Source organism: Schistocerca cancellata, chromosome 1, assembly GCF_023864275.1.
Source record: "Schistocerca cancellata isolate TAMUIC-IGC-003103 chromosome 1, iqSchCanc2.1, whole genome shotgun sequence".
Lineage (NCBI taxonomy): Eukaryota > Metazoa > Arthropoda > Insecta > Orthoptera > Acrididae > Schistocerca > Schistocerca cancellata.
Window position 1 is genome coordinate 1,037,765,541 of NC_064626.1, and position 576,716 is coordinate 1,038,342,256.

The window sequence follows — 576,716 nt, forward strand, 5'->3', positions numbered from 1 at the left end:
TGGCAGAGCGGTTGTAGGTGCTTCAGTCCGGAAGCGCGCTGCTGCTGCGGCCGCAGGTTCGAATCCTGCCTCGGGCATGGATGTGTGTGATGTCCTTCGGTTAGTTAGGTTTAAGTTGTTCTAAGTCTAGGGGACTGATGACCTCAGATGTTAAGTCCCGTCGTGCTTAGAGCCATTTTTGAGCAAAGCTGTCACGTGGGCAACAGCACTTGTGTTACAATACCAGATATATGATTTACTAACGAGAAGATAAGGACATGTTATACACTTGTACTGTCCAGAAACTGCAACAGAAGATAATGTTTACTCACTGTTGCATTTAGTCTTCGTCGGTGATGTTAAATGTAGTCAAGTTTCTTAGAGATAACTTTGAGAAATGAAAGGGACTGTATGATGTTACGTTACGACAGCGCTTAATTTAACTTAATCGTCACTTCCTGCTTGTTTTTACGCCAGGACCATAAGTCGGCAAAACAATGGAACCCTACTAAGCCCTTCATCTTGTGCGGCAGATTTATTTGCTTCAACTTGCTCTCGCTCTCAAGTGAAGACCCCTGTTTATTAAATGAAAACCACAAGGTGTATTTGTGAGGGATTATTAAACAGCGCGCATGAATAGGAAACAGATAAAGCCCTGTTGAACACTTTTAAAAATCGAAAGTTAGATTGAGGCTCTGCTTAAGAAGATAGCGACGTATGTATCCCTAGCAACATTCCGAAGTGCTCTCCACATTATTTAATTAAGTTTAATTCCACTCCGTTCACTTACTATATGTAGTGAAGTATACACACTACTCTCTCTGATCAAAAGCATCTGTTACTTTTTAGTGAACATTAATACAAGGTGAGTCCGCCCTTCACCTTTATGATGGCTTGAACTCTGTTGGGGACACTTTCAATGAGGTATCTGGGGGCTGCGGAGGAATGGCGGCTAGTTCTTCATCAAGAGACGAAACCCGTAAAGATACTGATATAGGACGTCGGGGTCTGGTTTGAAGACGAATTAACTCTTTGGTAAAGGATTCCATTGGATTCAGCACCGGACTCTGGGCAGATTAGTGCATGGCAGGAATCATATTATCCGCAAACCATTGCCTCGCAGACACAACTTTACGACAGGGTGCGTTGTCGTGCTAATACAACCCCCATCAGCGTTGTCCCTCTACTGTATACAATACACAGTGCTATAAATTGTACAATAGTTCATATCCTTCTGCATTTAAGGTTTTCTTAAGTGCAATAATGGGACCACTCCATGAAGATGAAAGAAAAAAAAAAACGCTTCCGGTAATACCACCTCCTCTGTACTCACTGTTGGCACCACAATTGATGGCAGATAACACTCTCCAGGCATTCACCAAAACCACATGGTATAGAGTGATTTATCATTCCGAATCACTCATTACCAGTCATCCACTGTCTTGTGAGGCGCTCTTTACATCACGTCAAGCCTCACTTAGCATTGACTACAGAGATTTGTGACTAATGAAGAGCTGTTCGTCCACTGTACCCCGTTTCTTTTAACTGCCTACATACAGTAACTGTGCTAGCTGGACTGCTGGTGACACTTTGCGACTCGTGAGTGATTCCTTCTGCTGATTTCAAGCCATTTTTACAAGTATCTACTGCAGTGCTCGACTGTCGCTGTCCGTCAGTATATGAGATCTGCCTGGTCTTGGTGAAGCAGGGGCATTCGACAAAGTCGGGTATGATGGCTTAATATACAAGTTATCCCAGTTAGGCATTCCAGGACATATCATCAGCATGATTGACTCGTTTCTGGCGGGGAGGCAGTACCGCGTCAGGTGCGGCAAACATGTGAGCGCGATCAGGGACACTGTGGCAGGAGTTCCGCAGGGCTCAGTTCTTGGCCCCATATTATACTCGCTATACACAAACGACGTGCCAAAGTCAGCAGGAGGTGAGATAGCGCTGTACGCCGATGATATGGCGATTTATAGGAGTAGCAGCAACCTCAGTTTCATAACAAAAAAGCTGCAGGAGCACTTGGACGAGATCGTAAAATGGTGCAATATTTGGAAAATAAAGATAAATCCTGAAAACGTCGTAGCAGTGATGTTTACAGGGAAACTGACCCCCCAAACAGAGGTATTTTAGTAGCTGAAAAGGAAATAGAATGGAGTGGCTGAGCAACACACCTAGGCCTTGAACTAGACAAACGCTTAACCTTCGCAAAGCAGATAAACAGATCCAGAGGCAGAGGCTACACTGCTTTCATTCAACCTTACCCACTCTTAAATGGTGGAGGACTAAAAAAAATGGCTCAAATGGCTCTGAGCACTATGGGACTCAACATCTGTGGTCATAAGTCCCCTAGAACTTAGAACTACTTAAACCTAACCAACCTAAGGACATCACACACATCCATGCCCGAGGCAGGATTCGAACCTGTGACCGTAGCGGTCGCGCGGTTCCGGACTGAGCGCCTAGAACCGCTAGACCACCGCGGCCGGCAGGTGGAGGACTCAGCATAGAAACGAAACTTAGATTATACAGGGCAGTTATCCTGCCAAGTATGTTATATGGATCGGAAGTTTGGTCCATGGCAGCAGACGGACATCTGCAAAAAATTCAGAGACTCCAAAACAGAATCCTCCGCGTCATCGCCGACGCAGACCGCTACACACCAAACACACACATTAAGGACCTCTTAGAAGAACCATCCATCTATACCTATATTAAAAGAAAATCAGAAAAACTCTATGAAAAGGCACCTACCTCGACCCACCAACTAATAAATAAAGTTAGGGTCCCATTATCCTGATGCTATAGACAAGCGTCCAATATCAACATTAACCAGAGAATACAGGGCATAACAGTTACAGACAAAACAGGCAGACATGCAAACATAATTTAGATAAACTACAAAAGCTATTCCTCTAAATATCATAAAGCCATATTAGAAGTCAGACGGGCAAAGCCCTGTGGTGCTTCGGTGGAACATTAATATACACTCCTGGAAATGGAAAAAAGAACACATTGACACCGGTGTGTCAGACCCACCATACTTGCTCCGGACACTGCGAGAGGGCTGTACAAGCAATGATCCCACGCACGGCACAGCGGACACACCAGGAACCGCGGTGTTGGCCGTCGAATGGCGCTAGCTGCGCAGCATTTGTGCACCGCCGCCGTCAGTGTCAGCCAGTTTGCCGTGGCATACGGAGCTCCATCGCAGTCTTTAACACTGGTAGCATGCCGCGACAGCGTGGACGTGAACCGTATGTGCAGTTGACGGACTTTGAGCGAGGGCGTATAGTGGGCATGCGGGAGGCCGGGTGGACGTACCGCCGAAATGCTCAACACGTGGGGCGTGAGGTTTCCACAGTACATCGATGTTGTCGCCAGTGGTCGGCGGAAGGTGCACGTGCCCGTCGACCTGGGACCGGACCGCAGCGACGCACGGATGCACGCCAAGACCGTAGGATCCTACGCAGTGCCGTAGGGGACCGCACCGCCACTTCCCAGCAAATTAGGGACACTGTTGCTCCTGGGGTATCGGCGAGGACCATTCGCAACCGTCTCCATGAAGCTGGGCTACGGTCCCGCACACCGTTAGGCCGTCTTCCGCTCACGCCCCAACATCGTGCAGCCCGCCTCCAGTGGTGTCGCGACAGGCGTGAATGGAGGGACGAATGGAGACGTGTCGTCTTCAGCGATGAGAGTCGCTTCTGCCTTGGTGCCAATGATGGTCGTATGCGTGTTTGGCGCCGTGCCGGTGAGCGCCACAATCAGGACTGCATACGACCGAGGCACACAGGGCCAACACCCGGCATCATGGTGTGGGGAGCGATCTCCTACACTGGCCGTACACCACTGGTGATCGTCGAGGGGACACTGAATAGTGCACGGTACATCCAAACCGTCATCGAACCCATCGTTCTACCATTCCTAGACCGGCAAGGGAACTTGCTGTTCCAACAGGACAATGCACGTCCGCATGTATCCCGTGCCACCCAACGTGCTCTAGAAGGTGTAAGTCAACTACCCTGGCCAGTAAGATCTCCGGATCTGTCCCCCATTGAGCATGTTTGGGACTGGATGAAGCGTCGTCTCACACGGTCTGCACGTCCAGCACGAACGCTGGTCCAACTGAGGCGCCAGGTGGAAATGGCATGGCAAGCCGTTCCACAGGACTACATCCAGCATCTCTACGATCGTCTCCATGGGAGAATAGCAGCCTGCATTGCTGCGAAAGGTGGATATACACTGTACTAGTGCCGACATTGTGCATGCTCTGTTGCCTGTGTCTATGTGCCTGTGGTTCTGTCAGTGTGATCATGTGATGTATCTGACCCCAGGAATGTGTGAATAAAGTGTCCCCTTCCTGGGACAATGAATTCACGGTGTTCTTATTTCAATTTCCAGGAGTGTAGATAAGCAACTCTACGTGAAGCAGGGGTTGTTCCCTCGCGTCTACAGTTCGCAGTTACACTACCAACAATCGACTTGGACGGCTTGAAAAGGGCTGAAGTGTCCCTGATGTATTGGATACCCACGTGACATCCACTGGCTAGCCCACGTTTGAAGTCGCTCAGCTCTCCGAGCCACTCTGCTGTTGATCAGATTGATAAATCTACTTCAGCTGTAAGTGACGAAATTCATTGCACCACTAGTTTCCGAGACGATAGCTCCATCATCGGGTTCCACACACTGCAGAAAGAAGGGGAGAGCGTCGTACAAGACAGCGTAAACTTTACAAGAAGAACGGGTAAAGCCTCGATTAATCGCAAAATCGCAAAAGATGTAACTCGCGCATATGCGACATTAGGAATTGCAACAGAAAACGCTACGGTAAAGGGAGGGACACGCCTCAGATCCAATGCAGAAATATGAAAATGCACACTTACGCACAGGAAGAGCGAGAGGAGCATCTGCCTCACCAGTACACGGTAAACTATAGCCTGTCCAAAATTTATTTAAGTTTGACAGTTCGCCAAGAGCACGTCCCGCACGGATCGCACACGTAATCTTATCTTTCATTCAATTCGCTCAAACTCGCAACTTTATAAATATGGAACTTGCATCACTGTCTTCTGGAAGAGCTGCACTGTGTTTTGACTTTAGTTTTATTTGTTGCAACAAATTAAAATGACGAATTAAGGACAGTTTACGAAAACGCATTTTCCGTCGGCCGTTCCGAATTTCGACATGCGAAAAGTTTTCCTTTTTATTTTTAATTGTAGTCAGGTGAACACATTTATTGAATGACACCTTGATAATACATCAAATTTTCATATACTCCAAACCAAATTTCTGTCAGAGTTCTCTAACACGAAATAATTTCAATAAAATATGATGCACAACGGACCGGTTGCTCGCCGAGTACTAATTGGTCGCCCGCATGGTTTCGTTATAGGAAATGTATTTCTAACACAGTAAAATATAAGACTTATGCATGTTTACCACCGTGAGAAAACGTATTTTAAATAAGTCAACCAGTATTAAGAGAAAGAACAAAAGCGATACAATATCATTACTTAAGTACTGCAGCAATTATATTGTAAATAGTAATATTTGTTTTGCGTGATGTAGCCTGAATTCCTGAGACTAACTTCATTTGGAGTTGTTTACTTATAAGGCTTTCTTATTAAATTGTAGAAACGTATGAAAATGTAATTTCGTAAAATGGGCACTGCAAGCATGTAGCAGCTGAATCCGCCTTAGCTTCATTTCTGTGTTGGTAATGGAAAAAAAACTCCACTAACATCAATTTCGTCGCTATAACAAGTGCTTGAAGTATCTCTCTAACTGCCACTGCTGCTATTTAATGAAATGGCAACCTGTCTGCAGCTGCCTTGAAAAAGACCCCATTCCTTAAGAGTGAAAACTAACTTGCTGAGTGTCGGATTTTCCTTTCTGCGATAATTCTCATAAACATGATGAGGAACCCACATTCTCAACAGATGCATCTACGTATATCACTAATCCGGTTATCCGTAGATGTTCTTTTTCCAAGAGTTCCAAGCATCGATATTACACCACCTTACTTTTTTTCTGGGGGTTTTCCTTGCCAATCTTCACAATAGAGTTTTGTTTATGTTCAGAGCGACAGCAGTTCGACTGCATCGTTAACGGAGGGCCGTGGGCCACTGTTAAGTTTTTCAGTCTCAAAGTAGACACGTAACGTGCAAACCATTTTTCTCGACCGGTCTCGTACGGCAATTCACTGGTCAAGAGAAAGACGCGGAACTTTTCCACCCATAGCTTACGAAAAAATTCTGACTCTGTTCAGTACCACACAACAAATAACAGGAACAAGAAATAAAATAATAGTTCCAGCAACAATAATAACGACAACAAATAAAATCTAAGAGTGCAGCCATCACACAGAACAGCCAAGCAGCCTGAATCTCAAACATGGAGCAAGCGGGAAGTGGTGTGGCGTGAGTGGTGCGGGGTGAGTGTTTGGCTACTTCTGGTGGCTTCTGCGGCTGCGCGTATTGTGGGATTGGTGGAAGCGGTCCGTGCCTCTGACGTGGACTCCCCTCCTCCTACTCCCGTCGTAGCTGTCAATCCTAAGGTCGTCTTGAGCAGAGGGGGCCTGTTGGCTTACCAGATGGGGCGCCGGCATGTGTAGTCGTGCGTTTGGAGATGCAAAGAAAACCGCGGGAATTGTAAAAGGGCAGGACTAACTGGATCTTACGCTTTCATTAATGTAAAATGCAGACAATAAAGGTGAGGCAGAACGTTGGTGCTGTGCAAAACATATAACGGAAATGCATGTGGAAAAAGCTTTAAAGTAAAATAAGAACATCATATTTATGCAGTAAAATAAGGAGAGAGTGGTGATATCACACAATGTATATCAAACCTGTCTGCAGTGCTCATATGGACAATAAAGTGTAATAAAAAGCTGCTAACAACCAACAGCGACAAGGAAACAGAAGCCAGATCTGTGTTGACAAGCATGTGAGGCATGCACCTAGGGTTGTAAAACCTGGTGTGAATCAAAATGTACATATTCAAAAATAAAACAGATACCAAAACATGCAAGATTGAAATATATAAACCTAAACGTAAACTGGCCTGGCTCAGCGTAAAACAGGCACAGATAAAACTAGTGCCAGCAAAGATGTGCACAGTCCTATATAAGCCAAAATAAAGAAATCCAAACATTAGTAAGATTTAACATAAAAGCTAAAATACACACTTTATAGCGAAAGTGTGGTCTGTCACAGACAAGTAAGATAGCTGTATAAAACTTGAACCATACGTAGGTGGAAGTATAAGCGGCCAAAGACACTACTAGCTAGGGCAAAACCGCCTATGGCAAGATAACAAATACCAACAAGCGACAAACGTCGGCAAGCCCCTGCATATCAGCAACGCTGACTGGATACACCAGCTGCTATTAAAGCCGACCAACAGATCACGGCAGGGAATCGACAACTCGCTCACTGACGCACAAACAAATCGCCAACATCACGCTACACTGCGCATCTGATATATGACCCTATCCGACACAAAACAATGATGAACCTAACTGTTACAGGTATGCTGACGCTGACCGAGAGATCAACACCGGCACCCAGTGGCAGCCGCCGAGTAACAGCACCTCACAACGTCAAAGGTATCGACATGCGTGATACTCACTACTAAAAAAAAAAAAAAAAAAAAGCCTACCCTTGCATGATCCGAGGCAGGCAGCAAGACATTCGCTACTGCTCTTACTATCCGACCTAACTATCGCTGAGGATTTTTTTCCCCCCTTGGGGGGAAAAGTGCTCGCCTCGGCACTTTTCTCCCCCCTCTGCCCTTCAAACCGCTACCCTTCGTTCGACTTTCGACCCAATCTATCTCCAGATGACCACGTATTAATGGTTAACCTTAACCAGACGTACACGAACATCGCAGTACACACATCCTGCGACACCTCACTTTAGTGAATACTAACCCTTATGCAGAGATGACAGTAGACCTTTTGAGTTGGCCATCATGCCGGTGTGGGCGTGGAGGGTCTCCACCTCTTGAAAAAAAAAAGAATGAATGAACTGCTACAGTATAATACAGAAGGAAACTGAAAGAGATACGCAATAAGACGAACAGAAATTACACTTTAGTGCAAAGACAAAAATTATACTGCAGACGCCATTACTACGTACGTTCACATGGCGGGTGGTGGGAACGAGTAATGTATCGAGGACATTGTCGATCATGACTGTCTTGGTGGATCGGATGTTACGTCGGGGGCGCGCAAAATGATGCATGGGCGTACCAACGAATTCAAGTCTTTGAACACAATACACTCACTGGTCAACGTTATTGTGACACTGTAGAACAGAGTTGGAAAAAATTCGGTATACGGATCAAACCGGGCACCTCCAAATCGCTGTGACAAGTGCTGACGTTAGTCTGATAACCTTCGAAACTACTAACAACCGCCATTTTGCGGAGTTTTAGAAATCGTCGTTAGCGGATTCCTGTTTCTTTGCCTTCTAGACTTTTTCGTGTTTTAGCTGAAATGTTCTTCGAAATTATTTAATTTATTGGCTTTTACGACGTGTCCACATAGCCATCTCAATAGTGGAATGTCAGTCATGGCGATACGAACGTAGGATAACATCCAGTCCCCGACTGCAGAAAATCTCGTACCCAGCCTGGAATCGAACTCCGCTTCGATTGGCAATCCGTCAGGCTGACAGCGCAGCTACCGAGGACAATTATTCAAAATTGACGCATCTTGGCGCAGCGGTTTGAAGAGAAACATTGCGTAATAAGAAATATGTAAATAATTAATTCGATTATACATTTCTATGTGATGAACTTTCCAACGATTTTTTTTTTTTTTTTTTTTTTTTGCACTTTAGGGCAAAATCCAAAAATCCAAATTGGTTGTGCCTCGCCTTTTAAACAAAAAAAGAGAACCGCAGGCAAAATTATCACAAGAGCAAGTATTGTAAGTAGGCTGGTTCGGTTTTTATGTTGGTAACGACATATAGCGCTCTATATGAAAATCACTGACTGTGCTGTGTGCAGTCTGTGGCTAGTTTGCATTCTTGTCTGCCATTGTAGTGTTGGGCAGCTGGATATGAACAGCGCGTAGCGTTGCGCAGTTGGAGGTGAGCCGCCAGCAGTGGTGGATGTGGGGAGTGAGATGGCAGAGTTGTGAGAGCAAACGATCTGGACAGAGACAGTAAATTTGTAAGACTGGATGTCATGAACTGATATATATAATATGACTTTTGAACAATATTGAGGTAAATACATTGTTTTTTTCTGTCAAAATCTTTCATTTGCTAACTATGCCTATCAGTAGTTAGTGCCTTCAGTAATTTGAATCTTTTATTTAGCTGGCAGTATTGGCGCTCGCTGTATTGCAGTAGTTCGAGTAACGAAGATTTTTGTGAGGTAAGAATTCATGAAAGGTATAGATTATTGTTAGTCAGGGCCATTCTTTTGTAGGGATTGTTAAAAGTCAGACTGCGTTGCGCTAAAAATATTGTGTGTCAGTTTAGTGATGATCAGAATCAGTAAAGAGAGAAATGTCTGAGTACGTTCATTTCTGTTCAGCTGTTTGAAAATCAAATAACGTAAGGGGTTTATCAGCACAGTAATTCATAAATTTTTCTAAGGGGACGTTTCATATGTCTTCTTTGCAACGTCCTGCCAAAATAATATGTCGTAAATGTTCAGGCAATTTCATTAAGCAAATGCGGATGAGTTCTGAGGGGCTATATGGGTTTGACAGGTACTGATCCTTGTGCAACATGTCCTCAAAATATTTCACAAGACTGGAAAATTCAGATTTTTCGAAATGTTTCATCATTATGATGCTATGTTTTACTCGGTCTTGTGTAGCTTGAGACCAATATGCTGACAGGAAGGCATGATAAAATTCTCCTTCACTGTGACAATCATGAGTGACCAATCGCATTCTTACAGCTGGTTCATTCTCTAAATAGCCACACATAAATTCTAATCTGTGCTCTAATGACCAGTTGGGAGGAAAACAATGAGAGAATTGATGAAGCCGCGCTTGTGGATGAATGTCGTTGCCGGAATTTTTGAATGTTTTGAATTTACGTGTAGTAATAAACAGCTTATAGTCAAAATCATCATGTCGGCGAGCCGCATGTCAGTCATTGTTACGTCGTTTCGACGGTTCCATCTCAAAATTCGGTGTACCTTACCAATTTCTTTCATAATTTCCGAAGTGTCCTGTGTTATTATTTTGTAGCTGTTCCATATTTCTATGTCCCACTTCCCGTATTGGAGCGCGAGTGTCCTCTGAAATATGTAATTCTTGTATTACCTGTGTCAACTGATCTTGTACTTCCCGGATTTCTCTTTGGTGTTGCGTATTAATTTGATTCTGATTTTGTTTGAATTTCCTAATTTGTTCGTACTCTTCTGTATCATTAAAGACTACCGGTCTTGTGTCACTCAGATTATCATCTACCTTCATAGATAAATTTTTTAGCTGATCCGAAAGTTCGACTACTTTCTCTGATAATGAACTAATTTCCTCCACGTTTCTTTCTGAACCAATTTTCAGAGTATCTACTGTGTCCTTTAAGTTTTCCTGAGTTTTTGCAAGTAGCGTAACCGAATCGGTAGATGCAGCTGAGTCAATTTTAGCCCACAAGGTCTCGTGATTTTCATGAACAATAGTTTTCAGTTCTTTGATGGCTGCTTCATGATTCTGTAATGCATTTTCATGCCGCGAAAAAATAGGTTGAAAATGCTCACAAATTTGTGTTTTTACTTCATTACAGACTTTTTGACATTTCGATTCGATGTTATGTAACTCAGTAGTTAAATCTTCACGTGTTTGTTCAAGTCTGGTGTTTAACTTTTGAAGCTGTTGCTGTGTTTGTCTCTCATTTTGTTCCATCGTTTCTAACTTTTGAAGATTTTGTTCCATTGTGTCTAACGTTTGAAGATTTTGTTCCATTGTGTCTAACTTTCGAAGCTTTTGTCCCATTTGTTGTATTAATTGTAACAACAATGCACTGGTGTCTGAAACATGTTCCTCAGTGCTTTTCGGCAGTGAATTTGGACCGGCAACATTCACATTTTCACAAGCAAAATATGTTTCTTGATTTATTTGAGAAAACGGTGAGGACCCAAAACCTGAATCTACAGTATTTGCGAGATTCTGTCCTGTCATTTCGGATTCCTGAGGCGAGCTGTTGGCGACCGATCGATCGATAATGCTTCGCTGTTCACTATTTGTTTCACTGTCTACGCCATTATTTGCCGCCCGTTCCATTTCCCTGTGTGCAGTTATCAGTGGTGCTGATAAGCTACGCTCGTCGTCACTATTATTTCTCAGTTTACTTTGTAGCCTAGGGTTACGTTTTTCACAAGCCATTATTGTTACAATATTTCACACGATAACACAGAAAAGCACAATTTGAAGGGCAAAAAAAGAAAACACATTAACACAGCACTGAAAATAACATCTAGTTAATTGCAAGCGCAGCTGCGAAATACTTGGTGCAAATCTACATGCATGCCACAACTGTTTTACTGTACAACAATGAAAAACTACAACTGCAAAGGAAATTCTCTCTATAATTACGCGCTAGCAATAAACAATAGCTACACTAATTACACAAACTACAATAAAGAATCAGAAGATTCCAGTGAGATATCCTCGGCTAAGGGTCGACATATGAAACGTCCCCTTAGAAAAATTTATGAATTACTGTGCTGATAAACCCCTTACGTTATTTGATTTTCAAACAGCTGAGCAGAACTGAACGTACTCAGACATTTCTCTCTTTACTAATTCTGATCATCACTAAACTTACACACAATATTTTTAGCGCAACGCAGTCTGACTTTTAACAATCCCTACAAAAGAATGGCCCTGACTAACAATAATCTATACCTTTCATGAATTCTTACCTCACAAAAATCTTCGTTACTCGAACTACTGCAATACAACGAGCGCCAATACTGCCAGCTAAATAAAAGATTCAAATTACTGAAGGCACTTACTACTGATAGGCATAGTTAGCAAATGAAAGATTTTGATAGAGAAAAAACAATGTATTTACCTTAATATTGTTCAAAAGTCATATTATACAGGGTGTTACAAAAAGGTACGGCCAAACTTTCAGGAAACATTCCTGACACACAAATAAAGAAAAGATGTTATGTGGACATGTGTCCCGAAACGCTTGATTTCCATGTTAGAGCTCATTTTAGTTTCGTCAATATGTACTGTACTTCCTCGATTCACCGCCATTTGGCCCAGCTGAAGGAAGGTAATGTTGACTTCGGTGCTTGTGTTTACACGCGACTCGTTGCTCTACAGTACTAGCATCAAGCACATCAGTACGTAGCATCAACAGGTTAGTGTTCATCACTAACGTGGTTTTGCAGTCAGTGCAATGTTTACAAATGCGGAGTTGGCAGATGCCCATTTGATATATGGATTAGCACGGGGCAATAGTCGTGGCGCGGTACGTTTGTATTGAGACAGATTTCCAGAACGAAGGTGTCCCGACAGGAAGAAGTTCGAAGCAATTGATCGGCGTCTTAGGAAGCACGGAACATTCCAACCTATGACTCGCGACTGGGGAAGACCTAGAACGACGAGGACACCTGCAATGGACGAGGCAATTCTTCGTGCAGCTGACGATAACCCTAATGTCAGCGTCAGAGAAGTTGCTGCTGTACACGGTAACGTTGACCACGTCACTGTATGGGGAGTGCTACGGAAGAACCACTTGTTTCCGTACCATGTACAGCGTGTGCAGGCACTATCAGCAGCTGATTGGCCTCCACGGGTACACTTCTGCGAATGGTTCATCCAACAATGTGTCAATCCTCATTTCAGTGCAAATGTTCTCTTTACGGATGAGGCTTCATTCCAACGTGATCAAATTGTAAATTTTCACAATCAGCATGTGTGTGCTGACAAGAATACGCACGCAATTGTGCAATCACGTCATCAAAACAGATTTTCTGTGAACGTTTGGGCAGGCATTGTTGGTGATGTCTTCATTGGGCCCCATGTTCTTCCACCTACGCTCAATGGAGCACGTTATCATGATTTCATACGGGATACTCTACCTGTGCTGCTAGAGCATGTGCCTTTACAAGTACAACACAACATGTGGTTCATGCACGATGGAGCTCCTGCAAATTTCAGTTGAAGTGTTCGTACGCTTCTCAACAACAGATTCGGTGACCGATGGATTGGTAGAGGCGGACCAATTCCATGACCTCCACGCTCTCCTGACCTCAACCCTCTTGACTTTCATTTATGGGGGAATTTGAAAGCTCTTGTCTACGTAACCCCGGTACCAAATGTAGAGACTCTTCGTGCTCGTATTGTGGACGGCTGTGATACAATACGCCATTCTCCAGGGCTGCATCAGCGCATCAGGGATTCCATGCGACGGAGGGTGGATGTATGTATCCTCGCTAACGGAGAACATTTTGAACATTTCCTGTAACAAAGTGTTTGAAGTCACCCTGGTACGCTCTGTTGCTGTGTGTTTCCATTCCATGATTAATGTGATTTGAAGAGAAGTAATAAAATGAGCTCTAACATGGAAAGTAAGTGTTTCTGGACACATGTCCACATAACATATTTTCTTTCTTTGTGTGTGAGGAATGTTTCCTGAAAGTTTGGCCGTACCTTTTTGTAACACCCTGTATATATCAGTTTATGACATCCAGTCTTACAAATTTACTGTCTCTGTCCAGATCATCCGCTCTCACAACTCCGCCATCTCACTCGCCACATCCAACACTGCTGGCGGCTCACCTCCAACTGCGCAACGCTACGCGCTGTTCACATCCAGCTGCCCAACACTACAATGGCAGACAACAATGCAAACTAGCCACAGACTGCACACAGCACAGTCAGTGATTTTCATATGTCGTTACCGACATAAAAACCGAACAGCCTACTTACAATACTTGCTCTTGTGATAATTTTGCCTGCGGTTCTCTTTTTTTGTTTAAAAAGCGAGGCACAACCAATTTGGATTTTGCCCTACAGTGCAAAAAAAAAAAAAAAAAAAAGATCGTTGGAAAGTTCGCATTCATATCATGTTCATCACATAGACATGTTTAATCGAATTAATTATTTACATATTTCTTATTACGTAATATTTCTCTTCAAACCGCTGCGCCAAGATGCGTCAATTTTGAATAATTGTCCTCGGTAGCTGCGCTGTCAGCCTGACGGATTGCTAATCGAAGCGGAGTTCGATTCCAGGCCAGGTACGAGATTTTCTGCAGTCGGGGACCGGATGTTATCCTACGTTCGTATCGCAAAAAATGGTTCAAATGGCTCTGACCACTATGGGACTCAACATCTTAGGTCATAAGTCCCCTAGAACTTAGAACTACTTAAACCTAACTAACCTAAGGACATCACACACACCCATGCCCGAGGCAGGATTCGAACCTGCGACCGTAGCAGTCCCGCGGTTGGTCGTATCGCCATGACTGACATTCCACTATTGAGATGGCTATGTGGACACGTCGTAAAAGCCAATAAATTAAATCATTTCGAAGAACATTCAGCTAAAACACGAAAAAGTCTAGAAGGCAAAGAAACATGTCGTTACCAATATAAAAACTTAAACAGCCTACTTACAGTATCAGTAACTGAGACGTTTCAAGATGATATTCCTCAAGTCACTGTGTTCCAAGACAAAGCTTCACAGTTTTCTACAACCGACAAGTTTCTAGAATCACAAGATGAATTGGTAGCTGTTCCACGGGCTCGGAAAGACATCGGACAGATTGGCTGCTGTTACTGAAAGTTCTGGTACATCATCATCATCTGTCACCAAATCTCTAACGAGCTAACGAGTTGTTAGTAAGTGCAAGGAAAATCACGGAGAGTGAAAAGGCCAAAGCAGTACCTGACCTTAACTCATACAAAAATTTTTGGAAGCCGAAGAAAAGGAGGGAAACTGAAAAAAGAAAAAACTGAAAACGAAAAATTTTATGGGGAAAAAGCAAAGGGACGACGCGGTATAGAAGACGAAGAAGCAGTGAATAACTGTTTGGAGTACTAGACTGGGTCAAAAGAATAACTGAAAAAACAAGATTTTTCGATTTTATCATACGAAGGAACCGCAGACGAAGCACACGTATTTTGTAAACTGCTATATTTAGGCTCATCGAAGGACAGCTGGCTCAAGTGTTTACTTGGTCTTAGCTGGGCTAATCATCCGTTATCCAAAGCTGAGGAAGAAGACAACTACTTCATCTGCCAATCTGTTGTTAATAATGTGCGTTTTTGTTTTTTATTGGTACCAGTTACTGGGAACTTTGCCTATACTGTAATACTCTGAAAATATGAAATTCTTTGTCAATATCCATTTTTGGACTTAATGTCCAGAAAATTTGCAGACGTCATCAACATACAGTACTGAAGGCAATTATAAAATTATTTTGCTGTGCGACACACAGTTTAGGAGATATGGCATGATAAATATAGAGTAACGCGAAAGAACAACTTTTCCTAAAAGCTTAAATATTTCTCTTTTTCAGTGACAATAAATTTTAATATAATGTAAAAAAAGGTGTCGGGAGGTAGTTCTCGGATCACTTTATCATGTTCAGGTGCCAAATTATAAAAAACACGACTTTCATTTTTTAATTTCTGACGCCCCTGCCTTGTACACCTCTCGACGGCACCGCTGTGGTCACGCGCCTTGCCGTGTTTACATTGCGTTTCTTGTTTCGGTGAATGGAGTATAGGTGTCTTGATCACATAGTGTATGTGAATTAAAAGTTAAGGTACCCGATTTCGCCCTGCTTTCTCCTACTCCTTCTCCATGTAAGCTTGTCAGGGGTGCATTTGTCCATGACATTAGTTTTATGGATGACTGTCGACGACCCTTTCGAACTGTGCAGTTGGAGGCGGTCTTGGAACTAGAGGATTTCCGACGAAATGATTGACCTGCTCGTTCTCTCGACTTAAATCCCATCGAGCATGTGTGGGATGCGTTGGACAATATTATTGCAGCACATACACATACACCGACGACCAGTCAGCAGTTGTGGTGTTGGAGGACTGAAACGTCCTACTATAGGAACTTCTTATAAACCTTGTAGCCAGAGTGGGAGCACGTTGCAGAGCATGCGTTGCCATCCATGGTGGTCACAGACGCTGTTAAGAACCGTGTGCCGTCTTTTGTAATGCCCAGGAGACAATCAAAAGTAGCGGTGACGTCAGTGTAATTATTATCTTTGACTACAAGTGTATTTTCTGTTCGTCTTATTGCGTATTTCTTTCAGTTACCGCCTATACTATATTGTAGCAGTTGTTTCTATGTATGGTCCAAGTTTTATCGAGCTATGTTACTCGGCAGTGACACATCGTACGAAAGATAGTTATTTGCTTAAGTTTTGGCCACCAATGTATACAGTACATGAGTATGTGATAGGATTGTCATGTTACACTGTGTATAATTCTACAGCAGGTTGTGGAAACTTAAGAGACATTGGCATAAGCTCAGAATTGTGCTGTGTTGGAAACTCGTAAATATTAAGAATGGAACTGTGATTGAGCACTCTATATTCATTCAAATTATAGTCTGGGCTACAGTTCAGACTGTAAAGGATTTCTATCTCTTCCAGAAGATGAATTACTCGTCCTTGGGCTGAAGGTGGAGGACGTCAAGCTTTTTGCTGTATCAGAGAGCGATGATCAGTAATTCTGATAATTTTATTTTATCCATGTTTGATCTTGTGAGTTACGCGGTCGTTCATGATAGTTGGTGAATGACGCAACCAGCCATAAATACTTTTTAAATGTTTGTTTTAGTGCCATAACCGGTTTATCGCTACCATGCCCATCTTCAGATGATTAATATAATTTTTGTTATTGATCAAAGCATATATGTAATGAGAAGTATTAGTCATCTGAAGAGGAGCATGGTAGCCTGAAACCGGTTATGGCAGTAAAATAAAACATTTGAAAAGTATTTGTGACTGGTTGCGTCATTCGCCAACTTTTCAGGCAAGTGATGTAAAGTTTAATTTGATTTTATTTGATTTTCTAGAGCTTAATGCTTAATAATTCTGTCCAAAGTAATTTTGGATTTGGTTTAATTCAAGGCAGACAACGCGGAATCGTATGGATCTAAACTGAAAGCTGACTCGCTACGTGGGAATACGTCCAATAAGAAGCAAGATACGTCGCGCGCATCAGAACTGGTAGTGACGTTTGGCGCGTGAGTGTCCAGAAGTTAGCGCCCAGCTCTCGTGATGGTCAGACGTGTTCGGACTGAGCTCTGTAGATATGTTTTGATTTTTCGTAATCGTGAACTTTAAAAGATCAGGGAGTATTCGAAAGTGTACAAGATCGAACGTAAATCACAAATTTTTCCTGTGCACACTATAACTTTATTACGCATAACTAATATTTCGCATGGTGTGCTGCGCAAATGTAATTAAGAACTTCCTTACTTCAATGTGAACATTGACAGAGTATTCTGCGGGAAAAACGATTAAAATTCGTGCGTATTTTTGGTATCGGGTCACAATGGAAACAAACTGAGTACTAAGAGTGGCTGTGTTATATGTATGAAAGATGCATTTCGAACTGTAAATAGCACATTCTGGTTTACGTAAAGTTCTACTAAAATTGATAACATATCACAGTTTTATTCAACAGTTTTCTTTTATTTGGTAGTTATCCAGAGATGAAGTACGAAAACAATTTTTGCACCTTGTTACACATGTAGTGCGACTAGTTTCTGTTACAGCCTTTCTAGCTGAGAAACGTTACTCGCTGTGACAGGGCAGGTGTCTGAACAGCAGAAGAAGTTACCACAGGTGAGTGAACAGTTATTGTGTGGGAACAAACTACACTGCCACACATGATGAATCCGCTCGGAATAATAAAAATCTACAGTAGTTTATAACTGTTCTTGAGAGTGACTTTAACGAGTGATGTATCATAGCATGTGAAAGACAATGTAATACTTACTAATTTCCAGGATTCTGGAAGGCATGACATCAGAAATTGTATAGTCTACTAAATTATGTAGTAAACTGCAAAAAACCGTCAATGTTGCAATATTAATTTTATTTATTGATGACTAGTTTCGAACCCTAAGCTCATTATCAAATCACCCTATAAAACAGAAAACAAGTAGTAAGTACTCTGAACATTACAAATCAGTGTTACAATACAAAGATAGTTGATGATAATTAGTGCATAGCGCTAAGCTATACAATACCATCTGTTCATTGTAGTTAAATGCATCATTGTAAATAGATGCAGGACTAAACTTCATTCACATAACTGGGACGTCGTAGTGTGGAAGGCATTAGGAAGACTGAGATAGACGTCTTTTGCTTCCGTTACGATTTGCAACTTAAATATATTGTTGTAAAGCGTTTTGTTTATGCTGAGAGCAAATGGAAGAAAGGCGAAAGCAATGAGAAGCAGCAGAAATGACAGCAGCGAGAAACTTAAAATCAAAATTGGTGACCACGAAGTGGATGAAGTTAAGGAATTCTGCTCCCTAGGCAGCAAAATAACCAATAATGATCGGAGCTAGTAAGACATAAATAGATGAGTGGCACCCTTGGTTTAGGGATAGTATATTTGATTAATAATCAAAACGTTCTCCGTCCAGCTTTCGAACACCGCCACTGCTTAAATTTTGAATGAAAATCAACAGCAACGGCGGCCGAAGACTTCCGGCGTAAGAAGTAAACCTTACTAGGCCAAGGGCCTTGTCAAAGAAGGCGGAGCAGCGGAAAGAGATTGAGGGCATTCTCTTGCCCTTGGGATGGCAAACTGCCCCTGTGGAAACCACTACATTAAAATCACTTGATGTGTATTCACAGGACATGTGGCCTATAACTGAAAAAGTATCGTGATGATATCTCAATTTAAAAAAAATTGCGGACTAGTTCCTCGTTCGGATCTCCGGGAGAGGACTGCTAATGGGGAGGTGACAATGAGAAAAAGGTTGAATAACCAACGAAAGGATAACGTTCTACGAGTCGGGGCGTGGAATGTCAGAAGTCTAAACGTGGTAGGAAAGCTAAAAATATGAAAAGTAAAATGCTAAGCCTCGACGTAGGTATAGCTGAGGTCAGTGAAGTGAAATGGAAGCAAGACAAGGATTTTTGTTCAGACGAGTACAGTGTAATATCAACAGCAGCAGAAAGTGGTAGAACAGAAATGGAATTATTTATGAATAGAAAGGTACGACAGAGAGTGAGTTACTATGAGCAGTTCAATGATAGAGTTGTTACTATCAGAATCAAGTGCAAACCGACCGACAACTGTGGTTCTGGTATACATGCCGACGTTGTGAGCCGAAGATCAGACAAAGTTTATGAAGACGTTCAACGATTAATTCAGTACTTAAGCGAAATGAAAATCTGACAGACATGGGGGACTGGAATGCTGTTGTAGTGTAAGGAGTAGAAGGAAGGGTTACGGGGAATATCGGCCTGGGGCAACGAATGAGAGACGAGAAAGGCTACCTGAGTTCTCTAATAATAGCTAGGAGTAGACTATAGGGAAAGGCGGGTAATATACAACATGCATATTCCCAAGTGAGAACAATAAGAGTGGAAGATGAAGAACGAAGTGCTCGGATTGAAAAGGGTATGAGACAGGGCTACAGTCTTTCGCCTCTGTTGTTCAATCTACACTTCGAAGAAGTAATTTCACATCTATCACTAGATCAACTTACATATATCCATCCACAGAAATCACCTTATCTGCAATTTGCTTATTAACTCATATGTAGAAGGTTTTCTTTGGTGGCACTGAGAATTACAGAGTACTTTGTTTTTCTTACAATTGTTTGTTGCACAGTTTTTCATGCAACTGCATTTCATGAAGCCTTGCCCTGATCCAACAGAATGTTTTGTGGCGGCAGTCCTTAACGATATTTCAATATCCTAGTTAGTATCTACCGCTTCTAAAAACTTCTGAATGCAGACGACGAAATCAGTTATCAAAAAATAAAAAGAAGTTGAAACAAATATTTTTTAATTTTTATTACAAAAAATTATGGAAAATTTTAATTAAATTATACCTGCAATAATGTTTTTGAAGTACGCTATGTTTGGTGCCAACTTTGCAGAGGCCCTCATCAGTCTTTAGAAGTATTACTCCAGTTATGTTTCGAAGGTCATCTCTGCCTTTATCTGCATCTGGAATAGGTACGGTAACGTTGTCTCCAATGTCAATTGGTGGATGGGATGTGTCAGAGGAAGTTTCATTCTTTTAGCTTGTTTTTTTTTCATTTTCTGTTGCAATTTTTCTAGCATTTTGAATGAAGTTTGTGTCAATTTTCACAATGTTATCATCATCACTGTCTTCGTACTGTTCGGTATTGCTGTCATCTTCGATTGCCTTCTTTAGGTCATCTTCACCCTGAATATCATTTATGATTTAATGAGGCAACGCGGAAGTTGATATTTCTACTCGAGGTTCGATTCTGAATAATGGTTTGTAAGGTGATTGTTTTCTGTCTCGTGGGCCCCTACCACCACGGCACAGCGCGTCCCCAGGTTGCGGATAGGGGATACGGCCTCCAGATATGAAGGGTAGCTGCGAATACAAAAAATAAGCAGTCGCGGACAGCCGGTGGGGAGCAGGCGATGGTGTGATGAGCCATCCCTGTTTCTCCTCTTACTATCGAATCTATTCATCAAGAATCAGCAACATTAATGGGCATGGGTCCCTTTGAAGCAAAATATTCCGGAGGTAAACTAGGTTCCCATTCGGATCTCCGGGTGGAACCTACTTCAAAGAAGCCGGCCGCGGTGGCCGTGCGGTTATAGGCGCTACAGTCCGGAACCGCGGGGCCGCTACGGTCGCAGGTTCGAATCCTGCCTCGGGCATGGATGTGTGTGATGTCCTTAGGTTAGTTAGGTTTAAGTAGTTCTAAGTTCTAGGGGACTAATGACCTAAGATGTTAAGTCCCATAGTGCTCAGAGCCATTTGAACCATTTTTTACTTCAAAGAGATTCAGGGCGAAAGGAACTTTCAGGTTGGGAACATGGAACGTTAAAAGTTTGAACAGGCCAGGAACGTTTCAGACATTATTAGACGAATTAGATAGATACGATGTAGACGTTACAGCTATTCAAGAAACTCGGTGGCAGGGGGAGGGTAGCATAAAGAGGGGTAACTATACATTTTTATATGGAGGTGCGGAAGCCCACAGTTTCGGAACAGGTTTCGCAGTACAGAGAAAAGTGCTTCATGCAATCAGAGATATAAGGTTCATCAGTGACCGACTATCAGTTATAGTGTTGTCCGGCAGGTGGAATAGACTAGTAGTAATTAATGTACACGCACCAACTGAGGACACTGAAGAGGTTGTTAAAGACGGCTTTTATGAAGAACTAGATCAACTGTGGGATGAGTTCTCCTCGTATGATACAAAATTAATCATAGGTGATTTTAATGCGAAGATAGGGAAGGAGGAAGCATTCCGGCCTACAATTGGGAAAGAAAGTTTGCATAACATTTCGAATGATAATGGCACAAGGGTGGTTAATTTTGCTGTTTCAAAAGACATGATTATTGAGAGCACAAATTTCAAAAGGAAGGACATTCATAAAGCAACTTGGGTCTCTCCGGATGGACACACCCGAAACCAAACTGATCATGTTCTTGTAGATCGGAGATGGCACACTAGTATAGAAAATGTTAGGACTTTTAGGGGAGCAGACTGCGATTCTGATCATTTTTCTTGTAGTTGCCAAAGTTCACCAACGGCTATCTACAGCAACATCAAGGTGTCACAATGCAGAACTTGTTAGGTTCGACACTGGCAAGCTAAATGATGAAAACTTTAGAAGAAGGTACGTGATAGAAATTTCAAATAGGTTTGATGCTCTCAGGACACACGAAGATCAAGACGAGGATGTAAATAAACAGTGGATCACTGTGAGGAATAATATCAAAGAGGCAGCGAAGGTCACAAGAGGTAGAATTAAGAAGAACAGGAGAAAACCATGGTTTCATGAGGAATGCAAGAAATTGGAAGAGGAAAGGAGAAAAGCGCGATTAGATTAGGATAGAATGGGAGACAGAGAACGAGAGGAGTTCTTGAACTTAAGAAGGGAAGTTGGTCGTAGGCTACGGGCAAAGAAGAGGGATTATTTGAACAATCAAATTACAATTGCCTCGATGTCTCAGAACATGTCCTACCAACCGATCCCTTCTTCTAGTCTAGTTGTGCCACAAGCTCCTCTTCTCCCCAGTTCTATTCAATACCTCCTCATTAGTTATGTGATCTACCCATCTAATCTTCAGCATTCTTCTGTAGCACCACATTTCAAAAGCTTCTATTCTCTTCTTTGTCCAAACTATTTATCGTCCACGTTTCACCTCCATACATGGCTACTCTCCATACAAATACTTTCAGAAACGACTTCCTGATACTTAAATCTATACTCGATGTTAACAAAATTTCTCTTCTTCAGAAACGCTTTCCTTGCCATTGCCAGTCTACATTTTATGTCCTCTCGACTTCGACGTCGACCATCATCAATTATTTTGCTCCCCAAATAGCAAAACTCTTTTACTACTTTAAGTGTCTCATTTCCTAATCTAATACCCTCAAAATCACCCGACTTAATTCGACTACACTCCATTATCCTTGTTTTGCTTTTGTTGATGTTCATCTTATATCCTCCTTTCAAGACACTATCCATTCCGTGCAACTGCTCTTCCAAGTCCTTTGCTGTCTCTGACAGAATTACAATGTCATCGGCGAACCTCAACGTTTTTATTTCTTCTCCATGGATTTTAATACCTGCTCCGAATTTTTCTTTTGTTTCCTTCACTGCTTGCTCAATATACAGATTGAATAACAGCGTGGAGAGGCTACAACCCTGTCTCACTCCCTTCCCAACCACTGCTTCCCTTTCGTGTCCCTAGACTCTTATAACTTTACAAATTGTAAATAGCCTTTCGCTCCCTGTATTTTACCCCTGCCACCTTCAGAATTTGAAAGAGAGTATTCCAGTCAACATTGTCAAAAGCTTTCTCTAAGTCTACAAATGCTAGAAACGTAGGTTTGCCTTTCCTTAATCTATCTTCTAAGATAAGTCGTAAGGTCAGTATTGCCTCACGTGTTCCAATATTTCTACGGAATCCAAACTGATCTTCCCCGAGGTCGGCTTCTACTAGTTTTTCCATTCGTCTGTAAAGAATTCGCGTTAGTATTTTGCAGCCGGACTTATTAAACTGATAGTTCGGTAATTTTCACATCTGTCAACACCTGCTTTCTTTGGGATTGGAATTATTATATTCTTCTTGAAGTCTGAGGGTATTTCGCCTGTCTCATACTTCTTGGTCACCAGATGGTTGAGTTTTGTCAGGACTGGCTCTCCCAAGGCTGTCAGCAGTTCTAATGGAATGTTATCTACTCCCGGGGCCTTGTTTCAACTCATATCTTTCAGTGCTCTGTCAAACTCTTCATCTTCATCTACATCCTCTTCCATTTCCATAATATTGTCCTCAAGTACATCGCCCTTGTATAGACCCTGTATATACTCCTTCCACCTTTCTGCTTTCCCTTCTTTGCTTGGAACTGGGTTTCCATCTGAGCTCTTGATATTCATACAAGTGGTTCTCCTTTCTCCAAAGGTCTCTTTAATTTTCCTGTAGGCAGTATCTATCTTACCCCAGGTGAGACAAGCCTCTACATCCTTACATTTGTCCTCTAGCCATCCCTGCTTAGCCATTTTGCACTTCCTGTCGATCTCATTTTCGAGAAGTTTGTATTCCTTTTTGCCTGCTTCATTTACTGCATTTTTATATTTTCTCCTTTCATCAATTCAGTTCAATATTTCTTCTGTTGCCCAAGGATTTCTAGCAGTCCTCGTCTTTTTACCTACTTGATCCTCTGCTGCCTTCACTACTTCATCTCTCAAAGCTACCCATTCTTCTTCTACTGTATTTCTTTCCCCCATTCCTGCCAATTGTTCCCTTATGCTCTCCTTGAAACTCTGTACAACCTCTGGTTCTTTCAGTTTATCCAGGTCCCATCTCCTTAAATTCCTACCTTTTTGCAGTTTCTTCAGTTTTAATCTACAGGTCATAACCAATAGATTGTGGTCAGAGTCCACATCTGCCCCTGGAAATGTCTTACAATTTAAAACCTTGTTCCTAAATCTCTGTCTTACCATTATATAATCTATCTGATACCTTTTAGTATCTCCAGGGTTCTTCCATGTATACAACCTTCTTTTATGATTGTTGAACCAAGTGTTAGGTATGATTAAGTTGTGCTCTGTGCAAAATTCTACCAGGTGGCTTCCTCTTTCATTTCTTCCCCTCAACCCATGTTAACCTACTACGTTTCCTTCTCTCCCTTTCCCTACTACCGAATTCCAGTCACCCATGGCTATTAAATTTTCGTCTCCCTTCACTATGTGAATAATTTCTTTTATTTCAGCATACATTTCTTCAATTTCTTCGTCATCTGCAGAGCTAGTTGGCATATAAACTTGTACTACTGTGGTAGGCGTGGGCTTCGTATCTATCTTGGCCACAATAATGCGTTCACTATGCTGTTTGTTGTAGCTTACCCGCACTCCTATTTTTTTATTCATTATTAAACCTACTGCTGCATTATCCCTATTTGATTTTGTATTTATAACCCTGTATTCGCCTGACCAAACGTCTTGTTCCTCCTGCCACCGAACTTCACTAATTCCCACTATATCTAAATTTAACCTATCCATTTCACTTTTTAAATTTTCTAACCTACCTGCCCGATTAAGGGATCTGACATTCCACGCTCCGATCCGTAGAACGCCACTTTTCTTTCTCCTGATAACGACGTCCTCCTGAATAGTCCCCGCCCGGAGATCCGAATGGGGGACTTTTTTGCCTCCGGAATATTTTACCCAAGAGGACGTCATCATCATTTAACCACACAGTAAAGCTGCATGCCCTCGGGATATGCAGATGAAATTGTGGGAGATTACCACGTCGGCTTTCAGAGGAACAGATCAACTATAGACCAAATATTCACCCTGCGTCAAATTTTGGAAGAGAAATGGGAATACAATAAAGCAGTTCATAATCTTTTCATAGATTTTACAAAAGCATATGATTCAGTATTGCAATCATAATTGTACAGAATTCTTTTGGAACTTGGAATACCAAAGAAGTGTGTTAGACTTATAGAAGCGAGTTTGAAAAACACAAAAGTAGAGTACGCGTGGGGAAATTGGAGTGAGAAGAATTTGTAATAAAGAACGGACTTAAGCGGGGAGATACCCTGTCTCCGCTACTTTTTAATTTAGTCCTAGAATATATTGTACGAATGGCAGCAGATAATTCGGAGGGTGTGGAGTTAAATGGAAATATTAAGATATTAGGGTATGCAAATGATCTAAACGTCATTAGCGATAGGAAAGAATCTGTAACAGCAAATGCGAATGCGTTAATGAAGGTTAGTAAAGATGTAGGTCAAAGGATAAGTAAAGACAAAACTAAATACCTGGTTACTACTAGAATGCCAACAGCAGTAGATCAGGAAATGTTAAGAGTTGGAGACATGCAGTTTGAAAAAGTGAACACATTTGAGTATCTAGGCGTGGACATCACTTCGAGAAATGAGATTGAATCCGAACTGAAGAAGAGATTACGGCCGGGAAATGCGTGCTACTTCTCACTGAATAGATTACTTTCATCACGGATATTGTCTAGGAATTTAAAGATTAGAATATACAAAACTGTTATTCTACCAGTTATGCTGTATGGCTGTGAGACTTGGTCTCTCACTGTGCAAAATTAAAAGCCGTTTCAAGTATTTGAAGACAAAATTTTGAAGAAAATTTTCGGAGCAAAAAGGGATGACATTAGCGGAGAGTGGCGAAAACTGCATAACGAAGAGGTTCACGAACTCTATTCAAGCCTTGAAATAATCAGTATTATTAAATCACATAGGCTGCGATGGGCGGGTCACGTAGCTCGAATGGATGAGGGCAGGGCAGCGCGCAGAGTACTGGTAGGGCACCTAGAAGGAAACGTCCTATGAAGAGACCGAGGCGTAGATGGGAGGACAATGTGAAGGCTGATTTGAGGAGCGTAGGTATTGAAGGTGAATGGAAGGAAATAGTCCAAGACAAGGACAGATGGCGAAAATACGTTGCTGCGGTAATGGACTCTCGAGTCCGGTATGACCAGTAAGTAAGTAAGTAAGTAAGTAAGTAAGGTGATCGTTTTATGCCAGAGTGGTAAGCTCGATTTTTCATGAACTGGACATACCTTAATCCTTCTGGCCACATCGTGGAATTGTTCTTTAACAAAGAACTTATCATATTTTCAATGTCTTGGTTGGCACGTTCAATAGAACCCTAACTTTGACTGTGCCTTGGTTTTCCATGCACAATTTTCATTTCTGCTCAGAGATTTGCGAGTTCACTTATAACATTATTGACAAATTATCTGCCATTATCAGACTGAAGAATGCACGGCGCCCCTACAGTTAGAAACATGTCATTCAAATGGTAAGCCACTTCTTCAGCCCTCTTTGATGTTAAGGCGCGAAGGAGAAAAAAATTTGTAAGGTGGTCTTAGTAAACTAGAATGAATTTTAAATTCCCGTCTTGTTTTGTTTGGAAATCAATCAAATCGACTTGGCATCTGCTATTCATTTCCGAATGGAGAATTGGCTTTGAAACTATCCCTCTTTACTTTTGTGTCTTCTTTTGTTGAGAAACATCACACATTGATAAGTAGAGGCATATCATTTCTTTATGATATTGACATTTTTTTTGTCTCGGCTAACATCCAATCGCGACCACCATGACCCACAGCTACAGGAGCTGCGTCAATCACATCATAAAGTCCATCACCTGGAACAAGTATTTTATATTCTCTTCAAACCGTGCAACGAGTTTTTTCACATCACCAATTTTCAAAACAGCAAATCGTTTCATTATTCTTTTTTGTAATGATGTTCTTTTTTCTAACTTTTTCGCGTCTTCTACTTGTTTAGCCAAATCCGCATATTCGTCTACTGATAACACACTATAATGAGAAGAGTTCTTGTTTTCACTCTGCAAAATTTCCTCCAGAAACATTTCTCTCCACGGCTTTTGGTTGGCTTGTCTATTACACGAAGGCTCATCCATGATGAAACGCCTCACAGTGATTATACTAAAATTATAATAAAGTCTTTTAAGCGCAACCAGCAACTTAACACGCGCATTCGTCGATGCAAAATACCGTTCAAAACAAAGAACAGTGCGAGCGAAGAGCGGTTGAAAGGCGCGAGGGGCGAGTCCGAGATGATTCGGGGATTCCCCGTTCGTACAGGCAGCGACATGCATTCCGACTGCGCAAAATTAGTTCAGACTAGGACGTACTAGTTTATCCTAAATCATGTAAATTCTAACTAGAATAAACCGATTCGACCTAGGCTAAACTGTTTTATCCTATCGGTAACAGGATGGATGAGTTTGACCTAGGCGAAACTAGTTCATCCTAAAATCTGGTTTGGCCGGTAACAACAATGAACGGAGATTATGTTGAAAAAATAGTGTTTTCTAGCCAAAAGAGTGGAGAATAATATTAGAATCCTGAGTAAAACCAAATCAGAAAAAAGTGTTGCGTTACGCCCCTCATACAGTCACTTCTTTCACTCAAGTTTCGCCACCCTGGATTTATAAGGTTTAGTGTCAAAAATTATAACCTTGCTCATTTCTGAGGCAGCGACAGCGATGAACTGACTGTGGAGTGCAAAGTGTTTATTTTTTATGTCGGATCCAAAGATGATACACACACACACACACACACATATATATATATATATATATATATATATATATATATATATATATATATATATATATATATTTTAATGGTTTAAAGCTGCATACACTGATGCTAAAAAGTACGCTGTCTGAGTTTTTTATCTTGAGACAGCAAAATACCTCAAAAACTACGCATCGGACTATAAAACAGTGCACCTTGTAAACCTAAGATCTGGTACAGATACATCGATGATACGTTGGTAGTGGGGAGCCACGCTGAGGATCACCTCGATGACATACTAAGACACTTGAACAGCCTCCATGCCAACATAAATTTACCATGGAAGTAGAAGAGGACAAACAGCTACTATTTCTAGATGTGCTGGTCATAAGGGATGGTGAAAACCTGGGACACAGCGTGTATCGAAAACAGACACACACGGGCCGATACATGTACAAACTGCCAAATCACCACCCGAGCCAGAAAAGAGGCATGATTAATATCCTCGTAATGCGAACAAGACGAGTATATGAGCCACAGCACCTCAGACGTGAGATGCAACACATGGAAAGCTTTCTGTGGAGCAATGGGTAATCCACTAGCTACCTAAGGAAAGTAACAGAGCCAAATAGTTGACGAAGTGGCACATCTGCCATACATTCCCTGACTGACGGGCAGAATCAGTCGTATATTACGCTAACACGGCGTAAACACTATTTATAAACCGACAAAGAAGATTAAAGAGTGTCTCAGACCGGCAAAGAAGAAAAGGGATCCACTTGCAATGTCGGGAATATACCGTATACCATGCACGTGTGGAAAAGTTTATGTTGGAACGACTGGACGATCAATCAACGCCAAGATCACAGAACCTAAGCGTCAATAGTTAGGGGCAGGTGAAGAAATCGGCAGTGACAGAACACCCGCTTTGTGAGGCCGACTACATGGCAAAATTCGCCGAAACGCAAGTTCTGGCTGTAGAGAAGAGCTATCAAACCCGCTTGTTCCGAGAAGCCATATAAATACACAAACATAAGAATTGCTTCAACAAGGAAGAGGAAAGCCTCAGGGTGAACGGCTCCTGGATTCCCGTGCTGCAGCGAACGACTGTTGCGGGTAAAGGAGAACCGCACCGAAAATGACCACGGAAAAACCGTTGGACGTTGGCGCGCCAGGTACATATAATCTGGGGCCTCGAGCTCCACTTCAGTCCAGCACTAGCAATGGAGGGTGAAGCTTTGACCACACTAGCCACTCGTGCTGGTGAAACTTCAGGAAAACCATCAAACAAACGTTGGCCGAAGAATCCGGGACAGAAGCCAACAGGCTGTTTGTCAACAAGTGGTCACGAAAGCCTTAACAATTTTGTAATGCCTTCTTTGCTTAAGAACGTGCTGTAAGAATGTGTGGTTCGCACCTACGATCATCTCGTTGACATCTGTTTAAGCAACAGGGCATTCTGACTACTTTGTCACTGTATATTTATTCCTTCATGAAGTTTATTATAAATAATGCACTACAGTTTAAAGAACACATTGACATACATAATTAAATTACTAGAGGGAGAATGAAATCATTAGCCCACATTAAGCACAAGAAGGAGCGCATAATTCAGCAACACAAATGTTTGGTAACTTACTAGAGATATAATAAGATATATGGCAGACAGAAAAGTAAAATTTGACAACAAACTGAAAATGTTTCTCCCTGACAACTCCTTCTATAGAATAATTTCTATTATTGTTATATGTAAGAGATGGTGGATAAGAATCACTAACTCTCATCTGTTTGTTAAAAAAACATTAAAAACAAACTTCTACATTTTTAGCATATAACCATACTCAAGAATTAATTTGCGATGGAGTGTAAAATGATTGGTCCCACATCATTACGATTTATCGTGAAAAATGATCCATGGAATATGTAACTAACTAACTAATTAATAAAAAAATGAATGGTTATTTCAAAACAGCTGCATGAAGAAAACCGTAGAACATTGACTCGTTTTACCCACACATCTATTTTTTTTTTGTTTGTGATTCAAGTCATTTTTCTCGCGATAATATCTTTTAGAAATTCAGCTGTGCTATTTGTCGATTATAGCGCCACCTATCGGACAGCGACGAAAATGTTACATAATAAATTACGTATTTTTCCCATATAATCCGAATCTCCAATAAAAATAGGATGTTTCTGTTTTAGATTTAAAAGTTACCTCCTGCCCCACCACCAGTGGTGTCAACATTTGTATCACTGGACAGCATTTTAATAAATATTGAACATGTAATTTTCGAGAAACTTCGTTGTCTCCAGATGACAAACTCACCCTGTGTGTTAATAGTTATCGATAAATTATTTACCCACTTGTTTGGGAACTCTCAAACTCTAAACAAGTCGAAGCATACAGAAATACTCTTTGCTGCACCACAGCTGCCATTTAAGTATTAGTGCTAATGATGATGAATAAGAATGTAGTCAGAAAAATATATACTTAGCTAATAATGATTTTCTTTCGTTTTTATTTGCAGATGCTGTGAACGCATCGCAGTGGCAGCCGACTGACATGCAAATAACGTTCATTAAGGTCAATTGTAGTTTAAACAGCAGTTCCACACAAAAACTCACTCTTCCTCAGCTATACTGGATGAGCATCCGATCACTGCAGAAAACTTCCTGTGAAAAATTACACATTCAACGAGTCAGAGTGCACTCCTCTGTAGGAGCATACTGTTAAAAATCTTGTATATGCCAGCTATGCAGAACAACATGGTCTAGACTGTTGACTCGGCTAACAACTATTTGTCTGTCGGTTCTGCGAGAGAATGTGGGACAGTCTGTTGTAGGTGGTGCGCGAAACTCTTCACCCAAAACAAGAAAGCATGGCTCACCTTTACTGTTTATGTTGTTGTCGATTCAAGTAGAAATATATGAACTAGCTGTGACAGATGTAGCATTGAACTACGTTCTTACTTCAGTACATTCATATAGCGAGCTATATGTAAGAGTTTATACATAAACAAACAAGTGTAAAAGTTGCATGTGTGTGTTTTTAATTTCATTATTTTATTATAAAGCTCCCCCCCCCACATGCTAATGAAAACACAAGTCGTCAAAATGGCTGAGTGAACAAAAAATCCGCATCACAATGGCCCTGGAGTAATTGACTGGTCCAGCAGTGGTACTGGAAACTGGGAGAAAAAGGGGAATGGATTGCCACTTCCTGATAATCCATGTGCTATAATTATTGGTTATCCAGTTAGGAGAAGAATAACTTTATTCTGTCACAGTGAACACATCCAGAGGGAATCCGCTTCGAACATGTAGATATATATTTTGAAAAACACTATTTAAACAAAAATATCATGTTCTGTAGGAGATTTGCCAGGACATGATAGACTTACCTAGGAACTAAAGCCAAACAGTGTATTCATATCTCATGATGCTGAATTGGAGAACCAGAATCAGGTACACAAATGTTTTTGTTTCGTCATCATATGAAAGCTTACAACTTCTATTTCAGCCACAAAAATTCCAGGATTCCAAAGCAGCTGGTAGGGGATAATATGAATCTGCCTATCGCTTTCAGACAGTACAATATGAATTTAAAACACATTTACCAAACACATGTAGGAATCAATATGAATTAATTTATAGCCATATGTGTGTGAATTGCTGTAATCCCATACATTAAGGGTTTATGCTTATTGAGAAAACAAGCAAATTAAATGATGGGCAATATAGCTGAAACTACCAGCACTTTCCTCTTAAAAGGTAGTGCACCAATGCATAACTGTGTCAGTATACTGTATACAATAGACAAGTCACATGCATGTTATTTAATCATTCCAAGGGATGATGCACAGATCAAACATTTGTTTATATATTTACACAAAAATTGAAGTTCACACAAAATCAATATACATAGGTAGTCTCATCAAGGAAGTAGCTAGAAAAGGTAAGATATCAAAGCAGTTGAATTAAAGAATTCAGCATGCGAATTACATCTCAATGAAAAAGTCAAAGAAGTCAACGCAAGACTACTGGATATGCTCGAATTTATCCCTATAGCTATGAAAGGTGATGCCCATCAGTAACAACGATGAGTATATATATATATATATATATATATATATATATATTTATTTATTTATTTTTTTATTATTTTTGAGCTTTTCCTCATTACAGAGGCTTATCTCCAACATAATAATTTACTTGGAAAATACAATACAAACAATAAACGTTCTTAAACTATACTCTCAAAATATTTCTCCAGGTGTTTCGATCTTGCGTGTCCTCTTCCTCTGTGCCCATTCTCCTCATTGTGTGCTGTACATTTTGGAGCCAGGTGGTCACAGGTCGTCCTCTTCTTCTTCTCCCCTCCAGTTCCCACTCCAGTATCAGTTTTGGTATTCTGGCTTCCTCCATTCGTCGTACATGCCCGTACCACTGTAATTTCTTCCTATCCATTACGTCATATATTCTTTCTTTTATTTCCATTCTCCTTATTACTTCAGTGTTCCGTATCTGTTCTTTCCTGGAGATTCTTGCCGATCTTCTCCAAAAGTCCATCTCTAGAGCTTGTAATTTTTTAATGTGCTTCATGTTAATTGTCCAGGTCTCCGTTCCATACAGAACCACACTCTCTAATATGGATTTGTATATTATTTTTTTAGTTCTGCTCATTACATTCCTGCTCCATAAGACTGAGTTAAGCATCCCAATGACCCTCCGTCCGCTACTAATTCTTTTATTGATTTCTGACTCTGATTTTCCCTCGATTTCTAAAATGGATCCCAAATAACAGAAAGTGTTTACCTTTCTGATTTTCTTTCCTTCAATGTATAGCTCATCTGAATCATTAGTCAAGTATTCTGTTTTTTGGTAATTAATCTTCAAACCCCAAGTTTTGTATGCTACTGCTAGTTGATTGCACATATAGTTAGCATCCTCCCCATCTTGTGCTATGAGTACTTGATCATCAGCAAATAATAAATGATGTAGGTAAACTCCATCTCTTATTTCTAATCCCAAACTATTACATTTACGAGACCATGTTCTAAGGCTAATATCTATATAGATTTTAAATAATGATGGTGACATGGGACAGCCCTGTAAAAGGCCTTTGCTTGTTCTAAATTTCTGTGAAAGTTTATTACCAACTTTCACTTGGCAAATGTTATCTTTATACATCTGTTGTATTATTTTAATCAAGGAAAGGTTTATGTTTGCCATATGTAGTGCTCTCCAAAGTAATTTTCTTGGAACAGTATCATACGCTTTTTCTAGATCTATGAAAATTAATCCTATACTTTTTGATTTTTCCCTCTGTTTCTCCAAAATCTGTCGTAATGTGAAAATATGGTCTACACATGATCTCCCAGCTGTGAATCCACATTGTTCTTCTTGGGTTCTAAAATTTTTTTCCAGTTTGTTTTTAATTACTTTCGCAAAAATTCTCATTAACGTGTTTGTAACACAAATTCCTCGATAGTTTGAACAAATTTTGCGATCCCCTTTCTTAAATATTGTATTAATGTAACCTAGCTTCATCTCGTTGGGTATTGAATCTCCATGTATCATTTTGTTGAAGAGCCGTGTTATCAGTTTCACAATTTTGTCACCACCATATTTCAGACACTCCAGATTGATATTGCCTGGTCCTGGTGATTTACCATTCTTTCCTGTTCTCAACGCCTGAAGTACTTCACTTTCTAAAATATGGATCTCATCATCTTCATGTCCTTTATCTTCCCCTGTTCCTTCTTCTAGATATTCTTCTCTGTCTTCATTTAATAATTTTTGGAAATACTCTTCCCATTCTTTTTGTGTTATCAGTTGGAGATTAGTTTTGCTTTTTGTATCCTGTCGAAGCCCTTTCAATACTGACCATGCTTCTTTTGCTCTCCCAAATCCTAAATTGCTATTCACCTTGGCACATGTTCTTTCCCATGCTTCATTTTTTGCCATCCTTATTTTTTTCATCACTTCATTCTTCTTTTCCTTGTATATTGACCTTGTTTCTTCTGATTTATCATTCAACCACTGAAGGAACGCATTTCGTTTTTCTCTAACGAGGACCTCTAGTTCCTCTGACCACCACTCTGCTGCACGGTTGTGGTTGCTATCTTTTTTACCCAACACCTCTGTTGCTATGATTTTCACATTAGCTTTTATATAGTCATATATTTCCTCTGTACTTCCTTCAAATGATTCAACCAGTTTCCTTTCCATCCTGGCCGCAAAGAGTGTTCTGATACTTTCGTCTTGTAGGCTGTCAATATTAAAAGGTAAATTTTCATCTTTCTCAGTCTGGTTCGTTTTATTTATGTTACTTGTATCACTCCTTGCATTCTTCCATGGCCAGAAAGACTTCATTTTAACTAGATAGTGGTCTGATCCACACTGGGCTATATACACACACACACACACACACACACACACACACACACACACACACACACACACACACATATATATATATATATATATATATATATATATATATATATATATATATATATATGTGTGTGTGTGTGTGTGTGTGTGTGTGTGTGTGTGTGTGTGTGTGTTTGTATACAACAGTATGTGGACAAAATGTAAGGTGTAGAAAGCTATTCGACATAGCTCATAGCTTATGATTGCTAAAATTAGGGCAGTTGAAATCTCTCTCTTACAGAAACTTTTAAACCAGTAACTGAATGACACAAAATGCTCTCACACACTGTGGTGGAGTTGGAAGAGGTGGATAAGAAGAAGGGTACACTGTTACCGATATCCATCACAGAGACAGTGAATTACACAGAACATAAGGGGTCAGCCAGAATTAGCCAAATGTGATAGGTAAATACCAGAAATGTTTAACCAAGCATTCAGTACACATTGCGAATAAGGAATTTGAAAGAACACCAGGTTTATTGGATCTGATATTCTTAAAAACTTCAGACCTATGCAAGTATCATCTGAAATAGATGTAAACATTTGCTGAAATATCATGCATGACTAACATTCATCGGTAAATAACATTCCAAATGGACGAATAAAAAGCCAGAAAAGTAAGAAAGATATGCTTCACCCAGCGAAAGTGATGTGAGGCAACTTATTAATATTCAGCATAAACTAATGAACAACATATCTCTGGAGTATATATACTATGATGACCCCAATGAAATATTAGAACAGCTATGACTGTTCATGGCATCAAGTGTCTTAGGGAATACAGCTGACCTGAACGAAATCATATTAGTCATTTCAGAGCTTCAATGAAGACATATCATCGAGTAATTATGAAGGCAGTTGTCCATGAGCTCCACAATCCCACATGCAAAATATTACCGTGAAAGCGTGTTATAATATGAGGACAGGAACATTTATGGCAAGACAAATCTCGTAGATAATCATGTGCAGATAAAGGCTTGAAATATCTTTTATTTATTGTAGATACATATAACAAATTCTCCTGGGGTCAGCCTGTGAAAGAAAACGCAGGGACTGAAGTTGCACAGATGCTTGAACGATTTCTGCAGACAGGAATGGGTCGGTATCCTGAGAACATCCAAACTGTACATCAAGGTGAATTTTACAACAGACATTTCAAGCAGGTAATGGATGAACCATGGACTTTGCCATTGGTGGGTGGCTTACATGCCTCAGAGACTCAGATAGCCATATCGTAGGTGAACCCCGTTAGAGGAGTGTCTGTTGAGAGCTCAAACACCACATATGGTTCCTGAAGAGAGTTAGAAACCTTTTGAGTAATTGTGGAAGCAACTGTCTTAATGAGTGACTGATCTGGCCTTGCTGTGCAGTGCTGTGAATGGCTGATATCAAGTGACACCGGCACCTGTAACTTTTGCTAAGGGCATGAATGTCAACTGTACAGTTAAATGATGATGGCATCCTTTTGGGTAAGAAATTCCAGAGGTAAAACAGTCCTACATTCAGATCTGTGAGTGGGGACTACCCAGGAGGATGCCATCAAAAGGAAAATTAAAACTGCCGTTCTACGTATCAGAGCGAGGAATGTTAAATCCCTTATTTGATCAGATAGATTAGAAAATTTATAAGGGGAAAGGGATAGGTTGAAATTAGATTTAGTGCAAATTAGTGAAATTGTGTGATGGCAGGAAAAGGACTTATGCTTAGGTGAATTCAGGGTCATAAATACAGAATCAGATTGAGGAAATGCAGGCGTAGGCTTAATAATGAATAAGAAGATAGGAATGCATATAAGCTACTATGAACAGCATAAGGTACACATTATTGTAGCCAAGACAGACATGAAGACCACTCCCACCACAGTAGTACAAGTTTATATGTCAACTAGTGTTGTAGATGATGAAGATATTGAAGAAAAGTGTGATGAGATAAAAGAAATTACTCAGATAGTTAAGGCAGAAGAAAATTTTTTATTGTGATGGGGGACTGGTATTCGATATTAGGGAAAGGAAGAGAAGGAAAAATTACAGTTGAATATGAAATATGGACTGGGGGAAAGGAAAGAAACTGGAAACCACTTAATAGAATTTTGCACAGAGCATAACTTAATCATCGTTAAACGTGGTTTAAGAATCATAAAAGAAATTCGTATATGTGGAAGAGACCTGGACACACCAGAAATTTTCAGACTGATTGTAGAACTGTAAGACAGAGAATGGGTAGCTTTAAACGATGAAATAGTGAAGGTAGCTGGGGATCAAATAGGTTAAAAATAAAACCTAGTAGAAACCATTGGATAACACAGGACATACTGAATTTAACTGATGAAAGGAGAACATATAAAAATACAGCAAATGAAGCAGGCGAAAGAAAGTACAAATGCCTGAAAAATGAGATTGACAGGAATAGCAAAATGGCCAAGCAGAATGGGTAGAAGACAGATTTAAGGATATAGAAGGATATATCACTATGGGAAAGATAGATACTGCCTCCACGAAAATTAAATAGGCCGTTGGAGGAAAGAGAAACAGCTCTACGAGTATCAAGAGCTCAGATGAGAAAGCAGTCCTAAGCAAAGAAGGAAAAGCTGAAAGGTGGAAAGGGATATATAGAGTCTGTACAAGGGAGATAAACTTGTAGGCAATATTATAGAAATGAAGAGGATATGGGAGATATGATACTGTGAGAAGAATTTGACAGAGCACTGAAAGACCTAAGTTGAAACAAGGCCCAGGGAGTGGACGACATTCTACCAGACTTACTGATTGGGAGTGCCAGCTGTGACAAACGTTTTCCAACTGGTGTGTAATATATATGAGATAGGCGAATTACTCTCAGACACTAAGAAGAATGTAGTAATTCTAATTCCAAAGAAAGCAGATGCTGTAAGATGTGAATATTACCGAACTATCAGTTTCAAAAGTCGTGGTTGCAAAATAATAACACGAATTCCATACAGGAAATGGGAAAACAGATAGAAGCCGACATCAGGGAAGATCAGTTTGGATTCTGGAGAGATCTGGACATATGCATGGCAATACTGACCCTACTATTTACCTGAGAAGACGGGTTAAGAAAGTGCAAACCAACGATTATAGCATTTGTAAACTTAGGGAAAGCTTTTGAAATTCTGTAGGTAGCAGGGCTAAAATACAGGGAGCGAAAGGCTATTAACAATTTATACATAAACCAGATGGCAGTTATAAGAGTCGAGGGGCATGTAACGGAGGCAGTGATTGAGAAGGGAATGAGAAATGGTTGTAGCTTATCGAAGATGTTATTGAATTTGTACATTGAGCAAGCAGTAAAGGAAACAAAAGGAAAATTTGGAGAAGGAATTAAAGTTAAGGGAGAAGGAACGAAAACTTTCAGGTTTAGCAATGACATTGTAATTATGTCAGTCACCGCAAAGAACTTGGTAGAGCAATTGAAAAGAATGGACAGTGTCTTGAAGGGCAGGTATAAGATGAACATTAAGAAATGCAAGACAAGGATAATGGAATGTAGTCGATTTAAATCAGCTGATGCTGAGGGCATTGTATTCCGAAAAGAGACTTTTGAAGTAGTATATGAGCTTTGATATTTTGACAGCATAATAACTGACGATGGCCGAAGTATAGAGGATATAAAGTGTAGGTTGACAATTGGAAGAAAAGCCTTTCTGAAGAAAAGATTCCTATTAACATCAAATATAGATTCAACTGTTAGAAAAATAGTTTATGAAAGTATTTGTATGGACTGTAGGCTTGTATGGATGTGAAATATGGAAAATAAACTGTTTGGACAAGAAGAGAACAGAAATGTTGTGCTACAGAAGAATGCTGAAGATTGAATGGCTAGATCATATAACCAGTGAGCAGGTACTGAACAGAATTTGAGAGAAAAGTAATTTGTGACACAGCCCGATGAGAAGAAGGGAACATATGATAAGACACATTCTGAGATATGAAGAAATCACCAACTTAATATTGGAGGGAAATTTCTGAGTTAAAAACTGTAGAGGGTGATCAAGAGATGAATACAGTAAGTAGATGCAGAAGGATGCAAGATGTGGTAGTTGTTTGCAGATGAAGAGGCTTGCACAGGATAGAGTAGCATGGGCAACTGCATCAAACCAATCTTTGGACTGAAGACCATAACAACAACAGCAATGGAGCAATACAGGAAAACAGTCATTACTCGACATTCTCCCACATGAAAGGGATGGTCGAATCAGCCCATCTCCAATTCTTGTGCTTGCTGAGCTACTAGCTAGTTACTCATTAGTAGGAGGGGCTGCTGCTATAGTTTGTACAACTTGATAAAAAAACCATATGTTGATGACATATGGCTAGATATTCTCCCACAAATTATTCGGGAGTATAATCGAACTAAACATCATGCAATTAAAATGAGACTAGTCGGTGTTCATGATAATGAGCTCGTAAATATAGTATACATTGTATTAAGATGGTGGGTCCATGCCAGTAGAAATTGAGTGCAGGCTGTTTGGTGGACATTTCGAAAGAAAAACTGCATTTGAGAAATCTTACCTGCTGGACAGGTCAACAGAGATATTTACGTTTTCCAAACTGCAGTGGACAAACCCGAGAACTTACGACTTAAAAGACAGTGAAGGTGAAGAAACTGGTGGAATTTTTTACACGGAGAAATTACAGAATAGCTCTGAATCAAACATTTATTTCGTAAAGCACGTCGTAATACGTAAAGGAAACAAGCTTTTAGTCATTTGGTTCAGCTTCTCATCAAGGCACAACAGTTGTGTGAACATTCACAATTTGCTATATAACATGTCACACAACACACAAACCTCAGACTATGGAGTAGCATGACATGAGTGTTAGGAAGTGTAGGGGTGGTGGCGGAATTCTCAGTAAGCTAGCAGTTCAATTGCATTGCCATAGATACAGCTTCTATGGATCTGGATTAGATTTAGATTAGATTAATTATTCATTCCATAGATCCATAAAAGAGGGAATCCTCCTGTGTGTGGAACATGTCAGATAATCACATTACAAAAATGTAATTAGAAAAACTTGAGTTTCATTAATTTTAATGATCCTCAGTCAATAAACAGTAAAATTATGTACATGAATTAAATTTAAACTTCTAATATTTACAGGTTTAATACTTACATCTGTTTTCCATACATCCATCATTCACACAGTAGGTAGTTACTTGGCTGTTACAACCAAGTATTGTCAAAAATTAAAGTATAATAAATTTTAATTGAAATGGTCTACTGCACTTGTTGATAAACTCATGGATGGAATAGAAGGAATTGGCCACCAAAAATTCTTTTAAATTATGTTTAACCTGTGCCTTGTCTGAAATGTAACTCTCAATGGTTGCTGATAACTTACTGAAAATATGCGTTGCTGAAAACTGGACTCCTTTCTGGGCAAGAGTAAGTGATATTAAATCTTTATATATATTGTTCTTATTCCTAGTATTGATACTGTGCACTAAGCAGTTAGTTGGAAAAAGAGATGTATTATTTACAACAAACTTCGTTAAGGAATAAATATACTAAGAAGCTGTGGTTAATATGCCCAATTCTTTGAATAGGTTTCGACACGATGTTCTTGGATTTACACTACTCATTACTCTAAACATTTTTTCTCTGTTTGTGGAGTTACTCCAAAATATGAATCCATGTGACGTAATGGAGTGAAAATAAGGTATATATGCCAGTTTTTTTATTTATATCTCCTATGTCTGAGATCATTCGCATTGCAAACTCAGACTTATTTAGGCGCTTTAGCAGTTTGTAACTATGTTGCTCCCAACTGAATTTCTTATCAGGTTGTAATCCCAAGAATTTTACACTCTCAACTTCTATTTCCATGTCATCATATTTTAAACACACACCAGAATGAAATCTCTTGGAAGTTCTGAACTGTATATAGTGGCTCTTTTCAAAGTTTAATTGCAGTGAATTGGCTATGAACCACTTATTAAGGTCAGTAAAAATTTGATTAGCTGCCATTTCTAAATTTATATTTGATTTACTATTTATTGCAATGTTTGTATCATCTGCAAATAAGACAAACTTGGCATCTTCTAATGTAACAGATGACAGGTCATTAATATACAAAAGAAACAGTAGTGGACCTAGTATGGAACCTTGGGGAACACCACATGTAATTTCTTCCCAGACAGATAATGTCTGATTGCCTACTGCTGAAGTGTTATGTAATGACACCCTTTGTTTTCTATTAGTAAGATATGAATGAAACAATTTTGCAGCACTACCAGTGATGGCATAATATTTTAATTTACTTAAAAGAATGCTGTGATTCACACAGTCAAACGCCTTTGACAGGTCACAGAATATGCCAGTTGTCCAGTGAATGAAGGACATTTTCACTGTAGTAAACAGATTTCTCAATGTCAGAACCCTTAAGAAACCCAAACTGTGACTTTGACAGTATGTTATTTTCTCTAAGGTGCTTAAGTAGATGCTTGAACATAACCTTTTCAAAGATTTTTGAAAAAGCTGGCAAAAGTGAAATCTATTGGAAATTTGATGGCATTTTTTGTCCCCTTTCTTGTGGAGAGGTATAGCTTCAGCATACTTAAACCAGTCCAGGAATGTTCCTGTGACAAGTGATTGAATATACCAATAACTTAAGATATGACTAGGCTCACATGAACTCTCTTTTATTAACTTTGTTGATATGTTATCATAACCACTAGAATGCCTTGATTTCTAGTTTATGATGGATTCTGTTTCTTTGGGTGAAGTAAGTGTCAATTCCATTTTACTGAGATTGCTTGTGTGCACTGGTCTCAGATATTCCATTGCATTATTTACTGACCCTGACAACCCCATGCTATCAGTAACAGAAGCAAAATACTTGTTTAAAAGGTTTGCAACACAACATGCATTTGTTACCAGGGTTTCATTTATTTTTAGAGCTATTTGTTCCTCCTCATTTCTGGTGCTACCTGTCTCTGACTTAACTGTATCCCACATTGTTTTTATTTTATTGCTGGATGTATTTATCTTCTCATAAAGCAGGTGCTTAGATTTCTGGATAACCTTCTTCAATATTTTGCCGTAATTTTTGTAAAGAGCTATAATGCTAGTATCAATGATGATGATGATGATGTTTGGTTTTGTGGGGCGCTCAACTGCGTGGTTATCAGCGCCCATACAATTTCCCAACCTTTGCTCAGTCCAATTTTGCCACTTTCCTGGATGATGATGAAATGATGAGGACAACACAAACACCCAGATATCTCGAGGCAGGTGAAAATCCCTGACCCCGCCGGGAATCGAACCCGGGACCCCGGGCTCGGGAAGCGAGAACGCTACCGCGAGACCACGAGCGGCGGACGCTAGTATCAAAGGTGTCCCTACATATCATATAGAGTTTCCTTTTTGTCTCATATGATATCTTTATCCCTTGTGTGATCCATGGTTTCATATTAGACTTCTGTTTAATTTGAGTTACCTTCTGGGAAAAATTTTCAAGTAAGGTGCTAACTTTATTAATGAATGTTTTGTATTTTCCATTTGTGTCTTGGATGGTGTAAACATCCATCCAATTAATTTCTTTGAGCAATCTCCTAAATTTCTCAGTTTTTGACTGTTTTATTGGCCTTCTGTACTGAGTTCTAATAGATGTTTTACCCTGACAATTTTCAAAATTTAATGTTAGGTGTTGCATGCCATGGTCAGATAGCCCATTTACTACTGGTCTTGTAATGTGGCTTAGTTGCCTAGAATTGTCTATAAATATATTATCAATGACAGTCTTAGAACATTTGTATACCCTAGTTGGGAAATTTACAGTAGAAATTAAATTGAATGACAATGTAACTGATGTCAGTAACTCTTCACTGACAGTGTTTTCAGGACATCTATATTAAAATCACCAGCAACCATTAGTTCTTTGTTTTTTTATTTTAGATGGAATGAAACAAAACAAGCATCTGGCTTGTGGTGATATCCTGCAAGGACTATTTTTTAGAGTATACTGCAAATCAAGATTTGGCAAAAGTCACATTGGGAGAACGAATTTTAGATGATGAAGCGAAGAAAATACATCGAAGAAAGGACATGAGCATAGAGCACCGTATTGTAGCGTTCACAGTTGATAAAACAGTGCAATCTGAACTTGGTCCCGTGATAAATTTCTAACGAATTATGAATGCATCTCTTCATACAGTAAAGAAGCAGAAGAAAAAATCTGTAGGATGTCATAAAATCGCATGCACTTAGTGGTGCAGCGGTTAAAACTGCCTTGAGGCAGAAAGGAATAAGAAGAAAAGACATATTAAAACGCCTGGGGTTTCGCTACTATCTAAGTCATCTGGAGGAATCATCCCGTTTCTAATTCCAGTGCTTGCGGTGCTCTCAGCTATTCACTCGTTTGTAGGAGGGGCCGCTCCTATAACCCGTAAGTAAAATTGTACAAAATGTCGAGCAGCAACTACAGGTGGCTAAAAGGCATGATAGCATGATGGTGGACGTCAGTATCAGTAAATGACTCTGTTTAAGACAGCACAGCAAAGGGCTTGGTCTGTTCACAAAAAAAAAGAGAAGTCAGGAAACCCACAGTGATACTACGACTTACAAATATAGATACGTTAAAATGTAGAAAATTTTTTCATGACATTGTGGTTTAGTGATACTGCAACTTTATTATAGCTAATATTAAAAATAATCACAGGTTTCACAATGTTCTTTATTAACTCTACTTATAACTTTCATTACTATTTTAAGATGTGCTGCTGTTATTGCACTGTACCCACCCAAATTACATTGCCACCTAGTGTCTCATTACCACTAGCTCAATACTTGTCTCGTGCTCTTATCATTCACATTTATGCTCTCTCTTTTTCTCCTTCTGTTCTTTAAATGCTTCTTCCTATTCTCTGTTTTGAGTTTATTCCATTTGGTATCATACCTATAACTGACACATACGGATTGGCAGTAGCTTTAACCATTTTTGGGAGTTATCGCCATTTCATTCGATTTGTTTTCTCGTTTTCACTTTGCTGTTGTATTGGTCCGGTATAGGACCACGTCAAGTTAAATGTAACGTCATCCTCTCTTTGCATTTCCAATTAATAAGCTTTGAACATTGAATGGCGCTTGTGGTCGCGCATTATCCTGTTGCAATGTCACCGTCACCAAGCTCTGAAGGTATGGGAGGACAACGGCTCCCAGCACTTCAGGGACTTAAAACACTGTCTGGTTAGTGTACCGGCAATGTGTACGCGGGGGAGGGGGGGGTGCAGGAGTAGTAGAATCCAGTACCACCCCAAACCATAATCCCAGGTGTAGGACCAGTACAAGAGATTGACCCCATTTACAAATATATAATCACACCAGCAGCTTGTCCCCTTGTCAGTTTGAAACTATATGTACATCAACTACTGGCACAAATTCTACATCCATCTGCATATTTTAAAGCATTAAGCAATGCATTACCCCAGCCTTTAGGCAGTTATTACATGTAACAGACATAATCTTAAGACTTTCTGCTTTGTTAAGTTTACTCTCATACAATCACTGTTTCCACCCTCTCTCTCCCTCTCACTTTCTCTTCCCCTTGCTCTGCCTCCAGACTTTCGTATCTATCTGTGAATCCCAACCAAAATTGGTATTGGTGTATAATTTTAACACTGTAGTCAATGTGATTATTGTACTTACGGATTGTAACATTTCACCTGATTGTATAAAATAGTATACACTTTAAGCTATTTATTCCGACGCATGTATTCGACACCTCAACTCAAACATCTCCAAATCCTTCAAAAATTTATTCTATAATAATGTTGTTACAGTGTGTATTCTTTGTACTTTGTGATAATGTTTTCTCCTCTGCTATACGATCCTTGCACCAAATAGTTTCTATACGCCAGATTTGTTTACAAAATGTGATAGTATACAGTGAAAGGAAACTGTGACCACTGGAGGTACTTTATTGTACTTATTTTATGTTTACCGTTAGATATACGATTAATTTTCTGTCAAAAGAGACCCAAAACCACGTTCTGAAATAGTGTTTTGTTTCTGCACTAGACAGTGCCACAAGTTCCTCCAAAAAATCGTAACACAACACACGCATAAATGTCATACTAACATTTGATCTGGATGTTTCCTTTAGGGCGTTGCTTTTCGTGTGGCCAGCAGTGTATATCTGCCAGAGTTATTACTTGAAAGTTGATCGTCGTGTCTGTTTTCAGTATCAACAAATGAGAAGAAAATGAAAAGTAAACTTGACAGTGTTGTATACAATTATTTAAAAATTGTTTAAAACTGCAAATAATCATCGACTGAATGCCTGTCACTCATTCCTAAACCCTGGTTTCTGCTCTGAAATATACCGTCAGACACTGAACATGGCCCATCAACAACGGAGTTCCACGTCTGATATGAAAATTCGGAAATGGAAAAACTTCTGCGAAATCCGACGAAAGAAACTGGGGTGGGGGTGGTTACCCATAAGTGACACAACTGGGATCTGAATTACAACATTGCCTGCAAACACATACTATACTGCCTCAAAGTCTAATAAGCTGAGCCTTGTTGTCTACACGCCTAATATCTTGAGAAAGTAGGAGTTTGTATGGGGCAAAAGATAAGTCTCGATGACGCATCTCTACCGCCAGGTGCATCGAGTTAGAGTAGTTACGACGCTTGCTCTCAAGTACTGCAAAATACTTACAGAGGACAGTTGCAAGTAGTGCTTAATATATTTTAGACCGTAAGCAGAGTGCAATATATGCAAAAGGAGCACGTTTTATAAAGTAACTCTATATTTATTCACCTCTGGAGATATGGGACTCGAGATGGAAGTAGCAAACAACGGATAAAGTGCGGCATGCTAAATTCGCGAGGAGCAGACGTTAATCATAAAGTCAGTGCAACTTACAGGAAGTAGTATGCATAAGATTGCTAATCATGTATAAATACAAGTATTGAATCAAATAGTTTAAGGTCCCCACAAGGATATTCAAAATAAAGTTAAAAACTTCTGAAACGTAGTATTAGGATTGAGAGAATCTGTTCGAAAGTCACTTGAATTCATGGATGAGGTCAAAAGCGAGAAGAAAGGCAATACGTTTTCCATGTCAAGTATGAATACAAACTGCAACGCGAAAAGGACACAATTCTACACAACCCAGAAACATTTGTCAGTTACAACCGCATTAATTTACGTCTACATCTACACGATTACTCTACAATTCGCAGTTAAGTGTCTGGCAGAGAGTTCATCGAATCGCCTTCAAGCTATTTCTCTACCGTTCCAGTTTCGAACGGCGCACCGGAAAAACGACCACTTAAATCTTTCTTTGCAGGCTGGTCGAATGTTCATGTGCTGCTTTCGTGAGCATCTGCGGAAGGAGGTACAAGGACTGCGAAACTGCCACTAGGCACTAAATGGTTGAACGTCCACGACTCTTAGCAGAACGTGGGGTACGGAGGTTTGTCTGCTCTGCAAAGTAGGGTAGACGTGTGGCATCTCTGCCAAAAGAGCACAGTGGTGGTGAACGCACAAGTGTTTCAGGGCACACCGTCAGCAGACCACAGCTACGTGTTGGCGTGTTGACACAACGACTTCGTCAGTTACGATTGCACTGGAACACTGAGATTCGTCCGTCGGTTAATGCAAACCTGTCGCCTCTTCGAGTGGATCACATTTTTGAAACTTCCTGGCAGATTGTATGGAGTGTAGCCATGTATGGAAGTGAAACATGGACGGTAAATAGTTTGGACAAGAAGAGAATAGAAGCTTTCGAAATGTGGTGCTACAGAAGAATGCTGAAGATTAGATGGGTAGATCACATAACTCATGAGGAAGTATTGAATAGGATTGGGGAGAAGAGAAGTTTGTGGCACAACTTGACCAGAAGAAGGGATCGGTTGGTAGGACATGTTCTGAGGCATCAAGGGATCACCAATTTAATATTGGAGGGCAGCGTGGAGGGTAAAAATCGTAGGGGGAGACCAAGAGATGAATACACTAAGCAGATTCAGAAGGATGTAGGTTGCAGTAGGTACTGGGAGATGAAGAAGCTTGCACAGGATAGAGTAGCATGGAGAGCTGCATCAAACCAATCTCAGAACTGAAGACCACAACAACAACAACTGGCAGATTAAAACTGTGTGCCCGACCGAGACTTGAACTCGGGACCTTTGCCTTTCGCGGGCAAGAGCTCTATCAACTGAGCTACCGTAGCACGACTCACGCCCGGTACTCACAGCTTTACTTCTGCCAGTATCTCGTCTCCTACCTTCCAAACTTTACAGAAGCTCTCCTGCGAACCTTGCAGAACTAGCACTCCTGAAAGAAAGGATAGAGCGGAGATATGGCTTAGCCACAGCCTGGGGGATTTTTCCAGAATGAGATTATCACTCTGCAGCGGAATGTGCGCTGATATGAAACTTCCTGGCAGTTTAAAACTGTGTGCCCGACCGAGACTCGAACTCGGGACCTTTGCCTTTCGCGGGCAAGAGCTCTATCAACTGAGCTACCGAAGCACGACTCACGCCCGGTACTCACAGCTTTACTTCTGCCTGTATCTCGTCTCCTACCTTCCAAACTTTACAGAAGTTCTCCTGCGAACCTTGCAGAACTAGCACTCCTGAAAGAAAGGATAGAGCGGAGACATGGCTTTGCCACAGCCTGGGGGATGGTTCCAGAATGAGCTCTTGGCCGCGAAAGGCAAAGGTCCCGAGTTCGAGTCTCGGTCGGGCACACAGTTTTAATCTGCCAGGAAGTTTCATATCAGCGCACACTCCGCTGCAGAGTGAAAATCTCATTCTGGAAACATTCCCCAGGCTGTGGCAAAGCCATGTCTCCGCTCTATCCTTTCTTTCAGGAGTGCTAGTTCTGCAAGGTTCGCAGGAGAGCTTCTGTAAAGTTTGGAAGGTAGGAGACGAGATACTGGCAGAAGTAAAGCTGTGAGTACCGGGCGTGAGTCGTGCTTCGGTAGCTCAGTTGATAGAGCTCTTGCCCGCGAAAGGCAAAGGAGTTCGAGTCTCGGTCGGGCACACAGTTTCAATCTGCCAGGTAGTTTCATATCAGCGCACACTCCTCTGCAGAGTGAAAATCTTATTCTGGAATCACATTTTTGTTAAACTAGATCACCAAAAACGCCGTCATCGAGGTGAACGGCGGCTCGCAAAGTGCAGCGCTCCAAGGACACAGGATGGTGGGAGCGGTATTATGCTGTGGGACACATTCTCCTGCGCTTGCATGGGACACATTGACAGCTGCGAAGCACCTGCATCCATTCATGCTTGATGTCTTCCCCGGCGGCGATGTCATCTTTCAGCATTATTATTGTATTGTTCGTGTCTTGGAGCCAGAACCGCGCTACAGTAGTTTAAGGAGCGTTATACTGAATTCTCGATGATGTCTCGGCGACGAAATCCTATAGAACCCATCTGGGTCGCTATTGGGCGCCATCACCGCCTACACAAACCAGCGGCCCGTTATTTAAGCGAAATACATGACCTGTGCGTAGACATCTAATGCCACATACCCTCCACAAACAACAAATTCTCGGATCCCTGATACGCAAAATCAGTGATGTATTTCGTTCCAAAGACGGACACACAAACCATTAAGCAGGTGGTCATAATGTTTTGGCCCATCAGGGCATGTTGTCGGAAACCACTTAGCATTCAAAACAGCTTCCATTCGTCTCGAAATGGATATATACAGATCCTGTATTCTACATCTACATCTACATGTACGTGGTTACTCTGCTACTCACAATAAAGTGCCTAGCAGAGGGTTCAATGAACCACCTTCAAGCTGTCTCTCTACCCTTCCACTCTCGAACGGCGCGGGGAAAACGAGTACTTATATTTTTCTGTGCGAGGCCTGATATCTCTTATTTTATCTTAATGATCATTTCTCCTTATGTAGGTGGGAGCTAACAGAATGTAGGAGAAAACAGGTGATTGAAATTTCATGCGAAGATCCCGGTCGCAACGAAAACGCCTTTGTTTTAATGATTGCCACTCCACATCACGTGTCTTGTCTGTGGCACTATCTCCCCTATTTCCCGATAATACGAAACGAGCTGCCCTTCCCTGAATTTTTTCGATCTCATCCGTCAGTTCAACTGATGCGGATCCCACATCGCACAGCAGTACTCCAGAATAGGGCGGACAAGCGTGGTGTAAGCCGTCCCTTTAGTAGACATGTTGCACATTTTAAGTCCGCAGCTCGTGGTCGTACGGTAGCGTTCTCGCTTCCCGCGCCCAGGGTCCCGGGTTCGGATTTTCTCTGCCTCGTGATGACTGGGTGTTGTGTGATGTCCTTACGTTAGTTAGGTTTAAGTAGTTCTAAGTTCTAGGGGAGTGATGACTATAGCTGTTAAGTCCCATAGTGCTCAGAGCCATTTGAACCATTTTTTTGCACATTTTAAGTATTCTGCCAATGAATCGCAGTCTTTAGTTCGCTCTTCCCACAACACTGTCTATGTGATCGTTCCAATGTAGGTTATTTGTAATTGTAATCCCTAAGTATTTAGTTGAATTTACAGCCTTCTGGTTTGTGTGAATTATGGCTTAATCGAAATTTAGCGGATTTCTTTTAGTGTTCAAGTGAATAACTTCATACTTTTCTTTATTAGGGGTCAATTGCCAATTTTCTCACCATACAGATATCGTATCTAAATCATTTTGCAACTCGTTATGGTCATCTGATGCCATTACAAGACGGCAAACAATTGGTCTCAAGGGAGTGTTGCTCCACTCTTCCTGCAAAATAGGGGCAGATCACGTAATGATGATACAGGTGGATAGCGATCACGCACCTTTCTCTCCAAAATATACCACAAAGACTGAATAATATTTAGATCTGTCGACTGTGGGCGGCCGTGGGAGATGCGACAACTCAAAGTAGTACTCAAACGAAACCGTTCCTAGACGACACGTGTTGCGCGGACAGTCTTGTCGCCTTGGAACACAGTTTCATCGTTGCAGAACAAACACTGTAACATTGTACCACAGGATGGATCTGACGAGCGAAAATGGCACATTATCCCTGGCAGTAAGGCGACCTTGCTGAGTAACCATGGTGCCCCTGCAATACCACGGTATGGTTGTCCAGATCGTCATCGAACCCCCGCCATGTTTCACTCTTGGGACATAAACTTAGCCAGAAGATGAAAAAATATTAAACGGGACTCATTCGACTAAATGATCATCAATTTAGTATTTACAGAAAACCTACCACTACAGATGTCAGTATTGACAACTCATCTTGCCATCCCCGCCAACAAAAAATGGCATATTTCAGAACGATGCTACAGCGAATTAAAAAAGTACCAATGACTGACGCAGACCAACAATATGAAATCATATAATTAAAAAGGTTGCTCTTAATAATGGATATAAACCCACAATAATAGAAAAACTCCACAACAAAATGCAGACAAAAACCACATACCCACTTCACAGCAGTCACTTCAAGCCAAATCAGTGTGCCACAAAAGCCAAACCTAAATATGCTACTCTCCCATACATAGGCCCACTTTCATACCAAATAGCAAACTTATGGGGTGTAAGGTATGTGATGCGTCTCAAACAGCCTCTCCATACAAATGCCAACCTCACCTTCACGAGTTGCAGCCAAGGATTGCTGCACGGTACACCCTGTTACCACTAACGAGGATATGGCGACCGAGTATCTCCCGGAATAAGGAGACACCCTCTACCAAGCGAAACGGCCTCCTAGGAGGGCGGATGAGCAGGTAGAGGCAGGGCACTCTCTTGTCCTTGGGATGGGAAACTGTCCCTAAAGGCGGAAGAGCCACATGATGGCCAACGGCATAGAATGAAGAAGGCAAGGAGAAACCACTTCATTAAAGATCTAATTAGATTTCTCAAGTATCAGCAGCCATAATATGAATATGAAACAAGCTCTAGTAAAAATGCAATCCGGAGTAATAGCCCCTCATTCGGATCTCCGGGAGGGGACTACCAGAGATCTCGTTTCAACAGTTCATAGGAAGAAAGGAAATAAAAAGAGCTATAGTAGAATTGGAACGTGGAACGTCCGCACCTTACTGCAGATGGGGAAGCTCGAAAACCTTAAGCAAGAAATGAAGAAAATGAAGTTGGATATACTAGGAGTGTCTGAAATGAGATGGCCTAACTGCGGAGATTTCTGGAGTGATGAGTACAGGATAATTCACACAGGAACGATAGAAGATAGACCTGGAGCAGGTGGGGTTGGAGTAGTTATGAGTCGAAAATTGGGGCAGAGAGTGAAGGGATATATACAATATGGAGGAAGGATAATACTTGTCAGTCTGGATACCAAACCTACAGAGACGGTTGTGATACAGGTCTATATGCCTACCACAAACCAGGAGGATGAGGAAGTTGAAGCTGTATATGAAGAGTTAAATGGAGCCATGAGAGGAATCAAAGGAGAAACAAACTTAATAATTATGGGAGACTGGAACGCAATAGTAGGAGATAAAGAGGTACAGCCAGCTGTTGGACGCTACGGCCTTGGTAAAAGGAATGATAGAGGAGACCGACTTATAGAATTTTGTAACAGGAATCAACTGACAATATCGAACACGTGGTTTCAACATCACCCCCGTAGAAGATACACCTGGAAGTCACCAGGGGATAGAGAACGATACCAAATTGATTACATTCTAGTCAAAAATAGATTTAGAAATCAACTAAAAGACTCTAGAGCATACGCAAGCCCAGATATTGTGAGTGATCACAACATGGTTGTTGCGGAATGCCGACTCAAGTTTAAATGCATAAGGAAGAAAATAGGAAATGGAAAACTGGATATAGGGAAGCTTGGAAACCGTGAGACGCAGAAGGAGTTCCAAGAAAGGGCTAAGGATCTAATTCAATAGCATCCTATAGAGAATGTAGAACAACATTGGGAAAATATGAGAGATGGCCTAATAAAAGCAGCTGAAGAGATAATTAGAAAACAAAAACCTGAAAAGAGGGAGGAGTGGATAACTGATGAAATAATACTTATGTTTGAGGAAAGAAGGAAGCTCAAAAATAATGAAACGGAAGAAGGGAAAACGGCATACCAAGTGCTTAGGAACAAAATCAACAGGAAGTTGAAGCAAGTAAAAGAAAGATTCCTTGAAGACAGATGCAAAGAAGTTGAAGACCTTCTGAAGAAAGGGAACCTTGAATTAGCATACAAAACAGTGAAACGCTTCTTCTCAGGAGGACAAAGGATTAGATGTAATGGCCTAATAAGAGAGGATAATAAGATGGTGTATAATCGTGAAGATATAGCACTTACGTGGAAGGAATACCTAGAGAAATTATATGGAGGCAACGTACAAGATGACATGATTGAAAGTGAGGACGAAGTAGATAAAGATGAACTAGGAGACAGCATACTAAGGTCTGAATTTGATCAGGCACTACAGGCACTTAAGCACGGAAAAGCACCAGGAATTGACTCACTGCCTGCAGAAATCATCAAAGCAGCTGGAACAGAAATAAAAGATAAATTGTATAAATTAATCTGCCAAATATATGATACTGGAGAGCTGCCTGAGGACTTCAAAAAGTGTATTATTGTTCCATTACCAAAGAAAATGCCAGCAAAATCATGTGCGCAATACAGAACCCTCAGCCTAACATCACATGCATCAAAAATTTTGACGACCATCCTCCTTAGAAGAATTGAAGGGAACGTGGAATGCATGCTCACAGAAGACCAGTTTGGCTTTAGAAGAGGGAGAGGTACGCGAGAAGCCATTATGGCCCTAAGGCTCATAATAGAAAAAAGAATGGAAAAAGGAAAGGACACCTACATAGCATTTATTGACCTCGAAAAAGCCTTTGATAAGGTTGAATGGAAAAAGCTATTCCAGATAATGAGGGAAACTGGAGCTAAGTATAAGGACAGAAGAACGATATGGAACATATACAAAGAAGAGGTGGCAATAGTGAGATGTGGGGAACATCAACAACAAGCAAAAATTAAACAGGGTGTGAGACAGGTATGTGCACTCTCCCCTGCCCTCTTTAATATGTACATACAGAAAGCAATGGACGAGGTCAGAGAAAAGTTAGGACAAGCTAATGGAATCAGGATCCAGGGAAAAATAGTTGATATACTGCGTTTTGCGGATGACATTGCTGTCCTAGCGGAAAATGAGGAAGAATTACAAGTAGTGTTGGAGGAAATGGAAAACACTCTTGCTACACGGTACAACATGAAAATTAATAAGTCAAAAACAAAAATCTTAGTTGCAAGCAAACAAAACAATCAAGCAATTACGAATATAAGGCTGAATGGAGAGAAGCTGAAAGAAATACAAGACTTTGTCTACTTGGGAAGCAGAATAACATCAGATGGTCGTAGTAGGAAAGATGTAATAAGTAGAATAAATCAGGCAAAGATTGCATTCTATAAAAGGAAAGGACTCCTCACATCAAATATGATAAGTCTGTCGTTAAGGAAGCAGTTAATAAAGACCTTTGTTGGGAGTGTGCTTCTCTACGGCAGCGAAACCTGGTCACTTGGAGAGGACGAAAGAAGAAGGATTGAAGGATTCGAAATGTGGTGTCTGCGAAGGATGTTAAAAATTCCATGGACGGCCAGGATGACAAATGAAGAAGTCCTGCAGAGAGCGGAGGAAGTTCCAGTTCTTTGGAAGACGGTCAAGAAGAGGAGAGATATATGGATGGGACACATTCTGAGACATGAAAGTCTTCTCCACACTATAACGGAAGGCCTTGTGGAGGGCAAAAGGGCAAGAGGCAGACCTAGAAGAAAGTACATAAGCCAGATAATGCAGGACCTAGGATGCGGAAGTTTCACGGAATTGAAGAGGCTCGCCGACAATCGCACTGAATGGAGAGCTGCTGCAAATCAATCTTAGGATTGGCAACTTAAGAAGAAGAAGCAAACTTATTTAAAAAGAAAAATATCACAATCAGCTTTTCCACAAATAATAAATTACAACAAAAAGTAATCCTCGATGTAAATACCTCCAAGAGTCCCTACCGCAAATCAGGAATATAAAAACTCAAATGCGATATATGCCCAAAATTCTACATTGGACAGACAGGCAGAATTTTGAAATTACATATAAAGAACACATTGATGCTTTAAGACTTGGTAACTTGAACAAATCCGCATTTGCAGCCCATATTGCTGAAGAAAACCATTCAGTGGGAACCATTAAGGACAACTTAAAAATTTTACATCTAGCAGAAAAAGGAGCCACTATGAATATATTAAAAGAAATAGAAATACACACACACAAAAACAGCACCCCAGACTATATCCTTAATGTATAAACGGAGTTTGCTAACACCTCTATCCTGAAAAATTTCCAAAAATTATTTTACAACCTCCAAAGCAAATAATATTAGTACGCCTATCTACAGATCACGTAGCAAATTTATATGTTACTATAATTCTCATGATGCTAAATGTAATTAAATAATGTACTGTTTTACCTATACAGTAATATATATATATATATATATATATATATATATATATATATATATATATATATATATATATATATATATATATAAAATTAATGTAACAATATCAACTCAAAAAATCAATGTCTCTGACTAGTGTAAAACTCATTACATTTGCGTAAATTAATATATGATCCTTTCCAAACATAGGACATCATCGTCAAATGTTACGATATATCATAGCATCTTTAATACTCATATGTTAGTAAGCTCTTTGTATGTATCAAAACATGTGGTGCGTGATAGAAATCTTCTCAGTGACAAATCTAAAGTGTTTAGCGAGAAAAATTTACGCGTGCAACAATAAGAATCCAGTGGGAACGTATTCACATCTGTTGGACAAATGTTATGAAAACAAACACTCCAAACCGACATTTCACGTAAGTCACATGCAAAAAAAAATCTGTAACAGAACCATCTGTGTGTGGCATGTTTATAATTATGTATTATTTATATTTTAGGACAATTAATCTGTAAAAAACAGACCACATGTCATAAAGAAAGCGTGTAAACCGTCTGAGGATGAATCACAACGATTCGAAACCGGTAACTGTACCCTTTGAATAAAGGAACTGAAAGTAAATTTGTGGCTGGTTGCCGTCCCAACACCATCAACGTTTGTCTTCAAACAACAGCTACGGTCTCCATTATGTCATAATATGACAAAATTGCATAAATGACTTTCTTCCATTTTTTCATAGCCCAGGTTACAAGCCTTCGGTACCATGTTTTCCTGTTACGGGCATTTGCATCACTGAGGAATAGTATTTGAATTCCAGCTCGTCTTGCAGTTCCCTCCTTACGGACGTCCCTTCATATTGTTTTGGTGCTGTCGCGTTCACTAGCGCAACATCCAGTTCCGTAGAAACTCTTGCAGCTTTCGTCCTCTTACCTTTCTTAACAATCCTCTTGACTGCTTCTCTATCACGACCACTGAACAGACACTTTCGTCCGCGTTGTGACTTAGCGTATAATGTTCTTCTACTTTTCTTGTATAAGGTATAAATCTTCGATACGTTGCCCCTTCAAACATCGTTATGGAAGCGCCCACCATACGAGCATCAACAGTTTTCCCATGTTAGAATTCATTTAGCTCTTACATAATGCACTCACAACTACACAGAACACTAGCCACGACTGACAGTTGCAACGTATTGAGAAAATTGTACAGGTACCATTCGTGGCCCAATACATCAGCGCAACCTGCAGGCTTGACTACCATCCGCATTTATCTTTAAGAAGCGATTTCTCACGTTGTATCCATATTTTTGCCCAACCCTATACTTACCTATGGAAATTAACTTCTTGTTTTAAGTATTTCGATTTGCATCCATAGCAGCAACAAATATTCACCACTGCTTTTGCTAATAAATAAATATGGGAAAATAGGTAAAATCCACTGCTGGCCATTAAAATTGCTACACCACGAAGATAACGTGCTGCAGACACGAAATTTAACCAACAGGAAGAAGATGCTGTGATATGCAAATGATTAGCTTTTCAGAGCATTCACACAAGGTTGGCGCCGGTGGCGACACCTACAACGTGCTGACTTGAGCAAAGTTTCCAACCGATTTCTCATACACAAACAGCAGTTGACCGCCGTTGCCTGGTGAAACGTTGTTGTGATGCCTCGTGTATGGAGGAGAAAAGCGTACCATCACGTTTCCGACTTTGATAAAGGCCGGATTGTAGCCCATCGCGATTGCGGTTTATCGTATCGCGACATTGCTGCTCGCGTTGGTCGAGATCCAATGACTGTTAGGAAGATATGGTATCGGTGGGTTAAGGAGGGTAATACGGAACGCCGTGCTGGATCCCAACGACCTCGTATCACTAGCAGCCGAGATGACAGGCATCTTATACGCATGGCTGTAACGGATCGTGCAGCCACGTCTCGATCCCTGAGTCAACAGATGGGGACGTTTGCAAGAAAAAAAACCATCTGCACGAACAGTTGGATGACGTTTGCAGCAGCATGGACTATCAGCTCGGAGACTATGGCTGCAGTTACCCTTGACGCTGCATCACAGACAGGAGCGCCTGCGACGGTGTACTCAACGACGAACCTGGGTGCACGAATGGCAAAACGTCATTTTTTCGGATGAATCCAGGTTCTGTTTACAGCATCATGATGGTCGCATCCGTGTTTGGCGACATCGCGGTGAACGCAATTTGGAAGCGTGTATTCGTCATCGCCAATACTGGCGTATCACCCGGCGTGGTGGTATGGGGTGCCATTGGTTACACGTCACGGTCACCTCTTGTTAGTATTGACGGCATTTTGAACAGTGGACGTTACATTTCAGATGTGTTACGACCCGTGGCTCTACCCTTCATTCGGTCCCTGCGAAACCCTACATTTCAGCAGGAAAATGCACGACCGCATGTTGCAGGTCCTGTACGGACCTTTCTGGATACAGAAAATGTTCGAATGCTGTGCATTCTCCAGATCTCTCACCAACTGAAAACGTCTGGTCAATGGTGGCCGAGCAACTGGCTCGTCACAATACTCCAGTCACTACTCTTTATGAACTGAGGTATCGTGTTGAAGCTGCATGGGCAGCTGTACCTGTACACGCCATCCAAGCTCAGTTTGATTCAATGCCCAGGCGTATCAAGGCCGTTATTAAGGCCATAGGTGTTTGTTCTGGGTACTGATTTCTCAGGATCTATGCATCCAAATTGCCTGAAAATGTAGTGACATGTCAGTTCTAGTATAATATATTTGTCCAATGAATACCCGTTTATCATCTGCATTTCTTCTTGGTGTAGCAATTTTAATAGCCAGTAGTGTATTTTGTGGTGACAAACTTCTCCTGCGTACACTTAGTCCTTAGCTGTGGGGTTCTTTTCTGGTGATCAAAGGCACAAAATATGGACACTGTTTTCAAACTGCAGAAAAGGGCCTTACTACTAGTAGTAGTATTCACGCTCACTGTAAAAAAACTGAAACAAGTGAGTACCTATATCAGTCTGTTATGCATATAAAATAAAACTTTACTAAGCGTTTCACTAATAGTTCTATTCAAAATGATAGTATACGAGCCTGTTTGGACATAAATTTACCAAGGAGGGTAACAAAAACTTAAAACAGGTTTTTCATCGGGGAAAAAAATTGTGTTATAAATTGTCCAAGGAGATGCAAAATGTTAATTGAATACATCTTCTTAAAAAACGTAACTAAAGCTATCTTCATAACTAATGTATACTGCACAATTAAAGATTAAAGCGTTCAGATTAGTGGTTAGTAATGGAAGGGGACAACTACAACATCTACTCAAAGTCCAGTAGATGATTACACTGGAATTCTTTTACAAGGTAAAAATGTTCCACGATCTTTGGTGCGTGATAGCAATTTCTTGTTATTCTACTGAGCTCAACATTTCACTCATCATGGCGGGGGGAGGGGAGGGGCGGGGGGAGGTGTATGTTGCCTCAGTTTTGAGGCGGACTGAAGGGAGAACATAGGGACATGCATGAAACATAATCGCTTGCTTATCGGTCTGATGTCAATTTCCCAAGCAGATTAGAGGGAGTGCAAGGGCCAGTGCAGCATGTTCGTCGTCAGGAGTCACCGGCAAGTGTCCACAGTGTGTGCAGTGATAAATTAGGTTTTATATTACATCTGGTACAAAAAGTTCATTATCACAAGAAAACTGCACCTTAGGGACCAACCGAATGAAGCAGTGCAGTTGTTAAGACACTGAGTTGTTAAGACAGTGAGTCATATTCGGGAAGAAGGACATAGGTCTGTCTGGCCACTTTTGATTTAAATTATCTGTGGTATCCTTAAGTTATTTCAGGCAAATGCCGGAGTGGTTCCTTTGGGCACACAATGGCTGACAACCCGTCCTATCCATTTAATAACATAATTATATTTACATACAGGGTGTTTGTTTTAACTCGAGATAACTGAATATCTCGAAAACGAGGCATCGAATAAAAATGTTCTAGGTGAAAAATTAATATTAGTAAAGGGGACATCCGCCTGCGCTACAGGTGACCACCTAACCATCGTCGTGCGTGAGCAGGATCGACTTAGTATTTTCAAATGGGAATCTCCCATTTTTATTGCATATTCGGATTCTACGCCAAAAAAATAATACTGCTTACTCAAACCATTGTTTTCCGTTCCTGGCAGACAGGGTTGTAATCGAAAAATGTCATGAGTACCTGTTTTTGCTATTAAGACCCAACGCATTTGATTCTATATTTCATTTAAGACGTAGTTGTAAAGCTTTGTGTTACAACGATTGACATTGACATTCAAACGCTACTTCAGTGTTGCAAATGTAGTTGTACAGTACAAATAATATGGCTAAATGTTGACATTTCCGGCAAATAACCTACATGTATTGTAATGTAGTTTTCTGTTCCCTACAGGGTTCCCTATGATGAGTTCTCAAAAACTCCTAATTCTTGATTTCGGTGGCCGTCCTCAAGCCCAGCCATCAGGGAGACTGATTTCGGTGTGTGTTTCCATCCAAACGTTGTAACTCTTGCGCTGGTCACTACGCGGTTACCGATGGAAAACAAACAACATTCATTGTAATAAGACAAAATGTTGATAAGTGAAATTCACATGCGTAACTGCCATGGATATTCATCGAAGTCGAGCACCCCAGAGACGAGAAGCAAGGGGACTCACCGATATCAGCCATACCGATGGGAGCTGGAAATTAGTACTTCCACTTCGTTGTCCCTGGATCACACTAAACGTAGTTTCTACCAGGCACTGGGATGACTAACCATATTGTACTGCACAATCAAATTTGTAACACTAAAGAAAATTTCGTACGTAAATATCAACCGTTAGAACACAAAGGCTTACATTTACACATAAATGAAATATAGAATCAAATACGTCGATTCTTAATTGCAAAAACCGGCACACTTGTTATTTGTCGATATCAGCGCCTCGTACCATGAATGGAAAACAATGGATTGGGTAAACCGTACGCATTTTTTGGCGTAGAGTCCGAATTTGCAATAAAACTGGGAGGTTTCCATTTGAAATACGAAGTTGACCGTTCCCACGTAGGAGGGGTGTTAGGTGGTGACTAGTTGCAGCAATACGGATGTCCTCTTTACTAATGTTAACTTTTCGTCTAGAAAATTTTTTCTTACGATGCGCCGTCTTCGCGATATTTAGTTGTCTCACGCTAAAACGAACACCTTGTATATGTGTGTCGAACATATCTGACAGATCAGAAACAACACACACACACACACACACACACACACACACATATATATATATATATATATATATATATATATATATATATAGGGTGTTACAAAAAGGTACGGCCAAACTTTCAGGAAACATTCCTCACACACAAAGAAAGAAAATATGTTATGTGGACATGTGTCCGGAAACGCTTACTTTCCATGTTAGAGCTCATTTTATTACTTCTCTTCAAATCACATTAATCATGGAATGGAAACACACAGCAACAGAACATACCAGCATGACTTCAAACACTTTGTTATAGGAAATGTTCAAAATGTCCTCCGTTAGCGAGGATACGTGCATCCACCCTCCGTCTCAGGGAGTCCCTGATGCGCTGATGCAGCCCTGGAAAATGGCGTATTGTATCACATCCGTCCACAATACGAGCACGAAGAGTCTCTACATTTGGTACCGGGGCTGCGTAGACAAGAGCTTTCAAATGCCCTCACAAATGAAAGTCAAGAGGGTTGAGGTCAGGAGAGCGTGGAGTCCATGGAATTGGTCCGCCTCTACCAATCCATCGGTCACCGAATTTGTTGTTGAGAAGCGTACGAACACTTCGACTGAAATGTGCAGGAGCTCCATCGTGTATGAACCACATGTGTCGTACTTGTTCTAGCAGCACAGGTAGAGTATCCCGTATGAAATCATGGCGGTGAATCGAGGAAGTACAGTACATACTGACGAAACTAAAATGAGCTCTAACATGGAAATAAGCGTTTCCGGACACATGTCCACATAACATCTTTTCTTTATTTGTGTGTGAGGAATGTTTCCTGAAAGTTTGGCCATACCTTTTTGTAACACCCTATATATATATATATATATATATATATATATATATATATATATATATATATAAAGCGTCGCTGTCTTAATAACTTCAGTGTGGATACCCAACAGGGTCTGAGCCATTTTGGGGACTACAGGACTCGCTGCGAACTATCGAATTAGTTCGTTGCCCGATTGCGACTGACATCGGTGTTTCCTTTGAGATTTATTAGTTACATATTCTATGTGTATGTGTATTTTGAGCTTTCTGTTTTCATTGCATTGCGATTATAAATCCTGTTTCATTATGAGACAATCACTGGATCGATAAAATAAATAAAAATACATGAAACGGTAACAGGGCTGAGAAGAATTCACGAGATACTTCCAGCTTGATGCTGGCGGCACATGCATTACGCTTTGCCCAAGCCGTAGGTATCCCTACTATGTGGTCACCGCTGCACCACAGTAGCTTAAAACAAGGAGAAGATAACATTTTTGCAATTGTGTTCATCAGTACACGTAAGACCAGTTCTAAGGAAAATCTGTTTATTGTAGCCTCACTTGTATAAAAATATAATAAGAACAGCACATGGTCCCAGACATTACTGTTTGTATCACATTAAATACGAAACAGTCGCAACAATCGTATCACAAATCTCGTAACCGCTATATTACAGCAAGGAAACGGTTTCGGTAACATACGATTCTAATGTATTACGTTACAAAAACTATTTGTACAGATTCATTGCAGTAGATATTTGGCACTTTGGTATTATTGCTTACAAGTCTTACAATACAAATATGTACATGAATTTCAAAAAAAGCAACACAGAGGTACACTGTAAAGTCTCAGTTAAGCAGCTCACGACCAGGGCCAGAACTCTAGCCTGTGTGGGTGTCTGCTTCGCGAAAGCTTCTTAAGGTGGGAACTTATCGAGAGCGATGTCTTGCTTGTTTATTTTTCAGGTACGCTGTCTCCAAGAGTATCACTCCTCCAGAACTATTTTCTCTTGAACGTCTTCCACTTCTTTTGGCTTTACTTCTTCGTCAAATATCTTCAGGTCCTTCACGAAGTACCAGACGCCAGCATCAAATATAGTACCCACGGTCACAAAAGCTGTTGGAAATGAAAACTCTCATTAATGCATTCATACGAATGTTTTTTTTTTCTATTGAAGGCAATGAAGCAAAAATCAGGTAAGTCATGTTTACATTATGTCGACTAAAACACAAAAAACTGTCCACAATTTGGAAAAAGTTTTTCAATCGGTCTTGTCTTTTTCTACCTCTATTTAGGCCATCAACACTCCGTAATATCTTATTACATAGGTAAACAATATTTTATTATGATACTTATTAAATTATAAAAAAACTGGACTTTTTCCCGCCTTGAACCAAACATATTGTTCTACAGTCTTGATGTCAACTGAATAAGCAAATAACTAAGGAAACAACAACTGTTCACTCTTTACAGTTTACTGAAGGTTATGAGTAGTCTGAAAATTGCAAAGACATGGATATCCTAATAAAAGTCATAGCTGTGGAAGGTTAACACAATCATTGAACTTCTAGTTACGATGAACTGTGTGTAGAATGTGTAACAGTTCTATCACAGATCAGCTTATTTTAAAATTCAATGTCTGAGGCTGATACATATTTCTTGACAAGCTTCAAGAAATCTTTATATTCCTCATATTTAACTGTCGGAAGTGCTTTATAGAGTTTCTCCTTGGGAAATGTCAGTGTAGTTCAGCCTTTCTGGATGACGATACCAATGATAGAGAATTTGCAATAATGATACACTATAGCGAACAAGACGCTTGTGTTCAGTGGAGTATTTAAGGAAGCGTTACTCTCTAATGGTAACTTCTCTTTATCAGAATTCGTGATGTTAAACGAAATCGACTTTTTTAGATGGGAAGAGAATAATCTTGTGTAATATCATCCATAGTGAACTTACTGGATTTATTTTTGACGAATTTTTTCCAGTGCCTTGGAAGTACGATCTCTGAAGACCTGAGATGTCACTATGAGGTGAAAACTCGTATTGCTATAGAGAAGCAGGTATTCAATACAAAGAAGAGATTATTATGTGGCAAACCAGATAAAAGTGTGAGGAAAAATTTGGCAAATGTTTTGCCTGGAATGTGGTACTCCATCGGGTAGGAACGTGGACACATCTGAAGGAAGGATGAAGAGAACAATTGGAGATGTCGATGTGAAGGGGAATGGAGAGTATAATCTGAAAGAAAAGAGTGACTAACGAAAGAGTGTTGTAAAGGGTTGGTGAGAGGAAAGACTGTTGCATGTTATAAGAGAAGGGAAGAAGAACTGGATGGGACCTTCGTTGAGACGGGAATGCTTCCTAACAGACGCTTTGTAAGGTCTAGTTTGTGGGGCGAGACTGAAAGGACGAAGGAGATACAAGATGATGGATGACATCAAGGGAAGTGGAAATTACGCCGACCTGAAGACGGTGGGAGAAGACAGGAGAGCATGGAGGGTTACAAAATGAAAACCTACCTATGGCACAAAACTGATGATGGTGATGATAGCGATGGAAGGTATAACCGATCATGTTTCCTTCTTTTCTTTTCAACTAACCCAAAGTTACGTCCACAGGGTAAAAAGTTTTGTCCTGGGACAGGAAATGTATGACTGTGTGTACAGAATGAGCACCATGATATGATTTTCGTTTCAGGCACTGAAATTGTCAACAAATAATAGCAAATTTTCCACATTTTTGTCAAGTGTGTTATTGGTGAAATCGTGTAGACAATTTATCGCATCACTTGGCCTTTTCTTTCACAAGTATCACCGCACCGGTAGAAGTAACTGCTGCAAACTCTTTACAAGTTGCTATATTACATAAATTCAATAAAAATAAATGTTTTTGTCTACGAAGAACACTCACGTGCCAGAATCTGACTACTGTTTGTTGCAATGGCAAGGCAAGTAACGGACATCTCTGGTTCTTCCCCTAAATAGACGACGTCTGAATTGGTCTCATGGACATGTCTCATTCTCGCACCATACGATCGAACAATTTTCAGACTATGCAATGGCAGTAAAATCTCATTTTCGGCCAAAAGTCGACGTATCTAGTTATTGTATCAATGCCTTCAATTGTTACAACCATTATTCATAACGAATATAAATGTGAGGTGAGTTAAACAACACAAAGTTGAAGCCGCCATTTTTAGGAGCTTCCAACGTGAGAGTTTAGCTTCTTGAACTGACTTCAATGAACTGCTAATATTGCTACCTGTACTTACACTACTAATCTGAACCAACGTCAAAAAATGTTGGATACGTATTACTTAAATTCTTATTTTCTTCCTCATCCTTATAATAACTTGCATGTAATCATACACATAGACAGACACAGTTACGCACAGACAGACAGCCACACACGCACGCACGCGCACACACACACACACACATATATATATATACACATACAAATGTACGCACAACACATCAGCAGACGAACGACTCCAGTTACAGGAAAAAAGAACAAGTTTGCATTTTCACCTGTATGGTGCGTCGAACCACAGTGAATTTTGTGTTACAAATTTATAGATCCAATATTAGAGAAAATCTTATTTAAATTCGAGTTAAAGTTACATTCGAAGCCCTTTTAACTTGGACTGCCAGTTCTTGGGAAACTTACCAGCGGATGTGAGGTTGAGCATATAACGCAGGGATTCGCCGTTGTACAACCAGCAGTTGCCCGTTCCGGCGCATGTCTTGCCCCACACCAGACACGTGGAATCTGTAACAGTATGCGTTCATTCTGAATTTAACAGTCAAAATGTTCAGTCTGAACTGCCGTTGAGTTTAAGTTTACTTCCACGGTTTTAATTCATTCTGATTTTGTTGTCCTCATTAACTTATGTTACGTACACTAATGGACGCATTGATGAGAAGTCAGCTATTATAACTGTAACTGAAACGTAAGTACACAGTGTGTTCAATAATTCGATGCTTCACTTGTATACAGGGTGTTACAAAAAGGTACGGCCAAACTTTCAGGAAACATTCCTCACACACAAAGAAAGAAAATATGTTATGTGGACATGTGTCCGGAAACGCTTACTTTCCATGTTAGAGCTCATTTTATTACTTCTCTTCAAATCACATTAATCATGGAATGGAAACACACAGCAACAGAACGTACCAGCGTGACTTCAAACTCTTTGTTACAGGAAATGTTCAAAATGTCCTCCGTTAGCAAGGATACATGCATCCACCCTCCGTCGCGTGGAATCCCTGATGCGCTGATGCAGCCCTGGAGAATGGCGTATTGTATCACAGTCGTCCACAATACGAGCACAAAGAGTCTCTACATTTGGTACCGGGGTTGTGCAGACAAGAGCTTTCAAAGTCACCCATAAATGAAAGTCAAGAGGGTTGAGGTCAGGAGAGCGTGGCGGCCATGGAATTGGTCCGCCCCTACCAATCCATCGGTCACCGAATCTGTTGTTGAGAAGCGTACGAACACTTCGACTGAAATGTGCAGGAGCTCCATCGAGCGTGAACCACGTGTTGTGTCGTACTTGTAAAGGCACATGTTCTAGCAGCACAGGTAAAGTATCCCGTATGAAATCATGGCGTTGAATCGAGGAAGTACAGTACATACTGACGAAACTAAAATGAGCTCTAACATGAAAATTAAGCGTTTCCGGACACATGTCCACATAACACCTTTACTTTATTTGTGTGTGAGGAATGTTTCCTGAAAGTATGGCCGTACCTTTTTGTAACACCCTGTATATAACGACGAAGACAAAAATTATACTTTGTTAAGCAACTAGGTGTTGTTAAGTCACACTGACTGAGTGCTAAACATATGTAGGACGTCCGTAGCAAGAACATTTTTTAAATATCGTTATCCAAAGTAGATCTGAGATACATCATGCTGTGTCGTCTCAATGTTCGCTTTGGGTCAGTTAACAGCATGTAGCACTGTTGTGCGTACACTACATAAAATAAGTATACCAATGAGCCCAAACCTGTTTAATGGCGTATTTGTCCACTTTTCAAACACAGTACAGCAGTGATTCTACTTGGCATGGATTCTACAAGTCCTTGACAGATTTCCTGAAGTATGTGGCGCCAGATGTCTATTCACAAGTCGCTAAATTCCTCGAAATTCCGGGACGGTGGTTTGTGGGCACGCAGTTGATATGTGCTCCATTGGGTACTGATCAGGAAAATCTGCTGCGTTTTTAAAACATCAATGTGAGTTCACTATCATGCTACTCAAACCACTGCACCACGATTTTGGCCTTGTTTCGCTAAGAGTTATCATGTTGGAGGACGCCATCGCCATCAGAGCAGACTTCAACCACAAAGGGATGCTGGTGGTCCGCAGTAATGTTCACGTAATTCATTGCTGTCATGGTGTCTTTGAGTACTACCATAGAGACCCAACTCAGTGTACCCCATTTATTTATTTATTTATTTATTTATTGTTCCGTGGGACCACATTAAGGAGAAGTCTCCATGGTCATGGAACGAGTCAATACATGAAATTATAACACGATTGTAGAAATAGACGAAATGAAATATAAGAAACATATTCAGTTGTAGATTGTAGAAACGGATAAAATGAAATATAAGAAACATATTCGGGCGACAAGTCGTAAGTTTAAATAAAGAAAATCAAGAATGTAACACTGGAATTTGCTTAATTTTTTAGCTCTTCCAGGAGCTCCTCGACAGAATAAAAAGAGTGAGCCATGAGGAAACTCTTCAGTTTAGACTTAAAAGTGTTTGGGTTACTGCTAAGATTTTTGAGTTCTTGTGGTAGCTAATTGAAAATGGATGCAGCAGAATACTGCACTCCTTTCTGCACAAGAGTCAAGGAAGTGCATTCCACATGCAGATTTGATTTCTGCCTAGTGTTAACTGAGTGAAAGCTGCTAACTCTTGGGAATAAGCTAATACTGCTAACAACAAACGACATTAAAGAAAATATGTACTGTGAGGGCAATGTCAAAATTCCCAGACTATTGAATAGGGGTCGACAAGAGGTTTTCGAACTTACACCACACATAGCTCGAACACACCGTTTTTGAGCCAAAAATACCCTTTTTGAATCAGAAGAATTACCCCAAAAAATAATACCATATGACTTAAGCGTATGAAAATATGCGAAGTAGACTACTTTCCGTGTTGAAATGTCACTTTTTTCAGATACTGTTCTAATGGTAAATAAAGCGGCATTTAGTTTCTGAACAAGATCCTGAACATGGGCTTTACACAACAGCTTACTATCTATCCGAACGCCTAGGAACTTGAACTGTTCCGTCTCGCTTATAATATGCCCATTCTGTCTGATCAAAATATCAGTTCTTGTTGAATTATGAGTTAGAAACTGTAAAAACTGAGTCTTACGTGATTTATCATCTAATTATTTTCCACAAGCCACGAACTTATTTCATGAACTACATTATTTGATAATATTTCAATATTACACACAAGATCCTTCACTACCAAGCTGGCGTCATCAGCAAACAGAAATATTTTTGAATCACCTGTAATACTAGAAGGCATATCATTTATATAAATCAGAAACAGCAGTGGCCCCAGCACCGACCCTTGGGGAACGCCCCATTTAACAGTGCCCCATTGGGACTGAACATCACTACCACTCTCAATATTGCGGAGAATTACCTTCTGCTTTCTGTTCTTAAAGTAAAAGGCGAACCAATTGTAAGCTACTCCCCTTACTCCATAATGGTCCAACTTCTGCAGTAATATTTTGTGGTCAACACAGTCAAAAGCCTTCGTTAAATCAAAGAAAACACCTAACGTTCGCAACCTTTGATTTAACCCGTCCAAAACTTCACAGAGAAAAGAGACTATAGCATTTTCAGTTGTTAAGCCATTTCTACAACCAAACTGTACATGTGACAGCAAATTATGTGAATTTAAATGCTCCAGTAAACTTGTATATACAACTCTCTCGATAACTTTAGCAAACACCGATGGGATAGAAATAGGTCTATAATTGTCAACATTATCCCTGTCTCCCTTTTTATAAAGTGGCTTCACTACCTAGTACTTTAATCGGTCAGGAAACCGACCACTCCTAAAGGAAAAGTTACAGATATGGCTAAGTACTGGGCTAACATACATGGAATAATACTTCAGTATTCTGCTAGATACCCCGTCATATCCATGAGAGTTCTTGGTCTTTAGTGATTTAATTATTAACTCAATCTCCCTCTTGTCAGTATCGTGGAGGAGCATTTCAGGTAACAGTCTCGGAACACTTTTTTCTACGAGCGCTATATGATTCCCTGTTGGGACTAGGTTTCTATTTAATTCACCTGCTATATTCAGAAAGTGATTATTAAATACTGTACATATATGCGACTTGTCAGTAACACGGACATTCCCACTACGCACTGATTCTATATCCTCGACCTGTCTCTGCAGACCAGCCACTTTCTTTACGACTGACCATATGGTTTTAATTTTATCCTGAGACTTACCTATTCTATTCGCATACCACATAATTTTTGCCTTCCTAATAACTTTTTAAGCACCTTACAATACTGTTTGTAATGGGCTGCTGCATTTAGATTGTGACTGTTTCTAACGTTTTGATATAATTGCCACTTTGTTCAACAAGATATTCTTATCCCTTTAGTCAGCCACCCAGGCTGCCTGTTTGTGCCAGTGCCCTGTTTTGAACGTTCTAACGGAAAGCAACTTTCAAAGAGCACGAGAAAAGTCTTCAGGAAAGCATTATATTTATCGTTTACTGTATCAGCACTATAAACATCTTGCCACTCTTGTTCCTTGATAAGGTTTACAAAAGTCTCTACAGCAACTGGATCAGCTTTCCTAAAAAGTTAGTAACTATAGTTAACATGTGTTGCAGCACAAAAATCATTTAGACTTAAAATTTGTGCATCATGATCTGAAAGGCCATTCACCTTTTTGCTAACAGAATGCCCTTCTAGTAATGAGGAATGAACAAAAATATTGTCTATGATTGTTCTACTGTTCCCTTGCACTCCCGTTGGAAAGAATACGGTTTGCATAAGATTATATGAATTAAGGAGGTCTACCAGCATCCTTTTCCTTGCACAGTCACTTATACAATTAATATTGAAGTCACCACATATAACTAACTTTTTGTATTCCCTATAAAGTGAACGATAAACCTCCTCTAGCTTTAGCAACAATGTTGTGAAATCGGAGTCTGGGGATCTATAAATAACAACAGTAAGAAGATTAGCTCCACTAAATTTAACCACACCTGCGCAACATTCAAACACCTTTTCAGTCCAGTACTTTGAAACATCAATTGAATCAAATGGGATACCGTTTTTCATATACATGGCTACTCCCCCACACCGCAAAGAGCTCCTAGAAAAGCTGCCAGCCAACCTGTATCCTGATAAAGGAAGCCTCTGAATTATCTCCTTATTTAAGAAGTGTTCAGATATACCAATAATTTCAGAGTCAACATCTATAAGTAGTTCACTAACTTTATCTCTAATACCTTGTATATTTTGATGAAATATACTAATTCCCTCATTAATCGGATACCTAAGCTTCGTCGAAAGTGGTTTCTTTGTTAGAGAGACTTCCCTTAAGCAGGAATACCTATCAGCTGACTTCAGTCTAAAAAAGGTACAGCTCTAACACCCACAAGTACCGGAATTTTCCCATGAGTGATCCCACCACCCCCACCTATGCTGTCACCTATAAGCTTTGCCAACCTCTCGTTTCCATACCTGTTGAGGTGCAGGCCATGTCTAGCGAAACCCGTCCTGCTGATAGACTCCACCGACACCACTGAAATGTGACTCATGCCTTCTGTCATCAGCGCACCCCCAAGTCTCATGTTATTACGCCTGACTGCTGTATTAAGATGAGGCCGATCGTGACGCTGAAATAGTTCCTCGAAATGCACATTTGTGTTGCCAGTCTGAGTGGCTATCTTTTCCAGGTCACCATCTATGCCATACTTCCCATCCCTGTCAATACTATTTCCAGCCCCACCTACAATCACTACGTGATCCTCTTTAGTAAAATCCCTACATAACCCCCCTATGTTAACAGTCACCTGAGCCAATCCTGCATCGCAATTGCAGCGGCACCACCGTTAAAGATAGGAAAGTTAGATTCGGTGCAATATTTCTGAGTGCCCAAGTTACAGCCACGCGCGGGTCTGTTGACAGTAAGTTACGGTGGCCAGCGGTTTCGAAGTATAAGAGAGGCCACAGGGCCGTAGAACCACTGAAAAGAGGAAACGCAGCAGTTTGCATGGCGCAAGTTACAGTCAGAAGGGGCCCTCTGGCGCAACCTAGGTGTTATGACTATGTGACTCGGAGTGGCGCGTTAGCAAAACAGAGGCACACAGCCGCGTATAAATAGGTGCCGGTTTTCTAACGAAGAGGATTCAAGTGTAGCAGCTGCCTTGGACGGCGGAGCGTGTCGGACAACCGGCTACACGCAGCAGCAGATGGGGCGCCAGCGTTCCAGTTCATGGTGGGTCACTGGTTCGACCCTCTGCTCTCACCACCCTGCTTCTGTGGCGCGGTACACTTTTCAAGCATCCATACGCCTGGATGAAGGCATGTAAGGAGTCAGCCATCGACCTGGTGTAACAAGAAATGCGATTCATTCGACAGGCGATACGTTTTATTGATCCAAGGCGAAAACTCACTGATGCAGTGCCCACTGCAATCGTAAATGACGATGTCACTGGATCAACACAAGAACACATAGGTGTCGTGTGATGTGGAGCTCCATCTTCAACAATGGCCTTCGAAGGGTGTGCTCCGAAACACTTGTGCCTGTACCAGCATTGTACTCTGTCATCAGACCTGCCACAGATCACTGTCTAAATGTTCAATTGTGTGCAAATTCCTGAGGGACCAAATTGCTTAGATCACCGGTCCTAGCTTCGCCTCGTCAGTGGTTCTCTTTTTAAGCCGCAGCACAACAAGGATGTGCCCTTTGTCAAAACTGCTTATAACAGTTGATTTCCGCATTTGCCGCCCCTATCTTCGCTGTAATGACTTCCCATTCATTTTCTCCCACTAACGTTGTTTCCTTGCTGTGTCAAGCGTGGGAAACGCCACCAGGCGGCATTCAGCCTCGCGGTGGGCAGTGGTCATGGTGTTTTGGCCCATCAGTGTAAAGTGGAGCTCTGCACATGGTCCTCAAGATCGACAATCACCATCGCGCTGGACTTCTTTCGCTGGTGCTACATAAAAACTGAAGTGTGTTCTGCCTCTATGGACCCAGAAGAGAAATAAATTGCATGAACTATTGCAGCAGTCACACGTATGAAGAACATGCCACGCATTTTCCATCAAACACGGGGTGCCCTGTTACATCGGTACCGCCTTTGTGCTGAAGTAATTTTGCTCATTTTGAACAGTTACTGAAACACTGATCACAAGAATATAGTCTTCTGCGACCCATCATGTACTCGGGACAGTGGCTGATCAGATAGTATATAGAACAAAAACCAAACAACAGCCGCATTTCAATGTTTTTATTTATTCTTCTTTAATCTACCGGTTTCAGCAATACACTGGTGCCTGCGGATGGCATCAGTGAAGTGCCGAAGCTGGAAGCTTAAAGAAAAGTGAACTATAACTGTTTGACATATGTCTGCTGTCTGTTGTTAGTTCTATATACAAGAATACAGGTCTGAAACAAATTATGTTGTTTTATTCTCCATCAGATCCAATACTCCTCGTTCAATACGTATTTCCAACACCCAGTTGCTTATCGAAATATATTTAACGTCCTCTCTCTCATCACATCTGCCACTTTGGCTACACAGTTTTTGAACACTCGTTACAAACAATGAATTTTCGTTCTGCAGTGGAGTGCAGCTGATCTGAAACTTATTGGCAGATTAAAACTATGTGCCAGATAGGGACTCGAACCTGGGACCATCGCCTTTTGTGTCGAAGTGCTCTGTCGACAGGGCATTCAGAGCACGACCCACGACCCTCGTTCACATCTTCAGTCCCTCCATTACTTCATCTTTTACAATACAAACTTCACAGAAGTTCTCCTGCATACTTTGCGGGTCTAGGAATCCTGAAATAAACGTGATTAACGGTAGAAGGTTTAAACCCATATCCGGAACACATTTCTAATCTGCCAGCAAGTTTCTCCCTGTATGCAGTCGAAGAGGGAACAGCGAGTTTTTCTGTCACCTGTTGAAGTTTCTTACTTACACTGCTTCTGATAGAGGTTCAGAAGCGGCTTTTTTTAATGACACAACTGTTAGTGAGTACAGTTGTAGTAGTTATATACCTCATTTAGTGAGTTCTAAGAAGAGGAAGCAAATAGAACGGGGACTGTAATAGGAATTAAAGAAAACTATTGTAACTTGTGAAGTGAGTGTCTAAAGGGTTTATTATTTGCTGAAAGGAATCTTTCAGAATCCTTTGTTTTTCCGCATTTTTTTTAAATTGAGGGTGTTTTTCAAGCTCGTTATATACAGAAAATTGACTGTTCAGTATCAGTTAACATTTTTTTTTTAAATGTGAACTGTCTCACAAGTCTGTTCTTGTCAAATAATTTATTTTTTTAGGAAAATAATTTATGATCAGAATGTATAACAGAAAGTTTCAGTCGAGAATGGAGAAAGCTGCTGATTTACAAATTTATAACCGAAAATACCAGGGACTTGTCAGAGGTGTAAATGAGAACAACCCCTACTGAAGGACACGATGGTAGGGAATCCACTAGCATTTTCTTGAGTAAACGACAGTGTTAAATGACAGCAGCGAGACTAGATCACATTATTTAAATCATACTGAGTAGCCTGATCAGATGATCAACCATTTCCTGATATAGGTATCAAGTCAATAGTCGTGTCAGTATACATCGCGTTCCTGGACACGGCAGGGTCGGTGGTGACCTAATACGGTGTACACTGAGGTGACAAAAGTCATGTGATACCTCCTAATATCGTGTCGGACCTCCTTCTGGCCGCCTTTGGGCAACAGCTCGACGTAGCATGGACCCAACAACTCGTTGGAAATCCCCCGCAGAAACAATGAGCCACCCTTCCTCCATAGCCGTCCTTAATGGCGAAAGCGTTGCCGGTGCACGATTTTATGAACGAACTAACCTTGTAATTGTGTCCCATAAATGTTCGATGACTTCCCAAATCATTCGCTCCATTTGTCCAGAATGATTTTCAAATCAATCGCGAATAACTGCGTCCTCAGCTCGTGGTCTAATGGTTAGCGTTGCTGCCTCTGGATCACGGGGTCTCGGGTTCCATTTCCGGCTGGGTCGGGGATTTTCTCCGCCCAGAGCCTTGGTATTTGTGTTGTCCTCATCATTTCATCATCTTTCCGGAAAGTGGAGAGACGGGACAGTGAAAAGATTGGGAATTTGCGCGGGCGCTGACAGCCCCGAATTTGAGCGTCCCATAAACCAAATATCATCATTACCAGCGAATAATTGTGGCCCAATGACATGGCGCATTGGCATACACAATAATTCCATTGTTGTTTGGGAACATGAAGTCCATGAATGGCTGTAAATGGTCTCCAAGTAGCCGAACGTAACTGGGACACAGTCCATCCTATGTGAGCACAGCGTACACCGTTGTGGAGCCACCACCGGCTTGCGGCATGCCTTGTTGACAACATGTGTCCGTGGCTTTGTGGGGTCTGCACCATAATATAACCCTACCGTCAGCTCTTACCAACGGAAATCGGGGCACAACTGACCAGTCCATGATTTTCCAGTCGTCTAACGTCCAACCCAAATGGTCACTAGCCCAGGAGAGGCGCTGCAGGCGACGCAGTGCTCTGAACAAAGGTACTCGCTTCGGTCGTTCGCTGCCATTGCAAATTAACGCCAGATTCCGCCTCATTGTCCTGACGGATAAGTTCGTTGTACGTTCCACATTGATTTCTGCGATTATTTCACGCAGTGTTGCTTGTCTGTTGGCACTGACAATTCTATGCAAACACCGCTGGTATCGATCGTAAAGTGAAGGCCGTCGGTCACTGCATTGTCCTTGGTGAGAGGTAATGCCTGAAATTTGGTGTTCTTGGCACGTTCTTGACATTGTAGATCTCCGAATATTGAATTCCCTAAATTTTCGAAATGGAATATCCCATACGCCTAGCTCTAACTACCATTCCGTGTTCAAAGCCTGTATATTCCCGTCGCGCTGCTATAATCACGTCGGATACCATTTCACATTGATCACCCGAGTAGAAATGACTGTTCTCTCAACACACTGCACTTTTATATCGTGTGTACGTGGTATTAACGCCATCTGTACGTGTGCTATCCCATTACTCTTGTTATCTCAGTGCAAGAAACTTACTCGCTGAATTCACTGGAATCAGTAGTTGCTGCAAAACATACTTTGAAAACTGTCGACAAATTTCAGTATTAATATTTACCATTGGCATTCTTTCGTTCGAATGTCTCCTTCACCATACCCCTCCCTGTCACGTGCGCAGATTATCGTTATAGTTGTTTAAGGAGCACGACGGTAAAGTACTGTTGGAGTCGTGACCCCTAATGCTACCATATATCAGCTCAATTGAGCACATCTACGATGTCATTAGGCGCCAATTAGCAGCTCAAAGAGGGCCATATTGTTGTCTCTAAAGCAATCGTGTTACATGTGGTTAACATTATGTTGTCTGCTATCGGTCACTTACCATTTGCTTGTGAGACCCACGCCGTGCTGAACTTTAAGTATGTATTACAGACTATCATGCAAGTAGCTGCGTTCTCATGATGTTTTTGTAGACCTGTGTATTTGTTTTGTGGATGGTTTCAATCATCTGGTATTTTATGCTGCAGCTCTGCTAACTTTATGAACTTCTTTTAGTGGTGTATTTTGTTTTATTTCTCGTGGCTTGGTCTGTTATTTTAGTATAGGTTAATATTATTAGCAGACACGAAAACATTATAATATTTGTGCATCTTTATGTTTTAGCGGGGCGATGACTGCTCCATTAAATTTCGGGTGTGCAGCCGTATAAATTCTATTTCTTCTTCTGACATTTCGGCGCCTATCGTTCAGCCATCTTTAGAGTAAACCGAAATGTTCAATCGCCTTAAGAGTGAGCAGAATGACGGATCACTCTGAAGATGACAGAATGATACACAGTCGAAATAGTCGAAATACCAGAAGAAGAAATGGAATATATGCCGCTGCGCGCCCGAAATGTAATGGAGCATTATAATATTTGAGCAGTTATGACTAGAATAACTGAAACAAGTTTGAACGTCTTGCTTAGGCAATGGTCAACAGCGTGGACAAATTTTACAAAATGCGTAACACTGTGCTGTCTGTAATATTGTTATTTCATTTTGCTATCGGTTTCGTTTCTGAACCACCATAAACGGCAGCTGCACAACATACATAAGTGAACAATCTGACAATGCCAAACGAGATAAGAAACACAGAAAAAGTGTAAAATCCATCAAAATACTTTCGAAAATCATCGCAAAGGTATCACGCCTCATAAATGTTTTAAATATAAGTTATCTCAGAAAACCACAACTACCAAGATAACAAAATAAAAAATTGTAACAAGATAAAAATGTTAGGGCACACTGACATGAGGACAACATGTGATGTACAGCAACACAGGTGCATGAACTCGGAGGTCGAAGGTGAAAGGCTTGACCATATCCAAAGAAGTTGCCATTTTGTAATTATGTGATAATCAAATTCAAAACTGAAGTATTAACAGTTCTATACTTGATTAACAGTATGTAAAAAGGCCAGTAAAATAAAATATAAAGCAACAAACAAGCAAGATTTATGAAGTATTTCATATGCTTACATTTATCAGTCTTCTTTGTTACTTTATGTTTTTTAATCAGTGTTTTTAATTAATGTCAGTATAGTGTGGTGTTACTTGTTTTGTAAATAAAACCGCCTTTTCTTGCTGCAACTTAATTTATTTTTCCTAGACGCGTCTCGCCTTTTTCTTGCTCTAAGGCATCTTCAGTGTAATCAATAACAATACAGTTTTCTTGTTTTTAGATTATCAAATAATTCAGGTCGCATTTTTTATGCAATTAAGTAATTACTTACAGTTTGCTGTGATCTGGTTTCCTCTCATCTGGTCTGGAGATCGCGCCACCACTTTATTTTCGATACATGAACACAATTTTGTATTCCGAACTTTTTCACAGTGTTCACCATGTTCCTCCTTCTTTTTTGTATACTATTAGTCTTTTGCCACTACATACAGCTAATTGTTCGAGCACTGTGCTTCTAACAACGTAACTATTGTAACTCCATTATCAACGTTGTTAAAAGCACCGTGTTCGAACAAATAACCATATCTGGTGGTAAAAGAATAATTCTGTGCCACAAAAAAGAAGGAGGAACATGGTGAACAAAGTGAAAAAGTTCGGAATACAAAACTGTGCTTATGTTTCGAAAATAAAGTGGTAGTGCGACCTCCAGACCAAATGAGAGGAAAATGTAGATGACGGCAAACTATAGGTAATTACTTAATTACACAAAAAACGCGACGTGAACTATTTAATTACATAAAAATTACAGAACTGTATCGTTATAGATTCCAGTGGAGATGCCATAGAGCAAGAAAAAGGCGAAACGAATCTGGGAAAAATAAATTAAGTTGCAGCAAGTAAAAGCGGTTTTATTTACAAAACAATTATTTCTGTGTTTGCTGCGGAGGATAGCCGCGCAAACAAACTTGTTAAGTGTACAATTATTAATACTTCAATTCTGAATTTGATTATCACGTAATTATTTAATGGCAGCTTCTTTGGATTCGGACAAGATTTCATCTTTGACCTCGAAGTTCTTGGACTTGTATTGCTGAACATCACTTGCTGTCCTCGTCTCAATGTGCCATAATATTTTTATCTTGTTATAATTTTCATTTTGTTTTATGGGCAATTATGGTTTCCTGTGATAACTTATTTTATAGCATGTATGACATGAGAGTATTTTGATCGATTTTACACTTCTTCTGTTTTTCTTATTTCGTTTGGCATTGCCACATTGTCCACTTTTGTATGTTGTACAGCTGCAGTTTATAATGGTTCAGAACTGAAGCCGGTAGCAAAATAAAATAAAATTATTACTAACACTACAGCGTTATGCGTTTTGTAAAATAAAAGAAAGTTGTTTATAATTCATCCACTGGACAATTTCAAAGTCTTGTGACTTAAAACCGGCAGTTAGCGAGTTATCACACGTGTGCCACTTACCTAGGAGGTAGCCGAAGAATATGGGCGCTGGTACGAATGCTAGAAGACTCATCAGAGTGAGACCGAACCCCATGGCAACTGGTTTGTCCTTCTCGTCCACGCATCTGAAAGAAGTCATGTTGTCAGACAGATATAAAAGTTCCGTTAGACTGTTATTGTGATTTTGGAAGGAATACTAGTACATCACATAACTACTGTAGCTAATGAAGTTATAGCTTGTACTGATGAAATGAGAAATAATTAGTATTCTCGAGCTCGTCCATTATATCATTTCCAATGTTGAATCGGAAAAGAATGGAAGCTGTGTCTTCTCGCACAACTGGTTCTGTAAAAATTATGTTTTCTGAAAGTTTTATCAGAAAAAAGTTGATGTTTTGTGTACGTAATTAATATTTTATTCGAGTTTTCGAGACAATACTTGCTCGGGTCCAGTATTCTTGAGGCAGTTTCAACAAGGAAGAATACGTAACTTAGGGAAAACGAAATATGATCTATGTGTAATGTATTCTGATATAGTCAGATGACTGCAAAATGAAAAAACATTTTTTCCAAAAAACAGTACTTCAGATTATGCGTTGCACATGGGTCGCTATTATCTGCGTAGCGAAACCGAATTATTTGGTTGAATTTGTTTCCTGATAAACTGGATGAGAGTTACTGTACTGTAGTGCCATCTGAGAAAACTTTCTTATCTGTTCCATTAGTATTGCAAAGGACGCAGCCATTATGATAGGTGTTGTTCAAATAGTCAACTGATTTGGAACTCTCTTCTTTCCTCTATTGACTTGTCCCAGTAATGGTCAGGCTCATAGACGTACGTCTAATCTCTCGATTTTGTAAGCAATTACCGTATGTGAGCGTCACAACACTTTCGAAGTGAAATAACGCTTGTTCGTATTACTATTTCGTTTTATTGTACGAAATTTCTTAAACGTAAGTCGTCACAGAATTTTTTGTGGTGTCGCTACAGTTACTTGAAAACAGATGCTGCAGGTTAGTGAATAGTAATTTCTCTTTTTTAATATTTCAGAGCTCATTTGACAATACTTTCAGTCATTACGGAGTCAAGGCCAGACACCCATCTCTTTGGCTCGCAGAATATAGACTCAATGTCAACCATATGTCTGTTATTGGCTCGTAGCCAGCCCTGGAGATGACTCACGTGTCCATATGCGCCTGAGTGCAGCTCATGATGCTTGTGGCTGAGAAATGAATGGTGCGAAGCGGGTAACATGGATGAAATCTATGCAAGCAACCTGGTTTAAGATAAATCGACCAAATACTTGCACGCTGCTGGTATCAATGTTTACGACGTTGGAAACTAATCGACAGTCTAAAGTACCGGTATATAGCAAATTAAAATTTCTTTCTCGATTCCCTTGTACATAAGCAAATTACGTAATACAATATTTATTGATATAAAGTCGCTGCACTGTATTTTATTTAAATAAGATGTACAACACTGACTTCTTTCCACATCCCAGTGATTCCTCTCAGCGGGATTCTAGGATCAAAAGAACTTGTTTAATGCGTTATGTACTGATTTTATTCTAACAAGGGAACCTCCCCATCGCAACCCCCTCAGATTTAGTTATAAGTTGGCACAGTGGATAGGCCTTGAAAAACTGAACACAGATCAATCGAGAAAACAGGAAGAAGGTGTGTGGAACTATTAAAAAAATGAAGCAAAACACACAAACTGAGTAGTCCATGCGTAAGACAGGCAACATCAAGGAGTATGTGGGATCAGGAGCGCCGGGGTTAGCGTGAGCAGCTACGGACCGAGAGGTCCTTGGTTCAAGTCTTCCCTCGAGTGAAAAGTTTAATTTTTTATTTTCAGACAATTATTGTCTTCCGTCTGTCCGTCCGATGCGAGGTAACTGCGCCGCAGTATGGGGACGCTACACCTAAACGGAAAAATTTGAAAACGTTAAAAACATATGTTTTTACAGAGCACAGGAAAAACTGTGCTACTGTGAAACTGTTGCATTCATTTGTTGCAGTTTATGTGACAAACTCTTATGTTTTCATCACTTTTTTGAGAGTGATTATGACATCCACAAGAAAACCTAAATCGGGCAAGGTAGAAGAATCTTTTTACCCATTCGCCAAGTGTACAAGTTAGGTGGGTCGACAACATATTCCTGTCATGTGACGCACATGCCGTCACCAGTGTCGTACATAATATATCAGACGTGTTTTCCTGTGCAGGAATCGGTCGACCTATGACCTTGCGATCAAATGTTTTCGGTTCCCATTGGAGAGGCACGTCCTTTCGTCTACTAATCGCACGGTTTTGCGGTGCGGTCGCAAAACACAGACGCTAAACTTATTATAGTGTACAGAGATGTCAATGAATGAACGGACAGATCATAACTTTACGAAAATAAAGAATGTAAACTTTTCACTCGAGGGAAGACTTGAACCAAAGACCTCTCGTTCCGCAGCTGTTCACGCTAACCACGGGACCACGGCGCTCCTGCGCTCACAGTATCCTTGATGTTGCACATCTTGCGCATGGACTACTCAATTGTATATTTTGCTAGTTCTTTTCATAGCTCCACACAACTTCTTCCTGTTTTCTCGATTGATCCGTGTTCAGTTTTTCAAGGCCTATCCACTGTGCCAACTTATAACTAAATCTGAGGGGGGTCCGATGGGGAGGTTCCCTTGTAAGTGTAGCAGGCTGATGATAAAGACAGCAAGCCGTACGTTCCGTGATCTCATTTCCTTGTAAGAGGACACCACATCATGTTCATCCTGTCTATACTGCCTGTACACGTGCGAAGATTTAATACACGCGTAAATGTGACTAAGTCATGCAGGAGGCATGCGACGATTTTTATAATAATCAGTGGTTCTGTATTGAGGCTGACAGGGTACATCAGGCAACGAAATGATTTTATTGCTCATATGACGCGTTTCGGAATTTATGCAGGGTGGTCAGAAAATATCTGAAACGCTGTAGCGATGTTGCAGGGCAGGTGGAACTGAGACATAAATGTTAAGAAAAAAATTTTATATGTTGTGCCGTTTCCGTGGTATTTACCATTGAAATTAGTCAACCGGGACATAGCGCGCTCACATTCAGTTGGTGAAGCCCGGCGAGTGCTTTGTTTGGCTACCTAAAACTGGAATTTGCGAGAGCGACGACTTGATTGGCTAACTTCAGTGCTAAATAACTCGAAAACGGCGCAAGGCCTGGAATTTTTTTCTTAACATCTATGTCCCAGTACAGCCTCCAACATCCTTACAAGCGTTTCAGACATTTTCTGATACCCTGTATACCATCAAATATCTAAAAAATATCAGATAAAAACTATTTTATAAAATCATCTAGCACAAACTGTGCTACACCTACCCAGGAACCATTGCCGCACATAGATACGACGTCTCAAGCTGTATGTGAAACGAACATTCGCAGAATATAGACACATTTCTACAGAGGGCGGACCAGTACAAAATGTACAGTGGCACTAAGGCGCATTAACTAATGTACATTTATTATTTCGTGTGCCTGATGGCTGTGAAGCGACTTCACAGTGATAAAAGGTTACTCAAAATATTTGTCTAAATTCGGGAGTATTATGTAATGCTACACATCGTCAAAAGCTACAATTACAACTGTGCGGTATGTCAAACGACATAAAATGAAATATAAAATAGCAGTGCAAATATCTGTCACAAATTTAAATACAGGCAGTAAGGGAATTGGTATACAATATTTTCGTTAAAACTGGGATAGTCCACATGTCAGACACAAATCCGGCACCAGAAAGTACCCAATATGTGTTGTTTAGTTTACAAAATAGAAGAAAATTTTCTGCTAGTGGCACAACAAGTTTTTTATGAAACATAAGAAATATTTTAGTACAACCAAAATTAGTCGTGGGGGATCAAGTGTCATGTCCATATAAAACCAATAAATATTACTTGATTCCACCCACCGTGAAACGTTAAAATCGGAGAGTCTTCTGAGGCTTAACAAAAACTGTTAACTAAAACCGTAAAATACATAGCGTAAGCGTACACCCCAAACCATAAAACATAAAACACAGATAGTAGAAATTGGAGGGGGATGAAGAGAAGGGCAGAAGAGGTGCGCTACCCAAAAATTAAACGGAAACAGGAGCTTTCAATGATGATGAGCTACAGTCATGCTATTTTTTAATTTTTTATTTCTTTTTTATTTTGTTTTATTGTATTTTGAAATATTTTAACAGCTATGGGGTGTTAACGGTCCAAGAACTTTTACCATTGTACTTGATAATGGCATAAAAGCCATCTAGGTAGTACAGAATATAAATACATTAGGCAGACTGGGTGTGATTTTTAACCATATTCAGAGAACTCTGTAATAAAAACACTACAGCTATGGGTTGTCACTTCAGTAATAAGAGCATCGTTTCGACATGACTGAAAAATCTCTAACGAAGTTACCCACCGAGACAGAAGCTTTAGACTTTGACATTTTGGAAGAAACTGAAATTTATAATTATTTTAATACTAACTAACATGGAATCTCGAATGAACAGAACTGCTCGCAGGGAATTTGGTTTTTCCATATTTTCCCGGATTTGTTTTGGGCGTGGCTGTGTGGTGCCAATGTTTGGTTCCAATTAAGCTCCTGTTTCCGATTAATATTTATATAGTTCATCTCCCTTGTCGCCCTTAACCCTCTAATTTCTACTGTCTGTGTTTTTTTATTAACTGTTTAGGATCTCCGATTACACTGTGTATTTTATACTTATAGTTTTCAACTTTTGTAGCGTGTCATAAGACGTAACGATTTTAAAGTTTGACGGTGCATGGCACAAAACAACGTTTCTTAGCTTTACGTGGATATAATGTACAATTTTTCTTTATACTAAAAAAATACTTCCTATGTTTTATAAACTATTGGTTTCCTCCTGAGAGAGGTCTGACGTACAAACAGAGAAGGAGAGTGTGTGATCTAGGTTATGCCGCGCGGGGTTAGCCGAGCGGTCTAGGGCGCTGCAGTCATGGACTGTGCGGCTGGTCCCGGCGGAGGTTCGAGTCCTCCCTCGGGAAAAGGTGTGTGTTTGTCCTTAGGATAATTTAGGTTAAGTAGTGTGTAAGCTTAGGGACTGATGACCTTAGCAGTTAAGTCCCATAAGATTTCACATACATTTCTTGATCTAGGTTATACCTCAGTCGTATTATTCGCTGCACTCGGCGTAGTCAGATATACACTATCTGATCAAAAGCATACGGACACAGCTACGTAATGCGGAAATGAGCACCAGATGTCACGAGAGGCTAGCCTGCCAGGATAAAAGGAGGCGAGCAGTATTGGGCACCAAGCAGAGAAGAAGTAACAAGAGAATAGGAGGGTCACGATAGCTCAGCGACTTCGAACATGGACTAGTCATTGGATGTCACCTAACAAATCCATAAGGGACACTTCAACACTTATAAAGCCGCCCAAGCCGGCTGTCGGTGGTGTGGTTGTGAAGTGGAAAAGCGAAGGAACAACCATAACTAAACCGAGACCCCGTAGACATCATGTACTGGTGGACACGGACCGTGGACCAGAACAGAAGGCGGCTGTAAAAAATTGCAATAAATCGGCAAAACGAATCCCTCGGAAGTTCCAAAGTTCTGCCAGCAGTCCAGTTAGCACAATGGCTATGCATCAGGAAACCAAAAAGAATGGGATACAGTGATCGAGCAGCTCCTTGTAAGCCACACATTCTTGTAGTCAGTGGTAAGCGACTCTTGAGGTGGTGCAAAGAGCGATGCCGCTGGACAGCGGATGACGGCAATCGAGAGACTTTTGAGATGAATCACGCTGTACCCTGTAGCAGTCTGAAGGAAGGGACTGGGTTTGGCGGATTCCTACAAAACGTTACCGGCTGTCACGTGTAACGCCTACAGCGAAGTACCGGCGCTTGTTCGGCCCATTCCTGAGTACTGTTCTTGAGGAGGGGATTCTTACCAGGTAGGACTGACATAAGAGATACAGCAGATCCAACAAAGAGTGGCGTATATCGTCTGAAATCGTTTTGTCGGTGGAGGAGCGTTAACGGATGCTCAACATTATCAGACGTTACAAGAGAGGCGTTGTGCATCACGGGGATGTCTACTACAGAAATTTGAAGAGAGCACTTTTCGAGAAAAGTCGGACAAAATTTTACTTTGTCCCACATACATCTCTGGTAATGAGCACGGAGAGAAAATTCGAGAAATTAGAGCCAATATAGAGGCCTACCGACAGTCATTCTTCCCACTCGCCATTCGCGAGTGGTCCAGGGTAGGAGGGATCAATTAGTAGTACCAGAAGTACCCCTCGTCACACACCATTAGGTGGCTTGCGGAGTACTGATACAGATGAGTAGATGCACAGAGGAAGTGGTGTTACAGTATGGGGCAGGAGGGGGTAGTCCCCTTACTGCCCTTAAGAAAAGGTTAAATGCAGGAGGATATCAACACGTTTTACAACATCGCAGATTGCGTACTGTTGAGGAACAGTTAAGAAACTATGCCTGTATCAGCATTGCATTGTACTCTGCTCTAAAGCAGCTGTGAGGTAATGATTTGTGGATAACAACAGAACTGAAATGAATTGGCGTGAATCCAATAGAAGAGCTTTGAGATGAGTGAGAACGTCGACTTCGCTCCAGACCCCAGCGATAAACGTCATTACCTACTCTGGATTCGGCTCCCGAGGATGAATGGGCTGCCATGCCTCCAGAGACATTCAGCTACCTCACTGTAACTGTCCTCAGCCGAGTCTAAGCCATCATAATGTTCACTAGCAGGTGTCCACATACATTTGATGAGACTGTGGGTACATGGAGTTGTAACAAGGTGCCATCAAGGGATCAGGACCGAATATTAAACTTCCGAGGTCACTCAGTCTCCAGCAGATATATCAGAGCAGCGATCATTGTCAAGAGGAAGAATGAGCCATGATGTGCGTCTGCAGATCAAACCGTCAACTACATCATCTCTCTTCTTGATTGGCACCAACAAAATGAAGCGTACTTCGTGAAGACACTTGCGGTCTCAACAACATTTCTCAGGCGGTACAGACAGGAAATGCAGAAATCATTATTAATAAAGAGAGGCGATGTCTCCTCTTGCCATCACGCCGGATCTCGTGCAATCTGAAGAGTGCTTTGAGGATGTCGCTGTGGAATTTGCAGTAAGAAAATAGGTTGACTCACCTGACAGAGACGAGGAAGTTGGAAGCCCGGCCGGTGGAGCCGACGAACTTGAGCAAGCAGACAATGGCCAGGAAGGTGATGAAGGGCCGCATGCAGTCGACGGGGCACGCCCCCGCCAGCACCTCCCCGCCGCCCTCGCTGGCCCAAGAGCCGTTCACGTTTGCCCGTGGCACGCACGAGCACTCGGTGTACACCTGCAACAACAGCCAGAGAAATCACGACATTAATCTCTCGACTGTAATTAACGGCACTGATGTCTACGCAGTGAATCAAAAATGTTTCATCATTGCTTCTATGTGCTTATAGTACTATGGCGTGGGGTAGATTGCGGTTAGGATATGCCTTTGGTTGTGATTAAAATGGAGGGTAGGAGAGCTCAAGACACATTTACTCCTTGTGCAACATGCCGCGCGGGATTAGCCGAGCGGTCTTTTATTCTTTGGCCATCGTGGACGCTTCTGCTGGTTTTCGGTATCTGCGGGGAGGAAGCCTTGTCCAGCCCCTCGAGATGATGGGTCCGGCTATTTGCAGTCCTTCCACATGGGTTGTGGTCGGAGTCTAGTAGACTGACTTACGGGCTTGTGACTTTCCATGACGGCCAGCGCTATTCAGCACCTCCTGGAAAGAAACTTGTGAGAAGCACTGGTAGTGAGCAACGTCATCTGCAGATGTTCTGTTTACAGAAGAAGGAAATGGCCAACGAAGGTGCCTGCAGTCTGCCCTGTGGGCTGACTGGCTGAAAGTTGTAGATGTTAAAACAATTTCGTGGATTGGCTTTTGATCTCAAAATGGAAAGTTGGCTGACGGCTTCTGGGCAGGAGGAGCAAGTCGTGGGATTGTTGAGTGTAACTACTTGCTGACCATCGCTACGTGATATTGATTTATTTTGAGTGCGCTGGCCGCATTTGCTATGAAGAAAGATTTGCGTTTTTCTCACTGGATCCGTTTCTTCGGTAAGAGGCAGTCAGTGAATCTCATTAGGAAGGGTGAACGTCCCGTGAGAGCTGGGCAGTTTTCGCGGAGTTGAGGCTGTGGCCCGCTTCATGCTTATTTTCGGCAGAGTTGGCGCCTCGCCTAACCCTGAACAGAAGGCGCCGCGTCACCGTTGCCATCTTCAGAGAATTGTTCCGCGTGACAGTTTTGCCGATTTTGTTTGGACATCAAAGGACGAGACACTGAGACGTCACGTCACCAGTGTAGAAATGTCCTTTGCTTTCGCTCCAAATTTGGTGTACCCAAGCGACTTCAGTTCCCTCACCATTGCGCTTGGTGTGAGGAAGATGGCCATTCGATTGGACACTGCTCCATACCTGTATCAATCTTATATTTGTTAAAGTAAGTATGTATGGCAAGAGTGGGAAGTTTCTACAGCATTCCCTCGGTTTTTTCATGAAATAAGTGATATTCTTGTCCTCCTCATTAATGTAAGCATCGAATCGTCCCCTCCATATATAGATTCTTTTTAAAGTAGAGACTTGTGGAGGAAGATCTATCTTTCGTGATAACTTGATCGCCGCCTCCCTCGATGGTCATTCGGCTCCTGGCTGCTGTTTGGTGCCGATGGGCGCACAGTTTGCTGATCTTGGAGAAATGTAATTGTTGTAACTGCTGTAGCGTGATCTCTATTCTGAGCAGCTCGCTACTTGTTTACTTTGATATGCAACTTGTACTGCTTAATTTGGTTATAGTTTGTGGAGTGTTGTATTGTTGATTTTATTTTGCCAATTGGACAGATAAACAAGTCCTGTTGCGCTTTCTCTAAACAATCTTCCATACTTTTTGACACCTCCGTACAGTGTAAGTGTCATTTTATAATCTGATTTCAGTTTTAGAGAACTACGTTCTCCAGTAGTTTTTATTGTGATTTTTGTCAGTCATTAGAGCAAATAAATCTGACTTAGATTTCAAGATCCCTTAGACTGTCCTACAACTTTTTCATGGTTAAGCTCTCCTCCGTCCGAACAGATCTCGTAAGGCCCAAGGGTACCAATCGATCGCCGTGTCGTCCTCAAACGGTAACGTCACTAGATGCGGGGATGGAGGGACATGTGGTCAGCACACTGCTCTCCTGGTCATTGTCAGTTTTCGTGACTGAAGCCGCTATTTTTCATTCACGTAGCTCCTCAGTTGGCCCCACAAGGGCCGCATGCACCCTTCTTGTCTACAGACCCGGATGGTCACACATCCAAATGTTAGCCAAACCCGACAGCGCTTAACTTCAGTCTTCAGTCCACCACTGCGGCAAGGCCGTTAACTTTCCACGGTTAGGCAACCCACTAACAATAAATATAACCTGGTGAAAACCTCAGCTCGTTGTTCTCACTGTGACGGCGTTTTCGTAGCGCTTAATGGCCAAATGAACAATCAGTTATATTAAGAATTTGGAGAAAAGAACTAGCATTGCAGTCGTTCGTCTTTTTGTATGACCAAATATTTCCTTTATAACGACCATTGAACTTACACTCCTCGATTCTAATGCAGAACTGGGATGCTACTATCAATATAAATAAGTTACTATATTATGAAGTGATACATGAGAAACGAGATTGGCCACATTACTGACCAATTACTTGTCAGAGCAAAGGACTATTAGTGTACGACTGCTTTTCGTCCTTGACTGTGCTCTTGCGCCACAACAAAATCCATACTGTTTGATAGCTTCGGCCGCAGTGGATCAGCAGTTTGCTATGGACATATTATAGCCCTTCATTGAACGGTACTACCTCTAGTACAGCCTGGCGTAAAACCATATCCGTAAACGTACTGGCCATTGAAAGAAATGAATGTCGAGATTTGTGGACTCAAATGGGTCCAATGCTGAAAGTACCACAGCCTAATGAACATATTGGTAAGAAAAAGTTGCAGCATAAACTTATTTTACTGCTTTTCAGAGGAGAACAAGACAAAATTTATAGTAAATTCCTCGTCCACTGCCATTTTGAACTTGACATAGCTTATGGACAGTGTTCAGGTCCAGAAACGGTCACAAACTAACGCGGCAAATAATTATTTAGTAATGCAAGCAATTGTTTATTTTTTCCAGAGTTTACGTTTACAGCTAAGAGTTCCTAAACGAACAAATCAGGATTTACACACAAGCGAAAACCTTACCTTCAACTTAAATAAGTCACTGCACCGATTTGATTGTCAATTACGTTATAGTGATTCATTTACTCATTACACATTAGTAGAGTAGCTCATTTCAATATAAGACCCATTCCACTGTCCTGAGTAAACTTACTAACGATATTTTCAAAAATTGCTGCAGCTCTTTTTAAGGCTCGGGTCACACTGACACGATATCATACGCAGCCCGATACTTGGCAGAAGAAGTCCGTGATACGATGCGTATCCATGCGACGCTTGTGTTCCGATGGGATGAGGGATATGCGTTAACATGTGCAACGCAGCTTGCTATACGACAAGCAACAAGACAGCACGAATCACATTTCTGTTTAAGTTTGAGTTGCAATCGAGAGTTCTTCCGAGACGATGTTGTTATGGCTTATCATTATTTGAAGCTCAAGGAACTGAAAAAGAAAAGGGAGTACTGGGTGCATCTGTACAATGCTATAAATGTCAAACACTGTTCAGCTGTGGTTTCTCGCGAGCTGTCCCAAAACGAGTACAAAATTACACAAATTGTACAGGATGAGTTTGGACTGTTTCCACTTTTGGGAACAACTACACTCTGACAAGCAAATGCTTCCACCACGATGGAGTTATCCAAATTCTTCACAAAATGACACTGTTTCAGGTATCAACCGAAAATGCAGAACTGTGAAGTTTGGCGACCTATGGATAAATGTGTGACACTACAGCAATTTCATCGCGCTGTTGGCGAAAATACACTACTGGCCATCAAAATTGCTACACCACGAAGATGATGTGCTACAGACGCGAAACTTAACCGACAGGAAGAAGATGCTGTGATATGCAAATGATTAGCTTTTCAGAGCATTCACACAAGGTTGGTGTCGGTAGCGACACCTACAACGTGCTGACATGAGGAAAGCTTCGAACCGATTTCTCATACACAAACAGCAGTTCACCGGCGTTGCCTGGTCGAACGTTGTTGTGATGCCTCGTGTAAGCAGGAGAAATGCGTACCGTCACTTTTCCGACTTTGATAAAGGTCGGATTGTAGCCTATCGCGATTGCGGTTTATAGTATCGCGACATTGCTGCTCGCGTTGGTCGAGATTCAATGACTGTTAGCAGAATATGGAATCGGTGGGTTCAGGAGGGTGATACGGAACCTCGTGCGGGATCCCAACGGCCTCGTATCACTAGCAGTCGAGATGACAGGCATCTTATCCTCATGGCTGTAACGGATCGTGCAGCCACGTCTCGATCCCAGAGTCAACAGATGGGGACGTTTGCAAGACAACAACCACCTGCACGAACAGTTCGACTACGTTTGCAGCAGCATGGACTATCAGCACGGAGACCATGGCTGTGGTTACCCTTGACGCTGCATCACAGACAGGAGCGCCTGCGATGGTGCACTCAACGACGAACCTGGGTGCACGAATGGCAAAACGTCATTTTTTCGGATGAATCTAGGTTCTGTTTACATCATCATGATGGTCGCATCCGTGTTTGGCGACATGGCGGTGAACGCACATTGGAACCGTGTATTCGTCATCGCTATACTGGCGTATCACCCGGCGTGATGGTGTGGGGTGCCATTGGTTACACGTCTCGGTCACCTGTTGTTCGCATTGACGGCACTTTGAACAGTGGACGCTACATTTCAGATGTGTTACGACCCGTGGCTCTACCCTTCATTCTATCCCTGCGAAACCCTACATTTCAGCAGGATAATGCAACACCGCATGTTGCAGGTCCTGTATGGGCCTTTCTGGATACAGAAAATGTTCTACTGCTGACTTGGCCAGCACATTCTCCAGATCTCTCGCCAACTGAAAACGTCTGATCAATGGTGGCCGAGCAACTGGTTCGTCACAATACATTTACATCTACATCCATACTCCGCAAGCCACCTGACGGTGTGTGGCGGAGGGTACCTTCAGTACCTCTATCGGTTCTCCCTTCTATTCCAGTCTCGTATTGTTCGTGGAAAGAAGGATTGTCGGTATGCCTCTGTGTGGGCTCTAATCTCTCTGATTTTATCCTCATGGTCTCTTCGCGAGATATACGTAGGAGGGAGCAATATACTGCTTGACTCTTCGGTGAAGGTATGTTCTCGAAACTTTGACAAAAGCCCGTACCGAGCTACTGAGCGTCTCTCCTGCAGAGTCTTCCACTGGAGTTTATCTATCATCTCCGTAACGCTTTCGCGATTACTAAATGATCCTGTAACGAAGCGCGCTGCTCTCCGTTGGATCTTCTCTATGTCTTGTATCAACCCTATCTGGTACGGATCCCACACTGCTGAGCAGTATTCAAGCAGTGGGCGAACAAGCGTACTGTAACCTACTTCCTTTGTTTTCGGATTGCATTTCCTTAGGATTCTTCCAATGAATCTCAGTCTGGCATCTGCTTTACCGACAATCAACATTATATGATCATTCCATTTTAAATCACTCCTAATGCGTACTCCCAGATAATTTATGGTATTAACTGCTTCCAGTTGCTGACCTGCTATTTTGTAGCTAAATGATAAAGGATTCGCAGCACATTACACTTGTCTACATTGAGATTCAGTTGCCATTCCCTGCACCATGCGTCAATTCGCTGCAGATCCTCCTGCATTTCAGTACAATTTTCCATTGTTACAACCTCTCGATATACCACAGCATCATATGCAAAAAGCCTCAGTGAACTTCCGATGTCATCCACCAGGTCATTTATGTATATTGTGAATAGCAACGGTCCTATGACACTCCCCTGCGGCACACCTGAAATTACTCTTACTTCGGAAGACTTCTCTCCATTGAGAATAACATGCTGCGTCCTGTTATCTAGGAACTCCTCAATCCAATCACACAATTGGTCTGATAGTCCATATGCTCTTACTTTGTTCAATAAACGACTGTGGGGAACTGTATCGAACGCCTTGCGGAAGTCAAGAAACACGGCATCTACCTGTGAACCCGTGTCTATGGCCCTCTGAGTCTCGTGGACGAATAGCGCGAGCTGGGTTTCACATGACCGTCTTTTTCGAAACCCATGCTGATTCCTACAGAGTAGATTTCTAGTCTCCAGAAAAGTCATTATACTCGAACACAATACGTGTTCCAAAATTCTACAACTGATCGACGTTAGAGATATAGGTCTATAGTTCTGCACATCTGTTCGACGCCCCTTCTTGAAAACGGGGATGACCTGTGCCCTTTTCCAATCCTTTGGAACGCTACGCTCTTCTAGAGACCTACGGTACACCGCTGCAAGAAGGGGGGCAAGTTCCTTCGCGTACTCTGTGTAAAATTGAACTGGTATCCCATCAGGTCCAGAGGCCTTTCCTCTTTTGAGCGATTTTAATTGTTTCTCTATCCCTCTGTCGTCTATTTCGATATCTACCATTTTGTCATCTGTGCGACAATCTAGAGAAGGAACTACAGTGCAATCTTCCTCGGTGAAAGAACTTTGGAAAAAGACATTTAGTATTTCGGCCTTTAGTCTGTCATCATCTGTTTCAGTACCATTTTGGTCACAGAGTGTCTGGACATTTTGTTTTGATCCACCTACCGCTTTGACATAAGACCAAAATTTCTTAGGATTTTCTGCCAAGTCAGTACATAGAACTTTACTTTCGAATTCATTGAACGCCTCTCGCATAGCTCTCTTCACACTACATTTCGCTTCGCGTAATTTTTGTTTGTCTGCAAGGCTTTGGCTATGTTTATGTTTGCTGTGAAGTTCCCTTTGCTTCCGCAGCAGTTTTCTAACTCGGTTGTTGAACCACGGTGGCTCTTTTCCATCTCTTACGATCTTGCTTGGCACATACTCATCTAACGCATATTGTACGATGGTTTTGAACTTTGTCCACTGATCCTCAACACTATCAGTACTTGAGACAAAACTTTTGTGTTGAGCCAACAGGTACTCTGAAATCTGCTTTTTGTCACTTTTTCTAAACAGAAAAATCTTCCTACCCTTTTTAATATTCCTATTTACGGCTGAAATCATCGATGCCGTAACCGCTTTATGATCGCTGATTCCCTGTTCTGTGTTAACTTTTTCAAATAGTTCGGGTCTGTTTGTCACCAGAAGGTCTAATATGTTATCGCCACGAGTCGGTTCTCTGTTTAACTGCTCAAGGTAGTTTTCAGATAAAGCACTTAAAAAAATTTCACTGGATTCTTTGTCCCTGCCACCCGTTATGAACGTCTGAGTCTCCCAGTCTATATCCGGCAAATTAAAATCTCCACCCAGAACTATAACATGGTGGGGAAATCTACTCGAAATATTTTCCAAATTATCCTTCAGGTGCTCAGCCACAACAGCTGCTGAGCCAGGGGGCCTATAGAGACATCCAATTACCATGTCTGAGCCTGCTTTAACCGCGACCTTCACCCAAATCATTTCACATTTCGGATCTCCGTCAATTTCCTTCGATACTATTGCACTTCTTACCGCTATAAACACGCCAGTCACTACTCTCGGTCGTGCGGTAGCGTTCTCGCTTCCCGCGCCCGGGTTCCCGGGTTCGATTCCCGGCGGGGTCAGGGATTTTCTCTGCCTCGTGATGACTGGGTGTTGTGTGATGTCCTTAGGTTAGTTTGGTTTAACTAGTTCTAAGTCCTAGGGGACTGATGACCATAGATGTTAAGTCCCATAGTGCTCAGAGCCACTACTCTTGATGAACTGTGATATCGTGTTGAAGCTGCATGGGCAGCTGTACCTGTACACGCCATCCAAGCTCTGTTTGACTCAATGCCCAGGCGTATCAAGGCCGTTATTACGGCTGGAGGTGGTTGTTCTGGGTACTGATTTCTCAGGATCTATGCACCCAAATTGCGTGAAAATGTAATCACATGTCAGTTTTAGTTTAATATATTTGTCCAGTGAATACCCGTTTATCATCTGCATTTCTTCTTGGTTTAGCAATTTTAATGGCCAGTAGTGTAGTAAACAGGGGACGTGTCAGCACCAGGCGTAAAGTCTTTGCGAATTTCATTCCTCCTGGTCAGCTGGGCAGCAGCTCTGTTTCGCAGACAGGGGTGTACATAATACAAGCAGATGCCCGCATTTGAGAGCGGACGTGTCGTTGACCTCAAAGAAGCCGGTTGGGGTAATCGGCGAGTCGCTCGACATGTCAATAGGACGATGTTGGCAGGAATGTGTGGACCGCGGTCGAACGCAACGTCAAGAAGAAAGTCTTCGACCTAGAGGGCCAATAGAACGTGAGGCCCGAGCAGTCATCAGACAGGCACTCAGAGCCCCGGAGTTATCATCATCATTGATTCGACGTCAACTGGTGCTTCATTGACCACAAGCGATAATAACAGGCGACATCAAGGCGCCCCTTGTGCCAGTTTACAGCAGTAGCGATGTGGGGCATATTCGGTCTAGACTCTCACTGGCTGGAATTGTCTTCAGTAATGAGTCCCGCTTCGAGATAAGTCCTGATGACCAGCGAAGATGTCTCTGGAGACGCTCAGAACAGCAGTGGGATACCAACCTGATAACCGCTCGCCATAGGGGCTGACAGCCAGCAGTGATGGTCTGGAATGCCGTTTATTTTCATAGCAGGGCCCATTTGGTTGTCATACAAGACACCCTTACAGTACAGTGAGACGTCGACGATATTCTATGCCCCGTTTTTTTGCCATTCATGGCAAGTCCTTTTGGACTTACCTTTCAGGAAGATAATGCTCGCCCGCATACGATGAGAGTTTCAAATGCTTATCTTCATACTTGACAAACCCTATTTTGGCCGGCTAGGTCGCTGGATCTCTCTGCAGTTGAGAACGTTTAGAGCATTATGGGCGGGGCCAGCTCCGCATTTCGACGATCCAACGCACTGATTGTACAGAATTTGGCACGAAATCCCTAAGGGATTAATCATTGCCAAGCCGAATAACTGCCTAGATAAGGGTCAGACGTGCACCAGTTAGTTATTGACTTGCTCAATTTGTGAAGCTCTCTCTTGAATAAATCATCAAATTTTTCTGAAATTGTCATCATTTGTTTGTCTGTACATGTACGGACATCTACCGATTTCCGTCCATTCGGATAATTCATTCATGGTGCATTGTTTATTATTTTACTTTTTATATTTTTGCTTAAGAACGAACTATCATCTACTTTGAAAAAGCAAAATACAAATATTCTACTTGTTGTTTCTCCTTCTGAGAACCTACTCATTGAAATATGTTAAAATGACGGAAGAGTGCGAATGACGTAAAACATACCAGCATAAAAAGTTTATTTTTTTGTCACGCCACTTTGTATGGTATTTTGTTCACTGTGGTACGTACATACATAAATAATATTTACAGACTGATAGAGCTGAGATGGAATTTCTACAACCTTTCATTTTCGCAGAGTACTATATGATTTAGTTTGAGGAGCACTCAGAAGAAACATTGCTAGATTTGAAGTGAGATCATTTACCATCGATGGTGCAGCTGTGAATACTGTACTCTGTGTAAATGTGGATTATGTTTTGAAGAAATGAAAGGAGCCCATAATGACAGGGAAAATCCCAACGAGTCTTCATTGGCTTCGTCCAGCTGTTCACTCGAAAGTAACAGCTTTCAGTTCTCTTTCATACCTGTGTCAAATTTTTCTAAAATTAGGGAATATAGATTGAAAAGATATCGAGTTAGCATCATCAGATGATAGCTGCCGATGTCTTTTCACCTTCAGCTTAACTTTTGAGAGGCAACCTTTTCCATAGAAAAACACTTCAAGCTTGAAAAATATTTTCAACTCAGATTACAACTTTAAAATGTTTGTTCTATTCAATGCATAATTTGACTTTCCTGAAAGATTAGTTTCAGCTAGAGAAAAGGAGGTGGTTATGGAATAGGTAGAGAGCCAGACCATACCACTAATTTTCGTTATGAAATCTGCTGGTGACAGTTAAACTAACTCCTCGGAGACTATATTGATGTTGTATCTTGGCTGATGGTTGTTAGAGTTTGGTGTATATCTACGAGAGCTGATAATACATACTGACAGGATTCGAAATTTTTACAGACTTGAAACCTTTATTTGATCTTCAGAAGATTGTCAGATATTAATTTATTAAGTTCATCTTTTAAAGCTTTCATGTGCCATTAGGTGATATATTTGAATTTTTATTGGTTACAGAGTGAGGTTAATATATGGGAGGGAGCTATGTACCAGGACGGGAATTCCAACGGTTCAGCACATTGCTTGACTTCTTCACTCTACAGGAAGAAGTGGGAATCGTCACTGAAAGGAGCTGGAAAAAGAAGAGAACGTCGCAACTCCAGATTCTAGTGGTTCAGACATAACAGAGCTGCAAGACTCCACTCACTGATGAAGATGGGGTCAGAAAGTATACTCAACAAGTACGTGGCAACACAACACGCTTCTTTTGTGGGGCAAAATTTTCCAATGATATTTAGGGGAAAACCTGTATACAATGTATCCAGTGCAAAACGTAGGCCCATGAAAATATCCTGGTTGCCACTTGTCGAATACTGTTTCTAGTACTCCATATCTCAATCGCTATTCTGTAACCCTCAAAATGTTTCTTCTTTCCAGTTTTCTAAAAGTTTGTTATTCATTTTATTTGTGAATGACATAAATACGAAAGTAAGTAGAACAGAAAATTTTCCCATAAATCTTTGTTAAAAGCATGTATTTTGGATAGCTAGCTGGCCGCTGTGATCGAGCGGTTCTAGCCGCTTCAGTCCGGAACCACGCTTCTGCTACGGTCGCAGGTTCGAATCCTGCCTCGGACATGGGTGCGTGTGATGTCCTTAGGTTAGTTAGGTTTATGTAGTTCTAAGTCTAAGGGATTGATGACCTCAGATGTTAAGTCCCATAGTGCTTAGAGCCATTTGAACCATTTTTTTTTGGATAGCTATGAGCCATTTACTAAAACAAAACAGTATTCCGTAACTACCTCTTTTCCTCTATTAATAGTGCCAAACAGAAAAACAGTTGACGATCACAATTTAGAAAGTACCCAAGCCGAGGTATAAGTGAATGCTTCTGAGAGCAGATGCGAGAGTTTGTTAATTAACATGCAGTTAAATAAAATATATTCGGTTAATATCTTAGTGAGAAGAAATAGGTGTCTCTGGAAATCTGCCAGATTTTGCAAACGCAGCACTGACGGTATCAAACGCATTTATTTTCTTCCCTAGGAAAGTATAAACAAGCTCTTTTTATTTCGGATCTCCGTATGTTTTTCTTCCAAGCCTGTAATCTGTTTTTAAATCAGCGACAATACCTAGCTTACAGTTTATTTGTTTGCGTAACAGTACATTCGTAATTGAGCATTCAGTGAATGTGTATCACACATGGCCGGCCGCGGTGGTCTAGCGGTTCTAGGTGCTCAGTCCGGAACCGCGTGACTGCTACGGTCGCAGGTTCGAATCCTGCCTCGGGCATGGATGTGTGTGATGTCCTTAGGTTAGTTAGGTTTAAGTAGTTCTAAGTTCTAGGGGACTGATGCCAACAGATGTTAAGTCCCATAGTGCTCAGAGCCATTTGAACCATTTTTTTTTTGTATCACACATGTTTATTTGCTTTGTGCTTCCTTTACTTACGGTTTCGACGACTTGAGGGACAAATATCACTTAGGGTTCATTAAAGTAACCGAAAATAGCTGTTTGGTATCATTCGTCGTCTGTTTGAGGATCTGAGTGTTAACAAAAACACACATTGTGGTCCCCAGAGGCTATTACAAATGTCGACGAGCATAATTCTTGACTGGACAAACATCTTTAATGGCAGAAATAAAAGGATAAAAAAAGTTCATTGTATTGAAATGTTGACGACTGCAGTAACATAAGTGCAAATTTCGATAGAATTATACAGTTTTAAAGAAGTGGTTACCATCAAAGCGAAGATAAGTGTTAACAAACCTGTAAACATGTACGACATGTCAAAACAATTGAAATGTGCTACAGAAGAAATAGAATCAGAAGCTGGTGAGTCTGTGAATAAGTTTGTAGAGTTAGTAACTCACTCTTGAATTTGTTGTGAAGAAACGTAATATGAAAATAGCGTCCTAGGGGTGACTGGGTTTTGAAAATCTCACAGAGACTGTAGAGCTAAAACCGGTTAACCGTTTAAATTAGAGTGACTAAGACTCCGAATTTTAAAGTTTATTCAAACATTAACTCGGACGTCAGCTAGGTCAAAACAACCTCAGTTAATAAAAGTTAATGGACTGTGTGATTAAGTCCAGCGTTCGAAGCCACTCACTCTACTATTGTTCCATCGTAGAGATAAATGTAGGTGTCTTATGTAAGCACAGTCACAATTTATATCGGTTGCTAGTGCGCCAGTAAGAGAAGTGCTTTTGTGACAGAAGTCCTGGCCTGCTATCAGTCTGCGAACCATTGGCTCTCAAGAGATCGTCCTAGATGCAATGCGTGCCGGCGGCCATCTAACGGTCCTCGCTTGGAAGTTCTCTTTGCATCGAAGCAAGTTCCTATGATCTCGTTAGAAACACAAAGCTGTTCTAGTAAACATATTGTGCTTATGAAATCCTCGTTTGTTTACTTCTGCGATGCTGTAGACGACAAAAGTAGTGCAGCTATTCCAATCCTGGTACACTTTGTCACTTAAGTGATATTGAAAAATGTAAGGGCAGTGTGGATTGGCTATGTGTCAAGGGGAATGATGTCGTAAAAGACCTCGAAAGCATGATGGCATCAAGATGGTGAAATCCATGATGGAGCTGGTGGTAAATTAAAAAAGTACAAGATAGCGGTAAATTACAAAGAATTTAAAAATTCCAAGGTGGGGCGGCTAGCCTAGTTGTCAGTTAGTTAGTTACATGTTCTATAGACCATTTCAATGATTATTTATCGAAATGATGTGGAATTAGTTTCTTTACAAGACATGTAAATGTGATTAGTGATAACATAAATGAACACTTTTTTTTATTTTTACTAATGCAACAACACTAAAAACATATTTTTTAAAATTTTCCTACAGGGTATCAGTTTTTAATCAGAAATTCGTCCATGCAATAGAAGAAGTTATCCCAGAGAAATGAGTTTAGGTTAGATTTAAAACTTGTTTTGCTACCTGTCAGACATTTTATGTTATCGGGCAAATACTCAAAACTTTTTGTTGCTGTGTATTGATCTCTTTTCTGAGCCACCGACAGCTATAATAATGGGTAACAAAGGTCATTTTTTCCCTACAGTGTTGCAGGTATGGACATTACTGATCTCATATTGCAATGGGTCTCATATTGCAACGAATTTCATTAGCGAATATATGTGCTGCACCTGTATAGTTAAAATGACTAACTCCTTGAAGCTGTACCTACAGAGTGACTGCACGTGAATACTGCATATTATTCTTACTGCTCGCTTTTGTGCAATCAATACTTTCTTTCTAAGTGATAAATTACCCCAGAACATTATTCCATAAGACATTATTGATTGGAAAAATGCGAAGTAAGGCAGTAAGTTAATTCATTTGTTTTCAGCCCTAGCAGCTATACGCAGAGCAAACGTAGTTGAACTTAATTCTTTGAGGAGCTCAGTAACGTGCTTCTTCCCGATCAGGTTTACATCAACATATGCACCAAAAAATATGGAGCATTCTACCCTATTACCTGACTCCCGCTCATGTGCTACAGCTATTGTTGGTATGACTGTTTCTTGTCGAGAAATGAATGTAGTGTGTTTTTTTTTCAAAATTAAATGCTTTGTAACCCATATCCTTCCCCTCCTTGTGCTCTCTCGACCCTCTCCCTTCTGCCCCCTCTTCAAAAATCTGAGCATATTGCTTTACCTGCTATTGAAACGAAACAGCAAATTACAGCCTAGAATTTTAGTTCCTATTAAAATTAAACAATCACGGTGTTGCTGCAGAGCATCCATCTTGGCAGAGCTCGAACCCATCTCGAAGATGTGAATTTATTGCGCCATATACAAAAGTATTAGCCAAAAAACTATGTAAATGAGTGTAACTTATATATCTCCGCATCTAAAAATCGATCAGTATCACAGACACAGACACACACACACACACACACACACACACACACATATACGCACACGGTGTTTATGCCATAAACATACAGGCTAAGCAGTACTTGGGAAAGTCCATACTTCAATCTCTGTACCATAATTGGTAAGCAAGGTAAATATTTTTCACAACTAAATCATTCTACGATGCGTGTTAAGTTTCAAAGTGTCTCTTTCCAAGACTAAAATGTCAGAAGAAAAACATCAACAACATAAAAAATGCAGTATTTATCTCCACATACACACATACAGACGTGTATTCACACACACATACATACATACATCAAAACTGCTGTCTAAAATAGGACTGTTGACTCTCAAATTAACTATTATTACCTTGTCTAAACAGTTACAAATACGTGTGGCTAAATATAACATGCTAAACATACGCTTTAGGCCTGAATGAGGCCGTTTACCAAATCACACTTGACGAAGCCTATAGCAGCAAGCCTGTCACGAACTAATAGGTATTCTGAACTACTGCAAGCTACTGGAAGAATACAATTAATTATTCTGTAGGCCTACACTTCGTGTAAGAGACAGTGGGCCCTCAAATTAAACATTTCCAATGCTAAATTGTCCCATGATGTTCGGCATATGTCACAGTATTAATACAACAACTAAAATGCCTGGAAAACTTTGTCAGCAACGAATGTTTGTTTCAATATTAATTCGACAGCTAGTCAACAAATCTGTCAGCAACACACACAATACTTACGCCATGTATTAAAATGGTATGTCCATATACACAAATCTTCCAAAACATGGGAAAAGTGTTGCCCTTTAGATTTGAGGTTCATATTGTTGCTAGTTTTACAAGGTTTTCAACAGTTCTTCAACCTAGCAAGCATCATTTTAGGGAGGAAGAAGATAATGCATAATGTTTTACAATGGAAAAATATAATCCATGTAACTGACAAGCTAATATTCTTTTCATTTGTATTTCAACTACAATAACTTGAGGTTATGTACAAATCTGGCTTTCGAGGAAGGCTGCAACATTGACCAAACCCTACTATTAGGCCTAGGCTCTCTAAAACGTTTATAGATTGTATCTCCCGTAATAAATTACTAAATAATATCAAAAATCTAATCAAAGTACATGATGGAAAATTACACAACACAAAAAAAAAAAATGGTTCCAATGGCTCTGAGCACTATGGGACTTAACTACTGAGGTCATCAGTCCCCTAGAACTTAGAACTACTTAAACCTAACTAACCTAAGGACATCACACACATCCATGCCCGAGGCAGGATTCGAACCTGCGACCGTAGCGGTCACGCGGTTCCAAACTGAAGCGCTTAGAACCGCACGGCCACACCGGCCAGCTACACAACACAGCCAAAAGACAAGGTAACTGACCAAACACCACTGGAGGAAGAAAGAAATACGAGGTTCATCATCATCATCATCATCATTTAAGACTGATTATGCCTTTCAGCGTTCAGTCTGGAGCATAGCCCCCAATATACAGTTCCTCCATGATCCCCTATTCAGTGCTAACATTGGTGCCTCTTCTGATGTTAAACCTATTACTTCAAAATCATTCTTAACCGATTCCAGGTACCTTCTCCTCGGTCTGCCACGACTCCTCCTACCCTCTACTGCTGAATCCATGAGTCTCTTGGGTAACATTGCTTCTCCCATGCGTGTAACATGACCCCACCATCTAAGCCTGTTCGCCCTGACTGCTACATCTATAGAGTTCATTCCCAGTTTTTCTTTGATTTCCTCATTGTGGACACCCTCCTGCCATTGTTCCCATCTACTAGTACCTGCAATCATCCTAGCTACTTTCATATCCGTAACCTCAACCTTGTTGATAAGGTAACCTGAATCCACCCAGCTTTCGCTCCCATACAACAAAGTTGGTCGAAAGATTGAACGGTGCACAGATAACTTAGTCTTGGTACTGACTTCCTTCTTGCAGAAGAGAGTAGATCGTAGCTGAGCGCTCACTGCATTAGCTTTGCTACACCTCGCTTCCAGTTCTTTCACTATGTTGCCACCCTGTGAGAATATGCATCCTAAGTACTTGAAACCGTCCACCTGTTCTAACTTTGTTCCTCCTATTTGGCACTCAATCCGTTTATATTTCTTTCCCACTGACATTACTTTCGTTTTGGAGATGCTAATCTTCATACCATAGTCCTTACATTTCTGATCTAGTTCTGAAATATTACTTTGCAAACTTTCAATCGAATCTGCCATCACAACTAAGTCATCCGCATATGCAAGACTGCTTATTTTGTGTTCACATATCTTAATCTCACCCAGCCAGTCTATTGTTTTCAACATATGATCCATAAATAATATGAACAACAGTGGAGACAGGTTGCAGCCTTGTCTTACCCCTGAAACGACTCTGAACCATGAACTCAATTTATCGTCACCTCTAACTGCTGCCTGCCTATCCATGTAAAGACCTTTAATTGCTTGCAAAAGTTTGCCTCCTATTCCATAATCTTGTAGAACAGATAATAACTTCCTCCTAGGAACCCGGTCATATGCCTTTTCTAGATCTATAAAGCATAGATACAATTCCCTGTTCCACTCATAACACTTCTCCGTTATTTGCCGTAAGCTAAAGATCTGGTCCTGACAACCTCTAAGAGGCCTAAACCCACACTGATTTTCATCCAATTGGTCCTCAACTAATACTCGCACTTTCCTTTCAACAATACCTGAGAAGATTTTACCCACAACGCTGATTAAAGAGATACCTCTGTAGTTGTTACAATCTTTTCTGTTTCCATGTTTAAAGATTGGTGTGATTACTGCTTTTGTCCAGTCTGATGGAACCTGTCCCGACTCCCAGGCCATTTCAGTTATCCTGTGTAGCCATTTAAGACCTGACATTCCACTGTATTTGATGAGTTCCGACTTAATTTCATCCACCCCAGCCGCTTTATTGCACTGCAATCTATTGACCATTTTTTCCACTTCCTCAAATGTGATCCTATTTCCATCATCATTCCTATCCCGTTCTACCTCGACATCTGAAACATTACTGATCGCATTTTCACCTACATTGAGCAACTCTTCAAAATATTTCCTCCATCTGCCCAAGGCATCCACAGGATTCACCAGCAGTTTTCCTGACCTGTCCAAAATACTTGTCATTTCCTTCTTACCTCCCTTTCGAAGACTGCTAATTACACTCCAGAATGGTTTTCCAGCAGCTTGACCCATTGTCTCCAACCTGTTTCCAAAGTCTTCCCACGATTTCAGAGGTTTTGACATGATTTTTATTGCGCCGTATCACTTATACTGCATGTTTTAGTCATACATATGGATAACTTCACAACACAAATTTTTTACATACAAAACAACATACTAAAGACGGTGATGGAAGAAAACAGACATAAAACATAGCCAATGACCATGGTGGGTCAAGACAAAGATGAAAAGTTGGTAACAATCTTTGCACAAAAAATATTTATCAAAACACCTCACAATTTCGAGTACGAAGACAAACATAGGTTACTTTTTGCAATACACAAGTATATTAAAATATCTCTAATCGCAAATGCAAATTCGAACTTTGCAATGAAAAAAAGATTATTTCTCCAAATATGTAAGACTTTGAGTACAAAACAGATGTGATATTACTGTCATAACGTAATTGTTGCATAAGACTAAAAAAATACACGTGGCTTGCTCATTGACACTACATATAAAAGCTTGTACATTTAACAGCATTTGTGAACATCTGTAGTACAATTCTTGTGCCACAGTTTGCAAGCGCAATGGACCCTCCAATCAAATATTTCCATATCTGAATTGTCTGTATTACACATAAAAAACACGTGTCTCGCTTATTGGCACCACTCAAATAAATTATAGGTTAGTCAGTAAGTATGGTTCGATCGCTGTACCATGCATTAACTTCATAAAAATATATAAAAATAGACTCTCTAACTTTGTAAAACACACATGGATGCTACTGTGATCCAACTTACAGCTTCAAGTGCATTTGCCAATTAGAATTACCAGAGTAAACGATGTTATTCCTGTGTCTAAATTCATCAAAAACTCGTACTACAACCGGTATCACCGATATCAAAATCAACTAACCATTATAATGATCCCTCATGCTAAGGTTCATCTGGCAGTTGAAAACATTTATCGTCTTCTCCTGTCACACAGTGCAGTATACCACCCTTTGATGAAAAAGTCTACTAAACAATATAAATAAGCTTTCTTGTAGGTAATAAATGCTGTGAACAGTAGCGATAAACACTCATATAGGTAATAAATGCTATGCCTTCAGCTCTCCACTTTGAAAGTCGCTCAACATTATAGCGACTTTGTGATGTAATATAAAACATTCGGCGACTTTTACTGATTAATGCTAACTTGTATTGTTCCACCATGGAAAGTAAATTATACTTTGATGAAATAGTTTATTGAACAGTAGAACACATATTCGTACAGGTAAGAAATGAGGGTTGTTGTGCTTTCAGCTACCCACTTTCATGCTAGACTGTTACCTCTATATTGAAATACAAACGTTTGTTATCCTCTGCCGATAATGCTGACTTATGTTATCGCATAGTGGGAACTACAATTCTACGCAGGCAAGACAGTGGTAGTTGACACACAAACATAGGCTTCCAGAATTGAACTACCATTCTAAAACCAGAAACTACCGTGTATGTGCCGTAATTTGCCAATGTATGTGTCATAACTTGACATTGACTGTAAGCTAGGTAATGGAGCTTAAAATCTGTATTGTAACATCTATAGCTAACAGTGTGTATGTGTTTGTATCTGCTGCTGAGGTGTCAGCTACTGGGGGTGTCAGCCAATGGAAAGGGATGGAGATGTCGGCTACTTGGGGCAATTTTCCAGTGTAAACACTTTCGAGTGTAACCATTTCCCAGTGTAACCATTTTCCACTGTAACCGTTTTCCAGTGTAATGTTTCTAAACAGATCAGTATAGAATGGCATGGATGGGAATGGAAAGGAGCAGATCAGAATGGGATGGAAGAAACTGGAAACGAATTGAATGGAAATGGATTGGAATGGACTGCAATGGAACGGAAAATATCAGAATTTGTCACAATTTCCGAGGCTGTGGTTCGATCCTAATAGCACAACTTCAGTTCCTGCGAGTGAGATGAGCAAGAGTGAAATGAATACCCTTGCTTGTCGCAAATGTTTGTTTCTTCAGAACAGGTCATGACTTTCAAAGTTGTGGTTACATTGGGATCTAATAGCATATCTTTCATCGTTGCGAGAGAAACGAGTAAGAATGAAATTACATTCATGATGTCACGAACATTTCGCTATTTTTTCGGTATGTGTTTCAGTTTCCGAGTTGGTGGTTAGGGTGCGACCTGAGAGCATAGATTATCGCATATTTTCAGCCAATTTTATCAGAAATGTTTTTTCCATAATGTATCGTATTCTCCAAGGAGATGTTTGGGGTGGAAACTATTACTTTTTTTATTTTTGAGTCATCAGACTTTTGACTAGTTTGGTGCAGCCCGCTACGAATTTCTCTCCTGTGCCAACCTTCTCACGTCAGAGTAGCACGTGGAACCTACGCCTATAATTACTTGCTAGGTATATTCTAATGTCTGTCCTCCTCCAAAGTTTTTACTCTCTACAGATCCCTCTACGAAAATCATAGTTATTCCCTGATGCCTTAACAGATGTCCTATCACGCTGTCCTTTCTCCTTGTCAGTGTTTTTCAGATATTCCCTCTCCCGCTGATTCTGCGGAGAATCCCCTCATTCCTTGCCTTATCAGTCCACCTAATTTTCGGCATTCTTCTGCAGCACCACATCTCAAATGCTTTGATTGTCTTCTTTTCCGGTTTACCCACAGTCCATGTTTCACTACCATACAATGCCGTGCTCCAAACGTACATCCTCAGAAATTTGTTCCTCAAATTAAGGCATATGTTTGATACTAGTAGACTTCTCTTGCCCCTTTTTGCTAGTGCTAATCTGCTTTTTATGTCCTCCTTGCTCCGTCTGTCATGGGTTATTTTCCTGACTAGGTAGCAGATTCTCTTAACTGCATCTACTTGGTGATCCTCAATTCTGATGTAAGGTTTCTCGCTGTTCTCATTTCTGCTACTTCTCATTACTTTCGTCTTTCTACGATTTGCTCTCAGTCCGTATTCTGTACTCATTAGACTATTGATTGTGTTCAACAGACTCTGTAATTCTTCTTCCCCTTCACTGAAGACCTCAATATCATTAGCAAATCTTATCACTGATATCCTTTCACCTTGAATTTTAATCCCACTCTGGAACCTGCCTTTTATTTCCTTTCATTGCTGCTTCGATGTGAGTGCTGTGATGGGCTACCCACTCCCGTTTCGTGATTAGTCGTGTTCACCTCCCGTCATTCATCATACGATCTTTTACCAACAGCAGCAAGCAATGGAAGGGCCGCCGACACTTTTAGCCCGCTGTGTACTGTAATACGATGGCAGACACTCACCTTGGTGCCGTTGTCGTTGATGTAGTAGTTGCCGCAGCCGGCGTGGCACGCCGATATGAAGGTGGTGCGGCCGTCGGCGGTGCACACGGGGGCGTAAGGCACGTAGTCGCAGTTGCAGTCCGCGTTGCACTTCGTCACCTCGGACAGCCTGCAACACGTATGTTGTTGTTGTTGTGGTCTTCAATCCTGAGACTGGTTTGATGCAGCTCTCCATGCTACTCTATCCTGTGCAAGCTTCTTCATCTCCCAGTACCTACTGCAACCTACATCCTTCTGAATCTGCTTAGTGTATTCATCTGTTGGTCTCCCCCTACGATTTTTACCCTCCACGCTGCCCTCCAATACTAAATTGGTGATCCCTTGATGCCTCAGAACATGTCACACCAACCGATCCCTTCTTCTAGTCAAGTTGTGATACAAACTTCTCGTCTCCCCAATCCTATTCAATACTTCCTCATTAGTTATGTGATCTACCCATCTAATCTTCAGCATTCTTCTGTAGCACCACATTTCGAAAGCTTCTATTCTCTTCTTGTCCAAACTATTTATCGTCCATGTTTCACTTCCATACATGGCTACACTCCATACAAATACTTTCAGAAACGACTTCCTGACACTTAAACCTATACTCGATGTTAACAAATTTCTCTTCTTCAGAAATGCTTTCCTTGCCGTTGCCAGTCTACATTTTATATCCTCTCTACTTCGACCATCATCAGTTATTTTGCTCGCCAAATAGCAGAACACCTTTAATACTTTAAGTGTCTCATTTCCTAATCTAATTCCCTCAGCATCACCCGACTTAATTCGACTACATTCCATTATCCTTGTTTTGCTTTTGTTGATGTTCATCTTATATCCTCCTTTCAAGACACTATCCGTTCCGTTCAACTGCTCTTCCAAGTCCTTTGCTGTCTCTGACAGAATTACAATGTCATCGGCGAACCTTAAAGTTTTTATTTCTTCTCCATTGATTTTAATACCTACTCCGAATTTTTCTTTTGTTTCCTTTACTGCTTGCTCAATATACAGATTGAACAACATCAGGGAGAGGCTACAACCCTGTCTTACTCCCTTCCCAACCACTGCTTCCCTTTGATGTCCCTCGACTCTTATAACTGCCATCTGGTTTCTGTACAAATTGTAAATATATTTCCGCTCCCTATATTTTACTCCTGCCACCTTCAGAATTTGAAAGAGAGTATTCCAGTCAACATTGTCAAAAGCTTTCTCTAAGTCTACAAATGCTAGGAACGTAGGTTTGCCTTTCCTTAATCTTGCTTCTAAGATAAGTCGTAGGGTCAGTATTGGCTCACGTGTTCCAATATTTCTACGGAATCCAAACTGATCTTCCCCAAGGTCGGCTTCTATTAGTTTTTCCATTCATCTGTAAAGAATTCGTGTTAGTATTTTGCAGCCGTGACTTATTAAACTGATATTTTGGTAATTTTCACAACACGTATACAGTCACGAAAATCTGATCACCTATGTCTCATTTAAAATAAAGCCTCTAAGAGCAGTGCACACGGAAACGTCATGGCGCTGATGTCTGTCAACTGTGGAGCAAGGACGTGGTGCGGACACAGCGTGGCTAGATCAGGCAGCTATGAGGTGGTCGTTCTACGGAATAGTGTAGAAATTTGTCCTCTCCATCCCTCCGCCACACACCGTCAGGTGGCTTGCGGAGTATGGATGTAGATGTAGATGTAGAAGAAATCAAGATAGCGATGCACTGTATCTTTGGCAACTGGTAAATATTCAGCAGCATTATAATTGAAAAAAGGTAAGAAATATGGCATATTCGACGTATAACGATGTTCATTTGCTCCGTATAGGATGTACATAAAGTCCGAGAACACCTTCAATTATTAATTGGACAAGAACCAAACATTGTGCAGATATCATACATATGTCATTTTGAAAGGTATGTGCTAAGGTCTGATCAGGGTAGATCCAGAAAATAAAGTCGATAGTTGTCAACCGCAAGGTGGAATGAGTATAATATCTTTGAGTAGGAGGATCTTTGATGATTAAGGGAGCCGGGCGCGAGCAGTAAAAAACCCGGTATTCGCAGCTAAGTGCCCGGAGGAAGCAGACGTGTGGTGACAGCTTTAAGGTAGCATTCGCGCTACGCAGTTTTCAGGTTGTACACCGAGCAAACTTTAGCACGTTAATAGGAGAAGCTATAAAATGATTTCAATATGGTTTTTGTTAAATAATGTTCAGAGTTAGGATTTGTATGTCCAAGTTTTGGCGCAGTAAGCGTTTTGTAAAAATATTTTGTAAGAGTGATTCGTGCTGCAAAAATGTTGGAAATGGTAGTTTTTGTATATGACTTAAAATTTTAAAATTCTAACCCTCTCTCTCTCTCTCTCTCTCTCTCTCTCTCTCTATATATATATATATATATATATATATATATATAGGGTGAGTCACCTAACGTTACCGCTGGATATATTTCGTAAACCACATCAAATACTAACGAACCGATTCCACAGACCGAACGTGAGGAGAGGGGCTAGTGTAATTGTTTAATACAAACCATACAAAAATGCACGGAAGTATGTTTTTTAACACAAACCTATGTTTTTTTAAATGGAACCACGTTAGTTTTGTTAGCACATCTGAACATATAAACAAATACATAATCAGTGCCGTTTGTTGCATTGTAAAATGTTAATTACATCCGGAGATATTGTAACCTAAAGTTGAAGCTTGAAACCTCCGACGTTCAGTTGCGTGTTGTAACAAACAGCTGCAACATACATCGCGTTTCTACAGAATGATCTGCCAACGTTGCTCGGAAATGTCCCACTGGAAACGCGTCGACGTATGCGGTATCAGCATGATGGTGCACCCGCACATTCCGTAATTAACACTAGGCTGACCCTTGACAGGATGTTCGACGAGTGTTTCATAGGACGTGGAGGACGCATAAATTGGCCAGCCCGTTCTCCTGATCTTACACCTCTGGACTTCTTTCTGTGGGGTACGGTAGAGGAGAATGTGTACCGTGATGTGCCTACAACCCCAGAGGATATGAAACAACGTATTGTGGCAGCCTGCGGCGACATTACACCAGATGTACTGCGGCGTGTACGACATTCATTACGCCAGAGATTGCAATTTTGTGCACCAAATGATGGCCACCACATTGAACATCTATTGGCCTGACATTTCGGGACACACTCTATTCCACTCCGTAATTGAAAACGGAAACCACGTGTGTACGTGTACCTCACCCCTCATGGTAATGTACATGTGCGTCAGTGAAAAAGACAAATAAAGAGGTGTTAGCATGTGGACGTAATATGCTGTTCCAGTCTCTTCTGTACCTAAGGTCCATCACCGTTCCCTTTGGATCCCTATGTAATTCAGTGCTCTCCGATACGCACGATCGAACAGCGGAGGAATGGTACTCAAGCGTCAACTTTACGTTACAATATCTCCGGATGTAATTAACAGTTTACAATGCAACAAACGGAACTGATTACGTATTTGTTTATATGTTCAGATGTGCTAACAAAACTAACGGGGTTCCATTTAAAAAAACGTAGGTTTGTGTTAAAAAAGATACTTCCGTGCATTTTTTTATGGTTTGTATTAAACAATTACACTAGCCCCTCTCCTCACGTTCGGTCTGTGGAATCGATTCGTCAGTATTTGATGTGGTTTGCTAAATATATCCAGCGGTAATATTAGGTGACACCCTGTATATATATTGAGATCAACGTTGTGCGGGAGGACGACGGTTCAATCCTGCGTCCGGCCATCCTGATATAGGTTTTCCGTGATTTCCCTAAATCGCTCCAGGCAAATGCCGGGATGGTTCCTTTCAAAGGGCACGGCCGACTTCCTTCCCTGTCCTTCCCTAATCCGATGACCTCGCTGTCTGGTCTTCCCCAAAACAACCAACCAACCAACCAACGTTGTGCTTAAATCTAACAGCCGGAATCATAATCCACATCCGTTGCTTGTATTGAATATGAAAATGAGTAGTAAAGTAAAGTTACCCACCAAATGAAAGAACGTAAAGAAAATGAGGCCTCTATACAATATATATGTGCAGTTCATGGTTTGAAATCGATTTTGGTATAACTAAAGTTATCAGAGCAAAGTTATTTCGGATAACTAATTTTATGCCTATCACAACAGGCACTATTCAAGTCAAGATATAATTTCATTAAGTAAACATCAGGGCCAAAAGTTAATTTTTCAGTACGATCAAAATGCCATTGCACAAACGGCATTATTCTCTTAAACTTGATTTCTGAGTAAAATACATGTTTCATTACTGGCAAAATGGAGGAGTGCACGAAACAAGTTCGCAGACACAGTCAGATGCACGTTTGTTGAATATTTTGGAACAATTTTATCTTTGAACTTTGACTAATTAAAAAGGAAACAATTTTGGTTAGATACTTTCACTTTTAAAGATAATTTTGGACATGATACTTTCAATTTTGAAGAGAAACCCTGAAAGTTTTTTCTCGTGTATACCGCCACAGCGTAGTTTGGTAATTTGCCGATAGTCAGCGCTAGTCGCAAACACGGCGAATGCAGATGCCGTGCTACATAAAGGGACAAACTTTCATGAAAGGGCCTCCCCAATCACCAGATCTCATTCGGTGTGACTTTTTTCTGTGGGGACACATTAAAGATCTGGTATATGTACCGCCTCTACCACGTGATGTAGCAGAGCTCCGGGAAAGAATACGGGAAGCGACTGCTACAGTCGACAATGCCATGCTGGAACAGGTATGGCAAGAATTGGATTCTGGCATCTGCCGGGTCACTCATGGTTCGCATACCGAATGTTTGTAAAAAAAAACTTTCAGAGTTTCTCTTCAAAATGCAATATGTACGACATCTGTACAATGTTTAGTTCTTGTACGATAAATAATTGGAAGTGTTCCCGGACTTTATGTACACCACGTACTTAAGAATGTCTCAAACGTGTATATTTATTAAAGAAAGTGAAGGACAGCGGTAAGACAAGCCAAACTGGAGGAAGTATCCAACCTTTCCCATGCACCATGCACCTTTCGCAAGTGCATCGGTAGATTGGGCATAAAACACATAGTACACTACTGGCTATTAAAATTGCTACACCAAAAAGAACTGCAGATGATAAACGGGTATTCACTGGACAAATATATTAAACTAAAACTGACGTGTGATTACATTTTCACGCAATTTGGGTGCATAGATCCTGAGAAATCAGTAATCAGAAAAACTACCTCTGGCCGTAATAACGGCCTTGATATACCTGGGCATTGAGTCAAACAGAGCTCAGATGGCGTGTACCCGTGCAGCTGCCCATGCAGCTTCAACACGATACCTCAGTTCATCAAGAGTAGTGACTGGAGTATTGTGACGAGCCAGTTGCTCGGCCACCATTGACCAGACGTTTTCAGTTGGTGAGAGATCTGGAGAATGTGCTGGCCAAGGCAGCAGCCGAACATTTTCTGTATCCAGAAAGGCCCGTATACGACCTGCAACATGCGGTCGTGCATTTTCCTGCTGAAATGTAGGGTTTCGCAGGGATCGAATGAAGGGAATGAAGGGTAGAGCCACGGGTCGTAACACATCTGAAATGTAACGTCCACTGTTCAAAGTGCCGTCAATGTAAACAAGAGGTGACCGAGACGTGTAACCAAAGGCACCCTATACCGCCACGCCGGGTGATACGCCAGTATGCCAATGACGAATACACGCTTCCAATGTGCGTTCACCGGCATGTCGCCAGACATGGACAGACCATCATGATGCTGTAAACAGAACCTGGATTCACCCGAAAAAATGACGTTTTGCCATTCGTGCACCCAAGTTCGTCGTTGAGTACACAATCGCAGGCGCTCCTGTCTATGATGCAGCGTCAAGGGTAACCACAGCCATGGTCTCCGAGCTGATAGTCCATGCTGCTGCAAACGTCGTCGAACTGTTCGTGCGGATGGTTGTTATCTTGCAAACGTCCCCAGGTGTTGACTCAGGGATCGAGGCGAGGCTGCACGATCCGTTACAACCATGCGGATAAGATGCCTGTCATCTCGACTGCTAGTGATACGAGGCCGTTGCGATCCAGCACGGCGTTCCGTGTTACCCTCCTGAAACCACCGATTCCATATTCTGCTAACAGTCATTGGATCTCGACCAACGCGAACAGCAATGTCGCGATACGATAAACCGCAATCGCGATAGACTACAATCCGACCTTTATCAAAGTCGGTAACGTGATGGTACGCATTTGTCCACCTTACACGAGGCATCAACAACGATTCACCTAGCAACGCCGGTCAACTGCTGTTTGTGTTTGAGAAATCGGTTGGAAACTTTCCTCATGCCAGCACGTTGTCTGTGTCGCCACCGGCGCCAACCTTGTGTGAATGCTCTGAAAAGCTAATCATTTGGATATCACAGCATCGTCTTTCTGTCGATTATTTTTCGCGTATGTAGCACTTCATCTGCGTGGTGTAGCAATTTTAATGGCCAGTAGTGCAATAAAAACACAACCAATTTTGAGATCTTTCTTAGCGAGCTTTAAAGAATAATTTTGAGATGTGTTGTTAGTATTTGCAGAGGCAGGTAGTGTAGTTGATATAGTGTACGTAGATGAATACAGACGCTTCATCGAGAGACAAGCATTTCTGTATAATTCTGCAGCAAGTGTTCCGGCATAAAGACAAGCGCCGGCACGAAGATCAAGAACGATACAGCAGAGAGGGCTGTGAGACGACGTCAGCCAATAGCATGCTGACTAGGACCGCACCACGACAGGACCGGCCTCTATCCGAAGAGAATTTAAGCGCCGCTCCTGCCAGCCCTGGCCGGACGGTAGAAGATGCGAACTAGTACGAACGGACTAGAAGAGAGCAATAGATGAGCTGTGGCTTGTGATCCATATGAACTTGTATGATTAATTTGCATGGAATTTGTATATAACAAAGGACATGACTATTTGCAGGTCGCCAGTTGCTGGCGACCTATCATGTAGAAGCAAAAGTTAAGTACTGTCAATTCAATTACGGTAATAAACTCCATTAATATGATTTGTTTGTATGTTGTCTAGCTATCCGAGTACAGCTTCCTAGGCACCCTATGAGAGACGAGTACGCAGCATTCTACAGCAAGAATATCGTAATTTACGGGAAACAGTTCCCTTACCAGGCAAAACGTTTAATATTCCTTTCCGTTTCGTGACCAATGAGGCATTCCAGATCTGCAGAAATGTAATGAAACCATACTTACGGTATCACTTGACAACCGAGGGAAGAATATTCAACAGCAGATTATTATGAAGGGAACGAAACTCAGTAATTACACATTTCGTATGTTGACATAAAAATTAAGAACCATTGTGCTGGAACCCTTCCAAAATTAATTTTACCATTTCAACTATTTTTTGAGTGCCACCCAGCGTTACCTCGAATTGCGATGGAACATTCTCAAGACCTCTATGCGTCAGTACCCCAAGTGGAAACAAAACAATCACTTAATTACAACCACATCAGTCACCACCAAGATATGCTGAGCAATATCTTTAGGCATGCTTGCTACACCGCTGCCCATTTCATTTCAGAAAAGATGTTGCATGTGCTGAACACTCATAACCAGAAAAACAGTCGACTGTAGTTTATCACGTTTTATTTGCAATAATATTCCAAGAACTTTGTTTAGATGCTTCACTTATGACTTGAGCTGAAATCGATAGTTTTTAGGAATTGATTTGATCCCAAAAAGCTGTTTTAAGCATTTTGATGCCAGGTCTGAAACACGAAATCAGTCTAGTGAAAGCTATTTCTCTGTTCAGTTTCGTTATCTGTCAGATTGCGCGGCGCTGCATTTGACACTTGAATGGAAACAAAAGCGTGTCAGTTGTACGACTTCGCCACTCGCCGCTTTGAGGCGCTGTTCCTGAATTCCAGCGGACGTGGTGTGGACGAAACAGGAACGAATCGCTGACACGCCACCTGTCTGCATTGCTTCATTTATTAACGTAGGGTGACCCGCAACAGCGCCAAGTCGCAGCTGCATCTCCCCCAGACGTCCAAGTCGCGCAGTGCGCATCGACCCACAGAACGAAAACTATCAGCTTAATTATTCCCAACATGCAGGTTATATGCGACAGAGCACCAATTCGGACTGAGCAACTAATCCGCCATTCGCATGAAGTGATTCAGAGAAGCCATACTAAGTTTTAACAGAATGACTGATTGTGTATTTAAAGGCCACATTTGACTACTGTATGTTGAGTGTCTTAACGGCTAGCATCATCTCGCTCTCATGAAGACCTCACGGATCTTATTCTCGACTGCGTAGCGGAACGTTGCTCATATTCAAATGTACCTGCTAATACTTCCGCATTCTACGAAACATAAATATCTCCTTACTAGTGCCAACAGCTCTTTCGACAATTCTCTGAAATACTTATTTGGGGCCAGCAGCTGTGGCCAAGCGGTTCTAGGAGCTTCAGTCCGGAACCACAGGATTGCTACTGTCGCAGGTTCGAATCCTGCCTCGGGTATGGATGTGTGTGATGTCCTTAGGTTAGTTCTAAGTTCTAGGGGATTGATGACCTCAGATGTTAAGTCCCATAGTGGTCAGAGCCATTCTGAACCATACTTATTTGGTAACCACTTCCTTCTTCGAAATTATGTTTGTTTCCAGTGGCTCATACGATTTACTTGAAATTACGGCGACAAAACATCTGCTACTCGCGTATGAATTACTTATTTACATTGTAAAAGGTGCGTCTAAAACTTCTGATGAAGGGACTGATATGCCAATGAGCGTAAAAAAAAAAAATGCTTGACTACGCATGAGCCTGAAAGATCAAATAGGGAAACGCAGTACACGAAGCGAATACAGATTTTTCCGCTGTGACCTCTCGTCGTAAGTGTGACCAGCAGAGTGGCAATGCAAAAGCGTAACACATAAACTGCTAATTTGTTTAAAAAATGTAAAGAATGACAAACAACACATGTTCAAATGGTTCAAATGGCTCTGAGCACTATGGGACTCAACATCTTAGGTCATCAGTCCCCTAGAACTTAGAACTACTTGAACCTAACTAACCTAAGGACATCACACACATCCATGCCCGAGGCAGGATTCGAACCCGCGACCGTAGCGGCCGCGCGGTTCCAGACTGTAGCGCCTAGAACCGCATGACCACAGCGGCCGGCCACAACACATGTAACAAAGCCGTAAAACACGAGCAGAAAATCTGTTCACTACTGGCCCAGCATTTGAAACGGTTGATGATCGAGTGCTTCGTATCGATCATGAATCAGTATGAGAAAAAGTAATTAAAAAAAATGAACAAATACGAAGAGGATTCTCGCTCTGAGGGTTCCATGCAAACTTAATTTCGTATACAGATGATAATATACTGCTCAAAAGAGTAAGGGCAACACGACTTTGGGCGTCTGTCACACTCCACTGAGCAATAATTGAGGACTGGGTGTGTTCCTAAATTATACCTTATTTTTTTACAAATTAAGTAAACAACAAAATATCGTTACATCTTCATAAGATGAACTGAAATGTAACACAGGTGGCGAAAACATAATGGAAACAAGCATTCTTCTTGCCATCCTGGGTGTTTTTCACTGGACTTTGAGAGCTTCAGCAGTATGTAGGGCCTTCGTGAGCGTTAATCACTGCGTGATACCTACGTGGTCGACTCCATGTAAGTCTACGGAGGTCACCCTGCGGTATCTACATCTACATCCACATGGTTACTCTGCAATTCACACTTAAGTGCCTGGCAGAGGGTTCATCGAACCATTTTAATACTACTTCCCTACCATTCCACTCACGAATGGCGCGTAGGAAAAAGGAACACCTAAATCTTTTCATTCGAGCTTTGATTTTTCTAATTTTATTATGATGATCATTTCTCCCTACGTAAGTGGGTGTCAGAAAAATATTTTCACATTCGGAAGACAAAGTTGGTGATTGAAATTTCGTAAGTAGATCTCGCCGCAAAGAAAGCCACCTTTGTTTCAGTGACTATCACCCCAACTCGAGTATCATATCACCCCTACTGCGCGATAACACGAAACGAGCTGCCCTTCTTTGCACTTTTTCGATTTCCTCCGTCAATCTCACCTAGTAAGGATCCCCTACCGCGCAGCAATATTCCAGCTGAGGACGGACAAGTGTAATGTAGGCTGTCTCTTTAGTGGGTTTGTCGCATCTTTTAAGTGTTCTGCCAACAAAGCGCAGTCTTTCTTTCGCGTTCCCCACAATATTATCTATGTGATCTTTCCAATTTAAGTTGTTCGTAATTGTAATTCCTAGGTATTTAGTCGAACTGACAGCCCTTAGATTTTTGCGATACCCAAAATTTATCGCATTCCTTTTAGTTCAAAATGGTTCAAATGGCTCTGAGCACTATGGGACTTAACATCTTAGGTTATCAGTCCCCTAGAACTTAGAACTACTTAAACCTAACTAACCTAAGGACATCACACACATCTATGCCCGAGGCAGGATTCGAACCTGCGACCGTAGCAGTCCCGCGGTTTCGGACTGCAGCGCCTAGAACCGCACGGCCACCGCGGCCGGCTGCATTCCTTACCCATGTGTATGATCTCGCACGTTTCTTTGTTTAATGCCAATTGCCACTTTTCGCACCACACAGAAATTCTCTCTAGATCATTTTGTAATTGGAATTGATCGTAAATTACGCGTCATCTGCAAACAATATATGCCACTACTTTGTGGAACGCCAGATATCACTTCCGTTCTACTCGATGATTTACCGTCTATCACTATGAACTGTGACCTCTCTGAGAGGAAATCACGAATCCAGTCACACAACTGAGACGATACTCCATATGCACGCAATTTGATTAATAGTCACTTGTGAGGAACGGTATCAAAAGCCTTCTGAAAATCCAGGAATATGGAATCGATCTGAGATCCCATGGCGACAGCACTCATTACTTCATGGGGATAAAGAGCTAGCTGCGTTGCACGAGAACGATATTTTCTGAACCCGTGTTGGTTATGTACAATAAGTCATTTTCTTCAAGGTGATTCATAATGTTCGAGCACAGTATATGCTCCAAAATCCTACTGCAAATTGAAGTCAGTGATTTGGGTCTGTAATTCAATGGGTTCCTCCTATTTCCTTTCTTGAATACTGGTGTGACCTGTGCTACTTTCCAGTCTTTAGGAACAGACCTGTCGTCAAGTGAGCTGTTGTATATGATTGCTAAGAATGGCGCTATTGTGTCTGAAAGGAACCTGATTGGTATACCATCTGGACCGGAAGACTTGCCTTTCTTAAGTGATTTGAGTTGTTTCGCAACACCTAAGACATTTATTTACTTTTATGTCACTCATGCTAACAGCTGTTCTGGTTTCTAATTCTAGAATGTCCGTTCCCATTCTTCAGTGAGAACCCATGAGATTTGTTGGAGAGTCTGTGGTGGGACGTGGGACAGGACGACCTTGAACACGTCTGGCAATCCTGTCCGATATATGGACGAAAGGGGCTTCGAATGGGACTCACTGCTGGCCATTCCATAACGTCACTGTCCAAGTTTCGCAAGGCATCTCCCGTCAGGCCCGCCACATAGGCCCTGACATTAGAAGGAATTCATGGATCTGTACGACGTGCTGCCTGGCGGTAAGGCGATATGGATAACGACAAGATCCATATGGCTGTCGACACTGAAGCCTCCCAACAGCACCACAGCACCTTGGAAATCAGTAGATTTCCTGGGCAACGTTTGGCAGGTACCACTCACCACGTGTCCTCGCACACGAACACGGTCGTAACCTTGCATCCAAGGATATCTGAACCCGTCTGTAAATAACACGTTTCATCAGTGAGAAAGTAACCAGTTGACATGAGAACGACAGAACTGAAGGCGAGCTGCAAGGTATTGACGTATCAAGTGGGGTACTGCAACAGAGTCTGAGTCGTGAGGTCGTTTTTCGTAACCTGTTCATTACAGTCCGATCGAACACAACCGCTCCAGGGACCTTTTGAAATCGTCTTGCGGTGCTCTGGCGGTATCCGTACGACGCAGAAACGCAGAATGGTCACTATCGGACTTCAACTGCGGTTTTAATGCCTCGTTGACTTCGTCCATCACGACTTGCGTACTGACCTCTGTATTCTTAGCGTGTCCACAACCTATGAATGACACATCGAGAGGCATTGGCATGCGCAACACAAAAGGAAGTCCATTCTTTCTGGATCGAGCAGACCGCCCGTGTAACTTGTACTGTCGCATGCATGGGCGTGGCTGAATACAAAGTCGACAGATGACAAGTGCCATCTGTGTACCTTATTAGAAAACACCGAGACAGTGGCAATCATTGTAACGCATAACACAGCCAATAGATGGCGAATGATTTTAATTGTTGCCTGCATTGAAAGCGGGCATATCAAGCTTTGCAATAAGACCACAGGTAGCACCTGTGTCATCTTATATTAACATACCGGACGTTGATACATGTGTTCACTTAGTTCTTTTGAACAGTGCAACATTTGGCAGATACCACTCGCCGCGTGTCTTCTCACACGAACACGGCCGTAACCTTGCGTCAGAGGATTCCTGAACTCGTCTGTAAATCACACGTTTCGTCAGTGGGAAAGTTACCGCATGACATGGGAACGGCGGATATTAATAATTTGTTGTGGCTTAATGGTTTGGTATGTGTATTTCTAGTGGAAGCCACTCCGGGCGACTCGCGTGTCTGTAACGCATCCCAGTTAGCCAACGGGGAAACGGGGCCCACAGTTTAGCGTGAAATCAAAACCACATCTGGAGACTTCTCACACTCACATCGTCGTGAGAAGAAGGCTGCGTTAAAATGAAGCTGTGTTTGGTCTGGGCGGACGTCACAAGACATCCGTGCAAGTTGATCTTTCATTCCTTTACTCAGTGTTCTTATTACAGAGAGCAAACACCCGTCTGACCGAACACGCTGAGCTACCGTCCCGGCATACCGCTAGACCACAACACATACAATGAAGAGCTCTTCTATAAGTTTTGATCAGTGAGTTTCCTAGTATCTTTCAACTGTATAGACCTAGAAGCGTAAATTAAATACTCAGCCAAGGAAACGTAGACCTTACAATTTCACATAAATTTAAACTTTGTACCTCTAACCAATCCTGAGAAAAAAGGATCTTTGTAGACGGCCATATCTTTTGGTTGCGTTAACTTAGATGCTTATCTTATTTACTCCGCCAAGGAAGCGTAAACTTTAATATCTGACATAAATATCAGCTTGATACCTTTATCGATCCTGAGAAAAAGTGATCTTAACAGACTTGCAGACAGACCGCAAAAAAACTTTTTTTTTATATACTATTACTATATATTAACAATTTTCTGATTTTTTTCGTTTATTTATACTGTAAAAGTTTTCTTCTTATCAGATTTCACGATGCTGGATGAATGGGAAGTACGTTGTAGGTTTTGATGAGTTAATCTGCAAGTATTGAAAAATGTGACATAAAGGGCCGTACCTCGTTATTGCACTGACGTAGAAACTTAAATTTTTCACACCGCTAAAGGATCATAGATATTATTATGTGACATGAATTTCAATATCGTACCTTTAACCGTTCCTGAGAAAAAGTGGTCTTAACAGTGAGACAGACAAACACCCAACAGAGTGATCCTGTGAGCGCTCAGTTTCCACCGGCGGAGGTACAGCACTCTATATAACAATCACTTTTTAGAGATTTGGAATTTCCAAGGTATTCACTAAAATCCTACTAAACAGAGCAGACCCCTACCAGTCCATCAAATTGGAGAACACCAAGCAGGTTTCACGAAAGGACGACGCTGCCTAAAACAAACCCTAAACTTTAAAAACCTCGTAGAATACAGAAAATCAAGAGCAAAATAATTTCTTTCTACTTACATCAACATTAAAAAGTCAGAACTAGAATCTCTGATCTCTGTACTAAAACACTAAACCTAGACAGCAAAACCACAAACCTAATCAGATAAATCCTTACCCACACATTATCTAAAAGAATATTAGTGAAGAACACTCCGACCCTTTTTAGATAGAAACTGGTGTACGGCAAGGGGACGGACGCTTCCCACGGCTGTTTAAATGTGCGCTAGTAAAAGAAGTCAGAGAATGGGATACAAAGCCCATTAGTGGACTCAGACCAGGAACAAAAACAAAGACATTAAGGTCAGTTGCCTAGCTTTCGCTGACGGTATGGAATAGCAGAAGTTTCAACGTGGTAGGGAATCTCGAATGTCTGAAAAGGGAAATGCTAAGGCTCAATATAGATATAGTGGGGGACAGTGAAGTGAACTGGAAAGATGACAAGGATTTCTGGTCGGATGAGTTTAGAGTAACATCAACAACAGCAGAAAATATATAACAGTAGTAGGATTTGTTATGAATAGGAAGGTAGGACAGGGAGTGAGTTACTGTGAACAGTTCAGTGATAGGGTTGTTCTCATGAGAATCGACAGAAAACCAACAACGACAGTTCAGATATACGTGCCGGGGTTGCAAGCCGAAGATGAAGAGATAGAAAAAGTATACGAAGATATTGGACGGGTAATTTAGCAGGTAAAGGAAGATGAAAATCTAATAGTCAAGGGGCACTGAAATGCGGTTGTAGATGAAGGATGTAAGGGGTCCGTAGGCCCTTACTATAGATTTGCACTCGGCACAGGTCGATAGGGCGAACAATCGATTGTGTTGAGTTGCGAGAACGAGTGTGGAGCTGAGCCAGTCCCATGTTGCGGGTAGAGGAGTGTGGAGGCCTGTTGTTGTTGTAATGCGAGGCTTTATCGACAAAGGGAGTTGCCATCGCCGTGGTTTCACCCCTTTGTACTAGAATAATACCGGGAAAGTGAAGAAGTATAATTACGAGAGTGATCAGTGATATTTCTAGTGCCGATATTTTGGTTTCGCGTCTACCGCGCCGGCATCATTTTGGATTGCAGTGTTGGATTGCAGTGCTGGATTGCAGTGTTGGATTGCAGTGATGGATTAACGTGTGACGATAATGGAAAACGAAGAAGCCGGTGCTGAGATTAGCCGTAATTAGATATGTATGACGAAGGCAGTGGCTGTCTCCTCCTTTTTGTGTTTTTGAGACGAATATAGGTCCGTGATTAGTGAAACTGCGTTGGTGTTTTTCTTGTTACCAGACATTTCATTATTACAGCATTTGAGAAGGACGAACTGGAAAGTAACAACTTCCGTAGCAGTCAATTCCGATTGCCAGCCCCATTAGGTACACGGTCACATTAATAATAATTATTGGGCTGCTATTCGATCAGATCAGGTCGGCTAAAATAAACGGAGGTGTTACAAGGAGTAGAAGAAAGGGTTACGAAAGAATGTGGACTAGGTACTAAGAATGAGAGAGGGGAAAGACTAAATTGAGTTCTGCTATAAATTTCAGTAACTAATAGCGAATACTATGTTCAAGAATCACAAGAGTATACTTGGAAAAGGCGAAGAGATACGGGAAGATTTCAGTCATGGAATCCGGCAATTTCAATCATGAAATCCTGCACTTTTAGTAATAAAGCCACAAAGACTTCGCAACGATGCAGCTCGCAGTCATACATCGATATCACCGTGTGGATCGACCGCAGGTACACCGGGCTACTGACTAATAAGTCGACGGTGGCAGAGCACTGTATTGACACTAGGCACTCTATGGTGTGCTACAACGTCGAAATTTTAGCTTCGACTTCATCTTTCTGGGACTCACTAGTGAAAGAAGCAACTGAAATTCTGTTGTCAACGAATTTAAGTAATAAAGATAGCGGCTTCAGCTTGGACAAATCATGGAATCTGGCACTTTCTGTAATGAACTCACAAAGACGTCGTAACGATGCAGCTCGCAGTTCAAATAAATGACTCTGAGCACTATGGGACTCAACTTCTGAGGTCATTAGTCCCCTAGAACTTAGAACTAGTTAAACCTAACTAACCTAAGGACATCACACACATCCATGCCAGAGGCAGGATTCGAACCTGCGACCGTAGCGGTCTCGCGGTTCCAGACTGCAGCTCGCAGTGATACGTCAATATCACCGTGTGGATCGACCGTGCAGCCATAGATCTAATTTCATGGATATCTTGTACCGCGTCTTTGGCGCCTTGTGTGTCTTCGACAGCATACACAGGGGCGAGGTCCGCAGGCTTAAAAGGACGGATCAAGTGCTGGAGCGTCAGTCACCCGGCTCACTCTGAAGATGGCTGGACGGCATACAGTCAAAATATCAGAAGAAGAAGTGTAACTTACGAGGCTGCACGTCCGAAATTTTGCGGAACAGGAATGAGGGTTTCGTCGGCCAGGGCCATGGCTAGCTTAGTCAGACTAAAAAGGAAAAGAATCAAGGACAGGAATTCGCGGCCTAGGCGAAATCTCCTCCGCCTCTTCACAGGGCAATGTGACACCTGCCGATTGACGCCCATCCTGGCATGATGCTGGAGAGGGTGATAACGACATTACCCAATGGGATAAGGGCCGAGTACACCGTGCCTCCAGCCACTAGTCACCAGTAACCATTGCCAGTGATATCGATTCACTAAAACCTTGTCCACAGCCCTGCGTAAGGGAACTATCTTCCACCTCGTCATCCGACGATTCCCATGGCGGCCTGGTGATAGACTTCTCACTCACTGACTGTCACGCCAAGTCGGCACCACACACTGATGCACCCAGCCACCACATGGACGTACGATCGAGAGTTGTTTCGTGTACAGCATCTCGTCGGCCCAGCAGACCTTCTGGAGACTCCACACCTACCAGTCTCCCCCTTGGCAGAAAATACAAACGGTCATCCGCTCCCGTCCGACACAGGCCGTGGTTCGTATCCAGATGCCTTCCTACCAGGATCAACCGCGCCTGTTGGTGCCGTGGACCAGGTCATGAGTCCCCCTTTCCGACCCCACTTCCCAGTATCCACCGCCAACACCACAAAAGAAGGAGAAGATACCTCCTATCGCGGTTTATAATTCCAAGAATTACATTAAACTAAACACTGAACTGCAACGCCTTCTTAAAGGCCAACTGTGGGTAGTTTGTCAGAAAGACCATGACCAGTACCTGCTTGACATGAAGGATAACTACCTCACAGTTCTCAACTTTGTGAAGTCGAGGGCCATGATTTATTACACACATCAGGCTTCTGGTAATAGAAGAACAAAAATCGTAATCAAAGACCTTCTCTCCGAAGTTACAGAAACAGACATCAAGGATGAATTACACTGTCCCAAGTTCCTGCATATTTTCATCCACCGATACCATGATACCCAGACCTTAATCCCGTTATCAACCCATGTTGTCTGCCACTTTAGGAGAGAAGATGTCGAACGTATTTATCAAATGAGGAATCTCCCAAGCAACAACGTGCATATTGAACCATATGAAGGCCGCAACACTTGCGACACAGTAGTAATTACTGCTCACTGTCTTGTGGTGTATCAACTGTGCTGGCCCACATGCATTGGAGGATGGCTAACGCCCAGACTAAGAAAAACCAACATGCACTCAATGCTTGTACACGACCCCCACAATCTAGCTTCCTGGAAGGACTTCCCTTTATACCAGATGGCGGTGAAGTCTTCCTGCCATCCAAGAAGGAAATTGAGGACTAATCCTTGCCACTGTGGGAATGCAGTCATTTCCCCGTTTTATAGGGCCAACCCAATGCTCATCAAACTACAGACTCTCTTGCACGTGACACACTTATGACACAGCGATCCCTCCAGCTCCATCCTCTACTTTCGCCGCTGTAGCACAGTCTCCTCCTAATTATCCGTCTGCTGTGACGAATACCAAACTCCACCAAAGAGAAAAGCCATCTGCAGCCTCCTCACACTCACCTTTTTACATGCCACAACCTTCCACTGCTGCACCTTCTTCATCTGTCACAATACCAACTCCTGCCTGCTGTTGTTCAACCAGCTCCTCCAGGATCTCCCCTCGGTGGTCGAGACAGATGCTTTGTTTTGGATGACATGCGAGAGGTCTTCCAGGTCATCTCCCTGCTCACGCTGCCCTACGTCAGGCTGCTTTCACGAAACAGCTCAGAAGATCCATCGGTCAGAGCATGGGCTCTGAAAGGTCATGGCTCTTGTTGAAGGTTTCAGCCAGATTTTAACTGCGAACCGCCTACCACACAACCACCAGCTCCTCTGGATCTAGTCATCCGACAGCGTTTGACAGACTGATTCAATGTCAAACATCTAACTTGGTATTCACACATCGCTACTCCCAAGGGCAGACTCCTCCTTAAACTGGAACGTACACTGACACTGTCACTCTATGACTCTCACATTCCCGCACGTATACATGTCTACTCCAACTGCCAGCCAGAAGCTCTGGATGTGGCCATTTTCAAGAATGCGAGTCCAGTGCGCTACCCACTATGCCACCTCGCTCGGTAGGGAGCCTGATAAGATCATCCCCAACACTAATCATCCGCCCCCCCCCCCCTATGCGCCAAAAATAAAAAGAATAGATCTGTCTGTACGCAAAATTGCGGAGCACAGTAGAAAATTACCAGAAACAGCGTCTCTGAGTCATAAGATGAGCTCTGAGAATTTCTACTCACTCTCCGGAATGCAGCAGCGACCTGGTGGTGGCGTCGCCAGCATCGCAGCCGAGGAAGACGTAGGAGACCATGCCCATGACGGTGACGATGCCGACGATGACGTTCCAGCCGGCGAGGTAGCGCGCGCGCGGCCGGAACTTGGAGATGACCAGCCCCGAGGTGAGGATGCCCACGGCCGAGAAGACGAGCCCGACTGTACCGGTCACCAGGCTGGAGACGCTGGCCGACTGCCGGTACTGCGTCTCGATGTACTTGGGCATGAAGATCCAGTAGGGGCTGTAGCCCACGAAGTAGAAGATGCCCGCCAGGTTGTTGCACATGAGCGTCGAGTTCCTCAGCAGCCTCTTGAAGGTCTTCATCATGTCTGATGAGAAAGGAAAAAAAGAAAAACTGCATGAGCGGAGATTGCAGTATTGTTCGTCAAGCATAGCTGTAAGATTTTGAAGATAAATCCTACTGTGGCTCGAAGCGGTGTTATAGGTGCCTTGTCAACCAGAGGTGTATCGAAGGAGCATTGCTTTAGACTACAGTGAACCATAAATGGAAACTGCTGTCTGAGATACACTGGACAATACTGTCCATGCATCAGTGACCTATTCTGTACCCACCAGCTACAAAAGTTTCCTCAATATGGAGTTTTGTTAAGATTTTTTTAACATTCAGACAACACTGCCTTAAGACAAGAAGCGAGATCAACATTGCAAACAGCTTCCTCCAAGAACTGACTTGGAAGGCGAGGGGGCATATCCCTCAATCCGTAGGACATCAGCGTTGACACTCTGCTCCTATGTAGGCTAGTACAATGATCCTGCATGAGGACATCGCACACAAAGAGCATTGATGTAGTCTTGATTTAAACGGTATATCTCAGTAGTGAATGTCTCAAGACAACTTCACTCCGCCAGTAGTACCACACTGTTGGCCACTGGAGCTGTATCATCTAGTATAAAGACAGACGTTGCTGTGCAGACAGAGAGAAAATCGACCCAAGGCACTCTCTGTTCCCGGGTTCGATTCCCGGTGGGGTCAGGAATTTTCTCTGCCTCTTGATGACTGGGTGTTATGTGGTGTCCTTAGGTTAGTTAGGTTTAAGTAGTTCTAAGTTCTAGGGGACTGATGACCATAGATGTTAAGTCCCATAGTGCTCAGAGCCATTTTGAGCCACTCCCTGTAAAACGATCGTCAACAGACTAGATCCATTTCCCATTCACGTTATAGCTTTCTAGCAAGCTTAACAACTCTGGAAAGAAGACGCTAGCTGGCCGCTGTGGCCGAGCGGTTCTAGGCGCTTCAGTTCGCTGCTGCTGTTGCTGCTACGGCAGGTTCGAATCCTGCCTCAGACATGGATGTGTATGATGTCCTTAGGTTAGTTAGGTTTAAGTAGTTCTAAGTCTAGGGGACCGATGACCTCAGATGTTAAGTCCCACAGTGCTTAGAGCCATTTGAACCATTTTTGAAAGAAACGGAAAGTTGAGAATCAATGCTGACCTCGCTACTGAATGAATAATTACCGCTGTCTTTCGATATATATTGAACACTAAACCGACGACGCACTGGAGCCCCGAAATGGAACCTCTGAAACAACTGAAAGTGTTCTCTGAAAGTGAAGAAAATACTTCCATTTGAGGAGAACCACACGTCGCCAAACACTTGCTGATGTATTCAAAAATGGGACATCCTTTCATAAAATATAATCTGATAATTCAGAATAACATGGCTGTCAACGTCAACACATCCCACCGTTCCCACCCCTAAACACACTCCATATCCTATCGCAAAGCAGCTTTAACTGACTACCTCTCCCAGACAATGAAATCCGCTCCGTCTTACCTCCTTATTCACTTTGACTCCTCATCCCTTCCACTCTTGATTAGACCATCCTGTCTACACATCAAACTCCGTCTCACTTTTTTCTTCCCACTATCCACCCCATCTCCACAGTTACAACCAAAAAGTCCCCCATATTCTTTTTGCCCTCGTCGGTCAACTTTGTACAACACATTTTCTCCTTCATAGACTCTTTTCTCGCAGTGCAAGTCCTTCAGCTTTTAGCCGAAAGTGTAGTATTGTTTTTAGAAGGACGTCACCATTTCTGTGATGTGTTTTTAACGTACGTATTTCGGTTTTTGTCTTTTAGTCTTTAGATTTTTAATTTAAAACACCACAGTCTTAATATTTTTAATGCAGAAAGCCAAAGAATTCATCCCTCGAGCAAAGCACAATTTCTTATTTTTCTCTTTATTCTCCAGACATGTTTCGCTGAAGTTACATCATCATCAGTGGGTTTTACGAAATTTGCTATAAAACAAGACAAATGTTTTTTACTACTAGCACACACACAAAGTTGAGTTTATTAAGGCAATATTTACATATCTGAAAAATGGAGAAAATTTTGTATACTAGTATATACCTTGTTATCACATGCTGCGGATTTCTTGGATTTTGTGTAATTCAATGTAGAACTTACTGTTCTATATTAAAGTCTAAGATGGCAAACTTTGGAACAAAACATCTACATCGAATTACATAGAATCCAAAGAATTCACAGCATGTCGTAACAAGGTGTGTACAATATTTTGTCCATTTATTTGTGTTGTTGTTGTTGTGGTCTTCAGTCCTGAGACTGGTTTGATGCAACTCTCCATGCTACTCTATCCTGTGCAAGCTTCTTCATCTCCCAGTTCCTACTGCAGCCTACATCCTTCTGAATCTGTTTAGTGTATTCATCTCTTGGTCTCCCTCTTCGACTTTTACCCTCCACACTGCCCTCCAACACTAAATTGGTGATACCTCGATGTCTCAGCACATGTCCTACCAACCCAGCCCTTCTTATAGTCAAGTTGTGCCACAGGCTCCTCTTCTCCCCAATTCTATTCAATACCTCCTCATTAGTTATGTGATCTATCCATTTAATATTCAGCATTCTTCTGTAGCACCACATTTCGAAAGCTTCTATTCTCTTCTTGTCTAGACTATTTATCGTCCACGTTTCACTTCCATATATTGCTAACCTCTATAAAAATACTTTCAGAAACGACTTCCTGACATTTCAATCTATACTCGATGTTAACAAATTTTTCTTCTTCAGAAACGCTTTTCTTGCCATTGCCAGTCTACATTTTATATCCTCTCTACTTCGAACATCATCAGTTATGTTGCTCCTCAAATAGCAGAACTCCTTTACCACTTTAAGTGTCTCATTTCCTAATCTAATTCCCTCAGCATCACCAGACTTAATTCGACTACATTACATTATCCTCGTTTTGCTTTTGTTGGTGTTCATCTTATAGCCTTCTTTCAAGACACTGTCCATTCCGTTCAACTGCTCTTCCAAGTCATTTGCTGTCTCTGACAGAATTACAATGTCATCGGCGAACCTCAAGGTTTTTATTTCTTCTCCGTGGATTTTAATACCTACTCCGAACTTTTCTTTTGTTTCCTTTACTGCTTGCTCAATATACAGATTGAATAACATCAGGGAGAGGCTACAACCTTGTCTCACTCCCTTCCCAACCACTGCTTCCCTTTCATACCCCTCAACTCTTATAACTGCCATCTGGTTTCTGTACAAATTGTAAATAGCCTTCCGATCCCTGTATTTTACCCCTGCCACCTTCTGAATTTGAAAGAGAGTATTCCAGTCAACATTGTCAAAAGCTTTCTCTAAGTCTACAAATGCTAGAAACGTGGGTTTGCCTTTCCTTAGGCTTTCTTCTAAGATAAGTCGTAAGGTCAGTATTGCCTCACGTGTTCCGACATTTCTACGGAATCCAAACTGATCTTCCCCGAGGTCGGCTTCTATCAGTTTTTCCATTCGTCTGTAAAGAATACGCGTTAGTATTTTACAGCTGTGACTTATTAAAATGATAGTTCGGTAATTTTCACATCTGTCTACACCTGTTTTCTTTGGGATTGGTATTATTATATTTTTCTTGAAGTCTGAGGGTATTTCGCCTGTCTCATACATCTTGCTCACCAGATGGTAGAGTTTTGTCAGAACTAGCTCGCCCAAGGCCGTCAGTAGTTCTAATGCAATGTTGTCTACTCCGGGGGCCTTGTTTCGACTCAGGTCTTTCCGTGCTCTGTCAAACTCTTCACGCAGTATCATATCTCCCATTTCATCTTCATCTACATCCTCTTCCATTTCCATAATACTGCCTTCAAGTTAATCGCCCTTGTATAGACCCTCTATATACATCTTCCACCTTTCTGCTTTCCATTCTTTGGCTGGCTCTGAGCACTATGGGACTTAACATCTGTGGTCATCAGTCCCCTAGAGCTTAGAACTACTTAAACCTAACTAACCGAAGCACATCACACACATCCATGCCCGAGGCAGGATTCGAACCTGCGACCGTAGCAGTCGCGCCCATTCTTTGTTAGAACTGGGTTTCCATCAAAGCTCTTGATATTCATGCAAGTGGTTCTCCTTTCTACAAAGGTCTCTTTAATTTTCCTGTTGATCTCATTTTTGAGACGTTTGTATTCCTTTTTGCCTGCTTCATTTACTGCATTTTTATATTTTCTCCTTCCAGCAATTAAATTCAATAATTCTTCTGTTACCCAAGGGTTTCTACTAGCCATCGTCTTTTTACCTATTTGATCCTCTGCTGCCTTCACTATTTCATCCGTCAAAGCTACCCATTCTTCTTCTAATGTATTTATTTCCCCCATTCCTGTCAATCGTTCGCTAATGCTCTCCCCGAAACCCTGTACAACCTCTGGTTCTTTCAGTTTATCCAAGTCCCATCTCCTTAAATTCCCATCTATTCGCAGTTTCTTCAGTTTTAATCTACAGTTCATAACCAATAGATTGCGGTCAGAGTGCACATCTGCCCCTGGAAATGTCTTACAATTTAAAACCTGGTTCCTAAATCTCTGTCTTACCATTATATAATCTATCTGATATCTTGTAGTATCTAAGAGATACTATCTAGTATATAAGACATTTTTATTTGTGTACTAGTAGTAAAAAGTATTTTCCCTGTTTTACAAATAAAAATAAGAAACTGTGTTTCGCTCAAGGCGAACCCTTTCCAAAAACAAATCTAATTGTAAATAAGCACAGACGGAAGAATTTCAACCTCAAGAAGATTAATTCACCCCTTTTATGGCTTTTTAAAACCATCAGTGAAGTTTTCATATTTTAATATTTGTTTCATGTTTTTCAAAGATCTTGGCTGCAAAGCGGATGGAATTTTGTACCGCTATGGGCTCCCTCTCGCCCCCCCCCCTTCCCCACACACCCGCCCCTATGGGATGAGGATTAAATATGAAAAAAGCAGACCTAATGCTGTTTGGCTGTTTCTAGTTGTTCTTGTGAGTCACATATGTAACGAAACTGACGTTGCTTCGCTTGGCTGTTACTGTAGCTGAAGCGTAATAATGGTGTGGTACTAATTGTGCGCCAAGTATGTGATTGTACTCACCTGGACAAGATTTATGTCCAGCGCGAAGGGGACTCCAATGAGGCAACGACAAAGTCGGAGGAATACGTAGCACATTTTTTACTTCCATGTTGTACGTACGGTGAACAGAGTTACTTGTAGCAAAAATTTTATTTTAGGTGTTCGTGTCACTTCCATGTGACGAGGACCAGAGGAGGTTTACATACCGGACAGAGAGGTCCTCTCGGGCGGGTTCTCGGCCGCCGCCAGGGCCGCTTTGTCGCCCTTGGCCCTCAGCCGCTCCTGCTCGATCATCCGACGGACGGCGGCCCGAGGCAGCTGCTTCGGGAAGAGCCCGATCACCGTCGCCATCACGAACAGCATCACCGCCAGAACCATCCATCCTGCCGCACAAAGAAAGGCCGTCGCTGTCGCAAGTCTAGCGTCGCCAATAGGCTAAGCAGTAGTGGAATGGGGACTAATATTATTCTGGCAGCATGACAAGCAATACTTCTTCACCTAGTGAAATGCTCTTATTATGGCCACAGGAAATTTAAAATAAATTCATAAAAATGATTTCAAAGTTTTCACCAACAGTTGTATATGACGAGAGTTGCATGCTATTCTCATGATGCCATTGTGATATTTTACGTGTTGTCCAAAAATTTAGTATACAAAAGTTAAACGTTAGCGAGAAATGGTAGTATATTGTTAGAAAAAGATATCCATGGCGTATCGTAATTAATATAGAAAACTGACTTAGCTGAGAGGACACGATAACAGAAGCAAAAACGTTCGAGTAAAAGTTGATCCGCGACCGAGCTACTTGCTACAAAACGGCCAATGTGTGATTACGGGTTGCCACACTTCAGTATGTAATACTCTTCTAGTTAATAGAAATGCATTTGAAACGTAAAGTTTTCGATTAAGTTCTCATCTAATTATCGTAAACTTTCACTCAAGGCTTACCTTAACAAGAAGTGCAACGCTTCTTCAGGACATTATATTTTACAATTTACTGTACGCTCCCAGCTGTTAAAGCAACAGTTATACGTGAAATCGTCAAAATTGGATGGAATACTGCATTCGCCGCTACAGAGAGCTACGAACTCTTTTAAACACCTCCGGACCATCTCGTAAATCACGACAAGTCTGTACAATCACTGCTTCGGTTCTTCGACAGTAGCAACCACACGCAGGAAAGAACCCAAACGATTGGACTTAGGTGATCTTGGAAGCTAAGGCACAGATCCTTCTTCACCCATCCGCTTGGACCATAACTACTGGCACGTTACATGTAGTTTTACCCTAGCAGCAAAGTGTACCGATGCCCCATCATTCAGATACCACATAACCAAACTATGCTATGGACTATGGGTGAAATTTGAGCGCAGTTAGATCAGGACTGAACTGAAAAGCTGACATGTCAAATATATTTGCACTAAGACAATATTTCACAGTGACATCAGTAGCAGCTGATAACCAGACTTTCATAATAATCTCGCAAAACTGCTAGTTTCTAGACCTATTTTTATTAGAATGTCTGTTACATTGTAATTTCACTGCAGTATTCGTAAATAATTGTGATGTACATTGTCTGAAATATTATACATAAAATCAAAATTTAATAGTCGGCATATAGCATACAGTAGTGCTCAAAACAATGAATTATTTCTGAAACTGAGAATGCGGAAGAAACTTCACAGCAGATTAAAATTGTGTGCCAGCCCGAGACTCGATCTCTGGACCTTTGCCTTTCACAGGCAAATGCTCAATGAACTGAGTTACCCAACCACGACTCACGACCCGTCATCACTTCCGCCAGTACCTTTTCTTCTTCCTTACAAACTTCACAATAGTTCTCCTGCGAATAGGGATATTGCAGTTTTCTTAGTGGTGGGCGTGACAAGACATCCTGTGAAACGTTACAAAATGCCTTTTCCGAAAACTACCTAGCATAGGTAATTCGGAAACCCACTCACGGTGGAGGTATTAGAACTAATGGCAACAAATAGGCCTGACCTCTTTAAAGATATCCGTGTCAGAACTGGTATCAATGACCAGTAGGCAGTTATACCAACAATAAATACCAAAGTACAAAGGAGAACTAAAACAAGTAGAAAGATTTATTTTCAACTATACAAAGAAGCAGTAATGAGGAAATTGACTCCTTTAGTTCAGAACAGAAGCCTATAGAGGAACTATGGCTCAAATTTAAAAGAATATTTGACCCTTCGCTAGATAGTTATGTAGCTAGCAGGAATTTCATGATGACAGGGATCCTCAATGGAATACAATCACTATAAAGAAACTTCTAAAGAAACAGACAGATGCATAATACGTATAAAACGAACCATAGAGCTGTAGATTGGGTGATACTAAATGAAACACATCTGGTTATGAAGACGTAATGCGTGAAGCCTTCAACGACTACCGCAACAGAATGATGTCATAAGATCTTCCACAAAACCCAAAGAAATCTGATAGTACTGTAAGTAGCACTGTAGTTGGTGTCCAATCACTCACGGATGAGACGAACTGAAATTGAATGCAGTAAAGGAAAACCAGAAGCGCTTAACTCTGTTTCCAAATGCTTCTTTACATGAGTATTGGCCCAGCTTCAATCTAGTACCACTGAGAAGATGGATGATACAGATATTAGTATCACTGGCGCTAAAAAACAACTGAAATCGCTAAAATTAAACAAAGCTCCAGGACCCAATGGGATCACTAATTGATTCTACAGCCAATTTGTGGCTGAATTTTCGCCTCTGTTAACTATAATCTATTCTTGAACAAAGAACGTCGCTCAGTAGTTGGAAGAAAGCACAGGTCACATCTGTCTACAAGATGGATAGGAGACGTGATCAACAAAATTACCATCCAACATCCATTTGTTATAAAACCTTAGAACATACTCTGAGCTTAAACAAACGGAGGTATCTTGGACAGAATGACCTCTTTCATGCCAACATATACGACTTCACTTTTCTCATATGACGTAATGAAAGCCATGGATTAAGGCAGTCAGGTAGATGCAGTATTTCATAATTCCTGAAAATCGTTTGATTCAGTACCACACCTACTCTTATTATTAAAAATACGATCGTATGGGTACCAAGCAAAATTCGTGAGTGCATTGTGGAATTTTTGGAGTCATCGACAGATATAGACGTAACTTTGGGTGTATTCCAGAGAAGCGTGTTGGGTCCCTTGCTGTTGATATTGTATGTTGGTGAACATGTGGACAATATTAACGGTAACCTCAGACTTTTTAAATGTTCAAAAATGTAAAATTCTACACTTCGCAAAACAGAGATGCGTGGTATCCTATGACCACAGTATCAACGAGTCACAGTTGGAAACGATGATCTCATACAAATACTCGGGTGTAACGCTTTGTAGGAACATGAAATTGAGAGATCGCATAGCATCAGTCGTGGGTAAAGCAGTTAGGAGACATCAGTTCGCTGGTAAAATACTGGGGAAATACCATCAGCATGCAAAGGAGATTGGTTACAAATCAAACGTGCGATTTATCCCACAATAGTGCTCGACTGAGTGGGACCCGTACCATATAGGACTTGTTTAGGACTTAAAGGGGCTACTGAAAGCATGCAGACAAAGGCAGCACGAATGTTCACAGGTCTCTTACTGAGACGGAGCTATGCTGTGCAGACATTCATCTATCGTATATTCTACATCTTTGGATTTCGTGGTGAAGTTAAAGTTTAACTACACTGAAGCGCCAAAGAAACTGGTATAGGCATCGATATTCAAACACAGAGATACTTAGACAAGCAGAATACTGCGCTGCGGTGGGCAACGCCTATATAAGACGCCAAGTGTCTGGTGCAGTTGTTAGGTCGGTTACTACTGCTACAATGGAAGGTTATCAAGATTTAAGTGAGTTTGAACGTAGTGTTATAATCGGTGCAGGAGCGACGGGACACAGCATCTTCGGAGTTAGCGATGAACTGCGGATTTTCCCGTACGACGATTTCACGAGTGTACCGTGAATATCAGGAATCCGGGAAAATATCAAATCTCCAACATCGCTGCGGCCGGAGAAAGGTCCTGCAAGAACGGGACCAACGAAGACTTAAGCGAATAGTTCAAGGTGGCAAAAGTACAACCCTTCCACACATTGCTGCAGATTTCAATGCTGAGCCATCAACAAGAGTCAGCGTGCGAACCATCCAACGAAACATCATCGATACGGGCTTTCAGAGCCGAAGGCTCATTCGTGTATCCTTGATGACTGCACGATACGCCTCGCGTGGACCAGTCGACACCGACATTGGACTATTGATGAGCGGAAACATGTTGCCTAGTCGGACAAGTCTCGTTTCAAATTGTATCGATCCGATGAATGTCTACGGGTTTGGGGACAACCTCATGAATCAATGGATCCTGCGTGTCAGCAGGGGAATGTTCAAGTTGATGGAAGCTCTGTAATGGTGTGGAGCGTATTCAGTTACAGTGATTTGGGACCCCTGATACGTCTAGATACTACTCGGACAGGTGACACGTACGTAAGCTTTCTGTCTGATCACCTGCATCCATTCATGTCCATTGTGCATTCCGACGAACTTGGGCAATTCCAGCCGGAAAATGCGATACCCGACCACCAGACTCCCCAGACATGGACCTTATTGACCATATCTGGGATGGCTTGCAACGTGGTGTTCAAAAGGGATCTCCATCCCCCGTACTCTTACGGATTTGTGGACAGTCCTGCGGGATTCATGGTGTCAATTCCCTGCAGTACTACTTCAGACATTAGTCGAGTCCATGCAACGTTCTGTTGCGGCACTTCCGCGTGCTCGCGGGGGCCTTGCACGATATTACGCAGCTGCGCCAATTTCTTTGGCTCTTCAGTGTATATCAGTTTTGGGGAGTGGTTTCTCTTTGTTGCCCTTGTATAACTCGACGATAATTTACACTGCCTTGGAATCACTGTCGTGAAATAAAACAAGCAGCCATTCAGCTAAAGGAGTACTGCTAAAGACCACAATATTATATTCACGCTTTTACTTGGAGCAATTGCAGAAACCTTGATTGACTTGAAGCTGAGTTTAGAAGGAATATTACGGAAAAATAAAAGTTAAATTCCTGCTGCGGTCCTGACCAGTAAATACAGAGATGCTGAGTTCAAGTTTGCTTGGTTTTATGAGACAAATGCACATGGTTCCCAAATGTTTAGATTTAAAAAGCAGGACCCAACCGTAAAATCGTCTATCGTATAACCAGAACTTTGCTTTGCCGTAGCTATCAGTATAGTGCGTAGTATTGTACAGTTTAACAAAAAGACATTGAAAATTACAAGAAAATACAATGTGAGTTGATTATTTACTGCAAGTGCGACGTCAAATAGTAGTGTCACTCGGTATTTACAAGTTCAATACTTGATTATGATATAAAGAAACCTACCTATTATTTGCTATTCGTGAATTTCTGGGCCACATAGGAAAAAATACAAGAAACTGTATAGCCTTACAGAAGATTCGACGGTTGATGAGTAACGCATTCTACTTCGGGGGACGCTCCTCATTTAAGCAGTATTTCCTAAAATCCAAAGAAAAGTGGACTAAAAGGCGGCTGTTATAACAGAATATAGAAATTCCTGTTTCTGCAAACATCTGAGAATGTATAGAGGATGATAGTCTGAGGTTTCGTTCAGTCAGTATAATCGTGTTAAACGTCTTTTTATAGATCTTGTTACTCACACAAAAGACTCGGGGAGAAATATAACCAACATAACAGCCATATGAGTGTCCTATTTGCGAAAACCTTGATCTACTTGAAGCTGAGTTTAGAAGGTATATTACGCAAAAATAAAAGTGGAATTCCTGCTGCGGTCCTGACCAGTAAATACAGAGATGCTGGTTTTACGAGACAAATGCACGTGGTGTTTTATGTTCCGATCAGGTCTCACTGTTTAGTTCAAAATAATCAATGCAAACTGATGGCAACATATGTGAACATACAGGAGCCTGTAAAATGCCTGGCTTTCTACAACCGCACAAAGGGATCTACGAACATCCGTAGTGTTGGGCGCAAAACAAGCACATAGCCCCCTGCTGTGCTCTAATTTTTAAACGTCTGCAGATTATACCCCCAAGTCATTTACAAAATGAACACCAGTAAAAATACACAAAGAAGGGTATTCGTCAAGGAACATAAAATTAACATATCATGGAAAAGGTTGTCATACAATTAGTAATAGACATTCATGCCACATTATTAGAGAGAATGAAGTTGTCTCTGATTGATAAAGGAATAAAAGCACATACCAGCAGCAGCAGGAGGAGCGACAAAAACGGGAGGATTTAAGGGCTGGGCCACACTGCAGATAATGAAGTGCTTTCGTCTCTGTCGTAGCTCAAATGTTAACTAGCTTTCGGCAAGTGAGCTGCTTGCAAGAAACTGTGAAAAAATGCTTTTCTGTGTTGTATTCACAAAAGTTTAGCAAATTAATGTATTTTAATGCTACAAAACGTTTTTCGGTATCATTCTGAAGAATTGTTTAGATACTAAGTCAAATTCCCTTTACTTTGCACGTAACAATTTCATTGTAATTAAATGCTTAAAAGTAAATGCTGTTTGTACTTAAGGAATTAAAAGTTTTTAAAAATTATTTTGTTTTTATCACTGAATAATTTTCTTATTGACAACAACAAATATATTTTTAGATAAAACTTATTTCTCTTTGCAGAAATATAATTTAAAATATATAAATGAACACATAACGTAATTGCCCAAGTAGAATGTAGCAGAGAAAAAAGCAGGGAGCCAAAGTTTAGTAAAACCAGTCGCTGGCCAACTCAATGCTGAAATTTGTGGAACCTTCTGCGTCAGCATCTAGTATTCAAAAAACTCCAGACCAAAATGATATGCAAGAAGATGTTGTAAGATTATCTCACTCTGAAACTGAATTTATAGGTAATGAAAAAACTGATAGAAATAACAAAAATTAAGAGCCACTTAGAGAGGATATTCACGGAGAAACTGAAGAGCTCAAGGAAACTGTAGAAAATCTTGTAGATAATTGTAAATTGAATGAAAAAGACTGGAAAAGAGCGCACGAGATAGAGAGGGAGAAAATGAAGAAGGAAACTAATATTTTGTTTTCGGACGTCTTTTTGTTTCTGTACACAGGCAAGGCGATAAGAATAATATGAAAGGTGCTAACCGACAGTTAATGTCTGATTTGTTCCACATCAGTCAACCAAATCGTGAGAAAATTCAGAGAACCTAGATTGCATACTCAACTACAAACCGAAGTTTGTACTGTTCTTGCTGTAGGGTTTTTCGCACAGGCGCACGTTTGAACAATACATCTAAATTTGCTACTGTTTTCAAGCTTAGTCCTAAGTTGTTCTAAGAAAGTGTTTACGACCAACAGGCTTTTCCTAATATCTGTATTGGAAAAAGTGGCTTTTATTAATAAATATTTATTAAACAATATTACTTGCTCCGCTCCAGAATGACTGGGGTTTCCCTACGTACCGTGCGCTGGCGTAACTGTCTTTCGCACAGCTGGCCACAGCACTCAAACCCACTATCTACAAACGCGAAACCTCAGGAAAAGATCAAACTTGTTTTCCAAAATGGAGTACCTTAAGAATAAGTCTAATCGCCCATACAACAATTGATCATGTTACCCAGACAGCATTTGAAACAGTAAACAGGAAATTGAGAAATATTTTAAAAAGGTTTCTAGACATCACGTTGGTTTTTCTTGAAGAAAGATCTTGCATTCCTCGGACACAGGGAGTATACGCTACGGGAAGTAAAGGAATTTTCTATAGCTGACAAACTTATCTAAATATGATGATGTACTGAGAGAAAACTTGATCAAGGTTGAACAGTCCACTCAGTCACAATTGGGCAAAAGATTTTCAAGCAATACCCCACAACACAAAGTGAACTGAGCTTCTGGCTGGAATTCTTAAATTTTAAGTGGTTACAAATAATTCGAAGTATTTTTGTATAATCTATGACAGCATGTAAGGTACTCCTTATTTACAGATTACATTTTACTCTATTATTTCCCAAATTTACATTTTACACTGATTCTGTAGCAGTCAAAAAGCCCTGGCAGCAACGCGAAAGGCATAGCAAGCAGTAAGATTACGATTCCCACGCTGGCTGAAGAAGTCGCTGGACCGGCTCGCATTGCCTGTAGACAATGGGGTTAAGTGCTGTGGCTAGCAGTGAGAATGACAGTTACGCCAGCGCACGATACGTAGGCAAACCACAGCCATTCTGGCGCGGAGAAAGTAATTTTGTTTAATAAATATTTGCTCATAAAATGCACTTTTTTCCAGTACAGATATTAGGAAAAGCCTGTTGGTCGTAAACACCTTCTTAGAACAACTTTGCGTCGGAAGGAAGTAGTCACTCCAATAAACAAATGAACAATGCTGAAGATATCGAAGTTGTACGAAGAGTAACGACGTTCCACGACTGTGAGTACGAGATCAAGACTGCGCGCCATTCGCCAGTCGCCCATAGGATGCCTTCCGATCTAGTTCCGTCGTAAGACAATCCTCTCGGTAAATACCTTGTTTTGAATTAAAAGTAATAGATTATTTCTTTAGTGGCGTATAATGGCGTTCGTGAATAAACATATCGTGAGGGCAAGCAACAATATTATTTCAACTAACATAGCTTCCCGCTTTCATCACATAGAAAGTACAGAATTCAATTTCCAGAGAACCCGATGATGCTGATACTGCTTCTGCGTGGGGCATCAGCTACGAGAGGTTCTCGGCAGAACGGGTAGGAGGAATTCGCAGGCGACGACTGACTTAGATAATCCGAGGACGGTTTGTATTAATCTCTGTGAATCCCGGACGGAAATGCACGGCCAGTCATACTATACGCCTCTTATGCCATCTTCTACAAACTTGCCAACTACACTGTGACACTTTTGGATATTTAGTAAAAAAAGAAGGGGGGATCCTAGAAGCACACCGGACATCTCGCACGTAGATCAAATCAGTGAAATCATTCTTTACTTTCACATAGAAAGCAGAAAAGCAAAAGTAAAGGAGTCTTTTTAGGTTATTTTCAGCAAACAGGGAAGAAAGCCACTAACAGAACAGAAGATCTTTGCAGGTACTGAACAGGATCATTTGTACAAGACCTAGATTCAAAAGTTCATTCAGGAGTTCAAAGAAGAATTTATGAACTTAATCAAAAAGCCTTGTTTGTACCCTGTGCAAACAACTCTCTCAGTCTGTGTAGCTTAATCGGTTTTAAAACAGCTGAGACTTTTGGGACAAACTACTCTCACAATTACAGTTTTTCGTCGCCTTCAGTACCAGGTTTCGTTGTTTTTGTCTTATTGCGGTTATGATTAACGTTCCTAATATAGCAAAACCGCGCAATTGTTAGTAAGGATTTGACGATATGTGCCCAGCCTATCTTTAGCTATTCTGAGCCAACATTTTACTGTTTCTCATCTGAGTGCTTATCTCAGCTCCCTCCTAACTTTCCGAGGCACAGTTGAAAACCATCTCCGAGTATGACTCCCCTTTTGATCTCTGACAATCCCGAGATTTCTCCTAGAAACTTGGCCATTTGTTGTTGTCCTTCGGACTTACGTTTTTTTACCAATTGCAGGAGATATTAAAAGTTTTAGAGATAACTGGCTGTGGGTAGTTAACAAGCATAGGTGGTAAATGGGAGATGTGCGTAGAGGGTGAGGAGCTGAGACTGCGGGAGGCGTACTCACCTATCCACCAGGCGCCCAGCCAGCGCGGATCCTTGGTCGTGATGGTGGGCGTCAGGCTGGGAGAGATGAAGAACTTGAGGCACAGCGAGGCGAGCGAGTAGCCGATAGCCGGACCCAGCATCCGCAGGAAGTACGATAGGCCTGCAAGCAAAGCGCAAGTGCGTCACTGCAAGTTTACGATCGAGCATATGCGTAGCTGGAACATCTGAGGCAGCAGATATTATTTTTCCCTTATAAAAATCTAATTTCTACTCATTTACCAAATCGATCTACAAGACATCCTCCCCCCTCTGGAACCTCTATTCTCCTCCAGTCAGATGTTTCTCTCTCCCTCTTCAACCGAACTTCTCCATCAACCTTCCTCACTCTTCCACTCAATCTTCGATGATAGAGACTGCCAGACTGCTGTCTGCTGAACATGCTGTACACACGACGGCATAACAGTTGAACATCGATTACCATATTATGTTTGTACACAAAGCTCCTATACGATGTGGTGGCCGCGCGGTTTGGAGCACCTTGTCACGGATTGCGCGGCAGCTCCCGCCGGAGTTTCGAGTCCTCCCTCGGGCATGGGTGTGTGTGTTGTTCTTAGCATAAGTTAGATTAAGTTAGTTTAACTAGTGTGTAAGTCTATGGACCGATGACCTCAGCGGTTTGGAATTCCCCACATTTGAACATTTTTGAACTATGTGTTGGTGACATTCACAGGAAATACAACCTCGACATGCTGTAATTACTCCGAACTACGTCTCCCTAATCGAATGAGTAGAAATGTCCATATAGTGTGGAAGTAGTGACTATTTTGTAGCTTAAGTATTCACTATATAAATGCCTGGAAGTGAAACATGGACGGTAAATAGTTTGGACAAGAAGAGAATAGAAGCTTTCGAAATGTGGTGCTACAGAAGAATGCTGAAGATTAGATGGGTAGATCACATAACTAATGAGGAAGTATTGAATAGGATTGGGGAGAAGAGAAGTTTGTGGCACAACTTGACCAGAAGAAGGGATCGGTTAGTAGGACATGTTCTGAGGCATCAAGGGATCACCAATTTAGTATTGGAGGGCAGCGTGGAGGGTAAAAATCGTAGATGAATACACTAAGCAGATTCAGAAGGATGTAGGTTGCAGTAGGTACTGGGAGATGAAGAAGCTTGCACAGGATAGAGTAGCATGGAGAGCTGCATCAAACCAGTCTCAGGACTGAAGACCACAGCAGCAGCATATAAATGCCGTGTGGCATGGTCCTCCCGTCGGGTAGATCGTTCGCCTGGTGCAAGTCTTTCGAGTGGACGCCACTTCGGCGACTTGCGTGTCGATGGGATTGAAATGATGATGATAAGGACAACACAACACCCTGTCCCTGAGCGGAGAAACTCCCCGATCCATCCGGGAATTGAACCCGGGCCGTTAGGCATGACATTCCGTCGCGCTGACCCTCAGCTACCAGGGGCGGACAGTATTCACTATTGTCGAAACACATACCCATTGTGAAGTATTCGCTGTTCGTTACTTTAGTTACTGATTACTATTACATGCAGATCTCTTCTACGTCTGGAACCGCATGACCGCTACGGTCGCAGGTTCGAATCCTGCCTCGGGCATGGATGCGTGTGATGTCCGTAGGTTTAGTTAGATTTAAGTAGTTCTAAGTTCTAGGGGACTGATGACCTCAAAAGTTAAGTCCCATAGCGCTCAGAGCCATTTGAACCATTTTTTCTTCTACGTCCATGTGTGATGCCGACTGATCAATTTGAAGTAAACAGCTGTACACCTTCAGTCGTAAATTTTGAAATCTATTAAGCTACCGCTTTCGATGTTACATGACATCGTCATCAGGTCACTCAGCAAGGATAAATCGGGTAACGGCCTGATGACGAAGTAATGTGGGACCGACTCCGGTGGCTTAATAAAGAGTTCGAAATTCACGGCTGAAGATGTTCTGCTGCTTAAAAATGGTTTATCTTTTTATTTTTTTGTGAACCCTCCTGTGGCTGTAATACTATCGATACAAATCACATTTTTGTTTATTTCCTGGCTCTTCTATGACAGAAATCACAACGTCTGCTTCATTTCCGCTACACGATAACTGCATCAGAATATGAGAAAATGTACTACATTATCGTCAGTGAGAGCTAATGTGAATATTCTTTGTGCAACAGAAGTAATCTATCCTTTCAGCTCAGATCGTAATTTAATTCTAAGGTCGAACTGAACACTTTCCAAAGAACGTAGGCAGATCGAAGAAATTGTCGTCGTTGAATACAGTTCCTACACTAGTCACTCAGCCAATCTTTTATTCGCGTTTGGATTCGTAGGACAAACGAGTCGTGTCCACGTGAAAGGAAATGGAGGCTTACGAAAACCCAGCAAGACACGGACACGAACTGCGTGCGAAAAAGAAAACACGGCGAGTGACAAAATATTTTCGGTAGCACGTATCACTGCTAATCTTGCACTGGAAATAATAGATTATAGGAATTCGGTAACTACCCAGGCGGCACGAACTGCCAGTGGGGAAGAAAACATACGAGTGCCGAAACGTTTCACGCAGTAACGGCACAATACTTTGAGTCTCGTGGCGTATTCGTTATTCAGTGACGAGTATACACGATCGCTTTGTGACTCGTATTTTAGGTTTCGCATTACTCAAGCCCGTGCACTTTCCGGAGGTGGTGCTTTACTGTGGATGTTCCACGCCTTTGCTGTGATAAACGAAAAAGTGGTTGATTCGCGCTCCACAGTCTGATTCAGACCCCTTCCGCGTGTTTTCTTCCACCGAGACGTCAGCGAGTCAGAACGAAACAGTTTATCATTTACTACTGTTGAACGTTGAATTGGATGCCAGAGTTGAAACACAACCTTGGAAACACCCTATTCTAAAAACTGTCTACGCTCTACGATAGGCAGAAAGCCCAATCAGACAGTGGAGTGACGAAAGTGACCTTCAAAACTTCGAGCAAATTCTTGCCTCCGTCTCCAAAACAATGATCTCTCTTTCTTATCTGTCGTGGGAAAAAGTTTTCTTCCAATGTCTGGGCAGCTGTTCCTGTAATATTCCTTGGTCTTCACATAAAGTAACGTAATTAATAGTGCTCCATTTATAGAGACTGATTCAAAAGTAACTGTACTCACTTCGTGGGTGTAGTGTATGATCAAAATAAGAGTAAAATGGTAACTAAAATTTGTCTGAATTTGCTTTATTTCCAAGAGTAAAATGGTAACTAAAATTTGTCTGAATTTGCTTTATTTCCTAGCTGGGTAACATGATTTGTGGTAGGCATTACATCATGGGCCAGTACCGGCTTTTGGCGTGTCGCGTTCTCCTGCTTATCGACCGATGTTGCTTTGCACACACCTCTACACTACTCAATTGATTCTGGCACGAAATGCCTTTTTTTACTTAACTTTTGTGTAGTCCATTGTACTCCATGGCACTCTCGTAGTGTAGTGGCACCTTAAATCTGTCGTTAGTCCATAGCCTACAGTCACTGTGTAATGGAAATTTTTGGAAATTTGTGGTAAGATCTTATGGGACCAAACTGCGGAGGTCATCGACCCCTAAGTTTATACACTATTTAATCTAACTTAAGCTAATTTACGCTAAGGACGACACACATATCCATGTCCGAGGGAGGACTCGAAGCTCCGACAGGGTGAGCCGAGCAGACCGTGACAGGACGCCTGAGACGGCGCGGCTAACCTGCGCGACCACTGTGTACTGTACGATGGAGTACTCAAACGCCGCGCGGGGTAGCCGCGTGGTCTGTGACGCCTTGCCATGGTTCGAGTCCTCCCTCTGGCATGGGTGCGTGTGATGTCCTTAGCGTAGGTTCGTTTAAGTTAGTTTAAGCTGTGTGTAAGCCTAGGGACCGATGACCTCAGCAGTTTGGTCCCATAGGAACTTAACGCCAATACCCCCCCCCCCCAAAAAAAAAAAAAAATCCGCAACGCTAAATGTGGGGATATGCAGTTCCTTTACACCGCAGGAGAAAGACAACGCGGGAGTAGCAATAAGACAGCATGTGGAAATTTTTCCAAACAGAAGAGTACCGGATCACACACTTTCACAGCAGTGGACAGGGGTTTAAGGGAATGTGACGTTCGTGGTGCGCCTCGGTTAGGTCGGCCTTAACTGGATGGAGTGCGTATAGAGAACGTTCTGGAAAATAGATGAAGAGCCGACCACACGTACCCGCCGTGTAAGTACCACTGTGGGGGTTTCTCAGTCAAATGTATGGCCCCTGCTTCGGAAACAGCAATTCCATCCATTTCACCTGCAGCAGGTGCAGGAGATGACGCCTGTAGACCACCCTAGACTTCAGGCTTTCTGTCAGTGGTTACTCGAGCGCCATGCTGCTTATGTAGCGTTCGGTCGTCGGGTACTGTTGACTGATGAGAGACTCTTTACCCGGGAGGTTATCGTGAACGCTCATAAGGTCCACGTGTGGGAGTTTCAGAATCCTCAGCTAACTACAGTACGAGGATATCAACATCGTTTTGCAGTGATAATTTTGTGTGGTACAGTGGAGGATCAGTTATTCGGACCACATGTTATTGCACTGCGTCTAACTGGCAAGGTGTATAGACAGTTTTTGGAATATGAGTTGCGTGGTCTGTTTCATGATGTTCCACTCGCTACACGAACCAACTTATGTTCATGGACGACGGTGTCCCTGCACAATTCAATCGGGAGGCAACAGGGTATCTCAATCTTACTTATCCCGGTAAGTGGGTAGGTCGCGCGGGACCGTTGCTTGGCCCGCATGATCTCCGAATCTTAACCCCGGACCTCTACCTTTGGGGCTGTCTCAAAGAGCTCGTGTATGGTGTCGCAATTGAGAATGTAGCACAACTACAGCAGCGAAGTGAAAATGGGAGTGCAACAGTGCAGAATGAGATGAACGGAGACTGAAAGATCCCCAGAGCGTTAAGATAGTGAGAACATCGCTGTCTTCGTCTACAAGGACATAATTATGAACATGTTCTGGGCTGAACCTACAGTACGTAGTTGGATTGAATTTTGGATCCCTTCGTATCGTTGGTTTCTAAGAAAAACTAATTTTGTGTTGCTCTTGTGGTGCCTACTTTACTACATAACACTGAAATAAAACAGTTTCAGGCAAAACTTGATTTAACATTTTACGCTTATTTTGATGCATGCATAACACCCACCACGTGTGTACAGTTTTCAATCACCCTGTATATTTCAATAAAATCTCGGCAAGTCGTTCTGATGTTGCACTGGGAAGACGAAAGTAAGTTCTGGGATTTGTGCCAACTCCCTTAGTTTACTCTCAACTCTTACTGTCTTTTACTGAAATACATTTCCCCCTAAACACAGAATGGTTTCGGATACCACCGCTAAACGTTGACAGCTTGTTTGATGTGGGGAGATTTTGGTGTCCAGTGGATGTCTACAGGCTCACTCCTCCGGCTCACTCGAGAGTGCGGGACAGATTTTGAGCGGCAGGGCAGGATCGCGGGACACTGGGGCGGAGAGCGACGACAGCACTTACTGATGAGCGCCGGCGTCTTGGACTTCTTGATGTTGTCGTCCATGTAGGAGGTGCCCAGCGTGTAGTAGAGCGAGCCGCCGATGCCCGCTATGAAGTTGGCGCCGAACAGGATGAGCTGCGGCGCGAGGCTGCCGGCAGAGCTGTCGCACGGCACGCCCCCCTCTGGCCGGCACAGCACCTTGCGCCGCTCCTCCTCTGCAAAGCGCGTTTTACTCATGAAGATGGATGTCGAAACGTGCGAAACGCACGAAGTGAAATACAGTAGAAAAGCAAGTCAGAGTAGTCAATGTAACACTTCTCCTGAAGGAAACGCCAGAGAATGTCATTTCTTACTCTTATTAATTTTGAAATTCATAACATAACACAATTTAAGTACAAGAAAAGATCATTACTTTTGATAATATTGCTACAAAAACCACAGATGGCGATCACGTCACTTGCTGAGTAGCGTAGATCATATTTTCTTACATTGTGTTCCGTGGAACTCCGGGGTTGCGTGGAGACCACTCAAGAGTTTCACGTAATTTTAATTTCTTGTTTCAAACATTCAAGAAATTAGCCAAAAAATAAAAATTAAAGGTTTTCGATATAAGGAAACAGAATAACAATAGCCTTCACTTCTACTTACTAATTTGCACAGTTGGTACAATTGCGACACCAGTACTGGATAACGCTGTATTTAATAGAGACCAGACAGCAACCACCGACGAATCTTGGCCTGGGATGTGTCTGATCGATATGTGAAATTTGGAACAGGAAAGACTGAGGCTTGGGATATTGTTTTCTGGAGCTTGGGATGGGTACTAGAGTTTTGTTCTGAGGTGAGGATATGGGTCCTACGTTTATTGCTGCTTGGTTGGGTAAATAGCGGCACGTAATTATAGATTAGGAAGAGGAAGCGATCTAAAGTTGTCTCGGGATAGAATAAGGGGAGATGGGAGACGGGAGGGAGGATATGTTGGAGTAGAAGCGACAGCAGCCCAATGTTGAGGAGAACTGAGGAAACAATGGTGTCTTAAGCTTCAAGTTTATAGGGGGTATGGCACCTACGAAGTTCAGAAAAAGCGTCGGGGGGTGTGGAAGTGAGGGAAGGGGACATGACACTACAGTTGAAGTTCAGCTGGTAGTGGATGCGTATGAAAAATAAAGGCAGGTACAGCAGGCGAGGTGGGAAACTTTATGGTCTAGGACTTGCAAAAAGTGCTAAAGTTATGGAGGTATAGTGATCTAAGCTGTGTCGTCGAAGATGGAAATGCCATATTTAATTGTAGACATTTGAAATATATGGTTGCTGTCCTCAATTCGCATAATCTGTGCCAAGATAATTCTGAACGCATAAGCGTTTCATCATGTAAAGACATCGAAGTTAAGGAAACATTCTTTCTAAAAGTCGTAAACTTAGTAGCTTATTCACGAGATATCTGTAATGAAGGTTACACCACCTGGTAACAAGCTTTCTACATCCATGACAGAAACGAGACTATTGCTTTCACCAGAACAACTGGAGATACCTGAGAACTAAAGTCACTGACTAGTTACTAAACTCTGTACACCGAAATCTTTTACCATGCATGCAATAATACTCAGTTGCTAATGTAATCTGTTGAACACACTTTATGGAGAGTGCTGATAAAGTGGTAGAGCAATGTTTTGTCATTTAAAAACTTGCTGAAAAATTTGAATGAATGCCTGATGGCATGCACATTTGTTTAACAGCACATCGAGCATTTTTTTGCATTCATACATAAACAAAACTATTAAAATTTGGAGGAAACATGCATCATCCAAAGATAAAATACATGCACCATTTCGATCATGTTTACCGATCACTTTTCCCTCTGACACAAATCTGTACAGGGTATTAGTGCACAGTAATTCATCATAATTTTGTAGTTGAACTTAATGTCAGTTTTACGAGATAATGTCAATAAAAGTGTCAGTCTGCTATGCTCCTTTTTAAATTACCTTGTCCACAACCCAATACAATCATAATGAGCTGTATAAATCTGAAAGTTTCAAGTATCATTTAAATATCATGTTCTCATCTCCATAATGCCGTACTAAACTAATGTTACTGTGTGCAGGATTAGACTGAGAATATCCTCCCTTAATTTCAGGCCTTAGATGATTAGTACTTTGGCTAGAACCCGGTATCATAGCTACTCTTATGGCTGATGACTAATTAAAACCAATAAATGATAGGGTGTCTTGTGAAGAAACTTTAATGTGTTCTAGTCGCACAGCAGCTATCAGCTGTTACTTGTTCACAAATCATTATCGATTATGAATTCCAGATACTTCCAAAGACTTATACTACCACTAATTGGATTAAATCAACACGTGCCTTTGATTCATGGCAACCCTGTCAGGATAGTGTTTTGAGGCAGCTTTCGATTTCTGCAGTGAGAGCAATAAATGAAGGATAACTTAGACTTAACTTTATTAATGTAATTTACGCCTTTTTCTTCTCAAGAGACATCAGGCAATTTTTGTTTCGCTAGTCTATTTGAATTATGCAGTGCCATTATGCACCATTGATTATTTTGTGACATTGTTTGTGATAACTCCCGTTTTTTTTCAACTATTCCAGTGTGTTTATGTAAATCTGTGGTTGGCTAGTGTATTGGTGGTGGTTACATGAGAGTATTCGTAACAGTGTGAGGTTTAGGAAGTTAAATCACCCAGATGTGTTCCTTGATGAATGAGCTAATTTAGCAAGTCAGGTAGAAGGCAAAAAGATAATGAGGAAGTAAATAACCTTGACGTCAGTCTCGACTGCAGTATGCTGTAGGAGATGGGTAACCAAATTGGCTATATTTAGTACTTTTGGACTACAATCTTATGGATTTGTAGGTGGACTTTAATCAAGTTGCCTGAATGAATGAATAATTTAAACATAATATAACACGACTAGTAGGTTGTGGACAGCATATCACACGTTACTGTATCAACAGGTGGTACACACAGATTTATTGCGTATTAATGGCATGTTAAAACGGCAGTAGTTTGAATTAACCCCATCTCGCATAACACCACGACTTAACCCTTTTACAAAATTGATAATTATCAGAAACGATGTATATCTCTATCTGTGAGTTCTGTTTCATTACGCTAGGTTATACTTTCAGCTGATGTATACTGTATTTTGAATATACCCAGAGCGTAAGTATCTCTGTCGTAATATATTTTGTTTACCAAATGAAAAAGACAACATATCTTCTAAAATATAATCTGCCCATCATATAAATATGACTTTGTTTATAATTTTATGATGAGAATTTCTTTTACTTTGTAAATACTAAGCTAATAAGTGCTTGTTTTTCCCGCTCTTTTAACTACTATCGTTCATAACTAATGCGATGTTTGGAGTCACTGTTGACAATAGAAACAGTTAGAGAAATGAATACTATTTCCTGATAAAAGCACGTTTCATATTGTATTGGCTTAGCACAGCAGATGTATGCCTTGTGTCATGAGAGCTGAATCCCAGTAGCAGAAGACGATTGCTTTAAGACACTGATGTGGTGGAGTCAATGTCTGTCCATTCTTCACTGGACAGGCGATAGCATCCAGGAGAACATCAGCTGCCCCTAAGCCCTTCACTGGTGCCAGCAGCATGTGCCAAGGTGAGTTCACATTTCCGACAGCGCAGCTTACCCCAAAGTTGTTCCTCTACAGGTCAGTGAGTCGGCTGACCGCGCCCTTCTGCTGAGTGGGTCACCAACCCATCTGTCCATGTGTGTGCGTGCTGTGACTGTGTGGTGGAGCGGGCAGCTGTGGCCGCGCGGTTCTAGGCGCTTCATTCCGGAACTGCGCTGCTGCTACAGTCGCAGGTTCGAATCCTGCCTCGGGCATGAATGTGTGTGACGTCCTTAGGTTAGTTAGGTTTAAGTAGTTCTAAGTGTAGGGGACTTATGACCTCAGATGTTAAGTCCCATAGTGCTTAGAGCCATTTGAACCAATTTTGTGTGGTGGACCCTACCTGTGCCCAGCTGCATAGCTGTTTTTACCATGTCAAAACAAAACAGAAAATTTTAAAAATGGTTCAAATGGCTCTGAGCATTATGGGACTTAACATCTATGGTCATCAGTCCCCTAGAACTTAGAACTACTTAAACCTAACTAACCTAAGGACAGCACACAACACCCAGCCATCACGAGGCAGAGAAAATCCCTGACCCCGCCGGGAATCGAACCCGGGAACCCGGGGAGAAAATTTTAATAAACGTTTTTGGAACAGTGATAAAAAGTTTTGTAAAACATTTTTATTTTTTAAATTCAGTCTTGATCGCACCACGTATGCTACAACAACATAGGTAACCGGTTTCGGTCATATCATATGACCATCATCAGACCCATGGCATCCTTCGAAGATGGTAGGTGGAGCACTCTTCTCAGCTGCTGTGATGTCAACTGGTGTTGACCAGTCAACCAGTTGACATCACAGCAGCTGAGAAGAGTGCTCCACCTACCATCTTCGAAGGATGACATGGGTCTAATGGTGGTCATGTGATATGACGGAAACCGGTCACCTATGTTCTTGTAGCATACGTGGTGCGATCAAGACTGAATTTTAAAAAGAAAAAAAAATTTAAAAGAGAAAATGACAGCGTGGGATGGCAGGTAGTGGTGTGCTGGTAGAGCTGACGCACCCAGATCCTGGACCCAACCACTATAAAATCATACACGACAAAGGCGAACATTTCAGAGCAGACTCATTCAGCACTAGGAGTCAGCCTATGAATGGGCAGCTTAAGGCACCCCACACCCTGGAGTGGCCAAAGCATGCTACTTCAAAGCTTCTGCCACTGACGTGCTCCCTGGGAACCAACTCAACAAGCATTCTTCAAAGGGACCACCCAGCTCAACCCTTTCGTCATCTTGCAGCAAAAGCGAGACTTCTGCCACTCAGTGGACATTGGTTGCATGCAGGCCAGGAACAGTCTCTTAGGGCCCTCCTATTTGATCAGCATCACAATGGTGACAGCTATAACTGACAACGATTCTTGAAATCCACCTGTACTGAGTTAAAAATGGGTGGTGGCCTACGTATCTTTCTCTCTGAATGAACAGCTGACGTATTGCGGAGATTAGTGACAATCAGATAATAAGAAAACGTGCAATTGTAAGCGAGGTTAGCGAGGACCTTAGGCCACGGTGTAATTTTTTCACCGTCAGTGCTTACCGGAATAGTGATCATTATGTGTAGCAAAATTTTGTTTTGCGTGTGCATACCAACCTAATGAGTCAACTTAGAGCCATGCTTTCAGGTTGCGAAAGAAACCTGTCTGCTCTTTTAGAAACGTGAGGTCCCACAGAAGTCCATCCCATTACCGTCTAGCAAAGCTTTCAGTAATGGTGCTCTAACTGAGCCACTCCGATCTTGACACGTTGTTGCACTGTAGCACATTTTGTTAATGCATCAGTAAATACAACTTGGGCCTGTAACTCATTTGATTAAGCATGTCCAGTGCTTGAATGGCTAACATTTCATTCAGTCTTAGGATCCATTCCCATAACGCTCAGAGTCCTCACCATGGAGTTTATTTTCACCTTTCGGTTTTCTCTCTGATATGAATTCGTACAGGACAATAACGCGTAACAATACACCATGATTTGTAGTCAGATTTACTGGCAATTTTCCAAGATAAAGTCGATGAAAGTGCCAGTTTGCTACGTTCCTTTTTAAATTACCTTTACACAGTCCCAATGCAGCCACAGTCTGTCGTATAAATCTGAAAGGTGCAGATACCATTCAAATATCAAGAAGCTATCATCATAAGGCTGTGCCGAACGAGCGTAACCGTGAGCGCAAGACTGGACTGAGAATATCCTCTCTTGGTTTCAGGGTTCAGACTCTCAATACTTTGACTAGAACGTGGTATGGTCATCGCGCTTTTGGTTGACGCCCAGTTGAAAACAGTAAAAGATATGAGATATCTACTGGGAAAAGTTTCCACTGTGTTCTAGTAGGACAGGAACTGTCAGCTGTTATTATCTCACGAGTCGTTATCGATTATGGACCGCAGATACTTCCACAGATTTATACCAGCAGTAGTCACATTAAATCAACAAATACCTTTCAATTCTTTTTCAGTTACCTGCACAAGAGGATTATTTCTAATTTTTTTTAAATATGATTTTTTTGCTGTTAAAATAGAAGAAACACATACCGTAGAAACTTTGGAAAATAAGTTACTAACGTCATCCTACTGCGCGACAAGAGCAGCGCATTGTCGAAACAGAGTACACATTTCGTATTCCTGCAGACATTGTCCTCCTGCGGTACCGATAACAGGTGTATCGTAGTGTGCAGAATAGATTTTTAAATGGGATTATTTCTCACTGAAACATGAAAATGTATTTTAAAGCAATTCCGATAAAATTAAGTTTCTAGTTCTTTCCTTATTCGTAGGTGAACTGTTGAGTGACAGGGAATTTTTTGTGACCATAAAATCACGCAACATATTAATACGATTTCCACACCAAAACATCAAGGTTTTAGACCCCCCCCCCCATTACGATACTCATTTTTACTTCTTCCCATTTCTGAATTGCACTTAATTTCCTTGAGTTACCAAAAGAGTCTCATCACTTATTTCGTCCATAAAGGTGCGCGCAAAAGGAACTCCACTTCGATCCACGATTGTAGCAAAAAGTAACTATTACAATCGATCTTGAACACTCAGTATTTTAAGCTGTATTCATCACCATATTTATGATTAACATTGTGGAGTACATTTTCGTCTGACAGGAATCTCTCAGTGCGCAAAATGTTTTTGTTAGCTTATAAGCAAATCCTCAAGTTCGTGTTTAACTTATGGTTGTTACAGAAAGAGGTAGAATTTTCTACTTGTTCTTATACCACTTATACCAATTCTGATGTCTATATTACTTTTCCATTTTTTAAATTTATTTTCAGTAATAGTACACATACGATAGCTACATGAACTAACTAATTTCTTTTTCAAGCAGTATTTAATTAAGTTTCATTCTGCTTTGCTTAGTTTCATGAGTGCCAATGACAGTAGTGCCTTTGGTTGATATGAAACCATTTTATTTAAAGAAATGTTCGCCGTGTATTATATCTGCAAACCATGCGAATGTAAAAATTCAGTGATGCTAAAAATGGTTTGCTTCTAGATTGTAACAGCTTAATTAAAAAGACATCATTAACCATTTTTCAATAAGCGTCTTACTTTTTCCCAAAAATTTCTTATTTTAAAGATTATTCGTGTTTAATATTTTGGTGTTCCAGCGAGTTTCCATCATAAAATATATTACTTTTCAAAATTTAATGCCATACATTAGTAACTTCGATTTTTATGTTCCATAAATGTACACATTCACTAAAATAGCTTGTTAGTTTGTTAACTATTCCAATCAAAAAACTTTGCTTTCTGGAAATATTTTAGCCAACCTGAGGAATCTTCGTTCGCATTAAACTGCTGTCCTACAAAGTAGTGCCTACAATTTTGCTATTTTCTGATTATGCAACTATTAGTTATATCAACTTACCTGAGTGCCCATTTATCTTTGTCCCCTTTAATTTTCCTGTCTTTTATATTAATATCTAAAACACTTCAGTATTTTACCAATTTGTAATTTTCGTTACACGTGCCACGATAAATAAGCATTCATAGGTTCCTAGTTAGTGGCGACTTTTGAAACGTAAAGTCTTTATTACGAAAGAGATTCGAAAATTGTGAATATGTTTTGACGTCAGCTGAACATTTTATTAGTGACACATGAAAATTTATGGTGGACCGTGATCCGAACACAGATACACTTGTCGCTTGTGGTCGCATTTACCACTTCGGCTATCCGTACCAAAACTTCAGTTTACCACGTTGTCCATTGTAAAGTAACATACAGACACTGTATAAAGACTGGCATTGTCAAAATGAGTGCGAAACGTATTCTGTCAGTTTAGCTCGTTTCCGCAAGTTAAAAGGTGAACATCTATGTGAAATTGGTGTTAATCGTCTTACACGTATAGATAGTTCGTTAATCACTAACATTTGTGAACTTTTTGAAAATTCTTGGAGGAGATGTCACTTGCTGATCTATGGTACGATATATAGATCTTTAATTTACAAAGCTGATCACTGAAATAAGCTGTGAATTAATGAACGTGAAGAGAAATGGAAACTAAATTCTACTGTGTAGTGTAGATCATTTATAATAACAGCTAACCATCGTCAACAACGTCAGGAAGGAGATGAAAGGATTCACTATAACAGACGCCTGAGGCAGAAGCATATGAACCAGGTCGATGAGTTAATGATATAGAACAGTCCATTAATAACTCCACTCTTCTCTGTTAATCGGATCTTCTCAACAAATTTTTAGTGAATTCATATAGTGAACGTAGAAAGGGGAAACCTCACGATTTCTGTCCAGTAGTATACCCCAGACACAGTACGTTAACTCACAGAAGGTAAGAGAGAGAAAAGTATCCAGTTTTTAATGACAAGCGGAGCGCACTCACCGATGAGCTCGCTGGTCTCGTTGGGGTTGGCGGTGGCGCCGTACTCCCGCGTCAGCATCAGCGAGTCCTGGCCGGCGCCGTACAGCAGGTGCGGCAGCGCGTTGAGCAGGCAGAACGCCACCACGGTGTACAGGCCGAACGTCATCCAGCGCGGCCGGTGGCCGCGGCCCGCGTAGTACGTGATCACCGCCGACACCAGCATCGTGCTGATGTCGTTGCCGATGGAGATGAAACCTGCCGCACACCAGCACGCCGTGTCTCAGGTCGCGGCGCAATCTCAGTTAGAATGTATACGACCAGTAATCCCCCTACCCTTTCCCCCTATTCCCGATTCTTTACAGAAGCAAGCCGGCCGCTGTGGCCGAGCGGTTCTAGGCGCTTTAGCCCGGAACCGCGCTGCTGCTACGGTCGCAGGTTCGAATCCTGCCTCGGGCATGGATCTGCGTGATGTCCTTAGGTTAGTTACGTTTAAGTAGTTCTAAGTCTAGGGGACTGATGACCTCAGATGTTAAGTCTCATAGTGCTTAGAGCCATTTTTTTTTTAAAGAAGCAAACTCCCATGTACAAAACAGATTCAGACATCTGATTAAATATTTGAAGTGAAGCATGTACCGGGTTCCCCCCCCTTCTCCTTTTCCTTGAACACATTCGCACACTATATGTTGTCTGCCGCATGATCCCCCTCACCCCCTGATGTCTCCCTTCCTCTCCAACCCCAGCCTGTTGCCGCGCCTTTACCGTTGTGTCCCACCCTCTCTCCATCCCACATCCTCCGCCTCGTTTCCTAACAGAACTTCCACCATCGACCTCCCCAGATGATGAGCTTCGCCCTTACATCTACCCTTCCTACCAACTCTAACCCCATCTTCCTCCTGCCTCCTCCTCAGGGCTCCCTCTCCTCCCCCTCCCTTCTCCTGATTGGCTTTCCCCTCCTACTCCCCCTCCCTCTCTTGTGCTCCCCTTCAGTGTCTCAGCACTCCCTCCTGCCTTGTCTTCTCTCTTCATCTCCTGCCCCACCAGTCTCCTGTACACACTGACACCCCTACTCTTTTCATCCCACCACCTCCCCTGCTGCCCCTTTCTCTCCCCTCCTTTTTCGTCCTCTCTGGCCTCTCCCTCGGCAGGTCCCACCTAGCAGTTTTATTCTTCATCGTGTATGCTCCAAGTGGGTTTTAAGTTTGTTGTTCTGCAGTGTTTTTAATAATGTGGCCAACTTTTAACCTGCACATGTACATTCAGTGTCTTCTTTGCGTTTTAAAAATCGCTAAATGTGTTTTTTAACTTTATGTCGACCTTTTTAATTGTCCCCCCATGAGTGTCTCCATGCCAGTTTTACCTCCATTATCTCCCCTTACTCTGTTTTATGTCCCCCTTTTTTATTGCCTTATATGTAACATTTTATTCTTGTCTTAGTTGTCATGTCACTCAGCTGAAGAGCGACGGATTGTGCCGCTGACAGCCCTCCCCTGCCCATATGGGGCAGGAGAATGAAATCACAATAAAGAAAAAAAAACCTGTACCAGGTGGTTGTAATTAGAGATGCTCACTGAAGTCCAATGTAGGCTATGATTATCGTATGGCAGTGAAACTTGACAGATATGTTAATACGAAAACATATTTATGCTGGAAAAAAAATAGTTCCAATTTCGGGCACCAGGTGCAAATCTGGCGCTGTACAGTATCTCATAAACTTCTCCGGTGCTGATATCCAACAAACTGTGTTAGCAGTGGTTAATAATAAAATCTATATTATGCCTTCCTCACTTGTTTCACCTTTTCTGCCACCGTTCTGTTCCTAATCCATTACAAAGGGAGATATTTTAATACGTCTTTCTTGCATTCACAGCACCAGTGGTGAACCAAACGAAGAACGCGCTTGATAACACCATTTCATGTGCAATGGCCTGATTGGTTAACTTCAAAGCTAATTGACTCAGGAACGGCGCAGTGTATCCAATTTCTTTCTTAGCAATTATTTCTCAGCACAACCTAACCTGCAACAACCTTACAGGTTTCCACAGTGTTTCTAAGCACCCTCTATATCGGTGCCCTGGAGTCTACCTCTCCCTCCTAGTGTATTTAAATCCAATAATGTTCCATAGCAAATATCACTCCATAAGAAATAAGACAGTAATTTGAGGCAAACTGCCCTCTGGACAAGTGTGATGCGTAACCTAACATTCAAGTGTTAACTATGGGTGACTGCTTAGGTTCTAATGCGAAAAAGTCACATTTTGTTCGATGCACTTGTAACAACGGTGTAAATCTCTGTAACGCTGGTTATTTGTCTGTGATCCTCTGAGCATATTTACATGAATGACACGAACAATTTTGACATATTTATATGATTTTTAATACAAAAAATTATCACTAGAAATACTTATTATATAAAAAGGCGACCCAGCGGCACAGAATCAGTGATGTGGCAGTCTCACTGGTAGGCTGACCCTTTAAAGTGGTCGTAACATTGCCACGAGACGTTTATACTAACGAAGATCCTACTGTCAGGTCTCGGAAAGGGCTGATATTGCACGAGATGAACGTTGTGAAACCAAGTTATCTATTAAGTGAATATGTAACATAAGGCTTTCATCCTGACTAGTATCTGCCAGAGTAAACGGTTCGGAAATAGAAAGATATAGAGATAACGTCTCTGCTCTACAAGTGGATGGAGCAATGAAGGGACGACACGACAATGGACTGTACCGAAACCGTCAAACAAAAATTATTGTCATGCTCAGTGATCATTAACTGAATTGTGACAAACCTGAAGTAACTCTAAGTAATCAGATACAGAACTTCGTGTCTTACCACGAGCCACAAATTCGGTAAATATACAGGGCTATTACAAATGATTGAAGCGATTTCATAAATTCACTGTAGCTCCATTCATTGACATATGGTCACGACACATTACAGATACGTAGAAAAACTCATAAAGTTTTGTTCGGCTGAAGCCGCACTTCAGGTTTCTGCCGTCAGAGCGCTCGAGAGCGCAGTGAGACAAAATGGCGACAGGAGCCGAGAAAGCGTATGTCGTGCTTGAAATGCACCCACATCAGTCAGTCATAACAGTGCAACGTCACTTCAGGACGAAGTTCAACAAAGATCCACCAACTGCTAACTCCATTCGGCGATGGTATGCGCAGTTTACAGCTTCTGGATGCCTCTTAAAGGGGAAATCAACGGGTCGGCCTGCAGTGAGCGAGGAAACGGTTGAACGCGTGCGGGCAAGTTTCACGCGTAGCCCGCGGAAAATTGGCTCATGCCAGAACTGGAGACCGACAGCGCCGACTTCATCCTTCAACAGGATGGTGCTCCACCGCACTTCCATCATGATGTTCGGCATTTCTCAAACAGGAGATTGGAAAACCGATGGATCGGTCGTGGTGGAGATCATGATCAGCAATTCATGTCATGGCCTCCACGCTCTCCCGACTTAACCCCATGCGATTTCTTTCTGTGGGGTTATGTGAAAGATTCAGTGTTCAAACCTCCTCTACCAAGAAACGTGCCAGAACTGCGAGCTCGCATCAACGATGCTTTCGAACTCATTGATGGGGACATGCTGCGCCGAGTGTGGGAGGAACTTGATTGTCGGCTTGATGTCTGCCGAATCACTAAAGGGGCACATATCGAACATTTGTGAATGCCTAAAAAAACTTTTTGAGTTTTTGTATGTGTGTGCAAAGCATTGTGAAAATATCTCAAACAATAAAGTTATTGTAGAGCTGTGAAATCGCTTCAATCATTTGTAACAACCCTGTACATGAATTAACCGAATTAACTAAGGAGAACTGAAACGACTTTGGAAAACGTCAGAAACAGAAATAGACTTTGCTGGGCGGTTGCAGTGCTAAGGAGCAACGAAAAGACATATACAGATTCACAACAGAGAAAAAGCGATGCATTGTGGACAATCAGTTTATGCAATTATCTCAGGGTTATTTACTCACAAAGATGTCTGAAAGAAACAGTGAAATCTCCCTATGTCTTTAAAATCAAACAGATAGCCCACATAGTGATTGATGCATTGCACGAGATGAACATTACTCATTAGACTGTTCAAAAGAGCGGAAACTGACGTAGCCACCTAGCTGATGAGAGAAGGAAAATTAAAATATTACAAAAGCGTAAAAGAATTTTATACAGAAAGAGTAAATGATCCAGAGATAAGGTAAAGATTCAGTCTTGTCGTCAGAAATCGATCTGTATTACTTGCAAATGTCGAACAGTAAAACACAATTACAAGCGGGTAGAAATACGAGCAGCGTAACAAGTCTCAGAGAATCCCTAGTTGTATGAAGTGTGTCGGGAAGAAATGAAAAGTAGAAAGAAAGCAGATGAGAGTCATCTAATCAGTTTGAATAAAAGCCAAACATTAAAGAATGGAAAAAATATAAACCTTAAATATCATACAGTGGGAACAGGAAGTTGTTGAATGAGTTAAACATATGCTTGCAGGAGAAGATATTCGGCAGATAGTGTGTTCATCTTGAGAAACTGCAGTAATCAGAGGACATACACTCCTGGAAATGGAAAAAAGAACACAGTGACACCGGTGTGTCAGACCCACCATACTTGCTCCGGACACTGCGAGAGGGCTGTACAAGCAATGATCACACGCACGGCACAGCGGACACCGGACACACCAGGAACCGCGGTGTTGGCCGTCGAATGGCGCTAGCTGCGCAGCATTTGTGCACCGCCGCCGTCAGTGTCAGCCAGTTTGCCGTGGCATACGGAGCTCCATCGCAGTCTTTAACACTGGTAGCATGCCGCGACAGCGTGGACGTGAACCGTATGTGCAGTTGACGGACTTTGAGCGAGGGCGTATAGTGGGCATGCGGGAGGCCGGGTGGACGTACCGCCGAATTGCTCAACACGTGGGGCGTGAGGTCTCCACAGTACATCGACGTTGTCGCCAGTGGTCGGCGGAAGGTGCACGTGCCCGTCGACCTGGGACCGGACCGCAGCGACGCACGGATGCACGCCAAGACCGTAGGATCCTACGCAGTGCCGTAGGGGACCGCACCGCCACTTCCCAGAAAATTAGGGACACTGTTGCTCCTGGGGTATCGGCGAGGACCATTCGCAACCGTCTCCATGAAGCTGGGCTACGGTCCCGCACACCGTTAGGCCGTCTTCCGCTCACGCCCCAACATCGTGCAGCCCGCCTCCAGTGGTGTCGCGACAGGCGTGAATGGAGGGACGAATGGAGACGTGTCGTCTTCAGCGATGAGAGTCGCTTCTGCCTTGGTGCCAATGATGGTCGTATGCGTGTTTGGCGCCGTGCAGGTGAGCGCCACAATCAGGACTGCATACGACCGAGGCACACAGGGCCAACACCCGGCATCATGGTGTGGGGAGCGATATCCTACACTGGCCGTAAACCACTGGTGATCGTCGAGGGGACACTGAATAGTGCACGGTACATCCAAACCGTCATCGAACCCATCGTTCTACCATTCCTAGACCGGCAAGGGAACTTGCTGTTCCAACAGGACAATGCACGTCCGCATGTATCCCGTGCCACCCAACGTGCTCTAGAAGGTGTAAGTCAACTACCCTGGCCAGCAAGATCTCCGGATCTGTCCCCCATTGAGCATGTTTGGGACTGGATGAAGCGTCGTCTCACGCGGTCTGCACGTCCAGCACGAACGCTGGTCCAACTGAGGCGCCAGGTGGAAATGGCATGGCAAGCCGTTCCACAGGACTACATCCAGCATCTCTACGATCGTCTCCATGGGAGAATAGCAGCCTGCATTGCTGCGAAAGGTGGATATACACTGTACTAGTGCCGACATTGTGCATGCTCTGTTGCCTGTGTCTATGTGCCTGTGGTTCTGTCAGTGTGATCATGTGATGTATCTGACCCCAGGAATGAGTCAATAAAGTTTCCCCTTCCTGGGACAATGAATTCACGGTGTTCTTATTTCAATTTCCAGGAGTGTACATAACATATTCTTATCAACTGGGAGTAGCGAAGGGAAAGCAAAAAAATAGAATGATGGGGAATCATAAACACGTTTCTTGAAATGTGATATGATGTTACTAGGAAAATGCGATAGTACCGGAATTTATTACAGGGTAATAGTCTTGACCATACAGTATCTAATCGGTTTCAGTTCCCATAGAGTCATCATCCAACCAAAAAGCCACTGCAAGATGCAGTACATTCAAAAGGTTGGTGCTACACACATCAAAAAAAGTGTTCCATCACGTCGGTTCCGACCGATCCGGAACGGGTACAAAAAACTGAGGTAGAGATCAACATAAACATCATTTCTGCCCTTTTTATTGCTCATGAAAACCACAAATTCGTTTTGTGCCACCTTCAGAGGTGGTGGTCCAGATTCTTGCACACAGCGGTACCTCTAATACCCAGTTGCACGTCCTCTTGCATGCCTGTATTCGTCGTGGCATACTATCCACAAGTTGATCAAGGCATTGTTGGTCCAGATTGTCCCACCCTTCTACGGCGATTCGGCGTAGATCCCTCAGAGTGGTTGGTGGGTCACGTCGTCCATAAACAGCCCTTAAAATCTTTCCCAGCCATGTTCGATAGAGTTCATGTCTGGAAAACATGTTGGCCACTCTATTCGACCGATGTCGTTATCCTGAAGGAAGTCATGCAAAAGATGTGCTCGTTGGGGGCGCGAATTGTCGTTCCTGAAGACGAATGTCTCGCCAATATGCTGCCGATAAGGTTGCACTATCGGTCTCGGAGGATGGCATTCACTTATCGTACAGCCGTCACGGCGCCTTCCATAACCACCAGCGGCGTACGTCGGCCCCACATAATGCCACCCCAAAACAGCAGGGAACCTCCACCTTGCTGCACTCGCTGGACAGTGTGTCTAAGGTGTTCAGCCTGACCGGATTGCCTCCAAACACGTCTTTGACGATTGTCTGTTTGAAGGGATATGCGTCACTCATCGGTGAAGAGAACGTGATGTCAGTCATGAGCGGTCCGTTCGGCATGTTGTTGGGCCCATCTATACCGCGCTGCATGGTGTAGTGGTTGCAAAGATGGACCTCACCACGGACATCGGGAATGAAGTTGCGCATCATCCAGCCTATTGCGCACAGTTTGAGTCATAACACGACGTCCTGTGGCTGCACGAAAATCATTATTGAACATGGTGGCATTTCTGTCAGAGTTCCTCCGAGCCATAATCCACAGGTAGCGGTCATCCACTGCAGTAGTAGCCTTTGGGCGGCCTGAGCGAGGCATGTCATCGACAGTTCCTGTCTCTCTGTACCTCCTCAGTGTCCGAACACCATCGCTTTGGTTCACTCCGAGACGCCTGGATACTTTCCTTGTATAGAACCCTTCCTGGCACAAAGTAACGATGCGGACGCGATCGAACCGCGGTATTGACCGTCTAGGCATGGTTGAACGACAGACAACACGAGCCATGTACCCTCCTTCCTGGTGGAATAACTGGAACTGATCAGCTATCGGATCCCCTCCGTGTAATAGGCGCTGCTCGTGCATAGTTGTTTACATCTTTGGGCAGGTTTAATTACACCTCGTAACAATCAAAGTGACTTTGCCTGTGGTGCAATATCCATAGTCAACGTCTATCTTCAGGAGTTCTGGAAACCGCGTTGATGCAAAACTTATTTTGATGTGTGTGTATGACAAATGTACAAATATTCAGTATGTAACAACCTATTAAACTTTGGAAAGAAGTGTGCAGTCAGCTTTCGATCTAAAGATCCTCTAAGGGCAGAAACCAGAAATCAGTTTAATTGTTGTGTGACGGTGACGGTTTATTGCTAACGGTCTCCTGTTTTGTAATAAGCTTGAATAGTCAGCACCTGGGGAGGTTAATTCACTCGGACGGATATTTAAAAATCCACCAGCGAGATGCACAACAGAACTGCGATCACAATCGCTTACAGTGGGTGATAAAAACGCTTGAAGTATCGGAAAGTCTGTACGAAGATTTATCTCGTACCTGACATTCGATATGACTTGATCGAAAGTAATGGGACACACCTAGAAAATGTGGAATTGCCCACTGGATGTCACGAGACGTGGACCCGTCAGTGTAAAAGGTGGGCGGTAGAGAAGCAGTTACAGTAGAATGGGTGGATCAGGAGAGCTAAGTGACTTCGACGTAGGTCAGTCACTGGATGTCACCTGAGTAACAAATCCGTGAGGGACATGGCACCCCTTCTATAGCTGCCCAATTCGACTGTTGGTGATGCGAAGGATCAACCACAACTAAACAAGGATAATTGTGAAACAATCGCATGACATCAGAGGGAGAAATCACTCTTGAGATCCAAAGTGTTCCCATGAGACTAGCTAGCACAAAGAGAATGCATAGGGAGGTAAAAGGAAATGGATGTAATGTTCGAGCAGCTCCTCATAACCTGTACATTTCTGTAGCCAGTGCTAAGCGACCTTTGAAGTGGTGTAAGACTGGCCAGCGGATGACTGGAAACGAGCGATGTGGAGCAATGAATCACGCTATTCTATGTGGCAATCCAATGGGGTGGTCCGGGTTTGGCGAATGTCTCGAGAACTTTACCTGCCATCACGTGTAGTGTCAACAGTGAAGGATGGAGAAGATGATTTTCAGGGTTATGACACGGTCCCTTTATGGCACTGCAGAAAACGGATGTGGACATACTTCACAGCGTTGTGTACTACTTACAGTAGAGGAGCAGTTCGAAGATGATTATGGAATCAATACGACAATGCAGCACCTGCGAGGGAACGGTTTGTGGGCAATAACATTCCTGACTTGAACTGGCCTACCCATATGCCCTTTGGTACGAGTCAGAACGTCGGCTTCGCTCCAGACCCCAGCGTTCAGTATCGTCTACCGTCTCTGATTTCGGCCCTTGAGGAAGAAATGGCTGCCATTCCTCCACAGACAGTCAGAAAAGTCAACGAAAGTGACCTAGCAGAGTTCAAGAGTTATAAATGCGAAGGGTGGAGATATCTCACATTAATGTCCACTAAAATAGTCCGAATATATTTGATCAGATACTGTACTCGTATACGAGAACCGAAGATGAAACGTCGTCGTGTCTTTATGATTCAGAAACTTAGAATAAGGGCATGGAGTGGTATCATACACCTCTACCAAGACCTAAGCAATTTAAGGTCAAACGATCAGCACAGAAACTTATGATAATGGAAGGACTTCACGCGCCCTGATTTTTAGGAAGGTATTGTAATACCAACAGCGAGCTCTACAATAAAATGCTCCCTAACCGCCAAGCAGTAATTAGCAACCAGAGATACCCCAAGACTGACAGTGATCCACTTCTATCCAATGTTCTGGATTGGATACACTCTCGTGTCTATCTTGTGGCATAATGTCAGCTTCCGATGAGATGAAAGTGACGATGAAGAACTGCATATGACTTTTTGAAGGAGTTGATTTGAATGGTGGCAGAGGAACTTGAGGATAAAATAGATATAGATAAATTACAATGCATCTTTGACATAAATGGACAGGGTGATATGTGATGTGTTTTGTACATCAGGGATAGCTTTCGTGGTACTAAAGAGGAAGCAGAGAGTACTTCCAAGGACGTAGGGCGCAAGTGCTCTTCTGAGATGGAGACGTTGTCAAAGGAGACGAGTTCGTGGCGGGCCTTATCGCAGGTGGCAGAAGACCGACGACTAGAAAAAGATCCTAGTGAAACAGAACTCTATGGCGATTACTTATTATATAGAGCTTCCGCAACGGCCCACATTTTAACAGGTCGACTACACGGATCCATAAAAGATGTCCACATAAACACTTTCACCAAATGCTAAAAAAACGATACTACGTATTTTCGTCCTTCTGCGAGCTTATTTTTAATTTTTCAGTATAGAAGGAACTCATTTCTACATATAAAGAATGATAAGAGCATCTTACGGCTATTGGATGTATCTAACGTTACTGGAACTTTTGAGGTGGAGACCATAACTCAGTGTGCCCAGAGTTCGTGCAAGTGCAGGTTATCACCATCTTTCGAAGTCTGAGGAAAGTCGAATCATCGCTATGGAGGTTCACTGGAGTATCATAAACAAAGATGAAACACACAACTGGTCGCAGGGCAATGGCTCCAGAACGAATGGTGGTGAGATGACCTAAGCCAACGGTGTGGTGAGAATAGCAGGTACTGCTCCTTCCAAAGAAGACAATGGGATTGTTCGACTGACTCTGACAAATAGACGAATGACAAAAAATAGCTCTGAGCACTATGGGACTTAACATCTGAGGTCATCAGTCCCCTAGAACTTAGAACTACTTAAACCTAACTAACCTAAGGACATCACACACATCCATGCCCGAGGCAGGATTCGAACCTGCGCCCGTAGCAGTCGCGCGGTTCCGGACTGCAGCGCCTAAACCGCGTGGGCACCGCGGTCGGCGACGAATGGCAACAGCTGAAATTCGAGAAGAGGTTGCAGGCGAAATGCCATGGGGAACCATCGGGAAGAGACTACCCGAAGCTCAGTTGAGATCTCTAGTCCCTATTAGTGGTTTACATTTGGCACCAATTGCCGATATGGCGAAAGTTATACCTAATGTTCCAAATGATTCGATTTTTCCTCTTTCTTGACATACATACCTGAGGTAGTACCAAATGCTGGTAAAACTGAAATATAAACCTCTATGACAGTCAGCAGGGTCCTGTGCAAACCAAGAGTTAAATGGGACACTGAGCGTCATTATATGGTGTTTAACTACGAACGTAGTTTCTGTTTGTACCTGTCACATCGATGACAACGTGTCTCCTGGCCTCCTGGTGAAATATCGCAGATAGCAGGGATTTTGGAAATCCATACCTATCGAATTCTTGGAAATCATGCTGTGGGGAGCAGGTGGACGGTATCAAATGACATATTCCAGCAAGATAATGCAAGATCCTACAAGGCAGTTCACACCACTGACGCCTTGAAGAATGAACGGACCTTTGAATGGCCTACCCAGTCCCCCAAACAGCCAACGAAAGAGCATGTCTAGTATGCAATGGAAAGAGATATACTTTTATACTGGCCTGTATTGGATATCAGTACGTGTTTCAGGCATGGAAAGATATTACAGAAGATGAAATTGGTAAGTTGTTTGTTTCGACGCCTTAAGGAATACAAGTGTATATTTGCAGCTTTGGGCGTCACTTCTCATACTAATGTTGACGATGAACGAAGTTCTAAATGGAATTCATTTCATACCTTTAAAGTGATGTACGAATCCATAATATTTTATAAATATCTGAGTGGTGCCTCGTGATAGACCTTCTTGATTTCCGTCGGTCTAACATTACTGTCAACAAAGCCCACAACTTGTGAAACCAAACTTTATGGAGATTACTCGCTTCTACTCGGTGCCACTTTTTAACAGGCAACAGGACAAATCCACAAACCAGCAAACCCATATCCTTCTTATAGAGAAAAGTGATTTCTTTTCTTCACTTACACACATTATATTTTTGTTATTATCGTATTTAGTACGAAGATGGTTTGATCCAGCTCTCCACGCTAGTCTATCCTGTGCAAGGGTCTTCATCTCTGTTTAACTGGTGCAACCTACATCCCTTTGAACGTGCTTCCTGTAGCCGAGCCTTTGTCTGTCTCTATAGTCCCCTTCGGTTACCAAATTCACGACTTCTAGATGCCTTAAGAGAGGTCCTGTCAACCCCTTCTTTCTTTTAATCAAGTTGTCCCAAAAACTTTTTATCCCTCGAAACCCGATTCCAAGCCTCGTCAATAGTTATTCGATTTACCCATCTAACTTTCACCACTCTTATGTGACATTACAACCCAAAAGCTTCGATTCTCTTTTTGTCTGAATCGCTCATCGGTCATGTTTCACCTCTGTTCAATACTACAAGCCAGACAATTATCTTCAGACAAGACGTCCTACCATTTAAATCTGTATTCGGTATTGCCAAATTTATCTTTTTTTGAAACTCTTTTCTTGCTATTGCCAGTCTACAAAAACTCAAAACATGCCTGTTACTTTTAGCGTCCCTTTTACGAATATAGTTTTCTTGTTATCAAAGGGTTACTTTTTCTAATTTAAATATCCTTTGTTTTCCTATTGTTTGTTCATCTTATAACCTCTTATCAAGGCATTATCCATTCCATACAACTGCTCTTCCAAGTCCTTTACCGTCTGTGACAAAATAACTATGTCATCGGCAAACCTGGAAGTATACTCTTCTTCCTGAACTTTAATTACCTTTCTAAAATTCTCTTTCTCTTCCTTCACTGATTGCTCATTATACAGACTGAATATCGGGGATGGGCTGCAACCACATCTGACTCCGTTCTCTCTCTCTAATTCCCTTTCATGTCCTTCGACTTACATAACAGCAACCTGATTTCTTACAAGTTGTAGATTTCGCCCCTTATTTTTTTCAGACAGGGTTCAACTAAATTCCCTTTACAGATGTTAAGGAGTTAAACTGGGGACCATCGTGGTTAAATTAGATAAAGGCATTCATATCCGGAAACGTATCGTTTCTGCGCTACAAGCGAAATACCGCAACACACGTTCAACTCACCCGCATTTTCGGCGCCACTGTCTAAGGTATTACATACGGTATCTGTGTACAAGCCATTCAGTCGGGTTTGTGATCAACAGAGACTGGTTTGGCTGTTTCCTTGTGGTCTTCGTTCGTAATGTACCACTGTACCTGCCCAGAGAGGTTTGCACCTGCTGTTGTCCTTGTTGTCTTGGTTCACACTGTGCTATTGTATCTGCCCAGAAACGTATATACCTGCTGTTGTGCTTGCGGTGTCTGCTCACACAGTACTACTGTACAGCTCTTACCATTCTATACAGTACAGAAACTGTAGGTACATTTCATTTTTTGTTGTTGCTGTTGACCGTACCGAACTAAACATCTACATTTGCGGCATACGCCGGCATGATGTTATTGTACGACTGCCTGAGCTGAACGTTCTCCCGACTTAAACCTGCTAGACTACTATTGTCAGGCCACACGAAATCCTTGATTCACGAGACACCTTTGGCATTCGAGGAAGACCTACTGGCGCGTTGATGGCTGCGGCAGATGATGGAGGACCAGGCATTGGTCATCGTGTGTACAGAAAGATGGTACGGACGTACCGCATCAGTGTTGACGTCAGTGGTCGTGACATCGAGTCCTGCTTGTAAGTGGACTCAGACGAAAAGCAGCAGGAGTCAGGGACCAACGTTTATTGTCGTATTTTACGTGGATCGGGAAAACGGTACCTGTACGGACTTCGCTTTCATATATTACGAACCGCACGCCCAGCGCAAAACTGCAAGCGATTGAAGAAAAGAGCAGCTGACTCCTGTATATAAGCAGGATAAAAGAGCGGCCCCACAAAGTTACAGACCAATGTATTTAACATCGGTTTTCGGCAGAATCCTTGAGCACATTCTCAGTTCGAATACAATAAATTTTCTTGAGACAGAAAAGCTTCTGTCCACGAATCAGCACGCTTTTAGACAGCAGAGACATGAGTGGCTCGAAGACTTCTTAAGTAACAAAAACCTAGCATGTTGTCCTCGACGGCGAGTGTACATCAGAGACAAATACTGTATATCGTCAGGAGTGCCCCAAGGAAATGTGATATGACCATCGCCATTTTCTATGTACATAAATGATTTGGAGAACAGAGCAAGCAGCAGTCTGTTTGGTGATGATGCTGAGGTGAATGGGAAGGTGTCGTGGCTGAGTGACTGTAGGAGATTACAAGATGACTCTAGCTGGTGTGATGAATGGGAGCCGACTCAAAATATAGAAAACTGTAAGTTAATGCAGATGACTAGGAAAAACAAACCCGTAATAGAGTACAGCATTAGTGGTGTGATGCTTGACACGGTCAAGCCCATTAAATATCTGGACATAACGTTGTAAAGCAATAGGAAATGAAATGAGCATCTAAGAATTACGCCGGCCAGAGTGGCCGAGCGGTTCTAGGCGCTACACATGGATGTGTGTGATGTCCTTAGGTTAGTTAGGTTTCAGTAGTTCTAAATTCATGGGACTGATGACCACACAAGTTAATTCCCATAGTGCTCAGAGCCATCTAAGAATTGCGCTGGGTAGGCGAATAGTTGACCACGGTTTATTGGGAGAATTTTAGGAAAGTGTGGTTCAACTGTAAAGGAGACCGCATATACGACTTTGTGCGACCCATTGTTCGAATGTTTGGGATTCGCACCAGGCCGGATTAAAGCAAGATATCGAAGCAATTCAGAGGTGGGCTGCTAGGTTTGTTACCGGTAGGTTCGTAGAACTCGCAAGTATTACAGGGGTGCTTCAGGAACTCAGACAGGAGTCACTGGAGGATGGGAATCATTGGAGGTAAGGTTGCGTTCTTTTCGAGTAGCACTATTGAGAAAATTTAGTAAACCGGCATTTGAGGATGGCTGGAAAATGATTCTACTGCCGGTAACGGGTAAGGAGCACGAAGATTGGAAAGATTAGGGCTCGTATAGAGGCATATAGATAGTCCCTTTTCCCTCACTCTGTTTTGAGTGGAACAGGAAAGACAATGACTAGTGGTGCAGGGTATTCCCTGCCACGCACCATACTGTGCTTGTGGAGTACGTATGTAGATGAATTACTTGTCCGCCACTAAAAGTCCTTTAAGTCTGTGAAGCGGACTTAGACTCACCCTTTATAAGCACGCTCCGTCTTCAGGCCACAAGTGGCCCATCGGGACCATCCGACCGCCGTGTCATCCTCACTGAGGATGCGGATAGGCGGAGCGTGTGGTCAGCACACCGCTCTCCCAGTCGTTATGATGGTTTTCTTTGACCGGAGCCGCTACTATTCGGTCGAGTAGCTCCTCAATTGGCATCACGGGGCTGAGTGCATCCCGAAAAAAGGCAACAGCCATGGCCTGGATGGTCACCCATCCAAGTGCCGACCACGCCCGACAGCGCTTAACTTCGGTGATCTCACGGGAACCGGCGTATCGACTGCGGCAAGGCCGTTGCCCTCACCCTGTATAAGGTAGACCTTAAAAAATTAATGCTAGTTATCGTATGACTTACCAATAGTCTTGCTAGGGATCTTGAACCGCTTCTCGATGGTGGTGATGGTGCCATTGTAGTAAGAGTACGTTGCCGAATAGACACACCCCAGGATGCCGTACAGGAAGACGAAGGCCTTCTTGTTGGCGAACTTCTGCAGGAAGGCGGAGCGCAGAGGGCCGTAGCCGCAGGTGGTGTCGTCGGTGAGCGGGTGGTCGCGGTACAGCTGCTCCTCCTCCTCGGGCGTCAGCTCCCCGGGCCGCCTCTTGGCGTCGCCGTTCTTCTCGCTCTTGTCGGCCATGGCTGCGGGCCGCTGCTGGCTGGTGTGGGGTCGGAGCGCTGCGCGGGACTCGGCCGGCTCAGAGGTGGCGGGGCGGCATGCGGCAGTGGGGGCAGCGGCCGCAGGGATGGCGCGCAGCGTCTGAGCGCCCAAGGCGCGCCGGCGCCGCTCTTATAACGGCCAGCCGCCGCTCGCCCCTGCGCAGATAGTGCCGGTCGTCACTCGCGTACCAGATACAGCGAGATAAAACAGGACCTCTTTCCTGGAAACGGCAAGGATCTCGGGAAGGTCGTGCCGATATTGGCCGGTGTATCAGGGAGGTCGCACTCCGACGGCGATAAAACGGATGCTACCTGCAGACTGTGTAAAATGTCACAATTAATGAAATGTTCCTGGCTAAGTAGTGTGCCAGGTATAACGGATCTTTTACGTTGGGATAAATTTATTTCATTTTTTGTTAGATGTTTTCGTTAAATAGCTGAATAAATTGTAATTAGGAATAATTTAACTAAGCAGAGTAGAGAAGATAAAGTCAAAGAGATGATCATCGGGCAGACATTGTCGTAATGTAACGTCATTGCGTTGTTCGGTTGTTAAAAACAAGTCGTTTGTGTTCCGTTCTGCTGCTCGGTCGTGCGCGTAACGGAAAGGAATTAATTCGGGGACTAGGATAAACTTTCACACAATAGTTACGATTCGATGTTCCGTCAAAAGGGGTTAACGTCAGTGTTAATTTGAATTGTGGGCGACAGGATCAGTTTTGACAGATACGTGAAAACGGACGTAACGAAAGTTGTTCGCATATCATCCTTGAACGCGACTTTTTATTTAATTAACGATTGCGGGCTCATTACTAAAAGCTATTATCTCATGATTAGGATCAATCCCTCTTTCATCCTAGATGGTGATCATTCATTAACATTTACGTCATAAGAAAAAGGATTATTAAAAAAAGTGATGTTAAATGACAATAACGTGTTGTTCCGTTAGTGTGGAACCGACGCAATATCTCTGAAATGGCATTGATATATAATTTGTGATAAATACTGAACTGAGATAGGAACTATATTGAAATTAGTGAACATTTGATACTGAGACTACAGAAGCAGAAGCGCTTAAGGTTTCTCTTCTCTAAAATGGCAAAATAGGTACGAACTTTAACTCAATAGTCGACATTATGTATTGCAAAGACATTAGCATTTCATACTTATTTTGACGACGCGCTATTAAACAAAGGAACGTTGAGTCTCTGTACGAGTAATAAAATTAAATCTAAAAACATAATTAATAACGGCGAACTCCGCTTTAGCAAACTGTATTGCGTGTCGTCATCGGGCAATAACTGATTAACTGATCAACCCTGGAGACTTGTGTGGTGAAATTAGAAGTCGGACGTATAAAACAAACTTAAAAATCCATTCAAGCTACAGTGGAGTCGGCACAACACGACGTGGGCAGTTATACAGGAAATGAATTGGACATTCAAAGTAGTTACATTCCCCCTTGAAAATGTCCTCCGCAGACGGGGACGAAACGTTGGGTTCTAAGGTGGAATCTATTCGACCACGAATAAAGAATAAGTTCAACCAATGTTACCTTGGGTTACGATGACAGTGTCGCTATCGTACGAGGGTCACTCCAAAACAAATGCACACTATTTTTGTAAAAATACAGTTTTCATTCTGCATGCGTTTCAGCATTACAATGTGTAGATACATCCTTCCTGCTTGTTTTCAAACTTAGTTCGACCTGTTCCCGTGAGTGGCGCCGTCACAGCATGTCTTCAAGATGACTGCTACACTTGACGTTCGTCAGAAGCAACGTGCTGTCATAGAATTCCTGTGCTGTGAAAACTATACAATTAGAAACATCCACAAGAGGTTGAAAAAGGTGTATGGAGATGCTGCTGTCGATAGCAGTACAGTTAGTCAGTGGGCGAGCAGGTTACGTGATGAAAGCGGGCACGGCAATATTGAGGGTTGTCCTCGCAGCGGCAGGCCTCGTACTGCACACACTCCAGACAATGTGCAGAGAGGTAACGAATTGGTGACTGCTGACAGACGCATCACAGTGAACGAATTGTCACGCTACATTGGAATAGGGGAAGCAAGTGTTTGCAGGATATTGAAAGTGTTGGCGTTAAAAAAGGTTTGTGCCAGGTAGGTTCCCAGGATGTTGACAGTGGCTCACAAAGAAACACGAGAAATGGTATGCAGTTAACCTTTTGGAACAGTACGAGAATGGTGGTGATCGATTTCTTGGAAGAATTGTGACAGATGATGAAACATGGCTCCATCATTTTTCACCAGAGACGAAGAGGCAATCAATGGAGTGGCATCATGCAAATTTACCCAAGAAAAAAAAAATTCAAAACCGCACCTTCTGCTGGAAAAGTTATGGCTACGGTGTTTTTCGATTCCGAAGGACTCTTGCTTGTGGACATCATGCCAAGTGGAACCACCATAAATTCTGATGCATATGTGACGACACTGAAGAAACTTCACGACTGAGTCGTGTTCGACCACATCGGCAAAAGCAGGATGTTTTGCTGTTGCACGACAATGTACGGCCACATGTCAGTCAGAAAACCATGGAAGCGATCACAAAACTCGGATGGACAACACTGAAACACCCGCCTTACAGTCCTGACCTGGCTCTATGTGACTATCATCTCTTTAGGAAACTGAAAGACTCCCTTCGTGGAACAAGGTTTGAAGATGTTGACTCCCTTGTGCTCGATGCCAAACAATGGCTCCAACAGGTTGGTCCAGAATTTTACCGTGCGGGTATACAGGCGCTGGTTCCAAGATGGCGTAAGGCAATTGAGAGGGATGGAAATTGTGTGGAGAAATGAAAATATTGTTCCTAAAGGATGTATCTACACATTGTAAAACTTTCAGACATGTAGAATAAAAGATGGATACAAAAAACGTAGTGTGCATTTCTTTTGGAGTGACCCTCGTATACAGGGTGTTTCACAGTACATGTTACACGTTTCTAGAGGTTGTAGGGCGGACCTAGTAGATCAGTTTTAGACAGGAACCCACGTCTGGAAACGTCATCCAACGCCCCCTCATAGAGTCAAAGTTATAGGTGTCGGCGCCTGTAAATGTCTTTATATACAGGTGATGATGGAGAAGAATAAATGTATCAATTTGAGGTAAGAGTCCCTGTGCCGGAAACGAACCAACCGAAAGTTATAAGCGAAAACCGTTCTGATGCCTCTGACAGTGCACCACATATACTGTTGTTGGTAAGATTGTACCGTAGGTGACTTGGGCGTTCAGAGGAGATAATATGGGCCAAAACAAGGAAAAACGCCCAGTAAACATGGTAATAAGATACATACCTGAGGAGCTATGAGCACTTGTTCAATAGAGGAGATGTGTTTCATAGAAGCGAAGATGAACAAGTGCTCATAGCATCTCACGCATACATTTTAGAGCCGACTTTTAATGGAATTTTTTATTTTTAGGTCCATACTATCACCTCTGAAGGTTGCCTAGCCTACAATTCTAGCGACAATAGTGTCAGTACATGTACTTACGTGTATTTCACCGTCAGAGGTATCAGAAAAGTTTTCGTTTAGAACTTTCGACTCGTTCGTTTCCGGTACAGGGACCCTTACCTCACACTGATACATTTATTCTTCTCCATCATCCTAGGAAGTTTGTAATATAATCACGGAAGCACCCTGTATACACATACGCATTTACAGGCGCCGGCACCTATAACTTCGACGCTCTGTAACGTCGTTGGATGACGTTTCTGGATATAGATTCATATGCAAAACTGAAGGTGGCAGGGGTAAAATGCAGGGAGCGAAAGGCTATTTACAATTTGTACAGAAACCAGATGGCAGTTATAAGAGTCGAGGGACATGAAAGGGAAGCAGTGGTTGGGAAGAGAGTGAGACAGGGTTGTAGCCTCTCCCCGATGTTATTCAATCTGTATATTCAGCAAGCAGTAAAGGAAACAAAAGAAAAATTCGGAGTAGGTATTAAAATTGAGGTGGTCAAGTTAAATGGGATGGAAGTAGGAACACTGTCGTTATAACCTGAGGTAGCAGTGGTTGAAGTTGTTCTTTATCCTAATTATTTGTCACCAGTTTATTTTCAGACATCTTTCTTCAACTAGCTTGCACTTTATCACCGTCGGAGTGTGACCTGCTTAAAACTCTAGCCGATTTTCGTGCCGCCTTCGCGCAATCCTTGTCATTCAAGAAAAGAGGTCCTGTATAACCAAGCCTACTGTAGTAACTTCAATACCTGAAAGAAAAAATATTTTCTTCGTAATTAATAACTCGTTCTTTGCTAATGGAGTATTACTGAATTTCCTTAGAACGCAACATATGCAATTCAGTACTGCGTGAGGCCTAACTGCACCATTGGAAATAATGGAAGAGGGTAAATCAATACTGAAACGGGATAGTCTAAATTCTTTTGTCGACAGGAACCTAAACTGGAGGTTACATGTTACTGAGCTTCTTAAACGTCTAGGCCCATCAGCTTCTGTGTTCGGAATAACATCATAGTTTGGAGACGAAAATGTCAAAAAATTGACTTACTTTACCTATTTTCACTAACTAATTTCTTACAGCATCATATTTTGGGATAACTTGTCATTGAGGAAAAAATTGTTTATTGAACAGACGCGTGTAGTACGGATTATATGTATGTCCGCTTTAGAGGTTCATGTAGCCATCTATTTCTGCAGTCGGGTATTCTGATAATAGCATGACGGTACACATACTCACTTGTAATGATTTTTTCAACGATAAGTCTCAGTTTGAAAATTACATTAACATTCACAGTTGTAAAACTGGTAGGAAAAGTGATTTACAACATACATCACCCAGATTAGTGTTGCTCAGGAAGGCGTGAAGTATTTCAGCCATGAAAATCTTTGACCACTTACTCAGTGATATAAAGAATTTAATGGATAATAAAACTAGCTTCAAACACAAACTAAAATACTATCTTCTCTGTTTCTTTGTTTGAGTGTGTCTTCATATTTAAGAGAGGAAGAGGGAGATATTGAATATAGTTACATTATGCATCTAACAAAAACAAAAAATCCTTAAGAAATCCTGTAAATGGTCAGCATATTGCCATGCCTTCGTCTGGGAAGATGTAGTGTAATGGTCATATTGACTTGTTCCACCTCACAGTAACAGGTCGCGATCATAACACATGTAACACGCAAATAAGTAATTTACATGCACGAAGACATTGACTCATGCTAGTAGGGTTTTGTTGTACTAAAAGAAATACTATCGGCCTTCAGAGGTTGTCTCAGCGCCAGGACTCCGTAGGCATGGAGTGAAAGGTGAAGTTGTATCCACAATCTCTTCCCGTTGTCACAACGGGTCTCTCTTCCTTAGCGTTTATCCTGTCGTATGGGATTATCTCTTTTCATGATTTGGCAGAATTATTTTGTTTTCAGTTTCTCGTTGGCTACCCTTCTGTCGCCGTAATCGTCATTTACCGAATGGACGGAAATGCGCCATCCGTCTGTACATCGTGTAAGCTATCTTCCGTGTGTTACCATATTCTATTTGTTTGTGTACCGTATTTTCTGATGTGGAGAAGCTCAGAATATGACTAACCGCCTGAGAAATGCACTCCGGCTGACTGGGGTACGAGACTAACGGTCGTCATTGCGCCGCAGGTATTCGATGCGGTAGTTAAGTCATACCATCAAATCTAGTATAAAAACTAAATGAAATATATAATCCTTAACGAAGGAGATGTGTACTATACACTACGAGTTTTACGTTGCATTTGGAAGAATTCGTCTCTGCTGTACTGTGATTGTATGCCTGAGGGCCAGCTGGAGTGGCCGAGCGGTTAAAGGCGCTACAGTCTGGAACCGCACGACCGCTACGGTCGCAGGTTCGAATCCTGCCTCGGGCGTGGATGTGTGTGATGTCCTTAGGTTAGTTAGGTTTAAGTAGTTCTAAGTTCTAGGGGACTGATGACCTCAGCAGTTGAGTCCCATAGTGCTCAGAGCCATTTTGTATGCCTGAGGCGCGGCAGAATGGTATTAGAAGGAATAGCGGTGGAGTGGCAGGAGGACGACCTTCCAAATCTCCATCCGGCCATCCAGAGTAAAGTTTTCTGTTTTTTCCATAGATCGCTTAAGACAAAAGCCGGCATAATTACTTTGAAAAGAACACCGCTGATTTTTTTCTCCATCTTTTCTTTATCCCTATCTCTTATGACCTCATTGTCGACGGAACGTTAAATTCTAAACTCTAATCTATCTAATAGGAAAACTGGGCTAATTTCGTGCAACATATTGTATAATACATCGAAAATTTTATAGAGCATTAAAATTTACACAAAATAAATATTTTAATTATGCCGACCAGTTCTGTTTTGGCCCAAATTGAGAATTCAGCAACTGAACAAATCAAAATACCTAACCCTGAGACTCTCAAATTCCTTTTAAGAATATTAAAAATTAGCTTAGCAAGATTTAAAATACAAAACGTAGAAGAACGATTCCGCCTTCATGATATTGATATTTCTTTCGTGGCAGCAAATAACTTTATGCAAAAGATCTGCGAGTGCAACAGCTTAATTAACGATGTTGTAAGTATGGACAAGCACGTGAACACGAGTCCACCAACAGAAAACTACGGCAAGGAACCACTACTTAAGGCAGCTGAGGTGGCCTATCGAGCAAAAGCACTCAATGCCGGCAGTGTAGGTGCAGAGCAATAGCCTGGATACGACCGGGGATTTTTCCTCGTTCCAGGCCCTCCAGAAGGGCATCAAATCCACTCAACTTACTGCTGTCAGAATGAGTCCTGGGGATACATCGAGGGAGTAAAAGGCAACTAGGGAGGCTCACCAACGCTCCCCCTCCTAATGCCGCTGCGCTGTATCTGCAGAGAGGCCGACACGTGGCCACGCGCTTGCGACACAGACTGCACCTTTTTACCAGTACGTTTGGTTGCACTCCAACTGTTGACTGTGTTGACAAAACGGATATAACTCATGCAATCAGTTTACAGCGTACAATAGCCGACATGAAATACATGTCATAGCCTTGGGAGGATCCCAGCAACATCCTGTGCGAAGTCTATAGCGCCAAATCAGTCAGTGTCTATCACAGTAAGACGTGAAATGTTGATTTAGTGTTTCCCTTTGAAAATTTTGACTGCTGTGTTTCAAGAGTAGCGATTTTTGTAGTGGGCTCTTATTATTCCATGTTAAGCGTAAGTGTTTTTCATGACAGTGTATGGAAACGGTAATACAAATTTTCCTTTCTACTCTTTTCGGAACCCGCAACCAAGACTGACAAGCTTAATGTCCTTAATAGTAGTCGGACCACTATCATCAGTCCTGACACCGAGGGACAGTCCAAAGATTAATTTTAAATTAACAACAGCCTCAGTTGCAATGTTTACCTAGATTTACCTAGGTTTCAGTTGAGATAACCCAACCTTCTTCAGAATAAAAGGAACTACGATTTGTTCATAATGGACAATGTCAGAAACTAAAAACTACACTCCTGGAAATGGAAAAAAGAACACATTGACACCGGTGTGTCAGACCCACCATACTTGCTCCGGACACTGCGAGAGGGCTGTACAAGCAATGATCACACGCACGGCACAGCGGACACACCAGGAACCGCGGTGTTGGCCGTCGAATGGCGCTAGCTGCGCAGCATTTGTGCACCGCCGCCGTCAGTGTCAGCCAGTTTGCCGTTTCATACGGAGCTCCATCGCAGTCTTTAACACTGGTAGCATGCCGCGACAGCGTGGACGTGAACCGTATGTGCAGTTGACGGACTTTGAGCGAGGGCGTATAGTGGGCATGCGGGAGGCCGGGTGGACGTACCGCCGAATTGCTCAACACGTGGGGCGTGAGGTCTCCACAGTACATCGATGTTGTCGCCAGTGGTCGGCGGAAGGTGCACGTGCCCGTCGACCTGGGACCGGACCGCAGCGACGCACGGATGCACGCCAAGACCGTAGGATCCTACGCAGTGCCGTAGGGGACCGCACCGCCACTTCCCAGCAAATTAAGGGCACTGTTGCTCCTGGGGTATCGGCGAGGACCATTCGCAACCGTCTCCATGAAGCTGGGCTACGGTCCCGCACACCGTTAGGCCATCTTCCGCTCACGCCCCAACATCGTGCAGCCCGCCTCCAGTGGTGTCGCGACAGGCGTGAATGGAGGGACGAATGGAGACGTGTCGTCTTCAGCGATGAGAGTCGCTTCTGCCTTGGTGCCAATGATGGTCGTATGCGTGTTTGGCGCCGTGCAGGTGAGCGCCACAATCAGGACTGCATACGACCGAGGCACACAGGGCCAACACCCGGCATCATGGTGTGGGGAGCGATCTCCTACACTGGCCGTACACAGGGGACACTGAATAGTGCACGGTACATCCAAACCGTCATCGAACCCATCGTTCTACCATTCCTAGACCGGCAAGGGAACTTGCTGTTCCAACAGGACAATGCACGTCCGTATGTATCCCGTGCCACCCAACGTGCTCTAGAAGGTGTAAGTCAACTACCCTGGCCAGCAAGATCTCCGGATCTGTCCCCCATTGAGCATGTTTGGGACTGGATGAAGCGTCGTCTCACGCGGTCTGCACGTCCAGCACGAACGCTGGTCCAACTGAGGCGCCAGGTGGAAATGGCATGGCAAGCCGTTCCACAGGACTACATCCAGCATCTCTACGATCGTCTCCATGGGAGAATAGCAGCCTGCATTGCTGCGAAAGGTGGATATACACTGTACTAGTGCCGACATTGTGCATGCTCTGTTGCCTGTGTCTATGTGCCTGTGGTTCTGTCAGTGTGATCATGTGATGTATCTGACCCCAGGAATGTGTCAATAAAGTTTCCCCTTCCTGGGACAATGAATTCACGGTGTTCTTATTTCAATTTCCAGGAGTGTATAATATAGTAATACATCGTTATCTTGCAGTAACTTATCTGGGAAACAGCCTCGGCCCCACTTCGCGACCGCAGTACGAGAGCAACGGAGGCGCGATAGTGTGTCATGCGTACTTCTTAACACTGGTACCAACATGTACTCCTAAACTTAAAAATTTTATGAATAACTAGGTGCGGCTAACTAAATTGACGTATACGTTATCCTGTAAGGAACAAAGATATATCGACTGTCTTAACACGTATAATAATTTGTTGGGCTTCGAAACTGAAGGGAGCAATGCGTTTACTATTTTAAGCCAACCTAGCATATTTGGGCTAATCATCGAACTTGACCGCATGAGGATAACTACGGGTTTGAAATAACAATAATCCCAGCTATTCAGCAAACGGGAGTGCTAAAAACATGTTGGCAAGAGTATAATGATTACTCCCTAAAATTATGGCAGATGGAATAACGGTTGAAAAACTTCAAAAAAGTTTTTGTTTCGCAGCTGCAGTTGGTCGTTAAGAAGGTTATTTTTGTCATGTAATAAGTTTCAAAAATTTGCATTTCTTCCAAAATATCCAACCTCGCACCCTTCACTTCGCAATGCAAGAGCTGAGTATTATCTGGAGGGTTGGGTGCGTGAGCCGTTTGCGCTAAGTTATCAGCGAATGTCGAACCACGCGTGTCACCTCCAACTTTAGTAGGTATATGTTCCTTGTATCTTGTTAGTAAGGCTCTTCCTGTTTGGGCGATGTAAAATTTCGGACATGCGCTCTCGAGGCTATAGCCAGTTCCAGTACAACATCCGTTGCTGCCGCACTGCGGTCACGAAATGGGGCCGAGGCTGTTTCCCAGATAAGTTACTGCAAGATGACGATTTATTACTATATTATAGTTTTTAGTTTTTGACGTTGTTCATTATGGGCAAATCGTAGCTCCTTTTATTCTGAAGAATGTTGGGTTATCCCAACTGAAACCTAGGTAAATCCAGGTAAACATTGCAACTGAGGCTGTTGTTAATTTAAAATTAATATTTATACAGTTGCTGACAAGGTCGCGTAATGTTGGAAATATTAACAGTCCAAAGAGGCTTGGGATTTAACTGAAGGCTTAGGTGCCTTTGCTAACGAAATAACAAACTTTTCTTCCACCAGTTTGATTCGAACTAGTGAATTGGACTAAGTGGGCAGATGTATACCATAGGGGAAGGGCACGTGTGCAAATGGTATTGCCTGGTTCAATACAACAGTCCTCCTCAGATCACCGAAGTTAATCAAGGTCGGGAATGGCCGGTAGCTGGACGGATGGATGGCTAACGGCCTGGGTAGGCCACGTGCTGTGGGCTGCTTTCCCTTTGCCAATATTGCATAGGAGAGGAGATATGGCGACGTCAAGCTATTGGTCACAAGACTTTACACAAATTACATCTCCACAGTGTCTCATGAAGTGAGGGTGTGTGACACTGTTGATGGTGACCCGTACATCAGATGTGACGTTAAGTTCGGCGGCCCCCTTGGCGCTATTCAAGAGGAGTAGGCCATGTGATGGCACTGGGTTTCACCCTTCCCGTCTCTCGTAAATATGCAGCACAAACATCACACCACACTAGACCATACCTATTACAGCCACCAACACCTATCAGATGCACTTACACACAGCTCTTTCATTTCACGAAGGAAAGGTGCCATTATGTGCGAAGGACAGGTAAACTACATTATTAGGAGGTTGAACCTGCGTTCGAGGTCTCCCTGACAACAGTGAACTGCGATTTTATTTTAGGACATGTGTCACAGTTGCTGATCCGTCTATTGGACAGGGGTGTTGTAACACCTAGTTTTAAATAGTGTAAATGGTCGTATAATCAAGTTATGGGCTAATCTCGTTATGTTTCAGTGAGTTAGCTGAACTGTCTTGGTTAACAGTGATTAATTTCTACTGTGAAATTCTGAGGTGAAAAGAATGAAATTAAATTTACTGTGCAAACTCGAAACCAATAAAATTGTACTAATATACTAACTCTGCACCTTTACACAAACATGTAAAAAGAATGAACAAGGAAACTGAATAATCATCATACTCCAGAAATTTTGTCCATTATGGATGAGGATCACTGCGGCTGTAATGAATAAAGGTTTGTTGAAATTACTGCAACCAGTCGCCTTTTGTTTTGTTCTTCAATTTTATTACCTCATTAGCGGTTTGGAATCGCCTAGCAAGTCATCATCAGATGGTACACAGTTATTGATATAGTTATCGATTGTTTGCAGCATGTAGGAGTCGTGTAGCTGTGGAAAGATGTGTAAACGAAGCATGTAAACACTGAGTGTGGCAAGAATTATCCACATTAAGCGACCTATTTTGTTGCATTACTTACAGTTATAAGGATCCATTGGTTGGTCGTTGTTGCACACAGTATTATGGAAAATGTAATGAAGTTTTCTAATGACATTAATTTTACTGCACTTCACAAACTTAGCCGCAGGTAAAATGTTCCACAAACATAGCTAAAGGTATGTAAAAAGAGTTTGTGTTAGGGCAAAGAGTCTCTCTGTTCGGCTCTTGTAATACACACTGGCGACAGTAAGTGTGTGTCTATTTCTATACTGCAAAACAGCCAAGTCACCTTTTCAGAAATCTGGTACACATGAATTAACGTGAGATAACTGCTCCTGCTACTGCACAGGGCAAACAGGACGAAACTTCGAAATTCGATACAAGGAACACACAGATGCACTATGTTTAAAAAATGTCCGTAAATCTAATTTTGCAGCCAACCTAGCACAAAACAGTCATTTAGTTAACAAACATCAAAATAAACTTCCATATCCTACACATTCAGACAAAGGAATTAAAGTGTACTGGCTGGAACAATGAGAGATTTTCGTCCTTAACAATAAATCATCCCTATCAACTTAAATGAACAAACGGACTCAGTAAACAACCCATTTAACTAAAATTTAAAAGAACCATTAAACTTGAGAAGCTAAATAACTTGCAACCCGCTATCTTCTCTCTCTTTCTCTCTCTCTCTCTCTCCCTCTCTATCTATCTATCTGTCTATCTATCTCTCTTTCACATTGACACACCTACTCAACACTCCTCCTGGTGCACAAACAAACATAGACGCAGACAGACATACACAGTCTCCTCCTCCCTCATACCACCATGCTTAACATTTCATTATTTTTTAAAAACAGTGATTTTTTCATAAGCATTGATCAATGTTATTTAAGGAAAAGATAAATGAAATTTCAAACTAAATTTAAGTGCAAAAATTGTAGACATAATATCTTCCAAAATCATTGTTTAATAGATTTTATAAAAAACAAATGTCAGTTTTGTCATATAATTAGATGTTATTTTTGCAGTAGAGAAATAGATACATACTTACTGCCGCCTGTGTTTATTAGAAGAGCTGGACAAAGACACAAACTCTTTGACATAACTTAAGCTATACTCATTGGTTTATTTACATTTTGTAAAGCATGTGGAACGTGGTACTTGTGGCTAAGTGTGTAAAGTGCAGTAGTATTATCGTCAGGGGAAAACACTCATTATATTTTACAGAATACTTTGTGCACCAACAACCAATCAACGAATACTAATAACTGCAAGTAATGCAACAAAATTGATCTCACACTCTGTGCTTACATGTTTCGTTCATACATCTTACTGTACCTACACGACAACCACACTGCTGCAAACAATCTGCAAACATGTACCATCTGATGATGAATCGCTAGGTGGTTCTAAAGCGCTAATGGGATAATAAAAATGGAAGAACAAAACAAAAGGCAACTGGCTGCAGTAATTTCAAGAAACCTTTATCATTCTCTAGTATTAAATAAAATTTCCACAAGTTTTGGGAACCAATGACGTTGAAGCATAAGTATACATCACCTGGAACTGCAATTACTCGAAATGCACTGACGCGCCCAACCCATGCAACACTCATAAAATCGTAAAAAAAACCAGCACCAAAGACGTGCACACCAGCTGTCATATTCGAATACCGCACAGGCTGATATTTTCCTCCGATCAGAACACAGAACATTTTGTGATAGGTTTGCGTTCAAGCCGTGTAATGAAGGTTTGCAAATCCTGTCACTTCATAATTACGCCAGAAATCAGAATCTGAGAAATATGGCTGATGTACTGAATGAACGTGAGCAAGTGTCAGTACTCTTTTGCAAATAACCAGAGAAACTGTAGGGAGGAATGTGGAGATTACAGTACATTTGTATGTTGGTATTGTTGTAGCGATAATGGTATCGTAGACCGACAAATTATAGTACTATTACAACTGGTACAACATTTTATTTTAAGGAGAAAATAGGTAAAACATTTCTTTTGCAACTGAGATCGAGATCCTATTTAGTAGTCGTTTTCAAAATTTTCCGCTTTGCCTGTACATCACCTCATTGCAGGATTCCGAGATAGTGTGGCAACGATGACGCGCTATGCTGGTATTTGGCGATTCCGCTTTGAAAATAATGTCTCCAGATTCGTTATACATGTGTTGCAGGTAGTTAGAGTCCGGTACCATCGCAGCTAAAGTCGTGCACTTGATGTCGTGGGCTTGAAGTTCCAGAGTGTGCAGAATTTGTAATATGGGGTAGCGACGCATTTACAAAGTTTACTCCTCCACACAGTGCCCTACTCCATGGCACCCGCGGAAAAGTTTCAATACAGTGATTGGTACGACAGACAGTCAAGGCTTATTTATATTAAATCACAGTCGTCGAAATTTTCATACCTGATATCGTGCTCACAAATTGTTTCACCGGTGACCCCACGATTTGCTTCCGTTGTAGAAACGAAAACTTTCTTAGTCCGTCCACGAATAAAAGCAGGGAACATAATTTACGGTTCACACCATATTAATCTCCGTCTCTCTGCAGTTTCATCGATACGGTGTACACATTAATTTAAATTATTTATAAGTGTCTTTAGACACGAAAGCTAACACATCATCCAAGCCAGCATGTCAACAATCCGCGTCTCTTCTTCATCAACGTCATAACTCCCGGCTGTTCAGTATCAAAGCCGAAAACAGACTCACTCATATGAAAGTCAATTTTATACAAATTCACTGAAACTTTTATGGTCAGATAGATGTTTTATTTGAATGTATTGATGTTTCCTACTAAGTACAGTGAATAAAAAGATAAAGGAATAAATTATGTAGTTGAGCGCAGGCGCCTCCCAGGGCAATCCGCTAGGGAATAAGCTCCTCGTCTCACTCTCCGCTTCGTCATCAACAATACAGACAATATTATACACTACACGCACTTTCTCGGAGTGATCTACGTCGAACAGTTACACTTAAGAAGTAAGGCACACGGAAGAAAGACATTAATGTGGGTGAAGGAAAACGAGATATTTTTTTCTATTACAGTTTCGCGTGTATTAAATCAAACTTTTCCAACTTCTTTAAATATTTTTATAGCATAGGTACATTTTCCTTAAAAAAGTACTTCCATTCAATTCCAAAAGAATACGCCTACCCTGTAGAAACCGCTGCAACACTATACAGAAGAATACCCGTTGAGGTAATAAGAATGGAAAAGGACCATCATTACAAAACTCTTTAATAGTCATCTATATCAGGAAAACTCAAAATCAGTTACTTTCGTAAGAAGCTAGTAAGTCCCATGGAATAATCAAGAAGCCCACTGTGTCGCTGAAAAGGCCCAGCAACAGCAACTTACGTTAGAATGTTGTCGAACTTTCTTCTCTTAACTGTCCCCAATGTCGGCAACTGCTTCCACAAGGAAATATATTAGCATTCGTGGTGTGTTATGACGAGCGGTACCCTAAAGTGACACTGAGAAATCTGCAGCGTCCTAATAAGGAGCTTGCATAGAGAACGAGACGCTTAACGCTGTTTAATAAGAAATACGGCGCATAAGTGCATCCCGTTCCAGACGCGCTGCTTTTTAGTGGAACCATTACACAATGTTATTGTAACCATCAGTTACTCATAACATTATTAATAAAGTGATGCAACATGAACACAGTATTGATGCTGAGCCAACATAGCCAAGCATCATAAGATACACTAACAAAGATTCTTGTCCATGTAAATGACCATATACTTAGAAAACCGTGAAATATTTTAACAAATCCAAAACCGTTTCTTCTTTCGTGTAACTAACTTGAAAACGTGTCTCATTAATACCGGAATAATTATAACACAATGCGCAGTATTATATTCTGTACCCCGCCAATGTAACCTTCATTAGTGTCAAAGTTTAAAAAATCACATTTAAACTTAAAGGGGCAGTTTCGAATGCAGAGACCAATAATCGACAACTGCAGTTTACCGGTAGATAATTATGTGCTGAAGTTAATACCCGACTTTGTTAAAAAATAAAATTCTGTGTAGTTGGCTACACCAAATGCCAGTTCCAGTCATTAAGCTACTACTAAGGCGCAAAGAAAAATGTAGTTACTTTAATTCTCACAATTTCGTAACCAGAAGGAAGTGCATGCCTAAAGGAGAGCGGCAAACGCAGGTGTATTAGGCCGTGGAGGTTTTTGGCAGGACACTTAGAAAATGTAACAGACCTACTAAGGAAGCTGCCTACATTACACTTGTCCGTCCTCATTTAGAATACTGCTGCGCGGTGTGGGATCCTTCCCAGATAGGACTGATGGAGTACATCGAAAAAGTTCAAAGAAAGGCAGCACGTTTTGTATTATCGCGAAATATGTGACAGATTGTAAGGTGTCAGGCAAATCCAACACCTTCCATGAAAACCCTGACATGATAAGCAAATCCAATAGTATGTCACATAGCTCCGAATAAATCGTGACATTAAATTAACCAAAGTAATACGAGTAACGAGTGAGAAAATGGAATACCACAGACTAACACAAGAATCCCTAAATGCATGTCATACCTTCCCACCGTCAGACAGACGCAGTTCCGAGGGGAGAAACGAGAACAGAAGCCGAGAGCAGAACTGTGTTAAGCTAGAAGGCCCTATGATAAGCTACGGACACCCACGTCTCCAGCTAACCGCTAGGACCACCCCCCCAGCCCATGTTAAAAGCTAGAGCCCTCCAGAAGAACAGTATAGATCTTACGATAACACAAAAAGGGCTACCCCAGCCGCAAGTTTGAGTGTGAGACTTTTTCGCGTCTCTGTTACGTCAGGACCACCCCCCAGCCCATGTTAAAAGATAGAGCCCTCCAGAAGAACAGTATAGATCTTACGAGAACACTAAAAGGACCACACCAGCTGCAAGTTTTAGCGTGAGACTTTTTCGCGTCTCTGTTACGTTGCAAACTTTAAAAGCATTGCCCCACCACGAAAAGTAAAACGTTTCTCGTTGGATGGACAGAATTTTTGTAGGCGGAGCTTAAGGTTAACATTGAGACCCTGATTGGTCAGATGAAAACCCAGCCAGATAGTTTTTTTTAAACCAACTTCGGTAAATTGTAGTAAGGAGAAGTTAGGAGAGAGTTGCTTCCGAGACGGCGAGGTGAGCGGAGCTGTGCTGCCCACCACCCCCTGACGAACACCGACAAGGCAATGAACGCACGCGATGCCGCATAACAGCACATAAAGCTTCACTCAGAACTGCAGAAGTCTCATCTGTCACACCCCCTTTTTTGCGTAATACTAGTGTCGATCGTCAATTAAAGTTCATGGTGTTCACATTTGCCACTTGAAGTAAAAATCTGAAACGCAATGATTTTTCTGTTATATACACTCCTGGAAATTGAAATAAGAACACCGTGAATTCATTGTCCCAGGAAGGGGAAACTTTATTGACACATTCCTGGGGTCAGATACATCACATGATCACCCTGACAGCACCACAGGCACATAGCCACAGGCAACAGAGCATGCACAATGTCGGCACTAGTACAGTGTATATCCACCTTTCGCAGCAATGCAGGCTGCTATTCTCCCATGGAGACGATCGTAGAGATGCTGGATATAGTCCTATGGAACGGCTTGCCATGCCATTTCCACCTGGCGCCTCAGTTGGACCAGCGTTCGTGCTGGACGTGCAGACCGCGTGAGACGACGCTTCATCCAATCCCAAACATGCTCAATGGGGGACAGATCCGGAGATCTTGCTGGCCAGGGTAGTTGACTTACACCTTCTAGAGCACGTTGGGTGGCACAGGATACATGCGGACGTGCATTGTCCTGTTGAAACAGCAAGTTCCCTTGCCTGTCTAGGAATGGTAGAACGATGGGTTCGATGACGGTTTGGATGTACCGTGCACTATTCAGTGTCCCCTCGACGATCACCAGTGGTGTACGGCCAGTGTAGGAGATCGCTCCCCACACCATGATGCCGGGTGTTGGCCCTGTGTGCCTCGGTCGTATGCAGTCCTGATTGTGGCGCTCACCTGCACGGCGCCAAACACGCATACGACCATCATTGGCACCAAGGCAGAAGCGACTCTTATCGCTGAAGACGACACGTCTCCATTCGTCCCTCCATTCACGCCTGTCGCGACACCACTGGAGGCGGGCTGCACGATGTTGGGGCGTGAGCGGAAGATGGCCTAACGGTGTGCGGGACCGTAGCCCAGCTTCATGGAGACGGTTGCGAATGGTCCTCGCCGATACCCCAGGAGCAACAGTGTCCCTAATTTGCTGGGAAGTGGCGGTGCGGTCCCCTACGGCACTGCGTAGGATCCTACGGTCTTGGCGTGCATCCGTGCGTCGCTGCGGTCCGGTCCCAGGTCGACGGGCACGTGCACCTTCCGCCGACCACTGGCGACAACATCGATGTACTGTGGAGACCTCACGCCCCACGTGTTGAGCAATTCGGCGGTACGTCCACCCGGCCTCCCGCATGCCCACTATACGCCCTCGCTCAAAGTCCGTCAACTGCACATACGGTTCACGTCCACGCTGTCGCGGCATGCTACCAGTGTTAAAGACTGCGATGGAGCTCCGTATGCCACGGCAAACTGGCTGACACTGACGGCGGCGGTGCACAAATGCTGCGCAGCTAGCGCCATTCGACGGCCAACACCGCGGTTCCTGGTGTGTCCGCTGTGCTGTGCCTGTGATCATTGCTTGTACAGCCCTCTCGCAGTGTCCGGAGCAAGTATGGTGGGTCTGACACACCGGTGTCAATGTGTTCTTTTTTCCATTTCCAGGAGTGTAGTTATTGAGAAGCCACATCAGCCACTGTAATTTACGACAAGTTAGATAAGTAATTAAAGATAATTGAGGGTCACTGTAGACCATTTTGATAGTTTTCTCTCTTGTGAAACTTAATTTAAACCTAGATTATAGATGTGATATGGCATAGGTCATCCTTCGATCCATTGTAGAACTTAGAAACCCACTCAGGGAATATTCGTTCACATTTTTGTTGAACGCAGTTGGTTTTTATCATCCTGTATTAAAACATTTCCTTTTATCAATAGTGCAATTTATAAACAATGTTTTGTGAGTAGAATAAAATTTCCAATGGTAAACTTAACTGCTTTTTCGACGTTATTTTACCAGCTAACTAAAAATAGGAAAGCCTTGAACCCCTTCCACTAAATTTAGTTAGTATTAAGATTCTTTTACAGGGAGTGCAGTGGAGCTGACACTGAAATCATTAAGTATTTGGTTATATCATCGCTAGTCTCACTGAACTCTTCTGAACTCTGCATGTCATGTGTGGTCTGGCGTCTCCTTACCAGCAACAGGTCCCAGGTTCAAACTAGTCAATTCCCTAAAAAACACGCTCAGAGCGTCGTTGCGCGAAAGTGGTAGGGAGACACGATATAGAACAAACAGACACCACGCAGAATGTTAGAAGAGTGTCACAGAAATGATACAGGACTTGGGCTGGACATCGTTAAAAGAAAGGAGTTTTTCGTTGCTACGGTATCTTCTCACGAAATTCCAATCACCAACTTTCTCCTCCGAATACGAAAATATTTTGTTGACACCGTCCTATATAGGGAGGAACGATCACCACGATAAAATAAGGGAAATCAGAGCTCGTACGGGAAGATATAGGTGTTCATTCTTTCCGCGCGCTTTACGAGATTGGAATAATAGAGAATTGTGAAGGTGGTTCGATGAACCCTCTGCCAGACACTTAAATGTGATTTTCAGAGTATCCATGTAGATGTAGATGTAGATGCAACATAGAAATGGAGATGTGTTCTCATTGCTCTCTTTTCACTGCTCAGCTGAAAAGTATGGTTCGCAGGAATTCAAACTTTTCATTGACACACGGAAAACGACTTTTTTTTACTTCCTTATCGTATGCTATAACTCCTTTCCCGATGCAGTCTGTGTGGAAAAAATAGCTACTGACCGTAGAATATATGTCATATGGACGTCATGAATAATTTCACCTAGTATTTTATAGGTCCTGCATGGTGAGTGTCTTTCAGCAAAATCGCTTGCTCGTGGAATTGGTTGGTTCACAGTTCTCGTTCGCCGCCGTCCCTCCCCTTCCCCCCCCCCCCCCCTCCCCCCCGAACACTGAAGACACATGTGACTGTACTTTGTAAAAAGGTTTCCTTTTAAAAGATACCACTGAGGTAGTTGACCTTGGCATTGTTTAATCCCCTCCAATAAATTAAGAGGACTTTCAGCTGTAGAGGTTGAATGCTACACGCTCTGTGTCGTAACGAAGTTGTGTCCCATGCTGATACAGGATACGTGAGGTGAACACACAATATAAGCGCCGAGCAAATATTATTTGCCTACTTCTATGTCTCCTCATGATGTGACTCCTTCTATTCCTAGACCATTACAGAACTGCTGAACCAGTGCATTGCCAATCCTGAAATTTTATACAGGTTTGTTCATTCACTCGTAGTTCCACCCCAGTCTCTCAGCTCAACTTACAAATTTAGGATGTGCAAATACAGATTTTTTTTTTGTTACATGCAAGTTGAAGCAACTAAGGCAGTCCTTTCCAAATATATCGAGAAAAATAAATATATCAAGGGCTTTAAAGGATTATCTACGAAATTTTACGGCTTACGCAATTAGAAATTAATGTTTAATGCTACCGAATTATGACACGCCTTCTTTTGCAATGGAATTATTTACTCTTTTGTGTCACTGGAAACAGCCTTCGAAAAGAACTTCACCGACGTAACACGTGTGGAACTTAATCGAAAAGCTACAAGATAACAGCGCCGCAAAACACTTACTCTGCCAGGAAGTACCGCAAATGTATGTCCCATTGTACCAAATGTGAGCAAACAGCTTAATTAGGCACGGTTCGTTTGTTTATTACTATGACCGTCATATCAAATTCTCAGTGATACGAGCTATAAAGCGGTTCCTGCCGGACTGCACTGCATCTGATTTTCATCCGGACTCATAAGAGCACAGGCCAGTGTTAGACTATATTTCATATCTTCGGGAGTTGTTTGTGTTTACTTGTAGACCTCTTGTTTTAATTTTGGCCACCTACTAAAGACCAGAGCTGTTAAGTTCCATGAACGGGTAGGACATCTCATGCTTCCCGAACTACCTATCCAAAGACCTCCAAACGTTCTGTTAAGAACTGTAATTATCTCTGCAGAATGGACGCCGCGTCCATTATGCTGTAATAACGTGAGTTGCCTCATGTGCAACGAGGTACCATCTAATAACTGCAGCAGCGTATCTAGTAGGCTCTACAGATACTTACGGCTATGTAGTGTCCCATCAATAAAATAAGGACCAAAGGTGCGGTATTTGAAAAGCCCGCACAACACTTTTACAGAAAGACTTTTTTTGTACACTTTTTTCAGCCAGTGTGAAATTTATTCTGACAAAATGTGCGTATGCCTCATCCGTGAACAAAGTTTTGCAGAGAAACGCCGCGCCACTTAGCAGTTTTCGTAGACACCACTCGAAGAACTATAATCAATTCTGAAAGTCGCTGCCCTGAAGTTGTTCACAGAGCGAGATATGGAAAGGATTAAATGTGAAGGAATTCAGTGTACACAGAGCACTCCTTCGGCTGATCCCAATTGCGCATTCAAGCTGCCTCGTAATAAATTAGGACTGAAAGCTTTAGCATTCAAACAGTTAACTGCAATTTATGTCATTAGTTACTGTTATTCTGTTATCGAATTCCAGTTTCTCTATTTTTTTTAAAAATAGTGATGGAGCAGACAGATCGTGAGGGTTTGGCATGATCGAGATAACTTTCAGTATACAGCCACACAGCTGCTGCAGGAGTTTGACGACATTCACCGTAATCGGAGACCATGTCCATTTCTTCGACTGTCATTTATTTTGTCAAGGTCTGAATAGCTTCGTGAGCAGTTTGTCCGGTCGCTACGATACCAGAGCACAGACGATGCTCTTCAAGCGCACAGGTAAATATACGAATCACACCTGAGTCACGTGTTTGCTTTCTTTTGGGATAGTAGACCAGATATTTGTGGGACCTCTTCTCCTGACAGCGGCACTGTTTTGCGGCGCTGTTATCTTGACACTATTTGATCAACATCTGCAGACGTTATGTCGGTAAAGTCCTCCTCAAAAGCTCTTTCCAATGACACAGAAACAAGTGCATAGTTCCATTAAAAAGTCGGAGTCATAATACGACATACAGTATGTGATCGTTAAAAACTACTTGCGTACGTCAGAAAAATTCACCATATTGTCGATCAAATCTTAGCGACAACCGCAGCTCAATATTTACTACCTGAGAAGAAAAGTGAAGCATCCAGAAGACATGGTCAGAGGTCGATGTAATTTCGCACATGTTCAGTACGTATGTAAATGACTGGAGTTGCACTTTCTACGGCAGACAGAATGACCACCAGAGTAAATTACAGTTTTTCGTATTTAGTGTTGTTACCAGGACTGGTAGGGTATATAAAGGACATCAGTGTCAGTTGTAGGGTGATTACGGTGAGGCTTTATACTCGTGTGAGACGGAGTTATCAACACCTTACAAAGTTTCAAAAGAATCCCATTGCGGGTTCCTATTTGGCTGGCTGGTCGAATCGTGCAATATTCAGATTTGTGGGGCATTCGGATATGGTAGTGGCTCGATGTTGAACTGTATGGGAACGTGAAAGGTGACATACTCGTTGTCAAGGTTATGGTACACCATGTATAACCACCACATAGAAGGATCGCCTTACTACGCACCAAGCACATCGTAACCCTCCCCACACATCTGCGCCTGCTATCCGAGAACAAGAAATGTTCTCCCTGCAACTTCCTGTGTCACCCCGCATCGTTGGCCGGAGACTTACCAACCCATGCGTAGTTTCCCGTCATCACCACAACACAAACCGCTGCGTTTGGAGTGGTGACGTGATCGCGAAGCATACACTCCTCACAAGGGGCGTCACACTGTGTTCAGCAGTGGTTGGTTGGTTGGTTGGTGTGAGGAAGGAAACCAGACAGCGGGGTCATCGGTCTCATCGGATTAGGGAAGGATTGGGAAGGAAGTCGGCCGTGCCCTTTCAGAGGAACCATCCCAGCATTTGCCTGGAGTGATTTAGGGAAATCACGGAAAACCTAAATCAGGATGGCCGGACGCGTTCAGCAGTGGATCGCAGTTCTACACTACGACGGATGACCATCACTGGCGAATATGGTGACGATCTGTGGAAAAGCCCCAGTCTTCCAGTGTTCTTCAGAGGCACAGCGGTGGTACTCTGGCGCCATGGTTGGGCGAGGCATCGGATCTGGGGTGACTTCCGGTCGCGGCTGGTAGTGGTCAGGGAACTCTGACGGTACAACGACATGTTGCGTCCTTACGTGTTAGTTCCCATGCGAAAGTATCGTGGTGCCGTTATTCAACAGGACAGTGCTCTCACACATGGCACGAGTGTCTATGAATTTTCTGCGTGATGTTGTACTCCCGTGGCCAGCAAGACGCCCAGATCTGTCTTCGACACAACATGTGTAGGACCAACTCGAACGTGAACTCCATCGTAATCGTAATATCAAGGATCAGTTACATCAGTTGCGCGTCAGCTTGCCTCAGGAAAGAATACAGCTTCTTTATGACACTCTTCCCACCCGAACCAGTGGTTTCCAGCCAGAGAGGCTGCAACGCCATACTAATAAGTGGGCTCGGCTCATACTGCCAAATTCTCTGTAAATGTTACTCCATTTTATGATCACTGACGTAACTTCGCATACGCTCTCAACCAGTGAAATTTCATTTCGTTTTCGCCTTCCTGCATTTCTGAATGCTTCAGTTTTTTTGTCAGTCAGTATATTTACTCGTTCTGGATATGATATTTTAACTGCCCTCTCTTAGCTGCCTCATTCCATACCATAAGGAATCACAGATACTACCATCGCAACGCGAATTACTAGAACAGTCCGCTTCTTTATGCTGACTCTATTGCGCTTGCGTCAGTTATACAAGGTGAACCACAACTCCATCGACAAATTTTCAGAGGTTTTTCGGAGATACTTTCTGAGTACATTGGAAGAAGGGACTCACGGTCTCCGGTGGCTCATTACAGAGCAGTAATCTAATAATTATTTATTCTGTTTGTGATCGTAGTCGCCCCTGACTCTGAATAAATACCTTTAAGTCAGTGAAGGAGACTGGAATGCCGGCCGGAGTGGCCAAGCAGTTCTTGGGGCTTCAGTCTGGAACCGCGCGACCGCTACGGTCGCAGGTTCGAATCCTGCCTCGGGCATGTATGCGTGTGATATCCTTAGGTTGGTTAGGTTTAAGTAGTTCTAAGTTCTAGGGGACTGATGACCTCAGCTGTTACGTCCCTTAGTGCACAGAGCCATTTGAACCATTTTTTTGGCCTGTAATATGCACTAAAGAAAACGTTCGACGAACAATACAGAGTAATGGAACAACCCTCAGACGAAACACGTTTATTTTTATCACATTGTGTTCAGTTTGTTCTGTCAGTGTGCAGCACAACGTAACAAATGCAGAGCTGTTTCCTGCTGTTCAAAGTGTCGACCACCATAAACAAGGCAGAGTGTTCAGCGACGCACCATCGAATATTTAACAAGCTGAACTATTTCAGGACTTTCTACATCTACATTCATACTCCGGAAGCCACCTGACGGTGTGTGGTGGAGGGTACCTTGACTACTTCTATCGGTTCTCCCTTCTATTCCAGTCTCGTATTGTTCGTGGAAAGAAGGATTGTCGGTATGCCTCTGTGTGGGCTCTAATCTCTCTGATTTTATCCTCATGATCTCTTCGCGAGATATACATAGGAGGGAGCAATATACTGCTTGACTCCTCGGTGAAGGTATGTTCTCGAAACTTCAACGAAAGCCCGTACCGAGCTACTGAGCGTCTCTCCTGCAGAGTCTTCCACTGGAGTTTATCTACCATCTCCGTAACGCTTTCGCGATTACTAAATGACCCTGTAACGAAGCGCGCTGCTCTCCGTTGGATCTTCTCTCTTCTATCAACCCTATCTGGTACGGATCCCACACTGCTGAGCAGTATTCAAGCAGTGGGCGAACAAGCGTACTGTAACCTACTTCCTTTGTTTTCGGATTGCATTTCCTTAAGATTCTTCCAATGAATCTCAGTCTGGCATCTGCTTTACCGACGATCAACTTTATATGATTATTCCATTTTAAATCACTCCTAATGCGTACCCCCAGATAATTTATGGAATGAACTGCTTGCTTTTGCTGACCTGCTATATTGTAGCTGAATTATAAGGGATCTTTCTTTCTATGTATTCGCAGCACATTACACATGTCGACATTGAGATTCAATTGCCATTCCCTGCACCATGCGTCAATTCGCTGCAGATCCTCCTGCATTTCAGTACAATTTTCCATTGTTACAACCTCTCGATATACCACAGCATCATCTGCAAAAAGCCTCAGTGAACTTCCGATGTTATCCACAAGGTCAAGTATGTATACTGTGAATAGCAACGGTCTTACGACACTCCCCTGCGGCACACCTGAAATCACTCTTACTTCGGAAGACTTCTCTCCATTGAGAATGACATGCTGCGTAGATCCCAACAAGCAGATCCGTACGAGTACTCACCAGATTCTCGTAAACCACGCTCTTCACAAGCCTCCAGAAGAAGGTCATTAGCGTCGTGTATGGTGACAGAGTTGGCCATCAAACAGTCGAAATTCACACTGTTGTGCGTTGTTGTGCATTATTTTACTGCCAGGTACGAAGCTAGCTGGAGTAAGAAAATCAATCGAAACGCAATAAGTCTATAACGAGCCACTGGAGACCATGGGTTTTGAGCCGTGCGCGCTGGGTTCGCGGCCAGAGGAATGCCTCTTTGGTTATCGACGGTCGTCCGTCATACTTGAAGATTCTTGGAATTCTTAGTACATATTGTTTATTGTCAGTATTATTTTACTGCCAGCAACCGGAGTTGTAAAGTGAATAATGTTCTTTAATGCTGGTTATCAGAGTTTTTCTCAAACGTTTTCTGAACTGACCGTCTGTGTTCAAGTGTTTAAAAGTTTTGAAGAGACTAACAATAAATCTTTTTTTGAGATACGTTTGTAAAGTGGCTCTGCAGATTTCCAGTCCCCTTCCGCTACAACAATTTCAACTTCCTTACACCAAAGTGTTCAGAAAGTATCCCCGAACAACCTCTGAAAGTTTGTCGGTGAAGCTCTGCCTCACACAGTATATCTACAGTAGTATACTTGCGCGTAATTTCTTGTGTCTATTTTAACTCCGATAACGCATTCCCTTATGGGAATTCTGTTTATCTTGAAATAACTTGTTAAAATACGTATTAAGTTACTGATACAAATTGAATAAATGAGTTTATGCCTCTATAGCATGACTTTTAACATCTTCTCGTTTTTTTCCCAGTTGCGCGATTCTCAGTCCATTGTATCATGTTCCAAATACTTTCTGGTGCGTTCTTTGGAATCTGAGTGAGTACAGTCGAGATACATGTGACATCCATCACACAGACGCTCTCACCTGACTATGTGGTGCGTACTGCACCACTACCCACAGCGGACTAAGTTGGTATTAAAAAGAAAATGCCTCTGAAAACTAAATGCTTCATGAGAACGTGGAGAAGGAACTCCACTGCCGTGACAGGAGATTAACAATTTATTTCCTGTGGTCTGAGCAGAATTACTGAGGCGGATGACTTTGACATTTGATATTGAGATATCGAAATAAATTATGAAACTACGCAACAGTTTTATTTTGTATTTAAAGCTCTAGAGCTACATTGTGTGCGACACCTGTGAGAGCAGTATTCCGACACGTGTTTCCCGCTATCAAGGTGACTCTTAGCATAGCAGTGAGACAGCACTTTGTACCTCGCAGAGGAGCCTGTTTTTATCGTGCTGCACGTGGTACCTTGTAGTAAAATTATAGTAGAGCAAAACTCTTGGAAATGGGCAACATCATAGAAGTACTAAGAGCAAGTTAATAACCGCGGAAGATGCAGAAATTCTTTTTTCGCACCACTAAATCGTAAAAATAAAACGACGTGTAATCCTTTGTTATAGTAGTACTATTACAAAGTTATCGTTATCAATTGCTAAGCAGCCAACGGCTGTATAAAAAACGATATATATATATATATATATATATATATATATATATATATATATATATATATATATGCAAGATTCATCATGTTACCACTCTGCACTGGACAGATAGGGGGACAGGAACGTTTAACAGGCGTGGTCTAAGTCATCTATCCCACTGCATGGAGGGCTACTTCTTCCTCCTCAGGACTACGATCAGAGAACTATTGTTCGGCACTGAGAGAACTGGTGCTACTCAACTATACAGGGTGTTACAAAGAGGTACTGCCAAACTTTCAGGAAACATTCCTCACACACAAATAAAGAAAAGATGTTATGTGGACATGTGTCCGGAAACGCTTAATTTCCATGTTAGAGCTCATTTTAGTTTCGTCAGTATGTACTGTACCTCCTCGATTCACCGCCAGGTGGCCCAATTGAAGGAAGGTAATGTTGACTTCGGTGCTTGTGTTGACATGCGACTCATTGCTCTACAGTACTAGCATAAAGCACATCAACAGGTTAGTGTTCACCACGAACGTGGTTTTGCAGTCAGTGCGATGTTTACAAATGCAGAGTTGGCAGATTAGCATGGGAAAATAGCCGTGGCGCGGTACGTTTGTATCGAGACAGATTTCTAGAACGAAGGTGTCCCGACAGGAAGACGTTCCAAGCAATTGATCGGCGTCTTAGGGAGCACGGAACATTCCAGCCTATGACTCGCGGCTGGGGAAGACCTAGAACGACGAGGACACCTGCAATGGACGAGGCAATTCTTCGTGCAGTTGGCGATAACCCTAATGCTGTACAAGGTAACGTTGACCACGTCACTGTATGGAGAGTGCTACGGGAGAACCAGTTGTTTCCGTACCATGTATAGCGTGTGCAGGCACCATCAGCAGCCGATTGGTCTCCACGGGTACACTTCTGTGAATGGTTAATCCAACAATGTGTCAATCCTCATTTCAGTGCAAATGTTCTCTTTACGGATGAGGCTTCATTTCAACGTGATCAAATTATAAATTTTCACAATCACATTGTGTGGGCTGACGAGAATCCGCACGCAATTGTGCAATCACGTCATCGACACAGGTTTTCTGTGAACGTTTGGGCAGGCATTGTTGGTGATGTCTTGATTGAGTTCCATGTTCTTTCACCTACGCTCAATGGAGCACGTTATCATGATTTCATACGGGATAGTCTACCTGTGCTGCTAGAACATGTGCCTTTACAAGTACGACACAACATGTGGTTCATGCACGATGGAGCTCCTGCACATTTCAGTTAAGTGTTCGTACGCTTCTCAACAACAGATTCGGTGACCGATGGATTGGTAGAGGCGGACCAATTCCATGGTCTCCACGCTCTCCTGACCTCAACCCTCTTGACTTTCATTTATGGGGGCATTTGAAAGCTCTTGTCTACGCAACCCCAGTACCAAGTGTAGAGACTCTTCGTGCTCGTATTGTGGACGGCTGTGATACAATACGCCATTCTCCAGGGCTACATCAGCGCATCAGGGATTCCATGCGCGGAGGGTGGATGCATGTATCCTCGCTAACGGAGGACATTTTGAACATTTCCTGTAACAAAGTGTTTGAAGTCACGCTGGTACGTTCTGTTGCTGTGTGTTTCCATTCCATGATTAATGTGATTTGAAGAGAAGTAATAAAATGGGCTCTAAGCTAAGTAAGCGATTCCGGACACATGTCCACATAACATATTTTCGTTCTTTGTTTGTGAGGAATGTTTCCTGAAAGTTTGGCCGTACCTTTTTGTAACACCCTGTATACAGGGTCACGCATATCTGGCAGAATTTCGTTTCTATCCTAAAATGTTACTTCACCCGGATGCTTCTATTGCAAATCTGAAACAAACGAATTCAAAGCAGTTTCGAAAAAAATTACAGATTTTAAAGCTTCGTTTCTTTCTGTTTCGAGCATCAAACTAATGTCAAATACTTTTGTTAGGCTAAAAGCAAGCTTCATAGTATTGGGGATAATTAATAGTCAATTTTTGGATTCACTGGGTAAACAAAAAATGTTAATAAGTGCTTAATTAGATGTCTGTTTTTGAGTGTAGCTATGGAAATGAAATATGCAAAGCGGACAAGGTGCACCAGGTACAGGTATGAAATATTAATACTTAGTAACAACTTTTCTTTCATGCGAAACCATTGCTCAATTTTATTCTGGTTACCCGTCTTACAACGAAACAATCCTAGAGATATAGCCGTCACAATAATACGAAGTTACGGACTTTCTCCTTGGAAGATAAAATTCAAATATCCTGCCCTTTCTAGTTATTACCTCCAGGTCAGTACAGGGTTTTAAATCTTTTGGTCTGTGACACTAATTGTGGGGATTGGCGGGAACGTCTTTTAGTGTGTGCTACTGCACTGCACAACCAGGTGGCGTCGATTATTCTGTCGGCTGGCAAAATGTGAATTTTTCAGTGACTACAGCGACGGGACGCTATCGGCATATGGCAGTCATCACCTGCACGCGGATCTCGCAAGAGCCACCGGCGATTCCGTCCAGTTCCATCAATAGTCATCAGCAGCCATCGCACTACGATAGAATAAGAAATATCAGAAAGTTTCTCTGCCACTTGTTGACGTACAGTGTGTTTCTTGCGTTCTGTTAGACACAAAGAGTTTGCAGATCCAGTGTTAGGGCTACTTCTTAAAAGAGTATTCACGTTAGGTGACGCATCTGTTGTGTGGAAAATATTCTGTTCTAAGAGCGTCTTACTGTTAAATTCCGTTTCACCCAAATCAGCCAATGCCCACAGGTAGGATCACAGGTATGTTGGTGTCATAAAGGTTTATTGCCTCCTATCAGTTTGTGATGGCTCGTGATACCTAATACTTGCCGTCTGCTACGGTGACGACATTCGTCTGTCTTTTAGAAATGTTGGTGGCCATCAAGTGCTATTGGGGCATTGTTTGGCAAAACGCATTTTCCATGTCTTGCGAGCCTGTTCTTGGACTGATACCTTTATATCAGCCTTGACAAAGGTTCATGTAGACCCTAAACAACATGGAATTTAATCCCTTACTGAGACATGGTCGTGATTTAAAACAATACAGACAGTGTAGAAGTAACTAAAGGAAATTTGTTCTACAGTTCCTGATTCCCTTATTGCTGTCGTACTATATTCCTGATACAGAGCACAGTAAGTAAATACTGCTGTTGCAATGTTATATCACACAGATTGGAAAATGTCCTAAAGTCCCTTATCATGACATCACATGCCATTCTGCGAAGTTAAAGTTCGGTTGTTGAAACAATTTCCTCAACCCCTCTTACGTCATAGCTTACATGTTTATCAGTTCGCAACCTAAGTTTGGAACCCAATTGCCTTCATCTTCTAAATTTAAAATGATGGGAAAAACCGTGGGAAACTCAAAAGTTTATTTGCCCTAAGTTTAAAAGCAGAGAGAAATTCCAAAATCCACCTACCCCAAGCCCACTCGTCGTCATAAATACACTATATGATCAAAATTATCCGGACACCAGGCTGAAAATTACTTACAAGTTCGTGGCGCCCTCCATCGGTAATGCTGGAATTCAACATGGTGTTGGCCCGTCCTTAGCCTTGATGACAGGCTCCACTCTCGAAGGCATACGTTCAATCAGGTGCTGGAAGGTTTCTTGGGAAATGGCAGCCCATTCTTCACGGAGTGCTGCACTGAGAAGAGGTACCGTTGTCGGTCGGTGGCGCCTGGCACGAAGTCAGCGTTCCAAAACATCCCAAAGGTGTTCTGTAGGATTCAGGTCAGGACTCTGTGCAGGCCAGTCCATTACAGGAATGTTATTGTAGTGTAACCACTGCGCCACAGGCCGCGCATTAAGAACAGGTATTCGATCGTGTTGAAAGATGCAGTCGCCATCCCCGAATTGCTTTTCAACAGTGGGAAGTAAGAAGGTGCTTAAAACATCAATGTAGGCCTGTGCTGTGAAAGTGCTACGCAAAACAACAAGGTGTGCAAACCCCCTCCATGAGAAACACGACCTCACCATAAACCACCGCCTCCGAATTTTACTGTTGGCACTATACACGCTGGCATATCACGTTCACCGGGCATTCGCCATACCCATACCCTGTCATCAGATCGCCAAATTGTGTACCGTGATTCGTCACTCCACACAACCTCTTTCCACTGTTCATTCGTCCAATGTTTATGCTCGTTACACAAAGCGAGGGGTCATTTGGCATTTACCAGTGTGATGTGTGGCATATGAGCGCCGCTCGACCATGAAATCCAATTTTTCTCACCTACCGCGTAACTCTCATATTAACTGCAGTGGATCCTGGTGCAGTTTGGAATTCCTGTGTATTGGTCTGGATAGATGTCTGCCTATTACACATTATGACCTCTTCAACTGTCGGCGGTCTATGTCAGTCAACAGACTAGGTCGGACCGTATGCTTTTGTGCTGTATGTATCCCTTCACGTTTCCACTTCACTATTACATCTGGAACAGTGGACCTAGGGATGTTTAGGAGTGTGGAAATCTCGCGTACATACATATGACACAAGTGACAACCAATAACCTGACAACGTTCGAAGTCCGTGAGTTCCGCGGAGCGCCCCATTCTACTCTCTCACGATGTCTAATGACTACTGAGGTCGTTGATATGGAATACCTGGCAGTAGGTGGCAACACAATGCACCTGACATGAAAAACGTATGTTTTTGGGTATATCCGGATACTTTTGCTTACATAGTGTAGATCACCAAAGGTGGATGACAATTAACGTCCTATTCGAAATTGTTTGTATCGTTTTTATACTTAACCGGTTTTCAAGAAACAAAATTCACTTTGTTCCTTACAATGGTAAAATTTATTACATTCTATCTCACTTATGTCATTGCAGACATTAGTGGCAGATCAAGCCGAGACGTTTAACGATGTTTGAGCAGGCTCGACTGTCTTCCGCGTACTAAGTATGGCGATCCGTGATGCAATTACAGAGATGGTGACAAAGTGTGAAAGAACCTTACAGAGATGGTGACAAAGTGTGAAAGAACCTTACAGAGATGGTGACAAAGTGTGAAAGAACCTCGTGCGTCGGTAGGTGCAAATACCATAAGGAAACGCCACTCGAAGCTTATGGGCACACGTTCGGTACACCCAGGATGGAGAAAATGTGCAAGTGGTTCAGAAAACGTGCACTCGAAGTCACAAAGACGGACGTCTCGCGACGGTGGTGTAACTGGACACGAAATCCGAACTGCTCTGAAGAAAGAGTTGAATTTTTGTCCGTGGACACCACATTACTGCCAGGAATTATCGAAGGAAGATTGTGGAATATCAGGAGACACATGCTAAATGAAGACTGGTCCAATATTTTAGACGCCGGTCGGTGTGGCCGTGCGGTTCTAGGCGCGTCAGTCTGGATCCGCGTGACCGCTACAGTCGCAGGTTCGAACCTGCCTCGATCATGGATGTGTGTGATGTCCTTAGGTTAGTTAGATTTAAGTAGTTCTAAGTTCTAGGGGAGTGATGACCACAGATGTTGAGTCCGATAGTGCTCAGAGCCATCTGAACCAATATTTTAGATGGTGTCAGATAAAGCGCTGTTTGGGGGGAGGGGGTGTTGTTAACCACCGCATTTGTTAATTCGGGGAACAGAGCATCCGAGGGTGGTTGTTGAGCAAAGAAACCATCCATCGCCTAAAGGTCACAATGTCGTGCGGCAAGACAGCCAAGACAGTTGTCGTTCCGCATCTCCTTCGGGACACAACGAATGCAGAACGGTATGTTTAATTGCTTGAAAACTGTGTCCACAGTATTGTAACCACATGGGACAATTACAATGACATAACCTTTATGAAGATGGAACCCCGCCTTCGCACATCCTGTTCGCGCGTGACTCGACACACATTTTCCAGGACTCTTCTTGAATGGCCGGAAAGGAGTTCTAACCTGACACCTTGCGATTCCTTCCTCTGCGGGCGGGCGAGAGAAGAAGTTTACCGCAAAAAAGAAAAAAATGCTCTTGATGACTTGGGGGAGTGAATACGCCAAGTTATTGCATTATCGTTGGATTATCTGAAAAAGACTGTCCCAAACATCCATGACCGTTTATGGAAACTGGTAGACAACGTTGTGCTCATTTTGAATTTTAGCACTGCATAACAAGTCTATCATTATAAGGAACAAAACGTTCTTTGCTCCATGAAAATTGTTTAAGTAATAACAAAGTTATAAGCAATTTTTATCCTCCTAGTACCGAGCAGCAATTGAAAATATGTATCTCTTTTGTTTCGAAACTACAGTTTATAAATATGTGACTTTCTCCCTCTGAGTTAATTTTATTCAGTGACGTTTCGTTCATTTCCATATTTAAAACATATTAAAATTTATTCGTAGTTTTTGCACTCAGTTTCATTGGGATTAATGTGAACCCAACGTAAACTGTTTGTTTGTTCTTGGAATGTAACGTTTAGGAAAACAGAATGATAAATGACAGACTGAACAGCTGTTACACGAAACACCTGCAACAATGAAAATATTGTTTCCCGCTTATTTTGTACTTATTGTTACGGTTTCTTGCATCAGATATTGTTGTACATTTAGTAGTACCACTGGGGCCAATAATGACCTTAACCACATTTTAAAATCGTATCTCCCTCACTTTATAATCTATTTTTCTTTTCTTCATAAATATGACTTTCTCTGTTTGAGTCATTCGTATTCATCGATGTTTTGTTTAGTTTTATATTTACAAAACACCAAAATTTATTCATGATTTTTTTCACTGAGTACCCCTGTGGGCAACATGACACCAGTCTAAACTTCTTTTTGTTTCTTGAACGTAATATTTATGAAAATAGAATCATTACTGTTACGTTGGACAACTGTAATGTATATTTTTATGTTAGTTCGTTAAAATACTGCCGATATACTCCGTGTAAATTACTTGGGGTCAGTATGATCCCAGTGGTAATCAGTGAGACAAAAAGATCCTGGTAGTAGAAGGGTCAAAAGGGACTTAATTCTCCACACGTGCAACACATATGATTGTCATACACTTGTCAACTCTTGTGTGCTGTAGGATAGGACTGGGGGAGTATGCACTTGCTTTTATTTGTTTGAACGCACCATGTCGCTCCGCTCTCGGAATACACAAGGACACCGACCGCCCCGTGCAGCGCCAGTCTACCGGTAGGTCAGCACGAGTCCAGCCGGCCGCGTGCTGAGGCAGATTACTGAGCGTGCCCGACGTCCTAACCCAGCAGCGCCGAATATACAGCTGACGAGGAGAACACTGCAAGTGCCATAACTCGATCTTCCGGAAACTTCGCTCAGTGGAAGACGGGCCAAAAGCGAATACGAGTCTCAGCTTACCCATAGATAGTCGGGCCTTTCTGAGAAAACGACGATCAAAGTTTTCGAGGTACTTTATGTGCCTTTTAGCGAGTAAACAATTCAGTTGAAGTGTTGGCCCAGTGGCGTCCCGGTTTCACAGTTTTTGAGCCCCGTGCTCGAAACGAGGTTCTTATTTTAATTTTTGTTTTTCATTCATTTACCCATGCCCTTAGAAGATTACTACATGAATGTTTTCCAATGTATATCGAAGTAACGTTGTCCTTGTTCGTCTACTAATTGTATGTCTGGTGAAGGAATTAAATACATAAATAATTCGAAAAATTAGATGGAATCGTTTTCGGTGAAATTTCTTTAGTGTATCTTGACTCATAACCGATTAAGAACGCGAGCTTCCGTAAAAGCGACCCGCTATGTGTGGCTTTCCGCGAAATTATTGGTTCAAATGGCTCTAAGCACTATGGGACTTAATGTATGAGGTCATTAGTCCCCTAGAACTTAGAAGTACTTAAACCTAACTAACCTAAGGACATCACAAACACCCATGCCCGAGGCAGGATTCGAACCTGCGACCGTAGCGGTCCCGCGGTTCCAGACTGCAGCGCCTAGAACCGCACGGCCACCACGGCCGGCGCGAAATTATTGCCAACGCAAGAGACCTTCGGCAATATGATCGTCGTGTCTTTTGCGAGTGAGATTCATACGAAGAGATGTCGTAGCGGCAAACCTGCCTTAGCGCGCTGCTCGTGGTGGTCAGAATTTCTATTTGTCGAGTATTTCTACGAACTGCATCATCCAACGGACTGCACCAAATTTTCCTGAAGAGTAAAGAAAAGAATAAAACACAAGAGTTAAGAATTGATATAAAAATTAAATATAAGAATTTAAAATGACTGTAACCCCTGAAACTACCATACACACATGTATTATACAATAAATGTATGACACTTATTGTGAAAAGCCACCCGTAATTTTACGATTAATATAACACCCATATATCCCCTAACTTGATAAGAGGCATTTATGTATTAACCTTCTACGAACATGGGTAGATAAATGAAGAAAATAAAATAAATAAAAACAAAAATAAAGTTTAGAATACAGGACTCAAAAATGAGAGACCGCGGCGCTAACTACCAGTTGGACTGAGGTTATAGTGCGCTAGCAGGCATCGAAATTGCGTCGAAAGCTTTGACGCTCGTATTCGCAGAAACGGTCGGGTGTCTACGGATGAGCCGACAATGTTTTTGCTTATTTTGACTGCTCTTGTATTGAACGAAGTTTCTGGGAAATCTGGCTGTGACACTAGCCGTGTTCTCCTCGTGAGTACGGGTAATGGAGTGCAGTCCTGCCGACTACTCCTTGCACAGGCACCTGCGCGGTGTCAGTGGTCCCTTGCACAGCTTTCACAAAGTGCTTGTCGGAGCTAGCAGTCTGTTTTCGTCGCCATGCCATGTCATTAGGAATGCGGGAAGTCGTCAGTCGCTTGTAGTGCGCTATTGACACAGCGTCCCACTACAAACGGCTACATCATTTCACACTCAGCCCTGTTCTAATTTTAGAATAGGGTGGCGTTCAATTGTGCTTAGAGGCGTGCAGTTGCCAGAATCGATATCACTGTAACCCCCGCTCAGGCTGCGCCAATGTTTGCTACTACAGACCCCGTATAAATATGTTTGAAACTACTTTTAAGACTGAACTTTTCCCCCGTTAAGAGCATCGTGATATCTGCTAGGAACCCTCCAATATAACCACGAATCTGGTCTGATATTCCGTATTTTGCTTCTGTGGCGACAGTGCAGAACTATGTTGAATACCGACCTGACGGTAGCAACATAAATACCTGTATCTACCACTATCCCAGGCCGTGAACCAGATAGAACTAGTTTTCTCACTGTCAAGAACAACACGGAATTTGCTGTGAACTCCTCAATCCTGTCATAAATCTGGAGTGGCATTTCGTATTTTGCTCCTTTGTTGGCATCACGAAACTCTATAAAACAAAACAAAAAATGGTTCAAATGGCTCTGAGCACTATGGGACTTAACATCTATGGTAATCAGTCCCCTAGAACTTAGAAGTACTTAAACCTAACTAACCCAAGGACAGCACACAACACCCAGCCATCAAGAGGCAGAGAAAATCCCTGACCCCGCCGGGAATTCTATAAAACACTCAGTGATGGTTTTCACTACCATATGTCATAGATGTTGATGAGTCTTCCGGACTGCATGGCCGCTGTCGAAGAAACTTTTCAGTTCCTGACGTTTCGTCCAGCGCTGTGCTGGACATCTTCAGACGTATTCGTCTTGCCGACTGACGAGCTAGACGTCGGTGAGAGACATAAATACTGTATAAAGTGGGCGTGGTCGAGTTTACACATAATCAGCAAAGATAATCTTTGTCAGAGATAGAACTCAACTACCGATTATGCCTGTCGAGCACAAAAATTCATGTACCGATTCGTCACAGTCACTGTCCATCTGTCATCGAATGTCAAGGCTTCCACTTTTCTGCTACTATTATCGCTACTGCTACATACTTTGACAGCTTTTCTATACAGTCGTGGATAATAGTTTGTCTTAGTAGACAAAAATTTTGATTTCGGAAAATCCACTTCATGATTTCCAGACAACGGGTAACCCATTACATCATGCGATGGTCAATTTTGATATGGAAAAACTACGATAGACTGTTACCCACGTCTATACAGAGAAGCCAACGAAATATATAAACATAGTGATAGTTTTAATAGAAAAGAAGAAGCCATGAAACCCGATAATATACAGGCAGTAGTTGTACAGTCTCTATAGATTAGTTTTTATTCTTGACAGACAGTAGTGGAAAGTTAAATTCTATCTCTGACAAAGACTATCTCTGCCGACAATGTGTGTACTCGAGCACGCCTGCTTTACGCAGTATTTAAGGGTCGCTCTCCGACGTCCAAATCGTGAACCAGATGGAACTAGTTTCCTCACTATCAAGAACAACACGGAATTTGCTGTGAACTCCTCAATCCTGTCATAAATTTGGAGTGACATTTCGTATTTTGCTCCTTTGTTGACATCGCGGAACTCTATAAAACACTCAGTGATGGTTTTCACTACCAGATGTCATAGATGTTGATGAGTCTTCCGGACTGCATGGCCGCTGTCGAAGAAACTTTTCAGTTCCTGACGTTTCGTCCAGAGCTGTGCTGGACATCTTCAGACGTATTCGTCTTGCCGACTGACGAGCTGGACGTCGGTGAGAGACATAAATACTGTATAAAGTGGGCGTGGTCGAGTTTACACATAATCAGCAAAGATAATCTTTGTCAGAGATAGAACTCAACTACCGATTATGCCTGTCGAGCACAAAAATTCATGTACCGATTCGTCACAGTCACTGTCCATCTGTCATCGAATGTCAAGGCTTCCACTTTTCTGCTACTATTATCGCTACTGCTACATACTTTGACAGCTTTTCTATACAGTCGTGGATAATAGTTTGTCTTAGTAGACAAAAATTTTGATTTCGGAAAATCCACTTCATGATTTCCAGACAACGGGTAACCCATTACATCATGCGATGGTCAATTTTGATATGGAAAAACTACGATAGACTGTTACCCACGTCTATACAGAGAAGCCAACGAAATATATAAACATAGTGATAGTTTTAGTAGAAAAGAAGAAGCCATGAAACCCGATAATATACAGGCAGTAGTTGTACAGTCTCTATAGATTAGTTTTTATTCTTGACAGACAGTAGTGGAAAGTTAAATTCTATCTCTGACAAAGACTATCTCTGCCGACAATGTGTGTACTCGAGCACGCCTGCTTTACGCAGTATTTAAGGGTCGCTCTCCGACGTCCAAATCGTGAACCAGATGGAACTAGTTTCCTCACTGTCAAGAACAACACGGAATTTGCTGTGAACTCCTCAATCCTGTCATAAATTTGGAGTGACATTTCGTATTTTGCTCCTTTGTTGACATCGCGGAACTCTATAAAACACTCAGTGATGGTTTTCACTACCAGATGTCATAGATGTTGATGAGTCTTCCGGACTGCATGGCCGCTGTCGAAGAAACTTTTCAGTTCCTGACGTTTCGTCCAGAGCTGTGCTGGACATCTTCAGACGTATTCGTCTTGCCGACTGACGAGCTGGACGTCGGTGAGAGACATAAATACTGTATAAAGTGGGCGTGGTCGAGTTTACACATAATCAGCAAAGATAATCTTTGTCAGAGATAGAACTCAACTACCGATTATGCCTGTCGAGCACAAAAATTCATGTACCGATTCGTCACAGTCACTGTCCATCTGTCATCGAATGTCAAGGCTTCCACTTTTCTGCTACTATTATCGCTACTGCTACATACTTTGACAGCTTTTCTATACAGTCGTGGATAATAGTTTGTCTTAGTAGACAAAAATTTTGATTTCGGAAAATCCACTTCATGATTTCCAGACAACGGGTAACCCATTACATCATGCGATGGTCAATTTTGATATGGAAAAACTACGATAGACTGTTACCCACGTCTATATAGAGAAGCCGACGAAATATATAAAGATAGTAATAGTTTTAATAGAAAAGAAGAAGCCACGAAACCCGATAATATATAGGCAGTAGTTGTACAGTCTCTATAGATTAGTTTTTATTCTTGACAGACAGTAGTGGAAAGTTAAATTCTATCTCTGACAAAGACTATCTCTGCCGATAATGTGTGAACTCGACCACGGCTGCTTTACGCAGTATTTAAAGGTCGCTCTCCGACGTCCAAATTATCAGTCGTTAAGATTCAGCGTTGCCCGGAGCGCCTCCGAAGATGTCCCGAACAGCTTTGGACGGAACGTCGGGATCCTAAAAGTTTCTTCGATAACGGCCACACAGGCCGGACGATTCATCAGCAATCGTGTATCAAACACTGACCAGAACTCAAGAAACGGAGTATCTATTGCCCTCTGGATCTCGTGGATGAGCAGAGCGAGCTCAATTGAACGCGATCATTTTTAATCGAACGCATGTTGAAACTATATGCATCAGAAACTTAGTCATCACGAAAAGCATAAGACGTATTCAGAAATACCACATTCAACAGTTGTTAGCCAAATAGGCCAATACTCGTAGCTGTATGCATCAGCTGGGTAAAATGAGAGTTTGGCCTCTTTGGCCAGGACGCCCCTTGCGGGGTAGATCCGCCCGCCTTGGTGCAGGTCTTATTACATTCGTGGCCACATTGGGCAACCTGCGCGCTGGATGCGGATGAAATGATGATGAATACAGTACAACACCCACTCCCTGAGCGGAGAAAAATCTCCGACCCAGCCGGGAATCGAATCCGGGTCCATAGGATCTCTATCCGTCACGCTGACCACTCAGTTATCGAGGCGGACATCAGCTGGGTGACAGTTCTTGAAAATGACATGTTGGTCCACCTTTTTTGCACATAATACATGGTTGAAATTCTGTGTTATATGGATTGGACAGGCCATTGAGAGGTGGAATGGGACTGAAACGTGTACTTTTTTAACCCGTACATCATTCTACACCTTGGACTTAAACATGCAAGTTTTGAACCCGCAAATCATTATTTGCCCTTCTTGAGTGAAATACAGTCAGATGAAAACGTTTCCAGTTGAACCTGGCGTACGCATACAAGAGGAGAATGCAGAACAGACAACGTGAACATGGCTATGATTTAACGCCGTCCAGCAGTCCTTGGGTCCACATATTAAAGTACGAGGGACGTTCAGTAAGTAATGCAACACATTTTTTGACCAATTTCGGTTGAAAAAATGTGTAGTTTGTTGTGGGTCACGGTTCCATGTAGTTCTGATAGTAGGTGGCGTTTTTGTAGTCTTCAAGCAGAGAGCTGTTATTGAGTTTCTTTTATCAGAAAACCGGGGGATCACACATATTCATAGACGCTTGCAAAAATGTCTGCGGAGACCCGGCACTGAACAAAAGCATGGTGAGTCGTTGGGCGAGACATCTGTCATCATCGTAAGGCCGGACAAACATGTCGTATCTCTCGCACGCCGGCGGCTGCACACAGCTGTTCCTCCTGTAATGTTGAAACGTGCGGACACTCTTATTCGAGTTCATCGACGGATCACAATCGAACATCTTGCTGCTCAATTTTCATATCTCTGCTGGCAGTACTGACACACTCGTCCACCAGTTGGGGTACTCGAAGGTGTGTGCCCTCTGTGTTCCGTGGCGCCTAACGGAAGAGAATGAAGAGCAACGAGGGACCATATGTGCGGAATCTCATGTGTTTCTCTCTCTCGCAATATATGTCAAGCAAGTGGGTGGAGAGTGCTGACAGAATCGCTTCAAATCCTGTCACTGACACACAGTCGCTAGAGCTCTGAAACTGAATGCCTCGGCTTGTGCCCAGACTGCTTAAACGTATATCAGATGTGATGAAGAACACTCTTTTGGTATAGATTACAATTTTACTCGAATATTGTCACAGACGATGAAACATGGGTTCATCACTTCAAACCGGAAACAAAACGGTAACCAATGGAGTGGCTCTGTAAAACGTCTACTCAGAAGAAAAAGTTCAAAGCCTCACGCTCAGCCAGTAATGTCGTGGTGGCGGTCTTTTGGGACTCTGAAGGCGTTATTCTGTTGATGTCCTCCTTCACACTGCAACAACCATCTCTGAAGTGTATTGTGCTACCCCCAGTAAAATTAAGAAACATCTTCAGCGTGTTCATCGCCACAAACATGCAAAGGAGCTACTCCTTTTCCATGACAACAGAAGGTCTCACATAAGTCTGCACACCCGAGAGGAGCTCAAAAGGCTTCAACGGACTGTTCTTTCTCATCCACCCTACAGCTCGGATCTCGCAACTTCCGATTTGCACCTGTTTGGCCCAATGAAAGATGCACTACGCGGGAAGAAGTACATGGATGATGGGGACGTTATTGATGCAGCAAAACGTTGGCTCTGACGTCGACCAGTTGGGTAGTACTATGCGGGCACTCAGGCTCTCCCCGTTCAAAATGGTTCAAATGGCTCTGAGCACTATGGGACTTAACATCTGAGGTCATCAGTCCCCAGGAACTTAGAAATACGTAAACCTAACTAACCTAAGGACATCACACACAACCGTGCCCGAGGCAGGATTCGAATCTGCCACCACAGCGGTCGCGCGGTTCCGGACTGAAGCAGCTAGAACCTCTCGGCCACAGCGGCCGGCACCCTCCCAGTAAGGGGGCCTAAGGATGTCGCATTGAGCCGAAATTATGTTGAAAAATAGCATTTTGTAACCAAAAACAGTTGGGAATAATGTGGTGTACAGTAATCGTGCTTTCAGAAAAACAATGTGCTGCATTACTTACTGAACGGCGCTGGTAAAATCAACTCAGCAGGGCCGTATTGTTCTGCTATAGGTGAACCTTTTAGCACTGTACAGGCACCAGAAGTTTTCCTCACAACGGATACCAACCTACTCGACAGAGAACGCTTAACTTATGGTAGCACATATTCATTCTCCCGTCGCTCCATTTGGAAGCCGAATATTAGTGGCACATGGTACCCTCCACGATATGCTGTATGATAGCTTGCAGAGCGTGTATACAGATGCTATTTCGAAACAGAAACATATAGTGACATGGAGACGAACGTATCTAAGACAAAAGATCAGAGCACTTTAAGAAGAAAATTAAGTTTGTTGTTGAAATGTTTTGGGCGAAGTGGCACCGTTTGCACAGACATTCGAAAAATACGATCTGCCACCACGCTGAGAAAACGTTACGAATCACACTTTTCACGTCATTATCGTGAACACACGAGCCAGGGAGAGGGGCTGCAGGCGATTTGGTGCAATTAGCAGAGATACTCGCGTCGCTCGTCTGATGCCACAGCCCATTAACGTCACATTTCGCCACTCTGTCCTGACGGACATGTTTGTCGTATTCTCATGTTGATTTCCGTGGTTATTTCACGCATTGTTGATTGTCTGTTAGCTGTGACATCTCTGCGCAAACGCCACTCGTCTCGGTCGAAGGCCATCGACCACTGTGCCGTCCGTGGTGAGAGGTAATGACTGAAATTTGATATTCTCGGCACGCTCTTGACACTGTAGATCTCGAAATACTTAGTCCCCTGATGATTTCCGATATAGAGTGCCCCATGCGTCTAGCTCGAACTAGTATTCCGCGTTCAAAGTCTGTTAATTCCCGCCGTGTGGTTGTAATCACGTCGGAAACCTTTTCACATGGGTCACCTTGGTACAAATGACAGATTTGCGAACGCACTGCTCTTTCATACATTACGTACGCGATACTACCGCCATCTGTATATGTGCATATCGCTGTTCCATGACTTTTGTCACCTCATTCTATATTGCTGATACTGTACTAACATTACCAACAGAATACTAGCTCAGATCTCTCTCTCTCGCAATAAATGTCAAGCAAGTGGGTGGAGAGAGCTGACAGAATCGCTTCAAATCCTGTCACTGACACAGTCGCCAGAGCTATGAAACTGAATGCCTCGGTTTGTGCCCAGACTACTTAAACGTATAGCAGATGTGATGGAGAACATTATTTTGATATAGGTTTTCATAGTACTTCATTTCCTGCAATTCATCTACACATAACTGCAACACGCTACACCCAATTTTTTTTTTTTTTTTTTTTTTTTTGTGGTTTTAGGGCGCAAAACTTCTATGGTCATTAGCGCCCAACGCTACACCCAATGACTTACAGTTAATGTAGTGGGTAGCCGGAGTGCCATAGACAGTCATCATTCTGAAAATAAAGCACATACATACAGCAAACTTTATTCTTTTTCCTACGCAACTGCAGTGGTGTTCTATACGTAAACCTATACAAGTGTCAATAACATGCTATTATCAATAACAGGCAGGGCAGCAGTATTTGAAGTCTGAACTTAACAGTATGCTGTCACGCCACCCATTCGCTTCCTCGGTTGACAGACTCCTGTGTCAATAGGGATTCAATTTAATTTTTCAGTTTTGTGTCGAAAACAAGAATTCTTACGTTGAAATAGCCTTCCCAGCGGTATTGATCAATCTAAAGCAAACACGATTCTATAGTCACATTTCTAAGATTATAGTTTGTAGCTTGGAAATAGTAGCTTCGAAAGCTCATACGTACAAATCCTGCAAATAATTGTAGACATGACAGAGTGAAAGGCACGTCTTGGTACAAACTAGATGAATGATGAAAAATGTTACAATTTTGCGAACAAAGATAATTGGAGGAAGCGTATATCCATTAGGAAATGCTATAGAGGAGGTGCAGTGAGTTATCTGTCAGGCACAGATATTGCATGTTCTAGGTAGTCATGACACCTAGAGTCTACTGTTATGATTTACTCTGGACTTAAGGAGGCCCCTTAGAATTCTCCATAGATCGAGCTGGAGATGAAATAGTGCTTATGTGGTTTATCCAGGTTTCCTGACCTCACATGTTTACACAGTTCCCTTGAATTTTGGTCCAGCCGACCTGATTTAGATTTTCCGTGATTTCCCTAAATCGTCCCAGGGAAGTGCCGGGACAGTTCCTTTGTAAGGGCATGGCCGACTTTCTACCCCATCCATCCCTAATCCGATGGGACCGATGATCTCACTGTTTGGCCCCTCAACAAATGAACTAACCAACCCTAAATTTTGGATGAAGACCTGACGTCTGAGTGCTCCTCAAACCAATGTAGCACGTGTTGAGCATTGTTCGTGACCTGTTCTGTGCACGATTCGTCATCTAGAAATACCTACTGCAACGTACATTATTCTGAATCTGCTTACTGTATTCATCTCTTGGTCTCCCTCTACGATTTTTACGCTGCACGCTGCCCTTCAGTACTAAATTGGTGATCCCTTGATGCCTCACAACATGTCATACTAACCGATCCCTTCTTCTAGTCAAGTTGTGCCACAAATTCCTCTTCTCCCCAATTCTATTCAGTATCTTCTCATTAGTACCTGATCTACCCATCTAATGTTCAATATTCCTTTGTAGCACCACATTTGGAAAGCCCATATTCTCTTCTTATCTAAACTATTTATCGTCCATGTTTCACTTCCATATATGGCTACACTCCATACAAATACTTTCAGAAAAGACTTCCTAGCACTTAAATCTATACTCGATCTTAACAAATTTCTCTTCTTCAGAAACGCTTTCCTTGCCATTGGAAGTCTACATTTTATATCCTCTCTACTTCGATCATCATCAGTTATTTTTCTCCCCAAATAGCAAAACTCATCTATTAAGTTGATAGTTCGGTAATTTTCACACCTGACAACACCTGCTTTCTTTGGGATTGGAATTATTATATTCTTCCTGAAGTCTGACGGTATTTCGCCTGTCTCATACATGTTACTCACCGGATAGAAAAGTTCTGTCTGGGCTGGCTCTCCCAAGGCTATCTGTAGTTCTAATGGAATTTTGTCTACTTCCGGGGCCTTGATTCGATTCGGGTTTTTCAGTGCTCTGTCAAACGCGCCACGCTGTATCATATCTCCCATTTCACTTTCATGTACGTCCTATTCCATTTCCATAATATTGCCGTCAAGTACATCGCTCTTGTATAGACCCTCTATATATTCTTTCCACCTTTCTGCTTTTCCTTGCTTAGAACTGGTTTTTCGTCTGAGTTGTTCATATTCATACAAGTGGCTCTCTTTCCTCCAAAGGTCTCTTTCATTTTCCTGTAGGCAGTATCTATCTTACCCCTAGTTATATATGCCTCTACATCCTTACATTTGTCCTCTAGCCATCCTTGCTTAACCATTTTTCACTTCCTGTCGATCTCATTTTTGAGACGTTTGTATTCCTTTTTGCCTGCTTCATTTACTGCATTTTTATATTTTCTCCTTATATCAATCAAATTCAATATGTTTTCTGTTACCGGAGTATTTCTACTAGCCCTTGTCTTTTTTACCTACTTGATCCTCTGCTGCCTTCACTATTTCATCTCTCAAAGCTACCCAATCTTCTTCTACTGTATTTCTCTCTCCCATGATTGCCAATCGTTCCCTAATGCTCTCTCTGAAACTCCCTACAAGCTCTGGTTCCTTCAGTTTATCCATTACCCATCTCCTTAAATTCCTACCTTTTCGCAGTTTTTTTAGTTTTAATCTACAGTTCGTAATCAATAAATTGTGGCCAGAGTCCACATCTGCTCCTGGAAATATCTTACAATTTAAACCTTGTTCCTAAATCTCTGTCATACCATTATATAACCTATCTGAAACCTTCCAGTGTCTCCAGGCCTCTTCCACGTATACAAACTTCTTACATGATTCTTAAACCAAGTGTTAGCTATGATTAAGTTAAGCTCTGTGCAAATTTCTACCAGGCGGCCTCCTCTTTCACTCCTTACCCCCATTCAATATTCACCTACTACTTTTCCTTCTCTTTCTTTTCCTACTATCGAATTCCAGTCCCCAATGACTATTAAATTTTCGTCTCCTCTCATTATCTCAATGATTTATTTTACCTCGTCATACATTTCTTCAATCTCTTCGTCATCCTCGGAGCTAGTTGGCATATAAACTTGTTTTACTGTGGTAGGCGTGGGCTTCGTGTCCATCTTGGCTACAATAACGCGTGCACTATGTTGTTCGTAGTAGCTTACCCGCACTCCTATTTTTTAATTCATTATTAAACCAACTCCTGCATTACACCTATTTTATTAAGTATTTATAACCCTGTATTCACCTGACCAAAAGTCTTGTTCCTCCTGCCAGCGAACTTAACTGATTCCCACTATATCTAACTTTAACCTATCCATTTCCCTTTTTAAATTTATTAACCTTCGTGCCCGATTAAGGGATGTGACATTCCACACTCGGATCCGTAGAACGCCAGTTTTGTTTCTCCTGATAAGGACGTCCTCCGGAGCCTTATACCACGGAAAACTACGAGGGCACTTGTGCCGGAGTCTTTTGCTTGTATATGTTCACGATAACGAGTATCATGAGCTGAGACGTGAAATGGCCAGACTTGCGTACTTAGTCAATTTCAGCAAGTCTGATAGGTTGCGGCATGTTACAGTATCGTCAGATGTAGTGCGACTTAGATGAGACTTACACTGTCTGATTACAAAGTGGAACTAATAAATGCAGTGGACTGATAATGCTGCCTTATGCTATCGCAGCATGGAGACTACATGACACTCAGCCAAGACATCGACATGTTACAGCAAAAACTCTAAGAAAATTCCTCTGTTGCCGGAAAACAGTAACAAATTATCCCATGTTACAGCGAAATTTGAAACAAATAATCACACGATAAAACGAAGTTGTAACAAAATGCTCATGCTACAGTGGAATTGTAACAAATTACCTCATGTTACAGCAAAACTTGTAACAAAATGCCCATGTTACAGTAAATTGTGACAATGTGCCTCATATTACACCAAAAATTGCGACAAATTCCCCAATACACAATTACGTCACAACAAAATTCACTGAACACCCGCAAGGTATAGGGTTCCACGAGAATTGTGAGATAGACTTCAGACCAAATGTAACAGGTTAGTACAAGCTGTGCATCACCCATATACCAATTGTGCTGATGAGGGGCCGTTAATAAATGCAGTGTCATAAAACTTCCTGGCGGATTAAAACTGTGTGCCGGACCGAGACTCGAACTCGGGAGCTTTGCCTTTCGCGGGCAAGTGCTCTACCAACTGAGCTACCCAAGCACGACTCACGTCCAATCGCCACAGCTTTACTTCTGCCAGTACCTCGTCTCCTACCTTCCAAACTTTACAGAAGCTCTCCTGCGAACCTCGCAGAACTAGCACTCCTGAAAGAAAGAGCACTTTCCCGCGAAAGGCAAAGGTCCCGAGTTCGAGTCTCGGTCTCTCGGTCCGGCACACAGTTTTAATCTGCCAGGAAGTTTCATATCAGCGCACACTCTCCTGCAGAGTGAAAATCTCATTCTGGAAACGTCCTCCAGGCTGTGGCTAAGCCATGTCTCCGCAATATCCTTTCTGTCAGGAGTGCTAGTTACTCTCGATATAAAAATGGCTCTGAGCACTATGGGACTTAACATCTGAGATCATCAGTCTCCTAGAACTTAGAACTACTTAAACCTAACTAACCTAAGGACATCACACACATCCATGCCCGAGGCAAGAATCGAACCTGCGACCATAGCGGTCAGGCGGTTCCAGACTGAAGCACCTAGAACCGCACGGCCACACCGACCGGCACTCTCGATATACATAAATGTTCCGCGGTGTTATGTAGAGAACTTTCAAAACTTACTGCCTCAGACATCCCCTACATAATAGGTGTAAAAGCATAAGACTACGCCTAGAGAGAGACTTCACAATCCAGGTTGTTGCGATGTCAGGAGACTTAGTACATTTTACTGGAGGTGAAACTTAACAGTTCAGCTGATACAATGTCAGAGAGGATGAGTGATTTAGCAGTACAGGCACCATTCAGCTAATTTGGACACTGAAGTCTGTCAACCGAAGAAGCCGATGGGAGATGCGACAGCATAGTTTCAAGTTCAAACCACAAATGCTGCTGCCCTACGTGTCGATAATAGCTTGTTGTTGAGAGTTCTCTATGTAAACCTGTACAATACCCTTGCATTTACATAGAAGAAACAATAAAATTAGCTGTATGTATATGTACATTTCGGGGAGGATGGGTATCTATGATACTCTCGTCATCCACTGTGTGCTGTTTGCTGTTGGGTGCAGGATGTTGGAATTATGTACATGTCAACAGCAGGGAGTGCGCTACTGTCGAGGCCTGTATCAAACTACTAAAAAATTTTTCTCTGCTGCATCTGATATACTTGAAAGCTAGCGCTGTAACGTTTAGTTCTGCTGGACGTATGATAATATAACCTAGTACGTCGACGACTCCCAAGGATTGTGTGTCTTTTAATTCTTGGTTTCTCTCGCGGATTTAGACGATGGTTTTATCTTATCATATCTGGATTGTCATGTGCGTTTTGGAGATGTATTAGTAATCGTTCATGGTTTGGATCGGGTGACCATCTGACATTTTATCCAATATTTTACCGATAAGTGACGTGGTTTTACGCGCACTTGTACCTTGGAGTTAGTGGCACATGAAATATTAGTTGTATTTGACCTGAAGATACATCTACACGGTATGAGACCGGTCGTCGTAGACTGAAAACACAACAGCTGTTGGAGATTTGGACGTTCACTCAATTTTAATATGGACTATTTTACCATCGTTGAGTTTAAATTGGTTTTTTATAGTCCTTTACATTATGTACAAGTTTTTCAGCTGTGGTTGTCCGACCTATAAGATAAATTGTAGTACTTGCAAGCAGTTTGGACTGAAATCCAGTTGTTCCGTTTCATGGCTGTAGTGATCGTTGAATCAGTGACAGGAATTAGTGAGACTGAAGTGAGCTAGTGTTCTCTTCCTGACAATACAATATCAGCAGCATACTGTTAAGTCCAGACCTCAAACGATGATGCCTAGCAAACGTCCATTTCTGTCAAGGAACTTGCTGTGTGAACTCGAACCAGTGCGGCTGGAGTCCTTGCTGCGAATATACGTAACATCAAATCTCGCGCCGCCTAAGGATGATGGCTGGGTCGGTCGACGAAGTATTGTGCATAAAATGGAAACAATAACTCGGCAGAACGCCCGGAAGCATACTGTTATCAAACATGCCGAGAAAACCTGAGAGCCGGCCGCTGTTCGCGGGTTCGAGTCCTACCTCGGCCATGGATGTGTGTGATGTTCTTAGGTTAGTCAAGTTTAAGTAGTTCTAAGTCTAGGGGACTGATGACCTCAGATGTTAATTCCCATAGTGCTCAGAGCCATTTGAACAAAAACCTGAGAAATGACATTAGTTTAAGGGGAGCCGGAGGTGCCTATGCTGCCTATGTTAAAATCACAAAGTTTGAGGAAAGTTTATGAATAAACTACCAAATAGAAAAATTTGAATTTTTTTTACATATAGAGTGGTTTAGTATTGCAGCTATGACAGAGGGATTTTGGAGTATCTTTTCTAGTTTCCTTCCAATTACTTTTTTTTATTAATGACCCAAATTTTTTTTTTACAAATAATTGCTTTATAATTAAACTGAAATGAAACTACTGAACATATTGCCAAATGGCTGTGTTACAATGTACGTTTGACCACTAGGAGTGCTGTATAAAAATTTCATATCTCTAGCTTGAGTGGATTTTGAGAAAATGTTCCTTATATGCGAAAAATTCTAATTTACGGGAAATGGCTATCAAAGTTTCTCAATACATTCCTGCACTATAGGATGGATTATCAGGGTCTTCTTCTTCTTCATCCTCCAAAGCTTCCTCTTCTGTATTCTTTTCTGGCCTGTTGTTCCATCATACTTCATATGCCTCTCTTCTTTCTGCTCCTCTTATCCTTTCTCCGTCAATATTTCTTAGTGCTCTTACAGTGTTCACCCCAGCTGTAAATCCTAATGCCTTCAGAACTTCACACTTCACACTGTTCCCTTGGTTGTAGGTTGCTATTGCATCATAAATGCCAAAGTGCAGTGTTTTTATGCTTACAAACACCCTTTTAGGAATCACTTTCCACATCAAATTGTTTACGCTTTCATTAGGATTCTGCGTCTTTCCGTGTAGACATTTGTGTAACCATTCTGGCTGTGCTAAGTCATGAAAAATTGGTTTTATTGCATTTATCACAGCTGCTGGCAAACCATGTTTGTGATCATAGTCCTTTTTTGCATTATATTTGCACCAGGAATCTTTTGGGCACAGGCTGTGTTGAGGGTTGGAAGAGGCAGTATGAAGGAACAATGCCCACACTGCTTTTCGCATGTCACTAACATTACTAGTATTTTGCCTTATAGCATACCCATAGCATCTCTGTAGACGTTCAAACACCTCATCAGTAAGCCTGCCTCTCCCTCCTATTGTCTTTCCATCACTGAGCTTACTTGAACCCAAAGTATGTTTGAGCCTTCGAAGCCGTGCACCCATACGCATTTTCACATGCTCAGTGCATTCCAACTTTTCAACTACAAATTCATTTCCATATGGTTTCAGTTCCTTTATAGTCTTGAAACCTTTGGAGTCACCATCCCCAAGGTAGTATTTGCTAGAAGATGTCACAGGGCTATGGCCGGCCACGTGTTGCTTAGCAGAAGAACGCACTGTTTCAGTAATTGTAGTATCGCAATTTGGCATTAGTGTTAATTTTCTTTTCCCTACGTTCTTCCTCTTCTTATATACACGGTTACTAAAACGTGGCATCGTAACCAGAACAATGCTTTACACAAGAAGTATAATACTACCAACAATAGGCGCAACACTGAACTAATTCGAAACGATAAACAGCAAAGAGACGATGTCCCGCGTCTTAGCGCTTCATTTGTCACAGAAAACAATGTAGCCAACCCTTGCACACTCGCTGTAAGCGTAACATAAGGCGCTGTATGCATAACAGGCCGAGAAATTCCCAAGCAGTTAGCCAGGTAGTCACGAAAGGGTGTTAGATGCATTCAGCGGCCGCCCATTTCCTCTGCAGGCATGGGGGAAAATGGTAATAACTCCACTTCTACGGCGAGTAGAACAATAATTCAAAGTTTACATTAAAGAGGAATGTTCCAATTAATTTTCGGTAGCAAAAAAAATCGTAATTTTTTGGATTTGACCACCTCCGGCTCCCCTTAAGTACTGCTGGTGGTCATGTTGGTACTTGCAACTGAAATCCAGGCTCTGTGGATATCGCCTTCCATTACGTAACGCCTGTTCTTGCAGTCTGTCTAGTAACTCCATGGCACTGTTATACAAAATCGATATTTACGACCATCAATTGACCACTGACTCGTGGGCCGCCTGACAGCAATTTCTCGTCGTCTCCTTCGTGGGAAAATTGGCATTGAGATAAACAAGCTGGTCACAACTTGTCACCTTTTGCAGCGCTAAGCTCTCGGTCTGGCCAGTGCGTACCTCAGCGTCAAGCAAAGCATCCTTCAACTGTTCATATTTTCATGGGATTGGTTTAGATATGCGTTTTCTAGACAAGAGGAAATTCTTGAATGTAGTAAACGAAAATCAGCACTCTACTCAGTATGCTTTAAGCGCTGGATATTTTACTGTGAAATAAAAGAAATTGATTGTTAAAATGCTGTAAATAAATTAAGAAAGGACTTCATTATCATCTACCCAGATCTCACAGATGACTGTGGAAACGGGCTATCAGAAGAGTTAGAACCAGAATGGATAAACTAACATATTTCGTTTGTATTTCGAAATTACAAATACTTCTTGCAAAAGACCTAGCGTGAACTTGTCTTGCTTTCTTTTGATTGCTAAGAACTATTCAATCCAGTCACAAAGCTGGTCCGATAGTCCGATAGCTCGTATTTTGTTCACTAGGTGACGGTACGGAAGTGTATCGAACGCCTTCCGGAAGTCAAAGGACATAGCATCAACTTATAGTCTCTGTATCTACCGCCTACTGAGTCTCTGGCATGAACAGAACGAGCAGCGTAGACACAGGTAAGAGTCAAAGTTGAAACACATAAGCATTTACATTTGGAATCAAATCTGCCTTTCACAGATACGGCACTACAACGTAGCATATCTCAGAGAAACAATCTCGTACTGTGCTCCAGAACTGGGATCTCCGATGGAAAGAAGGATTGTCGAAATCGACCATAGAACATAAATCGTTCGTGAATCGGTTCTTCCGTATGATTCTTAATAATGGGTTGAAATACGTGCCGGGCTTTTCCATATCAGAATCAGCAAATACTTTATTGCATGAAGAGAAGGGAAAGTTTCTTTCTCTTACGAAGTAAGTATCCTATATTGTGGCAATGATGTGATAATTCGTCGGGAATTTATTGTTGTCTCTCCAAGTTTTTTTACAGGAGCAATTAATATGGCTCATTCGCAATAAAAATCATTTGTGCTGTTACAGCCTTTTGTAAAATAATATGGTTGCTGGACTGAAGAAATTTCGCCATTTTCGACACTACCTGTAAGAACATTAATTAAACTGAGTAAAAAGTTGATATTCTTTCTCCTTTAAATCTAATTACAGCTCTATGGAAGTTTTTAAGCCTTTGATTACTGCTGTGAGAGTAGTATCTATCTGTTTATCTATTTTCTCCTTTACTTCCATGACACGAAAAATATGAATGTAGTAAACGTTTTGTGAGTGTCTTGATCGGTAATTGGGCATTTTATATCTACACTGCCACTCATTTATTTATCGTATGGCTTTTAACGACAATACTATATAAAATAAGTCGATTTGCACAGGTAATTTTGAAAAGAGACATTTAAATTTTTAATGCAATTGCAATACAGCGAGTGCCACTACTGCCAGCTAAATAAAAGATTCAAACTACGGAAGGCACTAACTACTGATAGACATAGTTAGCAAATGAAAGATTTTAATAGAGAACAAACAATGTATTTACCTTAACAGTCATAATATATATAGCAGTTCATGACAAATTACAAAACTCCGCCATCTCTCTCCCCACATCCACCACTGCTGGCGGCTCACCTCCAACTGCGCAACGCTACGCGCTGTTCACATCCAGTTGCCGCTGCCCAACACTACAATGGCAGACAACAATGCAAACTAGCCACAGACTGCACACAGCACAGCCAGTGATTTTCATACAGAGCGCTACGTGGCATTACCAATATAAAAATCTAAACAGCCTACTTACACAATCAATTGTGTCGTTCGTTGACATCAGGAATTCGTTGATAGTTCCATGATCTGACAAGTTTGGACGTTCTGTAGCCTTGTGGCGAAATGTTTACCTGGCTATTCTACAGTCGCATTTTGCAGATGGAACCTTACCCCACAAATTTAGTAAGTCATGGTTGCCAAATACTTACAGGAATTGTTCACAGAAGAATGGGAAAACTGGCAGAATTCGACCTCGGGGAAGATTAGTTTGGATTCCGGAGAAATATAGGAACACGCGAGGCAATACTGACCCTAGACTTATCTTAGAAAATAGGTTAAGGAAAGGAAAACCTACGTTTAAAGCATTTGTAGACTTGGAGAAAGCTTTTGACAATATTGACTGTAATTTGAAATTCTGTAGGAAGCAGGGGTGTAATACAGATAGCGAAAGGCCATTTACAATTTGTATAGAAACTAGACTACAGCTATAGGAATCGAGCAGCATGGAAGGGAAGAATTGGTTGAGAAAGGGGTAGGACAGGGTTGTAGCTTATCCCTGATGCTATTCAATCTGTACATTGAACAAGCAGTAAAACTAAACAAAGAAAACTTTGGAGTAGGAATTAACATTCATAGAAAAGAAATAAAAACCTCAAGTTTGCTGGTGATATTGTAATTCTGTCAGACACATCAAAGAGCCTGGAAGAGCATTTGAAAGAAATGGACAGTCTCTTGAAAAGAGGATATAAGACGAACACCAACAAAAGTAAAACAAGGATAATGGAACGTAATCGAATTAAATCTGGTGATGGTAAGGAAATTAGATTAGGAGTTTAGAAATTTCAAGTACTAGATGAGTTCTGCTGTTTGGGTAGCAAAATAACTGATGATGGCCGAAGTAAAGAGGATATAAAATGTAGACTGTCAGTGGCAAGAAAAGTATTTCTGAAGGAGACGAATTTGTTAGCACCAATTTCTACTCAGTTACTCTTAATTAGCTATGTGATCTACCATCCAATCTTCAACATTCGTCCATATTTCACTTCCGAACATGGCTAGACTCCAGACAAATACTTTCAGAAAAGACGTCCTAACACTTAAATCTATACTCGATGTTGACAAATTTCTTTTCTTCAGAAACGTTTTCCTTGCCATTGGCACCCACTCTACATTTTGTATCCTCCCTACTTCGACCATCATCCGTTATTTTGCTTCCAAATAGCAAAACTCATTTACTATTTTAAGTGTCTCATTTCCTAATCTAATTCCCTCATCATCACCTGATTTAATTCGACCACATTCCATTAACCTCGTTTTGCTTTTATTAATGTTCATCCTATATCCTCCATTCCGTTCAATTGCCCTGTCTAGCCGTTTGCTGTGTCTGACAGAATTACAATGTCATCGCCAAACCTCAAAGTTTTTATTTCTTCTCCTTGGACTTAAATACCTACTCCCGAGTTTTTTATTGTTTCCTATACCGCTTGCCCAATATACGGATTGAATAACATCTGGGATAAACTACAAACCTGTCTCCTCCCTTCTCGACCACTGCTTCCCTTTCTTGCCCCTCGACTCATATAACCCCCATCTGATTTCTGTACAAATTGTAAATATCCTTTCGCTCCCTGTATTTTACCCCTGCCACGTTCAGAATTTCAAGGAGAGTGTTCCAGTCAACATTGTCAAAAGCTTTCCCTAAGTCTATAACTGCCATAAACGTAGATTTGCCTTTCCCTAATTTATCTTCTAAGATAAATCGTAGGGTGAGTATTGCCTCACGTGTTCCAACATTTCTCCCTAATACAAACTGATCTTTCCCGAGTTCTGCTTCTACCAGTTTTTCCATTCTTCTGTAAAGGATTCGTGTTACTATTTCACAGCTGTGACTTATTAAAGTGATGGTTCGGTAATTTTCACAACTTTCAGTATCTTTTTTCTATGGAATTTGGATTATTATATTCTTCTTGAAGTCACTAATCGTAAACAATATGAAATAGGCGTGACTTTTTGACACCACTTCCGCACCCCCCACCCCCCCACCCCCCTTTTGCATGGATCCACGACTTGCTCCCACACTTTCGAGAACTGGCGTCCGATTCAGCCTTTATTCCTGCTAATAACGCTTCTCTCGACAGTGCTGCCTCCTGCCGTAACTCCTCACATTATTATTAGGGGGTGGGGGAAACTCAACGAAGCAAATCCGAGTCTCAGAGCGGGGCCATATCTAGGTGACTGTGTTGGGGGAAAACTCCCTATTACACCGTCTCTTGCGTCATTAACATCGAAGACCATGGTCTCTTAGCCACGCCAGTCAGTCATGCCCGATCCTAAAGAAACGTAAAATGCTTCGCCTCATTTATGTCCAATTCAGATAATAGCTCTTCCGAACACTCGCTCCTGCGCACTAAGAAATGATATGTTATAATTAGTTTCAACAACTGTTGGCTGCTTAATTTTCAGTACTTGAATGGACTGTATTTTAACGTAGGCACCCGACGTTACTCATTAAATTTTCATTGTGTCGATCTGGACAGGTCCCCATTACAAAACACATTTTTTTCGGTTTCACCGTCGTCCATTCAATTTTTAAGATTCGTTCCTGAGTAAGTCACTCCACGAGAGTTTTTGCACCAAAGTAAGCAGCTTGAATGCGTGGTGTAATACTCGTTGATAACCTATCATTATCATAACCCTTGTAAGTAGACTATATAGGTTTTTTTTATTGGTAACGCCACGTAGCGCTCTGTATGAAAATCACTGGCTGTGCTGTGTGCAGTCTGTGGCTGGTTTGCAGTGTTGTTGGCTATTGTAGTGTTGGGCAGTTGGCTGTTTACAGCGCGTAGCGTTGCGCAATTGGAGGTGAGCCACCAGCAGCGGTGGATGTGGGGAGAGAGATGGCGGAGTTTTGAAATTTGTAAGACTGGATGTTATGAACTGCTATGTATATTATACCTTTTCAACACTATTAAGTTAAATACATTGTTTGTTCTCTATCAAAATCTTTCATTTGCTAACTATGCCTATCAGTAGTTAGTGCCTTCAGCAGTTTGAATCTTTTATTTAGCTGGCAGTAGTGGCGCTCGCTGTATTGCAGTAGTTCGAGTAACGAAGATTTTTGGTGAGGTAAGTGTTTTGTGAAAGGTATAGGTTAATGTTAGTCAGGGCCATTCTTTGTAGCGATTACTAAAAGTCAGATTGCGTTGCGCTAAAAGTATTGTGTGTCACTTTAGTGAATATTTGAGTACGTTCAGTTTTACTCAGCTGTTTGAAAAGCAAATAATGTAAGAGGTTTATCAGCACAGTAATTCATAAATTTTTCTAGTGGGGCGTTGCATATGTCGACCCTGCCAGGAATCGAACCTGGAATTTGTAAAATTTTTGTGGGGAGCATGGGGGCTATGTAAGTAGACTGTATAGGTTTTTTTATTGGTAACGACACATAGCGCTCTGTATGAAAATGACTGGCTGTGCTGTGTGCAGTGTGTGGCTGGTTTGCATTGTTGCTGGCTATTGTAGTGTTGGGCAGTTGGCTGTTAACAGCGCGTAGCGTTGCGCAGTTGGAGGTGAGCCGCCAGCAGTGGTGGATGTGGGGAAAGAGATGGCGGAGTTTTGAAATTTGTAAGACTGGATGTTATGAACTGCTATGTATATTATACCTTTTCAACACTATTAAGGTAAATACATTGTTTGTTCTCTATCAAAATCTTTCATTTGCTAACTATGCCTATCAGTAGTTTGTGCCTTCAGTAGTTTGAATCTTTTATTTAGCTGGCAGTAGTGGCGCTCGCTGTATTGCAGTAGTTCGAGTAAGGAAGATTTTTGGTGAGGTAAGTCTTTTGTGAAAGGTATAGGTTAATGTTAGTCAGGGCCATTCTTTGTAGCGATTACTGAAAGTCAGATTGCGTTGCGCTAAAAGTATTGTGTGTCACTTTAGTGAATGTTTGAGTACGTTCAGTTTTGCTCAGCTGTTTGAAAAGCAAATAATGTAAGAGGTTTATCACCACAGTAATTGATAAATTTTTCTAGGGGGGCGTTTCACCCTGTCAATGCCAGAGTCAAACAAAGCTTTCTTGTTATGTGCGCCAGTTCCCTTTGTTCCTGCCCAAGAATGGTGAGGGCGAGAGATAGAAAGCAAAAAGCAAAAACCATATTTACTCATGCTGTTGAAGTAACTAAGAAGTCTATAGAAGAAAATATCCAGCACGTTCTTTGTCTGCTGACATTTCTTTGTGCAGAAGAACTTCTTGTAAATAGGGTGTGAACAGGAAGCACAGAATAAACCAATTTCAGCTTAGCTCTGTGTTAATAATAGATGCAGCATTCGTGAATGAGTTTCTTTTTTTCCAAATTTCCTATTCCCTTTGCTTGTGATTCCCCTTGCACGAGCTCACTTGTGTATGTGTGTATTTCTCTCTCTCTCTCTCTCTCTCTCTCTGTGTGTGTGTGTGTGTGTGTGTGTGTGAGGGAGGCAGGGAGAGTAGCTCAAGGAAGGGAAGTACATTATGGTCTGTCGTTCACTCATTACATGATTTAGGAAAACAATGAATCATCTAAATGTGGGTGGAAGGACAGGGTTTGAACCCAGTTTCTTCTTAATACAAGCTGCTGAATATTAGGTAAGTGAGTTAAAAGTATAGTGCGCCACAAATGATATAATGACAAACTTTTATTGACTCCACTGTTGTGGTACGTAGTGCAAAGTGCAAAATAAGGTCTGAGTCCATAAGAAAATCCGCAGAATGATAAGGCCTGACCAACAACTTATAGGCAATATTTAAATATTTAATTGTGTGCAGAGTGTGCATTAATTAGAGGTAGTCGATAATGACGGTACATAAACGCGGGAAGTTCCTCACGTACATCGCTATCAGGATGCAGGCGCAGCAGCAGGTACCTAACGACTGGTGAAGTGGGCGAAGTTCTCACAGTGCGTGGCTAGACCAGTTGTCAGGCTTCTGTGCCATTCCTACTTCGCTAGCCTGCAGCTGCTCGGTTGGTTGTCACACTTGCAGTTATACCTTGGTACACGTTCACACTTCAGTGGCCACAGACGCACGCACGCACGCACGCACGCACGCACACACACACACACACACACACACACACACATACACGAATTTCAATCGTTGACTGGGACAATGGACTACATTAACCCTGAAATAAATTAAAATAGTTCGAAGCCCGTGGTTCCGACCAAATTTTGCGGGAGATTGTCCACAGTTATGGCACGAATACCGGGACTGGAAATTCCGTCCCAAATATTCCCAATCGAGAGACTCTCTGCCCCACTCCCACCTTATTGAGATATTTGAGGAAGAGAACAAAGTTTGTTTTACAAGAGCCTACTCATCTCTCTGGAAGAGGGAATGAAAGATGTGCAAATAAAAGACAGGAATAAAAATAAAGTAATTACGCCTCCCTTCTCTGTAAGTCTGTTCAAAAATGGGCACGTGTCAAATAGTTGTCACCGTGCGTCTGTTTGTGTCCTGGCTAGTACATTTCTTTTCGTGGTGATCGTCATCTCTGGAGGTATTAATAGTAAAAGTAATTTTTTCCAACAGTTGGATTATCGCTGTGTCACGTGAGATTAGTCGGTGCCATCGTAACGTTCTCATTGCGGATACAAAAATCTCTTCTTTTGGGGATTGTGTAGTAGAAAATTTATTTTAACACACAAAGCGTAAGGCTTTTGCTTTCTAGGGCTTCTCTTTACAAAATAAACTTTCCTGACTCTCAGATGTAAAAGTATTTCGCTATATCCTTTTTCTGTATAGTGATTCGTGTTGCGTTCCAGTCTTCTGTTCCTACAAGTAATTACTTTCTCATATGTACGACATACAGATACATTAAATTATTCAGTTTCATAGACAAATCATATGGGAATTGTTGGCCTCCAAAGTTCACTTAAATTAATCGTCAGTTGAGAAACATTTCAACTGCTGATGTTTTTCTGTATGTCAGTTATTATTCCATCGTCCGCGATTTGCAGAACGGTAAACACGACTGATATTCCCGCTCTCCCATAGGTGAGGTTTCTCGCTGTTATTCAGGGATGTCAGTAAAGGAAAGTTCCTGGTACGGTCCACCACATAGCACGCAGTGCTATCAAGACATTATCAATAGTCGTAAACCTCAACTGATGTACAGTGAACAGTGCTCATGAACGACAAACTATACAGAAGTTTTAGGCATTTTAACAACCAAATTCTTTTAATCCAGAGTAAGCTATGCAATGCTTAAACTACACTGAGTTTTTCCCCTGAAAACTTACTTGCACCTGCAGGTCCAGCGACATCTAACGCATCGTCTCAGTACATAAATCTCCTCCACTTGATTGATTAAAGCTGTGTATGGATGTGGTAACAAATGCAGATGGGAGACGGTTTTTTTCGTTATCAGCTTCTGACTGGTTTGATGCGGTCGGCCACGAATTCCTCTCCTGTGCTAACCTCTTCATCTCAGAGAAGCACTTGCAACTTACATCCTCAATTATTTGCTGGATGTATTCCAGTTTCTGTCTTCCTTTACAGTTTTTGCCCTCCACAGCTCCCTCTAGTGCCACGGAAGTCATTCCCTCATGTCTTAACAGATGTCCTATCATCCTGGCCTTTCTCCTTTTCAGTGTTTTCCACATGTTCCTTTTCTCTCCCATTCTGCGCAGAACCTAGTCATTCCGTACCTTATCAGTCCACTTAATTTTCAACATTCGTCTGTAGCACCACATCTCAAATGCTTCGATTCTCTTCTGTTCCGTTTTTCCCACAGTCCATGTTTCACTACCATTCTATGCCGTACTACAGACGTACATTCTCAGAAATTTTTTCCTCAAATTAAGGCCGATATTTAATATTAGTAGACTCTTGGCCAAGAATGCACTTTTTGCCATTGCTAGTCTGCTTTTGATGCCCTTGCTCCATCCGTCGTTAATTACTTTACTGCCTAGGTAGCAGAATTCCTTAACTTCATATACATCGTGACCATCAATCCTGATGTTAAGTTTCTCGCTGTTATCATTTCTACTACTTCTCATTACCTTCGTCTTTCTTCGATTTACTCTCAATCCATACTCTGTACTCATTAAACTGTTCATTCCGTTCATCTGATCATGTAATTCTTCTTCACATCCACTTAAGATAGCAATGTCATCAGTGAATCGTATCATTGATATCTTTTCACCTTGAATTTTAATTCCACTCCTGAACCTTTCTTGTATTTCCATCATTGCTTCATCGATGTACAAATTGAACAGTAGGGGTGGAAGGCTACATCCTTGTCTTACACCCCTTAATGCAATAGTATCGAAGGAAATTGACGGAGATCCGAAATGTGAAATAATTTGGGTGAAGGTCACCGTTAAAGCAGGCTCAGACATGGTAACTGGATGTCTCTATAGGCCCCATGGCTCAGCACCTGTTGTGGCTAAGCACCTGAAGGATAATTTGGAAAATATTTCGAGTAGATTTCCCCACCATGTTATAGTTCTGGGTGGAGATTTAAATTTACCGGATATAGACAGGGAGACTCAAACGTTCATAACGGGTGGCAGGGACAAAGAATCCAGTGAAATTTTTTTAAGTGCTTTCTCTGAAAACTACCTTGAGCAGTTAAACAGAGAACCGACTCGTGGCGATAACATATTAGACCTTCTGGTGACAAACAGACTCGAACTATTTGAAACAGTTAACGCAGAAAAGGCAATCAGCGATCATAAAGCGGTTACTGCATCGATGATTTCAGCCGTAAATAGAAATATTAAAAAAGGTAGGAATATTTTTCTGTTTAGCAAAAGTGACAAAAAGCAGATTTCAGAGTACCTGATGGCTCAACACAAAAGTTTTGTCTCAAGTACAGATAGTGTTGAGGATCAGTGGACAAAGTTCAAAACCATCGTACAATATGTGTTAGATGAGTATGTGCCAAGCAAGATCGTAAGAGATGGAAAAGAGCCACCGTGGTACAACAACCGAGTTAGGAAACTGCTGCGGAAGCAAAGGAAACTTCACAGCAAACATAAACATAGCAAAGCCTTGCAGACAAACAAAAATTACGCGAAGAGAAATGAAGTGTGAGGAGGACTATGCGAGAGGCGTTCAATGAATTCGAAAGTAAAGTTCTATGTACTGACTTGGCAGAAAATCCTAAGAAATTTTGGTCTTATGTCAAAGCGGTAGGTGGATCAAAACAAAATGTCCAGACACTCTGTAACCAAAATGGTACTGAAACAGAGGATGATAGACTAAAGGCCAAAATATTAAGTGTCTTTTTCCAAAGCTATTTCACAGAGGAAGACTGCACTGTAGTTCCTTCTCTAGGTTGCTGCACAGATGAAAAAATGGCAGATATCGAAATAGACGACAGAGGGATAGAGAAACAATTAAAATCGCTCAAAAGAGGAAAGGCCGCTGGACCTGATGGGATACCAGTTCGATTTTACACACGGTACGCGAAGGACTTGCCCCCCCCCCCCCCCTTCTTGCAGCGGTGTACCGTAGGTCTCTAGAAGAGCGTAGTGTTCCAAAGGATTGGAAAAGGGCACAGGTCGTCACCGTTTTCAAGAAGGGACGTCGAACAGATGCGCGGAACTATAGACCTATATCTCTAACGTCTACCAGTTGTAGAATTTGGGATTACGTATTATGTTCGAGTATAATGACTTTTCTGGAGACTAGAAATCTACTCTGTAGGAATCAGCATGGGTTTCGAAAAAGACGATCGTGTGAAACCCAGCTCGCACTATTCGTCCACGAGACTCAGAGGGCCATAGACACGGGTTCCCAGGTAGATGCCGTGTTTCTTGACTTCCGCAAGGCGTTCGATACAGTTCCCCACAGTCGTTTAATGAACAAAGTAAGAGCATATGGACTATCAGACCAATTGTGTGATTGGATTGAAGAGTTCCTAGATAACAGAACGCAGCATGTCATTCTCAATGGAGAGAAGTCTTCCGAAGTAAGAGCGATTTCAGCTGTGCCGCAGGGGAGTGTCGTAGGACCGTTGCTATTCACAATATACATAAATGACCTTGTGGATGGCATCGGAAGTTCACTGAGGCTTTTTGCGGATGATGCTGTGGTATATCGAGAGGTTGTAACAGTGGAAAATTGTGCTGAAATGCAGGAGGATCTGCAGTGAATCGACGCATGGTGCAGGGAATGGCAGTTGAATCTCAATGTAGACAAGTGTAATGTGCTGCGAATACATAGAAAGAAAGCTCCTTTATCATTTAGCTACAATATAGCAGGTCAGCAACGGGAAGCAGTTAATTCCATAGATTATCTGGGAGTACGCATTAGGAGTGATTTAAAACGGAATGATCATATAAAGTTGATCGTCAGTAAAGCAGATGCCAGACTGAGATTCATTGGAAGAATCCTAATAAAATGCAATCCGAAAACAAAGGAAGTAGGTTACAGTACGCTTGTTCTCCCACTGCTTGAATACTGCTCAGCGGTGTGGGATCCGTACCAGATAGTGTTGATAGAAGAGATAGAGAAGATCCAACGGAGAGCAGCGCGCTTCGCTACAGGATTATTTAGTAATCGCGAATGCGTTACGGAGATGATAGATAAACTCGAGTGGAAGATTCTGCAGGAGAGAAGCTCAGTAGCTCGGTACGGGCTTTTGTTGAAGTTTCGAGAACATACCTTCACCGAGGAGTCAAGCAGTATATTGCTCCCTCCTATGTATATCTCGCGAAGAGACCAAGAGGATAAAATCAGAGAGATTAGAGCCCACGCGGAGGCATACCGACAATCCTTCTTTCCACGAACAATACAAGACTGGAATAGAAGGGAGAACCAATAGAGGTACTCAAGGTACCCTCCGCCACACACCGTCAGGTGGCTTGCGTAGTATGGATGTAGATGTAGATACTGCCAGCTTGTCTCTGTCCGACATTATAAGTGTCAAGGAACCGTTGTCTTGGAGGACGACGGATTCGCGCCCTCCCATCGGCATGACGTAGAAGGTATCGTGATTCATCAGACAATGTAACGCTCAGCCACTGCACCAACGTCCAGTTCCGATGGTCACGTTCCCATTTCAGTTATAGTCGCCGATGTCGCGGTGTTAACATTGCCATGTGCATGCATCGTCGGCTGCGGTGGCCCTTCGTTAGGAATATTCGGTGCGCTGTGTGTTCAGACACTCTTGTACTCTGCCCAGCATTAAAGTCTGATGTTAGTTCCGCCACAGTTCGCCGCCTGTCCTGTTGTACCACTCTGTCGCACCTACAGCGTCCGGCACCTGTGATGTGGGGTGGCCGTCCAACCCCACGACGTCTGTACGTGGTTTCATTGGTTTCGCCACGTATTGAAGATACGCACCACAGCCTTCCTCGAAGACCCGAAAAGTCCTGCAGCTTCAGAAATGCTCGTGCCGCGCCTCCGGGCAATCACAATCAGACAGATTGCGTGCTTTCCCCATTCTACAAACGGACAGCCAGTCAGTGATACTACACGCACCGTGCCTGTGTCTGACTAGCAGCCATTCCTCGCCAGGTGATGCTGCCTTCACCTGGGCTGGTTTATATCGATAACAGGTCGGTGGTCATAATGTTCTGGCTGATCAGTGTAGATAAAGGCCACACTATGGCCGAAACCAGTAATGGTCGTGTAACGTTCTGTGATTGTGTATAAATAAAGGCAAGGGAATGAATGACAAAGTTTTCATCTTGTTAAAAAAGGCATCACCTTAGGTATGACTATGACAAATGCTATCTGGCAACGATAGTTTCCCCAAAGCATCCATACACGGGTATGACGATCGTGATGCAGAACACAGAACGCTTGTCGGAGCAGAGGAGGTGGTGTCCGCCGTCCGGTGTTGCCGTCGAGTGCTTCTTCCTTCTCTCTCAGAGGACACTGCAGCAACTCTCGTTGTGCTGACAGTGGTGGGGCTCCAGATGTCATCGCGAAGTCCGTGTGGTTATTTGTTTTGCTGCAAACAAGATCAAGCCCGGACTGAATGTATGTGACGCGGCTGCACGATCTTGCACGACTAGGTGAACAAGACATTAGTCCTCTCGGGCACTTGATGAGTGGGACCATTGACGTCCTACACGGTATTGAATATGGCCCTCCTGAAACCATCGATTCAGTATTCGCATGGTTGTCGTGGGATCCTGACCAAAGAGAGCAGCACTATCGCGGGACGATAGACTGCAGTCCCAATAGGCCACCATCCTGACTGTCAACTCCGACGAATGCTACGAGACGTTTCTGCAGCTTACACGAGCTATAACACGATCTTCTCATAAGCAACCTACATACAGATGCGATATCTTGATGTGAAACCCACCGCGTAATGTTCCTGATTTACAGAATACTATTTACGTAACAGCTACCCTGATATATTAATCATCTGCATATCCAAGCATATAATACATTTCATTCCAATTGGACGTGCTCCCTGCCGCCGTTGGATAAGCAGCTGCAGCAGCAAGTCGTATACTCCTAGCTCACTCTTTTGTTACATAGTTTAATTCTTAATTTCTTTGCGTGTTTTTGGTACTTGCATTGTTTAATTCATAAATTTCGGGCGTATTATAGTATTTGAAAGTTGTAGCATCGCGTTTTAGTACCTGAATAGTGTAAATTCGCGTAGTCGTCTGTCTTCTGTTTTTGTTTTGAACGGCCAGTGTCGGTTGGTCACAGTCAGTGTGCTCCCTGCCGCCGTTGGATAAGCAGCTGCAGCAGCAAGTCGTATACTCCTAGCTCACTCATTTGTTACATAGTTTAATTCTTAATTTCTTTGCGTGTTTTTGGTACTTGCATTGTTTAATTCATAAATTTCGGGCGTATTATAGTATTTGAGAGTTGTAGCATCGCGTTTTAGTACCTGAATAGTGTCAAATCGCGTAGTCTCCTTCCGCCGCCGAGTAGTGTGTGAGCAGTGCACAAGTGGCAGCATTACTGCATTTACTAGGCAATCTCGTATTTTAATAACCGTTTAAATTTTGTGTCGATTTGTTTGCGCTCTCTGTAGATTAGTTCAGACGTTCTTTGCACAACAGTTTTTAGCATGGATAGGGACTGCAACTGCTGTGTTCGGATGCAGGCTGAGTTGGCATCCCTTCGCTCCCAGCTTCAGGCAGTGTTGGCTTCGGTCACACAGCTTGAGGCTGTTGCCAATGGGCATCACTGTGGAGGTCCGGATGGGGGTTTGTCGGGGACGGCCAGCTCGTCCCACGCATCCCCCGATCGGACTACGACTGTGGTTGCCCAGGATACTGCCCGCATTGAGGCTGATCCCTCACCTGTGGTAGAGTGGGAGGTCGTCTCAAGGTTTGGCAGGGGGCGAAAGACATTCCAGAGGGCTGAACGGAAGGCCTCTCCAGTTTGTCTGACGAACCGGTTTCAGGCTCTGTCTCAGGCTGATACTGATCTTCGGCCTGACATGGCTGCTTGTCCTGTTCCAGAGGTTGCCCCTCAGTCTGCAAGATCCGGGCGGTCGCAGAGGGTGGGCTTACTGGTAGTTGGGAGCTCCAACGCCAGGCGCGTAATGGGGCCCCTTAGGGATATGGCAGCAAGGGAGGGGAAGAAAACCAAAGTGGACTCCGTGTGCATACAGGGGGGAGTCATTCCAGACGTGGAAAGGGTCCTTCCGGATGCCATGAAGGGTACAGGGTGCACCCATCTGCAGGTGGTCGCTCATGTCGGCACCAATGATGTGTGTCGCTATGGATCGGAGGAAATCCTCTCTGGCTTCCGGCGGCTATCTGATTTGGTGAAGACTGCCAGTCTCACTAGCGGGATGAAAGCAGAGCTCACCATCTGCAGCATCGTCGACAGGACTGACTGCGGACCTTTGGTACAGAGCCGAGTGGAGGGTCTGAATCAGAGGCTGAGACGGTTCTGCGGCCGTGTGGGCTGTAGATTCGTCGACTTGCGCAATAGGGTGGTGGGGTTTCGGGTTCCGCTGGATAGGTCAGGAGTCCACTACACGCAACAAGCGGCTACACGGGTAGCAGGGGTTGTGTGGCGTGGGCTGGGCGGTTTTTTAGGTTAGATGGCCTCGGGCAAGTACAGAAAGGGCAACAGCCTCAACGGGTGCGGGGCAAAGTCAGGACATGCGGGGACCAAGCAGCAATCGGTATTGTAATTGTAAACTGTAGAAGCTGCGTTGGTAAAGTACCGGAACTTCAAGCGCTGATAGAAAGCACCGAAGCTGAAATCGTTATAGGTACAGAAAGCTGGCTGAAGCCGGAGATAAATTCTGCCGAAATTTTTACAAAGGTACAGACGGTGTTTAGAAAGGATAGATTGCATGCAACCGGTGGTGGAGTATTCGTCGCTGTTAGTTGTAGTTTATCCTGTAGTGAAGTATAAGTGGATAGTTCCTGTGAATTATTATGGGTGGAGGTTACACTCAACAACCGAGCTAGGATAATAATTGGCTCCTTTTACCGACCCCCCGACTCAGCAGCATTAGTGGCAGAACAACTGAGAGAAAATTTGTAATACATTTCACATAAATTTTCTGAGCATGTTATAGTCTTAGGTGGAGATTTCAATTTACCAGATATAGACTGGGACACTCAGATGTTTAGGACGGGTGGTAGGGACAGAGCATCGAGTGACATTATACTGAGTGCACTATCCGAAAATTACCTCGAGCAATTAAACAGAGAACCGACTCGTGGAGATAACATCTTAGACCTACTGATAACAAACAGACCCGAACTTTTCGACTCTGTAAGCACAGAACAGGGAATCAGTGATCATAAGGCCGTTGCAGCATCCCTGAATATGGAAGTAAACAGGAATATAAAAAAGGGAGGAAGGTTTATCTGTTTAGCAAGAGTAATAGAAGGCAGATTTCAGACTACCTAACAGATCAAAACGAAAATTTCTGTTCCGATACTGACAATGTTGAGTGTTTATGGAAAAAGTTCAAGGCAATCGTAAAATGCGTTTTAGACAGGTACGTGCCGAGTAAAACTGTGAGGGATGGGAAAAACCCACCGTGGTACAACAACAAAGTTAGGAAACTACTGCGAAAGCAAAGAGAGCTTCACTCCAAGTTTAAACGCAGCCAAAACCTCTCAGACAAACAGAAGCTAAACGATGTCAAAGTTAGCGTAAGGAGGGCTATGCGTGAAGCGTTCAGTGAATTCGAAAGTAAAATACTAGGTACCGACTTGACAGAAAATCCTAGGAAGTTCTGGTCTTACGTTAAATCAGTAAGTGGCTCGAAACAGCATGTCCAGACACTCCGGGATGATGATGGCATTGAAACAGAGGATGACAAGCGTAAAGCTGAAATACTATACACCTTTTTCCAAAGCTGTTTCACAGAGGAAGACCGCACTGCAGTTCCTTATCTAAATCCTCGCACAAACGAAAAAATGGCTGACATCGAAATAAGTGTCCAAGGAATAGAAAAGCAACTGGAATCACTCAACAGAGGAAAGACCACTGGACCTGACGGGATACCAATTCGATTCTACACAGAGTACGCGAAAGAACTTGCCCCCCTTCTAACAGCCGTGTACCGCAAGTCTCTAGAGGAACGGAACGTTCCAAATGATTGGAAAAGAGCACAGGTAGTCCCAGTCTTCAAGAAGGGTCGTCGAGCAGATGCGCCAAACTATAGACCTATATCTCTGACGTCGATCTGTTGTAGAATTTTAGAACATGTTTTTTGCTCGAGTATCATGTCGTTTTTGGAAACTCAGAATCTACTATGTAGGAATCAACATGAATTCCAGAAACAGCGATCGTGTGAGACCCAACTCGCTTTATTTGTTCATGAGAACCAGAAAATATTAGATACAGGCTCCCAGGTAGATGCTATTTTTCTTGACTTCCGGAAGGCGTTCGATACAGTTCCGCACTGTCGCCTGATAAACAAAGTAAGAGCCTACGGAATATCAGACCAGCTGTGTGGCTGGATTGAAGAGTTTTTAGTAAACAGAACACAGCATGTTGTTATCAACGGAGAGACGTCTACAGACGTTAAAGTAACCTCTGGCGTGCCACAGGGGAGTGTTATGGGACCATTGCTTTTCACAATATATGTAAATGACCTAGTAGATAGTGTCGGAAGTTCCATGCGGCTTTTCGCGGATGATGCTGTAGTATACAGAGAAGTTGCAGCATTAGAAAATTGTAGCGAAATGCAGGAAGATCTGCAGCGGATAGGCACTTGGTCTAGGGAGTGTCAACTGACCCTTAACATAGAAAAATGTAATGTATTGCGAATACATAGAAAGAAGGATCCTTTATTGTATGATTATATGATAGCGGAACAAACACTGGTAGCAGTTACTTCTGTAAAATATCTGGGAGTATGCGTGCGGAACGATTTGAAGTGGAATGATCATATAAAATTAATTGTTCGTAAGGCGGGTACCAGGTTGAAATTCATTGGGAGAGTCCTTAGAAAATGTAGTACATCAACAAAGGAGGTGGCTTACAAAACACTCGTTCGACCTATACTTGAGTATTGCTCATCAGTGTGGGATCCGTACCAGATCGGGTTGACGGAGGAGATAGAGAAGATTCAAAGAAGAGCGGCGCGTTTCGTCACAGGGTTATTTGGTAACCGTGATAGCGTTACGGAGATGTTTAACAAACTCAAGTGGCAGACTCTGCAAGAGAGGCGCTCTGCATCGCGGTGTAGCTTGCTCGCTAGGTTTCGAGAGGGTGCGTTTCTGGATGAGGTATCGAATATATTGCTTCCCCCTACTTATACCTCCCGAGGAGATCACGAATGTAAAATTAGAGAGATTAGAGCGCGCACAGAGGCTTTCAGACAGTCGTTCTTCCCGCGAACCACACGCGACTGGAACAGGAAAGGGAGGTAATGACAGTGGCACGTAAAGTGCCCTCCGCCACACACCGTAGGGTGGCTTGCGGAGTATAAATGTAGATGTAGATGTAGACGTCTGTTGCATGCCGCCTTCATATGTTGCAATTTTAGTGACACGCAGTGCTTCCACGTGCTTCGGCCGGGAGATCTGAGGATTTTCTAGCACACAGCTCCTTAGTGCTACATCGAGTGCACTACATGTGGAAATACCGCCTTCCCTGTAAACTCTCTCAAATAAGCACATGCAAAAGAGAAACAAATAAAAAATCCCATTCATCATTGGCGTGCTTGCCAGCACATCGTTTCAAAACATACTGGCCAATAGGATAAGCTCCTCAATGATGCTAAAATATGGACTACTACAGGAATCTCTCCTCGTCCCATTGCTGCTTAATCTGTACGCATCCAACATGCCTTCAACTGTTGTTGTTGTTGTGGTTTTCAGTCCTGAGACTGGTTTGATGCAGCTCTCCATGCTACTCTATCCTGTGCAAGCTGCTTCATCTCCCAGTACCTACGGCAACCTACATCCTTCTGAATCTGCTTTGTGTATTCATCTCTTGGTCTCCCTCTACGATTTTTACCCTCCACGCTGCCCTCCAATACTAAATTGGTGATCCTTTTATGCCTCAGAACATGTCCTACCAACCGATCCCTTCTTCTGGTCAAGTTGTGCCACAAACTTCTCTTCTCCCCAATCCTATTCAATACTTCCTCGTTAGTTATGTGATCTACCCATCTAATCTTCAGCATTCTTCTGTAGCACCACATTTCGAAAGCTTCTATTCTCTTCTTGTCCAAACTATTTATCGTCCATGTTTCACTTCCATACATGGCTACACTCCATAAAAGTACTTTCAGAAACGACTTCCTGATACTTAAATCTATATTCGATGTTAACAAAATTTCTCTTCTTCAGAAACGCTTTCCTTGCCATTGCCAGTCTACATTTTATGTCCTCTCGACTTCGACTTCGACCATCATCAGTTATTTTGCTCCCCAAATAGCAAAACTCTTTTACTACTTTAAGTGTCTCATTTCCTAATCTAATTCCCTCAGCATCACCCGACTTAATTCGACTACATTCTACTATCCTCGTTTTGCTTTTGTTGATGTTCATCTTATATCCTCCTTTCAAAACACTATCCATTCCGTTCAACTGCTCTTCCAAGTCCTTTGCTGTCTCTGACAGAATTACAATGTCATCGGCAAACCTCAAAGTTTGTATTCCATTTTGCCTGCTTCATTTACTGCATTTTTATATTTTCTCCTTTCATCAATTAAATTCAATATTTCTTCTGTTACCCAAGGATTTCTACTAGCCCTCGTCTTTTTATCTACTTGATCCTCTGCTGCCTTCACTACTTCATCCCTCAAAGATACCCATTCTTCTTCTACTGTATTTCTTTCCCCCATTTCTGTCAGTCGTTCCCTTATGCTCTGCCTGAAACTCTGTACAAACTCTGGTTCTTTCAGTTTATCCAGGTCCCATCTCCTTAAATTCACACCTTTTTGCAGTTTCTTCAGTTTTAATCTACAGGTCATAACCAATAGATTGTGGTCAGAGTCCACATCTGCCCCTGGAAATGTCTTACAATTTAAAACCTGGTTCCTTAATCTCTGTCTTACCATTATATAATCTATCTGATACCTTTTAGTATCTTCAGGGTTCTTCCATGTATACAACCTTCTTTCATGATTCTTAAACCAAGTGTTAGCTAGGATTAAGTTGTGCTCTGTGCAAAATTCTACGAGGCGGCTTCCTCTTTCATTTCTTAGCCCCAATCCATATTCACCTACTACGTTTCCTTCTCTCCCTTTTCCTACACTCGAATTCCAGTCACCCATGACTATTAAATTTTCGTCTCCCTTCACTATCTGAATAATTTCTTTTATTTCATCATACATTTCTTCAATTTCTTCGTCATCTGCAACTAGATCTCGTAAATTTGGGTACGCCTGTAACTGGGTGTTGGCAGTGGAACATCGAAATTCAGTGAAAACATAAGCAAACTTAATATCTGATCTGGCGATAACGAGAGTTTACTTACAGAAGTGGAGACTGAAACCAAACTTCACCAACACAAAGAAGGTTTACTTTCACTTGTGCATTGGAAAGTGGCGACGAGACGCCTCCAGATTCATTTTGGTGACAGACTACTTCACCACAATCAGCGCCAAAGTATCTAGGGGTTACATTCGACAGGACACTATCCTACAAGAAGCATCTGGAAAACACAGCAGCGAAGATGGGAACTACAAACAACATCCTAAATAACCCGCGCGGAACAACCTGGAGCTCTGCTGCTGAAACTCCGCACACTTCATCGCTTGCACTATATCCCGACCCATGAACGATGGTGGTACGCGTAGGTCGAGAAACGGACGGGGACTGCACTGTTGCCGGTTCCAAGCGACAGTTACGATACGCGCATACACGTGCTTCGCATTTGTTGCAAGCGTGTATACTGAGCATTATGTCATTTGCTTGTGTAGAATTTCTCGCTTACCTCCACCATCAGCCATGACAATTCGCAAGAGATTCAATAAAAATTCACTAAATAACTCGCTTTGATCACATCACTCTTTTTTGGTACGTAATTACAGCAGAGCGCTCAGAACACTACTGAACATTCTTTGGCTGTCGAAGAATGCGTAACGTAGATGTGCAGATCAAGCCTAAACCCGACCGCCATTGTTGTGACTCCAACAATCTATCCATCTGCGAAGTACGGTGCTCCTGTATGGCTGAATAACTCTCACACACACCAATACTCGACGCACAGCCGAACAACACAGTGAGAATTACCGATGGTACACAAAGATTAAACCCCACTGAATAGCTTCCCATTTTGAGTCACAATCCACCCCCCTTTTTCCCCCTCCCCGGCCTTCTTTAAAAACCAGCTCTTCTCCGTGAGATTAAAGGCCTACAAGGCAAACCGTAACTCCCTATCCATGAAGACGCGGCTATCCTTGAAAGAAACCAGCTTCGATCAAGAAAACCATTCATGAATAGAGCCATGGAACTACACAGGTCTCATTTCAACTTCACTGGCTCATGGAAACGAGACTACACAGAGACTTGCCCTCCACATTGCCAAAACTTGCACTGCGTATATAAAATGTATACTAGGAATGGCAAGTAAAGTATTTGTAGGGAGTATAGCCATGTATAGAGATGTAACATGGACGATAAATAGTTTAGACAACTAGAGAATAGTTGTTGTTGTTATGGTCTTCAGTCCTGAGACTGGTTTGGTGCAGCTCTCCGTGCTACTCTATCCTGTGCAAGCTTCTTCATCTCCCAGTACCTACTGCAACCTACATCCTTTTGAATCTGCTTAGTGTATTCATCTCTTGGTCTCCCTCTTCGATTTTTACCCTCCACGCTGCCCTCCAGTACTAAATTGGTGATCCCTTTATGCCTCAGAACATATCCTACCAACCGATCCCTTCTTCTAGTCAAGTTGTGCCACAAACTTCTCTTCTCCCCAATTCTATTCAGTATCTCCTCATTAGTTATGTGATCTACCCATCTAATCTTCAGCATTCTTCTGTAGCACCTCATTTCGAAAGCTTCTATTCTCTTCTTGTCCAAACTATTTATCATCCATGTTTCACTTCCATACATGGCTACACTCCATACAAATACTTTCAGAAATGACTTCCTGACACTTAAATCTATATTCGATGTTAACAAACTTCTCTTCTTCAGAAACGCTTTCCTTGCCATTGCCACTCTGCATTTTATATCCTCTCTACCTCGACCACCATCAGTTATTTTGCTCCCCAAATAGCAAAACTCCTTTACTACTTTAAGTGGCTCATTTCCTAATCTAATTCCCTCAGTATCACCCGACTTAATTCGACTACATTCCATTATCCTCGTTTTGCTTTTGTTGATGTTCATCTTATACCCTCCTTTCAAGACACTATCCCTTCCGTTCAACTGCTCTTCCAAGTCCTTTGCTGTATCTAGAGAACAGAAGCTTTTGAAATGCGGCGCTACAGAAGAATGCTGAAGATTAGATGGGTTGATCACGTACCCAATGAGGAGGTACTAAATAGTGTTGGGGAGAAACTAAATTTGTGATACAACCTAACTAAAAGAAGAGATCGCTTGGTAGGACACATTCTGCAGTTTAGCAGTGGAGCTAAGCATGGGTGGTAAAAATCGTAGAGGGAGATCAAGGGATCAGTACAATAAGCAGATTCAGAGATATGTAGGTTGCAGAGGCTGAGATGAAGAAGCTTGTTCAGGATAGAGTAGCATGGAGAGCTGCTTCAAACCAGTCTTTGGAATGAAGACCACAACAGTTAGTGATCGATAACTCCTCTCTGTCACAACGAAACGTTTAAAAGAAGCTTTCCCCGAAAAGGCATGGATTTCTGGTTAGTCATTTCCGATCTTGTGGCCTAGTGTCAGGCAGAAGCCATGGAGCTATGATCCATTCTGGAGGCGGTGTTTCATGAAAGAAATGAGTTCAGTGAGGTCTAGAAGTCTCTTGCATTCGTGAAAACTTTTTGTTTTCTTTTTTAGTGTGATTTTTGACCTATGTAGCTATGAAAAAAATGTTCTAATGTGTGTGACATCTTATGGGACTTAACTGCTAAAGTCATCAGTCCCTAAGCTGACACATTACTTAACCTAAATTATCCTACGGACAAACACACACACCCATGCCCGAAGGAGGACTCGAACCTCCGCCGGGACCAGCCGCACAGTCCATGACTGCAGCGCCTCAGACCGCTCGGCTAATCCCGTGCGGCTGTAGCTATGAACTGATGCCCTCGGCTTGCCCTTGCGGAGGTTCCTTTCATATGTGCCTAGGAGCTTCACGAAGTCACACTTGCTGCCGCGCTAGAATCCACTCACTCTTGGCGATTTACGACGCGCCGAACAAATTACGCGACGTACTGTTTACTGGAAGTTTATTGTTGGACCTGGATAAATTCTTTGCACTGCTACACATTTAAATGAATTTGAATAATGGCTAAACTTCACAACTCAAAAGTCAGTTAACCAAGAATTTGTACCAATCCAACTAGTTTCACTATGACTACGAGATCCGATCACTGGACTGAAATACGTGCATTGCAGACCGTTCATACACCATCTCCAACTACCCACTAGCAATTTCGCCGATAATCACCTCAACAATCACACACGAGCTAAGATTAGGAGGTGCATCTGTAAAAGGTACATATACACTGTAGCATTTAAGCTGAGAAAGTTAAGACTTTTCCCATCAATCAATTACTAAAAATTCCTACATACTTTCTACCTGGAGATATTATTTCATGATACTTTGCAGTCATGAAACAACTGTAATAAAAATGCGAGTGTAGTGTTTTCGTAGGTAGCGTGTCTCAAATACATGCTTTCTAAACCCCCAGTACCACCAGTAAACATCTGTAAACAATGAATAATGGAACTAATTAAAATGCAGATGGGAGCTTAAGACTTGACGGGGAAACATAGTAGAAGTAACCAAAAGTGAAAGAGAGGAAGTAGTTAGTCGCCTAGCTGGCTGAATATATGGCAATCTGTAGTGTGTATAGATAAGCAAGAAAAGATTTAAGAGATTTCGCTTAAAGCGATTTTTAAGTCGCAGCCTGTTGTTTGGCAAAATGAAACCTCGTGGGTATAAAGTCTCCGTGTCGAATGGTTTCGACTCTTCATTTCTAATGGACGTTGAACATCGTGAAGCTGCTTTTACTTTGTCACTAACTCTCTCAGCGTACTACGACTGTGTATCTGAAATGTCACTATTCGCATTTTGATAGCCGCACCATTTCAAAGAGGAAAAAAATGAACCCTTGGAGATTCCCCTCCCCCCCCCCATCCCATCACGCTTCCTCCCCCTTTTTCACTATCCATCCCACCGTTCACCACCGCCAGCAGCAACAAATATACAAACTGCAAATTAACGCAAAATTAAAATTACTGGTAAACTTGAGCAGAAGTAACTGAAAGCATCTTAAAGTTGGAACTATGGATCATTGTTAAAAATTAGATGAAAAGTAAAAAAGAACATAAAATTAGGCATAGACATAAAGAAAGGTTAAATACTCCGTGCAGGAAGAGTAATTTTGCTGACTTATTTGCTCACGAACTTGCTAATTTTGCAGATGAGGGCTCATTATAGAATGGAGACTGCAGGTTAAGGGGGAGTCTAAATTTGCTAGCACCTGTTACTGAATACGGCGGGTGCAGCAATCGTTCGTGTATGTTTATAACGTGACAAGGTGTAAACAAATGGATGAATGACGACATCATCCCACTCACACACTGTTGACTTTTAAGCAAAGCCACGGGATATAGTCAGTAAGGGAGTTACTTTTCGGGGGAAAGCAAATAAACAGGTATAATAATCCTCTCTGCAACAGTTCCGTGAAGCGATAAAAGACGTAAATATGACTGGAGGCGTATGACGTGTGACAGAGGTAAGTATGATGTAAGCTACCACGTCGTACTTTTGTCGCACCGTTGTCACGTTTCAAAGGGCGACAGGACTTTTCAAAAACAGTAATTAGTTCGTAAGCAATTACTGCAATGATACTTGCAAATCGAGAATTACATTTAACATCAAGTACACCAACCAGGAACACTCAGTGACTGAACTATAGTACTCATCTCAAGATTCTCTATTTCTAGTAGTCTGTTAGGGTGGCGTCTTGATGAAGACACTGATCTCATGTTGTGTCTCAATTTCCTAATTGGTAATCTCGATTTATGGTTACTTGAGTCATTTCAGCACAAATTTTGGGGACCATGTCCTCAAAAAGGTTTCAGTCTACAATACTTCCTTGTCCTTATTCAAACGAAAGTAGTGGTCCGTCTGTTCTGAAGACAACACTTCAGTACGATACACAGGTACTTTTCTTTCTTCTGTGGTTCCTTCTTCCATTGTTTTCTGCTTTTGTTTTCTTGTCACGTCGGAAGACTTATTCGAAGAAAGGTTTTGTAACTTCATTTTCTTGTGCAACTTGTTTCTGTTTGCGTTCTGGAGTTGCTGTTAATGGAAGTGCTGTTTTCATTTTTTTTATGTTGTGTATTCACACGTTTATTAACACATTACTTAAATTTATTTTCTATGTACATATAAGTGCAGTTGTAGTTTTGTATGAAATTGTAAACTGTTACATTCGATGTAATGTTAAACATAAGATGTTTAGCTGTACACACTAGAGATGGGCAAAACCGATTTTTTCAGAGATCAGATCAGAACTACTCATTCACTGAAATGAAGTAGCTCTTTTTGATGGCTCACTGCTCATCATTCACTCAAAAAAATAAATAAAAGGAAGTCAACTTGCCTTTTTATTCCCGCCATTATATCTGTATTTTTATGTGATTCGTTCCTGTTTTAAAAGCTCGCAGAAAGAGAAATAGTAAGTTAATCTTATGTCCCTAGTAGTTTTACATACAAATCATCTGCTTTCCATCTAAAATTAAAAATATTACAGCACAATCCTAAATTTTTTTTCTAGTGGAAAAATTTTAAAGTAAGACTGATATTATGTAAGAAATTTAGCATAGTTGTAATTAGTTTAACCAGCTACAGTCTTCATTTACAACCAGTATGACAATTATGTATCCAAGAAGGAAAAATTATCAATATTGTGATTTATAAATGAAATTTGATCTATTTTTCATGAAGTGATTCAGTTTCCTTTCTTAGTGCATATTTATACTGCTTTCGAAAAGATACATTCACGGGGCACTGTCGTAGCTGATATACGTAGAATTTTCAGAACCAGTTGGTACAGTGTTGGTACAGCAATTTTATGGTTTCCCACCAGTTTAAGGGATCGCTGTTTCGAGGCAAATACGGCTCAGATAAATATTTGTCTAGTTCGTCAATCGCTGCAGATGACTTCTTTGGAGCTGAGAATACACTCGAGAGAGCTGGTAACATTTTATGTACAACAGCTATGTGATGTAATCTGTTTGTATCTTCAAAGAAAACGGTAGTTACGAATTCAGGGGTCAGAAGCCAATTCCCAGCAAAATAACAGTAAATGATCAGAAAACAGGGACAATAAACTCGTTTAATCTCGTAGGAAATAGTATCTCAAACGGTTCAAGTGTCTCTGACCACTATGGGACTTACCCTCTGAGGTCATCAGTCCCCTAGAACTTAGAACTACTTAAACCTAACTAACCTAAGGACATCACACACGTACATTCCCGAGGCAGGATTCGAATTTGCGACTGAAGCGGCCACGCGGTTCCAGACTGAAGCGCCTAGAACCGCTCGGTCACACCGGCCGGCTATTATCTCATTTATGAGAGAAGCGGACATACAAAACACAGTACAAAGATCTAACTACACTAACAGAAAAATGTATAGAACCAGCGGAGCTAAAGTAAGAAAGGGAACTCTACATAAGTTCTACAAGACGATGTCAGAACAAGTTGTGACATTTGGAAGTGAATCGCAGACTATAACAAAAAGAAATAAATAAAGCATACAAGGACTGGAGATGTGATTTGTAACAAGAGTAGCTGGGTACACACAGTCTGACAGGAGGAAGAATGCTGTCATCAGAGAAGAACAGGGAAAGAAAAGCTTACATGAGCAGATTAAGGAATACAGGAAAAACTAAATGGATTACGCCACAAGAATGGAAAGAGACAGAATACCTAAATTACTGATAAATTAGTACCCAGTGGATGGAAGGTCTTAAAGAAAGCTGAGAAAAAGATGGAAAGATGAGTAATTTCAAACAAGAGACTGTAACAGGCAAACACATAATACATGCAGATAAAAGAAAACACCTCATATTAAAAATATTATTTTTTAAGTAACTGTGATGTTATAAGTTTTGAAATTACATTTAAAAACCTGTTCCGATGTAAGAGATGTCCTGAGAGCTTTAATCTGGTCATGTTAAATAAATAAAAAATAAAAACAGTACACACGTGGACTATCATATATGTAAAAATTATTATATAAATACGTACTCCTATTATGATAAAGAACAGTATCCAGTAAAGCCGAACTCGGATGGAGAGGTACTGAGTGAAGAAACTGAGCTGAAAGCTAAATCAGTGGGTGAGCCAAGAGCATAGAGAGCAGACTGACTCCGGTTTTGCTTGCAAATAGCCAGCGATTGGGATATGCCAACGATAGACATCGGCCAGAGCGTGGCATCGCCCGGCAAGTGGGATCGGCTGATGAGCCATCGCCGTTGCGTGAGATTTTCAGGATTCTCTCGCTCTCTTTGCACGAACTATTAGCCCTAGAGAAAAAGTGACCACAACCTTTTTTGCAGGAAATTAATGTAGTTTAATTTGGAACTGGAATACATTATGTTACATGTTCCCTTTTTCCAGTTATTCAAGGCAAAGGTACAAAGTGACTTTCAAATCCACCCCCCCCCCCCATACTCATCTCCCGATAGTAAGGATTTCAAGTACGCAGTTTATGGTTCTCCCACCGACCACTCTAGAAAAATGTACGACTACACTGCCTGGGCTACTATGCCACAGGCTTTGTCAGCTATTTCCTTAATTTAAACTTTTCAGTGAGAGTAATGAAAGAGAAAAAGAGTTTTGTATACGTTATGCAGAAGCTAATTACGTTTAGTATAGATCAACCTAACCTTAATTCTTACAAGTACAGTAGTTTCGTAGCAAAAAGGCGAGACAAACAAATAATTTAATTGTTATTTTTATTCTGCCAAAATTCAAAAACAGTCAGGTAAAATCTACACTAATGTCCATTTTACAATTTAAAAGTGCACACATATGCTGGTAGCAATACAGCCTAGTCAGTGAAGACCAAAAAGATCGAATATGGTAAATAATACCTCTAGTTGCACAGTTTTATACAGTGGTAGGGTGGAGTGCCATCAACAACATACTATAATTATTGACTGGTGAACGATGAATGTTAGGATGGCGGTGTATTTGAACGTAGCTTTCTTGCGCTTATTCTTGAATAACTAGTAATGCGGCCTCAAGCGAAAACATGACCCAGTGCAAAATTAAAGTAGATTAAATTTATTACAAAGAAGGTCCTATTCGTTATTTCTTGAGGATTAATGGTTTGTGCAGACAGAGCGACAGAATATTGAAAACCCCACATGACGCGCACATGCTGTAGGTAATTTTTGTATGCCAGTTTGAGGCCGTTTCCTCACTTGACAGACAGCAGGTGTTCTGTATCAAATTATTGCATCTTGACTTCCTCTACACCACTGTGATACATTGTAAACAGTTACTATTTGCACCCAGTGTAAGATGAAAAGTGTTTTTTGTGTTTATGCAGTATCCTGAAAAACTTACCTTTCTTCATTTTCTGTTCTTTTCATGGCTAAGAAAAACTGCTCACATAAGTAAGATATGCAAATCCATACGTGCACATGGTCTATAGCACATTTTTTTTGCAGCCTGGGAAACGATTCCTCCAGCATATGAAGTGGAGCACTGTTGCAGCAGACTGTTACAGAATCGTCATTCCGCTTAATAACGTCTCCAGAAAGACAGTTCAGAACAGAAGAGCTAATGTTTCTTTTTTCCAGATTACCAATCACTCACTCCTTAGAAGGATCTGGCGTTTTTAAGCAGTTCAGGAGCAGATCTACATCTACATCTGCAACAAGGCAGAGTGTACAGCGACGCACTATCTAATGTTTAACAAGCTGAACTATTTCAGGACTTTCTACATCTACACTCATACTCCGCAAGCCACCTGACGGTGTGTGGCGGAGGGTACCTTGAGTACCTCTATCGGTTCTCCCTTCTATTGCAGTCTCGTATTGTTCGTGGAAAGAAAGATTGTCGGTATGCCTCTGTGTGGGCTCTAATCTCTGATTTTATCCTTATGGTCTCTTCGCGAGATATACGTAGGAGGGAGCAATATACTGCTTGATCCTCGGTGAAGGTATGTTCTTGAAACTTCAACAAAAGCCCGTACCGAGCTACTGAGCGTCTCTCCTGCAGAGTCTTCCACTGGAGTTTATCTATCATCTCCGTAATGCTTCCGCGATTACTAAATGATCCTGTAACGAAGCGCACTGCTCTCCGTTGGATCTTCTCTATCTCTTCTATCAACCCTATCTGGTACGGATCCCACACCGGTGAGCAGTATTCAAGCATTGGGGGAACAAGTGTACTGTAACCTACTTCTTTTGTTTTCGGACTGCATTTCCTGAGTATTCTTTCAGTGAATCACAGTCTGGGATCTGATTTACCGACGATTAATTTTATATGGTCATTCCATTTTAAATCACTCCTAATGCCTACTCCCAGATAATTTATGGAATTAACTGCTTCAAGTTTCTGACCTGCTATATTGTAGCTAAATGATAGAGCATCTTTCTTTCAGTGTATTCGCAGCACATTAACTTGTCTACATTGAGACTGAATTGCCATTCCCTGCACCATTAGTCAATTCGTTGCAGATCCTCCTGCATTTCGGTACAATTTTCCATTGTTACAGCCTCTCGATATACTACAGCATCATCTGCAAAAAGCCTCAGTGAACTTCCAATTCTAGTACACACACTCATTAATAGGTTATGACGTACACCAGCAAAGAGTACGGAGGGTAAGAACTTACGGTGATTGTCGTGGAGCGTGTACGCTTGTGTGCTGTATCGTTGGCTGATGACAAATAACTGTCACTTTTGATCTCGGTGTTCACTGTGCACAAGGAAATAATAATAAATGCGTCGTGTTGGTTCTCATTCTGAACTGATACCTGGCACATTAATCTTAAAACTGTGACATGCATATCGCCAAGCTGTACGCATACTATTACACATACAGTTTTGACTGTGAACTGCACAGACTGTTTATCATACATCGCGGACTATCAAATTAAACTGGAAATACAGCAATGCATTTTTTCTTCGTGAACTGATATTGCGAACATTAAACTTGAACAAATTATGTGCCAGCCGCCGTGTGATTGATGTGAGTGTACTGTGACTATCGCACAGAGTACGGACGGTTTGTCGCATACAGGAGATTTTTAAATCAAATTAAAAATGTATTCCTGTAATTTCTTATTGTGAACTGTGGTTCTGTGAAACGTTCTGAATCACGAGCGTACAGGAAACTTTAAACGCAAAACTGTGGCTATTAACGGCAAAAAAACATTATGACTTCTTGAAACGTCATGTGTTAACTGAATGAAGCATGCCCCATCCAAGTTTCTGCATGTGGATTCTATAACCGAATGGATTCGACAAACATCGCGCTGTTCTGCTGCATCTAAGAACGGACAGCTACAATGAATAGGATCAATTCAACAATATTTCACTGGAATGCACGGTATTGGTGATGATTCAACAACACGGATGAAGATGACACACCAACAGCACGAGGCAAGTGGAGACTGGCGTTACAGATATTACATTGGACTCTGACAAACATCGTCCGAACAGGCCCTGAAGGTCCGACAGTACCGACCAGCCGCCGTGTCATCCTCAGCCGTTAAGCATCACTGGATGCAGGTATGGAGAACCTTGTAGTGAGTATACCGCTCTCCCGGCCGTTGACAGTTTTCGTGAGTGGTGCAGTTACTTCTCAGTCAAGTAGCTCCTCAGCTGGTCTCACAATGGCTGAGTGTATCCCGCTTACCAACAGCACTTGGCATACCCGAACGGTGACCCATCCAAGAGCTCGCCAAGCTCGACAGCGCTTAACTCTGGTGGTCTGACAGGAACCAGTCTTGACACTGCGGCAAGGCCGTTGCCAAATAGGTTCTGTCTTCGCGAACTATTACTGGGAAGCCTCTGTATGTCGATCTTTACCCAGATGGTTGCGAGACCTCCGCTTGTGAGGTAACGGGCGAGTTGTGGCGCCCTGGAAATATTATACGTTCGGAATTGGGGCGGCCGCACAGGACGCTCGTCAAAGCCGCGGCCCGGCAGCGACCACGTGGTGCCGAACGTTAGCTGAGCTTGAGGGGAGCCCCAGCGCGTGGTCCATCAAGCATGTGGCTGTGAATTCCTTCGTGACACTGTGCGTTGGGAGGGCCAAAGGTGGCGGACTTTGTGAAACCTTAATGGCAGACATTTCACAGTTCATACAGAAATTAATAGTAGCCAGATGAATCATGAGCCCTCAAAAAGAAACATGTACATTACTATTATTTGCACGACGATTCTGATGGTGTAATCAGATTTTCAATATCTTGATTAGTTTAAAGTTTTGTATCTGATTGTAAATTATACAAGTAACACCCAGCAACGAATTTTCAAAATATAGTCTATCGACGTGTCTTTAGAAATCTACTTGTGTAAACCTAAATTGGTATGAATTGCAAGTGTGTAACTTGAATAGTACATGAGTTATTGGAGGTCAAAGTGGCCAATTACTATCGATCGCGTCATGCCATAAGTAATCCACAGTTAGACGAAAAAACGGTAGCAGCATGCTTATAAATATATTTATTCGTCGTCTATGGTTTTGTTTATATCTGATATATACTATTCGTGAAGAAATTGCTTAAATATGTACTGTGTTTTAGAAGGCAGAGAGACATTAGGCTAATGGCCCACCTTTTGTTGCTATTCCTTTGATATATGTCTATTTAATTTGTTTATGTATTCAATAATGTGTGTTAGAGCCTGTTTATGGTCCAGTCGTAGGAATATTTATTTATTTCAAGTTATTTAAATGTAAATCCAGTATTTTATATGTGTTTCAACATGTTTGTGAGAGCACGTTGGCTTGGAAACATTGAGGGAGCGCTCTAGCCAATCACAGCGCTCGTTACTTAGAGAGACGTATGGAGGTTGGGGAGGAGCATCGTTTCCGGAGAGGACACAAGGTAGTTGTGGACAATGCGGCGCGAGGGTCAGTCGCACAGGACACGGAGAGTTCTGGGGAGTACTGCACAGGACACGGGAAGTGCTGGACGTGACGGCGCGACGGACGCTCGGTCGCGGCAGAGACTTGGAGAGTGTGGAGCGGTTTGTGCGTGGTCGCGGCAGATAGAAATACTTTGGAGTGCCGACTTTGTTTATATCTAATTATGTGCTGTTGGAATCTATTGTTTCCCTGTTATTCAACTTATATTTTATTTAATAGCTGGACTATCGACACCAGTAAGTGTTTTGCAGAAATATACCGTATTCACAATGTACTTCTACTATCGTACTCATCATTTAAAGTCATTAAGATAGTACCTGCAGAATTTATTTAGTTGCAGTCTTTCGTTTATAAATTTATATGTTACTTTCATAATTCGCAATTGCCGAGTGATAGAAACCTTCGACCATTCGATTCATGTGTGTATTCTTATCGTGTTCTATAGACTCAGCAGTATTTAGCCTCTAATGCGGCAACAATGAATCCCAGCCCCTAGACAACGAAACCAGCCAAAACTTTTAATGCTGCAACGTTGAGTTGGAGGGTCGTAGTTGAGGGCCACCACACACCACATCACGTCATTCACTTTATTATTTTTGAAAGCCCGCACGCTGTTCAGTATAGAACGTGGAACCAAAACACCTTTCACCCATCTAAATTTCCAGTAGTTATTTTATTGAGCTACCAGTTCCGGCGTTATATTACTCCATCTCCAGGCCTTCCGACTTCAACGACTGGTGTCCGTATATTTCTGTTCAAAAGAAACGGAAATCCTTTCAACAGAAATCTACGGATACCAACCAGTGAATAATGGGCCCTAGTTTGACTCTACCAGAGGTGGGAATCTTTCTACACGTCGGTCAGGGGGCCTAAAGATGTCGTAATGTATCGCCGAAACTGGTTGCTCAGTAAAATAACAACTGAAAATTTAGACAGCTGAATGTGTTTTGATTCAATATTCATTACTGGAATGAGTTCTGTATTAAAGTTTTGTGCTGAAATTATGTTAATTTTTCATTTTCACTCTCTTTCAGATAACCGAAATTCCACTCACTTTTGATCAGCACGTTCCATTTCCGTTCGGATTTAAAAATTAAAACCAGTTTAGTTCATCAAATAAATTGCGGATACTGATGTTCTTTCTTTGCAAACCTAGTGTCTCCCTATAGTATTCTTATTACTGCAAATATTAGCAGCGATACCGAAGTTTCCCTTTATTTCTCGTTCATTTGCTACACACACACACACACACACACACACACACATATATATATATATATATATATATATATATATATATATATATATATATATATATATATATATATATATATACACTCCTGGAAATTGAAATAAGAACACCGTGAATTCATTGTCCCAGGAAGGGGAAACTTTATTGACACATTCCTGGGGTTAGATACATCACATGATCACACTGACAGAACCACAGGCACATAGACACAGGCAACAGAGCATGCACAATGTCGGCACTAGTACAGTGTATATCCACCTTTCGCAGCAATGCAGGCTGCTATTCTCCCATGGAGACTATCGTAGAGATGCTGGATGTAGTCCTGTGGAACGGCTTGCCATGCCATTTCCACCTGGCGCCTCAGTTGGACCAGCGTTCGTGCTGGACGTGCAGACCGCGTGAGACGACGCTTCATCCAGTCCCAAACATGCTCAATGGGGGACAGATCCGGAGATCTTGCTGGCCAGGGTAGTTGACTTACACCTTCTAGAGCACGTTGGGTGGCACGGGATACATGCGGACGTGCATTGTCCTGTTGAAACAGCAAGTTCCCTTGCCGGTCTAGGAATGGTAGAACGATGGGTTCGATGACGGTTTGGATGTACCGTGCACTATTCAGTGTCCCCTCGACGATCACCAGTGGTGTACGGCCAGTGTAGGAGATCGCTCCCCACACCATGATGCCGGGTGTTGGCCCTGTGTGCCTCGGTCGTATGCAGTCCTGATTGTGGCGCTCACCTGCACGGCGCCAAACACGCATACGACCATCATTGGCACCAAGGCAGAAGCGACTCTCATCGCTGAAGACGACACGTCTCCATTCGTCCCTCCATTCACGCCTGTCGCGACACCACTGGAGGCGGGCTGCACGATGTTGGGGCGTGAGCGGAAGACGGCCTAACGGTGTGCGGGACCGTAGCCCAGCTTCATGGAGACGGTTGCGAATGGTCCTCGCCGATACCCCAGGAGCAACAGTGTCCCTAATTTGCTGGGAAGTGGCGGTGCGGTCCCCTACGGCACTGCGTAGGATCCTACGGTCTTGGCGTGCATCCGTGCGTCGCTGCGGTCCGGTCCCAGGTCGACGGGCACGTGCACCTTCCGCCGACCACTGGTGACAATATCGATGTACTGTGGAGACCTCACGCCCCACAGCAATTCCGCGGTACGTCCACCCGGCCTCCCGCATGCCCACTATTCGCCCTCGCTCAAAGTCCGTCAACTGCACATACGGTTCACGTCCACGCTGTCGCGGCATGCTACCAGTGTTAAAGACTGCGATGGAGCTCCGTATGCCACGGCAAACTGGCTGACACTGACGGCGGCGGTGCATAAATGCTGCGCAGCTAGCGCCATTCGACGGCCAACACCGCGGTTCCTGGTGTGTCCGCTGTGCCGTGCGTGTGATCATTGCTTGTACAGCCCTCTCGCAGTGTCCGGAGCAAGTATGGTGGGTCTGACACACCGGTGTCAATGTGTTCTTTTTTCCATTATCAGGAGTATATATATATATATATATATATATATATGCGCTTTGTTTGTGTGCGTTAATTTCTGCAGTTACAGGTTGTCTTATTTTAGTGCCAATTTTCATGTTAATTATTATCGTATGGTGAGCAAATATGCGCGATGGGCAGTGTCCGCCATTAAACTAGGAGAAAGCAGCGAACCAGAAATAACCAGTGTGTTTGGTGAAGTAAAGTAAAAGAAAATGTTTGATGTCATGAGATGTGTGATGATCTGCGTTAAAAAAAAAAAAATCAGAAAATTAAAAAATCATTGGCTGCCTTTGTTCCTTCAGAGCTCATGCACTGTCATTAATGAACATGCCGTCGATGGTGCTTTAAATCCAAAATGTCCTTCCTTTGTTTTCCGACGTGAGTCTTCTACTTTCTCCTCGTGGAAGACATGTTTCGTGTCCATCTGTGATAAACTACCTCTCTTAATGAAATGGTTACTGAATTACGCTATTGCCCCTATCTTCGCCTGGGTGAAACAGTACACGATCTTTACGAATATGGTTACTCATATTTTTCTTCGGCAACTTGGTTACATGTTTCCAACTATCTATAGGACATAACATATATATTGTATTTAGGTTTAATCCTGATGCCTTCACAAAATGTACTGAAAACTTTTAAATTTGAACTGTACCATACGCATGTCGTACAAAACATTAATTTTCATATTAGATTTTAAAGCTCGTGATGATTTTCGATTACAAGAAGAGCAAACCCAGGGTCTGAGCTAGGAGCAGCAGCCATTATTAGTTCCAAGGTGCATGACGAAAGCCGGCCGCGGTGGTCTCGCGGTTCTAGGCGGGCAGTCCGGAACCGCGCGACTGCTACGGTCGCAGGTTCGAATCCTGCCTCGGGCATGGATGTGTGTGATGTGACCACAGCTGTTAAGTCCCATAGTGCTCAGAGCCATTTGAACCATTTGAGAGCATGACGAAATTTTTCTGATATTTTATAACAAAAGGCTCTGTTTAGATATTTTACTTGTCGATATCCATTATAAGTTGAGGCTTCCTTCAAACAGATACTCACGTGATAGGTCCGTCTGTTAATCTGGGCGAGGTGCAAGTTCCCTTGCCAATTTTTTTTTTCTCCCCACTCCTCGCTTGGTACGCCCTTGTGCATATAGTCACAAACTACCTTCAATTTGCACAGAAAAAAACAGCATCTATCGACCGCGATGTAAGAGAACCAAGTCTCTTTTCTCAAACAAGGCCGCAGTCAATTTACTTCTTACTTCTTGACCAGCCTGGTACTGTCCACCACTCCCCCAAATGTTTTCGATGTCGAAGGGACATCTCTGATTGCAGTGTCTTATTCATTTCTTCTTACCACAAGTCAAAAGAGCGGAAATTGACTCAGCCCCAGGTACTCTACGGGGAAAAGCTTCAGTTTAAGTAACGTACGCGTTACGTCAGGATCAGTGTGACATAAGTACTCTCAGAATATGGTCGAGTAATTAAATGACATCTGCTTAAACATCTTAGATGGTAGAGTGCTCCCCAAGAAGCAGCAATGAAATAAATAAACATGAAAATAAAAAGAACGAAAAACAGGGGCGATAAATTTTAATAAAGTGACCCAGAAATTATTTCTGTTCTAGTGTCCGAATCCAAAAATCTGAGTCGAATCTATCTGTGTTATCAACCATACCAGTGGCGAGCGATTCCATCTTGAGATCTACAAGTGATGCTATTGAAACTTTGCCGTATAACCCCGTTTATTTTGATGTTTCAAAGTAGTTGTCACTTAAATAAGTATACCTCTGCGTACTTCAAAGCCACTCATCAAATCATGTTTTCCAATTATCTATCAATGTGCATTCATTGTCCCACGTCTGCAGAACAAATAGAAGCTGAAGTGGGACTCTGGATCGCAATAACAAGAAATATTTATCTGGACCTGAAGGACGAATGATCTGCGCAGTTCTTGCTCGAGTTACTGTCATTTTCTCAATGAAATGTAATTAAATTAAATAATCTGAATTAGTATATAGACAGACACTCGAGCGCGAGGAGGCCAGAGAAAACCGTGCTGTCACGGATTGAGAACGAGTAGTCTTTGAATAAGGTAGGTATATCTTCTTCTTGTGGTTGTTGAGCCTAGGCAGACGTCACGAACTGTCAGTCATGAGTTGTCAGTCATCGGGATGCAATGTCACCCCATATTATGTATAATTGGAATTGTGCGTTCTGTTCTGAAGTGAATGTTAAAAAAGTGTTCTTTCATGAAGTGAAATAATAAGTGAGTTACAAAAGAGTAAAATGTATATCAGAAATTATTTCAAATTGTGTCCCAAAAGAGCATTGAATGAAAAAGAATTCTGCAACAAGGAAATGAAGTCCATATAACTGCACGGCGACCGAACTTCTACACAGGATCCGACGAACAACTCATACGTCATCGCTTCTTAGACAAAATAAGAGATACAAGGTACTGTTATAACTGATTAGCGAAAGTTGTAGCAACAGAGAACAGTTCTGTATAAAAAAAGAATACTCTGTAGGTAGCAGGTTTAATTACGCTGCGATCTGGAGCTAAATGATAGTGTGGTAGGACTGTATCCACATGTATCACAACTTTCAGTTTCACACATTTAAATATAAACGTATACTCCCATTTACATAATTAAACAACATCCCTTTATTATTTATTTTTATAATTTAATTACATTCTTTTTTTAGATCCTGCTACAATGCCTAAAAATTGTCATTCTTTCAGAATATTCACATAGCGAAATGTTACTGTAATAGGTATGATGCTCTTGAAGCAAAATAAAATTTGTAAGCTTTCCATCACCGTGCTGAAAATCTTGGTGAAATAAACAATATGTAGGATGTATTACTATAATCACAACTGATACTGGAGGTACGAATTTTTCTCCATTCACCTTCTGTGTTACCCTTTTATTATTTACATGCTTTTTTATATGCAGAAATTTCGGCCAGCGACAGATGCCCACAATATAACTTACAATTTTGCCACGTCGTAAAAAAAGAAATCGAGTTACTGCCATTGTAACAACGTCATTAACGGACGTTCTTTGTGTTACATAACGATACTGTGCTCTAAACCAGTTTCAAGTTCCTTTTGTGATTTTGATGTCGCCTTGTCAAACGTCGTGAATTTCATGTATAAACTGGGCCACAGATTGTCCTGCGTTTGGCTGTGCAATGCACAAATACTTTTTCATTGCCAATGAAGAATTTACGTCAGAGAGTGGAGCGATCCTGTCGGTAGAAGTACAACTCTGAAAACGCTATGAACAACTGTGTGTGATAATGGGACGTGGAAACTCTTTTTTTAAGCTCTGTAGACGATTGTACTGAGGAATAATCTGTTGGCCAAATTGTAGCGCAGAATTGCTGCCACTCCCATTTTCTTTCTTTCATGTCTTGATGATGCCTGAGCAACAGGTGTAACAGTGCTGAGAACCAAGGCAAAAATGCATGTATGATTTTACAATACAACGATTAAATTAGGCTGTAAGTGATTGTGTTGCGAATCTCAGAATAAAGGTACCATGTAGCCTCCATTCGATGCAGTAAACACACACATAACAGATGTTGGTCTGGCTAACTGAAACCCCATATTGCGAAATTTTTCTGCCATCCGTTGTAGTATCAAAAAAAATAATCTCGCATTTAACTGCTATTCAACCACTCTGACCTGCAAGCTGACTATGATGGCACTAAGTCTTGTATGAGAAACGTTTTCTGTGTAGGTTGTATTTCTTGGTAATAGCTCTAGCAATTGGTCAATTTCAACCTCTTCTTGATTACTAAATAGACAGTCAGTGACCAATGCGTCTAACTTATTTAGTCGGTAGACTCATTGTGCATGGATGGCTCACAGGCAGTAGTGAAATTCAGAGGATTCATGTCCCCCAATTTCCCAATCAAAGCAGGTTTACGGCAGGGAGATGCTCTTTCATATACCCTCTTCAACCTTGCATTAGAGAAAGTGAATCGAGAGAGAAATTTACAGCTATACAATGGTCTCCCATTCGAACAGAGTGAAATAAAACTCCTGGCATTCACAGATGATGTAGTATTACTCAGTGAAGCAGAGCTGAAGGACAAAGGACATGAACAGGTCTCTCAGGCACAGTGCCAGTGAAATGGGACTCTTAATAAACCAAGAAAAATCAGAATATATGGAAATAGGTCCAGTCGTAAACCCAAATCCCCACTTTGAAATTGATCATCATTCTGGGTTCAGAAAAGTTCATCAGTTTAATACCTTGAATCGTACTTCATCAGTAAAAATATCATAACTCGGAACATAAACGAGAAATTAGCCTCAGGATCAAGATGTTTGTACGCTCTAAGTAGCCTAGCTAGCTAAGTAGCTTTGTCAGTCAGCACTAAATGTTGAAATACAACGCCATCATCTGTCCAGTAGTACTGTATGGTTCGGAAAACTGGACACTTACCAAGAAAGAAGGAGAAAAACTGAATGTTTTCGAAAGAAAAGTGATGAGAAAAATTTGGGGATCTGTGTTAGGGAGTGACATATCGAGAGTTCGTGAGAACACTGTAAGTTATCAGTTAATGAAGCAGCCCAGTATCGTCCAGAAATTAAAAAGTCGGAGACTGGATGCGCAGGGCATGTGGCTAGAAAGGAAACCAAGAGAACCCCTAAGAAAGCATTTAAGGGCATTCTCCAAGCAGCAAGATCATTGGGTAGACCTCGCACACGGTGGAAAGATGAGATAGAGAAGGGAGTCGCAGCATTAAGAATCCCCGTAAGGTGAAGAGAGACAGCGAGAGACAGAAGAAAATGTAAGCATATCATTGATGCAGCGAGTGGTCTGCGGGGCCTGCGATCGCTGAAAAGAAGAAGAAGAAAAAGAATAACAAGAAGAAGAAGACTCATTATTAATAAATACAGCCTCTGCATGACCAAGTATTTTATACAAGAAATTCAATTCGGCTGAGAAATCAAGCATGGAAGTGATACATGGTAAAATTTTTATCTATTTATTTGACAACAGCGTAACTCAAAAAATTTAACCATGGAAAAGCAAATTTAACCACTCCTATCCTGGCTGATGCCTTTTAAAGGTATTTTAAAGTAATTAAGACGTTCACTGCTCTTACATTCGTTTTAACCCTGTGGTGCATGATATTTCCTGCAGTGGACAGCTTTTAATAGCCACTTCTGTGACGTTTTCAGTCAGTCATGAGGCTGCAAATGCATAGAGGATGCAATAGCAGGAGGAAGTGCCCATGAAGTGGGCTTTGTCCGTCTGCAGCCTCAAGACTGACTAAAAAGTCTGTCCAACTGGGGAGTTAGATCATCAAAATCCCGAACTGGTTGGAGGCCCCAGAGAGAGAGAGAGAGACGGTGAACTTGATCGCCAAGGTATGGTTTGGGAGCACAAAGGAAAGCAGGAGAAACTCTCGCTGAAATGTAAACTCGGGATAACTTGCTATGAAGGGCAACAATAAAGGACTCAGAATTCGTTGACGTGTCGCTGTGCTGTAAGGGTCCCGCAAATTACAATTAAATGTGTCCTCATGCGAAATGATGTGGTAACCCGGACCATCAGTCCTGGTTGTCGTACCATACGGCGGGCGAGTCAGATTGATAACCCCGCTATCTGGGGCGTCTCTTCGCTGGTCATCGGGGCTTAGCAGCACCCACCACTGAAGACAGATCTATTCCAGTTCAACGAGTATCCCGGCGGACTAAGTCCGATACCACTGCAAAAGGGCTTGTTGATGTACAGAGACCAATGTTACTCGGCGCAAGAGGCGCCGTGCCCCATTCTGTGAGTGGTCTATTAATGGTCCTTGTCGTCAATGAAGCACCACTTGCACGTCGGATCGATGATAATGGTGAATCCGGGACTCCGAATGCCTCTCTAACGAATGATGGGCCCTCAAGTTCTGACGCCCGCCTCTCTAGGTCAACCGCTTCCTTCTTGACGTTGTGTTCGGCCATGGTTCACCCATTCCTGCCATCGTCGAATAGTGGAATCGCTCCTATTGAAATGTTGAGCGATTCGCCAATTACTCAAAATGGCTTCTTTGAGTCCAACTACACGTCCTTTCCAAACGCTGATATGTGCGCATACTGTTCACGCGTCTGTGTGAGTACACGGAACGAAATTCACCATGATTTTATGATCACGTATTGACATGCTCTCTGTTACCTATCAGTGCCAGTACACTGCAGCGTCACAGACTCATCCATCTGCTGCCAAAGTTTACAGTTTTTCATTTTCCGTCGATAATTATATGAACATCAGTTTGTGACCAATTTGCGTTCAGAAATGGTTCAAATGGCTCTAAGCACTATGGGACTTAACATCTGAGGTCATCAGTCCCCTAGACTTAGAACTAATTAAACTTAACTAACGTAATGACATCACACACATCCATGACCGAGGTAGGATTCGAACCTGCGACCGTAGCAGCAGCGTGATTTCGGACAGAAGCGCCTAGAACCGCTCAGCTACAGCGGCCGTCCTAATTTGCGTAACTCCTTCGTGGTGTGTAGTTTTGTTGTCCTAGAATGTGTATTGCGATAGTTGTTGCTAGGCATAGACGCGAACAGAATAAACGGAAGCAGTGTTACTGTTTCCTTCTGACATGGAGAAGTAGAGGCAATTGACCTTACGGCTGTTAGCGGTACGGTGCTACGCCGTACGTGTCACACAGAACATCAGAACGTCAGCGCCGAAAACGGACGGTTACAATAGCAGCCATTTTGTGTCCAAACATGCACGTCTCCCGTCCTCGAGAGAAGAACACAAAGTAAACAAGGCTGCCGCTGCTCAGACAATAGGCGGCAGCTATATATCAGGCAGGTCAGCAAACACGACCGGCGAGGCGGGTTATGCAAACCCTACTTCCGACGCCTTTCAAGTAGACGACATCTCTGCCGTTCCGTGACTGAAGACCCGCTGGGCATACACAATACTGGTAACCTCAGCAGTGATCGCTTCCTTCGCTGACGGTCAGCGAAAGTCTGTATTATTGCCGCTCGCACCAGTTATTTTAATTGCAGAGCCTGCAAAGGCGTCTGAAAGTCCCACAACCGTGACACAGTGAGAGAAACAATCAATGTGTCCTAGGAGGAATGCCCAGTATTCCGCCAGACCATCTTGTAGCTCACGGTGGACAAAAAGTATTCCACACTGTTTTCATGACTTGGTAGTAAATATTCGGAATGTTCTCTACGTTTTTCGTTAGCGTTCAAATAATGGAGCTCTTGCGATAAATGTAAATTTCTTAGTATTGTGACGAAGTCCAGAATGAATCTTTCAGTCTGCTATAAGAGTGCGCTGTTTTGAAATATCGTCGCCTTTTCCACGTACGGTTATGTGAAACACGAAAAGAAGGAGGTAGTGGCAGAATGGAAGCTGTGAAATCGAGTTACGAGTCATGCTCCGGTAGCTCAGGAGTTACTACACTACTGGCCATTAAAATTGCTACACCAAGAAGAAATGTAGATGATAAACGGGTATTCATTGGACAAATATATTATACTAGAAATGACATGTGATCACATTTTCACGCAGTTTGGGTGCATGGATCCTGAGAAATCAGTACCCAGAACAACCACCTCTGGCCGTAATAACGGCCTTGATACGCCTGGGCATTGAGTCAAACAGAGCTTGGATGGCGTGTACAGGTACAGTTGCCCATGCAGCTTCAACACGATACCACAGTTCATCAAGAGTAGTAACTGGCGTAGTGTGACGAGCCAGTTGCTCGGCCACCATTGACCAGACGTTTTCAATTGGTAAGAGATCTGGAGAATGTGCTGGTCAGGGTAGCAGTCGAACATTTTCTGTATCCAAAAAGGCCCTTACAGGAAATGCAACATGCGGTCTTGCATTATCCTGTTGAAATGTAGGGTTCTGCAGGGATCGAATGAAGGGTAGAGTCACGGGTCGTAACACATCTGAAATGTAACGTCCAGTGTTCAAAGTGCCGTCATTGCGAACAAGGGGTGACAGAGACGTGTAACCAATGGCACCCCCTACTATCACAACGGGTGACACGCCAGTATGGCGATGACGAATACACGCTTCCAATGTGCGTTCACCGCGATGTCGCCAAACACGAATGCGACCATCACGATGCTGTAAGCAGAACCTGGATTCATCCAAAAAATGACGTTTTGCCATTCGTGCACTCAGGTTCGTCGTTGAGTACACCATCGCAGGCGCTCCTGACTGTGATGCAGCGTCAAGGGTAACCGTAGCCATGGTCTCCGAGCTGATAGTCCATGCTGCTGCAAACGTCGTCGAACTGTTCGTGCAGATGGTTGTTGTCTTGCAAACGTCCCCATCTGTTGACTCAGGGATCGAGACGTGGCTGCACGATCCGTTACAGCCATGTGGATAAGATGCCTGTCATCTCGACTACTAGCGATACGAGGCCATTGGTATCCAGCACGGCGTTCCGTATTACCCTCCAGAACCCATCGATTCCGTATTCTGCTTCCAGTCATTGGATCTGGACCAACGCGAGCAGCAATGTCGCTATACGATAAACCGCAATCGCGATAGGCTACAATCCGACCTTTATCAAAGTCGGAAACGTGATGGTACGCATTTCTCCTCCTTACACGAGGCATCACAACAACGTTTCACCAGGCAACTCCAGTCAACTGGTATCTGTGTATGAGAAATCAGTTGGAAACTTTCCTCATGTCAGCACTTTGTTGGTGTCGACACCAGCGCCAACGTTGTGTGAATGCTCTGGAAAGTTAATCATTTGCATATCACAGCATCTTCTTCCTGTCGGTTAAATTTCGCGTCTGTAGCACGTCATCTTCGTGGTGTAGCAATTTTAATGGCCAGTAGTGTACTTTAGTGTACTAGACTGCCACACACTTGTAATCAGACAGAAAGTTTAAAACGTCAGAAAGCTTTTCCGAATGTTCTCGCCAGACTTTCTAATGCATAAACAGACTCGTTGCGAATGGATTACGTCTACGTTGCTGAAGAACCGTAAGACGATTATTCGTAGTGCAAAGACAATGATCATGCCAATAACTTACTCGCTGAGCGTATTGACATTTTTTCCCTAAATCTCCTTCGACATTACACTCGTGAGTAATTGTTGTTGCGGATATGGAGCACTCCTGTTCTCATATCATCTTTTGTATCGCGTGTCACTTGGCTGTGATGTCAGCCATTATTCTGAGCGTCGACGCGACGCTCGAATGCAGGAGAGGGCAAACGCGCCACGTCGTGTGTGCCCGGTGCTTGGGACTCCCTTATCTCTGAGATCGTGCAGCCACTGAGCTCTTCACGTGACTCCGTCTCAAGGGTGTATTGTGAGTACCCCACATTGGGGAAAAAACTTGCCGCTGAAGTTACATAGGAAACCATCTAGATTCTAGAACCTTCTCATCAACTCTGAGTACACAAGTCACAGTGCACACGTTTACAACTACTCACAACTACTCGCGTCATACGGCACAGATATTAGGGAGAGTGTAGGAGCCGTGCAGTATGACACTTGAAGCGTGGATAAGCGTCGCTTCGACTGATACGTCGCAGTACAAACTGATACTCGAAGAAGGCAGGGCACGAGTGCCGAGTCATCCAGCTGTCTTATGCAGCTCGTGTAATCCACAGCGGCACAAATGAAAGAATCTTGCCCCAACTTTCGGGCGTGGTAAATATTAACACACCACTGTGTTAGTTTAGATCGATTACTTAGGCAGTGTCCGACTGTGTATGACATTGGCAGCGTTTCCACTCGCAGGGGCCCCTGTTTTGTTTGGATGATGCGAAATGTGGGAGGATACCACAACGCTAATAAGAACGAAATTAGGGAGTAATACAAGCAGATAGAAAGGGTGAGTCACGTAGGACGTAACACTCTTTTATTTCGTGAACGGTTCCATATATCGTAACGTGATTTTCGGCAAATGTTAGAGCGTCGAGAGGCACGTATTTTTTGTTTTGTTAATGTTTTTAGCGCTGGTATCGACTGAGATATTGAAGCAAGTAGGCGTTTTTTTAATGGAACCGTGTACTTTTATGACTGCATTCAATAGCTCTCGAGGAGACAGCTACAGTGATGTAGCGTTTGCTAATGTTGACGTTGAAACCCGCCGTAAAAAATTTCAGAAGCGCCCTAAAATTTGATGGCACAGCCGCTGGAATCGGCGTTAGCAGTGCAAACACCGCCAAGCAGAGCTCTCGTACTACGCGGTATCAGAGTGTCAAAATATTTGGCTGTTTACTTGTCTGCACTGCACGCCGCTCATTTCTGCTTCAGCATTCGTTTCGTGTAGACATGTACAGCAACAAGGAGAATTTGGATATACAATTATTATATGCTGAATGTAAAAGAAATGCCGTAGAAACACTACAGCGGTATAGGGCTATCTGGCGTCAATTTCCAACGCGCCAGGAAATTGCACGAATTATTAAGACGCTAGTGCGGATGGGTTGCTTGAACGTCAAAAAGAGGACATGAGAGAAAATTCAACTGACAGAGAACACGAAGAAGCTGTTCTTACTACGATGCTAAGGAATCCGCACAGTGGTACGAGACAAATTGTCAAGGGCTGTGGAATCAGCTAGACGAGTGTCATTCGCATCCTGCATCATCCCTACCATCTGTCAGTCTGTCACTAAATCAAGCACTCGACGACCCTGATTTTGAAAGTCGTCCAGAATTTTGTCGGTTTGCCCTTCAGCAACTGAGAGACGACCTTGCATTTTTCCAACGTGTGCGCTTTACCGATGAAGCATTGTTTAACCAGGCTAATGTAAATTTGCATAACAAGCACTACTAGGCACCCAAAAATCCACACTGTCTTCGTCAGGTGCAGCATCAACGGCCGTGGAGCGTAAATGTATGGTGTGGCATCGTAGGAAATTAACACTTTTATTTTCACAAGTCCGTCTTGATCACCTAGATTTCTTTACACTTTATGACCGGTTTCGGCTTATCGCCATCTTCAGATCTGTTGTAAATATAAATATTATGTAAGCGACCAGGTTCAATTAATTAAGATTAAAAGTATACAAATCTAAGTGATGCAAGAAATGTAAAATACAAAATATCTATAGCCATATATGGCAATCATACATACCGTTAAAATATTCTGATATAAATCATCGTCAAGTTAAACAAGTGCGTGCTAATACTCAAGTTACAAAAACCTAATCCCAGCAGAGAGCACTTTAGCCGAAGTACATAGTAAGCCAGTGTCGCCAATATAAAGATTAATATGCGGTATGCATTGTCTTTAGTTAAAAAAATTTTCCCCCTTGGCTAAACGAGCGTCTGGCATTAAAAACATATATTGATATACTATATGTGAAATTAGACTCATCCATCCATAAAAATCCATAAAAAGTACAAATAGTATACTGGTTAGGTAATATACAACTTCTATGAATGCCAGTATAAACGTATAAAATAAAAAATAAAAAACACAAAATCTTCTATCCAAATATCAGTAAATTGTAGGACCTTACTTCCTCTCAGGCGTTCTAAATGAACATTCGTTACTTACACTTTCTGACGAACATCTGCCGGCTCTTGTATAACAAGTACCAGTAGATATTCGACAGTTCACGTGACTACAACACTGCGGTGGTCCAGCTCACTCGTCCCGTGTTGCACAGCAAATACTGAACGTGAACTTTTCTGCTGGAAGTTGGATAGGACGAAAACCTGTAGTCAAATACCCTGCCTGGCAGATTAAAACTGTGCGCCGAACCGAGACCTGAACTCGGGACCTTTGCCTTTCGCGAGCAAGTGCTCTACCAACTTTTTTTTTTTCATACAAAGGCAGCATTCATCCAACAGACAAGCAGGTTACTTTTTTTTTTTTTTTTTTTTTTTTTTTTTTTTGCCGGACCGAGACTCGAACTCGGGACCTTTGCATTTCGCGGGCAAGTGCTCTACCAACTTTTTTTTTTCATACAAAGGCAGCATTCATCTAACAGACAAGCAGGTTACTTTTTTTTTTTTTTTTTTTTTTTGCCGGACCTAGACTCGAACTCGGGACCTTTGCATTTCGCGGGCAAGTGCTCTACCAACTTTTTTTTAATATAAGGCAATGACCTTTACAAAATAAAATATTTCTGGGAAACGGAAATAAGTAGACTTGTATTACATAATGGTGTAACAAAAACAAACATAATATATAAGACGATGACTTTTATAAAATAAAATATTTCTGAGAAACGAGAATAAGTGCACTTTCTTTTTACATAATAGTGAAAAAATATCCTGCTTCTGTCAGTACAAGACAATAACGGACCACGTTCCTCTTTTGGGCGCGTACCTCGCTAATCCCGTTATACCTCGCTTGGTGTTGGGTACGTCTTCACGTGTGGTGCTGGATCCTCTCCACTGTCCTGGTCCTTTCTTGCTCTGATACTTATAGGCTATAATTGCATTCTCCTACCCGGGACACCCCAACTGGGTGGGGGATCAAGCAATGCATTTCCTAAAAAATTAGCGTAATATGTTCGACATCTCGGATGTCTCATAAGCTGTGAGTGATGTTTTTGTAGTAAGGCCCAAAAGTCGAGCACATTCTTACTGCCGTCTCGGAAAAGATAACGCACAGTCAAACCTCGAATCCAAGTCACTGCGTTTGTCTTTGTTCGGGGATAATATGTCCTATCTGGGAGGAGTAGTATCCGTGGTTCTAATGCATGCGGCCGCACCCGAAGGAGGAAGGCGATCATTTTTTTGACCAAACACCATACGTCCGCCGAAGGCCCGCATAGCAGGCGATGCTCCTCTGTGTCTATAACATTGCACTGCGGAAACAGTGGCTCGTCAGCCATATGAATTGTATGCAACCTGGAACGAGTCACGTATTTCCCATTTACCACCTGATACCACAGTGCGCGCGTTCCCCTATCAAGGTGTGGGTGGTGCACTGTACGCCATACCACTGGCCACGTAACAGTTGGTTGGCGGCGCTCTACGGCATTATTCGGCCATCGTCGAGTCGTGATATATATCACGTGCCGTTGCCGTCCTGGTAGTCGGTAGTTCCATATGTAAGTAGCTGTGTTCCACAAAAAAGGTTCGCATATGGGCAAGCGATGGTGAGATGTAAGACACCGCTACCAGAGCCGAACGAGAAGGTGGAGCGAGTTCGTCTATCAAGGTACCCGTCAGACTTGTCCGGTGTCGTGTCCACATCTTTATCATTGTGGTTACATAAATAGCCACTGCTCGGTCGCATACGTGGACTAGTCCAAGCCCTCCACGACTACGAGGAAGGGTGAGGGTTTCGTATCCGACCTTAAAAAGCAGACCTGTGCTCACAAAATATCCTAGTGCCGCCAGGATTCGGCGGGCCAACACCACCGGCATAGGAAGAACTTGTGCCAGGTGGGGGATGCGAGAAGCTACATAAGTGTTGGCAAAGGCGACCCGTTGTATCATATCCAGTGCCCTTAACCTGTGACTTCGGACACTCGCACGAATTGTTGGCAGAAGATGTCTGTAACTCAGTGCCGCCGTGCGTCGAACGTCTGTAGTGAAGAGAATTCCTAGGCACTTCATCGTGTTGATCGGCTGTAATGGTGCTACACTTCCTGGCGGGAGTTCTCTCCCGATGTTCATCGCTCCCGACTTTGCCATGTTCAGACGACTTCCCGTAGCCATACAATACAAATTAATCCAATGCAGGGCCGCTCTTGCCTCGTCGCCTGACTGTGCTAAAAACACTAGGTCATCCGCGTATGTTCTGCATATAAACTTGTTGTGCCTTGTGGTCATTCCTTGGAGTCGATTCCGGAGCCCGCAGAGCAGCGGCTCGACAGCGATGGCATACAATATCTTTGACAGCGGGCACCCTTGTCTGACCGATCGTGAGATGGTGATGGGCCCCACCAAGCGTCCATTGATGAGCACTTTGGATGCGGCTCCGTGGAGTAGTCGCATGACGACGGTGACAAAACTTTCCGGAAACTTCATTTGCGTCATCACTTCCGTGAGATAAGCATGGCTCAGCCTGTCAAATGCGCGATCGAAGTCTATCGATACCAATGCACCCCAGAGACGACATGTTGATGCCAGCGCGATAACATCGCGGTAGTCGCTGAGTGCTGTTTGTATATTGCTATCTCCTCCTAGCTGGGTTTGGTCGAGTGATATCACTTGGCGTATTACGCGTTTAAAGCGTGCTGCAAGTATCCTGGGGTAGATCTTGTAGTCGCAATTAAGAAGGATCAGTGGCCGGTAGGCCTGTATCCCTGTGCCGCCGGATGGTCTGTGGATGGGGATGATCATTCCTTCCACGAAGGAGGGTGGAAGAGGCACGTTGGGAGACATCAACGCAGTACATGGCAGTCCATCGTGGAGTCATGAGGTCTTTAAATGTACGATAAAACTCTAACGGAAACCCGTCGGGCCCCGGCGATTTGTGCGATGTTCCCTTATCAATCGCTTCCATTACGTCGTCAACTGTGACTTCTCTTGTTAACTCCCGGTTGGCCGTCTCGTCGAGACACGCGGAGAGCGTTCGTCGGATCTCATGAAAGGCTGCCTGATCGTGTTGCGCTTCTTCATAGAGATGACCGTAGTGTTCCACAAAAGCGTTGGCAATGTCTTTTTGTGTTTCCAGAATGAGATTTTCACTCTGCAGCGGAGTGTGCGCTGATATGAAACTTCCTGGCAAATTAAAACTGTGTGCCAGACCGAGTCTCGAACTCGGGACGTTGGCCTTTCGCAGGCAAGTTCTCTGCCAACTGAGCTACCCAAGCACGACTCACACCCTGTCCTGACAGCTTTACTTCTGCCAGTACCCCGTCTCCTACCTTTCAAACTTGACAGTAGCTCCCCTGCGAACCTTGCAGGCCGGCCGGGATGGAAGCGCGCGACCGCTACGATCGCAGGTTCGAATCCTGCCTCGGGCATGGATGTGTGTGAAGTCCGTAGGTTAGTTAGGTTTAAGTAGTTCTACGTTCTAGGGGACTAATGGCATCAGCAGTGAAGTCCCATAGTGCTCAGAGCCATTTTTTGAACCTTGCAGAACTAGCACTCCTGAAAGACATGATATGCGGAGACATGGCTTAGCCATAGCCTAGGGGATGTTTTTGTTTCCAGAATGAGATTTCCACTCTGCAGCGGAGTGTGCGCCGATATGAAACTTCCTGGCAGATTAAAACTGTGTGTCGGACCGAGACTCCAACTCGGGACCTTTGCCTTTCGCGGGCGAGTGCTCTACCAACTAAGCCACCCAAGCACGACTCACGCCCCGTCCTCACAGCTTTCGGAGACGAGGTACTGACAGAAGTAAAGCTGTGAGGACGCGGCGTGAGTCGTGCTTGGGTGGCTTAGTTGGTAGAGCACTCGCCCGCGAAAGGCAAAGGTCCCGAGTTGGAGTCTCGGTCCAGCACACAGTTTTAATCTGCACGTATAGTGTTGCGTAATGTGTGGTTCTGCAAATAAGTGGGTAGTTAATCACAAATACAATATTTCGGGGTCGATTCATTAGCCTGACATCAGTTCTTTCTCCGAATAATGGTTAACAAATGTGAAAAATTGTGAACTGCACGGTGTTTCCTGGCTGGATAAATCAGTTCAAAGGTTGTCTGGAGGTAAATATATAGCATCTCCAATAACATTATTCCTAGCAAAGAGGTATGGTGCTGAAACTAATCTACGGGTAATGGATTTGGGTTGTTGGGGGGAAGAGACCAAACAGCAAGGTCATCGATCTCATCGGATTAGGGAAAGACGGGGAAGGAAGTCGGCTGTGCCCTTTCAAAGGAACCATCCCGGCATTTGCCTGGAGCGATTTAGGGAAATCACGGAAAACCTAAATCGGGATCGCCGGATGCAGGATTGAACCGTCGCCTCCCGAATGCCCGGAATGGTCATCGTTACGTTACTGTGACAATGTATGCAGTTAGTTTGTATACACACACCGCCCACGTGTGCAATAATCCACTGTAGCACTCCGATCACAGTCTATTGTAATGTAATAATCTCTCTCTCAGAATCAGAGATTAAATTGCACCCTGTGCTACTACTAATGTATACTGTCGTTTAAGTAATTTCGTTTCTACTTTTCTAAATAAGTGAGACACGAAACATCTAGTGCTCTTCAGCCATTTTGTTACGACTTGCATCATGTAAGCTCGCCATTTTTCCTGCTCTCTGTAATATCGACATGGTAACAATATTAATTAAGCTGAGATATGCTTTATTTCTCACAAAAGATACTAATAGCCTCTTTAATAATACGTAAATACTTTTTCTATGTTTCTGCATTTCAGTAACATTGGGATGCGATTGTTTTGGCAACGTGTCGATTACGCGCCATCCGTGTGCCATTTTTTGCACGTCTGCCTTATTTGTCAGTCGAACTTTGCAAATCTAACTTACTAATAGCGCAAAACATTCCGTTGTATTATACATCATATTATCACGGTCCACCGTCACGAAGCTTTCCCGCTCCTCAATGACGCCTCTCTACCTGACTAAAAAAAAAAAAAAAAAAAAAAAAAGAGGTCATAATAACAAGAAACAGAGGTGTTTTGTTTTGGACGAGTGAGGGGTTTGATATTAATGAACATCGATATTATAATGACATATATTTCTTTACTACGCTCCTACAATGATCTCTGTGATGTATCCCGTTCGAACACTTATCCTTTACAGGAATGAATTTCAGTCATTTCCTTTCACAATAACGGTTCTTTTAGGGGGATAAATTACATTAACTAATCTCTTTTGTAAAACACGTTTGAGTAACAGCATCCTAGCGATGTGTGAAACATTTTACAGTAACTACCAATTTTACCACAGTGGCCTTACCTGAAAAACAAAAGGTTCTTATCTTTAACCTTCTACTGTTCTGTTCTTTTTACCATACAAATATGCTGTTCTGGTCCATATGACCTGACATTAAAATACTGAAAAAGTCTTCTACCAACACATACTTTTCGTACACTTTTTGACATTCTAGTATTTCAATGAGTTGTTGAAAGTAATAATCAGAACTTAATTTAAAAAATTTCTTATGCATAATAATAATGGTAATAATAATAATAACAATAATTGCAATGAGAACTTTATGTAGAGAATTTCTTATTTTGATATTCACAGAGGGTAAATATGAAATAGGACACAGTTTTCACTAAGTCATTCCTCTTAGAAAGCATTACATTATTTTTTTATACTTTTTTTTGTTAATTTAGTGATTGAAGTTCGGACAGAATTAATCACTAAAGTATCGACAAAATAATAAATATGAAACAACGGTGTTCAGTTTAGGAGATTATTTTTGAAAGCAGTGATGTACATTTTCTAATTTCAGTTTTTACTCATTGCAGTTTGGAAACAAGTAGGTGACATGTTTTGCAAACATGTTTATTACATTTTCAAATCAATATATTTGTTTTATTGTCTTTTTTTGGCGGGCAGAAATTACAGAGTGCAAGTTTAGTAGCTTTCTTTGTTTTTACAGATTCTGACACACCCCTGATCATTCTGATGAAATATTCTGTTCTTGGAAAATGCGTCCTTGCCGCAGAGTGTCTGCTACCAGTGACTTTCCAATACCTTCAGGGATATTCTCCTTCTAGTTGAATTTCTTGCATTCCAATGACATATGCAATGTAAGCAGACACATCAAGAACATTTTGAAAAACTGTCAGGACCACCTGCTGGTTTTTCATTTGCATGTATATGTATCTGAAAGCTGATCAAGGGTGTCTACAGTCCCTTTCGATGAATATTAATCCAAACTCATCTTTAGCTTCTTATCATCCCTATCACAGGTTTCATGATCAGATTGGAGCGCGTTCATTCGCACAACATTCTTGTTTCTGTTAGACATGTAACTGACCACACTTGTGTCATTTGTGAAGTAAAATGATGAGCTATGAACTACCTTGTTGGTCACATTTTGTGGAAGTTATGGCTTATTCCTTCGTTTAATTCTCAACATTATCAAGTAATTATCTTCCCAGGAACAGCTGTACTAAGTTGTCTGACATAAAAATATTGTCACATGTGATGTTTCGACCTCCAACTCAGAAGTGAGATCAGCACGTACCCTCATTCCCTGATTTTTACCGGCGCTGCTCTGATCTGCTTTCCTGTGTAAATTTGGGTTTTAGGTACATAAGAATATTTTCTGTTGCACAGCATCCAAATTTTTATTCCATACTTTGTCGATTTACTTGGGATACACTGTTAGAATAGACAGCGCCCTCTAAATGCTACTAACTGTTAGACGACAGTAACATATTCATGTTGTCTACGGAGCGTAAGAGAGACTTCTACCCACTACCCACTACTCCTCTGTAATGGATTTCTTATCGCAGGACATGGAACCAATTACAGAACTTTTCGTTGGACATGATTGCTCGATATACGTTCCTCCCTTTATCCTTATCCCACTAACTTTGAGAAATGACATTGCGTCACATAGCTCAATATCGTTCTGAGGCGTAGCGCCTTCGCATCGATCCTGTCACTTGTTAGGACGATATCGTTATAGGCATGAGTCATCGACAGATGTCACCAGCTGACATGGACCTGAGTTGCACAGCTGCACGTAGTTGTACTAGTAGGCGGCAGAGGTCAGCAGTTGACAGACAGTGCTAGCAGTTGTAGTCAAAACAATGTTGTAACGTTATGTTTGATTAATATTTAATGTATTTGCATAATTATAATTGTTTTATATGTGTAGTAATTAGCAGTGTGGGTGTTGTATGAGTGAAGAAGAACAGAAGTAAATGAAAATTGTTTTGTTTATTCACAAAGTACCAGTTAAACTATACAGGGGATTTACTATAATTAAATGTGCAGTCAGTTTATGGTACTAATAAATCGTGAGTAGAACACAAATTAATCGGTAATTTCAGAAGGAGTAATTTTATATTTGATACTTTTCTAAATTTATTTATTTAGCAAATGCCATAGAAAGAAATGTCTTACTCTGATTGGTCATTGAAGTAAAGTGCGGGTTAGTGCGGGATAATACTGCAACCTGCTTTGCTGTTTGTGATATCAGCCAATCAGAAAAATGCAGGCTCGCGCCAATCAATGCTGGGAACAAAGCCTTTGGTGTCATCTATGGAGGTCGGAGCTGACGATTCGAACTAGTAACATCTCATTGAAAGCAGCTCCGACGAAAGTAGTCACTGTAAAATCGCGGGAAAATGCCAATTACGAGTTCGCGGAGTAGTACAAAGTGTATTTAAGTGAACGGTATAGTGGAAGTTGTGTGGAATTTCGGACGGAATATCAAAATTATTGCTTTTGACTGTTAGTTAAAACCGCGTGGCGTGATGTGCGATCTAAGACTGGAACAGGTATTACGGGTAGAGCAGAGTGCACAACATTTGAGCGAGTATTTTCATAACTAAACGATCCGGTGAACACTATTAACTTCGGTAACGGGTGTAAATACCATAAACTGGCTACGTGTGTGATTGTGGTGTGCGTGTGGACTTTACATTGTGTTGCCACTTAGTACGGACTTGGCAGTATTAACTGTGATCTTTATCGTAAAAATACAGCTGAAAATTTACGTTGCCAAGTTATAACTTTTATTTCAGTAGCTAGCCACATCGCGTTTGCCGGATAATTCTATGTATGTTGCCACCTGCAATAGACAATAGTGGTCTAGTATTTTCTACTATAGCTTTTAGCTAGACAAATGAACATTGCTGGACACTGGCAAGGCGGTAAAAAAGTAACGTGCTGCGCCGCACATGGTGCATTAGTTGGGAAACTATAAAGCTGTAGGAACCGAATTCGTGATCGAAAGGAACGGTCAATAAGCAACTTCGCAACAGTGACTGTAGGTACGAGTGAGGTATTGAAGACGAACATACATTTTGAGATGCAACGAGGAAAGAACCTGTGGAACGGAGATTTTATAGCGAACTGGATGCTACGGGACTGAAGGCGCAGCGTAGAATTGGTCCGCTGAGCAACAGATGGCACAGTAAGCGGACAGGGTGTTTGTGTTGTCCTCATCATTTCATCATCATCCAGGAAAGTGGCGCAATTGGACTGAGCAAAGATTGGGTAATTGTACGGGCGCTGATAACCACGCTGTTGAGCGCCCCACAAACCAAACATCATCATCATCATCAGTAAGCGGACAGCAAGGGGCAGCAGCTTCCATCGCAGTGGCAGCGCGTGGGGGCCCTGAATCTGGTACACCGCGGGGAGAAAGGCAGATTGCTGTTTTCAACACGCTGCGACGACGTCGGACGAAGAAATATAAGCTAACTTTATACAGTGTATTATTTGCATGTGTAAACAGACTTGCTAGTATGGATGGGAATGATAATTCTGTGGTTGTGAGAGAGGGCGATGTAAGACAGTTTGATGTGAGTGTTAGTCAGAGAAGTACTCCTGAACAAAAGCAAGTAGGGGATACCGTTAATATTGAGGTATTAAGTAACGATGTGCCTCAGATATCTACAGTTGTAAAGACGGAAGTGGAACACAATGTTCCGACTGATTCTGGTATGGGTGACAGTTTAAATCTTGACGATGGTCAGTTGAATGTTTTCAGTATTAATAGTTTGTTTGATGTCAGTAGTGTTAATGTGAGTGAGGAGGCTGACAGAACAGATAGCAAATTTGCTATTGTGCCTGTACAATTAGCTGAACAAAAAATTTTACAACAGGAAAACAAACCAGTAAATTTACAAGATATGTTTGCAGCTTTAATGACGAATATGAATCAAAATTTCACGGAGGTAAAACAAAATTTTGGGAAGTTAGATCAGAAAGTTGAACAACAGTCTGGTAGTATTATCAAGCTAGCTAATGATCTGAAACAATTTAAGACTGAAATTAATGAGAAAATAGAACTACAGGCTGTTGAGCTTAAGAAGATGTGGAGGACGGATTTGCAGGTGTTTGATACTTATGCAAATAATAGAATTCCTGATGCAGAAAGTAGGTGTAAAAAGTCTTCAGAAAATGTAAAAAGTGAATTAACAGAGCTGGTTAGCAAGGTTGCTATTGGAAGCAAACAGAATATAGATCAGATAAGAAAAGAAGTAGTTCAGGTCAAGCCAAATATGACATCGGTAGAATCAATGTGTCAAACCGCACATGGAAATTTAAATAGAAAAATTGATTCTGTGAATGAAAATTGTTTGAGCAGTGTTAAAGTTGTGTCTGGACGAGTGAATGCGGTTGTGAGTGATGTAGAACAAATTACTAACAAAACTGAACAAATAACCCTTAAATTAAATGAGCATGACAGTAGACTAAACAAAGTGGAACGTAATATTAGATTGGGTGCTAACGGTGTGAACTGTAGTATGGTGACAGAAACTACTGAAGTGTTTTGTATTACAAACAGACAGTTTGTTCGTTTTGATCCAGCTGGAAATGTTCATCCGAAAGAGTTCTGGAACGATTTTGAAAATGTTTTGCCTAGTTTGTGGAGTGACTGACAGAAGATCCAGCTCCGCTATCGGGTGGAGAAATGTAGGGGCCCCCTGAATAGGTCAGGCGTGCACTACACGCCGGAAGCGACTACAAGGGTAGCGGAGTACGTGTGGAGTGCACATGTTGGTTTTTTAGGTTAGAGAATTCCCTCCCTAGGCCCGACAAGACGCCTCCTGAGACGCGGCAGGGTAGGAGTAGGCAAAAGGCTACAGGGAATAACAATATTGATGTGCTAATAGTAAACTGCAGGAGCGTCTATAGAAAGGTCCCAGAACTGCTCTCATTAATAAACGGTCACAATGCCCATATAGTACTAGGGACAGAAAGTTGACTGAAACCAGACATAAACAGTAATGAAATCCTACACTCAGATTGGAATGTATACCGCAGAGACAGGCTGGACACTGAAAGGGGAGGCGTGTTTATATCGATAAGAAGTGCAATAGGGTCGAAGGAAATTGACGGAGATCCGAAATGTGAAATAATTTGGGTGAAGGTCACGGTTAAAGCAGTCTCAGACATGGTAATTGGATGTCTCTATAGGCCTCCTGGCTCAGCAGCTGTTGTGGCTGACCACCTGAAGAATAATTCGGAAAATATTTCGAGTAGATTTCCCCACCATGTTATAGTTCTCGGTGGAGATTTTAATCTGCCGGATATAGACTGGGAACACAAACGTTCATAACGGGTGGCAGGGACAAAGAATCCAGTGAAATCTTTCTAAGTGCTTTATCTGAAAACTACCTTGAGCAGTTAAACAGAGAACCGACTCGTGGCGATAACGTATTAGTCCTTCTGGTGACAAACAGACTCGAGCTATTTGAAACAGTTAACGCAGAACAGGGAATCAGTGATCATAAAGCAGTTACTGCATCGATGATTTCAGCCGTATATAGAAATATTAAAAAAGGTAGGAAGATTTTTCTATTTAGCAAAAGTGACAAAAATCAGATTACAGAGTACCTGACGGATCAACACAAAAGTTTTGTCTCAAGTACAGATAGTGCTGAGGATCAGTGGACAAAGTTCAAAACCATCGTACAATATGCGTTAGATGAGTATGTGCCAAGCAAGATCGTAAGAGATGGAAAAGAGCCACCAAAAGGAACTTCACAGCAAACATAAACATAGCCAAAGCCTTGCAGACAAACAAAAATTACGCGAAGCGAAATGTTGTGTGAGGAGGGCTATGCGAGAGGTATTCAATGAATTCGAAAGTAAAGTTCTATGTACTGACTTGGTAGAAAATCCTAAGAAATTTTAGTCTTATGTCAAAGCGGTAGGTGGATTAAAACAAAATGTCCAGACACTCTGTGACCAAAGTGGTACTGAAACAGAGGATGATAGACTAAAGGCCGAAATACTAAATGTCTTTTTCCAAACCTATTTCACAGAGGAAGACTGCACTGTAGTTCCTTCTCTAGATTGTCGCACAGATGACAAAATGGTAGATCTCGAAATAGACGACAGAGGGATAGAGAAACAATTAAAATCTCTCAAAAGCGGAAAGGCCGCTGGACCTGATGGGATACCAGTTCGATTTTACACAGAGTACGCAAAGGAACTTCCTCCCCTTCTTGCAGCGGTGTGCCGTTGTAAGACGTATGTGTTGCCGGCGATGGGCGAGGCATGGCAGAGTCTCTGACCAGAGAGTAGTATGTAGTTAGTTGTTGCTTGTCGCTAGTCGGCAGTAGTCTTGAGTAGTCTGCAGTAGTCGACAGGAGTCGGCGCGTGTCTGCGCGTGTCGGCAGTCTGCTCTGGTCGGGACTTTGGAGGATGAGTATTATTGTAGAAGGTAAAGAAGCTGCCTTGCGCATATCTAGTAATGTATATTAACTGTCATTAATTTCTTTTAAAAAAAATGCCCCAATAATAATTTTTATAATATAAAGTAATTTTTTTTAAGAAAAGCATTCATTTCAATTTAAAGAATATTTCCAATGCATGATCATTCCTTCCAAGAATAAAAAAAAATATAGGCCAGCATTGCACGAAGCTGTGCCGAAAAGTTTTTACGTAAGAGCAGATATATTCGCAGTTTTTATTGAGGTAAGAATTTTTCCTTTTTTATTCAGAATACAGGGCCGAGGCGCAGCGCTGCTGTCGTCATAAAATTTATCAGGTTACTGAATTTTTTTATTATTTTGGTGATTAGGAATTTTTCTGTTTCGAACTTAACATTAAATGAGAAAAGAATTTTGTGGTTACATTAAATGTGAATGCATTTCTGCACGGAGACTATAAATGGGAACCAGTTTTGTTCAGAGGTTACAATAATTTAAAAAAATCATGTAATTATTATTTTTGTGGGAGTTTACACATGGTTCATATTTTAATTAAAATTTTTGTGCGGAGGTTACACATGGTTCTTGGTTTCTTATAAAAATATTTCTGTGGGGAGTTTACACTTGGTTCATCACTTAAATAATATTTCTGTGGGGAGGTTACACTTGGCGACATCCGGCCAGGATCGTATTTCTTTGTGAATCTTCTGTTGTTGTTGTTGTGGTCTTCAGTCCCGAGACTGGTTTGATGCAGCTCTCCATGCCACTCTATCCTGTGCAAGCTTCTTCATCTCCTAGTACCTACTGCAACCTACATCCTTCTGAATCTGCTTAATGTATTCATCTCTCGGCCTCCCCCTACGATTTTTACCCTCCACGCTGCCCTCCAATACTAAATTGGTCATCCCTTGATGCCTCAGAACATGTCCTACCAACCGATCCCTTCTTCTGGTCAAGTTGTGCCACAAACTTCTCTTCTCCCCAATCCTATTCAACACTTCTTCATTAGTTATGTGATCTACCCATCTAATCTTCAGCATTCTTCTGTAGCACCACATTTCGAAAGCTTCTATTCTCTTCTTGTCCAAACTATTTACCGTCCATGTTTCACTTCCATACATGGCTACACTCCATACAAATACTTTCAGAGATGACTTCCTGACACTTAAATCATTTCTCGATGTTAACAAATTTCTCTTCTTCAGAAACACTTTCCTTGCCATTGCCAGTCTACATTTTATATCCTCTCTACTTCGACCATCATCAGTTATTTTGCTCCCCAAATAGCAAAACTCCTTTACTACTTTAAGTGTCTCATTTCCTAATCTAATACACTCAGCATCACCCGACTTAATTCGACTACATTCCATTATCCTCGTTTTGCTTTTGTTGATGTTCATCTTATATCGTCCCTTCAAGACACCATCCATTCCGTTCAACTGCTCTTCCAAGTCCTTTGCTGTCTCTGACAGAATTACAATGTCATCGGCGAACCTCAAAGTTTTTATTTCTTCTCCATGGATTTTAATACCTACTCCGAATTTTTCTTTTGTTTCCTTTACTGCTTGCTCAATATACAGATTGAATAACATCGGGGAGAGGCTACAACCCTGTCTTACTCCCTTCCCAACCACTGCTTCCCTTTCATGCCACTCGACTCTTACAACTGCCATCTGGTTTCTGTACAAATTGTAAATAGCCTTTCGCTCCCTGTATTTTACCCCTGCCACCTTCAGAATCTGAAAGAGAGTATTCCAGTCAACATTGTCAAAAGCTTTCTCTAAGTCTACAAATGCTAGAAACGTAGGTTTGCCTTTCCTTAATCTTTCTTCTAAGATAAGTCGTAAGGTCAGTATTGCCTCACGTGTTCCAGTATTTCTACGGAATCCAAACTGATCTTCCCCGAGGTCAGCTTCTACTAGTTTTTCCATTCGTCTGTAAAGAATTCGTGTTAGTATTTTGCAGCTGTGGCTTATTAAACTGATTGTTCGGTAATTTTCACATCTGTCAACACCTGCTTTCTTTGGGATTGGAATTATTATGTTCTTCTTGAAGTCTGAGGGTATTTCGCCTGTTTCATACATCTTGCTCACCAGATGGTAGAGTTTTGTCAGGACTGGCTCTCCCAGGCCGTCAGTAGTTCCAATGGAATGTTGTCTACTCCGGGGGCCTTGTTTCGACTCAGGTCTTTCAGTGCTCTGTCAAACTCTTCACGCAGTATCGTATCTCCCATTTCATCTTCATCTACATCCTCTTCCATTTCCATAATATTGTCCTCAAGTACATCACCCTTGTATAGACCCTCTATATACTCCTTCCACCTTTCTGCTTTCCCTTCTTTGCTTAGAACTGGGTTTCCATCTGAGCTCTTGATGTTCATACAAGTGTTTCTCTTATCTCCAAAGGTCTCTTTAATTTTCCTGTAGGCAGTATCTATCTTACCCCTAGTGAGATAAGCCTCTACATCCTTACATTTGTCCTCTAGCCATCCCTGCTTAGCCATTTTGCACTTCATGCCGATCTCATTTTTGAGACGTTTGTATTCCTTTTTGCCTGCTTCATTTACTGCATTTTTATATTTTCTCCTTTCATCAATTAAATTCAATATATCTTCTGTTACCCAAGGATTTCTACTAGCCCTCGTCTTTTTACCTACTTGATCGTCTGCTGCCTTCACTACTTTATCCCTCAAAGCTACCCATTCTTCTTCTACTGTATTTCTATCCCCCATTCCTGTCAATTGTTTCCTTATGCTATCCCTGAAACTCTGTACAACCTCTGGTTCTTTCAGTTTATCCAGGTCCCATCTCCTTAAATTCCCACCTTTATGCAGTTTCTTCAGTTTCAATCTACAGGTCATAACCAATAGATTGTGGTCAGAGTCCACATCTGCCCCTGGAAATGTCTTACAATTTAAAACCTGGTTCCTAAATCTCTGTCTTACCATTATATAATCTATCTGATACCTTTTAGTATCTCCAGGGTTCTTCCATGTATACAACCTTCTATCATGATTCTTAAACCAAGTGTTAGCTATGATTAAGTTGTGCTCTGTGCAAGATTCTATGAGGCGGCTTCCTCTTTCATTTCTTACCCCCAATCCATATTCACCTACTACGTTTCCTTCTCTCCCTTTTCCTACACTCGAATTCCAGTCACCCATGACTATTAAATTTTCGTCTCCCTTCACTATCTGAATAATTTCTTTTATTTCATCATACATTTCTTCAATTTCTTCGTCATCTGCAGAGCTAGTTGGCATATAAACTTGTACTACTGTAGTAGGTGTGGGCTTCGTATCTATCTTGGGCACAATAATGCGTTCACTATGCTGTTTGTAGTAGCTTACCCGCATTCCTATTTTCCTATTCATTATTAAACCTACTCCTGCATTACCCCTATTTGACTTTGTGTTTATAACCCTGCAGTCACCTGACCAGAAGTCTTGTTCCTCCTGCCACCGAACTTCACTAATTCCCACTATATCTAACTTTAACCTATCCATTTCCCTTTTTAAATTTTCTAACCTACCTGCCCGATTAAGGGATCTGTCATTCCACGCTCCGATCCGTAGAACGCCAGTTTTCTTTCTCCTGATAACGACATCCTCTTGAGTAGTCCCCACCCGGAGATCCGAATGGGGGACTATTTTACCTCCGGAATATTTTACCCAAGAGAACGCCATCATCATTTAATCATACAGTAAAGCTGCATGCCCTCGGGAAGAATTACGGCCGTAGTTTCCCCTTGCTTTCAGCCGTTCGCAGTACCAGCACAGCAAAGCCGTTTTGGTTAATGTTACAAGGCCATATCAGTCAATCATCCAGACTGTTGCCCTTGCAACTACTGAAAAGGCTGCTGCCCCTCTTCAGGAACCACACGTTTGTCTGGCCTCTCAACAGATACCCCTCCGTTGTGGTTGTACCTACGGTACGGTTATCTGTATCGCTGAGGCACGCAAGCCTCCTCACCAACGGCAAGGTCCATGGTTCATGGGGGGGGGGGGGGAAATCTTCTGTTAAGTAGTCATATATCTGCTCTTATTTACTTAAATGTAGTTTGCATCTGGCACAACGCATTTACTAATTTGTCACTCTTTCTTTCACAGATCATCGGCAATTTGTTGCTCTTTCTTGTATTTGTATTTGTTGCATTTTTGCATTGTCCTTGTTTCATTTGTGCTTAATTTTGTTTTGTGAAAAATGCCGCGACAAACTGTTAACAGTACATCGCGATGTGCAACGAATGAAATAGCCAACTCGAATAATTTGTCCGATAGTACTTGCGACACTCAGTGTAATGATGACAATACTCCATTTACAGACAATCAGTGCGTACTGACCACTAGTAATGATTTTGATCCTAATGATGAACAAATAAATTCAATTGTGTCCTCTGTTAATTTTACGACAATTGATGACGCGGGACGTTCTGTTACAATGAAAGGTGCCCAGTTTAACACGCCCGATTTGCAAAATCTGAATAGTGAACAGATAAATTTTTCTAACGAAAATGAGCAATGTAGGCAAAATACGTCAGATTTATTTGACTCCGAGGTAGTGACCAACAGTGCACATCCAATTGGCGAACCTTTTCAAGAATCAGAAAGTGACCAAATGGTTACACAAAAAGTGACAAATTCAGATACACCACCACATAGCTCAGAAAATAGAGTCGCTAATTTTGGCCTGGATCAAATTATGGCAGTATTGCTACAGTTTAAGAAAGAATATGACAACAACCACAAATTACTTAATGAAAATTCCAAACAACAGAATGAAAGACAAGAGAACAATCACAAACAACTTAATGAAAAACTAGACAACAATTACATACAGTTGAATGAAAAACAAGACAACCTTAATGAAAATTTCAAACAGTTGAATGAAAAACGCGACCACCTAAATGAACAGAACAAACAACTTAGTGAACAGATTGCAGCCGTTGCCGCGCAATGTCATGATACTAAAGAACAATTACGTGAGGAAATTAAGGCTTGTGCTAGGAAAAGTAGTGAAGAATTAAGGAATACGCAAGCAGCTGCAACAGAATCACTTAGTGACGAAATTAGTGCAGTCGCTAAACAATGCTCTGAAAACACAACACAGTTACGCGACGAGTTTAAATTAATGTCAGCAGAACTTTCACACACACTGGATGCAAAAGTAGACGCGAAATTTGACCAACAGAACAGTCAAATTGATGAACGTTTTAATCACCACCTACAAAACAGTGAAAAGCGTTACCGTAAATTCGTACAGGAACAAAATAAGGTAAAACGACAAGTCATGGAAACAATTACCGCACAGAGACAGGAAGATAAACGTTAATTGTCTACGAAAGCAAAAACATACGTAGACAACAACATTGCTACAGTATCAGACGAAATTAATACAATCAAACAGTTGAACACCGAATTGCGTGATGAAATTTCCGATCTTAAATCAAAAACAGATACACACACAGTAGACTTTCAGACAGTGACCGACAGACTCGAACAATTAGAACTAATACAGGATCCCGATGCCATCAAAGCAGACATTAAAAGATTGAACGAAACCACACGTAAAATACAAAAACAAATTAATGCTTGTGACACTAAAAACGATGATCAGATAAAAATACTGACTGAAAAATATGATGAATTGGCCAGTCGTATTGCCGTTATTGAAAGTAATAATGACAGCAAATCAGACGATACTTCACCGATTTCGTTTAATCAAACACCTGAATTTCAAAATTTACAGCAGACGATCAGTGAGATTCGTCCAATAATACATTACGTATAAAATTGTCAACTTTACAGCAAGAAGTGACACAGATGAAAAATGTTTCAGTCAATAACACGTCACAGCATACGGCACATTCCGAACATTTGTCACACTCACACAGCCAGTATAATTTAGGTAATTTACAGAGAGTACGTGACATAGATTCCGAACAATCACAGACAAATAGATTCTCATACAATCCTGAACCTGTTCATACATATAGAGACGATAATTTTTATTACAAATACTTTCTATCTGTTAGGAAATTTAAAGTGCTTAATAATGACAGAACACAGATACACCTTTTGAACTGGATACGACAACTTATTTTTGTACTTTCACCCCCTTTACCTGTAATGCAGAAACTAGCATTGGCTTGGATACAACAATTTGCTTTTGAATTTTTACCGGCATTGCCTGTAACGCAGAAACTGAAATTTATTTGTAGCGCGTAACTGACCTCAGGGGATTCATTACGCTTTAATGAATATGTGCCGTAGTGTGCACAGGGCCCCAGGCCGTAGTAGTGCTGTTTCATCTTTAGTTTTCTGCACTGCAGCCTTCTCTTCTACTATCCTTTATATCTATCAAAACAGCTCTTTAACTGTCGATCTATATATGATTAAGAATGAGTAAAAAAAACCTGACATGACAAGTTTTACCAAAAGTGACAATTTATCATTATACGCTCGCGAAATGACAATTACCGCCGTAATTTTAATAACAGATAAAATTGTAATCATCAGTATGTACAACATTTTCAGCAGTATCGTCAAAATCATCAGCAACAGCAAACGCATTTTGGTAACAATAGAGCTTTTTCCCCACAACAGCATCAAACCCAGCCGGTTAGCATACCTAACCAACAATGTAATGTACAAGGTCAATCAAGCTTTAATGTTTCGCCGCCAACACGTATAGCGTCGGCTCCAACAATTAGTAACGCACAGCAACAAGGGAATCAGTACATACAGAAAACATACTATTTCAATTCCTATCGCAATGCACCGTATACAATCAGCAAGACATCGCAACCAACTTCTGCACGGAGACTATAAATGGGAACCAATTTTGTTCAGAGGTTACAATAATTAAAAAAAATCATGTAACTATTATTTTTGTGGAAGTTTACACATGGTTCATATTTTAATTAAAATTATTGTGCGGAGGTTACACATGGTTCTTGGTTTCTTATAAAAATATTTCTGTGGGGAGTTTACACTTGGTACATCATTTAAATAATATTCCTGTGGGGAGGTTACACCGTAGGTCTCTAGAAGAGGGTAGCGTTCCAAAGGATTATAAAAGGGCACAGGTCATCCCCGTTTTCAAGAAGGGACGTCGAACAGATGTGTAGAACTATAGACCTACATTTATAACGTCGATCAATTGTAGAATTTTGGAACACGTATTATGTTCGAGTATAATGACTTTTCTGGAGACTAGAAATCTACTCTGTAGGAATCAGCATGAGTTTCGAAAAAGACGGTCGTGTGAAACCCAGCTCGTGCTATTCGTCCACGAGACTCAGAGGGCCATAGACACGGGTTCCCAGGTAGATGCCGTGTTTCTTAACTTCCGCAAGGCGTTCGATACAGTTCCCCACAGTCGTTTAATGAACAAAGTAAGAGCATATGGACTATCAGACCAATTTTGTGATTGGATTGAAGAGTTCCTAGATAACAGAACGCAGCATTTCATTCTCAATGGAGAGAAGTCTTCCGAAGTAAGAGTGATTTTAGGTGTGCCGCAGGGGAGTGTCATAGGACCGTTGCTATTCACAATATACATAAATGACCTTGTGGATGACATCGGACGTTCACTGAGGCTTTTTGCAGATGATGCTGTGGTGTATCGAGAGGTTGTAACAATGGAAAATTGTACTGAAATGAAGGAGGATCTGCAGTGAATTGACGCATGGAGCAGGGAATGCCAATTGAATCTCAATGTAGACAAGTGTAATGTGCTGCGAATACATAGATAGATAGATCCCTTATCATTTAGCTACAAAATAGCAGGTCAACACCTGGAAGCAGTTAATTCCATAGATTATCTGGGAGTACGCATTAGGAGTGATTTAAAATGGAATGATCATATAAAATTGATCGTCGGTAAAGCAGATGCCAGACTGAGATTCATTGGAAGAATCCTAAGGAAATGCAATCCGAAAACAAAGGAAGTAGGTTACAGTACGCTTGTTCGCCCACTGCTTGAATACTGCTCAGCAGTGTGGGATCCGTACCAGATAGGGTTGATAGAAGAAATAGAGAAGATCCAACGGAGAACAGCGCGCTTCGTTACAGGATCATTTAGTAATCGCGAGAGCGTTACGGAGATGATAGATAAACTCCAGTGGAGGACTCTGCTGGAGAGACGCCCAGTAGCTCGGTACGGGCTTTTGTTAAAGTTTTGAGAACATACCTTCACCGAAGAGTCAAGCAGTATATTGCTCCCTCCTACGTATATCTCGCGAAGAGACCATGAGGATAAAATCAGAGAGATTAGAACCCACACAGAGGCATACCGACAATCCTTCTTTCCACGAACAATACGAGACTGGAATAGAAGGGAGAACCGATAGAGGTACTCAAGGTACCCTCCGCCACACACCGTCAGGTGGCTTGCGGAGTATGGATGTAGATGTAAATGTAGATGTAGATTGGTTTCGTAACATCGAAGTTTTTGGGTGAGGTTAGAATATGAGGAACGACTGCAACGGAACAATATGAGACGTTAGAGCAGTTTAAAGAAGCGTTTTTCAAAGAATATTGGGACAAGCAAAAGCAAATAGAATTGCAAAACAGTTTCTGGGCTGGGGAAAAGTTCAATCCCAGGAAAGAGAATATAAAAAAGATTTGCTTTAAGATGGGTGACTAATTTGTCATATTTGACGAACAAATTAGAGCCTCAGCAAATAATTATGGGGTTAGATGAAAAGTTGCCTCTAAGCTGGAGAAATAAAATAGTTGCTGCTTCTAGGGAAAAATTTGATAAGTTTATTAGCTATTTGGAACAGGTGGAGAAGCTTATGCAGGAAGAGGAGCAGACAAATCGTAGTTGTAGGCCTCAGAATACAGTTGAAAGAGGTCAGAATGTTCATGTAAACAGAATGGGTGTGTCACATAATAGCCGAGGAAGGAGAGGAAGGGGTTGGTGCTGTGCTTCAGTTCCAAGGACAATTGATAATGATCAGGGGCACGCTTACAGATCGCGATCGCCAATTCATGATGACAATGATTTTCAGGAGAGAGATCAGGTGGGGGTGCGAGGCAGAAATGAAGCAGAATCACAGGGCACGGGAAACTAGATCCCGTCTGTGAAGGGGCTGGCATTTGCAGAACGGGTAGCAGTAATTTGAATCCGCTGGCCATACATTTTGTATACAATAAGAATAAAGTAACTCAAGTCCAAATTATTGACAATAATGATACAATTGAAAGTAGTAAAGCGAAGGATGATAGAATAGGCAGGCTACAAGGTGGCTATGTAGTTGGGAGCAGGCAAAAGGAGCACTGTGCTGCAGGTTGATTGGTGGGAAAAGATGTTGAAAGTGATGTAAAATCTAGCAGTGAGAGAGAAGTCTACAGTAGAGCGAATGAGGAATCTTGCCAGGGAGAAGGAGGAGATACGAATATACAGGGATTGCAGGAGCTAGATGAGAAGTGGGTAAAAGACTTATTGATGTCAGTAAAAAGGGACTTAGAGGAAGCTATGGAAGCATTTCATGCCAGTGATGACCAGAATGGGGGTCAGCCGAGTGAAAACAATATAGAAGGAGAAGATGAGGTAGAAGAATTAGTGGAAAAACTAATTACTGTAGAAAAGGGAGCTGCATAGCTATCCATAGTGGATAGGCTATATAATGTAGGAAGGGAGAGTAGTGAAAGCAATCCTGTAGATATCTGTATAATCTCTGGGCGCAAGGAAGGTTTCGAAAGACGTAAAATTGTACACAACTTGCTTCAGGAGGATGAAGTCACTGTTAAGGAAGAAAAGAAAGTTCGATCAGTAAACAATCTGTTAGTGCAAGGGGAAAAAGTACAGTGCTTAGCTTATAGTGACAGTGATTTGTGTGCTGTTAGTCAGCAATGGTTAGATGCTTTGCCTAATAAAAGAGAGCTAGTAATTATGCCTGTCATGAGAATCCAGATAATTGTAGCCACAGGAAAAGGGAAGAAGCATGTAAAGTATGAAGTGATGTTGCCCATCAGTGTAAATGGTAAGCAGTTGTATCATAACTTTCTAGTTTTTGAGGGCTTACGTGTAGATATGTTAGTGGGAATTGATTTCTTAATGAAGTACAAGGGGAGGCTGGACTTTGAAAATGACAGTATAAGCCTGAAAGTGAGTGGAAAAACATTATAGTGCCGTTCTCTAAGAAAATAAAGCTTACAAAGAGGGAATGTGAGCAGATTCCGATTAGATATTATAGGAAGAGAACAGATCTGGAAGGGTATAACGAATATGGGGAATAAGTGGAGGTAGATCCTGATGAAATGCTCTTAGCAGAGAATAAAATAGAGGAAAAAGTTAGATGTTCAAGGTTTAGACGAAACTCAAAAACTGGAGCTGAAAGAGGTCTTACTCAAACATAAAAAAGTTTTCTCCGATAAGCCAGGCTTGGTAAGAGACTACGAGTGTTACTTGAATGTTAAAGAAGGTGCACAATTTTTTAAGAAACCAATACCAATTGCTGAAAAACATAAAGAAGCTGTGAGGGATTTAATACAGAGCATGCTTAAATAGGGAATAATAGAGAAAGCAGTAAGTGTATTTAACAACCCATTAGTTGTGGTGATCAAGAAGGATGAGTCAGTAAGGTTGGTACTAGATGTGAGAGCTTTAAATAAGGTGGTTTTACCGGAAAGTGAGCGACCTGAAAACAATGATGAACTGACTAGATAGCACAAGTTATTGACAATACTACTTCACTTTCTTTTCGTGTTGTCAATCTTCCCCTTCTATCTTTATGAACTTATCTGTCATCTTTCATATTCTTCACTCTATTGAAAATGAGGAATAGCAGGGGGTGCTGTTGTGATGAATAGTGGTAACAGTGCGAGTAAAGTATGTGTGGAAAAAGGAGTTGAGAAAGTTAGAGTAATGAGACAGGCGGATATAATTTGAAAAATAAAATGATGCATTATGGTGATTTAACAGTAGTGAGGTGTTGTCATGTTGCATATGAAGGTATACATTTTGAAGTAGAAGTGAGGGAAGTAACAGAGATGACTAATTATAGAGCAATAAAAAAGGCTCAAAATAATGAGGAGGAAGGGCATAACTTGTTGTAGAAGGGAGTGTTACCCTGTTGGAAAATGGTAAAGGAATTGTGGAGTGTTGTTACAAAAGTTGATGTTTGAAAAAAAAGGTGTTAGTTAGCATTTGATTACTAATAGAAAGCGAGTAAGATGATTTGCATGAAGATGCATGCTCATAATGGAAAATGAAACTATCCCAAAAATGAAACTTCCTGGCAGATTAAAACTGTGTGCCCGACCGAGACTCGAACTCGGGACCTTTGCCTTTCGCGGGCAAGTGCTCTACCAACTGAGCTACCGAAGCACGACTCACGACCGGTACTCACAGCTCTACTTCTGCCAGTACCTCGTCTCCTACCTTCCAAACTTTACAGAAGCTCTCCTGCGAACCATGCAGAACTAGCACTCCTGAAAGAAAGGATATTGCGGAGACATGGCTTAGCCACAGCCTGGGGGATGTTTCCAGAATGAGATTTTCACTCTGCAGCGGAGTGTGCGCTGATATGAAACTTCCTGGCAGATTAAAACTGTGTGCCCGACCGAGACTCGAACTCGGGACCTTTGCCTTTCGCGGGCAAGTGCTCTACCAACTGAGCTACCGAAGCACGACTCACGACCGGTACTCACAGCTCTACTTCTGCCAGTACCTCGTCTCCTACCTTCCAAACTTTACAGAAGCTCTCCTGCGAACCATGCAGAACTAGCACTCCTGAAAGAAAGGATATTGCGGAGACATGGCTTAGCCACAGCCTGGGGGATGTTTCCAGAATGAGATTTTCACTCTGCAGCGGAGTGTGCGCTGATATGAAACTTCCTGGCAGATTAAAACTGTGTGCCCGACCGAGACTCGAACTCGGGACCTTTGCCTTTCGCGGGCAAGTGCTCTACCAACTGAGCTACCGAAGCACGACTCACGACCGGTACTCACAGCTCTACTTCTGCCAGTACCTCGTCTCCTACCTTCCAAACTTTACAGAAGCTCTCCTGCGAACCATGCAGAACTAGCACTCCTGAAAGAAAGGATATTGCGGAGACATGGCTTAGCCACAGCCTGGGGGATGTTTCCAGAATGAGATTTTCACTCTGCAGCGGAGTGTGCGCTGATATGAAACTTCCTGGCAGATTAAAACTGTGTGCCCGACCGAGACTCGAACTCGGGACCTTTGCCTTTCGCGGGCAAGTGCTCTACCAACTGAGCTACCGAAGCACGACTCACGACCGGTACTCACAGCTCTACTTCTGCCAGTACCTCGTCTCCTACCTTCCAAACTTTACAGAAGCTCTCCTGCGAACCATGCAGAACTAGCACTCCTGAAAGAAAGGATATTGCGGAGACATGGCTTAGCCACAGCCTGGGGGATGTTTCCAGAATGAGATTTTCACTCTGCAGCGGAGTGTGCGCTGATATGAAACTTCCTGGCAGATTAAAACTGTGTGCCCGACCGAGACTCGAACTCGGGACCTTTGCCTTTCGCGGGCAAGTGCTCTACCAACTGAGCTACCGAAGCACGACTCACGACCGGTACTCACAGCTCTACTTCTGCCAGTACCTCGTCTCCTACCTTCCAAACTTTACAGAAGCTCTCCTGCGAACCATGCAGAACTAGCACTCCTGAAAGAAAGGATATTGCGGAGACATGGCTTAGCCACAGCCTGGGGGATGTTTCCAGAATGAGATTTTCACTCTGCAGCGGAGTGTGCGCTGATATGAAACTTCCTGGCAGATTAAAACTGTGTGCCCGACCGAGACTCGAACTCGGGACCTTTGCCTTTCGCGGGCAAGTGCTCTACCAACTGAGCTACCGAAGCACGACTCACGACCGGTACTCACAGCTCTTCGGTAGCTCAGTTGGTAGAGCACTTGCCCGCGAAAGGCAAAGGTCCCGAGTTCGAGTCTCGGTCGGGCACACAGTTTTAATCTGCCAGGAAGTTTCATATCAGCGCACACTCCGCTGCAGAGTGAAAATCTCATTCTGGAAACATCCCCCAGGCTGTGGCTAAGCCATGTCTCCGCAATATCCTTTCTTTCAGGAGTGCTAGTTCTGCATGGTTCGCAGGAGAGCTTCTGTAAAGTTTGGAAGGTAGGAGACGAGGTACTGGCAGAAGTAGAGCTGTGAGTACCGGTCGTGAGTCGTGCTTCGGTAGCTCAGTTGGTAGAGCACTTGCCCGCGAAAGGCAAAGGTCCCGAGTTCGAGTCTCGGTCGGGCACACAGTTTTAATCTGCCAGGAAGTTTCATATCAGCGCACACTCCGCTGCAGAGTGAAAATCTCATTCTGGAAACATCCCCCAGGCTGTGGCTAAGCCATGTCTCCGCAATATCCTTTCTTTCAGGAGTGCTAGTTCTGCATGGTTCGCAGGAGAGCTTCTGTAAAGTTTGGAAGGTAGGAGACGAGGTACTGGCAGAAGTAGAGCTGTGAGTACCGGTCGTGAGTCGTGCTTCGGTAGCTCAGTTGGTAGAGCACTTGCCCGCGAAAGGCAAAGGTCCCGAGTTCGAGTCTCGGTCGGGCACACAGTTTTAATCTGCCAGGAAGTTTCATATCAGCGCACACTCCGCTGCAGAGTGAAAATCTCATTCTGGAAACATCCCCCAGGCTGTGGCTAAGCCATGTCTCCGCAATATCCTTTCTTTCAGGAGTGCTAGTTCTGCATGGTTCGCAGGAGAGCTTCTGTAAAGTTTGGAAGGTAGGAGACGAGGTACTGGCAGAAGTAGAGCTGTGAGTACCGGTCGTGAGTCGTGCTTCGGTAGCTCAGTTGGTAGAGCACTTGCCCGCGAAAGGCAAAGGTCCCGAGTTCGAGTCTCGGTCGGGCACACAGTTTTAATCTGCCAGGAAGTTTCATATCAGCGCACACTCCGCTGCAGAGTGAAAATCTCATTCTGGAAACATCCCCCAGGCTGTGGCTAAGCCATGTCTCCGCAATATCCTTTCTTTCAGGAGTGCTAGTTCTGCATGGTTCGCAGGAGAGCTTCTGTAAAGTTTGGAAGGTAGGAGACGAGGTACTGGCAGAAGTAGAGCTGTGAGTACCGGTCGTGAGTCGTGCTTCGGTAGCTCAGTTGGTAGAGCACTTGCCCGCGAAAGGCAAAGGTCCCGAGTTCGAGTCTCGGTCGGGCACACAGTTTTAATCTGCCAGGAAGTTTCATATCAGCGCACACTCCGCTGCAGAGTGAAAATCTCATTCTGGAAACATCCCCCAGGCTGTGGCTAAGCCATGTCTCCGCAATATCCTTTCTTTCAGGAGTGCTAGTTCTGCATGGTTCGCAGGAGAGCTTCTGTAAAGTTTGGAAGGTAGGAGACGAGGTACTGGCAGAAGTAGAGCTGTGAGTACCGGTCGTGAGTCGTGCTTCGGTAGCTCAGTTGGTAGAGCACTTGCCCGCGAAAGGCAAAGGTCCCGAGTTCGAGTCTCGGTCGGGCACACAGTTTTAATCTGCCAGGAAGTTTCATATCAGCGCACACTCCGCTGCAGAGTGAAAATCTCATTCTGGAAATATCCCAAAAATGACATGAAATTTACCAGAAGTGACTAATAAAATAAACTGGGAGAGACAACAACCAAAATATTACTAATAATAATGCTACCAGGTGTGAAAGGTAAAAGTGAACAGGTGTATATAATGGATTTTGTAAATAGTTATATGAATTTGAATTTAATATCTTATGTGATTTTGAAGTCATGCTGAAGTTTTGAATTTTGTGTATTATTTGTATTGTAAAAGACTTCTTACAAATTTTTGAAGAAGAAATCATAAAGTTAAGCTTATTTATGGAACCTGGTAAAAGCTGTCACAAAGACTTTGCTGTAGTTGTCAAATTTTGAGAAAAGGTTTAGTGGATAGGGAATAATCAGAATTTAACCTAATTAAGTGATTTCAGTGTATGCCTTCAATAGCAACGCATACTTTTGCTGAAGTAGTTAAACACTTTAAAAGAAAATGCAAATTTTCTTGCTGTTTAAGAGTTAAATGTCCTGTTAATTTGCTTTGAATAGTTAAAATATAATTAATTAAAGGGTGTAGCATAGGGAGAACAATTTTATACTATGTGTTGAGATGGTTATGTATATCAGTAGACTTAGACGAAACTATGTTTTGTAGGTAAAAATCACTGTACAATAAGGACTGGCCTGAGAATGGACCAATGTGCAATGTTATGGACGCCAACCAACCAAGGTGTTTTGACATGATAAGAGAAAAATCGTGAGGTAGAGGACACTTCAGCAGTGCAACGTGTAATGTAGGAGTGATTTCAAATTTACACCAGGACACCAATCAAAGTGTGGGTGAAGATTCAATGATATATTGAGTTCATATAAATAAGAGGAGGTAAAAGGCGAAAAATTTAATTGTAATGGACAAGAGCTATTTTATGTAAAGTCACAATTTGTGGAAAGGTTGGTTTTGAAGGAAAAAAATTAATTAGTTTAGTTGTAAAGTTATGTAAAAAAATTCTAAAAAAAATAAAAACGTTTTGTAAAATATTAGACTTAGTTAGGCTAGTATGCCAAGTCCGAAGTAAGAATTCTGTAACTTAAATTAGTAATTTTCAAATTTCACATTTGTTTTGAGAGTAAGGAGGCAGTCGCGATGTAGTAAAATTATAATAGGCAGGGCAGGGCGGTAAAAAAGTAGCGTGCCGCGCCTCAGTTCTCTGAGACTGACACTGTGTAAACATGAAGGCTGCATGATCACAAAGCTTTTTCTGCACACAGGAAGACCTGCAAATGATCAGTGCTTGATACAAAGACGAACAGTTGCATTTTACTTAAGCAGATTTTATTTTGTACATGTAAATAAGGAAATAAACTAAATATCGTTTGATAGTATCATCACCCATTCTCACTAGAATCATTACGTTAGACAGCCTTACCCAACCAGATTGATGTAAGGAGGTCTTGGTTTCGACCCCTCTGTTTTCGCGATTGTGTTTGTGTGTTTGTGTGTTCTATGGATAAATCAGAAGAAAACGTTAGATTTTAAGTTAATGTGTGTTATGTACTTAAAGAAGTTGACCATATTTCTTGGCCCGAGAATCTCGATTAACCCTGCTGTTGTCTTTGTTTCAGTACCACCTACAAAGAAGTTTGTTCTTCCATAACGTTTTCATATTTAAACGTTGGTATTCGAAAATTAATGACATTGTTTCTCTATACATTACACATAAATGAAGGTTCAAATGCAAGGAAAAAAGCTTTCTCCCTCTTGATATTGCTTAGTTTATTAAACTTAGGCCTCTTGGATCTATATGACACGATTGTTTAAAAATTCACAGCATACACAAAATAACATTAGCAGCAAAACGTTAGTTATGCATGTCTGAAATCCATGTATAATGTCTCTGCTTGCTTATTGTTGAAATGTGTGAACTTGCACAACAAGACAAGTCGCTTTATAAATTTCAGTTATCAAATCATTATTGCCACCAGAATGTTTGATCAACTGTTTGGTGCTGACGTACTTAATACATTTTATGTAGTAATTTTTGTGCAGCTGTCATGACGAAATGATTTCATTCTGGCGAGTAGTTGGAATTATTAGCAAATACGCCTGCCAGTGAGGAGAATATTTCTGAAGAAGAAAATCACACCAACGACGACAGTGTTCATCCTACATCTGAATCAGAAGACACTTCAGGAGTTAATACCTCATATACCAATGTGCAATCAGTACAGAAGTGTCAGTCAAAACACGAAAATAACACTTGCAATTTAGAACCTGTTCCAGCAACTGGAAGAGCATGCAGTGCAAACGTTATGAAACTGACTCCTCGTGCTAAAAGATGTACCATATCCATAGTAACCGATAGAAAATTTTCTTTTCAAACTCTTGTGAACAATAATGTTGAGAAATGCTAATATTGAGGGTCAAAAAGTTTATGATGACAGCTGGAAAGAATTAGTTCAAATTCCACTTGAAACTTATATTGGTTTGTTATCACTGGCTGGTATGTATAAACCATATGGTTCTTCATTTGTGTGGCCGTATAGTCTGTAGTTGCTTTACAGTTCTTGAGGGTGTTGTTGTCCTATCATTACAACTACAAGAAGTGCGTATTTTTCTCACTTGATGCATTTTACTTTGTTGAGATAAATTATCAGTGGCCTGCAATTAAAGATACTTCCAATTCGATTTGTTTTTAAATTCACAATAGAAAAAGGTCAAGAAAACGCAATACGTTATCTAGAGGAAAGCATAAGAAAAAACAGTCACAAACACACATTTGACCCATACAGAAAACCCACAAAAATTGACACTTTCTTAGATGCAACTTCAAAAAAATAATACAAGTTCAGAAACAGACTGAAATCACATACATGTTAAACAGACTGTACAGGACTCCCCTGAACACAAGGGAACAAAGTACACAAACTGTACAGAAAATATAAGACACAAATAATAAAAAAGCTAACCAAACCACACTAACACATACAACCTGCACTGCCACAAAAGTGGCACACAATGATCTACCATAACAAATTCAAGCATAAAATGGGTAACATGTCCACAAAAGGTATAATAATGCATACAAAACAAACAACTCAATACGATAGCACACCTCAAAACCGAAATCAAAACCGCATAGATAACAACAATCTGGTACCTATCAGCTCAGTTGCTGACATTATGAAAAATATATACATTGGAATCACTGGCACATTTGACACAAGCTATAAAGAAAGCCCCCCCCCCCCCATGAACCATGGACCTTGCCATTGGTGGGGAGGCTTGCATGCCTCAGTGATACAGATAGCCGTACCGTAGGTGCAACCACAACGGAGGGGTATCTGTTGAGAGTCCAGACAAACGTGTGGTTCCTGAAGAGGGGCCGCAGCTATTTCAGTAGTTCAGGGGCAATAGTCTGAATGATTGACTGGTCTGGCCTTGTAACACTAACCAAAATGGCCTTGCTGTGCTTGTACTGTAAATGGCTGAAAGCAAGGGGAAACTACAGCCGTAATTTTTCCCCGAGGGCATGCAGCTTTACTTTATGCATGAAGAGCTGCAGCAAACCAGTCTCAGGACTGAAGATAACAACAACAACAATAACAACATAAAGAAAGCATCATAGCACTGAAATACAGTACAAATCATTTATCATTTGCAGATCATCTGAAACAGGAATACCTCAGATATAGCAATATTGAGAAAGATATGAACATTATAAGAATTGGTAAAGACCAATGCCTCCTCTCTTTCCCAGAAAATTTCCACGTACACAATGTATTAACACAAAATAAACAGTTGTTCAATGACCAAATAAATATTGTAAACCAGCCACTATACAAAATAACTGAAAAAGAACATGAAAGAGAAGGGATCCTTTTCTTTCCTTCACCCTTTCCCACCCAACACCCTGCCCTTCCCCTCCACCCCCTCCCATCCTGACGATTTCATTTCACTTCTTTCTCCTCACCTTTTCCTCCAACTCGTTCTCCATCACACTACCATGCACCTATGTCCACTTATTTTTGTTTCTCCCTCCCCCACCTATTCACCACAGCAAAAAAGAAAAAAAAACACATTTTTACACATATTCATCCTTGGATCACTGTTTAGAGAGATACATTAAAAATTCCAGCTGCAATGCAAATTACAGTCTGAGCACATACACTCCTGGAAATGGAAAAAAGAACACATTGACACCGGTGTGTCAGACCCACCATACTTGCTCCGGACACTACGAGAGGGCTGTACAAGCAATGATCACACGCACGGCACAGCGGACACACCAGGAACCGCGGTGTTGGCCGTCGAATGGCGCTAGCTGCGCAGCATTTGTGCACCGCCGCCGTCAGTGTCAGCCAGTTTGCCGTGGCATACGGAGCTCCATCGCAGTCTTTAACACTGGTAGCATGCCGCGACAGCGTGGACGTGAACCGTATGTGCAGTTGACGGACTTTGAGCGAGGGCGTATAGTGGGCGTGCGGGAGGCCGGGTGGACGTACCGCCGAATTTCTCAACACGTGGGGCGTGAGGTCTCCACAGTACATCGATGTTGTCGCCAGTGGTCGGCGGAAGGTGCACGTGCCCGTCGACCTGGGACCAGACCGCAGCGACGCACGGATGCACGCCAAGACCGTAGGATCCTACGCAGTGCCGTAGGGGACCGCACCGCCACTTCCCAGCAAATTAGGGACACTGTTGCTCCTGGGGTATCGGTGAGGACCATTCGCAACCGTCTCCATGAACCTGGTCTACGGTCCCGCACACTGTTAGGCCGTCTTCCGCTCACGCCCCAACATCGTGCAGCCCGCCTCCAGTGGTGTTGCGACAGGCGTGAATGGAGGGACGAATGGAGACGTGTCGTCTTCAGCGATGAGAGTCGCTTCTGCCTTGGTGCCAATGATGGTCGTATGCGTGTTTGGCGCCGTGCAGGTGAGCGCCACAATCAGGACTGCATACGACCGAGGCACACAGGGCCAACACCCGGCATCATGGTGTGGGGAGCGATCTCCTACACTGGCCGTACACCACTGGTGATCGTCGAGGGGACACTGAATAGTGCACGGTACATCCAAACCGACATCGAACCCATCATTCTACCATTCCTAGACCAGCAAGGGAACTTGCTGTTCCAACAGGACAATGCACGTCCGCATGTATCCCGTGCCACCCAACGTGCTCTAGAAGGTGTAAGTCAACTACCCTGGCCAGCAAGATCTCCGGATCTGTCCCCCATTGAGCATGTTTGGGACTGGATGAAGCGTCGTCTCACGCGGTCTGCACGTCCAGCACGAACGCTGGTCCAACTGAGGCGCCAGGTGGAAATGGCATGGCAAGCCGTTCCACAGGACTACATCCAGCATCTCTACGATCGTCTCTATGGGAGAATAGCAGCCTGCATTGCTGCGAAAGGTGGATATACACTGTACTAGTGCCGACATTGTGCATGCTCTGTTGCCTGTGTCTATGTGCCTGTGGTTCTGTCAGTGTGATCATGTGATGTATCTGACCCCAGGAATGTGTCAATAAAGTTTCCCCTTCCTGGGACAATGAATTCACGGTGTTCTTATTTCAATTTCCAAGAGTGTATTACGTCAGTACACATTTGCAATTTCAGCTACAGTGCAACATACAATTTGAGGACACTTATGATTATTTTAAAATAGCTTTACACATATATGTAAAATAATTAATGAAAAAAGTAAAATGAAGTATTTAATATTAACTCAATTTATTACATACATACAGTCAGTTTCAGTTTCTGCTGCAATGGATGAAAAAATTTTCATGTTCTCAAGTTATTGCTTCAGTACTGAAAAATCTTTCTAATTGTTTTGGACTGGTCTCAAAATATTCTGTAACACTTAACAAACATGTTGTTTTTAAGTCCTCTCTTAGTTTTGATTTCAAAACTTGCAGTGCTTTCTATGTTTTTAAAGTGTTTGATAATCTGTTGCGTAATACGCATCTTGCTTTAGTACAGTTTTTATCAGCCAATTATAGTCAGGTACCGTTGATGTGACAATCATATTCTTTTACTCCTGTGCTGTAATTGTGTAATTCTCTGTTTAGCATCAGTGGTGTGGGTGTGTGAAATCCTATGGGACTTAACTGCTAAGGTTATCAGTCCCTAAGCTTACACAATACTTAACCTAAATTATCCTAAGGACAAACACATACACCCATGCCTGAGGGAGGACTCGAACCTCCGCCGGGATCAGCCACACAGTCCATGACTGCAGCCCCTTAGCATAAGTGCATATGATACTTTCAAATATGTACACAGAGAACATAGTCATAATTTTATATTATTTGGATTTGGTTTTTCAAGACTCTCTTGATGATAGGCTTCCAACATATCTGATTGCCTTTTTTTTTTCAGTTTCAGCAGTCTAATGTTCAAACGTCTCTGAGCACTATGAGACTTAACTTCTGAGGTCATCAGTCCCCTAGAACTTAGAACTATTTAAACCGAACTAACTTAAGGGCATCACACACATCCATGACCGAGGCAGGATTCGAACCTGCGACCATAGCGGTCGCGCGGTTCCGGACTGTAGTGCCTAGAACTGCTCGGCCACTCCCGCAGCTTCAGCAGTCTGTTCATATGCGTATTTGCTGCCCTACCCCATATTACTATGTAGTATGACAGAAGCAGATGCCTTAGTACATGGTACATTTTTGACAGTGTATCTACATTAACTGTGTAACACATTTTCTTCATTAAAAATACACTGCTGATTATTTCTGTACAATTTTCCGAAGTCATAAGTGTGTATTTTCTACATCGCAAGCACTTGCAACTGTCAACTTTTGTTAGCAATGTGCCCCAAAGTCTTATATTTAGCTTCTCTTACTTTGTTGTTCTCTTTGCAATTATTTTCATATAGGTTGTTTTCTTGTCATTTACAAATTGATTGTTTTCACTTCAATATTCAGTTGCCCTTTCTATGTCTGTGATAGCTTCTGTTTCTAAATCATTTATTAAGCTGCTATTTACAAGAGGGATATATGATCCGCATATATGGTTACATTTCCTTTTATTGATGCTGCCACATCATTTACATAGTTTGCAATATAAACATTAGTACACCAAGTATTGACTCTTGTGCTACCCTGTACTTTACCAAACAAGGGTTCCATCTTATTGTTTATATTGTATCTAAATTCTTCACATTGTTCTCTGTTTTCTAGAAATGAGTTTATGACATTGACTGCTTTACCCCAGATACCATTTCTATGCAGTTTATCTAACAGTGTTGTGTGGCATATTCAGTGAAAGACTTTTGAGACAGCAAGAGATATGCTACAAACTTCCTTTCATTCTTCCAAAGCTCTGTTTATATATGTCCTGAAATTTGCTGCAGTTGTCTTAGTAGATTTCTCTTTTCTAAATCCAGGCTGTGCTTCATTCAGGATAGTTTGTTTTCCTATTTTTAATAGATATTTCGCAAGGTTTGATAAGGTGGGCGAAATTGTTATATGTCTGTAGCCCCCAGGATGCCCTTGCCACCACCTTTGCAAATTGGCACTACTTTACTCTTTTTCAGACATGAAGGGAACAGTCCCTTCTTCGTTATCAACTCTGGTAAGAACGTCAGAAGATACTGTGAGCAGTGTTTGATTAGTTTTGTAGATATTCCATCTATGCCCTCTGTGTCTTTGTTTTTCAGTGATCTTATTATATTTGTAACCACTGTTTCATGTGTTGAAAATAGGAATAGACATTCTGTTATTTCTGGTGGAGCTATATTTTTTTAGCCAATTCTTCACTTTGTTTCATTAGCTTGAGAACTACATTTACATTATAATGATTTAGAGTGGAACACATTTCAGTGGGTCAGTCAGTTCTTTCCCTTGTGCTATAAATACTGGTTTCCCACTTTCTGTCTTATTTGATTCATTCCTGTTTGTATCTATATGTACTCAGACTGTCTTAGAAATGAAACTTCCTGGTAGTTTAAAACTGCCAAGTGAAAATTTCATTCTGTCTTAGAAATATTTGCTGAAGATCCTATTTGATGTTTCTAATAGCTCAGTTTTGCATGCCTTATCATCTTTCTGTATTCTCTCTTCTTTTATCCCTGCATTTCACAGTCTGCTTGACTATTACATTTCCTGTACCTCTCGTTTGATACCTTTAAGTCTTCTCCAGCATTCTTGATATATCTGTGATAAATTTCTTCCTATGCTAACATCTATCTTTCTGTTGATCTTTGGAGAAGCTATGTTTATGTGGTGCCTTAAGGTTGAAATAAATCTTTTCCAGCTTTCTTCCACATCACTGCTATATACAGCATTCCGGTCTTCTGATCTGTGTAACATTTGTAATATGTTGAGATTTTCAGCAGTTGTCAGGCCACACTCTATGACTACATTTCCAGTTCCAGATTTCTTATTCTGTTAACTGACCATAGTGATCTCAAATGAGTGTGTTAATTATGTGTAATTTCCGTTTATTTAAAAATACATTTGCAAAAGAAAGATCTATTATTGTGTCTGATGATTCAGTGCTCCTTATTGGACTATTTACGTGAAGCTTCATGTTATAATTATTTACATCACGAAAGCATTTTGTACAGATACTCCCTTTCGATGTATTTATGTTTAGGTCACCAGCAACTATTAAGTGTGGTAATTCTTTAATAACTTTGGTGAACAGTACTGGTACTTCAAATTCTGTTAGGAAATCTTTTATCCTAGAGCTTGGAGAGTGATACATACCTAACACTAGACATTTGTTCTTTCCAAAATTTGTTTGAATTGCTGCTGTTTCAAAACACATTTCTCTGCAGTTTGCAACTGGCCATAGAACACATTTACTTATTGTGCTAATCACATACAGTGTTACCCTACCACTTACGTGTTTGATTCTGCAAAAATATGACACTTAATTATAACGCTGTAAATTGTACATTTTTATTTCTTTTTCAGTCAGTCCTTGCTTTGTCATTATGAAGATATTGGTATCTCTGCAGCAAGTAAAACGTCTATCTCCTTTGCGTTTTTGCATCATACTGAACATTTTGTTGAAATATTTGGAACTCAAATTAGTGTCAGCTTCTTTCCTATGTTCTGTTTCATTTATTTTTTACATGTTGATATCAGAATTCCTGGTCTTTCAGCTGTGTAGCTTACTCCCTCTAAACTTCTATGGTCTTGGTGCCTAGAAGAGTCTATTACACAGAAATATTGGTAATTCTCCGAGTTAATAACTCTTTATCACAATATGTTTCGGGTGTATAGTGTTACCCATTATGTTATCTCTAAGCTCAAAGCCACACTAACTTTGAAACTTTTACTTAGCCCCTTTGTTTCCATTTTTCAGCTGTAAACATGTTATTGTTGGAAAATGTCTTTAGCGGGAAATTAGTGACATTTTCAGGAGCTGTCCCATTTTTGACTCTGCTCAGATGTAATCATGCTCTTTTTTCACCACACAGGATTCCTTGCTCATCTCTGTTACCTACTACTGTCGTGAGTCTGTTTTAGGGTCTGGCATTTCCAATTGCAACATAATTGTATTATAATGAGCCTACATTCTGTTTGGTGCTTAATAGTGCGCTTTTGTACGAAAGCTTGTGTTATTCAGACAAATTCTCAACGTATTGTTTTCCTTCAGTGCTCATGAAGGCTGTTGCTTCATTGCCAAAGCGTACATTTCGTTTGCTTTTCCTGTGTAAATCTTGGAAAGGTGCCGCAGCATTTTCTGCAAGTTTTCGTCAGTGGTATTGCAAGATTGTTTGCATTATGTGGATCGTAACACTGGTTTATTTCAGTCTCATTCGATAGTTTACTATTTACTTTTGGAGCGTGTTTTTGTTTACTTGGAAAGTTATTTATACATATAAAGTCACTACTACATTGTGTTAATTTTCTTTGGTTGTTTCCTACTTACATTTGAACTGAGTCCTTCTCTATTGTTTTGTTGTTGCCTGTTAGTTAAATATCTGGGGAAATCACTTGCAGGTACGTAACGAACTTGCAACTAAATTGAGAATTATATCCAGCTTTGCATCTATTGCTGAGCTATTGTTTGCTAGTTCACTTGTTATCTCGACAAGATTTTATACTAACTCCAGTAAGCTGATGCAACTGTTAAAACAACTTTATAATTTTGTAGGTTCCCATCTTTTCATTCCATGGAAAAGTTCGATGTCCAATCTCTTCTAGAAGACTCCACATTAAACTTAATTTTCTCTTTTGAACGTGTCACATCACGGGATTCACTGTTACTAAGGCCTACACAATCAACGTGGAAGGATTTTCTACACCACAATCCACACACAAAAACTTTTTCCCTGCTTTTAACTTTTTTTTTTGTACTTTACACTTGAATTACTATCGTTATTTGCCGTCATCACTATTCCTTCATTACACTTACACAGTTTATAAATATACATCAACATAATTAAGTAGAATAGCACACATATAATTAACTAGAAGACAAGGTATTGGTCCAAAACAAACTAGTGGTAATGTTGGAGACACTAAAAAATACAATACACACTTAGAAGTATACAAAGTAACATTAAACAATGGTTGTACGAAAAAGTGTGCTGTGTAAAACAAAACAAAAAATTCAGTTCTGCAAAGCAGAGAAAAATTATACTACAAGTGCCAAAGTCTAATGAAGAAAGAAACAGAAGATTTGTTAGCAGACAGTATTTTCTGATGTAAGAGAGAAACCAACAGAAATTACAGTAAGTAAAAACACACATTGTTAACGATCTGTTTATCGATTTAAAAAAAATCAAACTGTAAATACCTCTAATTACAGAGGACTGATAATGCTTTACCTCAATAAAACGAAACGCCTGCGATCAGAAAAATACGCCTTTTCTCGTAGTTGTACAACAGAACAAAAATATATTCAGGAATTGTTAAGAAACTACGACATTATGGCCACACAAATGAAGATTTTAATGACCCCTTGTCAAGCATTCTGTGTTGACCTCTATTACCAGTTCAAAAAGATTCGTTTTAATCTGTATAAAACTGTTGAAACCATCAGATATAGCAACCAGCATAAACGCAATGATCTGATGCCAAAATAAATAAATGTAATAATGAAAAACACTTCGAAAGCAGCAAAAGTAGCCAGGCAAGCTGCTAAAAAAAGCTGACTGAAACACGAAATTAAGTCACTACATACGAAAAAACAGATGCTAAACCAAGAATTATGCGAAGTTCACCTTCAGATAGCATAAAAATTAAATAATCATATAATTTTCGCTTCCATCAGGGAAAACGACGAACGCTGCGCTTGCACAGCAATAATCAAAATGTGACTAAAGCATAATAAGTAACTTGCAAATCTCAAATTGCACTACACAAAGCCCCACAACAACAAACACATTCACACACACCATTTCTATCGAAGGGTGGGCAATTTTACAGATATACTACTAAATGTAAACGAACGACAGCTCTTAGAAAAATGTTTAAAACACTGTGTTAACTCATCAGCAAATGAACAACAAATAGAAGATCTCATTATGGAATCTGAATATATTCTCTCTACAGAATGAAAGAATGACAACAGTAATGTAAATGTAGGGCTACCTGGGGTATCAATAACAGGAGAAATTAAAAATATAGCAACATAAATTTAAAAAACAGTAAATTCAAAAATAATTGTGTCAAAACGAAACTTAAAAATCTAAAGAAAAAACTGAAAGTGGAAAACACCACTATAATAAAATCTGACAAAGGTAATACTTTTATCTTCGTGAAAACAAAAGAATACATAGAAAAACATAAAAGTCATCAGCAAAAACAACATAGAAAAGTTAAAATCACACCCAACTAACAGCTTTCAAACACATGTGAAAAACACCCTCAAAAACATAGTGTATACATTTACAGACAGTGACAAACAAAGATTTATACAAAGAAAAAATTCTTGAGCCCACAACATAAGATATCCACCTAAGGTTCATGACGAAAATTACCCTGTCCATTCGATAGTTAACTTCAGAGCAGGTCCCACATACCTCCAAGGAAAACAAATGCAGTCACATTTGAAAGAATTGTGTCTCTCAGCTAGTAGAACACAACAGAGACATTAACATCTTTGACACAGCAACACAGATCTCCTTTGATGTAAGAAGTATTTACAGCTGCATCCCTGTTAATGAAACAATAAAACTGATTGAAGAGAACCTGAAAACACTCAACGAGCTACCTCGTGAGCACACACTGAAAAAGCAATAAAATTGCTACTGTTAGTAACAACAAAATTATTTAGAATTCAGTCAAGAATAGTACACAGAAGGAGGTTTACCCATAGGGTCGCCTATTTCAGGAATATTCGCCAACATCATCATGAATCATACAGAAATATTAATATTTAAAGACATAATAACAAAGGAAAGCTACAGATCAACTACTAGTACAGGTACATCTAAGACATAATATGTATGGTAAATGAACCTAAATATAGATAACAGCAACTACATAACGACATAAATACTACAAACAAAACATAAAGTACATAATAAAAGAAGAACAAGAAAACACTCTCAACTTTCTAGACATAATCGTAAGAAAACTATCATGAACACACATTTGACAGTCACAAGTACACATTTGACATTTACAGAAAACCCACAACAAGTGATACTATCTTAAATGCAACCTTAAACCAAACACAGACTCAGAAAAAGGCTGCAGTCAGGTGCATGTTAAACAGGCTGCAATCAGGTACATGTTAAACAGACTGAATGGGACACCCCTAAGCATTTCTGATTACCAAAAGGAGCTGGCTATTATAAAAAATATAGCATTAAAATGGACACAAAGAAACAATAATACGCAAACTAAACAGAAAAATGAGGACACAAATAATGAAAAAAGCTATTCAAACCTCACTAACACATACAACCTGCACTACCACAAAAAATGGCACACAATGACCCACCATAACAAAATTCAAGCATGGAATGAGTAACATATGCAAGAAACAAGGCATAATCATAGCTTACAAAACAAAAAACTCAGTACGAAAGCACATCCCAAAACCGACATCAGATAACAACAACCTGATGTTTATCAGTTCAGTCACAGAAATTGTGAAAAAATGTACAATATAATCGCTGGCAGGACATTTGGCAATAGATATAAAGAAGAAATCAGAGCAATGAATTACGGTACAAACCATTCATCATTTGCAGATAATTTAAAACAGTAATACCACAGATCAAGCAATATTGAAAAATTGTGATTCTTGAGTTTCTCCCGGCGTATTTGATAATCAAAATATCCACGGGTGTACTGCTGTTGGACACTGTAGACCGGCAGTGCACCTGTGGATATTTTGATTAATATTGAAAAAGATATGAAGATCGTAACAGTTAGTAACGAGGGACACCTCCTCCCTTTCCAAGAAAATTTCCACATACACATAGCATTAACACAAAATAAACAATTCTTCAATGACCAAAGAAATATCCGAAACCATCCACTATATAAAATAATTGAAAAAATCACCTTAAAAAGAAAACAGCCTTTTCCAACCTTCACCCTCTCCTGCCCAGCACCCTGCCCTCCCAATTTCATTTCACTTGTTGTTCTTCATCTTTTTCTCCAACTAACTCTCCATCACACTAGCATGCTGTTATGTCCACTCATCTTTGCTTCTCCATCGTCCACGTATTCACCACAAAACTACTCCATCACCATTCCTCTTCATTAGTCTTTCATGTTATATAAACATATAGTAACGTAATGAAATAGAATAACACCTATATGATTAACTACAAAGAAGTATAGGTCAAAATCAAACTAGCAGCAATATTGGCAACACTACAAAACGCAATAAACACTTAGAGGTACACACATAAACATGAAACAGTGGCTATGTAAAAGTGTGCTGTGTAAAACGTAAAAAGCGCATAGTTCTACAAAGCAGCGAAAAATTATGCTACAAGTGTCTAATGAAGAAAGAAACCAAAGACATGTTAGCCGACAGCATCTTCTAATATAGGCGAGAGACCAAGCAGAAATGACAGTAAATAAAAACTAAAAAACTGATAACGAACTGTTTTTCGATTTAAAAACAAATCAAATTATAAATATCTTTCATTACAAATCACTCATGATGCTTTGCCTCAATAAAGCAAAAAGCATCTGGTGAGAAACACTTGCATTTTCTTTAGTTGTAGCGACGGAACGAAAATACTCTCATAAATCGATGGTGTCTCAACAAAGAGTCTATGAGATCCAGAAAGATGTAGAGCCATCTTTCTTGCTGTTGTGTCACAATACGATTCTGTTAACCCCACGTGTTATGCTTGAGTGACAAATCCGACTGAAGAGCATGAAGAGACAAGAGTCCTGTGTGAAAAGTGGGTGGAAATACTTTCTAAATTCTTGCACAAATATAACCGTACATGAGTAAATTGAACATAAATTTAAAACCATAATAACTTTTAAAAACTTACTACTGTTGTGCCCTTAAAAAACAACCGGGTCATCATGACCCGAAAGAGCATATTATGTGTATTGCTTTCTTAAGGACAGGAACAAGGTTAAATAAATAGCTCTCTACGCGCTGTCGCACTCAAATGTTGACGAGTCGCATTACGAACCGCCGCTTTTAACAATCGTTTGTCAGCGTTCTTCCGAGATTGTCCTAAATGCTTTCTCCGAAAATTATTTCGAGCAGTTAATCCACGAACCCACGCGAATTGTAAATGGTTGCGAAAACACACTTGACCTCTTAGCCACAAACAATCCAGAACTAATAGAGAGCATCATGACTGATACAGGGACTAGTGATCACAAGGTCGTTGTAGCTAGGCTCAATACCGTTTCTTCCAAATCCACCAGAAACAAACGCAAAATAATTTTATTTAAAAAAGCGGATAAAGTGTCACTAGAAGCCTTCCTAAGAGACAATCTCTATTCCTTCCGAACTGACTACGCAAATGTAGACGAGATGTGGCTCAAATTCAAAGATATAGTAGCAACTGCAATTGAGAGATTCATACCTCATAAATTGGTAAGAGATGGAACTGATCCTCCATGGTACACAAAACAGGTCCGAACGCTGTTGCAGAGGCAACGGAAAAAGCATGCGAAGTTCAGAACACGAAATCCCCAAGATTGGCTAAAATTTACAGACGCGCGAAATTTGGCACGGACTTCAATGCGAGATGCCTTTAATAGGTTCCACAATGAAACGTTGTCTCGAAATTTGGTAGAAAACCCGAAGAAATTCTGGTCGTATGTAAAGTACACAAGCGGCAAGACGCAGTCAATACCTTCGCTGCGCAGTGCCGATGGTAATGTTACCGACGACTGTGGCGCTAAAGCGGAGCTGTTGAACGTAGTTTTCCGAAATTCCTTCACCAGGGAAGATGAATGGAATATTACAGAATTTGAAACACGAACAGCTGCTAGCATGAGTTTCCTTTCAGATTACTCTGATACAATAGCTCCCTACTTAGCAATCATATACAACCGCTCGCTCACCGATAGACCTGTACCTACAGATTGGAAAATTGCGCAGGTCGCACCAGTGTTTAAGGAGGGTAGTAGGAGTAATCCATCGAACTACAGACCAATATCATTGACGTCGGTTTGCAGTAGGGTTTTGGAGCATATACTGTATTCAAACATTATGAATCACCTCGAAGGGAACGATCTATTGATACGCAATCAGTATGGTTTCAGAAAACATCGTTCTTGTGCAACGGAGCTGGGTCTTTATTCGCACGAAGTAATGGCCGCTTTCGACAGGGGATCTCAAGTTGATTCCCTATTTCTAGATTTCCGGAAAGCTTTTGACACCGTTCCTCACAAGCGATTTCTAATCAAGCTGCGGCCCTATGGGGTATCGTCTCAGTTGTGCGACTGGATTCGTGATTTCCTGTCAGGAAGGTCGCAGTTCGTAGTAATAGACGGCAAATCATCGAGTAAAACTGAAGTGATATCAGGTGTTCCCCAGGGAAGCGTCCTGGGACCTCTGCTGTTCCTCATCTATATAAATGACCTGGGTGACTATCTGAGCAGTTCTCTTAGGTTGTTCGCAGATGATGCTGTAATTGACTGTCTAGTAAGGTCATCCGAAGACCAGTATCAGTTGCAAAGCTATACCTAGGTGTTAAAATTACGAACAACTTCAGTTGGAAAGACCACATAGATAATATTGTGGGGAAGGCGAGCCAAAGCTTGCGTTTTATTGGCAGGACACTTAGAAGATGCAACAAGTCCACTAAAGAGACAGCTTACACTACACTCGTTCGTCCTCTGTTAGAATATTGCTGCGCGGTGTGGGATCCTTACCAGGTGGGATTGACGAAGGACATCGAAAGGGTGCAATAAAGGGCAGCTCGTTTTGTATTATCACGTAACAGGGGAGAGAGTGTGGCAGATATGATACGCGAGTCCTAGACTCTTCATTTAAGCTGGTCCTTGAAATTTTGTCAGTAGACTTTCTCGGGATAGTTTCCGTCTGTCTTAGAGTCTGCCAGCTCAGTTCTCTCGACTTCTCATTGAGACTTTCGCGCGGGTCAAACGAACCTCTGACCAGTCGTGCTGCCATTCTGTGTATACGTTCGATATCCCGTGCTGGTCCCATATGGTATGGGCCCCACACAGTTGAGCGATATTCTAGAATGCGTCGCAAGAGTGTTTTGTAAGCAAACTACTTTCTAAGGTAATTGCATTTCGTTAGTATTCTACCAGTAAACCGAAGCCTACTACTTACTTTACCCCCAACTCAGCCTGTATTATCGTTCCACTTCACGCCTCTATTAAGTGTTACAACCAAGTACTTGTAAATTGTGACTCAGTAATATTACATTCATAGGATACTACATTTTTCGATTAGTGAAGAGCACAATTTTACATTTTTTAACTTTTAAAGCAAGCTTCAGTCACACTTTATGCCGCTGTACATAACTGTATCCTCTGCAAAATGTCTGCGTTTACTATTGATGTTGACTACAATATTATTATTGTAGAATATGAACAGCACGGCACCCAACAAACTTCCGTGAGGTACAGCCCAAGTTACTTCTACAGTTGTCAATGACTCTTCATTCAAGATAACAAGTTGCGTCCTCCCTATCAAAAATCCTCAACCCAATCACAGATTTCGTCTGATACACCATATGATCGTACTTTTGATAATAAGCGTAGTTGTGGTACTGACTGCGTCAAATGCTTCTCGGAAATCGAGAAATAGTGTGTCTACCTGACTGTCTTGATCCGTGGCTTCCAGGATGTCATGTGAGAAAAGTGCGAATTGTGTTTAACATGACCTGCATTTGCGAAATCCATGCTCGTTATCGTGAAGCTCTTATGTTTGAGCGCAGAATTTAGTCTAAGATTCTACAACAAATGGATGCCAAGGATACTGGACGGTAGTTTTGTGGATTACTTCAGTTACTCTTCTTGAAGAGACCTGGGCTTTCTTCCCACTACTGGGCACAGTTTTATTGTTTGAGGGATATACGATAGATTTTAGTTAACAGAGGGGCTAACTCAGCTGCGAATTGGATGTAGAATCCGATAGGGATTTCATCGCGCCCTGGGGCTTTGTTCAGTTTTAACGATTTCTAATCGCCAATGACACTAATATCTATTTCACTCATTTTTCCGCTGGTGCGAGAATAAAGTCGGCGCAATACTCCTGGGCTTTCCTTTCTTAAGGAACATTTGAAAACAGAGAGAAGCGTTTCTCATTTTGTTTTGTTACTCTCAAGTTGAGTTCCAATCTCATCCATGAGTGGCTGGAAACTAACTTTGGAGCCACTAACAGCCTTTACTAATGACCAGAACTTCTTTGGGTTCTATGAAAGATCATTTGACAGTACTCTTCTACGGCAATCATTGAAGGCTTCATTCATTGCTATTTTGACTGCCAAACACGTTTCATTCAGCGTCTCTCTATCCATAGCTTTAAGCTTTGTTACATGCCTATTATGCGGTAGCCTCCGTTTGTTTAAAATTTTCTTTGCAGTGAATGTATTCCATAGAGGGTCCTTTCCCGCATGAGCTGTTCTACTGGGTGCATTTCTGTCCAGTGCATGGTCAACAATTCTTTTAATCTTGAGCCATAATTCCTTTATATGCTCCTCTCCTGAGCTAACATTCTAGCAGAAATTAATGTACTAGAGTTATCCTCCCACTCCACTGAAAATTTTGGAGACCTCCATTAATTGCGAGAAAGTACGAGAAACGGATGCGAACAAAAATAACGTAAAATACGAACAATATAATCGAGAAGCTCACATACGAATTTGAAAGCAATAACAAATAGATATGAGTCCATAGAATAGCATGCAACGAAACAAGCTTCTGTTTTATATCAAACAGCCCGCATCTCGTGGTCGTGCGGTAGCGTTCTCGCTTCCCACGCCCGGGTTCCCGGGTTCGATTCCCGGCGGGGTCAGGGATTTTCTCTACCTCGTGATGGCTGGGTGTTGTGTGCTGTCCTTAGGTTAGTTAGGTTTAAGTAGTTCTAAGTTCTAGGGGACTTATGACCACAGCAGTTGAGTCCCATAGTGCTCAGAGCCATTTGAACCATTTATATATATCAAACAGAAGAAAATATGAAATCATTTATCCGACAACAGCGTATTAAGAAAGTGTGCAAAAACTAAGCTGAATACAAGCGACGTGTTTACAATGCAATGCAAAGTGTGCACAAACAAGAAGGTCGTAATCAAGAACAGAACGCGATGGAAGCATCTTATGTTTTATTTCGTGTCAGACTTTTGTTTTAGGCCCTGACAAACGCTAAAGCGTAAGTATTTCCACTTGATAGCAGTCACACGGTCAAAATTGCAATATTGGGTTCTGCAAGTAAATAATTTTACAATCAAAAGGCGACCACGACTTCAGGTACAAAATTTTACATGACTGTGAACCCCACACACAAGAAGCAAATCATAGTTTTTGATTGAGATGTATCGAATATATTACTTTGTAACTGTTGTGAGGTCACAGAAAGTGAAACATTTTACCACCAAACTGCGAAGCCCAACGGTAAAGTATAAATGAAAAAATATTGTCATCTAATACTAGTATTTCGCAAAGCAAGAATACGAATTTTCCTTCCATATTTTTCAGTATTCGAAGTTCACTGCCAGATCACTAGGAGTGGAGCTAAGATTCTCTGTTTCCGCATCGTAACACGGGCTTTACACTCCTTATAATTTGGTATTTTGTGATGTACTTTGTAAGAGGATATCTTACCAATGAGCTGCATAAGCTGTAACGAGCGTTCCGATCTCCCGTTGCACCATTGCACAATTGGCCTCCAAAGCTGGCTGGTTTCACAGTACATGGTTCTTTTCGTGGGAACTTTCGAAAGGCTCCGTCTATGTGCGTCTTATTCCAACAAAATGGGGTAAAATGCGACGCGGCAGTGAATGCAGTTACCCTGGAATGCTCTGAAGAGTATTGAACGAATCTGATTACCGTCTGAGTGTTCGTCGTGCGTCTGGTGAAGAGCAAACTTACCAATTCCGAAAGGTAAATGAAAACTCCAATCCTAAACCTAATTGTACAAATTATCTGAAGATTGTGTGTTCAAGTATCTAAAAGATATACTCTTATAAAATTCGATAGTTCTTTTGGTAATAAAAACTATGAGTAAGTCCAAATTTACTTCAAGTCTCTATCTTCATTCATGTAGAAGGTACAGTACTGAGCAATCGGATGAATATTTTTGAAAGATCTTGTACATCTCCATGGCCGCGTAAGATACATCCACTATCTGAGGAAACTATCTCATACGCCAACATGCTTTGGAGCTGTCTGCCACTTTTTTTTGTAGGTAACATATGTTTCAGAATATTTGGACATCTATTTCTTTTGTCCTAGAAATGAAGACACAGATCTACTTGGGAGATTATTTTTTGCGTTGTTGTGATCTTGGTGAAAATCAGCGTCCACTCTCACCTTACGTAGGTGATGCAAGTCACACATCTGCTAGAGAGTACGATGTGTTTCATACACAAATGCGCTCGGTTGATTTTGTTATCATTTGCTTTTCCCTAAATTCGCTTCCCTTATAAGAGTTAAAATTGGTGACATCGGACGAATTCGAAAATGTTATACTGTGGAGTGAAACAGTCACTCTCGGAAAACACTTCACAAAGAGGCCATTCGAGAGTCTTATATGGGAGTAACTTTATGGCTTCTACAGAGCAATACGCGATAGTGTTAGCCGAAAACTATGTATGAGGGACTGCAAATGAACGTTAGCTTTCTGACTTTCCTAAACAATATCAAGTCAGTGACCAGCGAAGGAAAGGATCTGCCATCTCTCTCCCCACATCAACTACTGCTGGCGGCTCACCTCCAACTGCGCAACGCTACGCGCTGTTCACATCCAACTACCCGAACACTACACAAGCGAATATTCCAACAATAAGTCCAACCAGCCACAGACTGCACAAAGTGCAGTCAGTGATATTCATACAGAGCTCTACTTGGCATTATCAACGTAAAAACCTGAACAGTCTACTTACACTGTTTATTAACTGGCTGTTTCGAAAGGGCGCGCTTTGTAACAGAAAACAGGATTCCGAGATGTTTTCGGCAATAGATGATAAAGATAATTAAACGAATTTTCCGTCAGTGTTTGGCAGAAAATAGTTATAAAATTGAAACATTTCGTAATTTCTGCTTATCGATATAAGTCGCACGCCATTTCATCTGTGCTTGTGACATTCTATTGTCACCCAAAGATCGCATATGAATCCGAAAGTCCATTCGTGACGAAATAAATGTAATTTTGCATAATATTAGGAAGTATTTCCTTTTTAATATGGTAAAGAAAAATTTATGACAGCCCTCTCGAAATTTTGTGGTTGTGAAGTCATGTTTAAAGTAATTACTAAATCGTAGAGTTAGTTGAGGATATTGTAAATAATGTCTTTCAGAAAATTAGTAAGTGGTTCTCTGCAAATGGACTCTCACTAAATTTGAGAAAACGCAATATGTGTAGTTCTGTAGGGTAAACGGCATAACACGACTGACCAGCATATACACTGAACAGAAGCCTGTTGCTGCGGCAGAATATTCAAAATTTCGGGGTGTGTGCGCTGATGAGAAACTGAATTGAAGCACACTGATGATCTGCTGGAACGTTTGAGTTGAGCTACTTATGCTATTAGGGTTATTGCAAATTTTGGTGATAAACATATCAGTAAATGTGCCTGTTTTCATTCACTGCTTTCATATGGCATTAAGAGAAAAAGTATTCATTGCACAAAAGCGTGTAATCAGAAAAGCAGCTGGAGCCCACCAAAGATCAGGAACTGATGACCTCAGAAGTTTGGTCCCATAGAACTTACCGCAAAAAATCCAAAGAGCACCCTGCAGGCATTTACTTAAGGAACTAGGGATATTCACACTACATTCACAATACATATATCCTCTAATGAAATTTGTTAATAAGAACCCATCCCTATTCAAAAATAATAGCCAAGTACATAGTTACAACACTAGAAGAAAGGATGAGCTTCCATGTTTTACTTTGGCATAGAAAGAGGTGAATTATATTGCCACAAAAGTCTTTGACCATTTACTAAATAACATGAAAGATCTACAGATAGCCAGCCACCATTTAAAAACAAATTAAATGAATTTCTGAATGACAGCTCTACTCAATAGATGGATTTCTAGATATGAAATTGTAATTGTATGATGAGCACCACCAGAACGTTAACATCACCGATCTACTATCGATATAAAGCCGTCCACCGGCCGGTGGGGCGGAGTGGTTCTAGGCGCTTCAGTCTTGAACCGCGCGACCGCTACGGTCGCAGATTCGAATCCTGCCTCGGGTACGGATGTGTGTGTGATGTCCTTAGGTTAGTTAGGTTTAAGTAGTTCTAAGTTCTAGGGGACTGATGACCTCAGATGTTAAGTCCCATAGTGTTCAGAGACATTTGAACCATAAAGCCTTCCAGGCCATAGCAGCGTTATCTGGCGATGAATGACTGCTACTCAGACACACGCACGGTGCATGTAGTACCAGTGAGCGTGCTGTCTGTATGTAGAATGCGGAAGGCGCGCGATCTACGTAAGCTTGACCGAAGGCAGATTTTGATGGCCCGGGGGCTCGCCACGAAACTGCACAACTTGTCGGTTGTTCTAAGAGTGCTGTGGTGAGTTTCTTAACACGTGGGGAAGCAAAGATGAAACAAAGTTGAGCAGCCACACCTCATTACAGGTGTCGGACGTCGTACGCTGGGCAGACTGATAAAACTGGAGAGGTGGTGAACTGTGGTGGAACTAAAATCAGACTTTAATGCTGGGTAGAGTATAAATGTGTCTGCTTACACAGTGCACCGTACACAGCGACAGGCCTCTGCAGCCGGCCACCCATACATATGTCAATGTTAACACCACGAAATGGGCAACGTAACCATCGGAACTGGTCGTTGAGACAGTAGCAGAGAACTGGATAGTCTGATGAATTCCAATACCTACTTCAAAAAATGGTTCAAATGGCTCTAAGCACTATGGGACTTAACGTCTGAGATCACCAGTCCTGTAGACTTGGAACTAATTAAACCTAACTGACCTGAGGACATCACACACATTCATGCCCGATACAGGATTCGAACCTGCGACCGTAGCAGCAGCGCGGTTCCGGACTGAAGTGCCTAGGACTGCTCGGCTACAGCGGCCGGTAATACCTATTTCATCACGCCGATAGGAGGGCGCGCATCCATCGTCTTCCAGAGACACGTACACCCTTCATGACGATCATGTTTCCCGACGGCAGTTACATTTTTCAGTAAGATAATGGGCCATGTCACAAGGCAGGAGTGTGATGGAGTGGTTCGAGGAACACAGTGGTGAGTTCTAATTGATGTGCTGGCCCCCCAACTCGCCAGATCTGAACCAGCTCGAACACATCTAAGATGTCCAGAATGACTTTTTCTCTCTGCAGTGGAGTGTGCGCTGATATGAAACTTCCTGGCAGATTAAAACAAATTTGGAGGGTAGTAGACAAGGTACTGGCGGAAGTGAAGCTGTGCGGGTCGTGAGTCGTGCTTCGGTAGCTCAGTCGGTAGAGGACTTGCCCGCGAAAGGCAAAGGTCCCGAGTTCGAGTCTCGGTCCGGCACACAGTTTTAATCTGCCAGCAAGCTTCACATCTGGCATGTGATTGAACGAGGCGTTGACAGTTCATCGCCCACTTTCCAGGTCTTTACGGGAATTAGGTGACCTGTGCGTGCAGATGCGGTGCGAGCTCCCTCCAGCGACCGACGATGGCCTCATTGTTCCCATCCTCCGAGGCGTCGCCGCAGTTATCCGTGCCAAAGGTGGACATATTGGCTATCAGGTAGGTGGCAGTGATGTTCTGGCTGACCAATGTAATGTAATGTAAATTACTTTTTATTGATGCACTGGGTCTCTGAGAAACAAATTTGACTCTATTACTTGAATTTGAGATGTAGATAGTTGTCTAAACAATTATCGCTTATTGACGAGGTCAGACCTAGAGCTAGCGTAAACATTGCACGAAATTATGTTGAAAAGCTTTTATTGAAATTAAAATAAGTTTTCCAACAGCTGATTATTCACACGTAAAACTATAACAAAAGAAATGTACAGAATGTACTATTGATCTTGACCACGCCAAATAACTTTTTGTCCAGATGCAAAATGAAAATTCCATGAAGCAAATGTTGTTTAGCTGCCAGGGGGCATTTACCTATATGATTCCCCATCTTGTAGCTTTGAACAGCTGTAAGCATTTTTAAATAACAACCTATATTTTTTGTTCAATAATCCATTTCTTCTCCCCATGACTATTCAAAAACTTGTCACGGTGCATCATTCATGTAAAGCCAAGTTATTAAAAAGGTAACACAAAACTGGCTTTTGACTCTTCTCTACTAGCGCAGAATACTAGTACCCGAGGTAGCGTAGCTTGTCCAGATGATGGAGCTGGCAGCAAACAAATGGAAGCACAAGGAACGTTACCGCCATTACTGTTGTGCTAACTTAAATTCTCCATACAAGAGCAGAATTTCCAAGTTCTCTTCACTGGTGTACATCGTACTCTCACATTCCTTCGACTAATGACAGTTGATTCAATGGTTGGTGTGTGTTTTCCTTGCATATCGATTGTTTATGTCAACTCCAGCAAGTGGACGAGTTGCATTATACCATTACAGGGAGGTCAAAGTCGGCTTTGTGTTATGCTTTCAAAAAACGTCATCTTTACATCGATGGTCCACTGTGATATGTTTTTGATCAGGTTGTGAGGACAGAAAGTGGATAACCTAACGAAAAATAGGGCATACTACTTAAAATAGATGTACTGCTATTCACATCTTCGTAACGAACAATTCTGATGAGAAGATACTGAGAGTAAGTGCCTTACAACTGAAAAAGTGTAAGTTATGAAAAATGCGTTTCAAGAAACATTTTAAAACGTCACATTATATTTAAACATACACTCTAAAACATGACGTATCTATATACTTTGCTGAAGATTCTTTTTCTTGTCCTTACTGTTTCATTTTCTACTCACTCTGCCGCATTTTTCTTCTTTCTGAGGACTTATATATTTATGTTAATATTTTCTCCGCCCAGCATCAAGGTTTTTCAGAGTTGCAGCGCACTAAAAGCCCGCTTTCACACCCATGATTAACTTAGAAAGTATATTTCACTGAAAGGAGAAAGCATCGAAAGCGCCATTATAGATTGTAAGGTTACACATATAGTTACTCATCGAGTATCGATGTCTGTACTTTACACGTAGCGGGCTAGTGATCGAATAGCCCGGTTTGGGGCCAACCACTACGGGTGGCACGGAAAGCTGGATGTGAGACGTGGCTGGACTACTTGGCAGCCTACGTGAGAAATCAATAAATCTGTTAAATGCTGCAGTGTTCGTGGACAGAACTGATAACTCATCAATATTACAACCGAGTCGTTAACAAAGATTGGTATAAGCAATGGTTACCTCAGAAAAGTAATAACAAGCCGAAAAAAGAGTGAATGTCAGTATGCGTGTGTAGAAAACGTTAGGAACGTGTATCGTGCCTTGTTCTAGGGACAATAAACTTTTCAGTTCTATTAAGTTAGTGTCTCCTTTCAAATCCTTTTCATATCTATTAGACCTAACTGAATGTGAAGATCGTCATTAGGAAATGTGGTGATTTTGACAGATCACGTACCGGTAGCCACACGGCCCCATTTTTAGTGTTCAGATGCAGCGTAAACAATAGTCCGATCGCCGTGGTTATATCAACACAGCTGATTTTAGAGAGAAACGTGGACGTGAACGATACTTATAAAGGAGTAGGCATCTTACTAGCTTTGGAGAAGAAGTTTGTTTTAGGACATTTTTCCTACATCGTTGCGTTGACTGATTCATTTGTGTCATGGATTGAACGTATTTCACACTGTGAATCCAGAGAAATATGTGGTTAATCAAAGAAATGACATTCAATTTCAATACCGAACATCATTTACTTAGTGTGTCCATAGAAAGATGTAGAAAATCTTTTGGAGCTAGGCCTTCTGGAACGACAAAATTCAGCACGTAATAATTCAAAAACTATGAAGGACATTCGCTTAAAACACTGGCTCAGACATCTATGGCCTCTGCAAAAGAAGTGGAATTCGATGTTTTTCATGGTAGCGTTAGGTTATCGCCCCCTTAATCCAACTTGGTAGGGAATCGGACTAATGACAGACGCTTAAGAAACTGCCGGCAAAGGTTTCCCGAATTACCACCTCTGTTTCATGCATAAAACTTCCCTAGGACTCTTTTAATGAGTTTCAATGCATTTGTTAAAACATGATATAGATGATTTGTAAACCAGCCTTACTGACTGTTAATTAATGTATGTTAGAAAATGACTAGATTTTGTATTTCTGTTTGTATTTTTGTATTACCGTTACTCCTTGAAATTTATTCGCTTGTCTTTCTCTGTTTGCTGACTACGAAACTGAAAGATAACGTAATGAGACTACTGACAAGGGAATAATGGCGCCCGCTGCAGCGAATACGGGATGGTGATATCACCGAAAGTTGTGCAATGTCTGCCGGCAATTTACATAATAGCGGCAGTTCAAGCAAATAGTTTATCTCTCATTTCCTTTCCACGTCATGATACGAAGGACGGATTTTGAAATACACATTGTGAATTCTATTGTTCCTAAAAATTCGACGGCCTTATTCTTTTCTTTGTGTGTTTGTTATATATTTTATAGGAAATAACAATCAACAGGTTTGCCGGAAAGAATAGGCCAACGATTTTTGAAACTGTAATAACTGATTTCTCCTTATCTCAACTACAGTGCAGGTGATGGTATACAAGTAATTACAAATTCCCGATTCTAAGCATGGTCACGATGAAAAAATATATTACAGGTGTTGCGCAATGATAAGTACCCTCTCTTATGCATTTATCAGTGAGACGTCTTATGTAAATACTTCGAGAGAATTTGGTCAACTTCCATTATCTAATGCTTACAAGATAGTAAAATTCTAGAGGTGGCGCGTCATGAACTCACTTTGTAGATTAACTCTGATAATGAAGAAAACACAAAACTGCGTTCACAAATAAATATAACTGAGGATAGTTTTCTCCCTGTTCTTGAACGAACATCTTTAAGTTTGACTAACACAATCATTCCAGATACCACTGTCACACAATCTAGCACTACAATAATGTAACAGGAATCACATGGAGATTGGAACGGGAAGAATTCTAGAGTACCAGTAAACACCTGACTCTTTTAAGGTTGTTTGTTTGGTTGGTTTGGAGTGAAAGGGAATAAACTGAAGGGCCTCCAGTCTCTTCATCAGGTAAGTGGTCGTCAACGGAAGGAGGCGAAAGGCAGATACTGCAAAGCCTAGGTGTAAGCAACACAATAAAAAACAGAGATAAAAGCCCAGAAAAAAGTCAGTGACAATGTATGAAACTAGTTTAGAATCGTGTCTCTGAGTTGGTATCTATAACATACATATAAAAGTTCTGCAGAGCCATGCCTTGCAGATGAAAGTACATTGTGAAGTAGCTAGAAGTTTATCGATAAATCACTAACTGTCAGAGCGTTAAATATTTGACACGAAGAATGTGAGCGAGAAAAAGTTTAAAGAAGGTGTGAAAGTATGGTTAAAGTTTGTTGGAAGTCGCGAAATACTCTCATTATGAAACTGTAGATGAATATCTAGTCTATGTAATTGGGCTCCGTTTGAAGCGAAAGGTAGTTTTTCATGCGCCTCAGTGTTTAAGTATGTGTCGTACAATAATATAATTTTGCAAGTAAATTCGGTGGTACACGTGGATACGGTCTGCAAAATGTGTTGCGAACAGGGGTAGTAGTAAAGAAGTAATAAATTAAAATTCCATGCCTGATGCCAAAATTTTGCTGCATAAACACCGGAAATGTTTTGTCTGGGTGTCAGTGGGAAAAAGTTTCGTAAAGGTTTGAAATTATGTGTAACGTTTGTTGGAAGACACTAAGTGCTTTCACACTCAAACACATCATGAATGTAGTCTGGGTAATGGGCGCGTCGTGAGTTATGCATGTATACCGTTTATAGCGGTAATCCTTAATGTGTTACACCTTTAACATGAGATTATACGTCTTAATGATTAGATTATGACACAATTTTAAATTTTAAATCTGGTCAATAATTATATGAAATACGGTGAATATCACATTTTTGTTGCACCTGGAAGCCATTAGATGGACGTTTGGTAATATAGATGCTAAACATGCGGATTATAGCAAGTGCGAATGGTTAGGACTCCAAAAGAAGTGATTATCCTCTTACAGCGTGAAACATGCCCTCAAGTACGAAGGCAAAGTGGAATTGCAATTCTCATTAAGTTCCTTAAGTGACGAAAGTTGCCCACACTAATTGTTCTATTTGACGCATTTACGAAATAACTCCTCATTTTGCAACCATTCATCACTGAAGAAAAGTAAAACGAGACTTAATATTTTATCTAATTATATTTACAACAACAAAAATCTTGAATTAAAGAGAATTATCGAAAGAAATCTGTTTCCTTGATTCAATACACTGAGCGAAGATATTGCAAAATATATTACAAAGCTTCATGAAAGCTTCCTTTTTCTTTATTAGGAGATAATTCTTTTCATTTATCTTCCTCACACTGAAAATAATTAATTGCTCTATTAGTCAAGTGCATTTGGCGTAATTCAAAGATTTATTTCAGAATAAGACTGTAGTTTAAACGCACATTTTAACAACATCTCATTTTTGAAATTAGTATATGAGCGTTCCAGCCGTTAGATATTCTGATTTCTTGCATAGTTTCAAATAAATATTTCAGGCCTCAAAATCTCTAAAAGGAACCTCTAAAAAGAACTGACGTAAACTGCACACATAACCTTTTTCCACTGAGTCATTATGTGCTACTGTATCTCATGCATAATCCTCTACATGTTGAAAGTAATATTTGAATGCACAATTTCTTACAATACAAAGACACATGCATAGTCATTCCAAAAAGCTGCCAGTTTCATCGCGATTAGATTGGGTTAAATTATATCTTTGTCGGTCCACCCTATGATTTAAAAGACGTGATTTTCACGTATTTCATTTAGTCCGGGCGTGACATCTTCATAACATGGTTCATTTCCAACAATGATAAAACCACAGCATGTAATCAGGAATTTAGATGTTACCCTTAATGATGTTCGTTCATCAGATTCATTATGTGATACGAAATTTCCTGCTGAAAACTGTACTTTTCAGGTAACCTTTTAGACACTGTATCTGATAACAGCGTTAACTTCCTTTCACTATCACCAGCTTTATGTGACGCCTAATCTGATAATTTGATAGGTACACTGAACAAGACTGTTATGTGCAAGGAAAAACTACACTGTTCATTAAACTGGACGACTGTAAAACAAAATCCGCAGTCAGTGGCAATATATAAACCAGTTTAGAATCGTAGCTCTGAACTGGCATTTATAGCATATAAATAAAAAGTTCTACAGTGCCATGCTTTGCAAACGAAATTAGGATGTGAAGTAACTAAAAGTTTATCGATAAATCAGGTACTGTCAGTACATGAAGGCACGAAGCGGATAAGTAATGTAAAGATCGCATACCATGTATCCATAGGATGGCGCAAGTAGAGTTTTTCCAGGCTATATTTTAATCTGATTAAACGTTGGTCTTGGAACTGACCTTCTTTATATTGACATCGTGAAGGCAGTCCTCATGCTAGATCCACTCTTTGTCAGACTTAGAATGTGTATATATTCATCACAACTAACGAAAGTAACTCCGTAAAATATAATGTCCCAACTATCAAACAACACATGGAAGACACGTTATAGTTTTTTCGATGTTGAACAGCTGCTTTAAGCTAATGGAAATGTGACATTTCGTCTTAGTAACACAGCCGGCCACTGTGGCGCTGCTGCATGAGGCGGCCTCCAGAGCCATCTACAAGCTGAAGTAAGAAGTAATGAGTTTGTTTCCATGGCCGACTCCCGCAGCAGCTGTCGAAATCAGTTATTATTGGTTTTTCCGTCTTAAGTTTACTGCAGTTTAATTAAAGAGAATTTTTACACCAGACGCGTTTCGCTTTTATTAAAGCACCTTACGTGGTTATTCTGCAAATGTTTGTACATGTTTGGTTGTTTTAGATTAAAAATAGCGTTTCACTTATAAAGCTCGTGTACAAATTAATTACGATGTTTCTGCCTCTTGTTTACGAAATGTCCAACCCTCTGCTTATTCCCTCCTTAGCAGCGACTGATGTAATACTTCATTTCACGTAGACGTTTGGCAGTATTTGTCTTTCTGCAGTATTTCTTGCGCTGCATTTGCATTATTTACACTACGCCTAGTTTTTGTAATCTGAACTGAAGTTCTCACTCAGCATAGTATTGCAGCCTTTGCGTCTGTTCGTTTTCTTGTAGGTTGTAAGCGTTGCAAACCCGTGACTAAATTAAAAAAAAATTGATTTGTTTGTGTGTATGTCCTTTCACATCTTTGTCAAACTCACCAGACATTTTTGCTTTCACTAATTTGCACTAATCCACAACCACACATTTACAGTCCACCCTCCCTCACCTTCTAATCTCTCTCTCTCTCTCTCTCTCTTACACACACACACACACACACACACACACACGTACACAAATTATATATTTAAAATGGCAACGCTCGTAACCTACAAGAAAAGAAGCGAACAGAGATAAGCATTATAATATTGTGCTGAGTGAGAAAACACATAATTTCAATTCAATTTGAAAAAGTGAGGTGAAGTGTAAAGTGTAAATAACGCAATACGATGCAAGAAATACTGCAGAAGGCAAAAGTTGCCAAGTGTACATGTGAAACGAAATCTTTCGACGTGAACCTCCGGACTGCTTTGGAAAATATGTAAACAAGAAACACCGCTAGTAATTTGAACACCAACCTCATAAATAAAACGCTGTTTTTAATCTAAAACAGACATATACATGCAAATTGCAGAATAACCACGGAAGATGCTTTATAAATAAAAGCGTAACTCGTCTGGTTCAAAAATTCCCTTTGATTAAACTGCAATAAGCTTAAGCCGGAAAGACCAACAACTGAAGTAAGAAGCTTCTCTTGCCCTTCCGCAACGCACGCAGCCGCTCGGTTCAGAGAATTCATTTTAGCATTGATGACTGAACTTATCTGTGTACACGATTTCCACATGACTATCTACTCTACTTACTACGGCTCGTTTGACGATATGAAATGTGCGTGTGTGTCATTCATATTATTTTACCATTCCCGCAACTTGGTTGATTCGTAGGGAATCATTCCGCCATTTAGAAGCTGTGTTTAAGGCACTTGAATAGAAACCATGATCCTTAACTGAGCTATTCGGCAAGAATAACAACATGCGTAACTTAACAAAATTATGCGCCAGGTAGGTTTCACAGTTTAGACTGTTTTTTAAACGCTTAGCTTATTCAGTGTCAGTATCTAAAATGCTCGAAATAACTTTAAATGCAACGTCACTAACGACTGAAGAATTATAAGCTCATGGAATTTCACTCTCAGTGATATTCCTAAATAATTAACAGATTATTATACTTATATGTTGTTATTTTTCTATCAATTCAGAACACGCTTTCTTGAATACAGGACGACAGGATATTTTCTTTTACATAAAAAATTATACAAGTGTTTCCCTGTGACTAAAGCACAGTGGGCACGCCATTTCCTAGGTCTTGTACAACATCGAAGCGTATTCTACAACCTACTGCTGGAAGTTTGTAGCTGCTAATAGACGCACTCCTTATAGTGTCATCTGATGCCAGCAGAGAGCATGCGTCGCGCCTACTGCCACAGAGTTGCTACTTGCTACTTTACTGTCTCTGACCGGGACTTCCCCGCTCTCGCGCTTGCTCAAGCACGTAGACAACGTGCTAGTAGCACTGTAAATTTAGTGGTAGTGTGTTTGAGTGGATGGTGTTTGAAACATGTGGAAGACAGTGTATTTCAGTACACTAAGTATCGTTCATTTTTAGACAAACGCGTTATTTCTTATAAATGTCATGCCTTCCTGTGGTGCATTTAAAATCGTAAATTCATAACATATCAGTTGTCGGCCAAATGAGCTTCGATGTTAATGGCGATATGTGCTGTAACAATATAATATCTGCCGATGATCTGCGCAAAATTAAAAAGGTAAGGATTTTACATTCGTTAAAAAGTTTCCCTAATGCACGGAAAAAACATAAAACTGTACGTTTCATAAGAACTGCTTGCCATATTCCAGTCTTGTTAATATGTATAAAATAATATTTAATTTCCCATTTCGGCCAGTTTTCCGCGTGATCTAAACATAGGTTTCCGTTGGAAAATCAAACCAAGTCACTTTGTGTACAAGTCTTGGTAATGGTCTAGTGAATGAGACAGTGCCGTATCACCCCGTCCGTAAATCTCGATTTAATAAGTTTAAATGGGGCTCTCAAGTCCAGTTTCTTGTAAATCGATGTCGCGACACTGCTTCTGATAGTCGTGTAAATACTCCAGTACCGATTCTGGAAATACGGTCCCAGCTGCTGCATATCCTCTTCCACAATCGATTTCCGTTTTGAAAAATCTTTTGTTTATAAGGTCCTGTCTTGTTCTTGAAAATGTCGACTAATGTGGATAAAATGGCTTATTCTGCAGAAAAAAAAACAAATATTAATCCGAAGAAAAAGTTATCAGCCACCTGCAGAACCGTAGCGAGCTGAAACTGTGCCGCTGGCAGAACTGCCAAAGCCAGCACCCCCTCCCATCCTCCCGTAGAACTACTTTTCGGCAGTTTTCTGCACATTGATTTGGCAAATTTTATAATTTATTATGTAGATTTAATAAAAATCAAGCATAATTGAAAAATATTGCTCAAATGGACTATTGCTGAAAAATATTTGTCACAGCAAATTACATACATCATTCAAGTAAACAAGTTACGAATAAACTTTCTACAGAATAAAATTAAAGCAAAATCTGTATCTCATTGTTTATGACGGTTACTGTACATTGACGAACAGATTGTATTTGCTCCCCATAAATTATTAATAGGGCACAATTTATTAATTAGAAATACGAGAAATGGTATATAATTGAGAATTATGAAACGATCTCTTTCCAGGAATTGAGTTCTTATTATAATTTTACTGTTCGTTTCCTTGCTCATTGGCTGTACCTGTGAAGTCAAGTATAGCAGCTGTGTCGTATCATATCAAGAAAAATAGGTAAATTAAACAGTTTGTTTTCACTTGTTCTCGATCGTAAGCAATTGTTTGTCACCTGGGTCACTGGGGTCAGTGGTATTGACATAAATATCCTCATAGCTATTTCGGAGTGGTCTGATGGTGATGACTGTTATCTGCTAATTTTGGTGTATTTAACCTGCCACAGCGTTTCCACCTCGCCACGATTGGCTCGGATATTCAAATAGCACCGACGTGCTCGTATAGGCACAACCGAGAGGCACAGCTAACCGACTGTACAATGAGATTTGATACAAGAACTACATGGTTAGCACAAGTAGTGATTAACAAAAGTAGTGATTAACAAAGAAACTTAAAACTCTCGAGTATTTAGCATGTGTCGGAGTTTCGTTCGCACTAAAATAACGACAAAACACCTACGTACGGCCTGAATTAAGCGGCCTTACTACACCAGATGCTTGGTCAGTGCTGTCAATGATTTCAGCTTGGATGAACAAAGTACTGCTGTCTGTAGGTATTAGCGCTTAGAAGGTTCGGAAAGCTGACAGTGTGTTTACGAGAGTGTGTAATCAAAAGGCCTCATGGTACAACATACGAATGATAACATTGATACATTATAGCCTCGTTCGTAGAATTACTTAATATTTGGTCTCCAGTAATTGATTAGCCTTTGTCACTGAAAGCGAGAATGGGTGCAGCAGTTTACAAATTACACTGCCAGGAGGATATGAGGTAGAGCCTTTACATGAAGCCGAAAATGGTAATGGAAGCCTAAATCCGGCAGCCAAACCGTATTTCTAGAATCGATATTGGAATGCATACATGATCAGCTAGAATCGGAAATGGGAACTGGTTTAGGAAAAGCGAGTTTGAGAGCCCCTAACGAACGTAGAGCACTCTTGTGAAAATTTTCTGTTTTACTCCCGTAAACTATTTGTAATTTTGTAATATATAGGCAAGTATCAACGTCAGCTGGATGAGAATATCTAGCTGACTACAGAAATTATCTATTAAACCTTACCTAATAATGTTAATTTCCGAGACTGAATATCGATAAAACAAGAGACGGCATATAACAGAGCTGTGAAGCCTAACTTTTGTACGAAAGAATTCTTGGCAAAGTGATGACGTACATAATAATGTAATTGTGTTATCGCGTAGTTTTTAGCAAGTTGGACAGTACCGGTAACTTCAGTAGTTAATGTAAAGAAGAGAAGCAGAGAAAATAACACCCATGTTAAGTTCGACATTAGCAGAAAAGAACAGCGGCAGGGCGTGGCAAAGACTGGACTGCAGCGAGCAGCGGAAGAGTCTTATCTTTCAAGTTAGGATTCATCATTTGTCAATACTCGTTGCATCACTGTTTGGTCCATGGCAACAAAAACTGCTAAATGGTGTTAGACAGTTTTAGTCATAAAGAACGAGCATTCATCAGACAATATTATTCTAAACCACGTAGACGAACTATGTGATGCTCTTCCTGTCGCTTTGGTGAGTTACAGCTACACTGCTCTACTGGTTTACGCTCTTTACTGGTACTGTTGAAGAGCAACACCCCCTAGATCATGTAGTAAAATAACTGTTTAATAACTTGTTGCGTCAGAGGAATATTGCGATTGTATATTGGATAAAAAATTACGCGTTAAAAGGAGTTAAGTTTTAGTTATAGTTTATCATGGACTTAATTTAGGCAGCAGTCAGGAAGAGAAAATACCTTAATTGAGGCTGGTGTTTGTTATTTTAAGATAAATTTGACTGATTATTATCAGTAATTAATAGTGGCTAGTTAATTCGGCTCAGAATAACAAAGTGACTACAGGAAGTTTCTCATAAGGCAACTACCAATCTAGGACTGAGCTTGGACGCATCTGCTGGTCTTTGTGGTGTTTGTCATATTGCTTGGTCAGTACGTGGTTGCCGTATCGCTCTGCGTCATCAATTTCTGATTACCACAGTCAGCTGCGGTCGAGAATTGGGCGCTTACGTAACTGTTGTGATTAGTTTTCGTCGTGTACTTTGTTTCTACGAGCTGATTTTAAAAAAAAAATAGGACGCAGAATGTTTGAACCTAGGTCCAAAAAATGCACAGAAAAGTTATAAGGCTATAGCGATCCTGGCGGACTTAGTACTTCATGTTATGGGAAAAATTGAATCGCTTAGCTGGTGTTGCTGTTGCCATATTGTACGCGGAACCAACAACGTTACGCTCTTCCGTGCCAACTGTAAGTCCAGTATTACTTGCTCTTCTCGCAAGGGGATATTGGGAGCGGAAGGATTGGTCAAAGTCGGCCGGTTTTAAATCGTTTTTGCTTGGAGTCAGCCTTAGTTGGCGTACAACGCTGTTTTCTGTAACAGTGAATAGTAGTGTTTTGTAATTTGTTGCAACCAAATGTAAGCTTTGAGTGCATATAAAATCATTAAAACGTTCGCGTGTGACCTCTGCTTTCGTGCAACACTGCTGTACCGTCGTTTAATATACTGTCTGCCCTCAGAAAACAATGTATGTGGGAGGCAGGGATCGTCTACATTGCTACGTTATATTGCACCGGTAAATCTCTATTTTAGTCTGATTCATATATTTATCCGCTTTAAAGTTAAAATAACTAACCAGCTTGCTTTGCATATTTACGTTTATTGATGTCATATGGATTAATTTTCTGCAGGAAATTGCTTACACAGACACAAAGTATTTATTGCAAAAAAAATAAAAAATAAATAAATAAAAATAAAAAATAAAATAAAATAAAAAAGTTCTGTCAGAATAACTTATGGCGTACATCCTTGAACTTCATGTGGGTAAATATACTAACACCATCTTGGCAGTGAATTCACTGTGTCGCGACGTTTGTTGTCAAGTATCAAGCAAAATTTCAAATAACATGAACATTCATAAACATAACACTAGTAACAAACAAAATCACTACTGTCTACAACCTAAGTTTACTCGTGCACAGAAGGCAAACAAGTACGCAGCCGTAAAAATGTTTGTCTACCTTCCTTGAGAATTAAAAACGCTCTTACATTATGAAAACTGAAAGGACAAATTGAAAAACGTTTCTACTTCAAAATCCTTCTGTTCTGTAGATGAATTTCTAAGTAGATAGAATGTATGTGGTTGGGTTATATTTACGAAATTGTATTGTAGGTTAAAACAAAGGACCCCGTGAAGTAAATGGCCATCGCGTAGCCGGGTTTTCACTGAGAAACCTACCGGGATATTCCACGTCATGGCGAATTGTTGTAAATATGGTAATCTTCGACAATATTTTGGACATGTGTGATCAATAATTATGTTCAAGGTTATAAGTACTGTAGCTGTGCGAAACGTATCTTTAAAGAAACATGCTACAGCATTATTAGGAAGATAAACTTAAGAAATAAAAAAACACACACACATATATATACATCCATAATCGAACTCGCAAACTCGACGATTCAAATGCAAAACTACTCCTGATATTAACTGCGCTGCACAGCCATATATTACTAACTGAAGATATACATCGTACGTGTGATTACATTGTTACCAAAATGCCTTTCATGCCTTACCGAAAATCTGCACGGGACGAAATTTTGTAAGAGACATTTTGTACTGTTAGTACGCAAGGAAGCGTTCTGTGGCGACCAAGCGTGCGAAAATTTCTGGAAAGCAGAACTCAACTGTCGTGTTCTTCAATCGAGTGATTTCTCTAACCAATCTGCCCTCTCCCCCTCCCCCCAAATATGTCAGCTCGCTGATCGTCCGCTTACATACTCAATTCCCTGAAATTAATAATCGAGCGCTGGAAAGTAGCTACAGAACTTGACCCGCTGTCATGAGGGGGAGGTTCAAATTCCCAACAGAACATTCAGATTCAGGTCTGGCGTAGTTTCGTAACGATCAGGACGAACACCAAGATAGTAGCACTGATAAAGACAAGACCAATTCACTGCCCAGGCTTTTGTCAAATCTGACCTTTTGCTTCGTCTGCAGTGACTTCGTCGTCGGGAGAGCGTTAAACTTTAACTATACCCTCTCCTGTTGCTTAAAATTATCTTTCACCTGTACTTACGAAGCTTCGATTCACGTTGATTACTCGTCCCATAAACGTTATTCGTTGTTAAACTTCTTCGCCATTACGTCCAGGAATGATTTGAATCCTGCTCATTTTCACAAACACCTGTCACCACCAGAATGCTGTTCACAAGTAAATGAGAATTAATATTATGTTCACTATATTACGTATACAAATACAGGGTGGGAACGCACCGGTATGAACCTAAAGAAATAAAAGAAATAAAACGAAAGCTAATCAGCGACGAGAGCGTGAAGCATGTATCTAACTTGTCCCAGCTAATGCCCGTTATGCTACAGAACGCAGTTACTGATTAAATCGTCTGAAGATAATGTTAACAGATGCACAGTCAAAGCTAGGCAGACTTTAAATTCCACCTTTAGCTGGTTATGCTACACGCGAATTTTTTTTTATGTTTACTTGAGAAAGCTTGACCATTCAATAAACTTCGCTAGGAATTACCGTAATGCCATTAATACAAAAGATAACCTGCACTGTATAACAGCACTGCAGTAACATGTGGTACTACAAGGTGCATGTTATTAATAACGAATCAAAAGCACACATGTTTTTATTTTTGGTAATGTACAGTAAACAAGAATGCACTTTCGTTCTAACAGATGTAACTTAGTCGGAGAAAGTCGCACTGCTGGAGACAACTTAACACATTAGCTTCCGTTTAACATATTAAACGTGCTTGCACTTGCTGTGACTGGCTATCATCTTATAACCGTAGTAGCTACACAATGGTGCAGTTCCGACCTAGGTCATCTCAGAGATTTTACTTGAGCCACATTACATACCCTGGCCTAACATTATTATGAGGTTTTTATATGCAGTGGTGAAAAGATTTATCGACGAAAGTTTAATTTCCCTGCTTTATGATAACTCATACGTGTATTTTAGGCAGTAATAAGACCATCATTCGGGAAAATGTGTCAGCATTTTATCCACTGATCATAATTACAATTCGTGTAACAGTCTTAACGTCAAGTGACAAACTTTTAAGAAAAAACCTATTAGGTATAAGAAATATTAACGCGAATCTCATAGTGCTCAGTGATTTACGAATCGGCAAGGAAGTTGCACCTAAGCTTTCTAGGAAGCAAGTCCAGGACAAACGACTGTTTTAATTCGTGGTACTGTTAGGTGCCCTGTAGACAGCACCAGTTTCAAAGACAGACTGTGTACACACTTTGAATTTCAGATGTATCAATGAGCAGCATTGTGAGTATACTATAAAACGGGCATGAGCAACCTTTGGCGACCCACAAGCCTCATTAATATATTTACTTAACCCTAGCCATAGCGGTGGGAGAGGGGGGGCGGGGGGGGGAGACTCTTTATGCCAACCTTTTCAAAATATTGTAATTTAGTCAGGTACTTTATATTTTGAAATTCTGAAACAAAGATATTTATTGTTTTTAATGAATTCTTCCACCAGATTGCATGTATATTGGAAATTTTTCATTAAAACTCAACCTAAAAATTTATGTCTTATGGTATATGTCAATTTACCAATGAATGTCATATTCTGTATTTTCAGGCTCAGGACCTTATTTACATATCAATATCTCTTTAAAAAGTATGGCATCCCCTCTGAATAGTACACGTTATTAAAATTACTAAGAAGGGATAGATTGATAGAACTCATCTTGAGGTATCAAGGAGTAGCCAGTTTGGAGATGGAGGGTACTGGGAGGGTTAAAATTTGTAGAGAGACACCAAAGCTTGTTTACCGGTAGCGGGTGCATGTGCGTTTTAGTTGCAATAGATAATTCCATGTTCTGGACACCATTAACTCGTTAGTACCTCTTCAAAAAGTAAGTTGTTAATATAAGTTAACAACAGTTAACGAATTTTTTTTTTAATTTCTTTAGGTTGGACATAAAGTAACCTCCCTCCCCCAAAGGTAATGTGCGTTATGGGAAATTCGTTGGTACTGCTAGGGTTAATTTCGCGGGCTGTCTCATCACATGACGCCACAACAGCGCTCCTAGAGTACGAAGTCAAAATTATAGTGTCTGTGACATTAATATTTGTTGGGTGACGCAGCCATATGAATGACACGCCTTTCCCAACACGCCAAGCCAACAAATCATGCCCCAAAAAACGCGTTTTTGAGAGTACAATCATTTTATGTCAATCCAGAATTTCAGTCCTGAGCCGGATGTGGCCCATATCTCGCCGGTTGTCCACCCATGCTCTAAAACAATCGCAGAAAAAAGTAAGCAACATTACAGTTCAATATTGCTGTTGTGGTTATCACTCAGAAGACGGGTGTGAGTCAACTATGCACACCAGCCTGTCGTGTGCATATATGCTCATCCTGCATAGATATTGGGACTAAAAAAGCACTTGCATCCGCTTCCTGTAGTCAAGCCTTGGTCTCCCTCCACAATTTTTTACTCTCTCGCTACCCTCCATACTGGCTACTCCTTGATGTCTCAAGATGAGTTCTAAGAATCTATCTCTTCTTTCAGTGAAATTATGTAATCTTTTCTCGTGAGTTGATTTAATACCTGTTCATTAGTTATCCAATCTATCCATCTGATATTCAGCATTCTTCTGCATCAGCACTTTTCAAAAAATTCTATTCTCTTCTTGTCTGAACTGCGCATCGTCCATGTTTCATTTCTAAACAAGACTACATTCGAGACAAACACCTCCAGAAATGAGCTGGTAACCTTTAAATTTATATTCGATGTTAACCAATTTATCTCTTTCAGAAACGATTTCGTTGCCATTGCCAGTCCGCGTTTTATATCCTCCCGACTTAACGCCATCATCATTTATTTTGTTGCCCTGTAGTAAAACTTATGTACTACTTTTAGTGACTCATTCCATAATTTAAGTCCCTCAGAATCGCTTGATTTCTTCAACTACATTCCATTACCCTACATACAGTCTCATAATTTATTTTCATGACAGTGTCCATTCAGCTCGACTGAGCTTCCAGTGCCTTTGGTGTATGTAACAAATTTACAACGTCTGCGGCGTACGTCAATGTTTTTATTTTCCTCTGTGAACATTAATTCCCCTGCAAAATTTCTTGTTGTATTCCTTTACTACTGTCTCAGTATACAGATTGAATGACGTTGGGGATAAGCTACAACCCTGTCTCATTCCCTTCTCAATTACGATCGGTAAAGGGAAGAACCGAGGAGAATGCGAAGAAATCGGGCTTTGGCACATAGTGTTAATGCAGATAGCAGCAAACCACAAGCCGTATGACTCATTGCCTTCTGTGACCAGTGCCCTGTATACAGGATGATAGCAATAATGCCAAACGCTTTGAATATTGGGACGGTCTGGATATATCTTACAAAAAATATCGCATTTTTTTCAGTCTTAAGTATTCTGATTCCTAATCGATTGTCAGTCTGCATATTAATATGTTCCTGACTCTACGGTAGAAAGCTCTTATAACTACTGTCTGGTTTCAGTACGAGCTGTAGACAACCTTTTGCTCTCTTATCCTTTCTGTCTTCAGAATTCCGAATGTATTCCGGTCAACATTATCGAAATCTTCCTCTAGACTTACACATCCTACCCGCGTAAAGTTTAATATCCTTCGAAAATCGAAGTCACTTGAGACGTAATACAACATTGGAATTCAAATGTCCCATCCTTTTTGTCACCTTAGTGCAACTATTTATGTATAACAGTAGTTTTCGCCTGTTTTCCCACACCATCTTGTGAGCCAGCAGCGACGTGGGTAGGTGACGATAGCTCAGCAACAATCGGTCCCCGTGGCGGCCAAGGAGGCGTCGTCCTTGGCGGTAGTTTCCAGCCGGCCCGTCCCGCCGCTCACATCCTCTTTACTGCCGACTAAGGGCGCTGCGTGATTTGGACAATGGCCGCCTCCCACGCGGCGCTCGCCGCAAATTGCGACCGCCCGGCCGCCGTCGCTGTGGCTGCCAGGCGGCCCTGCCTACACGCTTATCACTGGTGTTGGCACAGGCCAGGAGATGCTATACCGTGTCTGCTAAATTCGTTCTCGAACTTGTGTTAGAAGACGCCAAGACGTGTTTCGCGGCTTATTTACACAATTTATCTGATATTCCTACTTCTTTCTGGCATCAGAGAGCCATTTAAAACATTATTGACCAACAAGGGGTCATTATATTGTAACCTTCATCGAATTTCTTCGTATTTACAGCATTTGAAGGCCTGAACATATTTATGGTATTGAGGTCTTCGCTGGAAAGGGATTGAATAGCGCTATCTTAGTTATAGAGGATTCTTTTTTTACTTTTACTTGAATTCCTTATTTATTAACAAATGGAAAAATTACTCGAACAAATATTGAATCATATTTCTTAAACAAACAAATCACATTCTTATTTTAATTACTATTTGGCTGAAAATATAAGTATTAACAATAAGTTAAAATTTAGCACAAATATGTGAAACATCGAACAACAACTAAAAGGCTTTTTTTCTTGAGACTGAACAATAATATTGACGTATATATTTTTTTTTCATTAAACACAAAGGTATTACGCATGTCTGTTACATTTTAAGCCGTCTCATTGGGTCAGTAATTAAAAATAAAATTGTGTCATCTTTATTAAAAATTAAGACATAATATTTGTTGATACAAAATTTCTATTTCTTAATACATACCGAATTTTAATAAAAGTAAAAAGAATTATTACTAGCAAGGTACACACCAAATTTTTAACGATTACTAACCTATTTTGCTATGCATTCAGCTGCTTTTTTAAAAATAAATCTTTCATTGAACTTAAATGCAGTGAATTAAAACGTTTCACAGATGTTAATGTATAGCATAACCATTACCAATATAGCCAAAATTATTAATATTAAGCAACGAATTAATAATGACAATGAAACGTCGTCAATAGCAGTGTTCATTTCGTGCCCTCGAAGACGATTTTTTAAACAGTGTAAAGTGTTTTTTAATTCTTCTTTATGTTATATTAGTATATTGTTAGAAAGCTATTAGCCGGCCATTGTGGTCAAGCGGTTCTAGGCGCTTCAGTCTGGAACCGCGCTGCTGCTACGGTCGCAGGTTCGAATCCTGCCTCCGACATGGATGTGTGTGATGTCCTTAGGTTAGCTAGGTGTAGGTAGTTCCAAGTCTAGGGGACTGATGACCTCAGATGTTAAGTCCCATAGTGCTTAGAGCCATTTGAACAATTTTGAAATGCTATTAGAAGTAACTCAGACTAATTAAACAGCAGAATTACAACAATTGCTCTAGGATTTAAGTTTGTTCCCAAAATAAGAATTTTAAATTGTAGAAGGAAGGGAACATGGGATGATTGTTAATGAGAGAATGATTTGTTCACTTTTTTATAGATGAAAGTAATTTACACAAATTTTGTTGACTGATCTGTATACATAATGAAATTAGTTACCGACAGTACGTTAATCTCCTAGAAAGTTTTCTAATTTACAGCGCTCAGAAACAGTTTAATCTTCAAAGGTGATTTTTTTTCCGATGTTTGGGAACGTTACGTCGTACTGCCTTAGGAAATGGATGTTCCTTGTAGGAACATTCTTGATTGTCAGTTTAGTTTAGTTTTACGATGTTTCACGGATCATATTCGCAACAACTCATCAGGGCATGAAGTGAAGTAAGGGTGATAATTGGTGATAATTAGTTAGTAATAAATTACCTGTCATAGGACCGAAATAACTACAATACGTAACAATGTGATGCTATTTACCTTACTACATTCAGAAAGAGCGGCCGGTTGTAATATCTTCAATCTGACTGCTTGGCTTTCACAAAACATACATTGGTTTTCTGTGCAGACGCTCAAAACGACCCATCACATCTCCATTTAGCGACTCCCTGAATCACACTTCTCTTAACTATTCACAACATAGCTATACCTATATATAAGAGAGCAGCATGGAAGCGTGCATGGAGATATTTCACATTCCCTATTTGTGGAAAAGCGCTTGTAAACACTTCATTCGTTGAAGTGCCTTTAACGTATGTTGTTTGGTAGCTCTTTTACATACAGAATGATGATCAACTTTGAGTCTTTTAAACTGGAATTTTAAGTAGCAGCGCATTCCATGACAAAGTCACCGATGTGAAGAGTTCGAGAAGACTTTGGGATTGTTTTGGAGAAACAGCTGATGATTAGTAATTAACAGTTCGCAAAAGGCGTCGCCGTAGCGTATGACGTTTTCAAGCCTGATGTGAACCAGTGGGCGGCTGTGTGTATGATCTACAACTTGTAGAAACACGCCTTTTGTTCTGCGTCCTTCCACCAAGGACTGTCACTCCTAAAAGGCGGAAGATTCCAGTTAAGTCGTATCCCTAGAGGTAATAATAGACAGAAAGCAGTAAGACATACCTAGTCGTTACATGATGATAAGTAAAAGAGTACGGCAAATATGTGGTAATCGGTTTGCTCACCCTATGGTGGGTAAATGGGCAACATATCAACACATTACTGAATGAAGTTACTTGTCATACATGACTGCAGTGTTGCGAAATTGCCTTTCTTTGACGTGTGTTTTCCCCGAAAATATGCATGGCACGAAACTGTGTAAGGGGACGTCCATTAATAACGTGAGGGGTTTCCCTTAAAATTTTGTGGCCCCTCCCCGCTTCATGAGATTTGGTGAGGCTTGGCGAGATCACCATCACCCCTCCCCCTCCCCCTCAAACGAGGTTTGCCCCGTAGTCGGGATAAGTGGTTAAAAGCACCATTCTAAACATGTCAACCTTGAGTAGTAGTCGGTCGGACAGACAGACAAAGACAGCCAAAAATAGTATTAACCGTTTTGACGATTCTCAAACAAATTGCTCTTTTATTGTATATTATGTACAATAAACGCTATTGAACGTTTTGTTACTTCGCAGATGAAAGACACATTGTTTTGTACCTTCCTTTGAACTGTACGATTATGTAGCTTTTCAATGTCTTCATTTATATAATTTCTAAGAGGATTCTTGCAGGCGAACTTCAAATTAGCTTCCTTCCACAAACGATGACTTCTCGCTGGCACGTTTGTTTATATTAGTCGGCATGCCACTTAACATATGCTTGTAAATGTTTTAATACAAATTCATGTCGAACAAAATTACATCGACTTCATATGCGGTACAGAATACCACGACTGACTCACTAACCGACACGTACCGATTTTTACCGGCGCAGCAGAGAACTCCCGGAATGAAATCTGACACTTGCTTGGCACTTATTTCAGATCGGGGAATACCAGGCGTGCATACGTGAAAAGCATTCAGTTCAGTTCAGAGAAGCCATAAAGATTGGTTGGAGCTGTAATATTACCCGTTACAATAATGTGTATCGTATGAATTAAAAAGCTGAAGTGAGCTTTTCACTCCTCCCGGCTCCCTCGTTAATTGAGATTTGGTGACATTTTGTTGGACCCATCCGTACAAATTTTGAGTTCACATAATTAATGGACGTCCGCGAAGAGATTTTTTTGTTCTGTTAGTATGCAAGGAATCGTGCTGTGCTATTTATATGCATAATACAGAATATATTGGCTGCATTATACTTTATAGTTTTGCTGCATAGGAATTTTATTTGCTATTTTCCTTAGTTCAACTTTTTATTTTTTCGTTTGACGTAGTTACAAGGGTACGAACATATTTTATCTGCATATTATTCGCCACTGCAAAGGATTAGTTAATTTTTTCGTGGTGAAACTACCAAGGAGGTACAATACCGTTTTGTTCGGTGATCCGAAATGTAGAGGCGGTGACAAATGTCTCATGAAAAGCAACTGTAGGAGTTTTATGAGTTGATGATTTGCTGTCAGTAGCATATTTAAATATCTGATTAGGCCTCATGAAAAATAACTGTAGGGTTTCTATGATTTGTTGTCATTAGCACGTTTAAATATCTGATTGGGCCTTATGAAAAACAATTGTAGGAATTTTTGATTTGTTGTCAGCAGCACATTTAAATTCTAAGATTAGGATGCTTAACGACCACATAAGGATTTACCTTAATTGATTTTTACGTCATTACTTAATGATCAATTTAATATTTGTGAACATGAAAGTGAATACGTAGGTATCATGACACAGTTAGCAGATGCTATCTAAAAATTATGTACTTTTCTCAACCACTTCTCTACACTTCATGAACTTAGCTACTTTCTTTAGTATTTACTTTGTTCTGCTATTTCTATACGCTCTACATTCTTGAATGATCTGCTGCCTTACCTCATTTATTTTCCTTGGCAGTAAAATGTTATTCTTCGTAATTATGTAGGGCAATACCATTGCTTGTGACACTATTTTTTATTAATTTAGATTTCCTCGATAAAAAGGATTTTTCCATCATAATAGCTTAGAAATTGTAACGTTTTAGCGAACAAGGATTCAACGCTGTCTCTTCTAGAATTTCCTCGTCGATCTAGTATAACCTATTCTTCCGTACTATTGTCTTTGACTATAGGTGACTATACAGTTACAGTCCTTTTTGGTTGTAGCACAATTATTGTAACCCATAACAATATTAATTACGTTACTTGCACACCCCATCTCCGTCGTATTCTTTCTATACACACATTTATTCACAAATTAGTTTTTTACGGATTTACTTCGACTATAAGCTTTTTATTGTTGTTGTTCGTTATCATGTTGTCATGTGTGATGAAGATACTCACTTTGTGCCGAACAATCCTTTGTAAGATCCAAACCGCTTAACAAGGTGTAGAATTTGCACAGTTAATGTTTCTATTGATAAACTTCCTGACAGACAAAAATATTTCGTGCTAAAAAACACTGAGACTAGATGGTTACTTTTGATTTGCATTTTCCTTCGCTTAGCAGGCGCCAAACATCAATAACAGAAAAAATAGTAGAATTTTGTTGTATATATCTAGCAGCAGTCTCATATTGTCAGATGCGTATGTTCTACACCAAAATACATACTTCACAAGCTACCGTACGCTGCGTGGTAGAGGGTATGTTGTGCCATTACTAGTCATTTCCCTTCCTGTTTCATTCGTAAATAGAGCAAGGGTAAAATATAGCACCTTGGCACTGAATTGCTTCAATGTCTCCCTTTAATCCAAACTTATGGGTATCCCAAACACTCGAGAAGTATTCAAGAATGGGTCGCAACAGTATTCTATATGCAATCTCCTTTACAGATGAACGACACTTTCCTGTAACTCTCCCTATAAACCGAAGTCGACCATTCGCCTTCCCCACTTTAATTCTCACATGCTCGTTCCATATGTTAGGTGACAATTATTTTAAGACAGCAGAACTATTGCGAATAGGGCGTCCTATGGACAGCATAAGTGAAAATTAGCGTTTGTGGTTCAGAAAGCATGTCAATAATATTTTGTACTGTATTTATCACAGACAGAGGTCATATCCCAAAAGACGCATAAACTTGTTCCACCAAATAGTATTTCCCATTAACATCACCAGATTGTACGTAACTCTTTACGTACGTGAAAGATAGTGGTATTTCGTATGGCCAGTGCTTCTGGAGTTCCTACAAAGTGGATGTCTTCCCATACGGGACGACAAACAGAACGAAGTTTCATTATCGCACATTTTAGTTACGGAAAACTATGTGTCTCTGATTGAAATCGCACGGCTTAGGTAAGACGAGAGTATCGCTAAGTTGCTGTAGAACATAAAATAAATTGTTGGTGAAATATATTTATCTCGCAAAAGGCTCTTATGCTATCTAGAGACATAAAAAGTAAACCTTAGATTACGTCTGTCGTAACTTCGCACTACGGCCATTAAGACAAGATTCTGGGATCACGGCTCTTGGTGGGACATACAATCATTTCCCCGCAGTGGTCTCTAATAACAACATGAAGTATCATCCACGTGTAAAACACATTTACGTAAATCGGAAAGGTTTTGTGGTTGTTGTCATTTCTCTTGTAGATGGTGATGCCGCGTCATGTTCCTCTTCACTTTCTTCTTATATAATCGACGTTTCGACCTTTCTATTAGCATCATCTTCTAGATCTTATGGTGTCCACGCTTAGGTAACTGCGAACATCAGAAGATCCTGAAGAAGATCCCAGCAGAGGGGTCGAAACGTCGGTTGTATAAGAAGAAACAGACGAGGAATATGACACGGCTTAACAACTGACAAGTTTTTATCTAAAGTACGTTTACTTGTGCAGCAGATGTATACGTGTTGAAGATTTAATTCTGATTCCTCTGCGACATTAGTTTTACTTGAGCGTTTTGCACAAAAGTAATCTGCTGGTATTTTGACATCGCAGACGATTTCTTGCTTGGCAAAAACGTATGTCGTTGTATTTATCCTGGACAGTTCGCGAAACCTTGTGAAGTAATGAACCAAACTGCTTTTCTGGAACTCAAAAGCTTCAATCATGGTTCATTGGAAGTTCATACTTAATACGTCATCAAGCTATAAAATTAAATGCCATGAAGCACCAGGATACAGCCCTTTCCAGGCTTGTTTACAGGGCAATATTTCCTAACATTTAAACTGAGTAAAACTAGCGAAAATAAATCCATCTTTTTTTGTATGAAACTATACAGAAACAATCACATCTAAAGAGGAGCAGTTCGTTTCATCTTAACGTAAGACTCTAACTTTAATCAAGAGAAGAAGAAAACTGTATGTCTCTTCACCATGTTAACTTACACTGAAGCGACTGCTCTCATTTCACAATAGCAGAAACGATTTGTGCAATTTTTGCTGCCGTTGTTCGGTGGAGTGGACAACGGTTTTGTTTAAAAAACTGTTAGGTAGTGTACGTAACAATTACTGATTTGATACTAGTAGTTCGTCCAACTCCACACAAAAGCGAAGAGACGATCAGAAAGATGTAATCGTACGCTGTCTCCTTACCTACCATTTTTAAATAAGTCTCGGCGTGACGACTTAGACGCTCGGACCACCACGACACGTCACTAATATTACCTGGTGCTCCGTTTCGAGATGACTTGCTAACGGTTGCAGCAGTGACAGACGGGCAAAAATGTGAAGGAACTGAAATCAAAATTTCATTTTGCAGAAACTGACGCTTTGTCTTTTTGTTTCGAAAACCCACATTCCGTGGTTATACAACTAACTTTATTGCATCTTTCAGTTGCATATCTTTCCAGTTTTATGGTATGGATTCGGTTCCATTGAACCATCAACAGATTCGTAAACGTAAGAAATATGATATTCCATTGCCTGACTAAACGAACAGAAGACAAACCACAGGAATAATTTTATCTCTGTAATACAAAGAGAAAGAAATATTTTTTTTAGGCAGCTTTAATTCCAAACTCGACCTGACGTTCAATGTTGTCCGTGTATGAAGTATATTTTTGGTGCAGTAGAATTGCAGGCAGCAAAAGAATGAGCTGACTAACCGTTACGCAGATTTGCTTGAGATCTTCCAGCAAACATTTACGATCACATAGATAGTGATGCGCCCTACAATACCACATCATTATCATCATCGTAGAAATCTTCAACTGAACCTATTAAGGTTTACTTTATCGTGGTTACTTTTTCCGGCACTATAATAGTTGTTGCTCCTCGACAAAAGTTTCACTGACTTAGAGAATACAATTTCAACACTCATCTCACTGAACGATGCACTGGGCAGATATCGCCTTCCCACCAATATCCAGCGATGCACAACCCATTCAGCGCGAACGAAGTCTGAAATCCGCATGACGTAGCACCGGATGTGCTTCCGCTGCTCGTTGCTGCTCGTCACCAGACTCGCGAAGCACAAAGTGTGGTGTTACAGGTAGGAGAGGAGGAGGAAGGAGACGCCAGGGTGGGAGAGAGAGGCGCCGGCCGCACTGACCTGGAGTCGCCGCAGGCTGCACACGGCGCGCTCGGCCGCTCCACTTGTGGCAGGACGCGACCAGCCGGGACGGGACGCCACTTGCCGGTCCCCAGCGGCGACCGCAGCCACACTGACGGCAGCGCATTATCCAATTTGGCGAACGCCAATTCAGTCCGGCTCCCACCGCACGCCTCTGCCGCCCAGCCGTTGCCCTACGTGCCGCCTCGTGTTGCTACCACGATCGCGCTCGCGTCGTTAACTAGGAGGCAAACACATCAAGCCCTAATGGGGTCTCCTGTTTGTGACTGACCACAGGTGGTCTGATTTTCCAGCCAGTTGCAGTCGCCTCGCTCAGCACATACATTGGGTGCCCGGAAGTTTCCTAACCTACAGGGTGATCAAAAAGTCAGTATAAACTTGAAAACTTAATAAACCACGGATTAATGTAGATAGAGAGGTAAAAATTGACACACGTGCTTTGAATGACATGGGGTTTTATTAGAACAAAAAAAAAAAAACAAAGTTCACAAAATGTCCGACAGATGGCGCTGGACAGCAAAACTGCTACCGTGACGGGTGAGACGTACACCGATATGTTACAGAATCGCATCATCCCCAGCCTGGCTGGTAAACACCTGCTGGAACGTACGATGTTTATGCAGGATGGCGCTCCACCCCTCATTGCTAGACGCGTGAGAGATCTCTTGCGCGCGTCGTTTGGTGATGATCGTGTGCTCAGCCGCCACTTTCGTCATGCTTGGCCTCCCAGGTCGCCAGACCTCAGTCCGTGCGATTATTGGCTTTGGGGTTACCTGAAGTCGCAAGTTTTTCGGAATCGTCCGACATCTCTAGGGATGCTGAAAGACAACATCCGACGCCAATGCCTCATCATAACTCCGGACATGATTTACAGTGCTGTTCACAACATTATTTCTCGACTACAGCTATTGTTGAGGAATGATGGTGGACATATTGAGCATTTCCTGTAAAGAACATCATCTTTGCTTTGTCTTACTTTGTTATGCTAATTATTGCTATTCTGATCAGATGAAGCGCCATCTGTCGGACATTTTTTGAACGTTTGCATTTTTTTGGTTCTAATAAAACCCCATGTCATTCCAAGCATGTGTGTCAATTTGTATCTCTCTATCTACATTATTCCGTGATTTATTCAGTTTTATTTATTTTATTATTTATTTATGCATTTATTTTACCTGGCAAGATGAGGGCCTTCAGGCCCTCTCTTACACCTAACCAGGCATACTCAGATTGAATGAGTTACAGTTTCTACAGAACATTAAGGACATGTAACGTGTTATACAGTATTAATGTTAAAGAAAAGAAACTAGAGATTACAACAGTAGTACAATGATAATTATAACAATCAAAAAATAATTATAACAATCAAGAATAATAATAATAATAATAATAGTAATTATGTATATGAAAGTAAACATATTTTTCTTTTATGAATGTCAGTCCTATTGCTAGTTGGGAATATTCTCGTTATGTTCTTGCAGCTTGTGAGTTATTCTCATCGAGCAGAGACATAAGACGATAGAATAGGGTGAAAGGGATATAGAAGAGGTAGATAGGTTAGAGGAATATAAATAGAATGGTAAAATTCGAAGCTATGATGGAGAGAGAAAGAAAGGGATGAGAGGGGCACAACAATGGTGGCTATACTGTCGCTAATGTGTAAGTTTTGAATTCCCTCTTGAATGTTGAGTGGTTATGGATAAGACGCAGATCACAGGGGAGTGCGTTCCATAGTCGTATGGCTGAGATGGAGAATGACACGGAGAAAGATTTTGTGTTATGTAAAGGTACAGCCAAGATGCTAGACGTATCCGATCTGGTATTGCGGTTGTGGAATGATGATAGGTGTTTAATGTGAGAAGATAAGTATTGGGGGCACCAGCGGCTAAGAAATCGATGAAGTAAGCACATCGTGTGGAGATCGCGTGCCTTATGTGGGCGTATCCAACCTAGCTGGGAGTATGAAGGACTGATATGATCATACAACCGTATATTGCACACGTATCTAACGCAAGCATTCATCACTAGCTCGAGGCATCTCGAATTTTCACTATTTGTGCCATGTTGAACTACATCACAGCAGTAAAGATTAGGCAAGACTAGTGTTTGGACTAATTTTTGTTTAACATGGGTTGGAAACATTTTTCTAAATTTTTGAATTGCATGTAGGGAGGAGAGCGATTTCCGGCAAGCTGTGACTGTTTGTTCTTCCCAGTTTAGGTGTTCATCCTATTCCAAGGTCTTTTACTGTTTTTTGGTATGGTAGTTGGGTACCATTGAGGAGTATTTGAGGGACTGTTTCGCGAAAGTACCGTATGATTAACTTTGGATGAGATATAAGTATGACTTGGGATTTCTTGGGGTTTAGTTTCAGACCTAGGTTCTGTACCCATCGAGAAACAGAGAAAAGATCTGCGTTCATACTCGCTACTGCGTCAGCAATGTTCTTGGGGCTTGCGCTTATGTACAGTTGGATGTCGTCGGCATATAGATGGTAGTTGCAGGAGTGAATCACTGAAGAAATATCATTGTCGTACAGTGAGAAGAGTAATGGACCAAGGACGGAGCCTTGGGGAACTCCAGAGCGCACGGTTTTCCATGATGACTTTCCCGACCCACAAATGACTTGTTGACTTCTGTTTTTGAGGTAGCTGTCGAACCAGTGTATTGCGCTGTTTGAGAAATTCAGCTGTTTCATTTTAATTAGTAATATATCGAAGTCAACTGTATCAAAAACCTTGCTAAAGTCAAACAGTGTTAGGATGGTAGCTTCACGTCTGTCCATAGCATGTTTAATGTCATCAGTTACTTTGATTAATGAAGTTGCTGTACTATGGTGCTTTCGAAAGCCTGACTGATATTTGTCATGGATGTTATGAGTTTTGAGGTAATCCGTCAGCTGTTCATGGACGATGTATTCTAGGGCTTTAGATATTGCAGGTAGTATGCTGATCGGCCTGTAGTCACCTGGCGACTTAGGGTTGTCAGTCTTGGGTATAGGTTGAATTAAACTTTGCTTCCACTCAGTAGGATATGTACTACTGACAAGAGACAGGTTGAAGATGTCTGTGATAACTGGAATAATAGTGTCTACGACGTTCTTAATCATGCCAATGCTCACTCCATCATTTCCTACTGCTTCGGAAGAGATTCTCATAATTGCCTTGTGTACTGTGCCGGTAGTGACATGTTTTAGGAAAAACTTGTCTCTCGAGAGATTGATATCTTGGGGCTGGTAATTTGTCGCTGCGTGGCAGTTTACAGCTGTTGAGAAGAAATCGTTTAATTCTTCTGCAAACGCTTGGTAAACAGCGTCAGATCTTCGCTTCCCTATACCGAAACTGCGCAGCTTTTTCCACAGTGCAGCAGGTTTTGATATGCCGCATACGACAGAGCGGGCATGTCTGATTTTGGCATTCCTCACGCTTTACTTGGTTCTGTTTCGGAGTCTCCTATAAGTTTCGTACGCCTCGGGAGTTGGGTTACGCTTGAAGGCCCTATGTACTGACTTTTTGATCACCTGGTATATCTAAAAAGTAGTCGTGAAGAACAGATGCAATTCGTCCACTGCCACCACTACATTTTTCGCCCGTTATTCATCTTCACTCTGTACTCTGCTTCCTTACGCACACTTTTCATCTGGTGTCGATCAATAAACCGAGACTTAAAATGGTGCGGCCTGGTCGCATAGAACGGGGATGAGATTGATGAAAACAACAATAATACCAGTAATTGTGACTGCACATGCCAGCATAAATGAAGACTATAGAAAGGACAAAGAAAAGGTGAAGTACTTCTCGGAACATCTACATGACTTTGTGCAAAATATTCCAGAAAAACACCATGTCCTACTTGTAGTATCCAGGTAGGGAAGGAGAAGAAATTAAAAAAAAAATTGATGGAAACAAGGTGAAATGCTTCTTGGAACATCACATGACTTTGTGCAAAATATTCCAGGAAAAACATCATGTCCTACTTGGAGCGGACTGCAGTATCCAAGTAGGGAAGTAGAAGGTTCAAATGGCTCTGAGTACTATGGGACTCAACATCTTAGGTCATAAGTCCCCTAGAACTTAGAACTACTTAAACCTAACTAACCTAAGGACGTCACACACACCCATGCCCGAGGCAGGATTCGAACCTGCGACCGTAGCAGTCCCGCGGTTCCGGACTGCAGCGCCAGAACCGCTAGACCACCGCGGCCGGCCAGGGAAGTAGAAGGAAACAAAAAAAGCTGATGGAAACTACCCAGCATGTAACAGAACTAACCAAAATGCCATCAGGTTGGTAACACTACAGCAATCACACAACATGATCCTACGACAGACTTTAAAAATCTACCTACAAAACATAAAACATGGATGTCACCAGACCCATAGGTAAATTTCGACTCTTATCACGTGGCAGTCAAACTGAAGTTCCATAAACAAATATAAAATTTCAAAGTCGTTAGTGGAGTCACCATAGTTTCTGAACACTAGCTTTCCAAAATAAAATTCGAAATCATCACCAAATGGAAAACCTGAACCAAGTACCCCAAAATTTTAAAATATTATTCATAAAACGTAATAAACTCCTGTGAGTTTCCCCTCGCAACTGAAGACATGCATAACCAAAACTGGAATCAAATAAAAGAACTCCTAATAACTAAAACTGAACAAATAGCTCTCAAAACCAAAGTCAAAAAATATGTCTGATGGGTAGAAGAATGTTACACATCTTGAACTAAGAAGAAAATCATTGCAGCAGTGGTAATCCCAGAAAAATGAACATACCAGACAAGACTCCTTAAGCATAAGAAAATTAAGGGGCAACAATCTCAAAAGAAGAAAAAAGCTCAGGAAGACCTATTCCTTCTTCAGATCAATTAACACTTCGTCAAAAACAACACAGGAAACTTCTGTAAGACTTTAAAACAAGAAATAGCCGAATATAGCCCGCCAACTCTATAACCCCAAGACAGAAACGGAAATGCCTACAACAACAACCAAAAATGCAAAACACTGGCAGAACATTTCAGAAATCTACTCAACTGTGAAGATCCCACGGAAAAAATGGACTTAGACACCAATGACAACCAACGATAACTCTGAACCACCCAACAAAGAGCTACAGACTAATTTTAATTCACAAAACTATAATGCCTCAGGAGAAAACAAAAGCACAGGTGAACTTCGGAAAAATATCAACAGAAATGCCATAGACTCTCTCCAAAACACCCTTGAAGAAATGTTGATGAATGGAAGGCAGCCTTCATCCACCCACTTAGCAAGAAAACGTTCAAAACAGATCCCAACTGCTACAGAGGGAATCCCACTGCTAGATGTAACGTCTAGATATTCTCTAAAATCCCACTAAATAGGGCAGAACCCCAATTAGCCCATTAACTTGGAGAATGTCAAGTGGATTTCAGGATAAGAAGATCCTGTCCAGAGCAAATGCCTAAACTTCAAAAAACTCATGGCCTACCGAAAATCAAGAGCAAACTCATACTTCACAATTTCATTTACTTCCAAAAGAATACAGCTCAGTAGACTGAGAATTCCTCATCTTTATACTAAAAGAATTGAACCTAGACAACAAACCCACAAACCAAAAAGGACAAATCCTTACCAATACATACTCCAAAGTCAAATTCATTGGAGAACCCTCCGACTCATATGAGATAAAAATTGGTGTACAGCAAGGAGATGGAGTTCCCCCTCTGCTATTTACCTGCACCCTAGAAAAGTTAGTCAGAGAGTGGAACACGAGGATCTCTAGCTGAATCCGACTAGGAACAAAAAACAGAGGCAGCAAAGTAGTTAATTGTCTAGCCTTTGCAAATGATATATCCCTACTACCCAAGACCTGGAAAGGAACCAGGTGTGAAAATCTCCTTTGAAAAGACCAAGATAATGACAAACCTAAAAAAATCCACCAAACGGTTGAAAGTGGGGTAAAAAAATATGGATCATCAAAGAGTTGAAATATCTTGGAGAATGCCCTCGAGAAAGAAGGAATCGAATCTAGAAGAAGTCAAGTCGAACTGGCCTTACAGCTCACCAAAAACACATGTAACAAAAAGTCCCTCTCATGGAATGCAAAAAGAAGACATTATAGCACAGTAATGAAAGCGGAAGCTCTGTATCTAGTTGAAACAGTTGCAAGGCTGGAAATCAAACACAGGAAGATGTTTAAAAAAATCCTTGGCCCCACGTTCCACAACAACAAATTAACCACATCGGAAATGAAACCTTTTACCAAATTACCGAAAAACTTGAAGACACAGTGAGGAAAAAGTAGAACTGATTTTTATAGACATATGCTCAGAATGAATTCAAATAGGCGAACCAAAAAAAAGTCAGAATTGTTTTAAGCAAACGGAGAACGACTCAAGAGAACTCCAAATCACAGAAAACATTCTCACAGATAATTCTGCAAAAACAATAACCAAAGACAAGAAAGAAATATTCCATGTCAAAATCAAAACCAAACAAACGATCCAAATCCTTATGGAATTAAGGAAAGCCAAATTAGAAAGAATGAAACAATACTCGCTGATAGTCACAGAATATTAAAAAGTGATTCGTTTAACTTAGTACCAAAACATGCATGATGGTGCAACGCTTTTAGAACGTTGCCCCAAGGGGTAAGTCCTCAGACGAAATTTTCGTGAAAGCAGTAACCTTTGAATCTGAATGATATCGTTTCTTCAAGATTCAAACCCAGAAATGACTCTCCAATTGGTCCCTCGTGCTGGGAACTGGGGGTCTGTTGTGAGAACCAAACTCGTTAGATAAATCGCAAATTTAGAATCAATGAACAACAGACTATTCTTAATAACAGTCAAGTGTGCCAACAAGACCTACATGTTAGTAAACTCCTATGCCCCTCTAAATGACAAAATTGATCAGATCTAATCAAATAGGAAAACTTGTGGATTCCACTGGACGAAAGGCTGGTCAGTATTCCCAAACAATATGTGAAGTTTCTTACATGTGACTTCAATTATCAACTTGGTCGATAACAGGAAAATCGCTGGCATGCGACTAGTCTACGTGTGTGGTAATAATGAGTTGAAAGTCCAGTCATCCCAGTTTCGCTATTTGCACAGAAAGAAGATAACGTGGAGATTGCGTGTCCAATCCACCAGAGAAGTTCAGACACATCACACTATGAATGTTACAGTTAAAATTGTTGTGTACGACTACAATACAGATCACATGCTTTGACAGCAACATACTCAAAGAAGCAATGAATTCCAGAAAATTGCTCCACCAACTGTGACTTTAATATCATCAAAAGGCGACTGACTGATAACAGTAAGAATCTTGCAGAAATGAAAGAAACAAACGACTCCTGTTGGAATGGTGCCTGAGAATCAGACATCAAGGAAAGACTTCACACCTGCAAACAATATTAATTGACAATATCGAAAGTTAATTGACAAGCTTCAGACCCAACAAGGCTCTAGTGATCCGAGAAGAGAAATGTATGAAAAATACCTTACAGAAGGGGTCGAACAAAACAGTGAGAGAAATGAAACCAGAGAAATAATAACTGTATGGTGACTGGCGGAGCTAGAATGGACATAGTCCCGCCACCTGGGCATTGATATGATCTTGAAGACAATCATATGATCATGATGCTAATGCATGATGTCACTGATGACGTTGAACGTATGATGTCGTCATCCTGATCAGTGACATCATCATTTTCATCAGTGGGAAACCACATCTTCTTCCCCCCCCCCCCCTCTCCCTCCTTATCACCAGCCACTCATAGTGCAGTACTAAAAGTTCAGGATGTCAGTAAAAGCCCAATTGTGTTATTGGAAAACAGAAATCCATGTGCTTCTCCCTGTCTCCATACAATTACAGCACCTTATCTCCAACTAATCATAGTGGACTGTGAAAAATGAAAGACCCATTCAAGAACAAAATTCAAGATGGTGGAACTACTAAAATTTCTCTCAGACCCATCCTCCTATCTCCAGCCAATTTTATTGCAGTACAAATATCAAAAGAAAAAAAAAGAAAAACCGTTCAAATGGCTCTGAGCACTATGGGACTTAACATCTGAGGTCATCAGTCCCCTAGAACTTAGAACTACTTAAACCTAACTAACCTAAGGACATCACACACATCCATGCCCGAGGTAGGATTCGAACCTGCGACCGTAGCAGTCGTGCGGTTCCGGACTGAAGCGCCTAGAACCGCTCGGCCACCACGACCGGCTGCAGTATAAATATCCAAGATAGCTTTGTACATCCACCCTCTTCTCTTTCCAAGCAATCAGATTTAGTATTTAGATGATGCGCTAGGTATGTTGTAAAAATTACGTAGCCTCCTCTTGAAGGTCAACGGTATTCATCACTTCCTAGAGAGCAAAGGATATGCGTTATTTATGAGATAATAATAGTATCTGGTGTAGTATTAAAATGACTCCAAGGTCAAAGATATGAATTATTACGCAATAATTGTGTACACATACATACTTGAACAGGTATTTAATCAGCGTAACATTAAAATAATAACAACGTTAAAGATATGCACTACTTCCGTGATGTTTACGTATGTTTCTGTATAACTGCAAACCTCTGGTGTAATTTTAAAATGATGACAACGTCAAAGATATGCACTATCTCTGGTGCAATATTAAAAAATGACTCCAAGGTCAAAGATATGCATTGTTCATGGATAATTGTGTTCCAGCCAGAAAGGTGTTATTCATTTCAAGTTACTAACATTTTTAACGTAAAATCCACCACCCTACATGGTTTGTGATCATACATTCAATTCTTGCAAGAGAGACCTGCTGTGTTATTCTCTGCCAATGACTTGATTGGAAGTCAGTCCCCTTTGCAGATTGCACAATACTGAGATTGGTTGGGAGAGTGTTTCATAATGAATTTCAGTCCTATTCCATGGAGCTGACTGCATATATATGCTCTACAATCTCTCTCTTTTCTTGGTGTCCCTAGGATGATAGTACAGGCCTTCTAAAAAAATTGTGCACGAAAACATGTCTTATATAAAGTCTCAGGGCAATACAACCGTCATGCCAATGAATTCAGTCTTTTAGAGAAATAAGAACCACTTTAGGAAATTTAGGAGGACCTACCTACTTTTCTGAAACACATCGTATATGAAGAATACGATCTGTGATGGAATTGTTACGTGTCCTCTGTAGGATCGTACACCAGGTGGAGAACGTATTCTCTCATGCGCTCCCACCCGGAAATCCAGTGGGGGATAGTTCCCTGTGTAACGTCGGATCTAAAGTGCACCAAGGTTTATTAGTCTCTGTTGATCCGTCGTCGATAACTAAAGGTTTATTAGGGTCATCTGCCGCATTTACACAGTGGAAAAACTTTAATATATTATAATCTTGTTCGCTCATTACAGACTTTCATTCATATTATATCATTATTACCTGATTAAAGTAAGCATTGCAGAGAGAGTAAAGGAGTGAGAGAGAATGAGTTTTATTCTTTAGTCTCTTGCTTTTAAATACACACAAGGAGGCCTGGAACTCGTAGACGTAGCGGAAGTCGAAAAAGAGATGCGTCTTGGAAATAACCAGAGTCGCCATTCCCATTGTAATGGGTTTATTGAAAACTAAGTTAAGTATACTCAGATCGATGGAGGCCAGATTCTAGTTAAAAGTAAGACTCCTTTCAAAATCTGACTTTGCAATTAATGCAGCTTCCCCCGAAATGGCCTCCACATGACTTTTACAGCTAAGAACCTTCTGCAGGAGTGACTTTTAGCGAAAGCTCTTTTTTTATGCACTGCAAATATTGTAGAGCAAGAACTTCCAGAAATTCTCAACTTACCATGCGCATTTTCGCTTTATGTTGGTACAACATGAACCAATTAAAAGCGATAGACAATAACACCTACTGAAGAAGACCTTTGATTAATGCCAAAAAATCTTACGGTGGCTTAATGCATCATCTCTGAGTCGTGTACAGTGGATGCCAATGTCTTGAAGTAACTTCAAGTGCATATTAATGCAAATTCTCTGCACCACTTTTTTCTTTTTTTACGCAGAATGCCTCCTTTGCTCCTAGAGGCTTGCATATGGGAGACGCTGTGTGGCGTAAGCTATAGAAAACCTATGGGAACAAGTCTCAACTCACAGGCGTCTCGTCTGAAACAAGTCTCACCTTGCATCCTGCGAGGAAGAGACATGCCTAGTGTTTGTAGGGAACTGTGTGATTGCACAACCTCTGATTCAGCATATTCTCAAATGCTGAATCTGTGCTCACTCATCAGGAAGGCAAGGATGTAAAAAGCACAGAACTGTACAATGTTCAGAGCTGTGAGAATCTCTAAAAGAATTAACATCGCGGGATCAGTTGCAAGTCGAGGGAAAGCCGGAAATTCTAGAAAAAAGTAAATATTCTTTTTTTTCTTGATACCTGTCTTTCTGCTTTAATTTTGTTATAACACCTTTCATAACTACATGCATTGTCTAATTTAATACTGTAGCTTCTCCTGTGCCCAAGCTCTGATTCAACACACGAGACAAGAAGAATGCTGACTCAGCAGGAGCAAGAAGCATTCGGATGTATTCGGGCAGGGGAGAGACAGAGGCTACAAAAAGCAGAGCTTCATCTCGCACAAGTCATTAGTGTTTTATCTTCGGAGCTGTGAACATCTTTTTCTTTGTACTCCTAGAAATTTGAGCGTGAAGCTGGGGAAAAAGGTATCTCCAAGAAAGAAATTTGGAGTTTCTGCTCGAAAAGCAATTGGGAGTCGGAACTTCAAGAATACAATTGTTCTTTTTCTTTTTATGTAGTCTGTCATTTTGTTTTGTACACGTTTCTTACATATAAATATATGTTTTTCGCATTTAATATTACAGAATCTGCGGCCTTGCTGATCGAGCAGCAAAGACTGTACGATGTCATTAGAGCGGATTTCAAATCTGCAAGAAGAAGAAGAAGAAATAGCAGCAGTAGCAGCAGCAAGAATTTTCAGAAGAATGTCTGTTGACAAACGTAATAATAATAATGTTACAGTGGATGAACAGCAGCAAAACGTATTAGATTAGATGAAAAATTCGAATGGCATGATGCTGAGTCTCCATGTAGAGGACGAATATGTAATGATGTAATAGGTAAAAGGCTTGGATTTAAGGGGCAGTCATTTCTTTGATGCCAATTTTACGATTTTTGAAAGCCAAGTTAAAGATATTAGCAATCCAATTAAGACTGGTACTCAGTCTATGTTACAGAGCGTCTTAAAAAAATTGGATACTTTCCAAGCCAGTGACTCTGGATGGGTACTGAAGGAAGTATTTCAATTGTGAGTTAATGTTAAAGAGAATAAGCGATGTTTGCAGGAATACACACTAAGTTTCCTAAGTAATAACAGCTAAACATGAAGTGATAAATACGAAATTAAAGAATAAGGCATATTTTAAGTAGTCATTTCTAGCAAGATTGTATCCTGTAAATAAGGATGTGCAATGTGATTCTAAATACGAGCAATATGACAAACAATCGAATTTTGAGAACATACCGCTGCCTGCATGGCTCAGTTATGTTCATGTTTTCGAAAAAGAGAATGAAGACAGGTCTATGAATGTCTGCAGTATTCACATTACCAATGAATGATTGCAGAAGACGAGAAGAAAGACAAAGCATTCCGAATTGTACCACTGCATATTACAAAATACCGCTGAAAAAGACATTAAAATATATTAATGTTGCAGGTTGCTAATAATACAGACACACGTAATTTCTGTTTCACAAAAGCTTGTCAAGGCTTGCACAGTGTAGCATTACCAATTATCAAAATTCGATTGTAGTACACGAACACTGACTGCGTTATTTTCATCCACAGGAAAGAATAGACGCTCATTTAGTGTTCCGTCAGTTTAAGCCAGTAATCGCTATAATGCCTACTGGCAAAAATCCGTTTGTGATATTTACAAAATTTACTAGTAAACTGAAACTGCCTTTCGTGATTGATGCTGATACGGAATGCATCTCGAAACCAATTGCTGGTTGCAGTCGTATTACTGACTCTGGTTCGTATTCCAGTCAGGTAGATTTGCATAGCTCATTCAGTATCGTCTGCTAAATACACCTCAGCTATATCCAGGAATATTCCCAGTTTAAATTATGTGGAGGCAGCGAGTGCTTGGAATCGTCTGCTCAACAGCTCCATGCGATCGCTGAGTCAGTGAATACCTGTTTATTACAAAATAAAACGATAACATTAAGATAATGAAGAGGTACTGACTTTTCGCCCTGCAAAAGTCCGTTATATTTATAGAAACCGTTTGAAGGAGGTCATGTGAAGCAACGAGATCATTGTCGTTTCACAGGTGCATACTGAAGTGCAGCGCATCCTGGTTGCAATGTGAGTTATAGGCATCACTTTACAGTGCCCATAGTATTCCACAATGTGAACAGTTACAATCACCATTTCTTGATCAGAAACATATGCGAACAAACGACGCTAGATGAGAATAAAGGAGAAGTTAAACTAAATCCTTGTCGCGTTTCTGTTGTGCAGTCAAACATGCAAAGATGTAAACCATCAACAAAAAATATTCCTTCAGTTCATCAAGAGAGGAGATGCAACATATATTTCAGATTTATTGATTCACTAAAGTTTCTGGCACTTTCCCTGTAAAATTGACCGTCATACTTAAAAAACCAGATGAAATCGATATAATGTAGACATGTATTCCTAATAATCGTGAGTTCAGTCTTGTTAACTGGAAAAGAATTTTCCCATAAAGGTATCTGAGCAACCAATCGAGTCTACTGGAAGTCATATAATGGTTAAAATGGCTCTGAGCACTATGGGACTTAACATCTAAGGTCATCAGTCCCCTAGACTTAGAACTACGTAAACCTAATTAACCTAACGACAGCACACACATCCATGCCCGAGGCAGGATTCGAACCTGTGACCGTAGCAGCAGCGCGGTTCCGGACTGAGGCGCCTAGAACCGCTCGGCCAAAGCGGCCGGTTACTGGAAGATCGCCTGCCGTCAGTCGATAAGTCTAAAAGTCTTTTAACAGACGAAACAATAACATAGGCTGAGCACTAAAAAGTCTGCATAGTATGGAAGGCATTCAGGTATAAGACATGTGGAGAATACTCCGATTTATGTTTAAAAATTGATGTACTTTTCAGTACTGACATCTTCGAAAACTTTCGTGATCTTTGCCTTAAGAAATATGAACTGGAACCAGTGTACAACATTACCGCACCTTGTTTGGCATGGGACCCTCTGCCAAAAATTACCAAAGAGGAGTTGCAGATAATAACCAATATTGAACAAGCCGCAGTTAGTTGAACGAGGCAACAAAGGCTGATTTGCTCATTGTTCTTGCTGATATGCAATTGCCAATAACGAGTTACTGTCTTACATCATATATCTCGATGTGAATAGCTTATACATTGGGCGATGTTGCAACGTCTTCGTGTGTCTTATTTTGAATGGCTTTCTTCAGAGAGCGTATAAAATTTTGATGTGGGAAGTGTACTATATGATTGGAACATAGGATACATACTACGAGTAGATCTTCAGTATCCTGAAAGTAATCAACATTCACATTCCCTTATGAGCGGAAAAAATGGTGGCACCATCTGATAACAAAAGATAAAGAAGTTGTTTTCGACCCTGAGTGATAAGAAAAATTGTCATTTGTTACAGAACTGTAGCCCAATGCTTGAAAAATAAATTAGTTAAGAAAGATTCAGCGATCTTAACATTCATTCGAGCTCCCTGGATGAAATCGTACATAGAAATTAATGCTCAAAATCACTTGAGTGCACAGAATAAGTTCTAGCGAAATTTCTTCAAACTCGTCAGTAATGCTGTATTCGGCAAAACCATGTAAAATATGCAAAAGATGGATGACGCTAGACTAGCAACATTATGGAGTGGGGCAGATTTGGGGAGCCTGCATTAATTACACAAACAAATTTCCAAAGGGGTGTCATTGTTAATGAAAATCTAGTCACCGTTGAATTTAGCGTTCTCAGTTCTACCTTTGATATCCTCCTTATAGTAGGAATGGCGATTTTAGATATTTAGAAAAGGCTTCTCTACGATTTTAAAACTGGAAGATCGCATCACGTAAAGTCTCCAAATATCTATGACGATATCAGGAGTGATGCGCATGTGACGTTCGGTGCTTCGGGATTCCCAGCGAGTAACCTGTACATTATTCCACAGCTGAATAAAAAAAAAAAAAATATTGGATTGATGAAAGGCAAACTGAATGGTGAGCATATTGCAGAATTTATGGGCCTGCACACAAAAATATATGCTCTTGACACTGAGTCCTAACACACAACACACAGAGCAAAAGGCATAAAATAATCGTTTGCAAAAACGCTCTCCATTAGCGTTTATAAGCAGTGTGTCTTGGATTTCCAAATGGAAACCATTGAGCAGTTTGTCATTCACTCGAAGCAGCATGTTGTTTCGACTATTAATCAGCTCAGGATGACAAACAATATATAACCGCCGATAAATTAAATACACTGACCTGAGGACATTACCACATAAAAAATTATGATGACCGGAAATAATGTAAATACTTGATTTTATTGTAGAAGATGTAAGTAACGTAACAACTTGAAGAACGATGATTGTATAAATTGTGAATATCTGATTGTTTTTTTGTAAAAATGTTAAATACCTAAAATATATGATGTGAACAATATAAAAATGTAAATCATTCAAGCCTATGAAAAACGTTGTATGAAAAGGCAACTTGTTTTATAATGAATTTCTCATGAAGTATAGTTTGTGTTTGAGTTTCCCTTCTTACTACCTCTATAGTCTGTTTCTTCACCGTGTTAGCGAGAGTCTACCTGTCTGTCGGCAGAGCTACGTTTTATCAGAATAGCTGAGGCGTGTGGAGAAATCTCTCTCTGGACTGGGCTTACTCTGACTCTCAGCAGCAAGAGTGCACTGCACTGACATTCGTATCCTATGCATGTCTATGACCAAAAAGCTTGAGAGGTTGGAATATATATACTTTTTTTGGAACATGGCAAAAAAATTGAGGTGTATTTTAAAGTTTTAACTTTAAATGCGAACATTTTAGGTTAGGCTTTACCGTGACTGTTATTGACATTAAATGAAAGAACAATTTACTGTTACCAGTCACCATTTTATTTATTTCCACGACGCGTTTCAAAGGTTTAAACTTCCATCGTCGGGTGGATTTACATTAGTTAGTATGACATTTGTGTGTGTGTGTGTTGTGTTACGATTTTGTGGAGGAACTTGTGACACTGTCGCCAGTGGTCACAGGTTCCTTTCGCTGTCGTAACACTTCACATGTATACTGTCATATTTGTAAACAAAAATAAATAAAACGGTGACTGGTAACAGTAAACTTGTTGTTTCATTTAATGTATTTTAAAGTGTTGTGAGAAATGGAATCACATTGTGTCTGAGGATTACAGTATTCTGATGAATGAAACGCAGAAATATGTTTGAGACAAGGAAGAAATTATTACTTTTGCATGGGAGGTCACATTTGTGTGTGTGTGTGTGTGTGTGTGTGTGTGTGTGTGTGTCTGTCTGTGTAAGACAAAGAGGGAGAGACAGACAGACAAATGATTGGTTAGTAGAGATCACGATATTTGACACGTTAAGTACAGAGATATGTGTACATATATAATACATATCTCTGACCTTGGAGTCATTTTAATATTCTTATATGTAGGTATATAGTGCGTACTTTGACACTGATATCACGTCATTATTACATGAGAGGTACACATGTGTACAAAAACAATGTAATGTTACACCATTTTTATGTCATAAATAATGCATATTTTTGGCTTTCAAGGAAATGATGAATAACCTTAATTTTCAGTTAGATGTTATTTAACTTTTACTACACATCTGAAACATTATTTAAATACTATGTTCTAATTTGTTGGAAAAGGTGGGGGGGGGGGGGTTAAATTAACCACTAACATATACAGCTATGTCAGGACTCTATAGACAAAATATGTTTGCCGAAGAAAATAACTTTTTAAAATTTTCCACAGAGAAATTGTCGCAACGGGACAAACAATTTGGCAAGTGACCCTTCTCGCCTTGTTATGAATTACGGTTTACCCAGTCATATGGCTGCTGGATTGTTCTGCGTCTAGTGACCCGTATGAAGCAAATGCATCATTCCTGTGTTCTCATGGCGAATATATTTATTTTTTATCAAAAAATCTAGTAGCGAAATGATTCTTCTGTCTTTCGTATGGCAGAATGCAGAATGGGAGTTCAATTAACGAAAAAAAGTTCTAGCCTGATGCAGGTGGGGAATTGGGGGAGGGGGGGATAGAGCATCGGTAGTCTTCTGCCTTCTGTTGTGTACGGCCTTGCTTCATTTCAACAAGTTTTGCTTTCGGTGCACACCGCGCTATACAGAAAGCCTAAAATTGGCGGTTCTGTCAGCAGATAAGTGATGGATTGTCTTCTGCCAGGTGAAGTTTAATACTCTGCATTAAAACTGGTGACGAAAGGCAACTGTCTTAATTTTGCATTTGCAGTTTGCTGTATGTAACAGGATGGGGCTCAAAAGGCACATTTCGTTAGTTAGGCAGTCACGCCCTGGTCATATGAAGGGACCATTATCTTTCTGGCGGCCTCTTGGTAAACGAGAGTGCCCACGAACACGGCAGCGCTTGTACTGGAGCCATTTTTAGTGAGAGCGCAGAATCTGGGGCAGATAATGCTATGTTAAGAGCGTTGCCGCAGACCACTCTTAGCGGAAAGAAGGCAAGTGAATGTTTGTAGCATTAGAAAGAGGTTAGAGTTGTATGGCGATAAAACAATACGACAGCACACGCTGTCTGAAAATAATTAAATTTCGCAATCGAATGGAAACAGGAGTCAATGTTTGGTGCAACTTCGGTCCTGTGTATTCGCGCCTGTCCACATTTGTACTGTGAACGCAAAAATGCGCAAGGGGCCTAGTTTTCCTCTGTACCATCAAAGCAGAAGACAAAGTTTCAATGCTTGTCCACCCACATGATGTCGTCTATACATGTCTCTGAACGTAAACAGCAGTCAAATCGTAGGTTCATGTTTTTTGACGTAATGCTGTAAGAAACTGTTTAGTGAGTTGGCTACTTCTCTCAATACTACTAAATGAACAGTCAAGTTTTTTTTATGCCACTGGCTTTTAATATTATAAACTGCATACGCAGCAGTAAAAGCTATAAAACTGCTAACGAACGATGTAATAGAGTAACGCATACGGTATCACTTGTAACACAATACAAGTTCTTAACAATGATGATCCTTTGCATAAAGTACAATCACTTATCAGAATTAACGTCGTACTTACTCTCCACTTTGCATTATTCGCAGCTCGCATAGACGCGATTCATTAAGACACTTAACATAGGTGGCTTGCTTGGCGCTTGCTGCCTACACCCGTAGAGAGTACAACCGCTTTACGTCGGCGCGCTCACTCAACTCCACGAAACGCGACAGGACAGCTCGAAACACTCCGCTCGACTTGAGTTGTTGGCACCAGCCGAAGGAGCACGTAGTGCCTTATCTGTCTCTCTTAATACTACTGTTAATGAAGAAAAATAATCACGAAAATAAATCTGAACATAGTGTATGAGAGTTGACTTTCGAGAGAACATCAATTAAATCAGAATTATGTAAAAGAAATATTAATAAAAGAAAATATACTTGCGCCTCACTCCATCTCTTGCATCACATATCAGCTAAGATTTCTCAATTCCCAAGTCAGGTCTGGAGGGAATACTATGGCTCCCAGAGCGAGGAATGTTACTGACGGTGTTACATTGCAACTTTTAATATTTAACATTCGTTACCGCAGCGTTACTGCAAAGACGCTATCTGCGCCTAGCATCAACTACAAACAACCTATTTATGTTTGGGGTTCGTCTGTGAGGCACCCTGGAACTCCTCTTTGAGTTTTGGGTGAGCGAACCAACGAGATCACTGCGCATTCTGATTTTGTGAAGCGAGTGTGTTCAGCCAGTCGGTACGCAGTGTACTTGCTGTTAAGTCATCCGAATGGTGAGAAGTCAATTTAGACACACTCCCTATTAGTGAATCTTTGTTAGTTGTATGCGGCTTGTGTTGAATCATACACTGTTAAAGCTTTTTTTATACTTTCGCCGTCTGTCTACCACGTATTCTCTAGGCACAAGTAATACCAGAATCGTTATGATTTATTCACTTTCCCAAGATCTGATATACAAATTTACATTTAAACCTTCTTTACAATCATCCTCCTTGCCGTGCACTTTCCTAATTAAGCCAATTGGCCGTTTTCTGCTCGACTGTTGAAAAATGGTTCAAATGGCTCGGAGCACTATGCGAATTAACTTCTGAGGTCTTCAGTCACCTAGAACTTAGAACTACTTAAACCTGACTAACCTAAGGACATCACACTCATCCATGTCCGAGGCAGGATTCAAACCTGCGGCCGTAGGGGTCGCTCGGTTCCAGACTGTAGCGCCCAGAACAGCACGGCCACGCCGGCCGACTCGACTGTTGATATCGTGATAACTTAGTGTGAAGTGTGTTACTTGGCTACCCCAAGTTGTAGAATTTTCTGATTTTCTGAATGCAGTTGACATCAATAATAGTAGTAATATTGTACTTCACATTGCTGTGCAACTTCTCAGAAGACGAGGTAGGTTTTGATGTTGACGCAGGTGGCAGAGATGCAATGCTTTGTTCTTCAGAAGGTGTGCTGATTTAATGTCTTGTTTTGTGTATCACTACGCCAAACTGAGAGCACATTCCCATTGCACTGCAAATGGATGTAAGAAACGTTGCTTAACACTTTATGCTTGGTGAGCTATCTGATACGACTGCCCATGTTCACTTAAATTCAATTTTCATTTTGTTGTGTCCACCATAGAGCAATACGCTAACAGAGTTATTGTTAACGGTCCAGGTAATTTTCTATAATCTGCTTGCAGTCAGATCACATTCCCAAGTTTGATTCATGAGTCCAAATTTTCATACAGGAGAGGGTATAATTTTCAAATCAGGGCACATTCGGATTTACTTTCACAGGTAATCCAAATTTTAAAAAATAGCAGTAACCGTAAAGAAGATATTATTCAGGCGCGAATGAAGCTGCTTAAAATAAGTCTGTTGGCGAGGCTCGAACCCCGAGCAGGCCAATTAACAGTAGAAATATTCCCAGGTCGAATTTTTGCTAATCACCAGGAAAGAAAATAGACTTCGAAATATGCAGTTCGGGGCTACTTTGCTGTTATTGCTGATGGCAGTGATACCAAATTCTGCTAAAAAGTAGCTTATGACACTGGTCGTGAGCGTCAGTGATGACTGTCGGTCCAAGTCTTTGATGACGTACGCCTGGTTCAGTCCGATCGTGCAGCAGCCACGCACATAACAGCCATCACAGAGCTGCTTTCTCCCCCTTGCAGCGTCAAAGCCTCAGGCGCCTGATGTCATATCAAATCGATCGCCGCCTTATAGTGAAATGGCCTAATGTGTACGATTCAAAACCCGTTGGGTGTTGAAGATCTCGATGTCGTATGCACAGTTAATTTTTCCAACATCATCATCATTATCGTCGTCATCATCATCGCCAAAGTCCGCATATATATATATATCCCGTTTGTCTCCGTGATTAATAACGAATTTCTCTTGCACCAATTTGGTGCTGGACAATGATAGTCGGTGAGCAGCCATACCATCCATAACCACCTCTTCATTATGGGGTACAGAAGTCACTGTCGCAAACCTGTATCTCTGGTATTACTGAGACCAAAAGGTAACATGGGTGTGGGTTCAATGCCAGTGACTGCCAAAGAATGGAGAAAGGTCGTATGGATACATGAGTTGCAATACTCATTAGTACTCGCTTGTGACATAAGGTGATTCATTCTGCTTGTGATCAGGGTACAGCTAGTGTGACCGAGTAGTTGTCACGTATGGAATGTTTAAATGAGATAAAGTGTGGTTTCTGATACGTCTGTCATCGGTCATTGGCAAGCGTTGAAGGCACTTACTGTTCGATAATGTTTCATCCATTTTTACGCTTGTAGCGTATACTATCAGCGAGGCAGTGAATGCTCTTTTCCGTCTCTAGCACAGAAGGGGTTAACGAAGTCTTAAAACGCTGGACTCGTATTCATATCACACTGCGGTCTTTCAGATGTAGCTTTTCCGTGGTTTCCCTAAGCCACATGAAAGAACGTTGAGACTGTTCCTTTGAAAAGACATGAGCTACTTTTTTCCGCAGTCCAGACTTTCAGCTGACTTCGTCGGGTCGCCCGTAAGAGAAACCCTAATCTTCCTTTTTGCCCTTGACCACTCTTAAAAAGTGTCAAATTGGTTTGAAGAACTTTCTATCTATGTGAGGGTCCTCGTGTACTTCTTCTTAGCACCTTGAACTCGATCCTATTCCACGCCATCGAGCAACATGTACATGCCTTGGACCCAGCTTCGACCAATATTCTATAGTGGTGGGCGGTAGACGAGGAACCGCAGGTGAGGTTCGCTCACCAGTGCGTTTGGTGTCCTGTCTTGTGGAATGTATACTACGACGCTTACTACTGTGATCAGGACAATGTCGATGTTACACGTCATCAGAAAATTATCTCTCATCCAGGAACTCCAGGTATTCTTAGAGCTCTTTTAACAGCTAACGTTACAGTTTGCATAATACACTGAATATGGGTATTTGTAATAATAATAATAATAATAATAATAGTTTGAGTAATAAACGCTGATATTACAATTATATCAGTACTGTTAACATTGCATTAAATGTAAGTCACATAATACAATGGCCCTGTAGAATGAGACATGATATTGGAGCAATATCATAATAATCAAATCTGGAGAATAGCAAGGCATAATTGGCCAAAATTAGTAGAAAACATGGAGAAAAACAAACAAGAATGGGGATTAAACCTGGGAGAATGGAGAATGTTGGCAGTGTGACAGAGATATTGGTTTAATTCAACAAAGTGACTGTAGGAAACTAAGTGATGATAATAGAAAAGTTTTACCTCATTCTGAATGGAGCGTGATTGAGGCTCAGACATGATTCTGGACGTATCAGCTCTAGTACTACACTTATGGAATGATGATACGTATCTGAAATGCAAAAATATTTGTTAAGAACAGCAGGGAGGAAACGATGAAGAACACAGAGCGTCTGAAAATCTCGCCACCCACCCCATCGCATCCAGCCTAACTAAGCTTGAGAAGGGCTGAATTGAAAAGTTTATTCTCGATTTTGGCACTGGAAATATGTTTAGTGATGTCGAAATGTTGAAAAACTCAGGATTGGAGAGTAAATTGGGAGAACGATGTATGAAAATTGTACGGTGAGTAGGTAAGAATATTTTTGAAAAGCGATTTCTATAGGTGCTATAGTGCTCTAGGGCATATGACATACTGTGGCACTCATAATTACAGAACAGACTAGAATTTATTATAGAAATTTGGTTCCTGCTGTTACGCAAATAAATAATCGTATTATTTTTAAGTGTATTTCGGTGCAGCTGTGCCACCACCAATGGGTCATGTTTCATTCATGCCTGGAAAATGTATGTTTCAATTAACAATCATTAAAACTAAATTTGAACTTAAACCATTTTATGTACAGGGTGAACCGAAATAATCTTTACAACTTCGATCTCGTATATTTCAGAAATGGGGATAGGTAGATAGATGCTGTTTGCGGTATAATGTTCACATACACCTAACGGTTAAGCATCCATTTAGTAGAGTTCACTCTGTGCGCCATCTGCAGCACATAAGATATCTAACCGATATTTCATTTCCTCCCACGTCCAGCCTAATATGTTACCGAGAGATGTGACGCAGTGGTGAGCATACTGAACTCGCGTTCGGGCGGACAACGGTTCACACCCGCGTAAGGCATCCTGATTTAGGTTTTCCGTGATTTCCCTAAATCGCTTCCGGCAAATTCCGGGACGGTTCCTCTGAAAGGGATAGCCGATTTCTTTCCTCATCCTTCCCTCAACCAATGGGACCGAGGACCTCGCGGTTTGGTCCCTTCCTCCAAAATAACCAATCAGCTAACCTAATATGAATTCATCAGTGTGTGAAACTGCTCCTCTGATGCGACCTCGCAGTTAACTGCGGATACTGCACCAGAATCTGGTAGACAGGTCCTTCACAAAGCACGAAAGGAGAAAGTCTAAATAGGTTGTGTTGGACCTCAGTGTCAGCTTTGGTTTCTGTCAGCCATTCCACACATAGTGCCATCTGCTGGAGGAAACATATCTGATCAAAGTTGTAAAGTTCGTTTTGAAACGCGTTATTCTCTAGAATGTTAGGTTCTACACGACTTTCTTCACATTACCGTACAAATTACCTTCTGCAACAAAATGATGTTCTTGTGAAGTTGGTTGGCGAGTTAGCACATCAGTTTATAGTGTACTATAGTGTCAAAGCTTTTTGTTTATTTATTTGTAACAGGCTCCATTACAATAATTATAATACGAGATGTATGTATTGTGTGTGTTGAAACGTCCTCTTTGAACATTTATACATGACTGTTCTTAAACTGACACACAATATTTTTTTTTAGCGCAACGCAATCTGACTTTCAAAAATCCCTACAAAAGAATGGCCCTGACTAACATTAATCTATACCTTTCACAAATCACTTACCTCACCAAAAATCTCCGTCACTCGAACTACTGCAATACAGCGAGCGCCACTACTGCCAGCTAAATAACAGATTCAAACTTAATAGTCATAATATATATAGCAGTTCATAACATCCATTCTTACAAATATCAAAACTCCGCCATTTCTCTCCCCACATCCACCACTGCTGGCGGCTCACCTCCAACTGCGCAACACTACGCGCTGTTCACATCCAGCTGCCCAACACTACAATGGCAGACAACAATGCAAACTAGCCACAGAGCGCTACGTAACGTTGCCCATAAGAAAACATAAACAGCCTACTTACAGTGTGTGTGTATGGAGTGTAGCATAGTGTAATGATTGTGTTGTATGAAGACGATGAGAGAAAGGAGAGAGTGAAACCTAGTGCCGACACGTGGTCTAATTCTCGCGAATAGCACAAAGGAGGCCGCCAAGTTTAACGTCCCCATCCCACAGACGGATCACTGTCGACAGTGTCACATGCCCTCAATCCATGAGACACTGCAAAGAGGTTTGATATCTAAACGAGGACATTGTCGCAAATTCTGGTGATCGGGAAATTTACGCCATCACCTCTCCTCCCCCTGGCGGCCAAATATTGGCAGTTGAATTTTTTCCACCACTGGGATTCGAAGTCACTTTCCCCTGGGACTTGCGCTGCCTCACAAGCATACGTTAGCGACTTCGGCCACGGGACGGATTACAATTTCATTAAACTTATCTCCTTCTGAACAGGTCATGAAGGCCCAACGGTGCCGACCGGCCGCCGTGTCATCCTCAGGCCACAGGGGTCACTGGATGCGGATGTGGGAGGGGCATATGGTCAACACACCTTATGTCAGTTTACAAGACCTGAGCCGCTACTTCTCAATCAAGTAGCTCCTCAGTTTGCCTCACAAGGGCTGAGTGCACCCAGCTTGCCAACAGCGCTCGGCAGACTGGACGGTCACCCATCCAAGTGCTAGCCCAGCCCGATAGCGCATAATTTCGGTAATCTAATGGGAAGCGGTTTTACCACTGCCGCACGGCGGTTGGCTTGTAATTTCATTGAGTGAAAATATTTCACGATTGTATTTTGTGATCAAATTTTTCTCGTGGTTCTTGTCCTAATTTGCTTCTCCCTTTCTTGCTGAATCAGACACATAAACACGACACATGTTTTAATGAACAACACTCGAGCGTTCAGATGTCGAACTTCACGAAACTCGATGTTTATGTTCCTGCTGAGTGCGTCGTCCTTGGTCCCTGTCGATGATCAACTGCTTGCCTGCTCGTTCTGGCGCTTCGTTTGAACATTTTTTTACACACGTTTCTTTTTTACCTGTTCGCCCTCTCTTTCTCTACCTCTCACACATGCTTTGTGTATGAGTGTGTTCTTACAGTTTTTATTTTTTGTGCTGTCATTTTTGTACAGTTTCTTTCATATTAAATATTGTACCATTGCAGTGTAGCCGTTTATAAAGTGTTTTCCTTCTAGTACTGTCTCATGTATGCGAGAGTTTTCTGCTAAGCAGTGACACAGCGTTTGGCACATTGAAAGAATTGCGCAACAATGGCAACAGAAAGAGATAAAAACAAAGGACACACAGCACATTAGCAAGCTCGGGCGTAATAGAACTACCATTGTTTTGTCTGCAGACACGGCTGCTTTTACGCTTGTAAAAGCAAACGATGATGAGATTACAATTTAGTTTAGTAATAAATTTTAGCTCCAATATCAACTGTCGTTGTTCTAAATAAAATTTTGTCGAATTTATATGTAAACACGGAGAATATAAATAATAAAAGTACGTAGGCTTCCACGGCCTTGGTGTGTCATTAAATCCATCTGGGAAGATATAAATGGTTTTGAAAAGGTTCACGCCTTAAATACAATCTTTAACGAACAGTATTTATTTTCGTTATATCTGTGGGCGAGGGAGCGTATATGTGTGGTACAACTCACATTCTTGGTATCCGCGACTCATTTAGCAGATATGTTCCTGTCCCTCGTGCGTCGTGGAAGGAAAGCGCCATCGCAGGTCCACTCAGGCGTATTGCGGCGGCAGAGGTAATTATCTAATTGCCGGAAGGCTAACATTTCCTGCGCCCTCCTGCCGTTGACCGTTCTCACAGAGCACGGCTCACAGAAGAGCCCGACACTCGGCACGTTACTTCGCGGCAGCAGTTTTTCTTCTCTTAGCACACGCCAGCTCACCATCTAAGTTCTGTTTTTAGGTATACCTGCAGAAATCGACATCATCGTGTCCCAAAGGGTTTCCTCCCATCATTTCTGCTCAATTAATTTACTTTGTAGGAAGGCCACCTAGCAGCAACTTGTCTATCACTTAACCTTAAGATGACAAAGTAGTAGTAAGCCTTGTTGAAACAGAGAAGTTTATTTGTTTTTGTGAACGTAATAGCTTTCTTAGCCGATATGCGTGACACACGATTCATGATTCTTTTCCTATCCGAAAGCCACAAAAAATTAGTAAAATGTTTATTGTAATGAACATCATGACATATATAATCCATTGCACAACAAATGACATCACTATATTGCTTATACTGAACAGACTGATGCTTTAGTTCACTAGAAAAAGTACACTGATAGCCATTAACAACGCAATACCATGGAGATGGCATGCAACAAATGTCAAATTGGCATGAAGTCTACTAGATGCTTGGTTATGTAAATAATCAGTATTTCAGTAACGTCATCCAAACTAACTAGGAGTAACGCGGTCTGAATTCTGTATGTAAGGAAAGGTTATACAGCGACTTTCTCATGCAGAAATCATGTTTCAGTGCTGGTTGTTTGTGAGAAGAAGGTGTTGTACCCCACGTAAGAGGAACAAACGTCTACCAGCACATATTGTAATGCGAGACGGGTATTATCGTGGTCTATCGAGACTGCTGGTAACACAGGTGTGCAAAAAAATATTTTTTGAAAGTTGTTTGAAATTTGATAACCTACTTTTATGTACTTTTCAGTGCTGATTTAAAAAATGAATCCTTTTTTTCTGTCACGTCAGGTTTTCTCACAAAAAAGGGAGTATTTTTGGGCATAATAACAAAATTTAAGCAATTTATCACATTTTTCCAACGTTATAAAATTTTATTTTATTTATAAATCATGTTCTAAACTACATTTCCAGTACATTTCCATTTCTCTTTAAACTCATAAGTCCTTATAATAACGCTTTCGCTTTCTGTCGAAGCTTCTTTTATTGCTCTTCCGGCTGTGGTCTCGTTGAGGATCATCTCTTTTTATCATCCAGCAGTAGTCCGCTATCATGTTGACGTTCTATCTTCCTTGATATCTTCTTTCCATTTCTTTGATGACTTGGTGGAATCTTTCGTCCTGCTCTTCACTTACATTACCAAGGTTTGCAAGGAAGTAGTCAAGATGTAAGAAGGATATTATATTTTGAAATGTGCCATAAGTCCAGGAACATCACTGCAAAAAACCAATAAGAAATATCCTTTTTGTTTTTCAGATTGAAACCTCATACGTTACAATAACAAAAATAGCAGTCATCACTATGATTTTTTGGCTCCCTGCAAGCCATTGGTATTCAAAAACGTAAGGACAGCTTTCTACGTTGAAACCATTGTCCCAGTTCTACAAGACATACTGAACAATGTGCGGAGCCCAAGGCTTATCTTGATCGCCTAACTTTATTCCAAAATAGGCGAAATATACTTTTTCAACAAAGTCGGAAATGTTTCTTTGTTGCTTTTTAACGGCATAGTTACCACAAAAGTAGCAGAAGCTATCTGGCGAGTTTATACATCCTCTGGTAGCCATTGTCCATTGTCCGTAAAACAACTTTACAACACAAGATACTGTCACTACTTCAAAGCACTAGTAACAACAACACGTGAACAGCACAGAGTGAAGACGTACTGTGAACTGAAGGACAACAGCAGAAGCTCACTGCTTGGTGATGGCGGGGGAAGGGGCAGCGCGACAGACAGGCACTGACATGAAAATACTGCTGGGTTCTCCTAATTACTCTTTATTTTACGTGTATCTAGTATAAAAACGGCTAAACAACAGTTTATGGAGATGAGCTAAAGCTTGACAAGCAATTTGTGAAATAACTGTACGTGATGGAATTTTTAAACTATTTTCCCGAAATCAGCGTTGAAAACACTATAAAAAGGACTTAATAAATTTGAAACAATTTTTATGTCGCAGACCTGTATAGGCATTGCGCTGTGTACGACTTCACACACAACAATAAGGAGAGGTGGACTACAGAGTGCCGCGGCAAATGTCATTTTAGCAAAACTGGACAGAAGCAGAAATGATTAGTGAACATTTACGTAACTTTAATTTCTCCAAGCGTACTAATACTGATTACAATAATACAGCAAGGAACAGAGGCCAGCTATTAGAAGGTCGACAAGTATAAGTCTCTCTGTTCTAAAGCATAAACGACGGAGTCGGAGCTACAACTAGGCGGCGTCTGCGTAGAGGCACGTAGAGGAAAGGCTCCAGTCCGAGTGGCTGTGCCGGATGAAGTGGCCAAGCGGTTCTAGGCGCTACAGTCTGGAACCGCGCGACCGCTACGGTCCTGCCTCGGGCATGGATGTGTGTGATGTCCTTAGGTTACTTAGGTTTAAGTAGTTCTAAGTTCTAGGGGACTGATGACCTCAGAAGTTAAGTCCCGTAGTGCTCAGAGCCATTTGAACCATTTCTTTGAGTGGCTGTCTGGCTGCCGCCAGCGCTCCTTATTGCGGCGGCAGAGGGCACTCGGGGTACAGAGCTGCTGGAGGCGAGGCTCAGTGGGCGCGCACCACTGCGTCCGCCAGATGCCGCGAGACTGTTGTCAGTGTCTGACAGAAACTTGCAATTCCACTGCCAATCTGATGTCTTTGGGGTCGTATCGATATGCGGTTCAAACTGGTTCAAATGGCTCTGAGCGCTGTGGGACTTAACATCTGAGGTCATCAGTCCCCTAGAACTTAGAACTACTTAAACCTAACTAACCTATGGACGTCACACACATCCATGCCCGAGGCAGGATTCGAACTAGCGACCGTAGCGGTGCGCGGTTCCAGACTGAATCGCCTAAAACCGCTCGGCCACAACGGCCGGCTATCGATATGTGTTATCACAGCTAACACTGGTCGGAATCCCATGACCATCCTGCGAAAATGGAATCGATGGCTTCAAGAAAGCCACTCTTAAACCCATGCAGGAGGTCAGTGAATCCACGCAACTAGCGCCCAAGAGGACAGACATTTTGTTTGCCTCGCCAGCAGCATCGTGCAGCAAGTCACATACCTTGAGTTAGAAAATGGTTTTGTTTGCTGCTTAACAGGTATCTGTGCTGACTGTACACAATGTCTGGAGCATCACACATGTCAGCACGCTGACCATCATTGCAGCATTCACTGACGCAGCTGCAGAGAGATGCATCCTGGCAGTGGTCGGCTCAACAACAACATTGGACACAGGAGTGGCATCACATAGTCTTTTCAGACGACACACAGTTTTGCGCACATCATCAAAATGGACACATCATGTATGAAGGCTCTGAGGAGCACGGACGTTCACAGATTGCATTTATTATCGTCAGATGGACGTAACTGTCGTCATCTATGGGTTACCTTTGGGTACACAGCCCTATAACATCTCGTTGGCAAGCGGGTAATTAGGAAGGAAGCAGTTACATGTATGATGTGTTAGGGTCAATGGCTGTACTGTATCTCAAAACCTATATGATGTTGTATTTTATGGGGATAATGCAACTTCCCATGTGGCCCATGCTAATGTACCATTTCTAGATACAATCAAAAAGTTCTAGAGGACTCTTACCCACTGAAAACATCTGATTATGAGTTGCTGAGAGACTGACATTGTTGCTGTCGGAAGTAGCAGTCTTGTGTACAAAATTTATCAGCTTACGTACCCCCAAAATCACCTACAAATTTAATCACATTGTCTTCCTACAATACTGTATATGCTTGATAAAATTTTGTTATGTTCTATGCTTCCTGGCCAACAGTTTATCTTCACATGCAAGAGTTCACTTTTGTATAAGATCCTTAGTAGGTAACCAGAGTAGTTGAGCGCAATATAGTATATCCTTGGAATTAAAATCAATAAGACTGTTCTTGGAAATCCTGTTTCCAAAATCCTACAAAAGCTGAATCTTGTCACTTGCCCAGTGATAACAGCATGCACCATTAATACGTGCGATAAACGAAATACACTGATAAGAGCCAAAACATTATGACCACTGCGCACCGCGACTTTAGATGTCGCTTGGTGGCGTTGTGTACACGTGACGCTGTAACATAAGTATGTAAGCGGAACAGACAACGGCAGGGGATCATTCCAGCGAAGGTATGGGCTGCAAATGGGAATTCATTGAGATAAGCGACTTTGACAAATGGCAGATTATTATTGCGCAGAGCCTGTGAACGAGTGTCTCGAAAATGGCAACGCTGGTCGAATGTTCACATGCTGCCATCGTGAGCGTCTACGGGAAGAGACAGAAGGACAGTGATACTACCACTGGGTGCTGAATGGTTGACGTCCACGGTTCTCCACAGAGAGTGGGTTTTGGAGGTTTGCTGATCTACAGTGTAAAGCAGGATAGATGGTAAAAGGTGGCATCTGTGCCGAAAGAGCACAATGTTGGTGCAGGGACAAGTCTATCGGAGCACACCTTTTATCGTACATTGCTGAGCGTGAAGTTCCGGAGCAGACCAGCACTACGTGTTAACATGTTGATCCAAAGACATCGTCAGCTACGACAGCAGTGGCGCAGGACCATCTGGATTTCACCGTAGACCAATAGATGGTAAGTCTATGGTCGTCTCCACAAACGCCGTAGTCAAGGTGAGAGCGTCTCGAAATGTGCAGCGCGCCAAGGACGCAGGCTCGTGGGAGCAGTATTATGCTGTGGGAAACATTCTCCTGCGCTTTCATGGAACTTGTGGTAATAATCGAACACACGCTGACAGCTGCGAACCACCTGCATCCCCTCATCCTTGATTTCTTCCCCGACAGCGATGTCAGCTTTCAGCAGTATAGTTGTCCGTCTCTCTGAACCAGAAGTGTGCTACAGTGATTTGAGGAGCATTGTAGTGAACTCAGGTTGATGACTCGGTGACCAAATTCACCTGATGTAAATACAAATGGAACCCGTATGGGTCGCAGTCGGGGCCATCACCCCGTACTCAAATCAGCACCCGTTACTTGTGTGAATTACGAGGGCAGTTCAATAAGTAATGCAACACATTTTTTTCTGAAACAGGGGTTGTTTTATTCAGCATTGAAATACACCAGGTTATTCCCCAATCTTTTAGCTACACAACACTATTTTTCAACGTAATCTCCATTCAATGCTACGGCCTTACGCCACCTTGAAATGAGGGCCTGTATGCCTTCACGGTACTATTCCACTGGTCGATGTCGGAGCGAACGACGTACTGCATCAATAACTTCTTCATCATCCGCGTATTGCCTCCCACGGATTGCGTCCTTCATTGGGCCAAACATATGGAAATCCGACGGTGCGAGATCGGGGCTGTAGGGTGCTTGAGGAAGAACAGTCCACTGAAGTTTTGTGAACTCCTCTCGGGTGCAAAGACTTGTGTGAGGTCTTGCGTTGTCATGAAGAAGGAGAAGTTCGTTCTGATTTTTGTGCCTACGAACACGCAGAAGTCGTTTCTTCAATTTCTGAAGAGTAGCACAATACACTTCAGAGTTGATCGTTTGACCATGGGGAAGGACATCGAACAGAATAACCCCTTCAGCGTCCCAGAAGACTGTAACCATGACTTTACCAGTTGAGGGTATGGCTTTAAACTTTTTCTTGGTAGGGGAGTGGGTGTGGCGCCACTCCATTGATTGCCGTTTTGTTTCAGGTTCGAAGTGATGAACCCATGTTTCATCGCCTGTAACAATCTTTGACAAGAAATTGTCACCCTCAGCCACATGACGAGCAAGCAATTCCGCACAGATGGTTCTCCTTTGCTCTTTATGGTGGTCGGTTAGACAACGAGGGACCCAGCGGGAACAAACCTTTGAATATCCCAATTCGTGAACAATTGTGACAGCACTACCAACAGAGATGTCAAGTTGAGCACTGAGTTGATTGATGGTGATCCGTCGATCATCCCGAACGAGTGTGTTCGCACGCTCCGCCATTGCAGGAGTCACAGCTGTGCACGGCCGGCCCGCACGCGGGAGATCAGACAGTCTTGCTTGACCTTGCGGCGATGATGACACACGCTTTGCCCAACGACTCACCATGCTTTTGTCCACTGCCAGATCACCGTAGACATTCTGCAAGCGCCTATGAATATCTGAGATTCCCTGGTTTTCCGCCAAAAGAAACTCGATCACTGCCCGTTGTTTGCAACGCACATCCGTTACAGACGCCATTTTAACAGCTCCGTACAGCGCTGCCACCAGTCGGGAGTCAATGAAACTATACGAGACGAAGCGGGAATGTTTGAAAATATTCCATAAGAAATTTACGGTTTTTTCAACCAAAATTGGCCGAGAAAAAAAATGTGTTGCATTACTTATTGAACTGCCCTCGTACATTACCTGTGGGTAGACATCTAATGCCACATACCCGTCAAACCTAACAACAAACTGTCGGATCCCTGATACGCTGAATCAGTTATTTATTTCGTTCTAAAGACGGACAAACAATCTATTAAGCAGTTGGTCATAATGTTTTGGCTCATCAGTGTATGTTTGCTATGCGTTCTCTTATACAGGGTGATTCAAAAAGAATACCACAACTTTAGGAATTTAAAACTCTGCAACGACAAAAGGCAGAGCTAAGCACTATCTGTCGGCGAATTAAGGGAGCTATAAAGTTTCATTTAGTTGTACATTTGTTCGCTTGAGGCGCTGTTGACTAGGCGTCAGCGTCAGTTGATGCTAAGATGGCGACCGCTCAACAGAAAGCTTTTTGTGTTATTGAGTACGGCAGAAGTGAATCAACGACAGTTGTTCAGCGTGCATTTCGAACGAAGTATGGTGTTAAACCTCCTGATAGGTGGTGTATTAAACGTTGGTATAAACAGTTTACAGAGAATGGGTGTTTGTGCCACCAGGCAGCCCGTGACAGAGCACTTCATCACTGGCCTCCAAGAAGCCCTGATCTTACCCCCTGCGATTTTTTCTTATGGGAGTATGTTAAGGATATGGTGTTTCGGCCACCTCTCCCAGCCACCATTGATGATTTGAAACGAGAAATAACAGCAGCTATCCAAACTGTTACGCCTGATATGCTACAGAGAGTGTGGAACGAGTTGGAGTATCAGGTTGATATTGCTCGAGTGTCTGGAGGGGGCCATATTGAACATCTCTGAACTTGTTTTTGAGTGAAAAAAAAACCTTTTTAAATATTCTTTGTAATGATGTATAACAGGAGGTTATATTATGTTTCTTTCATTAAATACACATTTTTAAAGTTGTATTCTTTTTGAATCACCCTGTATTGTGTTGCCTCAAATACTATATTATTGCTTCAAGTGAATTGCGACACTTTTAGCACAAATACGACTTAGTAATACTAGTTCGTAATGTAAGTTGACGAATATGATAACAGACACATCTTAACAATCGGATGTGCCAACATTCTCGTTGACTGTATTGATACTAATACGTTCTTGGCCCGAGAAACATTCAAATCTTCATCAGATTAAATTAATCTATACCTGTAGTAATTTTTTGTTACACCATACGGCTGTACAAGGGAAAAATAATTCCTAAATTTTGTGTTTAGTGGCCTCAATGGGTTTGCAAACCAAAACTATGTAAACTAGCTGGTGCTAAATTTACAACACAGACATTGTAAAATATGTCCCGCTCATGAGCAAAAACAGAAAGAAAATATTGAAGTAGCACATTAATAAAAATATGTTGTAATCAGGAAGTCATATTTTTATGGATGCGTCCCCTTTTGTAATAAGACTTTTTTACTTCAATACATTAAGCCAGTCAGGTTTTGATTGCGTTTCCGAGGTATTACCTAGCACTCTGCCTTTACGTAATTTTTCATTCCTACTAATTCAGCTAGTCTCTTTTCAAATCATTTGCAAAGTGAACAATCTCACACTTTCTGGTCGACGACACGCAACACTACCAGGCAAACCGGTATCCTCAACGTAGTTAAAAATGCTTAGAAATTTTTGGCGAGCAGTGACTGGCCGTTCTTGTGATGAAGTACAGACTCAGGAGACTTTTAGTGATGAAGTCGTAGCACGTAACTTCCTCCCTTTCCAACGTGGACACTCCCGAAATTCATTTTCGTCGATATTATCAGTAGGGCCCGGATTTTAATGACAAGTCATATTTTTTTCTGAACTGTAGGGTGAATTTTAGAAAAATGTATACGAAAATCTAGGCATTTTAGTGCCGAAAAATGTATTTTGATTGTGCATATAAAGTGATATTTCAACAAATTTTAGTAATTTTTAAATTTTAGTAATAGGTCATATTGCGGCCAACTTTTAATATAATAGGTCATATTTCCGTCAACTTTTGCCAAAAATGCTTATACCGTTTTTCTCGTATCTTACGGGACACAGGAATGAGACAATATTTAACGTGCTATTATGAAACATAAACAGATAAATTAGTACACGGCTTTATTTCTCAGGACTGTAGCAGAAAATCGGTGTAACGCAACAGTCGTTTCGCGAACATAAGACAACACGCTCTCAACAAAGGCGGCTTCTGCCGTAATATTCATTGCAGTCGCACAGGTGTTCCCAGTAACCAGTTTGAATACAGCCTTTGCCTTGTTCATCATGCCTAAAGCAAAGTGCTCCGACAGCGTGAAGTTGCGAGGATATGTTCGAGAATTTAGAGAGAAGTTCTTTTGTACTGATGGGAAAATATTATTTTGTAAACTCTGTGAAGTTAGTGCAGAAAAAGCGCTTTAATGTGCAACAACACTGTAATACCGCTAAACACAGCGGCTGAGTGAAACGAAGTGCTGAAAAGAACAGGAGGCAAACGCTGTTATTTGAACAGACAGGTCAATCGTCAACAGTGCAATCATTCTGCAAGGATCTGTGTGAGATGATGGTGCTACGGATATTAGTGGGCGATATATTGCAAATGTTGTTGTTGGTGGCCCTGGGGATATGTTCCTACTAACGTGTGTAGCTCTCGATAGAGTAAACAATTCGATGATTGCTATTTTGTTTGACAACTCTCTGAAGCTACTGTGACCGGATGGTGTGAAAAGAGACAACGTTTTGCTGCTTGTAACAGATGGTGCTTCATATATGCCTAAAGCAGCCAAAGGGCTTCAGATTCTCTACCCCAGTATGTTGTACACCACTTGCCTTGCACATGCGTTGCACATGAGTTGCCGAAGAGGTGCGATCAGATTACCCTGACGTGGAGAAATTAATTTCCTGTGGCAAGAAAATCTATGTGAAGGCTCCGCTACGGGTGCAGAAATTCAAGGAACAAGCACCTTCAACGCCCCTCCCACCTAAACCTGTTCTTACACGATGGGGTTCTTGGCTTAATGCTGCTGAGTATTACTGCACCAACTACACCCAAATAAAGACAATCTTCTGTGAGCCTGATAGCGATGAATCAAGTGCTATCAAAATTGTGAAAGAAGTTTTTACAGTGACATTGTCTCGAAACTTGGCATACATCAACGCCAATTTTTCAGTGATATCAAAAGGCATCAAACCACTGGAAGCTGTTGGCACTCAGCTATGTGAGGCCCTGACTATTGTGCAACATGTGGAGAGTGAGTTGGATCGAGCTCGTGATCATGTGGCTGACAAAGTGAAAACCAAATTGCAAAGTGTTCTCCAACGGAATCCTGAATATTCTACACTGTGCAAAATTAGTGACAGTCTTTCAGGGAATGCCGCAACATTTGAAGATACTGAAACAAGGCTGAACTCCAGTGACGTCTTGTGAAGTGGAGAGGAACTTTTCCAGGTACAAAACTATCCTCAGCGACAACCGTAGATCTTTGACAATGGAAAACCTGAAAATGCACCTTGTGAGCCAGTGCAACTTTGCAGATACTGAAGATTGACATACGGTATTAAATAATGTGAAACACTTTAAATATTATGTAGAAAAAAAACATTTTTTTACTGTTTCGATAGATGATATTTTCACTGTACTTTGTGTTTAGAAAATAAAACATTCACACATTCAAAAAATAGGTGCAAATTAGCCACAAACCCTCCAGAAAGAAAGAACTATACTCACAATATTTTGTGAAGTGAATTTTGTATTACTTTATTGTGAAAAAAATTAAATAAACAAACAAGAATGCTTTAAATAAACTTCTATTAAGTCATATTTTATTTTTAAGGTCATATTTACGTAAGTTTTAGGTAATAAATGCTTGCATAATTCACTGTTTTTAGGTAATTAAAATCTGGGCCCTAATTATCAGTAACATTCGAGACATATGGCACCTCGACGCCTGTCATTCTCGCATGTTCCGTTGCAAGTCGTCGCTCGCTTTTATTGTCAAAAAAATGGTTCAAATGGCTCTGAGCACTATGGGACTCAACATCTTAGGTCATAAGTCCCCTAGAACTTAGAACTACTTAAACCTAACTAACCTAAGGACATCACACACACCCATGCCCGAGGCAGGATTCGAACCTGCGACCGTAGCAGTCCTGCGGTTCCGGACTGCAGCGCCAGAACCGCTAGACCACCGCGGCCGGCGCTTTTATAGTCAATATATGTCTGAGTGAAGCTACTCATGTACCACCACAATAAAATGAAAACAGTGAATAGTAGAGAGAGTATGGATGAGAACAGCGGCGTATTTAAGTTTACAAAATAATGACAAGTTTTATTAAACCTTTATTAACTATAACTAGTTGATAAATCTTTCACAAAAATGACTAACACGAATCAGATAAGGAGTGGTGTTTGATAGGCAAAGCATAAATTGGAGTGGAAGCTGTAAAAATTCTCCCCTGAATTAATCCTATTTACAACGGAAACTGACTTTGTTTTCACAAATCCACTGTGAGGCCCAACTCTGTTCAAATGGAACCAACCACGATCGACTGTAACACAAACTATGGTTCACCTGAGAACAGAAAGCTGTGAATATCATTTAACAACTCTACGCCGGTGAAGCAGCACCTTAGCCTTTCACGTTGACTCAAGCGTCAGCAGAAAATGGCGCGCTGTGGGCGAGGAGCGCTCGCTGCGGTATCTGTAATGTTCTTAATCGACCACGAAAATATGCAAACTACGCGGTCCGGCGTTCTGATTATAAGAAAGAGGGTAACTTCCCTATTAGAGCCACGAAATCTCGATAGATTTCAGGGTGGGGTGCACTCGTTCTTTGACTCACAGGCAGGACGGTGCGTGCTGGAGGTGTCAAACGTAAGACAGCCAACTCAGGACGAATAAGTTCACACTCCTGACACACGATATGACCGAGATGATATGCAGTTCCACTGCCGGTACAATTGGAAACTACCACAGGCTCTTAGTCCACCACAAGATACAAATCGCAAGTCTCATCCACTATGGAAAGACCTTAAGTTCTCCACCAGGCGAGATCCAGAAGATGAAGACCTTGAAAAATCACGAACGACTTTCCACTAAGTCTTAGTATAGGAGCTGAATTAGCGAAATGAAACCGCCCAGCACATAGTAAAAACCATTCGAACCGTCCTCTACTCCTTCAATCTCGTCTCTGGACTGTTGTGTTGGCCTGGTAGCCAACCCAGACTTTGCACCGGAGTTCCCACGCTGGGGGAGCCAGTCTCTACTTTGCATATCCTGAGAGGAGCCAATCAGCGACTCCAAATCTCTCTTGTATAAAAAGATAAGACTTTAGACTAGCGAGGTGTCGTTCTCACGGTAAGCATGCCCATGTTTTGGCAAGAAACATCTGCCTAAATGGGACCACAGTCCCTCATTTAAAAGGTGATTTAATCTTTCCGGGCAGACCGTTTCCAATTTCCGAAAGAAGGCTGTTAAGGTTCCCAGAGCGTGGTGCCAGTGAAATATATAATTTTGCCACTCACTAAAAATATCTGGCTACTTCTTGGCGTCAGGTGGTGGGCGGGGGGGGGGGGGGGGGAGAGGACGTTACAGACCTACCTCTAGACACATACGTTAGCTGCTCTGTCTGTATCATTCAAGTGTCTAATATGGGAATCTGTGGAGTTTTATGACCCTTCCACCATTTGCACAAAAGTTCAGTTTAGAGCAGCCTCTCTTAAATGACTTGTTCCACCCACTTACAGCCAAGTGAATATCTTCTGCAACAGACAGGCGCCAGGCCTAGGTAAAATGTTTTGCGAACTGGCGTCCTCCTATCCGAACTTAAGCTAGAGGAGGAGAGAGCTTTTGACAGTAGTCCCTCTGCAGGTAAGAACCACTGAACACTGTTTTCCAGAACAATTTGCATGGCCAAGTCGCTGCACACAGCATTTATGGTCCCCAATTCATCTCATTCCCTGTTACCATTCGCCTCCTCTATGGCGTGCTGGGTCCAAGCTCTTGACAGGTTACAAGAACATTCTTCCCAGAATTTCCTCATGTAGAAAAAGTCATTAACCACAAACAGCAAATGTACTACCAGGAACACTGAGATGATGTCCTAAAATATCAATTTGATCTGACTGTCAATATTGTTAAAGTGAGAGAGTGGCGTGCCATCTCTCAATGTAATGTATAAGTACTCACCTGTAGTTCTGTCTTTTCAAATAAAGCTACTTTGACGCTTATTAATCTCTCTGTTCAGAAAGACAGTCTCGCTTAGGCGGAATAATTTTTTGAAGACTTAAATTCTTTATGATCAGAGAATTAGCAGAAGTGGTGAATGTTGACCTGTCATATACTACAGAACATTTGTATTCTGTGAATAGCATCAAAGACTTCAGTTGTATTTGCCCCGGCCATAACAAAGAAAATTAGAGGAAATGTTGGTTCGTTTGTGTATCTCTGCTTGCTGTTGAACAATATCGACAATTCTTATCAATGATCATTAACAGTGAGAAGGAAATAGTACCTTCAGATTAACATCAAGAAAAGAATTGAAATGTGCAAATTTTTACGCCGATCAGTAATGTCGTTAAGCGTCTGTTGTTATAAAGCAGGTGTCGTATAGTTAGAAATGCCTTTCTGTAGTGTAGTCGTCACAGCTGGTTAAGCCTTGCAGCCGGGACTGAAGAGCAAGGTTTCACCAAGTGCTGTTACATCACCACGCTTCCCTCTCTCACACAATGCGACTGCTTATGAACTTGGTTCGTAGGTTAAGTCCACATTGACAACAGTCTCTTGACCTCTGACTAGAATCATTTCACAAGCAATTGCAGGAACTTCTTCAGGAAACTTCTTCATAACATCTTGCCCGACGACACTTCGAGATAAATTTCTCTAAGACGAATTTTCAACGCGGTTCAATTTGAAGTTCGCTGTCAGTGAATACTGTATTTCAGTGTGTAAGTGAATATCCGTATGTCAGCGCCATTCAGTTTGTTCCTATTTTTAGATGCTCATGTGAGATTTACACCGTACGTTTGTATTTACCGCAAGCAGAGTGGTACTCAAAAGATGTATATATCACATCGAAAAACTGAAACTGTGACCATGAAACATGGTGGCGGTAGTACTTGCTTTCATATTCACCTTCAGTGTGTGACATTTTTCCAACGATGGGTGACGTGGCGGAGACCTTAGCCGAAGAAGTCTGCATTTTGGCTGTTAAGGAAAAGTTCTGGAAATGTCTGCCACGCAATGGTTTCTTGAACCGAGGTAAGAGGAATAGGTGCTGGAGGTGAAGTGGAACAAAATCATGCCCTTGCAAAAGTTCCCACGATTCTGCATCTTGACAGCAACCCGTAACCCCGTCAGGACGTTTTGATAGTATGGTACTGCGACGGCTTGCCCTTTACGAGCATAATCTGATGGCATCACACCATGGCAATTGCAAAAACACTGTCAGTATCATTGTGCCAGGTGCTGGTTGGGTTTTCGTCTTTTCACTGATGGTGAATCCATATATTTGCATTGCTTGCTTTTCTCCTTTGTCAGTGGATCATAGAATGAATCCAGAACTTGTCATATGATTAGACGGCTAAAGAAGGCATCTGTATTACCATGACACAGCGGCTACATTTACTCTGTAACCTCGGTTGGGCGGGCTTTTTAAATGGGCATGAGCAGTGGCGGAATCCAGCGGTCAGCTACTTTCTCGTGTTAAAAATGTCGTACAAAATAATGAATCTGATTCATGTCTGGTTTTCATTTTTTCCAGTATCGCATAGATTGTGATACGCTCAATTGCTCTATCTGTTACCGGTTATTCAGAGATTGATTTGCCTCTTTCCGTACAGTCAGTCAGACTGTATGTGTCTGCAGCAAGCACCTACTTAGCTGTATGACACTGCATTGTTGTCGTACACTTACACCAACTCAACATGTACTGTTGCACTATTGTTCCCCTTCAAATGCAGAAAACGCTATTTTGTTTTGGCTCGTCTAGTGTCGTACTGCGTTACTTTGACAGCGGGATATCAATGTATACCAGGACTACAAACGTGCAGCTAAAAAGAAACAGCAAAATTATGTCGTAAATCTATTTTTTCGAGGTGATAATTCAATCTTTGTGACATACCGCTATATATTTCATGCTGATCTCACTCGCGATTAGAACAGTTTGTGGATTTATATTATGAAAAGTTGCTGCATCTTGAAATCCATAACTCACTGTTAGTCGTCCAGAATATTTGTAGCATTTTATTGACTCAGAGAAGTTTTCTGTAAGAGAGCAACACGAGAAGAGGGCGGCAGCCGTGGAGCCTGGACAGTCCATGCGACAGATATCGGGATTAGGACGGAGGGACGCTTGGGGAGCAGACCAATAAATCGCCGAGATGTCCCCATCTGTATGCTCGGCAGCCGGCACTCACCCGAGATAAACACAGGCCCACACATTTCCGTCGTCCGTCTAAGAGATTCCCTCCCAAACGTGGCTGGATCATTTCATATAAGATCACGGTTTTCTCAAGAGTACCGAGAAATTCAATTGCCGTCAAATTTATAGGTGTTTCACCAGGAAAGGGACAAACTTTAGGAGGTGACAGTATGGACGGTGTCGAAGGAATAAATCACAGAAATGTACGTTCTTTCCTCAGTGGTCGTCAAGATAGTGCGTTTCAAGACATTTTCATATTCAGTACAAAAGCTGCTTGCAGTTGAAATTGCAGCTCCATTTAACAGCGAAATGTTATTTATTGTTCGTATATAAGATTAGGAAGAAGACATAATTTCTGGACGATATTGAGGCATATGGATTGCCACCTCTGGCAGCGACAACGAATGGGCATCTGTTGAACTGAGCTTGGATGACAGATGCAGCGAAGTCATTCCATGCTACTTCATCTGCGAGAGATCAGGAGAAAATGATGTCGAAGGCGACAGACGAACACCCTCTGTGCAGAAGTAGGTCAGGACAGCACGGTCATCAGTCTGTCTTGCGTTATCTTGTTGGAAAACAACCAGAGACCTTCTTACACGAAACATAACTCAATATTCTAACAAAAAACATTTAAATCTGATTTCTGAATGAGAAATCTTTTGCTTATTCTTTCCTTGTATACAGAACGAAGATGGCGTTACTCCTACCTATTTTGTGCGTTCGTCCGGAAATGATAATCATTTGCATATCGAAGCATGCAGTGCACTTCATGAAAAGTTCAGTTGAGCAAAGGTGAACACACGTAGCTGAGAAGAAGTGATGGAAGGTTAACATTACCGTTATGAGTTGTCTAAGTTGGCAAAATTACTTAGTTCATATTTTGAGCTGCGGCAGCAGTACCTTTCTTTTTCTTATGGAAAGCAAAATAATGTTGCTGCGAGTAATGTCATCTTAATTACAAACCTATTTAGTCTCATGCTGTTTGTCTTTCCCGATGGGGTAAATGTTTTTGAGTCCCGAGAGACAGAAATTGGAGAAGAGTGTCCTATTTAGTGACGTTGGAGAAAGGAGAAGGTTCAGTAAGAAAAGTAGGGTAAGTGAAGTTAGTTATAATGGGAAACGCTGCTTTCGAAAAGAAGGCGACACGGAATCGTTGTTTTAGATGTAGCTTACTATCTGTCTTTAGAAGCTCGAGAATTATGTCACTTCTATGATAAAATAAGGGATGTGGTTGTAATGTCGGGTATGAAAATCCCTGTGCTCGTTTTCCTATTGCCAGGATAACTGTAGTAACGGTGAAATATAATAAATAAACGACCTCCATAAACACACACACACACACACACACACATACACGGGATGAACTTTAATAAAAGCGACACATTGCAGGGATAGATTTCTTACTGGAAATGGAGGAAGAAAGGCCCTAGTAACATGTGTCGGGAAATGCATCATTGCCATGGTAGACGGCGCTGACGAATGAAAGTTTGTCTGATCACGTGCCGTGTTTTCCTTGTGTGTTGCAGGCTGTGTGATTGACGCTGTGAATTCTAAGCAGCAGTGGCCCGGTATTCACGTCGGGAACAAGCTGAGGTGGTGTTTGTGGATGGCCATGCTGATGGAAAATGTCGAGAGGCAGCACGGCCATACCAAAACAAGTACCCTCATAGACACTAATGACATCGCACAACATTTCAAGCTCTTTTTAGGCGTTTGTGTGATCATGGCCCTTTCAGAAAGATGCACGTGTAGCGAGGTGGGACACTGTGCGTACACCAAATCTGGAGACCGAGTTCTACAGGATATTGAGACGAACCGTATTACAAGCTCCAGGCAAGTGGCCCAATATCATGGTGGAAGCCAAAGTAAGGTTATACGTATCATGCATGACAACCACTACTATCCCCGTCACCTGCAATCCCATGGAGGCCACTTTGAACATATGCTGTGACATGGATGCGAGGCAGCTCTGTAATGTGTTCCGGGACGATTTATTGTCGTTACAAGCACACCGTCCATTTCCAGATACATGTTCATAGGACCTAGATAGAGAAGATACAACGGAGAGCAGCGCGCTTCGCGACAGGATCATGTAGTAATCGAGAAAGCGTTACGGAGATGACAGATAAACTCCAGTGGAAGACTCTGCAGGAAAGACGCTCAGTAGCTCGGTACGGGCTTTTGTTGAAGTTTCGAGAACATACCTTCACCGAGGAGTCAAGCAGTATATTGCTCCCTCCTACGTATATCTCGCGAAGAGACCATGAGGATAAAATCAGAGAGATTAGAGCCTACACAGAGGCATTCCGACAATCCTTCTTTCCATGAACAATATGAGACTGGAATAGAAGGGAGAACCGATAGAGGTACTCAAGGTACCCTTCGCCACACACCGTCAGGTGGCTTGCGGAGTATGGATGTAGATGTAGATGTAGACCTTTTCTCCTCCATTTCCAGTCCAGAATAAAGTTTTATCTATGATTGACGCGCTAATTAAAAACATTGTTATCTCCGAAGCATGGGCGTTTACTCCACGGTATTGTAAACTTGCAGGCGACTTTTCAACCGAAATATCGGATAAGAATTAATAATATCTCGGATGCACTCCCGAAAAAAAATGGAATATTCGAGAAACACATACTAAAAACTTGATTCTATTTGATAAGCATTGTTTTACTCAAATGTGTAATGCATCGCTATATCTGGGGATTTTTCCAGAGAGATTGAAACATTCCCTCGTCAAAGTCAGGAGCGTCACTTTCGAAGAATGGGACATCCCTGAGGAGAATTCGTCACCTTTTTGGACAACATACTAAGCAGAACCCCAGCATGGCACAGTGTGTAGCAGTACAGTACTGAATGTCGCTCAGCAAGTGGCTTTTATTTCACAGATATGCGAAGGTGACGACTTTTCAACAAACTGCCTTTGATTTGGTCATTATTTTGTTTTCATTTCACGGAAAAGGCTGTTTCTTTCATTCCCTGCTACCACTGAGTTAAGCCCCACACACTTTAGCAGAAGTCAGTTTCCGCAAAACTTTTTGAACCATTTATGAGATACAGTGGTGGACAAAAATACGGAAACACACCGAGAAATGCATATTTGAACATAAATGCAGACGCTAGTCACGCCTGCAGGTAGCGCTGTTGTATTCGACCACGAACGGCACCCGTCCAATGTCCGCAATACGTCTCAGTCGTGGTTGGAACAGTGTTTTGTATAGTTGTGAATGCATTATGGCGGAGCGAAGTAAACTCATATGTGGGCAAATTGTTGGTGCTCGTATGATGAGTGCCACCGTAATCGACGTAGCCAAAGTGTTTGGTGTCTCAAGAGATACCGTATCGAAGATTTATTCCACATACAAGGAAAGCGGAAAAACATCGTGGACGCGCGGTCATAGAAGGGGATTGTGACGAGAAATAAGAGGACGACAGCTGCAGAAGTCACTATAGAACTGAGTGTTGCACTCGCGAACACTGTCAACATAAAAACAACCCGAAGGGAGACCCAGAAGTAAGGAATTGCAGGGCCAGCTGGAATTTTAAAACCATTCCTCAGTTATGCAAATGCGCGCAACAGATCAACGTGGTTCCCAAGCAATACCACCTGGGCTATGGAGCCATGTAAGAAAACTGGTTTGATGAGTCTCATTCTTCACTGTGTCCAACTTCTGGTCTTTTTTACGCCCCAAGAGTGAACTATGGCGGGATTTCGGTGACGATTTATTTGGGCAGCCGTAATTCAATGGGCCCCGTGGTACTCTGCAAGCTCGCATTACTGCTGAAGATTATGTGATCATTTTGGCTGTTCAGATCCATCACATACTTCAGTGTTTTTTCAACAATGGTGATGCTGAGTTCCAAGACCTCCGTTCACACAGCTCGCACCATCCAAGACTGGTTTAGTTAGCATGAGAATGAATTGTCGCAGCCGGCCGCTGTGGCCGAGCGGTTCTAGGCGCTTCAGCCTGGAACTGCGTTGCTGCTTCGGTCGCAGGTCCTGCTTCGGGCATGGATGTGTGCGTTGTCCTTAGGTTAGTTAGGTTTAAGTAATTCTAAGTCTAGGGGACTGATGACCTCTGGTGTTAAGTGCCATAGTGCTTAGAGCTATTAGAACCATCCGAATTGTCGCATCTCCCCTAGACACCACACTTACAGTATCTCAACAATATCGAACCTATATGGTGTACTTTGGGGAGAAGGGTGCTTGACGTTATCCACCTCCATCATCGTTGACCGAAATTTTTACTATTTTGCAGTAGAAATGGTATAAGATTCCCCTAAAAACCGCACAGGACTTATATTTATCCATTATGCGACGGCTGGAATCAGTTTTGAAAGCCAACGATTTTCCTACACCGGTAATGTGTTGTGGTTTTCGTGTTCCCACATTTTCTCCATCTCCTGTAGGGAGCATTAGCTAAATTGGATAAGCACAGACGAAGGACTCCCCTGTCATCTAGTTAAAGGAAATACCTTGACTTTACCTAGAGGGATTCAAGAACCAACTCGTATATCAGAACGACCTGAATGGAATTTTAATTGTATTTGTCATCGAATTAGAATTTCACGTTGTAACAAGAACTATCTACATCTACATCTACATCTACATTTATACTCCGCAAGCCACCCAACGGTGTGTGGCGGAGGGCACTTTACGTGCCACTGTCATTATCTCCCTTTCCTGTTCCAGTCGCGTATGGTTCGCGGGAAGAACGACTGTCTGAAAGCCTCTGTGCGCGCTCTAATCTCCCTAATTTTACATTCGTGATCTCCTCGGGAGGTATAAGTAGGGGGAAGCAATATATTCGATACCTCATCCAGAAACGCACCCTCTCGAAACCTGGCGAGCAAGCTACACCGCGATGCAGAGCGCCTCTCTTGCAGAGTCTGCCACTTGAGTTTGTTAAACATCTCCGTAACGCTATCACTGTTACCAAATAACCCTGTGACGAAACGCGCCGCTCTTCTTTGGATCTTCTCTATCTCCTCCGTCAACCCGATCTGGTACGGATCCCACACTGATGAGCAATACTCAAGTATAGCTCGAACGAGTGTTTTGTAAGCCACCTCCTTCGTTGATGGACTACATTTTCTAAGGACTCTCCCAATGAATCTCAACCTGGTACCCGCCTTACCAACAATTAATTTTATATGATCATTCCACTTCAAATCGTTCCGCACGCATACTCCCAGATATTTTACAGAAGTAACTGCTACCAGTGTTTGTTCCGCTATCATATAATCATACAATAAAGGATCCTTCTTTCTATGTATTCGCAATACATTACATTTGTCTATATTAAGGGTCAGTTGCCACTCCCTGCACCAAGTGCCTATCCGCTGCAGATCTTCCTGCATTTCGCTACAATTTTCTAATGCTGCAACTTCTCTGTATACTACAGCATCATCCGCGAAAAGCCGCATGGAACTTCCGACACTATCTACTAGGTCATTTATATATATTGTGAAAAGCAATGGTCCCATAACACTCCCCTGTGGCACGCCAGAGGTTACTTTAATGTCTGTAGACGTCTCTCCGTTGATAACAACATGCTGTGTTCTGTTTGCTAAAAACTCTTCAATCCAGCCACACAGCTGGTCTGATATTCCGTAGGCTCTTACTTTGTTTATCAGGCGACAGTGCGGAACTGTATCGAACGCCTTCCGGAAGTCAAGAAAAATAGCATCTGCCTGGGAGCCTGTATCTAATATTTTCTGGGTCTCATGAACAAATAAAGCGAGTTGGGTTTCACACGATCGCTGTTTCCGGAATCCATGTTGATTCCTACATAGTAGATTCTGAGTTTCCAAAAACGACATGATACTCGAGCAAAAGACATGTTCTAAAATTCTACAACAGTAAAAACGTTACTTGCTTGTAACAGAGGAGGAGAGGTTTAATACTTTTTCAAATTTACCGGTGTGTAGGTCGTGAATATTCCTTTCCCATTCACTCCTTTACTTTCAATTACAAGAGCGTCCTGAATAGTAACACCACCAAATTTTTTTAACGTGAAAACCCTTCAACCTCTTTAAATAAAATAATCTTTATTAACATTCTTCATCTTTAGTCCTCATGTATAGACATTTATTTTTCAATATAGGCACCCTGGTGACGAACACATTTCTCCCAGCGAGAGACCATGCGACCGAACCGCCGAATCTTTCCATCAGTAAATGGGGTATGTTCTCAACTGACTCGGTTGTTTTAACCCCCTCCACTGACGGAATGACCCGCTTCCTAATTCCGTATGTATAAAACCAATACGGACTTGTAGCTGTCACGCCTTTGCGCTTACTGCTACGTATTTTAACTGTAAATAGCTCAGTCCTAATGGTAAGAGGTAGTAGTGAATTCACGTTGTTAATATTTGAATACAGCACAGCTGCCACAAGCTCAGCTCACGTTTACTCCACTCCTACCCTCGCCATTGCACCACATTAACTAGGTGCTACGAGGACCTTGCTAAATTCACTTGCGTATACAATTTTGACCGTTACTCGCCAGTATTTACCTAATGATTAGTACACTCCTGACCGGACTATTTCCCTAAGAGCTGTGATGATTGAACGGGTTCGATCCACGGCCTACAGTGCCCTACAGTTCACACGGTAACACTGCCTACCTGACCCACTTAACTTGGTAGTGAGCTTATGTATCCAATCACCACTGCCAGCAGCAGTGGATAATCCTATCAGCACGACGAGAGCAGCAGACTTACCGTCGAATCCTCCTGAAAATACTTATAACTACGGTCGCCAGCTCTGAAGGAGCAAAAGAATAAATCAATTTTTGGCTCGTTTCAAAGTGAAATGGCTTGAGTTGAATTTAAACTTAATTCTGAATATTACTATTTCTGATCATTCTAGATGATTATACAAAGCAAATACTCTCTCAGTTTCTGTGTGTTGGCTTGGTAATTACTACCAAGAGAGTTTATGCAACTTGGGTTAACAAAATTCTATCCTTCAACTTATTTAATGATTTTGGATATTACTCTTTGGACAATTGATACAGAATTAGTTAAGTGACTTTACTTGAAAAGTTACTCAGAAAAATTTAAGTAACTATAAATAGGTGACTCATTCTGGTGTGACCATTGCTCTTTCCAACATTCTTATACGCTAAAGTATTCTACAACCAAAAGAATTGTAAATGAAAGAGGCGATGGTGGCCTCAGTCTAATTTCACTATACTATGTTTGAGGTTACTACACTTTACAATGAACCACATGCGTCGTAATTTTACTCATTACTATATTCTGTCCTCTGCACTTGCATAAAAGAAAACTGGTATTCTCCTTTTACATGTATACAAAGTTCGACTTAACAATTGCAAGCAGTCTTGCCTTGGGTAGACGTGTCGGTGCTGGTGGTGAGATGCATGTGGCTAACGCAGCTCTTCACACCTCATGCCCTTAATGGCGGCTGGAACTACGAGCTTTTGCACTCGTATAAGCTACTGCACGTCCGCCATAAAATCTGGGCGCAGGAACTCTTACAATCAGCCCCAGTGGCATAGAGGCGGCTTCAACAACCATTCGTCGCGTTTTACTCCCAAAAACGGGGACGATATTCGCCTCTTCTCTGTTGCACAATCACTTTTGCGTGAGCACAGTTACGCACGTCCGATCACGTCAACACTCCCCAGGCCATTTCATTGTTCAGTCCCTGTGTCTCCAGCCACCCCTAGCTACACTCGTATCACCAAGAGTGGGGGCGTTCCCCTACCACCTTTTTACCGAAATCATTTAGTATTTAAGAATATTTATATTTATTACCCTGGAGTTCCTACCAGTCATAATGATTTACTACTAGCGCTTTACAACATTAAATTATACAGTAATAACTTATAATTACCAAGAAAAAGAATACATTTGACTCCGAGAGCTTAGTGCATTGTCTGACAGGTAGCGCTAATTCCCAGTTTCACCAATAGATGGCATCAGGGTGCACTCCCTGGCAGTCTCACACAAGCGCGCCCGTTTCCGACGCGCGGGCTCCAAATTAATGTCAGCCCACCATCATTTCAGTTCCGTTACAACCAGTTTGATGATAGAGTGTTTGACATTACTGACGGAGCCACAACCTCACCTGTACTTGAATCCCTTCACCACTATACTATCAAAGTGAAGGTGCTCAAGTTTTGAAAACAGGTGAAAATCGTGTGGGGCCAAGTCGGAAATGTACAAAGGATGACCGATGACAGTGAACCCAAAGCGCCGGATTGTTACAGATGTCACAGGGCTCCTGTCATGCTGAAACGCTAATAGCGCTAATTCATATTACACTTTAAGCTACTTTTGGCTACAGAGCCATTTTCAAGTGACCTTGCAGGTTCCAAAGCACAAATGTACTTCTTAACGACGTCCGAAAGTTAGGGAAAGTCCTGACCGCAAACAAGTTAGAAATTTTTTATGTAGACTTAAAATACTGCTTTACATAGCAAACATTTAAATTGTATCCCTTTTCCAGCGAATTATAAACTCTGGGCTACATTAATGTCGCATTGTGGTGTAAGTTATGTATTTTCAGATTCTGGATGTAGCTGCATTATTTTTTATGACTGCGTAGAATTCGGCCATCAACACAGACCTTCCAGTATAAACTATATACGGACCAATAGGAAACTATATTGAGTTGAAATGAGGACACTATGCAATACTGTTACGCAAATTCTTGCAGCCAGGGGAAATGAAGAATTTGAAGAACAAATCACTTGTCAAAGTCAAACTCGTTATTTGAATAACTTTGATGTGTTATTTTCCGTAACACATTATACACATCCGTAGTCGAATTAGAACATCTAGATTCTAGTTTGCCCTCTTGCTTCTTAAGTCCTGTGATCTGTCGTGGAACTGACTCTACAAGACGGCATTGGGGAGCCATCATAACAAACAACGGCTCAACCGGTATTCGCAGTCGAGACTGATAAAGACAACTGCCGACACATCTCATTTCATAGTTTTCCGATCAACGAGTGAGCTTTCTGCCCCACAAACACATACATGTAGAGCCTTCTTCAGAACAACGTGACAAAATTGGAGCGCGATTGGCTACTGTACAGCCTTCCTGAAGGTTAGGCTACTTGCAGGCCATAGTAAAGAATATCGTGGTACCACACGTGACACCATCGTATGCCTGTGACAGATGTTTACTAGCGTGTCATTGTCCATTTCGTCCTGTCTAAACATGGGTTTACATACTCTGCGAAGCACTTTGAAGTTCATGGCAAAAGGTATTTTTCACTGTTCCAGATGGTGGTATTAAAGTATATTGCCGTTCGATATGCGTGTGGAGAGCGGGAAGAAGTAATGATTAAAAGCTTCTGTACCCCCTTTAATAAGTCTAATGTTGGCTTCACGTTCTCTATCGGAATTATGCTATGACTATTATGCTGTGACTATGTTCCTAGATTGATAGTTTAGTACTGGCTTTTGAAACTTTGTAAGTAGGCGTTTGCGGCATGTTTGGCGTCTGTTCTTCAAACGTCTGCCGATTTAGGTTTTTCAGTGTATCCATGGCGTCCTACCAGGAGTCAAACCAACCAGTGACTGCTGTTCTTTCAGTATGTTCTTTATCCACTGTTAGTGTTATTGGCTGGGGTTCTATAAAATTCAGCTGTATTCTGGGGTGTCTTGTAAGCAATCTCCTCTGAAGACTGATGGAATTCTCCTGGTATCCTACCAATGGACCGAAGTCTGTCACCTGCTTTGCCTGTCACTGAGCCTACGTTATCATTCCATTCCACATCACAACAAATTGTTAAAGCCAGTTATTTGTATGAGTCGACCGATTCCATTTGTGACTCAATGGTATTGCAGTCATAAAAGACTAGATTTTAGAATTTTGTGAAGTTTACGGTTTTACATTTCTGAGCATTTGGGGCACTTGCCAAACTTTTCATCAATCTGAAATGTTATAAAGATATTACTGAATATTTGTGCAGAATTTTTTGATAGTCTGACATTAAACACTGTCTGACGCAGAAGGTGAAGCACCCCGAAGGAGAGGAGGAAGCGGAATGAAACTTTACAGTTTGAGATAGTGTCAATGTTATGTCAGTGATTATAAAATCAAGTCACATTTGTAAAAAAACTTGACAGTGTGAACCAAGTGCTCAGTATGACTTTGCACCGCTTTCGGAAATTTGTGGTAAGGTCTTATGGGACCAAACTGCTGAGGTAATTGGTCCCTAAGCTTACACACTACTTAATCTAACTTAACTAACTTACGCTAAGGACAAAACACACACACCAATGCCCGAGGGAGGACTCGAACCCCCCCACGGGGAGAGCCGCGCCGACCGTGACAAGGCGCCCAAGACCGCGCGGATACCCCGAGCGGCATCGCTTCCGGATGCATGCACTCATTCGGAAGGGAAGGGTGCCACAAACCCACTGTTTTCTCTCCTGAGGAAAAGGTCCAAACTGTTCTAACTGGTCCTTGACATCCTGGTTACTGGCCCTGGAATGAAGTTTACGTGTGAGCTGGTAACACACTGTTAACTTCTGAGGTCATCAGTCCCCTAGAACTTAGAACTACTTAAACCTAACTAACCTAAGGACATCACACAACACTCAATCAAAGAGCACTGTCCTGTTGAAAAGTGACATCCCAATAGTGTTGCATTAGAGGTAACACATGAGGACGCAGGATGTCTGTAACGTATTTTTGTGCCGTCAGAGTTCTCTGTCACTACCAGTCGTGACCTGAAGTCATAATCGCTGAACCCCCACACCTGGCGCCATGAGTAACACCGCTGGAAGGATGAGACCTCTAACCAACTCCCAGCCATACTCGCTGACGATAGTAGTCGAGGTAGTGTAGATCCCCAATTCATCACAGGACACAATGTGACGTCGTTCACACCAAGCCGACCGGAGTGGGCGAGCGGTTCTAGCCGCTTCAGTCTGGAACCGCGCGACCGCTACGGTCGCAGGTTCGAATCCTGCCTCGGGCATGGCTGTGTGTGATGTCCTTAGGTTAGTTAGGTCTAAGTAGTTCTAAGTTCTAAAGGACTGATGACCTCAGAAGTTAAGTCCCATAGTGCTCAGAGCCATTTGAACCATTTGTTCACACCAAGCGAGATGGCGCACTAGTTGGCACATTGGACCCACATTCGGGAGGATGAGTGTTCAGGTCCAATTTCGGCCATCCAGATTTACGTTTTCCGTGACTTTGCTGCACACAAATGCCAGGATGGTTCCTTTGAAAAGGGCACGGCCTATTTCCTTCCCCATCGTTTCGGAATCTGACCTTGTGCTCCTTCACCAATGACATCGATGCTGACGGGACGTTAAACTCTAGTCCTCCTTCCTTCCGGAACGTAGATAAGGATGCCTGCTCTCAAGTTTCCGCGCCGTCCAGCATCTGACCACCGTGACATCCGAATAGTACTCCACTTATCTTGATATTGCATGATTCAACCAGTAGGCCAAACTGAGACCCATAGTGAGGCCGCTTTGAAACTCGGCGAGGTGCTGATAACACGAAATAGCGCCATCTCCGTGCCTCTCACAGTGATCACTCAACATCTGTTGCTGCTCACGGCTCTTATATACACTATTGGCCATTACAATTGGTACACCAAGAAGAAATGCAGATGATAAACGGGTATTCATTGGACAAATATATTATACTAGAACTGACATGTGATTACATTTTCACGCAATTTGGGTGCATAGATCCTGAGAAATCAGTACCCAGAACAACCACCTCCGGCCGTAATAACGGCCTTGATACGCCTGGGCATTGAGTCAAACAGAGCTTGGATGGCGTCTACAGGTACAGCTAGCTGCCCATTTAGCTTCAACACGATACCACAGTTCATCAAGAGTAGTGACTGCCGTATTGTGACGAGCCAGTTGCTCGGCCACCATTGACCAGACGTTTTCAGTTGGTGAGATATCTGCAGAATGTGCTAGCCAGGGCAGCAGTCGAACATTTTCTGTATCCAGAAAGGCCCGTACAGGACATGCAACATGCAGTCGTGCCTTATCCTGCTGAAATGTAGGGTTTCGCAGGGATCGAATGAAGGATAGTGCCACGGGTCGTAACACATCTGAAATGTAACGTCCACTGTTCAAAGTGCCGTCAATGCGAACAACAGGTGACCGAGAACGTGTAACCAATGGCACCCCATACCATCACGCTAGGTGATACGCCAGTATGGCGATGACGTATTAAACGCTTCCAATGTTCGTCCACAGCGATGTCGCCAAACACGGATGCGACCATCATGATGCTGTAAACAGAACCTGGATTCATCCCAAAAAATGACGTGTTGCCATTTGTGCATGCAGGTTCGTCGTTGAGAACACCATCACAGGCGCTCCTGTGTTATGCAGCGTCAAGGGTAACCGCAGCCATGGTCTCCGAGCTGATAGTCCATGCTGCTGCAAACGTCGTCGAACTGTTCGTGCAGATGGTTGTTGTCTTGCAAACGTCCCCATCTGTTGACTCAGTGATCGATACGTGGCTGCACGAGCCGTTACAGCCATGCGCATAAGTTGCCTCTCATCTCGACTGCAAGTGATAAGAGGCCGTTGGGATCCAGTACGACGTTCCGTATAACCACCCTAACCCTCCGATTCCATAGTCTGCTAACAGTCATTGGATCTCGACCAACGCGAGCAGCAATGTCGCGATACGATAAACCGCAATCGCGACAGGCTGCAATCCGACCTTTATCAAAGTCGGTGACGTGATGGTACGCATTTCTCCTCCTTACACGAGGCATCACAACAACGTTTCACCAGGCAACGCCGGTTGACTGCTGTTTGTGTATGAGAAATTGGTTGGAAACTTTCCTCATGTCAGCACGTTGTAGGTGTCGCCACCGGCGCCAACCTTGTGTGAATGGTCTGAAAAGCTAATCATTCGCATAACACAGCATCATCTTCCTGTCAGTTAAATTTCGCGTCTGTAGTACGTCATCTTCGTGGTGTAGAGACTTTAATGGCCAGTAGTATACACTGCTAGGCCTGGTAACAACATTAAACACATATAATACTAATGAACTTTGCTGCCCTTTCTAGTTGTTACAAGGAATTGCAACTCTAATTTATTACATGCGTGCCGATTATGTGTTCATGTAACAAGGTACATTGACATCTGACCATGTCTTCTAGGTGCTTCTCTTTTTTATCAGGCAGTGTACATAACTACATCACATCCAAAAGTCTAAGGTTACAACCTATATTGCCAACTACATCATCGATATATAACATAAACAGCGATCGAGCGTGTTACATATCCTACAATAGATCGTCACAAAGATGGCCAGTAGAAGTACTAAACGATATCCCCAGTCATTTGAAGTGCCAGAATAGTCCGTTCCTGGTAGAGTTGCAACAATAGAATGAGCAATAAATGAAATATTCACAAAGATTATTGATTGTTTCTTTGTGCAATGTTTATGCCTTAAATAGTTCGTTGAATTCCGTTCGAAGTAAGATTTTCATCATGAATAAAAAATACAGTATGTGGCAAAGGGAATATGTAATATTGCTCAAAATTCCTTGATGTGAACATTGATGAGGTCACTACATTTCTGGGAGTCGAAGCTGGGACCAGTTTTATAACTGCTCCCTGCCCGGAATGGAACAACGCACTGTAATCGTTATACATTATTGAAGCTTAAAACGAAATGAATTGTAGGCACCAAATGATAATATAACAATCATAATCTAAAATAGAAGCACATCCTAGTTAATGTATAATAATAATAATCTTGACAGTTAACAAACAGGAAACTACACTTGCTTATGTTACTAGACTCAGCTTTTAACACTCTGCTGTTCATGCCAGCATATTCCTGTGACGAATTAATCTGAGTCAGAAAATGTTTGCTTCCATTTCCATTTAAAAAATCATAGAATTCCAGACTCTAGTTATCATTAATGGACATCTGTATTAAAGGTAAATAAGTTATATAATGTATGTCAGTTCGTTTCCCTAAATTTGATTTAATTAAAAACAGAGTTATATGACATTGTTTACGACTTTAGCTTATTAATAGGTTACATACCTCTCCTGAAATTCCGAACAGAAAATGCAGGGCCGTTTGGGCGTTGCAGAGTTGCTTACAGTCTACACAAAGCTAATAAAGAACGTATTAGCTGCGCTACACGTCTTACAACACTTACACCAAACAAAAACACGTGAAAACATTAGGGTTACCGCTAAGCGAATGAAGCTCAGTAATACCAACTTCAGTCCAAGTACTACTGAAGGTCCCGAACGCATCATCACGTATGCCTTGTGAAAGAATTTCATAAAATGCCTGAAATGCAGTGCAGACACTTTTACAATGCTAAAAATATAAAAAGTTATATGTTGAAATCGTATACGATCTAGAATTTGATTTGATTTCTAAAAACCGGATCATTTTAGACATCCTGGTTTCCCCGATGGGGACAAGAAGATTGTAGTCCAAAAATCAGAACCGTCTGGGCCAAATCGGGACATCTGGCCACTTCAACATTGATCATAAATTGAATTGTAAATCACGTATTGTAAATATTCTGAAACACTTGAGTACAGCAACATATCCTTTAGAATAATTGTTGATTATGGTAAGAAATGCATTAGACAATTTTCTTGTTTTGTGTCCTATCATTCATTAATGTCATATGGAATAATTTTCAGAGGCAGTTCAACACAGCCACAAAATACCATTCCACAGAAATGTGTTCCGGGGATAATATCGGGTGTCCGTGCACGAATTCTTGTAGACAAGTGTATTAAAAAGTAGCATGCCAAATCAAAACACGTCTAATCTCGTATGAAGTTTATTGTGAAGACTGAGCCGCAATTGGAAACTAATTTTGGCGTTCATAAGTGTAACACAAAGGAAGAGAAACAGCATCCACTACCCATAACCTTACTCTAGCACAGAAGGGAGCAAAGTATGCAGCCGTAAAATATTCGGCCACCTCTCTTGTGAATTGAAGGTGTTTTCAAATCATAAAAATTTTAAAAACAAATTGAAAGCGTTTCTCTTTGACAACCACATCTACTCCTTGGAAAACTTTCTGAACAGACAGTATGCATCTAGTTGGATTACACTCACTAAATTCCTTTGCAGATTAAGATTAAAACTAATAGTTTATGTAAATGATCGGCATGTAGCCATGTTTGTACTGAGAAAATTTACCTTTTTTTATATAAAGCTATTGATTTGTTCCATACCACAGCAAGTTGTTGGGAATATGATTCACTAAACATGCAAGAAACTAAACTGAACTTCGATAGCGGCAGGAGCGCGTTCCTCCCCCCCCCCCCCTCCCATTTCTCTCTCTGCACCTCCCCCCTCCCCCTCCACATAGCAGCCATCTCCAGTTCAGCTGCTTATGACTGCTTGTTTTTAAACACATTATGAATACTCTGGATAAAAATAATTAGGAATGGTTCCTGCAGAGTCACTATTTCCTGGATAATGCTTCAGAGTTTCCTTGAGATATTTCTCGAAAATGGATGCAACAGTAGATTTCCGTGCAGAGGGAACTGAATCACAATAATCGATGTAATTTTGGCTATGTAGGTGAATGTATTAATCGCTCTGGAGTGAAGTTTGACTGAATATCTTCCAGACTTTTTCTAAATGAGTCGAAGAGCATCACTGTGATGCAGAGTACGACACTTAATATTAGCTGTTAATGAGAAAAATTTAACTTTTTTCTCATGTTTTTGTTGTTTTTGTTGTCTTCAGTCCGCAGATTGGTTTGATGAAATCTCCGCGCTATAGTATCCTGTGTATGCCTTTTCATCCGTCCATACAAACTGAAACTTACACTTACTTGAACTTACTATACTCAAGCTTGATAAGTAAGCCACATTTGACGTATTTACAGATATTTGTTTTGTAATGATATCCTGTAAAGCTAACGATGTTATAGCTTCGTAATTTCTTTGAAATAATATCTCCTGTTTATTCGTAGAAATGCAGCATCTTTACATTTGAAATTCTTTAATCTGTATTTAATTGTGTTTAAAAAATGTGTTGCAGAATGAAAAGTGTATGTTTACTCATACTCTGCTTAAAATCAGCATCCACCACTGTAAACAGTAAGTTATTTAAAAAAAATATGGTTCAAATAGCTCCGAGCACTATGGGACTTAACAGCGGAGGTCATCAGTCCCCTAGAACTTAGAACTACTTAAACCTAACTAACCTAAGGACATCACACACATCCAATTATTTTAAGATTTGTATTAGATTTGTAAACTTACATTCACAATGTACCTCTTTGTAACATACCATTGTAATCCTACCAAGACCAGAATTAAGCTAAAACTGAAAGAAAAAAAAAAAAGATGCAGGCTATCAAAGCTTCTAAAGATGAACCCGCAGGGCTCGAAATGTTTCGTGCATTGAAATAAAATCACGATTGCGAATGAAGGCGTTTGTCCTTTATTTTATTCTTTTGAATATTTGTCACTGTCTCGTTTTCAAAACACGGAAATTCTATAACAGCACGTTACTTCAGATGAACATTAAGTGTAGCAGCCATTTTGACGGTATGCTACGAAAGTCCGACGTGCAGAAACAGGTTCAACTAAATTTGAAGAATATTTCTATGCCTCACGTTAATAGCAAAGATGTAGGACGAAAATCGGATTTTTGATAAAATGTTGTGCATTTGGAATAACCATCATAGGTAGTGATACACACAAATCTTCCTTGTGAAAAGCTTATTAAGATTCGTAAAGTTCACCCTGAGATTAGCCTTCACATGCAGATAGAAAAACGCAGCGGTGGACTTTTATTTATAATGTATATAGATATTCAACACATGCCATAAGCATTAGCTAAACAGAACTAGTAGATGTTACGGAGTACAAAAGTGCTGCTCATAATCCAGGACACCTACATTAACACAAGCATTCATTCTGGACTGCTCTACAAGTATGTGGGACACGCTAAAGCAGCAGGCGGCAGGGCTGTCTCGGAGCAGGGGCGCCGGTACTGTGCTGTCGTGGCTGGCTGCGTAGTGTATCGCATGTCGGCACACATTCATCCGCAGAAGAGCTCGCCGCTTTGTTTCAGAAAAGCCACTCTAAGCCGGCTGGGGACCGGCGCAATCAAAACAACGGCTTCTCTCAACTAAGCGTCTTTGTTATTTGCTTCCTAGGGTCACGCCGTTTTCTTGGAAGGAAGAGGAAAGGGGCAAAAAAATAAAAAAGCGTCTGTTTCCTTTCCGCGATCTTTGGAATCTCTTAAGTCTCACGAAGACTGCGGACTTTAATTTATTCAGAAAATACTGAGAAGAGAATAAGAGTAAGAGGAATATATTTTATACGAGATTCATTTATTTTCCGGCAAAAAGCTTTTAGATAGCTTAGGAATTGCAGAGATTAAAATGTCGTTTCTTGCGGAGCGGAGACGCTCCAGAAAACAGAGGAAAGAAAAAGGCAAGAAGCGTAAGACCTTCCCTTCATTTAAAGCCAATCTTTTGTGTTTCAGTCCTCCGTTAAGACCGTGGTGGAAAGAATAGCCTTCTCAAAGGTTTTAAGGGCACACTAAGAATAATTGCTACCATATTTAAGTAAGAAGATCATGTTGGTAGGCGAGGGTATTTAGCGGTTTCACAATGGAATCAGAAGAATTAGGGGGAGAACTCCGCGGAAAATGGGGCCCAGCCGGCTGGTCGCATTAATTACTATTAATACGGTCCTCGGACGGATCTAGTCGCTGTCGAAGCAGTCGCGGGTACTCCAGCGTTCGATGTGTCTGCCTCCCCCTTCATCGCGCGCTTACTCGTAATTCAATCCCGCCTCCAACTCCTCAGGACGTGACGTCACAAAGTGCGAGACGCAGACGGACCCGGCGCCGCACAGAGCAGCTTTCATTTGAACAATGCAGATAATAGAACATTCTATAGGAGGGCACCAAGCGATCAACGCATTGTAAAATTGTTTCTGACATTTTTCTCAGTATTGTTTACCTACAGTACTTTCTTAGAAATTAATCTGACTGCCAATTCTGTTTACTAGGTGAACTGGTTTTTTGCTGTTTACTGCCGTTGCTGCGACTGCATTTATTACGGTAAGGAAGTACAGACATACTTTTAAAAGGACCTACAAGAAACTTCTCCGCCACGATTGCTGAGTGGTCAGCGCGGCGGTCTGTCACGCCAAGGGGCCCGGGTTCGGTTCCCGGCTGGGTCGAAGATTTTCAGCGCTCAGCGACTGGATGTTGTATTGTCCTCATTATCGTTTCATCATCTTCGTCAGCGGAAGGCAACGGGAAACCGCCATTGGAATTACTTCCTTAGACGCTCATGCAGTGGACCTCTCTGACGAGGCTTACCCCATGACAAGACCTGCCGTAAGGCAGAACAGAAAGTTTTTTATAAGAAACTTAATAAGGTAGGTGGGACGGGGAGGACTGAAAACGTACCGAAGGGATCATCCCAGCATAAACTGGAAATAATTTCATGCTGCTACGGAAAATTAAACAGACGAAAGAACTCAGTTTTTCAACTTGTAACACTGCTGATTAGGTCGCTAGAGATTTTTTTTTCGCTTATGTTCAGTAATTCACATTTGTTTATGCGTTTCGAGATTAACTCATCATCAGAACGTCAGTCAAAACATAACTAACGTCATAAGCAGCAGTGTAATAAAGCTTTTCAGCATCATCATTAACGAAAGTTTGTAAAAAATATACAAGGCAAACCCCAGTTTAAACTATGCTCCTTACAAATACATCACTTGTTTTAAGCTCTCCAGTACCTAGCACGTTAAACGTCACCGAGAATCACCGGAAAAACCCTAATTACATCGACAAAATTTCGGATCCTATTAAGGGATTTTTGCGGACTGTTTTGGTGTAAGGCAGCTGTTTTATCCGATGCCTATTCTACATATAAATTAAAGTCATCCGTTGGGTATTTCTGTTTGTATGAGAAGGCTACTACTGCAGGGATTTTGATACGATTATCACTAATAAATAGACTGATTCACAGGAAGATTTGTGTGTGTAATTTATTATCAGTATGCCAGACAATCATCCGGCCGCAGAAACTTAAGAGCTGCTCGTGCGAAGCAGGAGTAGGTTGCTAGTTTCCTCCTAAATTTTCTCAGAGGGGTTCGCGTTCACCCTGTATGATTTTGAACACTAGCGAAGTGAAAGTTTCAGGATCACTATTTTCTATTATAATTTGAGTAAAGTGAACGTCAGATGGTTTTCAAATCACTTTTACTGCACTGTTAACACTTTGTCATTTGAGAAGTGTTATCTTCTTCAGTTTGACAAGAATGTAGCTGTTTTACAGATTCTCTTTTCATCCGTGCGATGAAATGTGCTGCAAGGTGAATTCGTTTCTGAAACAAATTGGCTTTCAATAATTTATTATTATTTACGATAGGTCAGTATCGATTACAAGTGAAATACTTGTCTGCTATTCCTCTAGTGTCTTGTGACTGTTATTGGAGGTCGTATTTCCTTCATTGTCTGTCGATGTAGTCACGTGTGCTGGCTGTAAAGTCGCTGAAACCAAAACAGTCTTCGGACCTAAGATCACAACAACAACGTATTTGGCTGGCACTGGGAAGAGATGACGTCTCAGTTTAAAGTTCGTGATCACTCATTTCTTTAGTGTCATACTGGATTTCAATCAGTTTGTTAAACATTTATTCAGTAGCAGCAGTGGTTACTACGTATGTAAAAGCCCATTTAGAAGCCAGTTAGCTAAGCAGTTCATGTAGCTACGCCATGCTGAGAGATAACGGTAGTCGATGCTCTCTGAACGCTTACTCACCCGGTTGATTACAAAAACTGAATGTAGCATCATTTGAGCATGGAACTCACATTTTGTTTACCTTTAATTTCTGTTTTAAGTGGAAACACTGCCAAATAGTGATACTTGGGAAAACCTGTGTATATTTTAGTTATTATTTAATAGTAACTTCTAAAAGGCCTTTGATTGTGTAAATCATGGAATTCTTTTAGATAAGCTAAATCATTATGGTTTGAGTGGGGCAGTGCACAAATGGTTTAATTCATACTTAACTGGAAGAATGCAGAAAGTTGAAATAAGTGGTTCATGTAATGTTAAAACAACAGCTTATTCCTCAAACTGGGGGGCTATCAAGTACGGGGTCCCACAGGGTTCGGTCTTAGGTCCTTTATTGTTCTTGATATACATTAATGACTTACCATTCCACATTGATGAAGATGCAAAGTTAGTTCTTTTTGCTGATGATACAAGTATAGTAATAACATCCAAAAACCAAGAACTAAGTGATGTAATTCTAAATGATGTTTTTCACAAAATTATTAAGTGGTTCTCAGCAAACGGACTCTCTTTAAATTTTGATAAAACTCAGTATATACAGTTCTGTACAGTAAATGGCACAACTCCAGTAATAAATATAGACTTTGAACAGAAGTCTGTAGCTAAGGTAGAATTTTCAAAATGTTTAGGTATGTCCATTAAAAATCTCAGTAAATTAGCTTACTATGCCTAATTTCATTCACTGCTGTCGTATGGCATCATATTCTGGGGTAATTCATCGTTGTGTAGAAAAGTATTCATTGCTCAAAAACGTGTAATCAGAATTATTGCTGGAGTCTACCCACAGTCATCCTGCAGACATCTATTTAAGGATCTAGGGATCCTCACAGTAACCTCACAGTATATATATTCACTTATGAAATTTGTTGTTAATAATCCAACCAAGTTCAAAAGCAATAGCAGTGTGCATAGCTATAACACCAGGAGAAAGGATGATCTTCAATATGCAGGGTTAAATCTGACTTTGGCACAGAAAGGGGTAAATTATGCTGCCACAAAAGTCTTTGGTCACCTACCAAACAGCATCAAAAGCCTGACAGCCAGCCAACTAACATTTAAAAATAAATTAAAAGAATTTCTAGATGACAACTCCTTCTACTCATTGGCTGAATTTTTAGATATAAAGTATGGGATGAAAAAACTTAAACATTAGTGTCATGCAATATTTTGTGTAATGTAATATCTTGTAGGGACATCTTTTATTATCCTGACACGTTCCACATCATTACGAAGTGTCGTATTGATGATCTGTGGAACAAGTATTAATCTAATCTAATTTAATCTGTTTTTCAAGACTTGCCCGACAAACGAATAACACAAAAGACTTGCAGGTGACAGAGTGTAACTAAATGAGTCTGACATAGAAATCGAAGAATCCGATTCTTTGTCGGTTACTTGCGACGAACCCACTCGTTGGTGCTTCGGTTTATTTTTTTTTTTTTGGGGGGGGGGGGAGGGTTGCAGATCATGAACAATTTGCAAATGGTTGGGGGGGGGAGGGTTGCAGATCATGAACAATTTGCAAATGGTTTAATTCAAGTACCAAAAGTTTATCTGCGTAGATGTCATGTGGTGCTAAAGTCGCAATGAATTTATCATAGGCATCCAGGACTTCTTTTTGTGGGAACGGCCTGCCACTGTACTCAGATTGTTAAGAAAACCACATGCAATGTAAATACCACTAAAGATTTATGTCGAGTGCTGTTGACAAGGCAGTGTGAAGGACAGGAGGAACATGGGTTATTAAGATTCCCACGACAGCGAGGTCACTGTTGACGGAGAACAAGTACGGATTAGGAAAGGATGGAGAAGGAAATCGGCCGTGCCCTTACAAAGGAATCATCCCAGCATTTGCCTTAAGGGATTTAGAGAAACCATAGAAAACCTTAATCTGGATGGCTGGACAGAGATTTGAACCGTAGTTCTCCCAGTGTGCTAACCAGTGCAACACCTCTCTCGCTAAGGCAGTACGGGGAGCGATTTAAGGAAATCGGCCGTGCCCTTACAAAGGAATCATCCCAGCATTTGCCTTAAGCGATTTAGAGAAGCCATAGAAAACCTTAATCTGGATGGCTGGACAGAGATTTGAACCGTAGTCCTCCCAAAAGCGAGCTCAGTGTGCTAACCAGTGCAACACCTCGCTCGCTAAGGCAGTACGGGGAGCGATTTATGAACGTGAGACATGTGAGCATCGTGTCGCCAATCTGTCCAGACGCTACTACCAGTAGATGAATCCTGAAGATGCTCCTGCTCTACTCAAGCAGCTCCTAGCACTGCTTTCCGGGCGGGAAGGCGTGCTGGTCCCCGGCACGAATCCGCCCGGCGGATTAGTGTAGGGGTACGGTGTGCCAGCCAGTCTGTGGATGGTTTTTAAGGCGGTTTTCCATCTATCTCTGCGAATGCGGGATGGTTCCCCTTACTCCGCCTCAGTTACACTATGTCGGCGATTGCTACGCAAACACTTTCTCCATGTACGAGCACACCATAATTGCTCCGCCCTTGGATTCCGAAGCGCACAATAACCATGGGTTCGGTGTGGGGCGGCGGGGGGTGGGTGAGTGGACTGCTGCAGCCTGTTGTGGGGTTGTATTGTGTACCACTGAGGTCTACGGCGAGGACACGAAGCCTCTCCGTCGTTTCTAGCTCCCCATTTCCATACAATACAATACAGTACAAGCAGCTCCTCATTTTGCCCCACGAGGCCGAGTGCACCCCATTCCATGCCTCCCTACCGCAATAAAAGTCTGAGGCGGTGCTGGGGATCGTTCCCAGATCCTTCAGCACCGAAGACAGCGACGCTAACGATTTTTTTCTTGATATCTGTTTCTTCCTCATTTTTGCTTCTTCAGTTTTGTCTTGATGTCACATGACGTCTCTCAAATTCCACGGATGAAAATTTCGTTTTTAATTTTTTTTTTATTATTGCAGAGGGTGGCCAGTCTGTTGACCATGTCAGCACAATTCGCCTACTGAGGTGACGTAATAAGGGTAGTTTATCACCATTTACAAGGACGTCTTCTTCATCTTTTCCAGGTCACTAATTCTATATGGTTCTTATCACAGATTATTCGTTTATCCGTGTAGTTCGTTTATCCTTATACACTCCTGGAAATTGAAATAAGAACACCGTGAATTCATTGTCCCAGGAAGGGGAAACTTTATTGACACATTCCTGGGGTCAGATACATCACATGATCACACTGACAGAACCACAAGCACATAGACACAGGCAACAGAGCATGCACAATGTCGGCACTAGTACAGTGTATATCCACCTTTCGCAGCAATGCAGGCTGCTATTCTCCCATGGAGACGATCGTAGAGATGCTGGATGTAGTCTTGTGGAACGGCTTGCCATGCCATTTCCACCTGGCGCCTCAGTTGGACCAGCGTTCGTGCTGGACGTGCAGACCGCGTGAGACGACGCTTCATCCAGTCCCAAACATGCTCAATGGGGGACAGATCCGGAGATCTTGCTGGCCAGGGTAGTTGACTTACACCTTCTAGAGCACGTTGGGTGGCACGGGATACATGCGGACGTGCATTGTCCTGTTGGAACAGCAAGTTCCCTTGCCGGTCTAGGAATGGTAGAACGATGGGTTCGATGACGGTTTGGATGTACCGTGCACTATTCAGTGTCCCCTCGACGATCACCAGTGGTGTACGGCCAGTGTAGGAGATCGCTCCCCACACCATGATGCCGGGTGTTGGCCCTGTGTGCCTCGGTCGTATGCAGTCCTGATTGTGGCGCTCACCTGCACGGCGCCAAACACACATACGACCATCATTGGCACCAAGGCAGAAGCGACTCTCATCGCTGAAGACGACACGTCTCCATTCGTCCCTCCATTCACGCCTGTCGCGACACCACTGGAGGCGGGCTGCACGATGTTGGGGCGTGAGCGGAAGACGGCCTAACGGTGTGCGGGACCGTAGCCCAGCTTCATGGAGACGGTTGCGAATGGTCCTCGCCGATACCCCAGGAGCAACAGTGTCCCTAATTTGCTGGGAAGTGGCGGTGCGGTCCCCTACGGCACTGCGTAGGATCCTACGGTCTTGGCGTGCATCCGTGCGTCGCTGCGGTCCGGTCCCAGGTCGACGGGCACGTGCACCTTCCGCCGACCACTGGCGACAACATCGATGTACTGTGGAGACCTCACGCCCAACGTGTTGAGCAATTCGGCGGTACGCCCACCCGGCCTCCCGCATGCCCACTATACGCCCTCGCTCAAATTCCGTCAACTGCACATACGGTTCACGTCCACGCTGTCGCGGCATGCTACCAGTGTTAAAGACTGCGATGGAGCTCCGTATGCCACGGCAAACTGGCTGACACTGACGGCGGCGGTGCACAAATGCTGCGCAGCTAGCGCCATTCGACGGCCAACACCGCGGTTCCTGGTGTGTCCGCTGTGCCGTGCGTGTGATCATTGCTTGTACAGCCCTCTCGCAGTGTCCGGAGCAAGTATGGTGGGTCTGACACACCGGTGTCAATGTGTTCTTTTTGCCATTTCCAGGAGTGTAGTTCGGTTTCATTTCCGTTCATAATCATAACAGTACATATAAATAATTTGCCAAGAATTTCCTCGAGAATCGTGTACTCCATAATTCAGTGTAAGTTCATGGGAGGTGTTGTGGATAACCATACGATTTCTGAAGCTGCTCTTGTCATCCTGGACCTTAATTTATGTGTGTTATTTTGTTTATATTATAGAAAAAATAGAATCTGTGAATGTCAAACTGTCTAGCGATGGTATATCTGAACAGTAATGCATGCCGAGAAATACATATGATGACGTCTGAAAAGTTTCATACATTTTGGACATGTACTTTCTATATCCATCTGGAGTTCATCATTTCAGAAATTATCTCATCGAAACATGTTGCCTTGTCAGACTTTAACATATATTGACGGAAATGTGAAGTTTTATACCATGAAGCACCAGTCTGAAACTTTGCAGACATATCGGAGATTAAATTGTTAAATCTAAATTCCATTTGGAACGAATGTCCATCATCAACATTAGAAACAGGTGTGACCGCTCCATCTCCTCGCCACCCACGGGCACGTATATACTCTTGTATTCATTGAGTCATAGGCCTTCGAATGTGATCTGGACGAACTTGGTGCCACATATTGGCGAGCATACAGCCTTCCTTCAACAGTTACCAAATCAGCCCAGCTGTCATGTCCGATAGCTTCCCACATCATAATTTTAGGAGTTAGAGAGATATGCCTCGAGATCCGTGGTCTGGAGGTAGAGACTTTGACTAGGAATCAAAACGTTCTGAGCCCCGGAATCTAACTAGCCACTGCTCGAATTCTGAATGAAAATCATCAGCAATTGAGGCCGGAAACTTGCGGCTAAGCACTTACACTCGTTCTGCCAACGGCCTTGTGAAAGAGGGCAGAGGAGCGGAAAGAGGTTCAGTACTACCTTTGGTGCCCTGAACTACTCGCAAAGTTAACACAAATGCAAATGTCAACAGCTGTATATGAAAGTTTCCTCGACTATTGCAGAGACAGAGATGTAGAATGCCGAACGAGCCACCGAAGGATTAAGAAAATCATCAAAGATGCCCACAGTGGTTCATATGTGGACCTATATTCTGGGACATTGCCACTGAGTCGCTGATGACAACTAGACAGAGATGATAGAGCAAATGAGATAGTAACGTACGCCCATGATTTGTTCGTAGTGGCATCGGCAGACATCAGTGAATGGTGTAACAACCATAAACTAACAAATGCAGTTAATAAAACGGTGTTGTTGTTGTTGTGGTCTTCAGTCCTGAGACTGGTTTGATGCAGCTCTCCATGCTACTCTATCCTGTGCAAGCTTCTTCATCTCCCAGTTACTGCAACCTACATCCTTCTGAATCTGCTTAGTGTATTCATCTCTTGGTCTCCCTCGACGATTTTTACCCTCCACGCTGCCCTCCAATACTAAATCGGTGATTCCTTGATGCCTCAGAACATGTCACACCAACCGATCCCTTCTTCTAGTCAAGTTGTGCCACAAACTCCTCTTCTCCCCAATTTTAGTCAATACCTCCTCATAGTTATTTGATCTACCCATCTAATCTTCAGCATTCTTCTGTAGCACCACATTTCGAAGGCTTCTATTCTCTTCTTGTCCAAACTATTTACCGTCCATGTTTCACGTCCATACATGGCTACACTCCATACAAATACTTTCAGAAACGACTTCCTGACACTTAAATCTATACTCGATGTTAACAAATTTCTCTTCTTCAGAAATGCTTTCCTTGCCATTGCCAGTCTACATTTCATATCCTCTCTACTTCGACCATCATCAGTTATTTTGCTCCCCAAATAGCAAAACTCCTTTACTACTTTAAGTATCTCATTTCCTAATCTAATTCCCTCAGCATCACCCGACTTAATTCGACTACATTCCATTATCCCTGTTTTGCTTTTGTTGATGTTCATCTTATACCCTCCTTTCAAGACACTGTCCATTCCGTTCAGCTGCTTTTCCAAGTCCTTTGCTGTCTCTGACAGAATTACAATGTCATCGGCGAACCTCAAAGTTTTTATTTCTTCTCCATGGATTTTAATACCTACACCGAATTTTTCTTTTGATTCCTTCACTGCTTGCTCAATATAGAGATTGAATAACATCGGGGAGAGGCTACAACCCTGTCTCACTCCCTTCCCAACCACTGCTTCCCTTTGATGTCCCTCGACTCTTATAACTGCCACCTGGTTTCTGTACAAATTGTAAATAGCTTTTCGCTCCCTGTATTTTACCCCTGCCACCTTCAGAATTTGAAAGAGAGTATTCCAGTCAACATTGTCAAAGGCTTTCTCTAAGTCTACAAATGCTAGAAACGTAGGTTTGCCTTTGCTTAATCTAGCTTCTAAGATAAGTCGTAGGGTCAGTATTGCCTCACGTGTTCCGATATTTCTACGGAATCCAAACTGTTCTTCCCCGAGGTCGGCTTCTACTAGTTTTTCCATTCGTCTGTAAAGAATTCGCGTTAGTATTTTGCAGCCGTGACTTATTAAACTGATAGTTCGGTAATTTTCACATCTGTCAACACCTGCTTTCTTTGGGATTGGAATTATTATATTCTTCTAGAAGTCTGAGGGTATTTCGCCTGTCTCATACATCTTGCTCACCGGATGGTAGAGTTTTGTCAGGACTGGCTCTCCCAAGGCTGTCAGTAGTTCTAATGGAATGTTGTCTACTCCCGGGGCCTTGTTTCGACTCTGGTCTTTGACACAGGCACAAACACAAAAACAGACTCAGAGCCAGAAACTGATACAGACAGTGAGATCAATATACAGACCTAGATATAAGACTAAATTAAGGAACAGAAATAATTCATAAATATTGTAACACATGTAGGAACGTATTGTGTAATACGTGGAAATTAAATAATTTAATGATTTATTAAGCTTATGTAAAGTAAAACGTGTAATAAAAATGAGATAATTGGATACTGAGCTTGGATAAAGTTTTACCTTACAGACAACATCAACACCATATACACAACACATAGAAATAAGGAAGCCGAAAATTCACAAATAATATACCGATTATGTTATATGTAAAGCACAAAGGACCTACAACAAATGTAACATAAGAGTGATAAAAATACACGTCTGTATATATAAATTTATCTCATGAATATTAACGATATATTTTGTACGCTACATCGAATGTGACAGGCTCCGTGATTAGCCAAGCCCTCACATCCGAGACAGCTAAATGTTGAGATCTCTAATACAAATCTGTGTATTTCCATATTATTTTTTATTTCTCCTTCCTAAATCCAAGAATCTTCTTATTTCAGAAAATTTTTCCGTATTTATAATATGTCATAAAGCTATGTTGTGGTTGTGATCTTCAGTCCTGAGACTGGTTTGATGCAGCTCTCCATGCTACTCTATCCTGTGCAAGTTTCTTCATCTCCCAGTACCTACTGCAACCTACATCCTTCTGAATCTGCTTAGTGTATTCATCTCTTGGTCTCCCCCTACGATTTTTACCCTCCACGCTGCCCTCCAATACTAAATTGGTGATTCCTTGATGCCTCAGAACATGTCCTACCAACCGATCTCTTCTTCTGGTCAAGTTGTGCCACAAACTTCTCTTCTCCCCAATCCTATTCAATACTTCCTCATTAGTTATGTGATCTACCCATCTAATCTTCAGCATTCTTCTGTAGCACCACATTTCGAAAGCTTCTATTGTCTTCTTGTCCAAACTATTTACCGTCCATGTTTCACTTCCATACATGGCTACACTCCATACAAATACTTTCAGAAACGACTTCCTGACACTTAAATCTATACTCGATGTTAACAAATTTCTCTTCTTCAGAAACGCTTTCCTTGCCATTGCCAGTCTACATTTTATATCCTCTCTACTTCGACCATCATCAGTTATTTTGTTCCCCAAATAGCAAAACTCCTTTACTACTTTAAGTGTCTCATTTCCTAATCTAATTCCCTCAACATCACCCGACTTAATTCGACTACATTCCATTATCCTCGTTTTGCTTTTGTTGATGTTCATCTTATATCCTCCTTTCAAGACACTATCCATTCCGTTCAACTGCTCTTCCAAGTCCTTTGCTGTCTCTGACAGAATTACAATGTCATCGGCGAACCTCAAAGGTTTTATTTCTTCTCCATTGATTTTAATACCTACTCCGAATTTTTCTTTTGTTTCCTTTACTGCTTGCTCAATATAAAGATTGAATAACATCGGGGAGAGGCTACAACCCTGTCTTACTCCCTTCCCAACCACTGCTTCTCTTTCATGTCCCTCGACTCTTATAACTGCCATCTGGTTTCTGTACAAATTGTAAATAGCCTTTCGCTCCCTGTATTTTACCCCTGCCACCTTTAGAATTTGGAAGAGTGTATTCCAGTCAACATTGTCGAAAGCTTTCTCTAAGTCTACAAATGCTAGAAACGTAGGTTTGCCTTTCCTTAATATTTCTTCTAAGATAAGTCGTAAGGTCAGAATTGCCTCACGTGTTCCAGTATTTCTACGGAATCCAAACTGATCTTCCCCGAGGTCGGCTTCTACTAGTTTTTCCATTCGTCTGTAAAGAATTTGTGTTAGTATTTTGCAGCTGTGGCTTATTAAACTGATTGTTCGGTAATTTTCACATCTGTAAACACCCGCTTTCTTTGGGATTGGAATTATTATATTCTTCCTGAAATCTGATGGTACCTCGCCTGTTTCATACATCTTGCTCACCAGGTGGTAGAGTTTTGTCAGGACTGGCTCTCCCAACACCGTCAGTAGTTCCAATGGAATGTTATCTACTCTGGGGGCCTTGTTTCGACTCAGGTCTTTCAGTGCTCTGTCAAACTCTTCACGCAGTATCGTATCTCCCATTTCATCTTCATCTACATCCTCTTCCATTTCCATAATATTGTCCTCAAGTACATCACCCTTGTATAGACCGTCTATATACTCCTTCCACCTTTCTGCTTTCCCTTCTTTGCTTAGAACTGAGTTTCCATCTGAGCTCTTGATGTTCATGCAAGTGGTTCTCTTATCTCCAAAGGTCTCTTTAATTTTCCTGTAGGCAGTATCTATCTTACCCCTAGTGAGATAAGCCTCTACATCCTTACATTTGTCCTCTAGCCATCCCTGCTTAGCCATTTTGCACTTCCTGTCGATCTCATTTTTGAGACGTTTGTATTCCTTTTTGCCTGCTTCATTTACTGCATTTTTATATTTTCTCCTTTCATCAATTAAATTCAATATTTCTTCTGTTACCCAAGGATTTCTACTAGCCCTCGTCTTTTTACCTACTTGATCCTCTGCTGTCTTCACTACTTCATCCCTTAAAGCTACCCATTCTTCTTCTACTGTATTTCTTTCCTCCATTCCTGTCAATTGTTCCCTTATGCTCTCCCTGAAACTCTGTACAACCTCTGGTTCTTTCAGTTTATCCAGGTCCCATCTCCTTAAATTCCCACCTTTTTGCAGTTTCTTCAGTTTTAATCTACAGGTCATAACCAATAGATTGTGGTCAGAGTCCACATCTGCCCCTGGAAATGTCTTACAATTTAAAACCTGGTTCCTAAATCTCTGTCTTACCATTATATAATCTATCTGATACCTTTTAGTATCTCCAGGGTTCTGCCATGTATACAACCTTCTATCGTGATTCTTAAACCAAGTGTTAGCTATGATTAAGTTGTGCTTTGTGCAAAATTCTACCAGGCGGCTTCCTCTTCCATTTCTTAGCCCCAATCCATATTCACCTACTACGTTTCCTTCTATCCCTTTTCCTACACTCGAATTCCAGTCACCCATGACTATTAAATTTTCGTCTCCCTTCACTATCTGAATAATTTCTTTTATTTCATCATACATTTCTTCAGTTTCTTCGTCATCTGCAGAGCTAGTTGGCATATAAACTTGTACTACTGTAGTAGGTGGGGGCTTCGTATCTATCTTGGCCACAATAATGCGTTCACTATGCTGTTTGTAGTAGCTTACCCGCATTCCTATTTTCCTATTCATTATTAAACTTACTCCTGCATTACCCCTATTTGTTTTTGTATTTATAACCCTGTATTCGCCTGACCAGAAGTCTTGTTCCTCCTGCCACCGAACTTCACTAATTCCCACTATATCTAACTTTAACCTATCCATTTCCCTTTTTAAATTTTCTAACCTACCTGCCCGATTAAGTGATCTGACATTCCACGCTCCGATCCGTAGAACGCCAGTTTTCTTTCTCCGGATAACGACGTCCTCCTGAGTAGTCCCCGCCCGGAGATCCGAATGGGGGACTATTTTACCTCCGGAATATTTTACCCAAGAGGACGCCATCATCATTTAATCATACAGTAAACCTGCATGCCCTCGGGAAAAATTACGGCCGTAGTTTCCCCTTGCTTTCAGCCGTTCGCAGTACCAGCACAGCAAGGCCGTTTTGGTTGTTGTTACAAGGCCAGATCAGTCAATCATCCACACTGTTGCCCTTGCAACTACTGAAAAGGCTGCTGCTCCTCTTCAGGAACCACACGTTTGTCTTGCCTCTCAACAGATACCCCTCCATTGTGGTTGTACCTACGGTACGGCTATCTGTATCGCTGAGGCACGCAAGCCTCCCCACCAACGACAAGGTCCATGGTTCATGGTATGCCATGGTATGCCATAATCTCTTTACTATCCACCTAAATTCCTATCTTCTACATATAAAGAATTTTAAGATTTTCCATTCCTTAATTACCTTTAAGTCTATAAGTATTTAAAGCTGCAACATTATTAAACCTTATTAAAATTAAGAAATATCAAGTAAGTTTCACAATCTGTACATGTTCAATTTTATATTGTGAAAATATGACCTGTCTTCGTAACAAGGTGGCAAGTAATTTGCAAATAAAATTAAAAAAAGGAAAGATCATTTTGCCATTGGGGGGGGGGGGGGGAGTGCCACTAAAATGTGGATAAATAGTCAATAATAAACCGCATGAGGATGCAGAAGGCAGTGTAAACCAATGCATTAAAATTACATAATGTGTATCCACTAGACATATTATGTCATGATCTTTTGGTGTGACGTCATACGCGCGTGACTGCGTGTGAGATCGCTCTCTAAGTTTTCATCTATTTTTAGGTTACAGATATATATTTTAACGGTTTTTGTGTTAATATTTACTATATAAGTGACTTATTAGTGGTTTCTTCATTCACCTTTGCCTTTCTTGTGTTGTGACCTGATATTTGTGAGTGTTTCGTATCGAGCAACTTAACCTCTTACCCGTGTTTACATTCCGAGCTGACCAGTTGCAGCTGTAGCGGCGCATCGAAAGCTAAGTACTAATTAATTGTTTGTGTATAGTAATTTATTTAGGAACTTTAGTAGTCTTCAGCCGGTGTTCTTGGCGTTTTCCGGTGAAATAACTTCAAAAGAAATTTTTGCGACCTGCTTTCAGTTTCGTTACTGTCATTAGACGTTTGATTTTCTTTCAGTGTTAGTATTTTGTTATATTCTCATTTGTTGTTGATTAATACTGTCAATAATAGTAGTTACTTTCCTTGTGGAGCAAGTTTGTGATTATTGTAATCAGTTTTTAACATCTTCTTATTGTAGTAGCGGAACTTAGTTAAAGTTGTTTTCTTGTTTCAATAACTGTAAAATTTTACCATGAGTGAGAAGTGTGGGCTTTGCCGTAGGTTCGTGAGTAGTGGATTGCGGTGTGAGACTTGTTCGAAGTATTTTCACTGGGGGGGAATTCAGTGGGGAAGCCAGTGGGCAATCTGGTGAGATCCTCTCCTGGAACTGCAGGTTATTTAGCAAGAGTAAGTTGATAGAGGAGCAGGAGCGTAAGATCTGTGCCCTTCAGGTGCAGTTGAAAAACGCACAGGAGCAGCTAGATAGGATGAGGAGGGAGAAGGGGATTGGGGAATGGGAGCTGGCTGTTGGCAGGGGATCTGCTAGGAAAGGAGATTTTCAGATAGTTTTACTATTGGTGTTTGTAATAGATTTGACCAACTGTCAGAGTCTAGTGGAGAGGAATCTCTAGTAGCTGTAGATGTAGGAAGTATGCAGCAGACCTCAGCAGTTACGGTGGCTAGGACAGTTGCAAAGTCTAAGAGAAAGAAGAAGGTTCTGCTGTTAGGTAGTTCTCATGGTAGACGTGTAGGCCAGCAGTTGCAGGAAGTTTTGGGGAGTGAGTACCAGGTCACCAGCATTGTGAAGCCTAATGCAGGATTGGCTCAGGTGACTTTTAACATAGTGGGATTATGTAGGGATTTTACAAAAGAGGATCAGGTAGTGATTGTGGGTGGGGCTGGGAATAGTATTGATAGGGATGGGGAGTATGACATAGATGGTGACCTGGAAAAGATAGCCACTCAGACTGGCAACACGAATGTGCATTTCGTGGAACTGTTTCAGCGTCACGATCGGCCTCAACTTAATACAGCCGTCAGGCGTAATAACATGAGACTTGGAGGTGCGCTAATGACAGAAGGCATGAGTCACATTTCAGTGGTGTCGGTGGAGTCTATCAGCAGGACGGGTTTCACTAGACATGGCCTGCACCTCAACAGGTATGGAAAGGGGAGGTTGGCAAAGCTTATAGGTGACAGCATAGGTGGGGGTGGTGGGATCACTCATGGGAAAATTCCGGTAGTTGTGGGTGTTAGAGCTGTACCTTTTTTAGATTGAAGTCAGCTGACAGGTATTCCTGCTTATGGGAAGTCTCTCTAACAAAGAAACCACTTTCGACAAAGCTTAGGTATCCGATTAATGAGGGAATTAGTATATTTCATCAAAACATACAAGGCATTAGAGATAAAGTTAGTGAATTACTTATAGATGTTGACTCTGAAATTATTGGTATATCTGAACACTTCTTAAATAAGGAGATAATTCAGAGGCTTCCTTTACCAGGATACAGGTTGGCTGGCAGCTTTTCTAGGAGTTCTTTGCGGTGTGGGGGAGTAGCCATGTATGTGAAAAACGGTATCCCATTTGAGTCAATTGATGTTTCAAAGTACTGCACTGAAAAGGTGTTTGAATGTTGTGCAGGTGTGGTTAAATTTAGTGGAGCTAAACTTCTTACTGTTGTTATTTATAGATCCCCAGACTCCGATTTCACAACGTTTTTGCTAAAGCTAGAGGAGGTTCTTGGTTCACTTTATAGGAAATACAAAAAGTTAGTTATATGTGGTGACTTCAATATAAATTGTATAAGTGATTGTGCAAGGAAAAGGATGCTGGTAGACCTCCTTAATTCATATAATCTTATGTAAACCGTATTCTTTCCAACGAGAGTGCATGGGAACAGTAGAACAACCATAGACAATATTTTTGTTCATTTGTCATTACTAGAAGGGCATTCTGTTAGCAGAATGGTGAATGGCCTTTCAGATCATGATGCACAAATTTAAAGTCTAAAAGTTTTTTGTGCTGCAACGCAGGTTAAATATAGTTACCAACGTTTTAGGAAAGCTGATCCAGTTGCTGTAGAGACTTTTGTAAACCTTATCAAGGAACAAGAGTGGCAAGATGTTTATAGTGCTGATACAGTAGACGATAAATATAATGCTTTCCTCAAGACTTTTCTCGTGCTCTTTGAAAGTTGCTTTCCGTTAGAACGTTCAAAACAGGGTACTAGCACAAACAGGCAGCCTGGGTGGCTGACTAAAGGTATAAGAATATCTTGTAGAACAAAGTGGCAATTATATCAAAACGTTAGAAACAGTCACAATCTAAATGCAGTAGCTCATTACAAACAGTATTGTAAGGTGCTTAAAAAGTTATTAGGAAGGCAAAAAGTATGTGGTATGCAGATAGAATAGCTAAGTCTCAGGATAAAATTAAAACCATATGGTCAGTCGTAAAGGAAGTGGCTGGTCTGCAGAGACAGGTCGAGGATATAGAATCAGTGCGTAGTGGGAATGTCCGTGTTACTGATAAGTCGCATATATGTACAGTATTTAATAATCACTTTCTGAATATAGCAGGTGAACTAAATAGAAACCTAGTCCCAACAGGGAATCATATAGCGCTCGTAGAAAAAAGTGTTCCGAGACTGTTACCTGAAATGCTCCTCCATGATACTGACAAGAGGGAGATTGAGTTAATAATTAAATGACTAAAGACCAAGAACTCTCATGGATATGACGGGGTATCTAGCAGAATACTGAAGTATTGTTCCATGTATGTTAGCCCAGTACTTAGCAATATCTGTAACTTTTCCTTTAGGAGTGGTCGGTTTCCTGACCGATTAAAGTACTCGGTAGTGAAGCCACTGTATAAAAATGGAGACAGGGATAATGTTGATAATTATAGACCTATTTCTATGCCATCGGTGTTTGCTAAAGTTCTCGAGAGGGTTGTATATACAAGGTTACTGCAGCATTTAAATTCACATAATTTGCTGTCAAATGTACAGTTTGGTTTTAGAAATGGCTTAACAACTGAAAATGCTATAGTCTCTTTTCTCTGTGAGGTTTTGGACGGATTAAATAAAAGGTTGCGAACGTTAGGTGTTTTCTTTGATTTAACGAAGGCTTTCGACTGTGTTGACCACAAAATATTACTGCAGAAGTTGGAACATTATGGAGTAAGGGGAGTAGCTTACAATTGGTTCGCCTCTTACTTTAAGAACAGAAAGCAGAAGGTAATTCTCCGCAATATTGAGAGTGGTAATGATGTTCAGTCCCAATGGGGCACTGTTAAATGGGGCGTTCCCCAAAGATCGGTGCTGGGGCCACTGCTGTTTCTTATTTATATAAATGATATGCCTTTTAGTATTACAGGTGATTCAAAAATATTTCCGTTTGCTGATGACACCAGCTTGGTAGTGAAGGATCTTGTGTCTAATATTGAAACGTTATCAAATACTGTAGTTCATGAAATAAGTTCGTGGCTTGTGGAAAATAATTTGATGCTAAATCACAGTAAGACTCAGTTTTTACAGTTTCTAACTCACAATTCAACGAGAACTGATATTTTAATCAGACAGAATGGGCATGTTATAAGCGAGACGGAACAGTTCAAGTTCCTAGGCGTACGGATAGATAGTAAGCTGTTGTGGAAAGCCCATGTTCAGGATCTTGTTCAGAAACTAAATGCCGCTTTATTTACCATTAGAACAGTATCTGAAATAAGTGACATTTCAACACGAAAAGTAGTCTACTTCGCATATTTTCATACGCTTATGTCATATGGTATTATTTTTTGGGGTAATTCTTCTGATTCAAAAAGGGTATTTTTGGCTCAAAAACGGGCTGTTCGAGCTATGTGTGGTGTAAGTTCTAGAACCTCTTGTCGACCCCTATTCAATAGTCTGGGAATTCTGACATTGCCCTCACAGTATATATTTTCTTTAATGTCTTTTGCTGTTAGCAATACTAGCTTATTCCCAAGAGTTAGCAGCTTTCACTCAGTTAATACTAGGCAGAAATCAAATCTGCATGTGGAATGCACTTCCTTGACTCTTGCGCAGAAAGGAGTGCAGTATTCTGCTGCATCCATTTTCAATAAGCTGCCACAAGAACTCAAAAATCTTAGCAGTAGCCCAAACGCTTTTAAATCTAAACTGAAGAGTTTCCTCATGGCTCACTCTTTCTATTCTGTCGAGGAGCTCCTGTAAGAGCTAAAAAATTAAGCAAATTCCAGTGTTACATTTTTGATTTTCTTTATTTAAACTAATGACGTGTCGCCTGAATATGTTTCTTATATTTCATTTTATCTGTTTCTACAATCGTGTTATAATTTCATGTATTGACTCGTTCCATGACCATGGAGACTTCTCCTTAATGTGGTCCCACGGAACAATAAATAAATAAATAAATAAATAAAAATTGGTGAAAGATACCGGATTACTCCCCATTCGGACCTCCGGGAGAGGGCTTCCAAGGGGGAGGTAACCATGAGAAAGAGATAAAATCACGAACTAAAGGGTATCATTCTGTGGTCTAGGCATGGAACGTGAGAACTTTGAAAGTGGTAGGGAAACTAGAAAATCTGAAAATAGAAATGATACGGCTGAATATGGATGTAGAGCACCGTTAAGAGTGCAGTGAAGTGCACTATAAACAGATAGCTGGAAGCAGGACGTTAAAAACCTCTATGATGGGACGGAATTGTCTGATGACGTAACAGAAGAAGAAATTGGAGTCTTTTGTGGAAGAGAGAAGGAATCAAGTAACAGAGTCAGAGTTTAAGAGGGCTTTGGAAATACGGCAGAAGGAAATATCTATAGTGGCAACAAAACGACTAGTCAGACTTGCGCGCAGAAGATATGAGACTGGTGACGAACCAACAGACTTTCGGAAAAAACGTCATCCAAACAATTCCGAAAATAGCAAGAGTTGGTAAGTGCGAGAACTATACCCCCATCAGCTTAACAGCTTACGCGCTCACGCATCCGAGTTGCTGAGAAGAATAATATACAGAATAATGGAAAAGAAAGTTGAGTATGTGCCAGATGACCTTCACTTAGGCTTTAGGAATGAAAAAGGCATCAGAAAGGGAATCCTGATGTTGCATTTGATAATGAAAGCCAGACCGAAGAAATATCAAGACACGTTCGTGGTATTTGTGGAACTGGAAAAAAACATTCGACGGCGTAAAATGGCGCAATATGTTAGAAATTCTGCGAAAAATAGGACTGAGCTATATGGAACGATGAGAGATATACAGTTGGTACAAGATCCGTGAGGGAACAATAGAACTGGAAGGCCAAGAAGAAAGTGCACGGATTAAAAAGGCTGTAAGACAGATATACAGTATTTCGCCCCTACCGTGCAGTCTATACGTCGAAGAAGCTATGACCGATATAAAAGTGAGGTTCAAGAGTGGAATTAAAATTCAGGGTGAAAGGATATCAATGATAAGATACGCTGATGACATTTCTATTATAAGTGAAGGTGAAGAAGAATTATAGGATCTGTTGACTGGAATGAAGATCCTAGTGAGCACAGAATACAGGTTAAGAGTAAACAAAAGAAAGATGAAAATGATTAACAGTACAAAAATGAGATTAACGATAAACTTAAAGTCAATATTGGTGATCGCAAAGTAATCGAAGTTAGGGAATTCTTCTACTTTGGATGCAAAATATGGTAGTGAATCACGGACAGTGGGAAAACCGTAACAGGAGAGAATAGAAGCGTTTGTGATGTGATGCTAAAGAATTGGCAAGAAAAGGAATATATGGGAACCAATAACAATAAGAAGGGACAGGATAAGAGAACATACGTTAATACGTTATAGAATAATTTCAATGGTACTATAGGGAGCTGTAGAGCTGTTGTTGTCAGTCTGGGAGTAATTGCCCCCTAGGGGTAACATGAAATCTGATTTGATTATGATTCGGTCACGAAACTAATCTTTTTTAACGTATCGTTACTATTATGAGTATTTCATGAAATTACATAAATGACAAATGATTACTTTTTCAAATACTAGCATTAAAACGTGACATACTGTGGTGGAGTTTATACAACTTATCAGACGAATGTATGACCAACATCTTCCTCAAATAGTCCTCCCACTGCACACATACTATTTAATTTTTACGGAGCACCTTCTTCTTCTTTTTTCTTTTCGTTATCGTTTACGCCGTATAGGGCGATCTGCGCTGTACTCAAGTTTTAGCAAATTTATTTTGTTTGTGGTTGCTGCTAGTTGCTTTTCTTGTCAGACCGAGACTCGAAATCGGGACCTTTGCCTTTAAAGTGTGGAAGGTAGGAGACGAGGTACTGGCGGAAGTAAAGCTGTGTGGACAGGGCGTGAGTCGTGCTTGGCTAGCTCAGATGGTACAGCGTTTCCCGCGAAAGGTAAAGGTACCGAGTTCGAGTCTCGGTCCGGCACTCAGTTTTAATTTGCCAGGAAGTTTCATATCAGCGCACACTCCGCTGCAGCGTGAAAATCTCATTCTGGAAACACCCCTGATTTAGACCATTATCAGCAATGGGTGAGTAGTTATCATACGCGTTTCACACATATCAGAGTTTTTCCCACTAGCACTGATTCAAGAACGATATTTATATCTTCTCTCTCTCTCTTTCGCTCGCTCTCACAACGCTCATTCCACGTAGGTTTGTTACAGCTATCGAGAGTTTAATTTTATCACTGGATTCTTCACTTTAATACAATACAGGATGTTACAAAGACTGTCGAATATTTTGAGAGGTTCTGATAATCATCAAAATAAGAAAAAGAAGTCCAATATCAAGGGCTCTAAAAAGCATACCTTAAGAGCTATAAGCACTTGTTCATCTTCGATACTGGGAGAAACATCTCTCCTATTACAAGGTCTTTGCTTTCCATATTTTGATAGTTGGTAGTACGGAACAAAACAAGAAAAAAATATCCAGTAGACATGAGATGCAAAAATGTATACTTTAAGAGCTATTAGCAGTTGTTCAATGAGACAGATGTTTTCCACAATAGCGAAACAGAAATGGTGCTTGTTCAGTAGAAGAGGTGTTTTTCATAGCAGCGAAAAAGAGCAAGTGCTCATAGGGTGTATCGTATGCGTTTTCGAGCCGATGTTTACCGGAGACATTTTTTGCTTGTTGTGTTCCAGACTACCTCCTCCCAGAATATTGAAAGCGAAGAGCTTGCAATAGAAGAGATGTGTGTTTCACAATATCGAAGATGAACAAGTTCTTGTAGCTCTTAAGTTACGCGTTTTAGAATTCATGTTTATTGGATTTCTTTTTTCTTGTTTCACCTCTCAAAATATTAGACACTTTTTTAACGCCGTGTGTGTTACAGTTCCAGATTTATAGGTGCAGATTCATAAGATTTTGTATCCTAGTTGCACCACAGGACGCCAGCACAGGAGTGTTTTCTTTCCTCCAATTTGCTTTGATTTTTGCTACCTTATCTTTCTCCTGTCCTTCATTTCTATTCCTTCTATCATTTTCCATCTTTTCCAACTACAGCCTTTCCCAAAGAAGGAGACCATACTTGATTGTGGTCACGGAATACAGCTGTATTAAATCAAGTAATGACTAAGGAACTAAGTTATCAAATGAGACCATAAAAGTAGCTGATGAAGTTAGCTTTTCGGTAGAAAACTAAGTGACGATGATGTAAGTAGGTAGAATATAAAATGTAGACCGGCAACAGCCAAAAATATTTCTGAAAAAAGAAATTTGTTAATGTCGAATATAAATTTAGGTTTTGGTTGATTGAGCTGTGGGTTCTTTGTGGAACATTATATGTTGTTTTAGCTAAACGAAACATTTTTAGCCTTATTTCACAAACTAGGTTTCGGGTTGTAAGCCCATTTTCTATTACGTAACTCATCCCAAAGACGAGAACTAAGCGAAGATAAACATGACAACTTTTGAAACTATCAATTCTTCGCTTAAACTGTAAAAGTTATCTCTGTTAACAATTATGACAAAATTATGTATGGATTTCCAAAATTTGTTGGGAAAAATTTACAAGAACTATGGCTAACCATACTTACAAAATCCTTTAGGACAACATTTACGACAACTATGAGAAAATATACACTGGCTTAGATCTATTCATAGGAATGGAATTTTGTTATGCGAATGAGGGCACCAAGGTTTCTCTTCTATGTAGGGCTTGCAGTATTGTCAAGAAAAGGTGACTAGTAGAACTGAATTTGTTCGTTCAGTAATAAATGTGGAGATACACACATCTGTTTCTAAATTTTTAATTGAGTAGGCTTTACAACCTCTTCCTCTATGTGTGGGACTGCTGCATCTGTGACGTATTTTCGCGATGTTCAGCAAAGGTTGAACCTGGATTCCTCGATCTTCACCTTCCATGATGTCCTCTGAGACTAGTTCAGATTGACCTCCCAATCTGTGCAGTGTGTTTACACTGACGCTCTAGGCTGATGATCTGATGATCTTATAAACCCCATTTTTCATGATGTCTGGTTGTTTTTCTTTTGAACTGAAGAAATACGTACCTACTGTCTACGGAACATAGGAAAGCGCAGAGGAACACTTTCCTTGTGAAATGTTGCTTATCCTATTTAAAGTTTTACCAGTAAAAGGTAAACGGCACCATTTCGTCTTCGGTCTATCAGTATGGTTCAATGAGTACAGTAGGGATCTGGCTTGCATCTCCACTTTTGATTCAGAATTTGGTCTTTGTTTGGTTCTCATAATTGGGATCAGTTAAAACCCGAAACCTAGGTCATGGCAGCAACATTAAAGTTTGTGAAACAAGGCAAAAAGTGATTCATTTAATTAAAAAGATCAATTTTAAGTGTTAAGGAGACTTTTCTGAAAGTATTTTTGTGATACGTAGCCTTACAGCAAAATGCCTCGGACCTTTGGAGGTGACGGAGTTCCACCTCTAACTGACAAACCAGGGACTCCTAAGATACGACTTGGCAAACAAATGGTAATGAGATGGGGAGCTATTAATATCAATGGGGGCTACTCTGGGAAGAAGGTAGAGCTGGCAGAGGCTGCAAGTGAGATGGGGCTGGACGTTTTAGCTGTTAGTGACATTCGGGTAAGGGGTGAGAAAGAAGAGGAAGTTGGAGAATACAAGGTCTACCTGTCAGGAGTCAAAGCAGGAATAGCACAATGGGGTGTAGGGCTTTACATCAGGAAAGAAATGGAACCCAGCGTAGTTGCAATAAGGTATGTAAACGAACGACTGATGTGGATAGATTTGACAGTGTCTAGCAAGAAAATTAGGATTGTGTCAGTATATTCGCATTGTGAAGGGACAGATCAAGACAAGATGGATAGTTTTTATGAGGCACTCAGTGATGTAGTTGTTAGAGTAAAGGGCAAGGACAGTGTTCTGCTCATGGGTGATTTTAACGCCAGGATTGGAAATCGAACAGAAGGGTATGAAAAGGTTATGGGTAAATTTGGAGAGGATATGGAGGCCAACAGGAACGGGAAACAACTCTTGGATTTCTGTGCCAGTATGGGCTTAGTAATCTCAAACTCCTTTTTTAAACATAAGAACATTCACCAGTTTACTTGGGAAGGCAGGGGAACCAGATCTGTCATTGACTATATAATAACAGATCAGGAATTCAGGAAGGCTGTGAGGGACACACGTGTATTCAGGGGATTCTTTGATGACACTGATCATTATTTAATCTGCAGTGAAATTGGGATTGTGAGGCCGAAAGTGCAGGAGGTCAGGTCCATATGTAGGAGGATAAGAGTGGAGAAACTTCAGGATAAGGAAATCAGGCACAAGTACATAACAGCGATCTCAGAAAGGTACCAGTTAGTTGAATGTAGTCAATTACAGTCATTGGAAAAGGAATGGACAAGGTACAGGGACACAGTACTAGAAGTGGCTAAAGAATGTCTTGGAACAGTAGTGTGTAAAAGTAGGATGATGCAAACAGCTTGGTGGAATGATACAGTCAAGGCAGCCTGTAAAAGGAAAAAGAAGGCGTATCAAAAATGGCTACATACCAGAACCCAGGTAGACAGAGAAAGTTATGTTGAAGAAAGAAACAAAGCCAAACAGTTAATTGCAGCATCCAAGAAGAAATCGTGGGAAGACTTTGGAAACAGGTTGGAGACTATGGGTCAAGCTGCTGGAAAACCATTCTGGAGTGTAATTAGCAGTCTTCGAAAGGGAGGTAAGAAGGAAATGACAAGTATTTTGGACAGGTCAGGAAAACTGCTGATGAATCCTATGGATGCCTTGGGCAGATGGAGGGAATATTTTGAAGAGTTGCTCAATGTAGGTGAAAATGCGATCAATAATGTTTCAGATTTCAAGGTAGAATGGGATAGGAATGATGATGGAAATAGGATCACATTTGAGGAACTGGAAAAAATGGTCAATAGATTGCAGTGCAATAAAGCGGCTGGGTTGGATGAAATTAAGTCTGAACTCATCAAATACAGTGGAATGTCAGGTCTTAAATGGCTACACAGGATAATTGAAATGGCCTGGGAGTCGGGACAGGTTCCATCAGACTGGACAAAAGCAGTAATCACACCAATCTTTAAACATGGAAACAGAAAAGATGGTAACAACCACAGAGGTATCTTTTTAATCAGCGTTGTGGGCAAAATCTTCTGAGGTATTGTTGAAAGGAAAGTGCGAGTATTAGTTGAGGACCAATTGGATGAAAATCAGTGTGGGTTTAGGCCTCTTAGAGGTTGTCAGGACCAGATCTTTAGCTTACGGCAAATAATGGAGAAGTGTTATGAGTGGAACAGGGAATTGTATCTATGCTTTATAGATCTAGAAAAGGCATGTGACCGGGTTCCTAGGAGGAAGTTATTGTCTGTTCTACGAGATTATGGAATAGGAGGCAAACTTTTGCAAGCAATTAAAGGTCTTTACATGGATAGTCAGGCAGCAGTTAGAGTTGACGGTAAATTGAGTTCATGGTTCAGAGTAGTTTCAGGGGTAAGACAAGGCTGCTACCTGTCTCCACTGTTGTTCATATTATTTATGGATCATATGTTGAAAACAATAGACTGGCTGGGTGAGATTAAGGTAGGTGAACACAAAATAAGCAGTCTTGCATATGCAGATGACTTAGTTGTGATGGCAGATTCGATTGAAAGTTTGCAAAGTAATATTTCAGAGCTAGATCAGAAATATAAGGACTATGGTATGAAGATTAGCATCTCCAAAACGAAAGTAATGTCAGTGGGAAATAAATATAAACGGATTGAGTGCCAAATAGGAGGAACAAAGTTAGAACAGGTGGACGGTTTCAAGTACTTAGGATGCATATTCTCACAGGGTGCATAGTGAAAGAACTGGAAGCGAGGTGTAGCAAAGCTAATGCAGTGAGCGCTCAGCTACGATCTACTCTCTTCTGCAAGAAGGAAGTCAGTACCAAGACTAAGTTATCTGTGCACCGTTCAATCTTTCGACCAACTTTGTTGTATGGGAGCGAAAGCTGGGTGGATTCAGGTTACCTTATCAACAAGGTTGAGGTTATGGATATCAAAGTAGCTAGGATGATTCCAGGTACTAGTAGATGGGAACAATGGCAGGAGGGTGTCCACAATGAGGAAATCAAAGAAAAACTGGGAATGAACTCTATAGATGTAGCAGTCAGGGCGAACAGGCTTAGATGGTGGGGTCATGTTACACGCACGGGAAAAGCAAGGTTACCCAAGAGACTCATGGATTCAGCAGTAGAGGGTAGGAGGAGTCTGGGCAGACCAAGGAGAAGGTACCTGGATTCGGTTAAGAATGATTTTGAAGTAATAGGTTTAACATCAGAAGAGGCACCAATGTTAGCACTGAATAGGGGATCATGGAGGAACTGTGTAAGGGGGGCTATGCTCCAGACTGAACGCTGAAAGGCATAATCAGTCTTAAATGATGATGATGATGATGATGATGATGATGTAGCCTTACATGGAAGTGAAACGTGAACTACAATCAGCACAGAGGAGAAGAGACTAGAGAGTTTTTAAATGTAGTGTTGCAGAAAAATGCAGACTATTGAATGCATGGAGGCACGAAATCGAGTTGGCGAGAGAATAAAAAATTGGCACAACTTCAACATTGCTTGGTCCATGGATCGCAGAAGAAGAAGAAGAATTTCTTGACTAAAATAGGGAATCGGGTGACAGGACGCATTGTGAGGCATCATCGAATAATCAGTATGGTAACGAAAGAAAGTGTAGGAGGTAAAATTGTAGAGGTTGACCAAGGCTACGGCTACCAGCTTCAAATTGTTGTAGGTTGTAATAGCCATGTAGAGATGAAAAGACTTGCACAGGAAAGACTAGCGTGTAGAGCTGCATCAGTCCAGTGGAAATGAAGAGAATCGAGCTTTATGACACAGCAGGACTAAAGTAAGGATACGTAGACAGAAACGTCAAGGAATAATTAGCTTGGCAATTTAGGAAAGTGGAGGAAGGGGGTGGGGGGGGGCGGAGTTTTTAAATGTGGTGTTGCAGATAAATGCAGAACATTGAATGCATAGATGTACTAAATCGAGTTAGCGGGAGAATAAATTTATGGCGCAACTTCAGCATAGCGAGAGACGAATGGTTGACTGCAGTAAGCAGGTCCAAGAGGTCGATTTGGTTGCAGTAGTTCTGCAGAGATAATGCACAGGATATACTAGCATCAGTAGTTGCAACAAATCAGTTATCAGACTGAATATCATAACAAAAACTCACAACCGGGATGCCTCATTTGTGGCCCCGTGAAATTATCGGGACATGAGCATACAGGGCTGTAGTCCATGAAAAAACTATTCTGATCGGCACAGAAAACCCGCGCATCATTACAGTCAAACAAACAGCAAGAGCCGAGACACCAATTTTGCGCTGTTAAGAGGTACGTTCATTCAAAATCCCAGATTATAAAATCCCTTTGGTACTTTTGACCTCTGTTAGGAAGAGATAGAGCCATGAGACAAGATGACCCGCCGAGGATCTGCATTTTGCCAGAATGGAGTGGCTAGTATTCAACGATATGTCCTGCAATAAACGCGCCTTGCTGACAACACAGCCTAAAGAGACAAAGAGAGTACACTTTCGCAAAAAGACGACGATTAGATGTGCAGTTAGCAACATAGGGCGTAACAAAAGCGAAATAAACTACCTGTATAAAAGGGCTAGGAACATTCTGTAACCTCAATTTTCATTTATTTTTCAACAATTTTCGGTTGTGAAGATGCTAAACACATTGCATAATTTTAACTGTTCTTAAATACTCTTTTTGAGCATTCCTGATTTATTGCTGCAGGTGTTTATTTATTCGTAATTTTATACCTGTCAGTATTTGTATATTCCTAATCTATGATTAACTGAAACCTGGCAGTGTTTTAAGACTATCACATGTTCCGACTGCCGCTGGAGAAGTTTTGCTGGGAAGCCCTTATACATCCTCCATACAGTCCCTCTCTCCCCATGCGATCCCCATACTTATGAAACACTGAAGAAATGCATTTGTGGCAGGCGATATGCTTCGGACACAGAGGTGCACGCCTGGATGCAGTTATGGCTCCTTTGGCTACCGCAAACATTTTTCTGTGAAGGCACTGCCTGTCTTGCTTCACAAAGGAAGAAATGCGCAACAGTTGTGGCGATGATTTTTGAAATAATAAAGAGTTTACTAACGTTTTTCTCATCTATCTCGTTTTCGTTTGTAGTACTAGTAGCTTTATAGATCTGTAGATCTCTTTTTACAAGGGTGTAGGACATGCCAAAGTATTTACAAGCTTAGACCAATTTAAAATAAACTAATTCGTATACACTTATATTTACAGACATCTAGAGACCAATAATTAGATTTACTCGTGGTATACAATGCTTTTTTTTTACAAATAACTTATTAAATAATGTAATGCCACACTGTTCAGTCATATCTCACTATCAGTCACTGCACACACTATACAGACATTGTTTCATAACACTTCACTCACTACACACACACACACACACACACACACACACACACACACACACACTGGTGACCTCAGGGCCATTTTCTGTATCGCAACTTCCCATTTGCTATCCTGAAAAACTGAGTCAGCATCCCTCCACAATGAGTGAGGTGCTGAACTCAGAAAGGGGAAGAGGTGTTAGTATTCTGCCATGCATAGCTTGGGGTTAAGTATTTCTAGAAAGGAAAAAAAAGAAGGAAAGAAAACATAAAGTGAAGGTGTTATGTGGAATGTTGGATATTTTATAATCATTATTATTATTTATTTGTATAACATTTTTTATCAAACCCTTACTCTGTTTTATCTAAGTAATTCTTCAATGTGTAAAAGTGTTGTATAACAGGTACTTTTTGCTGCCTTTTTAAATAAGTGAATTTGGGCAACTTCTGTAATCTCTTTTGCTAATTTATTATACAGCTTTATTCCTTGCTAGAAAATGTTGTTTTGATTTTTTTGTTTATTTTTTCTTGTTAAATGTAAGTTGAGTCCATCTCTTGTTGCATGGTCATGGACAGAGCTGTTTGTGCAGTAATTACCAATGTTATTTTTGATGTGTACAACTGAGTGGTAAATGTATTTACATGGAGCGGTTAAAATTCCCAGTGTTTTGAACAGATCTGTACATTGAGCTCGACTAGTAGTTTTGGTTATTATTCTTATGGCTCTTTTCTGGAGTTTGAAAATCGTGTTCATATTTTGTGCATTTGTTCCCCAAAAAAGAATGCCATAGCAAAGAAATTAGTGTACATATGAATAATACGTAACTAAAAGACTCTGCATGTTACACACTGATGATACGATTCAAAGGGCGTAACATGCTGATAATATATGACGGTAGTATCTGTTCCCTAAAGAACAGTTACCGTGGATGACCATGCAGCTTTGCTAGAAATGAAATGATAATTAAATGGACACCCTAGCTGCAAACAGGCGTTGATGTACTTCATTGGGGTATGTTGAAAATGTGTGCCCCGACCGGGACTCGAACCCGGGATCTCCTGCTTACATGGCAGACGCTCTATCCATCTGAGCCAACGCGGGCACAGAGGATAGTGCGTCTGCAGGGACTTATCCCTTGCATGCTCCCCGTGAGGTCCACATTCCCAACATGTCCACACCACTACATTCGTAGTGCGCCTAATAGATGTTTGCCCATCATACTCATTACTCGTGGCAGATTAATCTACCAAGTCCCGTACGAGTTCGGGCATAGCGTGTGCGTTGGCACAAGAAGGTCAATGGCCGGGAAGCCATATTTTAACTATATATGACGGTAGTATCTGTTCCCGAAAGAACAGTTACCGTGGATGACCATGCAGCTTTGCTAGAAATGAAATGATAATTAAATGGACACCCTAGCTGCAAACAGGCGTTGATGTACTTCATTGGGGACATGTTGAAAATGTGTGCCCCGACCGGGACTCGAACCCGGGATCTCCTGCTTACATCTCACACCGGGAGCGTGCAAGGGATAAGTCCTTGCAGACGCACTATCCTCTGTGCCCGCGGTGGCTCAGATGGATAGAGCGTCTGCCATGTAAGCAGGAGATCCCGGGTTCGAGTCCCGGTCGGGGCACACATTTTCAGCATGTCCCCAATGAAGTACATCAACGCCTGTTTGCAGCTAGGGTGTCCATTTAATTATCATTTCACATGCTGATGCCATTCTGTTTCCAAGTACCTTTGTATGTTCACACCACTTCAACTGAGAATTAATATTCATTCATAGAAATTTTGCATTTGTTACACTCTCTATAGAGGTGCCATCTCCATTTAGTTTAACATTGTCATTTTTCCCCTTCAAACTGAAATTCATGGCATTAGTTTTCTTTATGTTCAATGTCACTTTATTGCTTATCGACAATCATAAACTTCCTTGAGAGTTTCATTTACTTTCTTGACAAGAAATTCTCTTGTTTTCTTGGTGACTATAGTATTGCTGTCATCAGAGAAGAGAATTTTTTCACCATGAGTAACACTTTTGGGAAAGTCATTGATGTATATCAGGAATAGTATTGGTCCTAATATGCTACCTTGTGGAACCCCTATATTAATGTATTTTGATTCTGATAAGTGTTTTACTATATGTTTAGATCTATTTGAAGTATGTGTTATCTCTGCTCTTTGTAGCCTATCTGCTAGGTATGATTGAAACCAGTCATTAGCTACCCTTCCTATTCCTAATGCTTCTAATTTATTTAGTAGCATCTTGTGTTCGATTGTATCAAACGCCTTAGAAAGATCCAAAAATATGCCGGTGACATAGTCATCTCTATCAATAGCATCAGGTACAACTTTTGTGAATTCTACTATGGCTGACTCCATATTTTTGCCATTAAGGATACCAAACTGCGATTCACTTAAAACATTGCATTTATTGGGGTAATTCATTAATCTGTCTTTCGTAATTGCTTCCATTATTTTGAGAATGCTGACAGCAGGCAAATGGGCCAGTAATTTTCAATGTCTTCTGCATTACCTTCCTTAAGCAAAGGTACAACTTTTCCCTGTTTTAAGTGCTCTGGAAATGTCCCTGATGTGAAGGATTCATTTGTTATATTTGTTAAGGGGCCTTGTATAATCCCTATGCATTGTTTAAATACATACACTGGTACTTCATCTACGCCTACTGCCTTTTTTTTCTTTTAGTTTTTGAACAGTTGTATTGACTTCATTCTTTGTGGTTGCAAGTAACAACATTGTATTTAGTTCACGTTATTTACACGTGTTATGTTCGTTTAGGGGAATTTTTGCTGTAACTTCTCTGCAATACTTGAAAAATGCTCGTTTACATAGTTTGCTAAGTGTTGTGAATCATTTATTACCTTATCCCCCCCCCCCCCCGCCTTAGTAGTACGTTCGTTATTTTGCGTATGTTTGCCTCTCCCTGTTTCTTTTTTTATAACATCACAGACTGGTTTGCTTTTATTCTCTGCATTATATGTTATTTTATCATTAAATGACTTTTTTGCAGCAATCAGCCCTTCCTATAGATCTTTTTGTATCTATGATAGAAATTTAAGAACTGTGAATCATTGCGAACCTTTTTCATGGAACTGAGATGTTTAAGTGTTTGGGAGGACTTCTTAATACCTGCTCTTATCCATCTGTTTTTAAGAGACATGCATACTTTTGGAAATGCCTTTCCAAAGTTCAATTTAAACAATGTGGAAAATGTAGAGAATTGCATATTCAAATTGGTTTCCTTGTACCCTTCATCCCAGCTTCCTTTTTCTAGTTCTTTCGAAATATCTTTTTATTTTGATTTCTGATAGATGTCTTTTGTAGGTTTTTTGTATTTTAGGGAATGATTCAATGCCTGATTTTACTGTTGTTATTTGACAGAGATGGTCTGATAGTCCAAGATCTTTTACAGCAACATCAAATTTTTCCCTGTCCATATTTGTGGCTGCATGGTCAATTACTGATGCAGTCATTGTAGTAATCCTAGTTACACTATTGACCAATAGGGACATGCCAAAACTTTGAAGGATGTTTATGAAGGTGCTGCTGGATTCATTTATGACATTAGTGCTGATGTTAATGTCCCTCATAGAATTATATTGACCTTTGTACTTGAGACTTTATCTAGAACGTCGGTTAATTTATTGAAAAAAGTGTCCACACTACCACTGGGAGATCTATACACACATAAAAGATTAATTTCATAGTGATATCAAGCCCTGTTAATTCAATAGCTGATATTTCAAAGTGTTCATCTTCACTTACTATACTGAAGCTGTGTCTTGATTTAAACTGTGTTTCTTTTCTGATATAAATGCATGATCCTCCACGCCTTGAAATAGTGCTGCAGTAAGAGTTTGCCCTTCCATTCAGTGATAATACTACATGTTGGATTTCTGTGCTTCTACACCAGTGCTTAGTAATACAAACTACTCTGCAGTTCAAAGATTGGAGCTCAACTTCTAATAGTTATATTTTATTTTTTATTGATTGCACGTTTTGATGGAGGATTCTTTGTGACATCTGGTACATGTGATATTTGAAGTATTAGAATCTGTCTTGTGAGTGACTGTTTCAGTATTTTTTAAACTGCTGGAGATACTCTTTAGGCAGAGGAACCTGTTGTCTGGATTTATCTTAAAAAGGACCTACTTTTCCTACCTATGACAACAGGTATTTGACCGTGTTTGGCCCGATATCTACCCCTGTACTTTGATGAATCAGTTGTACCAATCTTCGCTTCCCAGTCCTGTTTAGGTTTAGGCCATGCCTAGTGAAACCCCATCTGTTGATAATCCCGACGGGCACCACAGAAACATGAGCAAAGTTTGACTGCCTCTTATACTTTGCCCACCCTGTATTTTACCTTCTTCCGTTACTGCCATTATGAAGTCAACTATTCCTGAATCCTATGGCAGATGTCCTGCTAACCTAGTACTTCTTCTGGTTAAGATGCTCCATAGACCTCTTTCCTTGCCTACTCCCTTTAGCATTTTTTTCATGTTGTACTTTACATGGCCCCTAGATTTTTAATATCCTTCGATAGCACCACATTACAAATGTTTCTAGGACCTTCGTTTTTTGTATTTCCACCTTTTTTTCATTTCTAAAACAACATCTGATATTTGTAGAGCTGTTTTGTCGAAGAAAGCTTTCTTCTTCTGTGCCACTTTGTTATTATCTTCCTTGCATTGGACCTTAAGAGTGATCTTCCTTCCTAGTTCAGAGATATCTTTCACTTCTTCCGCTACTGTGCCGTTCTCCATTTTACTGCCACGTCGGTTTCCTATTTCTCCTCTTCTGAAAGAATGTTTTTATGGGTTGTATTGTTACTGTCTGTAAATTCTGTTAATGACTTATATAATTTGTGCTGTCAACCTAGCTTCTCAATGAACAATCGTTCTCTCATTTTTGTACTAGTACTGCACTGAAATTATCAATTGTTATCTTGTGATGCATATTTTAGTGAATAGTTTCGAAGTAGTGCCTTCAGGTTTTTTTTTTAAAATCAAGATTAGCCCTTGTGTTTGACATTGTTTTTGTATCTTTCTGTCTTATTATAGACATCATCATCATCATCATCCTGTTCTGCCTGATGGCAAGATAGTAACACCTTTGCTATCTCTATCTGATCCTGTTCCAGGGGAACGGCTTCATAATCTGTTACCTTCCTCTTTTCACTTCATATGGCATTTTTTCCGTCTCCCTCTTATTTTTATCTGTCCCTTATCTTTTCCTTCGGTATCTGTCGTTAAAGTTCCTTTCTTCGCAGTCTGATATCCTCTTCGTAACCAGCTTTAGAAGAGTTCGTTGCTTCTCTACCCCTTCCATTACTTCACTGTTTCGTCCCAAATTCAATTTTCTCTGTTTCTCTCTTATCTGAGTGAAGCATTTCACCAACGTCTTCCCTAACGCGAACCCTCTTTTGTTGGATAATAAGCCTTCATTATCATGTCTTGATACATGTGGTAAATAGAGTTGGTGAAAGACAAAAACCCTATCTTAACCTTCTTCCGATATCACACCAGTCTGTCTTCCCATTTCTTAGCTTCATGGCTACTTTCTGCCGTGTGTGTAACTTCCTATTACTCTCCTGCGCTTCCAGTTTCACCTTCTCCAATTGCAGAATCTCCAACATCTTGCTCATTTCACTGAGTCAAAGACATTTCATAGATACATGAATCACAAACTCTTTCCTTTTCCTCTAATTAGTCCAGTAGCGTCTCTTGTACCACTCCCTTTCCTGTAACCGGATTGCACTTCCTATATGTTTTCTACCATTGTACCTACTAATTTAAGATTCAATCACCTTTCTTTGGGCAGCATGATAGATTACACTTCTTGTGCAGTATTTCTTTTTTTAAATTTTGGTACACCATGTTCTGGGAATTGGAAACATCAGTATCTTGACAAATTCTTATGGCCATTTACCACTTTCGTATATCGCATTGCTTAAAAGTGTATTTCCGCTCTGCTTTTTTCATCCACACACGAAATAACTCTAGAGAAATGCCATCCAATCCAGCAGGTTTACTCTCTTCATTTCCTTTATCGCTTCAGAAGTCAGAACTGAAGTTTCTTCTTCCCTTTCTTCTACGTCGTCTTCCATCTCAAACATTAGATTTGCTTTCTCCTTCGCTCTTTATAAGACGTCCTTATAACCGTTACATCTCTTTCTTTCTTGTTGCTTCTTGTTCAGTATCTTATCATTTTCATCCTCAGTTGCTCTTCCTGTACGGTTCATTGTCCATTTATTTGAAGTTACCGGCCGAACCTTCTTTTAAAGTAGGTCATATTGTCCTTTTCTCTCTTAGTCATCCACATCATCATATTCTTGTTTTAATCCCTGCTCCCTTACCCTTCGGTCCCCCTTCTCAACTGATTATTTAGTCCTTTGCACGTTGAACGAATATTCTCCTCTTCTTTGTTTTTAAATATTTTTCTTTACTATGAACGTCATTGTCCATGGTTTCTTCACTCTATTTCCTTGAAAGTATCCTATTTCTTATTCTTTTGTTTTGATTACAATACTGTTGCTTTTTGTCCATCTGACTTATGACAACAGCAGTTGAGTCCCATAGTGCTCAGAGCCATTTTGTCCATCTCTCCACTATTTATTCCTTTCTTCTTCTGATTTCTTTTTAAGTTTTGCCTGTCTTCTCTCTCATTGTTTTCTTCCGTTTTTCTTTCTGTGTTTTCACTTTACATGCTTTCTTCACATTTTTTCAGTGTTACGCTCCTGAAAGTCCATTAGAGTTTTCCACTGCCTTCCTGTAGCTATTATGAGCGAAAATGTAATCTGTCTGGTATGTAACTCTTTCTGCGGGTGAGATCCATATACACTCATTAGCCAGAACATTGACCACCGATCCACTATCGATGTAAACTCATTTAGGCGATAGCAGCGCCACCTAGCAATGGGTGGCTGCTAGTCACACACACGCACGCTGTATGTAGTACTAATGAGCGTGCTGTCCGTGTGTAGGGTGATGAAGGCGTGAGATCTGTCTGAGTTTCACTGAGCACACATTGTGAGGCTCGGAGCCCCGTCACGAGCATTTCGCAAACTGCACGACTTGTCGGGTGTTCGAGGAGTGTTGTGGTGAGTGTCTTCAACAAGCGGCGAAACCAATTTGAAAACATGTCCAGGCGTCGTGGGGTTCACGCCCCTCATTACAGATGGCTGGTCAGATTGGTTAAAGAGGATACGCGGGGAACTGTAGCAGAACTAACATCAAACTTTAATGCTGGGCAGAGTACAAACGTGTCTGAACACACAGTGCACCGAACACTCCTAATTATGGGCCTCCACAGCCGACGACTCATGAATGTGCCAAAGTTAACACTAAGACATCGGCAACTACGACTGAAATAGACACACGACCATCGCCACTGGACGTTGACGCCATGGCAGAGCGCTGCATGATCTAATGAATTCCAATACCTTCTTCATCATGCCGATGGGAGGGCGTGAATCCATCGTCTTCCGGGGGAATAGCTCCTTGACACCTGTATTATGGGATGGAGACAAGTTGGCGGCGGCTCAGTTATGCTCGGGGGGGGGGGGGGGGGGGAGTCACGTGGGGATCCATGGGTCAAGTGGACCAAGGCACCAGGACGGCCAAGGACTATCGTACACTGGTTACTGACTTACTCATACAATAGCGACGTTCTTCTTTTCAACATACATTCACTGTGGGCAGGTACGTACAACGTGTTCCAGATCTTCAGCACCAAAATTATGCAAGTGCTAGAGGATCCTAAACTGGATATTTTGTGTTGATGAGCTAATGGTCGGAAATAAATATTTATTTTTTGTTAACGTACAGAACTTACACCTTATGCCAACAACTGAAGCTTATGTCGCTTCTTGCAAGTGACGACCACCAGTCTCAATTCATGCATGTCACCGTATTCCATTAACAGTGATGAAACGTTGTCTCAAAATCAATTTTCCGTATTGCTTGCAAACGCAGTTAATGACAAGAGCGTAACAGCTGTTGCACCAGTACTCCACGCATTGTACACTTCTAAGTACGCATTTCACGAACGACTTGACAGACATCTGTTAATGAAAATTTTCCTCCGTTGTCTAGAATCATGCTGTCAGATTCTACCGCTCGAACATATCTTTCTCCAGAAGACTGCCCAACTCTCTGTGGCTTGAATGACCTAATTTCTCGTATTTTGTATACACGGTGATAATTTTCTCCATTTAAGATGACACCATTTGCAAAATTTTTCTATGCGCATTCGTTCGGATTTCCGGGCATTGTATCGTGTTTATTGCAGTTGAAATGGGTGCCTGCTAGTTACTCTAGGTGTTACCACTCATGAATTATAAACACTTGTAGACTGCACCGTATAAACATCACAAACGAGTTTTTCTCGTGTATCGTTACGAATGTCGATATCAATAGTTTCTTTTTAAACATAAGCAGCATAATCTGGTTTCATCCATATTTTATCGCTGTGGATTTGACTGTATTCAAGGCAGGCGAAGTTCTTCAGTCACAAAAATTAGTGTTTTTTTTTTTTTTTTTTTTTTTTTTTTTTAAACACACGATTCATTTCAGACATTAGGCGTCCATCTTCGGGTGCAGATCGTTTAACACATTACTCACGTGTGCTCTTGAGCGACGTGAAGCGAAATGTACATTCCAGTTTTGAGAAGGTTAGATGTTAACTTTCGAAATTCATGAATCAAACAACGGAAATTAAGGCGAATGACAGTGGAAAAGGTAACAAAAGATCCAGAGGAAAGTGTTTAACGATATAGTATAAGCTTCCTTGCTTCGTGTGTCATATGGTATTTTGCTTCCAAGGTAGCAGAATTCCTCCACATCATCTAATTCGTGCTCACCAATTTTGATGTTAATTTTATTGCTAACCTCATTTCTGGTACTCCTCATTACTTTCGTCTTTCTTTAGTTTACTCTCAGTCTATTCTCTGTACCCATTAGACTGTTCATTTCATTCAACCGATGCTGTAAGTCTTCTGCACGTGCACTGAGGATAGCACTGTCGATTTTCCCATTCCGTAACTGCAAATTAAGTCACTCAATGCGCACACTTTTTAATACATTTCAAAGCACTTCACGGATACCAAAGATGATGCCAACTATGTAGTGTCCCATATCAGAACTATAAAATAATATGACGTACTCGTATGTAAGTTACGAAATTTACAGTAACTGTTAAAAATTACTAAAGTAACAAGGACAGGTGAAATCAGCCTGTTTATTTAACACTGGTTGTGATTTTATTTAGGTGAATTTCCATCTGCTGTAACAGGCCTAGAGTCTTATCATTGGGTGCATGGTGGAACACTAAGAAATTGTTTTCTGTCTTGTTGATGTTGTTGTTGTGGTCTTCAGTCCAGAGACTGGTTTGATGCAGTTCTCCATGATACTCTATCCTGTGCAAGCTTCTTCATCTCCCAGTACCTACTGCAACCTACATCCTTCTGAATCTGTTTTGTGTATTCATCTCTTGGTCTCCCTCTACGATTTTTACCCTCCACGCTGCCCTCAAATGCTAAATTTGTGATCCCTTGATGCCTCAGAATATGCCCTACCAACCGATCCCTTCTTCTAGTCAATTTGTGCCACAAATTTCTCTTCTCTCCAATTCTATTCAATACCTCCTCATTAGTTATGTGATCTACCCATCTAATCTTCAGCATTCTTCTGTAGCACCACATTTCAAAAGCTTCTATTCTCTTCTTGTCCAAACTATTTATCGTCCATGTTTCACTTCCATACATGGCTACACTCCATACAAATACTTTCAGAAACGACTTCCTGACACTTAAATCTATACTCGATATGTGTTTAGTTTCGACCATATGCTGTGCAATTACTGATTTTTCGAAGTAGTTGTGTCTGAAACCATTCACGTGTTCTTGGAACAGGGGTTTGAAACTTCTGTCTGTTTTCACGACACAGTACGCTAGACGACCTCGACATGATATTTTACGAATCCAATTTTGCCGAATTTTTTTCGGAATCTGCTTCTTCTTCTTCTTCTCATTCTTCTTATGTCCTCAGTTATTTGCCGGATGTATTCCAAAACTCTTGTCTTCGTCTACAGTTTTTTCCCTCTACTCTTCCCTCTAGTATCATGGAGATTATTCGTTGATGTCGTAACAGATGTCCTATCATTCTGACCCATCTTCTTGTCACTGTTTCTCGTATGTTCGTTTCCTCGCTGATTCTGCAGAGAACCTCCTCATTCATTACCCTATCAGTCCACCTAATTTTCAACATCATCTTCGATTCTCTTACTTTTCGTTTTGTCACATTCAATGGTTCACTGCCGTACAGTGCTGTGCAGCAAATGTACATTCTCAGAAATTTCTTCCTCAAGTTAAGGTCAATGTTTGACACTAGTAAACATCTTTTGTGCAGGAATGTCCTCATCACCAGCGCAGGTATGCTATTTATGTCCTTCTTGCTTCGTCCGTCATGTATTATTTTGTTTCCAAGGGAGCAGAATTTCTCCACTTCACCTACTTCGCAGTCACCAATTTTTATTGTATCGTTAATCTCGTTTCTGCTATTCCTCACTCCTTCCGTCTTTCTTCAGTTTACTGTCACTCCGTTCTCTGAATTCATTATACTTCATTCCCTTCAACCGATCCTGTAATTCATCTGTACTTTTACTAAGGAGAGCACTGTCATTAGCGAAGCTTATCACTGATGTCCTTTCACCCTGCATTTTAAACCTACTTTCGACCTTCCTTTTGTTTCCGACGCAGATTGAACAGTAGAGAGGAAAGACTGTGAGTCGACGGCCTGTTTTGAGCCTTTCTCCACACATTGTACCCAATTTCCATACTGAATTTGCATATGAGATTCTTTTGCTTCATTTACTTTCCGATACAGTTTACACTTGTCGACTTTTTACCTGTATTGCACGCTGACGGCATGGGTGGTTAGGAGATAGTGTGTTGCAATGATGGTGGCCCACTCCTCTGTACCTAATCTAACATTTCATTTCAGTAGTAGTATCACCCTTAAGTGCATGTGGCCTTGAACAGGGGAATTCCTTTTCTTTGTGGCGAAAACAGGTGAAACGTTCGGACCGTCTTGAAGAGCTGCCAGTTACTCATATTGCATGCCTCATGCTAGTTAACTGCACGGACAGTCGGGCGAGCCTTTCAGGGATTACCCATCTGGTTCATCTTCCGCATACAAGGAGCGGCAGAACGGAAGCTGTGTCCTCAACAGCAGAACAGGAAACCACTGGTGGAACGGGTGAGAACTATGCTTGTTAGTAAACTTTTGGTGGAGACCTAAGCTGTCCATTTGCACTTACCCTGCTGTGTGTTATCTCCAGACACGGTTCCTCAAGCAAAATCACTGCAAATTTTCAAACTTTTCAGACTTTGTCCTTATTTGTGCGGAGCCCAACAAAGTTTCCAGAATTTCCGATAAACAAGTCTGCACATGGGATGAGGCGACATTCCTTTCCTATTTCCTTACACACATATACCATTGGCGGGTATACCTTTAATTTTATAGTGGGAGCTAGTGAACGGGCTTCCAGACACCTCGTGGAAGAGCGTTTAGGTCCTTTCTGGGACTGGCTAGAAATGACTATGCTGGGTGCCGTTCTGAGGTCTGAAGAAAAACTATGAAAAATGTGATATCGACATTCGAATTCTGATTCGAACTTCTGCTTGGTGATGCTACTCTGGACTCTGCAATGGTACATGTTTTTCATTGACTTCGGCCTTCCACCAACTCACCGAAGTTTCACTTTGAACTTACGAGCATCTACAATGAGTATTCAAGAGAATGATGAAATCGGCAATCAGCCATGACATCGCATCGGCTCAGTCGAGGAACAGTTAGCAGCGGCAGTTCGGGGCACCGTACATTGTCTGCAACCGCCTCAGTCATACCCTCGACTTCGGGAATCGCGATATAGTGAGGCGAGAGGGATTCATTCCTGGTTTCTATTTTTTAGTCTTCCTAACTTGATCTACGCACTTCTCGCGTTGGTATGCAAGTTTTTCTGTAGTCTACTTCTTGCTTCAAAAGTTATATTTTCCATAACCAATCATGTTTTATTCCGTTATCGAGTTAATTTATTGGAGCTCACCCGTCGGTTGTGTAATTATGTATTTTTACAATCACGGTTGAAAACGTATGTATGTCCTTTATGTGTGTGGGTACCATCTCAATCGTAATTGTGCAGCAACTTGATGTTGGCGACCACCAAAAAACATTAATTTTCTTATCGTTGTTCTATTTTAATTATGTAAAGTCATTCTCAAATTGTTTATGTCCGCGACATTAACATGTCCTGATTACTTACACATCTTTTTTGAAAAAATATTGCTTTACTAGGTCAAACTCTGTCATTCGGCAACCATTGAAGTATATTATTCAGCTGAAATGACCAGGTCCTCCAAACATAAACAGTAGGGTGGCCCCCTGAGGAGTTCAGGAGTTTATCAAATAATGTTTCCCGACGTGCACGGCAGTTGATTTTTCAAGTAGGCTGATAGATTCATGGGGCTAATCTATCATTTTACATGATCTGGGGTGACAGATTCAGCATTAGTCTAATCTGCGTACCCATGGAGCCCCTGATGCGCAACAGGTCGTGTTCACAGCACACCCGGCTTTTGATAACTGCATCTCTTCTTATACGCTTTTTAATCGGAGCACTGTGTTATTAGTCTTCTAGTCTTATTCTTCTCTCTTGTTTCTTGTGCATATTGTATATTACTCGTCTTTCTCTATAGCTTATTTCTACTTTTCTCAGAATTTCATGTTGTCGAACGCTTTTTATGGATCGACAAATCCTATGAGTGTGTCTTGACTTTTCTTCAGTCTTGCTTACATTCTCAAGACCAACTTGAAAATTGCTTCTCTGGTTCATTTTCCTTTCCTCAAGATAAACTGACCATCATATAACTGATATTCAGTTTTCTTTTCCTTTCTTCTGTGTGTTATTTTTGTCAACTTCTTGGGTGCATGAGCTGTTAAGCACACTGTGCGGTGGTTTTCGCACTTATCTGCCCTTGCTATCTGCGGTATTGCGTGGATAATACTTTCAGAAAGTCTGATGGTACGTCGCCATCTTGAATATACGTTTGGTTACCACCTCCTTCAGTGAAATTAGAAACTCCTATTGAATGTCACATATCCCTCCTGCCTTATTTGATCTCAAGTGTTTCAGAGCTCTTTTACAGTCTTTCTCTAATACTCGATCCCCTATGTCATCCATATCGACTTCAATTGCTTCTCTTATCACGTCATCAGACAAGTCAAGAGTCCTTCAATGTACTCTTTCCACTTATCCGCTCTTACTTTTGCGTTCAACAGCGGAATTACACTGCACTTTTAAACTTGCTCCACTGCTTTTAATTTGAGCGAAGGTTGTTTTGATTTTTCTCTGTATGCTAAGTTAGGCCACCCTTTTTCTATTTCTTCACATCTTTCCTGTAGCCATTTTGCCTTGGTTGTCCTGCACTTGATAGTTATTTCATTCCCAGGGGATTTATATTGCTGTATTACTGTCTTTCCCTGAACATATTTGCACTTCCTTCTTTCGTCGATTCGTTGAAGTATTTCTTCTGTTACCCAAAGTTTTTTCGCAGTTACCTTCTTGTGCCTATGTTGATCTGTCAAACATCTTTGATTGCAATTTTTAGATACATCTACTCTTCAACTAAACCACCCAATCCGGTATTCCTTAACGGTGTATCCACATCCTCAGCGAACTTCAAACGAGTCTCACGTCTTCCACACTGATTCTTCTGGAAGATTCTTTTAAACTTGAGTGTACTCTTCATCAGTACTGATTCTATATCTGCGCCTGGATACGCCTAACAACCCAGTATCTATTTTCGGGAACTCTCTCTGACCGTGATGTAATCCAGCTAAGCCATCCCGCAACTCTGGGTCTTTTTCTAATATACTTCCTCCTCTTGTCGTTCTTGAACGTAGTATGCGCTGTTACATTCTGAAATTTATCTCAGAAGTCAATTAGTCTTTCCTCTCTCTCGTTCCTAATGCCAATCGTATATTCTCCCATAGCTGTTTTCTTTTTCTATTCGTTACCTTACAACCGCGTTCCAGTCCCCATGATAATTAGATTTTCATCACCCTTTACATACTGAAATACTCGTTCGAAATCCTCTCATACTTCCTGTATCTCTAAATCTGCTGCTTGCTATGTTGACATGTGTTAAACCTTTACTATCGTTACTGACGATTCTGGTGGGAAAACCTCTATAACTGCACTGCTCACAGTAGCTGACCCTCTAACTCACTTTCGTATTCATAACGAATCCTACTCCCGTTATACTACTTTCTGATACTGTTGATATTACACTATGTTCCTTACCTTCACTCCATTCCATTTCACTTCACTAACGCGCACTATATCTACACTAACAGAAACAAATCGCAACACCAAGAAAGAATTGAGCAACATAAACGGTACTTAGCATGTTTCTACAACTGAAATATGAAGACTATTCACATTTCGCGGCAGTTGCATAAGAGAGGCGCTAGTAGCACCACTATGAGGATACAAATCAGGTTTGCTTTACATACTCGCCGTAACGGACGTGAACGTTAGTTACCTTTGAGATTGGACATTGTGAACTGATGATAGTCAAGTATGCATTTATGGCGGCAAAGACGCTATTATCAGCACCTCACTGAGATTGAACGAGTTCGTGTAATGGGGCTACGAGAAGCGATGTTGCAGAAAGACTTGGCAGGAATGTAGCCACTGTACGTGATTGCTGACAGCGGTGGTCGCGAGAATGTATGTTCGCAAGAAGAAAGGGGTTCGGACGGCCAGATGGCACTAAGAAAAAAAAAGTGTGTGAAATCTTATGGGACTTAACTGCTAAGGTCATCAGTCCCTAAGCCTACACACTACTGAAACTAAGTTATCCTAAGGACAAACACATGCACCCATACCCGAGGGAGGACTCGAACCTCCGCTGGGACCAGTCGCACAGACCATGACTGCAGCGCCTTAGACCGCTCGGCTAATCCATGGCACTACCGAGAGTGAACACTATGTGTTTGGCGTATTGGTCTGGCGCACCGTACTGCATCTGCAGCAGCAATATGAGCAGCGGTTGGCACAACGAACTGTTACAAATCGGTTACTTTCAGGATAGTTCCGACCCAGACGCTCTGTAGTGTCCATTCCACTGACCCAAACCACCTCCTTTCCCAACTTCAGTGGTATCAAGGGAGAGCTCACTGGAGGGCAGAGTGGAGAGGTCTGTTGTGTTTTCTGGTGCGTTCTGCCTCGGTGCCAGTGATGATCAAGAGTTGGTTAGAAGGAGGCCAGTTGAGGGCTTGCAACCAACCTGTGCGTACGCTGGACCTATACCTCGAGTTACGGGCAGGGGTGCGATTTCGTGTGACAGCAAGAGCACTCTCGTCGTTATCCTACGCACCCTGACTGCAAAACTGTGCCTGAATCTGGTGATTCGTACTGCTGTGCAGCCGCTCATGGACAGCATTCCAAGGCGTGATTTCGAACAGGATGACGCTCTCCTACATACCGCTGTTATAACCAGACGTTCTCTGCAGAGTGTCGACAGGTTACCTTGGTCTGTTCGATCACCAGACCTGTGTCCAGCGGAAGACATATGATACATCATCGGACGACATCTCCAGCGTCATCTACAACCAGCATCTTTTGTTCTTGTATTGACTGGCCATGTGGAACGGGCATGGTACTCCATCCCACAGACTGACATACGGGACCTGTACAACACAATGCATGCACGATTTCATGCTTAAACTCGACGCTATGGCGGTTACACCGGCCAGGATTTCGCATTTGCAATTGCATATCTCGCACCTAGATTAACCCGTGATCTTGCAATGTTAACCACTTAATTACGTTACCTAGACAAATGTATTTCCAAAATTTCTTTCCTCTGAATATGTTTTGGTGTTGCGATTTTCTTGACTGTCACAGTAGATTGTATCTTTAGATTTCTAACTTTCCTACGACGTTCAAACTTCTCTCATGCAATGCTCCGAGTCGTTGAATATTATCCCCCGTTGATTATTCCATCTTTTTCTAATTGTCACCTCTCTCTTGGCAGTCACCTCCCAGAGTTTCGAATGGAAGATTAATCCGAAATCTTTTCTCAGTGCACAGATCATCATTACTCTTTTTCAAATGAAGGTCATACTTCTCGTGCATACAGATTACGTTTCTTTAATACAGGAGTTTCCATTCCCTTCTGCATCTTCATGACGGTGACCACTGCTCATTCTTCCACGTTTTAGGGGCAGTTTGCATCTCGTGGTCGTGCGGTAGCGTTCCCGCTTCCCACGCCCGGGTTCCCGGGTTCGATTCCCGGCGGGGTCAGGGATTTTCTCTGCCTCGCGATGGCTGGGTGTTGTGTGCTGTCCTTAGGTTAGTTAGGTTTAAGTAGTTCTAAGTTCTAGGGGACTTATGACCACAGCAGTTGAGTCCCATAGTGCTCAGAGCCATTTGCACCATTTAGGGGCAGTTTCCTACCCCAAGGACAAGAGAGTGCCCAGAACGTCTGTCCATTCCTCCGCCCACTTTGAATAGGTCGTTCGTAGAGCGATGGAGACTTCTGACGCCGGAAGTCTATGGGCGCCATTGATGAAGCTTTTCTTATTCAAAATTTAAGCAGTGGGTGTATTCGAACGCGGGACGCAGAACGTTATGATTGGTAGACAAAGGCGAACTTCATTTTATGCTGTGGATTAATAAATACCTAACTTAATCTTACTGGAGAATGCTGTTGTTATATTGTTGACAAGGTAGCATTTTTTTGTGAAATAAAACCTAGCTACGGGACGCTAGCGGTCTACTGTTCAGAAACCGGTTTGATACAGCTCTCCAAGCTACTCTATCCTATGCAGTCCTCCTCAACTCCGAATAACTACTGCAACTTACATCATTCTAAATCTGCTTAGTGTATTCATCTCTTGGTACGATTTTTACTCTCTAGGCTTCCCTCCAGTACTGTAGTGGCGCTCGCTGTATTGCAGTAGTTCAAGTAACGAAGATTTTTGTGAGGTAAGTGATTCGTGAAACGTATAGGTTAATTTAGTCAGGGCCAGGGATTATTGAAAGTCAGATTGCGTTGCGCTAAAAAAATATTGTGTGTCAGTTTAAGCACAGTCATGTATAATTTTTCTAAGGGGACGTTGCAAGATGTGATACACTGGAAGTTTAACGACAAGTCTGCCTGCCCTCAACTTGACATCCAGTCCAGTATTGGGCTACTTTCACTTCCAAATGCCCCATACATTTTGATGTTACACGATTCGATCAACCAACTAAATGGAGATCCACGATGAGGCCCTTGCAAAACTCTCTCAGGTAGTGATAACATTGTCTCACATGACTGTGCAGCATCTCCGTGTTCTTCACAGTGATCACTCAGCATCTGACGCTGTTCAGCCCCTTACGTATCCTACCACGACTGGTAACAAGACTAATGCACTCTGTTGGCCCTTCTACCTGTCATGGAGAATTGCTACGATAATCAATCACAAACCCATTGTTGTTTTGTACATGTCACTTAACTGAGACTGTTTTCTAGCTACAAATACACAACAAAATAAGTCGAGAGACTCACAGACTGGGCTTAATGACGGGCTTGCTGTTCGCATAATTAACGCTGTACTTTTTAAAACAAATGATGAAACTAATATATCGAAAAATTGTTCAAATGGCTCTGAGCACTATGGGACTTAACATCTGAGGTCATCAGTCCCCTAGAACTTAGAACTACTTACACCTAACTAACCTAAGGACATCACACACATCGATGCCCGAGGCAGGATTCAAACCTGGGACCGTAGCGGTCGCGCGGTTCCAGACTGATGCGCCTAGAACCGCTTGGCCACACCGGCCGACTAATATATTGAATTCACGAGTGAGTTACAGAACCAGTATTTGGGGAATCTTGATTTGCAGAGGTAGAATTTTCATAACACAACAGCATGTTGTAGGAATTACATCTGGTGTTCAACCTGACATTTTAGGCAATCAGACGTCGTTAAATATTTTGACACTTGTTTCACAATTCACAGAGTCATTAATGCCACTTCCGATTATCATACTTTTCTTAACAAATACAAAGCGGTATGATAATACTTGCATAGAAATTTGTCTCTGCCGTAGCATCAGTACAAAAAGGAATCAGACATTTAGTTTTACAATAACCTGCTGGTGTCGGAGAGAGCTGAGCGGCTAATAACTCTTCTATGTAAAAGGCACATGAACCACCAACCATTAACGACACAATCTCGGAGCGTTATCTTGGGTTTGGAATTCCCTTTCTCACCGGGTATTGCTCCTTTCTTTTGGTGCGAGGTCTGAATTTATCAATATAATATTTCGCAAGTTAATAATTTAATCAAAGGTGTTCGGGTACATACTTGCGCGCACGTAACCCTATGCTCTTCGATACGTTCTGTTGCTTAGACACAATGCCTCGTTCTGTCCATGCTTAGAATACGAATTTACTGTAAGGAAACTAAGTAATTTTGGTTTTTGGATTACCTCATTTAATGAAGGGTAAATGGTATAATTACAGCTTCATGTAAGATTGCACAATTTATTCCTTCTCTACTGTCGAGGCTGTAGTTATCACAGCTCCTACATTGACAACGCGACCCCGTGTGTGCTCATGAAAATCGACATTCTGTTGCTTGAATTTCACAGCACCATCACCCGAAACATCTCTTCCCATCGTAGTCAGATTCGCAGTGATTGATTTTCTCCTTTCTAGAGAACGTTTGAATCAGAAACCAGTAGGTCTTGAACACTAAATTCATACTGTTTTCAACCCCAATGTTGAACACTGCAGTACCTTACTAGACATGGGCCAAATGAGGTAATAACCACTCCGTGAAGATCTACAGTGTAATGTGGACCAGATTCTTTATGCAACTTGACGTTTACCACATTAACAACTCACTGCCACAGTTAAAGCAGCTTGAGATCTGATGTTTGTCCACACACGGAGTCACACTCCTGAACACGCTGAACCTACGTCAGTACGAAAAAACTCCGTTGTTATTTTATGGTCCACAATTTGCGAGGCCAGTCTACAGTGTGTGAAACTGTCATTATACACTACTGGCCATTAAAATTGCTACACCACGAAGATGACGTGCTACAGACGCGAAATTTAACCGACAGGACGAAGATGCTGTGATATGCAAATGATAAGCTTTTCAGAGCATTCACACAAGGATGGCGCCGGTGGCGACACCTACAACGTGCTGACATGAGGAAAGTTTCCAACCGATTTCTCACACACAAACAGCAGTTGGCCGGCATTGCCTGATGAAACGTTGTTGTGATGCCTCGTGTAACGAGGAGAAATGCGTACCATCACGTTTCCGACTTTCATAAAGGTCGGATTGTAGCCTATCGCAATTGCGGTTTATCGTATCGCGACATTGCTGCTCGCGTTGGTCGAGATGCACTGACTGTTAGCAGAATATGGAATCGGTGGGTTCAGTAGGGTGATACGGAACGCCGTGATGTATCCCAACGGCCTCGTATCTCTAGCAGTCGAGATGACAGGCATCTTATCCACATGGCTGTAACGGATCGTGCAACCACGTCTCGATCCCTGAGTCAACAGATGGGGACGTTTGCAAGACAACAACCATCTGCACGAACATTTCTACGACGTTTGCAGCAGCATGGACTATCAGCTCGGAGACCATGTCTGCGGTTATCCTTGACGCTGCATCACAGACAGGAGCGCATGCGATGGTGAACTCAACGACGAACCTGGGTGCACGAATGGCAAAACGTCATTTTTTCGGATGACTGCAGGTTCTGTTTACAGCATCATGATGATCTGTCCGTGTTAGGCGACATCGCGGTGAACGCACATTGGAAGCGTGTATTCGTCATCGCTATGCTGGAGTACCACCTGGCGTGATGGTATGGGGTGCCGTGGGTCTACCCTTCATTCGATCCCTGCGAAACCCTACATTTCAGCAGGATAATGCGCGACCGCATGTTGCAGGTCCTGTAAAGGCCTTTCTGGATACAGAAAATGTTCGACTGCTGCCCTGGCTAGCACATTCTGCAGATATCTCACCAACTGAAAACGTCTAGGCAATGGTGGCCGAGCAACTGGCTCGTCACAATGCGGCAGTCACTACTCTTGATGAACTGTGGTATCGTGTTGAAGCTGAATGGGCAGTTGTACCTGTACACGCCATCCAAGCTCTGTTTGACTCAATACCCAGGCGTATCAAGGCCGTTATTACGGCCGGAGGTGGTTGTTCTGGGTACTGATTTCTCAAAATCATTGCACCCAAATTGGGTGAAAATGTAATCACATATCAGTTCTAGTATAATATATTTGTCCATTGAATACCCGTTTATCATCTGCATTTCTTCTTGGTGTACAATTTTAATAGCCAGTAGTGTATATAAGAGTGGTGAGTAGCAACAGATGTTTAGTGATCACTGTGAGGGGGACGGTGATGGCGCGATTTCGTGTTATCAGCACCTGGCGGAGTTTCAAAGCGGCCTCACTATGGGTCTCAATTTGGCCTACTGGTTGAATCATGCAGTATCCAGATAAGTGGAGTACTATTCGGATGTCACGGTGGTCAGGTGCTGGACGGCGCGGAAACTTGAGAGCAGGCATCCTCATCTACGTTCCGGAAGGAAGGAAGACTAGAGTTTAACGTCCCGTCGGCATCGATGTCATTGGTGAAGGAGCACAAGGTCAGATTCCGAAACGATGGGGAAGGAAATAGGCCGTGCCCTTTTCAAAGGAACCATCCTGGCATTTGCGTGCAGCAAAGTCACGGAAAACGTAAATCTGGATGGCCGGAATTAGACCTGAACACTCATCCTCCCGAATGTGGGTCCAATGTGCCAACTAGTGCGCCACCTCGCTTGGTGTGAACAAATGGTTCAAATGGCTCTGAGCACTATGGGACTTAACTTCTGAGGTCATCAGTCCCCTAGAACTTAGAACTACTTAGACCTAACTAACCTAAGGACATCACACACAGCTATGCCCGTGGCAGGATTCGAACCTGCGACCGTAGCGGTCGCTGAGTCTAGTTACCTAAGCAAGTGTTGTTTCCTGTTTATTAACTGTCAAGATTATTATAATTATACATTAACTATGATGTGCCTCTATTTTAGATTATGATTGTTATATTATCATTTGGTGCCTACAATTCATTTCGTTTTAAGCTTTAATAATGTGTAACAATTACAGTGCGTTGTTCCACTCCGGGCAGGGAGCAGTTATAAAACTGGTCCCAGCTTCGACTCCCAGAAATGTAGTGACCTCATCGATGTTCACATCAAGGAATTTTGAGCAATATTACATATTCCCTTTGCCACATACTGTATTTTTTATTCATGATGAATATCTTACTTCGAACGGAATTCAACGAACTATTTAAGGCATATACATTGCACAAAGAAACAATCAATAATCTTTGTGAATATTTCATTTATTGCTCATTGTATTGTTGCAACTCTACCAGGAACGGACTATTCTGGCACTTCAAATGACTGGGGATATCATTTAGTACTTCTACTGGCCATCATTGTGACGATCTATTGTAGGATATGTAACACGCTCGATCGCTGTTTATGTTATATATCGATGATGTAGTTGGCAATATAGGTTGTAACCTCAGACTTTTGGATGTGATGTAGTTATGTACACTGCCTGATAAAAAAAAGAAGCACCTAGAAGACATGGTCAGATGTCAATGTAACTTGTTACATGAGCACATAATCGGCACGCATGTAATAAATTAGAGTTGCAATTCCTTGTAACAACTAGAAAGGGCAGCAAAGTTCATTAGTATTATTTGTGTTTAATGTTGTTACCAGGCTCAGCAGGGTATACTACTGGCCATTAAAATCTCTACACCACGAAGATGACGTACTACAGACGCGAAATTTAACCGACAGGAAGATGATGCTGTGATATGCGAATGATTAGCTTTTCAGAGCATTCACACAAGGTTGGCGCCGGTGGCGACACCTAAAACGTGCTGACATGAGGAAAGTTTCCAACCGATTTCTCATACACAAACAGCAGTTGAGCGGCGTTGCCTGTGAAACGTTGTTGTGATGCCTCGTGTAAGGAGGAGAAATGCGTACCATCACGTCACCGACTTTGATAAAGGTCGGATTGTAGCCTATCGCAACTGCGGTTTATCGTATCGCGACATTGCTGCTCGCGTTGGTCGAGATCCAATGACTGTTAGCAGAATATGCAATCGGTGGGTTCCGGAGGGTAATACGGAACGGCGTGCTGGATCCCAACGGCCTCGTATCACTAGCAGTCGAAATGACAGGCATCTTATGCTTATGGCTGTAACGGATCGTGCAGCCACGTATCGATCACTGAGTCAACAGATGGAGACGTTTGCAAGACAACAAACCATCTGCACGAACAGTTCGACGACGTTTGGAGCAGCATGGACTATCAGCTCGGAGACCATGGCTGCGCTTACCCTTGACGCTGCATAACAGACAGGAGCGCCTGCGATGGTGTTCTCAACGACGAACCTGGGTGCACAAATGGCATAACGTCATTTTTTGGGATGAATGCAGGTTCTGTTTACAGCATCATGATCTGCATTTCTTCTTAGTGTAGCAATTTTAATGGCCAGTAGTGTAGTACATCTTGAACACTAAATTCAAGTTGTTGTCAACCACATGGCTGAACACTGCAGTACCTTACTAGGCATGGGCCTATTAAGGTAATAACCATTCCGTGAAGATCTACAGTCTCATGTGGACCGAAATCACCATGGAACTTGGCGTTTATCATGTTAACAACCCACTGCGAGAGTTGAAGCAGCTTGAGATCTGATGCTTGTCCGGAACACGCTGAACCTACGTCAGTACGAAAAAACTCCGTTGTTATTCTATGGTCCACAATTTGCCAGGCCAGTCTACAGTGTGTGAAAGTATCATTGCAGCAGTTATCTGGGGCAGTAAATCAGATAGATATACTCAGTTCTGAGACTTTTCCCTGCAGTCTGGGGAAAAGCAGGAGAGTACTTTGAATGTTGAATATTCGGGTGATCGTTTTTGTACTCTATAAACAAACGATTGTCTACAGTACTCATAAATATCAGCGATTTTGTGGTAACGTGGATAATGCCGATTTATGCTGTATTTCGAAATCCACAAACTGTAGATCTCCCCGTAATCGGCTGGGTAAGATCGGAGGAAGGCAACTACATACCACCTGCAACAGGACCATGCCCAGAAAAGCACAGTGGCCTTCAAAACAGTCTTCGGATTCAAGGCTGTTTTTATTTACGTCGAAATAGAATTACTTCCAGGTAAACAGTGCATTGAAATGTATGTTCCTGTTCTAATAACAAACAGCTGTACTGCACGGTGATCATAAGATCTTCTGAGTCGTTAGGTCACTTCATATTCCTCTTTAACTTTCTTCAGAGATCGACGTTTCGGTCCTTCCCCTGGGATGAGCTTCAGGACGCCACGGGTTTGCCTTGATATTGATCATTGACGAAAGACAGTGTGGTATTCATTTATAAAAAGCTATTTCCCAACTTTGTCGGAGAAGTGGTGTTACTGGCTGAAAATCTTCGGGCTGACGTTAGTGGACCGTCGTCATTGGATAAACAGTGAAAGCGGATACGGAAAGGTTCGTGCGGAGACCAAAACATTCCTGTTATTGTACCTCCTAGGAGTTGTTTGTTTCTTGCTCGCCAGTGCTGGGTGATTACTCCCTTGATAAGGAGAATCCAGTAAACGTCGTCTCTATAGAAACTGCATTCACTCTTCGATATTTCAACTGCTTCACGTACTTTTCCTTCTATAAATATTACTTCCCCTAGCTGCCACTCGGATGTTCGTAAAATCCATGACCTCATATGTTAAGTCCCATAGAGCTTAGAGCCATTTGATTTTAAAATCCGTAACCTGGTCACATTATTCTTCGTGTTCCGTTACCGCTGATTTTACGTGATCTCTTGAACGTATATTCCTTTCATGCTCTTCAACGCGTTATTTTGTTCATCATTCTGGTTTCGCCGATACATACTTTGACACAATATCAGGTAATTTCCTACAATCCCGCAGTGAGGCGGCCGTTTGGCACATTCGTTGTAGGTCGGAAGAAGTCTTTTACCTTGTATCGACTCATAAACATAGTCCTTACACAGTTCTTCCGAAGGATTCTGTCTGTGTGGTCAGTTACTGTAATGACAAATGGTAACATTAATACTTCCTTTGAAAGCCCTGTTTATGGAAAAGTTATCACAGCTATTGAACATCACTATTTCCCGTAGGAACTCTAGTTCTGATCGCAAGCTTCTACGTCACTGATGTGGAGACAGAATGTTCAAAGCGACTTGTTTCTGAGCCGGACGGTGGTACGAAGCGGTGTCTAAATACCTGTTTGTGTTGGTAAATTCATATAAACTGCGTGCCCTCGAGTATTGTAAGGTATTCTGAAGAACAAACCAACCAAGAACGACTCTCTATGTCCAGAGTGCCGCTGATTTTCGGATGAATGCTGTTCAGAAAATCGTGCAATTTATATAGGCCTTCCTTGTTGAGTGACCATACAGAAACGTGTCATCTACACACCGGAGTCAGCAAAGTGCTTTAAGCGCTGCGTTAGTTAATGACTTTTGTTCGAAATCTGTCATGAAACGTCGACCTTTGAAGAAGTTTGAAGAGCAATAAGGCGCGGTCTAGCGACTCGGAAGATGTTGCCATCAGTGGCGACAGCCGCAATAGCCTGGAGACTTGTTCGCATTATACTTGTTTACAAGCGCAAGAATCACGAATGTGAAGCAGCTAAACATGTCTTAATTTCAATTAAACTTGCTCGTATTTTGCAAATTTGTGGTAAGTTCCTAAGGGACCAAACTGCTGAGGTCATCGGTCACTAGGCTTACACACTACTTAATCTAACTTAAAACTAATTTACGCTAAAGACAACACACACACACACACACACACACACATATGCCCGAGGGAGGGCTCGAACCTCCGAGGGGGGCAGCCGCGAGAACGTTGGCAAGGTGCCTCAGAGCGTGCGGCGTGCTCCTATTGCAAAACAGTTTTGTAAGTGTATTTTTCCGTTCTACGTCTACACTTCTACATGGAAAGTCACCGTACGGTCTGTGGCAGAGGGCATCTAGTAGAACGGTCTGTGGCAGAGGGCATCTAGTACAAACTGAGGTGGCGCTGCAGTAAGACACTGTACTCGGGTGGTCGGCGGTTAAAATCTCCGTGCGGCCATCCAAATTTTGTTGTACCGCGATGACCCTAAATCGCTAGGACGGTTTCTTGGCACAGCCGAATTCCTTCGCCAAATCTTTTCCAATCCGAACTTGTGCTCCATCCCTGATTACATCGTCATCGACGAGATGTTAATCTCTGATATTCCTTCCTCCTCCTTACATATTGTACCATAATCATCCCCTCTCGCCCCTTCTCTTGATCCTCTAGCAGAGGGTGTGCGGGATTAACATTTGTTGAAACCCCTTGTAGGATGTAAGGGCACTGTACCTTAACACATTATTGTTATTGTACAATCTTCCATTTTTCCAAATTCTATGAGAGCAAAGATTATTGTACAGGATACGAATGAAACACATCCTACACCCAAAGGCTTTCGTGGGTAAAGAAAATACGTCTATCGCTGATGCCAACAACGCCTTCCAGAAATTACCACAAACAAAGAGACTAGGCGCACCGCGGCTTGCCCAGGACGTAAATGTAGCTTCTCTCTAGTGTAATAATTTCAGAGAGTAAATTAATAGTCAGAATGTATTTTTGTATATATGGTGTATAAACATACGTTTTAGTCAACGTTAATAAACAGTGCTTCAGTTAAAATAATACTTCATCTGCTGAACCTAGTCATTGTCGGACCGTAAAGTAGATCACCAAACAATTCACACTGGTGTGGAGATGATAAGGACTAAAATAGCTTTTGCACGAAGTGTCACCACCAAATACCTTAGCTCGATGAAACTTGAACCACACGTAAAAGCACTGGTGCAAACATAATACAGAATGTAACTGAAAGAAATGCGAAATGAGACAAATAGAAATGTCACTTGGCCATTAAAAAAGCTGAGACTTGGTTCGTAATAGGGTGTGCGATCACCATGGAAACAATGCCGTTATTAAATACAGTTTTCCGAAATTCCTTCACCAAAGAATACGAAGTATATATTCCTGAATTCCAATCAAGAACAACTGCCAAGATCAGAAACATAGAAGTAGATATCCTCGGTGTAACAAAGCAGCTTAAATCACTTAATAAAGGCAAGGGCTCCGGTCCAGATTGTATACCAGTAAGGTTCCTCTCAGAGTATGCTTGTAAAATAGCTCCATATTTAGCAGTTATATACAACCACTCGCTCACAGAAAGATCCGTACCTAAAGACTGGAAAATTGCTCAAGTCACACCAATACCCAAAGCCTACATCACTAACGTCGATTTGCCGTAGGGTTTTGGAACATACTCTATTTGAACATTATGAAGTACCTCGAAGAAAACGATTTATTGACACAAGGTCAGCACTGTTTCAGAAAATATCGTTCTTGTGAAAAAAAACTAGCTCTTTATACTCATGACGTAATGAGTACTGCCGACAGGGGATGTCAAATACATTCCATATTTTTAGATTTTTAGATGTTGCCTCCGTACAGTTTTATAATGAAGAACACCGCGGTGCACATCCACTGCTCACTGGGTGACGCACACTGCCTTGTCCCATTCCTCCAACTGCCTCGTCTTACGGGCCCAGCGCCATTTGACGCTATAGTCACGCTGACGCCACGCCATGCGACGTCCAGCTCTCTGTGCACGACTTGGTACTTTTGACAACATGCTCCCGCTCTTTATTCGTTTCCACTGAGTAGTTAACATCTTACTTTACGTTATCTGTCACATGCTTAAGTTTTGCAGAGCATATGGAATGGAAGTCAGCTATAATCACCTTAGGAGGTGCAAGTGTTCTACGTCTACATACATACTTCGTAAGCCATTGAACGGTGCATGGCGAGCCGGCTGCTGTGGCCGAGAGGTTCTAGGAGCTTCAGTCCGGAACCGCGCTGCTGCTGCGGTCGCAAGTTCGTATCCTGCCTCGGGCATGGATGTGTGTGATGTCCTTAGGTTAAGTTAGGTTTCTCTAGGGGACTGATGACCTCACATGTTCAGTCCCATAGTGCTTAGAGCCATTTGAACCATTTGGTGCGTGGCGGAGGGTAGCGTGTACCTCTATTACTCGTTTCCTTTTCTGTTCTAATCGCAGACAGAGCGAGGGAAAAACAACAAACTAAACTACATGCCTCCGTACTGGCCCTAACTTATCGTACCTTATCTTCATGTCATTACGTGAAATGTATGTTCGCGTCAGTAAACTCGTTATGCACTGAGCTTCAATACCAGTTCTCTAAATTTTCTTAATAGTTTTCTTGAAAATAACATCGCCTTCCCTCTAGGGATTCCCATTTGAGTTACCGAAGCATCTCTGTATCACTTGCGTGTTCTTCGACCCTACCGATAACAAATGTAGCTGGCAGCCTCTGAATTCTCTCGATGGATTCCTTTGATCAGACCTGGTGCACACCCCAAATACTCGAGCAGTGCTCAAGAACAGGTCGTACCAGCGGTCTACACGCGGTCTCCTTTTCAGATGAAGCACACTTCCCAAAAATTACCCCAAGAAACCGAATCGACCATTCACCTTCCCTACCATAATTCTCACATGCTATATTTCATATAGTTTTGCAAAAAATGGTTCAAATGGCTCTGAGCACTATGGGACTCAACATCTTAGGTCATATGTCCCCTATAACTTAGAACTACTTAAACCTAACTAACCTAAGACATCACACACACCCATGCCCGAGGCAGGATTCGAACCTGCGACCGTAGCAGTCCCGCGGTTCCGCACTGCAGCGCCAGAACCGCACGGCCACCGCGGCCGGCATAGTTTTGCAATCCTACCCTCAGATGTATCTAAACGACATGACTATGTCAAGCAGGACACTACTAACACTGTATCCGAACATTACGGGTTTGTTTTTCCTACTCATCCTCATTAGAGGAGGAATTAGGAAGAGGTACTCATAGAAAAAATTCGCATTTTTTAAATTACACTGTCGAAGCTATGCAAGGTGATTGTTGTAGGAAGTTGTAACTTTTTGGTTTTTTCTTTTTACTTATCGGTGGAAAACATGGGCTCACAGCGTTATCGGTAACTGTGCTCGCACGCTTTTTTTGTGATACGCCAGTCAGTACTGTCGCTTTGTTGAGGTTTTCTCATTAAGGACGACACACTAAGTTTTTTTGCTCCAGAGATCTCCAATTCCATACCTGATCTGATGTTCCGAAAGCGTGTGTTTTCTAGGTGATCTTAATTGTATCGTAATATTTGCAGAAGTCAAAAAACTTGGTATTATCCTTGGCCTAATTATCCACTCGCGTATCCTACTGCAGATAATTTGTTCTTGTACTCGAACTGTCGGACACGATTCCCCCGTTTTTCAAAATGTATGCCAGAAGAGATGAGCTACTGAGTGTAGCGGCAAAGTAATCGATCACGTAAGTAGCGATAGCAGTGATCTGCGCGGGGGCGTGCCCGTCAGGGATGAGTCTCCCCCGCAGACCGGAGGCGCCCCCTCCACCCCGCAGTGAGCGCATGCGCAGCGGCCGGATGATGGAGGTCACAGGCGGCCCGCCTTGGCGCGGGACATTAATCCCGGACCAGCCGCCCTCTTTATTGAAGGGCTTAGGCAACCCTTCGTTGCCCTCCTCTTCTTCCACTTCTTCTCCTTGCCGCTGCTCCATCCCCCACCAATTCCGCGAACACCGTCTTATGCCTCGGCACAACGCCGCCAGCGCGGCGCCGCGATCTCATCGCGCAGTAGTTCCGCGTAGTCCTCGAATGTACGCAGCGTTTTGTCCGTCACGTCCGCGATTTTAGCCTCCGCTTTACGACAGCAGACATGAAGTGGCTCCACTTCACATGCGTTCCGACAGACCGCTCATCAGGGTCTCTGCCCTGTCGCCCCTCCGCACATTTCCATAAAGCCCCAGTTGGCTTCTGCGATGCACAGTTGTTCCTCCTTATTGCCACTGGTCCAGTGAGCCTCTCTCTCACACGAATTTCAGGTCATTGATATTATTACGCGGTGCTCAGAACCAGGCATTACGTACGCATCTAGAACAAGTCAAGACTTTACACTCTTACTCACATACTCAGATGGTTAAACACGCAGTAGGTCATAATTTCAGTCTCTTGACTTGCTCTCCTGTGTTAACCTCTTCACCTCATAGTAGCATTTACATAAAAGTCCTCAATTATTTGTTGACTTTATTCCAAGCTCTGTCTTCTGCGATAATTTTCACCGTCAAACCGTTCTTTTTGTCACCGATTTCCACATATACCTTTCTCTCTTGATTTGACGGAGACCCTTCTCATTTCTTATCCATTCAGTTTTGGGTTTATTTTCCGAGAAATAAATTAAAAATCGTTCCAATCCCCAGTTCCGACCAAGATTTTCGTAACGGATCTCTTTTTTGCAAGACAAATGCCAAAACAGGAAATACTCTCCTAAACATTACGAAATGGGACCTTCCTGCCCCACTACCTGATAGCATGGCATTCGACTGAAAGGAACCGTACTCTGTAGTCGATCAATTCTCTCTCTCTCAAACATATTCTCACATTGTAGTGAGAAAATTTATTTATATTCCGTCTTTTGAAACGGGTCAGTTGCTAGTATTCGTCCTGTATTTTGGCCTGACTACCATTATTAATTGGAGTACTGTCCTTCAGCTTCCACGTGAAAATAGAATTATAGCCTTCTCGGCAATATTTATTTCCACCTCTATGCCACCAGTAACAATCTGAACGTGAATTCACAGGTTTTACATTGGAAGCTCGCCGCTATTCTTTCAACAACTGTATCCTTGCATCAGTGGCATGCAGATGCTTTTCAAGTCTGAGAGAAAAATAGACTTGAGCTTGTGAGCCTAGGCAGAAGAGCTCGATGCACTAACCAGACCTCCGCTGGCCCCGGCGATAACAATAACAGACGTCATATTAACACATCTAAAAGCCACCTGATGTTTATTAAAGTATCGCTGGAACCGTTAGCAAGTTTGGTACCACATGGCTTTTTCTCCTGAGATAACAGGAGTAATCATACTAGGTTACATAAGTAATCATATTATGTTATGCTGATCAGTATCTAAAACCACTATCTCAATAGAAACTGAGAATTTTAAGCTGAATTTACTTGCTTTTATACCAGATTTTGGCGTCCCATAAATTTTCACGACCTAGGCAGCTTACAGCCCTCTGTTGTGCAACTAATGGACGCCTCTGACTGTATTCGGCAGATACATTTCTGAATATTATAAAGCACAACATTTCATCACAATAGAGTGGTTTGCTGTGATTTGATTCTTATGGAAACAGAGTCTGCTCTCGTGCTTTCTTGCGGGTCCCGAGTCACTGCCAGCTGCAGACGCTGGCCTTGATGACGACAGCTGAGTAGTGCTGCAGCTGGACCAGAGCTCTCTAGTGACCTGTGATCTGAATCATGCACATTACTGTGTCCTTTTAAATTAAATACCAGTTATGTATGTGTTCGAGGAGTATTACTTTCTTTTACTACAAAAATTTACATTTTTTCAGTACTTCCACTTCCTTTATTTGTAACTGTTTCAAATCTGCTTCCTTGAATATACTGATTATATTTAGAAACAAAAAATTCTTGTTTAAGATATCTTTTTTAAACTTTTTTGACTTAATATATTTAATTAAACTAAAAGAGCATGCCTGGATGTTTATGATACATATGCTTTTTGTGTTTTATGCTAGAGATTTTTCCGCCAAAAATAGGACGCTCAGTCGTTCACATTGTTATGAGGCAGTTTTCTTGGAACATTCAGGCAAAACATGTATATTCACATGAATTCATAGTAAAGATCCACCCTCAATCTGAATAATTAATTACAATTGGAGAAATGAATTGATATTATATGTATGTGTAACTGTCAGTTTCCATAGTAATCGAAAACAGATTATTTTGCTGGTTGTAACCAAGGGAATGTTCTGGAAGCTCACTAGGACAGTCAGGGACTTACTGAGTCATTCTGAGAAGGCCGGCAAGGGGAGGCGGCCATTGCCACGGCCAGGCCCAGTACACATCTTTGAGACACCAAACGGTTCTGCATTGCACTTGAATGACAGTTAGGACATCCTGTGGCGACCGTTCACGCAAATGCGTTTGTGATGGGGTGAGGAGGAACTTTTAGAGAAAGACTCTGTTATCGTCTGTCAGTCTTACGGATGGCTGCTGGAGATTTCTATCTTGCAGGTGAAAATAGAGCCCCAAGTTAGGCTTTTGAAAACTTGAGACGCCAGCAAATACATAACTTTTACAAAAAAAAAAAAAAAAAAAAACAGTCAGGAAGGGATGTACTTGGTTTCCAACCAGTGTACAACACTCCTTGTCTATCGTGGTACATTACACGAGCTCCATTTAAGCCTTGGATGCAAATGTCAATGTTCCCCAGAGCATAATGGAGCCACCAATGACAGATTCAGGACCTTCCATTGGCAGATTGAAGAAGATATCGCGATCATCAGATATGCAGAGTACTGTCACTGCGCCAAGATCCAGTGCTGACGGTCTTTGTTTTACTATGTGATAAAGGTTTACTATTGATATGTGTTGTGTAAGCTATATATTGTGTCCCTTCATGTGTTTTACCATGTGTGCGCTCTTATTCTCACATTCGCTATGTGCTAAAAACCTGTGTTATTATAGTAACAGATTTACTGTGGCACCTGTTGCAAAAGTGGTCACGGTTGTATGGTACGGTATGTCTATCAAGTTTTGTGTTTAATATTCCTGTATTTAGGTGTCTGCATGTTCTTTCTCGTATGTTACTTCCGTTGGAGGGGTCTATAGTAGTAGAGTCCTCATCTGAACTAACCCTATCGTCTCCTCAATGTCCGCTACGATCCTGTAGTGTTTCATTCTGATGGTGCGTTCTGCTTTGAAGACGCAGTCTGTTAGTTCATTTAGTTTTCACCATTTATGTGAATCCCTGAATGTGTGTTGTAGTGTTTCGGTTACGATTCCTGTTATATTTCTCCTTGTGTGTGAGTACCTCTCACAACACAACACGATGTGTTAAGGGGATGCGGGTTCGCCGCATTGGCAGTGCGAAGTGCGGTAGACGCACTGTTTGTGGGCTGTGACCAGTCAGGAAATGAAACATGCATCGAACAGGATTGGCATGGACCATGTGTAACCATTCCCTGATGTTCAGAAAGGAGGTGTAGATCAAATGGCCTTATCACTTTGACCCCACCGCCGTTGCCAGGCATCCAACCGTCAGGTGTTTAGTTGACGTTTGTGATCGATGTCTTCCTGTTATTTCCCTGGCGTTATTATCATGTCTTCCTCTCTTACGCCCACTGGGTGGGGCTCGTTTCTGATGTTCTGTCGATCGGGAAGAAACCCAACACCGCACACAGTGTCGAAGTCTTCCTGTTATTTCCCTGACCTTATTATCATGTCTTCCTCTCTTAAGCCCACTGGGCGGGGCTCGATATCTGATGTTCTGTCGATCGGGAAGAAACCCAACACCACACACAGCGCCTCTTGAGGTAGTGCAACGTGCCACCGTGAGCCTAAGCAGTACACTGGTTTGTCCATTCCTCACTGCTACCCTGTTGGTCACATGAGCAAGCCTATATGCCTCCACATAGAGAGCCCCGAGTAATGAAAGTTGTGCTCTGATGTGTGTGATTGTTAGTCTGTGCTGTGTACTGTTTTTGTCTGTCTCATATTGTATTTTATCTGTTTCACAGATAGTTGTTATATGTATGCGTTGGGTGAAACTGTGTTGTCGTCAGTGTATACTCCCAGGTATCTTGTGGCTGTTTCTCTTTTAATGTTTTTATTCTCTGTTTTAATTAATGACTGTCGCTGTAATGTGTCTTTCAGTAATATGAGTGCTGTCTAGTGTGCTGCGGTTGTTTGTTTGTGTTGCAACATTACTGTATATAATTTACGACACCACTTAGCATTGCTCTATAGTGATGACCGGTTGTCTGTGGAAACCACTACTAACAAGTTATCGGCTTATGCTACGACCCCATCGATGCATGGAGGTCTGTGATGCGCAAGAGTGACTGGATTGGGATGTCCCAAAAGATGGGTCAGCAAAATCGAGCCTTTCGGGCATCCCTTTTCTAATCTTTTTGACTACTTTCCGATTTCCCGCCTGCGACCCTGTTTGTGCGATAACTGAGGTAACTGTTGTAGAGAGATGCTGGTACCCGAAGGTCACAGAACCGAGCAACAAAGTAGGCCACCAAAGACTGTCGAAGGTGCCTGCAATGTCGATTAAAATAACGATAGTATACTTGAGTTGAGTGGTCCTGTGATGTTAAAGACTGTATTTACTGCACCGTCTATTGGTTTTCCTATTCTGAACCCATGATGATGGAGCTAAGACCGTAGAGTTATCTAGGTTCCTGTATGCGGTTACACGGAAGCCGTCCCTGCACGTTATCTAGGCAGTTTATGAAACATATAGGACTGTAAGACTTAGGTTCTCATGGGTCTTTGCCTACGAATCTTTTGATGACAACAGCATTGGTTGTTTCCCATGGTCGAGGCACCCTATCCAACCTCAGAGCGTCATTTAACTGGTCTGCAAGACATGGGACATTAGTGGTGCTACCTATTCTAATGTTTCTACGTGTATGTTGCCTGGGCTTGATGTTCCGCCGGATAGACAAGCGCCAACACGAAGACGAAGAACACAAGTCCATAGAAGTGAATGTAAGCCCCCCCCCCCCCCTGCCAGCCTCGGCCGGACATTATTAGCACAATACCATACCGGGCCTCTCAGACGAGGACAGTAATCACACAGTACTAGGAGAGCACCACGATTGCAGTGACGTGTGATCCATATAAATTGCCTTCATGGAATACAGCAAAGGAGTTCGTTTGCATGTTGCCCATCGCTTGTGTCACCGTTGTAAAAGTTAAGTATTGTCAATCTTATTTTGTAATAAAAACGATTAATGTGATTTTCTTCAATTGTTGTATATCATTCGGAGAACGCAGTATGCTTTAGGCACCCTATACGAGACGAGTGGCAGGACTCCACACTTGAAGCTTTATTTTTCTTCAGACTGGCAGTTGACAATGCTGCCGCATCCCGTGCACATGGGTAAGTAACGTCTTCAGTTATGTATTCCCTGTATAGCTCATCTTTTAGTCTTTGTTGTGATATTGCGTCCGTCATGGGGTCAACGTATTGGTGTAGTTTATTTAGCAGAAACTGGGGCGTGTTTCTGCACCCTTGGGTCATGAGACCAACGTTCATCCTTAACGTGGCCAGAAGTAGAGGAAGTTTTATCTATTCAATCATTAAGGTGTCATTTTGTAATTGCGTCGCTACGCGTTCCTCCCAGTGCTTTATTCTTGTCTCCAGTAGTTTGTTCTTGAAAAGGTGTTCTCCGTCTCTTTATTTATGCAGTCTGATTTGTCTGTCTCTGCCTGCGATTACCCCCTGGTGATGTCTCCCTTTAACCTCTCTTGATTTGGTTAGTTAAGTGCTCCAGGGTATAACATGTTGCGCTGTGTGTAGTATCTCTGTTACTTTGTGTGCCCTGTTGTCGATGCTGCCAATAATGTCTAACCTTAGTCCCCGCTGTATGTGGGTCTTTAATTTATCACAGTCAGCTTTACTGAAAGCGAGTCGGTTCTATGGGGCGTGGTCCGTTATATTCTGTTGAACTCTATGACGATGATGTCGTCGCTGGTTGTGACACATGGTATGACTGTCCAAATTATTTTAATGCTAATACTTGTGACATTGGCTAATGTGTTGTTGATGTTGCTCATTCTGCCAGCACATCCCATATAAATGTGTGATTGATCTCCTTTATTTATTAAAAATATGTTGTTTCCCTGTATGGGCTCGTTAAAGATTTAACTTCTGTCATCAGTTTTGTCTGCATTCCAGAGTGATGATTGGCATTGATTTTTGCTGATATTAGTAGTTTATTTTTTGTGACATAATGAGCTAAATCTTTTATTACTTCTGTGTTTAGTTCAAACGAGTGTGCATACTGGGCGTACAGTGACGATGGAAACCACTTTTATCCACTACTGTGTGTCACGATTGTTATAAGATGCCTGTTGCAGAGTTATGTAATTTCGATCATGTTGATGTTTCTATTGAGAACTACAATTGCTGTCATGACATTGTCGTCTCCGATGACAGTCGTTGCATGCGTTAAAAGACAAATCAGTTTTCTTCAATTTTTCGTGTACGGCTCCTGACAACATAAACTGTCAATTTTGAGTTCATTGAAGAGCCTGCACCCACCACAGTGCTTCTCACTGTGTTTAATTGCAGGAGCCTCAAGGAAGGCTCGTGTACACGAAGCATTTTGCTCACATTTGTTGTGGGTCATAAAAGACCCTGTGCTCTGACCATGCCTTCGTACACTTTGTCAATGTTAAATTCCTCTGATCTTCGTCTGCATGCCTGTACACCCAGTCACCGGAAGCCGGGCGGATCTGTTGGTGAGATTCCAGAGTACATCTTCACTCGGTCCTTTTGTTCCGTCTTTGTCTGAATGAGACTGAGTCTGTCTTCGTGTGGTATTGGTGGATAATAATTGGAACGTAGTTTGAAACATGTCTCTACGCTCCATCCTACTTAATTTTAGGTTGGTTTTCAGGGCTTCATGTTTCATTATGAATACCGTCCTCTTTGTTATGCTGGTATGCTTGCGTGTGTTTGTGTCACTGTGTTTTTTGCCTTCACAATCCTGTAGTTCATCGTTGCAGTAGTCAACTGATAGTTGTTCATTTGCTTATCGCACAATTGTTTTTCGTCACCAGCAATGTTGCCACTCTTGCCATCCAGCTTACTGTTGTTTACCTTTTCCTGTTTGTCACACACTTGGTCGTCAAATGCATCACTAACCCTTCTTCTGAGTTTTATGTCTACATCCGTTGAACCGCACGTTTTAGATTCGTTGTGTATTTTATGGGCCGGCCCCGGTGGCCGAGCGGTTCCAGGCGCTACAGTCTGGAACCGCGCGACCGCTAGGGTCGCAGGTTCGAATCCTGCCCCGGGCATGGATGTGTGTGATGTCCTTAGGTTAGTTAGGTTTAAGTAGTTCTAAGTTCTAGGGAACTGATGACCTCAGAAGTTAAGTCCCTTAGTGCTCAGAGCCATTAGAACCATTTGGCTGTGGTCGACGCCCTCCAAATCCAGCCACTCCCTGATGATGAGGGAAACAGGAATATACTTAGCGCCACTTACCGTTTACCCCTTCCCCCTAACCCTCAGCCAGCTATTCACCAGCTATTTTTAAAATTGGTGCTTGAAACTTCTTCCCTGTAATTTACATAATTTTACAATGTATCAACTTGAAGTGACATGCCTCATTCCTGTATTTGATGAGCATATCTACCAAGTACATGGATCAGTTCTTTAACTGAATGCTTATACTGATACTCATCAAGAACACACTCCTCTGGCCTCGGTTTATGGTGATTATTTTATTGGTAAAGGCGATCCTGTATTCCCATGTTTCAAATGCAAAGCAGACTACGTATTGATGCCTCTAATAGCAAAATTGCTTTCCTGAGGAATCTAGCAAATAATGAGTGACATAACGAGTTGTAGGTGTACGTGGTGATATGTGGAACAGTTTTAAGCTCTATTTACAGTTTGTGTAAATGTTAAATTCGCATTTATGCAGATACGTTTAAAAGAAAATTCAACTTTACAAAATTTATGATAACCGTGGACGGAAGAAGAGTGCAGCATAGTTGACGTGAAAAAAATCTCCTAGCTGTTGTGTGCAACTATCTGTTGATCACAGTTGAAGAGTGGAATGGAAAACGTTCTAAGTGCCAAATCTGACATTTGTCAGGAGAATGAAAAAGCAATGTATCTGACTTTACATGACTGAGTTAAAAAAAAAGCACCGCAAAAAATAATAGACAGACCAAAAAATAAATGCTTTATTAAGAACGATCTAAGTGCCATATCAGGGAACTGACTGATTCTTAGTTCCAACTAGAAATTTTTTACACTTTGTTTCTTGCAAAAAAGAAAACAACAACCAAGCACTATTAATAATATATAATAATACATAACATATAATAATAGTTATAATTATCTATAATATTTGCACAAATAGCGCCATTATCGATTTCGAACTGACAGGTTCGTCTTCAGACGCCAGTTCGCGTTTATATTACAACTGTTGTTATTTACATTAGTTGTTGGCTACTTTCTTTCTCCATACCTAATGTAAACAACAACACTGCTGACAGAGGCTGGCTATTGTTTTCTTCTTTCCAAGAATCAGCGTGTATTTTGTATACAGCCACGGTCACAAAAGTGTCAGTTTTCGACAAAGTAACACAAACTTTTTGTTCCAAGTGCCTTTCATACAGAGCCCCTACGCTTTAGTTGTGCTAATACAAATACAGAAATTTAGCGCTAAATTGTTAGTTATTAGAACTGTACTTAAAAAGAAGCCACTCCTCACATCTTTTAAATTTTGGAACTCTAGAGGAAAGCGCAGTTTGACACAAAGACGATACACGTGCTGCTAACGCATGTTTGAAAGACCTTCTCCACATGTTTGGCACCTACATCAAATCTAGGGCCATGCAACAGAGCACCAAAAATACAGTAGCAAGGAAAATGCGTATTACGAAAAATTGGTTCCTAGAGCGTTACCCATTTTGTGTCCTCAATTGGGAATACATTCTATAGCAAACTGTATACTGAGTATTTTCATGCTGTTTATAAATAAACGTGTATGAAATATCGATGTGTTATAATAGCAATAACACACCCTAATTTAATTCTGTTGTGCATGATTTACAACTCAGTATTTGTTCTTGTGAGAGTTTAATTGTTGCACTGGCAGTGCGTAGGAGGTAAATGTGTGTAATGGTGTGAAGTTGATAAACTCCTGACAGCTCTATACATTAACATGTATTCTGTTTTTATAATTATATTATTTTGGTTATTGACTTTTCCTCCGATAAGACGATTTGTACGTTAATAGTAGCACTTTAGAATGACATCTTCAGCTTTACTACGAATTTCATAAAATAATTTAAAAAATAAGTGCGAAATCAGTAAGTTGATTTTTTCTCGCAACTTTCTACTTGTTGTATGAGATGGTTCATGTTTCCGATCGCCACATCGTCACAGTCAGAGAATGGCATTTGCATTAAGTTACGTAAGGAAAACCGCCCGTAACGAAATTTTTTTCTGCAAATCGTGATAATGGCTTGTCTTGAAAAGCTAAAACTGCACGATGTGTTTTCACCTGCTGTCTTGTCACACCGTCTTTGTTCTTTCCATTGACATGCAATTGTCGAAGCCAGACAAATATGAAGTTCCTAGTGTGGAAGTGTCAAATCAATATAAAACCCATTTTTATTAATTTCCTTTGATGTCTGATGAACCTTTTCCTTATTTGGTGTGTCCCATCTGAGCCTTGGTAAATAAGGAGAAGCACAGTTACCACACAGCTTCCCGCCCGTATCCCGAACGACACAGATTACTACGAGGGAGAGGTGCCACGCCACTATCGCCAAATACATATGAGGTTGGCCTGCCAGGGAACATCAAAAGAATAAAAAGGAAGGCATTGCCAGGAAAATGTTTAATTCTTGAGATAGTGTAACAAAAATACTGCAGAGTCTAAGCTAATATTTCGAAAAACTTTTCTTTTCTTTCAGCAGCAATTTACATGCATATTATTCCGCTGTCTACATATAATTCACACAGATATCATTAGAATGACCACAGCTATGATAAGACTTTCTCAAAAATTACGGTCTTTTTAGTCAACTTTGTTGCGGCTTCATGTTTTCACATTTCATCTGTCCACCTTCCATTAGGTGATCACTTGTTCCTTTTTTATCCCTTGGTATCCGGCGGAGGCCATCCATTCGCTTTGCCAAATGACGCGTCCGGTCTCATTTCAATTTTATTACACTCGTAAGTACATCTTCCACACAGTTTTTCGCCGTGTTTCACTTTCTTGATTTACTGTCTCTCGTAACATTTTCCAACACTTATCTCGTCATTAATCGCTAAGCAATCCATAGTTCTGAGCAATTTTCAGACTTAAGTTCCGTACTTCCTTTCCACGTACGTCGGTAGCTTTGTACTGATGACAGCACTCCAGACCATTTTTGGTTAGTGTTTATTTCTTTTGAGATCCATCTGGTCGTTAACTTTAGATGTTCTAAACACAAAAACTAGTCAGCTGGTTATGTGGCTGCATTGTTGATTTGTATAGACTTCTTGTCGATGTGTATATCTTTACCTTAGGTTTTAAGCCTACTTTCGGAATTGTTCTTTTAATTACTTCCCATAGTGATTGAAATTTATTTACACTACAGGCAAACAGTACAATGCCACCAGCAAAACGTCCGAGGGCGTTAACTAGTATGGTTCAAATGGCTCTGAGCACTAAGACTTAACATCTGAGGTCATCAGTCCGCTAGAACTTAGATCTACTTACACCTAACTAACCTAAGGACATCACACACATCCATGCCCGAGGCAGGATTCGAACCTGCGACCGTATCGGTCGCGCGGTTCCAGACTGTAGCGCCTAGAACCGCTCGGCCACTCGGCCGGCGTTCACTAATAAATGCAACACCTATTTTTTAGGCCAGTTTCGGTTGAAAACTGCGTAATTTGTTTTGTGACATCATAGAATATTCCCGCTTCAGTCCCTGTAGTTTCATGAAGTTCCGACATGTGGCGGTGCTATAACTACCCTTCAAAATGGCTTCTGTAACAGAGGGGCGTTCCAAGCAGACAGCTGTCGCTGAACTTATTTGTACGGAAAATTAGAGCATCGCAGATATTCATAGGCGATTGCAGAATGTCGACGGAGAGCTGGCAGTAAACAAAAGCACGCTGAGTAGTTGGGCGAGGCGTCTGTCATCATCGCTACAAGGTCGAGCTAACTTGTCCGATCTCCCAGGTGCCGGCCGGCCGCACACAATTGTGAGTCTTGCAGTTTTGGAATGTGGGGATACTCTCATTCAGCGTGTTCAAATGGCTCTGAGCACTATGGCACTTAACTGCAGAGTTCATCAGTCCCCTAGAACTTAGAACTAATTAAACCTAACTAACCTAAGGACATCACACACATCCATGCCCGAGGCAGGATTCAACCCGCGACCGTAGCTGTCGCGCGGTTCCAGACTGTAGCGCCTAGAACCGCTCGGCCACTCCGGCCGGCTCAGCGTGTTCGTCGGCACAAAAATGCACTCGAACTTCTCCTTCTTCACAACAACGCAAAGCCTCGCGCAAGTCTGCGCAACGAAGAGGACGATGACGACGACGGTGTTTGGTTTGTGGGACGCTCAACTGCGCGGTTATCAGCTCCCGTACAAATTCCCAACCTATACTCAGTTCAGTCTCGTCTCTTTCATGAACGATGTTGAAATGATGAGGACAACACAAACACCCAGTCATCTCGAGGCAGGTGAAAATCCCTGACCCCACCGGGAATCGAACCCGGGACACAGCGCTCGGGAAGCGAGAACGCGACCGCGAGACCACAAGCTACGGGCTACCCAAGAGGAGTTCACAAAACATCACTGGAATGTTCTTCCTCGTCCAACCTCCAGCGCTGATCTTGCACCTTCCGATTTACTTGTGTTTGGCGCAATGAATGATGCATTTCTGGGAACGGGGATGACAGGGAGGTTATTGATGCAGCAAGACATTGGGTCCGACCTCGACCAGTAGAGTGTTATCTTACAGGCATACAGGCCCTCCCAGTAGGGTGGCGTAAAGCTGTTGTAATGAAGGGAGATTATGTTTGTAGCCAAAAGTGTGCAGAATAATGTGGCGTATTCGAATCCTGTATAAAACTAACCTGCCTGCAGAGAAAGATGTATTATTGCTTTATTTCTTGAACGCCCCTCGTAAGTAGATGATTAACACGTTCTGCTGTGTACACTGCTAGCCACCAAAATTTACATCTGTAGAAAGAACAGCAAATAACGGAATTTTACTTCTTGTGGATGAGCAGTATAATAGAATATGTGATTACATTTACAGATTATTTGGGGCATACAGAATGCGAAATTTAGTACACAGAGCTGCCATCTCTGGCAGCAACCTGGCTGGGCACTGTGTTGAACAGAATTGTGGAGGCAGATATGCCTACGTCGTTCCATGCTGCTTCAACACAATGACAGTTTACCAGTCGCGGTGACTGGCGAATGGTGGTATGCCAGTCTCTCGGCAATCCACGGACAGATTAACCAATAGGTGACAGATGTCGAGAACGTAGTGGCCATAACAATTTCGAACGCCTTCTGTGTCAACATAGTTCACATGCCCCTGCAATATGCGTTACCCTGTTGAAAGATAATATTCGGAGGCCTCGAAGATAGGGCGCAGCCGTGGCTCTCAAGACAGGAACGTAACAATTAATGTGCAACTTACGTGCTGTGCGAAGGAGGTCACGTTGTGTACCCAACGACATTTCATATTGTGACGCCAGGTCTGACAATGGCAAATGCAGACTGGCATTGTTCGTTCTCCTCGGAGGCTCTGCATATGGTTACATCGACCTTGATGCTGCATGCAAAATTTGGATTCGTCTGAAATAATACTTGGAATCCTAGCTGCTACGCTCGCAGGTTCGAATCCTGCCTCGGGCATAGATGTGTGTGGTTTCCTTAGGTTAGTTAGGTTTAAGTAGTTCTAAATCTAGGGGACTGATGACCTGAGATGTTGAGTCCCATAGTGCTCAGAGCCATTTGAACCAATACTTGAAATCACTCCTGCATCCAGTTTTCCCTTTGGGCACGCCATTGTTGGCACCCCTCCTTCTGCATCCGAAAGGCTGAGCGAACAATGAGACTCTACTCACGGACGCTAGTTGGGTTGTCTGGGGGAAGAGACCAGACAGCGAGGTCATCGGTCTCATCGGATTAGGAAAGGACGGGGAAGGAAGTCGGCCGTGCCTTTTTCAAAGGAACCGTCCCGGCATTTTCCTGGAGCGATTTAGGGAAATCACGGAAAATCTAAATCAGGATGGCCGGACGCGGGATTGAACCGTCGTCCTCCCGAATCCGAGTCCATTGTGCTAACCTCGCTCGGTCCGGACGTTAGTCTCGTGGCGCCGAGCACTTGCATTGATTTGAGAATCGCTCTCCCACTAGACCACTGCCGCTGTCCAATTCCGACGGTGCTGGATGGTGTGTCTCCTCCTTGCACGAGTCGTAACATGATCTTCTCACATACAAACACCGTCAAATGCAACATCTGAATGAGAAAACCACTACCTAATCTTTTGGTATGTATAGAATGTAAATGGCGTTATTCCGACTTACTAGCCGGCTTGGGTGGCCGAGCGGTTCTAGGCGCTACAGTCTTGGAACCGCGCGACCGCTACGGTCGCAGGTTCGAATCCTGCCTCGGGCATGGATGTGTGTGATGTCCTGAGGTTAGTTAGGTTTAAGTTGTTCTAAGTTCTACGGTACCGATGACCTCAGAAGTTAAGTCCCATAGTTCTCAGAGCCAAATGGTTCAAATGGCTCTGAGCACTATGGGACTTAACTTCTGAGGTCATCAGTCCCCTAGAACTTAGAACTACTTAAACCAAACTAACCTAAGGACATCACACACATCCATGCCCGAGGAAGGATTCGAACCTGCGACCGTAGCGGTCGCGCGATTCCAGACTGTAGCGCCTAGAATCACTCGGCCACCCCGACCGGCGCTCAGAGCCATTTTGAACCTACTTACTATGTGTGGTTGAGCTGAAATGCTAATCTTTCGCGTATCGAAGCATTCGTTCTTCATGATATTGCAATGTTTTTTTGCAGTTTGAATAACCAGCAGAGTAACTGTATTTGCAATGAGAGCATCACTTCGTATGCTAAAGCTGTGTTAGTTCGCTTTACGTATATTTCTTGTCATTGGACGCCACCGCAAAATTTCTTTAATGGAGAAGAGTGTAGCTGTGCGTTTTATTTTCCAACCTCTGACTTACTACCAAAGAGCGGGATAGTAACTACCGCGTGGGCTTCGCCGTCTCAGAGAGGCCTTTAAGCACGAATTCTTGTTCAGTACAATTCGTGACTGAAGCTGGCAGAAACCTTAACGTGCGATACAATAAAAAGTATCCTCTGCCAAGCACTTCACTGTGATCTGTGCAGTACGGTAGACACAGACACGGGAGCGGGAAACTTGACGCCCTCTCGAGACGGTGCTGAGTGGGTGGCGCGGGCGACCGCGCTCTGCGGCCGGTCGCACAGCTGCGGGTTCTCCAAGAAGGCGGACGCGGGCGTGTGCGCGGCCGTCCGCTCCTTGGGAATCCCCAGAGGCCGCGACCGCGACACGAGAGCGCGGCCCGCAGTCCGCCGGCGGCGACCGCACGCCGCGGCCGCGCAAGCCGCTTATCTGCGCCGAAGCGATGCGGTGCGAGGTGCTCAGCGGCGCAGCTGCGCGCTCAGCCGGCGACCAGGGGCCCGTCCGCCGCCGGGGGCTCTACCGTACCGGCAAACCTCACGAGTTGTGTGGCAACGGTGCTGCAGGTGGGTGGTAGTTTGCGTGTCTGTCGAACTCTGAAGGGACTATCCCTATGTTACCCTCCTGACACTTTCATACAATCTGTGACACTCGATTCACTGACTCCACTAAAACAGTAAAAATTCAGATCGATAAATACCTACAGGGTGTTTCAAAAATGACCGGTATATTTGAAACGGCAATAAAAACGAAACGAGCAGCGATAGAAATACACCGTTAGTTGCAATATGCTTGGGACAACAGTACATTTTCAGGCAGACAAACTTTCGAAATTACAGTAGTTACAATTTTCAACAACAGATGGCGCTGCGGTCTGGGAAACTCTATAGTACGATATTTTCCACATATCCTCCATGCGTAGCAATAATATGGCGTAGTCTCTGAATGAAATTACCCGAAACCTTTGACAACGTGTCTGGCGGAATGGCTTCACATGCAGATGAGATGTACTGCTTCAGCTGTTCAATTGTTTCTGGATTCTGGCGGTACACCTGGTCTTTCAAGTGTCCCCACAGAAAGAAGTCACAGGGGTTCATGTCTGGCGAATAGGGAGGCCAATCCACGCCGCCTACTGTATGTTTCGGATAGCCTAAAGCAATCACACGATCATCGAAATATTCATTCAGGAAATTAAAGACGTCGGCCGTGCGATGTGGCCGGGCACCATCTTGCATAAACCACGAGGTGTTCGCAGTGTCGTCTAAGGCAGTTTGTACCGCCACAAATTCACGAAGAATGTCCAGATAGCGTGATGCAGTAATCGTTTCGGATCTGAAAAATGGGCCAATGATTCCTTTGGAAGAAATGGCGGCCCAGACCAGTACTTTTTGAGGATGCAGGGACGATGAGACTGCAACATGGGGCTTTTCGGTTCCCCATATGCGCCAGTTCTGTTTATTGACGAAGCCGTCCAGGTAAGAATAAGCTTCGTCAGTAAACCAAATGCTTCCCAAATCGCCGTCATCAATCCTGTGCACTATATCGTTAGCGAATGTCTCTCGTGCAGCAATGGTAGCGGCGCTGAGGGGTTGCCGCGTTTGAATTTTGTATGGATAGAGGTGTAAACTCTGGCGCATGAGACGATACGTGGACGTTGGCGTCATTTGGACCGCAGCTGCAACACGGCGAACGGAAACCCGAGGCCGCTGTTGGATCACCTGCTGCACTAGCTGCGCGTTGCCCTCTGTGGTTGCCGTACGCGGTCGCCCTACCCTTCCAGCACGTTCATCCGTCACGTTCCCAGTCCGTTGAAATTTTTCAAACAGATCCTTTATTGTATCGCTTTTCGGTCCTTTGGTTACATTAAACCTCCGATGAAAACTTCGTCTTGTTGCAACAACACTGTGTTCTAGGCGGTGGAATTCCAACACCAGAAAAATCCTCTGTTCTAAGGAATAAACCATGTTGCCTACAGCACACTTGCACGTTGTGAACAGCACACGCTTACAGCAGAAAGACGACGTACAGAATGGCGCACCCACAGACTGCGTTGTCTTCTATATCTTTCACATCACTTGCAGCGCCATCTGTTGTTGAAAATTGTAACTACTGTAATTTCGAAAGTTTGTCCGCCTGAAAATGTACTGTTGTCCCAAACATATTGCAACAAACGGTGTATTTCTATCGCTGCTCGTTTAGTTTTTATTGCCGTTTCAAATATACCGGTCATTTTTGAAACACCCTGTATCATGGAACTTGAATGGGCACACCAGATGCTCAGTAGACAACACAGTATTATCGTGTAACACCGTCTCTAACCTTCACCGTGGTGCAGTACAGGGAGGAAGAGAGCCCACAAGTTTATTCAGGTGTGTCGTATGCAGCCGACATCACTCATTGACGATTACAGCACGCAGAGCTAAGGAGATACTAGGATGAAAGTTGTCCTATTTCACTCGCTGTTCAAAAAATGGTTCAAATGGCTCTGAGCACTATGCGACTAGAACTTAGAACTAATTAAACCTAACTAACCTAAGGACATCACACACATCCATGCCCGAGGCAGGATTCGAACCTGCGACCGTAGCGGTCGCTCGGCTCCAGACTGCAGCGCCTAGAACCGCACGGCCACTCCGGCCGGCCGCTGTTCCAAATAGGGCCAGACAAGTTTCAAATGGCTCTAAGCACTATGGGACCTAACATCCAATGTCATCAGTCCCCTAGACTTAGAATTACTTAAACCTAATTAACCTAAGGACACCACACACATATGTGCCAGAGGCAGGACAGACATGATCTATGGTGTTAACATCGGGCAATTTAGCACTCCAATCATTGTGCAATAGAATGTCTGACTATACATCAAATCAAGAGTGTACATGTGCATCCCTTAAACACAGCTGTTGTCATCGTGGTGACAGGAACGTCCACAGCATGTGTCCTAGCTCATGTTTAGGGTAACCTGAATAAATGTAACGCAAAGTCATGGTACGAAAAACACCACCAGCCAGAATTACATTCTCTACACACTGACTAGGCTGTTGGTGCCCTCAATATATACCTCTCCGTTTACAGGCCACAAGTGGCCCATGGGGACCATCCGACCGCCGTGTCATTCTCAGGGGAGGATGCGGATAGGAGGGGCATGCGGTCAGCACACTGCTCTCCCGGTCGTTATGAAGGTATTCTTGACCGAAGCCGCTACTATTCGGTCGAGTAGCTCCTCAATTGGTATCACGAGGCTGAGTGCACCTCGAAAAATGGCAACAGCCCGTGGCGGCCTGGATGGTCACCCATCCAAGTGCCGAACACGCCCGATAGCGCTTAACTTCGGTGATCTCACGGGAACCGGTGTAGCCATTGCGGCATGGCCGTAGCCTGGTGCCCTCAATACCTCGAGTTATTTAAAAAGAGGGGAAAATCATTCTTGTCGAACCAAATACACCTCTGGTCCAGTTTCTGTGTTGTCTGGCTCATCAAAGACATGCAGCATTGTCCACTTCAGTGAGCAATAGACCTTTGCTTTGCGTCCATCTCCAAACATCCATTGGATTAATCCCCTTCACAATGTTGGCAGGAGCACTGGTTGACATGGATCTGATAGCAGCAATTTCTGTGGGTTTTGAAATGAATTCCCTTTTACAATGCATGAAACGTGTCAGCGGATCCTGTCAGGATGATTTTATGAACACTGTTCTTACACCATTCCTTGAAACACGTTGGGTAGTCTACATTGACACACCAATAAATCAGGCAACTCCACTTACATCTGTTTTATTACCATGTTTCTATTAGATCACTTTTTTGTTTGTTTGTGTGGTACAAATTTTGCAGTTGCGTTTAAACTAACTTCCCAATGAGTTGGAGTTATACCATTTTAAATATAGCTGAGAACTGGATGAGAATGCAATTTTAACTCGTTTTCATGTCAGTCTGTTTGGTAGGGATGGGGTGAGAGTGAAAAAGTTTGTTAATGCTGAGAGAGGACAAGTTTCTCTCTGACCTATTTTTCATATACAGAAAATTATTAGAGATTTTGTTACAACCTTACGCACCTTAAGCGAGACCCTACAAAGTTAACAGCCTGAGCAGACATTGACGGAGCCCAGTAGGGAGCTAAAAGCATGAGGTATTTTTATGGTTCTTAGCTCGCAGAAACGACATGTTTCAAGTTGAAAGCAATGGGCGGTGAGCCCATCCCTCAGTAAATCTTGATGCACAGGCCCACAGCCATACAGGGCAGACAGAGCAGTCCCAAGTCGAGACAGGTCTCCAGCAGAACAATGCCGAGCTGCCTGCCGTGGTGCCAATGGAACACTGGGCTGCGAACGACAGACTGTAGGGACGAGTCTACAAGGTGGAGTCATAAGCCGAGCATTGTCTGCAGAGCCCCGCATAATAAAAATTCACAAGTTTCGTGTTCACCAATACTGCAAATAGGCCTGTGACCCATTCCCATTTGGCCGCCTCGGTTGTATAAGAAACTCCAGCGTGTGAGAAACATTCAGAGATAGAATCTTTATTACACCTCATAGCTAGGACTCACAAGCTCCAAGGCACAGGCGATTTAGATAAAGATCTTCAAGATTGTTTCTGTTCGCTTGTTGCCACGGGAAGCGATGCGACTTTGGAGGAAAATATCTTCTCCCTCCGCAAGAACTTCTTTTTTTTCAGAGACGCAGGTGTCTTTAACTCTTGCGGTGGTTCGACATGTTTTGCTGTCGTGTAGGAGGGGAGATTTAGCGCCTCTAAAGCCCTGTGATTGGCTCAAGATGGGGTGAAGGCGGTGTCGTTCGTGCATTTTGCGGGAAAATGAAATTTTTTTAACTGGAGAGGTGCGAAGCACTCGGGTTCTGGACTTCGATCTGGAAGCATCTTTTGGTCAAAGCTCTGGCATGTGTGGTTGGTGCTTGGGACCTGTCCTGAGACTGACTTCACTTGCAAGTAGTTAGACTGGAGAGCCTGTGGTGAAGTTCTTACTGTACTGACTGTGTGACGTCAACGTCTCGGACTGCTCAGTTGCTGAGGGCACACTTATTCGTTTTTGGTTTACCAGTCTCGACGTTTGGTATCCTTGTGCGCTCTGTTGTATAAGTGAACCAAATTGGTCCTTGGTACGACCAGCGAACGAGTGTGTGACACACTGAAATCTACCACGATTTCAGGACTCTGGTAGAGAGTGAATTGCGATCCGTCTACTTGATCAATAGACCGTGAGATTTTTGCATTTCTTTCGTGGCCAGAGTCAATTCACAGGTGTCACCTCCACGTCTCGCCACCGCTGTGGACTTATCGCGAGCTGCAATTTACGTTGTCGCATGAAGCAAAAAGGGTAACGTACTGCTGCTTCAGCCGTGTCAGGGCATGCAGATCTCAACTGGCACTTGCTCTCAGCTGCACCTATATTGAGAAACTTCTGTAGTTTATCAATCAAAGTCTGCTCAGGATCACATCAATTCAGATTGCGTTATCCACATTTATAGAGCCAGGGTACTTGACTTACTTCTGCCATCCAGGATCCTTGTCCATTGTTCTCTTAACCCAACTGTTAGTTGTTTACAGTATTCAAACAATAACTATAATTTAGGTCTGTTTTTTCTTTTAAAAAAATAAATGTTGTTAGTAAATTTTACTTCATTTTGAACTATTTTATATAGTCAGCACCACTGGTTAACTTTCAATGCCTGACATCTAAGTAGTCCTGCAGGACTGGTGTGTTGTGTGGGTAGCACTGGAATGCGTGCCAGGTGGTATGTGAGTAGACGGGCATTGCTGAACAGAGGGGAGAAGTGGAGAAGGATAATGCTTCTTTGTCTGTCTGCACGTTCGGTGCAAATTTTAATCTCACGTCCCAATGAGCACGAGACCTGAAGTTTTAAATGTAATTCAGAGGTGGATGACAATGCAATATTAACTCGTTTTCTTGTCTGATGTGTGGTGGAGGGTTTTTCAAAAATGGTTCAAATGGCTCTGAGCACTATGGGACTCAACTGCTGTGGTTATAAGTCCCCTAGAACTTAGATCTACTTAAACCTAACTAACCTAAGGACATCACACACATCCATGCCCGAGGCAGGATTCGAACCTGCGACCGTAGCGGTCGTGCGGTTCCAGACTGTAGCGCCTTTAACCGCTCGGCCACTCCAGCCGGCTGAGGGTTTTTCTTGTACCTTTGCCATTTCCCCCTTTTCCCGATCCAGTTGCAGGAAGAACGATTGCTAGTAAGCTCTGTGTCAGCTCAGATCTCTCTAATTTTTACCTTCACTGTCTTTTTGCGATATTTGCTTGTGAGGAAGCAATATATTGGTTGAGTCAAGTAAGAGAAACTGAAATAAATCTGAAATATACAACATATCCCTGTTTTGTAATTTCATCAACATGTTCGAATCTATTTCATTCACACAAGACTAAAAAGCAGATACTCATTTGAATTAAAATGCATTTTTAATATAACACGTTTTTAAATCATGCTAAAAAGTATAAAATAATTTCTCCTAGCCCCACACAAATTCTTAATTCCATACAGAGAGTCCTGAAAAATCTGTGATTATCAATTTTTAATAGCTATAAAAATACTTAGAAAGTTGAAATGAAAAAGTGAGGTGCCCAATAGATAATTGAGGCACGAATGTTTCGCCTCCTTACAATTATACTACTTAATGACACACGAATAGTTCACCTCACGTTCTTCGTTTTGTATCTTACACGTATTTTTACAGCTATTAAAATTTCACAACCATGGATTTTCGGGACAATCTGTAAGTAGTTAGGAATCTGTGTGGGGATAGAAGAAATTTTTTTCGCTTTTTAGTCCGATTTAAAAACGTGCTATATTAAAAATTCATTTTATTTAAGTAATTGTTACTGCGCTGATTCCATACATTCGAATGGAACAAACGTCGCTTCGCTGCTATAATCTACGCCGCCGGTGCAGGACTACACAACGACCTGGTATCGACTCTACAGCATCTACAGCACTCCAAATTGAGCAGTGTGGTCTTTCAATTGGCTGACTAATGTCTTGTTCAATGGAGTTATGTGGATAAATCTGATCATCTTTTTCGATTCTCTGATTCTTTTCACTAATTAATACGTTGACAATCATTAAAGTGTGCTCTTTGCAAAATTCTATCAAGTGGCTTCCCTTTCTTAACTTTACCCGAGTTCTCCCACTATTGTTCTCTTTCTTTTTTCTCTGCTTCACAGTTACACTCTCCCAACACTTTTACATTTCATTCTCCCTTCCTGTTGTTGTGGTCTTCAACCAGAATATTGGTTTGATGCTGCTCTCCAAGCTAGGGTAATTTGTAGAAGCTTCTTCATCTCTGCATAAATACCGCAATCTATATCCATTTGAAGATGCTTTCTGTATTCAAACCTTCCTCTCACTCTACAGCTTTTACTCCTTACATTTTCTCCCATTACCAAACCGACTATTCCTTGATTCCTCAGGATATGTCCCATCAACCAGTACCTTCTTTTAGTGAAATTATGCTATAAATTTATTTCTTCTGCTATTCGATTAAGTATTTCCTCATTCTTTATTCAATGTACCCACCCATTTAGCATTCTTCTATAGCACCACCTTTTAAGAGTTTCTGTTCTTTTGTTTCTGAACTGCTTAACATCCACGTTTCAGTTCTATAGAAGGCTACTCTCCAGACAAATACCTTCAGAAATGACTTTCTGACACCTAAATTATATTAGATAGTAACAAATTTTTTTTCTTTAGTAAATGCCTTCCTTACTATTGCCAGTCTTCATTTTATATCCTTTCTACTTCACCCCTCTACAGCTATTTTGCTGCCCAAATAGTATGACTCATCTACTACTAGCGTCTTATCTCCTGAGAAAATGTTTTCAGCATCGCATGATTTAATTCGGTCACATTCCATTATCCTTGTTTTATTTTTGTTGATATTCATCTTATAAACTCTTCTGAAGACACCATCCATTCCTTTCAACTGCTCTTCTAAGTCTTTCGCTGTCTCCTTCAGAATTACAATGTCATCGTCAGACTTCAAAGTGTTTATTTTGATCTCCCTGAACTGCAATCCCTTTCCAAAGTTTCTTTCACGTGCTGGTCAATGTACAGACTGAACAACATCGAGGATGGGCTGCAGCCCTGTCTCACTCTCTTCTCAACTGCGGCTTCTGTTTCACATCCTTCTAATCGTACAACTGCAGTTTGGTTTCAGCACAAGTTGTAAATAGCCTTTCGTTTCCTGTATTTTATCCTTGTTTCCTTCAAAATGTCAGAGTGTGGTCCAGTCAACAATGTCAAAAGCTTTCTCCAAAATATGTTGGTCTGTCCACTGATACCCGTCCGATGTCGTCGTATCTACGGTGCGTCTATGTGTATAGTTGAGGCACCCAAGCCATTTCACCTCACCAAGGTCCATGTTTCATAGGGTGGGGGGGATGGTGGAGGGGAGTGATTGTTTACAAAGGAATGTGTTATTTGACGCTGAAAAGATGTCATAGCCAAATGGGTGTGCAACACTGCGAACTTTCGTGTTTGGTGTTGAGTAAATCGCTGCAGCGCCTACATAATTATTACATCAGTTACCTACTTCATTATATATCGTTTTCAGATAAAATGAATCAAAGTTTTCAACAATATCTACGGTTTTAATCTCAGCTTCTTATCAAATTCCACCTCTCACCTACTCAAACCGAAATCCAACTCTCACCAACTCAATCGCATTTAGCCTGACCATCCTGTTATTCGAAATACTACAATTACTTATTTGTATATTTTCTCCGTAAACTTGAAAAATACCTCTGACATTCATTTTTAATATCGAAATTACATTATGACAATTTTTTTCACTATCATCTTTAATTTCCTCTCTTAGTTCTGAAGTCTTGTCATTTGTTTGATCATACTCATGTCACTCTACTTTTCGTTTTAATCGTCTATTTTATTTTAACTTGAAATAACGAACTAACCACACACTGATGTAAGCCTGTATCATCCCTTCCCCCTCTATGGGTAGAAATCTGGTCCCGATTTCACATAAGTAATGGACATGTTTGGATAAATTCAAAGTTCCGAATTAAAATATAAAACAAAACTACCACAACCATCGTTTTCCCAATTTTCAGTTCACCTGACACACCATGACAAAATAAAAAGGGGTGTCATTACTTATCTTCGTCAAACAGTACAATCCACGACGAGTCCCAGTAATATATCTTCCGTTATTTTCTGGACAGAGCATTTTGGTATTGCAATTACTTTTTACACGAACTGTTTTTGTGGTTAATCTGGAAAATATCAAACCGACTTTAGTAACTGAGAATAATAAAATTATCCCTGGTCAGAGTATTCAAGTTGTATTTTACAAGTTCTCACATTAACAGGAAAGGTAAAATTACTATACGCATTCTAGTCAAATGATACTGAGTGAAATATGCACTTTAAACATGATGGTCGGAAACAGGCTCTACAATGAACTTTGACTTATCTGTTTTTTGGTACAGTCCAGTATTCATTGTCGTAGGCTGTTGCTATAAACCAATCCAGTTCCACATGTTTTACGTTACATTTAAATGCTAGAAGTTAGTTGAATATTTAAGACTGCTCGGCGATTTCATTATTGGTTAACTGTTATTGAAACACAAGTTTTCATTTTCTGAGCTCAATTTATTTCCTCCACATTTTCACAAAGAACTCTCACATACAAGTTTCTGGTATGAATATATTACTACTACTCCCTATTATGGCTCACTGTTACTACTGCTGTTCAAATCTGTGTTCGTCAAAGACGGCACATGATACAGAGATATTACATATATATTAAACATTGATTCTTCAACACAATTGATTTACAAAAAATCAATGTAAACTGAAATATAACAGTTGCAAATGTTTCGAAGTTGCAAAGCAGTTTATTCTCGTCTTATTACTGAATAAAAGTATAGAAAAAGTTGAATTGCATACGACAGAACAACACATACTTTCCTGAATATCCAATATCTGTCAAAAATACAACTGCACTGATTAACACAACATGCAACGAAAAAATCTGGACATACTGACATCGCGTCGAGGAAGAAAGTCACCTCGGTAAAGAAGTTAGTCACCGGATAACAGTTCAGATATAGAAAATCTTGTTTTTCCTTCCTCTACTAACTCTTAGCTCTCTGTTTTCTCAGGGAATGGGTGATATACTCGTAGCTGGATGATGTGTGGATGGTTTCCCGTCCACGGCAAATGTCATTGACTTCCGCTACACATAAAAACACCACAACTCTCATGTCAATGTTTTACATACTAACGACTATAAAAAATCCCATGACGTCTCGAGAAACTCTTAATACCATTCTTGTTTCGTCTCAGCTGGTGAATGATGTGTACAATTCAGCTGCTCGCGAAGATTTCGAAAAAAAGAAAGAAAATCATATGTACTTACAGCAATAAAATTATTGGGCCAAGTTAGTATTCAAATCTACTGTGAATACCATGTGCAATGAAAGCACCATAAGTCACACGCTAAGTTACGATTTGGAGAGAATTCCATCCCTCTCCCTCAGATTACCGACTAAGGTAAACTATCCACTTTCCGAGCGTGTGTGGCTACTTTCCAAAAGTCCCTCTGGTGACCGTTACCGTATCGTGGACTACGGAGGCCTAAAGAACGTAAAATTACTCTCCAAAGTGCAACCTCAATCGCATAATTACTCGTCCAACAGCCCATACCTATGAGTACTGTGGTAGGATTTGTATTTATATACAAATGAAGAGACTATATATGAGTTTTCCACCTGCTTGAGAACCATCTCACGTAGGATATGTGGAAGATGTCCGGTAGGGTGTCAGTTGGTTTGTAAATACATAATTAATTTGGATTGTCCGATACGATCTACATCATTCGAGGAACGAATCTAATGTGATATGAGTGGTGTCCAGTCTGAACTTAGGCGTCCTCTCTGTTCTTCCATTGTCAGCAGAACACACACATATGATAAGCTCGCCACAAAAAATATTTATTATCCCTTGAAAACAACATCCTGGTTGTTTTGAAGCACTACACACGATGGAGCACTGGTACTGGGTGACTGTAATTAAAGTGCAGCTATTCACAGAGATCCATTGTAGGCTGTAGTTATCTTACGTCAGCGAAACTTGATAGACACTGTAATGCGTTAATGCGGAATCGATTTCCGCGGAAAAAAAATTATTTCCAATTTTGACCACCATGTGCAAAGTTGGCGCTGTGAATGTGAGAGAGACCTACAGTAATGTTTCCATACGTAATGGATTAGGGACGGGACGTGGGTAGAAAAGGCCAAGTTAGTGAAAAGGTCATAATGTTGATTTTATTATTAATCGCTGCTTACACAATTTGTTCAATATGAGCCAAGGAGATGTCGACGAGATGTTGTACGTGTCAGATTTGAACCTGGTGGCCGAGACTGGAACTACTTTTTTTCCAGTGTAAATCGATTCCTCACTAACGCATTAGCATATCTACCAAGTTTCTCTGCCACACGATAATTACAGCCCTTACTGGACCTCCATGAGCAGCTAAACTTTAATTATAACTACCTGGTACTACGCGGTTTTCTGACCCTCTACCACCTACATAAGTCATGGCGATCAGATGATGAGTCGATTGTGTCGATTGTATGGTATCACCGCCTGAAGGACGTGGAAACGTGACAGAAAGCCAGAGACGAGCTACCGTGTTTTGACGTGCCCATGACCACACCGTGAATGAAACTCTCCGATTTGTTGGTGTACCAAAGCGCACTGCCCAACGAGTCTAAGAGGAATGTTGTACCACTCACAAATATGTAAGACGGCGTGAGAATAGGGATCGAAAAAATATCGTAACCGACCGGGACTAGATACGAAAGTCAAGCATGTGTATGACAGGCGATTTCAAACCCTGTAGGAATTGCCGTGTCGGTGAATGGAGTTCCATCTCATACAAATATACGAGCTAACTTTGCGAAAGGATGTGCCTGCTTTGGATGCTTGGTGTGAGATGCCGAGCAAAAGGCCATTATGCATAGCAGCGCACAGCTGACGGAGGCGTCCAAAATGATCCATAGAGTAGCGACGTTTTCCTATTTTCAAGTGATGTAACGAGTCGAGTATACCGACGGCGCAATGAGGATTTTGCCACGCACTGTGTGGAGGGTGTGTTTCAGGCGAGATGGCTCTGTGAAGTTTTAGGCGTGTTTTTCGTACCACGGCATGGGCCCATTTATTCAAATAACCGTGAACATGAACCAGAATATTCCAGTATTTTTCTGGCGTGCTTCCGGGATCCTCTTAACTCACGTTCCGACATTTCTGCTGACAGCCTTTCGGCCATTCTCAGAGTGAGTCCTTTGCAAGTCATTAAATCACTTTACACACTGTAGTGTAAAGACGCAAACGTCAGAGAAAACTCCAGTCACAAAATTATTCAAATGGCTCTGAGCACTATGGGACTTAACATCTGAGGTGATCAGTCCCCTAGAACTTAGAACTAACCTAACGACATCACACACATCCATGCCCGAGGCAGGATTCGAACCTGCGAACGTAACAGTCGCGCGGTTCCGGATTGAAGCGCCTAGAACCGCTCGGCCACCTTGGCCGGTGCGTCAGTCACAGATTAAACTCGATGTGTCTAAGTAAAACAAAGCAAGTGCAGAATCCACAGTGCTTACTAAGTGCGTTGTTGATAATTAAAGATGGCATGAAGACTTAGAATATATTCTTTGAGTGCGCAGACGTGAAAGGAGGGGTTTCCATGATTGTGGAGCCGAAACCCTCGTCTCGGTTGAGCAGGTTTTTGCTACCTATTTCTACAGCTTCCTTGACCGCTGAATCCCAGTAGAATAAGGCTATGGACAGTATAGTAACTTCCCAGTAATCCACGGAACGGTCAGTGGAAATACAATGTGCAGCCACTGCTGATTTATTAGGCTGTAGAAGGCGGGAGTGTCGCTGGTGTTCAAAGGAGTGTTCTTTTACAGTGCGTATTGTTTGTCCTAGGTACGAGGGGTGTTCAGTAAATAAAGCAACACATTCTTTTTTCTGAAAGCAGTTTGGTTTTATTAAGGATTCCAATACACCACATTATTTCCCACTGCCTGGACTACAAAACCCATTTTTCAACACAATCTCCATTCAGTGCGACGACCTTTCACCTTACTGGGTGGGTCTGTACGCCCGCATGGTACCACTGTACTGGTCGACATCGGAGCCAACATCTTGCTGCATCAGTAACCTCCCCATCATCCACTTACTGCTTCCCATGGAGAGCATGATTCATTGGACCAAACAGATGGAAATCGGGAGGGGCGAGATCAGGGCTGTAGGTCGAACGAGAAAGAACACTCCAATGAAGTTTCGTGAGCTCCTCTCAGGTGTGAAGACTTATGTGAGCCAAGTTGTGCAGCGAGGCGATTCTTCTATCACCTCGAATAAGAGTGTCCGCACGTTCCAACATTGCAGGAATCGCAGCTGTATCCGGTCGGCACGCGGAGATCGGACAGGTTTTTACTACCTTGTTGCGATGTTGACAAACGCCTTGCCCGACGATTCACTGTGATTTTGTTCACTGCCAGCTCTCCGTTGAAATTCCTCAAGCGCCTATGAATATCTGCCATGTTCTGTTTTTCGGTTAATGAAACTCTCTGGTTGGAACGCACCTCCGTTACAGACCCCATTTTGAAGGCTACGTATTGTGCCACCACCTATCGGAACTTCATGAAGCTATAGTGGTTGAAGCGGGAACATTCCACGATGTCCTACAACAAATTCTGCATTTCTTTCAGCCGAAATTGGACGAGAAAAATATGTATTGCATTCCTTATTGAACGTCCCTCGCACCTTTTGCAACGCTCGCCTTCGTAAAAGAAGATCATCCTTACCGATCCCAGAAGAGCTGCTGACTTGGTTGGTGGGAGGAAAGTCACATCCACTTTATACTTCTTCGTTGTTCTTGAAATTTTTGAAGAGATATTTCCTACATACGGTAGAAATCCCTTACGCTTTACATCTCTTTCTTCTTCGTCTTCGTCTTTTGTTTGGTGTGGCGTACGCTCTTTCAGAGCTTTCTTAATGTGATGTTTTGTGTATTCGTTATTACGGAATATTTCTTCCGAGAGTATCAGTTGACTCTGTAATCTGTCAGCGTCTGACACTACAAGATCCATGTGTGCCAAAGATTTAAGTACACTCATGCCTGGAAGCATAAATCGGTATGGATGCAGGTGGCTCACCTTGAGAAAAGCTGAAACGTGATCAACCGAAATACCGCGACTAGAATTAAAAATATGCCGGATGTACCCCAAAATAAAGATAGAATATTCGATCTGCCGGGAAAACTTGAAGAAACACATCAAGCAGAATGATTATTTCAAGATATTCTGTGGCCAAGTGTTAACCTTCCTTCGCCAACTTAATGATGAATATGTGTGGAAATTCCCGATTTACAGGATGTCAGCTTCCGTGTTCACAGGGCTTGTAAGCTGCATTTTGTGTGTAGCAATAGTAGCGTTTGTGTCGTTACCGTCGCGTTTGTTTCTTTTGCGCGCTAGCTGTCACGGTTGGCGTGTAGCTGTAAAAGGTGACGTAAGTGGCAAAGAGCGGTTACTGATGGTTCGCGTGCACATTTGTGCAAATAATATGTATGGTTAATGCATAGGATAAGCCGAATCACGCGTGATATATACTTAAACACGTTACGTGTACCGCACTGTGTGGACTGAACTTTGAAAATCTTAATTACACTTACTGCTAGACGATCGGCAGACTTAGGAGATTTGATTGTGAAAGTGATTCAGATTCATGTATAAAAGAAGCGTATGAAGAGTGCGGCCGTAAGAAAGAACGATTTCAGAATATAACCGAAATTCACTAGAAATGTGATAATTTAATCAGTTTAATAACACTCTTTCATTCCGTATATATTAAACTACAGACTGCATGAACCATTTCTGTGTGTGTACAACAAAGGAACTACAATGAAAGGAGCTGCCTGTGCAGGAGTTTCAGATAGAGTGTATAAACTACGGCCGTAAACAACAAATGTTCTTTCCCTACCGCTATTTCTCCAGCCGAGCCGCTGACAGGTTACACACAAACGTTTTACTAATTCACCAGATCTCAATCTCACAACCCGCCTCTGTATCCGAGGTTGTTATCGCACGTTTGTGCGTTGGTGCTCGATTTGGTTCCAATCCTAGTGGTGAATGAAATTGTCACTTATTTGTACACCAGTGTCGGAGGTTGCAGTCCAAACCTCTCCTTAGTGTCTCATGCAGTGAGGAATTTTTACACTGTTGATGGACCAATAATGCTATACGACATTTACATTTTTATCCATCATTCAGGAAGTGTCCCAAGGGGGTAGTAGACTCTTTGAAAATCTGTCTTTTATTTTTTGAATTAATGGATCTCTGCGATGTATTGTAGTGTTCATCCAAAGTTCTCCAGAAACTTGGTTATCGAGTCAGAAGGAAAAAACATTTCACAGTGGAAAAAAAAATTGTCGATATAGCGGCCGGTGTGGCAGCATGTAATTTCAACGACGGCCTAACTGGCATTATAGTAGTTATAAAAGTGGTCGAACTTGAGATCGGACCAACCTGTTACAAGCGACTAAAAGCGTATCGAGCGAACAGAGCAGGGGATGATAGAAGCTGCCAAAGGTGTCCACAGGACCACGAGTAAGTGGGAGGAAAATCTCATTTTGGATCCGAAGCATCGCAGTATGGCCCAGTGGTCGCTGATTAGAGGTGTACTTAAGTACAAAAAAATGTAACCCAACTTTAATTTTCAAATTGGCGGAGAACATAACTTGAGATCAGTGAACACGATTTTGACTGGAAGTTGATGCTGGAATTCTAAACTGAATTCTCTATCAGGATAGTTAGTCGTTTTGCGATATCTTCAAATGTCTGTTTTCAGTCCACGCTCTGGTCTCGATTTTGTAGGCGAAGAAAATGACATTTGTTTAAAAACCTCACCATTTTGTTAGAACTTAATATTTTTCAATTACGCTCTGCATGCTGATAGAAAATATATTGAAAATGACTTACACGAAATTATTTTGTTACAGTTCCTATAGGGGGCTTCGGGAATTGCCTCTGATGACTAATGTTCCGGTTGCGTTGGGTCCTTTCACCATGTGAAGCGGTTACGTGGAGCGTCCCCTGTGGACACAAAAATGATTACTTACAGACAAAAGTGTAAGGTTAAAATTCATGACGAAACCTTCAGCTGCCATTTATTTTGCACAGTCCTCTGCTAGTTTCGGTCAATGATCATTATCCAGCTCGATGATGGTCATTGACAAAAACTAGTAGCGTATAGTGTAAAATAAATGACAGCTGAAGGTTTCGTCAAATAATTGTTAAAATTCATAGCAATTATTTGGTGGCCGAATATCCCCACCTGCAAACATACATAATACTGCATGGAATAAGACTGTATCATCATATTTACGAGGGTCACTCCAAAAGAAATGCACACCAGTTTTTTTTTTAAATCCATCTTTTATTCTACATGTTTGAAAGTTTTACAGTGTGTAGATGCATCCTTTAGGAACAATATTTTCATTTCTCCACATAATTTCCAGCCTTGTCAACTGCCTTACGCCGTCTTGGAACCAGCGCCTGTATACCTGCACCGTAAAATTCTGGACTAACCTCTTGGAGCCACTGTTTGCCAGCGTGCTCAAGGGAGTCATCATCTTCAAACCTTGTTCCACGAAGACAGTCTTTCAGTTTCAGCGTGAAAATTCGTTCACTGTGATGCGTCTGTCAGCAGTTACAAATTCGTTAACTCTTTGCACATTGTCTGGAGTGTGTGCAGTACGAGGCCTGCCGCTGCGAGGACATTCCTCAATATTGTCGTGCCCGCTCTCATAACTTAACTGCTTGCCCACCGACTAACTATACTGCGATCGACAGCAGCATCTCCCTACACCTTTTTCAACCTCTTGTGGATGCTTCCCACTGTCTCGTTCTCACAGCACAGGAATTCTATGACGAACGTCAAGTGTAGCAGCCATCTTGAAGACATGCTGTGACGGCGCCACTCACGGGAACAGGTTGAACTAAGTTTGAAAACAAGCGGGAAGGATGTGTCTACACAATGTAAAACTTTTACACATGCAGAATGAAAACTGTATTTTTACAAAAATAGTGTGCATTTCTTTTGGAGTGACCCTCGTAGCATTAAATTTTCTTTTATTTTAAAAAATCATGAAAACCACCAAATTTTCACGCATTCAAAGAGGGCTACCCTTAATGAGTGCCTTCATCTGGATGTGGCGTGCCTGAAGGAACATATGAACTCTTTCCCACCAAACTGAGGCCACTGTCAAAGCTAGAGGTGGTGATACGCGGTACTGCAGTATCGTCTCCTGTGGCTAATAACGTCTATGTCTGGTGTTACAATTTGTGCACCGTCGGTGTTTAGCCAAGTTCGGTGGGGTGTCCGTCAGATTTTTCTCACGTAATGTGTAGTGCATTTGCGGGAGGCTAAGATACATTTGCTCACGCAGAAAGCCTTGAACCGCATCAAATCTGCTTTGCTTCCGTGTATTGAAATATTATCCTCTTAGCAGCGTAACCGACCGCCTCCGGACTCCGCATATGAGGTCTGCGAGTCCTTTTGGAGGAGACGCACCGGCAGATAGCTGCGCCGCGGCGCGGCGGGCCGGCGGTCTGGCGATCCGGCGCGCGTGTCCTTGATGCCGGGCGCTTTCATTAGCGGGGCGTCTCGTTACGGGGACCGCGCTCCGGGCCATGCAATATTCAGGTTCGGCTTGCGGCTTGCGGGTCGGCCCAGCGCTGGCCCTAAGACTATTGTCTTGCTCCCTCGGTCTTAGCGGGCCGCGCCACACACAGCTCGCAGCGCCGGCGGACGGATGGCAGACAAACCTGTCTAATCTGAGCACACGCGCTGGCGCTCCCGCTGCCGCCGCCGCCCCCTCAATAATGTATAGCGCCGGCGCACGGCGCACCCGGGATCGGCGCTGCTCCTCAGGTACAGACCTGCGCCTAGGGGGCGCTTCACGGCAGTGCCTTTGGCGGCAGCCGTAAGTAATGAAATATTCCGCTAGGGCACATACACTACTGGCCATCAAAATTGCTACACCAAGAAGAAATACAGATGATAAACGGGTATTCATTGGACAAATATATTATACTAGAACTGACACGTGATTACATTTTCACGCAATTTAGGTGCAAAGATCCTGAGAAATCAGTACCCAGAACAACCACCTCTGACAGTAATAACGACCTTGATACGCCTGCGCATTGAGTCAAACAGAGCTTGGATGGCGTGTACAGGTACAGCTGCCCATGCAGCTTCAACACGATACCACAGTTCATCAAGAGTAGTGACTGGCGTATTGTGACCAGCCAGTTGCTCGGCCACCATTGACCAGACGTCTTCAGTTGGTGAGAGAACTGGAGAATGTGCTGGCCATGGCAGGAGTCGAACATTTTCTGTATCCAGAAAGGCCCGTACAGGACCTGCAACATGCGGTCGTGCATTATCCTGCAGGGATCGAATGAAGGGTTTCGCAGGGATCGAATGAAGGGTAGAGCCACGGGTCGTAACACATCTGAAATGTAACGTCCACTGTTCAAAGTGCCGTCAATGCGAACAAGAGGTGACCGAGACGTGTAACCAATGGCATCCCATACCATCACGCCGGGTGATACGCCAGTATGGCGATGACGAATGCACGCTTCCAATGTGCGTTCACCGCTATGTCGCCAAACATGGATGCGACCATCATGATGCTGTAAACAGAACCTGGATTCATCCCAAAAAATGACGTTTTGCCATTCGTGCACCCAGGTTCGTCGTTGAGTACACCATCGCAGGCGCTCCTGTCTGTGATGCAGCGTCAAGGGTAACCGCAGCCATTGTCTCCGAGCTGATAGTCCATGCTGCTGCAAACGTCGTCGAACTGTTCGTGCAGATGGTTGTTGTCTTGCAAACGTCCCCATCTGTTGACTCAGGGATCGAGACGTGGCTGCACGATCCGTTGCAGCCATGCGGATAAGATGCCTGTCATCTCCACTGCTAGTGATACGAGGCCGTTCGGATCCAGTACGACGTTCCGTATTACCCTCCTGAACCCACCGATTCCATATTCTGCTAAAAGTCATTGGATCTTGACCAACGCGAGCAGCAATGTCGCGATAAGATAAAACCGCAATCGCGATAGGCTACAATCCGACCTTTATCAAAGTCGGAAATGTGATGGTACGCATTTCTCCTGCTTACACGTGGCATCACAACAACGTTTCACCAGGCAACGCCGGTCAACCGCTGTTTGTGTATGAGCAATCGGTTGGAAACTTTCCTCATGTCAACACGTTGTAGGTGTCGCCACTGGCGCCAACCTTGTGTGAATGCTCTGAAAAGCTAATCATTTGAATCTCACAGCATCTTCTTCCTGACGGTTAAATTTCGCGTCTGTAGCACGTCATCTTCGTGGTGCAGCACTTTTAATGGCCAGTAGTGTATATGTCGCTCTGTCTAACGAATATTCATCAGAGATCAGAATGAATGTAGTTTTGTATAAGGGGCATAAAATGAAAACAAGACAGATGGAAAAAAATTTTTGAACATTGTTCCAGGAATAACAGCGACCTATTAATACTATAGTTTTATAAATAAACACAGTCCTGATCGCATTTAAGTTGATATTGCTTTTGTTTTTCAGATGACCAGCTCCGATCTTCTATGAGAACATCAGCAGATATACATTCATTGATAACAGCGGGAAGCGCTAGCGTGGAGGAGGTCTGTCCGTGCTGGCGTGGAGTACACTGCTAGCGGGTGTTCTCCGTCAGCACGGGCGGACCTGCTCCACGCCACCGATTCCTACTATCATCAAGGAATGCAGATACATTCTGAGTAACGTGTACTACCAACGGAGGCTGCATTATGCTCACCCTGAAAAAAATTTTTTTTAAATGTAGATTTCATTACTTGTTGTTGACTTTTACTCACAACATACTTTTTGAAGAGATATTGATGTGTAGATAGGGTCTTGAACCTGAAAATATTGAATAAGACGGTTATTGGGGAAAGTGATATCTACTACTAAAACTTAAAATTTTTGGGTTAAGTTTAATTGAAAACCTTTAAACCTTTTTGGAATCAGATAGAGGAATTAATTAGAAACAAATATTTTTTCAGAATTTTAAAATATAAACTAACTGACTATATTACAATAGTGTCAAAAAGTTGGCACGAAGTGCCCCTCTCCCATTCGTGCTGGAAGGGTTAATGCGTTGCGTCAGGTTTAATTCACCACAAGTTGACAGGTTTTTAACGAATTATTTTTTTATCTTTCATTTTTGGTATAATGACAGATTAATTTGTTTCTGAAGCGGGAAAACACCTTTTTATTTAAAACGTATATTTTGTTTTACAGCCCATGCTACCCGACACAACATCTCAAACTACACTGGACTCGCATTCGGGAGGACGACGGTTGAATCCCGTCTCCAACCATCCTGATTCAGGTTTTCCGTGATTTCCCTAAATCGTTTCAGGCAAATGCCGGGATGGTTCCTTTGACAGGGCACGGCCGATTTCCTTCCCAATCCTTCCCTAACCCGAGCTTGCGCTCCGTCTCTAATGACCTCGTTGTCGACGGGACGTTAAACACTAACCACCTACCTACCCCAACAATTCAAACTGTAAGTCTTAGAAAATCTTTTCTTGCTGTGTGTCGTTTTGGTTACAAATACTTTTTCACTAATTGTACCAAAACACATGTTCAAATAAAGATTTTATGCACTTATAACTTGTTTCAAAACAACAAAAAAGGTTTGGGCCAGTTTTGGCTTAAGTGTCCTATTCTAGTGCCGTTCGTCTATACACTGATGACCCAACCCATTATAACCACTTGATTCACATCTTATCGGTCCACCTCTGGAACGCAATGCAGAATCGACTGTGACTGATGTGAATTCGGCATTTCCTTGGTACATTCCCGGAGGTATGGATTACCAGATGTCTATGGGCAGGTCACGCAATTCCCGTAAACTGCGGACCGTTGGTTTGTGGGTTTGGAGCTGGCGGCCGATAGCGTCCCAGATCTATTCTCGCGGGCTCAGATCAGGCGAATTTGATGGCCAGTGCGTCAACATGAGTTCGTTATCACCCTCTTCAGAATGCTGCAGCACGATTAGGACCTAGTGACGGACAGTTGTTCTGGTGGGAGTTGCTTTTACCATTGGGGGAAGACATCAAGCATGAACGGTAGCAGGTGACTGCAGTAATGTTCACGTATACCACAGCTATATGATGGTTTTAGTGCTGCCCCAGATCCCATGAACGCCCAGACTATTTGCATATTAATACACACACCATCCCGCGCCCGTGGCGCGGTGCGAGTTATGAGACAAGAAGTTAAAACTGTTGTGACTGTCTGTCACAAATTAATTGGGTTCTGAACAGGGGATAAAAGACTTGATTATTACACGGGTAAAATATAAGAAATGAAATATATTTACAATAAAAAGGAACACTTATCTTTTGTTATACAACTTCTTCTGTGACTGTGGGGTCAGAGACCGCAGCTCGTGGTCGTGCGGTAGCGTTCTCGCTTCCCGCGCCCGGGTTCCAGGGTTCGATTCCCGGCGGGGTAAGTACAGCATCTTGCTTCTCTGTTGAGTCCCTGGTCATCTTTGGTGGCACTAGTCATCTATGGTGGCACTAGTGTTCAGTGTGTGTGTTATCCGGGCATGGATGTGTGTGATGTACTTAGGTTAGTTAGGTTTAAGTAGTTCTAAGTTCTAGGGGACTGATGACCATAGATGTTAAGTCCCATAGTGCTCAGAGCCATTTGAACCATTTTTTGTGGGGTCAGAGCTTAGGTATATGTATACACGTAGATAGAACCAGTCTAATACTTGTGGTGCAATAGACTGTCGTTGGTGACAGAACGAGAAGCACTGTTCAGCAGAAACTCTTTATCGTAGCACTGTTCAAGACGTGCAGGTTAAGTTGAAGAGTCTAAGTGGTTGTCTTTAACTCTGTCGTCACCGAATACGGTACTGCTTGTTGTGGACTATGCGATGACTGGAGCGTAGCGTTGTGTACAGCCAACCTCTTGTCCGATGTTGCTCTGTTTCATGACAGGCCGCCGACAGTGGCGCGGAGAACTTCAGTGGGCGTGTTCAAATGGTTCAAATGGCTCTAAACACTGTGGGACTTAACATCTGAGGTCACCCGTCCCTTAGACTACTTAAACCTAACTAACCTAAGGACATCACACACATCCATGACCGAAGCAGGATTCGAACCTGCGACCGTAGATACCATGTGGTTCCGGACTGAAGCGCCTAGAACCACTCGACCACAGCGGCCGGCCAGTGGGCGTGTCTTCCTACTTCCTTGTCATTCGAGTGGTCAGCGATGCTCCGATAGAAAAGAGCATCTCTGTGGTGTCCAGCGCTACACGACTACACCACAAAACGTACAACACACAGCTGCTTCAAACGGAATATCATTGATAAAGAAGAATATACATGTCATACTTCTCGTTTCACTACCAGCAATTTAAGCTGTACTCGTAGGTTCCTCCCAAACCACATACTCGGAAATCGACAAGTATTTGGAATTAAACAGTCAGATATTTATTTTATTCTTCGTTTTCTAATCAGACAGAAATATAAATAACCTCGAATATCACAGAACACACATTCGTAAGCGGGTCTCAGTATGATTTAACAACAATAAGATTTAAAAAAAATTATGAGCATACCTAGAAACCTGCTTCAGCACTATAATGCTCTACATTACCCTAGCGCTACACTGTAGTCACGTGATTTCTGTCTTTTTATTGTGGGTATCATAGCGTGTCCTGAAGGCTTATGACATTGTCTTTAACTGACATTTAGTGATGAGGGTGACGTCGTAGTCTGCCGCATCGAGTCACTTCTGTTTGGAGCAGATGCATGGTGTATATTTAACGTATTCAGTTTTGAGCATGGATGCCGGGACGCTATACCCAACCTTCCTCCCTTCCCCGCCTGGATGCCGGCATATCCGGACACGACCGTCGACCTGGTGTTACAAGAAACGTGATTCATCCAGTCGGGTGACACGTTTTCAATGACCACAATCGAATCTTGATGATCCAGTGCCCAGTGCAGTCCTAATTGACAGCATCATTGGTTCAACATGGCCGGCCGTAGTGGCCGAGCGGTTCTAGGCGCCACAGTTGAACCGAGCGACCGCTACGGCCGCAGGTGCGAATCCTGCCTCGGGCATGGATGTGTGTGATGTTCTTAGGTTGTTTAGTATTAAGTAGTTCTAAGTTCTAGGGGACTTGTGACCTCAGAAGTTAAGTCTCATAGTACTCAGAACCATTTGAACCATTTTGAATCTGGTTCAACATGGGAACATTTAGGGGGCGTCTGCTGTTAATCCCCAGGTTCAATAACGTTCGTTGAAACATGTGCTCCGAAACACTTGTGCCCGCATCGGCGATGTAGTGTGGCCCAGATCGCCACCTGTCATGCTTTACAGAGCGAGAAAGTTATGTTCTATGATGACGCGTGGACGTCGAACATCTTGTCGTCTATTCTGGGCTTCACTGGGAAACCACTTTCCATAGATGCTCACGGCGGTAGCACGCGAACAGTGGACCAGCTTCGCCGTTTCCGAGATCTCATTCCCAGGCGCCCGGCGATAACACTCTGTCTTTTGTCGAAGTCCCTGAGTGTCAGTGGATTTCTTCCCTTGGCGTCCGTGTCGGCGCTAGAGTGATTCTTTTCTTTATTGTTATTTCATTCTGCTCGATCCATATGGATAGTAGATGGGCTGTCAGCGCTGCAACTTTCCGCTCCTCAACCAGAAGCAGTAAAAATATAAATAAAGGTTACACATGTATGATTAAAAGATGAATTTCCACAATGTTTTTAAAATATATAAACGGGTGAAATCTGGTGGCGTTTACATGAACTAAGCTGTTAATTTCTCGTGCTGCTTCAATGGAAATCGAAGGACTAAGATATAAAGATAGAAACAACCATGTATTTTTAAAAGATGCTGCAGAAACAGTGATGTTCTTTTTTTTTATATAACCCTGCACTTTCACTAAAAAGCAGAAGATCTGCACTGGAAAAAAAAGATTGCGGGAGGCGAAATGTTTTCTATAGGGTTGAAAGGTGTGGGTATAAGCATGGGAGTTCATTCGGTAGTATTTTTGGAGATGAAAGTGTGGTGTTACCACTTCAGGATTTTCTGCACTAACTGATTTCTCGATTATGCCCTGTAAATGTTCGATGGGATCTGTGTGGCCAGATCATTCGCTCGAAGTGTCCAGAATAATCTTCAAACTACTAGCGAACAATTGTGGCCCGGTGATGTGGCGCATTGTCATCGGTAAAAATGTCATCATTGTTTGGGAACACGAAGCCGAAGAACGGATACAAATGGTTTCCAAGAAGCCGAACAAAGCAATTTCCAGTCGATTATCGGTTCAGTAGTACCAGAGGACACAGGTCATTTCATGTAAACTCAGCCCACACCTTTATGGAGGCACCACCGGCTTGCACAGTACCTTGCTGGCAACTTGGGTCCATGGCTTCGTGGTGTCTACGCCATACGCCAACCCTAGCATCAGCTCGTACCAACTGATTAGGGACTTATCTGAGTAGGCCACGGCATTCCAGTCGTCTAGGGTCCAACCAATGTGGTTGTGAGCCCAGGAGAGGCGCTGCAGGCGATTCGTGCTGTTAGCAAAGGCACTCGCGTCGGTCGTCTCCTCCCACAGTCTATTAAGCCAAATTCTGTCGCACTGCCCTAACGGAGCCGTTTATCGTATGTTCCACATTGATTTCAAGCAGTGTTGCTTGTTTGTTAGCACTGACAACTCTACGAAAACGCCGCTGCTCTAGGTCGTTAAGTGAAGGTTCAAAAATGGTTCAAATGGCTCTGAGCACGATGGGACTTAGCTTCTGAAGTCATCAGTCCCCTAGAACTTAGAACTAGTTAAACCTAACTAACCTAAGGACATCACACACATCCATGCGCGAGGCAGGATTCGAACCTGTGACCGTAGCGGTCGCGCGGTTCCAGACTGTAGAGCCTAGAACCGCTCGGCCACTCCGACCGGCGTTAAGTGAAGGCCGTTGAGTACTGCGTTGCCTGTGCTGAAGTGTAATGCCTGAAAAATGATATTCTCGGCACACTCTTGGACACTGCAGGCTCTCGGAACACTGAATTCCCTAACGATTTCCGAAATGGAACATGTCATTCGTCTAGCTCCTACTACCATTCCGCGTTCAAAGTCTGTTAATTCCCGTCGTGCGGAAACCTTGTCACATGAAACACATGTGTACAAATGACAGCTCTGCCTATGCCCTGCCCTTTTATACCTTGTGTACGCGATACTGCCGCCATCTTTATATGTGCAAATCTCTTTCCCATGGCTTTTGACACCTCAAGTGTACTTTCCTTACCGCATCAGGTGCCTGCAATGCCATCAGGATATATTCAGTATGCCGACAGGCAATTGCCGTTACGTTTTGCCTCATCAATTTATTGTGTATGTGCAAAGAGTAGTGGTTAGCGAACCAGTATGCTTTACCTAGCGTGTCAAATGCTGTCATCAACCGGGCCGCGAAAGTGAAATCAACAACTGTAATTTATCCGCAAACAAACTGCAAATGTACGAAAAACTGATTTAAAATGTGTTTCGGAACTTTTTGATGATCCTTGATACTAACATGGTACGCCTAACATTTTTATAAGCTACACATGCATACTGGCTGTGCACCTAATAAACGTACTCGACTTGGCTGAACACTACTTGAAATAATATCAGTAACATTTAAAATGATAAGAGGAAGCCACATTATCGAGTTCAGTTGAACAAAAGATTAGCTCACATTTAAAATGGGTCTACTAGCGTTACTTCATGTGCATACCGAGTCCCATTGTACATGTACACATTACACTGTTCAACAGTAGCGGCTAAAAGAACAAACACAAACTTCTCTTTGTCAGCGGCTAATTATCCATCTGCAAGTCATTACGAAAGAGACCGCTCATATCATCTTGTGGTGTAATCCTTAACATTTGCGACAAAAACAGGACAAAAATTGTCCTTGACAGGGACTATTCCATCTCAAAAGAGCTTAGACTAGTGTTCTGTTATCTTCGCAGTATCGTTTTAGTGTGCCTCGGTGGTTACGGTGTCCAGGTTGTAGTGGTAATATACATTTTTTTATATCTTGTAGACTCTTTCATGTCTGGAAATGATTTGTATGCTTGAAAAATTCAAAGTTGCACCACGATTTGGTGTCCAGTGTATATGTACCTGTAGGTGTGCCTATAACTAACTCTGTAAATTAGATAGTTATTTATATCGATCACTTCCCAGTGAGATTTGACATACTGGGTCTACAAATGAGAAAACATTAAGAGCGAACTACTCATAGAGACATATAAAACTTAAAGGTTTCATCTGATAAGGATTTGAATCATGTGTGCAACCAACGTTCATATAAATACAGTTGTAAACAAATTAGATGATAATGCCAAAATTAATATCATACTAATTATTCATATCTCTTCACTACACACACATACACCTTTAGCTCTCAGAACCACATCAACACCGCTGTCATTGTGTTACATACTTAATCCTTCAATCCGGACACATGTTCGTAGGCAGATTTTTTCCACCGTTTCGACTCAGGAATCCGTCCCTGCAGTTTGTCGGTTTTATTGATGTTCACCCCGTATAACGACAAAGCATAAGCTCTTTAGTACTGCTGACATAACTCTAAGGTCATAGTATATCGATAATATTCCGTGTGTAATTACAACGTTGCTGTCATCAGCAAAGAGGTTTTTACGTGTGTCTAACTTCGTGTGGAAGATCACTGTGTCAGATGACATATTTCTGCTCCTTTTTTGAATATGCTGTGCAATTATCTTTTGTGATAAGCCGCAGCTGTGTGCCAGACAAGGGTTAGACCCTAAGTCCCCGAAAAAGCAGTAATCTGGCCTGGGGACACAGACTGGCACACGATACTTACAAACAATAATTTTCATTAGTCCGTCTCGCTAGCTGAGTGGTCAGCGTGGCAGACTGCTTTGCGCGGGACGCAGGTTCAAATCTCTGTAGTGTCAGAGACTTTTCCACCTTGGTAGGACTGGACCGGAGTCCACTAATCATAGTGATACCAGCTGATAGGCTCCATACAGGGTAAAGGTGACGGCATTGGCTGAGGATGGCACGGCGCTCCCGATTGGCCCATCTAGCACCCAAGCTGCAGAGCTCTGTGTACGTTCCATCACATACAACGCTAAAGGGCAAACTCCTTCTTTCGAATGTGGAACGTGGTGAAAATGACTGTCCGTATTCGTCTGTACACGTTCTAATCTCTCTTTTCTTATTCATAGGGTTCCTCTGCAGTATATAAGATTTGGGTTGTAGTACTGGTGCACACTCTTCTTCTTGAACTGCTTCTCCAAATTTATCCAACAGAATTTCAGGTGATGGGGTCCGCTTTCCAGTAAAAGGTTCCGATTCTGTTCCTTAACGATATCTGCTACACTTTCATGTGAACTATACCAACCTATTACGGTAGTTCGTTTCCTGTTTCCTTCTATATCGTCAATAAAGCACACGCGATGACTCCAAAATCTCTAGGGGTACTCTAGAAAAGCTCAGACATATGTCTTGTCATTTAATTCTTCTAGAAATGCACGACGCGTTCCAACAATCCTTCCAACAAACATTAGATTCCATATGACGTCCCTGCGAGTGATTTTAGTTTTTCGTTTCATTTCATATCACTTTGCAATCTTACCTCTAAATAACAAAGCAACTGATTATGCTGCAGAGATTTATCATTAGTATTGTAATTGGATACTATAAGATGTGCTTTCCGCTACACACCGTTAGGTGGCTGGCGGAGTATAAATGTAGATGTAGAAGATCTTTTCTGTTTAGTAGACATTAGTATGTATTTATATGTATTTAAAGAGAAGTCCCCCGTAGATCAACAGGATATACTTTGTGCTGTCTGAATCTTTCTGCTTTTCTTTAGACTAATCAAGCTGTAGACAACAGCATAGTCAGCAAACAAGCACCTGATGCCACTAACTGTATGAGATCAATCATGTCTGTACATTGAGTAGAAGTCGAATTACGCTTCACGGCTTACACGATCTTACATTCTCATCTGCTGAACATTTTGTTTCCGGCAGAATATATGGGGTGCTGTCAGTAAAATGTTCTTTGAGTCAGCTACCTACCTGAGGAGAAACTATCTGTGATATTATCGTGGTCATTAGGCAACAACGTAGGACTGTCACTTGGATGACACCCTTGACAATTTTGAATCTCTTTGCACCCAATATTTCTAAAACATTTCTTGCTATATGACAAGTATTTGAAGCAGTGATAATGCCATATCCACAGAAATACTCAGCAAAGCGCTGTGAAGCGCATGGCAGAAGGTGCTTACCAGAGTGCTATGAACTAAAGTTACTTCACGTTTCATTGACGTATGAAGCGCAGGAAGAATGACTACTAAACTGCATTTGCGAACGCTATAATTAATCTAATCCTGTCTTCGAGGACCCTACGGGAACTATATCTAGGTGCTGTAGGATATTCATATATTCTTCACTTAACACTGTTTCTTGAATCCTGATAAGTAGGCTTTCGCGTGATAATTATCGTCTGTCATCAAGCATAATCAGTTCAGTTTTTCAGAATTTGCGTGGAAATCTCGAGTGGGTCAAACAAATCTACCACCATCCCTCCTGCCCTTTTTTGTGTACTTTTAATATCCTCTGTTTGACCTAATTCCTATTGGTGCCACACGCCTGAGCTGTACTCAAGGATAGGTCACATGGATGTATCGTTCATCTCCTATGTATGCTGCTTTGCATACGACTGAGCTTATGTAATCATTTCATCTCACGCATTATTGCTTCTCCAGGATGATTTTCATATCACTGGTAACGCACAAGTAACTTCACTAACAGAAACTGTGCTAATTAAACTCACCCCTTACTACTTCCGAATGACTGTGACACTGTGAATTTGGCTGTCTTTGAATAAACAATGGCCGATGTGTTTGATACTGATGGACTATTACCATTTGTCCACCACTGCCGATTACTCTTGTCTGTATGACATCGCAGTCGCATTCATTTTAGGCCTCGTTAGACCTGAAGTTAGAGCTTGTTGAAACACGTAGTCTATCTCTTGGGGCATCTAATGTATATTTACAACACACATTTCATGATTTTTTGCAATTTGTCTACTTTCTCGAAGAGAGGCGCTTGCTGAGACATTTCTACGATCATTTCAGCAGTTGGAACTTCTGTGCAGATTAAAACCATATCACAGATTCGGCTCGAACACGGAACCTTCGCCTTTCATCGGCAGATGCGCTACAAATTGAGCCACGAAGCTTCCGAGATCGAATCCCAATCTGGCATGCTCTGTTGCAGAGTCAAAATTCACTCTGGACTTAGTCAGTATTTTGCTAACCTCATTCTTCATATCTGATTTGTTTCAATAACTAGCTTTTAGAGGTGGATGCTATTTTTTGTCTGGAAGTCTAGACGTTTCGCTTAACCTATAGGAAAGCTATTGTTCTCTGCTACCCTTGTGGCTGCTTCTGGTGTGTAGAGCGCATCCGACGTATCAAAGAGACTGTGCAAAAGCTTATGTAGTACAATATCACCGAGCCTTCATAATAGTCCATTTATTGTTGTAGGAACGAAGGTTGCGAGAGATTATGAACAGTATTTTCAGAATAATCATACAAATGACAGAATGATATCGTGTGCCAAACAGCTCCATTAGGGGCTGAAGAATTTGACATTACGAGAAGCTGGCTCGCAGTGAGTGTTTTGACAGCGCTTGGCGGGCAGACAAACGAGTGAGGGATTCTGGTGGTTAGACACTAGATGCTAGAATTTTCCCGAGATCTGAGTGTTTGCATTTGTCTAAGGGATGGAGACGATTACATTCGTGAATTAATATGCAACTAAATGAACTTTTCTCGCACTTGTTGCTGTATTCGATACTCTGGCCACACTATATACGTGTTACTTACTATTTTATTGTCTTCATTTGAATACAAAGTATATGTGAAGCCACCATTCATCATATGTGAAAATTATTGAATAAACATTTATTTCATGTAAAATACAATCGTCTGATCTCGTCAGCATAATTACTCCTATGGGATTTAACACACCGTTTAAGTTATTTATGTATTATTTGCTAACTTGTCTACTTACTTAAAATGGTAAAGGAACAATTCTATAATAACTGTATAGGCTTCGGAAGACTAGTGCATAACTGACTCATATGACATCATAAAGACACATGTCATGAAATTACGTTGTGCGTTGCCCACACCGATTGTTGACAGTGAAACTGCTGGATGGTGGCGGGATACCTAAATTTACTTCTATACTCAGCAAGATACCTCACTGTGAGTGGCAGAGGGTATGTGTCACTCTCACACTTTCACCTCCCCCTTTTCCCATTCCGGTCGCGAATAATTTGTAGGTAGAGATTACTGGCAAGCCTCCATGTGCTCTCGAATCCCTATGATTTTACCTTCAGGGTCTCTTCGCGTGATGTATGTAGGGGGAACACAATATATTAGTTCACTCGTGTAGGGACGAACACCTCGATGCAAAACGCCTCTCTTGCAGAGTCTACCACTAGAGCTGGCTGAACATCTCCATGAAGCTTTCGTGCTTACTAAATGAATCTGTAACGAGACGTGCTGCTCCTCTTTGGGTCTCTTTCTGTTTCCTCTATGAATTCTGTCTGGTACGGATCCCAGTATGGCGGGCAATATTCAGATATTCAGGTGTTGGTCGAACGAGGGTTTTGTAAACTACGTCCTTTGTTGCTCGATTTCAATTCCTAAGGATTCTTCCAATGAATCTCAGTCCATGATATGCCTCACCTGCAATTACTTTTATGTAAATGTTCCACGCTGAATCCACGTTAAACCCGGTCTAGAAATTTTATGGAAGTGGTTGCTTCCAGTGCTTGTTCGGCAAAATTTTGTAATCGTACAATAAAGGATCTTTCTGCAAGTGTATGCACAACACACATTTGTTTGGGTTGAGTGTCAATTGCCAATCCTTGCACAAAGGGTCGACCCTCTGTAGGTTTTCCACCATTTTTCTACAATTTTGTAGCATAGCGGTTTCTGTGTATGCAACAGCTTCATCTGCGAAAGACCTCACGAAATTTCCAGCGTTATCCACTAAGCCATTTATAGTTATTGTGAATACACTCGCAATTACTTTTAGGTCTGAGGATTTCTCTTCGTTGAGAATGACATGCTGTGTTTTGTTTGCTAGAAACTCTGGAGTCCAGTCACACAGCGGGCTTGATATCCTGTTAGCTAGTTTTTTTTTTTCATTTGGCGGAAATGTGGAACCGTATCGAACGCCGTCCGGGAGTCAATGAACACAGCATCAACCTGTGCGCCGTTATCTATTGTTTTATGAGTCGCGCCGACGAAGAGAGCGAGCCGGATTTCACACGACCGTTGTTTTCTGAATCCTTGTTGGTTCCAACAGAAGAGATTTTTGGTCTCCAAAAATGTCGTAATAAGCGAATGTAAAACGTGTTCAAAACTTCTACAACGTACCGCCGTCAGAGTGCGTCTGTGCGACGATCCTTCCTGAAAGCGAGAATGAACTGTGCTTTTTTTCCAATCATTCGGGACGCTTCGCCCCGTCATCGACCTACCGTGCACTACTGCTAGAGGAGGGCACATTCTTTTGCATAGTCTTTAAGAATCGAACTGGTGTCCCATCAGGTCCAGTTTAAAGATTTCATTTGCTTTTTTGTTTCATGGCGACTAATTTCGATATCTATCATTCTCAGGCTCGTGCGACTATTTAAAGGAGGAACTGCAGTGCAATCTACCACTGTGAAACAGTTTTGGAAAAAGAAGCTTAGTACTGCGGCCTTGCCGGTGTCAGCCTCCGATCCCATCCAGTTTTGCTCACAGTGAGTCTGGACAAACGACTTCTGTCCCTTCACTGATTTAACTTGTGATCAAAACTTTTTAGGATCTTTTTTCATGGCGATAGATAGCATTTTACTTTATAATTCGTTGAACGCTTCTCCTTACGCTAATTATGGCTCCGTTCATGTTTTGTTTGTCAGTCAGGGTTCAGGTATATTTAAATTTGGTGTGACATTTTGCTTTCATAGCAGCTCCCGAAAGCGCTTGTCGAACCACGGTGGGTCTTTCCAATCCTTCACAAGTGTAATCGGCACATACCTGTCTTTAGCGTATTGTACAATACTCTTGAATGTGGTCCATTGGTGCTCAACCTGCTACAATTAGAATTAACCGGTTAGGTAATCTGACATGTTTCTTGTCGCTCTTAATAAGCAGAAATACTTTCTAATCCTTCTTCACATTCCCATTTACAGTCTAATTCACTCATGTGTAATGGCCTTAGGATAATTGATTCCCTGTTCTACGCTGAGTTCGGGCCCGTTGGTGACCAGAAGGTGCAATAGGTTGCCTTCATGAGTCGGTTCTCTGAATAGCTGCTCAAGGTAATTTTTGGATAAAGCTTGGCTCTTAGAACAGTTTCACCTGATTCCTCGTACCTGCTACCCGCCATAGTTTCTTGAGTCTCCCAGTCTACAGCTGTCGAGTTGAATTCTCTAGCCTATACTATAACACGACCAGGATATTTTCACGAAGTATTCTCTAGGTTTAGCCCCAAATGTCCTCCCACTACTGCTCTAGCCTTTATCTGTAGTGGAGAAACCTGTTTATTCTAAACATTACTTTTTGGATTATATGGTTTCCGTATCCGGCTTGGTTACAATCATTATCTCTATTTTGGGTAAATATGAGTCTCAAAGTCAACTAATTGATTATCACAGAACTATAGTATAATCAAATTCAAATATTAAGAGAGGGCTCATTGATTGCGATCGTAACCGTATGTAAAGTTGTCACCGTGACAAAAAAGAAACTTCTTTTATGTTTCCTAATGTATGAAGAAACACGTCATAGGTATGATTCAGCTGGAGCAGTTTCAACCAGCCTTATTAAACATATTGTGAAGTGTTGGTCGAGCTGCTTAGCATACCCATAAGATGCTGTAAGTCCGCTCCCTGTTGGCTGCAGGGAAGGGAATCTCCCCATAAGATCATGTAAATGTAAGAAAATACAGAGTCACGCATCAGAAACTTCTTATTGAACGAAATCTACTAGAGGTGGCCCAGTACAATCAAGTGTGAAACTGTGGGTACCACACTACCCACCGACATATTAATGAAAGGGCTTATGTAAACTATAAAAGAAACTAGCAGTCAATTTAAAAGCTTGGTTTGTTTCCATGAAGCAAAGAACAAATGAATTACCCACTTTGCAAATCAAATATTCAATACCAGCACAACGGCTTGTAATTATGAAATCTAGCTTTGGCACAGGAGTGTGGATACAAGAAAGCATAACTGCAAGAATGGTTAGTGGTTTAAAGAAATACAAGAAAATGAAGTATCGAAACACAGGTAGAATCGCCAGGCTGCGTGATGGAAGCAGCTAGCTGACTGTGGACGTTAAAACTGTGCAATTCAAGCTGGTGAAGTGCCAGCTCAAACTTACCACTCCTATTTGCGTGAATACAGAAGACAGTGGCAGTGACGGCCAATGTGGCAAACCTTGCGAGTTCCAACCAATAATAAATTTGTAAATAGGTTAAACAAATTCCTACGTAGGCAGACTTTTGTCATAGTTAACCAGTGGTCGTCTGGCACTTGGAGTTAACAGAGAAAATCTCTACTACTCCATGATAGTTTCTCTGGGCCAACTGAAGGGCTTACATATAGACAGGCGTGGGAAAGTATGTCTTCTACAAAAATAATTATAGTCAGCTGATCAGAGTGCCTGTTACTAGGACTTTAAATAAACATTCTGTAGAGGCATGTCCACAGAGAAACTGCCACAGAGAAACGGCTTAATCATTCTGGCAGCTACACCTCGCATCACATGTTATATTGCGAAAAAAATCCCTTCTAGTGTCTTTCGCAATAAAGATTTATAACTGATAGCCCACCTCAGCCGCCTGCTGCGCCAAGATGAAACGTAACTTGTTCCTCATCTGCTACCTGCTTTGGAGGACAGCTTTCATCTCAAAACACGTTTATGATCCCTCCTGGTCCTCTTAAATAAATTTCCATGTCGCTCAAGCCAACTAGAAAGCTTTCAAGACTCCACAAGATAAAAGGTACCCCTCACCATGATGAGAAGGAAGACGAAAAGAGATAATTAGTTGAGCAATCATTGGCACTATCGAATAATGCCTGCAAGTATGATGCAGCGTTAAAGGTTCAGGTAGACTGACTTTGATGATGTGCATGTTACATTATAAAATATGTTGTGTGACAGTTTTTCATCACAAGTGATATCACCCTTGAAAATAAGCAACACAGAATGCCAGTAGCTGTTGAAAGATGTACTACCTGGTTTGAAGCAAATGTTCTTCACAAAAATGACTGTAAAACTGCAGACATTGTATTCAGTCTGAATGCTCCCAGATGTGATAACTAAACAGTGAAACAATTGGGATTTTACATAAATCAGATCCTCAGCTGGGGTACTCACGCAGGAAAATTATGTGGCAGACTAGCATGTGCCATCTATCTGCTTTACAAGCTGAGGATCAGTATCAGTAAATAATTTCTATTATATGCACATCTCGCATTTTTCCATTCCCATCTCAATTACGAGATACTATTATGAAGAAATTCTGTGGGCTCAGAATTAGTTTTTAGTGTCAAAATAATGCTATAAGGTGTATTGGAGGACTTAGCTCCTGTGAATCACATAAAGATCATTTAAATCAACTAAATATGTCTTTGTTACAGAGGATGTAAATTTGAACTAAAGAGGACAATTCATGTCTGTTACACAAGAAGTGGACGTAATATTAATGTACTGTATGCTAGGCCAGAGAATACCCAGTACAAACTCAAATACCTTTCTCTTGTGTACTTCAACAAATTACTTGAAAATCCATTCAAGTGACAGCAAATTAATTTAAAACTAGTCTTGTGAAATTTATTTTTCTCAAGAGTTTCTTGAGTGAGTAAGAAATGATCCATATTACTTATGAGAAAAACAGTAAATAAACAACTGGTATTTTTATAACCAAATACATATGACAGACTTTATTTTATCTGCTTTATATGCTAATAATCATTTACCTTGTTGGTTTTTATTATCTTTATCATTAACTTAACTATGTAGTAAATTCATGTTGTAATTGCTGTATTATGTGATTAATTACTGTTATCGTCATTTACTTAATTTGCAGCATATCTATCTTGTATTACTTTCTTATATGTAGCAATATTTGTATAAGTTTTTTCCGCGGGTTTGGCCCACTAAAGACCATATGAAATAATTTATGTCTTCTTTCTTTTTTTCCTTTCTTTCTTTTTATTTGTTTTTAATTCCTTCTCTCTTTTTTCGCGTCTTCCGTATGTCCATAAAGCTCCTGTCTTTATCTTTGTTTTCTCCTGGAAGCCTGTAAAACGTTTTACTTTTATTTTGAACTTTTCTGTTTCTCGTATTTATTTCTCTGTTACTTGTTTTCCCTCCAGTCTGCTTTAACTCCTTTGACCCATGTCATTGATTTTTTTTCTTTTTTGGTTTCTGCCATAAAGTTAAAAATCCATCTTTTTCGTGTAGTGTTTTTAATGTCCATAATTGTTCTCACCCACATTGTACCTAATATTCGTTCTATTTTTCCATAAATTTCTTTATTACTCCTTAATTACCATTTCCTATTTTCGTATATTGGTGGCGAGACCTTATTGATTATTTTCCTTTCCTTCTTTTCCATTTCACTTACTTGTTTGGATGTGTATAATGAAAGTAATTCTGAATCGTAAAGGCATTCTGGTCTAATGACAGTGTTGTACTGCTGGAGTTTTGCATTGATGGAAATCGGTTTTTTGCTATACAGATACAGGTTTTTAGTTAAATGAAAAGCCACTTCCATTTTTCTTCCCCTAACTATAATGCTGTCTTTGCCCAAAGGTTTTAGATGTTTTATTTCACCTAGATATTTTGTAGCCTTTGTTATTCTTCTATAATCAGTTTCTGTGTATTTTGACGCTTCCTTCACATCTGTCATGTACTCCGTTTTTTCAAAAGAAATACGAGTATATAAGCCAGCTTAGGAATCTATCCCTTGTAGAGGATTTATCTTGATTGTTCAATATTCTGTAGATTCAGCTAAGAAGGCACGGTTGTCTGCAAAAGCCAAACAATCAGTATTCAGATAACACCCTTTCCTCCCAATTATGCTTATTATTTCGTTTAGCTTTGACTGTATAATTTGCAGATGTTCAAAGGCGAACAAAGCGTTTATATTTGTATCTGTAATTTTAGATGTACACAATATCAGTGGGTATGTACATGATTGGAGTTGCAGTTGTCCGTGACAACGGAGTGCATTAATATTGTTCATGTTTAGTATTGTTACCAGGTGTGACATATTAAGGAAGGGGTTTGAATAGTGTCACATATTGAGTGATCTTTGTGATCAACATTATCAGCATCTGACAAAGTTCAAATGAGGCTGCATTGGGTGCCTCCATTTGGCTGGCTGGTCGAATGGTGTAACATAAAAATTTGTAGGGCATTCAGGTGTCACAGTGGCCCGATGATGAACTACGTGGTAATGCAGGGCAAGAATACTCGTCGTGAAGATTCTGGTCGACCACATGTGAGACCATAAAGGAGAATCGTCGCACTGGGGGCCAAGCACATCGTAACCCCTTCACATATGCACTTGCCATAAGAGAACAGGTAGTGGACTCCCATTCTGTGTTCTTTGGCCCCATTGATGGTAGACTAGCAGCAAGTGGACTATGTAATGACCATCCTGTGCACATGCTGCCATCAACACTACAACACAAACGGCGGAGCTGAGTTGGGCCGCCACTGGGAAGCTTAGATTTATGATGAATGGCGTAAAACTGTGATCAGCAATGGATCGCAGTTCTGCGCTTCACTGGATGACCGTCATCAACAAGTAATGTGGCATGCTGGAGAGAGGTCCCATTGTTCCACTGTTTTAGTGAGGCACAGCAGTGTTATTTCTGGGGTCGTAGTGTGGGAAGCCATCAAGTATAACTTCATAGCTATTAGTGATTGAGAAAACTCTGTGACAGCACAAAGTTACGTTACAGACACCGTACGTCCTCATGTGTTACTTCTCATGTGACAGTCTCATGGTCCCATTGTTCCACAGGACAATGGTCTTTCGCACATGGCATATGTCTGCATGAAATGTCTGCGTGATGTTGAAGTATTCACGTGGCCAGCAATACCCTCAGCTCTCTCCCCAACACAATATGCTTCGGTTAGGCTTGGACGTCAACACCATCCCATTGTGGCCGGCCGGAGTGACCGAGCAGTTCTAGGCGCTACAGTCTGGAACCGCGCGACCGCTACGGTCGCAGGTTCGAATCCTCCCACGTGCATGGATGTGTGTGATGTCCTAAGGTTAGTTAGGTTTAAGTAGTTCTAAGTTCTAGGGGACTGATGACGTCAGAAGCTAAGTTACATAGTGCTCAGAGCCATTAGAACCATTTGAACCATCCCATTGCCAGTATCCAGGACATCAAAAACAAATTACAGCAGTTTTGTACCTCAGGAGAGGATGGAACGACTTTATAAGACGCTTCCCAACCGAGTCAGTGCATGCATCCGGACCAGAGGGGGGTGCAAAGTTCTACTGCCAAATTATTTGTGAATATGACTGGATCTTTTAATCACTGAAATAACATCTCATAGCGTAGTTTGATTTATTTTTTCCCCTCAACTCTGGGTGCTTTATTTTCTTGTCAGGCTGTTCATGCGCTAGGGAAATATATGCAAACAGTATAATTTGTTGTATAAAATTTCGGGAGAACTGCCGATGTCTGCAGTTACAGACATCCGGCAGTTCTCCGGAAATTTTATAGAAAAATATGTACGCCTTAAAAGTTTTAAATTTCACACTGCGTAATTTGTTTAAAAGTTGAAAATTGACTCAAGAAATGAAAAATTTGGAATATAGTGACCAGTACTGTTATAAACGAATCTCATGCTAGTCTGCGGAACCTGCTTCTCATTTCCTAATGAAAGATACTTTTTTTCAGCCCATTAAACAGATTAGTATTGAACGCTTCAAAAAAATCAGCAAGGGAAGGTTTTAGGAAAAATCATAAAACTAGAAATGTAGGCATGACCAATAGATGACTTCTGTGAACTCAAAAGAAACAGAGAGGGTGCACCCATTATTCAATCATAATAGCTGTAACATTATTTATTAATAAATGAAAGGAAAGTTTCACGGGGCAAAATATGCATATCATGCTGCTTCATCTAACCACAAAACAGTTGTGGGGTATATGACAAGGAAGGGTTTCTGTTGAAGCCCTAAAATTTTGTGGGGTATATGACGAGGAAGGGTTTCTGTTGAAGCCATAAAATACTTCTCTTTTAAAAGGAGAGCAAAAGGTGTTTGCCTTAATGTAATTAATATGTTGAAATATTTGGTGTTCGACTTTCAAGAAAGAGTTGCTAGTGACTGATAAAAATAGCAGTTTCTCTCTCAGGATGTGGACCGTTTAACACGGACACGGAACAGTCTTCGCGGCATGGTTCCAGCAATGGATAGAACTTTATACTTAGTTGCTGTAGCATTTAAAGTACATGAACACCCTCCAAACATCTCAGATTCTGCACCAGATTAACACGAGAAAACTCACCACAGCTATTAAAGTTGCATAAGTCGTCTTAGTAATTTTTCTCCATATCCAGAATTGTTTGTTAATTGATTTTTCATTTAAAGTGCGTTTGATTTCTAGATTTATTCCTTTGTCTGCTCGCACTGTTTTTCTATGGTTTATAGACGCTTTGGGATTTGAACTACAAAAAACGTCGTAAATTAAACAATTGTTTTATGTCCTGTGCCTGTCTTCCTTCATTTTTCAACTTTATATTTCACATTTGGTACTCGCAGATATTATACACATTTGAAATATGGTATTCGACACATTTCGGTAGATAATGTTGTACTGAGAATAAGCTGCAAAACTTTTTACATATATACACACATCATAAAAAAGTTTTGCATCACCATGGTTCCCAGAACTCCTGAGGATAGACGTTGACTGTGGATACTGTATCACAGACACAGTTGCTTTGACTGTTCAGGGATACCACTAAACCCGCCCAACGATTGTAAATAACCATGCATGAGCAGCGCCTATTATACGGAGGGGGTCCGACAGCCGATCATTTCCAATCATTCCACCAGGAAGGAGGTACAGGACTGGTGTTGACTGTAGTTCAACCATGCCTAGACAGTCAATACCGCGGTTCGATCGCATCCGCATTGTTACTTTGTGCCAGGAAGGGCTCTCAACAAAGAAGTGTCCAGGCGTCTCGGAGTGAACAAAAGCGATGTTGTTTTGACATGGAGGAGATACAGAGAGACAGGAACCATCGATGACATGCATCGCTCAGACAGCCCAAGGGCTACTAATGCAGTGGAAGACCGCTACCTACGGATTATGGCTTGGAGGAACCGTGACAGCAACGCCACCATGTTGAATAATGTTTTTCGTGCAATTACAAGACGTCGTGTTACGACTCAAACTGTGAGCAGTAGGCTGCATGATGCGCAACTTCACTCCTGACATCCATGGCGAGGTTCATCTTTGCAACCTCGACACCATACAACGCTGTACAGATAGGTCCATCAACATGCCGAATGGACTGCTCAGGATTGGCGTCACGTTCTCTTCACCGATGAGTGTTGCATATGCCTTCAACCAAACAATCGTCGGAGATGTGTTTGGACCCAACCCGGTCAGGCTGAATGCCTTAGACACACTGTCCAGAGAAGGTGGAAGTTTCCTGATCTTTTGGGGTGGCATCATGTGGGGCCGACGTACGCCGCTGGTGGTAATGGAAGGCGCCGTAACGGCTGTATGAAACGTGAATGCCATCTTGCGGCCAATGGTGCAACCACATCGGCAGCGTATTGGCGAGGCAGTATCCAGGCCAGTATCCATGGACGACAATTCGCGCCACCATCGTGCACATCTTGTGAATGACTTGCTTCAGGATAGCTACATCGATCGAATAGAGTGGCCAGCATGTTCTCCAGACATGAACCTTATCGAACATGCCTGGAATGGATTGAAAAGGGCTGTTTATGGATGACGAACCACTCTGAGGGATCCATGCCGAATTGCCGTTGAGGAGTGGGGCCATCTAGACCAGCAGTGCCTTGTTGAACTTGTGAATAGTATGCCACAATGAATACAGGTATGCATCAGTGCAAGAGGACGTGCTACTGGGTATTAGAGGTACCGGTGTCTACAGCAATCTGGACCACCACCTCTGAAGATCTTGCTGGAAGGTGATACAACATGCAATATATGGTTTTCATGAGCAATAAAAAGGGCAGAAATGATGTTTATGTTGATCGCTATTCCAATTTTCTGTACCGGTTCCGGAACTCTCGGAAGCGAAGTGATTCAAAACTTTTTTTGATATGTTTATGTCCACTTACAATAAATAAAATTGTTCATGCCTTTGCACCTTAAAAAAAAGGTTTTATCTTTCTTCATTGTTGTGACATGATTTAAGTCATACCGGCACCTGCCTAATCTTTGAAGTGGAGCACATTGTGTCTGACAAATCTGTAAATATCGTGTAGTTATACTCACGATATTGCATTATCTTTTCCATGTAGAGAATTATAGACGTCCTTCTTTCATTCCGACCCAGAATACAAAAGGGGTGAACGAAAGTTTTCGTTTGAGTTCCTCGCTGCAACGTATATGCGGCGCAGAGCGACTCCGATGTGGATATATAAGCACCGAGATGCAGGCAAGGGGTTCATACTGCCTTCGAACGGAAACTAGTTGATCGCCTCTTATACACTGTATATCCAAAGCTCTGCATCTACTGGTTACACGTAAATGTTAATCGTGATTGGTGGTTAAATTTTTGTTCTGATCAAAGGAATAAAATAAAACTCAGTATCATGCCTACATTAACATACCTTGTAACTAGCTATTGTGTTCCGAAACATTTTAATTCCTGACAAGTCGTTTGTTGGACATATTTATCTACCTAAAAATCGGTTCTACCATAGCTTGTTTTTGTCTTATCTCTTTCCCATATTCTTTGTATAAACAGTAGGTTAAGCCACTCTAGTCGTATTTTCATATTTTGTAACATAGGTATAGCCCATCATTTTCGACACTGTTCGCTCTGATTCCTGGATTGTTAATTTTTGTCCATTCTTGTAATATTCATTCATCGTCCAACTTTCTTAAGGTTACATTAATATCTAGACAATACGAACTGTTTACAATGGACTGAACGGTGTCAGTGCTCTTTGATAATATAGTTCCGCTCTTGTTTTGCTCTGTATTAGTTTTTATGAATTATCATATGCTAGGAGGATCTTCACATTTGATTATATGACACTTTTTTATATTTTACTAAATTCCTTACTAGGGAGATATTTTAAATGCTTAGTACAGGAAAGCTTTAATTTTCTTTTTTTCTGCAATGAATTTCGAACGTTTCCAGCGAAAGGCGTTTTTCTTTTGCTCTTTGCGTACTTATCGGACCATGTAAGTTGTTCATCAGTAGAATAAATTTCATATCCTAAGTATACACGTTTTTTGTTTTGCTATCCATCGTATGTTTCAAAATAATGGATTCTCACCTAGAGATGTAAAACTTTTTGACGCTGATAACCTTGCCGTTGAGCACCCCTAAACCACAAGCGCAAATGCAAACACACACACACACCCACACACACACACACACACACACACACACAGACACAAAATATTTTTTTTCTTTTACACTCTGTTAAATATGTTTCTCCCTCTCTCTCTCTCGTGTGTCGTGAATGTGGGTGCACGCGCGCTTTTGCGTGTGTGTGTGTGTGTGCGTTTTGAGTTTTTCATTTCAGAGCATTGTAATATATCTTAAACAGAGACTTATACAACACCCTGTCTTCTTTAATCTTAGAACAAGTTAATAATAGGATGAAATAAACCAAAGTGTATTATGTAGCAAGTTTCAGATTCATTAATCGGCCTGACCCAAGAAAGTGTGCATACACACACACACACACACACACACACACACACACACACAAGCACACACACGCAGTGGAAATGCGCTTTGATCCATTAACATTCAATTCTGATTTTTAACTGAACATATATTTACTATTTACGCAGCTGTTCACCACCATTCACGCTCAAAACTGAATGATGAAATCGAGGATTCCATAAAATTTTATACATGCAATAATTTATATCTTTTGTGCGAGATTTGTTCTTTCCACGAGAGGAATTTAGATTTGTGAAGCTACTCATAAGCATAACACTGATGCCATTATTCATGTGGATGTTTAAGTCCTATCATTATAATTTACGCATAGTTTAGTTCTTCGCGGACTGCGTACAAAAACGTTGACAGTCCTTGCGTATTCACAAGCTTGGGGTAAAGTGGAAGAGAAAGCTCCGTTAAATGGCGAAAACATTCCCCATCCTGCCATTTTGCACATTACAAGCTACAAAGAATATTTTCTGAGTTATAGACAACGCCAAAAATTTTATGCAGTACACATAAGATGGAAACGAAAATACAATTTACGTTTCTTTAAAACAGGAGCTACTACCCTTTTTTATGAACAGGCTCATGAATCATAAATTTGTGTCCAATATGAACAGAGGCGTCGCGTAATTACTACAGAAATTGCCGGGCACGCGGAGCCCCATTTATAAAGGAATGTAACGATAACGGCGACAGAGTTAAGACTGTCTTAGAATTTTTATTGGCAGAAGTGATTGCGATCGTTCCGGAACGACGTAGCACACCCCCCTCTCCCGTCCATAATTCCCGTTTCAGATGCGATGAAACCTTGCTTGCCGATTTTCTGAAATTTTTTTCGCCGCCACCGTGAGACTTGAGATTGTAGACAGGGAAAAAAAAAATAGAAAAAGGCGAGCAGGACTGCAAAGGCGACGTCGGATACTTTCTCGCTGGCACTGGTGGGTGGGGCACAAAGAAATCCTCGATACGAAGGCCTTAGGTCCTCTCTCATCGGCTGCCTCGTTACGTCGCGAGGCCGCGGCACCGCTTTCTTAAATTATTTAAATCCTGCCAATATAAAAGGAGCGCCGGCTGGGGCCCCGCCACCCCTTGACGGAAGGGAACCGAAAACAGTCACGTACAGCTTATTACGGACCGCACTGGAACTTCTTTCTCTCTCTCTCTCTCTCTGTGTGTGTCCTATTTTTTCGTCTCCATCTTCCTTTGCCCCTTCCCGACCGGTCTTTAGAAGAAAAAAAAATTAAGTACTTCATATTTGCAAAGCGCAGGAAACGAGATGCGAGAGGCGACCGTAAGAAGCAGGGATTAAAAAAGAAATTAGTACATAAATGGCAGTAAGCCCTGCAATCGGGCGGCGAGGCGGTCGCCGGGGTGGTGGATGCGTCTGCGGGGGGAGAGGGGGGTGGGGGGGGGGCGGCGACTCTGCCGGAGTGGCTGGCTGGCCGCTCCACTTCCCGGGAAATCACAGTAGCCCTCCTCCAGCTCAAACACTCAAACCCGACAGCGCGTTACCCCAGGCACGTCGACATTCTGTAATGCTGTGAGATGTTTCTGCGAATGAACGTTGTAAATGGAAATCACATGCCCTATTCGTGGTACCACGGTAGTTTCGCGAATCGGCTCCATCGCCTGAAGCTAGTGGTACCGACATGTACAACTGAGGTGTCCAGGTGAGAGGCCATGATAATCTTTTCCTATTAAAAACAAGAAGTACGATATTTGCAGAAATAAACTGTCTAAATACACTGACGGAAAAAATCGTTACACCAAGGAGTTGTACGACATAAAGGAAAGTTCGTAGGCGAGTTTCTACACCTTCTAACAACCGTACCACAACAAAGGTCAAAAATCAATTATGATTTGTAGTGTTGCTCACGCTACTAAATATTGCATTTTCGGGCAACAACAAAGTTACATTATGTGGCAGGTGTCATTAGAGCACAGTTCAAAAATGGTTCAAATGGCTCTGAGCACTATGGGAGTTAACTTCTGAGGTCATCAGTCCCTTAGAACTTAGAAATAATTAAACCTAACTAACCTAAGGACATCATGCCCGAGTCAGGATTCGAACCTGCGACCGTGGCGGTCGCGCGGTTCCAGACTGTAGTGCCTAGAACCGCTCGGCCACTCCGGCCGGCAGAGCACAGTTAATAAAGTCATTTCATGAAATAATGGATAAACTAGGCACTCATCTTTCCGTGTTTCCCACGCTGGTCTCGTTGTGAACTCATGGCTCAATCGTCGAAAATCTAGGAGGTGATGCTTCCAAGCTCGATTGCAAAGAGGCCTAGGTGTTATTCTGCGATATTCAAAAGTTTTATAGGTGTGTTTCATAAACCATTCTTGAAGATTAAACTTTTGCAAGTTAGCACAATGTTGATGTAAAAAAGTAATCAGCACTCCGAATTTAAGTTACACTTCTTTTTTATTACTTTTGTTTCAATATCACTTCACAATATAAAACATACTTGAAAATATCTTCCTAACTGTCTAACATTCTGCGTGGTTTCTGTTTGTTCTAAGTCGTGTCTCCCTACCACTTCCGCGCAACGACGCTTTGAGCGTGATTTTTAGGGAATGGACTAGTTTGAAACTGGGACCTGTTGCTGGTAAGGAGACGGCAGACCACACATGACATGTAGAGTTCAGAAGAGTTCAGTGAGACCAGCGATGATATAATCAAATACTTAATGATTTCAGCGTCAGCTCCACTGCACTCCCTGTAAAAGAATCTTAATACTAACTAAATTTAGTGGAAGGGGTTCAAGGCTTTCCTATTTTCAGTTAGCTGGTAAAATAACGTCGAAAAAGCAGTTAAGTTTACCATTGGAATTTTTATTCTACTCACAAAACATTGTTTATAAATTGCACTATTGATAAAAGGAAATATTTTAATACAGGATGATAAAAACCAACAGCGTTAAACAAAAATGCGAACGAATATTCCCTGAATGGTTTTCCAAGTTCTATAATCGATCGAAGGATGACCTATGCCTTATCACATGTATAATCTAGGTTTAAATTAAGTTTCATATAGGAGAAAACTATCAAAATCGTCTACAGTGACCCTCAATTATCATTAATTACTTATTTAACTTGTAAATTACAGTAGCTGATATGGTTTCTCAATAATTATATAACAGAAAAATCATCGCATTTCAGATTTTAACTTCTAATAGCAAATGTGAATACCACAAAGTTTAATTGACGATCGACACTAGTATTACGTACAAAGGGGGTGTAACAGATGAGACTTCTGCAGTTCTGAGTGAAGGCTTATGCACTCTCATGCGGCATCATGTGCATTCATTACCTTGTCGTTGGTTAGGCAGCGTCAGGGGGCGGCGGGCGGCGCAGCTCCACACACCTCGCCGACTCGGAAGCAACTCTTTCTAACTTCTCCTTACTACAATTTACCGAAGTTGGTTTAAGAAAAGCTATCTGGCTGTGTTTTCAGCTGACCAATCAGGGTTTCAATGTTAACCTTAAGCTCTGCCTACAACAATTCTGTCTACCCAATGAAAAACGTTATACTTTTTGTGGTGGGGCAATGTTTTTAATGTTTGCTACGTAACAGAGAAGCGTATAGTCTCACGCTAAAACTTGCAACTGGTGTGGCCCTTTTAGTGTTATCATAAGATCTATACTGTTCTTCTGGAGGGCTCTATCTTTTAACATGGGCTGGGGGTGGTCTTGGCGGTCGGCTGGCGACGTGGGTGTCTGTCCCTTATCGTAGGGCCTCCTAGCCTACACGACTCTGCTCTCGGCTTCTGTTCTCGTTTCTCCCCTCGGAACTGCGTCTGTTTCACAGTGGGAAGGTATGACATGCATTTAGGCGTTCTTGTGTTAGTCTGTGGTATTCCATTTGCTCACTCGTTGACCGTATTACTTTGGTAATGTCAGGATTTATTCGGAGCTATGTGACATACTGTCGGATTTGCTGTCATGTCAGGGTTCTCATGGAAGGTGCTGGGTTTGCCTGACACCTTACAACTGTTGAAGTTCGCATTACATAAACTGACTACAATTTGCGTCTTTTCAACATGACGACCAAGACTTGACTCTCTCATAACCGCTTACGCGACCCAAAAATCAGAGTTACAAGTACGTCAAAGATCATAGTGACAAAAGAAAGAAATCACATAAGAATAATATCATTGCAATATAAACATATCGATGCATCAAAGTACCTCTACATTAATGAAATCAAATTTGAATGTTGTCTCAGAAATACGTTAACTACTTTACAGAAACACAGTAGAATATTGCTGGTATCGAGAGGTTGAGGTGAGGTGCCGTAATGGTTACGTAATTCAAGTACCATTACAACCTGAAATATGACGCCTATTCAGATTTCGCTCCAGATGCGTAAGAGTGGCGCTAGTAACGTCGCTATGAGGATTCAAATCATGTTTGCTGTAAAAAGGCACTGTAACGGTCGTGAGCGATACCTACCTTTGTAATGGGATGTGGTGAACTGATGTTAGTCAAGAATGCCTTTAAGGCGATAAAGAAGTCATTATCAACGACTCACAGAGTGCGAATGAGGTCGTGTAATAGGGTTACGAGAAGTTGGATGTTCCTTTTGTGATACTGCAGAAAGACGTTGCAGGAATATAGCCATTGTATATGATCACTGGCTGTGGTAGCCACGAGAACGTACGGTCACAAGAAGACCTGGCTCCTAACGGCCATTTCGCAGTAGCGAGAGGGGAGACCATCGTGTTCGATGTGTGGCTCTGACCCATCGTATTGCATATGCAACAGCAAACTGATGCGCAGATGGCACCACAGTGACACAAAGAACTGTTAAAAATCGATTACCTCAAGGACAGCTTCGAGCCAGAAGCCCTGAAGCGTGCATTCCACTGACCTCAAACCACCGCCATTTGCGACGTCAGTGTTGTAAAGCGAGAGCTCATTGGAGGGCAGGGTGGAGGTCTGTTAAGTTTTCTGATGAAAGCTGGTTCTGCTACGGTGTCAGTGATGGCCGTGTGCTGGGCTAGGAGGAGGCCAGTTGAGGACATGCAACCAAACTGTTTGCGTGCTAGACACACTGGACCTACACATGGAGGTATTATCTGGGATGCAATTTCGTATGACAGCAGGAGCACTCTTGTGGTTATCCCCACGCATCCTCACTGCATGCCATGTGGTGTTTTCCAAGAGGATAACACTCGCCTATTGTATCCCAAAATGCTCTACGGAGTGTCGACATGTTGCCTTGGCCTGTTCAATCTCCAATCGAGCATCATCGGACGACAACTCCAGTTATCCACAAACAGCACCAACCGTCCCTGTGTTGACCTGCCAAGTGCAACAGACATGGAACTCCATGCAACAAACCGACATCCGGCTCCTATACGATACAATGTATCTGTTGCATCGCACCGTTGGACTCAGCGGAATATTGTTCCGACTGGGAGAGACTGCTGTCAATTGATACACTGCTACAAGGTTCTCCTATCACGATGGTGGATCCGAGTGAACTACACAGACAATCATTAAGACTCAGTTCGACGACTAGAGTGCCGAAAGGCACATGGAAACTACTCTGGGTAAGGTTAGGTGCCGACTTAGCAAATAATATCTTGTGTGTGTTGAGACATTGGTGGACACTGACGAATTGGATAAATTGCATTGTTTTGTACGGAGGAGCTTGGTACCTTAATTAATTACATATTCCATAGTTCACCTGAACGATTCTTTTATCCAAATGATGTGGAATGAGTCAGTTTACAGGATATGTATACATGATTAGTGTTAACATTAATGAACACCTCAATATTTAGTCCCATTCATGCAGGTACTTTTTATCCCATCTTTGCCTCTAGCGGAGGGCGAGCCGTTTTGGTGTATGTGAGCCGTGCGATTTCTCTATCGGACGACTGGACTTCAGTATTCCGTCTGCGGCCGCCTGTCCGAGAGTAAGTTTTCATCTTGGCGGTTCCGGAGGACACGAGGCGCCCGCAACTATTCCTACAGCGGAAGTCCGTTACTGTGGCGCCTTGGTTAAGGCGGAAGTGTGGCGTCTGTGAACTATGGTGAGGTACCTTACTGTTGAGTGAATTTGGGGACAGAGTGAGATTCGCAAAATGTTCCTTTCTGTTATCTCCCCCCCCCCCCCCCCCCCCCGCTGCGTCGCTCTATGCTTATGCGCCTTACCCGCCTTCATTGCTAATAGAACTCTAAAATTACTGGTTCAATCTTCCCGTTTGCTTAAGCCCGGGTCGTGCGTACGTTGAGTGAGAGCTCAAAACGCCAGCACATGTTTGTACCAACTGCTTATATCACCATCATTTAATTTGTGATTTTCTGTAATTAAGACATACTGCGTTTTTACTTTGTTATATATGATAGCTTTTTGAATTACCCCATGTATTGCTGTGAATGGCTTTGATGCTTGCTAGTTAACTTGTTAATTCTGGGAGAAAAAGACTAGACGATTCGTGCCAGTTGCTCAGTATTTAAGGTATTGTCTGCTAATGCAATCGAAGTTCGTTTGCCAGCCGTGTGCATCCATTCAAATCTTGAAACCTGAGTTTCTCCTGGCGTATACAACTTTCAAATAACTTCCGGGAATTCAGCAAGGTAACACTTTCAGCGACCACTGATATTTCATTGGGAGAACACTTCGCCATTTTCAAGGCAAACTGCAACGGACAGGCGACGTACATGCAAATTTAAAACTTCGGTTCTCGGATTTTTGCAGGAAAGATAACACACCAAAAAAATGGCTCTGAGCACTATGGGACTTGACATCTGTGGTCATCAGTCCCCTAGAACTTAGAACTACTTAAACCTAACCAACCTAAGGACATCACACACATCCATGCCCGGATAACACACACACTGAACACTAGTGCCACCAAAGATGACTAGTGCCACCAAAAATGACCAGGGACTCAACAGAGAAGGAAGATGCTATGCTTACAGGCTAATAGTTGTCACCATCCGGCTCAGCGTGAAGGGGTACTTCGCACCTTGGTGCACAGGGCACTTGTCGTTTCCGACACACTTTCCCAGCTGAGCTGGCCCATCTTGAAGTTACGTTTCGTCAAAATGGTTATAGTGATAGACAGATTGAACGTGCGTTGCGCTATCGACCAACTGTACGTCGGGTGACTGATGATAATTCTGAGCCGACACCTAAGTCTACTGCCTTTTTGCCTTCCAACAAATTTCACGAAAATACGATGTGAAATGTGTTTTCCGACCTCCATCTAAAATTAGAGTGCTTTTGAGTTCTGTTAAGGATGATCTTGGTCTGCGTAAGGCGGGTGTATATCGCATTGCTTGTAGCTGCGGCATGGCATACATTGGTCAGGACCGTGTAGGACCGATGTATTGAGCATAAACGGCACACCACACGATTACAGCAGCCAAGTAGATCTGCTATTGCCGAACATTGCTTGGATACTGGTCACCCCATGTTATATAATAACACCGAGATACTGGCATGCACGTCCAGCTATTGCGACAGTGTTATTAAGGAGGCAGTTGAGATTAAATTAGCGAGAAACCTCGTTAACAGGGATGGAGGTTTTTGTTTAAACTCTGTTTGGAATCCGGCTCTCTCCCTTGTCAAAAAACACAGGGACAGAGTCAGTGCTACCTCACCTTCGAGTTCGTAGTCTCAGTATCAATACCTCTGACTTTGGTCATCTTTGTTGTTATTAGTGTTCAGCGTGTGTGTTATCTTTCTTGTATCAGTCCGAAAACCGAGGTTTTAGATTTACATGTACGTGGCCTGTCCGTTGCAGTTTGCCTTGAAAATGGCGTGGTTTTCTCCCGCCGAAATATCGGAGGTCGCTGAAAGTGTTATCTGGCTAAAGTCCCGGAAGTTATTTGAAAACATTCAAATCTTGTTGATTTTCCGTCCCGTGTGTCGGCCACTTGCCACCGTTACGCCATCGGCCGTTTTTTTGAAACTGAATTGCGGTTGGTGGGCGAACCTTCTTATCTCATTGCTGAGATTTTGGTGTTTGTTTAATAATAAGGCCCGATTGTTTCTCTGCTTTTAATACTGGTAGGCTTGGTTTCTGTCCCTTTTTTGAAAGTGGGATGTGTAATTACGCTCTTAGCCGTAATGTGTTCAGTTTCGTGATTGAGGGGCTAAAGATCATTAGTGATATGACATACGGATCTGTTTTTTTTTTCAGGTAATACTAGCAGTTCCTAGCGCCATGTGCTGAATTGACTCGATTGTCTGGGAGTTGTTTATATCCGATTTACGCTGAGTAAATACGTGGGTCCAGTCGGTTGGATTCTGAGATCGCAGGTTTCTCTGCCTCTTGACAAACAGTACTCTGAGGGCCAAAAAACAAAGAAAATTGCTGGACCTGTCTTGGCTCCTTTTTCGAAATGTATGTCTGTCCTTTGGAGGAACTGAATGTAAATTTTAAGGTCATTGTTTTAGTAAGTTTTCATTTATTTGGTGAGTGATGTTGTGGAACATTTTAAATCAGTGAACTGGCTGTCAGAAAATAGGATAAGGCGAATCGTAAATTGTTTGTCACGCGAATTATTCTTGTTGTAGCTGTCGTGTTGAACAATGGATACTGTATAAAATAAAAGTTTTGCATCGTTCTTCTGTCACATAAGCTTGTACTAAAAACTTTTGGTGTCCTAATAACTACATGGTATCTCATTATAGGAACTGCAATTTAGTGTAAGCAATTAGTTCACAAGGAACTGCAACAAATTTCCTTACGACTGTAGTGTGCGTTGTTGAAAGTATTGGCTTCCATAACTATGATACTTATGTGCAAAGCATATTTGTTTTCTTTGAACATAGATATTTTCATCACCATACACAAAATTTTAGGTTTCCTATGTTTTAATCGTATAATATGGGCAGTGACAGAGTATTAAAGTTTTACGTGAGTGCAAATTAAAAAGTTCAGTACATGTTGGGGAAATAAATATTTATGAAAGTGTCCTGAGACTTGTTGCTGTTGTTCTTCATGTCTTTTTTAATTAATTGTTGAAAGCTTACAAGTAAATGTTTTAAATTGGTTTGATTGATCCTTTATATACAAAACGTTAAATAAATATTTTGGTCGCAATTATGATCAACCCTTCGTTGGGCCTAGTAGTCCTCCTGCTGGACAGTCTCAAACAGTAACCGTGTGCCATTTTGGTAGCGCAGCCTGGTTGTCGTTGGGTGTAGCAGACTTCTGCGGTACTGGACATCATTCGCACAAGTTTTTTTGCATAACTGTGTGTTGTAACTAGGCGAGGTGGTTACCTTTTTTTGGTTTTTGTTGTTGCAGATTCATTGTGTTCCGTATAGAGAATCGTGCTGTGACTGGAGTGGGCTGTTTGAGAGAGGAACAGCTATCAGTATGAATGTAAGAACCAAAACCTTTCGAATGACGGGGACGTTGTGTTATCAGTGCGCCTGCAGGCGGCGGCGCGTGTTCCAGTGCAGGTAACAGCGGGGGTGGTTGGGCAGGTAAGCTTCGCCACGCAGCACTGAGCCGCTTCCCTACCCGAACTTGAGGAGACCTTGAATCTTTTAAAAGATAGGATTCCTTCATGTCATCATATTTATCGTATGCAGGCTCAAATTTCGCACTGGCAGCGCAGGATACAGGATCTTGTCGCAGTTCCTACTGATCCCAAGTCTCAACCCATTATCAAGCAACTGCGTAGCAAAACAATTAGCTTTGAGATTGGTTTGAGTGGGAAGGCAGCTGGGATGGTGAGGAGGTTGATTCCAACGTTGTTGAAAGTGAGGTAGTTCTTCCGAGACAAGAGAGTTGGGAGGTGGAGGATGCTCAAGTGCTCTTCGCTAAGTTACCTAATCCTTTTTTTTTTTTAAGCCTTGCATGTGGTAGAGCGCCTCAGCGTCTATACCCAGGAGGAACTGGTTGAGTTTTTGTGGATTATTTTGAAGTTAGAGGAGCAAGTTAGCGTTTTGCAGCTATCATGAGAGACTGTTTTCCGGTTGCTATACCTGTTATGTCAAGGGTACTTGGCGTGGATAATTGGGGAGGTCCTTGCATCTATCGGCCAGGGTCGAAAGTGTCGGTGTTAATGAGCATTTCTGTTGTGTTCGAGATACTAACGAGAGTTTGGCTAAGTATGTCCAGAACGTGCGTACTGCTGCTCTAGCCTTTGATTTGTAATTCCCTGAGCTGGAAACTGTTGCCACTATCCTGCAAAGCGTTAAGCCGGAAGCTTGGTCTAACGTTTCGTTTGTTGAGCGGTGAAGGACTAACCGCGATCTGGATGATCGTGTCACGTTTGTGGGAGGAGTTAAGCAATTAGGTCAGAGAAGAGGAGGAGCCAGGGCAGTGGTACTAACGCACATGGACTCCAGTCTGGAGGTTGCCTCTTTCAGTATAGAAGGCATCATTAGAGGAAACTGCTAGCGTTGTGATCAGGCTGGCCATCTTGCGCTGCAGTGCCAGACTATGAGGAGCTGACATCAGAGGAGCAGACTTTGGGCGGTTTCCTCTGTCGTGTCTACTCACCGTAAAGCATTGAAAGCTGTGACTACTAATCCTCTTCCCTTTTTGTGTTCTTATGCTAACAGTGAGCTCTTGTGTACCTTGCTTGATTCGGGTAAAAGTGTTACCTTGATAAGCCAGCAGTGATATATTGGGTATCGCCACATTTGTAAGTTCCCAGATTTACTTTCGGTGGGTTTTCTTGCAGAGCTGTTAATGGTGAAGCCGTTCTTGTATTGGGGTGTCTACGGGTCTTTTGTCATGTTGGTAGTTTTTCTTTGGCTGTTAAGCTTTTGGTCACGAAGGGTCTTGAATACAGTTCTTTTATTAGCTTGTAATTTTGTCGGTAGGACGGGACTTGAATTATGCACTTAGGATGTTCTACTTCGGTTTTCGTTTGGAAGTGTAGTTTCCTTTGTCTAATCATCCTAGGCGAGTGGCGCTGTGTAGCAACCATAACAGTATGGTCAAGGAAGGGCATTTTGATGTAAGGCATTTGGTATGTGAAGAGGGTCACATGTTGTGTGACTTCTCTGTGGTTCTAAGAATGTTTGTGCTTTTTCAGCCCTCGTGTTCGGCGCCCTGCCGTGACCCTGGAAGGGTGCAACACTGACATAAGCGCGATTAAAACGGCGAAGTGTCCCTCTGAGACCCCCAGTTCGGAAACAGCTTTGGTGTCATCCACGGATCTGATTATGTTGAGAGCTGGCATACTTCCTTTTTAAAATACACTGGCGATATTTTTACCCATTTCGAGCTTGAGCATCATCTGCAATGACCACGTCGTCGATGGGACGCTATACTTTATTATTCTTTTTTAAAACTACTCCCCGACAGAGAAAAGAAGTGCAGACCTCGAGCTGCCCTGTGCGGGAATGTCCGCAAGCCGCAGATCCTGGTGTACACATCACGGTAAGATATTATTGTCAGTCTAGCCGTCCTGACTTCGATACCCCATCGTAGTAGTCTCGCCGAATTCACTGCCGTGCCATGTATGACGCCTTAGCGTCCCCAACGCTGGCTCCCACTCGTTTCTGACCTCAGAACCTCTATCACTGTTGATTAGTTTGTTCTCTTCGTGTTTCGACCGATTTTTAATGACGGTGTAGTAGTAGGTCGAAGTGACTTTGAGTATATTAGTCCCGCATACTTCAGAGAGATCAAATTCCTGCAAGCCATCTTTAACTACTGGAAATTCACTAAGAAATGGTGGAAATTCGTATAAAGAACTAATGACTAAACAGGAATAAAGATTTACTGACTCGAACAGGAAGTGGAAACTTAAGAGCTTCTAACTGTAAACTCCAAATCTCCCATTTTTCAGCAGAAGAAAAGAAAACAATGTAACTCTCTTTCTATCTACTTTCATCCAAAAAAATTGAGAAGTTTTTGCGATACAACAGAAAAATGCTGCAAATCTCATCGCTGCAAAAAAATGAGACAGAGTAGAAAATCCGTAATTTATTAAGGACTTTCCAAGTTCCATACCAGCTCATAGACTGGGTCAACGTGCCAATACTGGTCCCGGTGGAGGTTCGAGTCCTCCCTTGGGCATGGGTATGTGTATTTGTCCTTATGATAATTTAGGTTAAGTAGTGTGTTAGTTTAGGGACTAATGACCTTAGCAGTTAAGTCCCATAAGATTTCACACACATTTGAACATTTTTTGAACGTGCCAATATGAAAGTTATTCTTCAAGTGGAGTAAACAAAAAACATTTTTCGTAGCTTTTAAATTTATTAAATAACTAACAAAACTAAATTCAAGAATAATCTTAACATCTATTTCGTACTCAACAGTACACTTCGGATCAATCGCTGCAAAGTGAACTTTGAAATCCCCTGTGCTGTTGAGGAAGAAATGGAAACATCATCAAGAAGTCCTTCTGTTTTGCAACCGATAAACATTGCTATCTATCAGAAGAACTATGGCATGGTATACATCAGCCACAGTCTTTTCTCTTTTAAATTCATTGAGATGTTCCGAGCTTTTGTTTTCGAATAAGAATCTTTAATAGCTATTTGAGATGGATGAGACACTTTCGGCCGCCGGGGGGGGGGGGGGGGGGAGTGTCGTTTCTAGGTCCCCGGTTCAATACACACAATACACAATGAGACACTTTGATCATAATACGTTTGGAGATATTACACGCCTGCATTTACAGCATTGTTGCAGGAGCGTCTTTAAAGGCAAAGAAGTCATTTGGATGCGTTGCAATTACATGGGATGGATTCGTAGCTTTAACTGACTCAATAATCTTGTGTAAATATTGTGGACCAAGGACTTTGGTTGCCTTTCTTCGTTTCTCTATACTTGTGAAATCTCTGTCTCAGCTCAGAAAGCTGTGCCCACACTCAAAGGTTGTGTGTTGTCTCCTGAAACCATCCCAGGATAAATAGAGACGGCCTTGACGCATGGCACTTGGAATTCGAGAGGGAAGCGCTACATGGCACATAGACCATGCAGCATCTACTAATGAATGTTTAAGTCTAGGGACATTCAACAGAGTACTGAGAACTCACTAGCATTGAACAAGTGTTTTGTGGAAGAATGGCACGAAGAAGGTTTTCAGTGTTCACTCTTCAATTGTGGACCTAAATATATGCTGATTTATGTTCTATTACTTGATTTTTTGTTGTTTTCATGACCATTGTTAATTCTTGAAGTGATTTTTCACGACACGTCCGCTATACAAAGACACTGATTGCATTGCGTTAATTCCTCCAACGCCTTAAATGTAAGTACAGAGACGCTTACATGCTAAGCTGCTGCAAGAGAGAGGGTTGACAGAAACCAAATCGTTTATCATCTCATCCTGGCTGCCCGTGTCGTATTTCACCCCACATACTCCTACAACAACTCCAGTTTCATTCTATGAACTTTTTCAAAGAGTTTTATAGTGACAGAACACCTTCACTGATCGCTGCGCATGACTCACTTCGAACTTGATACACCCAGTTCTCTTGAAACGTCACGTCCTCCCGACACAGATCATGAATAGCGTCCTACACTCGTGAGGACAGCTAAGTGAGTTGTTCCAATTTTGCGAGCTAAAAACAGCTCCATTAATTTTTTAACGACCATCCTTCTGTCCAAACTGAGGCACTTCTGTTAGCCATTTCCTGTTCCCGTTAAAAGCATTCTTCAGCAAAGTGCTGCTTCTTGTCAGGGCTTTCCAGAAGTTTATTTCCAACAGAAATTTGGAAAACCCTTGTCACCACGGGAAAACCACTCACTCCCCACCTTCTAGTACCACCATATTCATTCTATCTCGCCGGCTGTACATGCACTATTTCAACAGGATGTCGTGCCCACACATCTCAAGTATGTTTCCCATTTCACTTTCTGCTATCTGGATTTCCTTGCTTGATCGCAATCCACACTACCATGGATCTACTCTACACACTTCTTCACAACAAATGCAGTCAGATCTGCTCCATAAGCCCCAAGACTCGCAATGTTCGTGTGGCAATTTCCTTTTTTTTCAAGCCGCACACTTTAATCTCATAAACTAACATGATGTCCCCACGAATGTACAGCTTCCATCTCCATCCTCATTGTCTCATAAGTTCTGACTTGAAAACCACCGTAACATCAAGATCATCTGTTTTAATAATACAAATTCTGTGTCGTTTATAAACAAAGCTCCTATTAACTACATTGCATTAAAAAGTCTGTACAGCTGAAAAGAAGTACTTGACGCTTCCATTACCTCTCCCCCTTAGGTCCTGTGAAATAACAGTAAAGGAAAAAATTATGTCCATAACATGCATTTGTATTTTTTGGAAGTGTTTGCTTGAAAATCATCGAAAAGTTAAAATAATAAAAAATATATAGCTTGAAACGTAAAATTAAGGCTTTAAGGCCCTCTCTTCCACGTGACCAGGAACAACACTTTCCCAGTTTCTATGCATACTTCTGGTTCAACTTTGTACATTTGAAAAATTATTATGAGAACGGTTGTAATTACCAACGAAAGAATAACAATTGAATAATAATAATAACAATAATAATAGTTGGAAATAATAATAATAATAGTAACAATAATAATAACAAAGGGCATTAAAAGTAACGGCATTGATTAGAACATTGGAAGTCGTTTGTTAACACCAGAAACAGAAAACAATAACACTGAATAATAATAATAATAATAATAATAATAATAACAATAGGGCATTAAAAACTAACAGTACTGATTAGCGCATTGGAAGTCGTGTTAAGTATTATCAGAAATGGAAGGAATCATGAAACAGGAGAATTTTGAAATGACAGTGACGATATCTGTTAAGAAAGAACATACTTTGAGTAAAGGACTCTGTATACAAGAGGGAGTGAAAAGTGGTGGGGAAGGGGGTAGACAAGAATGTGCTGCAGACAAGTAGGTGGTAGCAATGGCTATTGTGATGGTGGACCAATTTTAAAGTTTGAAAGGAATTTGATTTCCCTGATCTTTTGAGGAACATCTTTCCACAGTCGGAAAGATGGTTGTGTTATCCAGTGATATAGAAAGTAATTTGTCTTGCAGAGAACGAGTGTTTCTGCTGTGCTGTTCGTGTTGATGATAGAACAAAGAAGTCATGGTCATAGAGCAAACACATTGTTTGCGCTTATGGTCACGTAGGTATGATAATTGTTCGTTGTACGGTTGATATGGTAAATATGTCGCACATAAGTACTATGCCAATTCCAGCCGGTCTGAGACTTGATGCTTTCAGTCAGTCAGTACATTGAAGTTGTGGAAAATGTGTAAGGTGCCAGGATTTGGGCACTTACACGTTAGCTTACCAACATTAGTATTAATAATAAAGGGACTGGCAAGGGCATCAGATCATGACTTTATGAATTATGATGAACATGAGGCCCTCTCGAGTAGTATTCTCTGCATGTCTACATGATAGAGTCACTAACTTAAAGCGTTGGTGAAAAGTATCGGAATTTGAGAATTGTGGAATATGAAGTCTGCAGCTGGCCGTAGCTCGCCGCGCCGCCGTGGCCGGCGGGTAGCGGCCACGGGAAACTCGGGACAATATGACGCTTTTGGGGATAGCCCGGCATCCGGCGCCACCTGTGCTGGGCAACACGTGGCGAATACGGGAATTTCGTTTAGGGGCGATATGACGTACTCGATCATTGGGTAGATCTCAGAAATGCCGTTGGAAGTATTTCGGCGATGTTGTTCGATGGTCGAAAGTGAGTTTTCTTTCGCCGCGTTTTCGTACGCGTGGAAGACGGGAGAATTGTGGAAAGAGAGGACTTCGCCTTCAGCCATCGAGCGGTACGGACTTGGAGACGGCGTTTTGGCCATCGTCTTCGAAGGGAGATATACTGTCTGTATCGCAGCACTGCACCAACGCACGTTCCACGCAGAGTTCTGCGCTTAGAGCTCTTTGTGCGCTCACAAGCGAGATTTTCACCAACGCTTAACCACTTCCAACAACTTACATAGTATTTTTCATCTTGTAGTTATCCTTGCGAGGTGCCGAGTATTCATCACCGAAGCTGCCGGTAATTGGAACGGGGTGGGAGTGTAATTGCAAATTAGTCGATGTGCCATTCTAAGGAGCGTGTGGTTGGTGAAAGAAAATTCACATTCTTGTAATTTCTGTCAGTTATGGGGAACATCAAAATTAAATGCCAGTATTACAATCGAATTGTCGACTTCATTATACCTAGCATTTAACTTGTCCCAGCAAGATTTACATGTACCCTAGTCACTGCACAGGTTGCCCAGACGGGAAGGAAAGAAGGTTCGCCATCTTCTGTGTCAGCGACGGACAAATAAGATTACAAATGTATAAAGAACTAATACTCCGAAATGCTATCGAAAGAAATTTGTGTTACCTCACTGTCTGAACTGCTTAAGGGTGCTGTTTCATGAACTTATCTCGTAATGAACATTCAAAAACTGGCCAGACTGCTGGTCGAGTATAATGGCTCGGCACGTTCAAAAAATGGTTCAAATGGCTCTGAGCCCTATGGGACTTAACATCTTAGGTCATCAGTCCCCTAGAACTTGGAACTACTTAACCCTAACTAACCTAAGGACATCACACACATCCATGCCCGAGGCAGGATTCGAACCTGCGACCGTAGCAGTCCCGCGGTTCCGGACTGCAGCGCCTAGAACCGCAAGGCCACCGCGGCCGGCGGCTCGGCACGTACCCAGGATTAAGCCGGCACTTATGCACAGTACGTCGTATTTTTTTCGAGTGCTTCGAACTTGGATCGAGAGTGAGCGAGGCCGCCGAGAAGTTGGCAACTCGTTGCCACGATGCGGAAGTGGGGAGCACGGAGCCGGCCAGTGGCGCTCTGGCCTAGGCCCGTTCTGCAGCTCGCTGTTGGCAGCGGGCCGAGCCCTGCGCCGGCGCCTAATCCTCCGTTAATGGAGGGCGTAATTCTTTATTTACAGCTCTGGGGAGGGAGTAAGTGTGGCCGCGCGTCCTCTATCAGTATTCTCCGCGAGGATCGCCCCTTAAGACCCCGTCCGGCTGCTCGCAGCGCCGCCGCCGACGCCGCCGTAATCGAGTTCTTCCGGCGCGGCGTACTCCATTTAAAAAGGAGTGCGGCTAATTTTTTACGGGCTTCTTTCAAACTAGTTAAGGCGGCGCCACTTAAGCGGCGTATCGCCTGCATGTCGAAGGGTTGCCGGCCGTCACGCCGCCAGGGGGGTGTGGGGGTGCGGCAGGGCCGAGAGGGGGAGGAGGCTGTGTTTTAATCCCGGCAGTAGAGGCGATTATGAGAGATTACGTGCAGGAAGTGTGCTGCAGAATAAGAAGGCTGCTGTCGGCGGCTCTGCAGGACGAGTCAGCACAGAGACGTGCTCCACAGTCCAAGAATGTAGTCGCATACGACAGTGCGTCTTTTTAGGGATTCCAAGCACACTGTGAGGGGTAGTCACCAAGTTTCAACTTTCACTCGAAGACATCATCATCATCATCATCATCAGTGTTCTGCCAAAAGGCTGGTTTTCACATAGTAGTTTTCCGGGCTGTCCGGTCTTCCGCCATCCTCTTCAGGTCTGCATAATTTCCTCTTTCCTTTATGTCGTCTATCATCTTGTATCTCCTTCTTTCCCTTAGTCTTCTGCCACAGACAAATCCTTCCAAAGCATCTGCTAGCAAGCACTCCCTTCTCAGTGAATGTCCCAACCAGTTCTTTTTCCTTTCTCTTACAACCTTCAGCAGACATCTTCTCTCACCAACCCTTTCCCGTACTCTTTCATTACTCCCTCTTTCCATGCAGCTTATTCTCTCCATTCTCCTCCACATCCATGTCTCGAATGCTTCTGACCTTTTCTCATCCTATCGCCTCAGCTTCCACGTTTCTGCCCCATACAGTGCCACACTCCAGACAAAACATTTGCCAAACCTTCTCCTTAGTCCTTTATCTAATTTGCCACATAAGAGTCTCCTCTTTCTGTTGAATGCCTCCTTCGCTATGGCAATTCGAGTTTTCACCTCCTGGTGACATCTCAAGTCTTCCGTTATTGCGCTTCCAAGACATTTAAATGCACTTACTTTGCTAATGGTAATGGTCCTGTTTTAATATTGGACAGTCTGCGTCTTGTACTGATGACCATACTCTTTGTTTTTGCTGTGTTTATTTGCATCCCATATTCCACACAAGCTTCATTCAGATCTTTCAGCATGTTATTCACTGTCCGCTCACTTTCTGCCACTAATATAATGTCATCGGCAAATCTTATACATTCTATGCTCTTTCCACCAATACATATCCTCTTTTCCCACCTACGTCTTTCGTAATAATCTCTTCAAGGCATACGTTAAACAACAGTGGGGAAAGGCAACAACCTTGTCTAACACCTCGTCCAATGCTGCTTCCTTCTGACAATTCTTTTCCTACCCTTATCCTTACTTTCTGGTGTAAATATAGATTCTGTATCAGTCGTCTCTCTTTCCAGTCTACTCCTTTCCTCTTCAAAATATCCATCAGCTTGTTCCACTCGAAGACAGAAAGGTACTTAATTAATGTTTTGTTTATTTGCAGTTACATGGTGCTGTAACACGCCACTAGAGAGGCCAAAACCAAATCGTATTGATGAAGTACTTTACCGGACTGTAAGTAAACATTTCGTTGTCATCTCAGATATTGCAATTATATTCCTACAGCAACTGCTGATGTGAATTACAACTGTCTTTTGTAAATAAGCGATCCGAGTTTCAGCTCCTATCATTTGTCGTTGTCCGCCCTCTCGCATGCAGCAGCTTAGCATGTAAGCATATCTGTACTTACATTTAAGTAATTGGATACTAATGCTTATAGTTTATACTTTTGTGTATGTTTTGAAACGTCCCCTTAGAAAAATTATACAAGACTGTGCTTAAACTGACACACAATATTTTTTTTAGCGCAACGCAATCTGACTTTCAAAAATCCCTACAAAAGAATGGCCCTGACTAACATTAATCTATACCTTTCACAAATCACTTACCTCACCAAAAATCTCCGTTACTCAAGCTACCGCAATACAGCGAGCGCCACTACTGCCAGCTAAATAAAAGATTCAAACTACTGAAGGGACTAACTACTGATAGGCATAGTTAGCAAACGAAAGACTTTAAAAGAGAACAAACAATGTATTTACCTTAATAGTCATCAAAAGTCATAATATATATAGCAGTTCATTACATCCAGTCTTAGAAATTTCAAAACTCCGCCATCTCTCTCCTCACATCCACCACTGCTGGCGGCTCACCTCCAACTGCGCAACGGTACGCGCTGTTCACGCCCAGCTGCCCAACACTACAATGGCAGACAACAATGCAAACTAGCCACAGACTGCACACAGCACAGCCAATGATTTTCGTACAGAGCGCTACGTAACGTTGCCAATAAGAAAACATAAACAGCCTACTTACAGTTTCATTTTAAGAGCACTGCTGCTAATCCTTGTCACTATTGATAACAATATTTCTTATTTTTCAGGGTTATTGGAGTTGGAAGTACGTCAGTTTACTGATGTGTCGATTTTCGTGCCAATCATATGTCATTACATGCCACTTTGCACATGTCAGAAGAGTCGAACCTCTGCAATTTAAATTTAAGCATGATCTAAGCTATTCCACATTATGCAGAATTATTTGTTGCCTCACGTTTAATACAAACATGGGCTGCAGTCACCAAACTTACCTGCTCATGAGCGATTTGGTGCCTGGTTTCCAGCACCCCAGACAAAATTCAGATCTGAATTTCACATTTGATTCCTACAGTGGTTACTGTGACTCGTCCAGACTTTCGAATAATTAAGTATTGGAAGAATTCTACAGAACCAGTTAACTCGAATTTAACTTTCCGTCAAATTCTCCTTTTATGAGATGCGTTATACTGTCGACTGTGACAGGACATTTTTAATACGGCCACTATAAATTATAAGCAATTAATTGTGCATGTCCAGTTATTATAATTAATCTTTATTTCGTTTCATGGAAATAATACATGGAAGACGATAAGTGTATGTGAGTATAAAATACATAAAAGAAGACTATAAAGATAATAATCATACAGTAACTTAAAAGGAAAAATTTAGGTATTAACCATACATATAAAATCAGAAAAGGTTTTGATGTCTACATGTCACTGTAAAATAACAGGTGTGGAAGGCATTGTCCATTAATTTGCTTAAGCTTAGAGTGTTCCTCTTCTTCTTTTCTGAGTGTAGGGAGTTCACACGGAATTTGGTATCTGCTTTAAATTATTAATTGTACTTAGACGTAACAATAAGCAGTAGCGTAGTTGAGCAAGATGACTAAAATCGTAACATGAATATCCTTAAAGGTGCAGCAATGTTCTACTGTTGCATTTTGTTGATGTTGTATTCGAGAATATTCTTGTTCCACTAACTCAATCAACTGTATGTCAGTATAATTTCGTTCATGTAAATTCACATACGTGACTTCAGTCATTTTGTAAAAGTTATTGTACAGATACGGACGTTAACCATAATGAAGCACAAACAGTTAAGGGAGATAGAATTTAGTGATGAAAGTGAAAATACTGACATTGCTGTACGTGACTCAGTCACTTCAGCATGCGAACCGGAATCATGCATTGAAAGCAAGGCACTTAATCCTATTAAGAGTCCAATTAATAACCAAATAAAAGATTCAGCTAAAGCACAGCCACTCAGTTTAGCGAATATACTAAACCAATTATCGATAATTGTTTTTTCAAATGACAACTAAGTTCGATGATACGTCAATTAAATTGTCGTCAGAAATATCTACTATGTATAATGAAATGTGTACTAAGGATGAAACAGGCACTGTAAATAATAAAATGTCTACTGCACGTACTGATATATCTTCTCAACTTTCCAGTTGAGTACTAAAGTATCAAACTTAACTTTACAATACATCACATTAGCCACTGACGTCACCGACTTAGAGGAAGCATATAAGGGCTTACCTAACGAACAATCAAAGATCAATGAGTCAGTTCACGAATTAAACCTGCAAGTAGAAAATTTTATTGTAGAACATGAGTCTATAACTAAATGTCAATTTAACGAGCATAGAGAGACCTTTGACCAAGGCCTATACTGAATCGATTGCAGATACGGAGACACGTTAATGAGAGATTAAATTAAGGATTACCACGAGTTGTGCAGCAAACACTAAATGAAGTGGTATCACAACAGTGCTCAGTGGAAAAGTGCATTAACACTGAACTAGAACACATTAAAGCAATGATAAGCAAAAACTTCCCAAAGTGGCAGGAGGATGTGACTTGCAAGAGGTGATGACAGTCAAAGAGAAATGCACTGACCCGTCATTATCTTCTGTTTGTTTAGAAGGTAATCAACTCAGTTCTTCTCTACAAGATGAGCATGGCAATGGCATAAACAGTACAGGCGTGTCACCTAACCTGCGCTGTATGGGGTGGGTGCAGTACCACCTTTATCTCAATACTGTTAGACGAAAGTCTACTAAAGCTAAAGCAGTTTCAGGTACTCATACCAGATAAGAGAAGTTCCAGCCGGTTGTGTTTATAAGGTATTTCAGGGGTGTATTGCCTAGGGCATAGATGGATAAACCTTGTATACATTTCATCAGAGGCTGAATTCAAGGAGAAACTATCCTTTGGGTCTCTGAATCCACTGACAGCTGTCAGGTTTATGAACAATTTGAACGACGCTTTCTTGCAAAGTATTGATTCAAGATTTTCAGGAGCATCTGTGGAGGGAGGTTTTTAACCCAGAGTCTCACAACACCACACAGGGTAGCCTCCGCAAGTACTTCAAGAAATACATCAATAAGACAAGGTACTGGGATGATCCGATTGACAACCACGATGTTCTCAGAATATTAAAGGCAAATTTGCCACTTGACCTAAGAGAAGTTGGTCCATGCATCTGAGGATGAACTCAAAGAGTTTATGTCCATACTCGACTCCTTGGATCTCTTACAAGAGGATGCTAAACTGAACAAAGGTAACAATACGAGCACAGAGCAATCCTCTCTGCTGCATGCACAATGGTACAGTCACAGTGGAACAGGAAAACATAGGTTAGCTTGTAGCACATAGTCTGTCTGCGTCTCACTTCCTAATCTATTTCCTTCAGCATCACCTGATTTAATTTGACTACATTCCATTATCCTCGTTTTGCTTTGGTTGATGTTCATCTTAATTCCATAATCCTCGTTTTGCTTTGGTTGATGTTCATCTTATATCCTCCTTTCAAGCAACTGTCCATTCCGTTCAACTGCACTTCGAAATCCTTTACTGTATCTGACAGAGTTACGATGACGTCGGCAAACCTCAAAGTTTTTATTTATTCTCCCAGGAATGTACATGTTATGGGCATCAAATAAAGTGATGACTTTATTTCAGGTAATAATTCATCAGGAACTTAAGTAACAAATAAAAGTGATGTTTTAGAGTGCGGCGCCTCCCGCCAGAGGTTGGAATCCTCCCTCGGGAATGGATGTGAGTGTTGTCCCTAGCGTTAAGTTAGTTTAAGTAGTGTGTAAGTCTAGGGACCGATGGCCTCAGCAGTTTGGTCCATTAGGAAATCACACACGTTTGAACATTTAATGTTTTAGAAAATGTGCCCTGCCAATGTGATCTGTGTAAGTTTGCCTCTATCTAGTAGTAATCCGAATGAACAGTTGTTTCATATGATCCAGTGACGAGATGCTGTAGGAGGCAAACATGAGAGACATGAAACTCTGGGTGAAATAACATGCCTGCTTTTCGATTGTGAATTCTCCTGCCCAAAACCTCATCTTTTACCTGGTTCTCGTCTGACAACACCACCTCGACCAAATTCTCGGCCTGTCATGTCTGATCGTTGTACCGATCTTCAACCTACAGTCGTAGCACAAATAAGCTGAACTGTTCCATCTCAATTTTATAAAGGAAGAAAAAAATTCGGCCTATGTTACCTTTGTAACCAACAACGTTGTGAATAACATGTACGAGAACGGTTAAAATCAAGGAACTTCAGTTAAATCACATTTTGCTTCAAGAACTATGATTCTCTACCCTCTGGTTGTTTAAACTGACCGGAATGTATTGAGCTGTAGTCATTAAAGAAAATACTAGACACGTAATGTGTTACTGATGAAAACGCTATATTGTACACTGTAATGATTTTTTGAAAGCAGTTTTTCAAACAAAAATACTGTATTTACTGCATCAGTTGTCTTGGACTTTTCACGTTAATACAAGTGTAAGTAGGCTGTTTAGGTTTTTATATTGGTAACGCCACGTAGCGCTCTGTATGAAAGTCACTGGATGTGCTGTGTGCAGTCTGTGGCTGGTTTTCATTGTTGTTCGCTATTGTAGTGTTGGGCTGTTGGCTGTTAACAGCGCGTAGCGTTGCGCAGTTGGAGGTGAGCAGCCAGCAGTGGTGGATGTGGGGAGAGAAATGGCGGAATTTTGAAATTTGTAAGACTGGATGTCATGAACTGCTATATATATTATGACTTTTGAACACTATTAAGGTAAATACATTGTTTGTTCTCTATAAAAATCTTTCATTTGCTAACTATGCCTAAGAGTAGTTAGTGCCTTCTGTAGTTTGAATCTTTTATTTAGCTGGCAGTAGTGGCGCTCGCTGTATTGCAGTAGTTCGAGTAACCAAGATTTTTGTGAGGTAAGTGATTTGTGAAACGTGTAGGTTAATGTTAGTCAGGGCCATTCTTTTGTAGGGATTTTTGAAAGTCAGATTCCGTTGCGCTAAAATATTGTGTGTCAGTTTAAGCACAGTCATGTATAATTGTTCTAAGGGGACGTTTCATATGGCGACCCTTAGCTGAGGATACCTCACTGGAATCTTCTAATTTTTTTCTTGTAGTTTGTGCAATTAGTGCAGCCTTTGTTTTTTGCTAGCGCGTAATTGTAGAGAGAATCTCCTTTGTAGTTACAGTCTTTCATTGTTGTACGGTAAAACAGTTGTGGCATGCATGTAGATTTGCACCAAGTATTTCGCAGCTGCGCTTACAATTAACGAGATATTGTTTTCAGTGCTATGTTAATGTGTTTTCTTATTTTGCTCTTCAAATTGTGCTTTTCTGTGTTATCGTGTGAAATATTGTGTCAATAATGGCGCGTGAAAAACGTAACACTAGACTCCAAAGTAAACTGAGAAATAATAGTGACGACGAGCGTAGCTTATCAGCACCACTCTGTAATGAATTAACTAATGTTCAAAGTAGTAATTTGGTAACTGTGCATAGGGAAATGGAGCGGGCTGCAAATAATGGTGTAGGCAGTGAAACAATTAGTGAACAGGGAAGCATTATCGATCGATCGGTCAGCAACAGCTTGCCTCAGGAATCGGAAATGACAGGACACAATCCTGCAAATACTGTAGATTCAGGTTTTGCGTCCTCGCTATTTTCTCAAATAAGTCAAGACACATTTCCTGCTTTTCAAAATGCGGATATTGCCGGTTCAAATGCATTGTCGAATAGCACTGAGGAACATGTTTCAGACACCAGTGCATTGTTATTACAATTAATGCAACAAATGGGACAAAAGCTTCAAAACTTAGACACAATGGAACAAAATCTTCGGAAGTTAGGCACAATGGAACAACACCAGAGACAAACACAGCAACAGTTAGACACAATGGAACAAAATCTTCGGTAGTTAGACACCACGCTTGAACAAACACGTGAAGATTTAACTACTGAGTTACATAACATTGAATCGAAATGTCAAAAAGTCTGTAATGACGTAAAAACACAAATTTGTGAGCATTTTCAACCAATTTTTCGCGGCATGAAAATGCATTACAGAATCACGAAGCAGCCATAAAAGAACTGCAAACTATTGTTCATGAAAATCATGAGACCTTGCAAGCTAAAATTGACTCAGTTGCATCTACCGATTTGGTTTCGCAACTTGCAAAAACTCAGGAAAACATAAAGGACACAGTAGATACTCTGAAAATTGGTTCAGAAAGACACATGGAGGAAATTAGTTCATTATCAGAGAAAGCAGTTGAAGTTTCGGATCAGCTAAATAATTTATCTACGAAGGTAGATGATAATCTGAATGACACAAAACCGTTAGTCTTTAATGACACAGAAGAGTGCGAACAAATTAGGAAATTCAAACAAAATCAGAATCAAATTAATACGCAACACCAAAGAGAAATCTGGGAAGTACAAGATCAGCTGACACAGGTATTACAAGAATTACGAATTTCAGAGGACACTCACGCCCCAATACGGGAAGAGGGACATAGAAATACGGAAAAGCCACAAAATAATAACACAGCGCATTTCGGAAATTATGAAAGAAATTGGCAAGGTGCACCGAATTTTGAAATGGAACCGCCGAAACAATGACCGATATGCGACTCGCCGACATGATGATTTTGACTATAAGCTGTTCATTACTACACGTAAATTTAAAATATTTAAGAATTCTGGCAACGACATTCATCGACAAGCGTGGCTCCATCAATTCTCTCATCGTTTTTCTCCCAACTGGTCATTAGAGCACAGATTAGAATTTATGTGTGGCTATTTAGAGAATGAACCAGCTGTAAGAATGCGATCGGTCATTCACGATTGCCACAGTGAAGGAGAATTTTATCATGCCTTCCTCTCAGCATATTGGTCTCAAGCTACACAAGACCGAGTAAAACACAGCATCATAATGACAAACATTTCGAACAATCTGAATTTTCCAGGCTTGTGAAATATGTTGAAGACATGTTGCACAAGAATCAGTACCTGTCAAACCCATACAGCCCCTCAGAACTCATCCGCATTTGCTTAATCAAATTACCTGAACATTTACGACATATTATTTTGGCAGGTCGTTGCAAAGACGACATTGAAGCTTTTCAGGGACTGTTACAAGAACAGGAAATTGACACTGACATTTGCGAAACGCGAAAACAGGAACACAACAATTACAGGTCACATCTGTCACAATTCCACGATGACAGAAATAATACACGACAAGGCTATTCTTACAACGTAAATCGTGATCAAAACAGACACCACCCATATGACAACCGCTAGTAGACTAATTGTTACAGAGAAAGATCGCATTTATGGAGTAATGAATATGACAGAGACAATCATAGAAACAGACAATATGGCAACCAGAACTATTATTATCACGGGAGACAGAATAACATCAGACGCAACAGTTCAGTGCGCAGTTACGATTCAGGGAGAAATTCTCCACCACGTGAAAAAGAAAGAAAGAAACTATGGAATCTACCGACATGACGACAGACGATATGATCGTAACGACAGACCTGAATTGCATCAGAACTGGCGGGATTCAAACAGAGCAGGGACTCTTGACAAGGTGAATTTGTAGAAGTTAGGTCTCCATATTCCAATAACGACGCACGCCAACAAAGAGATAGCAGACAATGACTGGCACTGCAAGCAACCACGTGCACCGGCTGGCTCAGAGAAAAATAACATACATGCTAACCTTGAGAAAAATTTGAGCATCCTTTACCGATGTACCATATACCACATGATAATTCCATTGCAGCTGGAGCTCTGCATAGTAGGAACAGTAAAGGCTTGCACCACATTTCACATGTAAAACCGTTCATTGAAAGATAATCTGCTTTTTAACTTTGTCTTTGCCATAAAACTTTTCACTTCACATTTCTAGTATGCATTGTCAGACTTAGAAACTGTTACCATGCAACAATATTTGAAGTTAAATATCCAATCAAGAACCAAGAGAACTTATTTAAACAGAAATTACGAATGCATTGTTATAATGAATAGACGTCACAGTGTTATTGTGTGTGTACATTCTTGCTTGCTAGTTGCACGATTACGTAACGACTATAAGGCTCACATACTTAGAACATACACTGGTACTGCTAATGAGATTTTAATGCGACGTTTTGGTTTACTTGAAAATACATTCTGGATTTAAAGTACTTTCTGTGAGATACCAGATGACACAGTGGTTAGTTTATGTGACAGCTACACGATGTTATCATGACGCTACTAATGAGTGACAATTTACAATGTTGCTTTTGCGGTGTTTCTGTTTTATATCTGCACAGTTTTTCTGTATTATTCTGGAAAGTAAAACATGTTTAATAGTAACTTTTGTGGTATAGCTACAATGAGACTGCCTTTTCCATAGCACAACAATACGTTACAGCGCAGTACTTTCATCATCACAGCAATAAGCGTAATAACTAAGATATCTATACGCAAAGCATTTCACTTTTGTTTATCATGAGGTAAGTACATTGGTTTCTGTAGAACTTAGCTTTCGTAGGACGATAACTACGACACTTCCACAGAGATTATCTTACAACAAGATGCACAGTTTAGCACTACAGTACACGTATTTGAGTGATTAATTTTGTACTTAAATCATTTATTTTTAAAGATATTTGAAGTACAACGACACAAAGGTTTTCCGTGATACATTTCATTCCATTGCTGTAATCTGTAACACCTGATGGTATAATTACATTAATCCTCAGGGGGGTACTCGCTTACTTTGTGTATGATGTGTTTGGCAAGCACAAGGAGCCCTAGCTAATATGGTATTTGCTTATACAACTTTACACATCGGTACCATATTCCTCTAACACAGAATTACACAGCTATCTGATTATTTAACAGAGACACAAACATTCTTTTTTACTATGTCAGTGACACATGTTTACGTAATTACACAGTTGAATAACTTCACACTTATGAAACTGTAGTTTGTCTGTACTTTATGAACTGTTCATATTTTTTCGGAACCATTGTGATACTATGAGAGGTTTGAATGATGTATTTGGTATGGGATCATGATTTTTAAAGTACGTTTGAGGTAGATGACACTATTGAAATGAGCAGAGAATTTTTTTAGGTTTTGAAATTATTGCAGAAAGCTATGACGATTTTGAGATTTGCCTGAGGTGCTATGATGTTATTTTTACAACGACGATGTGTATTATGCTGTGGAGGTATGTTTATGATCAATAAGCTGATGTTATATGAGGAATTTGATTATGCTATGTATTTATTAACATGAAATATTGAAGGAGTGTCGACGAATATGTGTATGTGTAATAAGGTAAGGAATAATGAGTAGTGGTTACGGACTCTGACTTGTGAAAAAGGATGTTGGAAACCAAGAATCGTACTTTAAGAGTTATAAAATGTGTGTAAATGCGTGAATGCATCACAATGCAGGCAAACATTTTTTGCACACTGTTATATTTACAGGATTTTGTTTCTACAGATTTGCAACGCAAATTCTCGACCTGTGAAATTTTTATATGAGACTGTCACTGTAGCGCAAAATGCTGTCGTAAATATATCGGTAGGAGAGTTAAGTGACCTGCACGTAATGCGTGATGGGCTCCCAGCTACACGATAGTCGCCTGGGAAAAAGCCATTAGTGTGTGCCTTTCATAGGCACAGGTGGAGAAAAAAAAAGGGGCCATTATCCTCGCTATTGACATTCCTTTGTAGAAAGCATCGCAAATACGACACGCTCACACTTGAAAACATATGATTACACTGTGGAGCTCTTAATTTATGATATTTACTAATATGCCTGATGAAATGATGAGAAACATTTTACATCTATTGTCTTTGTAGTTGAGAGAATTTTTTTGCCTTAAGAGACGCCATTTGCCTAGTGAATGACATTTAATATGTTGCTATATATATATATACATACATACATATATATATATATATATATATATATATATATATATATATATATATATATATGTATGTATATATTTGCTCATTTTGTTTAATATCAAGTTTCTAGGATTTGCATACATAATTTTCTTTTCAACTATTTGGTAATATTTCTCGTAGAGTAAGTTGTGGTGCACCACTTTAATTACATAGACATTAAGATGTGAATATACATTTCCCTTTTCTGCATTGTTGTCTTTAGTGTAATATTTTTTCTGCTTGAGCTGTCATGTTTAGATATAAGTTATTGCATTTGCTGCTGCTGTTTGCCAGGCATAGTGCTACTAAATTTCACTTTACATTACTCTGTTAAGCTAGTTTTACTACTGATTTATTTTTCTTGTTTGCTGCTCATTGCCTTATATTAGTTGTAATATTGCTGCTTCGTTTGCAAATTTGCATTTTTTTGTCATTGCTGTTTGTGTTAATTGTTTTGTGCTGCTGCATTGCCTTGTCCCTTAGTTTAGCATCTGAGCTCAGTAGATTTAAGTTAGCGTAAGATGGGATAGGCCATATAAAAGAACAAGTTGTGATGAATTGGAAGAAATGCATTGAGAAGCTATAAGTAAATGGTTTGGCCAAAAAAGTATTTTGAAAGAGGATATGAACAAAAAAAGTAGGGTTTAGGGACAACAGGTTTAGCTAGGATTTTCTTGGAAATAAATGATGAGGTAAGATAATGGAAAATAAATAATGAGGTAAGAAATGTGTGAACATATAAATACGGGAGGCATGCTAGGATAGAATTTTTTTTGGTGGAAACAAATGTTGAAATAAGAGGAAAGATATATGGAATGAAGTTTTGGGGTGGACTGCAGTACCAAATGTCACACTGAAAACAAACCCTGTCCTGTATTTTTGTGTTATTACACTATGTGAATTTGTGTTTTTCATGTCTTAATGTGTTTAGCTAATAAGAGTTACGTTGTAGAATTTTTCTGATAATATGTTATTTTCTTTCTAAAGATGTTTAGACATTATTTATTCTGTTCTGTTTTAATGCTCATGTGTAAAGTTGATGTTTCAGAAGTTATTCTGATCTTTTATGTATGTACTCATGTCATAATTCCTGTAACACTGATGTATATGTTATTTCGATTCTTTTGTAAAGCCTGTACTACAAATGTTATCTGTGTTGTTATGTTCTTTAATGATGTATTTTGTACTTTTGTAATTGTATTCTTATGTTATAAAATTGTAATTGACATCAGTTCATCATGTTATTAACTTGTAAGTTCCATTTCACTGAATACGTTTCTGTTGGTCATAGTATATGGACAATATGTGAGAAGTAGGGACTGTTAGTGTTTGCACGTATGTTAATAATTCAGCAAGGGACTGGATAACAGCATTGCTGATTCTAAGGACAATTCCAAAAACTTTGTGAGTGCACAAGTGGCGGCTATGGACTTGCTATATTATCCGCAAGACTCTTCAGTGGTGATTGTGCACCTGCACAGTCACAACAGATGGCTGCTGGCCATCTCTACAAGGACTGCAGTGGCTCTGCACCTCTGGTGGCCCACCAATATCACAATCTCTACCAGGACTACAGTGGGTCTGCACCTCTGGTGGCCCATAAATACCGTAATCTATACCATGACTACAGTGGTTCTACTCTGTGATGACCTACCTACCAATATTCTTCAAAACTTCGAATGACTCTGCTGTGGGTTTGCTCTGTTGTGGCCCATTACCTGTCTGCATGTCAAGAGTCAGCACTGTCTTTTCATTGGAAGGACAACACTACGTCTTCAAGACTGCATGGAAATCCACTACTTCCGTGTGCATTTTCTTTTATTGCTCAGACTTTGAGAAAAACACTCCAATTTTACTGTGATGAACGATCAGGATTGTCTTTATGGACTGTGAGAAAATTTTAGCTTTTGACCAACATTGTATCAATTAGTGTGTGCATTTGATATCTTTGTTATTGTAATTATGAAATTTTTTTTCAAATCTGTATTGGCCACTGCCCAAAACAGTTTGTAAAATTTTTTGTGGGGAGCATGGGGGCTATGTAAGTAGGCTGTTTAGGTTTTTATATTGGTAACGCCACGTGGCGCTCTGTATGAAAGTCACTGGATGTGCTGTGTGCAGTCTGTGGCTGGTTTTCATTGTTGTTCGCTATTGTAGTGTTGGGCTGTTGGCTGTTAACAGCGCGTAGCGTTGCGGAGTTGGAGGTGAGTCGCCAGCATGGTGGATGTGGGGAGAGAGATGGCGGAATTTTGAAATTTGTAAGACTGGATGTCATGAACTACTATATATATTATGACTTTTGAACACTATTAAGGTAAATACATTGTTTGTTCTCTATAAAAATCTTTCATTTGCTAACTATGCCTAAGAGTAGTTAGTGCCTTCTGTAGTTTGAATCTTTTATTTAGCTGGCAGTAGTGGCGCTCGCTGTATTGCAGTAGTTCGAGAAGTAAGTGATTTGTGAAACGTGTAGGTCAATGTTAGTCAGGGCCATTCTTTTGTAGGGATTTTTGAAAGTCAGATTCCGTTGCGCTAAAATATTGTGTGTCAGTTTAAGCACAGTCATGTATAATTGTTCTAAGGGGACGTTTCACAAGAAACATGAAAGATAGCATAAGTTCACACTGAATGAAATGTCATACTGCAATAACTATTCGTATTACAACTCGTATGCACCATTTTATGTGACAGTAAGCCCCAAAGAATACAGTTGAATGGTTGCTTTCATATTGACACAAATAATTTCACAGCCATTCAAGGCGGCAGTCTCAGTAAATATTTCAATGTCAAATTTGGGATATTGCTATTATGAGGGTAAGTCAATTATTATCCATAAAGTAGTTATAAAACTTTTTTGTAATCATATAGGAAACATACAAGAACATCATTTTTCAATATAGTCTGCATGCGTTTCAACGCACTTGGTCCATCGTTGTACAAGCTTCCTGATGCCCTCATGAAAGAAGGTTCTCGGCTGAGCTGCGAGCCAGGAATGCATCGCTTCTTTCACCGCTTCGTCCGAGGCAAATCGACGGCCCCTTAATGCCTGTTTGAGTGGACCAAACAAGTGATAGTCAGAAGGGGCAAAATCGAGACTATATGGAGGATGATCCAATAATTCAAATTTGAGTTACTGGAGCGTTTCAGCAGTGTGGGCAGCAGTATGCGGACGGGCATTGTCGTACAACAACACAACACCTTTTGACGGCAATCCGCGGCGTTTGTTTCTAATTGCAGGCTTTAGCCTGGCAGTAAGCATCTCACTGTAACGTACATTGTGTATTGTTGTGCGCCTTTCCCCATAATATTCCAGTAGTGGACCTTGTGCGTCCCAAAAAACCGAAAGTATCAGTTTTCCTGCGGACGGTTGTGATTTGAACTTTTTCTTGCACGGCGAATTTGGACGTTTCCATTCCATACTCTGCCGTTTACTCTCCGGCTTCTAATGATTGATCCATGTTTCGTCACCAGTAATGATTCTGTCTAAGAAGTTGTTCCCTTCGTTACCATAGTGATCCAAATGTTTTTGCAGATGTCCAAGCGCGTTTGTTTATGCAACTGTGTGAGTTGTTTTGGGAACCATCTTGCAGAAAGTTTACGAAACCCAAGTCTGTTGTGGATGATTTCGTAGGCAGAACCGTGATCGTCTAAGAGAATCATTTCACGTGAACGCTCAATGGTTTCTTAATTTGTGGCGGTAAACGGTCGTCCGGCTCCTACATCGTGCGTAACACTTGTGCGACCATTTCGGAATTTTTCAATTCATTCGTAGACACTCCGTTGTGGCAAAACACTGTTCCCTTACTGTATCGAAAGTCTTCGATGAATTTCGGCGTCTGATACGCCTTCCGACCACAAAAAACGGATCACTGAGGGTTGTTCGTCTTTGGTGGAAATAGACAGCGGTGCAGCCATGATTAACAGCATCACAGCGATAACGAAACTAACCTAGCAGCTTGAAAATTGCAGAGATATAAAAACAAATAAACAAAGCATGCGTCGTCAACGTAAAACGACAGTACTGACAAAATAAATAAAAATATAACTAAATTGCGGATAATAATTGACTTACTCTCGTATAGTCCTACAGCAATCGCTGATGTGAATTACGACTTTCTTTTGTAAATGAGGGAAGTACGTTTCACGTCCTATATTTTGTCACCTCCTCTCTGTCATGTAAGCATCTCTGTACTTACGTTTCAGCAGTTGGATAATAATAATAATTTATACTTGTCTATGTTTTATTTTAAGACCACTGTTGCTAATGATAACAAGGTTTCTACTTTTCAATGAAACTGGAGTGGGAAGGAAATCAGTTTGCTCAAGTGTCGATTTGCGTGCCAGCCATGCACCATTACGTGCAAAGTTGAATACCAAAGAAAAGTTAAATCTTTGCAATCTAAATTTGTTACGTGAAGTCCGGTCTGTGCTGCATTATTTGTTGCATCACGTTTAATACAAACATGGCCTGCAGTCACCAAACTTACCAGCTCACCAGCAAAGATACGGTACTTGATTACCAGCACATTATTGTAACAGACCATCCTCAGTAGAAAGCGTCATGTGTTGTCATTACTTGGTTCATATCTGATTTTCACACTTGATTCCTGCGGCAATCACTGTGATTCATCCTGACTTCCGAATAATTCAGATTCGTATGAAAATTACATCAGCAATTAACTCGAATTTAACTTCCCCGCAACATTTTTACCGGGATGAATTATAGGAAGTTAATTCATTTTCTGCGATTGAAGGGGAACAACGCTGCTTTCTGAGACGAACTCAGAATAGCAAGAAAAGCAGAGGCTCTTTTGCCCAAGAACCGACGTATCACATGTGGCGATTGTGGAAAAACAGAAAATCAGTCGTGGATCAGATTCCAGCATCTTGCAGGGCAGTATGGGCACGAAAGGAGGCGCCAGCAGTCTGTTCCGTGGATGTTCAAAATAACTCAAAAAGCCACCTAATCACCCTGACCGGTGCCAGGTATATCACGATGATTGCAACACACAGGACGAAGGCAAGCAGCTACTCTTTCAGAGACTCCAGCCACGGAAAAAGGTGTAGCATTTCTGTCTGCTATTGTTATGGCGATCTGTCTTTGGGCAGACCTCACCGACTGAATGTCGAATTAGTTTCTCTTCCTTGGGCGTAGTGAACAGTTCTTGCACGAATTGATATCTCGTATGCTGTTCTTCATCCTAATTTTTTTATATGTGGTTTTAGACGAATAGGAATAAAGATTAGGGTTTGACATCCCGTTTCAGAGCAGAATTTCAGAGGTGGAGTACGAACTCGAATAGGCCAAGAGTAGGGAATAACGTCGGCTCCGGCCTTTCCAAAAGGCCCATCATTGCACCCGGTGTAACCGAGTTAGGCAAACCAAGTAAGAGCTAAATACTGGTGGCCGACAGCTCACTGGGCCATGCTATTGCTTTAATATTTCCGTAAACCCGTGCAATCATTTTGAGATTAAAACCAATGGTTTGATACCAAACCGGTATAAATACGCTCGAAGTATCGCTCTTCTTACGCCAAATGTGATTGTATCTGCCTCCATAGTCAATACTACTATGCTTCACAGTCTGGACGTCAGAAAGCAACTGATAGTGTCGATTACTGTAAAACTCGGGGATATGAGCCTCACCAATTGAAAGGACAGTCTCCACTCCACATGAGTGACAATAAAGGTACAAAATATTTGAAGCCCGATCACCTTCAGAAGGTCTATTTGCACCACAATTCAATATGGCGCTGTGACCTTCCTACCATTCAAACGATTCTGACATTTTTCTTTCATGACCTTTTTTCTGAGAGGAATTTGTGTGTCCTTAGTAGACAATATATCAGGAAACAATGGAGTTTTTTTCTGAAATTTGAACGTAGTTTCTCGGCGGCAGTAGGATGACAAATGTACAGAAGATATAGTACCATTCTCGTCACTGCTACACGTTTGAGCAACCTAGGATTGTGCAACCCGTGTGTACATTTAAAGTTTCCTGAGAATGTTTCACAAAGTGTTATCATGTACGGAAAATACGATATCGTAGCAGCTTTTTCAGTGTTTCGCTATCTGAACACAATCCCACTTTTCTCCATTAAGGATTTGGAGAAACAGACTATTACAATATTGAAGGAAGCAATACTACGTGCCACGTGGTACACGTACACAATGTAAATGGTAACTGTTTACAACATACCACAGTGGTGTAGAGGAAGTCGAGGCTAATAATTTCACGTAGGATACTTGTAGTCTATCGAGTAGGGAAATTACATCAAATGGCCTACAACAACCACCTAGGCTACAGGACAAGCGTGCTGTGGGAAGCTTCTAATATTCTCACTCCCTCTCTGTTGCGACTACACGAATTGTTTCCCATATTCGACCTTACTTGATCTTCACTGACTGGGCTGTTACACCACCAACTTAACCGGGTATTAGTTTAACATTACTAATTTAAACATTCCCTTGAGGGCAATGAAAGAAAAAAGCCTATAAGCGCTATGCAAAAACTGATTACCTTTACAGTTCGATATAAACTTAATTTAAGCACAGTAGTTTGGTAAAAAAAGGGCCAGGCAATTAGTTGTTAATTTAATGCTGTTAAATTTCACAAAATTACGAGATATTATTTATACTAACGTCAATTTTATAATGTGTAAATGTACTACTACTCCGGTGGCGTAATGGTCCAGTCAGTGATGAGCAGGAAAGTGTATGGGAAGTAATTCGTGTGGGATGTCTAGTTTCCAAATTTATTTTATTTGGCTACCGGTTTCAGCGTTTTACTACGCCATCTTCAGGCCCCTCACCGATGTGTAGGAAGATTCTACCTCGGTTCTGATCAAAACAGGTGCCAGCAATACGAGGTAGAATCTTCCTACACGTCAGTCAGGGGTCTGAAGATGGCGTAGTAAAACCCTGAAACTGGTAGCCAAATAAAATAAATTTGGAAACTAGACGGCTGAAAAATGTTGAATTTGACATCCTGTGTCGAACAGCCGAGTCCTACAACCATCTCTAAAAAAATTGGTCATACAATGATTTGTATGGTCGTTAATTACGAATTATCAGAGAAGCAGATTTTCAGTAAGCTTGATACGAGGCACACACCACATATGTCGTACCAACTCTGCCTAAGAAAGGCTGACCACACCCTGCGGGACGTCCCGTGCCGCAGTCGGTAAAGTACTGGGTTGAGTTTTTTCCTCCGTCCTCACTTCTCCCAGCGATCAAGAAAACTTCAACAACGGATGTCTGACTACTGGTTGGTATGGAATCCTTTAAATTACGACGGTCGTTATCAGTCAACTTTCTAGGCCTACCAAAAAATTATTGACATTAGTGGTGTCTGGTGAATCTTCCTTTTCTTCCATTTCTCCTGAGGAATGCTGAAAATTGGGGACTTCAGCCCTCCGCCTAATTTCTTTGTTGACCATCTAAAATTAAAGAAGAAGAAAATAAATATATTCTTTTAACGAATATGATTTTTAGATGGCCAACACTTTTCTTTCCTCAGATAAATCAAATCATCTGGCTTCCCACAGAGTGCGTATCATAGTTTTAAGAACTTTTGGTTGGTTTAAAGGGGGCGGGAGGGGGAGGGGAGCGAGAGACCAAACAGCCTGGTTATCGGTCCGAACTTTTGGCTACATGGGGTTATAAAATGGTGTTATTCTTTTACAGGAGTCCTATGGCGGTACAGCCAGGTCTAAGATATATACACCTTTACTGGTCTTCAAAGTAATCGCCACTAGCTACAACACATCGGTTGCAAAGCTGTCGAGAACTGTCAGCAAAACATATGCCGTTGCTTTTGCTGAGCGAACTCACTGAGGACGTACTTCAAGCTTCTTGAAGCATCTGACGTATTGGACAGAATTTTCTCTGCATCCCTGCTTCAAAAAATCAACCCTAGTCACACCCTCTACATCCCAAAATATTGTAACCATGACTTTCCCAGCCCCATCGCATAGTTCTGAACTTTTTTGCTTCTGTGAGTCTGTGACGCGATTCCATTGACTGTCTCTTTGATTCTGGTTCAAAAAAATGAACCCAGGTTTCGTCTCCGGTTACAGCTCTTCCCATAAACCCCCCTCCCTCCAAACGGAAGTACTGCAAGAGTTGGGAGGCAATTGTTTTTCATGGCTCTTCGTTGTGGTCGGTTACTACTCTTGGTACCCAAGTTGCACAAATCTTTGAGCATCCCAGTTGTTCAATACTCGTCATCACACTGCGTTTAGTGAGGGCATTAATGCGACACAAATCATCTGTCGTCACCCGGCAGTCAGCACGAATGATGTCATCCACTCACTCAATGTTGTGTGGAGTTAGTGCAGTCACCGGCCTGCCACCCCGCGTGTCATCAGCTAACAGTGTTTGCACTTCAGCTTCGTTATAGCAACGAACCCATCGTATAATAGTGCTGATCTCCACTGTGGCATTAACATATGCGTTTTTCAGTCTTTCATAAAGGTGAATGGGCGTTTTTCCTTCTACATTCAAGAATTCTATCACAGAACGCTGTCTAATACGAACATCGATGTTGCCCACTTTGCAAGCGACTGCAGCTCTGGCATCTGGTGACTCAGAAACTTACTACTGCAGTGGAATGCAGAAGAAACATTGTGGAACAGCACCAAATTCAAATTTATCCTTTAACAAACTTTGTTTAAAGATGAAAAAATAGGAAGCACTAAATTTTGACTGACTCTCCTGTAAGGGATAATATAGTTCCGGCAAGGTTTAACAAAGTATATATTGATCTTAAAGACAGAAAACCTTCGCGACCCCTTGTGGACAATCCAATCAACAGTCAACAAACCAAGGCAATCTGGATGTGTAATATTGAATCCTTGACACAAAAATTAATCTTACACTCAATGAACAGTTAACACTGGCGAATTTATGATAGAACGGAGTTGAACAAATCACTGAGTGATGCAGTAACCAGCTTCCAAGTGTTTAATGATGACAACTTTTGAGTGCCTATTTTAGCATGCAGAATCACGAAGTCGGCTACCTAAGTGCCGAGTAACTCACGTAGCAATCCCGAACTACTCTCACCGCGTAAAATTAACCTTCCTTACAGGAAAATGAATTGAGTTGGTCTCACCTAATCCTTCGGCGTTGCCGTATATGCTCAGTGACATGAATCTCGGTCAGACAAAAAGGGCTTCCTTGTGAACATCAGACACACAGCACCAAATGCCTCTTTGTCTATACAGTACCAGCTCCATGCAAAAAGACGATCACGTGTAATAGCGAATTATGTTCAAACAAGCAGGACCACGCATTCCCCATCCACGAACGAATAGTGTCGGTCGTAAGCAAAACCGACTCGCCACAGTGAGGAGGAAAGAGGTTGCTAAAAGTGAGTATCGATATTTTGAAACTGATTACAGGAGCATCGCACAGATTATAGTAAAGATAAGCACGCCGGTACACTAAAAGACAAAACATGCAGTGAAGAAATGAAAGTGATGACTAACAGTTACTTTTGAACTGTGGCAATAAAAATATAACGTTCTGCTAATTCTTGCAATAGTTGAATTAATTTAAAGTTTCAGCTAGCCCCAATGTAAATTAGTTATTCCTTGTCATATAATCACTGTCGTTATATCGTACCTCATCATTTTTTTACTACACAGCACAAAAAAATTACCACAATGCAAATTTCCATCATGTAAATCTGCAGAGATAATATTTGAGACTACAGGTGTCTCACAGGTACGTTTATTTTGCTTTTGTCTTTCACAAAATTTAACAGAATGAATAGATAGTGAATATTTAGAACAGTTAACAGAAACTTGAAATGCCATCTGGCGATTAATGTGTCATTTCGAAGCCAGAAACGGCGCTTTCTGTTCTTAGTAAAAGGTGTTACTGATAGTGGCTGGTTTCTGCTTTTCACTTAATTATAAAAACTAATGCGTATTTTCACATAACCAGAGACTCGCCGTGTTAATTTTCTACAAAATCGGATTGTCGGAACATTCTTCACGTTAAGTAAAAACACAGGGTCTCACGAAGATATTATCTAATAAAATTCTCTCTTCCTGTCACCCGTTTCAAATGGTTAAATTTCCACGGGCTTTCGAAGAAGTGCTGCTCGGCCATAGTGATGTAGTGACTGTCGTGTGACTGCTGCTTCCGCCTCCGACGTCATTGGTGTCCAGTGCAGCGCCGTATAAGGTAATGTTCTCGTTGTGCTCGTAATGTGCTTAGCTACAAGCTGCCGTTGTTATTGAAGGTGGTGTTAGATATGTTTTATCTCTATCGTTTCGTTTATCACGCTGTCACGGAAACAATTTGTCCATGTAATGATAGATGTCTCGTCGAATGCAGTTGTGACACTACAGCTTAGCATTTAGCATACTCCTGAGATGCTGAGAAGATCTGAATCCCGTGATCCATACAGTTAACACAGTTAACAGACCGTTCTACATAAGATCATGCAAAATTTAAAAAAGTCGCGCAAGAGAAACGATTGAACATCTTAATTTAAATATAAGGTGTCCCAATTAAGGATGAAATATGCGTACCGTAATGCATAGAGATATCACGAGGAAGCGGCTTCATCCAAATACAAAATGAAATCACTAAGATGCATTAACTTGTTTTTAGTCATTGAATAGAAAAAAAATAAAAAAATAAAATAAAATGCAGGAAAGTTCCAATAAATTATGAAAGGTACCCGGTAATCCTTTTGTACGGGTGGGCGGAATTGTAAATGACATGATACAATTAGCTGTGTCCACTTAAACCTCCAATGATTGTTGATTATTTAACACATTAAAGAAAAGACCCAGAAAAGTTCATGTATGCACCGGCTCCTTTGCCCAAGCAGATGTTGAGTTTAATTAGCTGACTGCGTGAACTAATTTAGAAAAGCAAATTCTAACTTGAAACAACGATGTCGTAGCCCTTTGTCACGACGCACGCAAATGTAGCTCGTCTGTGGCATCGTTCTAAGACTCAAGTGCAAAGGATGGCTGCAGTGATAGCTGGCGTCTGTGAGCATACGTAGGATGCAGTTCCAGAGTGAAGGCATCTCTCCTTCCGACCATATAATACAAAGAATTCCTTCCTTATGGAGATCTGAAAAGAAATGTATATCCGCTCTCTTACTCAAAATCTTGCTAGTTCTGGTAGCACCGGATTCTCGTTAGCCATTAACTGTAGACCTTCCGACACCTGATCAATGAAAAATAATAGCAGCAACAATCTCCCATATCCTGAAGAATCTGCTATGATTAACCACAGTATAGAAATTCTCTCCCACTGAGAGAGAGGTTTCACATTTCGCTCAGTGATAGCGGCTGTACGTATGGACTTGCGAGGCTTAATCCCCACTTCGAAAATAATATTGGTGAACCACTCTGGGACTCCCTTACAAAATTTATTCATGAGTTACTGCTGACCTACATTAACTCCAACAGATTCTTCTGAGTGAGTCTTGTTTTTCCGTCCCCTTGCAGATTTCTATCATTCTAAAAAGCATTCTTTACGCTGCTTCTCACGTTGGAAACAACCTGCCATATGCCGCCTCCAGCCCTCTGAAAAGCTCTCGTACGAACGTGGAACGCCGTCTCTGACAGCTCTCTTCCGATCAGTTTCTATCTCGCTCAGGATTCTGCCTTGCAGTGAGGAACAGTTTTACTACTCAGTTGCAGTTGTGCCCCTGTGATCGTCAGTTTCAAAAATGGTTCAAATGGCTCTGAGCACAATGAGACTTAACTTCTGAGGTCATCAGTCCGCTAGAACTTAGAACTACTTAAACCTAACTAACCTAAGGACATCCCACACATCCATGCCCGAGGCAGGATTCGGACCTGCGACCGTAGCGGTCACACGGTTCCAGACTGTAGCGCCTAGAACATTACACATATGTTTCACATTATAGAAATAAAAGTCATATGTCGTTAACTAGATGTCGTACAATGGTATAATATAATAATGTAGTTTCATTCAGTGGTATATGTAAAAAAAGTGGCACCACGAAGGAATTATCCAAAAGGGGCCGATATCGTTATGATGTACACTATGCGATCAAAAGTATCCGGACACCTGGCTGAAAATGACTTGCAAGTTCGTGGTGCCTTCCATCTGTAATGTTGGAATTCAGTATGGTGTTGCCCCCCCCCCCCCCCCCCCCTTAGCCTTGAAGACAGCTTCCACTCCCGCATATATACGTGCAAGCAGATGTTGGGAGGTCTCTTTGGTAATAGCAGCCCATTCTTCACGGAGTGCTGCGCTGACGAGAGGTATCGATGTCGGTCGGTGAGGCCTGGCACGAAGTCGGCGTTCCAAAACATCCCAAAGGTGGTCTATAGAATTCAGGTCAGGACTATGTGGGGGCCAGTCCATTACAGGGATGTTATTGTTGTGTAAGCACTCCGTCACAGTCTGTGCATTATGAACAGGTGCTCGATCGTGTTGAAAGATGCAATCGTCATCCCCGGATTTCTGTTGAACAGTGTGGAGCAAGAAGATGCTTAAAACGTCAGTGTAGGCCTGTGCTGTGATAGTGGCAGGCAAAACAACAAGGGTTGAAAGCCCGCTTCATGAAAAACACGACCACACCATAACACCACGGCCTCCGAATTCTACTGTTGGCAGTACACACGGTGTCAGATGAAGTTCACCGGGCATTCCCCATACCCACAGCGTGCCATCGGATCGCGACGTTGTGTACCGTGATTCGTCACTCCACACAACGTTTTTCCACTTTTCACTCGTCCATGAAATCCAAGTTTTCTCAACTCTCGCCTAACAGTCGTAGTACTTGCAGTGGATCGTGATGCAGTTTGGAATTCCTGTGTGATGGTCTGGATAGATGTCTGCGTGTTACACATTACAACCATCTTCAACTGTCGGCGGTCTCTGTCAGTCAACAGACGAGGTCGGCCTGTATGCTTTTGCGCTATACATGTCCCTTCACGTTTCCACTTCACTATCACATCGGAAACAGGGGACTGAGGGATGTTTAGGAGTGTGGAAATCTCGCGTACAGACGTATGACGCAAGTGACAACCAATCACCTGACCACGTTTAAAGTTCGAGAGTTCCGCTGAGCGCCCATTCTGCTCTCTCACGATGTTTAATGACTACTGAGGTCGCTGATATGGGGTACCTAGCAGTAGGTGGCAGCACAATGCACCTAATATGAAAAACTTACGTTTTGAGGGGTGTCCAGATACTTTTGATCACATAGTGTACATGTACAGACAAATAAATGATCATAATTTCAGAAATATTTGATGGTTTATTCAAGAGAAAGAGCTTCACGAACCGAGAAACTCAATAACGCCTTCATTCACCTCAAGCAATCACGGCTTGGCATTGGCTGCTAACGTTGTTGGATGTTCTCCTGTGGGATACCGCACAAAATCCTGTCCAACTAAAGCATTAGATTGTCAAAATCATGACACGTTCAAGGGTTCTATCGACATTTCTCCAAACGTCCTCAGTTGGAGAGAGATCTGTCGGCCTTGTTGGCCAATGTATGGTTTGGTAAGCACGAAGACAAGCAGCAACAACTCTCGCCGTTTGCGGGAGGGCATTATCTTACTGAAATGTATGTCCAGGATGGCCTGCCATGAACGGCAAAAAACCATTGTGTACAATATCGTCGACGAACCGCCGTTATGTAATGGTGCCGCAGATGACAACCAAAAAAAATGGCACCTCCTACCAGTACTCCTGGTTGTCGGGCCATGTTTGGGGGCGACAGTCAGGTTGGTACCCCACCGCTGTCCGGGGCTTCTGCAGACGCGTCTTGCTGGTCGTCGGGCCTTATTTCGAAGCGGATTTAATTTCTCCAATCTACGTCTACAACTGCATCGTTTCTCTGCAATTCACACTTAAGTACCTGGCAGAGGGTTCATCGAACCATTTTCGTACTACTTCTCTATCATTCCACTCTAGAATGGCGCGTGAGAAAAAGGAACATCTAAATCTTTCCGTTCGAGCTCTGATTTCTATTATTTTATTATGATGATCATTTCTCCCTACATAGGAGGGTGTCAACAAAATATTTACGCATTCGGAAGAGAAAGTTGGTGATTGAAATTTCGTAAACAGATCTCTCCGCAAAGAAAACCGCCTTTGTTTCAGTGACTGCCACCCCAACTTGCGTATCATATCAGTGACACTCTCGCCCGTATTGCGCGATAACACGAAACGAGCTGTCCTTCTTTGCACTTTTTCGATGTCCTCCGTCAATCCTACCTGGTAAGAATCCCATACCGCGCAGCAATATTCCAGCAGAGCACGGACAAGTGTAATGTAGGCTGTCTCTTTAGTGGGTTTGTCACATCTTCTAAGCGTTCTGCCAAGAAAGCGCAGTCTTTGTTTCGCCTTCCCCGCAATATTATCTATGTGGTCTTTCCAATGTGAGTTGCTCGTAATTGTAATTCCTAGGTATTTAGTCGAATTGACAGCCCTTAGATTTGCGAGATTTATCGTATACCCAAAATTTATCGGATTTCTTTTAGTACCCATGTGGATGACATCGGACTTTTCTTTGCATTATGCCAATTGCCACTTTTCACACCATACAGAAATTCTCTCTAGATCATTTTCTAATTGAAATTGATCGTCTGATCATTTACCAGACTGTAAGTTACAGAATTATCTACAAACAATCTAACGAAGCTGCACAGATTATCACCTTGATCATTTATGTAAATCAGGAACAGCAGAGGGCTTGTGACTCTACCTTGTGGAACGCCAGATATCACTTCTGCTCTACTCGATGATATACCGTCTATCACTACAAACTGTGACCTCTCTGAGAGGAAATCACGAATCCAGTCACACAACTGAGACGCTACTCCATATGCACGCAATTTGATTAATAGTCGCTTGTGAGGAACGGTATCAAAAGCCTTCTGGAAATCTAAGAATATGGAATCGATCTGAGATCCCATGCCGACAGCACTCATTACTTCATGGGAATAAAGAGCTAGCTGTGTTGCACAAGAACGATATTTTCTGAATCCGTGTTTGTTGTGTATCAATAAGGCATTTTGTTCAAGGTGATTCATAATGGTCGAGTAGAGTATATGCTCCAAAATCCTACTGTAAATTGAGATCCCTGACCCAAGACTTGTCTGGAGGCAGCACAGACAGCGTTGGGATACCAACCTGATTGTCGCCTGCCAGACGGCCCGACAATTAGGAGTGAAGGTCTGAGATGCCATTTCTTTTCATGACAAACCACTTTGATTGTCATTCGCAGCACACTTACCGCACAGCGGTACGTCTACGATATTGTACACCCTGTTGTGTTGCCCTTCATGGCAAGCCACCCTGGGCTTACATTTCAGCAACATAATGCCCTCCTGCACAATGAGAACATTTCTACTGATTGTCTTCGTACCTACCAAATCCTGCCTTGGTCAGCAAGGTCTAAGGATCTTTCCTCACTTGAGAATGTTTGCAGCATTACAGGCAGGACTCTCCAACTAGCTTTGGATTTTGGCGATCTAACGCACCAGATGCACAGAATTTGACACGATATCCCTAAGGAGGACATCCAGCAGTTCTAGCAATGCAAGTCCAAGCAGAATAACTGCTTGCCTAAGGGTCAGAGGTGGATCAAAGCGTTACTGCATTACTGACTTGCTCAAATTGTAGAGCTCTTCCTCTTGAACAAATCATCCAGTTTTTCTGAAATTGTAATCTATTTTTTGTCTTTATACGGAAGTTTTTTAGAGTGCAAGTTACGAATAGAGTTAGTAACAAGGAAGCAATAAATTAAAACATCATGCCTGAGGTTAAAGTTTTCCTACATAGACAGTGAAGATGTAGTAAGCGATAAACTTTCTTCTTGGGATATTTCAGCTAGAAAAAGTTTAGAAAATTCTCTGTAAAGTTTGTTGGAAGTCTCTTAAGTGTCCCATTCTTAAATACAACCTTTAACGTATAATTGTATCAGTTAATGAATACCTATAAAATGTAGACTGGGAATGGCAAGGAAAGCGTTTCTGAAGAAGAGAAATTTGTTAATATCGAGTATAGATTTAAGTGTCAGGAAGTCTTTTCTGAAAGTATTTGTATGGAGTGTAGCCATGTATGGAAGAGAAACGTGGACGATAAATAGTTTAGACAAAAAGAGAATAGAAGCTTTCGAAATGTGGTGCTACAGAAGAATGCTGAAGATTAGATGGGTAGATCACATAACTAATAGGGAGGTGTTGACTCGAATTGGTGAGAAGAGAAATTTGTGGCACAACTTGACTAGAAGAAGTGATCATTGGTAGGACATATTTTGAGGCATCAAGGGATCATCCAATTTAGTATTGGAGGGCAGCGTGGAGGGCAAAAATCGTAGAGGGAGATCAAGAGATGAATACACTAAACAGATTCAGAAGGATGTAGGTTGCAGTAGGTACTGGGAGATGAAGAAGCTTACACAGGACAGAGTAGCATGGAGAGCTGCATCAAACCAGTCTCTGGACTGAAGACCACAACAAAAATAATGAATACATTATGACAGAATTCTAAATTTTTGAATTTGGTTAGTAATTATATGAAACACTGGAAATAAAATTTTGTTGGCCCTGTAAAACTTTAAATAGGCAACCAGCAATTGATATTATGTGACTGAATGACGTTTTAGCCGTCAGTAGTATAATGGGGTGTAAAGCTTCACGACGAAAGTAGCTTTCGCATGACGTGTCACTGCCGAGTAACATAGCTCGATGAAGCTAGTATCATTCATAGAAAGAACTGCTATAGTACAGTTCAGCACAGTACAGAAGGTAACTCAAGGAAATACGGTATGAGACGAACAGAAATTGCACTGAAGTCGCCACAATTTGTGACGGTCCCCTGGACGTTACAAAGGGCGGCACGTGGTTCACAATATGGTGTGAGTTCACCACGGACAGCAACGCATGCCCTGCAACGTGCTCTCATGCTGACAAGGTTGGTAACGAGTTTTTGTGAAGGGTTTTCCATTCAGCCATCAGCACGGTTGACGACTGTAGAACGTCCCCCCTCCCCCCCCCCCCCCCCTACGCATCCCACACGTGCTCGATCGGATTTAATAAGTCGGGGAAACAGACAATACATTCAGTTCACTGCATATCCTTTCGTTCCAAAAGTTCCCACACTTGCGCTGCTCGATGCTGTTGCGCACTGTTATCCATGAAAGTGAAGTTAGCGCCGAACGCGTCCTTCAAAGGACACACTGTGGCGGACTACGGTGTCACAATAAGGCTGACCCGTGAGCATACCGCTTTCAAAGTTTGGAGGTCGTTACGCCCATGCAACATTATGACTGCCCACACCATAACGTATCCTTATACGGAGAGAGATGGGAACACGTAATGTATCCAGGAACATTGTCGAACATGATCGCTTTTGTGATCCAGATGTTATGGTGTGGGGGGCATAATGTTACATGGACCGGTCAACATTACTGTGACACTGTACGCCATCAACATGTGCTTTTCTTCAGTGGTGTTTACGTCAGTTTGTATTCCTGGTGGTGCTTACTGGATCAATATACACTCAACTTACATTTACTAAGAAAAAATAAACACAAAACTCGAAACAGCATTTTCTACCAAAGAATAAAACTGTACAATAAATTACCAAAAGAGATTAAAGAAATTGCAAAAATACACTTATTTAAAAAGGCAGCTAAAAAGGGCCTGTTATGCAATACATTTTATATATTGAAGGATTACTTAGATAAAACAGAGTAGGAGTTTGATAAAAAAATGTTGTACAGATGAATAATAATAATAATGATTATAAAATATCCAACATTCCACGTAACACCTTCACTTTATGTTTTTTTCCTCCTTTTTTCCTTTCTAGAAATACTTACCCCCAAGCTATGCATGGCACAATACTAACACCTCGTCCTCTTTATGAGCTCAACATCTCACTCATTATGGAGGGATGCTGACTCAGTTTTTGAGGATAGCAAATAGGAAGTTGCGGTACAGAAAATGGCCCAGAGATCACCAGTGTGTGTGTGTGTGTGTGTGTGTGTGTGTGTGTGTGTGTGTGTGTGTGTGTGTAGTGAGTGCAGTGTTATGAAACAATATGTGTATAGTGTGTGCAGTGACTGATAGTGAGATATGAGTGAACAGTGTGGCATTACATTATTTAATAAGTTATTTGTAAAAAAAAGTATTGTATACCAGGAGTAAATCTAATGATTGTCTCTAACTAGACGTCTGTAAATATATGTGTGCACGAATGAGCTTATTTTAAATTGGTCTAAATTTGTAAATACTTTGACATGTCCTATATCCTTCTAGAAAGAGATCTACAGATGAATAAAGCTACTACTACTACTACTACTTCTATTACTGCATGATAACTCCCATTTATAGTGTACATCAAATCCTCCATGAAGACGTTGTGCAGCAGCATTACTGCTGGTTGTCCGAATTTGAGCCTCTCAGGTGTAGACCTCATGAAATAGCAACAAATGTGACAAATGTGAAGTTCGAGTTTGTCCAGTAAGTTCTTATAGTCATATAACAAAGCTCTGTCCTTCTGAGTTCATGTGTAATTCTACCGAAGATGGAAACATGTGTTGTGTTCTATACAGTGCTGTTCAGTTGTGCGCTCTGGCTGTCCTACATAAAACATTTTACACGCATACGATATTTTGTATATCCTGGGCGTTCTGTGGTCTACGTGCTGTTCAGTTGTGCGCTCTGGCTGTCCTACATAAAACATTTTACACGCATACGATATTTTGTATATCCTGGGCGTTCTGTGGTCTACGTTATCGTGAACTGCGGCTTTTCGTTGGACGCCTGGAGACTGAATTGACTTTACGCCGCTTTAGGTGCCGCCTAATCTATCCTTTCACACAACGACAAAAACACAAGCTTCTTCCTGTCCTCCACGGAGGCCTTTCGCTTTCTTCTCTTCGGTGAAATGGGTCCCGAAATTCGTCGTTTGCTGTAGCGGTCTTCTATGACCACTTTTGGTCAGTGGTTCAGTGTCTTATCTTGTTCAGTAGTACCCCTGACGTTTTTCTTCCACATTCTTCCTGTACTGTCCAAGGCTTAAAAATATGTAGTCCTACACCAGCTATCAAACTATCTAACCACGAACAACTTACTAGACAAATGCCAGTCAAGTTTCCATAAACATCGCAGCCCAACTTCTGCCGTAATAAGCGTAACAGATGGCATGAAGCTTGTCATGGACGCACTACAGGCGATTTTTCTATGCATTTTAGACATCAGCAAAGAGTCTCAAACTGAAGGCTGCGAAATTTTACTTGCCAAACTTTGCAGCCCAAATTTCTCGTCAAGACGAGTGCAGTAAAATGGTCTCCCTCGTACCTCACGTCTCGCAAGCAATGCGTTTCCGGCACCATAAAGCCACATGAGAGGCAGGTAGTATCCAGAGTCCACAAGGGTTCAGTACTAGGTACTATACTGTTTTTATGGTATGTCAATGGTGTGTCATTAGTTTCGCCCTACTGCAGATATCACATGTGTGCTGGCGACCTCCAGTTGTATCCAAGTCCAATACCAATAAACATGAAGACAGCTAAGAGAAACTCAGTACCGATCTGTGTGCAGCATCAAAATGGGCTCTGGGTTCAGGTTAAAGCTCAACCGAACCAAAACACAAGCGGTACTAGTTGGTGATTCTAGGCTCATTACCCTGAAATTTCGGGATTCTCAATCGTCTTTAACCCTGAATGGGACAAATAACAACTTCTCTCCTTCAGCAAAGAGTCTATGACTGATAGTGGGTGAAAATCTAAATTGGACTGAGCACGTAACTGTAGTGAGCAGGAATGCATCAGCATCTATGCACGCCGTAAAAAATATAAAACTCTTCCCTCTTGACCTTAAAAAGGAACTTGTGCAATCACTTATACTTCGAGTTATTGATCACAGCGACGTTATTCTGCAGGCCCTTTTTCAGAAAAGCTCACGGTACCTGGAACTGGTTATTAATGTCGGTGTTCGTTGCATTCCTGACGTTCGGTTATTTGATGATATTTCATCATCATATGCATAGGTATCCTGGTTGTGGGCGGACAAGCGCAGAAATTTCCATTACCCACTGTCTTCTCTACTGTCTTATCAACATACACTGGCCTCCGTATCTCTGCCCGACGTTAACGCTCTTTTCTGAACAACGTCGTGGAAACCCCGTTCCCGTCAGAGCAAAACCCTTTCCGCCACACTCCATCGTTCTATCACGTCAGTCACTTTCGAAGTCCTCCTCAGTAGCAGGAACAGACTCTGGAATAACGTGCCGCACTATGTTACGGAACTGATTAACGCTGAAACTTCTTTATTTAAATGAGTGTGTCTGTACTGAAATTGCAGAATGACTGAGAAGATGAAACTTTTATGTTATATGATTCTGAAACGGCTGAGTAAAACTGAACACACAGAGCCCACTTTCTCTTTACTTTTTCTTATCATGTCAACACTGACCCACAATATCGTAACGCAACGCAATCTGACTGCTCAAAAAAATTACAACCTGACTTCAAATAATTAATTAAAAAGAATGGCCCAGACTAAAAAGAAATCTTAACAATAACCTATACATTTCATTAAGCATTTACCTCACAAAAATCTTCATTACGCGAACTACTGCATCACAGCGAGCTTCTATACTGCCAGCTAAATAAAAGATTCTAACTACTAAAGCCACTAACTACTGATAGGAATGTGGTTAGAAAAGGGAAGATTTTGTTGCAAACCAAATAATGTATTTTTTACCTTATTAATGTGACATCCATTGCAAACACGGATATAAATCGTCATAGACATCCAGTGCAAAAATTTATAATCATGAATAATTTTCAATCTCCAAGTCGGATACTTCAAGATCGTTAGCCTACGCTAACACCTCAGACCTCTACCCTCCATCAATGCTAACTTCTCACATTTAACAACCATCACTGCTGTTCACCTCCAACTTCCCAAAGTACTTCCACCGCAGCTGGCGACTAACTTCCAACTGCCCAACACTACTGGCGATTAACTTCCAACAACGAGTCCGATCAGCCACAGAGTCTCTTACAAAGAAAGCGCAGTCAGAGATCCAATGCAAAGTGCTACACAGCGCAGCCAACACAGAAGTAGCCCACTTATAGCACCTCCTGCCTCAGAAGGCAGTACATTACATATCTGCTAAAGTAACAATTGCGCAAACGTTACCCTTGTACGTTCATCTTTCCAACCAGATCTTACTCATTTCCCAGCACTCTTAGGTGGGGCAATCTCCTAAATTTCGTTTCCCCAGAACTCGCTGTACCAGAAAACATTGTGGCGCGTGCCCCCGGACTCCAACCGTGTGCTGATGTAGTCGACGCTCTCGCGGCAGAGTAGAGACACGATGGGATAGAACTTCAGTCCCCGTAGATTAACGGGAGAAAAAAACCTGAAAAACTTCCGAAAAGGCGTTCCTCGCGTAGTCGTATCTCAACTACAAGTCCACAGCGTTTCCACTTATGCGAACTCGTATAATTGATGCTTTTTATTATTAATACTGTATTATTAATTGCCCGGATTTGCAGTAGCTATTAATTCTTCTCTCGTTCGCATAGCACACACCACTGATTGCGAGGAAATATTTTAGTTAACATTTTTTTCTTACGCTGTTGTCTCCTTGCTATGGAGTTGTGCTGGTATGCAGCGAGATCCAGAGATACTCTTTGATTCAGTCTTTGTAAGATTGCGTCGAATACGAAAATATTTTGAAATTCACTTCTCAACTAATGGCGTGAACATTTGCACTTCAATGAAATAGTCTTTCATTAGCAGTCGTTGATTTAGTCATTTATCAAACTATTTAATGATGTAGTCCACACCGGGTATTTAACTGGTAACGAACAGTTTATTGTTATTTTGTCACTAAATACTTATAACTCCCGCACCACACGCACACGGAATAGTTTAGTTAAGTCAGTCCGATTGAATTATAGTTTCTTGGCAATTACCACAACTCAACACTTTAGCGTAATTGTTTTATCTTCATGATGTCGTGTACTTGGGTCCTACTCAAGTCTAATTGCGTGCGTGTATTCTTTCATAGAATGTTCACTTCTCCTTAAGATCCAACTAATTTAAAGTCAAGTCCAATGTTCACTAATTCCGTTACTAGATTTCAATTAACCCGTAGTGCACGGTTAAATGAGTCTATCTGTTCCTGTCTCAGTTCATAAAATCAATTTCTTAAGCCGTGAATCCCGTCACGCAACAAACACTTCTAAACTCGAAAACAATCTCGTCACGATTCGGAATCTCAGTAATTCAGATCAGAACTGCTCTCGTACGTCTGCACTGGATGAGTTCTAGCAAGCGACTTTTTCTATGGAAGAGCATTGTAGGCGCATTGAATTTCTTCGTTGCGCTTAGAACTCTCTTCCGCATAAAAGTTACCTCTGATGACATTACTTTGGACTTAACTTTTGAGATATTACTTTCACATTTGTCACATGGATATTTGTCCATTGCTGAAATACGATGTTTCTTCTTTCTCTTTCGCTAGCAAATATGCTCATGGTGTACAATGTAGTTGTTGACAAAACTCTTTCGTGTCAGCTCATCGGCAAAAATGTAACTGCCAAGATAACTTTCCCTACTTCATGTTCTTTCTTAATTGACTTTAAGGTGGTCTTTGGGGCGTTATGTACACGTATAAAATGTTTTCATATTTCCCAGTATCATTATTGTTACTATTGTCATTATTATTATTATTATTATTAATGTTATCACTATTAGTGGCGGCAGCAGATGCAGTACAAGTATGGCCAGTATTAACTTTATTAGTTCATATTCAGTGGTGCTTACTCCCAGTGTGACTACAGACACTCACATCCTTTTAATGCTACACTGAAGAGCCAAAGAAACTGCTTCATCTACCTACTAGCATGTAGGGTTCCCCCGAGAACGCAGAAGTGCCGCAACACAATGGGGTAAGGACTTGACTATGTCTGAAGTAGTGCTGGAGGGAATTGACATCATAAATCCAGCAGGGCTGTCCATAAATCCGTAAGAGAACGACGGGGTGGAGATCTCTTCTGAATAGAACGTTGCAAGGGATTCCAGATGTACTCAATAATGTTCACGTCTGGGGAGTCTGATGGCCAGCGAAAGTGTTTAAACTCAGAAGAGTGTTCCTGGAGCAACTCTGTAGCAATTCTGGAAGCGTGGGCTGTCGCATTGTCCTGCTGGAATTGCCCGGAATGCACAATGGGCATGAATGGATGCAGTTGATTAGACAGTATGCTTATGTATGTGTCACCTGTCAGAGTCGTATCTAGATATATCAGGGGTCCCATATCACTCCAACCGCACACGCCCCACACCATTACAGAGCCTCCACCAGCTTGAAGAGTCCATGGATTCATGAGCGTGTCTCCATAACCGTACACGTCCATCCGCTCGATAAAATTTGAAACGAGACACGTCCGACCAGGAAACGTGTTTCCAGTCATCAAAGGTCCAGTATTGGTGTTGACAAGCCCAGTCGGGGATAAAGATTTGTGTCGTGCCTTCGGCTCTGTAAGCCCATATCGATGATGTTTCGTAAAGTGGCTCGCACGCTGACACTTGTTGATGGCCCAGCATTGTAATCTGCAACAATTTGCTGAAGTGTTGCACTTCTATCACGTTGAACGATTCTGTTCAGTCATCGTTGGTCCCGTTCTTGCAGGCTCTTTTCCGGCCGCAGCGAGGTCGGAGATTTGATGTTTTACCGGATTCCTAAAATTCACGCTGTACTTGTGAAATGGTCGTACGGGAAAATCTCCACTTCATCACTACCTCGGAGATGCTGTGTACCATCGCTCGTGCGCCGACTATAACACCACGTTCAAACACACTTAAATCTTGATAACCTGCCATTGTAGCAGCTGCAACCGATCTAACAACTGCGCCAGATACTTTTGTATAGGCGTTGCCAACCACAGCGCCGTATTCTGCCTGTTTAAATATCTCTTTATTTTAATACTCATTCCTATACGAATTTCTTTGGCGCTCTATTATATTTGCCATTTTGAATTTTTTGTTTCTTATGTAATTATGATGTAAAAAAGGTAGTGTATTTGTGAAACCCTGGTCCGATGTAAGAGAGGGCGTGATGACCCTAATCAGATCGGATTAAACAAACAAAAACAATGTGCTTAGCCATTGGAAAGTTTTGTTCCAACTCAATGTCTTGCTTGGAATGTCATGGCTGCTTGCCTCAGCTGGAAGGTGAGAGCTTCATTCTGAAACTCAGTTTATATTATAATTCAGAGGTCTTGAGCCATGGATGGTATCTGAGATGATAAAAACGTGGGCGATCTCGCGAAGTTACGATTAACCCAATCGACCAGAGATTTAAGTGTCGACAGCTGCGTGCCACGTGTCTGCGTGGAGAGGATGCCTGTTCACCGTGGGACGGCGTGTTATCCGCAGCTGGCTTCTTCGAGACGCTGGGACGACGCTGAAGACTGTGCCGCCGGAGGGGTAAGCGGGGGCGCAGAAAGCTTTCCGCCCCCACCCTCTACCCCCCACCCCTCCCGCGGCCCGGAACGCCGCCCACCTCGCCGCCGGCGTCTTTTCTTTTTAAGTGACACCCATCCCCGGAGTAATTTTTCATTACGTGCCGGGATTAAAGTTTGTTCGCCGGACGTGTCGCGCTCGTTAACGCCGCCCCTCGATAACTTCTGCATAAATCTCTTCATTATTAAGGCGTAATCACAATTTTTACAGCGGCGGCACGTTCTAGGGGTTTAATGATAATAATTCCTGTTTTCTCCGCGAGAAATATATTCTAAAATTATTTCTTTCCTGACTGGACTGCTGCGCCAGTGTTCCCAAGTTATGGAACCCCCAGAGTAATTCACATTTGTTTTAAGCAATTTCGATAAAGTCGCCAATTACGTCTCGCCACTTAAGATGCATACATTAATGTCTTCTTCTCATACCGTGATTGAGAGCTGTACCATTAACTATAGCTTAAGAGTACGCTGTTCGTAATACCACAAGCATCAAAACCGTATATGTCAGAAGTAACTAACATACAGCACAAGGAATTTCTGACAAAAATAGTTAGCAGTGCTGTTACCGTCAAATAACGTAACTTGGCGCGGCCTTTGAGGTCTCTATGGGAGAACGGAAGGAGTGATCTAAATTCTAGAATAACGCCTGAATAACGAAATTCATTCCTAGAATGTGACGTAACAGTTTAATATTTATGCTCACAGAATTGTCTGGTGGTGGAACAGCGGCTGTGGGGAAACCAGAACCGAAGAAAATCGAAGAATGTGAGATGTGGTGGTACAGAAAACTGTTGAACATTAAGTGGACTGATAAAGTAAGGGCCGGCCGGGGTGGCCGAGCAGTTCTAGGCGCTACAGTCTGGAACCGCGCGACCGCTACGGTCGCAGGTTCGAATCCTGCATCGTGCATGGATGTGTGTGATGTCCTTAGGTTAGTTACGTTTAACTAGTTCTAAGTTCTAGGGGACTGATGACCTCAGAAGTTAAGACCCATAGTGCTCAGAGCCATTTGAACCATTTGATAAAGTAAGGAATGAGGAGGTTCTCCGCAGAATCGGCGAGTAAAAGAATATATGGAGAGAGGAGGAGATTAGTGTTTAACGTCCCGTCGACAACGAGGTCATTAGAGACGGAGCGCAAGCTCGGGTGAGGGAAGGATGGGGAAGGAAATCGGCCGTGCCCTTTCAAAGGAACCATCCCGGCATTTGCCTGAAGCGATTTAGGGAAATCACGGAAAACCTAAATCAGGATGGCCGGAGACGGGATTGAACCGTAGTCCTTCCGGATGCGAGTCCAGTGTGCTAACCACTGCGCCACCTCGCTCGGTAAGAATATATGGAAAACCATGACAAGTAGAAGGGACTGGATGATAGGCCATCTGTTAACACATCAGGGAATACTTCCATGGTACTTGAGTGAGATGTTGTGGGTAAAAGCTGTAGAGGGGGACAGAGGTTGGACTACATCCAGCAAATCATTCAGGACGTAGATTGCAACTGCTACTCTGAGATGAAAGGTCTGGCAGTGGAGAGGCCCCAACAAGCCACTCAGAGGACTGGTGCCTCAGTAAATAAATAAAATATGCATATCTTGTGATGTGTCTCTGCTCAACAAGAATGTCTGTGAGGACAAATGGATCAAATGGCTGTGAGCACTATGGGACTTAACATCTGAGGTCATCAGTCCCCTAGAACTTAGAACTACTTAAACCTAACTAACCTGAGGACATCACACACATCCATGCCCGAGGCAGGATTCGAACCTGCGACCGTAGCGGTCGCGCGGTTCCAGACTGAAGCGCCTTTAACCGCGTGGCCACACTGGCCGGCCCTAGAACTTAGAGTTACTTAAACCTAACTAACCTAAGAACATCACACACAACCATGCCCCAGGCAGGATTCGAACCTGTGACTATAGCGGTCCCGCGGTTCCAGACTGTAGCGCCTAGAACCGCTCGACCACTCCGGCCGGCTGCCTGTGAGGACATTTACCTTCCATTCTATTCTATTCTATTTTATTCTACACACATCAAAAAATGTTTTGCATCACCCTGGTTCCTAGAATTCCTGAAGATAAACGTTGTCTGTGGATATTGTGTCACAGACACAGTCCCTTTGACTGTTTACAGATGTCACTTAACCCGCCCAAAGATGTAAACAACAATGCACGAGCAGCTCCAATTAGACGGAGGGGGTCCGACAGCCGATCTGCTCCAGTCATTCCACTACGAAGGAGATACACGATTCGTTTTGTCTGTAGTTCAACCAGGCCTAAACGGTCAATAACGCGGTTCCATCGCGTCCGCATTTTTACATTGTGCCAGGAAGGGCTCTCAACGAGGGAAGTGTCCAGGCGTCTCGAAGTGAACCAAAGCGATGTTGTTTGGACATGGAGGAGATACACAGAGACAGGAACTGTCGATGACATGCCTCGTTCAGGCCGCCCAAGGGCTACTACTACAGTGGAAGATCGCTACCTACGCATTATGGCTCGGAGCAACCCTGACAGCAACGCCACCATGTTGAATAACACTTTTCGAGCAGCTACAGGACGTTGTGTTACGTCTCAAACTGTAAAACTGTGCGCAATAGGCTGCATGATGCGCAACTTCACTCCCAACGTCCATGTTGAGGTTCGTCTTTGTAACCACGACACCTTCAGCGCGGTACAGATGGGCCCAACAACATACCGAATGGACAGATCAGGATTGGCATCACGTTCTCGTTACCGATGATTGTCGCATATGCCTTCAACCAGACAATCGTCGGAGACGTGTTTAGATGCAACCTGCTCAGGCTGAACGCCTTGGATACACAGTCCAGCGAGTGCAGCAACATGGAGGTTCCCTGCTGTTTTCGGGTGCCGTTTTGTGGGGCCGACGTACGCCGCTGGTGGTCATGGAAGGCGCCGTAACGGCTGTACCATACGTGAATGCCATCCTCCGACCGATACTTCAACCATAGCGGCAGCATATTGGCGAGACATTCGTCTTCATGGACGGCAATTCGCACATCCATCGTGCACATCTTGTGAATGTCTTCCTTCAAGATAACGACATCGCTCGACTAGAGTGGCCAGGATTTTTTCGAGACATGAACCCTATGGATCATGCCTTTGATAGATTGAAAAGGGCTGTTTATGTACGACGTGACCCATCAACAACTCTGTGGGATCTACGCCGAATAGCCGTTGAGGTGTGGGACAATTTGGACCAACATTTCGTTGATGAACTTGTGGATAGTATGCTACGCCGAATACAGACATGCATCAATGCAAGAGGACGTGCTACTGGGTGTTATAGGTACCGACGCATTCAGCAGTCTGGACCACCACCTCTGAAGATGTCGCTGTATGGTTGTACAACATGCAGTGTGTGGTTTTCATGAGCAATAAAAAGGGTGGAAATGATGTTTATGTTGATTTTTATTCCAATTTTATCTACAGGCTGCGGAACTCTCGGAACCGAGGTGATGCAAAACTTTTTCTGAAGTGTGTATTTTGCGTGTACAATTTGGTCAACTTTGAACCTCTGTATCTCGAAAACATATAAAGAAAATTTTCAAGGTTTTTGGAGATCAGGATCCTAGGGATATATCGCAAAAATTTCATCGATTTGATATGAATAGCCGTCTTGGAATTCGTGGCTCAATTTTAGCACGCAAAATTCATGTGTTTGTGGTGTTTCTCGACAACGGATAAGGATTTTCCAGAGCTGGAAGATGGCAATTCTAGATTCAGGAGTAAAGAATAAACCGTTGAAATATGAGCAACGTGCTACTGTTAGTTATTTAGGAATCGGCTCCTGACGGCGAAAAAGTGGTGAAAAACGATTTTTCGGATTTTCTCAGGAACCGAGCTTTAACTAAATGGTTCCTCCGTAAGCCCCTTAAGAGGCACCATAGACCACGTCTAACGTAAAAAGAATATCTCATTTGTTCCATATGGAAAAATCGGAGATATTGTGTACTGTAAGACGAAACTTTTGTTCTTTATACGAATGGTTCCTAGCCCAAAGGCTATTCGGAACACTTGACCCTACCTTTCTATCACTAGCAGAACCCATGGTGCGAGCCCCGGAAAAATCCCGTTTTCATGCGCGGCACTGGAAGAGCATGCGTACCGATAATAATAATTCATATTCCTATCTCAGATTTACGTAAAGTTGAAGGAGAAACTGTAATGACAACGAGTTATGCGTAATAAACTGGACAGCTACTCTTTTTTACGCTGACAACTATTGAAATTGCAAGTCCATGAAGGACAGCTAATAATTAAATTTTGCTTATTGTGCGTACACAGTGTGTTAGGTAGAATACATGATTAAATTTCTAAGTGATTTGGCGGAGTACAGAGCGCGAAATGTAGTGTACGGTGGTGCCACCTCAGACATGGTTCCACACTGGCTGCGTGTCGAGTCAGGCTGATCTTGGAAGACACGTACGGTTACGTGGTTTTATGCAACAAGGTGGTTATAATTAAATTACAGCTACTGACGGAAGTCCAGCATGGCCTCTGATTATCGTATGGCAGCGAAACTTAGTACTATGTTAATGCATTAACGTTAAAAAGAAGTAGTTCCAATTTTGGCCACCAGATGCAAATCTGGCGCTGTACACTGTTTGTATGACGGTATGACATCCACGCTGTCATTTAATGCGCCAGAGCGTGAATGAACACTATGGTTATCGAGAAGAGAAACCGCGCGCTGTCAGTGAAGCTGTTTTATGTGAGTGGTAGCAATTACAGTGCTACATTCAAAGAGTATCGCCGACTAAAAGGTATGAGGAGAGTACGGATGTTATTAAAAGTTTTAAAGAAGTTGTTGTTGTTGTGGTCTTCAGTCCTGAGACTGGTTTGATGCAGGTCTCCATGCTACTCTGTCCTGTGTAAGCTTCTTCATCTCCCAGTACCTACTGCAACCTACATCCTTCTGAATCTGCTTGGTGTATTCATCTCTTGGTCTCCCTCTACGATTTTTACCCTCTACGCTGCCCTCCAATACTAAATTGGTGATCCCTTGATGCCTCAGAGCATGTCCTACCAACCGATCGCTTCTTCTAGTCAAGTTGTGCCACAAACTTCTCTTCTCCCCAATCCTATTCAATACCTCCTCATTAGTTATGTGATCTACCCATCTAATCTTCAGCATTCTTCTGTAGCACCACATTTCGAAAGCTTCTATTCTCGTCTTGTCTAAACTATTTATCGTACATGTTTCACTCCCATACTTGGCTACACTCCATACAAATACTTTCAGAAACGACTTCCTGACACTTAATCTATACTCGATGTTAACAAATTTCTCTTCTTCAGAAACGCTTTCCTTGCCATTGCCAGTCTACATTTTATATCCTCTCTACTTCGACCATCATCAGTTATTTTGCTCCCCAAATACCAAAACTCCTTTACTACTTTAAGTGTCTCATTTCCTAATCTAATTCCCTCAGCATCGCCTGACTTAATCCGACTACGTTCCATTATCCTCGTTTTGCTTTTGTTGATGTTCATCTTATATCCTCTCTTCAAGACACTGTCCATTCCGTTCAACTGCTCTTCCAAGTCCTTTGCTGACAGAATTACAATGTCATTGGCGAACCTCAAAGTTTTTATTTCTTCTCCATTGATTTTAATACATACTCCGAATTTTTCCTTTGTTTCCTTCACTGCTTGCTCAATATACAGATTGCATAACATCGGGAAGAGGCTACAGCCCTGTCTCACTCCCTTCCCAACCACTGCTTCCCTTTCATGCCCCACGACTCTTATAACTGCCATTTGGTTTCTATACAAATTGTAAACAGCCTTTCGCTCCCTGTATTTTACCCCTGCCACCTTCAGAATTTGAAAGAGAGTATTCCAGTCAACATTGTCAAACGCTTTCTCTAAGTCTACAAATGCTAGAAACGTAGGTTTGCCTTTCCTTAATCTAGCTTCTAAGATATGTCGTAGGGTCAGTATTGCCTCACGTGTTCCAATAATTCTACGGAATCCAAACTGTTCATCCCCTACGTCGGCTTCTACTAGTTTTTCCATTCGTCTGTAAAGAATTCACGTTAGAATTTTGCAGCTGTGACTTATTAAACTGATAGTTCGGTAATTTTCACATCTGTCAACACCTGCTTTCTTTGGGATTGGAATTATTATATTCTTCTTGAAGTCTGAGGGTATTTCGCCTGTCTCATACATCTTGCTCACCAAATGGTAGAGGTTTGTCAGGACTGACTCTCCTAAGGCCGTCAGTAGTTCTAATCGAATGTTGTCTACTCCCTGGGCCTTGATACGACTTAGGTCTTTCAGTGCTCTGTCAAACTCTTAACGCAGTTTCATATCTCCCATTTCATCTTCATCTACATCCTCTTCCCTTTCCATAATATTGTCCTCAATTACATCGTCCTTGTATAGACCCTCTATATACTCCTTCCACCTTTCTGCTTTCCCATCTTTGCTTAGAACTGGGTTTCCATATGAGCTCTTAATATTCATACAAGTGGTTCTCTTTTCTCCAAAGGTCTCTGTAATTTTCCTGTAGGCAGTATCTATCTTACCCCTAGTGAGATAAGCCTCTACATCCTTACATTTATGCTCTAGCGATCCCTGCTTAGCCATTTTACACTTCCTGTCGATCTCATTTTTGAGACGTTTGTATTCCTTTTTGCCTGCTTCATTTACTGCATTTTTATATTTTCTCCTTTCATCATTTAAATTCAATATTTCTTCTGTTACCCAAGGATTTCTACTAGCCCTCGTCTTTTTACCTACTTGATCCTCTGCTGCCTTCACTACTTCATCCCTCAAAGCTACCCATTCTTCTTCTACTGTATTTCTTTCCCCCATTACTGCCACTTGTTCCCTTACGCTCTCCCTGAAACTCTGTACAACGTCTGGTTTAGTCAGTTTATCCAGGTCCCATCTCCTTAAATTGCCACCTTTTTGCAGTTTCTTCAGTTTAATCTACAGTTCATAACCAATAGATTGTGGCCAGAGTCCACATCTACCCCTGGAAATGTCTTACAATTTAAAACCTGGTTCCTAAATCTCTGTCTTACCATTATATAATCTATCTGAAATCTGTCAGTATCTCCAGGCTTCTTCCACGCATAGAACCTTCTTTTATGATTCTTGAACCAAGTGTTAGCTATGATTAAGTTGTGCTCTGCGCAAAATTCTACCAGGCGGCTTCCTCTTTCATTTCTTAGCCCCAATCCATATTCACCTAGTGCGTTTCCTTCTCTCCCTTTTCCTACTACTGAATTCCAGTCACCCTTGACTATTAAATTTTCGGCTCCCTTCACTATCTGAATAATTTATTTTGATTCGTCATACATTTCTTCAATTTCTTCGTGACCTGCAGAGCTAGCTGGCATATAAACTTGTACTACTGTAGTAGGCGTGCGCTTCGTGTCTATCTTGGCCGCAATAATGCGTTCACTATGCTGTTGGTAGTAGCTTACCCGCATTGCTATTTTTTTATTCATTATAAACCCTACTCCTGCATTACCCCTATTTGATTTTGTATTTATATCCCTGTATTCAACTGAGCAGAAGTCTTGTTCCTCCTGTCAATGAACTTCACTAATTCCCACTATATCTAACTTCAACCTATCCATTTCCCTTTTTAAATTTTCTAACCTACCTGCCCGATTAAGGGATCTGACATTCCACGCTCCGATCCGTAGAACGCCAGTTTTCTTTCTCCTGATAACGACGTCCTCCTGACTAGTCCCCACCCGGAGATCCTCCTGGAAGAGGAGGGCTTCCTACCCCAGTGGAAGTCACTGATGAGGTTTCTGTTGCTGTAACTGACCATGCAGCACATGGCACAGGTAGTGCTAGTGCTCTTGCAGTGTCACGAAAGTTGTCCATCCCGTGGCCAGTAGTACGGAAAGTTTTGCCGTCTGTTTTATGGTGGTACCTATACAAGATCCAGACGCAGCTACTGAAACCTCACGATCCGCAGCAACTTTCTGTATTTGCCCGTTGGTTTCTGGCACGGATCAAAGTTGATGACATGTGGAGTAACGATCCACGTTTTACGCTACAGCGTGCAGTGAATACACAAAACTGATGAATTTTAAGCACTGTTAAGCCGCGAGTTATACACGAAGAGCCATTGTACCCACCGTATGTTACGGTGTGGTGTGGATGCCCAAGCACCTTCATTCACGCTCCGCTCTTCTTTAAAGCGAATACACTCAGAGAGGTTGTCAGGTGTACCATGAGCTCTGCACGTTATCGTGACCTACTTGTACAGCATGTGCTTCCTGATTTGGACATGTGTGGAAACCATTGTTTTCATACAAGACAGGGCAGCAACACTTTACGTCGTCGGCCAAGTGAAGGATCTTCTTAATGCAAACTTCCACGAATATTTTATCTCCAGAGTTTTTACAGATGCATAGCCTGCAGCATCACCTGATCTGAATCCATGTTACTTTTGGCTCTGAGGATATATAAAAGAACGCATTTACCAGGGACAGTTTCGGTCTCTACCTGACCTGATGGCCAGAATACAGGAAAACATTGTTCAGATTGTACCGGAACTGCTGCAAGCAACTGCTGATCACGTCATTTTACAGATGCAGCAGCATCTCGTCGACGTCTCTGGTGCCCATACTGAACAAACTGAGTAAGTAGCGGTTAACAATAGAATCCACATTATGCCTTTCTCACTTCTATGACTTTTTCTGCCCACATCACGTTCCTAATCCGTTAGGTATGGAAACGTTTCTACACATCTTTCTTGCAATCACAGCGCCAGATTTGCACCTGGTAGCCAAAATTGGAACTAATTATTTCAGCGCAAATCGCTTCTACATTAACGCATTAGCTTATCTACCAAGTTTCGCTACGATACGATAATTACAAAATACCCTGGACATCTGTGAAAAACTCCACTTAAATTATAACCATCCAGTACTTCAGTTATAGGGCAGCGTCTATCAATGGTGGTGTCTGGGGCACCAGTCTTCCAGCAACCCTTGACACGATGTCTTCAATGGATGAGAGATCTGAAGAACGTGCTGCCTAAAGCAAGAACCAGCACCTTCGGTATTGAGGTACGTCGCCGGTAACATGCGTCCTTGTCTTGTAAGCCGTTGGCGCAAAGATCAAACATTCCAACGTCAACGTTGAGCGTGCCGAGTTTCTGACGTCATAGTGTCTTTCCGAACGTACAGAGCATTATCTAGCATGTCAGATATTCAGAACGTGCGTTTGAACGTAGACCACCGAGATGAGAAGGCGCCACATACATCGCATGACACCGTCTCTCTTCAGTACAAAGTTGCGAGACGCCATGTTGGCTTTCAGTTGAAGCCCATATGTACCGTATATAAGCCGTTCCTAAGTACAAGAAAGTTGAGGATCTCTTCAAAACATGTCGTTTACTGTACGATTTGTTGCAATGAAACAACGGAAAACGTTATATTGGTGGTTAAAGAACTATTATATTATGGAAGGCAGCAGCACATTGAGAATCCATCAAAACGCATTGTTCTTGGTAAAATTTATTATAATTAAAATTTCAGTTAATAACATATCTATGTTTTAAGCTTTCAGGAAATGGTAAGACCTGAGGTATGGTCTTAAAATTTCATTTGTTAGGTCTATCGCAATAAGCAGAGATGCAATATTGTAAGAAGGATACAGCTGATGCGTTGTTGGTTCGCGTCCCAGTGGAATCTTTATTTATTTATCGTTTTTATTTCATTTATTTATTTTTTTTACTGACAGCGCACTTCCTAATACATTCATGTACTTTCTTATTATTTTAATAGAAGTATACTCCATATATTCGATGTTATGTAAATGTAAGTGCGCCGTTTCTAAGGGGTGAGTTTGTTCGATTGGCTATATCTACACGATAGCTTGCACTGTCTGCAATAAGATGTTTAGCACTTTCTTTCAAGTTCCGTACTTCACATGTTGTGAAGATTCTGCTACTCACTGAATACGACCAGTTATCAAGTAAAAATAGCCGTAGCATTTTTACTGTAAAGTGAGAATAATGACATAATTTTTGTCTCGTGTTGAGAATTTTTTACAACATTATTTGTAATGGAACTTTTATAAACCGATGTTCTTATTGACAGAACATAATACTTTTCTTTTTGCCATCTAACATGTTCATGGAAATTGAAATTTTCATTTATGTAGTACTACAGACAGAGCAATATGACTAGCGTATGAACAAGCGTTTTAATGAGGCTAATGTAGGAATTTTATGCCTGTCCATTTTGTAAACAGAATGATCTGCAAGCCCTCCGCAGAAACCTATAATAGAAGGGGTGGGTTCAAATGGGTCTGAGCACTATGGGACTTAACATCTGAGGTCATCAGTCCCCTAGAACTTAGAACTACTTAAACCTAACTAACCTAAGGACATCACACACATCCATGCCCGAGGCAGAATTCGAACCTGCGACCGTAGCGGTCGCGCAGTTCCAGACTGAAGCGCCTAGAACCGCTCGGCCACACCGGCCGGCTATAATAGAAGGAAATTACCACATACAAAAAGTCATAATGGAAAGAAAAGAAATAGAGTTGATCCACAGTACTTGAAACACACACAAACACTAACACACACAGACACACACACACACACACACACACACACAAAGACACAGCCGCCAAAGTCCAAAGTCACTGTAAATTACGAAGTTCCCGCCTAGAACACACAGAACAAAACGGCGGAACAAGTGGACGTCATATTAACACTGAAACAGTGTATGTTAGCGCAGCTCAACCACCCCGCAGAAGAATGAAAAATCGATATCTACAAAAAGTAAGTACACTCAATTTACATACATAGCCCCCCCCCCCCTTTTACCACTACCATTCATCGATTTACAAACTTATTCACAGTCATCATATCGCCAGCGATACCTAAAGAATAAAATAGCGAATCTTTGTTGACAGCAGAACTTATATAGTGACACTAGTACTACAGCATATCATTAAAAAAGAAAAAAAAATGATAATTTTCATTTTAGGCCTATAATTTTGGCAAATTACGTAACATAACGATGAAAAACCCTGATTAGTTGCACATTGAAAACCTGAAGAAAAATAATAGTTGTGCTGTAGATATCAGACAGCCACTTGAACATCAATGTGCAATACCTAGGTATATACCTCTCCTGTTAATATTTTGTATCAATACTTTTTCAATGCAAATACCACAGTCTCACAGCTTTTATGTATTATAATGCAAAAATTTGTTTACATGCTATTTCACAGAGAATAAATGAATCCACTGAAGATGGAGGAACTTCTCCGAAACATGTATAGGTATTCAAACAAGAACAGTTGTTTCCTCAAAGCATAGTATACATGAGAACAAAAACTCATTCAGTTGTTAATTTGCAGTACTTCATTTTCTATTTGTTGAGTATACATTATTTTAATCTTATAATAATTAATTTTTAGGTCATACTCCAAACTTGCTTTGTTAAGTTTTCCAACTTTGTTTACTGTAGAGTCAGATAGTACAGTACCCTGGAGAAGCATAATGAAAATCGACGCACTGATGTGTATAATCTCTGATATAATATCGTAAGTAAATCAATACCGTGTTTCACAAGCGCACTTGGAAAAATGTTGTTGAAACTGAGTGAAAACTTTGACCGGAATGTATGAACCACAGGGAACATATGGAGTGAGGTGGTGCAGTGGCAACACGTTGGGACAGAATTCTGGAGGACGGCAGCCAGCCAGATTTGGGTTAATCACTTGAGGATAATGGGTCCTTTGAAAGGGCACAACCGATTCTCTTCCCTATCATTTCCCCTGTCCGACGTTGTGTTCCGTCTCTAATGGCCATGTCGCCGTCAGGACGCTAAAGTCCGATTTTTCTTCCTTCTTTTTCACACAGGAAGATTGGTTATTCATGCTGATTATTTGGTTCTATAATTGCGCTTATAACGCGCAAGTGGTTCACTGTGCTATATCGATTTCTGAAGCTTTCCAGAGGATAGGTAAGCTGTTGGTGATGATTTATTCAATTTATTTAAGTTTCTATTCTTGCCTTGTACTTCTTCCATTACAGTTGCATTAAAATATAATAAATAGTAAAAATACACTGCTGTGAAAAACTTAAGAACGAAAATCACGTTCGCATGACGTGTCGTTGCCAAGTAACATACCTCGATGAAATGTGGACGTTACATAGAAAAATCTGTTACAATATAGTACAGAAGTTGACTAAAAGGTATACTGAATGAGTCGAACAGAAATGACGCTTTAATCAAAGAGAATAATCACATTGAAGTCACTGCAATTTATGATAGTTCCCTGATCATAACAAAAGGCGGCATGTGGTTCTTCATAGGATGAGTCATAGAACACTGGATCGGTGTGTCGGAACTGCTACCTGTTCACTCGGAAAGCACGCGGCCGACATATTACACACTCGGTATCAGCGGTTTCACTCGGTGCCTCGCGATGCACACTTATTCAGTGTGGGGCAACAGGCGCGTAGCCCTGCCACGTGTCTAAGAAAATACAGGCTCCATACAGCTTCGTCACAACGTAGTGGCGCTAATGGATCCCAGGTAGAAATAGAATTTATTTTTAGTTTTGATTTTCCATGTTTTCTATGGCGAAAGTGAATGATGTCTACCTGACTTTCATCACTTATTACCTCAGCGACTGAGAATGATTACGTATAACGAAATGTAAAGTGGTAATCGAATGATGAATGTTATTGAAGGACACTGATGTAGCTGTGGAAGTCTAAAGTTGGGCGAATTAAAGCAAATGAAATAATGCTAGCATTCAGTCTCCAGCTAAAATCGTATTCAAATTGAGGCGTATTTTGGAGAGAACAAATGGAACGGATTTATGTTGACGAGCGTGACACCTGATCTTAATTGTCTCCTTTGTTTATAATTAGCAAAAAACTTCAGTCCAGCTATACTGTTAAGTTCTTAATGGTAAACTGAATAAATGAACTAATCGGACTCTTTACACTTCATAATAATAACAACTACAATGACCACAAGGAGTAAGGATGTGCGGGGTGTAGAGGTAAGCAAAAATGGGCATTATTTGAATAAATTTCTATCTAGATAACTATTCGAATAAGAAGATGATAAAAAAAAATTCGCAAATAAATTATTTTTACTGGGTCTACTACTTTGCTTCCACCGTTTTTTCTCGAAGTTCGGTGCTTTATTGTGAAAAACTTACAAAAATTATGATTCATAGTATTGCCCATCGCTGGCCACTACATTCTCCTATCTTTCGGATAGCATACGAATCCCGCGGCGGAAGAACTGGGCGTCTTTTGTGGGGATCCATGAATCAATTCAATTTTGCACTTGTTCATATGATAGGAAATGCTGGTCAGTCAGACTGTGTGCCACTGATCGAAAAAGGTGGTAGTCAGAGAGAGCAACGTATGGAGAATGTGGCGGGAGGGATAGGACTTCTTATTTCAACGTTTCCATGTATATTTTGGCGGGTTTTGCGACATGAGGTCGAGCACAGACCTGCTGCAAAATTACCTTTACGTGTCTATCGCTGTATTGTGGCCGTTTCTGTTTCAGTTCTGGGCTCGAACGCATCAATTGCTTTCGATAATGATATCCTGTGACTGTCTTCGTCTGTTTCAGTAGCTACGAAAACTTTCTGTCCTCCACCGCCATGCCGGTCTTCTGCATCAAAATCACCGTTCGTAAGGCGTCGGAAACATTCTCTGCTCGTTCTTCCTTTAATAGTACCTCACCATTCGTCTCACCCAGCATTTTATGAGCCACAGCCACAGATTTCTTCATGTTAAAGCAGAAAATTAAAACTTCCCGCAAATGGCGAGAAATGGGTACGTAAGCTGACGTACTTATTCGAGAATAGCCTTATGATGCAATCACAAATCGACTAATATTTTTATGGCATTATGTTTACAGATGCCTAAGCTTATCGTATTACACCTATGACCAACCACCCGAGCCCCACTTTCCGGTACTGCCGTCTATTGCAAAACGGCGGAAGCAAAGTTGTAGACCTAATAACTTAAATAACAACTTAAATAATGAATAACGTAGAATACCACAGCATTTAATTTATTTACTTCTTTTTCCAAATTCTATCCTAGTGGTTGGTCTGGTGGCTCATTTTCAATGTCATTTCTACTTGATAAATAAGTTTCAAGGATTTGTATAAAAACGTGTCTCGGTGGCTCAGTGACTGTAGTTCCAAACTACAAAAAAAAAAAAAAAAAAAAAAAAAGGTTTGGGGCTCGATCTCCGATTGGTCCTTCCCTTTTATTTTTTTTATTTCTGAGTTTTCAGTATCAAAAAGGAACAAATTTTGGTTTTTTGTGTCCTGGTAAGTATCCATCCTTGAAATGACCTCGGCCATGTTTCTCCACAAACTCACTAGCTGGCAGGGCTGTGCTTTACAACACACTGTCTGCGTTCTTGGTGCATCAGTTCAGGTGATACAGTGGATACTGAGAATTAGTAAAGAGCGAACGTTAAGTTCTACATTGAGCTCGGGAAAACCCCTAGTGAGATGTGGACGATGATTAAGCAAGCATATGCAGGCGAGGCACTTTCAAGAAGTCGTGCTTTCGAGTGACACAAAAAGGTTTCGTGACGGCAGAGATTCAGTGCAAGAGGATCCCAGAGCTGGCCGCCCGTCTACAGCACATACCGATGCAAACGTGGAACATGTAAAGCAGTTATTGCCAAAAGACCGTCATGTCACTGTGCGCGCAGTATCAGAAGAACTTAATTTGAATCGTGTTGTGTGTCTTAAGGTTTTACGTGAAGATTTAGGGAAGCGGAGACTTTGCAAAATTCGCCCCTCACCACTAACAGACGAACAGAAAGATGAAAGACGAAGGATTTCTGCTGAACTACCGGCTAGAGCCAGACGTGTTGTCACATTTCTGTCAAAGATTATTGCTGAGGATTAAAGTTGGTGCCATCAGTACGACGCCCGCACGAAGCATCAAAGTGCTGAATGGTGGAGTCCTGGATCACCAGCCTAGAAAAAAGTCAGACGACAGCCTTAGAGAACAAAGACAATGTTGATCGCATTCACCATGAGTATGTTCCTCCAGATCAAACAGTGAACCAGACTCTTTACACCGAAGCCCTGTACCGTCTACGACAACAACTAGACTTCGCCGCCCTGATATGTGGTATTCTCAGGACTGATTCTTACTACATGACAATGCAGAAACGCATACTGCTTTATCTGTCCCCGACTATCGGGCCAGACATGTTATTAATACCATCCCACATCCGCCAGGTTCGCTCGACGGTACATCCAAACCGTCATCGAACCCATCGTTCTACCATTCCTAGACCGGCAAGGGAACTTGCTGTTCCAACAGGTCAATGTACGTCCGCATGTATCCCGTGCCACCCAACGTGCTCTAGAAGGTGTAAGTCAACTACCCTGGCCAGCAAGATCTCCGGATCTGTCCCCCATTGAGCATGTTTGGGACTGGATGAA

General features: G+C 41.8%; 1 protein-coding gene and 2 non-coding genes across 4 annotated transcripts; 1 reads left to right on the forward strand and 2 right to left on the reverse strand.

Annotated features, from left to right (window-relative positions):
- Window positions 1-60,175: 60,175 nt before the first annotated feature.
- Window positions 60,176-318,414, reverse strand: LOC126089994 (solute carrier organic anion transporter family member 74D). Of its 2 annotated transcripts, none has more exons than XM_049906953.1 (12): window positions 318,206-318,414; window positions 166,393-166,848; window positions 151,370-151,603; window positions 142,879-143,073; window positions 137,357-137,497; window positions 127,839-128,015; window positions 122,225-122,588; window positions 103,641-103,788; window positions 83,073-83,266; window positions 75,883-75,986; window positions 63,320-63,421; window positions 60,176-60,763 (listed from the first exon to the last, which is right to left on the reverse strand). In XM_049906953.1, exons 2-12 carry the CDS (start codon window positions 166,670-166,672, stop codon window positions 60,633-60,635), a joined length of 2,070 nt encoding a protein of 689 aa, XP_049762910.1. In that variant the 5' UTR covers window positions 166,673-166,848; window positions 318,206-318,414; the 3' UTR covers window positions 60,176-60,632. The 2 variants fall into 2 exon arrangements, with proteins under 2 accessions (XP_049762910.1, XP_049762909.1); XM_049906952.1 differs by having other exon boundaries at window positions 318,127-318,414.
- Window positions 318,415-423,824: 105,410 nt separating this feature from the next.
- On the reverse strand, window positions 423,825-423,899 carry Trnat-ugu (transfer RNA threonine (anticodon UGU)). The gene has a single exon. It is a non-coding gene; the product is annotated as a tRNA-Thr (tRNA).
- A 459-nt stretch (window positions 423,900-424,358) lies between these two features.
- On the forward strand, window positions 424,359-424,433 carry Trnat-ugu (transfer RNA threonine (anticodon UGU)). Its single transcript has one exon. It is a non-coding gene; the product is annotated as a tRNA-Thr (tRNA).
- The last annotated feature ends 152,283 nt before the right edge of the window (window positions 424,434-576,716 follow it).

Excerpts from the sequence above, each read along its gene's own strand:
- LOC126089994 (XM_049906953.1), bottom strand. The coding sequence starts at position 166,672 with ATGGCCGACAAGAGCGAGAAGAACGGCGACGCCAAGAGGCGGCCCGGG. Across the intron at positions 103,789-122,224 it reads TCGCTGCTGCATTCCGGAGA|GCTGTCCGAGGTGACGAAGT; the intron begins GTGAGTAGAAAT and ends TACGTGTTGCAG. Across the intron at positions 60,764-63,319 it reads GCTCAACCTCACATCCGCTG|CTTTTGTGACCGTGGGTACT; the intron begins GTAAGTTTCCCA and ends CATTTCCAACAG.